General features: G+C 44.4%; 3 protein-coding genes and 1 long non-coding RNA gene across 6 annotated transcripts; 1 reads left to right on the top strand and 3 right to left on the bottom strand.

Moving 5' to 3' along the window:
- Positions 1-12,067: 12,067 nt before the first annotated feature.
- LOC123344724 lies at positions 12,068-40,348 on the bottom strand. The gene is made up of 20 exons (XM_044981190.1): positions 40,289-40,348; positions 39,443-39,553; positions 37,939-38,068; positions 37,405-37,498; positions 36,003-36,153; positions 35,712-35,874; positions 35,071-35,196; positions 34,400-34,462; positions 32,656-32,778; positions 31,296-31,451; positions 27,571-27,624; positions 25,072-25,289; positions 23,774-23,850; positions 20,601-20,711; positions 19,635-19,721; positions 18,036-18,143; positions 17,701-17,822; positions 16,429-16,551; positions 14,167-14,206; positions 12,068-13,233 (listed from the first exon to the last, which is right to left on the bottom strand). Exons 2-20 carry the CDS (start codon positions 39,546-39,548, stop codon positions 13,156-13,158), a joined length of 2,130 nt encoding a protein of 709 aa, XP_044837125.1. The 5' UTR covers positions 39,549-39,553; positions 40,289-40,348; the 3' UTR covers positions 12,068-13,155.
- Positions 40,349-126,604: 86,256 nt separating this feature from the next.
- LOC123344407 lies at positions 126,605-133,916 on the bottom strand. Its single transcript, XR_006572548.1, has 4 exons — positions 133,781-133,916; positions 128,654-129,170; positions 128,112-128,307; positions 126,605-127,393 (listed from the first exon to the last, which is right to left on the bottom strand). It is a non-coding gene; the product is annotated as an uncharacterized LOC123344407 (long non-coding RNA).
- A 26,041-nt stretch (positions 133,917-159,957) lies between these two features.
- Positions 159,958-488,904, bottom strand: LMF1 (lipase maturation factor 1). 3 transcript variants are annotated; one of them, XM_044980874.1, is made up of 11 exons: positions 488,721-488,904; positions 470,362-470,671; positions 448,983-448,993; positions 391,439-391,587; positions 347,137-347,202; positions 252,193-252,360; positions 200,229-200,412; positions 196,065-196,218; positions 191,094-191,277; positions 179,635-179,747; positions 159,958-160,187 (listed from the first exon to the last, which is right to left on the bottom strand). In XM_044980874.1, exons 1-11 carry the CDS (start codon positions 488,884-488,886, stop codon positions 160,013-160,015), a joined length of 1,680 nt encoding a protein of 559 aa, XP_044836809.1. In that variant the 5' UTR covers positions 488,887-488,904; the 3' UTR covers positions 159,958-160,012. The 3 variants fall into 3 exon arrangements, with proteins under 3 accessions (XP_044836809.1, XP_044836810.1, XP_044836811.1); XM_044980876.1 differs by lacking the exons at positions 448,983-448,993; positions 488,721-488,904 and having other exon boundaries at positions 159,960-160,187; positions 470,362-470,481; XM_044980875.1 differs by lacking the exons at positions 391,439-391,587; positions 448,983-448,993; positions 470,362-470,671; positions 488,721-488,904 and adding an exon at positions 373,682-373,990.
- A 16,058-nt stretch (positions 488,905-504,962) lies between these two features.
- Positions 504,963-511,885, top strand: SOX8 (SRY-box transcription factor 8). The gene is made up of 3 exons (XM_044981241.1): positions 504,963-505,560; positions 508,313-508,551; positions 509,630-511,885. The coding sequence occupies exons 1-3, from the start codon at positions 505,127-505,129 to the stop codon at positions 510,361-510,363; spliced, it is 1,407 nt and encodes a 468-aa protein (XP_044837176.1). The 5' UTR covers positions 504,963-505,126; the 3' UTR covers positions 510,364-511,885.
- The last annotated feature ends 25,786 nt before the right edge of the window (positions 511,886-537,671 follow it).

The following is a 537,671-nucleotide window of genomic DNA, read 5'->3' as shown; positions in this document are numbered from 1 at the left end:
TGCAAAAGTTCAGCCCAAATGGTCCAGATATTTCCAAGATGGAGGCGAGTGAAAAACACATTGTTTTGCCCCTGTTTAAAAAAAAAAATCCTTTGAAAAGCTCTAGTGCACCCGTGGGGTGGCACAAGGACTACTTAGTTGTAACTTAACAGAGCTTCGCAGCTAAACACAGAAGATTCGGTCCGGGGCTGAGCAGGACTTTCCCGGCCTTTGCAGTGCTGGGTGGCTGCGGGCCAAGCCAAGGTTGGGCACCGAACCGGAGAGCAGGGCCCGTGTCACTGATGTGCACTGTGCTGCCCTCTGCTGACGCCCGGCGTGTTCAGGAGAAAGCTGCCTCATTTGCACGCAGAGCCAGCCGGCGGGGGCGACGGGGCGGAATGCGATTGAAACAAGGAGCCTGGGGTGGGCTGCAGGGGGAGACTGGGCGTTTGTGGGGGGTGGAGTTTGGACGTGGCTGGGCAAGGAGACTGGCAGGTGGGAGATTGGGAATTAGGAGGCCAAGATTTTTTTAAGGTCAGAGGAGGGCCACTAGATCAGTCAGGCTGAACTCAAAGGTAACTGGGACTCGCTTGGCAAAGAGCCTGGGACAAAGAACCGGGTTGTGAGCGGGCGGGGGCTGAGCGGGGGGCGGAGAGCCAGGTTGGCTGAGGAGCTGAGACGGGGAGAGCTTGGCTATTGCTTATGCAGTGGAGGCTCCAGACTTACATTTTCTTTGAGAACCAGTTGCTAGGGCCCTGGATTGGGTGTCAGGACACCTGGGTTCCATGCTGGGTGACCTTGGGCAAGGCCCTTCTGGCTCAGTGTTTCTGTTTCCCCTTTGTCCGGCCTGGCTCTTGCTACCTGTTTGCCCAGCATGTTTCACAAGAGAGTCCCCATCTTGGCTGGTCATTACAGTGTTGCCAGCAGCGCGCGGGTGTTGGGCTCGTTCTCGCGGGACAGTTGCCGGATGTCACACGTTCCCATGCTCGTGTCCCGGCCCTCTTCTCCAACCGCCCTCTCTTCAGCCTGGCCACTAGGTGGCGCTAGCAAGCGGTTGCGTCTTTGTGCAGCATTCCCATGAAGACGCCACATGGACGCAGCTGGGTCCCAGTTTTACTAGCCCTGCACAAAGGTGCATAGGTGGCCAAACGACAACGCTGCTTCGTTACGGTCGGGGGGTGTCTGCAATGGAAGGTGGGGGGACTCACTAGGACGCTCCCAAACTATTTAAAGTGCTACCACCCACTTCCTATACATTACATTAGCCCTCTCTTGCCATGGCGGCTGAGGTGCCAGATCAGGCACAGCACGGCATTCACAACATTTGGCACTAAGGGGCCCCATCTTCCCCCCGCTTTTGCCGGGCATGTGGGGAGATGCTGAGAAGTGATGCCAAGGACAATGCGCCGTGGAGACTGCACTAGTTCAGGTGACTCCCCCGCAGGTCCGTGCCGCGCCATATAGGCGGGAGCATGGGGGGGCTACAGGCCTTCTGCTGGTGCCTGTGCCAGGGCACAGCAGAGCCAGTGCACCAGGCTGACACCTTTCACGAGCAACAGAGCTGCACAAACCCATGAAAAAGCAGCACTAAAATTAGTAAGGGCTCAGTGCAGCGGTAAAGGAAGGCAGGATGACAAACCATGTGCTGCTGCGTCAACAGAGAGCGCATGTAAGAGAGGGAAGCTGCACACACACACATGCTGGTAATGTGAGTCAGCATGCACAGGGACAGGACACAGCGCACGAGCGGGGCGGGCTAGGGGGGGCTCTCATTAATGGCTCTGGGCCGTTTTCCAGCAGCCCGTGCTTTCTCGTCAAGGGCGAACCATTTCCAGCTCCAAATCAATATGGGCGCCAGGGTAGTTGCTGTTGGCAGGTACTAGACGTCCGTTATTGACAAAGTCCTTTCCGGGCTCCAGCTGCTGCACGGCAAAGCAAAAGAACTTTAGGTGTGTTCCTGGGGAGTTGCTGCTCATTTAACCAGTGCAGGCTCAGCTGATGGGAACCGAAGTCTGCCTACAAACTGTAGTACGAGCTATGTGTTTTTATAGGCAGCAAAACTGTGGCTCAGCTCCCAGAAAAAAACAGGCTACGCGCCTTAGCCTGGGTCAGTTTGGCGTTGATGGTCAATGCACACAATGAAAGGGCGAGCCGAGAGGGGCTAGAAAACCTGCCGTTGTAAGAAGTGAAGCCAGCAAGCCAGCCAGCAGGTGTTACGCTATTTGAATTATATTGGCCTGGCAAGTCAGGCCTGTGCTGCTGCTGTGAGGACTGGGGCTTCTCAGACGCGGGCTGGCTGGAAAGGATTGGGGGGGGGTTCTTGCTCCGTCATGGGGCTCAGGCTGTGTTATCACCCTGCCTCTCACTACACACACAATGCCCGCTGTGGGGGCTCACTGTGCTCGTTTCTCTGGCCTAACAGTGACACTGCCTGCAGAAATCGCTGCATTAGGCCCCGAGGAAGGTTCTCAGTCTGGTGCTCAGCATCCCAAACTTAATTTCCAAGAACATTTTCGCTGGAGAGCCTGACTTTTTTTTAATTGATGTTCAAAATTTCCACAAAAAGTTTAAGAGCAATGATGATATTCAGAAAGAACTGGCCTGTGCCTCAGGGCCGCCCGGGGAGGGGGCAAGTGGGGCAATTTGCCCCAGGCCCCGGGCCCCGCAGGGGCCCCCACAAGAGTTTTTTTGGGGCCCCTGGAGTGGGGTCCTTCACGCACTCCGGAGGCCCCAGAAAACTCTCGCTGGGCCCGGGCCCCTGGAGCTTCTTCCGCTCTGGGATCTTCGGCGGCAATTTGGTGGCAGAGGGTCCTTCCGAGGGACACACCCCCCCCCCCCCCCGCCGCCACTGAATTGCCGCGGAAGACCCAGCACTTCGGCGGCGGGTCCCGCTTCGGCAGCGGGGGCCCCCCACCGCGGGTCTTCGGGGCACTTCAGCGGCGGGTCCCGGAGCAGAAGGACCCTCCCCCCACCGCCGAATTACCGCCGAAGCGTGGCCCCCCCGCCGCCGAAGACCCCAAGCCCCCTGAATCCTGTGGGCGGCCCTGCTGTGCCTCACTTGGGCCATTCTTTTCATGCCAACAGCAGGGAAGGCGCCACATGCACGATCTTTGCTGGGGTCCAAAAGGGACAATATTGGGCCAATCTGTGCTGTTCATTGGCTGCTCCTTTCCGGCCATGGCATCTGCCTCTTCGGGCACCTTGTCCCCTGGGACTTGAAAAGGACTCGTGAGCTGCCTAATTCGCCAGCGAGCAGGGACGGCGAATTCCACTGCAGTCCAGGGGCACTAGCCAATCCCCCACCCACGCTCTGCCAGACAAATCAGTTTATCAATCTCACAGCACTAGGGCAAACGCTCCTTGGCTAATCTTGACCGGGAGGGCATGAGACTGCTGTGAGCAGCTTAACCCTTTCCTAGACAGCACAAATATCATGCCTAAGCGCTTGCCAGTTGGTTTCAGCTTTTTAACGTCTGTCCTTTTTATAAGGCCATCAGGGCTTGCCCACACTGGTTACAGGCCCATCTTCTAGGCACCCCTCCTCTGCTCGGCCCAAGTCCTTTCTTGCTCGCGTTTTGATGAGGCACTTTCGTTCTGAGCGCCAGTCTGGAGCTCCAGTGCTTCTGACAGGGGGGCAATGTTGGGGGGAGAGGGCAAAGGGGACCCAAGCTCGCCTGGCCAGCTCTGAGGGAAGACCCAGAAACCTGCATCCTCTCTCCTGGCCATGCCCAACGCGGCAGCCCTGCAGCCAGGGACCCACTGCCCACTCAGGAGGTTACAGGCTGGCGCTCGAGGCTGGGGAAATGTTGGGGCCTCCCCTTCCCAGCCTGCAGCACTGGCAGGGGCGCCCCCATATGCAGGGCATGCAGGTGCCCCAGCCTGTTAGCTTCTGTGTGAGAGGCCGGCTCATGCTGTTGTCTCAGGCGTGGCCGGGATGGGAGGTGGCGGCTGCCGGGTCTCCGCTCAGAGCCGGCCAAGGGAGGGGGAACTAGACTCCCCACTTCATTGCACCCTCATCCCCCCACGAGCCGTACCATAGGCCCTTTGCCTTTGCACAGGCCTGGCGGGAGGAGAGGGACCCCCCCGCTTCGCTGCTTTTGCTGCCAACGAGTGAGTCAACCCAGACCAGTGGCCGCAGGGCACCAACGGAGGTGCCCCCGAACCTCTTTCTTTGCGGCACCAGTACCGGGCTGCTGCTACCCATGGCCTCGCAGCTGAGCACCTGCCAGGTAAAAACAATAGCAACAGCCCTAGTGGAGGCCAAAGTCTCTGGCGCATTCTTTGTAGCCAGCTGGGAGCCTGCGGTGCTTTTCTCTTTTCAGGGTAAAAGCTCTCGGGGAGCAGGGGTGAGTTTCTTTCTTTAGTTAGTTGGTTGATTTGTTTATTTGGGACAGGGGGAATTGGAGGGGGTCTCACTAGACCTACATAATTAAGCAATGCTTTCTCTTAAAGAGAGTTGATTCATTTTTATTGTGCCATCAACACTGGGTTTTTCTTTCAGACTCTAAATCCAGGATGTCGGGTTCCTATTTAGCAGCCTCTTGGGGTTCCTCCCTCTCTATGGTGCGCTGCGTTTTCTAACCACCACCACATGTCGCTTAAAGAGGTCAGTGAGATGGGATTCAGAAATACCAGCTTACTGAGCCGTTGACATCAATCATAAGCAGCTCGTGCCGCCTCTCCAAACAGTTATGGGACAGGATTGGGGGTTTAAGAACAAAATGACGCTGAACGTGGGTTATTGGATTTTCTTGGCTTTTCAGACATCTGACTAGTGACAGCTAAATAGGGCTACGCGCCTCTACAGCAGAGCCCAGGAAGCCCCTGTAGAGAAGAGCTTTGTTATGGATGACGTCATTCGCTTTGGACTTGCCTGGGGGGGCTGGCTTTGTTTAACCTCGCACTTCGAAGCAACTGGGAATCAAGGGTGCTGCAGCACCAGTGGCAGCCATTGCACTGACCATCTCCTCCGACAGGTTTCCCAGCACGTTCAGTGTGTGATGGGGGCTGACAGTGTGGGAAGTTCAGCTCTTCTGTGTAGACTTTCCAGAGAAGCAGCAGGGGCCACTGGACAGGGACTCAGGAGCCATGAGCCCGGCTCTGACCCAGGCCTGTTTGTTAGCTGACTTCGGGCAAGTCACTTCACATCTTTGCTCCTCTGTTTCTCCCAGCCATAAAATGAAGACAATGCTGCCGCCCGCCTCTGCAAAACGCGTTGAGGTCGGTGGCTGAAAACAGCCATGCGGCAGCTGAGCATTAATAAACCACAGCATCCGTCGTGCTGTACCTTGAATCAAGACTGGTATGTAGTGTAACTTCAGCTTCCCATCAGACCTAAATAGCCCTCCCTTGGGGGACTTTGGAGGAGCATCATGCACAATGGCCACGCATCTGTTGGCCTGTCGCTAGCACACGGATCTGTCCACCTGCTCACTTTGAACTATCAGTTTTAGAGAGGAATGTCCCCAGCTGCGGGGCGTCACCCCAGCAAATGCGTCTGGGCCAGGCCTGGCAGATTGCAGTCCCAGCTTTATAGATTAGGGAATTATGAACTCCTGAAGTTTTGTAATATTAATGATTGTAGGCCATCTGTTAATCTGGCAGCCAGCAACGAGCTGCTGCTTAGCTGCTTAGTCCAATTTATTAAAAAAAAATGGTTGTGGCAGGCAGCTGGGAGAAAGAGCCTGATGTGTGCCTCTAGTTCATTGAGAGAGTGTTTAACTAACAACACCGTAACTGTATAAGGATTACGGAGTTGCCCCCAGAGCCTCCCTGCGATTACAGCCCTGGTGGACGACGTGCCGTACAGAATGAGGCAGGCCCGTCCCTGAAACGCTCACAGCCTAAACAGAAAAGGCAGAGAGAAATGAGCTATCATCATTTTACACTGGGGGAACTGAGGACCAGATTGAGTGACTTGCCCACGGTTGTTGGGCCCAGGTATTCCCTGGCACAGCTGGGAAATGAACCCAGATCACTTGAGTCCCAGCCCAATGCCTTCATTCACTGTCCAATTTTAAAGCTTCGATGTTGACATTCCCATGGGTTCCAGGTTCAGATTCCCTTCTCCATCCCATCTTCTGAACCCAGCCTTGATAACCAGCCATGTAAGGAACTAGCCTCACACTGCACCTGTGGAGGACAGCAGCTCCTGCAGACTGTCACAACTGCACCTGTCCAATGCTTGAATCTGTTCGTTCATTAGCCCAGTGAATGGCAGCATGCAATATGAGTATGATGTTCCTTCTTCTGGAGAGTTGGGCGCGCTTAACCACGCGTTTGGAGGTGAATACATGTACACTTCAATCTAGAGATTGCCAATGTGTTTAGCAACTTATTACTTAGATGCCATCTCAACACCAGCTACCTGCCTGGAAATTTGATGTCCCGTGCTGCAGTAACACATTGGAGCTACTTAGAACTTTTCAGCCGATCGGCAGTTCTTCCACTGAAGCCATGATGGGGGCTGCAACCACAGGCTCTTGCCTGAAAACTACAGAGCCCGCCAAGAGCTCGCTCCATCTGGAAAATAGTAAGTGACCTCCACAATGCAGGACCTGTGAAAAGTGTTGCATCCAGTGGAAACCAAATTCGCTACCGCTGCACTTACATGCCTGTTCGATAGCCACCAAAACACGCCCAACCAAAGCCAGAACAAGCTCATTACACTGCAGCCCTTGGAAGCACTGAAATATGGAGCTTCTATAAGACGACATCTATGATGCTCCAACCCACTTACTGCTCTAGCTGCTGATCTGCTCACCTTCCTTAATGCCTCATGCAGCATGATGGAGTCATTTTTGCTGGGGCTTTGATCTAATGTCAGATCTGACTCTTCTCTCAGTGAAGACCCCGGTGTTTTTGCCATTAACATGAGTGGCTGCAGGATCAGGGCTGTAAACTCTAAGGGTCAAATTTCCAAAGACCTCCAGTGTTTGGAGCCTAGAGACACAGGCAGGGACACAGGTGCATGCTGTAGAACACCTCTCACATTGTCATTCGCCGACTTGTGTCTTAATTTGCAATCTCACCACTATGTTTGGGGGACACGGTGGGGCAGGGAATATCTTTTACTGAGAACTGAGTTGGTTGCATGCGGGCTGCTGGCCTCAGCGTTCTCTGTCTTTGTAAATCCTCTCCTACACTCACTGAGCCAGAGAACCGTGAGGCCAGTAAGGTGAAGTGGCCTGTTCACAACACAGCATGCCATGTGAGGACAACGGCATCCAGGGCCGGCTCTAACTTTTTTGCCGCCCCCGCTAGCAAAAAAAAAAAAAAGGCGCCGCCCTGCTGTAACAACCCCCCCCCGAGCGCCACCCTGACGAAACAAAAACACCCCCCGAGCGCCACCCTGCCAAAACAAAAAAAAACACCTGAGCACCGCCCCACCCCACCCGTCAAACCAAAAAAAAAAAAAAAACCCAAGCGCCACCCCTCTGAAACACCTCCCCCCCCACGCAGCCCCGCCGAAACAAAAAAAAAACCCGAGCGCCGCCTCGCCGAAACAAAACAACAAAACTGAGCACAGCCCCGCTGAAACAAACCCCACAGCGCCGCCCCTTACAAGGTGCCGCCCCAAGCACGTGCTTGGTCGGCTGGTGCCTGGAGCCGGCCCTGATGGCATCGCAGCAGAAATGAGCCCACCCAGCTCCCCACAAAAAACCCACAGAGCAAGCACAGCCTCATTAGGCGGAGGTCACCCAAAACATTGATGGTGCCCTCAGAACAGGCGGCTAATTATGGATCTCTTTTGAATGGTATTTTAGCTAATCTAGCTTTCTGGTGCATGCTCAGAAGGGATAATCTCATTTAGCAGGTTAATTAGTGTCCTCTGTAGAAATAGTTTATCAGTGACTGTCCTATCCTGCTCAGCAGAGATAGTTTAAAGATATAGTATTGAAGGTCTGGACTGCAGGAAAAGCCAAAGACCTTCAGTGTTGACTGTATATGGCACCACCTCTTGCTCTTATTTCGATTGGGTAGTTGACTGCCCATTGAAAGTCTTAGAGTATGAACATACGCAGAGATTTCCAAAGTTGGCAAGGGTGAGGGGGTAGATACCTAATCTATATTCAAGTGACTAGGAATTTGGTGGCCAGAAGCAGGCTGCTTTGCAAATCTCAGCCTTAATCTCAAAACTGAACATCTCAAACCTTGCAGTAATGAATAGCTGTACAGCAGCAGGGCTGAAAGGTCCTGTTGGGGCTTAGGCCCCCATTGTATCAGGTGCTGTACACACACACACAAACCCTGCCCCAAAAGCTCTTGCTCTAATTAGAAACACAAAGCAAAGAGTGAAAGTAACGAACAGTAAGTGAGGCTGGGGAAGTGAGTGGATTATACAAGTGGATAATTTAGGAGCCGTATAATATCAGAGGGCATCATGCAAGATTAGCAGCAAGGACTGGTGAAATCATTTTCCTAATGGGTCTAAAATGAACTGGAAATAAGCAGTCACAAATGTTATGTGAAAAATGTGGTATAAAATATATGGCATATGTCAAATCTCCTTCAAAAGGCTGACAGAGCACCTGCCGTGCTGCCACCGGTGTAGAAGTCCAACTCCTGGTAACCAACATCTCCTCCAGCCAAGGTCATACAGTGCCAGGATTAGATATTATTTTATTAGCAACCTTAACTGGAGCCTCACAATGACTCTACCTTAAAGACAACTGCCGAATCTTGTGAAGTAGCTTCCTTTTTAATCTCTCTTTGCAAACTGGCTTGATGCTGCTAAAAAGTCAGGAGCAACATCAAGTGACATAGGGAAGCTGCTGAGCAGGAGTGAGCAGTCCATTGCTGCGGAAGTCAACAAGAGTTGAGACTAGTCAGTCAATCAGGCCCAGGTTGTAACTGACCTGAGGGATGGAGGCAGCAGCTCTTCTCTTGCACAGACCAGATTGTTTTTGGAGAAGGAAAAGTTACACAGGGTGTTAGTATCTTATGTTCTAACTATGGACAAGATCCAATTTCAACCCTGGGATAGCTGCAGCTGTGCAAACCCTTAAGGTAGGCAGACAAAGCCGTAATTTCAACTGCCCCATTCCAAGCAGTGGTAAACACTCATGTTGGAAATGGGGCTTGGCGTAGGTGTGCTTGTAGTTTGCAGGTGGTTACGCCAAGGCTTAGAATTGGGGCTAATTCCAAGTGAAGACAAAGCTTTAGCCTCCTAGCACCCATTTGCCAAGCTGCCAAAGGGATAGAAGAGAGGTCATACAGTCCAGAGACCAAGGCATACTGGCCTGTATTTAGGGCAGATGATTTCACAGCATCGCATACATAGGTGATCTTAGGAGACAACCCTGCTTCACTTTTGATCTTAAGGTTTTATTTACAGTTGAATATCCCCCCAAAGAGTGACGGGGTACATGCTAAAGACTGTTAATGGTCACTGAACCTGTTTGAAAATGGAGTAGTGAATAATCCCTAACAGGGAGTAGGAACAGATGTTCAGATTGTAGAGTTTACTATTCATTCTTCTGTCAGGCACTGCACAGGTCAAATTTAAGCTCTGATTGCAAAACCTCAGGAACATTACTTAAGAATCGACAGGCAGGCCAGCTGTCAGGAGAAGAGTACAGACACAAGGTGGGTGGAGCAATATATTTTACTGGACCAACTTCTGTTAGTGAGAGACAAGCTTTCGAACTCACACAGAGCTCGGCAACAGGTTTGAAAACTTACTCAGGCGGTCCCAGCTAAATACAAGGTGAAAGATTGTTTAGCATAAGTAGTTAACACATTTCAAGGGACCAGTCAAGGTGAAGTGGCTTGTTAACACTGCATAATTCCTAAATATTTACATCTAAGGAAGTTTACCCCCCACCATACTGGATGCTGAGAAAGAATTTATTATTACACATTTCTAAAGCCCCCATACCCTTAGCACCAGAGTGCTCAGTAATAATATTTCCTACTTAGCCATGCTTTTCATCAGAGGATCAGCTCAATTTTACTCAAATTCAATGAGTTTATCCTTACTGGCCAGGTAGAGTATGGAAGTACTATCCTGTTACTGATGAAGAAACAGAGGCAACAGGTGGTTTGTGTGACTTGCCCACAGTAACACCGGAGTCGTGAGGTAAAGGCAGGAACGGAACCCTGGTTTCCGACACTCAGTTTTGTGCTACAGTCACAAGACCATCCTTCGGCCTTGTCACAGATGAGCCATTTGTTAGTCATTCATTCAGAAGGCCACGGCAATGGAATTATGAAACATGGTTCTTGAATTGCCAGGGTTACATGACCCCTCCGCCATCTCTAGATGCAAATAAGTGGTGCCACTTCCTTGAATCTCTATATTAGAACTGAGCTAATTTTCAGATGACATTTGACTTCGCATGCAGACACATTTGCATTTTTTGGGCAGTACTGGCTGTATAATGGTGTCTGTTAAAGGAACACCCCAGTTTAGATAACTAGGAAATTTGGATCAGAGAAATACTAGCAAAAACCCTCAACCATTTTTGATCATAAAGAACTTTTTACATCCGAAATGAAACTCTGCTTATCTTAATTACATATGCATTAAACCCAATTGGTCTTCAGCCTGACATCCCACACTGACTACCGGACTCAAGCCTTTGAGATTATGTTGATGCTAGTCTCACGGGAAGGCTGGGAAGAGGTTTTCAACTTCTGTTGATTATCCAAATTTGGATAAACAGCTATAAAGAAACATTGGTCTTCAGAGAAAGCCAGTTCTTTATACACATCAGATTATACCATTATCTATAACATGATCCTCTCTGTAGAATTTGGCTAATCATCACAATTCATTAAAATGCAAGAGGAGATAAATAATTAATAGGCATGTCATTTACGCATTCAAATTCAAGGATTTCCCTAGTTCTCTTTTTGATGATTTATTCAGCCCCAATGCATCTCAGGAAACGCACACATCCTTGAGCCATCCTGTCAATGCAACTGCACCCACAGCCCAGGCATTATTTTGTTTGAGATGCAGAGCTAGATCGCTTGGTTTCAGGGGTTTCAAGAGTGCTAATGCACCAACCAGAGGCTACAGGGGTTGGTGGGATTACAGTGCCCTTAGAGAGACAGTGAGGAAGGCAACCAGAAGAGTAGAGTACTAACTGGTGTGATGGGTAAATCGCCCTGGGTTACCAGGAGCAAAGGCCCTCTCTCTGCTCAAGGACTCTCTCAGTGGTGACTGGCCCAGTGGTCTTACATTTCAGGGGGATTCAGTTTGAGGAAGTTTGGGTAGTGGGGTTTGACAGAGTTCATTTAAATGAGGGAAGTACTTCTGAGCCTCATTTAGAAAAAAAAAATCGACAGTTTTGCATTTCTGATGTCAGGATATGATTCTCACTGCAGTCACTTTGCTAAAGGGTGAACAGGGAGTTAAATAGTCAAATGCGAAGGCTAAACTTTTCTCCGTTCTTTCCCAACATATGACAGCCATCCCAAATTCCTCTAGAAAGGAACCAATATATCACAGGCTGAAATAAGCGTATTTTTAATAGATTACATTTATCTGATGAGTTGGGAAAGTGTTAGAGAAAGGACTTGGGGAGGTGTGATGACCTGCCCCCGCAGACACTGGATTTAGTTTACAGCTGAGGTGATGGGTTTCGTAAGTTGTAAGAACATAGACTTTATGAGACCCCAAGTCGGCAGTCTCTGCTGCAGGTCAGAACCCATGTGCATTTGGGGGAGGGGAAACTTGAATAGCCTCTGCTTCTAATAAGTGAATAGGCATCAAATTGCAAATTAAGTATACTGGTAACAATCTAATCCTTCCAAGTTAACATCAGTTTCATTGCACACACACAAACCAATGAAAAATATTTCCATCAATAATTGAAATCGACAGATAGGCAAAGCAAGAAATGCTGCTTGAGAGCTCAGAGTTGGATTCAAGAATACTTAGTTTGTATATTTTGACATGTGACGCTGAGAACGTTGTGTTTTAACTGTTTATAAAGCTAACTTGTTGAAATTCAGCATCTGCTGTCTGACTCACCCCGCATAATTTCCTACAACTGTGAAAATTTAAAGAAATACAAATGTTAAAAAAAAATGATACCCAGTGAAAGAATAAAAAATAAAATTCTGCCCAGCTTACTACTAAGCACCTACCATAATTTTATTTGAACTAAACAGGTGCACAGCAGAGGAGAGTACTACAATAGTTACCGTTTATTTAACGCTTTATACAAGGGGTTTAGATACACATTTTCACTTTCTTTTTTAAAAAAGACAAAACTTCAATAAAAGTGTTTTTGTAAAGAAAATAATTTAGCTGAACTTGGCATGAATAAGCAGTAAAAGCCATAAGCCTTAAATGTGCAAAATAAAATACATGGACATGTCAACATTTCTTCCCCTTCACTCCCAACATGGAAAGATGTCAAAGGGATTGTTGTCAGACTGTACTTTCTACTGAATTACATTTCTCTAGTTCTACATCCAGTTTTAAAGTCAACTGTTAAACTACAATTATGATAGCAATTCAAGTAATCCAGACGTGTTAGCACCCGTCAAATAGCCATCAACTGCAATACATCAAAAACCAGCTGAGTCTGACACACCTGAAAGTTAAAATTTCTCTTTACAAACTAGCTATTAATTTACAGCATTAGAATCATTTTAGTTTCTGTATGAGCACTTGGGATTGGAGAAATCCAGGAAAATGGAGAGTGGAGGTACTAATCAAAACAAGTGGGTCATATACATAATTAGATGCCACATACAGGAGGGAGTCCAAAGGGCACACACTATTATCACAAATTTTTACAGGACCATGAATGAACAGTTTCCCTTATCCAGGAGCTGTTTGCTCCCTCAGCAAGTCCTCTGCTGCTAACATCATAGATCAGCATGCATGTATCATGGTAGAGAACATGTCTGTTGCTCTCTCGGCACTTCCATAGAATAAGCAGCCCTGTAAGTATGTTAAGTTATATTCTATGAAAGCCAGATTGTAGAGAACTGCTAGAGCACGCGCCTGCAAGAAGGAAGAAAGTATTAAGCACATTTCGGCTTAAACACCTCCTTCATTCAACACACAAGTCTAGGGTTGGATGGGATTTTTAAACATGTGTTTGTAAATCAGCTCGTAGGCTGAATATTTTTACTGAGGGGAAATAACAAAAGGCAACCAATTGGAAGGTGTTATACAGCAGGTTAGAAAATTCTTGAGACCCTCTAAGAGCATTACAATTTTTCCAAAACAGCTATGAACTTGGCAACTTCGTGATCAGTCGTGGTACCAAGAGGCAGCTTCCGTAATCCCTGCACAGAGAAAAGAGGTGGTTAGAAGTAAGTTTGTTTGGTTTTTTAAATGCTATAAAAGAGGCGCCCACTTGCTAAAGCCATCTCCCATGGAGGGGACAGCCAGCCTTATGTCTCCCAAAATACCTCCCTTCCAGAATCCCTGACTACCTGCTGGATTAACTGCTCCCTTTGTGCCCTCCTCTCACTCACACCTGTGTGCCACCTTCTACCTGGTCCCATACACATGAATCCCTCTTCTCTCCTCACACAGTCCACCTTGCCAGTCTACTCTTTCCTCAAGATTACTTCTTCTGAAAGACCTACAACACTGGAACTCCCTGGAGAGATGTGTTCAACTAGGTGGCACCAGGACCATCTTTCTCTACAAAAAACAAATCTTTTAGAAATCCAAAAAAAAGGCCCATCATTAACAAGACGGGTACTAAACTTCATAATTCAGTTTGCTTTCTGTTCCTCTCCAGTCTGCTTTGGGGGGGATTGTCTGTTTAGACTGTTAGTTTACATAGTGCCATCTGTCTACAGCATGAAGCGCGTTGAGCTTAAAACCCAGCCTTCATCTGAGAGCACTAACAACACTATTCGTTCAGCAGAGGAGAAAACAGTCCATCTACCCTGGTGTGTAATGCTATTCTGACCAAGCACTAGGAAATGCGACACAGTGCAACCCCGCAGCCCAAAGAAAAATCACCACCATGGCAATTCCCTCAGCATTAGAACCAACAGCCTTAAATCCAATCTATGGAAAGAAAGATGGACAAGAAACCTTCTAAGGTTTCCAAGATTTATTAAGACCCACAAACTCCTTTGTTGCTAGCTTCAACCTAACTATTTTATTTCTTCCATTTGCTTAGAGAATTTAACACGTGACGACAAATTTAACATTTGAGAACCACTGCTGGGGTCAGCAACCTGATGTACAAAGACACTTACTGTGTTCAGGAAGTTGCAAAGATGCTTCGCCCATGGACACCTGAAAACAGATTTAGATTCTTAATCCACTTTCCACATATGGACAGCTTTCTTCCCCATTTCAGCTATTTCATAATGAATGGAAAGTTACCCTGAGAGTGTGACATTCCCAATATTTTGTTACACTTGCTAGTCAAATGCTCAAACTTCAATGGTGACCTCTCCCACATTTTGGGACATGAAGTCACCTTGACATTGGAGTACAACTTTGAACTTGAGCACATGTTGAGATATAGTACATAAAAGCTAAATAAACTGCTCTACAAGCTGATGGAATTCAATAAATATAGCAAGCTTGACAAACAGAGTGTATCCAGACCTCCCTCATGCACACATCTACATCATCAAGCTCATGAAAGCCAGGGATTAGTCACCCCCATCCCTTTTGCCATGTACAGTGGAAACAAAGCAAACGAGAAGCTCTTTAAGAAGCTGATAACTTAAGTGTCCCTGATTTCCTCTCAGAACAAGATTACAGGAAGTGCAATTGGAACATTATGCTGCAGCCGTCTGCTACATGTTTTGCCTGTGAATTAAAAATTAAAAATCTGGAGCAGGCAACCTTTGTGCCTTCAGATACACAAACATTTAGCTACGTTGTTTTAGGATTATTCAATTCTTAATGCCTGGTCCGCCAAAGCAAAAAAAGAGCCCACATTCTAAAACCTTGAATGCTTTACTGCCAAATCTAGAAATAAAGCATTGCAATCATACCAGACAAGGCTTATGCTTACCTGTGAAACCACTTTCTCTCTGTAACACATCTGAAGCATTTATAGCAATAACTTTTAGAATAAAGTATTGTTACGGCTATTTCAGAAACCCTTCCCTCCACACCTGGTCACAGAGCAGATGATTGTCTCCAAATTTTATACACAACTTGAGGCTCCACCTAGTTTGCCTAAAATGGGACAGATCAAGCATTGGTGCTCCCACTAGAAGCACCTCTGTACTAAGGATGCAAGATTCCACACCCAATCCAAGTGGATGACTATTTGAATGAAGTGAGTCTTGCATGTTGTGCTCTCTAGTTTCTGTGGACCACACTTTCTAAGAAAGGTGCTGGGCCTTACTTCAGCATTTCATTGAAACATGCAAAAACCCCTGATTGAGCTCCATATCGTTGGAATTGTTGCGACTATTAGTGACCATCACTTTTCATTAAAATGACCAGATGGCCTTCCAGGGTCCATAGCTGCATAGAAACTGCCCCAGGCCAGGGACCCCATGTCTTCTGAACTTCTGGGCCAACTGGCTCCTCAGGCTGCCTGACCCGCATAGCCTGGGAAGCCAGCACAGGGAGCCAGCTGGCCCAGGCACCTGGGTCCCTGGCCCAGGGGCAATTGCCATGGGGAAAACTGTACTGGAGCCACAAAACCTGGAAGCTGCTGACTGAAATCCACATGATTTTTCTCTGTTTCACAGCTGAATAGCAGCTGTGCCTATTTCCTTTCAAAAACACATTTGCATTTCTCATACAAAAAAAATTAAAAGAAAAAACCAAACACCCCCTCCCCTACCCCACCCTCCCAAAACCACAGAATTTCCAAGTTTTGGCCATTTTAAAAATGTTTCCATCTACTGCCCATGAAGTTGGAAAGTGCCTCGGACTTCAGACCAAAGACATTACCACTACACTGAAGACTTTATACAAGTGTAATACAAAACAGAGCGCTATGCTATTTGGGGGATAGGTTTCCAGCTATGTTTTAAGAAAGTTTGCGTGTTCTGTTAACCAAACATTTGTGCAGTATTAAGCCTTCTTAGGAACCCAGTAACATGATTAATAAGCTTTTCCTAAATGTATTTAGCTAATCAAAAATGGCTTCCACAGAGGATAAGCAGTGTCTACCAGTGGAAGGAACACCCACCTGTTTTCCCCAAGGCAAATAGAAAACTAGTGAATATTATCCTGGTCATTGGTCATGTCCCCCAAAACAGACTACAGACTTCTTTGACAGTAGATGCCAGTGGGAATGCAAAAAAGCCAGAGGGCCCCCCCCATCAGGTAACAGGGCTTGTCACTGAAATATTGACATCAGAATAATTTTAAACCCACTACATTTTTTAATCTCATTACTAGCTGTAACAGCAAGGATAAAATTGTGCAAAAAAAATCCATAGCAAGACTGCGTGAATGTTAATGGAATTACGAGCAACTCATCAGTGTAATCTGCATTGCTATAATCAGCCTGGTATTTGACTCCAAATACTCATACTTACATATACAGGTTCTCGCTAATTAAATGGATGATGAAGACGCCAATGGACTGCAACTTTCTATTTCTGCAAGTCAGGTACAGGCAGAGCAGTTCACCCACATATTGAGGACCAAGTTTTTTCCACCTGAACAATAAAGAAAATTGGAGTAGCAGGTGATGGCACTTGTATCTAGTTCTAAAAACGTTTGCGGCAGCATATATAATTTGGTTAGTTTGTTTTGTAGACCATTTCCTCTCTTCCCACAGAGTCTTAGATCAAAGACATCTCACCATGGAAAGAGGAGTCTATTGAGTAATGCAGCTCAACTGCAGAGCCAGTATAACTTACATGGTGTCCTTGCCTGACTCTCATACAGCCACTGGTTGGAATACGTTTTTCCCAGTCTTAAAACTACTTCCCCATGATTTCAAGTATCAGAGGGGTAGCCGTGTTAGTCTGGTTCTGTAGAAGCAGCAAAGAATCCTGTGGCACCTTATAGACTAACAGACGTTTTGCAGCATGAGCTTTCTTCACCCACGAAAGCTCATGCTGCAAAACGTCTGTTAGTCTATAAGGTGCCACAGGATTCTTTGCTGCTTCCCCATGATTGAGAACCGCTTTGAAAGTGAAACCTTCACCCCACATGCACTAGAAGAACACGTATCCAGTATGATAAGTCCCTTGGCAATGCTTTAGTAGAGCCCTGTGCAAATACAGAATGTATAGCTGTGGATGCGGATCTCCGTGGAGTTACAGGGCCTCTAACAACTATGAGCGAGACCAGCAGGGCCATGACCAGCGACCAGGAACAGCAGTAGCAAAAGTAGCAGCATGTCAGGCCGCCGCTTGAGGAAGGGACTCCTGTCTGGGAGCGTGCGAGCTGCTTGCACACACTAGCGTGACCAGTGACAGCTGCCGGCGAGTCTTGTGCCCACCCCAGTGGGCGGGGCAGGGGGCGGTACAGCCATGCTGGAGGAGCTGGGCACTGGCCCAACATGCTGCTACTTTCACCGCTGCAGTTCCTGCCCTGGTTGCTGGCCATGGCCTTGCTGGTCTCGCTCGTTGTTGCTAGAGCCCTGCGACACTGCGGATATAAATTCTGTATCTGCGCAGGGCTCTACTCTTTAGGGTAGCTTTTAAAAAAACAAGTTTGGCCATGTCTTACTGACAATTAGCTGGTTGTCTAAACACACAAGTTACATCTCTGGGGGATGGGGGGGGGGAACCCCACAGCCTTGGCATTTAACTTTTTCCACAGATAAACAATCAGACCTCAACAAAATGTTTACTCACAGATGCAACATTGTTGCCTTCTGAAAATTCAGATCTCTCAGAAGCAAGTTAATAGTGCCATGGAGAATGTGTTCTTCACAGGAAAGGCCATTTAATAATAACCTCAGAGCCCAGAAGTTATTCTAGTAGGTAAAGAGAGGAATAAGCTAGTGAAGGAATTCTATGCTACAGTACCTCATTTTAGTGGAAATCCCTGAAAAACAAACTGGCAAAGTTAAAATATAAAGAAAAAATATAAAACTTGACAAAACGTGCATAAAATTCGATATGCTGTTAATTGCATTTTAAGCATCGTTTGTTTTAATTGACTAGAGTTGAAGATTCCTAGGACTTACCCCGAAAGCCAGTGTTATTTCCAGAAAGGAACTCAAGTAGGGAAGGTCGTTTAGAAGCATCTGCTGCACCGCTTGCACTGTGAGGAGAAGACAAGCCTCAAGCTGTAACTGAAGGAATCAGAAAAGATGTTAAGAAATATTTAAGGCCTGATTCTCCATGGCCTTGTACCCTGCGTGGTCATCAATAGCCGCTCACATCAGGTGTACATTGCTGCCATTCTGATCTAGTAGTGTTTACACGGACTTTGCACAGGTGTCATCAATGACAACATACAGTGCAAGGCAGGAGAACCAGGCCCTCGGTTCACATTGGGCACTATCAATACAAGGTGAGCTTGCTAAGAGCCTCTGGACAGACTGACTGCAGAATAGATGGTTACAAAAGTCAAAGAAACAGAAGCGATCTAGTGACAGGCAATAAGACTTGCATGCGGGAAGGGAGATCAGAATGCTTTGCACTTCGGTGGTATCTTTTACCAAAGGTTCTCAAACTGCCTTACAAACCCTAAAGCTCACAGCATCACTGTTACGTAGGACAAGTGTTGTTACATGGACCAAGAAAATCCTGACATTTGAGTTACACAATTAGAAAAGTTAAATGTAATTTCCTTTGAGGAAATAAAAGGAGCAGCGTTAATCAGTTTGCTTAGGTAAATGAACATATCCTAATTACTGATAACTTCCATCATGTTCACACTAAACAAATCAGGTACCATATACAACTCTCTGCTTTCTGTTTATTTAAATTATGGAGAGCCAGGTTTTCCAATTATAGTAGATTTTACTTTTTACCAATCCATAAGTTGCCATCAAAAAGTTGCCTTATCCAGCAGCAGCCAGTTGAGTGAAAGGCAGGTTTGTGGGGCTACTGCCAGGGACGGAAGCACTGGGACATACCTTCCCTGCCTGAGGCCCTGCAAGCCTGCAGCTGGGGCCTTTCTTCCAAAGGAAAGTTCTCAATAAGTGGCATGCCTGTTGCCAATATCTGAATCCCATTAGCATTAAAGTCAGTGGGATTGGATTGGTTCCCAGCCAAATGTTGCTATTAACCAGAAGTTAAAAATCAGGGTTACCATTAAGCTGCAGCCACTGTATCTAACTTCAGATCAGTTAGTTTGAAGACAGCCCATCCTGTTTAAATTCATGGTCAAAATGCAGAAAGATTCAGAGATTTTTTTTGACAAAAATTCCTAATGGATCTGAAATAGAAGATGTTGACTTCTGCTGAGGCAAACATTTGCTGATTCTCAGTGTAAAGGGGAGTCTCCACTTTGATTCAAGCCACACTTGCCTCTCTGGTCAACTGATCCGAATATAGAAATTGAAGTCTGTTTATCCCCCTTTTGTAGATGGGGGATATTGGGCGGAGAGAGGCGATAGTTGTCAAAGGTCACAGAGCAGCAGGAATAGATCTGGGAGTCTCAGCTCTAACCACTAGACTGTGCTAGGAATTCCTATGCCACTTCCTAAAGATTCTCATCCTCTCTCAAAAGCATTTAATACATTTGAATTGAAAGACAGCGATTTTCAAACCTAATAGTGCAATCAAAATCCACTATTCAAAACAATCACCTCCCTCATTAACCATTACATACTTACAGGACCAGAAAAAACATTTGATGGCAGAGAAACATTGACTTTTGTCTTCAGTTCATTTAGAAGAACGCAAGATACAGACACCACCATCTGCAACAGGAAGTTATGACAGTCACAAGCAGAGCAAGATAGAGCCCAAGTATTCAACAAATGTCAAACAGTGTCCAAAACTAAATTCTTTGGCATAGGGTGTTTTAATGTTTTCAGTCCCATTTCTGCTTGCTAGGAGGTTGGTTATTAGATCTATGAGGAATGCTGTAATTGTATGGTCCATCCTCAGCAGTCCCCCATAAATGTGCTTGTATTACTGTAACTGTGCTTTAGGTTTACTGTGTTTAGAAAATAGTCTGTTACACAAATATTGACCTTTTGTGTTATCCCTAAAGCACCTCCTTTAAGACTAAATCCCTCCCTCCTGGTTTTATAATTATCCAATGTACTTCACAGCTAAAAGATCTGGAATCAGCACCAAGAACAGTTAAATGCCATAGTGAATTAAGTATTATAGCGGTGTTGGTCAGGATATTAGAGACAATGTGGGTGAGGTTGTATCTTTTATTGGATCAACTTCTGTTGAGGAGAAAGAGAGAAGCTTTGAGCTTACACAGAGCTCTTCTTCAGATCTGTGTAAACTCAAAAGCATCTCTCTCTCGCCAACATAAGCTAGTCCAATAAAAGATTTTACCTCGACCATCTTGTCTCTCTAATGGGGAACTAACTCACTCATATGCAGTTACCAGATGGGACACAAATAGTGTATCGGACTAAGTCCAAAACACGTCGGCATTTCCACATGAAAAGGTTAAGACTTGGCATGCAAGGTGTTCTTTTGGCATGTGCCAAATTAAATTGATGGTGTAATACAACGTGCATCCATTCCCAAGACTCCAAAATGAGTTAATCCCCAAACTGAAGAAAATAATTAAACATAAGGCAAAAGCTTCTCCATCACAAAGTGGAATCAATTACCTCTTGGAAATCATTTGGTGGCTCTTTCAATGAGACAGCATTTAGATGCCCATTTTTCTCCAGAGTAGCGCTACTACCCAAAACCATGATGAGGGAGCTCCAGCATTTTGGCTGAAACAGAGTAAAAACTTTCAATTAACAAAACCACAGACTTTCGTGAAGTTTGCTGAATCAGTCTTTAGATCTAAAAAAAGACTGAACAAGGTAAATATTATATTTTCAAGTAAATACCAAAATACATAATATTTGGGATAAAAAAGGTTTCTGGCATGGTACACACCACAAAAATACAAAAAAAAAAAATCAACACTTTCTGCTTTATGTACCACAAACCAGAGTGAGAGACAGAACGGAGAGGCTTCTTCCTTCGTGACTCTGTAGTGCTGACAGTGAAATGGTAATATCTGGCCTGTCAGCAAGACGTCACTAAGGCAGGAGGAGCACAGATATTTGCAACAGGGTGTCCAAGATACTAGTTTCAGAGTCACTGTGCTGACCACACTCTGGAGTTATACATTGGAGTATACGGGGCTTTGTTTCAAGTGAGGCACATCTATCACACTACAACAAAAGGCTTCAGGGGTAGACCTTCAGCTGGTGCAATTGTCAAGGCTTCATTGATCTCAATGTCATGGATCATACCATGGATTTCTACCTGCTGATGATCTGCCCATCAGAGACTGCTTAGTTTAAAAACATTCAACCATGGTAAGTTTTATTTGCTTTGTTCTAGGTCAGGACACTGTGGTAAAGGTGGTCAACTTGACTTAGATTGCTTTTCCCTTTTACACAGCGTCAGAGGTGCCTGCAATTCTTCACCACTCCATCCAGCCCACGGCTCAGGTTCATAGCTCCTGGAGTTCCAGTCCTTTTCTCTTCAAATTTCTCTTAACAGACAGTCTTTCCATTGCATCCTCAGTCTTCCATGTTTTCTCAAGGTCCTCTTCCACCCGTGTGTTCTTTGGTGGTCATTCTCCCATTCTTATTACATGTCCAGCCCACCTCAAATGTGCACTTTCCAGTCCAGAGTCCCAAGTTCATCTTCCCCCTAATTTCTTCCATGCACATGGTCCACCCTCCACTGTCCGACAATCTTCTCAGTATATTATTTTCTATGGCCTGTATCTTTTCTTCTATCTCCATGAGACCCACTGTTTCCAAACCATACATCAGTGAGGGAAAACACACAGCACAGACTTCTCCTTTCAAATTTGTTACTTAACTGCCTGTCCCACAGTACTCCTAACGCCCACACACTGGGTGGTTCTTTTCAGTTTGAGATCTTTCTTGATGGCACTGAGCATACTTCCCAAGTACACAAGCCTTCTCTTTTGATTCTGCTTCTCTCCTGAAATGTCAGCCAACAGCTCTTCTTCCACCTTCCTTCGTTTTCTGTGTTTACCTTCAAACCATGATCTTCAAACACAGATGCCCACTCTAATACCATATTTGCCAAAAGGGCTGGACTGTCAGCATATATTCATTTTCTCTGTCTCCCCACAGGCTTGGTTCTCCTACTAATTAACTCTAAAAACTAGGATGAAGAGAAGTGGATTCACAGCACAGTGCTTTCTCTCAAGCCTATCATCACCTCAAAACTCTCCAAAATTCCAATATTGTTACCACTCAACCCTCAATACAGCTCCTCTATCTCCTCCACATCTTGAAATCCCCCTCCCATTCATCTCCATACTCCAGCTCCCACTGTACGAAGTCGTATGCTTTATCAAGATCAATAACTGCTACAATGCCTTCCATTTATCATTCTTTCAAGCATCTATCTCATTGCAAATATTGCATTTACAGTACTCCTTCCCTTTCTAAAGCCATATTGCTCCTCTCCTATATTTCCCTCCACCTTGCACTTCAACCTTGTCCCCAAAACCCTCTCAAGGCCTTGAAAGGGTTGACTTAACATTGTCACGCCCTGCTCGGTGTTTGAATCATTTGCACCATCCTCACCCTTCCAGAGAGGCACAATCAATCCTGTTCTCCAGTCATCTGGTAGCCAGCTTACTCCTGTACCTCCAATTGCCTTGATCATATCCACAGTTCTCACCTTCACCAGCTGCTTTATCATTCTTCATGTTATTCAGTGTTTCTTCTACCTCCTCTACAGAGATGGATACCTTTCAAGAGACTTTCCTATAGTTGTCAGCAGTGCTTGAATTTGCAGTTTTCTTCTCATTTAATGGCCTTCAGAAATATTTTTTCCCATACCTCTACTACTTCTTTAGGGTTAGTCACTACATAGCTCCCATTCGTCACACACAGATTTTTTCCATATTTTGTTTCTCTTTCCTCAAGCCAAAATTTCCTGCTACTATCTTTCTGTGCAATTCCTCTTTAGCTTCCATTCTTACCTTAGCAACTGACTTTTTAAGCTTGTTTGTATGCATTTTAAAGGGTCATTATCACGATTCCTCAAAACTCTGAGTATATTTTTTAATTTGTTTGTACAGACTTCCACCACCATCTTATTCTCTGAAAGCACCCCCATCGCTTACCACTAATCATGTTACCTCCACTGTCTTAGTGAAACATTCTTTAAACTTCCTCCATTCTTCCTTCAATGACTTCATCGCCATTGGCAAAGGATGAAAACAAGCCTCCCTTTACTTTTTGGCAGAATTCTTCCTTACCACCCTGCTTTCCCCTTTACATAATCACCAATACAATTTCATCTTCTTTCATGTCAACTCACTGAAAACTGGACTGCATAAGGGGACATTTGACAAAAACGAACTGATGAGGCTCTTGTTCAATCAACCAATGCTTTGCACCATCTTGCTTTTTACAGCTTCACGGCGATCTCTGCTTTGTCACTGGACCCTGCTGTACCTCCAACAGACTGATCTCAGGGCTAAGAGCCGGGAACCCCCAAGTCTGACATTGATTAGTATGTGGTCTTGGGTAAACTGCAGCTTCTCTGCCTCATTTTCCCCAACTGTGGAAAGGAGCTAATGCCTGCCGAGGCATGGAAAGGATTATCTTTTTGCAAATGTTTTGAAAATATAAGTACAGTATTAAAGTGTGGGGGAAAATCTGGCATAAAGTCAGAAAAAAAAGAGGCTGCTCAATAGTGTATTCTTGTATTAGACAAACAGCAGCTATATAGAACAGAACTGTATAGAAACTAACAACAGAAGCATAAGATTAATACAAACACTCACATTTCTGTATAATGACAGATTGCAGTAAAGGAGTTTGAGTGCATGCTTAATTAGAACGGAGTTCTTCACAGGAGAACCTAAGGGAGGAAAAAAGTAGACAACCCCTTAAAGCTGATAAAAATGAAGGAAATGAAATGCATATTAAAAAAACAGGAGGCAGATTTAATTAAGTACAGTAATGTTTTTACACATTTAATGTTAAGATTTTTGTCATGGTTATTTTTAGTGACAGACAGGTCACAGGCAACAAACAAAAATTCAGAGGAGCCTGTCTGTGACATTACTAAAAATAACCAGGGGACAGGGCTGGGGGGGGGGGGGGTAGGGTGGAGTGAGGAGAGAGGGGGGGGCAACTGACAGCATGAAGCTGAAGAAGTGACAGAGGTCTGGTAAAGTCACAGAATCGGTGACTGCCGTGACCTCGTATGTGTAAGGATACAATTTAAACACCACTAAAGCAAAGAGGGGATAGAAATGAGATGTGTCCATGCTACTTTACAATATTTCATGCCACAATTCTAGGTTCCAGTTATCAGTTGTAATATGCTCCCCTAAAGTCCTTAAGGATATGTACAAGCAATTGAAGAGACTAAACCATATCACATGGAATAAATCCTCTCACCAGGTACAGAACGTTTACAGGACATAACTATTGTGCTTAAATATCCCATGCGCCTACAAATATCACCAACTAATAGCTACTCAGTAGACTTGTGTGAAATAAGCTTGTGATATCAGACTCGTTCCTGTGGGGCAAATCTGTGTGTACCAAGGTCTATTATCACAATAGTCTCAGCAGAAACCCTCTAATAAACCACAATGTACACAAAGGCAATGTATACATTGACCACATTCTTCTGATATATCAGCCTTGACCTTGAGCAAATGCCTTAGTGAAATGGGTCTCAGTGTCTCCACGGTCCGGTCACTCATTTGCTCAAGGCTGACATCATGACAGTGTGGGTAATGTATACGTTTATGAAAGGGTTTAAATACTCAGCACTTTTTAACAAAGCAGCCCTTTAGAAAAAGCAAAAAGGAGCTGAATGGCTGACAAAGGTTAGCATCTGTGTAAGTTAGAGCATGGTAAAACAACAAAGTAATTTCTGCTTGAGTCTAAAACTTAAATAGCATTGTTCCTCACCAACACTTACGTACCATGCTTTAACCCAGATAATTTATGGCTGAGTTGGAAGTCCCATAAATCTCATGTTAGATTTAATCCAAACTGACAACCACAGTCAAGTGGGGGTACCAAACGGATAGAAGCAAGAAGCACTTCAATGAATAATACTTGCCAATTGAAATCCACTCTCCAGGGTCATGAAAATTATTTCCACAGGGAACACTCCCAGTTCTGAACATCTTTAGGTAGATCTCAAACTGGAAAGGGGTTATCCGGCAGGCGGTACAGCATGCAAGGTTATTGAAGGGAAGCAACAATGAATGTACAGCACTAACGAAGTCTCCACTTTTGCACAAGTAGAATGGGATTTTATCTCTAAGCTTTCTTAACCTGGATACAAGAAAGGATTGCAGATTTGATTTTTGTGGATGCCATTAACAACATGGAAGCATTACCGGGATTTCCTTTGAGACCTCTTTCCACTTGGCTTCCAAAGAACTCAGTTTGTCTCCAGACTTCGTCACGCAGGCATCTTTATTTGGCATACAGCAACGCTACACTGAGTTGATTAGACTTGAATGAAGGGGGTAGGGTACATCACAGATCCAAGGTTACAGAGAAACCATCTTCCTTTATGTACATTTACAGATTTCATTACATTTACTATACCCTGCGTTACACATTTTGGGATTGGCTTGGTTACTTTGTAGGAACCAAATCTCTTTACAGCATGCTAGGCACCATCCATGTCCGACCTACTCTTTACAATCCCAACTTATCTTGTTTGTTATTTTACTCTTTGTAAATGGTTCCCTGGTTGTTCCTGTGACACTCTGCACCCCATATTCACCATAGGGATATCATTATGATAGGATAACAACATGATGCATCTTCTACAAAACGTGTCATGTGATGTGTCAATGGAAAAGTTATGGTTTGCTGAATGATTATCTTCTTGTATGCATGTATCATTTTTGTATCTGGAGTCACTAATAATGACTATGCATCTGTATTTCAAACATATTTGCTCCTGGGTAACACCCACAAAGTAGCTTACATCCAGCACATTGTGAATGAACTATTTAAGGTAATGGCCCATCAACAAAAAAGGCCACAGGAAAAGCTTAGCTTCACCTAATAAGCTTCCCTGTGGACACTTCAGCCAAAATATGGGTAATGCATGCTTCAGTGAGTCATGGCATCCAAGGGCATATAACTAAATCATGTGATATTGGACTCCATTTTGGTGCCTATACTTTTCCACAAACTGTGCTGGGGGCTTGTTTGGGGCAATAAAATTCCCTCCACATGAAAGAAGCTTTAAAAGGAGGGAAGTGACATCATCACTTGGCCTCACTCCCTCCACAACATAACACCTGAGGAACAAAGACTGAACTGGGGAAGGAGGTCTGAGGTGGGAAAGAAGAAAGCCTGCCTGTGCATGGAAGCTTGGTGGACTGTCTGTACTATTTAACATGATACTCTGCTTGATTCAAATCCTGTCCAGTCTGTAAAACTTAGATCACCTAAGAAATAAAACAAAATGCAATCTGCTTTGATCTGTATGTTCACTACTTATAAATCACTTAAAATCTATCTTTATGTAGTTAATAAATTTGTTTTATATTTTACACCTAAAACAGTGCTTTTTGCTAGAAGTGTTTGGGGAATCTGCTCAGGAACAAAAACTGGTGCATTCTCCTCTCCACACCGAGGGAGGGGAAGACTGGGTAATAAACTTATACTGCCAGGCTTTTGACCAGGACAAGATGGTACAGTCCAGGGGTGCAAAGCTAGAGAGCTGTGGGGAGTTGGCTGCAACCTCTCTATTGTTAAAAGAACAGGAGTAATTGTGGCACCTTAGAGATGCTCAAATAAATTTGTTAGTAAGCTTTCGTGGGCTACAGCCACTTCATCGGACGCATACAATGGAACATATAGTGAGGAGAAATATATATATATATATATACACACACACACACACATATATACACACACACACACACACACACACAGATACAGAGAACATGAAAAGATGAGAGGTGCCCAACCAACTCTAAGAGGCTAATTAATTAAGATAGTTCATGAGTGGCTGAGGAGAATCATTCATGTAACTGCACTGGGTGTGTCTCTGCCTGTGTAAAGGTTTGCGAGAGTGCAGGACCAAGAGCCGTCTACAGCTTGCCACAGTCTTCACAGTGTGAGAGGAAGCCCAGATTGGTATGCAAGAGGGCTCAGCAGTACCCCAGTTCCAGGGTGAACCCCAGGGAAGTCCGTCACAGTTCCTTCCCCTTATCTTAGCTAGTTCAAACATTCTGTTTTAGCTCACTGACCCTTTTACCTATCTTAGTTAGCACAAACATTCTGTTTTCAGCCTGCTGATCTATTTATCTTCCTAATTTGGTCTTCCAAGAAACATGCCTCCCCCATGCTTAATTACTCATGTCAACCTAGGCCTACAAATATTGTTTAAAAAATTATATATATCTATCTATCAAATCTGGATCATACTATGTTTACCAGCTAATATTTGTTAGTGATGCAATGTTGCGTTCAGCAACTAAAAAAGTCTGCCAACCAGAATCATTTCTTTTCAAGGTGATTTTACTGAAGATTAGACACACATAGGGAAATCTTTAAAGCAAAGATAAAAACTAAAAAAGCCACTTACCCTAGAATGTCATTGCATTTCACAGCTTTCAAGTAGCGAACTATTTCCTTATAGCTAAGGGAGGGAGGGAAAAGAGGAGGCATTAAATGTTGAGCAGATGAATGAGGAATACTGATGACAATTAATGAGACAAAGCAATAGCTCCCACGTAGAAGACATTTATGTACAGAGAAAACAAAGGCCTGTATAAAACTGCTGGTATCTCATTGTTTTCTGATAAACCCCAAAACTACTGAAGTCCCTGGATAGATTTAAAAAAAAAAAAAAAAAGGCAGCACCCACCAATACAGAATTATTCAATATTTAAATCTAGGAAAATGTCACTACTGTGGTACCGGCTGTGAAAACACCAGCTGTGTAATCAATAGGAATTTGCCTTCTCTCTATACCAGGGGTGGCCAAACTGCGGCTCTTTCATAATTAAAGTGCAGCTCCCAGAGGGCCCTCCCACCCCATTCTCTGCCTACCAGACTCAGGGGCTGGTAGGGGAGCTTGGGGCTTCTGCTCTGTGGCAAAGTGTTGGGGCTAGGGGCTTCTGCCACAGATGACTGGTGCCTGCTGAAGGGGGGGGGGGCAATTTAAAGGTTCAGCCCCCCCCAGTAGCTTGAGTCATACCCCCCAAGCACAGACATCCCTTTCCCTCAGTGGCCCCTCGCGTCAGCTCCCTGTTAGCTCTGTGTGGAGATGCAGCAGCAAAAGCAGCGGCTCTCCCTGCAGCTCCAGCTGTTTGCCACTGCCTCTACCCCAGGTGCAGCTCTCAGCTTGCTGGCTCCAGCAGCTGCTATGCAGGGACAGGGCCCGGCAGCACCATGTGACCAAGTTAGGCCAGCAAATGCTGGCAAAACTTTGGGAGGGCACGTAACCCCATGTGTTCCTCCTCACATCGCCTCTGGCTTCAGTGCAGCAGGGAGGAGGGTGTCAGGGCTTCAGCCCAGCAGGGAGGGTGGTCTCGGGGCTGAAGTCCCAAGCCCTGGTAGGTGCACCCCAGCTCTCGACCTTCTGAAGATTGTCATAAGCGGCTTCGAGAGTCAGTAAGTTTGGCCACCCCTGCACTATACCAAGAAGTGTTGGAGAGACTGAAAGCATTAGAAATTGTATACATCCCCGATCTAACACCCCCTACATGAACCTTCAAGCCTGGTCCTGTACTTAAGCTCAATTGCCAAGCTAGCCAAGCTACACGGGGCTAACGTGATTTGGAAACTGCAAAGGCTACTCCATATGCAGCACCCACTGAAAAACAGGAATTAAGAGGATACGTGTGCATGCACGTTGTTATAATGGAGAGAGAGACAATTACTAGTTTTAATAGCACCTATGCCAGGGGTGGCCAACCTGAGCTTGAGAAGGAGCCAGAATTTACCAAAAAGAGCCACAGTAATACATCAGCAGCCCTCCTCCCACATTGGTTCCCCCTCCCCCCCACTCCCAGCACCTCCCACCCACTGGCAGCCCCGCTAATCAGCTGTTTTGTGGCATGCAGGAGGCTCGGGGCGGGGGAGCGAGGGCACTGCAGGCTCAGGGGAGCGGGCGGGAAGGGGTGGAGTGGGGGCAGGGCCTGTGGCAGAGCCAGGGGTTGAGCAGTGAGCACCCCCAGGCACACTGGAAAGTTGGCACCTGTAACTCCACCCTGGAGTCGGTGCCTATACAAGGAGCCGCATATTAACTTCTGAAGAGCCACATGTGGCTCCGGAGCCACAGGTTGGCCACTCCTGACCTATGCTAGGCTTCCCCAATGGACTTCCCAGTGGAACAAATTCCAAAGGAAGAAACCACTAGCAGAGAAGCCAGACAATGAGGGTTGAAATCCAGGTTCTGGTAGCAAGTGCTGTGGCGGCATATCAAATGAGAGGGTTGACTCACATGATTGGGGCCCCAAATCATTCAGATCTTTAATTGGACCATGAAGATTTGTTTAGACAGAACCATGAACTGTCCTTAACATTCAAACTGGATATGAATATAAAAAAAGAGGAACAGAGTTTTCTTACAGAAATGGATACAAAGTTTTGAATGAACCCAATTAACATTTAATTGGAAAAAGCTTCCATTCTATCCCCAATGGCAGCTGCTATTATAGGATCTAACCTTTACAAAAAGGTATCGTTAGTACAGAGAGCAATTTACCCAGCAAGAAAATTTATCTTTATACAGTGTTTGAAAAAGAGTCATTTGCACAGGTCCCAAACGTATTAACTGTATGTTCATAGACCTATCGAGGTTTTATTAATGTTGTAAGAAGTTTCAGAGACAAAACCAAAGAGATACTGTTAATATTACTACTTATGGCCTTACAGGAAGCAGATCAAGAATCTCTCTAATAATTCACTAGCCTTCTACAGTGCCTTTCATCCAGTGATCTCAAAATGTTCCATAAACATCAATTCAGTCTCACAACACCCTTGGGAGATAGATATTATCCCCATTTTACAGATGGGTAGAGGCAGAGGTCACAATCTGTGGAAGAAACAGGAACAGCTCCCAGAGTCCTAATTTCTAGTTCTTTGCTCTAGCCCAGTGGTCACCAACCCGTCGATCCTAGAGGATCTCCCGGTCCATCTCGATCTCGCGTTGGCCCCTTCTGGGAGCGGTGTGGGGCCGAGGTAGGTAGGGAGCCTGCCTTAGCAGCAGCCACGCTGTGCCGTGGACCAGGAGCCACTGGAGGTCAGTGCTGCGCGGCTGGAGGCCACACCCCAGCCCTCTCCTGCACCCCAAGCCCCAGTCCTGACCCACCTCCCAGAGCCAACCCCCTACCCCCTCCTGCACCCCAACCCCCTGCCCCAGCAGTGACCCCCCCGCAACCAAACTCCCTCCAAGCCCATACCCCAACACAGAGCCTCCTCCTGCACCCCAACCCCCTGCCCAGAGCCCCCTCCCCACACTGCGAACCCCACGGTCCCAGCCCAGAGCCCATATCCTCTCCCAAACCCCTACCCCAGCCCAGTGAAAGTGAGTGAGGGTGGGGGAGAGCGAGCCACAGAGACCGGGGGCGGGGGGGGGAAGGAGCGGGATAGATCCTGGGTTGCCCTTAAATTCAAAAAGTGATCTTGGGCATAAAAAAGTTGGAGACCACTGTTCTAGCCAGTAGAACACACTGTGCAAGAGAGTCTCATAATCACTGTACCCCAATTAGAATGTCACATTCCTACCAAGAGATTTTATTTTAAATGCCAGCATCTGGCTGAGAACCACAGTTGCCAACTTTCATGCAGTAAATAAGCACCCTGACTTTCACAATAAGCCAAAAATCAAGCGAATTCCATTTCAAAACAAGGCCAAAACAAGCCAATCCCTAAGAACTCCAACACTATGTGACTGGATCCCCCCGGCATGCCGTGCACCCCTGACTCTCTCACCCCCTTGTCCCTGCTTGCCGGGAGCCGATCCAAAAACAAAACCAAAAAAAGCTACAACATGCAAGCAGCAAGCCAAAAACTAGCCAATTAAGCCAAAAACTAGCCCAATTTCTGCATTTTTTTTCCCACAGGTTTGGCATGTCTGCTGAGAACTACTGGGTATTAAGGAGACAAAAAAGGAGCGGAGAAGAGAAGCAGCAAGCTTCTTTGTGAGTTGTACATTTTGAGACCAATAAGGGTGTCACACACACACACACACACACACACACACACAGTGCAGCAGCAATTTTAGGTGTTTGAAAGACATCATGCTCTATAAAGCTGATATGATGCAGAATGCAAGTCCTTAAAAGATGGACAAGAACTTACTGTCCCTGGTTTTCCATTTTTTCTACTCGAGCCTGTATGACAGGAAGTACTTCCCACAGAAATACTTTCTTTCCTTTCTGTGTTCTTTGACCAGTGATGTTCTGGCCTTTTAAGACAGTTGTCAGTAATCCATGATCCCATGGCACCACATTTAAGCTGAAAGTTAAAGAATATTTTTCTAAAAACTATTGCAAGGTACTATAAGAATTCACAAAACAGAGAAAAGACTCCCATATCACTGCAATACCAGAACTATTTTTTTTTTTAAATGTTAAGGTTTGGTGCAACGTGGACTGCTATAAAATATTTCTCAAGGTTCGACTCATTTCAGAAAATTAACTTGATGGACCCCACGTTAGTCATGGTAGCAGAATGAAGCTACTAGCACCAACATAAAGTAGTGATGCTACTGGCACTAAGCTAGTTACTTTAGTCCTTGGTGCAATACATCACCAGTATTCGAGACAATTATCTGTGGGAAGAAAATTGTGTTGGAATAGATATTTGTGTGGGTTGCTACAGAGATTGTATTGATCGTGCCAGACTAATCCTTCTCGCTATGTCATCATAATGCTCACAGTATATTTGACTCAGTAAATCTTGAGTTTGCTAAGCTAAAAACATCTTAGAACCTAGACCACATAACCACTGCATCTAAAAATGGTTGTTTGCCACCCAAGTGCTGACAGTCCTAAATTAAATGTCCACAAACCACACACGCGTGACACCATGTAGCTTTTTCCAAGGAATTTCAGTCATTTTGTTTGGAAGTACCAGAATATTAGCCAGACAATGTTTTGACAATGTGTGTGTTATGAAGATATGAGATATCATAATGAATGCTTACATAATTATTACAAACAACTTGTGACCATTTTCTGCAGTGATTTCTAAAGGCAAATAAAAGTAAGCCTGATGTAACCTTACTGTTTTAAGCTTTCATTTCCCAGATTCCTCTACCCTCATATATAACAACCCGATATGACATGAATTTGGATACAACGCGGTAAAGCAGCGCTCCAAGGGGGTGGGGTGGGGGGGCTGCGCACTCCGGCTGATCAAAGCAAGTTCGATATAACGTGATTTCACCTATAACGCAGTAAGATTTTTTGGCTTCTGAGGACAGCATTATATTGGGGTAGAGGTTTATTTAGTAGGAAACTGTAACTAGTTTCTATTAAACCACATGCCAGGCTTAGCCTCTGGACAGATTTCAAGAGTTCAGGTTGCTGGCCACAGTCTGTTGTAGCAACACATTAGAAATCCCAATGGATTTAACATGTAAATACTCCCTTTCACACTTGAGTACATTGAAGTCCACCAAGTAATAACATTTAGTCAATAGAAGCAAAGAACATACCTATTTGAGAAGGCATAGCAGTGACAGGGAAGTGAGATAGTCTGGAAAAAACTAATGAATTTCTCATATAAAACTTTTGGAAATTCACACAGCACGAGCATCCTCTGAAGTTGTGTTGTAATCCTGCATTTACAAAAATAAACTAGTTTTAAAAGTCAGCGATGTGAGTAAAATCTTTTGAAGCCAGCTGAATTGTTCACTAGGTCAGTTTCCTTTTCTGATTAGAAACAAGTCTATAGCGTTTTATAAAAAATTTCAAATGGACACTTTTTATACAAAATCCATGTTTTAATTCAAACAACTGTACAAGATTTACTGTGACACTACATCCCCTATTCATCGTGGGGGTATGATGATGACATAATTATGATGCAATTTGTACAAGATGAGTCATGTGAGGGGTCATTGGAAAAGTTCTGATATGCCTGTGTGAATGCTGGTGGAAGTGTAGGACCAGGAGTGGTCTATCACTTCTCACAGCAGCGTAGTGCTGAGAGGGAGCCCAGACTGGTGAGTCAGAGGGCTCAGTGGTACCCCAGTTCCAGGAGGCACACGTGGAATGGGGCAAACAGCCACCACACTTACACTGGTTGTAAGTTTTCTGTTTTTAAAATTCATGTAAAAATATTTATTGTGTTGGGTTTTTTTTAAATCAAAGATCCTCACGCACTGTTTGTGACAAACCCTACAGCATCATGCCAGTGTGTACCAAACTAGATAGATCATTTGTAGTCAAAATTCAAAAGCAAAACAGAACAGTAGTGGTAAAAAAATCAATTCGATTTAAAATTTAAAATTTGAGATTCTTTAATTTAAAGTAAAATATTTTAAATGGACATTGTCCTTTTAAATAAGTAACTTCAAATGCCATTACAAACCACTTTTTAATAGGTATGTAGCAGCGACTAGGAAGTCCATTCTGACATGAACCATTGATATTGCAAGAGTGATGGTGAAAACACACTTGATTTCACTGTTTCTTACTCAAGTGGGAGCTCCTAAACAAATCAAGAACAATGGGGGGGGGGGGGAAATCCTATTTCATGTTCCTTCAAGATCATGTTTTTATTCTCTTGAAGCCCTAGTCACAACCAGGACCCCCGGCGCTACATGCTGTACAAAACACAGAACAAGATGATGGTCCCTGTCACATACAGTATACAATGCGAATGATAAGGCATTACCTTTGTAAAGAATTATTTCCCTAACGTAAAAAGCAGTCATTTAAACTGAGGACAGATGTAGGCTGCACCTGGCCATTGGTTTAAATTAGAGAAACAGTGGGAGGGAAAGAATTTAAGTCTTTCCAAAAATCAGTTCTTATCTTTGTGGCTGGTGGATTTACTGTTAAAAGTAAACTGAAAAGCTAAAGTAAGAATTGAGATAAGCAAAGAAATTTGTGTTACATGTCCCCATTTCTCAGGCTTCGGAAGAAATTTAGTAGAGTGGTAAGTTTTAACTAACCTTTTCTACTGATATATCCTGGTTTATATTATATAATTGTGTAACATGATGGATACAGTTAGTATTACTTAGTGTTAGAGCTATACAATTCACTTTTAAGGAATTCTAGATCAGGAAATTTAGATTTCAAGCACTGACGCCATTTTAAACCCTTCAGTAACTGAAGATGGCCTTTGAGGATCTGACATGTTAATGTGCTTTGTAACACAACTGTAGAAACTTTGCAGCCAACCACCATCCCATTGACATCTGAATCACACCATACTAACCGAAGTCTTACCTTTCCATTAGACAAGGTACAGCCGTCCTCAAAGATTCAGAGACACCAAGATTTTGCAAGTTCCTAACACAAATGCATTAGTTTAGTGCTTACATATTCTTCCTAGGACTGGTTTTAAAGCAATCAAATTGACAAGAGAAACAAGTGAAAAATAGTTTCCATAAACAGATTGCATTCTGCCCCATTGAACTTTGGAATATTTTCTAATAAAGTATTTGCAGAGTTATAATAAACTCAATGCATTGAGAACCTTCTACAATTAATATCATCTGTATTACAATAGCACCTAAAGCCCTGATTGAAGTGAGGGCATCTACTGTGCTAGACACTGTACAAACATATAGCAAGAGATAGCTCTTCAAGGCAGGGGTTTACAAGCTCAACACACAAAACAGAGATGGAAAATTATCACTCATTTTAAAGATGGGGAACTGAAACAGAGAGATAGAGTGACTGGCCCAAGCTCATAAAAGAAGTCCAGATAGAAGAAGTTGCAATCCAATTAACTATCAGACCATCCTCCTGCTTTGTTTGGGATTTCCAACTTCTCTCCCATTTTGATTTAAAATTATTTTAAGCTCTGCCATTATTCAGTAATAAATCATCTGGGGCGAACAGCCACAACGGTAGCAAAGGGGCTCGGGGATTAGATGGTGAACTGGAATACTTACTGAGCAGGGTCCTTATGAAGTGCTATTTCTTTGGCTGCTCCCAGGAGCATGACAGCAGCAGCTTTAGGATTCTCTTTTTCTGCCTGATTTAAAAATGTTGTCACCAGTGCAAAAACGCCAGAATATCTAGGAGAATTAAAAGTCCTTACAGTGAAGTATATCTGCACTGAACTGGTTTGTCAGCATGAAAAGCGTTTGCACAAAATACTATAGTTAGCATTTAAATTGACTAGTCACGACACTTTCAGATTCTTTCAAGGGAAAGACAGGCCGTTTAAAGTAAACGGCAACATTTAAAAGGAACGTATTGGGATTGAAATTGGACCCTCCACCCCATTAAAAAAAGAATCTAGTCAGGAAGCAGAATTTAATTTTAAACTTCCATGAATTATAAACAGTGAGGAAAAACTGTTCAATATTTGGTCACACAAGGACAGAAGCTAAAGCTTAGGGGTTCGTTTGAACTGGATCCTGGTCTGGCCTAACTGGGGAAGGGGAAAAAAAGTGACTTTTCTATGCTCAGTTTAGTTATTAACCTTAGGTTGCGATGAGTCTAACTGTGCTTTACCTACTGGAAAGCAAATCTCTGTGAATTAAACAATATTCCTTGGAAATTCACTGAACCTTCTCATCAGAGTTACCTGTATATAAGCTCCACATGGCGCTGTCTGCAGATATTACATTGTCCAGGTCTCCGTTTTGGGTGACAGAAACATTCATGTGAATTGGGAGACACTCTCTCACCAACCAGATATTTGTTATATTCCACTGAAAGTTCATGAACAAATTTTATCAGAAGGTTTCCTGGGGGATTGAGGAGGAAAGAGTGTTGAAATATGCTTTCTTCTAAAAGTGTTATGCTCATAAGAAGTCTTATATATTATATAATAAACCTCGCTGATTTTGAGACAGTGCAAAAGCATAATGCTTACCACCATGTCGAAGGTCTGCATCTATATCTGTGAGCTCCAAGTTGAACATCACGAGAACACCAGCCAAGGCCAAACCACGCTGGTCTTTCCAGAATGTGCTTTTGTTATGTGCATTGCAGTGACAGTGAGAAGGGGCTGTCCAGTTTTGGCACTGTTTTATGAGGGGAAGGGGGGAAAAGGAAGAGGAAAAATTGCATTCAAGTTAACCAAAAGAAAAATTAGTTACGATCCCTTGCTCAGCGAGGTCAACATTGCATCCATATTGCTAGGTATCTTTTATACTGAGCTACTGCATATTTCATATGCAAACGTTAGCTGATTTTATAAACTGTACAGTAACATATCTGTGCCTGGTAAAGCATAATCTACACTATAAACATCCTGGATAAATCTACTATGTCAAAATTACAAAATAATTCTTCTCACACAACACCAGACCTAGACTAAAGAATATAAAACAGTCACGGTCTGACTGGGTTGTGAGCATGGAGATTTTAGTTCTATTTACTCTTTAGTACGTTTCTTTCAGTTCCCAGTGTGCTCAAAATCCAAATTTAAGATATTGAAGAGTGCATATTTCCAGTTGTTGGTTGATACTATTACAGGACAGGAATTACATGGAAAGCAGACTGATTCAGAAAGAGCGGGAACTGGATCTTCGAAAGATTAAGCCTTTATACTTGTGTAACTAACTCACAGGGATGTTGTGAGGCTTAATTATTTAGTATCCATATAGCGCAGTCATTCCTGGAGGAAAGGCATATAGTTTAAACCTGCAAAGTTTAGTGAATATGGCCGGGGGGGGGGGGGGAGAAACTCTGACAATATTTTAAGCCACTTTTGAGCTAATGAACCATTTTCTATAGAACACTTGGCTCCATGTTCAAAACGTCCCTAAAATCTGGGTAAAGAGCTGGAATATTTTGATGAATTGCACATTTTTTAAATTTTAGCCTTTTTTTTTTTAAACCTGTCTGCAATCAAAAGCAGAGAAATCTGAAGATTTCTGATATCAAGCTAATCCGGGGGGGGGAAAAAACAACAGAGAATCAGAGATTACTTCCACAGAAAGCACAACGCAAGCCACCACCATTGTGTCCAAAGCAAACAAGAGCTACACCAACTGAGGATCTGGCCCCATAAGTTTACAGAAATTTCTTCTAGTAAGTTGTTTTAGTGGCAATTTGAAGAGACAATTATTTGATGTTCAGGAAACTATGTTAAAATACTCAATGTTATATTATTTATTGTTTTAATTAGATCCTGCATAAGAGGACAGGATACTGGGCTTGATGGACCTTTGGTCTGACCCAGTATGGCCGTTCTTATGGTTCCTATTATATAGATCACTTTGGACAACTCAAGTCTGTGTTTCATAACTACACCTCAAGTCCTTCCTTACCTCAGAAGCTAGCTTATCACAAATGTAGCAGTAGCACTGATCACAGATATTGGCATTGTTCTCAAGGGGTGAACGTGTTTCACTCTCTGCTCGCCTGTAAGTTGATAAAGCAGAACATTATTTATAGTATACACTAAATAACTGTTCTGTTCCTCTTCTACTTCATGACAGTTTTTCTGATTATTAAAACCCTGCCACAATTATTTAACACAATCAGCAAATAAACTTACACTGGTAAAACTTAATATATAGCATTAAGGCACACACACACACACACAAAACACCACAGTATTTTAGAATAGCATGTGGCCCAGCAGGAAAGTTGAGACCTTGATTTGTGCCCTGACTGCAGTTATATGATTTACGTTTTCTAGACATAAAAAAAGGTGTCACTGATATGGGGCTTTTTCAGGCTCCTCTACTGAAATTTAGTACAAATTAAATAAATGCCCACAAAATATCAATAATAAAAGATCTGGTATTATTCCCTATAAAAGATTAAACCCATAGTAGCCACTGTGCTACTGAACATACTCAAATGGGTGTGTCATACAGTCATATCTTGCATGAGGCATCACTTTCCCTTGTTTACAGAAAGTAACTACTAGTTCACATTCCTCATCCACAATTTCTTCGGCTTTCTGGTCTTCCAGAATAGGTTTTTCTGTAAAAAGGGAAATACATTGTGGTTTATTTCGGAGCAAAATGATTTCAGATTTAGTTAAAACCAAAACTTGCTATTGGCTTTTATTCATTAAGCATGTTGGGGCAAAGACAGTCTTTGTTCAGTGTTTGAACAGAGACAAGCACAATCGGGTCCTGGTCTATGACTGGCACTACCTAGGCACTACCACAACAGAAATTAAAGAGGTTATTCACATTGATACAGGACAGGCATTGGAAATCCTACTGGTACTTTGATACACAAACCAGCCGCATTTAAAGAAACTTGTTAACAACTTAAAACTACGTCGTGCTTTAAAAAAAAAAGTTAACATTTCTGGAGATCTTAAGTTGAATTTTTTAAAAAAGATGTGAAATACTAGGAGAACCTTGTGCTTTCTCTGTTTTTGAAAAAATTCTCATTTTCTAGCAGCATAAGCACTAATATCACACAGCTTGTCCTTGTATTAGTGACCCTCCTGATTCTCCTCCCCAGTTTGTTCACCTATTCCGTTATAACGGTTTCTGCTGCTAAAGCCTGATGAAGATTTCCTGCATTTCAACTACTTCTCTGTATTCTAAATGGAACAAAATGAAGGATCATTAAATGGCAAGAGATGACTAAAATTTGTTTTATATTTGTCTAGCTTAGCTCACTTTCCACAGGGAGAGGGACCAGATGATCTAACATGCCATTTCCATTTCTAGTTTCATGCAGATAGGATTCACTAAGTTGAATGATAAAGGAGAGGCAAGTTATCGCTATTTAGTAGGCGACTTCAAAACAAAAAACAAAAAAAAAACAACAAAAACCCAGCATATACCAACAAACAAAAAAAACCCCCAAAACTACTTAAGGATGTGTTCTCTCTCTCCCCCGAGAGAAAAGTCTACACTTTTTCTGATGAACGTTTAGATTCTGGGGAAACGGTTAACAAAACTACTTAAAAATACCTTTCCTTAAGTATACTTTGCCCTTTAAGGGAATTAAATGTAATAGACACCAATTTAAGAGAGACACGGTCCACTTATAAAATTCATCTTTTTTTAATGTGTATTTTGTAACTTGCTACAGCAAATATTGCCATAACAGAGAAACGAAATTCTTATTTTTCCAGTTTATTTACTAAGTGCATTTACAAACATTTTGTTTGTACCCTGTTTTATTGCTGCCCCTAGTTAGTCAAGTTTCTTTTTTGTTTTTGTGGTGTTTATACACTGCAACAAGACAGAGGAAACACCCTCACACTTTGATTATTTTAGAACTACAAACACTGGCAGGGCAACTCAAGAGCAGTAGTAATACTTAAAACAAATCTGAACTAAAAAAAGTCTCTTTGCAGAGACTTACGTAAGGCAAAAGCACAACACTTACGCAATGGTTCAACTAACAGGACTGAGTTCCCAAGAGGACTCTCAGCTTCATCATCACTTATCAGGATCACACTTTCCTCCTGCGCACCTCCTTGTTCTGGGCCCATGATACCTAATCTCAAAAAGAAAAAACAATTTGGGACTAGAGGAGAGAAATGAACTTTGCACTTTGCTACAATACACTGCTCTTAGTCTAGAGCTTTTCATCAAAAGACTTCAAAGGGCTTTACAAAGCAGGTGAGTGTCATTATCCCCATTTTGCAAATGGGGAAACTACACCTCACAGAGGGGATGTGATGTGCTCAAAGTGGCCCAGCAGGCCAGTGGCACAGCTAGGAATAAAACTCAGGTTTCCAGCGCCTCGGTGCAATGCTCGATCGCCTAGGCCACGCTGCTCAGCCTAGTAGCCTTTAAATCCCACAGATGCTTTGGCTGGCAGCTCAGGAAACCTTATACAAACACCACCTACAACACCGAAAGCCCCACATTAAGGTAACGAGGAAGTTTACAAAAAAATATTTGGACTTCTGACTCGTGATTTAAACTGCGCCTGCAGAACTAGCCCAGGAAAACTAGAAACGGGCTGAAGAGACCAGTCCCTTCTCCCCCCCCCCACCCTCCAGACCGCCCCCCACTGTCCCCGACCCCCAGACGCCCCCCAACCACTGTCCCCGCCCCCCACTGTCCCCCACCCTCGTTGTCCCCCAGACCCCTCCCTGTCTCCCCTCACACCCTCCCCCAACCCCCACGCGCCCCCGCCGGCCCCTCACACAGCGCCCACCCCGCCACTGCCCTTCTGCCGCCAACAGCGGCCGCCGTCGCCTTTCAATTCTCGCGGCTGACGCACCGGGCAGGACTTCCGGAGCCGCGACCCCGCGCGGAGGGCCCGGGACGTGGCAGCGGCACCGGCGCTTCCGCCAGGACTTAACGGAGCCGCTACGTGGTCACGTGACAGGCGCCGCGGCGGCCATGTTGGGTGCGGGCGCTGCTTGCGGAAGGTGCCATCTGGATCAGACAGGGGGGAGGGGGCACCTGGAGGCGCCGGGCTGTAGGGGGCACCGACAGCAGTTGCGCCTGGGCCCTACCCCAGAGACCTCACCCCCTCCAGTCCCCACACCCCTGCCCCAGCCCAGACCCCCCCTCCTGCCTTCCAAACCCCTCGTCCCCCCACACCCCACACCCCTCACCCCCAGCCCTGCCCCAGAGTCTGCACCCCAGCCAGAGCCCCGATACCCCACCCCACACCCCTGAACACCCCCCTGCACCCCAAACGCCTTGTCCCCAGTCTGGAGCCCCCTCCTGCCCTCCAAACCCCTCATCCCCCCACATCCCAAACCCCTCACCCCCAGCCCTGCCCCAGAGTCTGCACCCCCAGCCAGAGCCCCGATACTCCACCCCACACCCCTGAACACCCCCCTGCACCCCAAACGCCTTGTCCCCAGTCTGGAGCCCCCTCCTGCCTTCCAAACCCCTCGTCCCCCCACACCCCACACCCCTCACCCCCAGCCCTGCCCCAGAGTCTGCACCCCCAGCCAGAGCCGCAATACCCCACCCCACACCCCTGAACACCCCCCTGCACCCCAAACGCCTTGTCCCCAGTCTGGAGCCCCCTCCTGCCCTCCAAACCCCTCGTCCCCCCACACCCCACACCCCCAGCCCTGCCCCAGAGTCTGAACCCCCAGCCAGAGCCCCGATACTCCACACCCCTGAACACCCCCCTGCACCCCAAACGCCTTGTCCCCAGTCTGGAGCCCCCTCCTGCCTTCCAAACCCCTCGTCCCCCCACACCCCCCCTCATCCCCAGCCCCACCCCAGCATCTGCACCCACAGCTGGAGCCCCCTCCCACACCCTGAACCCCTCATTTCTAGCCCCACCCCAGAGCCCCCACCTCAGCCCCCTGAGCCAGCCCATTGAAAGTGAGGGAGTGAGGGAGGCTGACGAGAGGGAGCGACGGGGGCGGGGGGAGCTTGGAGAAGGGGAGGGGTAAGGGGGTTTGGTTTTGTGGGAGTAGAAAGTAGCAACCCCAGGAGAGCTTATGTCCAAATAAATCTGTTAGTCTCTAAGGTGCCACAAGGACTCGTCGTTGTTTTTGCAAATACATCCCGGTCTTTCTCCTCCTCTCTGTCACTTCCAACTGTTAAGTCCCCAGCTTTATAGCAGAAATTCTGGTTGTTAGTCCCTAAATGGATGACCTTGCACTTTGCACTATTAAATATCATCCCATTTCTATCACTCCAGTTTACAAGGTCATCCAGGTCTTCTTGTATGATATTCCAGTCCTCCATATTGGCAATAACTCCCAACTTTGTGTCATCTGCAAATGTTATTAACACACTCCCTCCCACTTTTTGTGCGAAGCTCAGTAATAAAAATGTTAAATAAGACTGGTCCCAAGACTGATCCCTGAGGAACTCCACCAGTAGTAACCGCCCTCTTGCCCAACAGTTCGCCTTTCACTGTGACCCATTGTAGTCTCCCCTTCAACTAGTTCCTTATCCACCTTTCAGGTCTCATATTAATCCCCGTCTTCTCCAATTTAACTAATCATTTCTCACGTGGAACTGTATCAAATGTCTTACTGACATCCAGGTATTAGATCTACTGCATTTCCTTTGTCTAAAAAAGTCAGTTATCTTCTCAAAGATTTTGTTACCACCCCTTGAATCCAACTAGTGTAGAAAAATCTTTAATTACAGACGCTCCCCAACTTACGCAAGTATTCCATTCCAGAACGCCTTGCGTAACTCTAATATTGTGTAAGTCAGAAACGTATACCTGAACATTATGCAAAAAAAACCAAAAACCCTTCTATTTCTAGCTTACGGAACTTTTTCCATAAATGCGGATTTGCGTTCGGGTTTGCGTAACCCCGGGGGGTGGGGGGAGGGGACACGACCCGTCTGTACTTTCTATCATCTAAGTTACTCACTTTTTGCAGGTTCAAACCATTTAACTTTAGGAAACATCCTAACAGCCCTTTCTTATCTTAATCACGCTGTTTATAAACACAAATCAAAGAAGGTTTTTAAAAGGCTTTTTAAGCTCCCCCTAGTACTGTGTGCATGCGCACAGCAGAGATTGAGTGAAGATGAGAAACAAAAAAAACAAAGTGGAAGAAGCCCCCCCAGAAAACCCCAAACCCTGCAACCCACTACTTATAACACATTAAGAGCAATTTAAAAAAAACAACCCCAAATCCGCCTATTGTAAGTGGCAAGTTGCTTGCAGTGTAAGTGCAGGGAGGAGAAAAGGCCAAGCATAGGGTGACTATATACTCTTAATCCATGTGCTTGGAGAATATAAATCCAGGCACGTCTGGGGGCATTGCTGAGTCACCAGGCAAGGTTGAGCAATGCCCTTGGTGTGGCCTTCTGCAGATGAGTCCTTGCATTGTAGCTCCCTTGCTGGACAATGGCGCTTGATGGTTGTTTGACACCCGGCCCTGTGTTGGTTATCGTCTTTGCAGAGCTAGTATCTGGGCGCTTCCCAAACCCACAGCATATTTTAGTGACAACCATACAACACAATTCTCATAACTTCATATGCATTAATGATATACATATTTAGATAGAACAGTGGGTTTCAGCAGATCATAACCTTTTCCATAATATTTCATATAAAGCATGCCATGAGGTGTCACAATTATATACAAATGATGAATATGGCAGTCCCCAGGGGTGTAGAGTGTCACAAAGATTTTCTTTGCTTTAGATTGTAATTAAAATTTTGACCCCTTCTGGAACCACCAGCCTCCTGCTTGCCTTCCACAGGGAGTTGCAACCTTGCTGTTGAGAAACACTAGTCTGCTATGACCTCCTCCATCACAGGGCCTATAACATTTTACCCAGTGATTCGTTCAGGGAATTGTTCTTCCCTACTATAGTTGTGTGTGTGTAAAGCAGCAGAATTTAGCCAGTAAGTGGAATATTTTATATTGCCATACTCCTTTTTAGTGTCACAGAAACAAATGTGGTTACAGAGTATTTCATTATGCTTAATAACCATTGCGGCAAAATGAGCTAATCACAACACACTCTTCTCCATTAGAAATCGATCAGGCAATAGGGAAAAAGTCAACTAGCATAATCAAAACAATATCCATCACACTTCAAAACCACCTTGCTAACACTAGATGGTACTCTAGCTCTTTGCTGAGCTTTAAAATTGACGGTTTCTTTCTCTAGGAGCTTGGCCATGTTGTGCAGCGAAACAGTTTTCAGTGTATGAAAAAGCCATAGAGACAGTGCCACAACTTCCGATTATTAACCTGGCACCTAGGAAGCTATTGAAACTCAACTGCCACATATTCTCAATTCCTTCTAAGGGAATATAAATATTGAAGGATTTTGCATAAAACAGGACATTCTTAATAAACAGTCTTCTAATTTCCAGGATTAGGAATGCAATGTATTATTTGGGCTTAAAAACAAGCAGGATGTGTACCATCTGGTTGGGGAGGATTTGAGAACTAATTCCCGAGAAATGAATGATTACCAGCAATTAGTTAATAACCCAAGGAAAATCCAGAGACTATTTTGATTTGACCAGAAACAGCATAACAATGAAGAACAGTTCTGGTATTGTTACTATTGGAAGCTGTGGGGGGGAAAACAACTAATAAAAAACAACCCATGCATCCGATGAAGTGGGTATTCACCCACGAAAGCTCATGCTCCAAAACGTCTGTTAGTCTATAAGGTGCCACAGGACTCTTTGCTGCTTTAACTAATAATATGACTGGTATTTTATTCAAATGACTGCAAATATAGTGTAGTATGTTCTCTAAAGCTTATTACCTCATACAGTACGGTATTAGAAAAAAGTTTTCATGAGAATGATCACTATTCTATTAATAATAGGATTGGATACATTTAATGTCTTTATATCTTTAGTACATTGTTTCAATCTTGGGTGCTTAAAATTAGGCATATTCTGACACATAACTAAGTAGCCTGATTTCAGAGGTGTGGAGCACTTTTTGGATAGATATTTCATCCACCAGTGAAATGCTGCCAGTTCTGTAACATGGCAGCACTTTAACAACATACTGTAACACTACATAGCAATTTAGGGCAGTAAATGAAGGACTGACACTGCAGAGAGAATTAATATGAGCAGAACTAGAGTTTGGCCAGGACACCAAGGCTAAGACTGCAACTCTTGGGAAAAGTGCCATGGAATCGTGTAATGGCCAGAAATAGTCAGGACTTCAATGTTCCATCTCATCTGAAACACATCTACGTTGGAGTTTTCTCACCCATAAAATGGAGGGCGGATGTTCTGTTTATACTTTTAGTTTTGTAGGGGTAAAAGAAGTTGATTGAATTTTACGCAGACTGCATTCAGGCTATCCCATTGCTCCATGCCAGGCTTTGTATTTGTAAATGTAGATGAATTTATCTGCAAGTGTGCGTGCATATTTTACATATACAGGATTAGAATTCAAAATGACCTTGACAAGTTGGAGAATTGGTCTGAAATAACTAGCTAGGTGGTAGCACTGAAAAGCATCTGGGAGTTATAGTAGATCAAAATTGAATGAGAGTCAACAATGTGATGCAATTGCAAAAAAAAGGCTAATATTCTGAGGTGAATTAACAGGAATGTTGTACATGTGGCACGGGAGGTAATTGTCCCACTCTACTTGACACTGGTGAGGCCTCGGCTGGAGCACTGTGTCCAATTAGAAGAAGCAATGGGTGTAAACTGCAGCAAGGGAGATTTAGGTTAGATGTTAGGAAAACCTTCTTACTGTTGGGGCAGTTAAGTGCTGGAAGGGAGGTTGTGGAATTCTCATCACTGGAGGCTTTAAGAACAGGTTTGGCAAACACCTGTCATGGATGGTCTCTGGGTTTATATGGTCCTGCTTCAGCGCAGGGGGCTGGACTAGATGACCTCTAATGGTCCCTTCCAGCCCAACATTTCTGTGATTCTATATGAGCCCTAATACATCCCCTACCCCAGCAGCTCTCAACCTTTCCAGAACTACTATACCCCGTTCAGGAGTCTGATTTGTCTTGTGCACTCACTTAAAAATTAGTTGCTAACAAAATCAGACACTCAAATAAAAAAGCATCACAGCACACTGTTATTGAAAAATTGCTTACATTCTCATTTTTACCATATCATTATAAAAATTAATCAATTGGAATATAAATATTGTACATACATTTCAGTGTATAGTCTATAGAGCAGTATAAACAAGTCCTCGTCTGTATGAAATTTTAGTTTGTACTGACTTCGTTAGTGCTTTTTATGTAGCCTGTTGTAAAACTAGGCAAATATCTAGATGAGTTGATGTACTCCCTGGAAGGCCTCTGTGTATCCCTAGGGATATGAGTACCCCTGGTTGAGAACCACAGCCCTACCCCATTCCGCCTCAATTCCCAGTTCCATGTGACATCACCATTCCATCAATTCTGTCCCCCAGCACTCCTCCATCAGTTTTCTTCCTTTGTGCTCCCAGACACCACAAACAGTAATTCTGTTCCCTCCAAACACTCCCTCCCATCACTTCCTTCCTCCCCTGACACCTCACCCATATCTGTTCTCAGTCCCCCAAGACATCTGTCCATGACTTCTCTCCCTCTCTAGACATATCTTCTGCTCACTCCCATAATCTCCTCTTGTTCACCCTCCTCCTCAGTACTTCACATACAGACTGAGCTCTTCTTAACTAGAGAACCTGCTCTCCTTCCCCAACCCATCACTCAGCACTCCTGGTGCTGGACTCCTCCCCAAGACTCTTCTGAGTGTCTGATTGGAGGAGGAGAGGATCTGAGATCAGAGAGGCATTAAATTGGGTGATATAAGGAGGCGGTAGAGTCAACCACCAGAGCCAACCACCGTGACAGCCAGGAGTTGGGGGCAGGCCAGGAATCTGGAGAGAACAGGAAACTCAGAATAGGTGGCTGAAGCCCCAGTAGCTCCATCTGGGAATTAGAGCTGCAGAGAAGGGAAGCTTCCTGTCTGCGTCCAGCAGCCTCAGTGAAGAACTCCCTTTATGTTCATCACGACCAGTCCTGTCTCCTCTCTCCCACAGAGCAATGGCAGTTGCTATTCTCCATGCTTCATATGATGTAATTAGTGTTTGCAAAGTGCCTTGAAGACTTTTCATGCAAGGTTCTGTACAAGTGCAAAATATTATTATTATCCATAGTACTGTATCTATGGCTAAGGTGGGTGTTATTCATAATGGACCACAGTTCTAAATTTTACAGTGCAACATTCAGTTTCATACATGTGAATAGCCAGCATCAACCGAACCATAGCTTGGACTGTGCTGGAAATGTCTGGGGATGTACCTGGCAATACAAGTGATGAATTGCTGCTCACTTTTTAGCTAGTTAGAGCTTTACTAGGAAAAGTTCAGGGGACTACATCACCATCGCTGCTTCAGAACTTAAGTCCACTGTGCTGGGCACGTGCCACTGACTCCTGCCATGCACTGGATATTGGGACTTGCTGGGGCGAGACAAAATGCATAGACTCACTGCTTAGACACCTGGTGTACTGTGTGTCATAGCTTCCCATTGAAAAGAGCTGGAAGTCATGGGAATAAAGAAGAGGGAAGCCCCAAAATAAAGAAATGGGAAATAGCCAAGTTTGTGCTGCTTGGTGTGGAAGGTGGGATAGCTAAAGAAAAATGTACACGCTTGCATGTCATGTCATGCATTAATAATGTAGTTTCAGCATACGTGAGCATGAGACAATTCTCGAAGAGAGTCTGACATTCTCTTCATTTATTTTATTCAGATGGGGCCAAGCCACACAACCGAGCAGTAGTGTCTCAAGCAGGAACACTTAAGCAACCCCATCCAGGAGTTACACTGAGACACAAGGTGTCTGCAATAGACCATCGTGGGGCAGCCTGACATGGCATACGCTGGACATGCTGGAGCCTTTAGATACATGGGAACGAAGTACACAGGAGTCAGAGGAACTGGTTTCAATCCACCGACTTATGAAGTAAAACTGGAATGCCTCTCTGACCGCAATAGCAGCGAACAGACCATTAAAATGTCCATTCGAAAAAATATTCATGTCCCATTTATATTTACTGCTGCTCCATTCCGTTGAAAGTCGAAGGCCCATTTGTACCTGATGAAAAGCTCAAGGTAGATCAATTGACTGGAAAGGGCTCTGAGGACTGAAACCTACAATTCCACATGGGCAAGTGTTAATCCAACAGTCCGCTGAACCCAGACGAGGAGCCGTAGATCTTTCCAGGAACACAGACTTGTGGGCTGGCTGAGACAGAACTACTGCTTGTTGGCCCAGCCTAGGATGGCCGTGCTGCTGACTGGTTTTTATTGCTTTTCAGTTTTCAAATCGATTCTCATGCTGGAGTTTTGGAAAAAAAGGGTGGCCTTGTTTTGTATCCATTTCCAGCTTCTCTGTATGTTTGATTGCATCTGTCAAAGGCAAACTTTCCATGGTAACATAGTTGAGATTGTCTCCCTTTTAACCCTTCAAAGTCCCTTAGAATGTATTGTAATGACCTGGCCGGCTGGATGGAATCAGTGGACGGAATCAGAATCTAGTGGATGGAATCAGAATTGCTCAGTTGTGTGGCATAGACCCCATACTGCTGATCACTAATGGAGAAGTGGTAAGGGGTTGTGCATCTGGAGCAGGAGTCTCTGTTGCCATGCAGTGAAAAGTGGCCATGAAGGCCCTAAGGGGCCACCTATTTGTTACAATATGATTGCGTAGGTCAAGTAAGTTTACACTGTTTGGGCTATTCAGAGGTAGCCAGTTCTAGAGACTGTGGCTAAAATAAGAACTGACTCAGTCTCTCATCCATGTTTATAATTTGTATTACAGTACTATGCACAGGCCCCAGTCAGGATCAGGACCTTACTGTGTTGGGATAAAAGACAGTTCCTGCCCCAAGGAGCTTATGATCCAAATGGGGCAAGACATGAGGGATGGGTGTAGAACACAGGAGATGGAATTATGAGGAAGACAATGGTGATAGTGCTAGGGACACAAGTTGCCTGCAGTAGCGAGCGGTACTAGATGGTGGCGTCACACCTCAACTGGAACCAAAACAAACCTTTATTTTTATGCTTGAAAGAATATGGGTAAGTTCTTGCCTTCCTCCAAGATCAACTAAAGCAGAAATAAGACACCAGGAGAAAGACCCTTCCCAGGGTATTTCAGGCCCCGTAAGAATGATTCAGTCCAACATGGGGCTTTTCAGGGGGCAAATAAAGTGACAGACAGAGGGAATCACAGGAGAGAACCTAGAGCTAACTCCCCCCACACACTCCCAGTTGGGTTGTGAGCCAGCTTGTGTCCAGTGCAGGAGACAGAGGAGGTGGAAGATACTCTCCACCTCAGCAACGTGGCAGCCAAGAGCTCTCGATTTAAGAGACAGATGAATCTGAACTATGGTGGAATGCCTTCAAAAATCTGCTAGCATGCTCCTTCCCACCAGAACCAAAATAAAGCCCCTTAACATTTCAGGCTCCTCTCAAGTCCCTGCAATATTATCGGTGCTCTTTGATGCTCTATCTGCCCCTCGTAGTGCCTGGTTCTCCATGTAACACATTTCCTCCGCTTTCAAAAACAAGAAGTGTTTGGTTCATTCAAGCCCTGATGTTTCTATAGCATCGGGGTGATCGAGTCTCCTCTATTTTATATTTTTTGGCATTTTAATAGGGTTTTCTTTTAGACTTTTAATGAATTTTTATTCCCCTTTGTGTATCAGACACTTCAGAATGTCCGACAATTTTATACACCCCCTGTGGAATAATATGAACGGTTAGGACAACCTTTGTATGGCACAGTTCTCTCTGCCAACAGTTTCTTTTGCCTTCAGCCAGAAGGACGTGTTTTAACCCTTTCCTCCCTACCATCTCCCCTCCCCGGCCCTCAATTCCCTCTGGTGTAAAAGCAGGAACAAAACCAGCCTTGCTCTTCAGCATTTCAAACTCTTGTGGTCCTTTGTCAAGAAAGAAAAACAAACGTGGAATTCGGGTCCTCTGGATCATTTCAGTGGCAAGAAACTGAAAGGTGCTTCCTTCCTCCCGAAAGGCCTTCTCTTGCTCTCCAATGGACCAAACTTCCCAAAAAACACACAGGGCAAAGCTTCCCAAAAAACACTCAAACCTCACACCCACTCACCTGTCACCCTTGCCACTTTTGCTAAGCCACCCATGAGAAGTAGTTTAAAAAAAAAAAAAACCTGTGCAAAATGTTCACAACAAAACCCGAGACTGGAAGACACTAACCTAGTGCTGACTTGAAAGTCAGACCAGACTCATGGGAGAAATTGCTAAGTTTCACGGACCTGGTGAGCAAGCCTGGGGGCTCCCCATACGCTTCAGGCCAGGCCGGGGCCCTGTAATGTGTTGGCCTGAGTTGTTATGGTGGTGGGAAAGTAATACCGTCTGCCCAGTGCTCCCCAGTGAGCCAGCGGTTGGTGAGTGGGCGGAGCCATGATTCTGCCCCACCCTCCTCCAACACAGTCTGCTGGCCTGGAGTGAGGGGGAAAGCAAACCACACACTGAAAAGATTCTCTCTCTGCCCCACCGGAGCAGGAGGAAAGCAGGGGATGAATTTTGTCACACATCCTACTAAGCGCTGTGGTACACTACTGTACCCACCACCCTTTCCCCAGGCTGAGCCTAAAGCCTTAGGGTTAGGTCACGATTCTCCACTGCCGTGCATGGTATCTAGTCAGTCGCACAAGTGCACAGTGATACTTACTCACAATAGTGGTGAGTTACATACTGTACAGATAATACAAAAAAAGACAATCCCTGCTCCAAAGGGAAAAGATACGATGGACTGGTTTAGAACACAGAGGATGTGGTGCATGCATGCGCGTGTGTGCATGTAGACATTGCATTGGTATAAATCAGAAAATTAGGTGTCTGAGCCCATCCCTTGGTGAATAGATATTTTCAGACGACGTAGACACTTGGCAAAAGAATGTCTGACATTTTTAAAATGAAAAGCTGGGGAGTGGGGCAGTTGGTTATATTTTTCGAGCGCAATTCTGTGACAATGAATCCTTTTCAGTGTTTTTGTTTTGCATAGGATGGTGGTAGAATGCTTGGGTTCTTTCACCTTCACAGAGGGCAACTAGATTGGTTTTAGACATTTCTCATGCTTAATTATGCAGGTCCTGTGAAGCTATATAATTTAAAAACATAAGTCATTAAAATGTTACATATTAAAAATTGCCTTATTTTTTGATGTTGCAGAGTGGTTATGCTCATATGTTGAGAATTATGAGGTTATTATCCTTGTGGCAGCTAATCCAAATTGCCTGTTATCCATAGGCAGAAACTTAAAGGAATACTTAAGCCCAGTCCATGGATTACAAACTTGGTGGCATAACTTTGAATCCAGTAGTATTAGTATTTTGCATTTGATAGTTGCCAATAATCTGAGTCAAATATTTCACATCTGGCATTACTATATATTGTCTGGTTTAAGCAATAACTTTTCTTCCCCTTTTGCACTGAGAGAACTTTGATTACTAAAGCCCTTCCTAGGACAGATTTAGCCGGTTCTTTAACATTTGTGATGGGATTGCATTTTGATTCAGTTGAATAATTGGCAGTGATTTGAGTATTAAATTGATTCATGATGTTGATCCAGGCCCTTAAATAATTTAACGTTATGGTATTTAATAATTGAATTTGGGGCTTATTTTGTCCCATTAGAAAATATTGCAAACAGACTAGTGATCTGCTTTGGTTAAAAAATAAATTATTGGGAATGGATGGCTCTGGGGATTAGTAATGAGAGATTGTCAGCCTTTCTTTTCTGTCACCCACACAAATCCAGTCCAGGTTGATTGAAAGTCATTTCTTGTGTTTGTACAGCACCAAGCACACTGGGGTCCCAAATCCTGACGGAGTCTTTTGGGGCACTACTGTAATATCAGTACTAAATAAACTATTAATAATAATTACTGTACAGTGGCCTGTGTGAAATGAGTTTGATGGATCTCAGATAAGTTTTTAGTAGGTAAGCACCTACATCAGCAAAAACACCATACCAAATGGCACAACTGTTGGCATATCAGTGCTGAATGGGCCACAGAGACCGACCTACTATCTCTGAATTGTGGTGCCTGTAGATGAGGAAGTGAGGCACACTGTCAGGGTATGGTATGCCGAGGAACCTGTCCTGTGAAGAAAGCCTGCAGGGTTGTCATTCTGGTTGACAACAGATTCATTCCTATTCCAGAGCTGAACTCTGTGCAGGAATGGGACCATAGGAGGTGGGGAATGGTGGTGTTTATGTAAATTCATATAATATAGCATTGTGATGAAAGTCAACAGCTGTCTCTGTTACACATAAGTTATTTTTCTCAGCCTAACAGCTCTGTTCAGGCTCGGAAGATAATGCTGTATTGTTGTTAATTTTGTGATGTTCTTTTGGGAGAGCTGTAGCAAGCAGCAGGGAATTTGCTCTCTGCCTTAATCTCTTGAACTAGAGTCAGTTCTTGGAGTAGAGTTGCTTCCTGGGAACTGTCCATTAGTGTCTGGGCTGAGCTTTTTGAAAGAAGGGGTTGCCTGCATGCCGTTTGTGACCACCTCTCTTCAAGGACTGATGTATACAGTGTAAAACAGGGGTAGGCAACCTATGGCACGTGTGCCGAAGGCGGCACACAAGCTGATTTTCAGTGGCACTCACGCTGCCCAGGTCCTGGCCACTGGTCCGAGGGGCTCTGCATTTTAATTTAATTTTAAATGAAGCTTCTTAAACATTTTAAAAACCTTATTTACTTTACATACAACAATAGTTTAGTTATATATTATACACTTATAGAAATACACCTTCTAAAAACATTAAAATGTATTATCAGCATGCGAAACCTTAAATCAGAGTGAATAAATGAAGATTCTGCACATCTCTTCTGAAAGGTTGCCGACCCCTGGTGTAAAAGAAAGAGGTTACATTAAGAATATACCCAATCTTCATGTCACTGATTTAATTTCCAATGGGGAAACACCTTGCAAAGGCCTTGACAGTTGGCAATGCCAGGCAGAAGGACAACAATTCCATAGCTATATATTATATCAAAACTCTGGATCCAAACACACTTAATATTTAGAGGTGTTTGAAATGGAGAACCAAACTCTGGAGGCTTTTGCCTGCCTCTAAGATGCTATTTACTAACAAACTGAACCTATTCACATTTCCTGACAGACAGACATAGGGCTCTCAGCCATCAACCTATAAACCTGTGCAAGACCTAGGTGAAATCTACAGATATGCTTTCCAGCAGAGGAGCCCTAGCTAAGACCACTGTTGGAATTGGAAAAATCAGTTCAAAAAAATATCACCCATCCTCAACCATCACACCATACAGTCTCCCCACCCCCCGCAGGACTGATCCAGAGCCCAGTTAAACCAATGGGTGTCTGTCCATTGACTGTAAAGTCCACTGACTTTGAATCAGGCCCCCAAACCTGTACCCCTTTCTGGAATTGAATCACAGGGCTTGTGCTTGGGTTTGATTAATTAACTTCCCCCTCAATGCTCATTTCCATGCACCTCAGCGCTTCCTATTTGTAGCTGGAACTGATGTGCCATCATGACAGGGAAATGCTGTTTCCACCCTGACCAGAAGTAGAGTGCACCAGCGCTATCTCAGCTTGACACATTTCAAGTCCAATCTTGAGTACTTGGGAGGTTCAAACGCAGCAGATCAGCACTGGAGAATTAACCCAATTTGGGGGGGTACATATCTGAACTTAACTGAATCTCCAAAATCTTTGCACCTATCACCAGCCATTGTTTTTTTTCCAATTGCTTGACCAGTACCTGCCATTTGTATAAGCTAAAGGAAATGACCAACTAGACAATGTAGTTTAGAGCGTAGGTAAACATAGTGGGTGAAATCCTGAACACATTGCATCAATGGCAAAACTCCAGTTGACTTTAATGGAGCCAGGATTTCACCCAATAAAAGAAATCATGCAACTCCACTGGATGGATTTGACTCTGGGAGCTGTGAAGAGAAATCCATTATAGAAGTGGGACCCTCGGTGATCCAGGGAGTCAGGGTGCCAAATTAAAATCTGTCCGTTTCACACTCAGCCTTTTCCCCCTCCTTGGCAGGGCCATGATATAACAGGTTTTGTGTAGCTGCTAGACATCTTCCTAATAGTATCCCCTGTGAATTCTAAATTTCAGTCACAGCCTCTAAATTTTCATTAAGAGCAGTCACCCAGAGAGAATGATGGATTAGATTTTATTGTTGGAAAATCTCCAGGTAAAATTAAAGTGCTTCTTTCCTTTCTGAAACCTTTACCTTTCCCCCTGTGGTGCCCTATAAATAGGGTATCAAATAATGTTTGTCCTTTTGAATTCTACAATCTTCCATGTTCCATGCTCACTCCTGGCCACTTTTCTGCCTCTTCAAAGATATAGCTCTTCTATTAAAGCCAATGACCAGTCTAGACACAGTCACGCTGGGTAATATGCTTAGACTTGGGTATGTTATAAAGCCTGGTTGTTTTGTTTCAGTACAATTTAGGAGATTTTACATAAACTCATGTAAATCTTTTAAATACGGTCCTGTCCTCACCATGAGAACCAAAGCATTTATCACTTTACTGGAAGTCTTTCTTTTATTTCCTTCCTCCTTTTGTTTCCCCCTTTCTCTCTCTTTTCCTGAGCCTTGCACTCTCTTTTCTCCCTAAATACATTTAATCTGTTCAGATTGTAGACAGATGAGACAACACTCTAGTACAGCCCATGATCACATGACCGGCACCGAGACAGTTTCTGTTTAAAACCAGCCACTGTTTCAAATTGCCAAATTTTGATAAGTTGTTATCCGCTGTTGCTGCCCCTGGCCAGTAGATTTTTATAACAGATGTTATTTCTTATTACATCGAAGGAAGAAAGAAAAAAAAGATTACACCCTGTTAGGATGGGGGCGGGGGGACCTTAAATACAGTTTGAGATGCTTTTAGTCTGTCATTTCGAATACAGAAAGAAAGAAATGTGCAAGCGTTTGGTAGGAAGCGTTCAAAAGCTGGTAATGGTGGCATGATTCATATTGGTGTCAGCTTGTTTAAATTAAATTCCACAGGGATTTATCCTGCAAAGACTCCAAACAAATTTCAGACAGCAACCTCCCCCCCTTCCACTTCTCACTTCATAGCATCTTAAATTAATGTAGTGCGGAAAGAGCAGGATTGCATCAAGACAAAGGCTGCTCAGCTGGGTTTGCTGGGACTGGAATTTTCTTAGCTTTCAATCCCTACCACCCCCCAATGAAAGGGAAGATCCTTGCATCTATTTGTCTGGCTGCTTTGTGGCTGAAAGTGAACACAGGTTCCGTGCACCAAATGAGTGCAGAACAGGGAATCGAGATCCACACCGCAGAGGCGAGGGAGAATGGCTAATTCAGCAGAAATGTCTATCTCATTATTGTTATTTGCATTCCAGTAGTGCTCCCAATTGGGCTCAGGGCCCCAGTTCACGAGGTGCAGTATGGTAACATAGTAAGACTCTCTATCTCAAAGACATTATAGTCTAAGCTAATACGGCTAAATTCTGAGATCTTGGGTCAGGAGGGGAAATGTCCTCTCAAGCCACCCATGAATCTCACGCCTCCTTCATGGAAGGGTAGAGTCAGCGGGATCCAGCTCCTGGTCCTGGCAGGTCGCCCATTTGCAGGCCTCAGGGTTTATGCCTTGGGAAGCGCAAGAGGGCTATGTGGGCAGGACATGCTCTGTCCTCCCAACAACCTTGTGGAAAATGCTCAAGAAAGCAAATCAGGGAGTGCATTAGCCAGTGGTGTAGTAAGGCCAGAACACCGTACCGGTACTTACACAGAAACAAAATGGTGTCCTCCATGTGGTCACATGAAGGACACGGTTTTGTAGAGCAAAATGGCGTCCTCTATCCAACATGGCCTTGCACGCACTGTATGTGCGAGGGCCAGTGGAGTGCAGTCATTCTGATACTTCAGCAAATCAGGACTGCTCCACTGGTATTAGCTTTCTGCCCCTCACCCTCCATTCTGGAAAACTCCCCTGGACAGGGTGAGGGTCTATCTATCTAGGCCAGGGGTAGGCAACCTATGGCACGTGTGCTGAAGGCGGCACGCAAGCTGATTTTCAGTGGCACTCACACTGCCCGGGTCCTGGCCACCGGTCCGGGGGCCTCTGCTTTTTAATTTAATTTTAAATGAAGCTTCTTAAACATTTTAAAAACCTTATTTACTTTACATACAACAATAGTTTAGTTCTATATTATAGACTTATAAAAAGAGACCTTCTAAAATGTTAAAATGTATTACTGGCATGCGAAATCTTAAATTATAATGAATAAATGAAGACTCGGCACAGCACTTCTGAAAGGTTGCCGACCCCTGATCTTGGCCATATATGGCCCTGGGGCACCCTGTGCTTCTAAAATCATGAGGAGGCAGGCCGGGAGGTGAGGCAGGAGACTGGCAGGGTGAGGAGGCGGCTTGCCTGCGGAGGGTCCACTGGTCCCGTGGCTTCGGAGGACCCAGGGCCGCCCAGAGAGGGGGGGCAAGAGGGGCAATTTGCCCCAGGCCCCGGGTCCCACCGGGGCCCCCATGAGAGTTTTTTGGGGCCCCTGGAGCGGGGTCCTTCACTCGCTCTGGGGGGCCTGGAAAACTCTTGCGGGGCCTGGGCCCCCGGAGCTTCTTCCGCTCCCGGTCTTCGACGGCGGGGGGTCCTTCCGCTCCAGGGCGGAAGGACCCCCCGCCAGCGAATTACCTCTGAAGTGGGACCCGCCGCCGAAATGCAGCCAGGTCTTCGGCGGTAATTCAGCGGCGGGGGGCCCTTCCGTTCCGGGACCTGCCGCCGAAGTGCCCCGAAGACCCGCGGCGGGTGCCCCCCGCCGCTGAATTACCGCCAAAGACCCGGCTGCACTTCGGCGGCGGGTCCCACTTCGGCGGCAGGGGGCCCCTGCTGCGGGTCTTCGAGGCACTTCGGCGGTGGGTCCCGGAATGGAAGGGGCCCCCCACTGCCGAATTACTGCTGAAGCGAGGGACCCCGCCACCGAAGACCCCAGGCCCCCGGAATCCTCTGGGCGGCCCTGGGAGGACCTCCCGCAGGCACGTCCAGTGGACCCTCCGCAGGCAAGCTGCCGAAGGCGGCCTGCCTGCTGTGCTTGGGGAGGCAAAATGCCTAGAGCCGCCCCTGGCCCCCCAGGTATCTCTGAACCTGTTTTCCTCCTACAAAAATTCCTCAGAACTCTTTTTGCACAAGTAGAAAAATTACAGTTCAAATGGGAAACAAAACAAATAAAAATATGACCCCTTCCCTCTTTGCCATGTTTTAACATCGTCCCGAAGTAAGCGACTGTCTTGAAAAAAGAAAAAAAGTCACAGTGCTTGTTGGCTACTTTTATGGGTTTCTCTGCCCCATGTTTTGAGGTTGGCAATGCCAAGAAAACCTAACAGCTTTATGAAGAAGAGGCATTGGAGAGTCAGAGGTAAGTCTGGGAGAGAAATAAAGAAATGGAATGAAAAACCTTGTAAATTTGGTACCAGCGAGGATGGAGATGAGCCAAAGCTGACAGAAATCTGCCGTGAAACAAATCCCATTGCAGACTTCCATGTTCAGAAGTCACAACGCCCACAACTGGGAGAGAGTCCAGTGTTATTTTTGGGCAAGCTTTCTGTCAATTCCAAGCAAAGTTTCAGTAAAAAGAAAGAGAAGGGGAGAGAGACGGAGGTTTCTTTTTAACTAGAGATGTTGGAAAGACATTTAAAATGATGGGTAAAGCATTAGCAAGCCTACTGCAGGGAGCAATCATGTCCTGCTCAGCGAAGACCACCACAGATATGATCTACAGGGGCCCGTCCATCTCTAACTTCTATGATGCTATGAAATGTCTCAGAGGTATCTGAAAACTGGAGCCCCACCTGGCAACGTTTCACACTTTGAGGCTGGTCCTGCATTCCTTGTACAATCCAAAGCCCCATTGACTTCAGTGACTGGGTGTGCAAAGAGTACAAGGCCAAATGCTTTTTAAACCATCATTTAACGAATAAGAAAAGGGAGTGGGGTATGTTGAGAAGATTCTAAAGATCCATTCCACATGACCTGGTGGAGAGAAGAGGGGGAGTGCAGGCTATAGGCTGGCTTTGGGCCTTTACCCCCTTGTGAATTTGGGAAGCAGGTAAATGCTCCATTTTTGGCAGATGCTGTAGGAACTGAAGAATTAAATGTTAAATTACTTAAATGTTAAATATCTGCTGGTCTCTCGGTCTAACCAGGCTATTAGCAAAATAAAGAAAGTTGTCTTAATGCTCCTGAATAATGACCCATTAAGGGGTTATGAGTGAGTCAACAAACAACCAATGCACTGTGCATAGTGAACTATGGCACTGCATGCTCTTAAGATGGAAGCATGGATTACGGGCCAAATCTTAGTCCCTATATGAAGCCGCAGCAAATGGGCAGCCTGCAGGAATGTTTCACAAGGGCCAGTGGGCCTGAATTCTCCCGCCACTGCTCTGCTGATGTCATCATCATGGCTTTAGAACCCCGTCCCCCCCACATCCCCAGGGAGGGAGGATAGACATGGCTGTTGGATCAATGCCTCAGGAAGCAAATCACCTTCCAAGTTCTCCCCTGCCACTTCAGTGCCCGAGCATCCAGTGCACTAAGGCAGATGAAGCAGGGTTTGAGAACACCCTGCATGAGTTCTTCGCAACCTGTCTTCCGCCCAATGAAAAGTAGATTTGCACTAGAATCATCTGTGTTCATGGCCAGAGGATTTTGCCTTACGGATGCCTATGTGCAAATGGCCCCTTCTGTTCATATAAATATAGCTCACACATGGATGATAACTCCAAAGGTGTCATTAGTTACAGTGCAAGGTATGATTGTGTGAATTCTGAAGACAATGAGGCAAAGTACTACTACGTATACTCCTGTGCTGCTTCATCCGCTGGAAGTATTAACTCAGTTACTGAAGGATGGAGCAGCTGCCATCCTATGGGATATCTTCTTGTAAGGTGGGTAGGTGCATGCATCAGTGCAGCAAGATTGACAGTCTACTGCACTGTAGCCTTGTGCAGTGACTTCATTATTAAGAATGCTAAACAAAATCTGTTGCCTCATGGCAGGAAATCATTTGGGTTTGATGGAACATTTGGTGGGTCTTTTCTAGTGTATTCCCCTCCTCCCCCCAGCTGCAATGCAAGGTTGATTTCCTTATTAGGAAAGCATCTTGTATTTATAGAAAGGTTTCAGGGTTGGTCTTCCATGCCTCCATCTATGGCAATTCTGAAGTCACCCATGGCAAGCTTACTCCATCACCTGAACTATCAGAGTTATAGAATTATACACAACCCTGGTGCAACTTCATTGACATTTGGCCCATAAGGATGTTTCCCAACATTCAGCTAAAGTTTTCCCTGGCTGACCCCACTGACAAGACATTGGAGTCAACAGATCTTCCTACCCTATAGCACAACAGTGACAGTTTCTCTTCTACTTGAAACAACTATCACTTTCTTCCCACTCCAGTTTAATAGCATCATTACAAACAATACTAAAAAAAAATTAAATCACCAAAAGAAAAAAATGTTCAGACAACCCCAGCGGGTCTGATATCTGCCCCTTCCAGAAGCAAGAAATGCAGTGTTAATGCTGAAACCCCATAAAATACAAACACCAACATCTATGCAGGTATCTCTAGGTAGGGTCTTTTAGCATTGTATGGTCCTACATATCTCAGGCCAAATCCAAATCTCCATTTCACCTGTGCAAAACCAAAGAAACTCCACTAAAGCAAATGGAATTATTCTAAATTTATACCTGTGGAATTCAGATTAGAATTGGGCTCCATGTACTGTACACATTCAATGGAGTAAATCAAGGAGATATATCGGAGATAATTCAACGTTTTCTTTGCAGCTTGAAAGATGTCATTCAGATCTCTAATTTTATTCTGATGTAGCCTTGCTTGATAGAGGGTGAAATTCTAGCTCTGTGGAACTTAGGAGGAATTTTTATTTTAGGGTCTGATCCAACTCCAGTTGAAGTCTTTGGGAGACTTTCAATTGACTTATGTGGGCATTGGATTGGGCCCTTAGAGAAAGAGAGTGGAAGCCAAGCCTCCTAGGTTCTTTTCCACCAACATTGTCAAGCCGGTCATCTTTCCGAGCCTCTTTGTGAAACTGGGATAATAATATTAAACTACCACCAAGGGATGTTATGTGGCTTAATTAAGGTTTGTAACTCATTAAGATTCTGAGGCTTAATTAAGCACTTTGAGATCCTCAGATGAAAGCCACTCTATGAATGCAAAGCATGACAGTTTCCAGTTTGATAAAAATGCTATCAGCTCACTACAGTAAGAAAATTATTCTTCACTAAAAATCAGCACATTGAACTTGTTCCTAGTGCACTAGCAGTGGTAGGTCCTTAGTGTGAAGATGTGTATTAAAAAAAACCTCACCACCACATTACGGTATGTTCATAAGACCAATTAGAAAAAAATCACCTTTTTTTTTACTATGGAATTTTGAAAAGAAAACCATTTCCAAGGAAACTGTTCTCAAAATGTGTGGGTAGGTTTTTTTATTATTATTTCATTGCTTTGCTTTTCTAAACAAAGTTCTGATTTTTACTAACAACAACGACAATGTTTAGAAAAAAACCCAAGATCTGGATTAACTCTAAAGCTATTTCACTTTCACTCCATTTCTTTTGTCCCTCCACAGGGAAATCCTCAGGGCACAGCTTCCAAACGTTAATGAGCAACAGCCCTCTCTCTGTACCTTTTAGGGCCCTGATTCACAGTGATCATCCATAAATATTACTTTAAAAACCTTTTCTGAGACGCTCCCGGGGGCCCTGATCACAGCCGACGTCAGGAAATGTCAGACATTTCTCCTTCTCCTCCTCAAGAAGCTGGTAGCGTGGCTGGAAAAGAACAGATGCGTTAAAGCTAAGAGATTTACAGCACCCCACACACACGGGAACCATAAAACGACAATTTGTTCAATTTCAAAAGCAGACCTCTTGCCCATCACAGGACCTTTCCCCACTGTTGATAAAGCCGGGCTTAAAAAGCCCAAGATCCTTTTTGATAAAATGGATACAAAGTTCATTTTTCAAACTGTGCAATACATGAAAGAGGGAAATGTAGGTCTCAGAAAGTAGAGAAGGGTTGGTGGGGGATCAGTGTTAGCATCCGCTATAGACCCGTCTCTTCAGAGGCAGAGCATATGGAAAAACATGAGCCTGAATCTCCTCTCACTTGCCCCAGTAGTAAAATTATTTAGCTCATAAGCTCTTTGGCACAGGGGCTGTCTCTTACTATCTGCACGTACCTACTATAATAGGGCCCCAATCTTGGTTAAGGTATGTAGTTGTTACCATAACAGCAATAAATAAATAAATAGCTGGTGTAATTCTAATGCCTTTCCTGGAATTACTACTGATTTACACCAGCATAATTCAGAACAGAAGGAAGTACTGTGTTTCTTCAAACTGCTTTGCCAACGTCTTCACTGAGGTCTGTCCTAGTCCTCATGCAGATATAGAAAATATCTTTCTTCTACGTTTTTATCTGAGCATAGGACAAAATGCCGGGCCCACGCTTCAATGGGCATTTGCTCAAGTTCTTCATGCCTGATTGTTTCCTTCTCTAGTTAACCACAGAACAGATACAGCATAGGAAGTAGCAGCACAAGTTTCTCCTCACTGCCCTGTCACTTTTTCTCAAGCCTGAATTGGACAGACCAGCTCTATCATATCTGTGAGAGGATGAGTTCAGATGGTAGGAAGGGTGGTACTACACTAGCACTACACTACACTAGCACTCAGAAGACCAGGGGTCAGCCTCAAATTTCCCACGTCACCTTGGGCAAGTCACTTAATCTTCCTTATGCATTTGTTCTCCATCTGTGAAATGAGGATAGCGCTTCCCTATATCACAGGATGTGGTGAGGACAAGTCTCAATGAGTGCATGATGGTCAGATGCTCTAATGGTGAAGGCTATATGAATACATAGACTGGACTTCATGGCTCTTTGCTGAGGCTCCCAACTAGGGTTCCAATTAGTTTCAGCTGTGGTGGTGGATTTGATGATTGGAGGGACACCCAACAACTTTTTCCACACAGACCACTGAACAGCCATCAGATGGTAACACCTTTTGGCTGCTACCAACCTGGATTGGATGTGAACAAGTGACATGTACATGACTATTTTGCTACCACTCTTCCGAGCCATCCGTTGCTCCAGAAAATAGCTTCTTCAATCAGTAAATGCTGGCAATAGTCCAGAGAAACAGAATATGGCAGGATGTAAGTCTCCCTCTAAAATAAAGAGACAGGACTTGCTAAGCCAACTAACCACACTCTCTCTAGTGCTATACAAACCTTTAGGTACTAAATAAACCAACATCAGCAGGTGCAACATATGACAAATATTATGGCAGCAGCATAAAGGTAAGTCAGGACTGCCTGTCCATTGGGACTGTTGGGGAATCATGTAAATTAGAGCCATAAATGTGAGACACTGATAGTGCTGGCAAGACCAGAACATAACATGGCCTAATGGTTTGCAAGCTTCCTTCCCTTGCTGCCTTCATACTATTTTCTAAACACACCTCATGTCTGACCTTCAACTCACGCGCCAGTTCACCATACAGCTTTGCCAATACACCTCAAAGACCTACACCACCACCCTTCTTTGCCCCCCAAAATGGGTCACTACAGCTTAGTCCTGGCCATGATCCTCAACATACTCCATCCGTGCACCTCATTTGTGACTTATGACAATCCAACTAGGTTGGTTCTGGGCATCTTCTGAGCAGAGATGGCCAGTCACAGTGCACCATGCCACACTGTATCGTAGATTAGTCATATGCACTAGATGTGCCACTAGGCGATGTGGTTGCCAAGCCCATTTTCACTGGTGACCTTAGATTTCAACCTGGCTGTATTGTGGTGAGATGATTAATTCTATATAGCAAATACTCAGAGTCAGCTGACAGGCCATCTCCAAGAAAACACCAGCTGTCTGCAGCACAGGGCTCCTGTTCAACGAAAGCTGTGAGTTGGGACTTTCTACTCTCACAAAACCAAGAGGTTGTTAATTCTGCTGGGAGTTTCCGTTAAGGAAGAGAGGGTTAAATGTGAGACCAAGCTCTAGAGTCTCACCATTTCATAAGTAAAGGGAAAACAGGCTGATGTTAGCAACACTCCTTGGGGTTCAGATTTTGCTACAAACCTGGAATTCAGACCTGGTTCATCAGAACTCTCACGGATGTCTGTGAACATACTGGGGAACCAGAACCAAAGTTCAAATGAACCTTGAGCCAAATTTCATGCAATCTGGATCAGTTTGTGGTTTTGGGTGGAAATCAAGTAAACCCCAGTGGTGTTAGCTGAATTTCAGGGTATACTTCAACTTGAAACTCCAATCAAATCCCTCACAGCAAGGGAATGTTGAAGAAAATGTTTGCTCAAACTCCTGCAAATCTAAATCCCTGTGTTTCAGGCTGCTCTTGTACAAATTTCCCTACCCTGTTGCCTCTGAGAGATCAGACGTAAGGTAGCAGGGGTTGAACACGTTTCTTTCAGGGGACTGACATCACACTGACAGCAGAGGGGAAACGTATCAGCATTTTGGCGTAGTGCTTTTAGTCAGTCGGTTTCCTCACTTCCAGTTAGTCTGTTGTTAGTGTTTAATTTTGGTATCATTTTCAAGGTGGCCCCAAACCAAAACCCTGCATCTAACTCTTTCCCCTATCCCCACCCCCAAACTTCCTACCACAAACTTTGTGAGATTCAAAATCTTGATCTAGATCCAAATTCTGCGGCTCGAGCTCACCTCTGGCATCACTGTGATTGAACCCGAACGAGAAGTGAAGCAACATTACCCAGATAACGGCTGAATACGAGCAGAGTTCTGCATTTACTGCTTAAGTCATTCAAAGTGATTGTAATGCAGCCAGATTTACTTCTTATATATAGTGCTACACTTATTAAACCTCCAGAGGAGCTCTTTAAGCTGTCATTTAGGATTTAATTGCTTGATATAACTGCCTGCTTTAAAAAGCCCCTGTGAAGTAGCCTTCCCTTCACACAAATCATCCTCTGCTGTCCAGGAGCCTCTAGGAACTCAAAGGGTTAAAGTGCTCCCAAAAAACACCTCGGATCTGTCTAGTCCGGATCTCCCCTCCTCTTCCCTATTTTGAAAATAATAGAAAGAAAAGGCTTAGAGACCAGAGATTTATGGGCTAGCCCATCACAGAGCCTCAGTTCACACTTAGATGATAGGGGAACAGCCTCGGTGTAACAAAGGAGCAGTAAAGCATGCCCACCAGTAAATTCTACCTATTGGGAAGAGCTAAATCCTCCTTGGATTATTAAAAGCTCTGCGAGCCCTTGGAGAGAAAGGCTGCACCTTTTTTATTGCTGCATTATTAATAAAAAGCTGGTGAAATACTTACTGTTGCTCTGTAAATCTTCCACAGGCAGGAGCCAGTTGCACAGACGTTGGGGCTGGAAGGAAACTCAGAGGCCGTCAGGTTTGACCCTCATCCCCATATTCTCTCTCCCCCGCCATGAAGAATCTTCTCTAAAGCACCAACATAGTGGGATCTCAGCTTCACATGATCAGAACTCTGGTATGTGTAGGCATGTTTCTTGGAATAGGAGAGTGGTGATCTTAGGGTCGTCTATTTTGGTGACATCCAAAGATGAACACAACTAGACACGGAGAGTGATCTTCCTCAAGTGTTGAGAATTCCTTCAAGAAGCCCCTTTCCAATGAATCCCTCGCCATAGCAGCCATGCAGGGAAGAACTCTCTGCAACCTGAGCTCTAGAGAAGGTTTCTTGCGCAGAGCCATTCCAAAGTGCCCATTGAGCTGGGCTTGAGGTCTTGGAAAAGTCCTCATTTATGTCGATCCAATGGCCTAAATTTAAGCTGGGTGGGAAATCGTTTTCCCATTCTGAAAATTTTTTCTAGATTTAAAAGAATTTTCCCATCTCAAATTGTGATGGGAAGTTGAAAGCTCAAAAATTTGCCCTGAACCAAAAAATCCAGAAAAAATAACAGTTTGGGTCAATTGAAATGTTTAGTTTCAATGTTGAGGTTTAAAAAACTATAATTTAAAATTCTATATGAAAAGCCTTTTCAAAACAAAAACTTTTTGTTTTGAAAATGTTGAAACAGGAAACATTATCAGTTTCTAAAACCTTTTTGTTTTCAACAACTTTTTGAAATCAGAAATTTGTCGAAACTGACCCTTTCCCGCAAATATTTTTTATTTCAATGGATCAGCATGTTCCAATGAAAAAAGTTTAGTTGAATAATTCCCAGCCTGCTCTACATGGAACCATTGCAGAGGAGGTGTGGAGTGCCAGTAGTTGCTGGAACAGGGGCTGTGAAGAGCCCTATGGTCCACCTGCAGTTTGGGAGGTGAAGTACATTCTCAATCCCCCACTTAGTTCCTCACACAAAATCTAATTACTCGGGGCTTGTGTGAGGTAGGGTGAGTTTGAATCTTGTTACTTTATCAGTTGGAGGCAACTGCAACACCATGGTATCTGTCTTCCAAGAGCCCGTCTTTGCTCTTCCATAAGACCTTTCAAAACAGGATCTCAGATCTCTACAGACATTAATTAAGGCTCACAATAAGAGCTGGGGAAAAAAATTGTGGTGACTCATCCTTGTCCTCCTTCTCCCATGTTTTGTGAATCTAGTCATCCTTGGCTTTTGTCAAAATGCCCAAAATCAATATGAAGCACATTTTGACTTTTTGATTCGTCAAACAATTTCATTGCCAGTTCGACCCAAAATAAAACTTTTTATTTTGGTTTTCAGAATTTCCAGAGAACAACAAAAATCAATGATTTGCACAGCTTTACTTTCAACACCACTGTGAAGTGAGTTATGATTATTTACACCTATTTTACTGAGAGGTAGACTGAGGCTCAGAGAGCTTGATAAGTTTATGGAGGGAATAGTATGATAAGGCTGCCTACAATGGCACCTAGCTAATCTGTGACTGCTAGTAGCAAATATCCCCAATCACTGGTAATGGGAAGCTAGATGGGGAGGGCTCTGAGTTACTACTGAGAATTCTTTCCTGGTGTCTGGCTGGTTGGTCTTGATGAAATTTTCAGGTTCCACTCACCACCATATTTGGAATAAAGGAATTTTCCCCCGGATCAGACTGGAAGAGACCTTTTTTTTTTTTTTTTTTTGGCCTTCCTCTGCAGCACTGGGGCACAGCTCACTTGCAGGTTTAAACTAGTGTCAATGGTGGAATCTCTGTAACTTTCTACCACGATTTGAGGACGTCAGTAACTCAGCCAGAGGTTAGGGGTCTATTACAGGAGTGGGGGGTGAGGTTCTGTGGCCGGCGATGGGCAGGATGTTAGACTAGATCAGTGGTTCTCAAACTGTGGGTCTGGACTCATTTTAATGGGGTCGCCAGGGCTGGCTTAGGCTTGCTGGGGCCAAAGCTGAAGCCAGAGCCCCACCCCCTGGGGTCGAAGCTGGAGGGCTCAAGACCTGGGTGGCAGGGCTCAGGTTACAGGCCCCTTGCGTGGGGCTGAAACCATTGGGCTTTGACTTTGGCGCCCCCATCCTGGGCCGTGGGGCTTGGGTGGGCTCAGGCTTCGGTCCCCCCATCCTGGGGTCGTGTCGTAATTTTTGTTGTCAGAAGGGGGTCGCGGTGCAATGAAGTTTGAGAATCCTTGGACTAGATGATCCTGATAGTCCCCTCTGGCCTTAAAGTCTATGAGTCTATGAGGTTAAGTAACTTTCACAAGGTCTCTCCATGACCCAGTGGTAGAATGAGGACCGGAGTCCGAGACTTCCCAACTCCCAGTCCTTTGTTCTAACAACTTTGTGTGCGTGCGCGTGCACACACACACACACACACACTGTGTGTGACAATCAATCTTTCCCATGAGTGGCATTTCAGTGTGCTGAAGTTACCAGCTGAAGCACAGTTGCAATTAGAAATAGGTGCAAACCAAACTCTTATCCAATCTCTCACACCTCCTCCTCCTCCAAAAGCAGAACTGGACTACAGCTGATTTTGCAAAAAACAAAACTCAGCCTGTTCCTAGTTGCAATGCAATGCTCTTATCCTTGTTCATATCTTGGGGCCCTATCCCGAAAGAGCAATCTAAGCCCAAGGGGGCCTTGTCTACCTGACCACATGCCAAACACAGGAGGCAGGAGGAAATATGTCAATCACGTATTCTTCTTCAAACTCTCTATTTTCAAAGCACAGGGCTGAGTCTCGCCAAAATCAGCAGCATCCATGTGAAAGCTGTGCCCCTCCAAGTGTTCAGAATGCACAGAATGCTGAATGTCTTATAAATCAAAACAACAAAAAAGTTTCCTTCCTAATTTTAGTTCCTGCCATAAAGTTTTGCTTTTATGTAACAGCATGAAAACTGCACAACCAGAACAGGGGGTTTTAATAAAAGTCAAAGCTGACGTAATATCCAAGCCAAGGTGTTTTTATAAGCCAGAAGAAAAGAGAGAGAGAGAGAGAACCCAGAAGGAACATAATTTTCTTGAGCTCCTTCCAGAGAGAAATTTCACTGTAACCATACTGGGGACTCTCCTTCCTCCTGATGTACAGCCTTTTCCCCTCCCCATTTCCTTGTTCCTCCGTATCCTGTGTATTAACACCAGTAAATCCCAACCATTCATTTCCTTTGCATCTCCAAGAGGATTTGTTTTAAAGTTTTACACTCTTAGGAAAATAGGAATTGCCAGACCAAATGAGACCCAGTGTCCATCTAGCCCACAGTTCTGTTACCAACAGTGGCCGCTACCAGCTGCTTTAGAAGAACGTGTAAATACCCCGCAGTAAGCAGTTATGGGATAACCTGGCCCTGGGAAAATTTCTTCCTAGCTCCCAATAGCTAGAAGTTCTAGGAATACATTTTTATAGGGCCAAGTTTTCTGCCAGACCCAGTCTGGCCTCTCTTTCTGCGTACCTACTTTTTGGACAGCATAGCCTATGGCGTGATTATAAACAGAGGCCGGGTCTGAAAATATGCTCTATTAGATAAGTGACATCAGATGGGGTTGCTTTTATTTCTTTAACCCCTGGAATTCTGCCACTTCCCCAGCTGCCAACCAAACCGATATTAAGCATGGGGTGGAGCGATATGCCCAGTCTTTAGCGAAACAATTTCAGTCTCCAAGGTCTTTCCCGTACTTTTCACCAGCAATAAATTCACTTCTTTTTTTTAAACAACAATGTCAACTAAACAACGCTTGAAAATGTGCCATCTACCCACTTCCCCGGCACAGAGCAACAGATCCCAGCCTGGGCACTGCAGTCTAATCCTGTCCCCTGCAACATCCCAGAGGAAGCTACGCAAACACATGGGCGGGCTGCGAGAACTCTTTTCCCATGCCACAGAACATAGAAGGTACATGGGTAAAATAATGCCTTTTTAAGGGCCAGCAACAAAGCCTCTCTGCCTGATGAAAAATGACTTCCAAATGCCTCCTGCTCTGGGGATTTTATAAGGGAAGATGGATCTCCTATCTGTTTTCCCTTCGTCTTCATTTTTCAACTCTTGACCTGTACTGGGAACGTCTCCCTCCTGAGTATGAGCCTTAGGCACAGGAAACGCTTCCTGCAGCTCATTTGTCTTCAGTAGCCTGCACAGCTGAGGAAAGGCATGTGGTCAAATAGATTTTGCTCTCCTCCCCGTCCCCCGCCCTGGTCTGCCTCTATCCTGGCTCCCCAGGAGCCCGCTAAGATGATTTTGTGATCTCATGAGCGAAATGCCTTTTCTAGATGGGATGTGGGTACCAACGTTGCAGTCTGAAATCACCTTTCAAGTTGGAAAGAGGGGAATTAAAGTGACCTGAGCTTCACGCCCAGGACAGACCCAATGCCCCAGGAAGAATGGCTGCCATTTATTTATTTATTTTAATTGAAAAAGCTATGTCCAAATTTCATAGGCTCAAACGGTTGCATCTCCGGCAGGGTGTAAGTTGGTACAGCTGCATCAACTTCAGCAGAGCCTTCCCCAGTCACGCCAGCGGAAGAGCTGGCCTGCAGAAGTGAGAGATGGAAAAGGTATCTTAGGCCTTTTCCACCCACACCCCTTAGCCACTGGGTAGGGTGGATTTTGCAGTGATTATCCTGGTTAGTCCTAGGTCTAGCCTATGTTTGAACATCCCTTCTCTAGGGACAGAACAAAACACGAGCCACCAGATTCTGATTCACATTTCAAACACCCCAAAAGGTCCAGGACCTGGGCTTTGGGCCAACTGCACAGTGTGGTTCTGGAACTGACTTAGGAATTTGCCCCTGCCAGCAAAATCCTGACCAACAAGATTTTGCAAGACCAAAACCAGCCCTGTTTTTCCTGGTCTCCATTCCATACAGAAATGAACTCAAGCTACAGAATTTGTCTCTAGATTGTATCTGCATCTAGTCCTGTGTGAGAGACAAGGTGGCTGAAGTAATATCTTCTATTGGACCAACTTCTGTTGATGAGAGAGAGAGAAAGAGACAAGCTTTTGAGCTTCCAAAGAACCCTTCAGGTCTGGGAAACTCACTCAAAGGGCTTGTCTTCACATACAGCACAACAGTGGTGCAGCTTCACTGGTGCAGGAAAAGAGAGAAGCTCTCCCACCGACATAGCACTGTCTACACAGGGGCGGAGTTAGGTCAGTGTAACTACGTCACTCAGGGTTGTGCATTTTTCACACCCCTGAGTGACAGTTATACCTATATAGGTCTGTACTGTCTGGCTGGAGTGTCACTGATAAATATAAGATTTGAATAGATTGTTTAGCATACATAGTTCATACATATTTCAAGGGACCTTTCAAGGTGAAGTGGCCCGTTAACTGTCCTCCAGTCATAAGGAGGAAAAACAAATGGGGGTGGGGGAGAGGGAGGGGAGGGGTTGTTACTGGGATACAGATTGTTGTAATAAACCATAAATCCAGTGTCTCCGTTCAGTCCAGGATTTTTCGTGTCTAGCAAAATTGTGAATTTAATCTCCCAGGTTCGTCTTTGGAAAGTGCTGCGCAAGTTTTCTTTGAGGATGAGGATGGATAGGTTAGATATAGAGTGATTGTTCTGTGAAAAGTGTTCAGCCATCGGTGATAGGAAAATGATAAAAGACAAAAACACCCCGTGTGAGTTCACTGAGAGCGTAGTGATTGTCTGGTTTCACATAGTTGCTATTGCGGCATTTAGTGCACTGGATGAGTACCCCACATGTTGTGATAGCCATGTGTAGGACCCCTGGATCTTGAAATGTGTGTTGTGGAGCATGTTGATCATTGTAGCAGTGGAGATATGTCTGCAGGTTTTGCATCTGTTGTTCTTGCAGGGTCTGGTACTGAGTTCATAGAATCATAGAATATCAGGGTTGGAAGGGACCTCAGGAGGTCATCTAGTCCAACCCCCTGCTCAAAGCAGGACCAATCCCCAACTAATCATCCCAGCCAGGGCTGTGTCAAGCCGGGCCTTAAAAACCTCTAAGGAAGAAGATTCCACCACCTCCCTAGGTAACCCATTCCAGTGCTTCACCACCCTCCTAGTGAAAAAGTTTTTCCTAATATCCCTCCTAAATCTCCCCCACTGCAACTTGAGACCATTGCTCCTTGTTCTGTCATCTGGTACCACTGAGAACAGTCTAGATCCATCCTCTTTGGAACCCCCTTTCAGGTAGTTGAAATCCCCCCTCACTCTTCTCTTCTGCAGACTAAACAATCCCAGTTCCCTCAGCCTCTCCTCATAAGTCATGTGCTCTGGCCCTCCCTAATCATTTTTGTTGCCCTCCGTTGGACTCTTTCCAATTTTTCCACATCCTTCTTGTAGGGTGGGGCCCAAAACTGGACACAGTACTCCAGATGAGGCCTCACCAATGTTGAATAGAGGGGAATGATCACGTCCCTTGATCTGCTGACAATGCCCCTACTTATACAGCCCAAAATGCCGTTAGCCTTCTTGACAACTAGGGCACACTGTTGATTCATATCCAGCTTCTTGAACACTGTAACCCCCAGGTCCTTTTCTGCAGAACGGCTGCCTAGCCATTCGGGGCCTAGTCTGTAGCAGTGCATCGGATTCTTCTGTCCTAAGTGCAGGACTCTGCACTTGTCCTTGTTGAACCTCATCATATTTCTTTTGGCCCAATCCTCTAATTTGTCTAGGTCCCTCTGTAGCCTATCCCTGCCCTCCAGCGTATCTACCACTCTTCCGCAAACTTGCTGAGGGTGCAGTCCATGCCATACTCCAGAATATTAATGAAGATATTGAACAAAACCGCCCCAGGACCAACCCTTGGGGCTCTCCGCTTGATACTGGCTGCCAACTAGACATGGAGCCATTGATCACTACCTGTTGAGCCCAACGATCTAGCCAGCTTTCTATCCACCTTATAGTCCATTCATCCAGCCCATATCCCTTTAACATGCTGGCAAGAATACTGTGGGAGACCGTATCAAAAGCTTTGCTAAAGTCAAGGATTGTGTTGAGTTGGTGTGTCTTAGTTTGTGGGGAGCTTGCTTCTGATGATAAGCTTGGAGAGGTTGGGGGTTGTTTGAAGGCCAGAAGAGGGGGGTCAGGAAAGATTTATTTCAGGATGGGGTCCCCATCGAGGATGGGTTGTAGTTTGACGATACCCCCATATCAAACCACTGTGGGGTGGTAGGTGACAACTAGGGTTGTGTGGTTGGAGGGGGTTTTATTTTTGTATTGAAGCAGGTTCTCTTGGGGTATTTGGGGAGCCTGTTCCATGATGAGATATACTTCTATGGTGGAGCATCCTTGTTTGGTGAAGGCAGTTTTGAGTGCGTTAAGGTATATGTCTTGGACTTTCTCCTCGGAGCATGTTCTGTGGTATCTGAGTGCCTGTCTGCAGAAAACAGATTTCTTGGCGTGTTTGTGTTACAGCTGCATCTCCATTTTGATCACCCTAATGTCTTACACTGTTCACCTCAGGTCCATTAGGAAGAAAGGGACCATGTGCAAAACTCAGATCTAGAATTGGATCCATACTTGCAAGCTTTGGATGAGCTGGGATCCAGAGTTCTCCAATTCCAGACAGAGAGCAATGGCAGTCTAGCAAAGGAGTGATAGGAGAGGTGTGAAATGGCAACTAGTCCCATTCCACAAAGCCCTGGCCTTCAGGGATCTCGGTTTGGAAAACAGGCTTATTTTGTTATTGTTTTTAAAGTGTTTTCAACATTACCAAGGATTCGAGCCCATCTGGGAATTCTCCTTTGAGTTTGAAAGAGAGCAACCCGCTCAGGCACACACAGATATTTCACATCATAAACAGGAAACAATTGATCTTCAGCATAAAGTGATTTATCAGCAGCTGGCAACCTGCAGTGCTGAGACCCTGCCGCACTTGTTCATCTGTTATGTAGCAAAGCTAATGGAATAACCAGGGAGAATCGCAGATGTGAACAGCTCTGCCACTGACAGCAAGATACATGATATCTTGGGTGGCGGCAGAGGGCTTAAGTACCCTTGGTATTTTTGGTGCATGTACAGCTCAGCCTAAATGACTTTCATCCCGATGCCGTGGAATGGTGCCACACAAAGATGTGGAGATGGAGAAAACAGGGGCAGGAGTTCACATCATCTCCCAGAATTACATTAGCGAGAGCTTCTGGAAATTAGAGAGAGGCCAGGACCAAATCCCCAGAAGCTGGATACCCTGAACTTTGGCCAGGGTTTGGAACATGGATCAGCCCTGGGCCCATCTCAGGTGGAAGCTGAGATGAAAACTCACAAGTACCCTTTTCTGCTTGTTTACAGTCCTGGAGAGTGTGATGGGGTCAGTCAAAGAGACCCTCTTGGGACTGTCACCTGATGTGCTGAGATTACCTCTGAGCCCATTTTCCCTGCCAGCTTGGGACTTCAGAACCCTGTCTTTTTGAGACAGACACACTAACCTGCTGCAACACAGACCCCAGGTCTGAACCACGCACCTAAAGCTACAGACTTAACTGAAAACAACACAGCAAGTACTCCTGTCTCCAGCACCCAGACACCCAGCTCCCAATGGGATCCAAACCCCAAATAAATCTGTTTTACCCTGTATAAAGCTTATACAAGGTAAACTCATAAATTGTCTGCCCTCTATAACACTGACAGAGAGATATGCACAGCTGCTTGCTCCCCCAGAAGCAGCAAAGAATCCTGTGGCACCTTATAGACTAACAGACGTTTTGCAGCATGAGCTTTCGTGGGTGAATAGGGTATTCACCCACGAAAGCTCATGCTGCAAAACGTCTGCTAGTCTATAAGGTGCCACAGGATTCTTTGCTGCTTTTACAGAACCAGACTAACACGGCTACCCCTCTGATACTTGCTCCCCCAGGTATATTAGTCACTTACTCTGGGTTAATTAATAAACAAAAGTGATTGTATTAAGTATAAAAAGTAGGGTTTACATGGTTCCAAGTAATAACAGACAGAACAAAGTAAGTTACCAAGCAAAATAAAACAAAACATGCAGGTCTAAGCCTAATACATTAAGAGACCGATTACAAATAAAATCTCTCCCTCAGAGATGTTCCAATAAGCTTCTTTCATAGACTGGACTTCTTCTTAGTCTGGGCCAAATCCTTTCCCCTGGTACAGACCTTGTTAGTTCTAGCAGGCATCTTAGGTGAAAAGCAGGGGATTCCACGTAACTGGGACCCCTTTGTTCTGTTCCACCCCCTTTTATAGCTTTGGCACAAGGTGGGAATCCTTTGTCTCTCTCTGAGTTCCCACCCTTCCTTCTAAATGGAAAAGTGCCAGGTTTAAGATGGATTCCAGTAGCATGTGACATGGTCACATGTCTTGTGAGACCCCCCTAGTCTCCATTATTCCAAGGCTGGCCGACACATACCCAGGAAGTTTTACAAGTAAACAGAGCCATTCACAACCAATTGTCCTAGTTAATGGGAGCCATCAAGAGTCCAAGCCACCATTAATGGCCCATACTTTGCATAATTACAATAGGACTTCAGAGTAATACTTCATATTTCTAGTTTCAGATACAAGAATGATGCATACATACAAATAGGATGAACACACTCAGTAGAACATAAGCTTTGTAATGATACCTTACAAGAAACCTTTTACATAAAGCATATTCCAGTTACATCATATTCACCCTTGTAAATATATTTTTATAAAGCATATGGAGTGCAACATCACCGAGAGGTTGAAACAAATAGTCCTCAAAGTTATGCCCACAGAACAAGCATTAGCAAAGGCACGAAAGGGGAAAACCTGGATCCAAATCTCTCTGAACTTTGGGGAGGGGAAGGGTTGGAATCTGAGCCTGATCCAGATTTAAATTTCATGGCTAAATTTCGTCTTGATCCAGAGCTACATTTCACAGCTTGCCCCAAGTTCTGTAATAGGCTGAACAAATGCTTTAAGAGGCATGAAATCTCAATGTAAAATTACAATTTGGGCCCATCTCTTTAAAAAAGAATTCAAAGGAAGTACTTTTGAGGGGAAGATTTGTTCCTCTGCTCTGGGACTTGAGGCACTCAGAACTGTGTCACTGGCCATTAAAGGGATTTGCCAGCATCCTTACTTGTCTGTCCTCTCTTTCAGCAACAAGTTTTCCTTTCGTTTACAGAAGCCCATGCTCCATGGGAAAAATACCACTGTCATTCTTTATGAATGCAATGAGAGCACTGAATCAAAGAGACTGCATATAAAGCACGATCCGAGATGAGAAAGACGTCCAAACTCCATGGAGTTAGATAAAACAAAACAGAAATCAAATGCTGAAATATGTATTTCTTGTGGGTATGACTAGAACTGTCTATGTTTGCCTTGGAGACAAGGAGAAGGCAGCCAAGCAGTTTCATCTCAGCAGGTAATGCTTTTCAGCACAGACACATCTAGCAACTTAAAGACCTCCTGCCAGACTCTTTCTGTGGTCACACATCCCTGCTGTCTTGGAGCTGCTCCGCGGTGGCGTGCTGAAAGGTCAATCCAATTCTGGCTCCACACATAGCCCCTATAGACAGGTAGATATTTACACATTCCAGCTCTAGCACAAGTGTAGGACAGGATGTGCACATTACTAACCAAAGCAACCACATATTCTTACTGTCCTAGGCATTGCCCTGCCTTCCCCTGGCTTCCCCAAGGTTTGTTACCATCGCTCACCATGTGGTGTCTTCACATATACTGAAAGTTCTTTGAGGCAAGGACATTGGGCCACCCTCAGCTAGTTGTGTTCATGGCATACACACTGAGAAGTTAGAGTAGTTTATGTTTTTATCTTTCTGGAAAGTTGCAATGTACCACAACTTTATTTCTTAGAATCTGGAACCCTATCAGAAAAGAACCAAAAAACAGAGAGAGACAAAGCAGGCTGCTCCCTCAGGCAGAGAGGCACAACTCACCCCCACCTTGCTCTAGACTGGCTCTTTGCAGACTGAGTGCTGAAGACCCACAAGCTTCCCTACAGAGCTTCCTAGCCTGCAAGCAGGACCAGGAAACCCATTATTCTTAACATGATAGCTTGTAATTTGAACACAGTTTTCAATATACCACATTAGGCCATGGAATTATGCTGGTGAAACAGACCAGGATTTGGCCCATTGTCTTTTATTGGTCTATAAAGCACTATGCCCCTTTATGTTGCTGTACAATTAATAACGATAATAGCTACAGAGCCCTGGCTGGGTCTCCCGTAGAGCTGTGTGGGAAACAAGAAAGCCAATTAATATCCCATGTTCGTGGGTTCACAAAGGAAAAATCCTGGAATACAAAAGAGGTTTTGTTTTCACTTGTGTTAAAAGTTGATGCAGACATATTCAATATTTACACCAAAGGAGGAGTTTCCTTTACCTGATAATAAAACTTCAGTTTATTCAAAATGGAAGAATTTTACACCTCTAATTGAGTGGCTGCCATTGGTGAATCTTGACAAATCCGGCCATGGATTCTGTTCTAAAAATTTTACCCACAACTACTTAGGTCCACAACTACTTGGGAAACTCTAATATTCATGGTGTCTCCGCCCACTTTGGGGATACACACGAGCAGACTGTGATTCTCAGAACAAACTGCATGGGATTTTTACACTAGCAGATGCTTTTGGGACTGAGTCCAGATGGGTGCAAACAGCGTGGAATTGGAGATGAACTCCAATGATGCTTTGGTATATTCAAAAAGGCAGATTGAGTGCAAGGATCAGAGCACCCGGTATATTATGAGGAGTGGAACTGGAGGAAAGTGGCCAGGTTGCAGGAGGGATGAGATCTTTAAAAGGAGGAGAAGGAAGAAGGCTTGCAGAGGAGTAAACATTTTACACAAGTGTCCCTGGGAACTGGTATGTGCATGTTTAATGTTATAGTTGTAGTGATGGTTTGTTATTTCAGACTGCCTGTGCCCTTCAGGCTAAGAAGGCGCGTGGGATTCTGGGAGAGGTATGGAGGAGAGTGTGCGGTGGGGGAGGTGATAGCGAGAGAGCGGGCATACTTTGCTAAACATAAGCATGTTTATGCAGGTTATTAATGCTGTGTAAGCTGGGAATCTATATATAGCAGAAAGGCTTGTAGTTTCAGTCTGAGGAAAGTACTTAGCAGGTGTGTATGAAAAGACATGTTTTGCAGGTTCACCCCATGCTTGTGATTGCAGACAGAGTAAGATGCACCACTGCTGAAAGCAAGACACCTGAGTATTCAGGGGCTGTGGATCCGCCCTACATGCAGCAGTCAATGGAAAGACGCCCAGGCACTCTGGATCAGACCCTTCATTGTCTGAGTTCTGCTGGCGTGGGCTGGCTGCTGCCCTGTGACCTTGACGGATCACGCTCCCGTCTCTTGTGCCTAGATTCTGCAGTGATAAGGGATGGGGGCATGGATGAGGAATGGCCAATGAACAGAATTTTAACGCATTAGCTCACTGAACATATACGTGCATTCATTAAATTATAATTAACCACCACTTCCATTGTCCTAACTTCCATTATTATCCCTCTTTCTTTAATCGGCTCATCCACATACAGAAACCTAGTGCCTGATGCGGCTGGAAGATGGGACTCCTAACTGTAGGAGTCACAGAAAAAGGAGATGGTGCTATTAGATCCCAGCTGACCCATCCCTCCCTGGCGACTGCAGGACTGTCCCCAGCAGTCTATACTCTAGTACTTTGGTCAGGCCACTTCTACAAGCTTCGCTAATGTTTATCTCCATTAAGCAGCCAGGTGGTCCGAGAAACAAACTCTTCCCCCCTCCTCCTCCTCCTCCTCTTGCCTCCACCACCCCCGCCACTTACATCGTGTTGTGAGGCTGAAAATATGGCTTTAATAACGTGCCCGTAAATCACTCTGTCTCTAGGAGCAGATGCAGCCAGTGGTGCTGGGAATAGGCCCAAACCTCCCAGGTGCAGTAAAATCTACAAAATCAACCACAGTTTGGCAAGCCACCACGTTAGCTCCAGCACCCCACCCTAACCCACGTCTATCTGGCAAGGACGGGACTGTCAGGGCTTTTCAGGCGAACAAGGATGAAGGATACGTGGTAAAAAAATTAAAGCAATTCTAACTGGGTGATGGTTAGACCTTAGAGGCACCAGGCCTCAAAACAGGGAAGGCGCACAGGCTTCTGCACTGGGTGAATTTCACCTGTTAATAATAAGAATCATATTTTGCACTGATTGCATTGCTGCAGGGAATCTGTCTAGCAATGGTACTACAGGGCTCCCGTTACCACGGTATCCGAGCACCTCACAATCTTTAAAGGGTTTACCCTCAAAACACTCCTGCAAGTGTTGGACAGGGCTATCATGCCCATCGGGGAGATGGGACACTGAGGCCCTGAAGGATGCGGTGACTTGCCCACTGGGAGCATGTAGCAGAGCAATGACTTGAAGCCAGGTCTCCCATGTCTCAGGCTAATGCCCTAACCACTGGACCATCTCTCATCACCATCACGGGCCTCAATAATATTATAGAAAGAGCGATGGTGGCCATAATGGAGATGCCACTGCTGGTCAATACAGCAAGGGGGACACTTGATATTCCCTACCACACTGAGAAAATTGCCAAGTATTTCCTCAGAATTTTTTTTCCCCAAAATGGAAGCAGGCTAGTCCTATCAAGACTGCCCCGTCAAACAAATTTCCAATAGCCATTTCTGGATGCTTTTGGCCAGATCTGTAGCTCCATAGGATCTGTCCCACAATAATGTCATTATTTCAAGACTATCCTGGCTCCGTTGCTATAATTTTGTAACTTCACTAGATAACTTGAAACCCAGTAGCCAGCAATTCCTAGAGTCTGAACAAACAGTTCACCCCTGGTCTGACTCTGCTCTCTCTTGGCACAGCACCCATCATGGTAGCGTTTAATAGTGAGGCGCGTGTTTCCTTGCACCAATTCTTTTACATAACAAGCCAAATACTCAGCGGGCGTAAATCGCCATGTTCTTCCTGCTGCTATTGTTCTGGACCATTTAAGATTTTGACCCTGTGTAGAGTTCAGCACAACAGCCTCACTCTACTGATGTGACGTGGTTCTGATGGAACACACCTAACAGAGGAGTTGGAGGAATATGACATTTTTGGCTATCATAAAGAGCCATCCCCACCATTGGCAAAGTCATGAATACATGTATCCCCATCCTTTCCCTTTACCCACATTGGCTTTCAACTTGATTTTGATTTTCCAGCAGGCCGGGAGTAATTTTTCACTTAAAGGGTATATGACTGTGCTACAGTTTTGGAATAAGAAGCCTGTTTACTGGATTCGCAGAGATTTAAAGGAAAGGCAACATACCAGATATAACCCCCGTCCTGTTCCCAGCCTTTTTCTTTGTCCCTTCAAAAAGAAATGGCTGGGAACACAGCTGGCCATCTTAGGAATCTTCGCAGCGGGGCTCTGTCTGATACAAAGGCAGCGAGAGGGGTTTTCACCTGATGCTAGGAAATCATGCCATCCAAAGAAACCCACATTGTTACCTTCACATTTGGAAGCAATTACCTGCATGTTATGTAAAACTTTTATTAAACAACTGGAGAAATTCAGTAATGTGTTAATCATCGGTTGAATGACATCTGCCTAATACCAGAGATTTTTGAACTGCAGCAGGCGGGTTCAACAGTTCAAAATGATTACCAAAACATATTGCTCCTTTTTTCATTTTCCTACGTGTTAATTTTTTAGATTTATTATTTTAGGCTCCTGCGTCTAGTATTTTCACTACACGTCAACATCTGTTATATCTCTGCATTTCGCAGCTCTTTATTCTTTGCCCTGTTAAGCTTTACGCACTCGGTGGAGAGAGGCAGACAGCTCCAACCCGGGGCTTATGCAGTTTTCCAAAGCAGCCCAAAAGATGATTTTTCAGGGAAAAATTGGCATGATGGGGCACCATCAAATGATTGGTAAATGGATGCAACAGTAAGGGGAAAGAGGAGAAGCCGGTGAGGAGAGAAAATGGTTGTCTAGAGGAGACTCTGAACGTCTGTGACGATGCAAGTATAGTGTTGTCTGAGACACGTTTGTGGAAGGGGATGTTTCAGGAAAAGATTTTCGTTTCCCCCCAGTAATGTAAACCAGGGAGACACTATATTGTAATGGATGCAGTAGAATTCTCCAAGGGCCACAGCCCAGATGTTAGTGCTTTTGAGATGCAGTTTAAGGGCAGGAAGGTATATTATATCCACACTGCTGCAGCCAAGGGTCTCTGGTAATGTGTTTGGTATCGAGCACTGATTTGTGAAGCTCTTCTAGGACTTGGCTGGACATTCTGCTCCAGGCTGATTCTTTGCACACAAGCTCTCAGTGGGTAGGGGAGGGCTGGGTGGGCAAAAAAGTTATTTAAAAATAATGTCAGTTTGGCCACTTAGACTGTGTGCGATTTCAGTGTGGAGGAGAGGTCAGCCTCCAGGGCTCATCTCATCCACCAAGATTGCCGGCAAAGGGGAGGAGGGTTAGAAATCGGTGGTGGTGCTTATGATATGAACAGTGAATCCGGAGGAACTTGATTGAGACACACCACCAGACATTCCACGTAGGCCACCCAACAGCTGTCAGACGGTAATGACCTTTGGTTATGGGACCGCTCCCACTTCTATCAGTCAGGACTGTCTCTGATCATATTGTCTTTACCCTTGTCCTCCCTTCTACCATCCCTCCATGCATTTAGCATGGCATTCTGGCCTTAACTCTGTTAGCTCTTCAAGGCAAGGACTCAATCTCTCACACATCTAAGTAACAAATACATCAAAGTAATTGAAATCAATGGCCAAACTCCCTTTCACTCCAGTGTATCAGGTCATTTTTTTTTCAACAACCATTAGTTTATAACATGGATTTGGTGCCTCTGGCTAATATTTATTTGGGGTGGGAGCTGTGGGGACAGACAGGGAAGAACAACATGGAGCTATTGAGTTTAGAATATCAGCTGCTACACATGGGCAGGGACGTTTTGCTAACCAGCTTGCCCAAAGGAATTTTAGTTGCTGGTTTATTATACAAGTGTTCAGCTGCTTTAATGGTGCAACAGTGGAAGGCTTGGTGTTTACGCTACGTATGAAATAGTCTCTGGACATGCGGTAATACTGGCACCTAGGTACGATGGTGATGGGCACCCTACGCTAAATGGAGACTGCCTTGGCAGGGGCGACTGCAAAGAGACTTGCCCATCTAGATCTAAACCAAAGTGGCATTCTCTGAGCTCCTCTGCCAATAAGAAGAGTACACGGTTTTCCATACCGGATCAGAACATGGATCGGATCAAGTGGCCAATACTTGATGCTTCAGAAGAAAACAAAACCCTTCTACAATGCATGGATGAGTTATGCAATGCTTTCAATAGCCTGAAAAAAAATCACTCCCACCTGACTGCTGGCAGAAATCTGACCCCTTGAAGCCTCAGTATTTAGAGCCTGTTTCTTTTATTGGGGATAGGTACAAATGTATTAATACTGCAAATGAGTGAAGAAGTCCTAGAGCCTGCAACAAGCCCCCGTGGCACATAGGAGATCTCATCCGCTCTGAAACTGACACTCTATAACGTTCCTAATATTGGGGAGCGAAGTATCTCAGTATCACCGATGAAAGAGCCTCGGGTATGTTCTTATGTTCTATGGGTAGTGCAATGTACAAACACTTCTGCTTCCTACGTTTTCCCTTGAGAAGGTGTTTATCAGGGTTCCCCCCCCATTCTTTTTTGTTATATCACTCCTTTTTAATACAATTCTATGAAAAGTACGTTGACAACATCCCTGTAAGTCAGCCCCCGATATTCATATTAGTCTAGACTTTGCAGTTTAATTGCCCCTTTGGTTCTGTAATTCAGTTACTAATAAAAACCTCATAAATAAAGTGTGATAGGATCAACAATGACACAACCCCTGAGGTCCTCACTCCATCCTTAATCCAGGGAAATTCCCAGTCATTTCTGCAAGTTCTGAGTAAGAACCGAGACAGGTTTTGCCTCTGGATTTTCAGGACAGATCAGTAGCTGCCTCATCTTCCTCTCTCATCATTTCAGATATTAGCTGTAGTTTCGATATCCTTTGCTAGTGGAGGAATGAATACATGTGGCGCATGCCACTGACTGCAGTGGAATTTCTCCGTATTTACCCTGGCGTGAGTGAAATCGGAATCAGTCCTTTAAATCAACGCTTTCTCTGATTTAGCTGCTTCCCTAAACTCACATCCCTTTGTAATCAGCACCCTTCCTGCTTTCCTTTATACATTCAAAGAAAGAAAAAGATCCAAAAATTAAACACAGGACAGAATGCCGAGCCCGCGTTCTATTTCACAGCTTCTTCGTATTTAACTTCCACGCTCTTGGCTAATGATCAGAAATCTGAAGGGAAAAACAAACAGTTCTACCCACAGCAGCCATTACTTAATCTCCACACAGTGACGCCCCTCCCTGGAATCTTGTAGCCATAACAACAACAGGCCAGCAAGTTACAGAGGGGCTTCTAACAAACACCCATCAGAAAGGGCTTGTTGTCTTTGCCTCTTTTCCTCTCTTTTTTTGTGGGTTAAAGAACAAAAATGACAGCGCTTCCCCTCTGAGGAAATAATCTCTCCCCCCTCCCGGCCCTGACTGGTTTTGATGGTAAATCCAAGAAGATGCTTTTAGAACGGGGGGTCCCTCTCTGGCTGCTATAGCGGCACTAGTAGCACGTTCCCAGTTATTCTGTGATGGAAAAATCCAACAGAATGGAGCCGACATAACACCTTGAGTGCCACAAGTGGTACAGGATGGGTGGGAAAGCCACGGCGACTACAGGCCACGTCTGATCTAAGCATGCATCTCACTTTGCATGAGACTCCATTGAAAATGCCGCTCTCCTCCCCCTCTGGAAAAATCAGCCCTTTCTAAAAACAGCTCGTAACTAACCTCTACAATGCACTGCCTAGAGCTGGAGCAGGGGTCCCCAACGCGGTGCCCACGGGCACCATGGCGCCCACCGGGGCATCTATGTGTGCCCACGTACTGCCCGGCGGACGAGCATCCGCCGAAATGCTGCCGAGAAGCAGCGTCATCCAGAGGCGTCGCCGCTGAAATGCTGCTGATTTTCGGTGGCGACACCTCTGGATGATGCTGCTTCTCGGCAGCATTTCAGCGGCGACACCTAATGACGTTGCCGCTTCTCGGCGGGATTACGGTAGATGCTCGTCCGCCGTCCACAGTCCTCGGTGGCTTGTCATCCGGCACCCGCCGGACGAAAAAGGTTGGTGACCACTGAGCTAGAGTATTTCTAGAGTGCCTCTCACCACAGTGTCGGGCTCCTTTCAGATCTCGCAGGGTCAGAGGCTTTTATCCCTCACTATGCCCTGAAACGGAGGGAGAAGGGACATTCAGTTTCTACAGCCTATTCCATCCATCACCTCTCTGATCTGCCTGCTAGGAAGGCTGCTCAGTTGTGCTGGCGAGATGCTACTACTTTGCATTTCTCTAACGCAGTCCATCAGAGGACCTCAAAGCTCCTTACAGACCCTCAAAGGGCTAGAGCCTCAGAACACGCCTGCATATCATTCCCCCCCCTTCTGCAGATGGGGAAACCGAGGTCCAGAGAGGCAATATCTCTGGTCCAGAATCACACAAGTAGCCGGGCAGAGCTGGGAACAAAGCCCAGGTCTCCTTGAACGCCTACTCTCAACATCAACAGCTGAGCATCAGGACTGAACAGAGACCACAAACTCCTTTCCCAAAGGCCAACGAATGCTACAACCTTCAGTCACTCATACAGACGTAGGCCGAATTCAAACCCACAATGCACAGGTTGGAAGGGTTTGTAGCCCATTCCTTCCTCCTGAGAGATCCAGGCTTCCATTCTCTCTTTGAGTGAAATTTACCCCTTATTCCAAAGGCTAGTACCAAGCCTTTGCCACTATTTAAGTTGCTCTTATGCCCATTAGGGGAGTTGAGTTCCAGTGGGCTGAAGTTGATTCAAGTAGGTGCATAGGCTTTGTGCTGTGAATTTTACCCTATGTATTTAAGGGCACATGTAAAGAGCACAGGACGGCATGTACAGGCAGGGTGCATGTTGTAGGATATGGTTCAATAATGGTAGGAGGAAAGGTGCAACAACTTCACTGGAAGGATCAGCTGACGGCGCCATTTAGGACAAAGTACACCATAATATACACCTAGAACATCTTTGTGAAGGTAATTTCCATGCGCTGTAATGTATCATGTTCCATAGGCAACTCACATTATATACAAGCCAAACACTCTCCACTTCCAGACGTCGAACCACGTTTCTAATTTATGGAGGTGGGGGGTTATTTCATAACCAACAAAATGACAGCATCAATCTACCTTTTTTCAGAAGGAGATGCTGTAAGACGCGCCCCATCTCTACTGAGTAACCTGCTTAACGTAACACAAACTTTCCTTCTGCTTCTCTTTGTAGTGTATGCTATTTCTGTCACCTCGCCTTACACATCCCCTTTCTGCATCCACCTCAGGACAAAAACAAGCTTTAAAAGGCCATCTCCAAAACCGCAGAATGGCTGGTATGGAGTACAAATAAAGCTTGTGGCTTCAAACAGGGAACTTCCTGCCTCTTTTAAAAGGCTTTAACTAATTAACAACAGCTTGAAACCAAAGTCTGTGCCACTTGCTGCACTCTGAATCTTGGCAAGAGAGGTCACTTCTGGAAGGCTATTGTAAATTTCGCTTGGAGACAATTTGTAGTTTTGATCTTTGATAGGGTTGGACCTTTAAGGGTGCCAGGGAGAAATGTGTTGCTACGATACTGGAAACTTCCATTATTTTTTAAAAACACCCTATTGCTTTGCCACTGGATATAGAGAGTGTAAAAGGAATCATATGAACATAGAAATTGCCAAACTATATTAAACCGGTGGTTCAGTATCCCACCTCCAACATTAGTCAGTACCGGTTGCTTCAGGAGAACTGATTAGGCAGTTCAGGCATAATCTGCCCAGGGAAAGTTTCCTCCTGATCCCGCAATAGTTAGAGGCTTACTTGAGACTTGAAGCATGAGGGGTTATTCTTGCACCCTCCCCCAAATTAAAATTCTGATGAAAGCAAAGAACACTTTTGTTAACATTTTTCAGGGTTTTGTTAAAAAATCAAAACTCTGAAAACTAATTTTTTTCAGTTTCCGGCAACTGAAAACATTCCAGTTCTTCAGTGAACATCTGGAAAATGGATGAAAACGGATTTTTTTTTTTTGGCCAGTTTTGTCAAAAAGCCACTTTCCGTCATTTTTTGGTGCCCAACTCTACTTATGCTATTCCTTCCAAAATGCGTGGGTTTTAAAACACAAATAATTATAATTAAATTAATTATTATTTATTATTTGTATTGTTGTGGCACTTAGGTGCTGTAGCCATGCACCAGGACCCTATTGCACTAGACTCTGTACAAACAGAGAACAAAAATTTGGTCCGTGCTCCAAAAACCTTAAATTCTAAGTACAAGACCAGAGATAAAGGATGGAGACAGACAGATAGATGAGAGAGCACAAGGAACCAATGAGACAATATTGGTCATCATGACAGCAGTAGTCACTAGCTGTCTGACTGTTGTCAAGTGTTTTGTGGACATCCCAGCATAGAGTTTTAAGGAAGGATTTGCATGTTTATGGAGAGTTCTTCCCGGGCAAGAAGGGCAGATTGGGAGAAAGCACACAGAAGAGTCTTTGAAAATTTACCAAATGGGTGATATATGGCTAGCAAGAATATGCAGAGTTAAGTGTCTAATCTCTTTTTGATAACAGCGCTTGAAGATGTTCCTCTTCACTCTGGGAGGATTTTAAAATGCTAAACTCTGGCAGTGATTCTATTAACACAGAAATGTGTGACCTTGGATGACCGTGATCGGCAAAAAATAGGTGTTGCTGATATTTATTTATTTTCTGTTATGGTTCTTCATTCGTCATCAGGTAAACATGGCTTTGATAGCACCAACTTCCTAAAATCCAGCTAAGGAGACTACTAAAATGAGCAGCCAATCCCAGTAACACCTTACATCACGTGCATGTTATTTTTCACTGGACATAAATTGTTAGCTGTTTTTTCTTTGTTTTGAATCCCGGGGGGAGGGAGAGAAAGGCCATTTAATAATATGAACATTGGTCCACGCTGACTAATGCAACTGGGTGATGGAACTGAATTTAAACCCAGAAGTTTTTTATTTCGCTGGGGAAATTTTCCAAGTCCCTGCCAAGTTGTGTTACTAAAATGGGTTGAAGGAACTCCACTAACTGAGACCTCAGGGAGCAAAGCATAATTTTCATCCTCTATCATAAATTCTTGCTTAGTGAAAAGTCTTCAAAGAGCACACTTCTCCAATGGAGCCCCCCACACACACAAAAGCATGCATATTTGAACCACACCGATAGCTGTGATGGCTAGCACTACACCGAATATGGCCAGATTTTATTAAACATCTGTGTCTAGCTTTCTTTTAGAAACTTTTCTCCCCATTAGGTCTACACGGGTTAGAAAGCAGATGATTGCTCAATAGAACAAGAAATACTGTTTTAGGGCATATGAGATCCCATGGTAAGAATGTTTTAACTCCTATGACAGAACATTTTAATAGCAATTGAGTCAGAAAACTTATATTGCTTTTCAGTACATTATATTTCTGATTAACTTTGGTCCAAGTTGGTTATTATGCAAAACATTATTTTTGTTGTTAAGAGTTTCAGAAGAATTTATCACAAATATGCCGCGATCTTATGGGAGAGCTGTAAATTCTGCACCATACAACTAAAAAAGGCATTATTGTTATGACCTATTATTTGTATGACCATAGTACCTCAGAGCCCTAGACATGGACCCTATTACGCTAGGGGCTGTACAGGCGCAGAACAAAACAACAGCCCTGCCTCCAAGTGCTGCCCCGAATTTGTACGCTGAGGGAGCATTGCCTAACATTAGAGCATCAGATGGCCTGGCCACTGACCCACCAGGTAGCCTTGTCAAGTGACTGGGCGGGGCCTTGTAAAGTCGAAATAACTCCATCTTTCTCAGTAGCACTGTGAGGCTTAATTCATTAAATGTTTTTCGAGAGGCCTGAGATGAAATACCTTGAACATGTCAAACAATATTCTGATTCTTATATGCAATAGCAAGTAATGATTTCTGGTTCACTGTTTAGGGGATTCAGAGCTTATTTATTGTTATAACTATGAATGTAATAATAGTTTGCATTACATAGCACCTTCTAGCCAAGGATTTGGAAGCCCCTTTTCACATATTGGGGGTGAAATTCACCCCAAAGCACCACTTAAGTCCCACTGAAGCTCTCAGACTTGGGCCTTGTGCTGGTCTTCTGAGAATTGCACCCATTAATGAATTAATCCTCACAACCCACCACCGAAGTATCTATCTTAGGCACTTAGCTGAGCACTCGGGATCTTTAACGCCGTTATCCTCACAACACCCTTGTGAGGGAAGAAAGTGCTACTATCCCTATTGTACAGGTGAGGAACTGAGGCAGAGAGAGACTAAAACCCAATTCCTCAAAAGGTCTATAAGCTTCTCACTCCCATTCATTTCCAGGTCATGCTGGAAGCCTGTGGTGGAACAGGCATTTGAATCTGGATTTCCCAGAGCCCAGGCTAATGCCTTAAGCCCGGTTGGTAGGTCAGTATCACTATGGATGGGAAAACCAAGGCACAGAAAGGGGAACCATTTTATTGTGGCGGAACTGGGAGGGGAACCCAGGATTCCTCCCGCCCCATCCTGTCACCAATCCAGAGACACTCACGGCTCACGGGAAGTCAGTAGGAAGTGGGAGCAGAAATAAGCAGCGCTCAGGGACGAGGTTTTGTTCCTCAGGCTCATCAATACACAGTTTAACTCAGGCCACAGAAGGGCCCGAGACAAGGCTGGGATCAGAGCAAGAGTAGAAACAGCACGAGGAATCCCAGTGCTTGCAGCCTCCAAACCCACCCTCGTCCTCTGCACGTTCCGTTCAGCTCCCCCCACCCCGGCCCAGTTTTCCTCCCCTGCGATCTCCCCCAGAAACGAGGTGAGTTCAGACACGGCCCACGACCAACCGTAAAGAAAAACAGCTTTGAAAAAACAAAACACCGAAGGCTTTCCTGTCTGCGTCTGGAAAACACACCTTCGCAAATACACCCAGGCTGTGTTACACACGAGCCCATTAACCACTGCTGTCGCTGTAGACGGCCCGTTCCCTGCCAGACACCTATAAATATCCGTCTCTGCTCGCGGGGACACGAGGGGCCCACAATTTGCAATGGAGATGGGCCTGAACCAAAGCCCCCAGACCTGGGGGAAGTTTGAATCCTGATTCCAGTTCTTCGGTTCGGGCCCAGCCTGTTTGTCTGGATATTGGGTCCCAACCATGCGAGTAAATAACCCACTTAGTGCCCCCCACCAGACACACTCGCTTCTCGAGCCTACCTGCGGTTCCTCCTCCTTCCCTTGTCTCTCAGAGGTCGTCTCTCCCCCAACCTGGGAAGGGGGGGTTCTCCACAGGAATCCTTTCCTGTTCCCCAGCTCACTCCCTGAAAATGAGGCTCGCACTTTGCCCCCTCGGCTTTTAGTTCGGATCAAAGGCTCAGGGAGCTGCTGCCAGTAATTTATTACCCCACCAAAGGTTTTTAATCAACACATGTTCACTGCAAAGGTTAACACCAGGGTCTAGTCGGAGTCCAGGCCGGAGCGAAATCCCCATCGCAGGGGAAGGCAGACGCATCAGAAATCCAGCCTGGGATTTATCCGTGAGGGTGGAAAGTGTTCATTTAATAATCTCTTCATTAATATCCAACAAGTACAGCAGGCCCAGGGGCAACCAATGCACCTGGGACATGGAGGAGAAAACTTAACCTGTAGCCCTTGCATCCACTGGTTACACGTCGGCTAGGAGCGGTTGGCTTCTCACATTGGAAAGACCCATTTGAAGTCCACCCCAGGTATCTGTGGGATGCCAGTCAGCACCACATACAAAGTTATCTGAGCCATGCAACACAGACAGGGATTGTCCTCAGCCATTCGTCTCCCACCTGTGCCCTCCCTTGACCCTCTGCATGTTCTAAATATAATTTAGCACCTCACCGAACTGTCCTGTGCCAGGTTAGTTTGCCGTATGTTTTTCCAAGCTCCTTTGCAATAAGGATGACAAAGAGAAGCAGAACTCCTTTTAAAATAGTGCCTTAGTGGCACATTTTCCCATGAACAAAGAGCTACCCTATACTCTCTGTTTGAATGGCTTTTTGTGTGTGTGTGGAAGATTAAGGGAAATAACAAAATAAGAGCGGGGGGCGGGGACTCACCATTAGCAGAGAGAACGTTGTGGGTTCCCCTCTGTAACATGCTGCATGAAGCTCTGCTTCACAAAATGGTAACTGTCAGATTACCCTTGTTTTCCCAGGCAGGTTGAGGGCCAATGGTGGGGAAGCATAGACTTAAGAAAATGGAGGGAGAATTCTGGAAGGAGCAGTTTTCCCACAGCACTAGTACGAAAGCATGGTGCTAGGTGGCGGGGGATGCTGTGCTGCTAGAGATCCTCAGCTTTCAGATGAGACGATAATCCAAGGTCTGTAGTCAGTAAAGAACCCAGGGCACTTTTCACAAGACATGGGACGCCAATCCTAGTGTCCTGGACAAATGCCAGCACAGCTGAATCATGTTCATTCGCCCTACATCCAGCCTGTAATTGCAATTGGGTGAGTTAGTCAACATTTTCTGACCAAAGCTGCACTGTTAGTTGGTAAGAGTGCGTATCTTGTTCCACCTCAAGGGCAGCTGTCATCCTATTTCTTTTGGATGAAAGATACTACAGATGTTTATGAAAGAGTTAATGTTTCCAGCCACTCCTTGCCCTCCAATATGCTGTCTCCAGCAGTGGCCAGAGTATCAAAGGAATGTGGAAAACACTCATACCGAATCTAATTGTGAATTAAGTCTAGAATAGAGGCATATTTCTTCCTGACCCAGCCAGGGAATCAATTTATGCCCTGAAGCATGAGGATTGGAGAAAGAATCATAGAAACGTAAGGTTGAAAAGCACCTTGAGAAGTCATCATGTCCAGACCCCTGTGCTGAGGCAGGACCAAGTAAACCTAGACCATCCCTGACCAGTGTTTGTCTAACCTGTTCTTAAAAACCTCTGGTGTGAAGGATTCCACAACTTTCCTTGGAAGCCTATTCCAGAGCTTAACGACACTTATAAGTAGAAAGGTTTCCTAATATCTAACCTAAATCTCACTTGCTGCAGATTAAGCCCATTACTTCTTGTCCTTCCTTCAGTGGACATTGAGAACAATTGAGCACCGTTCTCTTTAAAACAGCCATTAACATATTTGAAGATAGTTATCAGGTCCTCTTTTCTCAAGACTAAACATACCCACTTTTTTAACGTTTCTTTATAGCTCAGGTTTTCTAAACATATTATCATTTTCTGTTGCTCTCCTCTGGACTCTTTCCAATTTGCCCACATCTTTCCTAAAGCGCGGCACCCAGAACTGGACACAGTACTTTAGCTGAGGCCTCACCAGTGAGAAGTAAAGCGGGACAATTACCTCCCGTGTCTTATGCATGACACTCCTGCGAACACATCCCAGGATGATATTCGCCTTTTTCGCAACTGCTTCACATTGTTGACTCGTCTTCAATTTGTGATCCACTCTAAACCCCTGAGCCTTTGCAATGGTGCTACTGCATCATCAATTATTCCCCCTGTTGTAGCTGTGTGTTTTGTGATGGTAACCGTACTTTTCTCATTGGTAGATGTGCCTCTCATTCAGACAGCAGAAAGGTCTAGAGAGCTCAATAAGGAAATGCCTTCAAAACAGAACCATGCACCCCCACCCTAAACATTGAGGAAGAGCTTAATTCGGGGCATGTCATTAACATTTTGTTTGCAACCCACCCAACCCAGCTCCTGCCCATCTCTCTGGAGGGCTCAGGACTGCAGCAGTTGGCAAGGCAGTGCGGGCTGCAGATTAGGTGCATTGGCAGAGCTGAGGGGGAGAGGCGGGCAGGTGGAACAGCTGGATGAGGGCTGCATGCCAGGATAGAGATGCAATAGGCTTACACCAGTGTCATTTAAGCAATACAACCTGAAACTCCCTTATCTTCCAGGTAAGCTAGCAGGCTGTGCCAAACAGCCACTTCCTCAGTGGGTTAATAATAGACTAACAAGACTTCTCCAAATGAATAAACAAGAGGTATAACTAAACTGCTCTCTGCTGAATGGAGGGCATCAAGGCGAGGCAAGAGAATTTTGCAGGATGAAGAAAGATTCCCTGAATTCTGTACAGCAGAGGTATAAACTTCCTGTCAGCCCCACATGTATCAGCTTCCCTGGTACTCTGGGCATTGGTAACAGAACATGCAGATCCCAATTGTGGAGAAAACCCAGATCTTCCAGCAGAGACAGTGTGTTCTCCACAAGATCCTGGCATGGTGCACAAGCTTGTAAAAGTCACATTCATTTCCCCAGCCTGGTGCATGCACATTGGGGTGGGGAGGAAGCACAGGGAATAATCTCTCTCTGGGATGAGTCAGTGGAGAACAGAGAAGCATTCACAATGAATCATTCATCTATTAACTTTGCCTTTTTCTGCTCGTGAGCAGATCACAGGTTTATTTGTCATTTAGAAGTAATGGAATTTATTTTTCAGCCCACTTTGTGGATTGAATGGAAAAAGCGCTCTGTGGGTAATCAATGTTCCGGCCCCTTGCAACTGGTCAGAGAAGTCACATGGTGTTTCCATCGTCCGGTTGGATAAGTGGGTCAGCCCTTCTAGTGCCATTAGTTATGGGTCTGGAGTTAAAAATCTGGTTTAGGCAAAGACTCAAAACTGCCCAACTCTGAAATTCACCTGCTGCAAATATGCAGGCTGGTAACGCACCATCATGCACGGAAGTGACGGGGCAAATGTCGGTGTCTTGTGCAGGGGCGGCTCTATGTTTTTTGCTGCCCCAAGCATGGCAGTCAGGCAGCCTTTGGCGGTGTTTCTGCAGGAGGTCCGCCGGTCCCGCAGATTTGGTGGCCGTTCTGCGGGAGGTCTGCCGGTCCTGTGCCTTCAGCGAACTCGCCACCGAATTGCCGCCAAAGCCGCAGGACCAGCAGACCCCCCGCAGAAACGCCGCCGAAGGCTGCCAGACTGCCGCCCTCAAAGCGACCGGCAGGCCGCCCCCCACCCCCGCTCCCGTGGCTTGCCGCCCCAGGCACGCACTTGCTGCGCTGGTGTCTGGAGCCATCCCTGGTCTTGTGTCTCACCTCCATGACAGTGAGAAGGGTGTGGGCACCCAGCCTGATTCCCTCACAAACTCCAAGCTAATCTCCAAGGAGAGTTTCTGTCAATATTTGGACAGCACTAAAACCAGACAAGGGGCTCAATTCTCTGCTGATGCACATGGGTGACACTCCACCGCTCTCAATGGACCAGCACCCATGCATACCAGCAAGGAATGTGGCCTCTGTTGGCAGAGTTTGACCTATGCTGTGCCTAGCAGCGGGAGTGGATGCTTGACGTGTCTGATAGCAGAAGAGGAAAAAATACAATTAAAAAAAAAAAACCGAGGAAAAATGCCAGACAGCAGGTGATACTGCTGCCAGGCCAGGCATTTGGGCTATGGGGTCTGAAGTGCACATGTCCCTGCATATTACGATCCCGATTTCATGCAGCTAAATGGAGCTGACAGCCGGCAGGAAATATCAGGTGATGGCTTCATGCGTGCAGCGAGGAGATAAGATGGGCTGTGCTAGAAAACATAAATCGGAGAAAGCTGTGAAATTCCAGGCTGGGCTCAACTGTTGGCATGGGGTGCTGAGGTCTGGAGAGAGGCACGCCCGATCCTAGACACTAGAGGGCGCTGTTGCCTGCAGATTGCTACAGGTTTTAATGCATAAGAGGGTTTTGTGGGAGTTTTTTAAATTATATTTTTTCCCCTGTTTGGCTCATTGGTTGCTACATTTACTTCTCAGATTCTGATGTGAAACCACCAAGAGCCCCAAAGCTCAAGGTGAGGGCTCACCAGCTGGGTAGCTACCTAGCCATCAGGCTTTGATCCCGACAATCAGTTTCATTTCACTGTAATACACCATGTCAGACTCAACTTAGAAACAAAATAGTTAACCCTTTCAAGGGTCTCACGTGTCTGGCCATTTCATCCTCTCAGTTGCCTTAAGCTGGGGTTATGCTCTGAATCCTACAGGAAATGACATTGGGAGGGGTCAGAGCTACAGTTCCTTGATAACGATGGGCATTCGCAAATCAAAAGATAATTCTACCTACCAGGGTGTCCAGCTCATCCTGATGTCTGGGTCCTATCTGCCTCTTAGAACATCTCCAGCAATTCTAATTTTGCTGGATCCTTCTTCACTTAAAGTCTTTAAATAAAAACGAGAAGTCTCTTCATATATATGTTCTAGCTCCACCACAAGCTATGGGCTCGATGCTGGATTTGCTGAGTAAGGTTGTCTGGCAGGCAGTCAGACTAGATGATCATAATTATTCCTTCCGGCCTTAAATCTGGTCTCCACTGATCTTTTTCAGTTTAGAATGGAATCCCACTAACCCTCCCTTAACTCTGTGGGTTTAACAGCCCCCGACAAGTGTTTGGAGCATTAAGAAGTCAGAAGATCCAACTCAGAGATGCACGGGGAGCCGGTATGTGGAGTAAGAAGGGGCCTATTTTTACATGGTCACTTTTAACATGGGGGAAATCCATCCGAGGCAGCACAACACAGTACGTGCATTTTGCAGCCTCAGCAGTTCTGATACCAATCCGGGCAGGTAGTTGGGATGGGGGTCCCCTTACTCCCCACTCTATTTCTTGATGGCATCCCTCAGAGAAACAAGGTTGCATTCTGATCTTAGTTACACCACTGTTAACCTGGAATTCCTCCAGATTTACACTAGCTTCCCTGAGATCTGAATCTAGCTCACAGGAAACAGCATTAGAAACAGGGGAGTTGGCTTTGCTTAGGCACAGGGAGGATGGATTGTGAAAAACCAGTGGGGAACGATGCCACAAATTACACCAAAATCACTTCACCTGCCACTGAAATGCAACCCCCTCTGGGGTGCAACATGGCAGCTGATTAATACCGCACAGTGACATTACACAAGGGTTTGGGACTGGAAGCGACGGACACTGATTTATGCAGCTGAAAGGGCAGGGGAACTTACAGAGGCAGAATGTAAATACCCATATCGGAATTTGGCCAGGACCCTAGGGCACACACTCCAGCCTCTTGCTAACACTGCCACGAGACTTACAACCATGAGGTGGTCAGGATTTTGGTTTTACATCAGACCTATTTGTCGAGGAAAAGATTAAAGACCTTTCAAATACTTGCGCTTGTGAAATCCCAGTAGCTACAGCTCTGTTGACTAGAGTCAAATCAATTCCAGACTGAGACCCTGACATTAATGGATGCCATTTTTTAAAGAAAAGACTTTCCTTTGCATAGCTGGAATAATGGTTTCCCTGACAGAGTTGTGGGTCCTCAGTACAACAATGTAAGCCCGGAATGGAGAGAGGCTGCATGTGAGCCCTCAGACATATTTCCGAGTAACCTTGATCATGCAGTTCAGATCTATCTTCTATTAACATGGGCAACCAGTGGTAGGTTGGGTCTTTTCCCCAAAAATGTATCCTTTTTTTTTTTTTTTTAACATTAATATTTGTCAGGTGGACTCCACCATCTAACCCAGCCACTGTCAGGAGATCCTCTCTCTCAAGATCTAAGGCCAAGAACAAACTTTCTTGCAAGCTGGAATTAAGGCATCATTGGAATGGTGGAATGGAATGGTGGAATGGCTTAGCAGAAAAAAAATACAAATGCACTTGGCAAGGCATTTTCCTAAGAGGGCAGCATTTTTAAAGGGAAAGGGAAGGAAGCGTGGGCAGAAAAGAAACAGAAAATTCCCCTTAGTAAGGGGCTTTACCCCTCTGCTCTAGCCCTAGGTGTAAAGTCTGACCTGAAAGGTGTTTTTCTCCCTAGTAGCCAATTTCAGACCTGAGCCAAAGCCCACTGAAGTCAGCTTGAAGGGGAAGCCGAGTGAGGTTAACCCCCTCATTCTCACAGCCCCCTCCACCCTAGGGCAATCATCCAACTCTGTCTTCGCCAATGAACAGATACTCTCTTTAGGACAGTGTTTCTCAAACTGGGGTCGCCACTTGTGTAGGGAAAGCCCCTGGCGGGCCGGGCCGGTGTGTTTACCTGCCCCATCCGCAGGTCCGGCCGATCGCGGCTCCCACTGGCCGCGGTTCGCTGCTGCAGGACAATGGGAGCTGCTGGAAGCGGCGGCCAATATGTCCCTCAACCCATGCTGCTTCCAGGTTCCTGGAGCAGCGAACCGCGGCCAGTGGGAGCTGCAATCGGCCGGACCTGCGGACGGGGCAGGTAAACAAACCGGCCCGGCCCACCAGGGGCTTTCTCTACACAAGCAGCGACCCCAGTTTGAGAAACACTGCTTTAGGAGACTTATTCGCACTCTTCTGGTCAAGACATGATGTTAGCATTGTAATAACCTCAGGCAAACACTGGACAGAATTTCTATTGTGTTGATCAGTTCCTTTTCAAAAAATTTTTGCATGATTATTTGTGGAACTGAGAGATGGAAAAGTCCCATTAGATCAGCCCATCTCCCAGCCAAGGCAGAGTTGATTCCTAATGTCTCTTTCCTAGTGCTTCGTTCAGTCTATTTTTGTAAAAGCCCCTAGCGACCAGGCTTAGTGAATCATAGGAATGAGAGATGGAAAAGACCTATTGATCATGCCGTCTGTCTCCTGGACAGTGCAGAGCTGCTCCCTGCAGCCGGTTTCTAGTGTTTTGGCTTCGCCCCGTCTCTTCTCTTTGGAGCCTCTTTCACTAGCTGATGGATCTGACTCTCAGGTTGCTCCATGTCATACTGGAAAGCAGAACTGGCTAGCACTGGCCTTGAGTCACTGATACCTAGCTGGAGAGACCGAGAGTCCACACTGCTCCTCAACCCACTTTGTCCAAGGGAAGAAAACCCAGCGTTTCAGAGGAGAGAGAAATGGATGGAGCACATCACTGAAAAATAAAGAGAAACGCTTTGCAAAGAAATAGCAAGTGGTGCCGAATCCCAGTTCACATACGGCACGTGGGTGCAGAGAGGAGCTCTGGATTGGAATCCGCTCCCCAAAACGACCTCTTTGGGGATGTTAGGCTCCCGCTGGGATATGCGTCTCTCCCCCCCTGTGTACTGACACGCTGCTGGCTGTGACAGGTGTCTCATTAGCTGTGTGATGGATTTGTGATTTAAAAATAAAATAAAATAAAATGAGGGTTTCTTAATAGTTCACTCAGCTCTGTGACTGTCCTCACCCCACTCAGTTGGTGGGTGCGGACCGGCTCTATGGAGTTAAGAGCTTATCGTAAGTTCCTCCGTCTCTGAGGAAAGCGACTGGTGGTCCTTGGATGAGGACGAATGAGTGAGCCCAACACACTGCCTCCTGCTGCGTGGGCCCCCCCGCGTTAAGATCTGTCTGCGTCCCCACAGAGCCCCGTGTTGTTCCTTTACCCTGCAGCTGCGCCACTGGCCTCGGTGAAGCAGGAGCTGCTGAAGCTGGAGCCGAGCTTGGAGGAGAGTCATCCCAGAGTGCGTGAGCCCGCTGAGTTGAAGTGAGGCCTAGATACTCCAGCTGGGGCTCAGCTTGCCTGGCTCTGTGCCCACGTGATCCTGTTCAGCAGGCGCTCTGGAAGCTGCTCTGTTGACTCTCAGCATCTGAGCAAGCGGGGCCAGGAAGTGGGGTGGGGCCTTGAGAGCGTCTGCTGGGTGTGTGGATGCTACAGAATTCAGATCATTGTCATGGCAGAAGGCTGGCCAATGGCTCTTTCGCATGTACCATTAAACACAGTCACACACAAATGACACATACACACACACACCCCACCCGTGCCCCCAGACACACATCCTCTTGCTCAGACACACCCGGGCACACACATGCACCAGCTGACACAAAACTCATGCCCACACACAGACGTGCACCCGCTCTCACCAGTGTGCGCACACCAAAACACCAGCATGTGCACGCACAAATTCGTACTCCCCCATGTGCACGGATCCACACCCCCAATCCAAACCCAGCCAGGTTTCTCTCTCTCCTGGCCCATCAAGTTCACCCTTCGCTGGGACCCGTTCCGAAGAGCATAGCTGGAATCAGCTCCCAGGCCGTTTGCTATCAGCCTGGTGCATAAGGCCCCAGTTGCCGGGAGTCTGTGTTTCTACAACCCCAAGCCCCCGCAAGCTGAGCAGCTGACGCACAAATTAACCACAAGATCCATCCCAGCCAGCCTGTCCCCCAGCTCCCCCTCCCTTTCCCCTATCTTTTTCGGTGCTTGGTTTTCAGTTCAGTCCTGGCCTTATCTGCCTCCAGTAATCAAAGATAATTGGTTGCTCCCCAGTGGACTGATCTAATAGCAGTCCAAAGAAAGTTATTTTGAACAGTTGTCCATGAGTTCATCTCCTGGAAAGCCTCAGCCCCAGCTGCTGCTATGCTTTTTATTAAAAAAAAAAAAAAAGCCCCCAAATTATTAAACTTCTACTGCAGATTAACCGGGCTAAGCACGTTCCCCACAAGTGTCAGGTGCCCGGTCAGCCTTATAAACCTCCCTTTGTGTGCAGCCTCCTCGTCCCTTTCTCTCAGAACTGGCACCCCACTCAGGGAGCGTTGGCACTCCCCTGTTGCCAGCCAGAAGAAGGGATCCTGGCACGGCCCGAGCGTTTCTGCTCTCTGCTACCGCGGGCCCTGGCTCGCAAGCAGCGGCAGGAGGTTTATCATGCAAATGGCCCCCGAGGCCTCTGGCCAAGTCCATTTGTTAATGGTCAAACTATGGCAAGCCGCTCGCTCGGGGAAGGAGGGAGGGGGAACTGAACTGGGATGTTGGCTAGCTTTGATTTTTTTTTAAACCACCCTTCACTTTAGCAAGTGTGTTTGGGGGTGCAAAGGAGTGAGCGTGCATGGGAGCACGTGTGCAATAAGAGGGGGTGAGAGAGAGGGACTGGGTCGGCCTGTGGGAATGCGCGTGTATGTCAGAGCGCACGGGGAGAGGCACACACGCGCAGGAGGGGGAGGTGCATGAGAGCTGGGCGGAGGAACCTGCGAGTGCGTGTGGTCTGACACCATGGCTCTGGCAGCCTGCTAATGTCATCTGTCCTACGGCAGCAAACAGCCACCTGGCCTCCGGCTAGCACAGCCTCAAGCTCCCATTAAACCAGTGGCCATTGCACCTGCTTTTCGGAGGGCTGAATTCAGCTCTGGGCCATCTCTCTAAGACTGAGCCCCCTGTCCTGATGCAGCCAGAGCTAGGGAATCAGTGGGCACCCCCTACCTGTGCACAAGCCGACAGCCCTTGAGAGAAGCGAGGGGGAGATTTTCCCAGGACTCCCAAAGCATCACTTAAGCACAAACGAGCACTGATGATTTCCTTGTGGGTGGGTTTGTTTGGGCAGGATTACAGCGTTCCCACCATCAGGGGAAGGAAAACACCACGCACCACACAAAGGGGCCTAATGAAAGGTATCCCTTCGCCCAAAGCACTGATACTTGTTTAGATCCCCCTGACCCTTCCATTCCCACAGCTACAGGAGATGCCCAAGGTACATCCATGGGGAAGCTTGGATGTCACATGTCCTTGGTCTATGGTAAACCACAGAATCTCCCCCCCACCCGCCTTGCCACGTGGCTTGCTGCTCCGTGGCTGCCTGCCACCGCAGACGGCGAATCAGACTTAGCCCTTCAGTTCATGCTGGATTCCTTGTTTTTAAAGCAGCCTGGCTTCTAAGCTAATCCCCAGGAGAAGCGGGCTCTGCAATGTCACATCACGTTCATGGCAAGCGGGCTGCAGATGAAGAGTGGCATTTGTGTCTGCAAACACCAGAGATTAGACTCTAAGGTCAAGACGGAAAAGCCCCGTAGGCTCATCCAGCCCATCCCTCTGCCCCTGCAGGATTTTCCCGTATAGTCCTTCACTCCAGTCCTCTTTTCAAATGCCTCCAAGCAACGGAGCTTCCATCACGTCCCATTGCCTCCTCTAGTAGATCTCACTCGCAGGAAGCTTACCTTGGGTATTTAGCACAGGAGCATAGCTAGGCAGGGTCCCGGGTACGCGGGTGCACAGTGGGCCCAGGTTCTGCATCGAGTGCCTCTCGACTTTATGACCGACACTACGGTGTCTTACTTGATTCTGTAAAAGCAGCAAAGAGTCTTGTGGCACCTTATAGACTAACAGACGTTTTGGAGCATGAGCTTTCGTGGGTGAATACCCACTTGGTCGGATGCAAGTGGGTATTCACCCATGAAAGCTCATGCTCCAAAACGTCTGTTAGTCTATAAGGTGCCACAGGACTTTTTGCTGCTTTTACAGATCCAGACTAACACGGCTACCCCTCTGATACTTACTTGATTCTGGCCACGTGCAATAGCTCTCCTACTTCCTAGGTGTGTGTGATGTATGCAGAAGGTGATGAATGTGCATATGTGAGTGCACATATGTAAAAACAACGGATATCACGGGGACTCGGAAAAAATAGAGTAGGCACTGGAACATATGGAACAGTACTTGCTGAGCTGGAATAATTAGAGAGAGGATACGGACAATAAAGAATATTTTCACACATAACTCTCCTTGTCTAATCAATTCCATAACAACAGAATTGTTCTCTCTCTCTGACTCACTCTAGCTTCCTGTTAATGTAACAAAGGCATTTTTAAAAGTAGCCCAAGGATTTCACAGCAATACACCAGAATGGCTGGCAGTTAGAAAAATGGTACATATGAACAATAAGCTAAAAAGGCAGAACTCAATCAAGAGATACTACTAATACTCTGAGCTGAACAAATACAGAGTGGATTAGTCATTGAATTTTGCAACTATTTGGTGGGTAAATTGTTCAGCCAATATTTTTTTTTGTGTGCCATACCTGAGCAGCTGAATGTTGGATGAATCACCCAACAATTCATTCAGTGAATACATTGATTCACAGTATTTGAATCCTTTATTCAAGGAATAGTTTTCACCTTAACGTTTGGAAACAAACAAGAACTAATCCAAATCATTGCTTGTTTCTAGAAACAGCCCTTGAAATGTTTGGTTAACATTCCCCTCCAACTCTTATTTTTATTTCTGCATCAGCATCTAAACATCTGGGTTCTAGCTGAGTCTAGAGGTGGAAGTGACAAAATATGGTGGGAGAGGATGTTGTCAGCTATATCCAGCCGGACCAGAGCAGGGAACAGAAACCTAGTCACATTTTTACAAAGGCTAATTTTTTAGCCTTAACTATTTGGCAGTGTTCCTGTAAAGTGATGACATCCTCACATGGACTTTGCGAAGGCAAACTCCCACTGGCATCACTGGCTGTTTTGTTGGAGTAAGGGCTGAACGAAAACTAAAGCTGGTCAAAAAACAGAGGAAAAAATATTGTGAAAATGTTTTCCTGTAATTGCTCTCTCCCCTCCCTGCTTTTTTCCTTCCAAAAGTTGGATTTGAAAAACCTCCAACCAGTTGGTCAAAAAACAGAGGGGGAGGGGAGTAATATCCAGAACAATCTCCTTGGAAAATATTGGTTGCCTTTTTTTTCCCCTACCGAAACTTCAATTTCTTATCAAAACTTTGAAATTTGAAAAATTTCAGCCAGTTCCAGAGAAAACAGAATATAGGTTTCAGGGCTTGACCTGATCTGGAAGTGCCCTGGGCCACCCTAGGGTGGGAGAATGTTCTTCTCCATGGTGAAGAAAAGGTTCTGCAGGTGGTATGGGAACCAGCAAGAGGTTAACCGGCTTCCTCATTGCTCCCTCAACTTCAGGTTCTCAATCACCGCTTACCTCACCTGTCGTGCATGTAGCTACTGTACATTGAAGGGAGAGGTTACGATTCCTTTTTCTGTGTATGCACCTTTAAACATATCAAGTTTCCCTTCCTGTCTGCGAGGGGGCAGTGCTGTGGATCAGTTCAAGACAGCTGGCCAGAGGGAGTAATGCTTTTTGTAAAATAATAGGACACTGTGTTCTCCTCCCAACAGCCAACAAAGACTAGTCTTGAGCCCGCTATGGAGGCAGCATGGCCTTGTGGGTAGAGACTCAGGAGTCCTGGGTTCGATTCCTAGCTCTGCCCCTGGATTACTGGGGAACCATTGGAAAGTCACTTCACTTTCCGGTGCCTCGGTTTCCCCAACCGTAAAACAATGTTTTTTATTGAGGTCTATGGATGAGAAGCATGGTAATAGCAACATTAACCTGCTGAGCATTATTCATAATCATCTCCAAGGCTGGAGATTGGCCACGCTAACTTTTCTTGCAGGTGGGGAGAGGAGAAAAGGGAAGGGAAATCACAGATGTGTCATGCCACGATGTCGGAAGTCGTGGAGTTCTGTTGGCAGGACCTGGGGCAGGTCAGACCCTAAGCACAGCCCACCCTAATTAACTTTTCAGAGGGAACCAAGTCACAGCCCAAAGCTTTCCCGCTCCTTCTACCACTGTGATCTGGCTCCTTTGTGTCGCACTGGCTCCACAAACGACCCACAATGCAGTCCGTCTCTCAGCTGGAAACTCCCCAGCACCACAGTCAGCTTCTATGCCACTCACCTACAGCTCCCAGCATGGGAGACGGATTAGGAAGAGGGGGAATGGTAGGCATACCCTGTGATCCAGCGATCCCCAGAGGTTGGATGCCCCTGGGGGGCCATAGCCAACTGCAGGTAGAGAACTGTCCAAGAATCAGACAGCCACAACCAACTCCCTTGTGACTACTGCTAAACTGTGCCAGAAGATGGCGAGTGCCACTGAGAATCTAGTAGTAGATTATTTATACTGTAAGCTCCACGAGGCAGGGACTGTCTATTGCTCTGTGTTTGTACAGCTCCGAGCACAACAAGGATGCCCTGTGTGTTGGTCCCTAGCCACTACTGTAATAAACATGATTAAATAATAACAATCTGCCTCTGAACAGACAAATCCCGGTGGAGAAAACATGACGCCTGTTGTCTCTTTCCCTACTGAAAACCATCACAATTGGTGCGGTCTGCCGCTCAGAAAGCGGCCTGAAGATTTGCTAGAAAAGGAAGCATGTGTGTGTGTGTGTGTGTGTGTGTTTCACCGCTACAACAATAGAGGCTTGTTAAGGAAAACAGTGACAGTCAATGTCCGAGGACCCAAATGTGGAACTCCCAAGTGCTGGTTTGATCCCATTTCCCTCATTTGCTGCTTATCCGGTTTAAGGTGCCATCAAGCCCTTTGGAAATGTGAGTCTTCTACCCACAGGAATGATACAATGCAGACAGCCCAAATGACATCAGCGCCGCCCAGCTGCTCCTCCCCCTGCCTCCCGGGATTAGAGGTTATTCCGGACTCATGTTAGCTCAATTTTGAATCTGTTCTGGATGGGAGTTGCCAGTTCTGAGCAGCCCTGCCAAGCCCTCTGCGATTTGATTGTTTTAGGAGGTGGAGTCCGTCTGCTAAGGATTGGCCTGGAAGTTTTACTGGCATTCGTTCAAATGTGTTCCTGTGATCTTGACCAAAGGAAGCCATACGCCATTTCTCATTTCACAGATCCCCTCAGTTAATCTCCAGCTGTCTGGGGGCAGCTCTCCATTTCCCTGCTAGGAACGATTTCAGGAGCTGGGACCTGCAGCCTCCTTCGAAACACACACATACCTGCAAAACAGCTCCCAAAGCCCTCAACTTCCCCCAAACTGATGTCCCTTATGCTATTCACCTCCATCCCACCGAGCCCTGGGGCGATCCCTGTGTTCCTTACTGCACGGAATAGAGAGAACCTGAAGTTGTAGCAAATCTTCCACGTTCCCGTGTCCCATCCCACTTCTGCTAATATTTCCTCTCTCTCTTTAGGTCCGAGTCTTTGCCCCATGGCAGGGATGGGCCTGAACCAAAATCCCCGACCCAGTCACACATGACTTCTGATCTGTATCCAAACTTTGCTCTTTCGTGGGGAGAAACCCATTGTGAGGAATCTGTGGTTACCCCAGATTTTAAAATCGTCACAACACTGCATGCCATGGCTGCACGGAATCCCCCAGGCACAGGGGGAATGGAGCTAAGAGCCTTTTGCTCCGAAAGCGCAGACCCTGGCCATTTCACCTAAAGGAGCGGCTGGCAGTATAGAGTCTAAGACACTCACACCTGAACAGTTTGGAGGACAATGCTGCCCAAGCACACCATCCAGCTCCTGACACAATAATCTCCATGATTTCAGTGCACAACAGCACCAGGTGCAGAACCCAACAGAAAGAACATACAGGGAGCAGGCAAGCTGAGAGCAGAACTCAATTAGGCGGCAGGTGTGCCAAGACCGGGGCCTATCCTGATCTCTGTGGTCTCATTGTTTCCTTGCACTCCCCTGTCTGTTTTACACTTCGATTGGAAGCTCTCTGGGGCATGGGCTGTGTGTTTGCACAGCACCTAGCACAATGGGGTGCTGGTCAGAGACTGGGGTTCCTCAGCACATCTGCAATACTTCTACTAACAGCATTGGGGGCTCCCCGTGCTACACTCCGTCCACTAGCTCATGCCTCCTCTCGCTGCCTCTCTAGTGCCTCATTCACAGATGCTATAACCCACTTTGCTGGTCTGGTTGCTAAGCATTCTCTGTGAAGGGTGGCTAAGGCTAGGGACCTGTGTCACTGGGAGGGCAGTCAGCCTTTGGGAGAGCCTGGCAAAGCAGTAGCCAGCCCAGCCACAGGGAAGCGAGTCAGCACTTCAAGTATTGCAGGACAACTCACGGGGTTTTATCTCGGTGGCTGTGCAGATAGAGAAATAAATCGGTGTCATAGGAGAACACAGCATCAAAATTCACAGACAACATCTAGGCGTTTAAAAATACCTGTGGAGGTCTCAGCTTCCCAATGGCCGCAGTTGTCTCGGACCTGACGGCATGGAGGCTGCAAACTTCTATGAAAAAGAGAAACTGATGCCACTCTTATCGCCTTCCCCCACACCATGACTTCTCAGGCCACGCCCTCTTCTTCCCAGCTGGTAAACCTCTTCTGGCCACACCCTCTTCTTCCAGAGCCACTCCAGCAGCCTGCAACCTACTGCAGCTGCTACCCATGATTATCACTCAGGTTACGCAGGCAATTATTAGGCGGGGGAAGGGGGGGGGCAGGGCTGTCGGAGCAGCTGACTTGGGTGCTTCTGAAGAGGCGCAGGGAAAGGAAGGCCCTGGGTGCTCCAGGAGACAGCCAGCTAGCCAAGGATTAGGGTTGCTGGCGTCTGAGGTCAGGCTGCAAGAGGGGAGATGTTTACTCACCTGAGCTTTCCCCTTGGGGAGAGAGTTCTCCTCAGTTAGCGTGGGAAGCTGAACTATTTCTGAGAACCTGTTCCATTTGTCACTGATAAAATGCAACACCGTGAAGGAAACGCCTCTCACAGGAAAGTGCCAAGTGACTTTGTCGTTTAATGCACATGTGTAACAAAACCTGGGGCTGCATATGTGCAGATCCACTAGTCATCCAGCTCTGGGACCTGCAGCACGGAGCCCCCAAGGGAGCTAAATGAGTTACTTAGCCCTTTCACTGGGCGTGAGCTGCAGGGTGTAATCTTTGGGGCAGGCCAGCCGTGACACATGATCACACACATTTAGGCAGTGACTAGGTGCCTAGGCCAGCATTTCTTGGACAGTAGAAAAATCACTTTGCAGTTGTAACAGATCTTTCTCTCCCTTCTCAGCAAGCTGCATTTAAGAGGCAGTCAAGGGAACATATTTTATTGTATACATAATTAAAAAAAAAACCCTCTAGATTCTAGATTCCCAGACAGTAAACTCAGCAGCCTCTTTCGACTGATGTAATCTCAGAGAAACTTCCCCAGGGCCCATCCGTGGTAATCAGAGGCTGGACTGAGAATTCAGCTTCAGTCCATTGATATGTTCAGAGATGTGGGACATTTTTAATCTGAATCTTAAAGACTCATAGTACAACAGCTTTAAGATATTCCAGGGCATATTTAATGGCACCATTAATACACTTCTCGGGTGTCTAAATTCCCAGAGTCCCCACAGGGAGCATTAATAGCTCAGTAAAACATACCCTGCCTTGGCTTTTGGGAATGCTGTGTTTGTTATCCTCCGTGCTCAGCTGCAATGAAACTTAGTCATGAATAAAACCTAAAGGGGGCTAAATATTAGATTTCTTTGGGATACTTTCATAAGCAGGTACCTACACTGAATACTGAAGACTGTAGAGTTAAGGGGGAAAAATGAGCCAAATACAGACCTGATGTAAAACAAAAGAAACTCCAAATGAGTCGATGGAGTTTTGCTCCAATTTGATCCAAGTTGCTTAAAAGTACAGCTGGTCGAATGATTCACTGCATAGCGCTATTTTAATAAATTTGGTCCTGTTTTCTGTTTGCAACTTGTCTCTGGACAGGCTGTTTTTTCCATGAATGTCTGGTTATTTGAGGAATCTCAATATGAACATATTGGAGCATGTGCATTGTTGGTCAACTGTCATAAGGTGTATAATAAACCAGCCACTAGGGGGAGTAGGCAGATAGTTAAACAAGGAAATGCGTGGATGTTCTAGGGTTGTGCTGTGCTGGTCTTGGCAACGGCGGGAAAGTTTGGGCCTGTGTTGCTACTGCCAAGATATGTGTGTGTTGCCTGAATAGAAAGAAGTTGGGTACATTTGGTTTATACAACATATGAGGTGATGAAGTGGAGTCGAACTCACGTGAGAAAGAAAGAAAGAAAGAAAGAAAGAAAGAAAGAAAGAAAGAAAGAAAGAAAGAAAGAAAGAAAGAAAGAAAGAAAGAAAGAAAGAAAGTCATCTGTAAATAAGGCCTACACACCCTGATAAACACAAGAGAAATGGCAACAACATTTGGGACTATTTCAGCATTTAATCTGCAACACCAAATTTGGGAAGAATACTGTGAAATATTATCTTATTTTTTCACTGCTAATGATATTCAGAGGAAGCTAAGAAGAAGGCTAACAGTTTAATGAGAAACCTGTTAACCCCTGAAAAGCCTGCAGAGAAACATTTGATGAGCTAATAAATCTATTAAAAAAATTTCAACCCAGCACCCCGTGAAAGAACAGAATGATTTAAGTTTAACTCTCGGTCGAGGAAATCCAGGGAGACAGTAGAGAATTTGTGGCAGGACTGAGGAAGCTATCTCAAAGTTGTAATTATGGTGTAACTCTGACACAAATGCTAAGAGACAGATTATTTTGTGGCATTAATGATGACAAAATGCAAAGGAGATTACTGTCTGAACCACAGTTAACATTCGAAACAGCTCTGAAATTGGCCCAGGCTATGGAATCTGCAAATGAAAATGTACAGGATTTAGAAACACAAGCCACAGGAGCCTGGGGAGACAGAAATAGCATATAGGAAACCCAAGGTACTATGCACAAAACTGCAGAGTAACCTGGGGAAAATATCCAGTCAGCTAGCCAAGAGTGTTGTTATTGTAAATGCAATGAACCCCCATGACTGCAGATTTAAAAATGATAAAATGTCACATCTGCAGAGTGACTGGGCACATTTGAAGAGTGCATCGAAACAAACCAAGGAAGCAGACACACAAAACCATGATAAAAAGCAGCCTCACAGTCCCTGTGCCTTTCACGTACTGGAGGAGGAAAGCAGTAAAAAAGAAGAGGAGGAAATAGCTTATGCTATCTATAGCATACCAGAAACAAATATTCCTAAAGTAGGTTCCATTCGTATTGGACTGATTGTAAATGAAAAAAATGTACGATTTGAGCAGCACATAGAATGTAGCGTGACTATTATGAGTCAAGAAGCATATGAGACTTTGTGGAAAGACAGTGAACCACCTCCACTGCAGCGATGTCAGGTAGAATTAAAAACATATACCGGAGAAGCAGTAAAGATACTGGGAGCTACCAATGGGACCGTTTGCTAAGACATCTATGATTGCTAATGGCTGCAGGCGCTGGTCCTAAGTTGCTTGGTAGAGGGTGGGTGGCTGACCTTTCCCTAGATTGGAAAGGAAAAATACATCACTTGGAATCAGAAGATTATCTAGTTCAGGAAATTGTTTTAAATACATATGAGGAAGTATTTAAAGATGAACTGGATACTTTGAAAGACGTCACTGCTAACATCTACATAAACCCAAAAAACATGCCTTGTTATTTCAAACCCAGATCTGTACCCTTTGCCATAAAGCAAAATGTTGACACTGAGTTAAAAAGACTACAGGCAATTGGTATTATTGAACCTGTAAAGTTTTCTGAATAGGCTGCACCAACAGTATCGGTGTTGAAGCTAGATGGCTCCGCACACGTGTGATATCTATATGTTGACTGTCAGCAGGGTCTCACAATTAGAACAGAACCCAGTTCCAAAAACAGAGACTCTGTTTGCAGTTTTAGCAGGAGGGCAATTGTTCAGAAGGTTAGACATCAGCTGTGCTTATCAACAGTTGGTCCTGGAAGAAGATTTCAAGCAGTATGTCACTGTAAATACTCACCAAGGACAGTTTAAATATAACCAGTTACCTTTTGGTGTGTCCTCAGTTCCTGCTGTTTTCCAAAGAACCACCGAGGGATGGTTCAGGGAATTCCACAGGTGGCAGTATATTGGGATGATATACTAATCACAGGCACCATAGAAACAGAACAGTTACAAAATGGAGCAGAAGTACTAAACAGGCTAAAGGAAGGAGGTCTGTGCCTAAAATGGAATGAGTGTTCCTTCCTTGCATGTGACGTGATATACTTGGGATATAAAGTGGATGCCCAGGCACTATACCAAGTGACATACAAAGTCAAAGCAATTCAGGATGCCTCAGCACTCAGGAATATTTCAGAGCTGAAGGCATACTTAAGCTTGCTGAATTACTACAGAAAGTTTTTGCCAAACTTATCAACACTTCTAATGTATCTGTATATGTTCCTTAAAAAAAGGGCTAGATGGTATTGGAAATCAGCTCAAGAACAAGCATTTCGGGATTCTAACTACTGCTGCAATCCTCAGAAGTCCTGGTTCATTATCAAGCTGACAAAGAACTCATCTTGATTTGTGATGCATCTCCTTATGGAATTGGAGCTGTTTTTACTCAACAGATGGATCAGAGCAACCAACTGGGTTTGTATCATGGACTCTGTCTTCTGCTGATCATAATTGTTCACAATTAGATCAAGAAGGATTAGCTGTTAGCTCTGGAGTGCAGAAGTCTCTCTCTCTCTCTATATATATATAGAGAGAGAAACTTCTGCACCCCTGATACAGATATTTTGTGTGTGTGTGTAAGTTTACAATTTGCACTGATCACAACCCCCAATCTCATTGTTTAATGAGACAAAGGCTGTGCCCTAAATGGGATCACCTAAAATCCAGAGATGGGCAGTGACATTAAGAACCTACAAATATACTATTGTATACAAAGTTGCTAAGAAGTTAGGAAATGCAGATGTTTTCAGCCATTCGCCTTTACTGGAGACACATGAAAAAACACAGAAGTGAAGAGCGTGTGTTACTAATGCACTATCTTGGTACACCTTCAGTGACAGCATTACAGGTAAAATCACGGACTGGTAAAGATCCACTACTCGCAAAAGTTAGAGTTTGTGCTAAGGGGATGGCCCCACACCAAAGCTGATCAGGAGTTCATCCCTTATTATAAGCGATGCAGTGATTTAATGTCATGAGGGGTGTGTATTATGGGGAGCCCGGGTCATCATTTCAAAGCAAGGATATGAAGTAACAATGGATGAACTCCACCAGAAACACCCTATTACTAAAATGAAAAGGTTAGCCTGAACCTACCAGTGGTGGCCAAAAATGGATACTGATATTGAGAGTAAGGTACAATCCTGTCAGGTATGTCAAGAGTGTTGCAAAGCTCTTATTATGACTCGACTTCATCCTTGGGAGTGACCTTATAAGCCTTGGAGGAGACTACATAGTGATAATGTTGGACCATTCCTGATGAAAAATGTCTGTAGTACTAACGGATGCACATTTCAAATGGGTAGACATCTATCTCATGAATACGTCCACTAGCGAAGCCACCAGAGAAAAATTAAGAACCAGTTTTAGTATCTATGGTTTATCTGAAATGCTTGTATCAGATAATGGAAGTTCTCTTACATGCACAGAATTCCACAGATTTATCAAGCAAAATAGTATTCAACATGTTACAATGGCACCTTACCATCCATCCTCAAAAGGGTTAGCTGAACAGACAATTCAGTCAGTCAAAGAGAGTGTTAAAAGAATACCTGTAGGTACCATAGATATGAAAGTGTCTCATTATCTGATTGTTGGATAACACTCAGTTGACCACAGGCCTGTCCCCAGAAGAGATGTTAATGAAAAGGAAATGAAGGTCAAGATTAGACCTTACGCATCCATACATAATGGAAAAAATACAGCAAAAAATGACGGACGGGAAAGTAGCCATGTGACAAACAAGCTGTTATACTAAAAACTCTGGTCCTGGTCCCAACTGGATGCCAGCTATCATCCAAGAGATTACAGGACCAGTCTCCTGCATAGTAATTCTGGGGAATGGCAGGGTTGTATGTTGACATGTGCGACAAAGGATTGTGATTAGCTCTGGAGATGTTAGTACAGCAGCACTGCAATAGCCACCTGAGAATGCCCAGTTAGGTTCAGACTTATAGAAACTGGTGCTGAAGGGGCAGCCACCGGACACAATATCAGCTGTCACAGACAGACCTCATGGACGGACAGTTCAAGTTACCACATTGCAGAACGACAGGTTTGAACCAAAAGTTGCCCCTGAAAATGCAACATAGATGGTGGAACTACCTATTGCAGAGGTTGAATGGAGGCGTTCTGTATGGAAGAAACACACATCTACCAATTTAAAAGATTGGTATGACTGAGTGCCTATTTATTTACTATGATTATTTGCAGTTTGAAATGCATTACTAATTATTCTTATTGGCTTTGTAAGCTGTGGAGTTAAAAAAGGGGGAAGTGTTACATACAATGTGTATAATATACCAGCCACTAGGGGGACTAGTTAAACAAGGAAATGTGTCGCTGGTCTAGGGTTGTGTTGTTGGCAACTGTTGAAAAGGGTGGGTCTGTGGAGCTACTGCCAAGATTTGTGCATGTTGCCTCCATAAAAAGAGGTTGGAGTACGTTTGGTTTACACTACAAGAGTAGTGAAAATTCACAGAATGAGTCTATATCTGGAACTGGTTTCCTCAAGCATTGCAACTGGTCACCCAAGTCACATGGCATTATCCCTGTTCCTTGATTGGATGGTCTGATCTTTGTGAGCTACATTTGCTTCTGCATGGAATAAATGGGCGGTTCTGCTCCCTTGACAGACAGATACTATGGAGGAATTTTGATCCTGCAGTGATGGGGCCATAAGTACATAGGTACCTATGGTGAAAAAAAAAATGGTTGGATCATCTGATAGCTCGATCAATATATTGATCAATCGTTCCACAGATCAGTGAATCAATTGATCGCTTCAGGACCACTAGCGCCCTCCCTTGTATCCGAGGAACACACGGCATGGAAGTTAATTCAGCCTCAGGCAGATCTCCTCATATGTGGAAGTCCCTCTCCGTCTGGCTGGTCGTTTCTGAAGCAGCTTGGCTGCGTTCACACTGACTAGTCAAGCCCTGTTTAGGCCACATTAGCTGGAGCCATATTGAAGTCGACTTTCAAATGGATTCAGAAATATCCTTCTGCATTCTCAGCCACAAAATTTCTTATGGGTTAAAAACAAACCAACCTCCAAATACTTGATGTATACAGTCACAACCTGGGATCAATTTTTTTTATCCCTATTAGTGGGGAAAGTGTCTGTCTGAGTTTAGGAGGAGGCGGAGGAAGGGAATGGAAAACAATTAGATCCCATCTGAGTGGCTATTGTGTGCCCTTCCGGTTCAAAATTGGCTCATTTCTCTCTATGAAATTTCCATGATGTGGACTGGAGCCTGTGGGCATTTTGGAAACACAAAACAAAACCAGATTCAGGGCTGTTGGAGTTTCATGTGTCCAGAGCCCTGTTATAGAGATGTGGAATTCCTGTGTCTCTCAGTTGGATCTGAATGACAGATTTACGTCATGGAGCATTTTCATTTGCTCATATCTGTAATACACAGACTCGAGCATTCTTGATCCTTTTCATTTCAAGCACCTTTTTGATAAAAAAAAGAAGCTTTTTCATCAAAATGGAAATTTTCACAGGAAATGGCTGACTTCAAACTATTATCATCAAACTAAAAACATGAAAACTGATTTTTATTTTTTTTATGGCTACTGAAACATTTTCAGTTTTCAGCAAAAACTTGAAAAACATTCAGGTGTAAATGAAAACTTGCAACCAAGGCTTCGGTGTGTTGCCACAGAAGTGACTGTGACGTCACAAATGCAGCACTCTGACCTCACTGGGGGAGCAGCAGACAGGTGGCCGGGGGACAAGTGCCTTGGTTTTAAACAACAAATCTCCCCCGGTCGTCGGCAAAAACCACAAAGAGCATTTTAAGAAGCACATGAAAGGGAAAAGAGAGACAAACCTTTAAGCAAGCCCTAGTGGCTGGCATTTCCCTTCTTTAATGTTCTTGAACATAGCTGTCAGATGGTTTAACGCCTTGTCCATTTCTATGTATTCCCTCTGCTCCCGCATGAGTCCACAGGACCGTACTGCCCTCTTTGAAGTCACAGGGGTTTTTCAGGGGCCACAAGTATCAGAGAGTTAAGTTGAGACAGGTGGGACTGGAGGTGAAACACAACACCCTCTCTCCATCAGAGCCCAGTGAATTAAAGCTTTTAGAGCAATTTCAAATTTTAATTAGGGGGGTTTATTGCTGTCAGTGGAGCAGAGCAGCTGATGAGCAGCGGGAGACAGGCAGGGCAGCTTGAGTGTGCTCCATTTCTCGTCAGCTGCATTCTATCCCCATCAGCAAGGAGATTACACTATTGGGAGAGGACTGCGACCAGTTTCATAAACCTCGTGTGATCATTTCTAAGGATAATTGCCTTCAAAAGGGACCCCATATTCATGGCAAAAAAAAGGCAAAGTATTTATTAATACCCATAATAATAAACTGTAATTCATACTCAGCATATTTTATCCAATATTAGTGACCTTTAAAGACTTTAAAGGGATCGACATTTCTATGGATGCCAGGAACAGCCAAGGTTACAGTACACAGTGTTGCCAACCCCAAAGGTTCAACTATCATGGATCAGGTCCCCCATCAAAGCTCACGAGATTGGCTTAAAAACTGAGAGATTTAAAAAAAAAACCCACACTGGGGATTCGCTAGGTTTGCCTTCTGTTTTCTGAGCCGTTAGGATGCACTCCCATCACACTCGCAAGTTTTTCTTCACAACCATGAAGGCCAGAAACTTACTATTTTTTTTTCAGTGGCAGCAGAGATTCTCACGTAAGTACCTGCCTCCAGGAGCTGGGGCTTTAAGAAAAGTATCACCTGACCTGCTATAAAGTTGCGAGAGTTAGAAGCAGGGGCCCTGGAACAAGGGGCCATGGCCCTCCCACTTTTTACCGGCCATAAGGGCGAGTGACTGGGCGGAGGCGGAGAGGAATGAGCAGGGCGCAGGGTCTTGGGAGGGGAAGCGGTGGTGCGGGAGCCGGGCCTCGGGGGCGGAGGCAGTGTGAGGGCAGGGGCTCGGGGAGAAGGGGTGTGGCGAAGATGGGGCTTGGGGGGCAGGAGCAGGGTGGGGACGAGGCCACAGTTTGGGCACCAGTGGCTCCCCACTTTTAGGGAGCTTGGTTAGAAGTACTGGCACAGCATAGCTACTCTCATTCAGGAGCTTTGGGAGGCATATAAACCTTTCCGCTTCAGGGCATAATCTCTCACCAGCGATGAGACGTTTCCCTGGAGACGGGTTGTCCCACAAGTGCAGGGCTTCTTGCATCTTTTGCTGAAGTATCTGGTACTGCAGGAGACAGAATCCTGGACGAGGTGGTCCCTGGTCTGATTTGGTAATTCCTACAGCCCTTTTTATGTAAAATGCTTTACGGACACTAATATACAATTAATACTTCTTTAACAAACCCCTGCTTTACAGGCGGCTGAACGGAGGCCCCGAGGGGCTGACTTGTCCACGGGCACCCAGCAAGTCATCAGCAGAGCTGGGAGCAGAATCCAAAACTCGTGATTCTCCGTCGCCTGTGCTCTAACCAATGGACAACGCTGCCTCCCAATTAAAGAACTCAGTGGCTGGTCATTACTGTATCAAGCAGAAACTGGAGATGGTTTTGCCCAGTTTGCTGTCAGATCCAGTTCGTAGCTATGGCCGCTGCCCGAGAATGGCGCAAAATCCATGGGAGCCAATGGAAAGAGCCCATTGACATCCGTGGGCTTTGGAGCAGCTCCGTGCGTATCTTGGGTTAGGTTTTAGCTGAAGTTGCGTATCTTAGATCGATTCCCCCCCTCCCGTGTAGACCAGGCCAAAGGTATTAGGCACTTAAGTCCCATTGGAGGATCTTTACTAAGTGTCTATTTTTTTATAGGAACTCAGCGCTATTCAATGGCGGTCCTCCTGCAGGGCATGAAATCTCCTGATGGGCAGGTGGGATTTTAAAGGTCTGAGATTGTAGAACTAGCTGAATCACCTGTGGTCCTCCATCACCAAGAGGAGAGCATGAAAGAACGAGACCAATTTGGTCTCTGTAATGTAGCCAGCTCTAAAAGCAGATGGAAAGGACTCCACTAGCACTGAAGACCCCATGTATTTCCTATGTCGCTTTTGGCACAACCATGATGGGTCTGGTTCAGGTCTTGGCTGGAGTGAAATGTGGGGGTCTATGTGCAAAGAGCAAAACAAGAGATAGGTGAAGGGTCTTCTATTGCCTGACCAGCAGTGGCCAGACATAACAGCTAGGAAACAGGCTGCATCAGACTGCAGTTAAGTTTTAGATGAGACACAAAACCTCCATCACTTTGATATGTTCTCAGCTTTCCCTCTAACAGACAGTGTAAATACATTTCAATCACCATGGCAGCAGATGGCAAATTGACATGGAAAAATGCTGAAAAATGAAAATGCAACAAAATGCTACACAATTGCCTGTCCCTCTTGATTCAGTTTTTGGTCAAATAAATTGTTATTGAATAAGGCAACCTGCGTCAAAAATGTGCTTTAATGAAGTGCAGCAGGGGCCCTGGCATTATTTCCCAAGCTCAGCTAAGGATTTTAATCCATGGGTTCACTAAGCCACTGCACGACATATGCATTAAAGAGGACATTTTTTTCTTCCTGGTATTTCGCGGTCGTTAGATTTTAAAAGATGCAGCCAACTTAGTGCAACCCAAAAGTTTGGTTTCAGGAGGGGAAAAAATAAAAATAAAAAGTACTTTACTATACCTGCCACAAATGTAAATGTGTTTACAAAAATTTAAAAGGAAACTGGCACAGGGTTGGCAACCCAAACACAACACTGGGCAAGTGGTGGAGAAGCAGGAAGTGAAATGGAATAGAAATAGAAAGTGAAACTGACACATCTAGTTTCACTCTGCAAAGTGACTGAAGCACAGAAAGAAAGAAAAAAGTTTCATTGCTGAAAAGTAAATTTAGCTTTCGGAATTCTTAGTTTTTCCAGTCTATTGCAGTGTAATACAGCCAAGACTTTTACAGTACATTTATAGTAAGTGTCCCTTTAAATGTATTAGCAGTATTCTATTCCCACTTTACCAATTCAGAATTGTGCTGGCTGGAATTGCTAAACAGCCAGAATCATAGATGATAATGCTTGGCTCTTACCCATAGATCTCAAAGCACATAAGAAAGGTTAACATGCTCATTTTAAATAGAGAAACAGAGGCAGAGAGGTGAAGGGGAGGATTTTCAGAAGCATCCAGAATTGGCCTAACACTGCTCTCATTGAAGCCAATGGCAGTTAAACCAATTCTGATCTTTTTGAAAATCCCTTTCCCCAGGTTACACAGCAAGTCAATGTAGAGCAGGGGTCTCAAACTCAAATGACCCCGAGGGCCGCATGAGGACTAGTGCATTGGCCCGAGGGCCGCATCACTGACACGCCCCCTTGCTGCCCCTGGCCCCACCCCCAATCCACCCCTTCCATGAGGCCCCGCCCCTGCCCTGTCTCTTCTCCACCTCCTCCCCTAAGCGCGCGCAGTTTTAATAAATATATACACTCAGTAATGCACCTCACTCAAAGGACAAAACACGCACTTAGATTTACTGCCTAAGGCTCTGGGAGGGAGTTTGGGTGGGGGAGGGGGTCTGGATGCAGGCTCTGTGCTCGATGCAGGCTCCAGGCTGCGGCAGGGGGTGGGGGTGCAGGCTTTGGGACGGAGTTTGGGGATAGGAGGGAGTGCAGGGGTGAGGGCTGTGGGGCTGAGGGTGAGGGGTACATGATGCAGGAGGGGGCTCAGGGCTAGGGAAGAGGGTTGGGCTGTGGGGTGAGGGCTGTGGATGAGGGGTTCATGATGTGGGGGCGCTCAGGGCTGGGGCAGAGGATTAGGGTGCGGGGGGATGAGGGGTTCATGATGTGGGGGCGCTCAGGGCTGGGGCAGAGGATTAGGGTGTGGGGGGATGAGGGCTCTGGCTGGGGCTGAGGATTAGGGTGCAGGGGGATGAGGGGTTCATGATGTGGGGGTGCTCAGGGCTGGGGCTGAGGATTAGGGTGCGGGGGGAATGAGGGCTCTGGCTGGGGCTGAGGGTTTGGGGTTGGAGAGGCTCAGGGTAAGGGCAGCTTGCCTTGCCAGTACTGGCGGAGGGCAGGCACTAGGACCCTGCGGCAGCAGACAGCAAATCTGCTGGGAGCCCTCCGGGCAGCAGGCAGGGGAGAGGCGCGCTGCGTTCTGTCAGGCAGGGACGCAACACAACGCGGCGCGGGAGGTGGGGGAACACGCGGAGGGGGGGTGGCAGGCGGGGGCTGGGACCTGCTCCAGGCAGGGTCGCGGCGGCGGGGGGAGACCTGCGGTGGCCGGGGCCGATCCAGGGAGGACCGGGGGCGGGGGGGGGGGCGGGAAGAGACCCAGCTCCAACTATTGCTGGAGCAGGGCGCCCAGCCCTGAATATTGCTGGGGCCCGGGCCCCACACAAGTATATAACCTGCCGCCCATGCCCCCCGGCCCGGCCCAGCCCCGGCGGGTCTCGCTTCCCTTCCCCCCCCGCCCGGCCCCGGCGGGTCCCGCTTCCCTCCCCCACCCCCCGGCCCGGCGGGTCTCGCTTCCCTTCCCCCCCCCCCCAGCCCGGCCCCGGCGGGTCCCGCTTCCCTTCCCCCGGCCCGGCCCCGGCGGGTCCCGCTTCCCTCCCCCACCCCCCGGCCCGGGCCCGGCGGGTCCCGCTTTCCCCCCCCCTTACCCGAGCGCGTCTCCGGCGAGGCCTGAGCTCCGTCCCGCTCAGAGCCGCGTGGTGAGGGGGCGGGGCTGTGAGCTCCACGCCGAGCGGAGGCAGCTGCCCCGCCCCCTCCCCACGCCGCTCTGAGCGGGGCGGGGCTCAGGCCCCGTTGGAGCTCCCAGCCCCGCCCCCTCACCACGCGTCTCTGAGCGGGGCGGGGCTCAGGGGCCCCGCCAGAGACGCTGAGGCTCCAGGAGAGGGGCGGAGGCGGGAGCCTCCGCTCTTCTCTTGGGGGCCCCTGCGGAGCTCCCCTGGGGAGCTCCGCGGGCCGCAGGGAAGAGCTCCGCGGGCCGCATGTTTGAGACCCCTGATGTAGAGCCTGGGACAGAGCCCCGGTTTCCTAACTACCACTCTATTGCCGGGTACTCTGGGGTGTGTTAACACATCAGGGCTAAGCAAGGACAGCAAAGCAGTATTTGCAACCCAGAGCAACAAAGAGCTACTGAAATGACAGCTTGAAGTCAGCTAAACATTTAGCACATGATGCCACCGAAATGGCAGGCAGCGGCGATGTGGGGAAATACACAGCTTTGGCTTCACATAAGCACTGCACTATATTATGAGCCTAAATGAAGTTTCCTTGGATCTGAGGGGGAATGTGGTAAATGTCTCTCAAAACCCCTCACTTCCCCAACCTGATGCACGCAACTGAAACTACAGCCCGTTACTAATCATCATAGCCTGCTTTTCATTCCTTGATTCGATCTTCTGTGCATTGGAACATATGGAGAAAGTCCCAGTGCAACTATGTCTTGACTGCACCAGAGGATTCGGTTTCCAGTTTAATTCCACTCCCTAATAAATGAATATGAACAGCATTTATCCAGAAACAGTAGGTAAGCAGCCCTGTCTTGGGTGAGCTTCCTTCTTTCTTTAGTTAAGTATGAGTTGCACAGGTTCACGTCTGTAGCACTGGGGAAAAGCTACCATGGCATCTCCTTCCTTGTCTCGGAGAGACTTGCTGTGGGGATATTAAGGGCTTTTATTTCCAGGAGCTGTCAAAACCCTCACCTTTCACAAGCACTAAAGTGGCCAGGAATATATAAATAAATAAATATATATATATATATATATATATATATATATATATATATATATAAAATAATGATTTTTAACTCATAAATCTGAGCTCATAAATCAAGGATTGAAGGAGCAGTCGTTGTAATGTCCTGTGAGTTAACATTCTAGATTTTCTTTCACCTGAGGAAGGAAAAAAAAACCCAACTCACTCAACCCTGTGCCCTTAAACTCCATGGATTGTCATAAATCATGTTAACGTTACAATCTTGTGCTTAAATAGAGCAAAAGTATGAGCTGGCAGAGATAGCAAGGCTGGGTAATTTTAAAAGTACAGTACCAGAAAGATTGGTTTAAAAAAAACAAAAAAAACCCAACAAGCCCAATTCCTCCCCCCTTTTAATAGTTTAGTTCAAGCTGAACTTCGGGAAATATAGCTTCTGAGGCTGAGACCATTCCAAGTCCCTGCTTCCACAGACCTCACGTGATGTGGTTTAATTTTGAGGTTTGATGCATGTTCAGTCCACACACAAAAAGGAAAGACATGGCAGTTTCAAGCCACGGAGTCTAGCCTAGCGATCTCCGAATGATACACAGCGCAGGCATAGCAACCCTCGGAGCAGCACCTGTTTAGGCCGTTTTAAGTCCTGACCTGGCAATGTGTTGCACGCAAGTGGAATGCTGCACCCACAAGGAGGAGCTGCGTTGAGTTCAGTAGAGCTCTGCATGGGTGCGTAGCAGACTGTCTGCCCACGCCTGGGCCCTTCAGGATTTTAGATGTAAGATTAAGGAAAACAGCCAACAAAAGAAAGAGCAAATATCAGAGAGGGATCGATCACAGTGTGTGCTACTCACTTTGACACAATCCTCTGAACTGATTCCCAGCACTGTCCTCAGATGTGATAAACAGGGCGACATTTAAAAGGTGCAGTACACAGCAAACAAACTCATAACCTGTCCCATACATTGCAGAGGCACATACACCACAGCAAATTTTCAGGGGCTGCTGGGAACAGGTGGAGTCTTTCATTTCTCATCACTGGATCGAATCTGGCCCAAGCCGGTGGTGACTGACAGCCTAGTCCAGTTGTCCCATGGTCTAAGCAAAGTTCCTGGTGAACTGATGTTCACGTTACATTTGACACCTTTGTTGGTTGTCTCCAGGAAAAGACCGGGGACTGGATGGATTGAGGAGACTTGGATATTCCTCTTAGTAACTCACAGAAAACCTTCAATCAGGAGAGATTTGAGGCGCATGCATGGGGAAACGTGCCTGTGTTATACCTGTCCTGGGCAGAGAAAGAGACCTTCAGTCTTCATAGCTGTCAACAGGACCCCTTTTACCAGCACTTAGTTCATTGCGACTCTGTAAATTAATGAGCCATCCATGGTAATTTGGCTATAGACACTGCTCCACTTTCTTGCAATAGGCCTTTTTCTCTAGCACTCTATCATCTCTTAACACGGTGAAGATTTTTAAAGAAAGGTTAAATAGTAAAACACAAGGAACTGTTACTGGCCTCTGCAGGGTGCTGTAGCCAGTGCATGAAGCCGGAGGGGGGAATAAGCCACCAGATGGGAGAAAGGAGAGGATGGGGAGATGCTGAAACTGGACAGATGAGCTTTTTCAATGGAATAATATCAGACCCGATAAGAGAAGCCAGGAAATAGTGTTCAATAATTGGAGATTAGATGGAGATCAGGATACGGTTCATTATCCTTGCAGCTGCCTTTTCATCACCCATTTCCTACTCTTTTTCCTTTGATAACCATCCTATAATCAGTCCTCAGGCCCTCTTTCTACTGATCGTCTACTCCGGCCAACAAAAATAATTCCCTCTGTGGCCCGTCTCCAGTAGCTTAACTTTACCATGCAGTTTCTCATCATTTGATTTCGGCCACCTAAGCCAGATACACAGGGAAATATTTCTGAATGCTCAGCAGATTACAGCTGTGTGTGTAGCTATGTAACTGTAATGATTTTGTCCTCAAAGTAGTACGCCATGACATTTCAAGGTATCTTTTTTCCCTGTAGGAGGCAGCTGTCATTTTATCATCAGTGCAGGTGCAGACCACCATGGAAGACAGGGACAGACTGTGCTCTCTTAGAGACTTTGTATTTGTTCTTTCTTGGTTTTCATTACATCACCATCATGCATAAAACTGAAGGAGAAGTTATCTGAGTTAACATCAAAGGAAAGGTTCATACAAAGTACCTATGAGGTGATATTACCATGTTTCGCATGGTACAATTTACTGTCTTCTAGGCAACAATTAATGCAAATACATCCATGCATCAGCTGCAGAGCAGAGTGACAGCACTACATAGCAAATGTCAGAGCTACTCAATAAGCATCAACCTACATTTTCATTGCAAAATAGAATCCCGATTACCCAAGTTGATTTGGAAACACAAAATATGAATTAGTTGGGAGTCAACTGAACGGAAGCATGTGCCATCAGCTCTTCACAAAAGTAGGTTTGGAGAGGGGGCAGGTTCCACGGACTTGCTTGCAAAGTTCTACAACAGTTCCTCACATTAGAGATACTTTCAGAGAGCACCGAGGCATGTGACTAAAGAAGGAGGCAGGAAACAAAAAACAGCGTCAAGCCAAGGTGCAAAGTTTGGCCAACTCTCCCAGACTTCAAAGACATCTAGATCTGGGTTTTTGTTTGGCCTCATTAGCAAGAAAAAGGCTAGTAGCAAAATCCAGATCTGACTCTAAACTGCCCTCAATACTGAAGGTATTTGGATCCAGGGCTGAGGTTCAGGGCGGTCTGTAGTCCAAGCAAATGGTTCAGAACTCTCTCCATGCCCTCAACGTGCATTCAGGCCGAATCTCTGCGTTCGGTCTAGACTGTGAACAAAATGCTCCCATTTCTATCAAGCATTATATAGAATCCTATAAATAGCCTTCTGTGAGGCTGCGGCTGAATGGGATCAGATGCTCTGTGTGTGTGTTTTGTGTGAGGGCCGAAGGAGCCCCAGAGAGCTGGGTGGGTGGGTAAGTTCCCCCCTCCCTCCCCTTCACTGGATTTTGGCAAATCTCCATCTGACAAACAACAAGATGCATTGCCAGGAAGCCAGGAGTTCTCCACACTAAGCACACTTCAGGAGGAGAGATAGCTCAGTGGTTTGCACATGAGCCTGCTAAACCCAGGGTTGTGAGCTCAATCTTTGAAGGAGCCACTTAGGGATCTGGGGCAAAATCAGTACTTGGCCTTGCTAGTGAAGGCAGGGGACTGGACTGGACTCAATGACCTTTCAAGGTCCCTTCCAGGTCTATGAGGTAGGTATATCTCCATATATTATTAGCTGCAGCAGGCCCAGGGTTCATTAGAACAGCAGCAGTCATGGGACAGTAAGAGTTAAAGGAATCCCAACACACAAAGCTTTGCTGCTGTATTATTGATGCTCTTTCTTTGTCCACTAGGCTCTATTGCATTAATTAATCCGGGGCATTGGCCAAACCTCCGTGTTGTCCCCTCCATTCCTGCAGCACTAAAACGCTGTGTATCCAGCAGGAAAGGAGGGGTTTTTTTTTTACAGGAACTCAATAGCATTCAATACCACGTATCCTGGCAGAGAATTGTCCTCCAGGATGGACAGAATTGCAAAAAGCCAGGATTGTGGGATGAAGTTAAACTCAGATTTCTTGGTCCTCCAGTTCCTAGAGAGGATCAGGATGAATTTAAGGAGGTCTTAATAAAGTGAGCGGCATTAGGTAAATAGTTGTTCTCTAGTTCTCTGCTGATGCATATGGTGTCTGTTCTCTCTTTGCTCCTACCAGGACCAGATAGACAGACAGAAACTGAGAAATTTGATTGCCATTACTTTGGAAGATCACCTCCCACCTGGGGTCCTTGGTTAATGATGCTGGCTCATGCAGTAATAGAGGCCGGGACTGTGTAAAACATGGTGGCTTTGGTTCTTACAGGTCCATGCTGAGCTTTCTCTCTCTCCACTTCCGTGGATCTGAAGCTGTGTTGAGGGGACACATCTCTCAGGGATGCCTCCTGTTAGCTGGGCATGATGCTGCAAGCTGTCCTGCCCCAACCCTGGATATTAGGAAAAACTATTTCACTAGGAGGGCGGTGAAGCTCTGAAATGGGTTACCGAGGGAGGTGGTGGAATCTGAGAGGTTTTTAAGGCCCAGCTTGACAAAGCCCTGGCTGGGATGATTTAGTTGGGGATTGGTCCTGCTTTGAGCAGGGGGTTGGACTAGATACCTCCTGAGGTCCCTTCTAACCCTGATAGTCTATGATTCTGTGCACTCCATATAGGTTGTTGACCTCACAAGGTGGGTCTCCCATGGCTCAGCCCTCCAGCCAAGTCACACAGTCTAAAACAGATGAATTCCTTCCAGCGTATTCAAGTCCAAAACAAACACAAAAAATCTTCCAATCCCTGGTTTAAGCTGAACTCACTTCTCCTTCCTTAGGGGACCTTCCCTCTTCAGCCCTTCCTGGATGCCTTTAAATCCAGCCCTTTGCTCAGATTTCTAAGCAAGCCTTGTCCCCTTCTTGGGGCTTAGGTCACTTTCCCTGTGGCTGATGGGGGAATCCAGGCCCGCCCTCTACTCCAGAGTCCAAGTCAGGGACCCTGTAAACAGAAGCCACCTGCTGCCTCCAGTTCGCGGCTGATATTCCCTGGGCCTTTTCCCACATAGCCCCTTTCTCTTCACCCTGATCTCTGGGCTGAAATTCTCAGATCCTCTTGCTCCTCGCTGAATGCCAGCCCCAACAGAGCCCATCTTCTGGTTCTCCCTCGAGCTCCTGTGGCCAGAGTGGAGCACCCACTCTTACTCCTCTGGTCCCAACCAGGAACTGACCTGCTCAGCCCCTGTAGTTCCTTTTATCTGAGCCTGCTGGGCTGTGATTGGCTGCTTTTGTGCAGCCTTTCTAGGCAGGCCTGGAGGACCCACCTTCCCTGATCCTTTCCTGGGGCAGGGCTTGGTCGGACCATGAGGCCTCCAGCATGGGGCCTCAAAGGACCTGGTACCCCCCGTCACAGAAGTCTTGTATCAGGCTCAACAAAACTCTAAAATTTAAAGTGAAATTTAATTTCATCAAATTTTGCCTGGTTTTGGGTCAACTCTAGAAGAGAACCCCAACTTGGATACTGGATCCGACCCCTTCCCTCTCCCCACACCAACTCTGAGCCTCATATCTCAGTCTTGGCTCCATAAAAGACCAAAGTGGAATACTGAGTTCATCACCTCAAAGTTAGGGGAAATTTGGATCCGGAGCGGAGGTTGATTATTTGGCTCCACCTCCAGCTGGAGCCACCTACCTGAAATCCTAAATTGACCAAGCTTTGATCAAAACTTGGCCCCTGTGCACTAGATAGTTGACTGAACCTTGGCAAAACTGATCATGAACCAGGCTTGAATTTCATGTTTGTAACAAAATCGGAGCCCAGGTAAGCTTTCACCCAATATGGTTTCACTAGGAAATTTTTACACAGCACTAATGGTGACCCCATCACAGCCTCCTAGCCTTTGGCCAAAGCAGGCAAAGTGAGTGAAAGAATCTATCAACGGCTCAAACGAAGTCAAACAGCCTCATTCCTAAATATCCTGACAGAGCCAAACTTGTCTCACAGAACTTGCTCTCTGGCCAGTGAGCACTTAATGAGATAGTCTTTATAGTACACGGAGGCCCAGATATGCTGTTAAATAACGGCCACCTTTCACCGAATTGACAGCACATGAGTACAGCGATGTGGGAGAAGTGATTCTTGTTTGTCATTTCAATTAAAGCTGAGATGATCAGAACTGAGGCTGAAGTTGTAGAGAGAATTTTTCAAATCGCCGTTTTGTTTGCTTATGTTGTGGTTTGTCCACTATCTTGGTATCCCTTCTTGTCGGGCCAGTTGGCGCCCTTTTCAGTTAAGACGGGAAAGATGGTGCCATGTGACCTAGGTAATCTGACCAGTAACAAGAGGGCGTAAAAGATCTGTGCAGCCAGTGCCAGGGGCTGTCCATCCTGGTGGCAGTCCAGCATTTAGGGTGTCCTAGCTGAGACTACGTGTCAACGAAAGAAGAGAAGATCCGTCTCTGGTTCCTGACGTTGTTGGGGATCCTGCTGTGCCCTTGATGCCGCATGTGTGTTCCCTGTCCGTGATAGCCTCTGATCCGGTGACGTACTGATTTATCTGGATTAGTTGCAAACCTACCTTATATTTGTTTGGGGTCCCTGGTTTAAGGCCAATTTGTTGAATTAACAACCGAGTACTTCGTGTTGCCCTTTTATGCGAACCATTATTTTGCTGGGAGTTCTGTGTAATAAATGTGACTTTGTTTGATTTGTGTTATTCCCGTGAATATCACCCCGGGTGACAGATACAGGAGGGAGCACGAGTCCGTGGCTAAATTCAGTAGCTCCCTGTTGACTATCCTTTCCGGGTTAACAAAGTCTCATCCATTAGTAACTATTGGGTACCTAAATGATCATAGGTTCTGGAGCAATATACTATCCAGCTCACGGCGTGGGGCAGCGGTAGAGACGGAGCAGGCATGGACGCACATAGCCCTTATCCATAGCGTGGCTGTCGTCTCGACTTGCCAGCAACCAGCGCGCTCCGAGAGAGGCGATTGGAATTCCGATCACAAGTGTGTGTGGAACTTTTGTTTTTCTAATCCGGCCGGGTTCAAAGCGGCGGGGCTCGCGCCGGGCACAGCTGCGGCTGTCTGAACTCTAACAGGTGACGGGCGCAGCTGTCATTTCAACTTAGCTGTTCCCAGAGAAGAGGCTTCTGTGATTTCATTGCTGTGGTTGTTATTAACCCTTGAGAGTGTTTGGCACAACGGCCTCTGCGTTCCGGCATCTTCACCCTGGAATGGGGCAGCAGGCACTTCTCCCCCACACAGGCAGAAAGCCCCAGATTCCTCTGAATCTTCGTGGAAAGAAAATGCCCTGGTTTCTTTGGAGTCTTTTTCTTTCTTTCTCTCTTTTCTCCACGTGACGATTAAGCGAGCAAGAAAGCGCATTCCAGTGGTTTAAAGTGCATCCCATGGAATGCATTCACCGAGCATGATGGTCTTAAGCACCCAAGAGCAATTTGACCTCCAGGGAAAGGTGGGACTCATTAAAGGTTGCTGGCCTCTTCTGAAATGCTTTTACAGAGGAGGGAGGAATGCACCTGTTCCTTGGCCTGGGTATTGTAGCACGGTGAGCAGCGTGTGATCTCTGCCAATAATCCACCCTCCATCACAGCCTTTTCCACTAGGGCTTTCTGGGGGGCTTCTCCTACAATGACATGTGGCTCCTCCACACAGCTACTGTGTTGCATGATACCCGCTAGGCAGGTTGCATGATACATGTCTCCTACAGGAGGCCTGGCACTGTCCATCTCCCTTTGTGGTTACCAAAAGAAGTGTTTCCAAATCTGTGCTTGAGTGTCCACATTGCACTGTAAACCTGGGTTTATAATTGCTGGACCCAGCTCTCAGAGCTGGGCTAACACATTCTGACTCTGGTCAGCAGCTAGATCTGCATCCACACAGCAAAAAGACAGGGCTGGATCTGGCTCTGACTCACACCCCTAGCACAGTGCTTGCTGACCCGAGCCAGACTGATTTGCATGTGGACAGAAGGGGGACTTGGGCTGAAACCAGAGTCAGACCCTAGTGTGCAGCAAGTGACTCCTCCCAACACACATATCCACCCCAATGGCCTTCACTGGAAGACACTAAAACACCTCCTGCAGGTTTCCATTATCTGGTCTAGTTCTTGTGATTCTCCGGTGACAAGGAGGAGCAGGGGCCAATCTGCAGGTGCTAAACTCAGACTATTTCTGTGGCTGCTCATCGCTAAGAGTCAGGACAAGCTCCTAAGCCGGGAATGATCCCAGATGGATCATTTGGAGGGTTGGAAACCTTTGGGATTAAATAGACAGTATTTTATTCCTAACAATAATAAAGTTTGGGGAACATGTAGAAGCTTGAGCCGTCATCTGTGCCATGATGCTCCTTAAAAGCCCAATGTGTTCGCCACTAGGAACGGGAGTAGTCACGAAATGCAAATCCAAACAATCATCCCAACAGTCTATAAAGCCAAGGGGATGTTTATTTCCACTCCCAAATGTTTGTCAGCAACAACAGCAAAGACCATCTGTCACCAACAGAGTAAAAAATCTGTCCACACTCCGGCTGCGAAGTGTGCTAGAAACACTTGCTCCTACCCAGCGCGCACCAACCAAAATATGCACCGTTAGCGACAAGTATTCATTGGGGCAGCTTGTTCCATGACAGTTGCACTGGCAGAGAGCATTGGAGGCTTAAACCATGACCTCGTTTGACCTGGGTTAACGATAGCAACACATGACCTATCATAAGCTCATATCTATTGCAAAAAAAAAAAAAGGGACGGGGGAGATCATCCCTAGTGAAACTCCATTTAATCAATGGAGTTATACACCGGGGAGGAATTTTGCTCAAGGCACTTAGACCACTAGGAAAATTTATGCTCTTGCTTTACTGCTTCAATGTCATCAGTTTTATGCAGAAGAAAAATATTGGATCTCTCCCTTCAAGTTATTAAAGAAACAAAACGTGGACTAAAATAACTGTATGCTGGACTCAGTCAGAATCTGGCCCTTAATACTGCAGTTAAACAAATCGCCCTCTTCCCTCACTGAAACCAGGAAACTAGATCTTTAAAACAAGCAGTAGATTTTTACTTCTGGGATGCTACAGGTTTGAAATATAGCCCGTGGGCCACATACAAATTACAGACTTGTAACCACACTGGATTTGCACAGGTGTAACTGCGAGCAAAATATAGCACCATTCTCAGGAGTGGTTTCCGCACTGACCCAGCACGGCCCACTGACACCATCACCCAGGGTCTGCCTAGCTGCGGTCAGACCGAAAGAGAGAGAGGTACCATCCACTAGCCGATTGCACCCCAGAGCACACAGACTGGATGACGCCGAGTTCAATTCCTCCCCAGATGACCTGAGCAATGACCATTATCCCAACAAGCCTCACACCCCATCCACACGGCTGGCTTATACCTCTCTGCCTATTTAATTGAAAATTAAAATTAATTTGCATTTCCCCCCATGCTCAGTTAGCTGCACAAATTGTTCATCCGGGTCCTACTTGACTCCTATGAGTTGAGATAACAAAGTTTCTCCTGTTTTAGGCTCATTGTCCCCAAGAAGATGAAACTGGATGATTGAATGGGTCCTTTCCATCCCTAATGTCTCTGAGTCTGTGGTATAGGTGTGTGTCAACATGATGATACACTCCAATGAGTTCTACAATAAAGACTGTAGCTTGAACTCTCAAATGGCACAAACTAATGGGTAACACATATCCAAGTGCGTTCGAAATTATATATGTTTTATGTGCTATATTGGACATGTACGACAATGCAGGATTGTGCCCTACTGGATTTTTACTAGTGATTAGTCCAGCCTAAGTCCCAAGGGGTGAGACTTCCAGCACTTCCCTTGGGAGATCCTGAAAGATTTAATGGTCCAGAAGCTTCTTTTATACCAAGAAACCTAAATGATAAACAGATTCAGCCTAAATTAGTCCTTTCTTAATTTCATCTCATTGCTTCAAGTATACCTTCTGATCTACCACCCTCAATAATTCCTCGCTGGCCGTGGTTACTATCCTAGAACATAGCACCCTGTCTGACAGTATAGAGAGAGCAGAAAAGTCACATCTTTCCCCAAGTCCGAGGATGTTTTGATCAGGTGTTTAGGTTATGGCTCATTACAGAGACAGGGACTAGATGCAAGAACCAGGCGGAACCCCCTTCTGAAAAAGAAGGAAATCCTGTTGTCTTGAAAGAGAAAACCTTGAAATGGCTTGTTAAGCCTTTGGTGTCTGGCTTTCATTTTGGAGGTGTCATGCTTGTTTTCAGTCATCATGGCATACAGCTCCCAAGGGCTCATATCAGCTCAGCCTCGCAATGCTCGTCCTCCAAAAGCCCCGCTGTATGCAGCTGCAGCTATGACACAAAAGGACTGAGAAGCATTGAAAAGCACACAGCCAAGTCGCTGATCACTCATTAATGGCATTTCATATTTTTTCCCTGACCGCTGTTGTTGTTCTTGTGGTGTGTGTGGGTTTTGTTTGCCCTCCCGCCTGAAAAGAATAGAGGATAGAAATGAAGCAAACTTGATAAAGGCCATTAAGTGTTATCCTTTAAAAAAAAAAACAGGGCTCTTTTTCTTTTATAGGTGGCTTGGACAGCTGGCTCTTTAAATATTAATCAGGGTCTCATTGATATGCAAATATGTTAATGCCAAATAATGCTCTTGCAGCTGCACAGAATCAAACCAGTCCAGGCAGAGTGTCAGCCTCCTCTCCAAAATGAATGAAAATATTTGAGGACACAGGTGCAGGGAATGGACCATGAGCAAGATCCTTCTTAATAAGGTAATTTGTCTACCAGGCGCTATGTGGAGGAGCTGGAGCAATCTTTCACCCACTTGACAATATCTGACCGCTAAACAAGGTGTTAATCTTATAATTGTTTTGTTTACTGTTCCCTGCCACAACGTTCCTGGCTTCTTGCCCTGACACTTGGCCAGTTAAAATCAAGTTTACTGACAAGTCAGAGTCTTGCCAGCTAATCAGCAGTAAATTATCAATTGTTCTATTTCCAAAATAACAAGTAAACAGGAAAGACAGCGTGGCCCAAAGAAATAAAATCAGGTCAGAAATCCATTGTTTGCCCAATAATATTCTTTGTTTTCTTTAGTCCAGGAAACCTACATTCCACCCCCCCAACCCCAGTCCTTCCCTCGCTTCCCTTGTGAAGATCCAGCTCCCAGCTGGACCAGAACCACTAGTTCAATGAGCTTTTGGAAGGAAGGTCTTAGTTTTCCTGCCCAGTTCTTACCCAACTATCTTTGCCTCCTGCTTGCTGGACACGTAAGTGGTCAGTCCTCTGGAAATGACATCAACTGCACCCAGTGGTCCAAATTCATCCTCTGGCTTTCTCTCTTGGAAGGGCATCCTGCCATGGCAAAACAAACCATCTTCTGCTCTCATAGCACTGTGGGACGGGGCCTTGTGTTTGATTCTCATCCTTCAGGTCCCCTCAAGACACTCTTCTTTGAAATGAACAAGAGGTCAACAGGCTACGCAACATAAGCCTCTCTCATGATCTTTACTGCTGTCCCGTTGTAGCGTAGACACATCCTACAGCGACAGAAGGGGTATTTTTTTATGTAGCTGTCATAAATCCACCCCCCATGGGAGGCGGTAGCTAGGTGGCCGGACAAATTCTTCCATCGACCTAGCAGTGTCTACACTGAGGCCTAGGTTGGTTTAATTCTGTCTCTCAGGGGCAGGAATTTTCTACACCCCTGAGTGGTGTAGCTAGGTCGACTTAAGTTTTAAGTGTAAATCAGGACTTAGGATTTGTCTATGTTGCAGTCACGGGATGTGATTGAAGCTTGCGTAGACTCACCCAAGCTAGTTAATCTACCTATCTTGGGTCCTGGAGCAGTGAAGCTGCAGCAGTGGGGGCGAGCTGCCCAAGTAATTACCCAGCATTCCAGGCGGCTTGTGTAGCCCACACTGAAGCCCATGCTGCTACAGCTTCATTCACTGCTTAGTTATCCGAGTTAGCTGGATTTAAGCAACCTCTGGTATGTGTCTACACAAGCTGCACCCTCCCACCCATGCTGCAGTGTAGACATATCCATAGGCTAGGTTCAGCTTGACTTAACTGGGACTTCACCGGGATGGAACAGTGTCAGGTTCTTAGACTGTAAACTCTGCAGGGCAGGGACCTTTCTGTAACTGTTTAGTTGGTCTGAGAAGCACTACACGCACCTAGGCTGCTATATAAACAACAAACATTGGATCTTAACTGAAAGAGGGTCAAGTGGGTCAGAAAATGCGCAGGAAACACCTCAAGTGAAGAGTAGACGATGCAAAGGTGTGTCCTGGTGGATCGCTGGGTGGCATCCATCCTGCTGAATCGGTTCTGACTCAAACACCTCGCCACAGTGTGCGGAGCTGTTGTGATGCTGGATGTGCGATCGCTCAGGTGAGATGTAAAACCGAGGACCCACCAAGCCTTCAGTCACTCAGGATTCCCTGGCAACCTGGGGAGACAGATCTGAATTTCAGATGATCCAAAATGGGGTGTCAGTATTGCTAATGCAATACACACCATCGGTATTTATAACTCTGTTGAAGCCAATGGAGTCACTAGGGTAAAGCCATAATTTACTCACTGTAGTGTAATTTGCTACCACTTTAAGGCTATTTTGCACTGCCAGAGCAGTGTAGAGGATCCTGGAGTAAATGAAAAGGCACATCTGAGGGGTGAATCAGGCCGGGAGTATCAAGAAAACAGCGCTCACTCGTATTCTACCTCTAACCATTGCATCAGGACGGTTGCATGTCTTGTGCAATGCGATTCATTGTATTCCTGATGGAAAATGTTACCTTTTTTCTCTGACTCCCTTGGTGCAAAGGAAAGGGAAGAATCTTCGGCTCATGTTCCTACCTGTCTGGGGAAGAATTTACACAGGTGAGCTGCTCGCTCTCATCCTGATGGGGAAGATGTTTCTATGGGAGCGTTTTCACTCACCGTTTCTAACAACGTCACATCTGAAACATGATATTCAGAACATTTCCTATCCCTTAAGGGGTGCATGTCACCCCATTAACAACACAAACAGGAAACAAGTTCAGATACAAGAACAGCAGGCGTAAAAGCAGCAGCAGTTGCTATCTGCAGGATATTTTTTATATTTGCCTCCTGCAGTCGTCCCCTTTATTTTCCCTGCCAAGGCTCTTTGCTTGGGATCTCAGCGATGAATGATCTCGTCCGGGAACCCTGGTACCAGGCAAATGCAGCTGTGAGCCCTTTTTAATTACAGAGCCAGTGCTGCAGATGGCACCTCCGTCGACAAGGATCACAGCTGCATATATAAGAGCTCGTCCATTTGCCGCCAGCGCACTAGTATGTGAAAAAAAAAGAGAGAGAGAAAAAATTAATTAATTAGAGAGAAAGAATGAGAAAGAGAATATGTGCAGGAAAGAGTCCAGCATGCAAGTTCAAGCCACGCATGCTGCATATTCTGTAGGGTAGCTCGCCTGCTAGGACATCATGTTGTATGTTTGCATATGGTGAAACTTCTCCAGTTAGTACTAGACAAATTGCACCAGGAGTACTTTGAAACAGTCAGCTACAAAAGCAGGTTGTCTAATGCAGGTTTAATTGGGAAGCTTTATAGCCCAAAGCATTTCACAAAACATGAATCTGATCCTGCGTGGTGCTGAGTAGCCGTGTTTTCCAAGGAAATCAATGAGAATTCAGGGTATTTAGCACCTCCCAAGAGGCAGTCAATATCTAGCATAACCAGGCCCTATAGAACCTCAGATCTGAGTGACCCCACACTTTGAGAAGGTCAGAATCTGATCCCAGACTTTTCCACTCGGAACCACGTCCTCTTGTAAGCAAACTTAATCAAACTGCAAGAAAAAGTCTGAGGCCAAGGCTTCCCCGGGAGCTGATGACTGCTCTGGACTTTAAAAAAAAACAAAACGATTTGGCACATTATATACGGATTTAGGACAGGGATTTTCAAGGAGAGGTCAGACATTCCAATCCCACTGGCCTTTAAAGAGAGTTGGAAGACAAGCTGCCATCTCTGCCTTTGAAAATCTCCCCCTTGCAGCCAAACTTTAGGCTCCTCTGTTGGAAATTCCCAGCCTCGGGTCTGGCTCATTTAGCAAATACTGGACTTGGGCACCACCAGAGTGGTTCCCCCTTCCTGATTTTGCCCCTAGAGCTTTTCCCGTCTGGAGAGCTCCAGGCAAACCCACTGGCATCGCCGCGTGACAACGAGGTGGCGAGGCTCATTCAAGTCCCCGGTGTGCAATTTAGTTCTAAGCCACCACGGAGTTTTGGCATCAGACCGGAGGACTGCAGGCCAGGCCTACTGCCCCTGGTCTACATTGTGCTAAGGAGCCAATAGCCAGGGGCATCCAGCGTGGGAGCCGAGCTAAATGCCAAGCAATCCTCAGGAAGTGGATGTTTTACTGCATTGCAAAGAAATGCCAGAAAACACCCGTTGGTTGTTTTTGGCAAAATACAGATTAAAAATAAATCAATCCTTGGAATCACATGAACATTATGTAACCACATGACTAGCAGCAGCTGGGCCAAGGCCAGATTCTGATCTCATTTACATTCAGTACATCTGGAGAAACTCCAACAGAATCACCCTGAAACTGGAATCTAGTCCCTTGTCTCTGTCTCTTTTACTCACTTTAATACCGTTCTGAGCATCCAGGGAATGAAGCCTATAAGTTGTTATTAATCCATTTCTTGCACCTGACTCTGGGCCATATTCAGCTAAGCTAATTCATGTTGAATTGTGCCCTGGCTGGTGAAGTCAGTTGGAGTATTTCTGGGGTAAGATGCTCCCCAACACAAGCAAAGGGATCGGAATCTGAACTTGCGCCTTCAAGCCACATTTTTATAAGGGCCTTCAAACAATAGCTTTTGGCTAAGATTTGCAAAGCCATCAAAGGGATTTGGACACCGAATTCCCATTAAAATCAAATCAAATAAATCTCAGCACTTATAGGTCTACTTTATTCTCACAGATGAAATGGAAAAGGAAATGAAAAAGAACATATATTTAGGTTTGGAAAGTTGCTTTTTGAAAAACAAAATATATTGTTCTTCTAATAGTATCTTCTTATTAGCCTAAAGCACTTTACAAACTCCTGGACCAATTCTGCACCACTGAAGTCAGTGGAAATTCTGATCTATTTTGACAATTCTACGGGAGCAGAATTGGGCCCAGTGAGTCGGATTCTGGAGACCTTCCTCACCCCAAACTCCCATTGATTTCAGAACGGTTACTGACTGCAGGATTGGCCTACCATATCTGAGTTACATCTTCCACTGCTGAAATGCAGCCAGCTCTGGAGTAGAATGCAGTAACCATTTAACAGCACACAGCAACACTATGGAACAATTTTGGACAGGAAATGAACAAGACTCTCCTATACAACTGTAACTGCAAGAGGAATTTAGGCTATACAATAATGATTCTCTTACAGTGACACAGCACCTCTTACCCCAAACTGCTTTATATGGATATAATCACGAGGTTGGGATTTGGAGCTAACTGTAATGAAAAGTACCACTGCATCTTTAATGATCCCGTGGGTCTGGATCTAGGTTTCATGCCTGATCCAAAGGATACACAGGAGCATAGATTCAGAGCTGACTTACAGGGAAGAATACCTCCCCCCACTCCACACACACACACTGCCGCACTGACACCATTTCCTGCAGCACCTAGCCTGTCTTGTGAAGTGTCCCAGCCACGTACTGATCCCGACTGAGGTTCCTGAGCTTGTTGAGGTGATGGACAGTGGCGGCACGCCTGGTGAGAACTGCTGAAGTCTGTCTAACCCATTGACTTCTGTTGGGGTAGTCACTGTGCAATCCATTTCCCTAGCAGCAGCTAACGAAACCAGTGCCTGTCCTGTGGGGTAAATCCTGCTCTCCTTAGGCAAGCAAATTCCCATTGAACTCAATGCGTTTTTTGTTTGGGAGCGGACTGGGTTTCTGGGAAATGGAGCTGTATGGTGTTTGGCCCTGTAAGAATGAAACAATCCTCTTCCCCTCCCTCTCAGAGAAGATACTGCTGGGACAGAAAGCCACCTTCGTGCCAATCAACTGGATCCATAGAAACCCTGGGCCAGAACCTGGGTTGGTGTCAGATGGCATAACTCTATTGAAGTCAACGGAGCATTGCCAGTTGACACCAGCTGAGAATCTGGCTCATTATCTCCTGTCAAGCTTTTCAGTGCATGTCTCATGCAGGGAATACCACAAAGTGTTAAATACCGTTGCACAGTTTGATGGAGACACACAAGCGGGTGCTATCACTTAGTGCATCTCCCTGCCATTCTTTTCCTCCTCAGATTCCCTCATTCACAACTTCGCTCTTCTACCTCTCTTCCCCATTTGCATCCTCCTCCTTGTTCCTTCCTCTGCTCTCAGGCCTATAATCTTCCTACATTACAGCAATTTATACGCTCACCGGTTGCTACTAGAATGATCCGTGTGTCTATTACAATCCCGGTAACCATCGGTAGATATAAAATCTCCATTCAAGGTCCATCCAGTTTGACTGGCAGGCTCTAGAGCCACAACATAGGATTAAAACTAGTGGCCCCTGGCTGTTGCTCGAGAGAGCTATGCAAGACATTCTCATATACACCAGGTGCTGGTTCCTTAAGTCATTTAGAAGGCTGGAGTTTGCATTTGGAGCAATGTCAGTGGCAACACAAAAGGAAGCAGGTCTGTTGAAATGATACATTTCACTTTGCTGCTTGGGGACCAGCTCACAGTCTCTATAAAGTGCAGACAGCTGAGGCAAAGGTATCTTTTTACCCTAGAGCTCATTCATGAACAAAAGCCTAGGACAGTGTGGGCGTCTGGGCCAGACGGAGCGTAAACAGGGGATTAGCTGTGCACACGCCCCTAGTGAGGGTGGGCTTTTTTTTCTTCACGCTTGAAACATTATTCTTCACAGCAACGACAGGCCTGGTCACCTATAAGCAGCGATGGGCTGTCTCCTTTCTCCGGCACTGGAGGACGGAAAGGGCCCGGTATGGAATGTTACGAGCCAGATCCACAGCTAGTGCGGTAGCTCCATTGAGCTGAATGGCTCTATGCTGATCGAGGGTATTTCTACATTATGGCTGGTGGTGTGAATCCCAGCCCCAGTAGATACACCTGCGCTGGGTCTCTTCACCCTAGCATCCTAAAAAGAGTGCTGTTGCCATGGCAGTGAGAACGGTGGGAGGGGCTGCCCACCCCAACTCCAATCCCGGTCAAGACCATAAGTATGTATTCCAGGCTGCACCACTATGGCTATGCCCTGCGATATTTAGCACGCTTAGCTCAATCACAGCTAGCACAGGTATGTCTTGTCAAATTTAAATTAATACCTTCCAGCTCCAGTATAGACACACAGAATCATAGAATATCAGGGCTGAAAGGGTCCTCAGGAGGTATCTAGTCCAACCTGCTGCTCAAAGCAGGACCAATCCCCAGACAGATTTTTGCCCCAGTTTCCTAAATGGCCCCCTCAAGAATTGAACTCACAACCGTGGGTTTAGCAGGCCAGTGCTCAAACCACTGAGCTATCCACCCCCCAGCATGATGGCGCCACGCTTCCCCCTACACACAGAGGTGTGAGTAAAGTTCACTTTGCAGCCCTTACAGCAGCACCTGAACACTGTCAAAGCATTCAGCTGCGGCCACCCTTGTACCAGCTGAGAACCTGGCCCTCTTATTTCGGGGGCAGCGTGGGCAAGGGCCGTCTCACACTATGTGCCTAACCCCGCTGGGCCCCCATCTTGGTCCAGGCCTCTAGGTGTTCCTCAAAGACACATAATAAACCACAGTCTGGATAGCTGGTGCAAAGTTGGCGTCACTCCATCGAAGCGAATGGATTTATACTGATGTAAGTGGCAGAAATGAGGCCTGCAGGCTGTTGGTTGGCTAGACCAGTCTGATGGGAGTCGAAATCCTACCCTCAAGTCTAGCAAGGAGCAAATATCTTGTAGACGAAGTGGAGAGAAACTCTCTGGATGTGTTTCCCAAAGCCAGCTCAATAGAAGGCACTTGACTGAAGCAAAAACATGATCCAGTGGTATATGACCTGCAAAAAGGAAAAAAAATTAATATAAAATGAATTCTCAGCCCTACCCACCCACACGTGCGTATATAGGCCCAAAACACCGAGGGCACAGAGCAATAAACAGCTCATTCCCCGTCCTGGCTGCACAGGCGGAAAGGCACTTCCACTGCAGGAGTGATGGACATTCTGTGAGCCATTGTGTACATGCCGTGTGCTTTCTATACGCACGCCATAAAAGTAATGCTTTGTGAAGGATATATAAACATTCACTTCAGCCAGCACAGAGCAAGCAGGGCAGCTGGGAGAGACTCAGCTGGAAGCAGCACAGACTTCGGTGCCTAGCTAGGAGAATTAGCACGGCACCAAAGCTTCATAAATAGGGCACGTTGGAAGTGATTTCCCCAGGCTGTTTACCGTTTTCCAGCCAGCAAATTATGATGGGTGGCTTAGAGAAAAAAGAAGCAATCCTCCCTCCTACAAAGGCGTCTGCTCGAAACACAGAATGAACCCCAAGCCCAACCCCAAACCTTCTGCCTGGCTGAGAAACGTTCAGGTCACTTTTTAAGCATTTTTTTTTCTAGAAAGAGGCCCCAAACCAAATCCCCAACTTCAACACCCCTAGACTGCGGGGCGTTTGAATTCCAAACCCATTTCTGTCCAGTTCCCTAATCCTCTATTGGCATTACAAGCCACACCAATGCTGCCAAAGCATCCAAGGAGGGTGACACCTCTTGCCTGTATCAGAGATAGTGATGATATGCCCCCAAAATGGCTTCATGCTGCTTTTGGGCTTTCAAGTCCATGTCCGTTGTTCATGACAGTCTATTCCTGGTCCAATGGAGGATGCTTCACAGCAGGTAGGCAACCTATGGCATGTGTGCCAAAGGTGGCACGCGAGCTGATTTTCAGTGGCACTCACACTGCCCAGGTCCTGGTCACCGGTCCGGGGGGCTCTGCATTTTAATTTAATTTTAAATGAAGCTTCTTAAACATTTTAAAAACCTTATTTACTTTACATACAACAATAGTTTAGTTCTATATTATAGACTTATAGAAAGGGACCTTCTAAAAACATTAAAATGTATGACTGGCACGCAAAAACTTAAATCAGAGTGAATAAATGAAGACTCGGCACACCACTTCCGAAAGGCTGCTGATCCCTGCTCCACAGCATGATGCTATCTCTACCATCTCTTCTCTCTCTGCCAAGGTTAAGCACAGTTTCTCCTCAACTCAGATCTGGATACGAGTTTATGTAAGTCGGCTCGTTTTCATATTGACCTGTGCCAAACTCCTAAATTCAAACACCCCCATACTTTCTTCTGGTGCTCAACATCTACAACCAAATGTAGCAATTTGAATCCATTGAATATATTTTTCTCCATGCTGCTAGGTTCCAATGGGGTCTGGAGCAGAAGAGCCCCAAATACCATAAATATTGTTCTTAGTCTCACCTTATTTCCCATTTCCCTGGAAGTCTTACGATATAGTGAGACGGTCCATCCAAGTCGTTGCAGACCCAACAGGTCAGGATAGTTCAGAGAAGCATCTTCTCTGACCATCCATATCTTTTGAAATGTTCCCATCCCTACAAATTTCCCAAAGTGCTACTTACTATCATCACACAAGTTCAATCGCTGTAGCATGAAGCAGGCAAATGTAACATTGCCATCTCTTGCAATATTATCACCTGTTTTGTGCTATTTGGTTTTTCCTTATCCCCCCAAGTTTCTGAAATCCTGTGATTATATGAGAATCTCAGCTTATATTTAAAAAAAATGTAGCCTTCGTGGCAAATAAAAAGCAAATAAGAGCTTTAAATTTTGACCCTAATTTTGACCCTAATTATGGCCTAACACCTCAAAAACCACAAAGTAGTGTTGGTTAGGAAATGGACCTTCCATTCGGTGGGGAAAGTCAGACATTTTGAAATTTGTTTGCATTCTGAATTGAAACGTAAAGTTTAAATTTCAAAATTGACCAGGGAACAGAATAGTATTCCAAAAATATTTGATTCAGAAACATCAAATTGTTTTGTTTTGATAATGTCAAAACACTTTAAAATATTAACTAGATATATATTATATTATGTATATATAATATAATGTTAATATTTCAATGCAAGGTAAAAGTACTAAAGGAATCAAAATGATACGGTGTCATGGGGCAAGTACACCCCGTTCTCCTTTGGGGTGGGGCAAGGCGTTGCATCCCCACGGTTAAGTCCGCCTGACTATCCTTCACCTCAGGGCAGAAGGGCCTAGGGCTCAGAGTCAATATGACCACCCTTGCCTTCAAGGTGGCATGTCCCATTGCCTTCAGGGTGGTATGGCCTAGTGGCCAGAGTCAATACAGTTGCCCTCCTCAACAGGGCTGTATGGGGTAGTGACCAGTGGGGGGAGTGGGCCGCTCCCTAGGGGTGGGTGGCAGCCGGGTTAGGGAGACCCGGGTCCTCCCTGCTCCACTAGTCCCAGCCCAGGGCCCTCAGCGATGATGTGTCCAAAACACACTGATGACTCTCAGGACAATGGCTAGTCCCCTCCCGGGGCTGCTTCCTACCATATCTCCCGTTGCTGCAGACTGGGCATCGTCGAAGTCTCCGGGTACCAGCTTCCAGCAGCAGCGTCCTCCCTTGGGCATCCGCAGTTGCCTGGGTGTCTGCCTGGGTCTCAGAGCCTCTGGCTTCCATGGTCTGGGTCTTCAGCTGCTTCTGGGCTGGAGCTTGCAACATGTGTCCTTCCTCCTCGGTGGTCAGCCTTGACTCACCTGAGCTGCTCCCTTTTATACTGCAGCTCGAGCTGGAGCATGTGGGGCAGAGGTGAGGGGGCGTGGCTTCCCCTGCCAAGAGCATGGGCTTAACCCCTTCATCTCCAGTGTGGGGCAAGTACGCCCCATCACACATGGTCAAAACAAAATGTTTTGACAGTATCAAAATGAGAAAGTTGAAAGGGTTTAGACAGACTTTTTCCTGACAAAAAATTAATTAAAATTGACACATTGCAGTGAAACATTTCAATAAAACTACATTTTCCTTTGGAAAATTGTTCCACTGTACATTCAACTAACTTTACCAGAAAGTAATTTTTAAAAAACCTAACATTTTTTTCTCATGATTTATAAGCCAATGCCATGATTTTGGGAGTCCTAACTCATTATTTTTGCATAACTGGAGTGAAATCCTGACTCCACTGAAGTCAGTTGGGCCAGGATTTCACCCGTGGCATAGGTAATACTGTAACTGGTACATACTGATATTAATCTTCACTTTGTCTCATTTTTTTGTTTTTAGTGGTGCAAATTGTTTAAAAACCAGCTGTTGTTTTCCACTCCACTCTTCAGCATTGGGGAAAAGTGATTCCTGGATGTAGCATTTGAAAATCACTTTGGAGTGATGTGCAGTGTATAAACGGAAGCTATTTTTCCACAAGTCTATCATAGGCCTCTTTCTGTCATGATGTGCTTTAGCAGATGGGTGCGTGAGAAAGCACAGATAACCTGATTTGACCCACAAGTTAAGGCTAACTCAGTGTCTTGGTTACCTCGTACCACTGTTTTCTACCACAGCTTCTGCATAGCTGGAGAATCCAGCAGCTTTTGTGCCATTGCAACATCGACACTTCCAGGAGGATGTAATCGGATATAGCACAGGGCAGACTGTAGCAGGTACATAATTGCAGCACGTCCATGGTTAATATTAACATCAAAACAGTCATAGTGTGTTCTTTAGCTATATTGTGCACATATGTTCCAGAGACAGGGATAGAAGTCTATTTACGATTCTCATCAGATGTAACCCTTTCTACACCATCACAACCAACCCTTTTTAACCCACCCCAATCTCTGTGGGCCAGATTTTGGCAAGTAGCTGATTCGGAGCCCCTACCCTTGCATCCCCTACACAGGAGCTTGCTCACCCTGGACTAGGTTCCTTCCAAGAATCTTGATGGGCAACAGATACTTGAAAGGGAGTAGGGAGGAGAGAGGTGGGGCCAATGCCCAATCCCTTGGGCACAGCTGGTATGTCCTTCGAGGGTGGCACGGCTGGCCAGATATAGTGTGCTACCTGGGCAGCTGTAGGGAGAATTCTCGCTAGAATCCCACTCCAGGGACTCTGGCAGTGCAGCCCCATCGGCACGACAGACAAGTCTAGGGCAGAATCTAGCCTCATCTTAATTATCCATTGTCATTCATTTCACCTGAGCCACTTAAAGTCCCATATATCTGGGGCTTCCCATTCCACTGCCTTCCTACTTGAAAGGATCATGGACTTCCAGGTTGGATTTCAAGAATTCATTGTATTCCTCCTTCCTTCAATTCTCTACAATACAAACTTCTCTCCGAGAGAGGCCAGGCACAGCTGACCATCTCCCAACAGGTGTCTAGGGTGGGTGGGCTGAGCGATGCCTTCCCAATAAACCATCCGCTGCTACGTTTCGTCTCCAGCGCTGGCCAGCATGGAGAGAACCAAAATGAGGTAAGTCTTTGCACTAGACTAACACTTAATAAATGTTAGCACGTATTAACAAAATATGACATTCCACAGCGGTATTGCTGAGACAGTCTAATTCTTGCCTGAATATCACTATTAATGACTGCGGCCGGCAGAGCAGATGTATTTTCAAGGAAAACGGAAGGCCATATGGTAAGTATTTTAATGAATTCTAATGCATACATCCCTGAATACTTTTTCAGATGATCAGATTTTGACTTGGATAATCAAAATGTGTATGTCTATGAACAGTAGATAGCTTTCATTTAGAACATATCTATGCTATCCATTTGGGTGGGGGTGTCTACAGCTACGCACATTTTACTGAGTTTATTCCAAATCACTACAGACCCAAAGCCAAACCTGCTCTGAGGAAGAGCTCCGTGTAAGCTCGAAAGCTTGCGTCTCTCTCACCGCAGAGGCTGGTCCAGAGAAAGAGATGACCTCATCCACTTTGTCTCTCTAATACGCTGGGACCAACCAGCTACAGCGACGTTACACACCAAGCCACACTGGCAATTCTATTTGCCTGATGCGGGAGTACTAATTATTTATTGGTACGGAAGCCGTGCCCGGAGGCCCCACCCATGCTCTGAGCCCCGCTGTGTCGAGACGTAGTAAGAGACCGTCCTTGCCTCAGAGAACATAGAGATGTAATAGATGGCATTACAGGAGAGTTACAGCTGTACTGTCAGTTCTTCTTAAAAAGAAATTACAACCCACCGCTTTCTTTATATACTATCGATATACGCATCTCCGTGGGTCTGTGTGTTAAACAGTTTTTTCAAACACTTTTTTTTTTTTGGCAATTTTTCTTTCTATTTTTCAACCAGCTCAAAATTTTGAAGGAGACTGAAACAGTCGGGGGCACTCGCACCACACCAGGGGAGGAGGAGGAGCTGTGCTCAGCACTCCCCCTGCCCACTTTAAACCCTTGTCCTGCTCCCATAATGCCCACATCTGGTCCATACAAAATGCAGTTGGCTAAGGCCATCTTTGCTCATTGCCTTGGCCACGTCACCCCGTTTGATCCCCTCCATAAGCTTCTTGGCTTCCCCTTCAAAGGCCGCTAGCTACCCTGCTGCACCTCCCGTCTGCTCTTGCCGCCTCTTCCTTTGCCTCATAGGTGACGCCAGACTCACCCGCCTGTTTGTCAGCCTCTCTTGCAATCATCCACGCTGCCTCTTGCTCGCAGCCCGCTCTCCTGGACGGATGTCAAAGGCCACCTCCCTACTCTTCCAAGCACTCCTCTGAGTGACATCTACAGGGAAGCAGCCAGTTAATGGTGGCTTGAGGGACGGATGGGGCTAGGCAGCACTTACTTGGTCTAATTGTTTTGCAAATGTATACAATAAATAGTATAGTATTATTAACCATTTGAGTGCCACTCGGGTCTAGAACCCTTGACCAGAGCCCACTGTGCTGGGTGCTGTGTAGCCATGTAGTGAGAATCAGTCTCTGTGCCGAAGAGCTCACATTCTAAGGTGACAAGACAGACAACTGGGGGGTGGGCAAAAGACGTGCTTTTATCCACATGGTACAGATGGGAAACTGAGGCACAGAACGACTGCTCAGGGATTCCGTGGCAGAGCAGGGAACTGAACTCAGCTCTCCTGCACTCCCATAGCCCAGTGCTTTAACCACATTTGATTGTATCCCTCTCTGCCTTCCCCTTCATAAGTCACTTTTCTTACACGGTACTCACTTCAAGGCAGGGATGACGTCCTTCCTGGGTGCACGAACAGCATCTAGCTCAATGGGGCCCTGATCTTGGCAGGGGGTCAGTGGGTCCTACTGGGACACAAATCTTGTGGGCTGTAGCACTTGGATCTAATTTGGGTTGTTGGGTTTAGTGTGCGGGTGCTGTTGGTGGCCTGTGATATCTAGGTGATCGGGTGGTCCGCTTTGGCCTTAAATTCTATTATTCTAATTAGTTACACCGGGGGTGGCCAACCTGAGGCTGAGACGGAGCCAGAATTTACCAATGTACATTGCCGAAGAGCCACAGTAATACGTCAGCAGCCCCGTCCCATCATCAGCTCCCCCCACCCTGCTCCCAGCACCTCCCACCCACTGGCAGCCCTGCTGATCAGCTGTTTCATGGCGTGCAGGAGGCTCGGAGAGGGGAAGTTGGGGGGAGGGAGGAGGGAAGGGCACGGCAGGCTCAGAGGAGGGGGCAGAAAGGGGTGCGGTGGGGGCAGGGCCTGTGGCAGAGCCAGAGGTTGAGCACTGAGCACCCACGGCACACTGGAAAGTTGGCACCTGTAGCTCCACCCCCAGAGTTGGTGCCTATACAAGGAGCCGCATATTAACTTCTGAAGAGCCACACGCTGCTGCGGAGCCACAGGTTGGCCACCCCTGAGTTACACTGACATTTTATGGGTCTGATTCTGCCCTCCTTACTCAAGGAGTAAAGTTCTCCTCATCCACGTAAAGGTGGAAGCACTGGGTGGAATAACAATGGAAAAATTAAGCCCTGCTAAAATGCTTAGTTGCAGTCTATTCCTACCAGCAGGATGTTAACATTTCCTTCTTAGTTCTCTATCAAGCTGGTAAATATCAAGTCCAGGTCACTTGGTGCTTTATAATGAGCCATTTTTTAAAAGTAAATGCAATAAGAACTGTTCCATCATGCCCTCTTGGATTGTATCAGCATGTTTGGGTTATGCTTTTGCCCTTTAGCTAATGCCTAATTGATTCTTTAATCTCGACAACTTTTTTATTGACTGATACAAGAGCTATTTAGCCAGTCCGCTGCAGGAAAGCAGCCTCCAGCCCCCTTAGAGACCCAGGACATGGTGCTAGAATGACCTCATCTGAAGTGAGCACTTTATTTGATAATCTATCACTTATTTATTATTCTAACTAACTGCTTGCAGGTGGTGTGATTTTTAGTATAATTGCTCCAGCAACATTTACACCCAGAACTGTGCAATCTTATCCACAGCAGCTTCTGGGGAGGAAACAGGCTTGTGAACTATACTCAGAGGAGGACGTGGGGGCGGGGGAGGCGGGAAAAATCAACCTTGAAATAATGCAAAGGGCATGACAAAATTCTAGCTACTGCAGTAAATTAGATTCAGAGGCCGGCATTGTGTCCGTAACTCATGTTTTATGGGGAAGAAATGGGGCGGGGGGGTGGGTACGAAAGAATGGGGAAGCATAAGGCTATGAATTGCAGACAGGTTGGGGGATTTTGATTTTAAGCTAAGGAATGATGCTGCACTGGTAGGGATACGGACTAAAAGTTTTATCATAATCTATCTAAGTACATATATGACTCCACTACCATAACAACGGGTAATGATAATTAATTAGACCAGCCACTTGGCATTCCTGCGAGATAAGGCAGTGTTACTGCCACTTTGCAGAAGGGGAAACTCTATCACAAAGGGATATTTTAAAGGGTGAAATCTTGGCTTCTTTGAAGTCAATGGCAAAATGCCCTCTGAGGCACCTGGCACTGGCCACTGTCGGTAGACAGGATTCTGGGCTGGATGGACCTTTGGTCTGACCCAGTATGGCCGTTCTTATGTTCTTACCCAGGATTTTACCCTAAGTGACTTGCCCAAGGTCACGCACAGACCTCAGAGGTGAAATCCTGGCTCCATTGAGGCGGATGGCAAAATTCCCATTGATTTCAATGGAGACAGGATTTCTCCAACTGAGACCACTTGTTTGATCCTTTCCGGTAGAAAACCAAATTCATTCCACATGGTTCTGGATCTCACAGAGGGGAGGTTTAGTGACCAAGGTTTGCAAACTTGCTGGGAACCCAGGCAGTTTCTAGTGATCCCAAGGCACATTCTGAGTGAATCTGGGACAACGTACAGCTTGGGGTAGAATTTGCATGATGGCCATATGCAAAGTTTCAACCCTAGACCTAGAAGTTCCTGTTGAATGTTGCTCTGAGTTTTAGTTGTCTCAGTTCACACAGCTCTTCCCGCATGTCTCAGTTCACACAGCTCTCCCCGCGTGTCTCAGTTCACACAGCTCTCCCTGCATGTATACGTTTGCCCATTGTGATTTAGCAAGAAAATCTGAACAATTTTCTTTTGAAGTGGATATTTTTGGTAGTGACCAGAAGTCACCACAATGCGAAAGCAGTGAGGTGGCCTCTGAGAAATGCTGGACAGGTGCCCACATCTCCACACCCACTAACTGATCCCTTGCTGACAGCCTCAGCAGAGATGGAATGGCCTATGAGGGGTGACTATCAGTCTCACAGACAGCAGGAATGATCCTCACACCACAATGGTTCGGCACGGAGACCCATTGGCTGAGCAGCATGGGGAAGACTTGCATTGCTACTGTCTGCATCATGCCTGTTCTGGGGACATCTCCAGGGCACTTTTGAACAGTGGCATTTATATGAGACGCCGAGAATTTTAGAGGATTACAAGCAGGAGAACTAAAATTGCATCCTTAATGGAAAAGGAAACTGGCATCTGTATTTTCAGCCCTGTCTTTTCCTTGTTCCGTTTTACTCAGCCAGAAAAAGACAATGGCAATCAGGTTGGCCAGTCCCATTCACCAATTTTGTGCACGGAATAGGAAAGGTTGTGTAGATTTCACTTTGCACTAGGCAGATTGGTTCTGGGTTACAGACTGTTCAGACAATAAACTGCGGAAGTGCTGCCATGGCTTCATTTCTGACGCTCGCTAAGAAATAAGGGGCGGGAGGGAGTCATCTTTTCATTCAAAATAAAAATTGACCCACAACGGGAAAAGTATATTTGTATGGGAAAATTCTAGGGCAAATGAAAGCTTTCAAAGATGCCTTTTGACTGACGTTAACCCGAAGAACTCCAGCGAGGAATAATCAGATTAAAGGAAAAATAATACACCATCCTGAAATGTATCCCATGTCAGACAAAACTTATAGCAGCTGGGCAACTTAGCCTAAAGGTTTCTGCCCCATATCCAGCATTCACTCTGAATCGTTTAGCCAAATTCATCCACTGGGAAGGATGTGTGTCACAGCAAGTCCAGCTTCGGAAAGCAGCTTAGAGTTGAGGAGCGATGTGAAAAGGTGGATATATATATTGCTGGCACTTGTGGAACAGAGCAAGATTATTTTAAAACAACTCAATGCATCTTATGAATAATCCAAATGAGAAATAATATTCTTTGGAAAGACTAGCATATAGTACTTTTCAGGTGGGGCCATAAAGGCATTTTCCCAATGTTAACGCATGCATCTTCACAGGCTGCTTTTTGTTACACCTACGTTCAGGTAACAAAGCTGAATTCTTTGCTGTATACTATAGATGAGCAGATCTCAACTTTGTCCATCCCATGGCCCTGTATTATAGCAGAAAAAGCTTCAGGACCCTCCTTCCATCTAGGGAGGATGGGGTACTATTGCTCCGTCTGTCTTGTCTATTTAAGCCTCCGTCCTGCAAAGTCATACTGTTGTCAAGTCTCCACCCCCTTTGCCCCTCTTCATAGGGAGGCCCAGTGCTGCAGTTGCTCTGCCTCAGTTTCTCTGCTCAGGTTGCTATGAAAATTCACCCCCCCACCCCCGCACACACACATTTTGAGGTCACAGATTCCAAAGTCACAGTCCCCAAAACAAACACAAAATAAAGGAGACTTTATCCCAGCTGGGCTCAGCTCTCAGTCCCTGCCTCCTTCCCCCTCAGCTGGGGCACTCCCAGCCATGCCTGGCTTAACCACCATCAGCAGAACCCTGATAAACCCAAATAAGTTTGAATGTCAGGTCAGCCTTCCCTCCAGGGAGGCTCTGACCAGCTGTAACGTCACTCAGCCCCTGGCTCCAGACAGGCTTCTCGCCCCACACGAGGGCCATTGGTCTGCTCTCCTTCCCCAGCCAGCCACAAGCAAGCAAGCGTTCCCCTTTCCAGTTCCTTCCTACAGGCTGGACACCCACTGCAGGTGTAGCAGGTGGGGCTGATGGTGCGCCGCACCATTCATTAACCCTTTCCAGCCTGGGCGGGGTTTGCGTATGCTTCATTTTACACCCTGTGAATACACCTTGACTTTGGCAGAAATCACAATGTTAAGTGTTTTTTAGTAAAGCCCCAGCAGCTGGAATCCTATGATCACAGGAGAATCTCAGCTTTCATTAAAACAAGCAAGCAAACTAAAAGAACCCCACCCAATAACTTACCATCCCTCATGGCTGCAGAGAAAAGTATGATAATGTGACCTGCTTGAACCCTAAAAACCAAAAAAGCAAATAAAAAGAACCAAAACTATTATTATTCTTTTAAATCACATGTTTTTTAAAGACAAATCTCATGTTTTTCAGGGGACCTGACTCATGATGTGTTTCAACACTTGGGGTTGATGATACAAGACCTTAGATAGTAAGTCCCCTCGGGCAGGGACTGTCTCTCACTGTACGTCCAGCGCCTGGCGCAATGGGATCCCAAGCTTGGTGTGCACTTTTAGGTGCTACTGTAATACAAATACATAAATTGTGACCAACAGAAAAAAATCAGAGGGCATTAACTCATTTATCCAGCTGTAGTTCAAAACATTTGCATGTAACATTAACCTGCCATTCCTAATCCGAGAAGAAAGTTCAAAGCTGTCCTAACAAATAACGTTTTCCATGTTTGGAAACAGTATGTTCAAATATAATTTCATTTGTTAAAGATTTTCTAGCTGAGTCTTGAATTCCTGTGGGAAAGTAAACATGTTGCGTATTATTCACACGCAGCACACATTTTCATTCTACCCCCCAGGGACAGCTTTCCTAGAAGAGACTTCAACAGGTAAATGATGTATAAAAACTTGAAGGCCCTTGTGCTTTATTTTTAATAAGGTCAAAGCCAAGAAGTTACATGCAATTTAAGAATTTAGCAGCTCTGGAGGCAACTAAATGGCACAATCCAACCTCAGCCCCCCGACATGTTCACTCTGACTTGGATAGCCCACATTCCAACTCACTCAGAGTTCAAATGTCCTTCCTCGCCTAAGTTATGCAGGTACAGAGGCACTTAGCTTTCCTCGGTGTAGAATGGGTGAGCTGAAATTCATCTAGCCCATACATAGGCCGTTTGTATTCCGTATCAATGACAGCAGGATTGTACGTTTCTATAGCGCCTTTCATGCAGAAGGATCACACGTGCATTATAAATCACATCATGCCCCATCGGAATGCAGCCACCTCTGGAGAGGGAGGTGGATGCGTCTTCACAGTGCACAGCAACCCATGTCGTAGTTTAAGGCAGCAAAGGGAAAATGATGAAGAACGTTGTATCCTACTGAAAAAGCCAGGGACGTGTTACGGAGGCTAGTTTGACCTGATCCCTAGCATTAACCTATTAGCACACGACAGCATCAAATAAAGCTCAGAGCCCCACTGTGCTAGGAATCATGGCTGGTCTTTGAGCACAAGTGTGTTTCTGCATCCTAGTTCAGGGCTCTGGCTTGGGGGTGGGGGCGAGGTGGGGGAGGCTGGTCAGGTGACCAAGCATGATGTGATGACAACCCAGATGTGGTAGTTTCTTCATGAGGGAGCCAGTGCAGATCAGGGGAGGGGACTCTTTGCACCACACGGGTAAAAGGCCTGGTGGGAGAGACCTGCCAGGAGCAGAAGCAGAAGCTTTGATTGAGTTTAACTGTCCTGTTTGATTACACAAGCCACACCGCACGAAGGAGGCGTACTCAAACCTACCCATCAACGTGCATTCTTCAAGGTGCTGAGAAGGGGAAACTGAGGCAGGAGACTCACGATCGGACAGGGGAAGCTGGCCCCATTACAGTGCTGTACAAACGAGTAACAAGAGTGCCAGAGAGCTCATAATCTAGGCATTAGCCAGGACTGTGCTGGGAGTCAGTGTAGGGAGAACAAGTAACAGTGAAATGAAGAGAGTTGAGCTGATTTTGAGTTCACACCTCTATTCCTGCCGAAGTGCCTGGGTATCCGTCAGGAGTGCTATGAGCTTGATCTCTTCTCTGAGCTTCTAGCTGTGAGATGAGTCCTCTCCGCTCATCGGCTTGCTTCTCACCAGCTGCTAGCTCAGCACTACCGCTGCCTGCAGCACCCCGACTTCCCCCGGGACATCGCCCGTCTACACAGTGAGCAAGCCCAGCTTAGCTTGTGAGACCTGACGAGCTCACAGCCATCAACAGGGATGCAGTGGAGCTGCCTAGGAGGGACTGTACTTTTGAAGCACTGTGACTTCCGCATGCTGATAAAGGACACTCCTGGATTGGCTTTGTTGTCACCTGTTGACCATCCCTTAGGGTACAATGGACTGATAAACACCAGCTCTGAACCACTGGAGGCTAAGTTTGGACAGAACTGACCTCTTTGTAGGCCTCAGTGATGGTCACCTGCCCCGCACATCCTGGCCGTCCTCTTTTCAGCCAGATCAGTGACACTGGCATCAGGGCCAGACTAACCCATCACGGGGCACTAAGCAAACATACATGCATGTGGCTTAGTTAACCCTCTCCTATCCGGGCCAGTCAGTGATCGGCTCCTGCAGCACAGACACTGCCTTAATAACCCCCTTGTGTCTGCTCCTCCCTGGGCTCCCCACTGCCCCTCTCCCGGCTGGCTGTCCCATGCAGGTCCCCATCCAGTGCCGGGCTGGCAGCAGAAAAGCTCCAGCTGGTTGTGTGGTTTGGCCGGTGCTCATGGCAGCTGCCCCCTCCCTCCCGAACTGGGCCCTAAGCATGTGCCTCAGTTGCCTATACCTTAATCTGGCCCCTGGTCCTCCTCTTCTTTCTGTGCCCCATTCCCCCCTGGGCCACAGGCCAGCTGAGGAATCACAGCTGCTCTCACGGGAAGGTGAGGCAGGCATGAAGGCAGCTAGTGGCAAGAGATGAAGTGGGAGAAAGCAGGGCTGAACACCTGCAGTAAGGAGCCTGCCAGTCCTCTTCAGCAGGGGCATCTGCCAGCCGAGAAGAAAGGGACCATCTCATGCAGGGGAGGGGAAGGGGGAAATGGAAATGGCGCCAAGACTGCACCACATGATGTCTCCTTGTTCTGATTTCAGCGTCTTAAGAAACAAATCCTGGCTAAAGGGGGATTTACAACAGACGCAGCACTGTGATCTCTGCATGGACGGCACAAGTATCTTCCCTGAGAGAGAGCTGACAAAGAGGTCAGAGATTGTGAGCAATCATTAGCGGCCCTGGAATACACGCCTAAGAACTGATCCTCTGCAGAACTTTACCATGATTTGATTTGCAGTTTGCGGCAGGAAGAACATAGACAGAGACACTCCTGCACTGGCTCAGACCGGGGGAGTCCGACTAGCTCACTATCTCCTCTCTGACTTTGGCCGCTACCAGCGGCGTAAGAGAAAGATGAACAAAACCAACCCCTGCTGTTGGCTGTGATGGAATAACCTGCCCCCAAAGGAAAGCTCACTCCTGACTCCCAATACACAGAGGTTGGCTTAAGACAGTGGCCCTCAACCTTTTCAGACCACGGTACCCCTTTCTGGAGTCTGATTTCTCTTGCATCGCCCCAAGTTTCTTCTCACTTAAGAACAACTTGCTTACAAAATCAGATGCAAAAATACAGAAGTGTCCCAGCACACTACTACTGAAAATTGCTGGCATTCTCCTTTTTACCATATAATTATAAAATAAATCAGCTGGAATATAAAGATGATACTTACATTTCAGTGCATAGTATGTAGAGCAGTATAAACATGTCATTGTCTGCATGAAATTTTAGTTTGTACTGACTTTGGCAGTGCTTTTTCTGGAGCCTGTTGTAAAACTAGGCAAATCTCTAGATGAGTTGATGTACCCCCTGGAAGACCTCTGAGAACCCCAGAGTACAGGTACGCTTGGTTGAGGACCACTGGCTTAAGATACTAAGCGGGGGGTATAGGCACAAGCACACGTGTAGAGAAGAGAGGTGGACACACAGCATTTTGCCAGAAGTTTCACAGCAAAGAGGAAAATTAGATTGTCCACTGGCTGGGGAAGGGAGAGCTGCCACCCGCTATGTTCACATGCTAAAGCGTTCTTATGATACTTGCAGGGAAGGAGAATGTTGTTACACCTGGACCAGACAACGCCGGGGGCTGGTGTCCCTTAAGGAGAAGGTTACACATCAACATCAGGAGGTATCTGATCCATCATCTTGCAAGAATACGTAGGAGCTCTGTACAACCCCCAAGGCTTTCATCTTTGTATAAAAAATGTTCCCTACTGTCTAAAATGACTATGGGAAATCTGAGAAAGCAATCTAGCGTGGGAAATCACATTGGATATTTGAATCACGTGCCACAACCCTCCACAGGACATTCAAGCATCATCCCAAGCTAACACAGATAACATCTATCTTCACGGACAAACACCCAGAGTGCCGACACGCTTGCCGAGAGTCTAGAAGAGTCACTGGGCTGGAAGCACGTGGAAAGCTTCCAAGCAGGAGGGTTTAAGGTTTTCTGCAGGCGGCCATCTCGGAGTGAGTATTGAATATGCCGGAGCACTCAGGTTTCAGCAGCAAAGAATGCAGTGTGCCCGGAGAGCACCAGTGTTCCAAAGGGGAACATGTGCAGAATGCATTTGGAGGGGCCGCGTGACACAATTACCCTTCATTACTTGTAAAAACAGACAGCGGCCGACAATCCAGCTCATTACAGATTAGGCTGCTGGGATGGCCTGGCCGTCAGCAAATCGGGTGAGGGCTAGCACTCGCATTGCCATATGCACACGTTTCCAAGAGCAGTTCTCAAAAGAGTAGAAATCTGCTTTCAAAAATTCCTGGTGGGGATGCAGATTGGCATGCCAGTCAGAGCCTGGGAGATGCACGTGCACACCCTATCTGAGGCACTGGCTCTGTACACATCACCAAATCTCTGTCACTCACTCTCACACTTGCTTTATTGCACGCACTCTCTCATACCCATGCACTTGTGCAATATTACTTTAATACACACAATTTATTCATAGAGATTAAGGCCAGACATGACCATTATGATCATCTAGTCTGAGCTCCGACATGACACAAGCCAGAGAATCCCACCCAGTGACCCTTGCATCCAGACCCTATCGGTTGGGCTAGAGCATATCTTGTGGAAAGACAATCTTGATTTTAAGACTCCAAATGATGACAAATCCACCATGTCTTGCTAATCTGTTCCAATGGTGAATGGCCCTCACTGCTGGCAATTTGCCTCTCTTCTCCTGTTTGGAAATCCCTGCTGAGCTATATGAGATGGTGAAATCCTTTCCTCAAGGACCTGATGGAAGCCTCACTACCCAAGTTGTTTAAATCTAGAGCGAACCAAACCCTCAGGAGACCCACACATTTGTATCCCAGTGATGGGTCAATGTGGCCTACAAAGTCTTCCTCTTCCATCACTAACTTCTAGAAGAAATCTTTGATAGACCCATTTGGGCCTCAAGAAAAATAGGAGGATCAATTAGATCCCTAGACGAATCAGTAAGATGAAAAAGATAACAGAGTTATCACGGGAGACTCTTTTAACCAATGTTTTTTTTGACTGACAGAGCCCCTATCTGAAAGCTGCCGTATTGTATGTCCAACACCTAATCCTGATTGCTTGGCACTACGTGGGTGTCCTCTTCCTAGTCTCCAAAACCTCGGAAGAAGAAGAAATTTGGCAGAGAGCACTCAGTTTTCTTTCAAATCCATTTATGTCACACTCAACTGGGTGTGCCACAACTTTATATTTACAGTGTATCTGATGCTAAAAAAAGAGCCTCTCAAGAACACGTTTAGCCACAGATAACACAACATGGTTCAGATTTCCTGCAAACCTTCAAATAATTATTTATTTTCTTCTTATTATTATTTGGTCCAGGGGAAGCATTTCTAATCTAATCTAACTCCTCCTTCAGCATTGCCTTTGAATCTATATCATCTTCCAGCCATTACACCCAAGTGCAACAGAAATGTTGTGTGTGTTTTTTAAAGGCTTAACAAGTACAATGCACAGCAAACAGGAATGCAAATGACGGTCTGTGTTCCATTATCCCTGACCCAGAGGTTGGAAACCAAAAGAAATCAATTAAAAGGAGGGGGTGGGGCTAGTAACCAACCCAAGAGGCAGCTTGTGACCAGTCTAGGAGCACAATGCCTGTGGAACATGTCAGTCACTCAGAACAAAGGGGCTCCATCATATGAGAAATTTTATAAGAATTACATTCCAGGATATATCATCTGCCAGTAGGCAAGGCTCCCATCACGCGCGCTGACCCAGAACCCTCTAACACATCTGCCGCTGTAACTCTTGCTTAGATGTCTTACCGTCAATCAAAGAGACAGATAGGGGTCTGCTGAAGAATGCTTTCCTGAGGACATCTTGTTTGCATTAGACCTGCAAAGATGATGGGAGGTATAAAGTGGAGTGGCCAGGGGGGGATAGTCCACTTTTAAACGCACAGCGAGGCCTGGAAACAAATGCTCTGCAGACATGCTTATCGTGAAGTGAGAGTGACAGCTTGGAGGTGAGACTGAATTCACTCACTGAGCTAGGAAGCTAACACTCGCCGGGGTCTGCACTAGACACAGGTAATGGACTGATGAGAGAGAGACAGATAGGAGTGGACCTCACACTAGCAAAGAAACTCCCTGGGGTTCTCCAATGTAAGCCAAGCTTAACGTGAATGTAGTTGTCACAATCTTCTGGAAGGTGCAAGAACCCTTGATTTGGTATTCATCAGCCTGTCAGCTAAAGAAGAGGATTTGCATGGTGTGTGGGGTTTATGATTTACCTCCTCCTACAAAGAAAAACAAACAGCCCCGAAGCTGCCCAAATGCCCTGCTGAAGGGCATGTGACAGCTGGTTGAGATAGATGCCCTGCTTGCAATATACGTTTGACCTTAGCAACATAAAACTTGCCTTGTGCAAGTAAAAACATGACACTCCAAATAACATCTGGCAATGCGATAAGTACAGGCAGCTCCTGTCCCTGCATAGATGGCAGGAGCTCTGTGTGAAGTTACATTTCCGAAAAAAAAGCCTGAGGATTGTATTGCTTTGCAAAGCAGCAGCTGTGGTATCTCCCAGGCAAATCGAGAAATGAACAATGGCCCACGTAAGGGGGAGAACGCGTTTGTCATTTAACCTTAGCTTTTTGTTTTCTCTTCTTGGGAGGGAGACATTGGGCCAGAACATCTGCTGGAGCAAACTGGCATAGCACTGTTGGCCGCAATGGAGTGATGCCAGTTTCCACCAGCCGAGGATCTAGCCCTTCTTAGTTTTCTCAGTGATTCAGCCAACTAAAAAGTAAGATGATGAGAGTGACATGCAGCACTCAGTGCTCACCCATGTGCCTTTCCATGGGAATAGGAACAAAATGTTCTTCTCTTGTCCCTACAGTAAGCAGAAGAACATTGGTTTAGAAACATGGCAACTCTTTATGAGACCACAATGAAGCCATAAACTTTGTTTACAGGCTGGATGTCCCTATACATTGCTTGGAGCCCGGCAGTTTTTGGTTGGAATATGACCATGCACCGTACTGGACTTCCCAGCTGCCAGCCAAACCATTTAATTTCTTGCAGAAGACAGAAATAGCCCCAAAGGGATAAAACATACTGCCCTGCAAAGCAAGGCCCTGCCTGCCCTGCTTCGCAGCTGCAACCATTGGACGGGTTGTGGTGGACATGCCCCGCCCCCAACATTTTACTGACTTGTTGATGTCTTCCTCAGAATGGCTGGAGAACTAACGGACCGTAACTCCTGACTCACCTTCATTTTTTTTTCTATTTGATTGAGTCACTGCTCTGCAAGGACATTAAGATCCCCCTGGCATTTTAACAAATGAGTGTGTGCCAATGGCCTTAGCCCAACCTAAGCCCCTCTCTCTGCTGTTGCACAATGTGCTCAGCACTATTTGCCCCAGAAGTGGCTGCATTTCAGTGGGCTGTACGTAGATCCTTTGAAAAGTGCTTTCGGATCCTTCCGACATTCTAGTAATAAACAATCTGTATATTCCACTCAGCCCCTTTGTAACAACCCTCCGCTGACCAACAGTGTGTGGATGTAAACAGGCGCCTTTGTCCCTTCTGATCTGTTCTTGCTGCTTAGTCCTGAGCTGAAATCAGAGTCCTAATGTCTAGAGTAAAGAGTTGGTTGGCATTGAGCTTAGCTTTACCTTTTAATTTAGGGTCTGATCCTGCTTCCACTGGAGCCAAGTACAAAACCCTGTCAGACTTCAGCAGCAGCAAGATTGGGCCCCACGTAATTCACAGCTTATCTAACTTTCCACTAGCAGACAAGCTTGCATCTCCAAACCTCCGGCGCTACAGGCGCGAGTTCTGGTTGCAGTGAGGTCATCTTCTGTTCGGAGGCCTCTCAGAGAGAGCCACTGTATCCTTAACTCAGAATTACCTTGTGTCTGGGGTTTGAAGTCAGATGGTGAATGTCTTTTTAACGCAACATGGTTTTTATGTTATTAACTGCAAGGCATCTCTTGTGATAGGAGACAGGATTTGACCTTTTATTCATTCAATTCCCCAGCTGGCTTGGACAAAGCCTATTCTTGAACATTTCAACTTGACCATTCACTAATCTGGCCCCCTAAGTCACATGATCCTGTTTATACGCCTGGAGTGGCTGAGCATAACCAATGACATAACAAATGGTGAACAATCTTCTTCTCACACATGTACCCTTTGCCTGGGAGGGCAACAAACACCCGTTTGAGCCTTCAGATATTCATGTCAACAGGAAACCTCTCACCTGAATGTCAGAAACAGCTACTAATGAGGGGGCACCAGCATAGTTCAGTTGATAGGGGGTGAGGGGGCGGTTCATAATTCCAGCAATTGTCTCTGAATACTCCATCAACCAGCACCACTCATTCTCCAAGAGTATTTCATCTGGAGGTGGAAGCCAATTTAGATTGATATCGATCAGTGAAATACATGTATTTAACCTGATGCCCAAGTGTTCAGAGATTAAGCAATGGTGCAATTTAGAAATAAAAAAAAATCCCACATATGCAGCTGTGACGGAGCGATTCTGGCGGGACCCAACTGAGAGTGCCAAATCAGGACCAATTGCTCAAACAGGGCAGTCACAGCCCTAGGCTGGGGTTTTTCCACCTCTAAGGCAAACCAAACCAGCCAGACAAAAAGGACTTTGGTCTCACCCCACTGGCTAACCACAAGTCACACAAGCAATTTCCTTAGACACTCCAGTCTCCCAGCATCACCACCCATGCACTCGTCCTGGGGATGAATGGTTATGAAAACCAACACCCCAATAAAAGAAAAAGGTTCTCTCGATCCCAAAGGACCAAGCCCCAGACCCAGGTCAATATACACATCAGATCTTACCCATAAATCACGGTGTTGCCAATCCTTTAGAATCTAAAATCTAAAGGTTTATTTACAAAGGGAAAAAGGTAGAGATGAGAGGTAGAATTGGTTAAATGGAATCAATTACATACAGTAATGGCAAAGTTCTTAGTTCAGGCTTGCAGCAGTGATGGAGTAAACTGCAGGTTCAAATTAAGTCTCTGGAATACACCCCCCGCTGGGATGGGTCATTCAGTCCCTTGTGTAGAGCTTCAGGTTGTAGCAAAGTCCCTCCAGAGGTCAGAAGCAGGATTGAAGACCAGATGGAGATGATGCATCAGCCTTATATAGACTTTTCCAGGTGTAAGAATCTCTTTGTCCTCACTGTGGAAAATTACAGCAAAATGGAGTCTGGAGTCACATGGACAAGTCTCTGCATACTTTGCTGAGTCACAAGGCGTGTCTGCCTTCTCTCCATGGGTCAATTGTGTAGCTGATGGTCCTTAATGGGCCATCAAGCCAGCTAGGCAGGGCTAACACCAGCTTGTCTGGGATATTTCCCAGAAGCAGAGCATAATACAAAATACAGACAGTACAGAGCCAATACTTATAACTTCAACTACAAAATGATACACAGACATACAGACAGCATAATCATAACCAGCAACCCAGAACCTGGTCTTAGACACCTTATATGACCCCCTTTACTTAAGATTTGGTGCCACTACAGGACCTTGGTTGCAACCCATGTTCTATATGGTCCCAATTTATATCAATAACGTCACAGCAGCCACTTGGACACACACACTGGACGTGCAAGCAACCCCACCCCACACCCCCAACAAACCCACCCTCACATTTAAACTGTACCCCCATGTCGCCTCACGCAGACATCCAAACCCTTGCACACATAAGCCGGCCCTCTGACTTCCAACCCTTCCACTACTTCCAGGGGAGGGATAGCTCAGTGGTTTGAGCATTGGCCTACTAAACCCAGGGTTGTAAGCTCAATCCTTGAGGGGGCCACTTAGGGAACTGGGGTAAAAATCTGTTTGGGGCTTGGTCCTGCTTTGAGCAGGGAGTTGGACCAGATGACCTCCTGAGGTCCCTTCCAACCCTGGTATTCTATGATTCCTTAAGACATTCAACATTTGTTTCTCTCCCTCCGACTGGGGATAGTCCCAGATCACCTCCCACCTGTAACTTGTCATGTCTGCACATAGCCATGGGAGGGTCTGTATTACTTCCTTTGACAACCCCCAAACAAAGGGACTTGCAGAGGGCTCTTTTTTCCTTCCAAGTGCCCTCTCGAATTTATAGGCAATGGGGAAGGAAGAGCAGTATTTTTATAGCCCTTGCACTGCTGTTTGGAGAATGATCACTATTTGTCTGGAATGCTTCCGTTTCCCAGCTAGACTCTGCAGTGGTTTGAGCTCTTGTCTGTCTGTCTGTCTCCCCCACCTCCTCACTACTGAGCCAGTGGGAACTGAGCATGGGACAAAACACAACACTCCACAGCTGCGAGGCTGCTTCCTCCAGGACCCTGAGTTCACTTGAGAGGATAATTGGTTTTGCAGAAGAGGTGAAGCGTCTTTCCCAGAAAGGGGACGCCAGGCAGCTGAAACGGGAGGGAGGGCTCGGGGAGCCCACGAAAAGGGAGAAGAAGCTGAGTAATGTTGCGGATGGGGCAGAGGAGCTCATGGAAGCCGTCATGATTTTACATCACCGAGACACGACGCCAAACATTCCTTTAGGCACAAACGGACTGAGCGAAACCCAGAGTTCCCCTTATTTATTATCTGTCGGCTTGGAAGTTGGAGCTGAGGCACCTCCCCGGGGCGCGTGCGGCCCACCTGAGGAAATGCACAGCTGTTCTATTTCGTTCTGGGACACGTTGCATGCTTGCTTTTTTTAACCCTTCGTTACCAAACAGAGTGAAGCCTCCGTGATTATTGAAGGGCTGTTTCCTTAATTCCTGTCTAGAAATCTGCTCTTTACAGAGTTCATTTGGTCTCAGTTGTCAATGTTTTGAGATCTATCTCAGTGAGTCTCTGGGAAAGACCTGCGCCATCCATGTAGACGGCAGCCTTCTGCCTTTGTGTGTGTGTGTGTGTGTGTGTGCACACCCAACCACACACATTCTGCAGGACAAATGGCCAGAGATTCACAGAAGTGCTTTTCCTTGCTCATTTTCTTATCCTGGTTTGGACACTGACATTTTTATTTCTCAACAACAGCCGGGAATGCTGTGCCAGCAGGAGGTGCTGCACTGGTAGGAACTGAATGGCACTTTGACCCTCCCCGTATCACTGCCACCCTTAACACTGACCTCACCTCGAGAGACTCTTATTCTCTGGGGTCTGGTCAGCCACGGCCTCTCTGCCAACATGGATTCCAATCTGTTCTAGTGTTTGTCATCTGGACGTTGCTGGCCCACTGGCCTGAGATCAACTAATTTCCCACAGGCCCCACACAGCCATCGGTGTGGGTTGAGTTTGAACCCGTGACCTAGAGGTAGGAAGATCTATAGCTCGTGTCCAGTCCACTGAGTTATCTGCTCCTGGCGTCTTAAAGGTGCATTCGGTTGTGTTTGTTCCTCCAGCTTTTTCAGGCTGTCCATTTTTTGCTCTTTTCTGCGCTCAGAGCTCATCTTGCAAGAGGCCCTGGCAGACCTGGGCTTGTCGCAGGCAGGGCTGGCTCCTGGTGCACTTCAGACACTTGAGAAGAATTCTAAAGTGCAGACGTCAGGCCCCCTCCTGCCCGGTGCTGAGTGCTCCTAAGCTAGTGGGAGTTCAAGGCGCTCCGCACCTCTAACTCATTCACACCCACTGAGTGGCCTGGCCGACCGCTCTGCCTCCTGGATCTCAGCAATGGGGGAGGGGTGGCTCCCTCAGAAAAAGAACCAGTTATAAAATCCCACGTTAAACGAACAGGAAAGGAGTACAGCGAGCCCGGCCTGCAGGGCCAGGACACGTTAAAACAAAACCGGTTTAAACTTGGTGAAGCTGGCGTCGGACTTGTTGACTCCAACAGCCTTTTAAAAACCCCACCGTATTCTGCTAACCCAGGAGAGCAACGCTCCATAGCAGCCCCTGTAACAAGGCTCATCTGATCAAAACGTGGCTTTTGACATCATCTCTGCCAGCACAGGAAGTAAGGAAACTGCTTGCAGGCTGGGCCTATATTGCAAAAAGCAAAAGCACAATGTTATGCTTGTTCTGACACTCTAGGCCTACCTGTGAGCTATGACTGTGAGCCCACGAGGACTGGCCACTGTGCAGTACTTGTTAGCAATTTATGGTTCCTCAGCAAACTGCTGGGATTTTGAATACCCAATACAAAACTATTTGCTAATTTGGGTAATTTGTTTAATTAGGTTGGGTTTTTTTAAACTGGTATTCTGTTCATCATAGTTAGATAACCAGCAATTCATGAGTATAAAGGCCAATTTCAAATAGTTTTCTTTTTCTGAAGACGCTCATCCCCAACATGACCCTGTTCTATTTTCTACTTCCTCTTCTGTGATTCGTCCACAACAGCCAACCAGCCACATGGTAGTATAAACTGGCTTGAGCTGGAGCCATGTTGAAGGATTGTGATAGATGAAGGTCTAAATCAAAGAGGAGACGGTGCGAAACATTTTTCGAGGGGGACTGATGAGGATTAATCTAATCTAATCCATTTTACGGTTTTCTTTAGTCCTCATCGTTTTCATACCTAAGTATTTCCCAGTCCCAGTCTTTTCTCTGATTCAGGAAATGAATCTAGATAACTGACGACAATACTGAGTGTTAGCAAACCTAGTCACTTGGAAATGTCTCTTGTGACGGATTAACAACTCTCAGTTAAGACAGACAGACATAATCAGACCTGGTCATTAAATCTACGGGATTTCTACAGTGTGGTAGGAGCAGGTAGCATAAGGCTAGGTAGATATGGAATAAAGCAGTGTCCAGTGGTCAATCGACATGCTGCTGTAAGGTGTTTAGAACCCAACACTTTAGTTCTGGTTCTTGCTCCGAGGGTGCAGACCCAATGCTCTGAGCCTGGGATCTCTCGGCCGCGACCATTCTGCGGAGTTGGGAATGGCACTAGGGGATGAACTCAACCTGACTTAGCCAGAATGACATGCTGCAGGCGATAGAGGGGAAAGGGCTGAAGGGCAGACGAGGGAGCCGAGGGTCTCCAACGTGACTTTTAAAGTTACCGAGTACTAGACTCAGCAGTGCCCACAGTGATGGCTACCAACATCAAAGACCAAACTGTAATTTGCCTGTTTGTTTATCATACTGTGGACCTTCCAAGGCATCTCTGCGGAACATCACTTTACGGCGACATCCCCAGTCACTGAACCCCCGGGCAGAACAACGATGCAGCCACAACACAGCAACTCTGACGGAATCAAGGGCAGCTACATCACCACACGCAACTCACGTCTCCGCGCACGGGCCCTGCACACTAGCATGTTGGATCCGTGTTGTGACCTATGAACCATGTGATGTGTTCAGAGCTGAGAATGGTGCTTGGCCCCAGGGAAAATTGGTCCGGCCTGGTAATTGCTAGCAGGCATTAAAGTAATGAGGAGCAGAGGGGGAGGGGAAAGTAGCACCCCTTCCTTGGTAGCTGGTGCAGGAAGAACTGCTCCTCCAACTCCCGTTTCAGCTAACGTACCCACTGACTGCTCGCTATTGTCTGGAGAGATCCCATAGAGTTCTGCATGTCTCATTAGCAAAGAAACTCTTTCTGACTGGTATTCCCTGACAGAGGAGAAGCTAGTCCATTGCCCTCCTCCCCACCTGTCCTGGCCAAGCTACCTGAAGTTGTCATAGTGTTAAATACTTGAGTGGGGGAGGGACACGAATGTCAATGTCACACTTAAGAGAGTAGGAAATCCACGGGCCCTTTCAAAGAACCCGAGATGCCCAGGCCAGAAGGCACCATTAGGATCATCTAGGCTGACTGCTTGCATAACACAGGCTGGAGAACTTCACCTAGTGTTTCGTGCATTAACCCCATAACTTCTGATTGAACTAAAATGGACCATTTTTTTCAGATCAGTTTCAGAGCAGCCATGATATAGGAGAACAGAGCAGAAGCATCAGGCTTTGACACAAAGGGTATAATGGACAAGAGGTAGGGACTGCAGACCCCTATGATGGAAGGGCAAAAATAACCCCTCTGTGCCTTCAAAGAGTCTCGAGAATAGTTAAGACGGGAGTTTAAAGAGTGTCCCATGACAGAATTATCTTTAGTGGGAAAATCCAATACAAGATTATCTTCTGTGTTATTATCTCAGCCTGTTGGTTTTATACCTCCAATGGGGTTAATAAACTTATCCTTCAGAGAACTAGACTTTTGCTCAGAGGAAGAAAACCTGTGCAAAAGTAGCAAGTGCTGAAGGAAATATTACAGTTCCCCTTGTATTCAGCATTGCAGCAAAATGTCTGGAGTCTTCCCACTAGGAAGTCAAGAGTCAGCATAAGCCCCTTTTCAAGGAAAACACTTAAGCCTTCTCAGGATTTAAAAGCTTCCATCTTTCTAAACCTGTGCCCAGGCCAAACCAGAATGCAGTGTGTTGGGGGCAGGCTGGCTGTTAGCTAAGACAGCTCACTCCAGGCAGGGAAGTTGGATTATTTAGAACAACAGTGCTCCACAGGAAAACCTCTGGAAATATTGCACATATGTTCACTGTAATTGGTATATGAGAGAACACCAAAACCGTCCACTGATACTGGAATTACACCTCACTCGGTATCACTTCCTGCCTCTGTACTGAAATCTTTCTAATACATGTGTTACCTAGTCCTAAAGTTAAATTCTGTCCTCAGTTACAGAGGTAGCGATCAGGATTTAAATCAGTATAACAGTGTAGAATTTGGGCTGACACTTTGCAAAGTAGAGAGATGTGAAAAAGCAGGTGGAATTTTGTTTTCGGATAAATATTTCAGAAATTTTAAAATTGTGTCATTTTGGGTGTGTATGTGTGAGTGTGTTTCACCTGCCTCGCTTTTAGATCAGCCCACATTCCAGTCATCAGAATTACATGGCCCATTATACAGAAATTCTCAAATGTCTGTTGCCAATCTGAAACTGCCATTATCCCTCCAAATCTCTATTTGTTCAAAATCGGGTTTAGCTTTTGAGCGGGCAGTTTGGTTGGATTACTTCCAATGGATCAGCTAGATAAAACAGGTCAGATAATCAGACAGGTAGATGTGTAGATAGGAAGAGAGATAGAATGAAGGCTGGGCAAACAGAAAGATAGGCACAGACAGACATAGGAGACAGACACCCTGGCTTGATGACTTTAGCATAAAATGAGTATTAAAGAGACACATTTAAAAAAAACTTTGGAAGGGAGAATTATAAACTCTAAGGACACTGGTTGTTCTTGGTCAATGTTTATTACTCTCCTCTTGTTAATTCTGCTTTGGGTACGGCCAGTCCCTTGCTTCGTAAAACTTCTTCAGCCCCTGGAGATTGACAGGTGGAAAGTACGGCCCGATTCTCTTTCGAATCCACCATTTCCCTTCGCTGGCATGTTTGCCTCCAGGTTGGCTAAATTTGTACTTGAAGTGCTCTCCTCTGATCCACCTTTGAATAAAATAAAGCACACAGGGCGGTTAGAAGGAGGTTCGAGGCAAATATGTGCCAACGCTGCCACAGTGACGTTTGCGATACGGACACTTGTCTTCTAGGCACTGGCCCAAGCCCCACCAATATCCATCAGGAAGCAATGGCTTTGGATCCAACCTAGGCAGTGAGGACCTATAGGAGAAAGGCCTCAGATCCCATTCATAATCCCCCAGAGCAAGGGTTCTCAAAAGCCTTCACACTGTGGACCACAGCTAAATACAGAGATTGTCCTGAGGACACTTCCTGTCCAACTCACATTGCTGGGCTTCTATCTCCCCTTCTATTTGCCATTGCCCTGTCTCCTCTTCCTTTCCCGTTCACGGTCACACCAAGCTCCTTCACTCCTATGCACCATCACAGACGATCCACGCAGCAACTGCAGAAGTTGCTTACATGGTAAAGCAACATTAGGAAAGTAGCGATATATTTTTAGCTCCTTTCAGTGCAAGTTAGGAGGAGGAGCCACCACCTTCTAACCAGCCAGTGCTCAATGGACCTGAGTTGCAGAACATCTGCCACAGAGTAGGCCTACACTGGAGCTGGAGCTGCAATTTCCAGCGCAGGTGGATACACTAATGCTAGCTCTGACCGAGCGAGTGTGATAAAAAGAGATGTGAGGCGGTGGCAGTGTGAGCAGCAGGACAGGTTAACCCCGTCTAAAACCCTAGGTACATAGTTGGGCAGCTTGCCTGTTCCACCACCATGGCTACTCTTCTTTCTTGCGACCTAGCTCGACCTGGGTGGACACGTACCCGTGGAGTCATGCTATAAAACACTGATTCTTTTTCCTCCTCAAGAAAACAGTTTGCGATGAAAACAAGGAACTTTTGGTTGATCCCCCAAGTTATTCTCATCAATGAAAACATTTCATGACAACAGCCCCCAAGCATCGCTTCACCCTAACCCCACCAGCTCCTGTTCCTTTTGCTCCACAGCTTATTAGAGAGGCTAAGAGCGCATCTGTTTTCTGACCGCCCTGGCAGTCGATGGAAAAGTAGATTTTTTAAAAGTGCAGAAAGAAGTATTCATCAGTCAAGCAAAACACATTTGGAGGCTGCACAGGGCATTTTGTTCTAGAGTTTTGGTTTATACAAACCCCTTTCTCCCACCCGTTGATATAGGGCATGCTGACAAGAGAGAGAACAACCCCGCAGCCCTTCGGAGTTGAAGTCCCTATTTGCAGAGTGCACGACAGTATTTGCTGGATAAGTTCATAAAATAACCGGCAGTAAAAAACGTCAAAGGCACGTCAGTGCTCATTTAAAACTGCTCTGCTTCACTACTAAAATACAAACCTGGCTACTGAGCAGGGCAGCTGCCTGTTTCTATCACCGGGGCTTGGGCTGCTATAAAGTCAGTTCCTACTGCTAAAGCAATCAAGAAGGCTGCGCTATATCTGCCATTCAGCTTTCATTATGGTGTGTTCACTCTAGTCCAAGGCTCTCAAACATGAAGCTCAGTTTTCAGCAAAAGACCGAGAAGGAACCGAGCTTAATTTAAAAGAAAGGGTGTGCTGTGATCAAGCCTGGAACATCTCAGCTCAAGCCCTGATTGGCGCCCAGGTGACAGGCAATGGGTAATAAATAAATGCTCCTATTAAAGTATAACAGCAACATGGAGCTATCGCTAATACCTCTCTCTGCATCTGGCCACCATGGTTTGCCAATATCGGTCTCTCTTGTTTATTTTTCTAACTTAAAAAAAAAAAGAACAAAACACAATCAAAGAGCTTGATTCTCTGCTCCATTTGAGAGCAAGCAAGCACATATGTTTGTGTGCACGTGTGGGGTAGCACAAGGAGCTGGTTGTGACTCCCTGATTCAGGGAGGGCCAAGCCCATTGCATGTTAGAGCTGCCCCTGGGTTGCTCTAACTTAAGCCACTGACACAAGGTCCTTATGCCAGGGGAAGATCAGGTGGAACGGAGCTCCAGCATGCCACCTTCCTTCACCGCCCCTCCTATGTCATGTCACCTCCTTCCGCTTACACTGGGAGGCGGGGGGCTGGAACAGGACACAGCAGAGCTGCACTTGCCATGATCCATTGGCAGAGAGCTCCCTAGCACAGGGTGAATACTTCATTGCCCATCTCGTGCCAGTTTGAGGCGGCTTTGCACTGCTCACAGGGTGCAAAGTGACTTAGCGGCCAAGAAAATCTGGCCCCTAATTTGCCACATTGCACCTAATGAGTCCATGCAACCCTGCATGCCTATCATCACTGGACCTTGCCTTCCCTTCCTCACTCCCTTCATGGATTTTTTACACTCACTTGCCACCTCTTCATTTAGGGTATGTCTACACGGTCATCAGGAGGCGTGATTGCAGCCCGTGGGGATGTACCCAAGCTAGCTCAAGTAACGGCAGCATGGATGGTGGCCGCTCAGGTTTCTACCCAGGATCCTGGGTGAACTTCATTGCTATTGTTACTCGAGCTAGCTAGATCAACGCTAGCTCAGGTACCTGGACACGTGCTGCAGTTAGAGCTCCCGATTGCAGAGCAGACGTTAGATTGAGCTCTTTAAGCTGGGGAGGTGTCTCCCTGTGTGTTCAGGGCCTAGATACACCCCAGAATATGCCTCCTCTCACTGCAGAAAGAGCCCCCCGCATCTCTGCACACCAAAGGGTAGGATGCAGCCCTTAAAGGCTCCCGTCACTTAAGTGTTTACAAGGCCTTACGCATCGAAGAGATTCCTTTTATACAATGCAAAATAGACCTCGTAGGATTGCAGAGCAACAGCCTTTGCTTAAGTTGGATGCTTGGAAAGTTGGACACTAGGGTCTTATCTAAAGTGGAATCCTCCGAAGCGGCCCACACCACCCCCTCCTCTTCCTCAAATCCCCCACGTCGGCCCTTTAGGATGTCACCCATCCAGTGTCACGATGGGGACTTGAGCTGTCAGGCTCAGCGGTCGGAGCAGGGGCGGGTCAGAACCAAAGGTCAGGAGTCCAAGAGAGAGCTGAGAAGCAGCAGGTCCATCACGACAACGGGCAGGGGAGTCCACCTTGTGGCACAGACACTTCCTGGAACTCCTGGGCTTAAATAGGGTGCTTGGACCAATCAGGGGCCCAAGGGAAGCTGTCAGTTTGGCTATCCGAGGCGGTACTTCCTGTGGTGTTTATCTCCACCGGCTGTATATGATAATGCACACAGTCCCAGCACGGTTGCTGGCTAGCAGCTCAGAGGTGGAGGCCATTCCACACCCCGCAGACCTGGCGAACCTCATGTCCAGTCACTCTGAACCAGGCTGCGCTATAATTGATGGTGTGCCTTGCAGGGGTCCGAGTGGGTTTTAGCTGTGCATTGGCCCGGCTGGGGACCCCAGCTCTGCACACTTCAGTGGGAGGCTCCTGGGTAATTGCTTTTAATAGGTAAAATATTCACCACTCCTCACGCTCAGTGCCGCAGATTGGGCCGCGTTTGCTGTCGCACAGAAACCTGGGTTGTATCATTGTAAATGCTAACCCACAGCTGCTGTTTTAATTATATTCAAGAGAATTTGGGGTTTTGGTTTTTTTTTTTAAGGCTGGTAAAAGTCAACTGGGGGCTGAAGTGTTACTCCCAGAGTGTTTACTTCGCAGGAGCAGAAAATTTCCTGTTAATAATTAGAACATTACTAACCATCTAAGTTTACATGGGCCCAGGCTGCCTGCAGGCTCCTGTCTGAGATACTTATAGATGTGAAAGTTGTGCTGCTTGATTGCTTTTTTGATTCTGAAACGTATCCAATCTTCCAGAAAAGACTTAATTGTTTGGTACTGGCCATCCAGGGCAGGGTGCTGTGTTTCCAGCTGCCATGAATCCAGCTGGCCCCTTCACTGACCACTCTTGTGCCATATCTCTCAGGGAAGCTGCAGCAAATACTAGCAGATCAGATCTGCAAAACGGGGCTGGAAAAAAAATCCGCCTAGAAGAGTTTATCCCACAAGCCCTGGGATGGACTCCATGGAGCAAGGGGCTTGTGTCACCATCGCATTGCATGAGACAGTGTGGTCTAGTGGATAGCACACTGGAGAGGCGTGAGTTGAGTCCTGGCTCTGTCAGTGACCTGCTGGATGAGTGTGGGCAAGTTACCTCCCCTCTCTGAACCTCTTTTCCTCACCCACCCTCTGTCTTGGCACTTCAGATGGTAACTTTTTGGGAGAGGGGCTATTTCACACACTGTGTCTGCACCGAATCTAGCACACTGAGGTCTTGATCTCAAATGGGGTCTCTAGGCACTACTGTAATATAAATAAAAAATACTAGATAGTATGCCACAAACACCAATCTTTGCAAAATCCCCGGGTGACAGGAAATCATGATAATCCCTTTTACACATGGGAAATTGAGTCACAGAGAGATTGAGTGACTTGGTCAAGGTCACACAGGAAGCCTGTGGCAGAGAGGGCTCCCAGGTCCCACCGTTCATTTCTCTAACTACAAAGCCATCCTTCCCTTAGACATGCTGGCTGTTGGACGAGCCCTTTGGAATGAAAACTTCCCCGTCCCTTCCAAATGGGCTGGCCTGCCCAGTTTAAATAATATCTATCATCTGATGTGGCATGATCTTTCCCATATGTCGCCTGTCTATTAAAATGTTTGCTATCAAAGGGATCGGCCTGTAAAACTAGAACCGTGTGAGCATTCAGGCAACCGCACACAATTAAAGCTGCATTTTTGTGGCAGAAAGCTTGCGTCTGAATACATTTCAAGCTCTTAAATGGAGAGTCTAAATAACTCTGCAAAACCCCTCCAAAACCAACAAAAAAACCCAGCCAAGCCCACTCTCTTCCACCAAAGCTCTACCTGAATCTGGGCTCAGGCAACACAAGTGGGATTTTCCAAAGAGGCTAAGTGATTTAGGAGCACAATTCTCACTAACTCTCAACAGGAGGTGGACTCCTAAGTCACGGAGGGGCTTTTGAAAATTCCACCCCAGATGCCTTCTGGCTGAGCTCTCTCAAAGGCACCTAAGGATTTGAGTGCCTAACTCCCTTAGGCAGCTTTGGGAATCCCAGCGTGTCCTTTTTTCTCTCTTTGGGATGGGCTCGATCTGCACCGCTCCTCCTCAATCCCTCCTTTCTATCTCCCCTCTCCTTCCAAGTGACCAGGTTATGGCAATTCTCCCTCTGGCAGAGGTGGGCTGGTTCTTCTGAAGCCAGTCAGTACCACCCTGAGTGCCCCAAGAAAGATAACAAGTGCCCCTCCCCTCCCAGATGATGAACACATGGTTTCTGCACAGCTCCTCTCCTCGGACTCGTGCTCAGTTATGAGCCACAGATCGCCACCTGCCTTCATGGGGGATGAATTTAAAAATGAAGGAGTGGACCATGATCAGATCTGGTTCTGTCCAGTCAAGAGGATATGTTGCCATCTAGCATAGAGATACCATAGCGGGACGGGATATGGCCGAGAGTGCCTTCAAAACACTCCAGGGTTAGAGATAGACAATGGGCAATAGTTTGGTCTCATGGATAATCATTTGTCAATGGTCACTAAAATGGGCGGAAGAAAACCACACAGATCCCTCCGATATGGTATCTTGGAGGATAAATTCCAAGCTGTTGGTTAGCAAATGGAAACCCGGCCATTGTTTTATTTTCCCTAGGGGAGTTCCATGATGGGTGAAGATGTAGTTTTATCATGGAGCCATTGCAGTGAATGCAGCGTTTAGGTTGTTAGGCATGAAGCATGATAAACCTCATTCCAACCTACCAATTTAATAAAAACCCCAAAAACCAAACAAAAAGAAACATTTCTGATTGAAATTTCTGCTTACTATTAGGGCAGAGGAGATTTTTTTTCCCCATCCAGGGATGTTGAGAACAATTGGACAAGCCAAAAAAATGGTGATTTGTCACTTTTCATAAAGTCTTTATTTTTTGTGGGAGTGGCTAAGGTATCTCTTTAAAACTTCACATTTGTTTTATACATGTTTCCATAATGAGCCCAGGTGCACCAAACAATTCTTTGCTGAGGAGGGCTGGAAGATGCTGCTTTATGGATCACAGAAATTAAGCCAGGTGTCTCAGCCAAGCTTCCCTCCTTTCTCGAAACAGACACGTTGGTTTTCAGAGTTTACAAACTGTGCAGGCTGTGACTTTGGAGTCTGTAATCTCCTTAAACCAAAGCTATTCACTTTATAGAGCCTGGCTGTGTCTGCAAAGCTACTAAATTCCTTGACCCAAACTGTGTGCATTACAGAGTTGACCTTGTCTCTTGAGTCTACAAGGTCAGCAAGCTGGAAGCATTATTCTGGTCATTAAGGACCCGCTATGGCCCTTACACAGCTAAAAATTCAGAGGCTGCAGTAGCCTGCCTATGCCTGAGGATCCACAAATGTCAGAGGAAATACCTGCTAATGTAGGGTATAATAATATCTGAGTTCTTCCTTTGTGCAGTTTACAAGCTCTTCTGCTAAAGCAGCGGTATACCGTAGGACCTCCAGAGTCATTATCATAGAAGATCAGGGTTGGAAGGGACCTCAGGAGGTCATCTAGTCCAACCCCCTGCTTAGAGCAGGACCAATCCCCAGACAGATTTTTGTCCCAGATCCCTAAATGGCCCCCTTGAGGGCTGAACTCACAACCCTGGGTTGAGCAGGCCAATTCTCAAACCACTAAGCTCTCTCTCCCGCCCCCAAATTCAGTGCCATGGAATTTAAATGCTGTGGAGACGACACAGCAGGGATTGTAACACCTGTGAATCTCTCTCTTCCAGGCTCACAGATCTAAAAGCTGTTGGACTTCATACTTACTGTGAATCCTGTGTTTCAGGGCTCACAGCGGTAAAGTTCCACTCCAGTAAGGCGCTGGATTTATAATCTAGCTGGTTGCCTCATTCCAGGGTTTACAGAATTTGCCAGCTCCTCTGGTAGGATGAATAATCATTATTGCGAGTTACTCATGCTGCAGGGTTCAGAGAGTGAACACGTTCTTCCAGTAACGTGGCAAAAGAATCAATACCCCCGAGTCCATCATCTTAGGGCTCACAGAGTTTACAAGCCTCAAATGCAGACCTGCAGTGCTTGTAACTCAAGCAAATTTCACACATGCACGGTGCCTGCAGATACTGAAACCGTCAAGGACCATCGCTCTTTTTACCGGAGTTCTCACGCATCAGACTCACACAAGCCAATGGGCTTTTAAGGTTCCATTCGAAAAACAGCTAATGTTCCTGGAACTTAGGAGCTCTGGAGACACACCCAGGAGAGACTGCAAATTCTGAGACCGATAGTTTCGGTTCACACAAATGACTGGTTTTGCTGGCAAAACCAGAACGTACCTAGGACCCTAGGAACTTAATATTCTGCTGGCAAAACCAGTAGAGCTCGTGGACTCCATGGAACCAACAATCTGGGTTCAAGGAACTTGCTAGCTTCAAGGATGCCGCTGATGGCAGCTCTGAGTTCAGCTAGACAAATAACCAGCTGCCATGGATATCAGCCAGGTACTTTGAGAGCTTTGCCGTTCATTTCAGAGCTGTCAGCTGGGACTCCCTTTGTTAGCCACCTGACCCCCTTTAAAGCTCCTCCCGGCTGCCTGTCAATCAACTGGGAGAATGTGTCTTCATGTCCCAGACCTAGAGATGGCACCAGCTGTCTCCTCGGTGTTGTCCTGGCAGCGGGGAGAAGTCAGGCAGAAGAAGCTTGACACAGGACTCTCTGTGGTTGGGTGGAGGAATAGCCCCTTCAGTCTATACACAGGCTTCTACACCTGCCAGATCCTTGGCCTTTTTGGCATGCTGTGCTTTCTAATTAATAAATTTTCAGGTCACTCTTACTGCTTTTAAAAGGAACATAAAAATATGAGCGCACAAGCGCAATATGCCACCCTTGTCTATTAATCCACTTCGCCCTCAGAGAATATCTAGCCTAGTGAATATGCCACATTTGAAACACAAGGGAAAACGATGCGTTTCTTAGTAACGATAGAAACATAAAAGATGACGACAGCTGGGGCACTGATCCACCAATAGGCTTATCAGCTAGAAGGGACCAACCCAATCAGCTAATCTAACCTCTTGTACATCGCACACAGAACCTCACCCACCCACTCCTGTAATAGACCCCTAACCTCTGGCTGAGTTACTGACGTCCTCAAATCTTGATTTAAAGACTTCAAGTTACAGAGAATCCACCATTTACTCTAATTGAAACCTGCAAGTGACCTGTGCCCCATGCTACAGAGGAAGGTGAAAAAAAACAGAGTCTTTACCAATCTGACCTGGGGGGAAATTCCTTCCTGACCTCAAATATGGTGACGAGTTGGACCCTGAGCACGTCAGCAAGACCCCCCAGCCAGACAGCCAGGAAAGAATTCTGTAGTAACTCAAAGTCCTCTCCATCTGTCCCATCTCCAGCCACAGGCAATATTTGCTACTTGCAGATGCCACATGCCTTTGTAGGCAGTCATATCATACCATCCCCTCCATAAACTTATCAAGCTCAGTTGTGAAGCTGTTAGATATTCTGCCCCCACAGCTCCCCTGGGAAGGCTGTACCAGAACTTTACGCCTCTGATGGTTAGAAACACCCAAAGCCCTCTTCTAATCACAAGAAATTGACTGCAAGGATGAGCCTTGCTCACTGCTCCAGAGCAAGGAGAAAATCCCCACTAAGGTCACGAGGAAACTAAATACAGTACTTTCTCATACTTTAAAAAGAGACTAACAACATGGGCGAATATACACACTGAGGAAAAGCTGATCAACTCTCAGCTCTGAAGCATGAGAGGTGCAGGGGTCAAGAAGGAAATTCTCTCTTACAAATATCGCTTTCCATGATTTACCAAGTGAAGAATGGTTCTGGGTTATTTTTGCCTCTCTCTGAAGCATCAGGTGTTAGCTACTGCCAAAAGGTGGGAAACCAGAGTGCATGGACTAACAACTGGATCCAGTTTTGCAAAGGTAATGTCCTTTAAGAGATCCCCCCAAAGAACCGCAATTTATCAAACCACCAGGACAAAATAATGAAATGAACGGCAAGCAACAGATGAGAGCCAGCTAAGGTGAGTCAGACGTGGTCTTTGGGAGATGCAGAACTCTCTATGTTATTTTATTCCAGTGACAACAACAGTTCATAAAATGCAGAACATGGACTAACAGACTACCACTGTCAGATTCACTCTGTAAAAGCATCCAGAATTAAAAATCCAAACGGCCGAATGGTAGAAGATCAATCAGTATCTCAGTAATGACGACTGAAATGAGAGGCTCAACATAGCCACCCAAACAGGAACCCACTGGAAATCAAACTAATAGCTGCAACAGTACAATGACCCATGCATAATGCACGCTCCTGCCTTTCTGTGCAAGCACACACACTCTATCATCCCTGCCCGCCCTCAGTCCATGAAATCATGTGGCCTTGGAGGGAGGAGGGAAAGGCTAAAAATAATAAGCATTATTTCTTAAATCAATATTCTACAACTCATCCTGCCAGATGCCCAGTAGCAGCTGTGCCGTAGCACTTTTAAGATTCTATCATATATCAGCCTATTATGACATCTTCCAACTGTATGTGTTAAAAATTAGCAGCAATATTCAAGTTGTTACCGATCAAGGCCTAAATCTCCCAGACAGCTGTAATTAGTTCCAGAGGGTGCAGCTGTCTCCCTGTAACAGCTGAGAGTTTTTGGAGGGAAAAAAACAGGAACGGTGTTTTCTGATGGAATTAATGGCCTGACAGGGCACACGGGGGTGGAGAAAAGAAACCAAAACACGAATCTTCTTTTCATTTTGTTTTTTTATCTCAAAGTTTCCTACTCAGTTGTAAATCAGGGAGTATGCCATGCTGGAAAGTATAAATTTATCAAATCAGCAGAGCCTCCATCATAGGTTTTCTTGCTTATTCTAGGCCTGTTAGCAAGAGAGATCATAAATTAATCTTGGATCGAAAGCCATTTAGAAAATAATGGCAGTTTTATAGGTTATTTTCCTTCTTCCACTGCCTCCTTTTTATCTAAGGTACTTCTGTGGCTGCTATTACCATAGTGTCTGAGCGCTTCAGAGTCTTTAATGTATTTAACCTCACAAAGCTGCTGGGAGGCAGGACAGAGCCATTATCCCCATTGTACAGATAGGGAAACGGAGGCTCCGAGAGACCAAGGGACCTGCCCACGGTCACGCAGGAAGGGAGCAAGGAATGGAACCCAGTTCTCTCAAGTCCCAGGCTAGTACACTAACCAATAGACCATACCTCCTCTCCGAGAAGAACATAGATGGGATGCAGCCATTAAGCTAGTGTTTTCGAAGGTAAGGGGTGCGCTCTTGGGGCCGGGGAGGCAGATGAAGAACTAGCTGGAGGGTTGCAGAATGGGCTTTGTGCTGCCCAGCTAGTATGTCAAGACTGAAGGAGGACGTGATTGGTTTTACTTTCCCAAAATGGGTCTCGGCTCTCAAAATTTTGGGAACATTAAGCATAGCTACTGGCTGCATATGGGCAGTCTCCTGCACCATGCACAGCTCTGCCAAAGTCAGGGATTCACAGATTATAAAGCCACCAAGGGACCCACTTAGGATCGTGTATCCTGACCTCCTGCACAGGCCACAGAATTCCGGCCAGTGATTCTACCACCTTCATCTACTTGCGGTTAAACTAGAGCATTTCTAGTGTCAGCGGGACGCTGGATGGGTGCAGGCGTCTGTCCACGTGGATCCAGTGCAGGACCTAGGCGATAGTTTGTCTGAGGCTCTGAAAGAAGTGACATTACTCAACCTAGAATGTTTGTGACTCTCAGGAGGTTAGGTGTTGAATGCATGTGGGGTGACCCGATGCCCTGATATTATTGGGACTGTCCCGATATTAGGGGCTTTGTCTGATATAGGCAACTATTACCCCTCCCCGCAAATAAAAGTGTCCTGATTTTTCACACTTGCTATCTGGTCACCCCAAATGCATGCTGACAACTAACTCAGAGAAGCCAATGGTGACAAGGGGTCTGCTCTCCTTTCTCATGTTCTTGCTTAATTCAAAAGGGATGCACAAGAGTTACTATAAGAGCAGGTTACAAAGGCAGAAAAATGACAGCCTGAGCATAAATAAGACATGCAGCTATGGGGGCAGAACATAGATACAAAGGGAAGCAAACCTCCGCCCCACTATGAGATGATTACCAGCAATGGCCAAAAAGGAATAGTACAATATTGCACTAGCTGGATGCATCTTTGAGAGTTTTCCTAGTAAATTCTGGGTATTTACTGGAGATGGTTGGAAACCAGAATTTTTCATCCTGCTGGAAATTCGGACATTTCAAATTGTGTTTTTGTTCCTGGAAAGCTGACACAAAAATTCCAAACAAACCTTCGATTTGGAAATATCGAAACATTTCATTTGGATAATGTCAAAATGTTTCATTTTGATAATGTTGAAACATTACATGATAGAAATTAAACCTAATATATAGATTTAACTGGGTCTTTATATTAATATTTTAACATAACTGAAAAGTCAAAACAAAATGAATTGAAATAAGGAAGTTGAAATGAAACATTTAACCTTATCAATATGAAACAAGAAAGTCAAAATGATTTGTTTTGATTTTTTGGTTGAAAATTTAGTTGAAATTGATATGTTCTCACAACACACTTTGCTTTTGACCAAATTGCATTTTTTCGATGAAAAACTATGTTGAATTTTTTTGACAAGTTCTACTAGAGATGGGGGAAGCTGTGGCTTGAGTTTATTCGGACTGACTTCCTCCATACGTTCAGCGTTAACGTTGTGTATTTCACATGCACCCAGAGATTTTATAATGGCCAAGTTTTTCCAAATCACAGTATCAATCAAGTAAATGTAAAATGGAAGAATTATCATGAGAGACACGGCAAAACTCAGAGTGAACTTGTACATGTGCAAGGTCTTTCCCTAGTCCAGAGTATGCCAGATGTTCCTTCAGTCTGACGGGGAGAGCCCCATGAAATACCTGCACAGTTCCTCCTCTTTACTTGAGAAGAACTCCATTATATACTTGTACTCTTCGCCCCCACTCCTATCACAGGGAACGGGTGTTAGATTTGCAGTGCCCCCCCAATCCATGGGGTGACGGGATGATTCCGTAACACACCTATAACCTCTCTCTTATTTCTATTGGAGAGAAGCTGATGGCATCTTTGTCACCTTCCCAACAATCCCAGTGAAGAGCTCCTCAAAAACCTCAACAATTAGAGCTACATTGTGCAACTAAGCAAGAAACACAATAGATTTCTCTGAGCAATTAAATCATGGGCCTGCCTCCTCCCACCTTTTCCCAAAAGGTACAAACGCCGGTCATCTGAAATTATTGGCTTTGATTAATTTCATTTGGTAACAGTCATGCCTCCTGGACTCGGCAGTCTCACCACCTTTTTCAGCCACTTGCTTCACAGGTTTCCAGTAGCCACTTCATTTTCACATATGCTACAAATGTACTCCATTTGCCAGTGTGAACGAGTCCGTGAAATAGGATCCATATAATGTTTTTGGTTATTTCCCCTCTATATGTCTTTGCCTCAACTAACGGCCAGAAACAAAGAGCTATTGACTCTAAGGCCTGATCTTCACTTGGAGAAAAAAACAGGGTGTTCTTATCTTGCATTAGCTAATACTTGGTAACTAACACGAGGTAAATTCCTATTGAAGACAAAGCAGTTTATGGTTTTCATACAAGTTATCAGGTCAAGAAATATCTCAAGATCTCCCATAGTCTTTACCTCAACCTGCTAACTCATGTGAAAACTACAAACTACTCCATCCTCCCTAAGGGTACATCTACACTGCATGCTTCTCTCAGCAGCACATAGAGGACACGTGTGTAGCCCCTCTAGCATGGGTATAATCAGCCATCTAGATGGTGAGGCATGGCCTAGGCAAGTAAAGACATGCCTGTGCCTGGGTCTGTATCGGAGAACATACCCTACATGGCTCTCTACTTGTTCAAGCTGTGTTTCTCCCTCTATGCTGCTATTTCTAGCCATGTCGTGTCCCACGGCTTCTTGACTGCTGGAACATTTCTCTGCGGCAGGAAAGACTTTGGCAGCATGGAAAGACTCTCTCAGGGAGGGAAGCAGCGGCTAAAAAGGGTTTGCCAGATCCCCGGTGCTGGAGCTCTTCCCCACTGCAGTGAAAGGCTCTGGCAGTGGAGAAAGGCTCCGGCAGCTCCAGTGCCGTTCATTGACATGTGACACAGCTTGCTTTTCACTGCAGCGGGTAGCTACACACAGCCTACATGCTGCAAACACTGGCATGCAGTGTAGATACTGCCTAAGAGCTTACCTCATATCAGATACAATGTCAGCTAACACACAAGATATGTCTTAAATGGAGCTATCCCGATGTATGCCCACTGAGGATCTGGTCCATATACATTAAGTCCTGAGGCTACTAAGGACACAGAAAATAAAACAGATGAAACACGAACAATACATAATACTAACCTCTAATGCTCTTCTAGTCAAATAATATCAGATTAAAAGATATTGCCTATAGGAATAAAATTGGATGTCAGGGTCTAGTTTTTTAAATTGTGTGTTGAGGCTTCATCAACCAAAGTTTACAATGACTGGATAAAACTCAAATGAAAACCCACAGGTTTCCAAGCAAGTGGGTCTAAGAAATAAAAAAAGAGGGGCTTGTCATTTGAAAAGTTTCACATGAGAGTCACTGAATATTTACATTCAGAAATGGAAACAATTGTTGGATCTTTCTGTAAGCAAAATCCATTTTTGGTTGTAGTTCTGTTTCCATGACGGTATGTTAAAACACGAATTCATTTCTTAGCTGAAATCCTACCATTTAGAGTTAAGACGGCAAATGTTTTATGAACTATCCACTGAACAATAATATTTTGTACATCTACATTCCAATAACATCACTTTGCTTGAAGTAAAGTTTCACACTCAATTAGGCTGCACATTCAACAATGCACTCATTTTTAATCAGTCACCTGTTTCTCATTTTACATTTATCACACTTGAAAAAATACTATAATTTTCAGAGTTGTAAAGAAACCTACAAACTTTGGTCTCAGAAATTTCATTTTGAAGGCATTAACTCATTTTGAAAGTCCCTTGGCTATTCGAGGTGTAGAGTTTCCATTAGCAGAATAAACTCTATGGAGTATGAAACTTAATGTTCTTATGGAAAACAGTCCCTTTCCCTAATTATTTAGTCTAGCAGGGAATGAAAATAATTAAATCTCAAAATTCCCTTTAGAATGGGGGGAAAATAGTAGGAAAATTAGATTTTTTCCACCCAGCTACTGAAGTGGAACAGAACCTTGGTGGGCAGGATAATTAGCTGTAAGGTGGGGAGAGAAGGTGTGTTAAAGATTTGTAGCAGTCAGATGTAGGCAGGAGCGTATGGGTTAGTAGATGCCCTCAGTCTATGCATTGACTGTGGAAATCATTGGAGCCTATGAGGCCAAAAAAATTATCTTTCGTTTTTAACTATTGCTGTCAATGTTCAAATTAAGCTTTTGTGGGGGAAAAAAATGTTTGTAAAACCAATAAATTAACTAGGGGTTTTTCAAAAGTGGCTAGTAATTTACAGTGCCTGAGTGTTTTGTGCCCAGTTTGAGACACTTTAAAGCGGCCTGACTGACAGCGGGTGGGTGCTCAGCATTTCCTGAAAAATCAGACCTTGTCAAGAAGTCTCAAGAACCCCAAAATGGCAACAAGCAATGTCACTAGCAACTTCTTAAACATCTTGTCCAATATGAAATGGAGTATTATTAGTATTTTACTTACAAGTTCTGCTTGGATTTATGGAGTATTATTAGTATTTTACTTACAAGTTCTGCTTGGATTTAAAGGGGCACAAGCCAGTTTAAAAACATATATTTAAAAGAAAATCATGACTTGTGTTACACCACTAATAATACATAAGATGATTACAACTGAGAGAATTAAAGGAATATGTGTTTAATTATTTCAATTCTTTCCCCCTTCAGTTCACCCGGTTGAAAACAGATTAGTCAGTTTCTGGTAAATTTCACTCTCAGGTTCTCCTGTTCCAGCAGGTTTGGGTCTCCATCCAAACTGCACAGGTAATCCCACAGATCCATGGGCAGCCCCACTGAGTTCAACGAGACTATGGGTGCAAGAGTCCAGCCACGTTGGTTCAGGTGCAGGATCAGGGATTTAGGAAGCGAGAGATATGGGGCAATGTTTAAATCCAGACAAAAACTTGGCTAACTTTGAAATTAAAGAAGGAAAGAAATGCAAAAGTTTTAGACTACACTGGTATAAAACTGGTGTCACTCAGTGATGAATCAAGACTGTGTTCTACAAGATATAGAGGACCATCTATTCAACAGATGGCATCAAAGCAGTTATAAAATCACATTCAGGACCCATTGGTGAAACAAAACCATCTGCATCATAATATCCAACCTAGGATGCATCCTTACACTTAATATGTACTGACCATCACAGAAGAGTTTACAGAAGTAAGAGAGATGCTAACGCCGATAATGGTTTCGTTTTTTTAAATACATAAATCTTCTATTTTCTCACCTTCTGCAGAACACCGTAACTGATCACAGCCTGGAAAAACTTAATATTAACCAAACCACATCTCAGTTATTCTCTTGTTTCTAAACTCACCTTGCACTCGGTTACGTGTTTGTTTGTTTTTTAACATGATGAGGCTGAAAAGTGCATGACAGATGCAAACAGGCAGCTCGTGTTTTATGAACATGCTACAAGGCAAGAAACAACGTATTTCTCCTTGATTTTTAAGTTGTTACTGCTTGTTGTTAGAGGAGTTTTTGGTGTATAATAGGAACAATGTTTATTGCACTGGGGGTATCCTGGCAATAAACAGCTTTTGGGATTATCAAACACTTTGGCTGTTTAATCAACTGCAAGAGCTGTTTATTGCCCACAGCTGTCAGACAGTAACAACTTTCGCTTGCTGCCAACAGGGGCGCCTGATTCAAGCCAGTGTCTAAGGGCTCCAGATTCTGTTAGCAACTCCCCGAGGCAGCCAGCCTTCAGGACTTTTTAAAAAAGGAACCATGCTGGAGAACTCAAAGGGTATGTTTACACTGCAAAGAAAGCCCTGGGGCATGGGTTGCGGCTGGCACAGGTCAGCTGACCTGGGCTCGTGGGGCTGTACCATTGCATTGTAGATGTTCTGGCACCTGGGCTTTGAAGCCACATGGGGGAGGGCGTGTCCCAAATGTTGACACTGTGATGTTATAACCCTGCAAGCTTGAGTCAGCTGACCCCTCTCAGTCAGCTCTGAGCCTTGGTGCCGTGGGTTTTTTATCCCAGTGTAGACCATACGGCTAAAGCTCAACATTCAGACTCTCCGCAAATGGAGTCTGCTGAGATCAGGGTTGGAAATCCACCTGCAGAAACCAGGCCTGGTGAGCTGGGCTGCCGCCCAGTCCTCTGGTGGCTGTTATCCCAGCTCATTCTTGCCAATTGTGCATTAACATGAATTCAGGCCCATCCCCCGGCGACTTCTCCCCGTGGCCTCTGCAGAGGTATCCCTGGGAGACCAGCTAGTCTCTGTGCCCCTGCGCAGCCCAGATACAGGACTCAATGGTGGGGGTGTGGGGGTGTCTTTGATGGGTAGGGCAATTTCCGGCAATCCCCTTGAAAAACCCTTGTTGAATGAAGGGTAAGTATCTTTGGAGTCCAAAGGTTATGGATGACGACAAGACAACACTGAACCACGTGGCAGACAGGAACGGTGTTTTGGGACAATACATGCAAAGTGGAATTGCTGGGAAATATCTAGAGAGAGGTGAATGCAAATGCCCTCCGCCAGGTATGCAAACCGTCAACCTTTCGAAGCTACACCCTGAGGAGAGACCCGCTGCCTGCTGATTGCCTGTTCCGGAAGGCTGGAGATCAAAGGCCCAAGCTATATATTGAACCAGGCTGATCTGCTCAGCTTATTCTGAACTGAGGCTGTTACCAACTTTGAACCACAGAAAACCCCCTTGGTAGGGTTTGAAGGACGGACTCCTGCCAGAGCCCCCACTGGAGCTGAGGGCGGGTGGGGTGATCTCTGGTAAGCTTATTAGCATGTGTTTAGGTTCTTTTATTGTCTTTAATAGGTTTTCTCTGTAATGCTTTCCCCTTAATAATAGATGTGTGTTAAAAAGAGCAATGTGGTAACTTGGAACCGCTGGCAATGCACTGTTCACAGCCTTCAAAGAGAAAGCAATGTGCTGGGCCAGTCAGGCAGTCTGGCTTGCTGGCAATAGCATAGTGTAGGGCAGGGAACTGTGTAGCCTGGAAAAACTCCAGTCACGAGGGAGTGGGACACGCAGAGAGGTGACGGCTGAGGATCTAGGAGCCTAGAATGGGTGCCTTTGCTGCACCACAGAGAGGAAATACTGAACTGTGAGAGGGCCCTCTGCACCAGGGTGAGTTTCACCCCTCCTGCATTATCAGACAGTTGGCAACATGCCCTGTGCTATTAATTAGCATAAGAAGCTGCTCAAATAGATACCGAGCCCAGTGCCGCAGTCCGGTTTTGCTCAAGGAACATCTAGTAGATCAGAGTGAAAGTTCACAAAAAGCCAAGGAGTGACGGGGTAACCAAATTACACCAGAGAACTGGCTTCACATTCTACTCCCCGTTCCTTTTAATACCGCCCAGGGAGACTAGCTGGGCAGGCGACATAAGTGATCTGTTCCTCATTTGTAAAGCTAATGCAGGCAGGGCTAATCAGAGCCGAGAAACCCTCACTAAACATTATTAAAGTTGTATCATTCAGCGGCAAGGGACACCCTGATATATCCCAGTGTGCCTTTTGCCGGAAGCTCCCCAAGAACCCCCTTGGATTACATCCAACATGTAATTATTTTGGTGTAACAGATCTATTGATTGTGTAACTGAACAAACTGTGATATTACCCAATAATACGCCTCGCACAATAAACTGGAATTTATGGGAACTCTGTTAGGCTTCAGAGTCTCCTGGCTATGGGTAATACTCCTTGCACTACGTATCGTAAGAGCCTGGTTCTCAACAGTAGGGCACTGTCTCTCGGTTTGCTTTGCATTGCTAGTGGGAAGGAAAGGTCAGAGGCTCCAAAGAGAATAAATGTGTATTTCCAAGCCATGACCCGTCTTCCATGGAAAGTCCTGGATTTTAATGGCTGGAGGGTGATGTGGCCACACTAAAGTTGAATCCATGTTCTGGGTTTTGCTAGGTGAGTAGATAATTTGGTAAAATCAAATCTGAATTTGGTCAGTCTGCCTGAAAATCTTCTATAGCACCTGTCCATGCAGTATCTAAGCATCATCTGGCTGAATCAGATCAGCAGAGCAAGGTGTCTGAAGGATTTTAGGAAAACAGAAGACCCCCTGATATGAGGAAGCTCTGGTTTATGTTGGTGGGAATTGCACTTAAGTAAAATCGCTTGACAGCCCTAATTTTATATATATATATATACACACACACACACGCACCCCTCTACCCCGATATAACGCTGTCCTCGGGAGCCAAAAAATCTTACCATGTTATAGGTTAAACCGCATTATATCGAACTTGCTTTGATCTGCTCTAGCACGCAGCCCTGCCCCCTGGAGCGCTGCTTTACCGCGTTATATCCAAATTCGTGTTATATCTGGTGGCGTTATATCGGGGTAGAGGTGTATTATATATAACCATACATATATATATCTATAGGTAATAGAAGAACAGAGTTTGGTATTCTGATGGACAGTCTTAGGAAGCGCTAAGTCCCTTCTCAGATAATGTGGGGTTCTCTGTGTTAGCACGAGAAAAGCACGAGATCTCCTTCACAAGAACGTTTAGTTCACGTAGGTGTTGTGAATCTGTTTAATGCACTTTGACAGCATCAGAGTATGAGCGAAGGGCCACATACTATTATTAAAGCTGACAGAAAATATTCAGCCAATTATTTTTTTTTTTAAGAAGATTTTTTTTTTAAATGTGCCTTTTGTAGCGATTTTTCAGGTTTTGGCTGCTGGTTTTCGGTTTTTCAATGAAGCCCCAAAATTCCAACAAAACCAAATATTTCTGCAGGAAAATAAATCATCGATCGTTCTATTATTTCAACGGCCACCGGACATGGGATTCTTGCTCTGACCACGCAAAGCGATGCTGGTGGGATGGTGTAAAGCTCACAGGCTGCAGCAACAGCCAAGATTCCTGTGCAAGGGAAGCGCTGCTTGTCCCTTGATGCAAGTACCTGGGAACTGTCTCTACCTAAGGATGGCTGACCTACTATGAGTCAGCCCAAGGAGCAGTAGGAAGGAGGTGAAGGTGTTTAAATTTGCATTTAAAGGTCTTAAAAGGAGTGTAAATTTTTCAGCAGCCACTGCTCTACTGAAGGGGTAACCAGTGTCCCATGAAATAAAATGCACACTAAAAAGATACAATGTTTACACCTCCAAGCTATAAAGAAGCATATTGTAGATGGAGTCTGGATACACCTGTCACCTTTATAGAAACAGCTTACCTTGGTGGTGCCTGGCCCTCGAATGGATTGAACGCTATCAGTGACAACGCCGCCTCTTCACTGGCCAGCAGCTTTCCAGCCAAGTGGATTATCCATTCATTCTGTTCGTAGGTCTGGTGGAAGAGGAGTATGTGGGGAGGAGAGAAAAACAAAACAAAAGAGTTAGCCTACTGGACAGAGAATAGATATTAAGGAATCTCATGTGCTCTCTACCAGCGGCTGGACTTGCTGTGGCAAGCTGGAAACCTTCGGCGTTTGTACTCAGCAGATCTGCCCGGTTTGTCAAAGCTAAGCCAGTAAGCCTTGTACTAAACTCACCTCACCCAGAAGTGATTCCTTGCTTGTTGCTATATGGGCCCAGCATGGTGCTGCTGCTTTGTGAAGATCTGTAGCACCTTATTAGCTGCCACAAGTAACAGCATGAATCATTGTGGTCTCCTATTGTGCTCAAGGGACTTAAAAGCAAAAAAGGCAGCCTAAGAATTATGTAGTTAAATGCATAATAGCCTATACATAGTCTTGGAGACTAGAATCTGTGTGACAGAAGGGAATATTGGCTGGTACACTGGGGCTTACCCCCATCCTCTTTCTGAAACCATGGATTCTTAAATGCCACAGGGGCTGCCTTGCTAGACAGCGGGCTTATTTGAACTTTTTGTCGGAAGGGTGCATCTCTGATAGCGCAGCACTCCCCCTTAACATTTTGTATGTCTCTGTGTCGTGTATAGCTATGAAGCCAACACCTGACACTGTTGCACAACCGTGTTGCATTACAGAACACAAGCTATATGAGGATTGTATAATATAAATAAGAAGACAGCATCCACTGCCCTCAGAGACTTCAGAAGAAGGTTCATTCTGAAGAGTGGTTTTATCTCTCTCCCTTTTCTCCCATCTTTAACACGGTGGTTTCGAATTTGTGGCCTTTGCACAAGAAGTGAGTTTTGAAGGAGAGGATGTGTGCTTGGCACATCATACAGAATCTCTAGTGCCAGCTGTAATTTCAAACATGTGTGTGGGGTAAACATTGGACAGCTTCACACAGCATGTTTAAACAAATTCAGCGCATCTAGATGGGGCTACGCAATCTCTCCAAGGGAAATTTATATTGAATACTTCCTCTATGTCGGCAGTAAGCAGAAAACACCTTAAGAAAATTTTGCATATAGAAAAGAGAGAACATCCTGTCTCACAGGGGCAAGAAGGTCCCCACGCACATGAACTAGATTCAGAGTTAAGTGACACTGAAATGGTGGCGTCATACCTAAAAGGGTTACGGTTGCCTTTTCATAGCACAAAAGCATGCAGCAGTGTCAGGAAAATGCAAAGATATCAGACTTACAAAATCCTAGTTTTTGATGGTGACAAAAGCACCTGCCTTCTCATTGAACGTACTGGCTCTACAGCCACACCAAAGCTAACAACAGACAACAGATCCGTAAGTAGGTATAGATTTCAGAGTCCAAGCAGTAACATGCCTGCCTCCTCTTTGCCCATCCCTGCTTTTATTATGAGAGACGATCAGATAATACTTAGCACTCAACCATCCCTTAGCTGAAGATCTCAAATTGCTTTATAAAAGGGTGGTTCAGCCTGTCTCCGACAGCATCCCGAGCCAGATACTTCAGAAGAAAGTGGAAAAATCCTTGAAACAGCAATTATGGAATAACCTACCCATGGGGAAGTTTCTTCCTAATCCCCATCAGTTAGTGATTGGATTATGCCTGGAATCATGAAGGTTTCCATCTATTACACATCACATCCTGTCTTATATAGCTGGAGATGTTACTATTTATATAAATATCAAATTCTTTTTCAGCTCCTAAAATCACGGCTTCAATCATATCTGGTAGCAGTGAGTTCCACTGGCTAATGGTGTGCCATGTGAAAAAAAATCCTTTTATCATTTTTAAATGTGTTGCTTTTTTTATTTAATTGGCTGTTGCCTTTCTCTGGTATTAGGAGAGAGGGAAAACAGGAGCACCTGCCTGAAGTACCTTCTCTGAAACGCTCATTTTGCACACCTCTTCCATGTCACCTCTTATTCTCTTTCATTTATACCCATTTGCTGACCAATGTACAATTTACATCCTTATTTAAATGATCACTGAATTTGGCTCACTGATTTCAAGGGGGTTGCACCCACTCACTGCGAGTGGCAGAATCTGACCCTCTCTATTTATCTCCTTCTCTGAAATAATGAAGCTTGTGTATTTCATATGGATATCCAGCACATCTCTATAAAGAGCATTTCACCTATCCGTGGTTTTATCAGCTTTATTGTTCCATAAAAAGACTTTTATACACGTGTATCCAAATGGATGTTTCAAGCAAGCAGTAGGGGACACTGTGGGAAAGCTAAACCCAGCAGCTGTACCTGCAAGACTGTGATTAACACAGAGCATCAATAAAAGGCAAATCTTTTGTAATGGCAAAGTTTGTTATTTCCGTTGCTATGGAAAACACAGAGAGAACTGAGTGGCTGGAACACACCGAATATGGATGGCAGGCCGTTCAAACAGCGGCAGATCCTTTTGGGGTTTTGTCCCATGCTCATCTCAGCTGAGGGTAAAACCACAGCATTTTACACCAACAAGTTTTCAAAAAAAGGTCACCCCCCCCCAACCATCTCTCTGATTTTATCTTGCACACATTTCATTTCACCCGATCGGCCGGCTCAAACACTATGGTCAACCCCAAGTGTTCAAAAACCATGAGCAAACCATGAGAATTTAATAAATAATATCGTCAGGTAGTTTTTAAAACCTGAAATGCACAAACGCAGGTCTCTCTGTCGGCTGCTTGAGTATAAACTCTCCTTACCTGCTTGTAACACCTGCCATGGGGCGGGGGGGGAGGCGCTGCCATTCTATCCCCTCCCCCCATGTCCATCCTTCTCCCTTATCATTAACCTTTCTCCTTGTCTCCAGCCCCACACACCTACTCTCTTCCCCTACTCACATTCCCCCTCCACATGCTTCCAGTCTCCTGTCCCCAGCCCCACCTCCTACATTCCCCATAGACTAACACCTGACATTCCCACTGCCCCCACATTCCCTGGCACCCCCTGGTCATGTGCCCTTCTTCTGTCAGACTCCTGTACCCCCCGACAGCCCACTGCACCCACTCAGCCTCCCTCCTGTACCCCCCGACAGCTCACTGCACCCACTCAGCCTCCCTCCTGTACCCCCCGACAGCCCACTGCACCCACTCAGCCTCCCTCCTGTACCCCCCGACAGCCCACTGCACCCACTCAGCCGCCTTCCTGTACCCCCCCGATAGCCCACTGCACCCACTCAGCCTCCCTCCTGTACCCCCCGACAGCCCACTGCACCCACTCAGCCTCCCTCCTGTACCCCCCGACAGCCCACTGCACCCACTCAGCCTCCCTCCTGTACCCCGACAGCCCACTGCACCCACTCAGCCTCCCTCCTGTACCCCCCGACAGCCCACTGCACCCACTCAGCCTCCTTCCTGTACCCCCCGACAGCCCACTGCACCCACTCAGCCTCCCTCCTGTACCCCCCGACAGCCCACTGCACCCACTCAGCCTCCCTCCTGTACCCCCCGACAGCCCACTGCACCCACTCAGCCTCCCTCCTGTACCCCCCGACAGCCCACTGCACCCACTCAGCCTCCTTCCTGTACCCCCCGACAGCCCACTGCACCCACTCAGCCTCCCTCCTGTACCCCCCATAGCCCACTGCACCCACTCAGCCTCCTTCCTGTACCCCCCGACAGCCCACTGCACCCACTCAGCCTCCCTCCTGTACCCCCCGACAGCCCACTGCACCCACTCAGCCTCCCTCCTGTACCCCCCGACAGCCCACTGCACCCACTCAGCCTCCCTCCTGTACCCCCCGACAGCTCACTGCACCCACTCAGCCTCCCTCCTGTACCCCCCGACAGCCCACTGCACCCACTCAGCCTCCTTCCTGTACCCCCCGACAGCCCACTGCACCCACTCAGCCTCCCTCCTGTACACCCCGACAGCCCACTGCACCCACTCAGCCTCCCTCCTGTACCCCCCATAGCCCACTGCACCCACTCAGCCTCCCTCCTGTACCCCCCGACAGCCCACTGCACCCACTCAGCCTCCCTCCTGTACCCTCCGACAGCCCACTGCACCCACTCAGCCGCCCTCCTGTACCCCGATAGCCCACTGCACCCACTCAGCCTCCTTCCTGTACCCCCCGACAGCCCACTGCACCCACTCAGCCTCCCTCCTGTACCCCCCGACAGCCCACTGCACCCACTCAGCCTCCCTCCTGTACCCCCCGACAGCCCACTGCACCCACTCAGCCGCCTTCCTGTACCCCCCGACAGCCCACTGCACCCACTCAGCCTCCCTCCTGTACCCCCCGACAGCCCACTGCACCCACTCAGCCTCCCTCCTGTACCTGACAGCCCACTGCACCCACTCAGCCTCCCTCCTGTACCCCCGACAGCCCACTGCACCCACTCAGCCTCCCTCCTGTACCCCCCGACAGCCCACTGCACCCACTCAGCCTCCCTCCTGTACCCCCCGATAGACCACTGCACCCACTCAGCCTCCCTCCTGTACCCCCCGACAGCCCACTGCACCCACTCAGCCTCCCTCCTGTACCCCCCGACAGCCCACTGCACCCACTCAGCCTCCCTCCTGTACCCCCCGACAGCCCTCTGCACCCACTCAGCCTCCCTCCTGTACCCCCCGACAGCCCACTGCACCCACTCAGCCTCCCTCCTGTACCCCCCCATAGCCCACTGCACCCACTGAGACTCCCTCCTGTCCCCCCCAGATAGCCCACTGCACCCACTCAGCCTCCCTCCTGTACCCCCCGACAGCCCACTGCACCCACTCAGCCTCCCTCCTGTACCCCCCGACAGCCCACTGCACCCACTCAGCCTCCCTCCTGTACCCCCCGATAGCCCACTGCTCACACTCAGCCTCCCTCCTGTACCCCCCGACAGCCCACTGCACCCACTCAGCCTCCCTCCTGTACCCCCCGACAGCTCACTGCCCCCACTCAGCCTCCCTCCTGTACCCCCCGACAGCCCACTGCACCCACTCAGCCTCCCTCCTGTACCCCCCAGATAGCCCACTGCACCCACTCAGCCTCCCTCCTGTACCCCCCGACAGCCCACTGCACCCACTCAGCCTCCCTCCTGTACCCCCCAGATAGCCCACTGCACCCACTCAGCCTCCCTCCTGTCCGCCCCCATAGCCCACTGCACCCACTCAGCCTCCCTCCTGTACCCCCCGACAGCCCACTGCACCCACTCAGCCTCCCTCCTGTACCCCCCGACAGCCCACTGCACCCACTCAGCCTCCCTCCTGTACCCCCCGACAGCCCACTGCACCCACTCAGCCTCCCTCCTGTACCCCCCGATAGCCCACTGCACCCACTGAGCCTCCCTCCTGTACCCCGATAGCCCACTGCACCCACTGAGCCTCCCTCCTGTACCCCCCGATAGCCCACTGCACGCACTCAGACTCCCTATTACCTCATCATGTACCTCCAGTCCTGCGCCACCATGTCTCATTGCAAGCCCCTCATTAGTCCCCTGCTTCTCCTCAGGCTGTCTTCTGCTCTCCCGCTTTTCTCTGTCTCCTCCTGAAGTATCAATTTGTTCTTTCCATTTAGCAGTGACCTCTCTAAATAATATACATGGAATTATACTGGGCCAGATCTTGGCTTCAATGGAACTAGGTCAATTTATACCTGCTGAGGTTCTGACCAGTCAGGACAATTCTAAGCAATGGAAGCACGAACACCGGCTACTTAGACCAAAAAGACACATCATCCTGTCCAGTTCCCAAACAAAGCTCTCATTATTAGTGAGCAGCTATTCATTTACTAATATGACAGCACTAATCAGCCTTCACCATATTTGCCTTTGGCCGAGACAAAAGAGGGGGAAATGTGTTCTCCCACCACCACGCGTGACCAGCTCTGTGAAGGCACATTGCTTGGTCTTACCCTTCCCTCTTCGGGAAGGCTAGAGTTACAGCTGGTGGTTGGCTTGAGTACTCCTTGCCCTCTCTGAATGCAGGAACTGGGATTGTACTTGGATCCTTCTGGAGGAGTAAACCTACCTCTTCCCCTCCTCCCTAGCATCTCCATGGAAATTCCAGCCAGAACCGGACTCAGATTCTTTTTAAGTCACATGGTGGCCTAGAAATTATTGTACTGTTACAATATTCTTTCCTCAAGAACACGATGCTGCAAGCACTTATACACATGAGTAGCTTTACTCCTGAGAGTAGCTCCAATGAAGTCACTGGCACTTCTCAAATGAGTAAAACTACTTCTATGTACATAAATGCTTGTGGGATTCAGGCCCAAAATATTCTTGAGACTTTTGTTGAGTCTCACATAACTCATATTATACATACTCATGGCCATGTTATCAGCTGGAAGATGGTACAAAGGGAATCCCATTCTAAGCAGCTGCTAAGAAATAAATTAAAAAGAAAAGCACACTCATGTCTACATGTCACTGCCCCTGGCGTATTGTAGGAGATTTTCTCTTCTGCAGACAGGGAGAAGCGACACAGACATGTTACTGGATTGGTTACGTCCCTCCCAATGCTAAATGAAGGACGTTAATTCAGAGCTACAGCACCCACGGGATGCACATTCAAAACAAGGAAGGGATTTAGAAACCAAATGAAAAGGGATATTGTATTTAGATAATAAAATTAAGACCATAAAAGCGATTCCTTGGAAAGTAATGTCACAGCATATTACATGCAATTAAAGCGGGACCAGGACAGTAATTAAGTGGTAGTCAACTAATAAATTGCACTTCAGAGTTAGACGCTCCAGAACAAACTCCCTGAGCTTCTAACGTTTCGGATACGCCAGCTATTCAAACATGTGACAAGTGACGGCTCATGTCAGCCATGACAGGCTTTGGGCCTACTTCTGTCAACATGCCTGTGTTTCCCTAGTGCAAATCCTGTAGTTCTGCTCCACAGTGGAAAGTTTCTCAGGAAGCCCCAAGTGAAAGAAGGCGTCATATGTCAAACGTGATGAGGTGCAAAGAGGAACCTGTCACAAGCAGCACAAAGGGATGGTAAATTTCTTCCCCCAAGCCCTACTAGCTTTTCTGCAGCTTGTCAGGAGTTGGATATGTCAGCTCCTTAACTGACCACCTTCAATAAATTGCAAAGCTCTCAGACCTGCTGCTCCAAAAGTCATTGGGCAGCCTGGGGAAACTGGAAAAAAAAATAAAAGAAATAAACTGTAATCCAGAGACAGGAGGAGCCTGGCTTTATGAGCCCCCTTAACTATTTTTGGGCAAAATCAGTCTGAATTCCCAAACTTTTTTCCTGGAATTTAATTCCCCTGGTTTCTCATCCCTCCCGCTCCCCAAGCCATCTACCCGGGTGATTCAATTAAAAAACAACAGCAACAAAAACCAACCTTTTCCTGGCTAAAGGGGTTTGTTTTAAGGACAGAAAAACACCCATCCTTCCAACAGGTAGGCTGGGACAAGTGGATGTTCTGTACATGGTATATATAATGCCAATTATTTTTAAACATAGTTGCGTAAGGTTAAGCTCTTAAATCTAATTAGGTACCTAAATATGGGTATGTCTACAGCAGGGATCGGCAACCGTTGGCACACCTTGCCAGGTTTGTTGACCTGCCACATCTGCAGGTTCGGCCAATCGTGGCTCCCACAGGCCGCGGTTCGCCACTCCAGGCCAATGGGGGCGCCGGGAGGCGGCGGCCAGCACATCCCTTGGCCTGTGCCACTTCCTGCAGCCCCCATTGGCTTGGAGCGGCAAACCGTGGCCAGCGGGAGCCGCGATCGGCCGAACCTGCCCACACGGCAGGTAAACAAACCGGCCTGGCCCACCAGGGCTTGGGGGAAGAAACCTGGCGAGCCGCGTGCCAAAGGTTGCCGATCCCTGGTCTACAGTATGAGGACTATGCTAGCATAGCTATGTTGGCAAAGCCTAAAGAGTAGATGCAGCCTATGGCGACAGACTGTTTTTTGTTGGTGGTGTAGGAACACCACTGCCATCATATGCCAGCAATGCCCCTCTCCCATGTACATTGGCCAAACCGGACAGTCTCTACGCAAAAGAATAAATGGACACAAATCAGACGTCAAGAATTATAACATTCAAAAACCAGTCGGAGAACACTTCAACCTCCCTGGTCACTCAATTACAGACCTAAAAGTTACAATTCTTCAACAAAAAAACTTCAAAAACAGACTCCAAAGAGGAACTGCAGAACTGGAATTGATTTGCAAACTGGACACCATTAAATTAGGCCCGAGTAAGGAATGGGACTGGATGGGTCGTTACACAAAGTAAAAACTATTTCCCCATGCTAATTTTCCCCCTACTGTTACTCACACCTTCTTGTCAACTGTTTGAAATGGGCCATCCTGATTATCACTACAAACTTTTTTTTTCCTCCTGTTGATAATGAAACCTGTTGATATATATATATATATATATATCTCTTCCTACAGTACAGTTACCAGCATCCTCCACTGGGCACTTTAATGCAGCCAGAGATGGTGACAGCAGAGACTCCAGGGTTCTGCTCCCAGCTACGTGATACTGGGGAAATCGAGGGATGTGTGACAGCTGCCATTTTAGCTGATAGCACAGGCTCAATCAGGGGCCTTCAGAGCTGAAAGCAGAAGTCTCCACAGTTTGAGCTAACGAGCCAGGCTTGGTAGCTGGGAGTTGTAATAAACTTACACTTTCTGTGGATCAGGCATAGAAGCGGGGGGTGGGGCGGGACACACGAACACGCACTGACCAGTAGGCATTTACCTACTGGTTCATGTTCCTACTGCCAATGGGGGAAATCATCAAGTTTAATTAGTGGAAGTGCAATTAATTGACATGTGTGACTATAGAGCTTTGAATGCACAAATACAAGTGTAGCCCCATGTGTGGCAGCATAAGAGCCACACCGTGGGGACCTTTTATTGAATTAAAAGGAAAAGATGTAAATGGGCTGCCTGCTTTAATTCTTTCTCCTGCTCCTCCCCAAGCTGTTCATATATATCAGTGTCACTCAACATGCCAGGGCTACGTCTGCTGAAAGATCTAGCTTGTGTGTAACAGTGTCATTCAACACCATCACTGCCAACACCTGCGAACAATGCACTAGTATCTATACCCCGTCCTCGCTTGTTTTCAAACCTGAGAACACTTTGTATTTTAAAACCATAGGGATAGTCCTGTCTTGGAAAGAAACGGCCATTCTCTCATCTCAGCGCTGTTTCTCTCTCCTACACGCAAAACCTTCCACAATACAATGAGATTTCAAACAACTGCTTCCATTCAACCCACTGCATCTTTATTTAATGCTATGCACTGGCTTGAGTTTTAACCTTTGCTGTCTTCTTGCTGAGCGATAAGCAAACCTAATGCAGATTAAATGAAATTCCAGCGCACAAAAACTTGAGGGGTAAATATAAAACTGTAGCCAGAGAGAGATGCTTATGTCATTGCTGAAGAATCTAAAAGGTGCCTAAATGAAAATACCACAAAGACAGAAAATGGTAGAGGGTGGTAGGGAGGAGGCAGAGGAGAGTCAAGAAAATGAAGGAAAATGTCTATAATAAAATATTCTGGGGTGGGTTCATGTTATGTAATTGTTCACAAGCCTTGATCTTGTAACTTCTGTTGCAAATTTTAATGGGAATGTAAATAAGACTGAAGAAAAGAATAATAAGGCTCGAGAAACAATTCTGCAAGTTTCCGCACTAAAAAAAACCCCACCCATCTGTTTGCAAGTGACATGCGGGGGAAAAGATAGTTGGACAAATTCTGAAGTCTAGAAGCTAGAGCAGGTAACTCGGAATGGTAAAACTTGGCTCTAGACCTGACTTCCACTGACTCATTGTGTGAGCTTGGGCAAATCATGTAACCGTTCTGTGCCTCGGTTCCCCCATTTTTATAGCAAGAGTAATGATACTCGCCAACCTTTGTAATGCACTGGGAAATCTTTGTGTGAAAATCACTATCTATATCAATTCAAAGTGTTTTTACAATTATTATTTCTGAGAAATAATATTTTTTTTACCTAAAACTGAGCCATATTCACCACTGAGCTTAAACCCCTCTTCAACCGCATTCATTTTTTCCATTTAATTTTAAAAAGTGATCCTTTATTGACACGTACATACATTCCTTGAGGGATGGACGCACAATATTTTGGTTGGAGGTACCTCTCCTCCTGGTCACAAAAACAACTATTGAGTGACTTTAGCAGTATGTGTTGCTAATTTATTCTAATTTGTGAGAAACAAGCTGGGAAGCTATTTTTAAATAGAAATTCAAACTAGGGCTTCACATATTTTTCCTCCCCTGTGAATGTGCAATAAATCCACAGTAGATACTGTATATTCTTTGTAATCGCTGAAGTGCTCACCTATTCAGGTAATTTAAAACCCTATCATGTTTTTCCTAAGAGCAGAGCCAATTTGTTCTGACAAAGCTCCAAACTGAGCAATCACATTCTACCTACCTAAACTTCCCCTGCTGTTCCAACTGCATAAAGCATCCTTCTTCACTGTCCTAAAGTGCTGTGAAGTGTTCCTGTGAGCTCTAGTGTTCCACCCCAGAGGTGGGTGCATTTCAGTGATGGGAGAAGTGATCTCTGTAAGCATACTATCTGTAAAATATTTGGGGGTTCTTTCGGATGAAAAGGCAAAATATGATGTAATGTTACTATCACAAATAACAAAAATAGAGAGAGAGTATTTTCAAAATGAAATCTAATGGGAATAAAAGATAATTTACCTAGTAAACATTGGGTTTTTTGCTCCTAGTATGATTATCACCACTGTATGGGTGGGAAAAATGGGGTGCACAGAGGTTAAGCGACTTCTCCAAGTCCACACTCTGAGTCAGTGGCAGAGATGTGGTTAGAATCTACTATCCCGGACTCCAAGCCAACTGTGTTACCGAATGGCCCACGTTACCTCTACTGACAAGCAAATTATTTATCAGAAGTGGATATTCTCCCTCTGTTTGCGCACCATTAGAAAATAGAAACAGGTACCTATATCCAGTCTTGCTATTTAAATGTATTCTTTTGTTTAGCACAGTGGACAGAGAGACATAAGAGATGGATCCCATCCTTGGCTCTGCCACTAACTCCTTCTGCGAGCTTGGCAGAGTCACTCAACCACTATGTGCCTCAGTTTCCCCATCTATACAATGGAGATAACTACTTTATATGCACAGGGGTATTGCTACTTTGAGATCCTCAGCTGAAAGAGTCTCTTTATAAGAGCAAGGTGTTATCCTGTTTCTGTAGTTTAACCACCACCACCAACTACAACAGCTGCAACAAACAGGAGAACAAACATTTGTTGATGTAGTGGTCTACTCAAGGGGCACAGCAGTTTCACGTTGCTTGTACCCTGGCCTTCCGTTGTCCTTTCTGGGCCAGAGAACACACAAAGCTCAGTGCATATAAGGTACATACCTGGAATGCAGCGAACCACATGAGCCAGTCCAGACGATAGTGGTATGGCGTTATAAGGCACGGCCTCCTCTTCAAATCCCCAGGCTTACATTTAAATTCATACTCCTCCCAAACCGCCATGGGATCATTGGGGTCCAGGCTGGAGGTACCTTGGAAGACGATCTCAGTTCGTTCCCTAGTAATGCTGTGGGAAATAATCATTGCGTTGTTATTTTCTCAGGCTGCGCCAAATCCTAAATAGTAACGGTCAGCAAGGAACTGCCCCATTAACCTAAAATTGCTTTTAACCTGTCTTTGGCTTTTCGGCTAAGGTGAAGTGTGGTAGCAGCTTAACATTTTGATTCTGACAAGCTGCTGAGCACCAATCTATGGAAGGCACTTCCATGGACCGCCCCTTACCACGGCACCTAAGCACCTCACCATCTTTAAGGTGTTTATCCCAGGGGTTCTCAAACGCAGGGTCGGGACCCCTCATGAGGTTATTACGTGGGGGGTCACGAGCTGTCAGCCTCCACCCCAAACCCCGCTTCACCTCCAGCTTTTATAATGGTGTTAAATATAAAAAAAGTGTTTTTAGTTTATAAGGGGAGTGGGGGTTGTACTCAGAGACTTGCTGTGTGAAAGGGGTCACCAGGACAAAAGTTTGAGAACCACTGGAGGATATGCCCAGGCCCAACGCAAGAGGCCCACGTCAGTCCTGGCAAGGGGACGGGACCCCAATTGGACCACAGAAAGTCCCAGGCAGCCCAGAGGTGGGAACCCTACTGGGGCTGCTGGGAACTGGGCCATCTAAAGAGGCCCTGCCCCCTCAGAGGGACTGAGGGGCGGCAGGAGGAGGTGCTGGTAGGCCCAGTGGGACCAAACGTGGCGGAGGTGGTGACTGGGACGGAAGGGACCCCATGAGAGGCTGGGACCCAGACCGTCACCGAGCCAGTTACTGAGAGAGAGACCCAGACGGAGGGGGCCCAGCAGGAGGCCGGGACCCAGACGGTGGTGGAGACAGTAGCTGTGGGAACCCAGACTGGAGGGACAAGGAGAGGTCCCGGGGACACCTCGCCGGGGGAAGAAACCCAGGCGGCGGCTGGCCTGTGGGCGATCAGGTGATATAGGGCAGTGCTACTATCCCCATTCTGTGGATGGAGAATCGAGGCACACAGAGACTCAGAGACTTGCCCATGGTCACACAAGCCAGAGGAGGGAATTCATTCCAGGTCTCTCAATCTAGACTGGTGTCCTAACCATGAGCTCAGCCTCTCCCCCTACTTGGTTTCCAGCACATCCCGCTATCTCAGCCATTCTGACAGTCTAATGGCAGCACAGCCCCTGGCGTGCAAGGCTTAGCTGTGTGACTGCACGACTCATGTGGGACAGTGGAGATTCGGTCAATCACAAAAGTGATCCATACTAATTCAGATTTTCATAACGACCCACGTGCAAAAATGCATGCGTGTAATCTGCACGTGTGGCTGCCCTGATGGCACCCCCCGACTCTGGTATTTGCACATGCAATTTCACGTGACTCCATCTGCAGGATCAGGAGAGAGGCTTCCAGCTGGGACAAGCTCAGCACAGCCCTTCCTTTGGGTTCACTTAGCAGGGCTGCTGGTCACGGAGCATTAGAGTTCCAGTCTGAGCCTCGGCCGTGGCAATGGGCAGGATACACGTACAGCGCGTCCAGGTTAATTGGTTATGTCTGCTCTAGAATGTGGCAGCCAGCTGGCATATACAACCCACCCCATATGGAGCACCCCCTAGCAGATTACTCCTGGGGCACCATTAACAACTGTCTGAAAGTGCCCAAGCGTTTCGCCATCCCAGCTGGAGGAGAAGTCTCACGGAGCCATTGCTCAGCAGCCGAGCAGGGGAGGGCGGCGTGTGAGCCATCACAACTGAAGCCAAGAGAAACAGAAAAGGAAAACAAGCTGGCTGTACCTAATTAGACATATAAAAACCACCCCAGCCTTACGGCAGGTCACACACAGACCTAAGTCTTATGTTTTGCCAGCCTCCAAACAGCAAGGCAATCGGACAATGCAGAGTGCAAGCAGCACGCCACAAAAGGAGACCTATAGCGAGGAGCCCATGTCGAAATCCATTCCGCAAGGGCTTTTTCCCCCAAAGATCTGTCAGTGACGCTGCTCTACAATGGAGCGCTTTGTTTGCCATGGTGTCTGCAGAACAGCATCATTCTAGCTATCAAACTGGTCCAAAACTCCTCCCCTAACTCCGTCCTCTCTTAGTCTTTCCGTCACCAACCCAAGAAACTGAAAGCTCAGACCAGCCATTCCCTCCCCCTTTGCTTATTTCCAGTGATAGATGCTTGCAACTAATGGACTGCCATTCATCTCAACTTATAATTGTTACCTGCATTTAATAGATCTCTGGACTCTTCAGCCAAGTCCCATACTATACCTTCGGCTGAGTTATGAGCCGTGGCTAGCTGCCCAATGGTTAGAAACACACTGTAAATCAGGGACACCAAATTACTAATAAAAGTAGGCTCCTACTGTGTGATTCAAAATATGTCAAGTTTCACATAATCGTATATTCATTATGAGCTGCAATCCTCTTTTTATTGGTTTACATAGGCTGGAATTACAAACATATTACAGCAGCATTTCATCACATGCTCTTTCGGTTCTGGTAACCGTTGAAACAAAAATCTTAGACTGAAGAGGAAAAAGAAAAACAACAACCCAAATACAACAAGCTCCCGTCACTCCAAGACTCCACCATTCTAAGAGGTGCAGGGATTAATACAACTTGGTTCTCACCACTCCTACCCTGCCCCTTCCAACCCTCCTCCAAAACAGGGCTTTCACGTGTCACGCAAAACACAGCTCTGTTTTAAAGCGCGGAGGTTTGTTTTTTATCGTGTTTGTTCAAAGCTTCCCTTTCTGCGGAGGTTGAATAGAAATTTCTGCTTGTTTGAAAGGTGGGTAAAAGATCACTTCAAAGCCCAGTGTGACTATGGGCTTGCTGCGTGGTTCTACTGCTTACGGCGTGACGTGGCTTTTACAAAGGTTACGTTTTTGTAACAAGGACCTAACACACCTGGGTAGTTACACTGGGTACCTGCTGAGCCAGAATCTTCAGCAGCCGGTCAGATCCCTCTTTTTATAATGCCCCTTTGATAACAGGTGGCTATTTTCTGGGGTATGATCCACAACCCACTCAAATCAATAGGAGCCGTTTCCACTCAGTCCTCTAGAGCAGTGGTTCTCAACCCTTTTGGGCTCAGGACCTATTTGTAAATGTTTATGACCTGTCACAACTCACTACGCACTCTGGGGCGGGAGGCCCTGGGGTGGTTTCAGTCGGATCCTGCCTGGCACTCACCCCACAGTGGGGCTAGCTGGGCTTGGCTCTCCGCCCCAGGCACTGCAACCTACCGCCTCCCTGACTGGACCAAATCTGTGTGAGTGGAGCTATGACCTGGCTCATGGGGTTGCAGTGACACTCACTCAAATTTGGCCTACCCAGACTCCCATTATCATGATGGCAGGGCCCAATCTGAGTGGTGCTGGGACCCCAGAGGTCGCAGTGCCTGGAGCAGGGAGATGAGCCCAGCCCGCCCCATGGGACAGGAGCTGCCATGTGACCCTTTGAAACATTCTGGTCACCCAGTTTTGGGTCCCGACCCACGGGTGGAGAAACCTGCTCTAGAGAACATCTCATGGTCAGCACAATGTGGGCCTGCGGCTGGCAGAAGCAGAGGTCTAACTACGAAAGACTGGCCAGTTTCATCCGGGTTACCTCAGACCCTCCACCTGGGTTAAAAGACTTGGGCCCAGTCCTTCCATCAGCTGCCTGGCTACAGCTCATGTTGACTTCAGAAAGAATTGCGCACACAGCTGGTAGGATGATCGAACTCCCGGCCCTCCAGTTCTACTTCCTCCCCACAACATCCTCAGGAGATACAGATTAAATTCTGAACAGCTCAATAACTGATCAAGAGGAACTAGCAGGCACGCAGATCCCACAGTGGGTGTGCTGCAGGCACCTACACAGACTCTCTCCCGTGACAGGCCGACCTGGCTGCAAGCACAAAACCTGGGGAACTAACATGTTGTTTGTAAACCATCACTCTGCTTCTATTTTATACCCCTTTCCTCTCCCTTTCTCTGTCTTGTCTATTCAGATTACAAAGCAGGGAATGTCTCTTACTCGAGCCTAGCACAATGAGGCCTCATTATCAATCGGCCCCTGCACACTGTTGTAATACCAAAGCAACAACAGATTGTACATGCTATGTTGAGGGTCTTCTCCTTCCCCACCCCTCTGGTGTTGCCGCAAAACCAGCCAGTTTTCAACCGGTAGATAGAGAAACAAGTTCTACGAGGTTGAAAGCAGTGATAAGTATTAGCCTATGTGGACACTTGCAGAGATAGCTAGTATGACCTCAATAAGGTAGCCCAACCGCCTAACGCAGAACCCTGTATGCTATCACGCAGAAGGCTCTTTTTCAGGGGCATCCTTATGACTTTCCTCCTGCGAGAGCAGAAAGGCAAGGCAGGATCATGGAGGAGATTTTCCCAACTAGAGGGAGGGAGGGAGGGAGGGAGGAAGGAAGGAAGGAAGGAAGGAAAACACACACACACAGACACACACACACACGATAGAGAGAAAAAAATCACTCTAAATATGACTCATATGACTCTCTTCCTTCTATGCATATTATCATAATGTTTTTATATCTAATATATTGTGCCCCTTAAGAACGGTTATAAATTTAAAGCAAAACTATAGTCAAATAAATCATAATACAGTAGGAGAGGATTTTGTGATCTCTTTCAAGCACACCCTTTCCCCCCCATCCAATGAACAGCTACTCTGAACGTATCAGCTACCAGAGGGATTAAAAAAAACACATATAAGACACAAAGACTGGCTAATTGACTATATTTCATGATGTTGACAGGAGACTAGAACAGAACAGGTGTCCTGTGGGTCTATTCAAATGATTCGTACCTTCCAAAAGCGCCGTACGTGTTTACTATCCTGAGCGGGTTGAATGAGGTGTTCATGACTTGTCTGGAATTAAGCAGGTTGAGAACGACAGGTATACTGAGATAGGTGATCAGGAGTCCAAATGTGACGTTCACCACTTTGCGGACATAGCAGCCTGGTTGGAACACAAACAGAACCAGAAAGGAAGTGACTTCACCGTCTGAGGTTGCTCAGGATCAGTTCAGACCCTGCTTCTAAGAAGATAGTTTTTTTTTCCCCTACAGTCCTTTCAAGGTCACCTGACAGGCAATTTCAGAGGGTTGCTAACAGTTGGTGTCAGCTCCCTTTCAAGCTAAAGTGGATGAATTCTTACACGTAATCAAACAAATCCTCGCCAGTAGGCCATGAAATCTCTCTCCAAAGATCTGCCTTTCTCTAAATAGTCTGAGAAGGGGCTGAAAAGAAAAATGTCTAAAATGTTCGAGTAACAACAGTTTTAGTGTAGGAAAAAACCACAGCTGGCATTTAGACATTGTTCAAAATTGCCCTCCTTGTTTTTAAGACTCTCCATGGACTCTCTCCAGCTGATTTTAAACCCTCTCTATTCCCCATCATGGTTCCTAACACCAGCCTTTTCTTCGTCCTTCCTCAACGCTGGTGGAAGAGACACCACTCCTCCACAGCTCTTACCACTGGAATTTGCTTTTCTGAATCTCCCTGCCACTGACACAACTCCTCTCTTTGACTCTCATCTCTTCCCTGGCTAGTGCCTCTGTACACTTCTCTTTCCTTTGGCTATCACTTATTACGCCGCTACCTCGATATAACGCCACCCGGTATAACACACATTTGGATATAACGCGATAAAGCAGCGGTCCGGGGGGGGGGGCTGCACACGCCGGTGGATCAAAGCAACTTCAATATAACACAGTTTCACCTATAATGCGGTAAGATGTTTTGGCTCCCGAGGACAGCGTTATAGCGGGGTAGAGGTGTATTTCAATTTCAGAATTGCATTATTTTAGGTTGCAAAGTGCTTTGGGATATGGCTTGCATGAAGGACACTGCAAACGAGACTGGTGTACTGGATATAATGTGGTATTTCAGTCTACAGAGAATCAGACAAATAAGCTAAGGCAGCCTCAAAAGGGTTTTTTGTGCTTATGATTGTTTTTAATTTAATGTGGACAGTCAAAGGAGAAGACTCAAAGCAAATGCACGTAGCTTTCCTCCTATCTCTGCAGGAGCGGGATGGTTATTTAAACCTCTTATATAGTCTGAATAATTGTTTAGTCTGGGAATATTTTTGGAGAATCGCTTGATTCGGGTGGGTTATCTAACCCAGCCCCCTGCATCGCAGCAGGCTGCCTCTGTGATCAGGCAAAGCAATACATAAGTTGCTCAGGGCATTTGTGTTGTCCTTCAGATGGCCTGAGGCTTCTAGCCTGTAAGGAAAAAAAAATCAGATACGAACACCAATGACTGCCAAGTTTTATTGTGAATGTCGGTGCTCCCCAGGTCACCATTTGTCTGGATGCTGTGTAAATATAGGCTTGATTCTGCTTATCCCTGCTTCTCAGACTCCTCTGCCACTAACTGGGTGAATGCATGATGTGGCCCTTTGACAGTCAGCACATTGTGGCCACAGGTCATCTCTTCTTGCATGGCTATAAAGCACCACGGACACCTACAGCACTGTGTACATCATAACCATGCCCTCCGAGTTGCACCGATCTGACCTTCAACCACAGTTACAGTATAATCCATGTGGAGAATGGCAACAGAAAGGAGTGAAACTGGCTGACGAGGTGCAGGGTCTGCTTTGCAGCCCAATTAATGGGAATCTTGCCATTGACTTCAGTGAGACTTGGATCAGGCCCTTAAGGTATGTCCAGACTACCCACTGGATCGGCGGGTAGCGATCAATCTATCGGGGATCAATATATCGTGTCTTGTCTAGATGTGATATATTGATCCCCGAACGTGGAACTCCACCAGGGCGAGAGGCGGAAGCGGAGTCGACGGGGGAGCCGTGGACGTCGATCCCGTGCCATGAGGACGGGAGGTAAGTTGAAATAAGATACATTGACTTCAGCTACGCTATTCCTGTAGCTGAAGTTACGCATCTTACATCAACCCCTCCAGCCCTAGTGTAGATCAGGCCTTAGATACCAAGGCGCAGATCCTTAACGGTACTTAGGCACTTAAGTCTCATTGAAATCAACGGGAGTTGGTGCCATGAATATCTGGTCTCATGTGACAGGCTCCTTATAAAAACCTTCACGTGAACAAAAGGGGCATAAAATGCCACACACTCCATTCTTCTGACCCTTGGCATTAACGTTCCTCTAGGACTTTTGCTACATGGCCCTCCTGTCCAAGGCACCGACTCAGCAATCCATTCTTACTTAGCACGTGCATAAGCGCTTTCTGGAACAGGGATGGATTTAAGCTGGGACTGAACCCAAGTTTGTAGCAAGTATGGGAGGCTTCTAAGTAACTCTTAACTTGTGGTCTGCGGGGACCCGTCAGAGAATGTCATGGAGTAAATTTAGGAAGTTGAGTCATAGGAGGATCTCTTGCATTCTCAAAATGATTCACAGATTGGTAAATTGAAGAACCATTTTTCTGTCTCATCTCCAACAAGACAGGCATAGGTTTGCTCAGAGTGACTGAAAAACACAACTCAACAGGAGATCTCTAGCATCACTCCAATCACTGGATTTACCAGCCTGCCGGAAAGCGACTTAGAATTTAAATGCTGCAACTAAAAGAGATTTCTTCTAGTAAAATATTTAAAATAAATACATAGTGTAATGAAATGTAATGAGCATTACGGAAACTAAACACTTCTGTTTAATAAACGGCATAATCTGAGGTGGATCGGGCCTGCTTGGAAAGAACTACGGGCAGGCATTTTATTTTGTAAACATGTTTTTGTCTTTCCAAGGGATGTTTGGTATATTTAAAAACTAGCATCTGTAACTGATGTTGATATTATGTTCAATTTGTTGCTTACATATTGTTTATACAAATCCTAGAAACAGTTCTACATCTGTTACCCAGCCTCATGTAAGTAAATCCCCCTTCTCTCTGCACTATCAGTTCTCTTTGGGGATATGATTTTCTTTTTTTAAATCTTAGCAGTGTACATTAGCCACATGGTTCACTGTTCCTTTTTTATTCAGGTTAACAAAACTTCTATTTACTTTTTCATGCTATACTTGTAGGCCAAACTATATGCCCAAGGCAATCTGACAGCCAAGTTCTTGATGCTCGAACAAGCCCAGCGTTCTTGACGAAGTCTGATAGCCCCACTCCTTAAAATTTGTGAGAGAGGATCTTATGCCCTCCCCCCTCCTTTTTTTTTTTTTGTTTGGCACCACATTAAATTACTGATTTAATTCCAGAATCAAAAAACGTTCTGCTTATGTTAGAACCATGACGACTCCCGAATAGTCTAAAGACAACTGGACAGAGCTATTATGTCCATTGTGTCAGTGGCAAATACTGCAAAACTGCAAGTGTGATAAATGTGAAAAACGTTTTCCACGTTTAAACATAAAAAAAATACCACTGAAATTCTGGTCCCATGGACATCAATGGGAGTGTTGTTATTGACTTCATCGGAGGCAAGTTTTCTACCTATATATTGCTTACTTTGTTACATCTGATGCTTTTCCTCGTGCTGAATAGTACCTTAAAATACTCCCACTGAAGTCAATGGAACAAGGTGCCACCCACCAGGAGCAAAGATATCAGAATTTTAGCTTTAGGGGCTTATTTTTCTATAAGCAGATACAACCCACCCTAACACCATGTAAGTATCCCCCCATGTAGCTGGAGGATAGAAGTGTATAAGTCAGCTCCTACCTCTGTGCTAATGGTTCTTTAGTGTAAGTAGCAGAGGCTGAGGTTTTAAGATCCAGAGGTCCTTCAATGTGAGTGATCCCACTAGGGAATTGTCACACAAAGATACTTCCCCTTCCCCTGCATACATAATAATAAGACCTAGCTCATGTAAAGTGCTTTCCAAAGGGAGGTATCATTATCCCTATTTTACAGGAGGAGAAACAGGCACAGAATGGTGAAGGGACTTGCCCAGCGGGCCAGTGGCCGAGCTTGGAATAAAAGAGATAAGAGCACTAGGTAGATAAGGTTTTAGTCCTCACGGGAATGACCTACCGTATCTCAAAGGAAGCCTCTGTCCTGCTGCCTCTTTGGCTTGTATCTTCAACACCTGGTCCTTCACACATCCCTCTTTGGAACTGAATAGGAATCCCAAGCAGGCGTCATCAAAACAGGCAATGCTGGGCACTATGGTTAGCCAGTTGAGGAAGCTCAGGTTCCCACTGATAATTAAGAGCACCTAAGTAGGAAAGAATGAAAGCACTGGGTAGTTGTGAGTTTAGGCAGGGGAATGCACTGAACAAGTGTCATCTGGCCAGGTTTCCAAGCGATTGTGTCCCAGCCTTAGTACAACAGCATTTGTCTATAGGTGGAAAGGAAACGTCTATGTCCACAATGGTTTGTTCTCCTGAAACAAGGTCAGATGCAGTGATAATTACAGCTGCAGTGACTGTAACAAAGTATCTGGGAGTCTGAACATGCCCTGCCAACCTGCAGAGAAACCTCTGCGGTCACTGTGGTCATCCTCTGGGGAAGGCCTCAAATCTCAAACATCATTTCACTTGTCGTCGCCGGTGGATCTTGAAGACAGGGCCAGACAGCCCTGTGCCAAAGGGGCTTTCACCTGCTCAAGCTCATGGAAATGTTGAGTAGATCCATTTTTTTTTAAAAATTACTTTAAAAATATGTATAAACATTTGTGCCCGGTTGCTTCTGCACTGCAAAGGGGGTTCCCCTTGCATTATTTCCTGGCTCTGGAGGGACCGTGCACTGAGCTGATTTTAACTGGAGACCCAAGTGCACATTGACACTGCGTGATCGTTGCAATCCTACAGCTACTCTAAACCACTACAAACACAATAAAAAAGTGTGTGTGTGTGTGTGTGTTGGGGAACGTTATGAAAAAATGGCTGAGCTTCCTCCACCTACAGTCATGGAGGAGGAGGAACTGAGTGGCTGTGGATGGCACTTCTCTCATGTAACCTCAGACACGCAATGTCTGGTGACAATTCCCCTGCAACAGCCCTGGCTTTCCACACAGCTCTAGAGGCAACCACCTCAAAGAACTGCAATCACTGGGAAGTAACCACTTTTTCTTCTTGGGATGACCACTCACAGGAGAAACGCCCCTAAAGGGTATACTGTAATACCACACAGAGCGTATACCAGAGCAAAGTGCTTGAAACAACAGCGAGCACAGTCCTTTCTCAGAAGCTATTTACATGCACCCAATAGCAGTGACAAGAAAACCCTGGTTACCTTGTTATCACAACCCTGCACACGTTTCTCTGCTGAACTTCCTCTTGTCTGAAATTACCAAAGACATGGCCAAAAAAACCCACCACACTATAGGCCCGAAAATGCTCCCACGGACACTCAAAGTGAGTTCTGCCATTACTTTCAGTGGGAAAAGGATCTCCTGTGCGTGGTGACTTGATTTCCCTACTCACCTCTGAGACTATGCTGTTTGGTTCCATGTTTGATTATCTATGTGGTTACTTCCTCATTATGCCCACATGTTGGTGAAACCAAGGTTTCAGAAACCCTAGAGGAAAACTTTGGCGCTTCTAATTAAAAAGCAGCCCTTAAATATCTGTGTGTTTTTGAAGAGGTATTTTTTATTTTAGCTTTTATTACCCATTTATGAGGATGTTTTGCATGTGTAACGCAGAACAGAAAAAGTGGGAACATTTGAAAGCTCTTGGAAGAGCATGAATATTTGTATATATTAGGCCAGGTTTTTGAGATATAGGATATTTTTTCTTCTCATTACAATGATTTGAAAATCCAAAGAACCTTCTTGCACCCAGTTCCCCAACCAATCTTAATGAGCATAAAGAAGTCATTTCTTGGGCACAGTCCATTTTGCCGTGGTCATGAATCACATGCCTTCAGAGCATATGGCTCTATTATTTTACAGCCTTAAAGTTACATGATGTCACTTTTTTGCCATTTTCATGGGTCAGCCACAGAAAAGATGGAGCTACATCTCTGCTCAGGCTGAATTACAAACCCAAATTCGGAGCCTTTCATTAGAACTCCACATACCACTTGAACACACAGGACAATTTCTCCATCATTATTATTGCTTCCCACTCTCAAAACTCCCCTGATGTCACTGGGGTTGCATAGCTGTCAAGGAAGGCAGAATTTTGCTCTGTTAGCTTAACAAAGAGAAGGTTAGGCATGACTTGGTTATACTCTGTAAGTATCTACATGGGGAACAAATATTTAATAACGGGATCTTCAGTCCAGCAGGGAAAGGTATAACATGAACAAATGGCTGCAAGTTGAAGCTAGACAAATTCAGATTGGAACTAAGATATATATTTTTAACTGGAACTGGCAGACTCTTCATTACTGACAATTTTTAAATCAAGATTTTAGTCAAACGATCTGCTCTAGGAATTATTTTGGGGAAGTTCTCTGGCCAGTGTTATACAGGGGGTCAGACTAGATCGTTACAATTTGGAATCTATGAATCACCAGGTGAACAAGTACCAAACAGTGGCATCTGTGTGGTACTGCACCTATTTTGTGTGCTTAGTGGTAACTCTTGATAAGGGTTGATGGGCAGCATGAAATAAGATGAAATAACTTGAAATGAAATAAGATGAAATAATTTCCCCTGTTTTACCACACAAAAAAAACCACCATCACAAAAACACATGTAGCCCTCAGGTCAAATCCTGAGATCCTTAGGACCTTGTCTACACAGAAACTTGCATGGGTTCCATGAAACTGGTGCAAACCCATGTGTACACTCTTATTTTAGAGGCTTATTGAGGTTTGTCTTCAACCTGTTCCTAATTAACTTAAGCTAAACCAAAGCAGGCCTGGATTAAACCAAAATAAGAGTGTCCATACAGACTTTTTCTTGATTTAATTAAATCTGTTTAGAATTACACCATATTCTAAACTGGTGCAACAGCATGTGCAAATGAGCCCTTAATTCCCTTTGCAGTGAACAGGAGTTGGCCAGAGTGAGACCGGAGTATAGACTGAGGAACCCGCTTCGCACATGGAGCTCACTTTTGTTCAATGAGGCAGTGCCCAGGGTAGCCATCCGTGCGTGCCCCCCTTCATCACTAACAGCCAGACTTCCCAGAAAACCATCTATGGCAGTGGCCCCCAAACTGGGGGGCTGAGGAATGGTCGGGGTGGGGGGGCATGCGGTGGAGCCTGGGCAAGCCCTCATGGCGCAGGCGGGGGCAGTGCCACCCAGCCTCTCTCCTTCCCCAACCCAGCTCTGGCTCCAGCCACAACTCTACTCCGCCGCTAGCCGCAGCTCCGCCCCCTGCTCCGCCCCCAGCCGCAGCTCCGCCCCCAGCCTCAGCTCCGCCCTGCCTCCTGCTCTGTCCTCATTCCCTCTCCTCCTCCAGGCCAACTCTGCCTCTAGCCCCAGCTCCTCCGCCATCCCCAGTCCTGACCCCAGCTCTGCGGTCAGCCCAAGCTCCTCTGCTGAACCAACTGTGCAGTAATGGAGTGTGTGCATGTGTGCAGACAGATTCCATTACTGGGAAAGTAGGGAGCACCACTGCTCTATGGGGCTGCGGATCCATGCCTGAGGAGGAGGGACTGGGTGCCCTATTAGGAAATGTGGTATATCATCAGAAGCACTAAAAACCTCCCTCTTGCACTCACAGCTTTGTATCCAGAGCTTTGGGGGCTGTGAGGCTGTCGAATGGTGTTTGAGAAGCACTGTTAGGTCCTCAGATGGAAGTACTGGAGCAGGGCATTATTTCCGCTACTGTTCTCTCGCTGCATTTGTTAAAGCCTTTGTTTTCCTGAGATAATAAGGCAGCTGGAGCCCGATGCCACAACAGCAGGTTTCTATGGCGCGTAGGATTATATAGGGAGCTGGCATGTCAAGCCACCTCAGAAGACTTACGGCATTCATTTTGGTACCATAACAACATAGCATGCTTACACAACCCGACAGTAACGAACGCCTGTGCTGTGCAACTGACGGCATGAGTTGGTGAACAGTGGCAGAGGCTGAACGGGAGCACTATTCTGTTGAAGACAAGAGGACGCTAGAAATGATCACAGCAGCAGTCACCCATCAGACACAAAGGACACACCCTGGATCTGCACAACATCCTATAAATCACACCCGTTGGAGAACTCCCCTCTCTGGTATATGCTCCAGGTTTATTCCAATCTCTAACTGATAGGGACCAGGATGAGAGCAAATATGGGACGGATAATCCTACATCGGTTACTGCAGTGTTCTTGTACCAGATGATGATCTAGATGGACCTTGGCTCTGATCCACTCTGGCAATTCCTATGTATTTGCCTCAAGAGGTATCCAAACTGGTGCTCTCGCTAGAGTCAATAATCACACCCTCCCCATAAAAGTGAAAGAGTTAAGAGGGCTTGTGTGTGGCATTCCACTGAAGTCAATGATGCCACGCTGGAGACTTGGCCGGTTAACCTTTAAAGGATATTGCAACGCAATCCAGACTCTAACACTGTGGGAAGATGCCATTATATGCACTGCTTCACTCTCCTGCACAAAACAACGTGGTTTTTAGCCTACAGCAGTGAAAATATTTAATTGTTCCATGTTCCTGGACAAGACTCAATCACTGCCCATCCAGCCTTGCGGACACCAACTCGCACCAGACACAGAGTTGACATTACAGTTTTGCTCAAATACCAGCATAACAACATGATAAACGGCGCCAATCACAACACAGTTGCCATTGAGACACACCTGGGTTTTCGTGGTACCGGCTGCCTGGCTGAACTGCCCAGCCAGTCCTTCAAAACTGAAAATCTTATAAATGGTTGAGCATGTTGGCATAAAACAATTTCTAGGACTCCACAAAAAGTGCAGATGATGCCTGTTTAGAACTGTTTGAGTTTTGAGACTGATCTGGATTCTTGCCCCGTTAGTCATGCTCCTTAGGATTTAGCCCTAGTTATGCTAATTAACTACCTGTTCCTTGGTTACTACACACACACACACACACACACACACACACACACACAAAAAACACCCACACACCACAGCCCCACCATCTTACCCATAAAAAATAAAGGTTATAAAGTTGACTTAATGGATTATGAATTGAAAAATAATGCCCCCGATGTAATAAAGTCACTGATTTTCCAGACTTGAAATCAGCTAATGAGAATTTCCCCCACCGCCCCAGCTAGGTTGGAAGTTATAACTTTGATTGGTAGTGTTATTTTTAAGCACATTTCTCTATTCATGCAGCCATGCTTTATCCTCCTGTGAATTGTTTACCCGCCGTTTTAGAGCACAATTTGCACGGGGGTCAAAGCTTGCTTTCTAGAGACTACAAGGAGGCCGGTGGCACCTTAAAGACTAACAAATTTATTTGGGCATAAGCTTTCGTAGGTAAAAAACCACTTACCCATGAAAGCTTATGTCCAAATAAATCTGTTAGTCTTTAAGGTGCCACCAGACCCCTTGTTGTTTTTGTGGATACAGACTAACACGGCTCCCTCCTGATACTTTCTAGAGACTGGAAGTCCAAGCAGGGGCGGCTCTAGGAATTTTGCCGCCCCAAGCACGGCGGCACGCCGCGGGGGGCGCTCTGGCGCTCTGGTGGTGGCCGGTCCCGCGGCTCCAGTGGACCTCCTGCAGACGTGCCTGCGGAGGGTCCGCTGGTCCTGCGGCTCCGGTGGAGCATCCGCAGGCACGCCTGCGGGAGGTCCACCGGAGCCGCCTGCCGCCCTCCCGGCGACAGGCAGAGCGCCCCCCCGCGGCATGCTGCCCCAAGCGTGCGCTTGGCGCGCTGGGGTCTGGAGCCGGCCCTGAGTCCAAGGTTGCATCACATCATCACCCCGTCTCTAGACATTGGAATATCTAGTGATTTTGTATGTATTGCCTTTAAAGATTCCGTCACACTGCCTTGCCAACATGCCTCAACCCTCATGGAGATGGATTACTCTGGGGGTGAGAGGTTCTGTTTTCAAGGCCCATTCAATCCTTAGCCCCCTCTTGAGAGTGTCAGCAAGGGGTCCAGTTAGTGCCAATTGTGCAGGTGTGGTCAGTGATGAGGAGTGCAACCATATTAGATGGATACTTGAGCATCAACAAGTTTGACAGAACAAGGAGTAATGGTCTCAAGTTGCAGAGGGGGAGGTTTAGGCTGGATATTAGGAAAAACTTTTTCACTAGTAGGGTGGTGAAGAACTGGAATGGGTTACCTAGGGAGGTAGTGGAATCTCCTTCCTTAGAGGTTTTTAAGGTCAGGCTTGACAAAGCCCTGGCTGGGATGATTTAGTTGGGTTTGGTCCTGCTTTGAGCAGTGGGTTGGACTAGATGACCTCCTGAGGTCCCTTCCAACCCTGAGATTCTATGATTCTATGATCATCAGATGAGAAAAGTGACGTGACGTAGAGGTCATTGTTATTATTAAACTGTATTACACAAGCACCTGTGGTTCCAACTGAAATGAGGGCCCATTGTACTAGACCTTATGCAGACACAATCAATATCCTGAGGGGCTTACAAAGAAAACACACAAGACAAAGGATGGGAGAAATGGAGAATTATTTCCATTTTACAGATGGGAAATTTAGGCACAAGACAACTAAGGGTTCGCCCAGGTCACACCGAGAGTTTGTATCAGGGACAGAAAGCAGATCTTCTGAATACCAATCCAGCATCTTCACCACAAGACTATCTCAGTTAGAATTATCTGAATATCCTATTACTAGTCCCCTGATTTTCCCTTTGCAGTATCCTTAAGTATGCTCATACAGTTTGGCTTCTTCCTTTCCTAGACAAGTTCTCCTGTTTTGCATACTCAGTCTCCCTACTTTCTAGAGTCACTGGTGGTCTCCAAAATGTTGTTCTACCATTGAAACATTAATAAAACATATATTATTGGTCTGAGGCCTTTCAGCTGATGTTCTATTAAAATAATTTAACATTACTCATTAAAACAAAATCAAAATCATATCATTTATTTGTCTGACACGGGCATAGCTTTGTTAAGTCCATATTTGCAAGTTGCAATGTTTGAAAATGCTGAGAGGACATTCAAGGAGCAGTGCGACCGAATCCTAAAGGGGTGAGCCATATCAAATTACAGCACATTGCAGAAGTCTTAATTGCTTTTTCGTAAACAAAATTACTCTCTTAGCCTATGTTGGATAATTACTCAGAATTATTTAAAAAACACCACCACTTGGTTCTGAATGACATACACACGTAAGTTCCTGGGATGTAACATGTAGTACTCAGAGCAGCAAATATGTAGACAGTTCCCACTTTGATCCACGAATAGTTTAGCTTTAAGTTCAATGCATATTAATCAGCCCGTATTCATTAATGTATTTCTCACCTAGCTACTTTGTTAGGAAATCATGTTCTTGGTTTTTATTTGATTTTCCTTGCACTATTGCGGTAATATTAAGAAAATAATTCTCCGGTTTGCCAGTTTGACACAGGATCACTTTACAGCTTTATAAGTAGCAACTGGGTGGTCTGTTACATGCATTTTTTTTTCAGTAGTGATTCACCTCTCTTTACTGCTTGGAAGTCAGAAGCAAAAATATCTTATTTCCACCAGCCCTCAAAAATCAGGGGATTCAAAAATAATATAGGTTTGGCATTTTTTGGTCTGTGGGTGGAATTATGAACCTGACAAATTTTTAACTCAAGTTACTCAAATTGAATCTTGCGGATCACAATTGGGTATTTGATTAATATAAAGGCATCAATGAACAAATTCAATAAATGGTTAATATTATACCCTTCCCGGGGGGCACAAATACCATTTAATCCTGAGGCTGGCCAAAAAAAACAACTTCTACTTGGAAGTCAATTAAGTGATTAGTGAAACTGTCATTTCTTCAACCTCTACGATTGTTGGCTGTCCTAACGACTCGCTTCTTGGCCACTTCTGGAAAGAGGTTATGTTATGTGACAGATATGTCTGGCCACCGCTAAGACTGAAACTCTGTCAGCTGAGTAGCAACTGTCTTCTGCAGTTTTGATCCTTTAGGCCCAGGATACCTTGGGGTTAGTGGATCCTCATGATTCAGACCAGTATTTGCTTTGGCTGCCAGAGCACATTTATCTAATCCTCCCTTTCTCCACACAACTTTCTAATTCTTCATGTTTTACTTTCTCCTCCCAAAGAAAGAAAAAGCACTGGAGGGAAGCTTCCATCTGTCCTCCAGAGAGCACCAGCATATCAACCAACCTAATTCATCTCACAGCTGGAGGAGCAAATATCTCCAACAACATAATGGGATAGAGCATTGCACTGGACTGCAGGGGATCTGGCTTCTAGTCTTGGCTCTGCCACTAGGCTGCTGGTTGACCTTGAGCAAGGTACTTTCCCTATCCAAGCCTGAGTTCCCTCATCTGTAAAATGGGTATAATGAAACTGTCCTCCTATGAAAAGCTGGTTGGGGTCTGTGCATGAAAAGCACTATACAGATGTTATTCTACCTATGTGCAGATGGAACAATTGTCCCTTTGCCATCAGATGTGTAAAGAATGACAGTTCAATATGCATCCGGCATAACAACCAATACTCCTTTTACACTGTTTTAAAGGCTTATACATACTATGCACTACAATCAAGAACAGTACGTTGCGTCCTCTCCTTACCTACTTCTGTACTGTGCCATCGTTAGCCTGGTGCTGACTTGTATTTACTGTGTCCACCTCTCTTTTGCTGGACAATATTGAAATGCACAATTATAACAAACAGATGGTACCAACCCCCGTGGTGATTTTTTTTTATTAAAGCACAGTATTAATCATGGTAATTGGGTAGGAACTTTAAGGTTATAAAACTACAGCATGTCTAATGAGCAAGCTCCTTATAGGAGGAACTGAGGTTTTTAATCTAATAATGTCAGTTTTATGGATTATGACTGGAGTTTTATGAAGTGTGATATGAAATACTGTGGATTCATGGCTCTCGCTGGATTAATTTGGAAAAGTAGTTTTCCTGGTTCTAGGCCCAAAAACAATTATTCCTTATATTTCTGTCCCCTGCACTGTTACCAAACCCTTCTGTCAGAAAACGGGCACCTACCCCTGTAAGTCTTTTACAGGTTACACTTCTTTGTTCGGCTGTTTATTCATTTATTTTTAAAGCAGAGATTGCTGTAAACATACAGTAGGTACTAGAAGCTCATATTCTTTGTAACAGACTGTATATTTGTCCAGCAGGAACAGCAACAATAGCTTGTAAACAGTTAAACACAGTCTAGGGATGTCTGTGAATTTGCAGGCTACATCAGATCACGTGGATGTGGTCACTAGTTAGTACTGGAGTAGTACCGGAGAATATATATATTCTCACACACACACACACACACACACACACACACACACACACACACACACACACACACAGTAGCCAGGTCACTAGGGGCAGGTATCAATTTTTAAGAGACAGGGCACAAATTATATTTATCATTGGGAAAAAAAATCCAAACAAATATCTCTTCCGCCTAACATAAATGACAAACTCCTGCTCATTTGCTCCAGCAAAAGGCCTTCAAACAAAGAGACTGTCTCATCTATGCATTGGCAGAACAATATACTCTAGCTCTTATATGGCACTTTTCATCCGTAGTCCTCTCTATGTCACAGATCAACGCGCTCAAGCTGTTGAACTAACCAGGAGAGGACAGTTCCTCCCCTTGGAAGATCCTGGCTGTAGCTATTCAGGGCTTGGGGATGGTTCCTCAGCTGACTTCAAACGTCACAGTGGGGAAGGAAGCAGATTTCTTAGACAGGGCCCCAGCCTTACATGGATCAATGCCAAGCCACTGCACACAGGAGCCAGGAGGTAACCAGTGGAATCCTTTGAGAACTGGCACACTGCACTGCACTGCAGCTATCCCAGGCGAACGTCTGCATCCTGTTTCAGCTGAAACTTCTGAACGGTATCTCTTAGTCAGTCCGACTTTTTGGCTTTTCACTGCATCGATAACTCACTGCCAGGTTCCCGTGTATTACACACGGGATGAGAAAAGGCAGTTGTTGGCCACCAGGTTGCACTTGGTGATCGGGGAACAAGCAGGAGTTCAAAGATGTCACTAAACAGGACATCTCTTGGAGAAGAGGCAGGTGAATTCTCCTCGTACTGGGTGAAGGGAAAAGAAAGAGAGAGCACCCTTCAATCTCACCGAGCTCAAGATGCTTTCCCATCCTACCACCATCAGCGCTAGCTTGTCCACATGGAGCTTTGGCCACCTCACTCTCTTTCTAGTCCAAGTCTCTGCTGGTTGCGGGGAAATCAGACACAACGCACCAGCTGGGTTTAATGAAGATGGTGTGTGAAACCCTGATTCCATCAACGGTAAAGCTTCCATTGGCTTCGTTAGTGGCAGGATGTCAAGCGGAGAGCTGTGTCTCACCTGTGTCTTTATGGCATTGCAACCAGGATTGTCCCCCTATCTCCCTCTGCCCTCCAATTCACACTGAGTGTCGGGGGCGGGGGTGAGAGGAGAGGGGCTCGCAGGTGGGGAACAAGAAAGGGAACTTTGTAGGGCCCCAACGGGAGAGCTGTTGGGATGGATGAGCAGCTGCACAGACACGGCAACTAGTCTTTCTCCAGCACTAGCAAATTAACCACCAGTGTAACCAGTGCAGTCCCCATGCCAAACCCAGAGCGCAAGCGACCCAGGGAAATCAGGGAGCAAAGTTGTTTCACTAACAACCACTGTTCTGCTTCTCTTCTATGCCTGCCTCTACGCATGGAGCACCCTTCTTGGGCTGGCCTGCAAAGCCCCTACTCTTTCCTCTTTTAAAGCCCTCCTGGAGACCCACTCCGCCTGTGACACCCACGAGGAACTGTCTGAATCAAGTGTTCTACATGTTCAGTCTATTTTATCTCGGGGGGAAAAAACCTCCAGTGATCCATCCTGGGTTGTCCTAGCCATTGTTCCATCACTGTCCTGTCTTACTGAGGTTATTCCTCTCTTCTTCTCATCCCCAGAGCCTTGTCACCTTCTCATTGCATCATGTCTGAGATTTGTTTGTCAGCTCCTCGGGGCAGGGATCATACATTTTCCCTGCACTGAGAATTGCCCAGCAGGCTTTTGTTTGTAGTTAAAACCACAACAGCAATAAGCATAGAGGCCTTTGCCCATGAAAAATTGGGACGGGAGAGTTCGAGGCAGACTTCGGGCTTCCCCATTCTTTCGTTTTTCCTTTGGTAAAATAGTTAACTTTCCTCCTTTGAAATCTCCGGCCCCTCCTCCAAAGAATCCCCTCCCACAGTGACAATCTGAAATTCATAACATCGTGAGTCAGCCCTTCCTGCAAAAAGATAGGAAGGACAAGCCTTGAAAGCCAAATTTGATTTTAATGTGCCTCCAGTTACTTGCGTACCATGAAAACACAGCCTCCCACAAAGAAAAACAGGCTACGATTCCCCCATCTGGTTTCAGTTTGAAAAATACTTATATATGTAGTTTTTCCCCAAAAGTTATTGTAGGCACAGTCAAGAAATTCCCATTAAATGACAACAGTAAGAACATTTAATTTTCCCCTATTATTCATTTAATCTCTTGTTCACTTTTTGACTCTATCTTCATGAGGATTTAATCTGTTTTGCAAAACTATTTAGCGCACAGTAACACATAGGAAAGCAATTACCTCTCTCCGCTCGTTCTGTTTTATGCTGCAGATAAGCCTGTTCTGTGAATCCCAAATAAACTCAGAAAGCGATCAGAACTGCCAGAAGAAAGCAGGGCTAAATAGGTCACCCAGATAAGGTTTGAAAGAGGGAAGCTGGCTCGACTCCAGCTTACATTCTTGCATGCAATGAGTTTGGTGATCTCAGCTTAATCTCCATCACAAAAGCAGCTCACATCATTTTTACACAATCTGCTTTTGCTGTCACAGCTCAGGAAAGCCCCCACTCAGCCAGAGAAAGGCTGAGTCCAGAGACTCCCCTCTGAGTTAGGGTTTACACCATGCTGCAGATTCATGGGTGTACGCAGAAGTGGTGGAAAATGTCTCTCATACATTCACAGGGCAAGAGAAATCCATCTCAACGGCCTTCTCACCCTAGGAGTGCAAAGAAGCAAGACCCCAAGAAACAATTTTAAAATTCTGTTCTCCAATGTACGACTGGAATAGCATTTGTTTACTTGCTCTCTCGGAAGAACTTAGCCAACTCCTCTTTCCCCCTCCTCCAGTTATGAAAGGATTTGAAGTAGGGCCCCTGGGTTCTCTTCCCAGCTCTCAGGGGATGTCTACACTGCAATTAGACACCTGCAGCTGGCCTGTGCCAGCGGACTTGGGCTCGCAGGACTCAGGCTAAGGGGCTGTAGATGTTTGGGCTCACCTGTCTCAGATTTCCAAAACGGACACAATAGCACCCACCTAGCTCACATGGGGTATCGTGATATGGTGATACCACAAATAATCGGTAACAATACAAGTGCTGCAGTATAAGCTGCATAGACGACTACTTTATCTAGTGGCCTGTAGAGCCAACTAGCAAAAAGTAGTTTCCAAGAGTAAATGCAGCAGAACATTTTTCTAACAAACAGAAGTTATCTAAATGTTACCTCCTCACTCATCCTTTCATGTAGGATGAGTTCAATGCTAAAGGAGTTCAAGCTGGTCTCTCTGCCTTTATTCATAACAGGCAGCAAGAATTTACAAGGCGTACTTTTATTTCAGGAAATTTTATACATTTAACTCAATTACCAAAGCATTGTATGTGAATTTGGGATCGGTTGCTCGCTTTGGGTCTGAAATACAAGCCGCCTCCCATCACTGCCCTTCGCCTTGCAGAAGGGAGACATGTCTTCAAATTACCGACTTCGACACGTTTATTCTGCTTTGTTATGCAACTACCTCTTGGTGTTGCCTGATCCATTGACTCTTTTGCTAAAAGCTAGTGTTCCAAGTGAATACATTTCAGGCAAAATAGCTGCAGATGGACTGTTTTTGTAAGTGTTGGAACAATACAAAATAAACGAATGATTTTACAGAAAGATGGAATATATCGCTCCTCTGCTCTGGATTATCACCAGTGTTCTAGCCTTGATGGTAAAGTTACTTCCTACCGAGGAAGCCGTCACAAAGACATTTAATGGCAAACCCTTTGCAGAGATTTGGTGTAACTTCAGAGATCTTGTTATTTATTTATTTAGCCAATGACCACAGGCTGCTTCTTTGGACCGGCAAGTCCCAATGGGCATTTCAGCAGCATCTTAAACTGTGATCTCATCAGCTCTCTGAAAGTACGGCTCTGTTTCTGACTCCTTCACTCACATGGAACAGCTACGCATTCCTGGGATTGGGCCTGTTCGGTTTTTGGATGGGAGGTTCCTCCGGGGATATACCCGGAGGGCTGCAGAAAGTGAGAATGGCGATTTAGTCAGGGATATTCTTCCCTCGGAGAACCATTCTGATCTCATGCTATGGGTGCACGTCAGGAACAACTCCAGCTCTTAGAAGAGTAGCCCTTCGGTGGTTGTTTTAGCTGAGAGATTTTAACTCAGAAGGCTGCAGCTGTTAGCAGATGAGTCAATGGATCGGCAAGAGGCATTCTGCATAAGCAAGCTGCAAAGGAGAATAAATGTGTCAAAGCCAGCAACTTGAAGACATCTCCTTAAGTCGGCCAGGAGTAGAGCAGAAGGAGGTGGCAGCATTTCAGACCCAAAGCAAGTTACTCTTGACTTGTGCCAGCATGAGATCAGAATCTGGCCCTGAGTCAGTACTGAAAAAATGCTTTAGTATGTAATTAGGGGGCCCTGTGTGGTCTTTGACATGAGATGTAAAATCGAGGCCCTGATTACTCACGGTCATAAAAGATATCATGGAACTTTTTGCAACATTAGATCGGGTGGGAGTTAGCCGCATCCACCTGGCCAAACTTCAATTCAGGTAATTGCATTTGGTGCATCTAAATTCTCCATGCAGTTTCAAACGGTTATGATACCCTTCACATCCTCTCCCCCAAAACACTGTATAGCATTGAGGCACGCTGTTGGACAGCTGCTACATTCCACCCTATAGATCCGTGAATTTCAATGGAGGATGAAATGAGTTTTGTATATCTAGTTTGCAAAGTGCTTTGGGATCCATCTAAATAAAAAGTGCAATATAAAAATCAGATTATTATTGTTATAAAACGCTCCAGGCTTTCTTCATCGAGCACAATGCAAAGTTTAAGACCTCATATTAAGAGATACCCAGAGGCTGGGTTCAGGAGGAGGAGCGAGTGTTTATTGATTAAATGAGCTAATCGGAATGAAGTCAAAGAGCATATTTCATTTTTTCCACATCTAATAACAATCCAAGCTTTTCACTAACCAGCTCAGTCCCGATCATTAAAACAAAGCTTTTAAAGCCAATGGATTTAAAAAGGTAATGTTTAGTTTTGAAAAAGTAAAGATCTGGAGAATCAACTTTTTGAGTTAAAATCCAGGACAAGTGCTCTGTTTCACTGGCATCTCCAGATAGTTTAGGCAGGGAAGGGACCCATCTCGCAGTCTGGGTACATCTCTCACAACCTAGGTGGAATTCCCTAGAATAGAGCTGGTCAGAAAATTTTAGGGGAAACATTGTTTTGTCGGAATTTTCTGATCTGTTGAAATCGAAATGTTTTGCGGGACAGTGTCAATTTTGACAAAATTCTGCTGGAACAGGCAGCAGGTTTCAAAGCTTGTGTGATCTCCTGGCAGCTCATCTGTCTGGTCCTCAGCAGCCTGCCTGGAGCGCTGATGGGGAGCTGAGAGCTTGGAAGTCTGCTCCTAGGCTCCAGTTCCCCAGAAGTCCAGGCTCCCGGGCTTTCCAGGGTCCCTGGCAGCTTACCATGACAAGAACTGGTGCAAAGTAATTTCCAAGAGTAAATGCTGAAGAACAATTTTCCAACCAAGAGACCTTAACGTAAAGTTATCTCCTCACTCATGTTTTGAGGTAGGATGAGTTCAATGCCCCTTACCTGGGGCGCCCAGTAGAGCTGGGCAAAGAACTGTAATTTTGTTTTGTTTAGAAATTCAACATTTCGGGTTTTCCATCTAAACTGGAACGAAACAAACTCAAAACCCTCCACCCAGCTCCACCCAGACGTCTTTCCTTCTGTCATAGCAGCTGCAATTGGATCACGCCACGGATTGCTTCTGCAACAGGCCCTCCCACAAGTAAAGTCCTCCAGTTAAGGCTCAATGCTACATTTTCACTCACGCTCTCCTGAAAGAGCTGGAAACATATGTAGGTTCGAGCAGACTTAAAACCCGCCTGCAAGCCAAGAGGGTTCAGAAGACAAAACAGAACTGTAGCTTCTGTCGTCTGGGAGGATGGCCCAGGTCCAAGCAGAAGCAAGTGAGAAACAAAGTGAATTGACATTTCCATCTCGTTTCTATTAGCTGGAATTACACAATTGGGTGTAATTGAAAGTCTCGGCTCGCAGTGGGCATTAAACCAAAAGCTCAATTTCCTCCCTCTGCCAGATAAGAAAGAGAAATCCATTTAGGTTGGAGATGGGGACAGGGCAAATGGACTCATGCTCATGCTACTGCCGCGCTAGCTCTGATAAAAAGCACAATTAAATTTCCCTTGCCACTGGCTTCTTAATCTTAATGCCACCAGCTCTTGTTTTACTGCCTTTCCCTGCAATGCATTACGTTGGAGTTAGGAACTATGGAGATGTAAGTGAAACCACCCTGTAAAAACAAATGAGTATCCAAAGGTTTTACTGAGCTGTGTGTCCTTCCCTCACCATCCTCGCTTTGCCTCCATCTCTGACTTCGAAACATTTTGTCAAGGAGTGGAAGGAAGAAAAGAAAACTGAAAAAGGATGGAGTCCCAACTTCTAATTCTTTAGACCATATTCATGGGACTATTGGGTTGGTTTTTTATTTCAACCAAACTGATTTCTCCATCCCTGGTATTGAATTTGTCAATTTTTGAACAAGGCATCGTTGCCTCATTATTTTTGTGTCCTCCCTGACCTGTCTCTCTCCACCTGTTGTCTCCCTTCTTATATTTAGATTGGAAGCTCTTGAGAGCAAGTGCCATCTTTTTGTTCTGCGTTTGTACAGCTCCTGGCACAACAGGGTTGGTCCATGATGGGGGAATCTTATTTGCAACTAGAATTCAAATAATAAATAATTATTAACACCATAAAAATGTGCCCATTTTTTTATTGTATTTATTTTTGTTAAAGACTAATTCACAAGACAAGGCCAGACAGGACAGCATGTGTCATGTCCCTGCATACGCAGTGTAAATCTCATTTCCCTTTGGGTGTTTTCGTGATTAGGAAACAAAACAAAACACTACCACAAGGACACAGCTTGTATCATGTCCCTGCATTCACTGCAGAGCACACCACCAGTCACTGACGTTCTTAGGGCTATTTATTTTTTTTTAAATGAACCAAGTATTACAACAACAAACAGAAGAGAAGCTGCTTCTTACTGTGGCTTATTTAAATGTTCACCCACTCCCTTGCTGATGGTGCTAATAAGGCATGTGAAGAGGACTAACCCCATCTGTGATACCAACCTCATTTCTAGCCACAAGCAGACTTACCTCCTTCTCGCCCTAAATAATGAGTAACTGTGCTATCCCCTAGCCCCTTCAGCTAGATTGCAGGCCACATTCTGCTCTCAGTTACACTGGTGTAAATCTGGAGCGACGCCACTGGAGTCTTGAGAGCTACTCCAGATTTGCAGTGGTGTAAATGAGACCAGGGTCTGGCTCCAACACAACAGCGATATTTATAGCTGGTGACACTGCATATGTTGATAAACTGTATAGTCAATTGCTTGACCACACTTTAGTTCATTATGAAATATATTTAAGAGACCAAATAGCCAATGTCCGTTCGGTTTGTTGCTCTAAGCCAACAATAACACGGTACAGGAAAAAGGTTCTATATTATACCATTCTCTGGGAAGGCGTCTGGTGCAGCTTGTTAGATTCATCTTACACAGAAGGTGTGTTCCCAAAGTTACACATTTCAGCTGGTATTATTTATATGATAATTTTACAAGTTACACATCTCTTTACATGTCAATAAATGCCAACCCATAAGTTTGTCTCAATTCTCTAACTTCTTCTTCTGTTCCTTCCTCACCTTTGTTCTGGATACTAGTATTCTAGGTACTGGTCCATGAAGGTAATTCTCTAGATTGTACCAAGACAAAGAACAAACAAAATTTGATTTTGACAAGTTTCCTATCTGCTTATGCCAAATGCTCACTTCTGCAAGGTGTTATGGGATGTTTAGCATAAGTGAACAGGATTAGGGTATAGGCCGATTTAAGCAATATCACTTATAATATTTGTGCTTCATATTATTGGTGCTTAATGCATACTGTATACGTATATATGTTATGCACATATATGAGTCAAAACATACAAGAACATTTTCCTTTTATGGACAAATTCTTTTATATCCAATGTTGTCCCTGCCTCTTCCCTCACCCCAAACACAAAACCTTAATGAAACCTGAAAGGGAAGATGTTGCATTAAGGTATAAATTCCAGCTCTAGTTTGGAAAAATTCAAATGATCACTTTCAACCAAAAAATAAAATAAAGCAGATCTAGGATAGTCATTCATAACTGGAACCACAGTGGTCTGTGATTCCACGAGACAACAGGAGATGCTTCCAGCTAAGCCTCTCACAAACCTATTTGCACAGAGAGGTGCCCTTTAACCTAACCACTAGGGACAAGGTCAGTTGACTTGCCCGGAATATGAAGACACACTACTTGAGCCCATAGGAAGCCATCTGAGTGCTGCTCAAATTTTAACCAAAAATATTTCCTCATGGATACTCACAGTAGCTGCTACGTCTTTGTACAGGTCTAGTATAACAGGGTACTAGTCTATGACAGAGGCTCCTGGAGACCTCTGCAGTACAAATTAATAATAATAACAACAATGGCATGAGGACTGTCCATCACTTGTACACACCCACAAACGTGTGATAGAGAGGAGGGAAAAGCAGACAAGATCAGTGACCCAGATCAGAACAAAGGCCATTTTCTAATCCAGAAGGATACCAGGTTTCACATATATATCAAGTCTTAGATGCTGTTTTCAGGAAAAGCCAGTCTGGGATGTAGGGTTTAAAAGGGGCAGTGCCATGTAGGTTAGACCCAAAAAACCAAGGAAGTAGGAAGGGGGATTGAATAAACGTATGGTTCTTGTTTGTTTGAAGATTCCCGTGTTATGTTGGAATCCCAAATGCATTGTGCTGGTAAGTGCCAATGTCAGTCCATAGTCCAAACTCAGTGAAGTACAAATATCAGTGGGGGAAAGGAAATTTTGACTTTCCAGTTTATAATCAAAATCTTTGATTCTGCAACTTCTGGCACATAGTCAGACGGCCAGCCATGCTGCCACTGCTCACGATTTTATTGCAAGTCTCACAATATCTGGTGTTTTTCTTGAAATCCCAGCTCATGGAGTCCTGCGATTGTGAGAAACTCAGCTTTCATTTAAAAAGAAAAATATATTTTCTAGCCCTCATGATTGTGGAGAAAAAAAATGAAAAATATGACCTGAGTGTAAACTAAAAGCTCTGAAATCCAAAAGGCAAATAAAAGGAATCCAAAATGTATTTTATTATTTACTATTTCTTAATGTCATGATTGGGGGGCGGGCAAGTCATGATTTTTGAACACTTGGGGTTTGCAGAACTGCTGTTGCACCAGCATGGAGTGTTGCTGGAGCCAATGGAGAAGGATAGGGCTCATGTTAGTATCAGTGACATGGGCACAAAAGCATCTGCAAAGCAGGATTTTTCAAAAAACCCATTTTACAGCTTTGTTTTCAAACAAAGAAAGAGGCTATCTTCAGGCTTAAAAATCATGCAGCTAAACTTTAATTTTTAATTGTTTAACATATCTTTGCACTGCCAGCTCTTAATTAGATCTTTTAACTAATCAAGTGCTTACAAGACACCTACTCTACAGGCTCCTGGTTTGAAAACTGAAAAAGAAAGAGATTGATTAGTTACCACCACATACCTTTGTTGAATTGTTTAACAGCTTGTAAAAGTATAATTAGGCAGGCCAAAAAAGAATTTGAAGAGCAGCTAGCAAAAGACTCAAAAACTAATAGCAAAAAATGTTTAAGTACATCAGAAGAGGAAGCCTGCCAAACAATCAGTGGGGCCACTGGATGATTGAAGTGCTAAGGGAACACTCAAGGAAGACAAGGCCATCACAGACAAGCTGAATTAATTCTTTGCATTGGTTTTCAATGCAGAGGATGTGAGGGAGATTCCCACACATGAGCCATTCTCTTTAGGTGGCAAATCTGAGGGACTGTCCCAGATTGAGGTGTCTGTAGAGGTGGTTTTGGAACAAAATAATTAATTAAAAAGTAGTAAGTCACCGGGACCATGGATGAGTTCTGCATGAACTCAAATATGAAACTGTAGAACTACTAACTGTGGTATGTAACCTATCACTTAAATCAGCATCTGTACCAGATGACTGGAGGACAGCTAATGTGATGTCAATTTTTAAAAAAGGCTCCAGATGCTATCCTGGCAATTAAAGGCCGGTACACCTAACTTCAGTACCAGGTAAACTGGTTGAAACCATGATAAAGAAGAGAATTATCAGACACATAGATGAACGCAATTTGTTGGGAAGAATCAATATGGCTTTTGTAAAGGGAAATCAGACCTTATGAATCTATTAGAATTATTTGATGGGGTCAACCAATATGTGGACACGGGTGATCCAGTGGATATAGTGTACTTGGACTTTCAGAAAGTCTTTGACAAGGTCTTTCACCGACGGCTCTTATGCAAAGTAAGCAGTCATGGGATAAGAGGGAAGGTTCTCTCATGAATTGGTAACTGGTTAAAAGATAGGAAACAAAAGGGTAGGCATAAATGGTCAGTTTTCACAGTGGAGAAAGGTAAATAGTGGTGTCCCCCAGGGATCTGTACTGGGACCAGTGCTGTTCAACATATTCATAAATGATCTGGAGAAAGGAGTAAGCAGTGAGGTGTCAAAATTTGCAGACGATACAAAATTATTCAAGATAGTTAAATGCAAAGCAGATTGCAAAGAGTTATTAAGGGATGTCACAAAACTGGGTGCCTGGGCAACAAAATGGCAGATGAAATTCAATATTGATAAATGCAAAGAAATGCATATTGGAAAACATAATCCCAACTATACGTACAAAATAATGGGGTCTAAATTAGCTGTTACCAATTGAGAAAGAGACCTTGGAGTCATTGTAAATAGTTCTCTGAAAACATCCACTCAATGTGCAGCGACAGTCAAAAAAACTAACAATGTTGGGAATCATTAGGAAAGGGATAGATAAGAAGACAGTAAATGTCATAATGCCATTATAGAAGTCCATACTCCGCCCACAGCTGGAATACCGCATGCAGTTCTGGTTGCCCCATCTCAAAAAAGATACATTAGAAATGGAAAAGGTACAAAGAAAGGCAAGAAAAATGATTAACGGTATGGAACAGCTTCCACATGAAGAGAGATTAAAGAGACGGGGAGTGTTCAGCTTGGAAAACAGACGACTAAGGGGACATATGATAGAGTTCTATAAAATAATGAATGGCGTGGAGAAAGTGAATAAGGAAGCGTTACTTACTCCACATGACACAAGAACCAGGGGTTACCCAATTAAATTAATAGCCAGCAGGTTTAAAACAAACAAAAGGAAGTCCTTCATCACACAACACACAGTCAACTTGTGGAACTCCTTGCCAGGAGATGTTGTGAAGGCCAAAACTATAACTGGGTTAAAAAAAAGAATTATTCATGGAGGACAGGTCCATCAATGGCTATTAGCCAAGATGATCAAAGATGCAACCCCAAGTTCTGGGTGTCCCTAAGCCTCTGGCTGTCAGATGCTGGGACTGGATAATGGGATGGATCACTTGACAATTGCCCTGTTCTGTTCATTCCCTCTGGGGCACCTGGCACTGGCCACTGTCAGAAGACAGGATACTGGGCTGGATGGACCATTGGTCTGACCCAGTATGGCAGTTCTTCTTCCATTCAAACTAGTACCTAATTTGAACCAGATATGTAGAAAATAGCATTGCATCTTAGAAAATAAATAAATAAAGGCGAATGTAATCATCTCTTTTGCAAGCCCTTATTTAGGGTGGGAAGCACAAGCAAGTACATGTCTAGTCAAACTGTCCATGAGTATTCTGTTACCGATTTTTATTTCTTCTCTCTGCTATGGTCTGCTGCATATTCAGATATTAAGACATCATAAGAAAAATTCCAGAGCTGCAATTAATCACTGACTGTCAGAGTTTTCCATAAGGTGCAAATTTAGAGTTATAAAACTGTCAAAACATAAAAAGTTACATGGGCTGCTTGCACCGCTGACTAGATGAGATTCTGGAGGCACGGAGACAAATGCTTGTGGTCGAGTTGGCCTGTGGAACCTTTGGAGCAGCAGGGGCATAGATTGCAAACAAAATACACAGTGCAGAGGCTGTGGGAAGGAAAAGGGGATATAAACTCTTGTGTGCAGGAAAAAGCAGCTTTGAACAGCGATCGGCTATAGCTTGGTCTACGGTATTAATGCAAGCTGCATGCTGAGAGTGGGTTATCACAACAAAATGCCTTGGGGGAGATTTTTATTTGTAAGTCAGGGCTCAGTGTGGAGGAAAGGGCATCCGGAACCGGATCCGAAGCTCAGTGAAGTCAATGGGAAGATAGCTTTGATGGGCTATGAAGCAGGCTCTTGGCACATATTAAATAGGTAAGGAATTTGAAAAGATAATTTCAGATGGCGTCAGGCCGTGGTAAGCAGTGGGTAGCGGGATGCCACATGTACCTTAACAAGCCCATGTTCCATATATTCCCATTCTGAGTGAGCAGAGTCTATTTCCATATTGCTAAGACAGTTCAAGTAATTTACCAGGAGGTGGTAGTCGATTCTTTTTTTTAAATTTACCTCGCTAGAAAATACAGTCAAAGGATCTTTACTGCAATAGCGAAGTCATGGCTCTTCGGCCAAACTCAGCACTTGGGGATTGAGATTTCATCATCGGCCATGTTACTGACACTGGTCTTGCCCCAAAAGTACAAGCATGTCTAGCAAAGCAATGCCCACGGACCAAAGGTTAAGACTAATAAAAGCATAATGGGAGTTTTCCACTGAGTTCAGAAGGCCAGGATGTCATCCCAAATCTCCAGGCTAAACCTGGAGCAGAGATTACCTGACTTCCACAAATCTTGTTTGGTTTTACCCGTGCGCTGGTCAAACTGAAAACGTCACTTCATTTACTGTGTCCATTTGATTTCAAGCTTTAACTTTTTGTCTCCTTACATTGGCTTACGGAAAAATTGCCCTCTGGAAAAGGATTTCTCTGTCCAGTAGAAGTGGAGCTGTGTGAATAATTGATTTTTCGGTTTGCTGGCAGTTCTGAAAAATTGGAAAAAAACCAACATTTTGGATCAATCCAAAAACATTTATTAAAAAATATTTTCGGTGGTTTGAAAAGTCAAAAAAGCTTCATGTTATTTCCACTTTTTTAAACATTTCAATTAAAAAAAAATAAATAAAATTGAAGTAAATTTTGAAACAAAAAGAATTTTGAACAGAAAAATCAAAATGTTTAATTTAGAAACTGACAAAATGAAATTTTCAATTTTTTTCAGAATTTCCTAGACCGATTTTTTCGTGATTTTTTTTCAAAATCAACACAAATTCACAAAATATTTCAGCCAGCCTGAATCTGCATTTTTTAGCCAAACATTTTGTCCAGCTCTGAATAGAAACAACTTGCTTGAGTTCTGTCCCACTGAGTGACCATCTAACGTATGCTGGAAGGACAGCTGAGCGAGTACGTTTATTAAGGTGGCATGTAAGGCCAACTAAGAATGGGGTACCATTGTGGTAGGAAGTGCAGAAACATGACAGGAAACAGCCCCTGCCTCGAAAGCTTACAATCTAAGTAGACAAGGCAGACACAAGACAGGGGAAAGGGACAGGACAGACATGCAGAGTGAACAACTGAGAGCTGCCAATGTCCTGCCGGTTCTGCTATTTGGGGCGGAAGTGTTTTGTTACTGAAATCCTTTTGGTGGCGTTATGGTAGGAGGGCATTAGCTAGATCAGGGGTGGGCAAACTTTTTGGCACGAGGGCCACATCTGGGTATGGAAATTGTATGGTGAGCCATGAAGGCTCACAAAATTGGGGATTGGGGTGTGGGAGAGGGTGAGAGCTCTGGGGTGGGGCCAGAAATGAGGAGTTCAGGGTGTGAGAGGGGCTCTGCACTGGGGCAGGGAGGTTGGGGTGGGGCTGGGGATGAGGGGTTGGGGTGCAGGAGGATGCTCCAGGCTGGGACCAATGGGCTGAGAGGGCAGGAGGGGGATCAGGGTTAGGACAGGGGGTTGGGGTACAAGAGGGAGTCAGGGGTGCAGGCTCTGGGTGGCGCTTACCTCAAGCAGCGGCATGTCGCCACTCCAGCTCCTACACAGAGGCACGGCCAGGAGGCTCTGCATGCTGCTCCGTCCGCAGGCGCCGCCTCTGCAGCTCCTGGCCAATGGGAGCTGCAGAGCCGGCGCTTGGGGCAGGGGCAACATACGGAGCCCCCCGGCTGCCCCTATGCATAGGAGCTGGAGTGGGGACATGCCGCTGCTTCCAGGAGCCACAGCATGCATGGAGTGGGGCAAGCCCAGGACCCCACTCCCTGGCGGGAGCTCGAGGGCCGGATTAAAACGTCTGAAGGGCTGGATGTGGCCCCCGGGCTGTAGTTTGCCCACCCCTGACCTAGATGGAAAGACAAAGAAAGAGAGTGGGCTGAAAACCCTGAGAGAAGGTTGAAACAAAAGAGCAAATCAGCACAGGGGCAGGGAGGAGAATGGTCACAGCAAAATCTGCAGACAGCAGTCTGATCATGTCAGACCCATCAGACCCTGCCTGAACTGTTTGCTGCTGCTGCTCCTGCTGGCTTCAGTCCTTCACTGGCTGCTCCTTGCTGTCTCTTTCCCAAAGGCCACATGGGTTGGGAAGGAGGGACACCCCATGGAAATACGTGCACTCAATGAACGTAGCTTCTTTTGGGGAATAACCATGAGAAGATCTCGATTTCCTCTAATTTATTTGTTGCTCATAAATATCTTTAAACATTTTTTGCTCTTTGGCTTCATCATGAATATTTGAAATTTGAGCTGCAGTGCACAGCTGCACTTGGTCAGAGGTCACACGGAATTGTTTCTGTTCCCCGATTAGATAAATGCTTAAATATTTTGGGCAAAAACCCCTCACGCTTGCAAATTTTAGATTTACTTTCCACAAGTAGTCATACACGCAACTCTGAAATTCACTTTTTCCAAACCATTTTGCTAGTACAACTTGCTGAATCTAATAGTTGCAGAAAATGAAAGTCAACAGGTGAAAATGCATCAGCAACAAATTCACTATATTAGGGGGAATTTTTGGCAACACTTGCCCAATTCCCGCTATAAATCTGAAACAAGGTGTGATGGTATCTACACGAGAGTTGGGGGGGGAATATGCTGCTTGGGATAAAGCTAGGCATAGACGGCTCATGCCTCCCGATACGGGGGCGGGGACACACTATAGAAGGGAGGACATATCACTGCCCCAGCGACCTCCCCAAACTGTGCCCAGCCCTGGGCCGCTGCATATTCCCAATTCACTAGAGTTTGGGGAGGGGCTCTGTCCTTCTCCTGCTGCGCCTCTGACCCGGCATGTTCGGCCGCTCCCCCTGACAAGGAGGGAGCTGCTTCTCACACAGCTGAAGCCAGCCACTTGCCCCCATGCAGCGTGGCAGCTGCTTGAGAGCCCGCCTGGGAAGGCAGAGGCCTGCACCACCCCCTCTGCTCCCCGCCCAGGCCCGGCTGCCAGGGAAAGGGGCAAGCATGCTGGGGAGTGGGAGGGCAGCGAGAGAAAGAAAGAATCTCTTCTCCTCCCCCCCCCGCAGTTCAAGCAGAAATTTGGGGGGCCGGGCACTTGACCCCACATGCTCCCCTATGTGTCACCGATGCTAGAAAGGATATTTGGATACTTTTAATCAGAAAGGGGCCTGAGTCTGCCTGATTTGCAAAATTGGCATCTGGATTATGAAGCCCTTCCAAAGTGATTCAGATACAAGGTTTTGGTTTGACCAATTGTAGAAACAGCAGTTGGCTGCAAAAGCTGGATCTGGACTCCTTGAATTGACTAGTATTTGGATCCTTGGTTTTGTTTCAAACCCATCTTTTCTTTTAAGTTAACAATACCAGGCACAACCACATCCACAGACATGGGGAAAATATAGGGAAAAGTAAATGTCTCAGCTGATCAGCTTGACACATTGGTGGAAACTACTGGCAGCTTCTCTGATTTATATCTTTCTGCAGCTACTTTCTTTGCCTCATTAAAGCACATAATTTTAAGAACGCTAAGCAACATCTGCAGTAAAATATTTAACTTGGGTTGCCTACTCAGTGTCACTGGAAGCCAAGGCTGGGTGGGTTTCAAAATCTGGGATGACCTGGATTTTTCCACCAGACTGATCCCTTGCAGCACGTTCTGAAGCTAATACATATACCAGTTCAGATTTGGTATTATTAGTCAGTGGGCTTTTCCAAGCTTTGCTGAAATAGAAATCAGTTGTGGTGTGAAAATGTATCAAGGAAAAAAAATATTTGATGCCTTATTTGAGTTGGTTCCAATTTGATTTTAATAAAGAAAATCTGAAAAAAGCCACAGGGGCAAAAAAAAAAAAATTGAATGCAAATTTTTAACAGAAATTATATATTTTAAAAACTCCAAGAAAGGTGAAGCCTATTTACTGTCCAGATTGCACAGACATAGATGCCTATAAGGGTGTCTTTGGAAAGTAAATAAGTCTAGCTAGTCACTATAACCTGATGCTGAACCTTCACATAAGGCTACATTGCTAAGGGTGAAATCCTGCTGTTGAGAGCACAGAGAAGGGTCGGGCTCCATGGGGTGGGAGGAGATGCAGGATTAGTGTGCTCCACATAGGGGCTGTGCAGGACATGCGTGCTGCAGAGTTCAGCTCCAGAGGTGCTCCCTGTGCCCAGGCTCTCCAGACGGTCTGAGTGCTAAGGGCAGATCAGGGGAGAGGGTATGATTAGATGGATCCACAGGCAATAAGGCCAAGTCGACAGATCACTAAACCAGGATTCAGGAGACTAGTTTCTGTCCTTCTGCTCTGCTATTGGCCTGCTGGGTGACCTTGGGCATTTCACTTCTGCCTCTCTGTGCCTCAGTTTCCCCATCTGTAAAATGGGGGTAATGATCGTGACCTCCTGTGTAAAGTGCATTGAGATGTATGGATGAGAAGTGCTATGTAAGAACAAAGTAGTAGTCTTATATATGAGTCATTCTCCTTTGACCTTACCCGGGGCGACACTGCAGACTTAATGGAGGAGGATGCAGAGCAGTTGTGCTGCAGGATCAGACCTTAGAACTTCAGCGAGTTGCTTACAAGATGGGTGGACACTGGAAAAAAAAGCAGCCTCCAAATCTGTGACTTATATTGGATAGCTCCTTACTCTGTAAGTAACCACATGGATTTCAGCAGTGTAAGGTTACACTTCGCGTGAGGAAAGGGAGCAGAAGCTCACCCATTTCCCTTAGCATGGCTCCTGAGCTGGTTCAGCAAAAAGCACTCTTGCACAAGTAGTTCCTTCTACTATATTAGAAAATGAGTTGAATATTATGACAAATATACGATGTAGCCAGCCAACTTGCTGACACACTGCACTGCATGGTTAAAATACGATTTGAAATGTCCAACTGGTGGACATTAAGCCTTTGTTACCTTTTCTGAGGCCAAGAGAGGAAGGAGGGAAAAAAAACACTCGTTTTACTCACGTCCCAGATGGTAATTTAGCAATCCACATGCTGTCAGTGGCTGGGACTTAAGTAAACAGCAAATGAAATGTACGTTGGACAAAACCAGAGATGCTTAAGAAAACATGGAAAGTGTTAAATAACACGGTTTTATGCTGCCGTCTGCAGCAGTTTCTTTTCATAGCCCTTGCTTGTAGTTTAGGTTATAATGGGAATGAGGTATAAATTATTAAATGATCAAAAATGGAACACTTGCAACTATTTCTCCCCAGAATGGTTCTTATAAACAGGGCCAAGTTATTTCCAAGGACTGCCAGTGGGATGGGGAGGGATTTGCAGGACTTAAGTGGTAACAGGAGATTCACAGGCTGGACCATGCCATATAGTGCTTCTTATACCCACATATATAGGTAAATTTGGTGTGTGTGTGTATATATACACATGTAGATGTGTGTGCACACACGTGAACAATAAACCTAAAATACAGTTCCACTAGAAGCTGATCTGATCACTTTCTTTTATCTGATTACCAGTGGTGATTAAAGATTTTTTTAAAAAAAAACTCAGCTCTCTAAGCTTAACATGGCAAGATTGAAATCAGTTTTGTCTAAAGGACAGACAGACACATGCAGCAACTCTAACTGCAGTTTAACTAACTGATGGTTGTTCCAAAACATATATCAGCTGGGATTTCCAATGGGATACCCACAAAGGGCCTTTTGAATGTCCCAGTCACAGAGAGACTAGTACGGTGGATATTCCCGGTAGTTTCACTTCTTTTCCCAGTGTAGATTTGCTTGTGTCAGATGGGACAACATGAAATGTACATCTCGTGGGATGCCGGAAATGTAAAATGCCACTCCCTTTCATGGGCAGAGCTGTCATGGGATTCCAGTTCGTGCCACTGTGCTGATCACTGTAGAAGACTAATAAAAAAATATTAAATTGTTCCACGCAGAGCTGCGTCGCTGCTGGTATGAGTAGCACAGACTGAAATTAGCCTTTGGATTAACGAAATCACATTGGCAGCTGCAAGGTTATGGAGAAAGGATGCACTGTTGGAAAGACTGGAGCTGGGCTTGTGGTTTTTCGGCGCAAAACAGTTTACAGAAAAGGAGGAATATACTCACCCATAGGTGGGTAAATCCCTCAGCACGGAGATAAGGATGTCACCCATCCTACAAAAAGCAATTATATTAATGCTAGCTATGGGGCTGATTTTAAATTTACCCATTATGAACCTGCATATCAAAGGTGCCAACAGGCAGCTGGAGCAAAAACCCAACACTGCCTGGGCCTAGATTTCATGTTTTCTCACCTGACAAAATTGAATCGAGAGAGCTTAGAGGCACTGGGTGACAGCCAGCATGGAACTCAAAGGGAATGAGACAAGAGGGGTGTTTGAATAGCAGCTAGCACAAGAGCAACCCAATCTTGGTTGGGACAATTGGGTGTTGCCACAATTGAAATATTAAATCTAGATGGAGGCCCTTGAGGTTGCTTATACACAAGCTATAAGGTCTATGTGCAATGGGTTATTTAAACCTTTACTCTAGAAGGCCTGGGCTTTGGTGGGTTTTTACAGAACCTTGACATTACAGACTTGGGACATACTTGTTTTGGGTGGCTTAATATGATTTTGGAGCAAACGTAGTTTGACAGCACAAAGGAGCCTTAAGGATTCTGAAAACCAAAATGTTTATAAGCGAAGGCCAGATGCAGAGGGGTGGGTCCAAAACGGCTTCCAAGCAATCAGCCCCCTTCACAACAAAATTATATGATAGAGCACAGGAAGTGCCACAAGACATTAATCTCCAACGTGCAATTTGCCTGTTGAAATCCCTGCTTGTGACAGATGCATGAGCTGCTCAGACATGACTGAGGGAAGTTTAATGAAGCGGCAAATTACAGTCCTGCCCAGGATTTTCCACCCAAGATGCCACATAGGTATTTCCCAGCCATTGCCCATAGGCATTTGTGGTCGGAGTAGTTCCTTTCTGGCGTCTTGTGGTGGCACCACTGTTGCGATGGTGCTGGTGGTCATGAGTTCCTAACTCCAGAACAGTGACTATCCAGAGTTCAGTCACACCATGACATTGTGACTGGGGATACAGACAAGAGATTATATTTAAATAGAACAATGGGCATTTAGCTCTGTGCAGAACAGGCTCTGGAGGGGGCTCTGTGCTGCTTACTCTGAAAAAAATTCTTGTTTCCACATCTATTACGGGAAGAAACAGCAGCATGTCCTGGAGCCATCCAGTCACTGGGCTAGAACTTGTCTGTCTACTGGCCTGTCACTAGACTGTGAGCTCCTTGGAGCAGAGACCAGCCTTCTTGTGGGTTTGCAAAGCTGCTAGCACATGGTGGGTGGCTACGGCAAATAAACAACGATGTTAACCATCGGAGCTGCTCTAGGTTTTTCATTAAAAAATATCGTTCTCCGAAAATCGGCCCTTTTCTGAAATGGAAATTTTTGTAGATGAAAAAACCCTAAAAAATAAGGTTTGTTTTTTTTATAGATCCCTTCTGCCCCTGAAAAAGGGAGAGAAAGGGGGAGACAAGCAGACCGAAAAGGAGAGGGCAATTCTAGGGCACAATTGACCCTTCATCGCCAGCGCACATGAAGGATCAAGGAGGGACGCAACCCTGTCAGTCCCACAGAAGGCACCAGCGCAGGACTGAGCCTTACCATTTTTAGTGCTTTATGCAAGTCTTGCCAAGGAGACATTTGTAGAGTTGCATATGTGAGTGAACCATTCACCTCCCAGCACATTTCCGTCACTTGCCGCTCACTTAGACAAAGAGGACACCAACAGGAGTCTTATCAGCGTACTGAACATGCGTGGAGTATTTCATTTGGCACTCACTGGAGCTTTAATAATCTTTTCCTTTATGATTAATATTACACAAGTCATACTCCTTACGGAATTTCCTAACCATGTCTGTTTATATTTTTCTCTGCATCACTGTGATATTTTAGGATTGTGTTCTCTCTCTCTCTCTCTCTCTCGCTTTTTAAAAAAAACAAACTTTCATGTGTTTCCCCGCATTTTATAAACGAAGTTTCTTGTTTAGTAGTCATGACAACATCTTCTGACTATACTGGTTATACCACAGGCTGGGGTTTTGGTTTCTTTCTCCTTCCAGGCTTGGATTAGAAAAATTTCTCTGAATAAATAAAATCATAAAAATTAAGGGCCAAATTCTATGCTGATTCCCCCTTTTCCCCTCCCCAACAATCCCACGGTCTTCAGCCAGGTTTTGCAGCCTGTTGGGGAGCACAGAATATGGCCCTTATTCTGCACTCATCCACTTGCTTAACTTAAAGCACCGTGAGTAGACTTCCAAGGGATTATTTATAGTGGATAATGGGAAGCACATACATAAGCCTTTCCAGGATTGGGGCCTAAATCTTTACGAGGTAAAGCCTGCATCGGATTTTGTTTCTAGTAGAGCAGTGGTTTTCAACCTGGAGTCTGCAGACTATGTCTAACATTTCCAAAGGAGTCCGCAACTCCATTTGAAATTTTTAAGGGCACACAAAATGAAAAAAGGTTGAAGACCACTGCAGAGGGGTACCCGGTCATTACATATTAGACAATGACTAAATGATTCTAATGCTATAGTGATAATACTCAGATGTAACATCACTTAGTGGGTTGTCTGGAAAAAAAAAGACTATCTATGAAAAGCTGTATTTAAATATTTAAAATAGGAAATGGGTTTGATTGCATTACTCTACCGTGTTTTGACAGGACTGTTGACGGTGACACTCTCCTGTCAGTTCCTAAACAATGCATGCACACTACACACTTCATGGTAAAGTGAGGAATGGAGAGGAACACAGTGCCGTGTTTTCCAAGAAGGAAACACAGGGATGTTATAAGTAGAGATGGGATGAGCAAGCAATAGTCCGCACAGGATCAGGTGTCGACTGGGTTTAAGGTCAAATAAAGGCTAGGGGTTCAGGCTGGATGCAGATGGTGCCTTTGCAAACTGTCCAGGAGATTTATGCTGGGTCCGAACAGAACAAGACAATACTCTCCCTTCCAGATTTGGATCTGATGCAGAACCAAAACCAAGCTCTCAGTCCCCCTTCCTTCCAAATTGTGAAGAATTTCACATTCAAGGTCCCAGTCCATCATTATAAGTGAACAAGCCCACTATGAATTGAACAGTGACAGTAACTACCCGTCAGCGAGCCTATCGTAAGCCTAGGATGTTATAATGAAGCTTTACTGCATAGCTTGGTTCAGTCTTTCAAATGAAAAGCCCTTTTAAACAGGAACCGCCAGGGCTTTGCAGCTGATAGATCGTTGCAGTTCCTGCATGGCCACCTGATGATTTTCGGCATCTCTTGCTCTCTCTTTGGGCTCCTTTTCAAGTCCGAAACCTTTCTTGTTTGAGGTTAAAAGTAGCAAGGGCCTCTCTTCACTGACCTGATGAATTATGAACAGAGTCTGCTCAGCAGCTGTCTCTCTCCGTCCTGTCTGAGAACGAGGTCCAGCAGCAGGGTAAGCAGAGTGCAGAACTCTTGATTTTAGTTAGCGCTAAGAAGCTGGTTCCATGCTGCCTATTGATCAGGCTGACCCAAAGCTCATTCTGACGCAAAGGGGGAAATGAAGAAAAGTGACTATGCTACTGTAACCCATGGAGTTTATTTTTTGTTGTTGTTGAAGTATCCAACATTATATTTTAATGTATGTCGCCTCCCTGCAGGCTAAAGGAATCTATGCTTAAAAAAAATCAGGACATGTATTTTAAAGACCTCTCTCATGAGCACAGTAAATAACATTGGGTTATATAGCTGTGTTTACCAACAGCAAGAGAGTTCTAAAATTATTCCATGGTGCATTTTATTTACAGCACATAAAATACTAATTATATACAAGGCCAACCACATGGAAAGCAACAGTGAATTAAGAGGAGGTACTGGGTACGGTGTGAGGGATAGGGAGTTAACAAAGGAAGATGAACCTTTAATACGACCGACCCTTTGGGAGCCCAGGAGATGTTGAGTCCAGATGTTTTGAGGTCGATGTAACATGACTCCAAGAAGGAAGAGGATGTGATTCTTAAAATTCCCTGTTGTGTTTTAATTTACTGCAGTTTTGCAGAGGACGCATGTGGCGATCACAGGTGGTGTTTTAGACTGACCATAAACATGGAGTTGGGGCACTGAACAAGAGTCATTTCTTTGACTGCAGAGTTGGATGATTCCTGGGAAGTTGGTGCGTCCAACCCCACTCAAGCTCCAGATCTTGTTAGCTGGGGTCTACAACAAAATCCTCCATTAAAGATGGCATAGGCACTGCAGGGTACCAATAAACCTTCTTGCTTACTGCAACTGGTATTGGGAACTGCCTACTGTGACTTCCGATATAGGTTATCAGGCTGATCTGTTTTTAGGGCTGAGGAGGAAAACAGCATGGAAGGCAACATCTAAAGCTGTAGTTTCTATTTCTAGTTCCATGCTTTCACCTAAACAGCCACAGGAAAGTGAGCATTGCCCTTCATTTGGGCTGTTAGGCCTGGCCATTCCTTACTTGGGAAAAATCCCACTGGCCACTGGCAGCATCACATCTTCCCTCTGAATCAGGGAAACTAAGCTGATTTTGACTCATGAAGACTGATGACCTCCCCTGGTCCTGATCCTTTTACATTAGTTTTGCTTCCTTCCTGAGGATCTGGTCCCCAGTAACGATCGACGTTTGATATGGGGAATTGGCAGACTTGCTCCTGCTGTTACATATTGCTGTAGACACAGGGATCTGGGCTGGCCCTCAAAGGTTGGTCATGGAATGAACAACATAACTGGTGCAATAAAAACAATCAACATCCTTCGTCATGTGTGCCACGATACTATATATCAAACCAATAAAACAATCTGATTTGGTTTTTAAAAAACCAAATCAATTTTGTTTGATCTTGCTTTGTATTCCCTATCGTCCCCCTACCTTCTAGTTCTCTCTACAAGACACTATTGGCAGCATGAACTACCTGGCACTTTTGTAATGATGACTGTCATTTGACTGGATATGAGAAATAATTCTTTCCCCTTTTCTCTCAACGCAGATGCCCTGATCTTTTTCGCGTGACAGTCCTCGGGACATTGGTTCCACCCAGTCGCTATCACACCACTTTCCCTTACATCTTATTTGGTTCATGAGAGATTCAGGAAGAAAGACCTGAACTTCTTTATTTTAACCTCTTCCAAAAAAAGACTGCTCGACAGAAAGACAGCACATCTGAAGTGGATTAAAGGAAATATCTTTTAACACAAAATATAGTTAATCTGTGGAACTCTAGACATAGGATCGTACAGTTAAAAGTCAGGTAAGTTAAAACAAAAGACACAAAATAGCATCTGCAGATCCACGAGTTAGGATAAATATGACAAAGATCATCATTCTTCATGTGCCTTAGAAAAAAATTAGTCCAAGCTGGAGACAAGGAGAAATGTTTCCTAATAATGTATACAATAGGGTGAGGTATGGGTTGTTGTGTGGGGGTTGTTTTTTTTTTTTTAAACTAGACTTCTGGCTGCCTGTGTTACAGTCCTTGAGTTCCCAGCCCTACATAGCGTTTAACCCAATCAGATGGGCACAACTGTGTTTTCTGGTGCTAGCCAGCGTTCGAGACAAATACGGGACTAGATGGGACCATTGGTCTGGTCCAGTATGCTGGCTCGTTATCTTCTACGTAAGAACAACCAAGCAGGAATGCTGATGCCATAACGCAGTGGAGGTGTGTTTGCTCTGGAAGGACAACACATTACCTTTTAGCTTCCTTAGTTTAATTTGCTGATGTTTATGGTTCAACTCAATCCTGGATGGAGAAGAGCACAGCAGACCGCAGCACCCGCCTGAATCTCAGAGCAGAATCAGGGTTTTAATGCATATTTTTTTTTAGAAAGGGTTCTGTTCCATCAGTGATGAAAGGCCCAACTAATCACATGGAATTATTAACTGAACTTTAACCTCTTCTCTAGTTAACGGAAGGGATGGCCCATCTCTTCCAAATAGGGGAGCTCAGCATCTCAGGTTGTTGCAGTTTGGCACCAGGTAGGATGTGCCGTTTGGCACAATACAGAAAGTCAATGCCATCAAATCCAGGAATAATGGCCGGGGAACATTCCACGAACAAGAGAGAGCGAGAAACATTTGTTTACATGGAGAAAGATTTCTCTAAAATATCCGACCTCCTGTCTTCAACTTGCACAGCAAAAGGAACATTTTAGGCCTCTATCCCTGCCAGAGTGAACCCAGTCTCCCAAACTGGACTCTAGGCTGGACTTGCCATGACCTGGCATTAAACATTTCCAAGCTGCTTTTAAGGATTTACTGTTTATATTCTGAGAATTCCTGCTCAACTTTCCTTAGTGCCTTGTTGCACAACCTTCCGTTCATGCTCTACGCCATAAGAGTAGAATTCTTTGCACACAGATGATTCATCCAGCACTAGTACGCATTTAACAGCTGCGTGTTTCATAGGAAGGGTTGGGTTTTTAGAGGATTCAGATCTTTGCTTCATTATCATCTAAATAAATCAACTCTAGAGGCACAGCCAGGCTTGTGGACTTGTCCTTTTAATCTCTCCTCCTGCCAGTGGCACTCAAGAGAAGTACTGATGGCGATGGGTAGGGAATGTTCCTTTAGGCTGCTCACCTTCTGGGTCTATGAACAACTGGTCCTGATCTCAGGGTTTGTCTACACCTGAAAGTTGTTTCTGATTAAGGTATGATGCAAATTTAAAGAAAGGCTCTTTCTGAATAATTCCGTGTGTGAACACACTTATTCTGGAATCAGGAATAACTCTATGTTTAGACAAGGCTTCAGTTTCCACTTGGGAGTGACTAGACTAAAGCAAGTGAGCCCCTCAGGGCTAAGCGAAAGAGGTGCAGCCTAGTGACACGAGCATAGGCCTGTGAACGAGGTACTCCTACATAAGTATTATGCATTCCTATTATTATTAAGCCCCATTAACAAGAAGGAGGTCTGACTGAATCACATTTTTGTCCTGGATATAGCATGTGGCTCCTACATAAACTGATCTGTGCATGTATTCCAGTGCAAAAATCACTCACTTCAGCTAACAGGGGAAACAAACCATAGCTGCTCTAAGGTCTGTTGATCAATCGCCAAATTCTCTGAATCACCACCTCCAGCATGCTGAAGCCGTTTTAAATAGGAAGATGAAAGTAATGAATGATACAGGTTTCCTGCAATTTCTAACTGTTGCATCACCAACGAGATAATGTATCTAGTGGTGCCAGGGGAATCAGCTAATACAGCTGTGTAAACTCAGTGTGGGCTGAAGCACCTAAAGCAGTGTGCTCATCTCAGTACTTCCAAATCACAATAACATATCTTGGGAAGCAGCCTTGTTGTTGAGAAACATTAAACCAAACAACTTGGACCTGGGAGAATAATGGAATTATTTTCATTGAAGTAAGACACTATAAAATTATCCTTTATCACTGCTCTTTGAGCAGCCTGGACAGCAAGACTTAGAGCCTGTTTACACACAGAAGTTACACCAGCTTAACTTAAATCAGTTCAGTTAAACTAGTGCGACTTCTGTGGCCGGACTCTCTGTCAGTTTAAAACTGATTATATTAGTTTCGCTTGTACCTGCAAATTTACAGATGCTTTTACAGATGCAAGCTAAACTGATATAAGCTAGGCTTAACCAACGAATGCGTGGCTACTCACAAAGCAGCACCAGTTTAACTAAAATCAGTAAATAATATTAACTGTGTGTAATACACACACACACACACACATAAATAAAACAAAATTGCTTCCAGCAGCTCCCATTGGCCCGGAGCAGTGATCCGCAGCCAGTGGGAGCTGCGATCGGCCGGACCTGCGGACGGGGCAGGTAAACAAACCGGCCTGGCCCACCAGGGGCTTTCCCTACACAAGCAGCAACCCCTGTTTAAGAAACCCTGGTTTAGGAAAATGGTTAACGGCAGCAACCGTGGAACTACCTCCCAGCTAAGCTAGGAAAGTTTTCGGGAGTCACTGAATAAACAGCGAAATCCTCTTTGTTTTTTTAAAAACAAAACAAATCAAACCCCAAACTTGCCCTCTGCTATTTTCCATTTGAACAGACACATTTTGTTTTCACACATCTAAACCAGACACTAATAAAGAATTCACTTAAAAAAACCCAACATGTATTATAAACATAAAAAACCACGTTTATAATATCCCATCTGTTACCAGTTTGGTGGTTGGTGTGTGTGTGTGTGTGTATGTGTGTGTGTGTGTATCCACCCGCGTGTTTTAACTTTAACACATACACATGATTATTTAAAAGGACACCACACCAAGGAAATTTGGGCCCCCAAATTTAGACTTTGTTTAAAAAAAAAAAAAGAATATAGCTACTATTAGTGACATATTGTTAAAAAAAATAGTGTAAATATCAGAAAAGAGCATAATGAAATTCAGTGGTTAGAAGCTGAAACTAGACAAATTTAGATTTAAAATAAGATGCAACATTGTAACAGTGAGGGTAATTAACCACTGGAACAACTTACCAAGAGACGTGTTGGTGAATTCTCCCTCATTTTAAGTCTTGAAATCAAGATTGGATAGAATTTTAAAAGCTATGGTATAGCTCACACAGAAGTTACGGACTTTATGCAAAAATTATTCCGTAAGATTCTTTGGCCTGTGTTATGCAGGATGTCAAACTAGGTGGCTATAAATGGTTCCTTCTAGTCTTAAAATGTATCAGTTACTGTAAATGAATAATTACCAGGGTAAATATCTCATTTACACTAGTGTAAATTTGGAATCACTCCACTGACTTCAGATTAGCTTATTTAGATTAAAACCAGAGAGAGTAGAATCTGGCTCTGATTGGACAGGGTTTTCTTTAATATTTCCCTGAAGTGTTTTGAACCCAAACAACAACAGCACTCTGCTAGCACATCATTCCTGGAAAGCGAAGCTGAACAGAAACTTGTTCAGCGCTGCTAACTCTCACATTTTTATTTCAAATCTTGTGGTGTTTTGCATTTCTCTTCAAGCCCCAGCTCCTGGAATTTTGTGATTACATGCAAATCCCAGCTTTCATTTAAAACACAAAGTTTCTAGCCCTTGTCATTACAGAGAAATAGCTTGAAAATCAGATGTTAAAAAAGAAGCCAATCCCGCTCTCCTCCCCAAACCCTCCTCAAAACAAACAACCACCACCCCAAACTTAGAAACCGAAACACTACACTGCTCATACCATTCCCCCCGGGGGAAAAACAAACCACACATGACCATGGTTAGTCATGTTGTTTAATGCATGAGTGGACAGTGCTCAGATACTACGATGATGAAGGTGGTATCAGAATCCACACGGCATGGAACAGAATAGAAAATGTGACCTGGGTGAACCTTAAAGAACTGAAAACCAGAAAACAAATACAAAGAACTCATTATTTACTTATTTATTTAAATCTCATGATTTTGGGGGCCTGACTTGTCACTTTTGAACACATGTGGCTGGCAATATGTGCTAATGCAAACCAGGCAGTCTGTTTTCATTGGCTAAACTCGGTGAAATGCAAAGAAGTCAACAGCCACGGCAAATGATAAAAATTAACTTAGACCTTAATGCTGCAGTCATATTTTCATGGGCAGATTCCTGCACACATGCAGCACACATGGGGATTCTTCCCCTACTCCCACCCTCAATGAGTTCACCCACATGGATCCTATTTCAGGATCAGGGCCTAAGATTTTAATTTTTTCTCCCACGTTTAACAATATAAAGTGTTAGCAGCAGCATAGATAAGGACAAATGAGTTTTGGATGATCAACTTGAGACACGTTAAAGGGGCTTGATTTTCAGATAGCGCTGAGCACTCAACTCTTTTGAAAACGAGCCCCATTAGGGTGTTTCCAGTTGAACAACCAAAAACAGAAGCATCCAAAACCACCAGCCACTTTTGAAACCTTGGCCGTGAATTTTGACAACGTCCCGAATAACCAGATTTTATTTTAAATCAGAAATTCCAAAACCTGGGGTTGTGGTTTTTCTCCTGTGTTTTTCTCCAAGTGCGAGCAGCATGATTGATGGGCTATCCCACCAGCTCGAAAGCTGCATTTCAGAATACTGCCAGGCAGCCCCGCCTTTTGGAATCACTGACGGTCCCCCTTCCAATTAATCAAGTTCACATACTGATTAACTGCATGATTCATGTCTCTTGTTAGGCGCATTCTGAAACAAATAAGGCTGTATTTCAAGGCAACTGGCTTACTGGTTAAAATAAATACCTTCCAAAATACTATTTTCAAGTAGCTGAACCTTTTCCACCTTTACAACTAATTCAAACTTCCTTCAAATTATTTTTCTAAGTAATATAACAATTTGTTTTTCATTAGAGCTTGTCAAAGCCGGGCTTCGGTTTATTTTGAGAGAAACCAGCACTCTCTAGAAACTGTTTAGTACAATTTGAATGACGCCCAAAGGGGTTATTGCAGCCACAATCAAAATAGAGTTTATAGCACTGGGTAGGGGTGACACTTTATTTAATGATTTAAAAAAAAAAAGAACTCTGAATCAGAAGCTAATTAAGCGCACTCCTATGGCTAACAGTAAGTGTTCTAAGTCACTCTGACTACTGCAAAATGAAAGAACTTAACTTGTTGCTAACTAATACCAGACACCCGTATAGGAATAGTGCTATTTACCCAATTCAGGGTGGTATGAGCTCGTATTCTTGTGTCTGGTATGGAAGCCTGTCCATGTAATAGTTATCAGGCTATATGTGAAATCAGCTATAGAAATGTTGAAATCGTTTGGATTCTGTTAGCTTAAATGGGATTGCTTTTGATTAGGTTGGTATTTAATGTAAAATGGCTTAAATGTAACAGAAATTCCACACTCACTCCTTTGACTTCCAGTTTCTTTTGGTTTTTTTTGGTTGATCAAGGTGACATGGGCACTGGTGAGCCCTGGAAATTCAAGGACGTTGTGGACTGGGTCACGATGCGGGGTTAGAGTAAATTGAAATGGGCGTCCTCCTCGAGTTCTGGCAGCCGTGTTCCAGCGCTGGGTAAGCTAGTATTACTAGGGACTCAGCAACAGCCACAGGGATCTTGCCATTGTGAGCACTGTTATTAATCTTAGTAGAGCAATCCCAGCCTTCATTCCGCGCCCCCTACACACAACATCCCTCAGCTAGGGCCCAAATTCTGCGCCACACTGAGAGCCCTTAGTTGTGATGATGAATTGGGCTGCATGGCAGTTTTCCACAGAAATGTTTTTCCCCACACCTCCTGACGTGGAAACTCATGAAAAACTCATGATGAAAGCCCCTCCCCCCACCTCCATTATTATTATTATTTTACAAAAATGATTCTCTCCCCACCATCCACCCATTTTCCTCAAAATTTTTCACAGGCCAATGATCATTCGCAGCCAGCTCGACTGCTGAGCATTTATTCAAACGGCTCCAATAGGCTAAATGGAACTACTCCCATGAGTAAGTGTTCCCCAGTGTCAGTAAAAGGCTCCATTACCAGTCCTTTGATCCTGGATGTAAATCTGGAGTAACCCTATACTCCAGGGTAAGTGAGATCAGAATCTAACCTGGATCCAAAATTACTGTCTGAACTTTCTTTTACGGCCTCACTCAGAACAGTCTGACACTGGTGTAACCCCAGTTACTCCTGATTTACACCAGCATGAGCTCAACATATCAAATTTATGACAAGTAAAAACAAATATTGGATCCAGGTACTTTCTATAGGAGAGGAGCTGTTGGAGGCTGTTTAATTATTCTTTTCCTTTTCTCTTGGCTGCTGCTGTGACCTCTGCGAGCTCCTAAGTTAGCAACACAATATGTTGCAGCTGTGACACTGCAGCACGACTTAATTTGTGTGTATGTGGCTAGACAGCCAGTTTGTCCCTGTATTCTCCTACGCCAATGAAGAAAGAACCGACGAGCTTCATGAGGGGCAGGCTCGCTGACAGCAATTCCGGCCCCCAGGGCCAGGGCCATCCCTGGGGCGGTGCAGGATCCAGGACGGAAGTGACGAATCCGTCACTTCCGGGACTGACCACGTTGGCCAATCGCGCCAGCCCGCAGGGCCCAGAGCAGTCACCAGTCCGCATGCACCTATGAGCCTGCGGTCCACCTGGGCGATTTGAAAGGGCCCAGGGCTCCCAGCCACTGCTACCATGGCAGCGATGGCAGCCCCCGAGGCCTTTTAAATTGCCCGGGCCCCCAGGCAATTGCCCCTTTTGCCCCTCACTGTCAGCAGGCCTGGGGAGGGGTTTGCTGAGATGGGCACCGGTCCATTTTCAGCATTTGGACAAAAGATGGTCAAAATATGTACGTTATTTTCTGCAAACAATTTTGAAGAAAATGAAAGTGATTTTTTTTTAAATCAACATTTCTTTAGTTTGGGCCAAATAAAAAGTGATTAAAAAAAATTTTTTTTTGCAAAATTCTGAAAAAAAAAACCTGTCAAAACCAAAAAGCCATTTTCTGTTGAAAATCATCTACAAAAACCTGACTAGCTCTAACGTAGACGCTCCAAGAGCGTATAACACCTAGGTTGGTTGGATAACTCGTATGTCGTGCTCAGCTGCTATACTGAGACGTGCAGTGCATCCACATGTGTCGGCCTCATTTCCGAGGCTGAGGCTTCCTCCTTGCCCACAAACACTTCCCTGAATTTTACTAGCCCCCAGTGGGTACGTTCTTTGGTAAAGTCACACACTAATCTCCAGAGTCTATTTTGATTCTTTAGCGTTCCCCCACCTCCTTCCTGAAAGTCCCACAATGAGTCATAAGACTCACTTTTTCCTTTATAGCTGCTTGCACAAAGGGTTGGGGATGGGGACAATTCCGTGAGGACTGTCTGAGGAATGGTTTTTCTAGATACTCTGAATTAGAACCAATATTGGCTTCTGAGGATTTAACAGTTGACTGTCACAAGGCTTGGAAGCCTGCTTTGTTTGCACTGTAGCCTCTCCTTTATATACATGGCCCCTCCCCTCTCAAGGAACATCCAGTTCCCACTGTGACCAATGGCCAAACTTCCACAGGAAGCAGGATTGACGCACAGTGCCTACAAGGAATTGTCCGTGACTCAATGAATTTATCACTTTATGTTGTTTAAGGCGCTTTAATTTTGTCTCTTTAAACTGTGGGCGCAAGTCTGACCTCAAACCAGCATAACCTAGAGTAACTCTTTGATGTCTGTGTATCTAGACAGAGTGAGATCGGAGCAAGGGCTCAGAGGTTGGGATTCTCAAAAGACCTCAGGGAGGTTGCTGTCCAAATCCCATTCCCTACATCCCTTAGGCTGCTTTGAAAATCCCGGCCTGTCTCTCAAGTGCTGCGTTTCTGAGAACTGTGCCATGGAAGTTAATAATCTGCCCTGATTTTCCAACATGTCCACTTTCCCTTTATTATTATTATTTGTGTTCTCTTGGGAGACTTCCCACTGGCAACCCTGATCCGCGCCACCCTGCTGTAACCATCCCCACCCCTCCCACTCTGGCAGCTGAAACCTGCTGGCACTGCTCTCTAATCCGACGCTACCTGCCAGTGCACAGGGCAAGGTGGCTTTTCCTTTACTTCTTGGCTTTCCTCTTGCTTCCCCTCATGAACCCACTTGCCAAACGGTGTAATTTTACAGCCTGGCTTGAGGAGCCAAGAAATACGTTTGCTGGTGTAGGCTGTGCTTTGGACATTGTCAGAAACATGCAACCTCAGGGTTTTAGGAGCCAGCTGCAAAGAACAGCGAGACACCCACAAAGTAGCTAGTATGTGTTTTTTTCCCCTCTCAGATTTCACCCATGGATGCCTGTTCTAGACCTCCACGCGCTGCTGTGGGTGGTTGGGAGCGAACACACACGGAGGAGAGAGAAACTCAAGGGAAAGAGAATGGAGAGGAACAACACAATACTTCCAAAGAGCGACAGGAGGCAGCGTGGCCTCCTAGATAGAGGAACTGAACAGAATCAGTAGAAATGGATCCTGGCTCTGCCACTGCTCTGTTGTGCAACCATGGTCAAGTCACTTCCCCACTCTGTGTTTCTCCTCCCCATCCACCATCCTTGTCTGTCCTGTTTGTTTAGATTGTAAAGCCTTCAGAGCAAGGACTCTCTCATGATGTGCTTGTATGCAGCTAAATACAAATGGGCCCTGATCTCAACTGTGGCTCCAGAAGCTGATGAAATACTGCTGCTAGGATGAACAACAACAACAAACATGACTTTGGGTCTGACTTCCCCTGAACTTGGGTGTATTTTGGTTCCAGATCTATGCTCTGAGGCTCAGGCCCCATCTCTGTTTAAGAACCAGCAGATTGCTCTCATCAAACACACTGGGCGAGAACCACTTATTAAAACCATTATCAAAACATGTTGGCCAAACACCTTTAATTGGAGGCTGCAGATTTAACCCACAACAGTGTGAACATCCGTCTGTCTGATTCACCTATCGCTGTGGTTTCTAGGTACCAAACGTGGGTTTGCCAAAAGTTCAAAAAGTTTGGGGTTACAGGAGTTCTCCAAGTTGTATCTATTTTGAATACATCAGACAAGTATGAGGTTTGAAAAGGGCATGCCCATTTGGGCATGTTCACCAGAAGCAGGACTAGTATTATTATTTTTAGGACAGTAACCATGTAAAAATCCCAACCGGGATGCCCCATATAACTAGGAGCTGTAAAAACAAAATGAGAGACACGGTCCTGGCTCCAAAGAGTGTTTTTTTCATAAAGTCAGAGATTCCAAGGCCAGAAGGGACCACTGTGACGATCTTGTCTTAACACGGGTTATAAAATGGGGTAGGCAACCTATGGCACGTGTGCCAAAGGCGGCATGCAAGATGATTTTCAGTGGCACTCACACTGCCCGGGTCCTGGCCACCGGTCCGGGGGGCTCTGCATTTTAATTTAATTTTAAATGAAGCGTCTTAAACATTTAAAAAACCTTATTTACTTTACATACAACAATAGTTTAGTTCTATATTATAGACTTATAGAAAGAGACCTTCTAAAAACATTACAATGTGTTACTGGCACACGGCATACTTCAATTAGAGTGAATAAATGAAGACTCGGCACACCACTTCTGCTATAGAGCATCTCCAAAAGAATTCCCAGATCAGATCTTTTAGAAAAACATCCAATCGTGATTATCACCAAGAGAGAATCCACCATCACCCTTGGTAAGTTGTTACAATAGTTAATTACTCTCCCTGTTAAAAATGGACGCCTCATTTCCAGTCTGAATTTGTCTAGCTTCAACTTCCAGCCACTGGATGATATACCTTTCTCTGCTAGATCGAAGAGCCCATTATTAAATATTTGTTCCCCATGTAGGTATTTACAGATTGTAATCTAGTCACCCCTGAACCTTCTCTTTGTTAAATTTTCCAACCAGTTGTGCACCCACCTTATAGTTCGTTTGTCTGGGCCAGTGGCTCTCAACCTTTCCAGACCACTGTATCCCTTTCAGCAGTCCAATTTGTCTTGTGTACCCCAAGTTTTACCTCACTTAAAAAATCAGAAATAAAAATACAAGTGTCACAGCACACTACTACTGAAAAATTGCTTATTTTCTCATTTTTACCATATAATTATAAAATCAATCATTTGAAATATAAATATTGCACTTACATTTCAGTGTCTAGTATATAGAGCAGTATAAACATGTATACATAGTCTGTCTGAAATTTTAGTTTGTGCTGACTTCGCTAGTGCTTTTTATGTAGCCTGTTGTAAAACTAGACAAACATCTAGATGAGCTGATGTACCCCCTGGAAGACCTCTGCGTACCCTCAGGCATACACGTACTACTGATTAAGAACCACGGGTCTAGGCTATATTTCCCTAGTTTGTTTATGAGATGGTCACGTGAGACAGCATCAAAAGCCTTACTAAAGTCAAGGTATATCACATCCACTGCTTTCCTCCCACTGAGAAGGCTTGTTATCCTATCAAAATAGGTTATTAGGTTGGTGTGATGTGATTTGTTCTTGACAAAACCATGTTGGCAGCTACTTATCACCTTACTAACTTCTAGATGCTTACAAATTGATTGACTGGTTATTTGCTCCATTATCTTTCTGGGTACTGAAGTTAAGCTGAACGGTCTATAATATATAGGTGGCGCTGCTTGAACCTCTCTCTATGAGGCATGTTTTCTCATTGTTTAATCATTCTCTTGGCTCTTCTCTGAACACTCCCCACTGTATCAACATCCTTCTTGAACTGTGTACACTAGAACCGGGCACAGTATTACAGCAGCAGTTGCACCAGTGCCAAACACAGAGATAAAATAACGGGTCTACTCCCACTTGAGAGTCTCCTGGTTATGCAGCCGAAGATTGCATTAGCTATTACGGAAACAGACTCACACTGGGAGCTCATGTAGGGCTGATTACTCATCACCCCTCCCCCCAAATCTTTTTCAGAGTCCCCGTTTCCTAGTATACAGTCCCCTCTTTGTTCCTAGATGTACACATTTACATTCACATTGTTTGCTTGTGCCCAGTTTACCGAGCGATCCCGCTTTGTATCAGCGACTTGTCTTCTTCGTTATTTAACACTCCCCCCGTTTTTGTGTCATCTGCAAACTTTTTGCAGTCTAAACAGAGAAGATAAAGGCTGGGAGAGGAAACAGAGGCACAGTGAGGAAAAGCTACTAGCCGAAGTTCACACACTAGGTCAGTAGCAGAGATGGGAACAGAACTGAGGTCTCCTGATGGCCAGTCTAGTGCCCTATCCACTGGACTTTCTCTTGTCCCATGTGAAGTAGCCCAGTGAATATGGGACAGACTCCGAACAGCAGTCTCAGAATGTTCATGCGGATCCAGAAAGAGCAAAAATAAGTGTTTGCAAAAAGCTTTGCATCTTTAGCAGGCCCCTGAAGAGTTTGAGAGACTCAATGCTCGTTTGTGAGCACAGATTAAACTAACTCAGGCTTCTTCTGAGTACTCCGTGGCTCAATCTGGACATTTTGCACCAGGCTATTTTTACAGGGCAACAGTACAGGACTGAGCAGAGACGGGGCTGAATTATTGGCCTCCGCTTTATTTTTATTCTTGGCAGAGATGATCTGCAGCAGTGTGGCTCGGCACGTCAAGTCTGGCACCTGCTTACAATAAATCCGTAATGATGTTGAAAAGTTAACCGTCGATGTAGTTTTATTTCTGTTGTAGATTTGGATTTCTCTATACCGTAAATGCGAGAAACAAGGTTTTTCAAACAAACGGTGGGTATTTACCTTGGAATCCATTGGCTAACCTTTTGAGATTTCATCCCGAACACAAAGCAGCCCACACGGTGGAGCAGACACCCGGCATTATCACCTGATAATATCTGCATGCCAGCTGAGATGGTCAAAATAAGGCACCCTGCATATGTCCTGGGTTAGTACACTACTCTTGGGTCTTAAAAAGCTAAAAGTTCTGATGTCAAATCCTGACAGAAGCTGAAACGAAAAGCAGACCTCCTAGCCTGATCTTAAGCTCCCTTTCTGCCCAGCAGAGAATGGGGGTGCAGTTTGATAGTCTGCTTAAGCCAGCTCCCAGGACTGGAGCACTCTGGATAAGACTGGAGGCTCATTGGCAGGAATAATGCGGGCCCAGCACTGCAACAGTGGAGGATGCTGCAGCTGCGGCATGAAGAGCACCGACGCAGGCATGTGGGGACCAGGACTGCAGCGGCAGGGGGCGCTGCAGGTCAGAGCTGAGCTGCACCGGCAGGGCCGTGCTGGGGAAAGAAGTGAGCAGCTTGCACGGTATCTGCCCATCGTATGCCCGGGTCACATTCACACCGATTTCCCACCTGAATCTCCGATATATAAAATATTAGTTACGTTAGAACTTGGCTGTGTTATTAGATCTGTGGAAATGAACACAAGACGTGTGGGTCATGGGAACACGGCCAGAGATGAGGGCCCTTGGGACGCAGCTCTGGATCCCACTGCAGAGCGAATGCTTGTCGCTGCAGCGCTATCAAGCAATGATGGTCACCAACGCTGCATACAAAATCATACGGCTCTGTAGGAACACTCCATCCATGCCGCTTAGCTGTAGTTACTGAGCTATGGGAAGTCTGATACAGGCTCTCCCAGCGTCAGAATCACACGGCCCCCCAACAATCTCTTTGAGAGTTAAAGTGTATTGTCCTGGAGTTTTAGGGTTTAAATTGCAATCAATCAAGGGATCAGAATGGCCCTTTTCAATCTCTTTCCCAGCATCAGGGAATCATCGGCACTTATAGACACGGACGCACACGAGACATAGCCAGCTGTAGCGGGACATGCATGCCAAGCTGTGGAAGAGAGTCTTCCAGCAGAGGCACCTGGCCCCTTGGCAGACACTGTGCGCAGCTGTGTTAATGGCTCGAGAGCTGCTTCTGAGCCTGCCATAAGGATAAATTGCTGATGGGGGTTGGCCTCGCTGCTCTTAAATCTTGGGTGACATTTTCTCGTGACTCACCTTTGGTCCTGGGCAAATGGGCTCTGGGCACTATTATCTGACTGCAAATATCTGTGTGTGCAGATGCTTGCAAGAACTACACCCACAACTGTAAACCTCAAAGCCTTTTTCTTGGCAATTTTGTGTTTAATAATGACGAGTAATGATTTTTCTAATGGGAACCAGCCAGCATTCATCTCTCACTCGTCACTTGCTTTTTAAACCGAGGTCTGTTTACACTAAGAAGTTTCTGACAAATAAGGTTGTCTGACTTATTGGGGAGTGTGGTGTTCTGAGGTGCAATTCACGCCAGTGAGAGGTTGTGTCATTGCTTATCCTCTAACCCTGGTGCCTTAAAACATTCAGCTGCTGTAGCTCCCTGTCTGGATGCTCCCAGCCAGCATCCAAACATACACTAGGCGTTTGCGTTTTGAGCAGCTCTAACTCCAGCAGCTTGCTTGTTACACCTCAGCCACACACTGGTCTCCACCCTCTTTGGTTACTCCCAGCCAAGTGACCCCAACACCCACCCAAAGTCCCAAGTTTTCCCCAAACCATCTGCCCTGAAACGTCCCGGAACAATCGGAGGAGTAATAATGTCCATTGCTCCTTTAAAGAGAGGAAAGCTTGTTGTTTTAACTGGAGATAATCATCACATCAAGGCAAACACAGTACGGGGTTGATTTAGAATAAAAATAAAAGAAGTTTGTTTAATCAAAAAGAGAGGTTTTAAGGGAGCTCAGGTATAAGGGATAAAGAGAGAAATGATTACAAGCAACTAAAATTGAAAAACACTTTCTAGTGACCAAGACTTTACAAAACTATGTCTTGGTTTAAGGTAAGATTCTTACCACACATCCTTGCATGAAGATGGCTGACTCCTCCCTTCGTCAAAATCCCCCACAAAGCCAAAGGGCTTGGTTCCTTTGCCGTCTTAGGTGAGAGATCACTTGGGGTTCTTTGCCTGTCTCTTTCATGGTTCACTGAACTTTTGAAACGTATCTTTCTCAAAAACCGGTGTCCCTGCTGTCGGAAAAGAGGCCGTGGAGTCTGATGGAGAAGGTTCCACGCTGGTTTCTTCTCCTCTGGGGCTTTCTACAATGCAAACTGATCTGTCCCCGTAGCCGCTGATATGCCAATGAATGGCCATCTGTCTGTGATTGCCATTCCACCTGGATAGAGGTGCTGGCCTTTCCTCTGTCTGGAAAAAGCCTGTTTACCCAGTCTCTAGACTTGTCTGGTACAAACACATTTTAGTCCCATATTTCCTTCACATTTGCAGTCCTTTGGGCGTTTACCATATATACACCACACAGGAACAGTAATGATCCGTGTGTTATTGGCTTTCTAATGATAACTCACACGACACCTACTAGGTACAGTTTATGTCATAAGTGAATTGGGGGTACACTGAACTGGTCAGGCCAGCTGAAACTCACTACCTGATACCAGTGAGCCCCTCGCCTTCTGGCACTGGGACACTCTCAGGCTCATAGGGATTATATCACTAACTAGGATTCCAGCCAGAGAGTGAAATAAGAGGCAGCTTTAGTTAAAGGGACATTTGTCAGGGTGGATGGGCCCAAAATTTACTCCCTTTACTCCAGTAAACACACCCAATGCAGTAAAAATACACACTCAACAGAAAAAAAAAGGCAACAACACCACCACCTGCAGTTACGAGGCTGAAGCATTCTTCAAATCTTAGCTCTCTGGTTGGTTGGCTCAGACCAATGGGTTTCATGAAGATGGTAGGTGCGTAGTACAGGTCTTCACTCTTCCTACCTAGTTCAAGTTCTCTGAGCCTACAGGGCAGGCTGGTGTCTAGCACATACAATTCCCATCAATTTCAACTTCCCTGCCTTGCTCACCCGAACAATGCCACGACGAGGAAGAGTTGGTGCGGTATCTATGCATGCAGTGCATTTCCAAAAAACAATCAGGGACAGGACCTAAGTTTGCTGTCTGGTCCCCCAGCCCAGCCTCTGGGTTTTAAGCCTGATACAGCCCCTGGTTTCAGAAGGGAAGAAACTTCTCAATTATGGTGGGGTGGATATTTTGAAAGAAAAAAACATTTTTTAGTGGGAGGGGTGAGAGGAGGGTAAAATCTGGGGCCAGCCAACACTGTCAGTTTCTCTTTAAATGCAGTGTATATATCACAACAGAGGAGGAAAGTGAGCATTTTACATATCTATATTTACAAGAGTCACTGCGTATGTTTCATTCACGTTCAGACAGATCTGCTCAATAGCTTCCCCACAGTAGGTCGCCCACGGGTATCCTATGTATTGCAAATGATAAATGCACGATACAGCATAACCAGACTGTAATTCTGTCATCGAGTCATACCCCGTGAGCGTAGTCCTCAGTTCTCCTTACCCTCTCCCTATGGCAATGGCAATGATGGAAGCCTCTTCCCTAAACCTTTTCATTACAGCGTGAAATAGTCAGAAGAATAATTCACACCGTTTCGGGAGGGGGACTCCCGACAAAGCAATATTCTCCAGGCCAGTTGGAAGCTGGAAAAATACACTTACTCAGCCTAGCCACCATGACTCCAATAACAATTATAAAATGTCCAATAAAACTTGCATGTAATGTCAATTCAAATCTTGAAAAACAGAATTAAGTGGTATATCAACATTAAACTTTATGGCTTCCTTTGCAGAGCAGAAGTATTGTCAATAAAAGCCAGTCTGAATGAAGGAAAGGGGCAGTAAATATTAAATAAACAGTTTTTTGTTGAAATGCCATAAAGGCTCCAGGGCTGCTTATTACACTGAGACCCTTTTTCCCTTGCAGACGCCCCTTGTGATAGAAATAGGTCAGTAATTGCAAACTATCAATAAAGTGCCAACTGAACGGCAGGTAGATGGCCGCACTTACATTATGTCATGACCAGCCTTTATTGTACGTACCTTTCTTTTTCAGATCCCAGTGGCTCCCCCGTTTAAATTGTGGAGCATACAAATGGTTGCATTGCCCATTAGGGGGTCACCTGAGAAGTTGCTAGCCCGTTTTCTGGCTCTGTCAGGAAGGCTGAATTTAGAATGGTTGTCTCCAGGTTTGGTTCTGGCTGTAGAGTGGGCAGCTTTCATTTTCTTTGCTACGATGCTCAGTTTTACATGTAAGAGGACGCCAAATATACAGTAAGTCAGACCCCGCAAAGGGATACTGCAGAGATATTTGTGCATCTTTTTTGGTTCATGGGAGATGGCTGGGAGGAGGGATTTGAATGACAAAATGATTTTTTCCTCAATGCAGTGCAAAACATTGAAATCTTGGCAGCAAAACTTCAAAACCAGACAAAATTTACTTGGTTTAGGGTTTTGTTATAAATGCAAAACTCAGTTCAGGTTCGAATGTGGGCCCGTAATTGAATGAACTTGTGGTTTTGCAGCAAATCCAAGCACACGGCTCACCACTCTGCATATGGTTCCAGTCCAAAGCTGGGGGCAGGCCAGCTGTTACAACTGAATAAATGCATGCATCACACACCCCTGCAACATGCAGCTGCTACTCCAGCTCCTATCAACCGCCCAGGGGTTGAATTTGAACAAGCCACTCTAGCACTAATGACTGAATATCAATACTTAGGAGAACTGACACGAGAGATTTCTAGCACAATCCATTACTTAAGAAGAGCTGGTTTTCTATCAATACTCTGTATTAAGAGCTACTTAGTAAACTTTTAGTGTTTAACCACAATAGGAAAATGGACCGTACTTATTTGAAAATTTTGTCTTTTCAAGCAATAAGGTCCATAGATCTATTACATTTTTTCCTTGGACTGTAATTTAGGAAGGGCTGAGTAGAATGGCACCTATGCACCAAAGCACATGGTACTGATTTCTCAGCAAGCATTATACTGCTCAGGTACTGAAGTAACAGGCACCCTAGAAATGCCATCGCTATGCAGATTGATTCTGAAATTATTATTTCTAGCACTCTGAAGAACACACTGCAGCAGCCACAGAATATCGTATTTAACCACATAAATCTGGGTGATGCTACCGTTACACACGAAGGTTCAAAACAAGAGAAGGAATTCCCAAGAGTTTCCTAGAGTTGCTATATATTTGCACAATACATGTGACAGGATATCACTCAAATAATAATCAACACCTGGATAAAAGGCATGAGAGACAGCTAACAATCTTTTCATCCTCCTAGAGTTATCAGCATCGTCATCTTTATAGCAACCATGCTTTAACAGGAATATTGACTAGTTCTGTATGGGGGTACTGCTGGGTATACAGTGCAGAGTGAAATGTACCTGGGCACTAAATTCTTATAGTCAAAGACTCCAATGTGGACAGGACTTATTTTTTAAAGTGGAATCTTGGATTGTTCCAGTATAGAGCCAATCAAATTGTAAACAAATCAATTTCTAACCCACAATACAACGTCCCAGTCTTGGCTCCCATTTGCAGGTGATTGTAGCCTAGAAGAGAGACTTCATAAAGCACCAAATGGCATCAGAAATGTAATAACCCTAGCACCACAAGGTGCGTGAAGAGAGCAAACAGGCCACACGTGCTGTGGTACCTAGATGTGACGGAATGTGATTGGGAAGGCAGGATCTCTCATCATTCCCTTGCTTTCATGTCAGTCTTTTAAAATCCAATCAGCATTTTTGTGGTTTACCCAGACAGTTTATGAGTCGTTCTCCAGTTTATATATCACATGTATTTGCAAAAGCACCATCAGCTACAATATATGAGCTTCCCAATGCTGAAGAGACATTGAACAGAGAGTATTAAACAAAAGCTGAAAGTTACACCTGAGAATCAGAATGGCTGGTGTTCAATTAAAAAGCATTTGAGGGAAAAGATTCCGATGTGAATTAGTAAAGGAACAGTCTATGATTTTCAGTTTTTTGAATTTTTCATGGATTGTCTTATTACATTAAACATTTTTATTTTCAAATAAAGTGCTCAAACTTGATATTACAGAAAAATGAAACAAATATTTTGAATGACGACAAACAGGCTAAATTTTTCCATTAACATTTGTCAATATTCTTCAAAGAATAGAAAATTTTGATTAAAAAGTTAAATGTTTTCATAAAAAAATCTATTTTTGATAAATAGCAAAATTTCATTCAACTCTACCACCAATCGGAGTCATGGCCTAGTCAGTATCTCATTTTAATCCTTTTACCAATCTTGTCCTCTCTGCCCATAAGATTGCTAATTGGTACAATTGGTGTGATGTAGATAAATCTGTAGGGCAGGGATCGGCAATCTTTGGCACGCGGCCCGTCAGGGAAATCCGCTGGCGGGCCAGGATGGTTTGTTTACCTGCTGCGTCTGCAGGTTCGGCCAATCGCAGCTCCCTCGGCCCGCGCTGCTTCCCGCAGCCCCCACTGGCCTGGATCGGCGAACTGCAGCCAGTGGGAGCTGTAAGTGGCCGAACCTGCAGACACTGCAGGTAAACAAACCGTCCTGGCCCACCAGCGGATTTCCCTGACGGGCCGCGTGCCAAAGGTTGCCGATCGCTGCTGTAGTGAATGCACTGACATCAGACGCTGCCAGCAGCTCACCAAAGAGTTGTCAGCCAATGATTCTGAATAACCATCAACCTGGGCTGGATTCAAACTAGTAACCTAACATGAATCATCCAATTCCCCTGACATTTTTGTTCGTATAGTTCCCTAGATCTTGTACAGTCATGCAGCAACACATATAAAAATAGGGGGAGGCTTCCAAAGTCTTTCAAATGGCCCCAGCAACCACTCACTCAGCCATGACGCTAACAAGGCAAAAGCAGGAAAGCCTCACCTGGAAGAGAATCTGTAAAATGCCGTGAATGATGCACATGCGACGTCCCATGAAGATAAAAAACGGCACGACCAGCTCGATGAAGTGATTGCACAACGTCTCAAACTGATGGAACCACCACGGTGACCGGTGCATGTAATAGGCTAGTGGGTTGGGTACTGGCTGGGTCTGGAAGAGTAAAGAAGAGGTGTCATGTGGCAATGAGTCCCCTCCACATCTACTACCATTACTAAGGGCTGGTTAAACATACTTTGGTGAAACTTTATATTGGAAAACGACCTCTCCCCCACCCCACCCCACCCCACCCCGCAAAATGAAAAATGTTGAAGACCATTTCCCTTTCAGTCCAAATTTTGCATTTTCTTGTTGTAAAACCAAAACCTGGGGAGGGAAAAAAAAATCAAAACAAGTGGTAAGTATCATAAAAGAGGTGACACAGCCAGAGGAACAAAGGGAAAGGTCACGCAACCCAGGAAGTCACAGAACCAGGAAGAGAAAGGAACTCAGGTCTTCTGATTCAAAGGGGCGGGCTCTATTTCAACAGTGTTTACAATCTAACTAAATGCTTCCAAATGCGGGGTGTCAGTTTAAGATGCTAGTGTTTGCACCAAATTATTCATATATCAACCTGATTTTTTTCTTCGACACCGGGGAGTTTTCTATCCAGTGCAATAAACCTGCTTATCCTACCACCCAGGCTAAAAGGAACATATGTCTGTTAATAATCACCTCCCATAACAATGCTACACTTTAAAAAAAAAAAAAAAAGAGAAAGAAAGAAAAGGAGTTAACAATTCACCTTAACATATCTAACAAAAGCTCAAATTTATTAGCATTGTTTTAAAATCCTGACAGCAAACACAATAGCTGAAAATCACTGTTTTAATTGAAGGAGACACAACACATCTTTAAATTATTTGTAGCAAAATCAAAAATACAAACAATCCAGGGAAAATGTTGTACTGTACATGGTAATGGAGTCTGCGCCCACTGCCAAATCCCACCACCATTGCAATTCCCTATTAGCAAAGCTGGAATTAATAAAGCTGTTGCTTTATCTGGGTTTGAGCCTGTTGTAACCCCCCCAGGACAAGAGACCGCATCCTTCCTTCCTTTGACACCGGGACAGGATGGAGCAATCGGAGGGGTCGAGGAACACTGCCAAGTCCAGTACAACAAGGGGTCAGAGGTCATGGTGTTCATACATCCTGGTTCAGCAAGACGATCGGTTTGCTATGCCATTGGGGGCCCTACGACCCCCTCCCCCCACTTGGGAGCGGTTTTAAATTACTCTGGATGTTTGATTCTTCACAAGCAATCCCCAGTACTTCAGAGAGATTCATCAAGGGTTTTTTCCACCTTGCCTCCAAAACTGCTAGGCAATACATTTCCCTTTAGAAAGGACAGACCTGAGAGAGAGACAGAGACAGAGGAGACATTAAATCAAAACCAAACTGGATAAAGTGTTAATTTTACAGGGTGTAATTTTACCCAGCCAAACCGGGGAATGGACAAGTGGGTCGAAGGCCTGCAAATAACCACCTCAAATTAAAAGCGACAAAGGTAGGGAAAGGTGGTACACACCCTCATCCCTAGGGTGACCAGACAGCAAGTGTGAAAAATCGGGATGGCGCTGCGGGGTAATAGGAGCCTATATAAGAAAAAGACCCCAAAATCGGGACTGTCCCTATAAAATCGGGACATCTGGTCACCCTACTCATCCCTCTCCCTCCCTGACAAATGGGTCTTGCCATTTTATCTTGCGGTTGGTGTGCTGTGAAGATGTGCACAGACCTCTTCACTCGCTGTACTGCAAGGACCAGAAGTGTAAATACCTAGATCCTTGAGAAAGGCAGCCAGCACGGGGCGCATCAAACTCAGGCATTGAGAAACTTGTTCTCAAGGGATTGCCAGACCCCAGAGGTTCTGTGCATCCTCTTCTGTGCAGAGAAGTAGCCTAGTCTCTGAAGCTCCCCCTTCTGTAGGGGAAGGAAAAGCACATGGGAGAAGAGTCCCATGCAAAACCACGCCCATCCGAGAGCTCGTCTACAGTACGGCGCGTTTGCTGGTCTAGTTTTGCCAGCACAGCCACGTTAGCTCTCTGAACGACATTAGCTACGCCAACGAAAGCACTCTGCTCTTGGTACAGTTGTGCCTACTCTGAGTTTTTCACACTCCCAGCTGATACAGCTAAGCTTGCAAAACTTTGTAATGTAGACCCAGCCTGAGTCACAGTTTACAGCAGTGGTTCTCAACCAGGGTACCCTTGGGGGCACCAAGAGATCTTCCAGGGGGTACATCAACTCATCTAGATATTTGCTGAGTTTTACAACAGGCTGCATAAAAAGCACTAGCGAAGACAGTACAAACTAAAGTTTCATATAGACAACGACTTGTTTATACTGCTCTATAGACTATCCACTGAAATGCAAGTACAATATTTATAGTCCTGCTGATTTATTTTATAATGATATGGTAATAATGAGAAAGTCAGCAATTGTTCAGTAACAGTGTGCTGGGACACTTCTGTATTTTTACGTATGATTTTGTAAGCAAGTCGTTTTTAACTTGGGGGTACGCAAGAAAAATCAGACTCCTGAAAGGGGTACAGTAGTCCAGAAAGGTTGAGAGCCACCGGCTTAAAGAGACATTTATACATCTGTTCGAGGACAGCCCAGACTCCATGGATGGATTTCCTGATATTTAGCCCAACTCCTGATCACACTAAGTGCTGAGCGGCCATTTTCGTTATCAATAATCCTCATCCCAAAGTAGAAACAAGAGAAAAAGAGAACAGATGCATCTTAGCAATTTGTCATGGGGTCAGTAACACAGCTCATGTTAGCACAGTACTTTTTCCTTCCTGTTTTCAATATCTACACACAGATGTTGGTAGATGAGAGGCTGTGCAAGAGGCGAGATGAGTCAAATAAGTCCCCGACCCAAGGGACCTACATTCTAATGCACCAGCAGCAGCACCACAAAGAATACATGGCTCCTTGGAGGATTTGTTGATGGAGAGAAAGAAGTGTTTTTGATGGGAAACGGTTTTAGGCATATGGAGCCTATCAAGACATTATCAATAATGTAACCTTCCTCTCCAACACTGTAGCCACCTCTCGAAACCATAAATCTTGTGTAACTAAAACATGGTAAGTAATAGGAAAGTAAGTGTGTGTGTGTGTGTGTGTGTGTGTGTGTGTGTGTGTGAGAGAGAGAGAGAGAGAGAGAGAGAGATTAGTTAAAAGCTAGGTGAGGAGAAGAGAGGGGCAAAAGAAGAGAAAAGCCCAGAGGAGCGCATTGTGTGTGTGTGTTCCTTCGGAATGCATTCCATATGGTCCTGGAAAAGGGTGTAGTGCTATGCAGCTTTCCCAGTGAGAAACGAGTGTTTACTCAGGAAAGGGTGTTGAGGCAAAAGTCGCGTTCCAGAGCAAGTCAGAGTCAGAACAACCCGACACACAGGCACCGGCATCGCCGGGAAATTTCTCTCTGTTTTCCTTGTGTGTTCAAGTCAACAGCTGCCAACTGGAGCTTGGGGTGGCTTCCCCCTCCGCCTCCTTCACCTCCAGCCAACCATTCCACCTGTGGAATACCCACTGGTATAGTCGAGGTTGGGGGAAGGTACATGGAGCATATGCTGGCATTTAAGAGGAAAACCTGCAAAACTGCGTAATTCTGGCATGCTGAGTGCTTTCCTAGCACAATTGTTTCCTATGAAAACATCTCTGCTGTGTCATGAAGAGGCGTCAGTGTCAAAACCATGGGAAGAGGGAAACATTCCATCATCTTTTTAAAGGGGGTTTAGTCCGGGGCTGTTATTAAACCTTCAGCTCCACTTCTTTGCTGATTCATAACCTCATGCATCCTAGAAAGCTTCCAAGAAGAAGTTCTACTGAGAGAATTGAGCAAGAGATAGTGATTGTGATCCACGTCAGAGTCTGAAGCAGCCCTGTATGAACTGAATTAACCAGCTGCAAAACAAACTCATAACTGAAATGGAGAGGAAACCTTGGCTAAGCAGTCTTAGGATAAGCTGCAATGTTGGATGATCCCACAAAATGGTTTTACTTTTTAAATATAAAACTGTTTGCAACAGCATGGTTGCATGTGTCAACCCACCACACACAATAATAAATGTACAGGCCTGCCTTGCACTTCCACCAGTAAGAAAAAACATCACACATGTGTTTTGAAATAAGATTGGGGAGAATTAATTCCATAATTCATGGGACAGATTTGTGACGTGTGATTCTCAAGCGATATTTGATGGGGGCTGCTCGCTGTGATAAATAAATTCTAAGTTCTAGCTAATGCACGTTTTCTGGCTTGTATCTACCAGGGTTGGTAACAGATTCTAAAAATATGCACAATAAACTGTTTTTTCTCCCTAAGGGGTCTAGAGTTTAATTATGTTCTTAGTGAGAGCCATTAAAGTGCTAAGCACCTAAAAACTCCTAATTTACTAAACTCTATGCCACTAAAACCCAACACAAGGCTATTGATACACCAGAGTAAATGCTCTTCTCTGGGACTGTAAACACACATGGACTTCCCACCCCACCCCTTTCCTCATTGGTACAGTATTACATAAACTCTGATCACGTATTTAATCCCACTGTTCGATATTCCTTCTCAGACTAGGGAAATCTCAAAGCTCTTCCGCATATCCTACAGTATTGTGTGTATGAAAACAAGTCCCACACTGTCCTCCAATAGTCCACTGCTAAAACTGGGCTATGTATATGGAGTGAGTCTCCCACGTTAGCGACTGTGGTGCATTTATGTGCAAAGTCAAAGAGCATAAGGGAGAGGACAGCCTCAAGGATTAGTAATGAGGTGGAAACTAGAAACATGTCAAGGGAATTTTTCCATATTCATCAGGGAATTCTCGCCATCTACCCCAAATAAATCTGCAAAATTTCTGCAGAATCTGTATCTCTGTGTTGCTTTCTTGGCTGGTCACCTTACATTTTAATAGTAGATGCTGCTATAAAACCCACTGAGGGTCATTCAAAAACATTCATGAGCTTGTTATAAACTGACGGCAATAAGAGGGCTAGAAAACCCAGTGTTTTACCCTAATTTTTAAAAGACAATAACAGAGATCTCGCTTTCCAAATAAGCAAAAGAATGTTTCACTACATGCATTGCTTAAACCTGTTGTCTAAACAACATTGTTTCCATGGATCACACTGCAGGTATGTCTCAGGTGCATCAGATATGCATATTTGCTGGGATGTTTCTGCTATGATGATCATCACTGAGAAGGTTAACGAGGATGACGTTTAAATGACTCTAATTTGGGTTTAAAGTGAATAGCTCAAGAGCAGACAAAGTAAAATCTGTAAAGTGACTAAGTCCCATTTTCAAAAAAGTGACTTGGATGCAGGAGCTAAGTTTAATAAGCCTTAGGGTCCCATGTGTCCATGTCATTTTTAAAAATGGGCCAGACACTTTTGAAGATTCCACACATCTCTTGGGGTCAAAGCCTGCTGAAGTCAATGGAAAATGCCCCCACTGAGTTCAGTGGGCTTTTGATCAGGTCTACAGTACTTTTGTTTCAGACTTTGCGCACTCACAACTACAGCAGTTATATCGCAGGTTTCCTTCCAAAAGTCAACCCACAGCTGCTACTGCTGCTCCTTATCAGCTCCAGAGCCATAACACTTTATATAAATCCATCAGTTCCTGTATGAAAGAAGAAACCAGCAAAGGCCAAGATCACTCATGTCATCAGGCAGAATTCAAATGACCTTAACACAGAATAAGAACTAGAAGCGGCAGAGTAGGGAAGTTGTGGGAGAAAGGTTCTGTTTTATCTTCTCAGCGCTAACAGATGTGAAGATTCCTTCTACAATGTCTTGGCCAGGACTTCGAAAATATAAAAAGCAATGTATATGCTAAGCATTTATTATGAATTTTAGATATAACAACTTGTTTTTCTGTTGAAATAACACAGACACACACATCTTTCAGATCTGGGTGAATTAATACCCGCAGAAAATTTGACTGATTGAAAGGAAATCAGAGAAGAGCAACAAACGTGAATAAAGATCTGGAGGGACCTATTGATGAGTAAAGATGAAAGGAAATAGGATTAGCTTGGCCAATTGTTGGACTAATGGATACAACAATAACTGTGTACACACACCTGATCGGTCTAAACATCACAAAGATAGAGTAATTGTTTAAAGGGACATGAAGAGGAGCAATGGTATGAAACCAGGGAATGGTGAAACTCACGCTGAGAATCAGAGGAAAATGTCCTTAGGAGAAAGATCTAACTAGACCACGGAATATCCTAGGGAAAGCAGAAATGAGCACCAGACAAAGCCCAGGATCTAAGCTTCCCTGAACTTTGGACCTGAACTTTGTGACTTGAATTTATCTCCGAACGGAAGCGCTAGAGTTTTCCATCACATTGGACAAAACAATGGAGACTCTACTACAGGGCATGATCCTGATTTGAGCGTGGGACTGGATTAGGTGATCCAATAGGTCTTCTCTGTCGATCACCCAATTCCATAGCAGCACAGAGCTTTCCCCTTGTGCAATAGCAACTTAGAGCTCCAAGTCTCCACATATGAGGAGCCGAGGGTTCTCACATCTGCACAGAAGGGACAAGGGGTTGGAAGGGAGAAGTCATGGAGGGGTTGGTGGGAGTGTTAGAAGGCTGGTATCCTTACTGGGGTAGAGTTCAGGTCATGGTATGCTCTTTGTGATGTAGAGTAGGTGTGCTCATGAGGAGGTGTATGTCTGCATGGAGGAGCAGAGATTAGGTAGCTTACCTTTTCATTCGCTGGTTTTTGAGGTTTTGTGTCAGGTATGTTACATGTGCAGCAACCTTAGCTGATGCACAACTTGGTGGTTGTATGTGAAGATAAACATGTGGACTGGGATTTTCTGAAGAAATTCACTGGGAATTGGAGTGCCTGTCTTTTAGGGTCTTTTGAAAATTCCAGCCATCATTCTCTTAGATAGATAGATAGATAGATAGATAGATAGATAGATAGATAGATAGATAGATAGATAGATAGATAGATCAGCAAACTTAAATAAATAAATAGCTCCTCTGAAAGCTTCCAATTATTAACATCAGCCCAATAAAAATAAAATCATAACCAAAATAAAATAAAAATGTTGCGTCAGGATGGTTCAGAGGGGGGCGATTCTTTAATAATGAAACATCAAAATAATTAAGTCCCGGTAGATCTATTAATAAAAATAATAATAAAAGTTAGCTCCAAGTTCTGGCTGGGCAGGGCTTCCCTTGTCCAGTCAATAGTAATATTCAGCTAACAGAAAAACATACTGGAATCTGCCTGCTTTAACACAGCAACACAAGCCAAGGAGATGTGTGTTTGACTCAGTGCCAGCAAAACCATAAAATGTTGGCAATTTACTACAGACGTAGTGCCGCGCCACTGTCCCAAAGGACCTAAATAAACTTCAGATGTAGAGTATATATTTTTACTTTATATATATAAAAAAATCTGCTTGTTCATTTTTAACCCCTTTCCCCAGCCTTCCGCATGTGGAGGCTTTTCAAAGCAGAAACAGGTCCCTCCGCCATGCCTAGTGAAGCCTTGGAAACAAAAAGTTAGAAGCATGAAAAATCAGAGAAATGCTTCATGTCTGGGCATTGGGTTTCTTGTGGAATGATGGCTACAGACGCTGGAGGGGAAAGGGCCTTGGGAGAAATTCTCCCATGAAATTTTATGCATCTGTGTTATAAAATATCCCTGGGGATTTGCGTTCAAGTTCACAGAGCTGCACTTGCAAAGTCACTAACATAGGTGAAACCTTCCTGTATGTGACATTTACTTACCCAGCCAAACTCTGCTCATGACGAGTCAGCCCTGATTTACACGGTGGTAAATGTCCATTGGTTTATATTTTACCAGGGGTACATTTAAGTGGTAGATTTTGGATTCCAGCAAATTGGATGGGGGAAGAAAGAAGATCTATAACTGAACTGTTTGCTTTTCCAGACAGCACCCTCGCTCATGGTCAAAACTTTCCTGCCAACTAATAAAGACCACATTTCCATGGTCCACAGCATACCTGTTTATTGATATTATTCCTACATGGCAAGCCTTGGGCTGCTTGCCGTACATAGAATTAATTGTAGATGTATTACAGATTCACCTATTCATCGTGTACATTCTTGGAGGAGCACAGAGCTAAAATTACACCAGAAACTGCTGAGCCATTTGGGCTATTTATTTGTTCAGAATTGCTTTACAAAAATCAGCCGAGCTTGCAACAGACATCTTGACTCTGATGGCCTAAGGACTTAGGGAACTTACAGGATCTTATTGCAGCTTAATTTTTTTCTGTTTGCAGGGGAAATGCCTGTTATTAATAGCATCAGCAAAATGCCACATTTGGTCAGAGAGAATGGTTCAGACTCTGATTTCAGTTACACCAGTGGAAATTTGACCAATGGACTTACACCAGGGTGACTGAAAGCAGAATTGGGAACCATGGCTCTCTCTGGATACAGGGGGAAGCATTAATCAAATAAGGGGAAGCTTTTTACATTGAATGCACTGCCATTGCACATCAGAGTAACAAGGTGTGTGCCCGACCCAGGATATGGGGACTCAAGATGATGAATGATGTTTAGGACTTGATCCTCCACTAGAGTGGGAATAAGAACCTTCCTGGCCCAGGTGTAATGAATCCAGGGCCTCCTGATCTGGGTGATGCTGAGAGAAGTAGTGCCACCTTCCATGGTACTGCCCTTTCGCCATCCCCCCTTTTCATGGAAGCTCCCTTAAAGAAGCTTCACAGATGACTGACACTCGGGAATCCTGGTGGTAAAGCCAGATGGAGGTGGAGCTCAGAAGTAGCCAAGCATCACGGCATTACCCCTGGGACATCTGTGCAGACATCCATGGGAGAATGAATGCGCCTAAAGGTAACATTAACTCACGCAGTGCTCTCTCTCTGGCAGCAAATGCCCAGCCATGGACGAGTCAGCCAATATTAGCACACAGCCCTGATAGAACCTGGCTTCTAGCTGGGGAAGGTCTGGGGCAGGAAGGCAGCCTTTGCTACCACGCTTCTGGGGAATGCCTTCCCTCTGGATTTCCATAATCTATGGACACTGTCCCACAACTCCAGGGTTCCCAAATACCCATCCCTTGTTGACAGCTGAGTGGTACTCAGACGAAATACTCAGTCCCGATCCACCCTTTGGCAGCTAATAGCATTCCGCAGCCCGCTTTCGCTTGCCCTTTCCTGTCGTTTCTATTGCCTCCATGAATTGGCGAATGGAGGGCCCTGTATGAACTAAGTCTCTTTCCCTTTCTCCTGCATTTCCCCATCCTTCTCCTGCATTTCCCCTTCCAGGGGTTTTCATGCGACACCACCAAATAGGCTGTGCTGATGACAACTCACAGCCTGGTTCCTCTCTCAGACCTGGCCTCAAATCCAGATACATCTGTTGTGCCACCAGACAGAACTGATCATTCATCATCAAGTTAATACATGTTGGTGCTTCCCTAGAAATCCTCTTGCACTGGGATTTTCTATCTGTGTTGCCCCTTCTCTCTCTGCAGCAGTGACAACATCATACTGGATGGACTGTGATGTCCTAACAACAAAGCTCACATTCCTCAGCAAAATACAAGGTGGAATTATACACCAATATTTTAAATTGCCAATTATGAGCATATTGCAAATATGGTCCTTTAACTGGTTGCTGCTATGATTCCCTATTAAAGAAGACAAGCTTTTCCACACAGCATAAGCCCTTGCAAAAGCACTGAAAACGTTTAAAACCAACCAGCCATGATATATTTATTATATTTTTATATATATAATTTCATGAAAAAGAACGTACTGAGTGGAAACGCCATTTAAAATGTGATCCCAGATGGTGGCAAAGCTCTAAAATTGCAAGGCAACATGTAAAGAAAGATTAACGACCTAAAGCAGGCACAAATTTATGAGGTGAAAGCCCCCGTAATCCTAGAGAAAAATGATACCAAACGTTAGACTAGACAGCGAGAAAATACCTCTGCTCCGTTCATATGGCCTTTGCTATTTTACATTTCGCTTTAATATATGTTACACTTGGGCTCGCTTATTCTTTTCTGCTACAAGACGGGGGGATCACTTTGGTACAAGAGCAAGCAGATGGATTTGCTGGCTCCCAGCCGGCGCCCCCTTATCTAGCAACGAACGGTTGATATAAGCAGCTATTTTATTTCAGCATCTTTCAAAGGGGCCATCCCCCTCAATGCTTCCCATAGGTAAATAATAATAGATGATGGACGGACATCAAGGCATCACCGTAAAGTCTCAGGGTCGGAGCAAGTGAAACAGATTGCGTAACCTGTGCAACACTAAAGGATCACAAGCTAGTTTCAATTGTCCATTCAGGGCACAAAGAAGTGACGCCCTGTAAGTTAGCCAGCATTCCATCCAGCGGCAGTGCGGTCTGAGCACACAATTACTAGAGCCAGCAATTCAGAAGTCATCATTCCAGTTCTTACATGCTGTGCACTTGGGCAAATCTCTTAAACGCTCTGCTTTCATTTACACCAGCTTGAGGATCTGTCAAATGGGATCGATATTACAGAAGCTACCTCATAGGGGGCGAGGGGAGGATTAACACGTTTGTAATAATGCTTTGCAGGTAAAAAGCAATACTTAATTAATAACTGTTACCATTCAGCAAAGCACTTGAAGCCAAGGGTACTTAATTGCTAGTTTAAATACTTTGCTAAAATGGGGGCAAATCATTTATAAAATTAAAAAGAAAAAAAATCATCCAGTCAGAAGCTGGTTCCATTTTTTAAAGTACAAACAACTTTCTCTACATCTGACTGTTCCTCAGTTTGGCTGCCGCACTCAGCATCAGGACGTAGCAAATCCGTAGAGAGCCTCTGACACAGCACCTAGTTGGTGTTTGCCGTGTGCCATGGAAGACATTTACGATGATCCTTTGGCATAACAGAAACAAAGTCAACCCGACCAAACGCTGCCACAGCATTGCTGTCTCCTGCTTTGAAAATAAAAGTTTCTGCCTCCTCTCAAAAGCTACGTAGCAGCAAAACGATGTTTCCCTGTAACAATATTCTGCTCCCAAAGGATGAAGGGGTTTCACTAGTGGAGAGTCGCTGCAGCTAGAGGTGCCATTTAAAATTTTTTTTAAAACACCAAAAAAGACAAAAAAAAAGGTATCCGACTTCTATAGACAAGTAAAGCTCACCCCTGCAAGGAACGAGATGGGCAGGGGGAGAAGAGGGTGGAAAAAATGTTTGCCAGATGTCAAAAAATGACAAAACAACCTTGCATTCAATTAGCAGAAAACACATAGCCCAGGACAGAACAGCCAGTACACAGGGCCAGTGATTTCAAAGCAAACCATGTTGCAAGTCTCTGTGTACAACTTTGATATGGCCAGAGGCCAGAGTGTAGTAAAAGGTAATACAGTGCTAAGAAACATCCTCGTCAGCTGCCCGCTGCCCGAGAGGGGAATGGGACTCATGTGGGGGAAACTTGGCAGCTGCCTGCCTCACTTTGTTCTCAGTTTGTTAAACGGAGTTCCTGATTTATTTTTAACCTTTATACCCTCATCATAAGGTTTCCAGTTCTCTCTTTTTCCCAGTAGTGGAAAGGTTGTAAAGTTCCTTACACTATGAAGACTCCAAATGTAAACACAGTTGGAAGGGGAAGTTAAGGACCACATACTGTGAGGTGCTGAGTTCAACTGACTCCCTTTGTCTTCAACAAGAGCAAAGGGGCCCAGAACCAATGCTGGATCAGACGCTAACTCTGAAAGACACACATGCAAAGAGGCAGAGGACACAATGCTGACTGTACTGTAGCATCTAATAAAATCGGCCAAGCACTGTGCCGCATTTGGGTAAGGTTATGCAAGAAATGATTTTAACAGATGCACATCAACAGAGGCCTGTGAGATAAGAACTGGACCCAAATGGGCCCCGACTAATCCATTAAGATTGCAGTTAATTTGTTATTGTGTTTAAACTTTGCAAATTTGTTAGCTGAGTCTCTCAGTGGAAGTCACATCTCATCCGTACAGATTCCACGTGATCAAAGCTAGTCTGGAGACGCACCTTTGTATCTGATATTTGGCTGTAGAGTGAGAGAGGCCCAAACTAAACCCCCAGATCTGCATACACTCAGACTTTGGGAAAGATTGGAACTGGGCTTGGTTCAGACCCATCTTCTTCTGTATCAGGAAGAAGAGATGATGTTCAGTGAGAGGTCAGCTCTTATCAATAGCTCCCTGATGGCTTCTAAATTGTTTAAATTCAATGGAAGATGTGCCTCTCTTGAAGAATCCCCATAGAATTATACAGACACTGCAGACATGGAAATGTAAAAGACCTTTCCTTTTAGAACCACTGACTTCACTTGGAACTGCTGGCATTCAGAACAGTCCTTTATTTAGGCGCCTCAGTAGGGACTTAGGAACCTAACTTTAGGCCTCTGGGCCAAGATTTTCAAAAGTGACTAGCAATTGTGGATGCTCAACCTGAGGCATCTCGAAGGGACCCAATTTTCAGAGGGTAGGTGCTCAGCACTTTCTGAAATTCAGGTCTGACGCTGGGCACCCAAAATCACCTGTTTTTTTGTTTTTTTTTAAAGTCAGTTATTTACAAACACAAAATTACTTGTCCCTAATTTTCAGATTACTGCAACACTTGTTTCAGGGCCCTATTCCATAAGGATGCCTTTTTTAGGGCTATGAGCTTGTCCACATGGCGAGTTAGTGCACTGCAAGCCAAGGTGCAAATCTAGAGCACACTAGTTTGCTGCGCACGAACTTGCCATGTGGACCCTGCTACCTTGCACTAAAAGTTCTGTAGTGCACTTTGACGTATTGCTTTTCGACATGAGAGTGCGTCAAAGCGCCCTATGGAGCTTTCAGTTGATTCACACCTTGGTGCAGACAAGCCCTTAGTCTGCCACTTTGGGGACGGGGTGGTAGGAATTATTTTGACCTGCCAGATCTGCCTGTTAACAGCAATGGAATCTGGCATTTAATCTACCATTCACCACACGAAAAATTTATGGCCATCACCTCCTCTCAAAAAAGACCCATATTGCTTCACTTAAAAAAAAAAAGTCCGGTGTTAAAACTGGAACCATATCTCCTTTGGAATGATTTTTTTGCATGACCATAAATACGATGCCCAGTGCGAGGCCAAGGAACACTATGCTGCAATCAGAGGGGAGTTTATCTAAGGAAAGCTCATGGCTCGTGCCTGTGTTTAGATTAGGTTGTTTTGGGACCTGGATATTTTTTTTTTTTTGGTTAAACACACACAAGAGTTAAAACTGGCGACGAACAGTGGGCTCTTTCATAAAATGTGTTCATAAAGGGTAAATTGTGTCATTAGGAACTCGCTACCTTGTTGAACATTTGAATTCTCCAAACTGGAACACCACTTAGCTTTAAGCCAAATCAAACTAAAAGAGGTGGGGGCAGCCTAAGAGTTGTAGGCTGTCTGGTTTAACTTTCCAAATAAATGAACGACACGTTAAAACTGAACATCGACCTCAACCAGGCTGTTTAAACAAACCTCCTGGGTTTGAGCAGTCAACACTGCAAACTGCATTTCCGAAGAACAAAAGAAGATGCTGGTAACCTGTAGAAAGCATTTTGGTGCTGGTTAGTTCCGAAAACCGCATGTGCAGATCTTGGAGAACACTAAGGAAAACCAATGTGAGTAAATTGTAACATTCATAATAAAAATCACAAACTCCCAAGCGGCTTCAGATAAAAAGCAGACTGAATTTCACCTCAGGGACCCTGGTTCAAAATCCAGCCCTGTGACTGGCAACTGCACTGATTAGATGTTTTTACAAGGCTTGGAAGGCTGAAATGAGTTGACGAGCATCAGCTCCCGTCATCCAGGATGTTTGTACGAAGAACTGCCATGTGTTCCCGGAAAACCGTTACGTCTCTAACTTAGAACAGACCCCTCCAGATAGGAATGGCATCTCAAATAATGCTGCACCCCGTTTCAGGGGCGCAAAGATGGATGGGTTATAGATAAAGCTCTGGATGGGGACTAAGGAAATCTGGGTTCTCTTCTGTGGCTCACAGACATCTTGTGAGATTGTGGGCAAGTCACTGAGGGCTGGTAGACACGTAATAGCTATGCTAGCAAAACTTTGTCAGTTAGGAGTGTGAAAAAAAATCACCCCCCCCCCAGCTGACATAGCTGTGCCAGCAAAAGCCCCAGCGTAGACTCAGTTATACTAGCAGGAGTCCTGTCGTCGGCATAGTTCACTTCATTCAGGGAACTGCAGTGCACTGTACCGACAAAAGAACTCTTATACCTGTACAGCTATACTGGCAAACTCTTTCTAGTGTAGACAGTAATGCTTTGCATTGGCCTAACACTACTCCCCTGTCCTCTACCTCTCTGGACTACCTTGTTCTTTAAATGCCAAAGCAATAAGCCAAATTTGTAAGTTCTTATTCATTTTTTACTCAGGCCATACTTGGGTAAAACTCCCAGACAGAGGAAAGAGCTAAAAGCCAGGTCTTTGAGATTTGAGAAAGGAAGGATCTGGGCGAATGACTGGAAGTAGGAAGTACAAGAAATCTTTATTATTTATCAACTAGTACTAAAAAGGGGGCTAAGACCCTCTCAGAACAAACAGAAGGCACATCCCCGGCTCTGAGCACTTTTACAATCTACAGCCCTGATTCTGCAATCGGTTACACATATGTGGAAGCGAGGGGAGGTCCTTCTGTGCAGATATAATTGCAGGATCAAGCCTTATTTCAGAGGTGTAATGAGCGAGAATGAAAAGCAACAGAAAGGCAGGGACATGTTTTGCAGCTATTAAAAAAAATCACATGGTTACTTAGCTTTGGTTCCATGTTTAAAATAGTGGATTATTATTATCAACATTATCCTGACAAAATTTTTTAGAAGGTGTGTTTTCATGATAGCTCCAGCTTGATTTTACTGATTTAGGAGATTTTGAATAATTCAGATGCATCTAAATCTTTGGCTACCCATCCAAACCTAAGCAAACCCAAGGTTTACATGGCACTATTTAAAACCCTCACTTCTTATCCCGATAAATAAAGGGCTTTCAGAACGGCACTCGAGTTTTCTGCTCATGGCAGAGATGGGCCTGGTCTATGAATGTTGGGTCTTTATCCAAGTTTGCTGAAAGTATGGAGGATTTAGCTTTTGGAATTTCAATTCAGTCTATTATGGTTATGGGCACCAGCTGCATAATTTGGATGGAGTTTCTGGAAGCTCGAGGGGCTGGCTCTGGGTTTTCTGTCCAGATCTGAATCTAATTTGTCACCACCAAAAATTCTATAACCAAAATTCAAGAAACTGATCATGCAAATGTTTACTCAAGTGAGTAATCCCCATAGTTCCATTGAAGTCAATGACCGTCATGTGTATGGACGGCTCTCTGGAGTAAGGGGCAGGCTTTGGTTCTTCAAAATACTTAAACTTCACAGAGCGGGAATGAGCTTAAGCAGATGCTTAAGTGCTTTGCTGAATCGCAGTCAGAAAGGCTATAGCAGTGCATCTCTTTGCAAAAGACATCAATATGCTAGCAGTGACGCTCTTTGGATGAAGGCTTTGTGAGATCGAAGAAGATTTTTAAATGCACTTAAAATGGTTTTATGAACTATTTTAATACCCTCTTGCATTTCCTCTACAACAAAGTATCAGCAAGCACAGTGAACTAAATAAGAGCTGAAACAAGCTGTCTAAAACACATGCAAATGTGCACCAGGACCACCGGAGGCAGCACTGTGTTGCAGCCAGCAGATGAGTAAGGATGGCGTTTGCAGCATTAAGGTGATTGTTACAGAACTAGGAGGGACAGAAAGTGGCTCGGATAACACTTCCCTACTCTGTGCATTGGCCTTGGACTTTTCAATCAAACACACTGAAAAATAATCAAGACTTTTTTTTTATCCTCCTCTCTCAGGAAAGAAAAAGGTCTGAGCAATACATCAATTGTTATTAGTTATTATTTGTATTTCCATAGCGCCTAGCAGCCCTAGTCAAAGACCAGACCCCCACTGTGCTAGGTGTGGTATGAACACAGAACAAGGCTTGATCCTCATCGATTCTCGGGCTCCCCCCGCCTCCCCCAATCCCTCACCTGGAGGTGACGGGGCTCCAGTGTCAGCCCTGGGGTGGCAGCAGCAGTGCAGACATGAGGGTGGTAACGGGCTGCTAAGTCTGCGGTGCAAAGCGATATTGACGAATGTCACTTTTCACATTGCCACCCTTACTTCTGCGCTGCTGCTGGCGCTGCACTGCCTTCAGGGCTGGGCGCCCAGCCGGCAGCCGCTGCTCTCCGCTCTGCTGTCAGAACTGGGTGGTGGTGTATGTACTTGGGGGATGGGAGGGGACGACATACACACAGAGAAGGGGGCCCCGATCAAATAAGTTTGAGAACCACTAACCTCTATATAATTCAAGTGGTATAACTTGTGTGTGTTCAGAAGACCCAAGACAACTTTGCTGTGTAAAGGGGCCTTAACGTGGACAACAATTACATATTAAAATCGGCTCATTCTGACATTCACTGTCAGGTTACATTCCCACAGTGGTGCACAGACACCTCAGTGTAAGAGAAAGTGAGGTGCTCAGGCGAACGTTCTCTCTATTTGTATCTTTCACTCATTTTGGCCTGTGTGGAGCAGGGCATGAATAAAAATAACCCTCTGCCTCCTAGAAAAAAAACCTGCCAAAGCATAACAACCTGGAACAGAGAAAACTTCACCTTTACAATTTTAAATCCTTCTTTACATTAGCCATAAAACAAGAAAAACAGGTAACGGGTCCACATCTGCCCCCATAAGGCCGACCTAGGAGGCATTTCTGCAATAGTGTCGTTTAAAATTTCTTCCTGCCAGCAAAGGATGCAGATAGAAAAAGGTCAGGACAGACAAAATTCATTCACTTGAAATTTTGAGAGCTGATACACAAACTCTTCCAGGGCATTTGGTTTCTCTCCCCACTTCTAGTGAATTGCACCTTTTAGAACTACTTAAACTTTCTCATACTGAGGCCATTCAAAACAAAATCTAAATAAAAGAAATGAGAGGGTTAAAACCCTTGAGTTTCTGCAAAGATATACCCATTTACAAACTGTACGTGTGGTGGAACTGATAGATGAGTTAAATCTTGTCGTTAATGCCAAGAAATGGGTCTGGACATCTTTGTTAATAGCAAAACAAATACGTTGAGAAGGGAGGTCTATACACTCCAGCTACTGGAAAATGGAAAATTGGGTTTTCAGCTAAACAAAAACTTTCAATGAAAGTGTTGACTTATCATCAAAAATCCCAAACCCATTTTTCTGAAGAAAAGTTGATTTTTTTTCTGAGTAACCTGCCTTGGGTCCCTATTTTCCAACCTGCTCTGCTATCATCCCCCTCGTGCATTCGGAATGGTTAAAGGCCTTGTCAAGCGAAGCTTTAACAGAGAAAATAACTTTGGGCAATAAGATGGTGGGAGCATCGCTGAAGTTCAGCGTCTTGCAGACCCGTGGTACATGCGGCTGTGATAGATGCGTCCGATGAAGTGGGCTGTAGCCCACGAAAGCTTATGCTCAAATAAATCTGTTAGTCTCTCAGGTGCCACAAGTCCTCCTGTTCTTTTTGTGGATACAGACTAACACGGCTGCCACTCTGAAACCTGTGACAGAACAGGAGACCATTAAAAAAAACCCCATAATTTCAAAGGTAAGAGGCCTGATTTTCAGATCTCACAAATCCCAACTGGAAGTCAATGGGAACTGTGGGGGATCAACATCTTTGGAAATCAAACAGTACCCTGTTCTGGGCCTTCCCTGGGCTATATGAGTAAAACCCTTACAGCTAAGGCCATAGTTCAGCAATCCAGCCGTATTCAGCTAAACTCTTAAGCACATTATAAACTCCCACTACTTAATTTTAAGCACATGAAGTTAATGGGACTTAAGCCCATGCTTAAAGTTAAGCAAGTGCTCGAGTGCTTTGCTAAACAGGGAGGGACTTCAGTACATGTTACAGTGTTTTGCTGAGAAGTTGAACGCAGCGAGCACCAACCTATTTCTGTTATTTTGCCCTGATGTTGGTATCAAGGATTGTTGCCTCATGTAACTGCCTGGCTCGTTGTACTGTATATATGGCTTGTTTTCGTGCTTGTCTTTAAAAAAAACAAAAAACAAATACATCTGGTAGACAACTAAATTCCATGCAATAAATGTTTCACTCCATTATCCCCATGGACACAATAATGCCCTCACACTTGTCTGAAATTGGAGAGCTTACAACTCCTCATTATAAATAAGAATGTAGTCGTATGCCAGGCTTTTCTTTTTCTAATAAAGCCTTTTACCCTCCATTGCTGTGGCCGAATAACGTCCTGAGGCATGAGCTCAGAGCCCGACTAATTGAAGAATTCCTGCGCTGCCAAGGACGACAGGGCTGTTTTCAGGATAAGGAACATGCACAACACAAACAGATAAGGAACTAACTCAGTCTGGGGATCATTACAACTTTGGCAAAAAGGCTTTTCAAGCCACTCCCCCTCCCATTTAGTTCTTTGCCTTTTAATTACAATCTCTCTCCATTTCTGTGAACATCTCTCATCGAAGCCGCATTTGAGTGCTTTTCTCTCAGTTCTGCTGCTGAAGACAGTAGCCAAACTGCCCGGTGGTTCCTGTGTTGCATGGCTCATGCCATGTTTACACTGAGCTGGTTTAAGGGCTGAATTTCTAGCATATTCCCCCACCACTGGCACCAGACCCTAACCCCCAGAGAGAGGCACACGCCTACCCAAAACAGTGCACTCATTGAGGCCAACGGGCAGGGGTGATACAGTAAGGAGGGGGTGGGATTGTTTGTCTTATGAAGTTAGGTTCTTGCAGAGTATTTAATATTCCCCGTCATGCAGGCCTGTTTCTCCTTGAGTCTGCCTGTCAGTTAAGCCTTGGGATGTTTATTTTAATGGCCACTTGTGGTCGAGGCTGGTGCCAGTTGTACGGCATTGGTTACGCAGAGTTAACACTGGGGACCCGGCCCCTGGGTCCCAGAGCACATAAGGCAGCCAGGGCCGTCCTGTTCTAATGTAAAACAACTGAACTGTTCTAGAAATCCCTGCTCACGGCTTAACCCCTTCAGGGTTCCTCCCTCCACATAGAACAGTGCCCTCTTACAGACCTCGCTACACATGCAACTTCCCTTCATTGAGAGGGTCGGCGTAACAGAGCGGTGAGGAGGGAAACTGAGATTCCAATTTAGGTTCAAAATGCACTTTCCCCCTCCCCTCCTCTATTTTGCCGACAATCTATAACATGAAACTTTCTGATTGCATGTGTAGCACTGAAAGCTGCAATTCCAGAGGTTGGCAAATCCCTGCTTGGAAACGCAGAGGCAAATGGCAAGGTCAACTCACTCAAACAGCAGCATTAGCTGGCATGTTCATTTTTAGGGGGCTTTTGCTTATGGCTATTTCAGAAGATGGGTGCCCCAATGTTAATATTTCCTTTTGGGTCATGAGGCGTGGGGTGCAGAAGGAGAAAGAAATTCTGCCCACACGGGAAGAAGAATATGAGTTACACAAACCCAGGATGAACCCAATGAAATAGGTGGGAGTTTGCACATTCAGCACCTTACATGATCAGACCCAGCTCCTACTCCACACCCACTCTATTTCTGAACGGATTCCAGTGAAATCTGGTGTGATATGTTCTACATAAGAACGGCCATACTGGGTCAGACCAAAGGTCCAGCTAGCCCAGTGTCCTGTCTTCAGACAGTGGCCAGTGCCAGGTGCCCCAGAAGCAATGAACAGAACAGGGAATCATCAAGTGATCCATCCCCTGTCGCCCATTCCCAGCTTCTGGCAAACAGAGGCTAGAGACACCATCCGTGCCCATCCTGGCTAATAGCCATTAATGGACCTATCATCCATGAATTTATCTAGTTCTTTTTTGAACCCTGTTATAGTCTTGGCCTTCACAACATCCTCTGGCAAGGAGTTCCACAGGTTGACTGTGTGTTGTGTGAAGAAATACTTCCTTTTGCTTGTTTTAAACCTGCTGCCTATTAATTTCATCTGGTGACCCCTAGTTCTTGTATTATGAGGAGTAAAAAACACTTCCTTTGTGGCTGAGTGCATGTGCCCTAAAGGAAATAACCATCTAGGCCTTCTTAAGCATTGTGCATAAAATGCTACACAAACTTTTTTTTTAATGAAGTACTTCCACTCATTCTGTACTCCTAGTGCATTTCCTATGCCAAATTTTAAAGGAGAACAACAACGTCCAGCACATTCTCTATTGTGCGTATAACATACAGGCCAAAAGGATGCTAAAATGTTAAACTATGGCCTGGAGCAAAATTGTGTGTCATTTTTGGCTGCTTGGGCTGTCTCCAAGACGCTAATCAGCCACAGATTAAGCCCTTTTGCCCGGCCACTTCCCAAACGAGCCAATAATCTTGCTGTTACTGCAAAGAGGCCTCCTGGCTTAACTGGTTATACAGATGGTTCCACAGCATCAGACAGCCACAGTGGAGATGAAGGCCCTCGGCATCTTGCAGGATCGGGGCCTATGTTCTCATGACCCTGCCAAACCCTAAGAGATAGGACTGTTGCAGCTGAGCAACCATGCAGTGTCAATCCAGCTGGCTGTCAGTCCTTAGCTCTGGACCTTTCGCTGCTGAAATCAATTGGAATTTTGTCACTGATCAACCCCTACAAAAGGAATTCGGGAAGCGCAGAAAGGAATACATACAGGATTGGGGAGATTCTTGGGTGAACTGATAACTGGGAACCTTTATCCCCTTTTTGTCACGAGCTTTCATTTGGGTAAAGTGATTAAAATAGGCTATTATTGAATTTACAGGTCATCTCAGTCATATAAATGCTGCCTTTTAACCAGGATAAGGCAAATATTTTAGGTCCTTATCCAAGAAACCATTTAAGCAGGCGACTAAATCCCACTGACTTAAATGGGATGACTCGTGCTTAAAATTAAGCATGTGTTTAAGTTCTTTGCTGGATTAGGACCTAAATGTCTAGAGGTCAGCAACTTTTTCTCAAAAGTGTTTTAACTGTCCAGTACAAATTCCCATAATACTGTGCAATCCACTCACCATTATAGTGAAGTATAATGAAAGCTCCGAATACTTCTATGCATTACCGGGTTCAAATCCCAACTGCATTTGCTGGCAATCTATTTATGGGACAGATTCTGAACCCATTTACAGGCGTTTAAATCTGGAATGGCCCCTCTCAACATGACTTCAATGGGTTTGCAGCACCGTAACTGAGATCAGAACCTGGCTCACAGTGTTAAATTGGTCAGTAAGTAAATTAGCAACCATTGTATAAGAGACTTCAGCTGTACACATCTAATAATGACATGAAATAAATCATCTATTTGAAAATAATTATTATTCTGTATTCTCTCTTTCAAAATAATGGAAATAGAAAATTAGAAAAAAATATAAATGCCAGCAAAATTTACTGGGGAAAGAAAATCTCAACTTTTATATCTTATCAGTAATAATAATAACTACTTAATATACCAAGAAGGACAAACTAAATCAACCAGATTAGCTATTAGGGAATCCATCCTTTTCACACATTATAGAAATGGCTCCACCACCTGGCCCCCAAACAATTCCCTCCCTGTGTTTTTCTCATCTGCATCAATTTTTCCATAACTAATACACTACACACTTTATCAGGCCATATTGAGATATTAAAGAGGTTCAGTTTTCTTCCAACACATTGTCAGTACCAACTCACATCTGGCTACCACAAGTGAGTGAGTAATCCTCCACCCTGCGTCTATTCCGCCGTTTTACACATATCTCTCTATAAGTGATGATCCTAACAGAAAGACCAAGAGGTGAGAATGTAATTCAACCCCTTACAACTGAAAATCTCCAACATATATTGCACTTACCTCTGTAATCCACACATTCAGTGAAACCCTTCACTCTCAAAGCAATATAACAGCCAAAAAAAAAATAGACAACTCATTCTCTTGTACTAGACTAGATGATTTCCACAATGCACGAAATAGGATTCTTCTACCTCTCTAGTTTAAATTGGTCTAGCTACCAGATGCCCGATTTCCTGTAACAAACAAGCCATTCCTAATTTTGTTACTTGTAGCTAATTTCTTTGTTGTTTTTGGAAACAGATACAAAATTATATATAAATATGAACAAAAAATAAAATATGAAGTAAAAAGGACGAGCAGCTACACTGTCTCACCTCGCTACCCCTCCTCACCTACTTCTCACTTGCACATGCTTTCATTTAGATAAGAGATAAATTCATATGATGTGGCTTTCTTCTATTTTGTTATTCGTCTTACAAACGAGATGCTCATATGAAGCAGTTTCTGCCATGCCAACACACCAAGCTATCAGAACCAAGACCTAAGAACTTTCTGAATGAGAGAAAAGATTTATACTTATCTCTGGTTCATGCAATAATCTCAAATCCTTCCATTGTTCCAGAGATCATCAACATATTCCAGATTCAGCTTTTTTTTTCTTTTTTTTTTTATTAGTTGTATTCTCACATCTGCATCTGCCACGGAGCTCATGGGCCAGATACTCAGCTGGTCTAAACGAGTATAGCTCTCGAATTCAATGGAGTTTGCAGTATATCAACTGAGAACCCGGCTTTCTTCTCCTAACCCAGCCTCTGCAGTTGTTAATCCAACCTCAGTTTTATCCAGGTCTTTTTTCTTTTTCTTCCACCAATTACTTGAAAATTGATTTGAATCAGTACACACACGCTCTCTCTTCCTTCCACCCCACCTCTTTCAGATCCAGCTTAGCTTGGGTAATGGGTGCCATGGCCGCCTCGAATTCCATTTTATCTTTCTACACTTTTACCATGCTCCTTACTCTGGTGTGATATGGTTTCAGTTTTTATCTTGCTATATCAACTGTTCAAACGCTACTGACTTGTTAGCCACATGGAGCTAAACCCTAAAGACAGTATACAGCCAAAATTCCCATTAACGTCAGTGGGCATTTTGACCAAATCAGAGCTAAAGGATTGGGCTCAATGAGATGAAGTGTATCTCATGATTAGAGAAAGATCTAGGAGTCAGAACTTCTGGTTTCTATTTCTTGCTCCATTGACTTGCTATGTGACCTGGGACAAATCGATCAACCCTTCCATATCTCAGTTTCCCAGTCTGTAAAATGGGAGCAGTATTTACCTGTTTCACAGCAATGGTGGGAGATTTAGGCCTGATTCAGCAAAGCACTTAAGACATGCGTAAATGATTTGCTGAATTGGGGCACTGTTGAGTAGACGTTTGTAAGTGCTTTGAGAGCCCCGGATGAAAGACACTCTACAAATAGAAAGTGCTTTAGAATATACAACTGCAACAGTTATTCTGATGCACACTGGTGCAGGGACAGTAACCAACTCAAAGCAACAATCTCATGCCACGAGGAAGGGAAACTAGCATGCAGCATACTGTTGCTTCCTGCAGCATTTTTGTTTTTTCAATGCATTGCTCTAATTAAAAAAAAAAAATTGAAAGCCAGAACAATTTCCAAACAGGTGAGCAGGCTCTCTCTTCTAGTGCTGCAAAACAGACTCTCACCGAGGCATATCAGAGAGCAGGACACAATGCAAAGCTGTATGGATGACACGGCGATGCAAGTTCCGATGCTCCCTAATAAAAGACTGAGCATCAGAGTGCAAAGCTGCATTGTGCCCATTCAGGACTAATTTAAAGTCCCATTCCTTAACGCAAAAGCTGGAAATGTGCCCAAATGAGAGGGGGAAAATAATAACCAGACCAATTGTATATTTCTCCTAGAAATTCCATGTCATAATGTACCTAGCAAGTTACATTTTCAGAGTCCAATTTCAATAAATCAACATAGTGTGTAGAGTAACAGCAGCGTAAGTCTCTCCCTCTTTCCAGAATACACCCAGGTAAAATCACTGTGAAGCAATGAACAAAACCCCCATTCTTTCTGGTGTTTGGCAGTGGGACAAATTACTTTCTACGCCTCTCTGTGTTGAAGGACTAGTTATTAAATACAGTCTAAGCTACCTTTCCAGCCGTCCTTATATCAAAGGCAAATAAAGCTAGCAGGACTGTCCATAAAACATTCAGTAAGCAGAAGAGCAATCTTAAAACAAACCCTCCCCAACACATATCTTTATCTCTCTGATCAGCTACTTCTGATTTGTAATGGATATGAAACACACTTGGCTTTCAATTATACCGGACCCTCACTAGAATGCAGGATTTGGGATCCATGTGCGGAGACTGCGTTAAAATTAATTGTAATTAAAGTAATTAAATTTGGGATCCATGGCCGCGACCGCCTTATATACGAATTCACGCTATATACATGCACGTTCTAGCGAGGGTCCGGTGTATTATCCAAAAACCTACTGTCACTATGCAGTAAATAGAGGCAACTATGAGACACACAAACTTTTGTAAAGAGTGATCAAAGATCTAAACAACCTTCCTACAATTCATGGAGTTTTCAGAAAATCTCAACCCAGTAATGAGAATTTTCTGTCACTCTCACTCACACACACACAATGGTCATCCATCTGCCAGTAGGTGCAGGTATTTTAATTCACAGCACAGACTTCTCTCACTTTGGGATCTAACTGATGAAAAAAATGCTACACAACAGTTAGGTATATTTCTTTATTGTTGTTATTATTGTGAGAGATCCCTGAAAGAAAAGAGAAAATAGGGAGACGCAAGGGCTAAATTTAGTAGCCTTTAGTCCATATTTCCTTGCTTTTGCTCCATGGGGCTAATTACTAATGTACAGCTGGGTGAAAAAAAAAAAGAAAGAAAAGTTTTAGTGAAAACAATTCAAAAATTGGAGTGACCTTTTTTGGTTGAAATTTTGAATTTTCACTTGAGAAGCTGGCCAAAACCCAGCAAATGTTTTCTATGAAATATTATTGCAAGCATCTTTTTGTCAAATTTTTAAAAATGTGAAACATTTCTCTCTCTACACTCTATTTTCATCCAGGTCTTTATATGAAACTTACTACCAGAAAACATGAGTGCTACCCATTATAAAAAGCCAACAGTATTATCAATGTAAGGCAACAGGATTTTCTGCCTTCCATATTAAAATAAAGAAAAATTATAAGAAGCTTTTGGTCCTAATAACATGGTGAACCAGTAGACAGCTGGCGTGCTGAAACCACTGCCTATCAAGCAACCAGAACTGTCTCATTGTTTCCTTGTGCACTCATCTCTCTGTATCCACCTGCTGTAGCTTGTCTTAGATTGTAAGCTCTTTGGGGCAGAGACTGTCTTGCTTCTGTTTTTGTGTAGATCCCAGCACAATGGGGTCCTGGTGCCTGACTGGGGCTCTTAGGTGCTACCACAATACATAGATACAAACAATAATAAGAAGAATTCATTCGCTGTCTGCAATTTCTCCTGAAGGTTGTGCTCTGATCTCCTGAGAGGTTGAGGACTGAAGTCTTTGGGAGATGAGAGCATCGGGGAAGTTGCAGAGCCAGTGCCATGAAGGAGGACGGTTGGTAAAATGAAATCGTGATTGTAAGCCCAGCATTTGTAGTCTCACACTCTGGGAGTGGGTAGGGATCTGGAGCGTTTTCCCTCACACCTGCCACAAGGTCAGATTTTTACTGGTTTGTATTTTGCTCTCTAAGGTCCCTACAAATCAATGAGGGTGAGAGTTTCAAAAGCACTTCAGGGAGTTAGGCACACAACTCCCACTGACTTTTAACAGGATCTGGGGAAGTGAGAGGGTAGGCACCCAACTTCTCTTTTTCACTTTTGAAAATCTCTCCCTAGATGCCTAAACTCCCTTTGGCACATCTGAAAATCTCACCTGAAACACGTAACAATGGAAGCGATCCTAGAGCCAACCACCCCACATCCCACTGAAACACATCCGAGCTTTCAGAGTCACACAGTCCCATAAAGAGCACATTCAAATGAAATACTGTTCAATACTGTTCCTGTTCAATTCTGTCCAGCTATATGCTCGGTTTTTTGGAGGGTAATAAAAGCCATTCTGCCAGGTAGAGATATTTTTGAATTTCCATTCAATTCTGTAGCACGTCTGCACCCTAATGGGCTGCCCCAAAGTAACGCCGCCAACTTTTTGTTGTTATTAAATTACCTCTGTAGCCTGCCACATAATACACATTAGAGACTTCGTTCCTTACATAAAACATTTTAAAGGCAAGCTTTTCACCCACCAAAGTGCTTTAAAAGCACGCATCAGCGCTAAGAGAAAACATTTGCACGAACGTGTCAGAGACTGAAAGCATTTTCAAACGATGAGCTAATTAAAATAAAATTACAAATAAGTAAATAAGGTGGGAAAACCATCTTTCTAACCTACATTGGTCACCCTTCACCAACAGTATTTGCCAAGAGCTACCACACAAGGGTTCTCCGAGATACCACAGTTTCCTCCTATATTTAGAAGAGCAAATAAATGTAGTGGCTAGCTATGAGTAGCTCATTGTGGATTTATTTTAAATTGGTGCCGACTGTCGATAACAAACTATTAATTCAAAATCGTTAAACTTGCAAGGATTAAGATGAAGCAGTTGACTCTTGGGCCCTAATCCAGTCAGGTATTTAAGCCCGTGCCTAACTTTGTATATGGGAATAGTCTCACTGACTTTAAAGACAGGCACGCGTTTAAGTATCTTGCAGAATCAGGGCCATCAACCCTCAGTGAGTCAGATCCTCAACTGCATCCAGCTTCCACTGAGGGGGAGGCCAAAGGGGACCCACTTATAACTCCCCCAAATTGGGTCTGGTTCTAACAAAATCTAGGCTGCTCCTAGTTCTGCCCATTAGAACCCACCCAGAGATCGCCACGGGCAACAAACGAACTGCATCCTCTCTTTGCCCCAGTTCTATCCCTCCACCCCCGGTACATGTTGCAGGTGAGGATGCCGGAGGTGGAACCAGTGATGTTGGCTGTACATTTGCTGGAAAGCCTGCCATGCTGGGGAAAACCTCAGCTGGGACCTGGGTCTCGCTTTACTCCCTTTGCAGTTCATGGGCAGCACAAGGGGAGTGGAGCTGAGGGCCAGAATCCAGCCCAAAAGTTTTGACCAATGTTCTCAAGACAGCAAGTAACAAGAGACCAAAAGATAAGCTTAGTCAACACTACCAACTTATGAGTGACATAGTTATACCAATCTACCCTCTCAGTGTAGACAGTGTTATGTTGATGGCAGGACTTCTCCTGTCAACGTAGCTACTGCCTCTTGGAATGGTGGAGTACCTACCCCGATGGGAGAAGCTCTCTCGTTGGCATAGGTAGTGTCTACACTAAGCGCTACAGTGGTGCTGCTACAGTGCTTTAAGTGTGGACAAGCCCCTAGACACAGTCAGATTTTGAGATTCGAAAGAAGGAAAGAAAGACCGACCCTTCCTGAAATGTTTCTGAGTGGCAGCCGTGTTAGTCTGTATCAGCAAAAAGAATGAGGAGTATTTGTGGCACCTTAGAGACTAACAAATTTATTTGAGCATAAGCTTTCGTGGGCTAAAACCCACTTCATCAGATGCTTGCAGTGGAAAATACAGTAGGAAGATATATATACACAGAGAACATGAAAAAATTGGCATTGTCATACCGGGGCAGCTCTAGGGTTTTTGCCACCCCAAGCACGGCAGGCAGGCTGCCTTTGGCGGTTTGCCTGTGGAGGGTCCGCTGCTCCTGCGGCTTCGGCTGACCTCCCGCGAAGCCGTGGGAGCAGCGGACCCTCCGCAGGCAAACCGCTGAAGGCAGCCTACTTGCTGCCCTCGCGGCGCCGGCAGAGCGCCCCCCGCGGCTTGCCACCCCAAGCACACGCTTGGCGTGCTGGGGCCTGGAGCCGCCCCTGTGCCATACCAACTATAACGAGAGTAATCAAACCAGACAGTCTCTATGCAAAAGAATAAATGGACACAAATCAGACGTCAAGAATTATAACATTCAAAAACCAGTTGGAGAACCCTTCAACCTCCCTGGTCACTCGATTACAGACCTCAAAGTCGCAATAGTCCAACAGAAAAACTTCAAAAACAGACTCCAATGAGAAACTGCAGAATTGGAATTAATTTGCAAACTGGACACCATTAAATTAGGCTTGAATAAAGACTGGGAATGGATGGGTCATTACACAAAGTAATAACTATTTCCCCATGCTAATTTTTCCCCTACTGTTACTCACACCTTCTTGTCAACTGTTGGAAATGGGCCATCCTGATTATCATTACAAACATTTTTTTCCTCCTGATGATAACAGCCCACCTTAATTGATTACTCTCGTTATAGTTCGTATGGCAACACCCATTTTTTCATGTTCTCTGTGTATATATATCTTCCTACTGTATTTTCCACTGCATGCATCCGATGAAGAGGGTTTTAGCCAACGAAAGCTTATGCTCAAATAAATTTGTCAGTCTCTAAGGTGCCACAAGTGCTCCTCGTTCCTTCCTGAAATGTGACCTTGGTTCCCACTGGATTCAACGAGAGTTGAGAGCTCGCAACACCTCAAGATCAGGGCAATATTAAGGAAAGTTGTGATTTTAAAAATTCTGGAAAGAAATCTCTTTAATACCAAATTTTAAATGAGGATCCTGGTTTAGTCTAATAATGATGTCTTGCAATCTGTCATCATCTTTTTGCAGATGTGTCTGGGATATAAACACTATTGGGTTTATATCATCACCATTTAAGATGCATTTGTTGGTCTCCCAACAATGCATCCATGATGAACAATCTTTTTCCATTTCCTCCTTCTTGTTGCCAACATATGTATCATAATTATACGAATACATTTTCTCAATATAAATGTTATTGTGGTTAACCTTATAAAACTCATTTATTTGGAGCCAATCCCACACAAGCGAAGAAATAAACCAGAATTTTACAGTTAAAAAAGCCCCAATATTTTCAGCCAAGAGCAAAGCATCTCAAGATTTTATATGCAGCACACATGAAAATGATTTCTAATGTTCTCAGCTTAGATAGAATGAAAAGATATTGTATAAGTAGGCACACATTCTTCTGATCTTCGGATGACAGACAGAAAATTAAAACTACTGAATCTTGTTCTGTACACATAAAACAGATTCCTATAACAGATCTACTTTTGGCTGGTTAAACTAATATACCTAGAGACCAATCAGTGTGGTTTCTAAGCATTCATCCTCCTCCTATCCATAATGAAACAAATTTATTCAGGGTCTGATTTCCAAAACAACCAAACCCCACGGCACCTGGACAAAAATGTGTTGACGCTTATTGTAATTACAGCATGCAGTTCCTGCAACTTCATGTGCAAATTTGATATCTGTGCATGCAAGTTGTCATTTAAATACCTAAACAAGCAACTGCACACACAACATCCAGCTAGCCTGCAAAAGCGTGTACACAACATAGGCATGCAATTATACACACATTTCTGTGTGTGACCTTAGGGTTATACCCTTTAGAAAGTCAGGTCTGCAACCAATATGCCATAACACATAACCTTGTAAGAGATAGTAGCAACATGCTTTGCATGGTGTTATATAAAGCACAACGTCAAAGGCTGAGTGATATTAACCATCCTAGACGTGTGATAATGCCACTGATATTATGCCTTGACTTTAAAAAGGATTTCACTCTTTAAAGAGTATTCCTAAGTGGGGTGTTTGAACTTTATGGATAGTCCCCAAGAGATTAAGCTGGGGGACAGGAAGAAAGTCTGCCCAAGGAGCACCATTTTATATGACTGAGTTCCATAGAGAGCAGAAAGGAAAATATCGTCCCGTTAAGCAGAAGACCAAGAGCTTTGAACCCAAATAAATCTCCTCATTCCGCCGACTAAAACAGTGCCCCCAGTGGCTCAATGGGAGACTCACCATTGAAATGTCAGCTATAACCATCATCCTGGGTGTTTTACATTCGAAATTCAGCCCCAGCTAACCTGGAAGACTTTATGATGTCTGGAGAACTAGTGACCTGATGAAACTGACAAAGCCCAGAGAGTGAAAGTGCAATAACTGAGAAGGGAACAGACGTTTAGTGGGATTGTTCGGAACTCAGGTTTTCATTGCTTTTTGTTAACACCTCTGAGGCTTCAATGAGCCATCAATATTTTGGAGAGATGCAGCACTTGTTCAAGATTCAACAACTCATTCCTTCAGCCAAGGAGGGAGAGTGAACAACATACATCCGCTGAGACCCCCACCGAGTCTGCAAGAAAAGCAGGGACGGGTAGAGTCGACTTGCCAGATACTTTAAAAAGTTTTAAATAAAAGCAAAACTGATGGGGAAGGGGGAACAAATATCCACCACTTTTCAGGCGTCCTATCTACCTTTTAAAGAAGCAGATGAGACCAGAAGGGAGAATTTTTAATGTACATGGGCTGGGTTGTTCCATTATTAGGAAGACTGCAGCGTTATGCCACTATGTGGCAGTTTTCAACGCAGGGAATGGGTGCCTTTCCCAGGTATGTGTTTAAGTGGGCAGCTGCCTTGCTGAATAGGTCAATGTTTTCCATTCACTCTAATCTTGTACCTAATGTTAGCCACACGGAATGTTATTGTAAGGAACTGGATCCCTCCACCTCCTCCCACCTTGGAATTGCTTTAACGAGCATGGTTCCTGGTGGATATGGAAAAACTAACACAGGCTGCTGCTGCTGCAGGAAAAATGGACACACACAAACTGGTCTCCTGTTAGGAGGCATTTTGCAGTGACTTTGTACCCAGTCACCGATAAAAACGTACAGCCTACGAAGTAATATGTGCTACTAAACCATATGTCCATGTCAGTATTGTTTAAAAGACAGGTAGTACAAATGTATCAGTATATTCTGTGGTTCTCTTTGCTGCATGGCATTAGTTGGGTTATTACTACTGGAAGGAGGCCAGTCTTGAGATTAAAGCACAGGGCTGGAAGTCAGAAGACCAGGAGTCTGCTTCACTACAGACTCACTTCATGCCCTTGATTAAGTCACTTAAAGGAACACCATAGACTCGATAACAGCACATCTGTCTGAAATGCGTTTAGCTACTATCACAAGTAACCCCATAGTTACTGTAACTGAAAAGACCAAGATTGTTTTTTTTTCTGGGGCAGGGTGGAGGGGGGATTGCTCTGTTTCTATGCCTGTTTACTTTGTTGCACAGCACTCTACGTATAAGCAATTTCACTTCTCTCCTTGCGTCGTCAGCATCAGTCATTGCCCCCGTGAAGATCTTACGCACAGCAACAGAATAGAAATTTAAAAAGGTAATATGGCTGTAACTTCACACACAAAAAGCGGCCGGGGATTTGAGCAGGTGAAGTATCAAACTCAGTTTTGAACCTGATTAGATTTCAAGTCCAAGTGTCCATTTTAATCCATGTCCAAGTGTAAGATGTGGATAATGCTTGTGAAGCTAAAGTCTGCAAAACCTGATGATGGAAGGAGCTGTAGAAATGCAAAGCAGCATTACAAATAATGATAAAAGCTGCTTGATACCGGTAAAAGGGAACTCACTTTTGGGGACCGTACCCCCTGGTAGAAGGGGAAATAATGAAATCTCCTTCACCATCCTGATGAATTTATATAGACAGTAACTTGGGGAACACAAATCCAATAGTAGTAAGCTACTCAGTGTGGGCTGACTCATGCTTTTAAATAAACGGTTTGTTATAATTCACCATCTGAAGGAAGTAAAAAGTATTCACCAAAGGAAGTGCTACAGTAAGTGGCAGCTTGTGATGCAGTGACCAGTCCTTGATCTAAAACGTATGGAAGCCTCGTGTGGCTTCTGTCCCAGCGGGAAGTGGGGCTGACTTTTCCTTGGTTTTGCCAAGCATCAGCAGGAGGGTGGCTCACTTAAAGAAGACGGCATCATCACCGTTCAGATCCACCAAGTGGACATCAATAATCTGTTCTGGTTGCTTTAGTGGCAGCTGAACAAGACCTACAGCACTGGCTCAGGAAGATTTAGAAACACCATATGGTACGGCATGCATCTTCCAGGCAAAGATACATTGAATAACAAGGCTCGCTACAGGTTATTCCTGGCACTCCTGGTACAGATGGGAGAGTGACTGATGCCCGGTGATACAGGATGGGACAGGAAGCAGAGATGTGACCTAGTGATCTAGCTGAAAGATGAATGGGAGGCTCCAGAGGCCAGATATTGAAGAACAGGAGATTTCCAAATAGTGTTTCCAAGATGCTGGACTAGTGGCAACGGCAGGCAAAGAAGGTGGGACTTTAACAAGTAGGTCAGGGGTAGAGTCAGGATGACAGAGCCTGAGGGAGTCACTTACTCTGAAAAGGCAGGTCTGTGATATATGGTGGACTGAAGTAATCTAGGAGGACCAGAGGGGCACTCTGGTCAGAGCAGGCATGGTCAAATCGTGATGGGAGGTCTGAAAGGCGCGCTGGTTCCGGAAGCTAGCTGAAGTGGAGCTGGAGATAGTTCAGCACTCCATGTTTGGCTGGAAGGGGTCAACAAGAATCCTCATCTGAGAAGGTCTGGCGGTGGACGGCAGGGGGAGTACATCCAGTTCTCGGAAAGGGAACGGAGACTAAAAAGCAAAGGTTTTCCTAAGGCAGCTGGGCTCAGATCAGACAAAAACCCAGGCCGAGACGGCAGATCTCCCCGCTCATGGATACTACCCAGTTCTTGAAGGGCTAACGAAGCAATTACTTTTTCCAAAACCAAGGAAGGTAGAGAACACCGACATGCAAGTCTGCTGGACATTGACATGAAAGGCAATGGCTGGAGGAGAGAGCAGTGAGACTCGCTGACTCCCTTCTGCCATTACCAGCATGGGACGGAGGGAGGCTGAGAATAGATCGTGTTGCAGCAGATCACTGGTGTGTGTGTTCAGAGTCAGAGCTCAGTGGTTTGAGTATTGGCCTGCTAAACCAGTGTTGTAAGTTCAATCCTTTAAGGGGCCACTTAGGGATCTGGGGCAAAAATCAGTACTTGGTCCTGCTAGTGAAGGCAGGGGGCTGGACTCTGTGACCTTTCAAAGTCCCTTCCAGTTCTAGGAGATTGGTATCTCTCCTATTATTATCATCTCTGCTCCCGCTGCAATAGACTCCGAGTAAGATTTGCTTTTCAGACCGCAGCTCTTTGGCACTGTGCGCACTTTAGTTCATAGTGAAAACTAGACGGTCCAAACTCAAAGGCCCCCTCAGACTGGCTCTCATGCTAAACCACCACAACTCTTTGCATTTATATGTGGCCTTCCATCTCAGTATCTTGCAGGCAATGCCATTTTGCTGTTCACGCCAACTATGTGTTATTTGTCATGCACGTTGCAAGTAGTCACCGAAGCCATAGGACATTACATCTGCTCCTGGATTGGATGACAGATATTTAGGAAAAGGAGGAGAAACCACCAAAAACAAACACCCACATTGCTGCATGATACAAGCAAAGACTTGCACAAATGTTCACAAGATTTTCCATAACATTCTTGTGAAGAAAAAAATATCCTACATTTAAGGACAATGAATTAAGCATGTTCTGAATACTACCAAATGAAATTTACATGTTGTATTAGTTTTTGCACTATTTCCTCAGCTATATTTATGAGGAGGAAGAGAAATGTAAGGTACGATAAGGTATATTGTAGACGGATTGGAATTGTGTCTTCTGCATGGGGATGACTCCCATCTGCCCCCCTCCCATACATACCCCAACACCTTATTTTCTTTTATCCAGGGTTAAGACCTCCTTCCATTAAGCAATATTGGAAAAGCAAGGTGCTCGTGGCCCCCGACACCTGTTTAAAACCCCCTGATTAAGAAACGTTAGGTTACAACACAGCAGAAAATAAATTTTCTTTAGCTCTTGAAAATCATTCCCAGAAGTTGTGGGGGTTTGTCTAATTAGTATTTAACAACAGGGGAAGGGTGCTGAGTCATATGGAATATGACATACAAATCACATATGAACATGGGGGTAATGCTTCTATTTTAGTTTTTTTCTCCTGCAGAAAAACTGTGGTCACACTATTTTGCAGTTTTTGCAATAATGAGATAATTTGAAAATCTGCCCTACAAAATATAGCAAAGGTCTATAAAATTTATAAATAATTATACTCAAATGCAGGAAGAGAAAGAAAAACAGGGATCGAGTCAGAAAGATGGGGGGGGAGAGGTCTAAGGGATGTTACTTACACACACACACACCTCTCTCTACCTGCACGCGCGCACACACACACACACACCTCTCTACCATATGAAGAATTCAAGCTGAGCAAGCTGAATTCCTACAGAGGGCAGCATTGCTTGCTTCAGATCCCTAGAGTAAGACCCACCAATCCAATACACCAAACCACTTTTACAGAAATTTGATCTGAAAACTTTGCTTTGCATTCTTCAGCCTTGAAATGATCAAGAAATAATTCTCAATATTTTAGCAATTCAGAAACAATACTTCAAGAGGCAAAGCTCTGACACCTTCACACCACAATCCGGAACAAATAAACCTCAGAGACAGGGCCAAACAAAATCCCAGATTTGAAAACAGCCAGACTTAGAAAATGGAGATCTAGAATGCAACTGGCTCATGTTAAGCCAGTTGGACATCCCTAAGCCTAATTGTGCCAATCCACAAAAGGGTGGAAATACAACGCAGATGATCAATTATAGGACGTGTTTTAATTCATGACATTTCTTCCATGTTCGGAAAACTGACTTGAAATCACTGATACCAAGGCAATGATGGTGGCATTAGATACACAGACTGAAAGATTGTTACGGTTTCAGTCAGTTTGTGGGGGCAGGGGGAGAATCAGCTTCAATTTCTAACATTTTGAACATCAGGATAGACAAAGAATTGGTACCTAATACCCTAACCGCCTCTGGAACTTGTTTTGGGGTCGTACCGTACAGTGTATACTGCCACTGGAAGTCAGCATGCTGTGTAGGGTAAAATGATGTATTGCTTTGTCACGGTCCCTTCTTTTTTATTTGACTATTACTGGGCACCGTATATTATGTTGTGATGAGCATTTAAATGGGTTTGCTACAATCTTTGTGATAATAATTCCTGTAAATTCTAGGCTCAGTACCATTTGAGTGGTATTCACTTTGCCATCTAGAATCACCATATTTAAGGTCTCACAAAACAAAACAAAACCCAGGCCATCTCGCTGCTACGCCTTGCACGGAGAATTCGTTAGATTTCCTGGGAACCTGGCAATAAAATGGAGTTCTATAAACTGTACCTTTCCGGTGTAAAACGCGCACACACGTTCCCAGAAGGATAATAGTGGCAGTAATACACTGCCCTGCAAACGGCTAGTCGGCAGGAAAGGAGTTAACATTAGAAATGTTTGAGCTTTATCGTGTGCACAGCTAGAATTAGCTTACACTACAAAATGAAACACCATGAAACCTGTACTGCATTAAAGTTAGTGGAACTACATAATAATTTATGAACTGGACTATGGTTTACACCACAGACAAACAATCACTAAGCAGGAGGTCTTAGGAAACAGGGTTAAAGGTGGTTGCATATTACCTGAACTTCCCTTCAATAACTCAACACATGACTATTAGCCTGGTTTATCTGGCTGTATTAAGAAGAGCCGATGAAAACTTTTAATCTAATTCCAAATGACTCCAGGCACTTGGTAGATATTAGTTTGTTTGTTGCGAGTATTGAAATAGGAAAAAAATTAATAAATTGGGAGCTCCATTTCACTGCGTCTCATTAGTGCTTTAAGAAACGTGTAATTGTAACGGGAGACTTACTAGTGGCACTATGGTTTTTACCCAAACTGGAACACAGTATTTCTGCCTATGCCTTTACGCAACATTTAGCGCAAACACTCAATCAGGCACTGGACAAACTTTGTTGCACCAGTGTATTTGCACTGTGGGTTAAACCAAGTCAATTGGGGATTTGGCATTAGAAACCTTTCTACTTTGGAATTGGTATGCAGCACTCCTTTTATTATCAATTGATTGTGCTTATAACTGGAATCCTGAACCGGTTTGTTCCTTAACCTTTCATGCTGCTGTTTGTTAGAATCAGCATCTCCTACAGCTACACCTAACAACAAAGAGCCCTAATTGATCCAGTGCCTCAGAGAGGTGCTTTATACCTCGAACACCTATTGATTTAACAGGAGATGCTCTTCACCTTGAGGTATCGGGCCCCAGATGAATTGTGTTTGGCAGGGTGAGGCAAGTACCTAATAGTGTGTGAATTTAGTACATTTCATGCTGAAATAGCAAAGATTCAGATGAAGGTAAATAATAAACTTATGGTCTTGCAAACAAAGTTTCCCAGCATAATCTTTTAAAGCATTTTATGCGATAGCAGCTGTAAGTATTTCAAAGTACACCTCTACCCCGATATAACATGAATTCGGCTATAACGCGGTAAAGCAGTGGTCCGGAGGGGCGGGGCTGTGCACTTCGGCGGATCAAAGCAAGTTCAATATAACACGGTTTCACCTATAATGCAGAAAGATTTGTTTGGCTCCCGAGGACAGCGTTATATCGCGGTAGAGGTGTACTCGCATAAACAGGCTTTCCTTCTACCTTCCCCCTTTTAAGCTGGACAATACTACAGTTAAATTATAGCAGGCTTTGAATACATGACTACTGCTTTAGTCATTAGTGTTGTTTGTATTACTGTACTGACTACAACCAAGATCAGGGCCCTGTTGTGCTAAGCACCGTCCACACACACACGCCGCAAGAGACAGCCCCTGCCGTTTACACTCTCAACAGCATTAATTCACTCGCTCCATGGTCATTTACCTCAGTCGCAGCACTGTACTTTTCTCTTTTAGGGGTCTGATCCAAAAAAGCATTGAAGTCAATTGAAACAATGGATCTCAATGGGCTCTCCAGACTTTTGTTTATAAACATACTGTCTCTTTAATCGCTGTACAAAGGATACACCTGGCAGCAATTGAGGGTAGGGGGGCTTGTGACATGACCTCACAGCTGTAAATATACCTTGCTCTTTTGGTTCTCTATGGTATTTCTAAGGCCAGGTCTCCATTAGAAAAGGCTTGCTGGTATAGCTATACTGACAGACATCCTAATGTAGACAGCTTACAATGGCAAAAGGTGTTTTTGTTGGTACACCCTATAGCAATTCCCAGCCAAACATTTCTATGCTGATGTAACTACGTCTATACTAGGGCTTTGTCTACACTGGACTTTCATCAGTAAAACTTCTGTTGTTTGGGGTGTGAAAAAAAACACACACGTGCGAACGACAAAAGTTTTACCAATGAAAAGCGCTGGTGTGAACAGTGCTTTGTCGGCGCGAGAGCTCTCCTGATGACAAAGCTACCGCCGCTCATTGGGAGGTGGAAGGTTTTTGCCAGAGGGAGAGCTCTCTCCTGCCGACAAACAGTGGCTGCACTGCGTGCCTTTTAGTGGCACAGCTGTGTCGCTAAAAGGTGCATAGTGCAGACATAGCCTAGGACTTTGGCCAGTACTGAAATGTAAGTACCTCATCCTTATCCCCAACGATATTATACCTGGCAAAGTTTCTAGCGCAGACCTGGTGCAAGGCTCCTTCCTCACTTTTGTATCTAAGCACCATAATTATGAAAAATGCACAAAAGAAAACTTTAAAATGTTTTCACTAAATTTTGAACCATAAGAGTAATTTTCTTTTTAAAAAGTTTATGACCACTTGGGTTAGTTGCTTTTGGAAAAATCAAATGAGATTGGGGTGGCATAGGTATACGTATACTGGGAGGGGAGAGACCTATTCTCCCACCAAAGGATACAAGGAACTTTCAGCGAAGCCAATGGGAATTACTTTCAGCGAAGCCAATGGGAATGCTACCCTGCGGGATGACGTGAGAAACTGATTCTACTGCATCATACACTATGCCCAATATACAACCTTTTACTGTGGAAAAAATGATTCTTTTTGGAGTAGCTAGATGGTTACGACGTGATACCTAGTACTTCTTTGAAGATGAAAACAAACAAATTAGTCACATTTGGCAATTTTCAGAAATGTTATCATCTTTCCACCATATGTCACTCTTTTAACCAAAGTTGGATAAAAAGTTTCATTTCTTTAGAAGCTGCAGCAATGCTTGTGTGTCCTTCTAGTACTATAGTAATTTAATTTACCATGCTTTGAAACAGCACTAACCATATCAATCAACAGCATTCAGCTGTCTCCATACTCTGGGACATTATATCATATGACTTCCAAACAAATCAGTGATGAAATTAACCAAATACATCTCCATGCTGTGTAGCTCCAGCTACTTGAACAATACACACACACACACACACACACACACACACACGAAAATAAACCACACTAACTTGGAACTGAGGGAAAGAAGCCAATTATTTATTTAATAATGCTACAAGCAAAGAACAGTTAAAGGCTTTTACTGTCCTAAGTCTTGTACAGTGAAAAGGGGAAGGGGGAATGAAAGTGAAACAATTGTTTAAAAAGAACAAATTTAGGAACTTTAAGTGTTTTCCAACAGAAATAAACAGTTTGGGTCCAAAGTGGAGTGAAAATATCGAGCAATCACCAAAATCTGTCACATAAAATGTAACAAATGAAAGGTCTGCAGAGATAGCAACTGCACAGTCTCATGATTGCTTGGTCTACACTTCAGAGTCTCCGAGGTTAGTTTACCTTTCCAATCAAATTTATCATCCCTGCCAGGACGTGCCTCCCAAATAAGAAAACCCAGTTTTGCTGCTTCCTGCTGATACTCACTAAGAGAATGTAATAATAAACTCAAGCTTACGTTTGGGGGAACCAGTTACAGTCCTGGGTTCTTACCTTAAACCCAGCCTTTCTATTTGTAATGCCCTCTGCAAGGAACACATATGTAATGAATGGGGGAAGTGGGAGTCAAGAAGGCCATGAAAGGAAGACACAGTGGTGACCAACGAAAGTCATCTAGGTCAGTAGTTACCATACAGAGGTATCGGCAATATCATGGTATCACCCCCTGTACTAAGAACAGCAACCACACACCCCTGGCCATGCAAATTACAGTGCAGGGACAGACACCTGCACCTGCCTAGAGCCCAAGTGACTTCAGCCAGTATGTTGTAAGTTGCAGGATCAGGGCCTAAATGAGGCAGCTCAAATACCAGGGTAAGTTTTAAGTGGTGGCCACTGAACATGTTCTAGAAGGCACCACGCCCTCCTTTTGAACAGAGAATGCTGCCAGCCACCAAATGTTCACTAAAACTAGTGCGCATGGGTGACCATCCAAAGGTGGAGTACCCCATCTCAAATAGTCTTCCTGAAATCTGGACGACTCATCCAAACCTCTCGGGCCTGGAACTCTTGTGAGATTTCCTGGGATATCCTGGCATCAGCAGAGCCAGAACATGCTACTTCTTTTGCAGGCTACCTCACCCGTGCTGATGACAAGGAAGCCCGGAGCTACAGGAAATGTGGAAACAGGTGAACACTCCCTTTTGCCCCACCCACCACACACAGACCGAGAAAACTACACTGGGAAATTTTGGGATAGCAACCTAAGTTCCCTGTAAGCTGCACAGCTGTGCAGCAGGCTCTCAAGGGCTGCGCAGGTGGGGAGAGGCACCCTCCCTCAGCCCAGGCCGGCCGGAGCTGCTGTGGCCAGGGAGAAGTGCCTCTCACCCGGCTCCAAGCTGCAGCGAGAGAGGGCTGGGGGGAGTCCTCTCTCCCCACGGCACCCCCGGGGTAGCCTGCACCCCAAACCCTTCATCCCCGGCCCCCCCACATCCCACCCCCCACATCCCAACCCTATACCTCATCCCCAGCCCCACCCCTAGCCAGATCCCTCACTCCCCTGCACCCCAACCCTCTGCCCCAACCCTGAGCCCCCTCCAAACTCCTCAGCCCCACCCCCACCACACATCACCTCCATATTGATGCACATAACAAAATTCATTCCGCATGTGGATGTAAAAAATTAGAGGGGACATTGACAGCATCTAAACTGAACCAGTTAACACATGCCTAGTAATAATGTATTTGTTTGGGTAAAAAGTCTGGGTGGAAAAGAACAAGACCAAACGTCTGCACTTCAGAGGGACTCACAACAAAATGACTTACCTGCTCCTTGGTCTTTTGCAACCTTCATTAGCCCCCCCGGCCCCCCACCAGCATCCACCCACCCACATACGGGCAGACACTTTTTAGTCATTTTGAACTCTCCAATGATCTGGCCTGGGGGAATCACAGGCAGGAAGCAACTGAGAGAACTGGCTGAGGCGCCACATATTTTTTAAGACAGGGACCCATAAAAACTTTAAAATATGAACCTTGATGCTTAAAACAGACATTAGTCGACAGGGTCTATGTATTTCTAATTTTATAACTGGCCTTGCCCATATAAACAAGGGAACTCTCTTCATTTGTTTGTCCTTACTCTGGGCAGGTTTGTGCTAACTTAACACGTTTCCCCCCCACTCCCAGTCCCACAGACAAAATGTTTTTCGTTTGTGCACTAAAACTCCCTCAGTGGGAAGGAAAATCCTGCTTCAAATTAGGTTGTAAAATGTGAAAGCAGGGACTGGCGAATCACACCCTATAAAGCAGGATAAGTGAACTGCAAACTGCTTTCAAACGGCACTCTGCTGGGATACGGAGCAATGTTTGCGCAAACAACTGATAGCCAACTTGTCTAGGAGAATCGGGCATGAATTCCCCCACAGGAATGACATTAACAACGCCCAACATCCACGTCAAGCCCCCCGCTGCAAACAAGGAAACAAACAAAAAGGGGAATTAAATTAAAAGAAATAAAAACAAAAGCAACCCCCCTCCCCTAAACAAAGAGACTCCATAAAGTGCTGCGGGACATAGCCATTGCTACTGATTTCACGAGGAAGTTGCTCAGATACTACACAGATGGGCCGCATGATAAATCCCTAAGAAAGATGAATGTAACAGGCCATTTGGGCGCACCTCAATCTGTTGCATGTTGAAAACCCTGGTTTAAGTGGACAGAGCCGGTCACCAAATCTTGACACTCAGTTTTCATCTATTGGCCATTCACGATTCCAGGTGATCAAATTATTTTAGATTTTGTTTTTATGGCTAACAGCAACACTTGGCACTTTTCCTTCAAATGTACCAGGGTCTCGTCATTACACCCATCCATATAGTCTAACCACCAAAGTGCGTGATACTCACCATCCCCATTTACAGATGGGGGAACGAAGGTTCAGAGATTAAGTGATTTACCCAAACTAACACTGGCAGCCTGTGGCGGAGAATGAAACTGAACTCACATTCTCCCGACCCCCAGTCGGGTGCCTAGTCATACCACTACCCTTTGATGTAAAACGAGCAAGCAATAGCATCACGCTGTGCTGAGACCGCAGTCCATCATGCTAACCAAACCTGTCTCATGCTTGTCTGTGTCTCTCCACCTGTTGCCTCCTATCTCATACATAGATCGTAAGCGCTTTGCGGGCAGAGACTTTTTGTTCAGTGTTTGTACAGCACCTAGCGCACTGGGATCAGGGTCGATCACTGGAGTACCCCAAGATGCTATGGTAATATAAATAAACCATACTAATAATATCCCCATTTTATAGATGGAAAACAAAAGAACAAGGAGGTTAAGACCTACACTTGTGTGCTTCTACCTGTGTAGAGGTGCTGCTGACCACCCACGAATCCCGTTGCATTCAGTGGACACACTCCCTCCCTCCTAACCCTAGGAACAGGGAAAGATGGTTTATTGAGGAAAATGATGAAAGGGGGCCGGTGCGATCTTCTGTGTGGTTTTCAGCTACAGCCAAAAAGAAACCCACAACTTGGTGCCTGAGGTGGGGAAGGGAAGCAAGAAAGAAAGGAGGAAAGGAAAGTTTATGATTTCACACCTGGAATATGTTTAGGAAATGTAGTTAAAACAACCCTTGATCCCCGTTACTAAACTGATACGGTAGTTTGAAACTCCCGCCCCTCTTTTGCTAGGTGCTTTCCTCTCACATCAGTTTCAGGTTGAAGTAGCAAAGAAGTCAGATCAGTAGCATCACGGAATCATAGGCTCGTTAGCAGACCCCATCCATTCCTGGGCTGTCCTTGCCACAGGAACAGACCCTGCCACAGGCTTCCAATAGCCACTCCCAGTCAGTTCGGTAGCTGTGTGTGAGAGCGAGAGACAGACAGACTAAAAATTAAGAACTGCAAATAAAATTAAGGGGAAAAAATTGAAGCATGGGGCTGTAAATTATGAAGTAAGTGGAAAATAAAGGGGGTTATTATAATAAGGGGATAACAGAGAAGGAAGGAATTTGGCAGCCTGGGGCAAATGGAGAAAAAAAAAGCTTTAAAGGGGTATAATAAAAGTGGCAGGAAAGCAGGGCAGACGGGATTCTGATGAGAATGAGAGGAGAAAGCTGAAGCACAAAGACAATGACACGAGAGTTATAGCAACAGGGAGTTAACAGATCTCTGGGGTGCCAGGCACGGACCCGGCAGCATCGCAAGAAGACAGGGGAACGGGTGGCTGGTGGCAGGAGGAGAATGGATCCTGTTTTCATGCCGATGACTCTAAAAACAGAATTTAAAACTGCAGCCCGAGAATGACAGACAATCACCCTCCTTTTAAACTGGTGTAACTCCACTGTTTTTAGTGGGGTTACTGCTAGCTAACACTGGCATAACTCAGAGAAGAAGCAACTGTGAGAAATACAAGGGACTGGGAAAATGATCAGAAAGATCCCTTTTTTTGAATCCCTATCTAAATTGCCCTTATTTTTCCATGCAATTAAATTTTTGCACTTAGCAATCACGTACACTGCTGTAAGTAAGGTATTTAAGAATAAGGAGTTATGTTCCTTCCAGTATCAATCATGATCAGAGTTACCAAAGAGAGATTATCAAGAAAACGTGGCCCTAGGTTAATCAGGCACATCTCTGACTGAATTTAATGGAGTTTGCGTTCACCTACACCAGGGCTGAGTTTCACACCACATGTTCAGTGCCGGGGCGGAAATAGCAAAAGGGTAACAAAATTACACATGGCTGCAGACCATAGTGTGGCAGGCTGATCTGTGGATAAAGCTCAGGCCTAGGAGATGCACCCATCTCTGCCACAGACTTGCTATCAGACCATGGTCAAGTCAATTAAATTCACTGTGTCTCAGTTTTTCCATCTCTAAATGGGGATAACAATAATACATCCTTGATTCATAGAGGTGATGTGAAACTTATTTAATGCCCGGAAAACCTCAACATCCCCTTATGCAAAACACCAAGAGTTAGTTTTAGTATTATAGTATGATTGTTAAAACTTGCTTCTGATCAAAGAAACCCCCATTTTCCTCAATGGTTAGAAATATAAACAGAAACAGGAAGCGGAAATTGACCAACTCATGTCAGATTCCAGGGTACAAAATCCTCTGCTGAATAAATTCTTTTCAACCATTCTCTCCTTAAAACCACAAACTATCTCTAAGCAGGTAAGGAAATTACTGCTAAATTAAAGCTACTGTAGCTCCACAACTGTTTAGACACGATTGTCAAAATAAAATAAAGGACTTAATTACTAGTACCACCAAAATGAAAGGCATATTTGAATAAACATGCCTCTGCTTCAGTCAAAAGCTATTAACATTCTACTTGATAAGAACAATCCCAGTTGGCTGCAGATGTTTTTAATAATGCAAATATTTTTTCTATTTATAATAATTAAAACCACTTCTTTTTTTTTTTTTTGAGAAATCCAGTATGTATTTATTAAAGAACTTTCCCTTCCATACTAGCCCACGGCTATATTCTACGCTTGGGTGATTTTGGCTATAATTACAGACACCATCCTGAACAATTTAATAGGTGCTGTGGCTTGCAGGTATAGCAGGGATAGGGTTTTTATTATTATTAATTATTATAATTAATTATTATTATTATTATTTTTAAACAAGGCTGCCTTTGCGATCAAAGCTCTCCCTTGCCAGGGAAGTGGCTTGATCCTTCTGCCCGTGTCAACAGAGTTACAAATTTAACACATAACAAAAGGATAATTATTTCAGTTGATCCACTTTGGGTCGATCCGACACAACACCCCTTGACCACCCTGTAAGGAATTTATTATAATGAGACACAGTTATGACTAGAGATAGGCCTGAACCATGAAGTTCACAACAGCATGGAATACAAAGGGTTGAGATCAGTTTGTTTCAGTTACCTCTTGCTACGGAAAGCTGTCTCCTGTGCAATGTGAAGTGTCGTGCGATCGCAGACAGATACCGAGGAAGTGCATGGCCTCTTCATGCTACACTGTACCAGAGCAAATTCTCTTCAGAACTGTCCCTTCACAGTCTTGTGGTAAGCATGGCCGTGTTAAAGACAACAAGTGGAGAGCAGGCAATGGAAGAGTCCATTCTTCTCTCGTTCTCTAGCTTTTACAGTATTTTTAACCATGTAGTTGGCATAAGGAGACAGAAAGTGCTGCTGATGCCTCACATGATGTAATGGAAACACACAAACCAGGCTTCTTTACTGCGATTTGTTAACAGGAACATATTATGGGCCACACAGCAATGCCCTGGTTGGTGCAGGATGGGGGAGCAGAACATCACTGCTTGCTGTATCTTCTGCTACAGGCATGCTGCAGGCCAGGACTGAAATCCTCCTAGTAGGCTGAAGGGAATGTGTTTGGCAGCGCCATTTGCTCACAGAACAGCGAGACCAGGATGCACCGTAGCTAATGACAGTATCGGACATTCACCAGCTCACTGCTGCGGCAATGTGCTGGCTATCAAACGTGTAGTCATTGCTACCTACACAAGCCATACGGAAGAAGGAGGACAACAGTATCCTACAGGCATTAGCCAGCTGTGGGGTTGGATACAGCTCCTTGCTGGCAGATTGTATCCCTCTGGGTCCAGGGCGCGTGGACCTGCAGATGCCAGCTCTCTGACAGCTCTCTCCAGAATTCTAGAGAGAGATTCTGCCCTTGTGTTGCACAGGGTGGGCGGGGGGAGAGTCCGCTAAGGTTTCTTTCCATATTCCCTGCAAACCAGGATGGAACTCTGCCTTAAAGAGACAAAACCAGCCTTGTTTTACTTACCTGTGTTACTAAGGAAGCAGCAGATTATTAAACAGAAACAAGTTTTAAAACTTCACATTTTTTGTCATTGTATTACTGTTTATAGTGCAACAGCACCTAGGATCACCAATCAAAGATCAGGACCTCAGTGTGCGCTAGGCGTTGCATACACATAACAAAGGTCTCTGCCCCAGAGAGCTCACAACCTACATGACTGCTTTCCCCTCTTTCATCAGCTGAGACAGGGAAATTCACATTGGTCTGCTGACAGGGTAAATCCATTTCACGTCCTGGTTCTCTCACACTAGCACAACGGCTGATTTGCAAACCGTGCACGGATGACATTTTAAAAGAAACCACCTCTTCATTTATTGTTTTTTTATTTTCATGAAAACATTTCTAATAAGATGACAATTTATTTTTTAAATGTTCAGCTAATTTTTGGACCTGTCGGCCTCTCCTTGAAGTACAGTTTTATTTCTTAAAATGCTTCACTTAAGTGTCGGATCCCAATATCTTTCCATTGACTTCAGTGTTAGCTCCACATGGGGAGCGGCTCCGTAACTGGTCCTGATCCTGCAATCGGATCCATATGGAAACTCAAACCTTACAAGTCCAACTGAAACATTCACTTGATTGAAACAATCAAATACAAAAGCGGCCGATATTTAACATTCCTACTGCAGATCAAGATCATTTTGTGATTCTTGAAAATTTAATTCTAGACTGCTGTGAATGCTGCATCAGCCCTTAAAACCATTCCTATCTGTGGACAGGACTTACCTTAAAAGTAATTTTCTGGTGTCTCAGTTTGGTAAAATAAATAAATCAGAGACAATGAGACCACACACTGCAGAAGCCATGTCACATAATGTGTCCCTAAACCCTTTAAATGACATGGGATGGGGAATATATATATTTTAGTTTTGTTCTCTGCGATTTGGAATTCTGTTTGTTAACCTGAAACACATGTCAAAAACCAAAACCAGCTCTTATGTAAAATAAAAGTAGTGTATTCTTTCTAAAGTGTTTCCTCCATGTGAACTGCCCAAGGCTAAAACTGAGCTCTTAAGAATAGCTTTACATTATAACATCTTAAAAGCAAAATAAATAAATAAAAAGTATGATGCGCTTTATCATTTCATCCTCTTACTTTTAGCAAGACACGATGATAGACAGTCTAAGGGAGGGAACTGTACACGTTACGCGTTAGATATTCTCCGTAGCTGCAAGATGAGAGTTAAATGTATCATCTTAAACCTGGGAACAAGAACTATGAAACTGTTTAACATCAGATAAAACAGAAGGGGTAAATTAAGTAAATTTGCACCCATTAATCGATTTAACTGTTATTCAACCATATTACACTGATTTTCGTATTAAAAATCTGAATGCCAGAAGCCATGATTTCCTCATACTAAATGCTAATGAAAAATGAATGGAATTTATGGGTACTTTTGAATTTAATTAAAGCGGAGTCTTTATAGCTCTTAACTTTATTCTTGATATGAAAGCCGGCACGACACTGGTATTTAGGGTCTGATCCAAAGCCCAGCGAACTCAATGGGAGTCTCTCCGCTGACTTCAATAGACTTCAGATTAGGCTGGTTTTCACTAGCGTCTCTGGAGCCCGAGATTAAAATCCCAAACTTGTGACATCAAAACCTAATCAGGAAAACGACGGGCCTTTGTTCACATCCCCAAACCACTCCGGTTTGTAAGAGTTCTCTGGGACAGGCAGCCCATTTAGAGTGAGCTGAGGACTGGAACAGCAAGTGGGTGCTGTGGGTCAAGATTGAAGCAAATCAGCAAAGACGCATGGGGTGTAGTTTGTACAGTAATGGCCCCACAGCATGCCCGAGTCTAATCCATGGCATTAGCCTCTGACTTTAACGAATGCTGAGATTCTTTACATCTAAGACCATTTGGGAAATACGGGGCATTGATTAGTTAAAATCTGGCAAATAAAAATGGATTAACCAAACCACCAGTCCCAGGTTATTCCCTAAAGGTCAACTTGAGTCCTGCAGGGTGAGGGGAAATATATTGAAGTATTTTTTGATCAATTTGAACGTAATTCTTTAAAAAACAATCAACTCTGTTGTCTTGCTGTATCATCCCACCCTCAGATAAACATGTATCTTTACTCATGTCCCAGTTATTCATTTTTAGCCCAACTAGTTGAAACGTCAGCGTCAAAACCGGACTGAGACCAGGCATCAAAATTAAACCGCCCATCTGTCATCCCCATGCTAATATTGTTTATAGCCTTGGCCTTGGAATTTAACATCTGCAGTAATGAAGAAAACTACTGGGAAAGAGTTCAAGAATTCCCTAATCAGTGTATTAATGACTCCTGTTCTACAGAAGCAAATTAAAAAGGGCCACTCTACTAACCAAAAACCACATATTAAACAATGTCAGTATTAATGATAAACAGAATCAAGTGGGGTTTTCCCCCCTCCCACTTTTCACATCTGTCTGCATTCATCTATAAAAGACGCTACCAGAAGTTGCTATAATTTGGAATTACTTTACACAGAAAACTTCTGTTGAATTCTTCTCAGCAAGATCATAATCTGCACTAATGGCTGCTAAAAGATAGATTGCATAAGCCTAGCATCAATCTTTGGAGATTACCTTTGTGACTCGGGGAGAGAAACAAGGACCCATAACTATTTGGTAATGAACCACAGGCAGAATTCCACGATTTCTGATGCACATAGTTCTACCTCGTTGTTATTAGACTTGTTACAATCTAACACAACCTTGCCCGTAACATACCAGAAATGAATATGGACAACGACTGATGGGATGGAGAGATGAAAATTGCAGGCATCTTGCTGCATTATACTTCTCTTATAGTATTAGGAAACTGTCGGAACTGCCTGCAATATGAAAGTAAGGCTCCAAGGTGGTTTCATGGACAAGGAAAATTTAACCATCATAAACCCTCTGTGTCCAGATCAGAATTATAGAACAACTGAAGTACACAGAGACCCCCACATAATCTACCCTAGGTGGTGCAGTGCATTCTGGGACATGTGCTTTTGGGAGTGGAACATGCTGGACGGGAAGGAGTCTAGATACCACAGAAATGTATGCATTAAAATACATTTACAGATTTGGGACAGTGTCTCTCTTTTTGTTCTGTATTTGTACAGCACCTAGCACAACAGGACTGGGGCTCCTGGTCCAGGATTGGGGCTCCTAGGAGCTGCCACAGTCATACGTAACAGCAAGAGACAGATTACTCAACACAATACTTAGCATGCACAAAATCTAGTGCTAGAATACGTCCCATCCTTAGATCTCCAGGTGCTTTGCATTCTCCTCATTTCACAGGCAGGGAAATGAGGCACAGAAAGTGGAAGTACCTTGCCCATTGTCAAGACTTTCTCTGGTTTCTTTTAATTCAGGATCAGAGCATTTACTCCATTGTCTGGAAGCCTCCAGTCAGGATAGGCATACAGAGTAACGCTAAAAAGCGATTTATCTCATACTGAATCTTAAGACCTGATCCTTTGCTTGTGTAAATTCACCTGACCAATTCTACCCAGAAAACATCCTGAGCATGATCAGAAGCCATGAACCATCTCTGGCGCCAGGAAGGACCTAACCACATATGAAATTGCAAAACCTCCAGAGTAACCCTAACCCGTTCACTCCCCAATTTACATCTCTGCCAACAGCCCAGGGTTTTGCATGTTGTCAATTCTCCTTGGCAACCTGTCTTGAGCATTAAACCAGGTGCAAGCCCTAGATCTTTAATACTGCCATGAGAGCTGGCGGGATGGACTGAAATCTATGGGACAGCTTCGGGCAAAAAGAAGGGGAAGAGAAGACAAGCAAGGGTCACTTTGGATAATTCTCAAAAGGCCAACCCTACCTTGTAGTGTTGCTGGGGAGAGTTATCAAGAATGCAACATATGGATCAACAGGAGGTTAAAAAAGGAGACACTTCCCAGTGTAGAAATGAATATCCACAAAGAGACAGCTTAGTTTCATTTTTAAATCGTGAAGATCTCCCTTTATAATGGGGTATTGGGGAGTGGAGCAGGCAGCTGGAGATTTTACTAATGCTGAAAAGGGAATCATAGAATCATAGAATCTCAGGGTTGGAAGGGACCTCAGGAGGTCATCTAGTCCAACCCCCTGCTCAAAGCAGGACCAATCCCCAACTAAATCATCCCAGCCAGGGCTTTGTCAAGCCTGACCTTAAAAACCTCTAAGGAAGAAGATTCCACCACCTCCCTAGGTAATCCATTCCAGTGCTTCACCACCCTCCTAGTGAAAAAGTTTTTCTTAATGTCCAACCTAAACCTCCCCCTCTGCAACTTGAGACCATTACTCCTTGTTCTGTCATCGTCTACCACTGAGAACAGTCTAGATCCATCCTCTTTGGAACCCCCTTTCAGGTAGTTGAAAGCAGCTATCAAATCCCCCCTCATTCTTCTCTTCTGCAGACTAAACAATCCCATGGATTACTCTCTCTCAAAACTGCACACAACTTTCTCCCTTTAACTACACAAGCAACATTACTGCTCCTAGTTTGCACAGGGGCGGAAATAAACGTAACAAAACAAAATAAAAACAAAACATGTAAATTATTACAGCAATCAAATGGTATCTGTCCAGTGGACGCAGAGCAATCTCCAAAACACACATTTCAGCATTTTTTTAAATAAATAACCATCGTGCTACCAATTACGTGTACAAATCAATCATGTAATTCTACACGCCACATAACAGCAAAACAGTATTTCACAAGCCAAACCCTTTTAAACTGCTGTTTACATTTGATTTTATCAGCACCAGCTAAAGTATGGAAAACAGCATATACGGGCACTGTGTCACATGGTCTCAGTCGAGCTGGCTTTGCCGTATATCCTCATTGCAGCTCTTGCCTTGTAAGCGTGGCGAGCCCCAAAACAGAAAAAGAAAAGCCGCTACTCTCCGAAGAGAAATGGCAAAAAGCCGGTTTCATGAACGCCAGTGCAAAATACTCGCTGATTCCTCTAGTGGTTTATTATTAGTGATGAAATCCCCTGAGGCCTACATTAAGTCATTTTTCTGCTACCGGATTCAGTCCAGCAGGATACAGTAGAGATTTTGAAGATCAGGTTACTTGGTAAGATGAATAACAGGAAGGTGAACTAGAACAGTGCTCGCTTCTTGACTACAGTGACTGAAAGCCATTTCCAGTTACACAATTCCTTCATTTGCAAAGACATTCTTTCACCTAACTTGAAACTATTGTGGAAAATACTTAAGAGCATGAACGAATACAGTCGCTGACCGTACAGCATACAGGCCAAAGCAGAGAAGACCATGACAACACCTTGGGAGGAAGAGTAATTGAGTACAACTATGCTACATAGCCCACTCGACTAGCATTCGATATTGCTGGGAAAGTACAGTCGTTGTGACATCCAAGTACATCAATACCCTCACTACCAAGCTCTCTATTATACCAGCTACATTTATTGATTCATACCACTTCCTCCTATCCAGTGCTTTATACAATTATTGGTTATTTGTATTACAATAGTGCTCACCCGAGACTGGTTCCCCATTGTGCTGCCCTAAACTGCTTCCAGTTTAATAGAGAAGGGTGAAAATGGAGACAGAGGCATGGACGGGTGAAGTGATTTGCCCAGGATCATCCAGCAGCAGCCTGTCTCCCAGTCCAGTGCCCTATCTACTGGGCCACACTGTCTCTCTCTCTCTCTCTCTGTCACAAGCAACATTTAAAAGGTACCAAGTCAACTCCGAGGGAGAGACCGTCCCAGACCCAAAGCAGTGCACCGTACAGTTCTGATTCAACTTTCCTTCCTCCATCGCAGCTGCACCAGAAAAGCCAAGGAGAAGAGACGACTCTTGCAGCATGTCCCCCCGGCTCAGCAAGGAAGTGAATTCCAGACTCCTTGCCGAAAAGGTCCTGCCACCAGTATTCTCCCTTTCCAGCCAAGGGAGAGCTAGTTCCCTGGGTAACTACAACCCTGGCTATCCCAGGGCAAGAGGTGATCCCTCAAATAGCAGACACCCGATAAAGTTGGGACTCTTTAGGTCAAAACCAGCACCTTAAAACAAGGATGCTCTTCTCTGGATACTGATACCACTGAAAAACTATTGTCAATACTCTTTCCTAACACATGCCTCAACTCCTTGCCTCCATAGCCAGGAAGAGTCCTACAGGATGTTACATGGCATCTCATTAACAAATCTTAACGTCCCCTCTTATGAGCAGAATGTTCACAATCCCAGAATGGTAGCAGATACCTCGATCCACTGAACTTTTCTTTGTGGGCGGAGGAAAGGTAAAGGTAACCAGAGAAGCAATTAAAGTTGCATTTCAAGGCCGGGAGTTTTACTAGCCCAGAATCTTTCACTGAGAAGGATAACTATCTTGTTTGCTTTTGGAAAAAGGGTCGTGCTGTGCCGAAGAAACCATCAACGTGGGTTGCTTGAGCGTTACAAAGCTTTCATTTGAGGTCTGGCTTTTATTTAAACTGCAAAGCTCAGGGGATTCTCCAGGACCACAGAAAATTATTTTGAGAAAGCACACTGAAGTCACGCTGCTGAAAAAGCAAGCAGCCGTATTTCAAGCCAGAATACGGACTTTCAAACAGAGCACAGACAACGGTTTAACTATAATCCAGGGAAGCTTTGTCAGTGCTGGCCAATGATTTAAGCTGGACTTGGCTAGGTGTTTTCTCCAGTTTAATTGATAGCTTTGCTACGCTGATCTTGCTCTCTCTTTTAACCAAACTCTTTCTAAGCATTATTCACTTATAAGGACAACACCGTTTCATACACTGTGTTTTGGCATGAGACCAAGCAGCACCAGTTCCTGGCAGGCAGCCTGGTCAGGTTAGGCAGGAAGGGATGGTACAAAAGGACTCCAATTAGGGTCTGCTGGCCTCTGTGTTGATTTCTTGCTGAGCAAGCTCAAATATAACTTCAACTGCTGATTAATGTTCTCAAGCTTTGTGGTTGTTCCTGCTCCTCAATGAGGACTACTGACATGCCCAGATATATAGTTCGATCTTTACTGAATTATCCGAGTGAAAACGGCACAGCAGCCATTTTGTAAAACTGTGGGATCACACTTTTCCTCAACGCTTGCGCAGTTCATCAATATCTAAACGGATTTTGCTGCAACTATTTGGTTTTAAAGGGCACATTTGGACAGAATCGACGTCTGGAACGTTTCAGCCCACGTGATGATTGAAAAGATTTGAGAGTCACAATGGAAATGGTTACACCCCAAACTTTATCAGTCGTTATGAGGTACTGAGTAGAGAAGGATTCACAAAATTGGATCACGAAAAGTTATGCAATGAGATCTGTCTGATGAAGCTCAAATCTGACAGTCTGTTCTCCATATATTTCTGGATCCTATCTATCTATGGCCCCGGTGCTACAAACACTTATGCATACATGTGATAGCATATGCATTGCCACATGATCTGGGTATCTAGACAAAGAGAATCCTGAAAGTTCATTGCCTGTAAGGAGCAACGTGCTAGGGTATATTTTAAACTTCCCTTTTCTGGTTTTAAATGAATTTTAGGCGAGCTCTGCTGTATCTTGGAAGTCAAACTAAAGAAAGGTAACAGAAGAGAAGCAATCAGCGAATCTGATCAAATTCTGGCTCTTTTCCTGACTTGCTCTTGAATAGGGTAGTCTCCACATGAGTTTATGAATTCCCTCCCCATAGGCCCCCTATATCTGAACACAGCTTTGACTGCTAATCAGGTCACCCTACACTAAATGAATTTAAAGCACGAATAATAATAATAAAAAATAATAATAAAACTGTCACTATAGAAAGCAAAAAAAAAACATAACTACAAAATGGTTTGCTGCTCTTTTGCACAAACTCCTATAAAATTAACTTTCACAACCTTTACTGGCACTTCAACCTTGGTCGAAATGATTCTCAGATTAGTGTGCCCATATATCTAAGGGCAGCCACTGACCCTCAACCAATTACCTGAAGAAACAGCACACCTCCAGACATCACAATTAAAATTGGGTTAACTCACAGGATAGAAATGTTTCCCCTATGATTTCTGATGTATGATTTGGAACGTGGGAGAAAAGATTTGCTCTTTTAATCCATTCACTAAAATCAACCATGCACAAACTTTAACAGCAAGGGAGAGTGTTGTGTGTTGTTTCTTTAAAGATGCAAAAAAACAAATAAAAAAACCCAGCGTGCACGTTGCTGGCTTTAATTTCCTTGAGTAAACACTGAGCTGCAGCCATATTGGTGAGGGCTGGGAAAGCGTAAGCATACCTGAAATTTACCCTCATTACGGCTGTATGAAATATGCCTCCAATGTCAGCTCTCGCTGGGTTGACTGTTCTATTTCAACATGAATTACTACAGTTACTCAATCAAAAGTGTCAGGACACGAACGACTGTGGAGTTTAATTAGCCTAGTCTGCTTGCAACAACATTGCACTGAACAGTAAAATAAGATTATACTCATGCTGAGCAGATTTAGCTGAAAAAGGCCCCAAAAGTATTAAAAGGGTGGTGGAGTTTACAACTGGAACGCATTATTATCAGGTTCCCAGATTGTAGGGTTGTGTTGACTGAGGGGGACCTGCTATTCATTGGATTTCGTTCTCTTTAAATTAACCAAGATTTAAAAAACTGGGAGTCTCTGAGGAGCAAAGTCCATTTCTGACAGCCTGTACCCATCAGTAAGAATGGACCCAGTCCTGAGAGGTGCTGAGCAGAAGACAATGGGAGCTGCAAGTGATCAGAAGTTCTCAGGATTCGGCCCAATGTTTTTCTACAGTCCTGAACTAACTACTGATGAGAGTTTTGCACTGGCTGTTCTTCACCCACATCTGAGGCGTTAATTTTAGCTCATTTTCAAAACCCAAGAAGAAGGTGAACCCAGCTACAAGGGGATACACAAAACCCTATTTTAAAATATCTGAACCACTTTTAGTGGGGGACATCAATAACTGGGTGTCAATTTGTGTGTTGTCTACAGAAGAGAGACATTCTGGTCTCTGGTACAGTATCATTCAATTTCTCATTCCCCATCTTTGGCTTGAGTGAGCAATGACAGCTTGTTGGAACAGCTGGTAGGGTAACTCACTGACAGAAACGTCCCACTTTGAACTAGGTGTTCGATTCAGATGGACCTCATTCTTTATCTGCCAGTGAATCAATTTTTCAGATGGATATGGGTGACCGCCAACTAGAGTTCCACACACACACACGTTTTCTAAATGCTAAGGCACGCATAGTGGATGTGAAAAAAAAAATCAAGTCCAAGGCTGAAATTTGGCCTCCTCCCCATTAATTTGAAATGTGCGTGTGACTGAAATATGAATATGTCTTGCAATTATTATTAGAAATACTTATAAAGGCTTCAGTCACTATCATATTCTTGATGACAGAATTCTCTATAGCTTCTAAAAGACTTAGACTAATCTTGCATACTTTCCCTTAAATTCCGTGAAGCACTTTAAACTCATGTACCAGCATTCTTCTTAATACCAAAACCAGTGGTCCCCCCCCACAGGGAAGAGATTGCATAACGATGGTCATACATGGTGAATTATTAAGTAGCAGTAATACAGAGATGAACTAACACAGCACGTCTCCTGCTCCTTCACAAGTTGATGATAAAATGGGTATCTAGAATCCCCTTAAGATGAGAACGTAACGAAGAAAATTATCATCCTGTAACCTACTTATAAGGCCAATACCTCCACCACTGTTTGCAGTGAAATACCCTCAGCAGAAATGCATCACCGTTATGCTTCATAACATGTCTGAAGAGTTAGAAGCTCCTTCTAAGCAGCCGCTTAACATATGTGTGACTGCGCAGCACCATTCAGGGAGGGGGACTTAATTCCCCAAATATCACCCTGTCACCTCCCACCTTTTCTCTGTCTAGTCCTTCTAGACAATTAGCTCTTTGGAGACAAGAATGCCTCTCACTGTGTGTTCATGCAGCATTTAGCACCATGGGTCCCTGAGGCCCCGGCTCTCATTCCCAAATACATATTGCACAGATTAATGTTTTTCCAGCGTTCCACAGGGCTCAGAGAGCAGCATTACAGGGGCGTGGGTGGAAGATCAACCACTGGATTTTTATTTGCCCATACTTGGTTACAGCAATGCGGCAATAAGGTGAAAATTCTGTCCTCAGCTATGTGCAGGCATCTCCCACCTTCACTTCAACAGAAGTTGTGCCTGGATGCCAGCAGGCAGAATCCCGCCCCCAGACACAAAACTAGGCTAATACAAAACTACTGTGTCAGCACAACAGCGGGAGGACTGAGGCGCCATGGAAACGTGAGCCCTCCGTTTCCAGTTCTTCACCCGTAAGCTCCATCCGGCCATGTATTTTTATATTAGCGGCTCCGTCTTTCCTTGAACGGACTCACAACGTTAAGCCAGACAACCGAAACATGAAAACAAAAGCAACTGTTGACTTTACAAGCACGGACTGAAATGAAACATCACCGAAGAGAGGTACTGGGAATTCCTTCCACCCAAAGAAGTTGAGGGAATGGGGAGAGGACAGTCTGAAAACTGGAGATGGCATAAAAGGGTCTGTATGTTGCCCTCAGGTATTTCATGTGCAGATCCCGCTCGGACTGCCTCAGGCTGTGATGGATAAAAGGAACCTTCTTCACAGCAGAGAAAGCTACGCAGAACATTCACCATAGCTAATTCATTTAGGACCCTCAATTACAAGAAGGATCTTGTGACACTGGCTTATTTGTAGCTTCTTTTTTTTTTTTTTTTAAGCAAAAAGCAGATAACAAGCGTGACACCTTTAATGACTTTACAACGGCTTTTCCTAAAGTGCGGCAAACCTGGGAGGTTCCAAAAGGATGTGTGCTTGGAAAAAGCTTGCTTTCGCCCGTGAGACCCCTCGTAACTACCATCCAGCTCAAATCAGATCGAAACACCACACTGCTATCTAAGAAGGCCCTCTACGAAATCACTACGAAGGAGCTGCGTTACATATGAAAGATAAGCTACTAGTATCTGATCTTAAACCTGAACTTTTCACTGTCATACACTGGATAACCAGCATGACTGGCTGGGAGGAGAAGGAGAAACAACGCTGTATTTCGGTAGATCTGCAAGGGGAAAACTCAGTGGTTTATGTGCCACAATACGGACAGATTTACACACTAACAACTGTGCTAAGATAATATCGGTCGGCACGAACTTCCAAAAAGCACCGAAATACAGAATTTACTCTGAACGTGTCAATAGGGAGTCAGGGACCTTTAAATGTGAACAGAGCACAACAAACCCAAATCTGAAACATGCTTATAAAAATTTAGGGAGCACAAAAAAGCAACACACGGACAAAAAAAACCCTTATCCCAGGGGGAATTCAAATAACCCAGGGCATTAGTTCTCGCCATTGACTGCATAATTTTACTTTAAAAGAACGAAGGGCATTTTTGAGTGAGAAGAGTGCAAATAAGCATCGAAAGCCACCCATTTTACCCAGCAGCATTAACACCACGGAACAATCCTGCCAACACTAATCACAAGAACTAGATGAACCATATTCTCTAAGAAGAAGAGTCTATATTGCCCAATAGTTGCCAATCGAATTGAGATTGCTCGCTAATGTGTTCACAATGGCATTGGTAATATGATCTATAGCTAAGCAATAAATATGGACCCTTTTGGAAACTGATGATGCTCTGATATAACTTAGATAATTAATGGAGAGTGAAAAGCATGCCTGTCAGCAAGAACTGTCTTTGATACATACCAGGGGCCAAATATTTGCAAAAAGGTTGGAGGGAAAACCTGGAAGCCACAATTCTGGCTCCCCCTGCAAAATCTGCAATGAGACGGCCCTGTAGCTGCTGCAGGGCTCATTGGGGACAGGAGATGGTCTGCTTGTGTGTATGCATTTGTCCCAACCTTGCAGGGATTGCTGTGGAGAGATAACTTCTGCTAGGAGAAGAAATATATTAATGTACCGGGAGGTGAAAGTGGATATGCTACCTGACATAAGAACTACCATAAATGCTGCTTTTGCAGCATGTGCATAAACCAGTTTGATGGGGCAGTCTCATCTGATAGCCCAAACTTGTCTCCATCAATGTAAAGATCTAAAGAAAATCAACTGGTGAACTCTATGGAAGTTAAGAAGTGACCGATTTCCATGTCTGTCACTGTATGTCAAATCAAAGCACTAATGAAATGATCAATGTTGAGCATCGTCTTTGTAAAAGTATTATTTGGGTTTTGGTTGTGATTTCAGAGAATGTATTAATTATTGTTACTGTTAGTGAAAATATAGGATTCCCCCCCCCACACACACACACGCACACGGATTCATTGTTTAGCTAGCAATAATATACTGGGCTTAGGCGTAAAAGAAGGCTTGTCAGCACCACCTCCATTTTAATGTTTTCTAAGGAGGGTTCTGAAACTCATCTGTAAACATCCACTCTCCTGGCATGCAATTTCTGTTAATTTTGGTCATCAGATTTGAAGGTCTCCATTCAGCTGTTCTCAAATCATAAAATTTTCATTACTTTAACACACACCATCCTCTTCAAATCCCACCTCTCAATATGATCCATCCTAATTAGCTTTTCCTCCAGTAAAACAAGAAAAGACCTGGTCCTGTTCCATTGAAATGTATGGCAAAACTCCCAATGTTGTCAGTGGGAGAGCAGGGTTAATCCTCAAATCCGTGTCTCACACTTCCCCCAAATATTCACTTCACTCATTCTCCCTGAAACTAGGCATTTGCAGCCTACTTCCCAGATAGCACTGTTACAGATAGGCAGTATTACAAGTTCTTTTTAACTGAATGCTAAAAGCAATCAGATCTTGGAAGAAATGCTGTGCTGTTAGCTGTGGTGAAGTTCTTTATGGAAACTCTTGAATACCCAAGTAATATTTGTTGCCTGCACAAGCCTCTCTGACTAAAATAATTCCTTAGGTGCAAAGCTGTTGCAGGGAGCATAAACCCACACAAAGAAAAAAATTATATGGTGTCAAAAACTTTGCAACCTCATTATCAGCTATTACATGTTAATTTCTGCCAATGAGCTCGGCACTGGACAAGACATAAAAGTAAAGATGGTTCCTGAAACTAAAAAGGTTATAGCCTAGAAGACAGAGAAGGCAGGGCACACTGGAAAACCCAAAGAAGGGAGTAACTATCTACCTTGTTCTATTTACATGCTATCCTAATAAGCATTATTTTCTTTATTCTCAAAATATCAATTATATTTTATAAAATTTACCTAACTAGCTGTCAATTGTTGGATGCTTTTGTGTGTATACACACACACACACACTTTTTATATCTATATAAAAATCACACAGAAAACTTGGGTCTTGAACTTTCAAAACTTTACATATTCAAGTAGTTATTACACCATTAGTCCCACTGCCTTTAATGAGACTACTTGCATGAGTAAGGGTTGCAGGATCACAGCCCTAAATTGCATTGTATATTAGGTGCTAATCTAACAACCAGATGGCTAAGTACTGTATGGTAGCTCTCAATTATTTTTATTCAATAAAGATAAGCCCTGGTTCCTTATTGAAAAAGTAGATACCTCTGCAGCCCTAAACCAAACATCTTTAAAGATTAGTGACTCATGACATGTTGGTCACTGGTGGCTTTTTGACCAAAGACCGCTTTAAATGAAAAATTAAAAAGGAGAGATCTTTTCTGCCATACAACAAAATGTAAAGCACATTCTTGACTGAACTTCAAAAGTTTTAACCAGCCACTGAGCTTCGGAAGCTTGGGTACAGAAGTAACCGACACTTGGCAAGTTGTGAGCTGTTCTGTGCTTGGAACTGAAAATCTACTCCATACCTCCAGGAGAATGCTGGGGTTGTAAGAGTTATTTCATTCTTTAGACCCAGAAGATAAACTATTAAATTTCCTCCAAATCTCTAGCAATACAATTAAATTCAAACGTTGGGGGGGTTGGGGGGGAGAAAGGCTGATGCATAATTGTTTTGTAAAACTTGTGTTTGATTTACTTGAGACAGGACATTTTATCTTGTATCAAAAACAGCTGGTGGTGTGCACATATACAGAGCCCTGTAACATGGATACAATTTACTCCCTTAAATCTGTAAATGAAACAAGACAAAGATCTCAACATCTTTTATAATACATTTTTTCCAACAGGTAATAATGAATCCTGGAGGGATTTTTTTTCCCAAAGGGACAACAATGAACACTAAAATAAGTGCCACTCCCACCCACAAGACATAATAAATAAGTTGAAAACATATTGAGGCATTAAATGTTGTTGGTATTTCGAACAAGAATCCAAGCAGTACGCAAGTCACTTAGCATGAGATGTTTCAGAGTAGTGGCCGTGTTAGTCTGTATCTGCAAAAAGGCACCTTAGAGACTAATAAATTTATTGTAGCATAAGCTTTCATGGGCTACAGCTCACTTCATCAGATGCATGTAGTGGAAATACAGAAGGAAGATATGTATATACACACAGGGAACATGAAACAATGGGTGTTACCATACACATTATAAGGAGAGTGATCAGTTAAGGTGAGCCATTTTCATTACCACTACAAACAGTTATTTTTCTCTCCTGCTGACAACAGCTCACCTTAACTGATCACTCAGCTAAACTCACTAATCCCATGCCTCAGGATAGAATGAGGGCACCTTAAGAGCATTAGGCTGATCCCAAAAAGCGTTGCAAGATTTTAAACGAGTCTTCAGAAAGTTCTAGCGGGCCTCATAAATTGGTAACTTCAAATTGGCAATGGTTCAGTTGCATTGGCTGCTAGATGGTTGATTGTTCCATGTTCGAGACGATACATATACACAAAGCCATGTACACTGCAAGCCAAGCTTCCCAAGACAATCCATTTCCCACAGAGAATTAGAGCATGCTTGGGTTGAACAGAACATTGACATCTCACATTGTCCCACACATGCACATCCCTACCACCACTTTTGGTTCCAAAATTTAACCTACCCCCCGTTTTTACATAATGATACTTTAGTAAAGCAGCACAGGCATCTATACACTGTCATATATCCTTTCAGCACTCTTTTTATAGTGCAATTTTCCAGCCACAGCCCAGCGTGGGTTAAACTGGCTGGAGTCTCTAGTGCCAGAACAGTTTTCATTATACGAAACTGCATACAACATACCGTGTGGTTGGACGAGATGATACAGCTTGTTGTATGGTAAAAAGCCATGCCGGGACCTCATCAGATAGCCCAGTGGATAGGCCATCAGACTTGAGACTTGGGTTCTATTCTCGGCTCTGCCATTGATGTTGGCTGACTCATTCTGTGCCTCAGTTTCCCCCATGTGTAAAATGGAGATGTGACAGGGCACTATTAGTTAGCACCCTGGTCACCGTGGTGGCTGCAGCACTGGGAGGAGAGCAGGCTTCACTGAAGCCAATTAACCAGTTTCTGGGGGGGGGGGGGGTTACTGACACACGTGTGGCAACTGCTGGGCCAATGGGGCAATTGGCTCAGTGAGTGAGAGGACATTAGTGGGAGGAACAGGAAGCAGGGAGCTCAGAGGGTGAGCCTGGGCTGGAGAGAGAAGGCTACATGGAAGTCCCCTCCAGCTGTAGCCTGCAATACGCTCTGTTATACCCTGTAAGTGAAGACTAAATACACACACAGTGTAAGGGTAACAACCTGGTGTGTGTTTGTGGTTATGAGATCAGAAAACAGGCCAGGCAGTGTGGCACAGTGGGTAGCGACAGAGGCGCCCTGTGACAGGAGATAATGTTGTTTACCCACCTCCGTAAAAAGGCTTGGAGAGCTACAAAGTGCTCGGTATTACTGCTACGACGAAACACAGGCTAAGCAGGGCTGGACTACTTGAGATACCTTCAAGAAATACTGAGGTGCTGCAGAAAGTGGCGCTGGTGATTAAATGCGTATGCTCCTTTGCGCGGCACAGGGCACCACAGTGCTGTCCTGCACAAGAAATGTAAAAGTAAAGCCCTGATAACGGGTTAAGTCCACACACAAACTTCTGTAGGGGTAAGGGTGTTTGTTGATCCATGTGTCCTGGCCAAATTCAACGCTGGTAATTATTTTCAGGCTCCCTGCATTGGACAGAGTATTCATACCATTGCTTATCCTAACCTACTGCCTAGGGCTACTGTGCACAGATAAATACTTCTGTTTCTCACTGTCAATGGCAGCATTTCAGTGGAAAGGGAAGTGATCCGTGGTAATGATGTAACTGGTCCAGCAAATGGGTCTGTATGGGCAGACCTCGGAGCCTAGGCAGAAGATTCATGAGGGTGCAGAAGTCTACCCATGCACAGTGAGTTGCTGGATCAGGGCCTGTGATTTTCAAAGAAGCCAAGTTGATTCACATGCCCAACTCCCACTGGAAGTAAACGGGAATTGGGCATGCCAATCTCCTAGGTAGCTTTGAAAATGCCAACCCAAGTCTACGCAGTGCGCTCTTTGGAATTGGACGCACTGTTAATATAAACTGCAGGAAAAACAGGTCTCTCGCTTCTGTAGTGTGTGAACACTGGGCTGGGGAAGGACACTGCACCAGAACTTCCAACCACCGTTCCACAGCAGAACCACCTCTTCGCATGCCGCCGTTTATTCTTTTGGCCTTTAGTCCTATAACTGCAGCTTCAGTGTCTGGTGGCAGAATGGAGATTATATAATTTTACAGCAGCTTTCCCTCAAAATACAACAAGCAAGCAAGACATTGGGCCATTTGTCCCAGTGGGACTCTAAATCCAGTTCTAGTGCACGCAGGTCCAGTAGCCATAAAAACATCAGATTCTGCAGCCTACTTAAACCAAACATGAAAACACCTCTTAAGGGTCCACAGGGGTTCACTTTTGCCAGTGTGAAAACCCCTGGAAAAGAGGCCAGGGTATGCTACCGTGTATATGTCTGCAACAGCGAGAGCACATGAATCCAGGCTAAGGAGCACATCTCGGGGGGACTCTAAAAGAGGAGGGAATAAGAAATTCAATGAAATGGAATCAGGAAGATAAATATATTTTGTTTATATAGTGCTCTGCATCCCAGAGGATCGCAATGCACTTCGCAGACCCTGCACAGGGCTCCTCCATCCCTGAAACACAGCCCAGCTTGCGTTACTCCGCAGCTCTTTCAGAGCGCATGGTGACAGTTTAGCATAGGAAGTGAGGAACAGGGTACCAGCTGAAATGGCAGGAGGAGTGTAGAGAAGGCAGAATTTTATTATCCACATGGGGATCTGGCCAAGACACTGCGGTGAGCGCACAGAAAGATGAAGCAACTTCCACAGTCCACCTTTAGGAAGAACATTCGGCAGTGGCCTCGAAACCTATCGGAAGCGGAAGAGACTCGGTCGAATAATACATCAGGTGACGGAGCCTCCACCACATAACAATGACAGCCCAAGCCTGGCACCCAGCTCAGACTGCGGAGCTCAGTGCTGAATGACTCCAAAGGTGGAAGAATCCTCTCTCTCACCAGCCGCAGGAAAGGAGAGCTGTCAGGCCGCAGAGCCAGCCTAAGGGTGGGATTAACCTCTGTGACCCTAGCGGCCCCTCTCAGCAGGAGACGGCCACCGAATCCTCCAGCCCCATTCCCTATCTGCCCACACCACAAAGAGCTGCTACACACAGCTGCTGCAAGAGTCCCTGCAGAGAGGGGCTACAGGACTCCCTGGGAAGTTCCTGTTCCCATATAGAGAGGAGACTGCAGTTGCATTGTGTCAGAGGCCCTCTGTGGCTGCATGGGTGGGGAGAAGAATTTGGGCCTCCATGAATATAAACAAGATAACAAAATATCTATCTGGAATCATTCATCTGGCTGCTGAGCAGCTCACGTGCCAGGTCACCAACTGATGAATGAGGAAGGGACGTAAGTGGGAGGATATTTGGATCGTTAAAATACACGGGCTACTTCTCTGGCACGTGGCTCTGATTTCTTTTTAAAACAGTTACTGTTCTGAAGTAGGACACATCTAAGCAAGCACGTGTGTCATGCTAAAGAGACGTTACTATTAGATACAAACCAATTAGCCGTAGAAATGAAACTTAGAAAAAATGACACCATGTGACAGCCACACGTAACCCAGATGTTACACAGCTACACAAGCGCATTGTTGTTAGTGAACACTTTCTAGTTCTCTATGTTTCTTAGGCAGAAGCAACTTATAAAAACAAATGCATTAAAGCTAGGCCATTCCTCCTAAAATGAGGATTTCTATTTTAAAATATTGCCTTTCAGGCAAAAAACAAAAACAAAGCTATCAGACTCTTCCAACACCAGGACTGCTAGAATGAGAACAGTGAAGCTGCTACAAACGAGTGACCCTCCAAAGACAAAGGGATGCCGGGTGTTTTCATGCACTCTAGTATGATGTGCTCAGACATTAATATTTTAATTATCGAACGTAGGTCAGGAAATGCCTTAGAACAGGAAGAACTCCTGCCAGGAAGTGGCGTATACCACAGCTGAGCTAATGGAAGGGCACAAATCAAGCAGCCCCTCCCTCATTTTCCCCATTGACTGATTCTGTGGAGCAGGCAGGCAAAAATGACATGATTCCTTTTCTTTAGAAAGGTTAAAAGATATTAGTCAGTTTCAGATTCCTGCCTCCTCCTGAAAATCAGACCACGTGTAAGAGCCAATGAGCACTCTTGAGCTCCTAACACGGCCGCTACTCTGAAAAAGTCAGATGTAGCACTCAGATTTCGATAGCGGGGGATCATAGGAAGCAGAATTTTAACACTGCAGCAAGCCCCCGTTTTGGGATGCCTGGTGGCTCTTTGTTCACTATCGAGGTGTATGTTTTAAATGGAAAGACGACTTTTTTTTAAAGGTGGGAAACCTGAGGGATTTGTCAACCCTCCACATTGTCCCTTTAAAAACAGACAAGTTCTCGACTGCCTTGTAAGAAGCAAAGTTTGCCAGATTTTCTGTGGTTATCTACCCATATCCCAATGGACAGAGGCCACTCAAAATCAGAGCATCTTCAAGTAATGTGATTATGGAGTCCTGGTAGGGAGTTACAGATGTCACAGCCATTCCAGTCTAACACCAGTTTCATGGGGAGAGGTCACCATCCTTTACGCTTCTGCCCCAAAATATTTGTGGGCTTCACTTTCTCACAGTTAAATGCACTGGCTCGGGCTTTGGAGCACATGAGAACTGTAAAGTGGTTGCTTTTATGTCTTCTAAAGATCTAATAGCTCGGCAAATTAGATAGACAGATCAAATAGATACATTAGATAAGCAGATACAGTGATTGCATCTCCATATACCCAAAGATGGCATGAAAGATGAAAACCTGGGGGCTGGACTGTTGGATCCATCACAAGACAGGCAGTGGATGTGTTTGAAGCTCCTTCCTTGCCACCAAGGACAACAACTGGGAGGTGACAACAAGATTCTTTAAGGAAATTGTCCAAACAAGGTAACTCGAGCTCAGACAGCGACTTGGAGAATTAAACACTTTTTAAACAGGGCTAGATGTGACATATCTTGCACCTTAAGGAGCAGATTCTGCAAGGTGATTGGCCATCTGGCGTCAGGAGGATTGACGCTGGACAGGACCGACAGCGAGGGCAAATTGGTCTCTCTCGTTATACGCAGACTAATGTCTGCTAGTGCTGTGTGAGAAGTGCTGAGCCATATGTTCAGTAATACTCTGCTCCAGAACAGCACACGGCAAAGCCAGAGTTTCTCCATGTCTGTGCATTAGGTCCACAGGTAGAAATAGCTAGTTTGCTGATCAGGTTATTTCTTGTATTTACTTTCAGCAAGGTCTTGGTAAGGTATTCCTTGAAAGTCAAGGTACGGTCCAGTGTAATATCTAGATACCCAGGCTTTGGGTTGTGGTCCAGCCCGTGTCCACTCAGGAAAATATTTAGCTGTTTGCTGGCCCTTGTGTGGTTTAGATAGAAATAGCTGGAAACTGGAAACTGTGTTTTTGGCATCTTTTGCGACTGTGGGCCATCTCTTTCATTTCAGCATTCAGGACTTCTTCTAGGTGACTGAAATCCTGATCCCATACTACCAGATAGATGTCTTCTGTGAAGACAAAATGCCTGGCAGAGGTATAGAGATGGTCAATTGTGAAACGGCTGAAAAGTGTCAGTGCTAGAACTGATCCCTGAAGTAACCTGTTGTTGTAAGACCCCCAGGAGCTGGTGCTTTGTCCAAGTGAAATTTGGATCTGGTGGCATCTCAGTAACAGTTCCACAACCGTGACAACCCACTTCATCGGGACCGATGACAGACTGGAGAGGAAGCCCGTATGCCAGATTGTGTCATATGCAGCAGTGAAATCTAGGAATACTGCACACGTCTCCTGTTCTGGAAGCCATTCTCAATTCAGGGGTTGAGTGCAAGCACTCAGTCACAGGTCCTGTGGTTTGGTATGAAGTTTACTTGGTCTGCGCTCAGGATATCACCAGCACTGGAGGCAGCTCTTTGAAAGATAAGCTTTTCAAGTAATTTGTACCCACAGCTTAGCAAAGAGACGGGGTGATAATTATTTACAAGTCAGTGGTCTCTCCTAGGCTTTGGCCAGGCTATTACTTTTGCTCTGTACCAGACCTAAGGTATTTTATTATCCTGGATCACTCCAAATAGATGGCTAGTTTTCCCCCCACGTTCTTCAGGAATTCAGGGGAGATGTTATCAAGCCCACCGGCTTTACTTGTTTTCAGTATTATCATCAACTTTTCTATTTCATCAGTGGTGAATGACTGGAAGCGTGCTAATCAGGTTTTGCTCAAGCCACATTCTGCAATTGGCTGAGCACCATCTGAGAGGCACTCAGAGAGGCCTGACTTAACAGGAATTGAGAGCAGTTAGCACATGGCATGACTAGGTCCTAGAATTCTGCCCATATTGCTACCATGGACCAAAGAGGCTATGACATTTAGAAAATCTTCATTGCACTTTTGTCCTCAAGCCCAGAGCACATTCTGTTGGGGGGGGGGGGGTTTTAAGAGACGGAGTTGATCAACATGGCAACATATGACCTTTGGGGTAAACTTTTTGAAGTTTCCTAAGTTCACTCCCTTTCAACCTAGCTCATTCAATTGGAATCAGCATTCAAGAGACCCCATATTGCAACCCGTATTCAGGTGAAATGCTCATTAAAACCAACAGGCGTCTTTTCTTTCAAGTTTTAATCATCACTTTTTGTTTGTCATTTTTCAATACCTGGTTAGGTTATGTGTGATGTTATGATGTTTTTCTCGCAACTGGTGCAGCATCCCAATTGTCTTAGTGGGGGGAAGGAGTGCATTTTTTTTAAGTATTAATATTAAAGGTGATACTGTTAGAAATAAACAAAACCAAAATCTAAAATCCAGACTCCTTTGAATTACCATAAAAGATTCTTATTGCCCATCAAACCCTCTTTAATGTTAAAAGTATAGGGGGAAATCTATATTACATCCCCACTGTCTGCCACATCACCTATTAACTTATAAATTCATACACTGTAACAGACAGTCCTTTGTTCTTCCATACAGGAGGGAGTGTAACCTAGCCTAACCTAAAGGGAACTATTTCTTCAGTGCACAGTGTAAATTGAACTAAAAGTGCCAGAGGAATAATAAGAAATTCCAGAGTATTCTCCTAAACCCCCCCAGCCATACCGGCTCTGTTAGAGGCGACATATAAGATTTCTGAAGAAGGGAAACATTAGAAATGGAAGAGAAGTCAGTAACATCTTAACTAGTAAATTAAACCCATTCCACACTCGACGTCAGGAGAGGCAAACCCGCTAAAAGCTCATATTATTGCAATGCCCCAGGAAAGTACTCACGAAGGGACCTGGTCTGAAAACCTGGCATAAGCTTTTCTAAGATTCGCTTGAGGTAAATCATATGAAACTACAACTCAGCCCTGAGAGACGCCGAAAGCTGAGGAAATATTATTTAGCAAGAAGTGCAATAAGCCAACCCTATAAAGCTTAATAAGGTTCACAGTGACTTCAGCTATCTCCAGCTTTTACCTCTGATTCTCCTCTCACTTACACCGGTTTGACACTGGTGCAACTCGACTGCTCTCACTGAAGTTACTTCTAATTTACACTAGTGTGAGAGAAGAACCAGGTCCATAGACTTAACCTAAACTGCAACTATAAAGACACTAAACAACAGTAAAAGGACACTGGGTAAAATTTTCAACCTCGCTGTAGTAAATGCATCCCTTTGCGAGGTGGCATTGGGTTGAAGGAAGAATTCTTAGGACTAACTCTCTGCATTGAACAGGGTGTGAAATTTTTCACAGCCCTAAGCAAAGCAGCTAGGTCATCCTAAGTTTTAGGTGTAGACCAGGCCTTAGGCCTTTGAAAATTTTACCCCCAGCTCATGATTTTTCCTTTCTGCAAATAACTACACTTTGTGCTGCTGGAGAACTGATTCCAAAAGCAAATTTGAGTTCAGAGGGAACACTGGATATAGTATATTTTATTTCTGAAGGCATATTCATGGCCTTTATAGCCTCTTTCTCTCCTACAGTTGCTTTTCCTTTATCTACATCTCACATCTAGTTTCAACATCTCACAAACAAAAAAAACATAGGAGCTGCCACGCTAAAACACACTTGGCATTTGCAAAAAATTTGCATTTACTTACCTAATACAACACACGTAACTTTCAGTAATGTGCAGCATCTCACTCGTGGGGAACTCCCTCCTCGCTCCCTCCCAGCATATTTAATAAATCTTTGTAGCAATTAGGAAGAAAATGAGGTTTTCTACATTAGTTATACTGCAGGGCATAACAGAAGCAATAAAACAATATAAAGTAAGTCTCCAATATTTAAGAAAACTAAAATACCATGTTTGCTAACCCCTGTCGACCTTTACATTCCCCTAAGGTAATCAGCTAATGATTGTCTTCTGTTAGCACAGTCCTGTCATGTGGTGTTTACTACTGCGTATTTGGCACAGATAATTGCAAAAGGGAGTTATAAAAAGTATTGTTAGACTCTGCTGGTGGTTAGCAACATGTACAGCATGATTAGCATTATAAAGAAAAATATATATATTATAACAAGCAAACGCCCTGAGATGAAGGGCCACATTAAGGGAGGAAATTACCTTTGAAAGCAATATTTACCATGGTAACCAGCTTGAATTATTTCTTCCAGTTCTCCCAAAGTAAATTCTTAATTATGCCACTCACAAACCAATGGCAAAATTCAGATCAGTATTGAAAGAATTAAAAGATTACCGTGTTACAACTTTGTGTGTGCAGATTTCTGAGCAACAAAGATGCTCAACCCATTAGAGGGGGTCCGCATGTCTCAAGAGCTGCTCAGAAGCCTCACAGAATCTTGCCCCCAAGGTAGCACCAAAAAGGAACACAATTTCCATATCTGCAATAATTTAATGGTTTATTTAAAACCCTTTCCTCTTGAACTGAGACATGGGGAAAAAGGCTACCTTAAGGGGTGAGATCTTCACTTCAGGAAGGCGTTTCCAGAGACTTCTTGAGCCTTACTTTAAGAACAGATGGAAAAATCTTGAAAATAAGCAATAGTAAATTACGTGTTGGCATGGGACATGCCGGAGGGACTACCACACCAAAGGAATTAGGTAGTTCGGCTCAGAAGAAGCAGTTGTATGAGCCGCAGTTGCCAACTTTCACGCAGTAAATAAGCATCCCGGCGTTCACAATAAGGCAGAAATCAAGCTAATCCCATTTCAAAACAAGGCCAAAACAAGCCAGTCCCTAAGAACTCCAACACTGTATGTGACTAAATCCCCGCGGCGTGCAGTCTGGGACGGTGGTGGGCCCGCTCTGCCCCCCGACTCTCTCCCCACCTTGCCCCTGCTTGTCGGGAGCCGATCAAAAAAAAAAAAGAGGAAACAAAGCTACAACAGGCCACAAGCCAAACAACCAACAAGCCAAAAACTAGCCAACAAGCAACTCACGAGCCAATTAAGCCAAAATCAAGCCCAATGTCTGTGGGGGTTTTTTTTTGCAGGTTTGGCATGTCTGGTATGAGCCAAAAAAGTAACAGGGGCCGACGTCAAGATAAAGGGGTGGGAAGAATCTAGAAGGCACCCTAATGTGAATTTCCATCTCAGTAAGTAGCAAAAAATGTTCTGTTACATGTCTTACATGGAACAAAACTGCACTTCAATTTGGAACGTCCAGGTTTAACTGGCTCTGACAATTAACTGCCCTTTGATAACAACACGCTACATTATTCTTTCACCCTTTTTTTTTTTTTTTGGCAAGGAAAAGAAGCTATTGCCGTTTTCTTTGGCTCCTGTTTGCCCCTATCAATCTCTCTTGCACTGAGATAGTTCAGGTTCAGTGTTCAAAAGAAGGAAAAGACTGCAAAATGTCCATCAGTTTTATTTACCAACAGAACCACTGAATGAGGGAGGAAGAATGATAAAAAGGACTTTGGACTGGTAACTAATAGGCAGAGATCTTAGTGCCTGCCCATAATAGCTGGATTGCCCCTACAATCTCCATGCACTGGAATGTTTCTTTATGGAGACTTTAACCCTCTCAAAAAGGGCAGCTGCAACACTAGAAAAATCACTGATGAACTACACACACGACATTCCCAGCCTACACTTGTTCACATTTGGCTACAAAATCCAGGCTCAAGTTCCCACTCCTTCTGGCCTAAAGCAGTGCAGGACAATGTTCTATAGTGTCTGCCGCATTAGATATCGCGATAAAACGGCACTTAACTTCTAAAATTCAAATATTTCACCTACTGATTTGCTCCTTGGGAACTAGGGAAACACATGCCAACAGATTTCCATCATGGGTTGCTTGCAATCTATTCCTTGCAACCACTGCACCAAGGACTCACTGACTGTAATTCACCGTTCAGGCACAGCGTGGTGGGTCACCTCAGTTACATGATACTATTTCTACTCCTAAATCACACGCCGGGAGCTTTTGTAAAACCACTGGTACCACCAATAAAAAGCATGCACGTGTGAATGTTTGTGGAAAGTGCGAAAAAAAAAAAGGGGCATTAAGAGCATCATCACAGCCAATGCACAGCTAACAGTCCAACAGTGCTTGTGAATGCTTTCTTTCTCCTCCCCCTTTTCCAACACATTCCCCCAGCTCCCGCGGGTAACAGCTGAACTCGTCTTATATTCTACTTGATATGGGCTAGCTATTGCTAGAGTGAGACAATGAACAAAAATTTAACAAAAATGATCACAAACAATACTGAGCAAAATGAATAATGCTAAAAGGGAAGGCTGGTTCAAAAAAAAAAATAGTGGCAGTAGAAGCTAAAGAGAAAGGACAAACGTTTCAAGTACCAAGCCTGGAAAAAGGCAACAGAAGAACCCCAGATGTAAGCAGGTATCCTTCTCCAGGAAGGAGAGATCAATACATACTATTACATAAAAAGAAAAGCCCCCTACTCCCTATTTATCCATCAAAGTGTTTTTTTGTTTTGTTTTTTAAACAATGCTCCTCTCTGATTCAAATTGAAACCTGGTATGCAGGGCAAGCACAGCTTGGTTAACCTCAACTATTTTATACAGTAACTCCTCGCTTAACGTTGTAGTGATGTTCCTGAAAAATGCAACTTTATGCAAAACGATGTTAAGCGAATCCAATTCCCTCAAAAGAATTAATGTAAATGGGTGAGGTTAGGTTCCAGGGAAATGTTTTTCGCCAGACAAGCCATTATATACATATAGAGTATAAATTTTAAACAATTTTAAACAAACAGTTTAATATTGTACACAGCAATGAATGATTGTGAAGATTGGTTGAGGTGGTGGACTAAGAGGGTGGGATATTTCCCAGGGAATGCCTTGCTGCTAAATGAAGAACTAGTACTCGGCTGAGCCCTCAAGGGTTAATACGCTGTTGTTAATGTAGCCTCACCCTCTACAAGGCAGGAGGGAGGAAACACAATAGTTGCAGGGCACTAGCTGCAAACACTTCCCTGCAAAAACTGAGCATGATGATGAGCCCACGCTATCCAGGGGGAGTGTACCACTCCTGCCTCCTGACAGCACATGCATGGCTGCATAGGAGCTGACTTTCCAAAGCGCTGGAGGGGTGCGTGCATGAGAGAGAGAGAGAGAGAGACATGCATTGCCCCTTTAAGTACGCTGACCACTTCAAGTACATTGCCCTTTTAAGCAGATCAACCAGTTCAGATGGGAAGCAACGGCTTTCAGCAAGCTCCCTCCTTTCTGTCCCTAAGCCCTTTCCCCGTCCTCTGCTTTGTGGAGAGGGGGTACAGAGGGGGGGTGCAGGATCAGGGGAACTTCCTGATATCAGCACCCCTCTTCCCTCCTGCCCCCAACAAGCAGGAAGCTCCCGGGAGCAGCTCCAAGGCAGAGGGCAGGTTAAGAGCAGCATTGAAGTGAGGGGAGGGACAGCTGAACTGCTGCCATGCAGCTGCTGAGCCATGTAGCTTACAGGGAATTTAGGGGAGGTGATGGGGGAGCAGCAGCTCTAATCCCCACACTGAGGGGCTGCTCTTCCAAAGAATCCTGCAAGCAGTGGACAAAGCAGGCAGCTGCCAAAGACGTTAGGAGGGAGCATTGCGCAACTTTAAACGAGCATGTTCTCGAATTGATCAGCAACGAAACGTTAACCGGGCCAACGTTAAGTGAGGAGTTACTGTATGGATACAAAGATGGCCATTTCTACACCTTGGGCCAACCACAGCCTGCTTCCAGCCCATCAGACGTTCTTATCCAGCCCTCGAGCTCCCGCCGGGGAGCGGGGTCAGGGGCTTGTCCCGCTCTGCCCGCCTGGCGCTCCCGCTGGGGAGCAGGATCAGGGGCTTGCCCCGCTCCGCCTGCCTGGCGCTCCCCAGCTCTCGACTCACAATTCCCTCCAGAGCACCATTTTCCAGCACGCAAAGCCATGCTGCGCAGGTGCGACTTCACCGCGCTGTTTCCGGGATCAGAAACCCACCCCCCCACGTGGCAGCACACCCAATCCCCCCTCAGCCTCCTGTCCCAACTAGGGTGTCTCTGCCCGTGGTAGTGCCTCTTATGGCTGTCTTGGTGTCACTGCCGGCAGAGCCCCTAGAAGTCCCCAGTACCACCCCTACAGAGCCCCCCACCTTGGTAACATCCCTTACAGGGCCTCCCCCCCATGCTACACCCCATAGAGTCCCCCTCCCCCATCGGACATTCAGGGCCCGCCATACAATTTCCATACCCAGATGCAGCCCTCAGGCCAAAAAGTTTGCCAACCCCTGCCCTAGATTATCTAATCCATATATTGATCGCAGAAATTGTAAATCTTGTGTTACATTCAAATGGATCCAACATGACAGATTGGAATTCAGTAGTGTCTCTGTCTAATGCAACGAATCCAGTCCAGTTTTGCCAAACATCTTAATTAATGCTAAAGGCAGTAATAAAAAACCCTGGTAGCCTGGCTGAGAGGCAAAAGGAATAACATGATCCTTGGAAAACTACCAATAAAAGGTTACAAGGATATGATCAAGAGAAATGCCATTTGAGCACACAGATTCCCATAAAATTTACATATAACCGAGTCCATTTTTATCAATACATATTTTGCCCACACAATTCAATCAGGAGATGTGCTAGATTATGTTAAAAACAACTTGTGCAGTTAAGAGTCCTTTAAAACAATGAATGTGAAAAGACCGCATGGCTAATAAATGCTTTAGCTCTTTGCCTTTCAAGGCATTTCAAGACAGATCCTGGCAATGGGATAACTCCCACTGACTTTATTGGGCTCTTACCTCTGGGTACCTTAATTAGAGATCAGGGCACGTTTAATGTAGGAAATGGGCCTGAACCAGAACTCTGGATCAGAACACTTCTAAACATTGGGAAGAAAAACCATGGAGGTGGATCCAATTCCATACAGGAACTTTGTGTCTCGGGCCTATAAATTACAAGTATAAAATTAACTTTTAAGAGGGAAAAAAAAGCTGTATTAATTCTAGCGGCTGTAACTTTAACGTTAAGGTGAGTAATTTTTTCATTACAGCATGGAGCTAAGTGGAAAATGATGATGTAATTCCACACACATGAAGACAGAGGCAGCATTTTCAAATCTTCATATTGTTCTTGTCTTAATGTGAATGAGATGAGGCAAAAATAAAAATTTTTTCCTATCTGTGAAGTTTTGGGGGTTGAAAGGACTAAATCGCCTTGAGTTGCCCGCCCAGATATTTTTTATAATCATATGTCTATATTGAAAAATAAGCAAATTCTACTATATGGTATATAATTACAAAGGCTTCTAATTACATATCACGGTTTTTAGGCTGTCTAGCAAATGCAATGCTTTTCAAAATGACAATTCTCGAGGTGAACTGTAAATGAGCTTTTGCTTGCTACTTATTTGAAACTCTAACCTATAAATTAAATTAATAGGAGACAAAGGCTTCTCTTGTGCATTTGCAAGCCTACAGGATTTTACAAATAATAGTACTGGAACGTGATTTATATTCCCTGATTAAAGGTCAGTTTTGTGCACACGACTTTGGAGCAAAACAACACAGCACAGATTTCTATTAACTCATTCATGCAAAATCTTTATGCCACATTCTTTGTTCTTTATAGGCATCAGGAAGTTATGAGAGTTTGTTACAAGTAACATGCTACTTGTAAGGCCAAAACCTACACTGACAAAATAAGTGGAATAATTCCAGTTAATACTGTGGGGAAAAAAATACATGAACTCTATTTTATATTACAGAAAATATTTCCATCTTATTGAGGGGGAAATGCATCTGTACATTACAATTCAAATCTAATAATTAAAGTGTGAACTTTTAAATGATCTAATTATTTAGATCTTTGTAGATACAGAATACTAGTTACAAAGAAAAACCAAAAAAACCCTGGAATGTAATCACATGATCCAATGCAAAAGGTTAAATCTTGAATTTATAATAGCAAAAAAGGAGGAGTTTGTTGCTGTTGTGAAACGCTATTGAGAGAGATTTTTTTTCAGCATGGAACAACTAGCATATTTTGGAGTGAATTAAGCCAAATGTAAAACTGCTAAAGGAGAGATTGAAAGTCTGTGTGCATACACATATAACATTACTGAAAACTGCAGACATCTGTTATGGTTATTCCTGTACGAATATCTTAGTGCAAAGAATAAAAAGGTTAAAAAAAATCAAATACTATTAGCGGAATCTAGTTGGTTAAATAAAATTGTTTTGTGTACATTATTTTCTAGGTAACTATTTTGACATTTAATTTTCTAAGTACGAACAGGCTTACCATATCTCTGTTGCATGAAAATTCACTAAACAAATGAATTCATTAATATTCAAAGACAAAGATATAACTGTCACATGTTTTCCATACGCTCTGGCCAAAACGTCATCTGATATTCAAAGCAGGAGAATATACTGGTCTACAAATAATTTCCTTAACTGCTTACATTATAGCTGCAATAAGAAGTCAAGTGTATAATTCCTTTTCCATAACAAAACAGATGTCATAGACGTCTAATATTTTAACCACAATTACATTTCACGTGTTCACTAGAGCTATATATACACTGTTTTGCAGCTGATTGCATTAAGTTGCAGGTATTTCGGTGTCAATTTCAGTGGTAGTTTTACACATCTTTCTGGACATAAGCAAGGAAAACATTAAGTAGCTGAAGATCACTGTAATATTTGGCAGACTCGCAGTTTTGCATCCCAGGGGTCTTCCAAGCAAAGGGATTGGAATGGTTATCAATTCCAAAAAATATATTCTCTTTAGATCACAGCTGATGTTAGGGTGACCAGATGTCCCATTTTTATAGGGACAGTCCCATTTTGGGGGACTTTTTCTTATATAGGCGCCTATTACCCCCCACCCCATCCTATTTTTTCACAGTTGCTATCTGGTCACCCTAGCTGATGTACACTTTCAGGCTATCTTGGCGCAGACTAATTCGATACAGCAAAACGATGAGATTCTATAGCTCTCTCTTCTTCTTGTAAGCAGTACAGGAATGGAAGAGTTTCTCCAGCATAACTAGGAAGTCGAAGGGCAAAAAGCTTTATTTGGTTGGCCCAGGAATTTGGCAGAGCAGAGACACACAAACGAGTGGTTCCATACTCTGACAGTTATGCCACAAAGGGACAGTTCCTTTGGATGGGAAGGGAAAGATCATTCCCTTATTTCCCTATACTCTGAGATAAATGCTGGGGGGTGGAAGGGAGAGGAAAGGGGGAATGGATAGAAATTAAATCCTGTGCAAGGTGATAAATAATTGGTACAGTTACCCTTGTAAGCCTGTAGGTATTTCTGCACTGTGGAGTACTTAATAGGCTTTTCCTGGGAAATAGACTGTCTTGTCAGAATTTGAAAGGTATTTTAGATGATACCCTATAGCTTCAGTAAAAGGTGATGGAAAGTAGACTGTAAAAAGATCATTTCACAAAGGTTTAAGAAATGCTTATGGTAAAGGGCATTGACAATTCTGCATGATCAAAAAATCACCCTATACCAGAAGTGTGCATATACAGAGAGAGAGAGAGAGAGAGAGAGTCTCTCTCTCACACACACACACACACACACACAGACACACACACTTTCCTTAGAGAATATGAGCACAATTTGCTAGACATTATATTGCATGCAGAACCCGCGTATTAGAAGCATTGGAATACTTATACTCAGAATTTCAGTGTAACATAGAATTAAAATCACTATGGATCTGCTCATGTTCTCCCTGAAGTCAATAGAACTCTTAAATTAAATTTAATGGGTCAGATCATGATACTCTTAATCCAAAAGTGGCCACAATGACTTCAGGGGGATTATTTGTAGCGTAATAAGGTACTATTCAGCATCAGCATGGGTACTACGGTCTGCACCAACGAAAGCAGGATCATGCTCTGTGAAAGGGGCCTTTTCTACCTGCTGAGTCATCCATGTGTAAAATCCAAGTCCCCCCTTTACATCTCTGCAGCATCAAGACGCAGAGCACGAGCAACATAAGCTCTTAAAGCTGTCGTCTCTCTTTACTATAAAATGGGAATAACTTCCAATGCGGCAAATTCATTCTGTACCAAAATAAATGAGGCAAAACTGGAATATTGCACTGAGGGACGCTGGTGCAATAATGCATGAGGTTTTTATGACTTTTCCTATGCTGCTGCAAACAGAAATGCATGTTGGGGCTCAAGGGGAAATGTCAGTTGAAGTGTTTTTAGATTTAAAAATGGGGAAATGTTCGCTCCCACGGGAACGTGTTCCTGTCTGATACAGCTTTTCAACCAGGGTCACGCTGAGGACTGCACCTTGCTCACCTCTCCACAAAAAAATCCCTACCCTAAGCCTAACATCCCTTGGCCAAACTACTGTGGAAAGAGCTCAGCTGTGGCGGTGATGGGCAGCTTCACAGAGTTCTACGGCCCTGATCTTCCAAAGACTTCAATGCTTCAAACAGGGCTACTCACAATGTAGAATGTAAAACACATATTGAAATCTCTGCAGGATCAGGACCCAGGACAGACAGTAAAAATCTTCTCATTATCCACCCTTTCCACCCATCCACTTCAATCATTTTGGCCTCCTCTATTAGACATCTACCTTCTAATGAAACGACCTGAGAAGGGAATGCAAACTGTTGCAATGTATTAAAAAAAACCAGGGAGTTAATCTAGCTCCCAGTTTGGTAACCTAGCATTCTGAGGCCCCTTTGAAGTGCCTGATAAATTATCTTGACATAAAGCAAACCCGAAAAGTCAATATTGCCTTGTTTATAACAGGTATATCAAACATAGCAAAGTTGTTACAGCAGAGCAAAGATTTGCTCACTACTGTTTTATTTATTTGCCAGCCAGTTAAAGCGGATTCCACTCCACTGCAAAGGTATAAATGTGTCTCAGATCCTAGCAAGCACCCCCTCCCAGCCACCCACTAAGACTGCTGGGAGGGGAAGCCAATTCTCTAGGCTCTGGAACACGGGGGTCTGCTAAACTTCTGAGCCTCAGCCGGCTGTAACATTGGCCTCTCTGGCGCATATCCTGGGCACTGACTTTCCACCTGCTACATCTCGGAAATGGGGCTCCTCGGCCGACCTGTCACAGGTCCCCAGGACCAGCACTGACCCACAAAATATCCAGTTACTTAAACCCACCCCATCCCAAAAGATATGGAACTTCTGGTTTACTCTCTCAGGAGCACGCAGCAGCTGTCAAAGTCAACACACACACACACACACACTTTACACAGTTTAACACCTTTAAGCTCTTTTATACTTAATCATGTAAAGTACAGAAGAGTAACACATGTACCTTTCCATCTCTCCCTCCCCCTGTGAGTCTTTGGTGAATGCTCTGAGTCCAGGAAGGCAGGCTGCCCCCCGTCTCCTGAGGCTGTGACATGCCGGCTAGTGTCTCTACCGCATGGAGCCCCTTACCCATCTTCTGTCACCTTGCTCTTTCCTGCCCCTCATGTCCTCTTCCAATCGGGCCCCTATTTCTGGATATTTCTTGTTTGAAACCCCTCCTGTCACATGGTCTCTCTTGTTCCACTTCTAAGAAGTTTCCATTGATCCTACGTTTACTTCCTTCCTTCCTTCAAGGGATGAGTTAAACTGGATTTCCATGGCTTGAGCTGCTGTACAGCATAAACTCTGTGAGATCTAAGTACCTCTTTTAACCTAGATGTTACTGTGATCCTAAACCTGTGTCCATTTGTACGTAAAACGAGCGTGGCCCTCGGGCCCTGGGCACGTTGCTAATGAAGCACTCACTGTCTGGGCTTCCTCTGCAGTACATTTTTGGTTTGCCAAGTCCCCCAAACAGTGCTAGATGGGGGCCTTCTACAGAGACAGAGGCCCTGTCTGGAAGCACTCACAATCTATGCCCCAATATTCTCAGCTGCCATGTGTGGATAAACCTCCGAGTCTGCACGGAGCAGCTTGCAGAGTCAGGGCCTGAGTTTCAGACATGACATTACAAAGGAGGGTGCCACAGTCAGGTGAGGGTTGGGGTTAGTACAAATGTGCGCCCCATTTGGTGGGTTACATAATCTACTCGAGTGTATGAACTAGACAGACACTTAACAATTTGTGTTTATATATATGAAATAGCAGCTATAGAATCTGATTGATTCATTTACTATTATTTGTATTGCAGTAGCATCCAGAGGTCAGGGTCTCATTTTATTAGGTACTCTACAAATATATAACAAAGAGACAGTCCATGCGCCAATGAATTTACAATCTTAGGGCTTGTCTAAGCAGATGTCAGGCCATTTAAGTTCATGTGTGGTTTTAAACCAATTTAGTTACATCAGTGTAGCTACTCCGTTTAAATCAAGCTGATTTTGATGTAAATTTATTAGGAATCGGTTTAAGTTAACTGAAGGAAGCCATACAAACTGAAATAAGAGAGTTTACCCAGGGATTTGCACTGTTTTAACTATAGTATTTTAATTAAATTGGTGTCAGGGTGTGAGTGTAACAATTAATATAAATTCTAATATTGTGGGCACTGCAGAAAAGATGAGTGATTAGAAAGAAGAGTTAGGTGGCTTGGCCAATAGGATAACCACACGTCAACTTCAGTATAATAGTTCAATCGCTATAATAAATGGTTTCTGCATCTACATGCTATTTTCAACACCAGTTTTCTTCCTTGCTTTGTATAGTTCAGCGGTTCTCAAACTGGGGGTTGGGACCCCAAAGTGGGTTGGGATCCCAAAGTGGGTCGCGACCCCAACTGTAATGGGGTCACCAGGGCTGGCGTCAGACTTGCTGAGGCTCAGGGCCGAAGCCAAAGCCCAGGCCCCACTGTCCGGGGCTGAAGCCAAAGGCTTTGGCCCTCCCGCCCAGGGCTCAGGTGGGCTCAGGCTTTGGTCCCCCCCCACCCCCCTCCTGGAGTCATGTAGTAATTTTTGTTGTCAGAAGGGGATCGAGAACCCCTGGCATAGTTCCAGCTACCTATTCTATTATTCTTGTGAAGGTCTCTTAAGAAGAAGGGCACGCCCCAAAGAGTCTGAATATTAATATTTCACACCATGCTTTTTCTAATTATATGTTTGTTCATTTTTAACAAGGACTTTGCCTGTGAGACAGCAGGTGCGGTAGTTGTTAATATTTATTATATTTATTACTAGGGACTGGTATTTCCCAAGCCAAAGTCTAGCTTTGTGCTTTCATTACAAAGTGTTATCAACTGAGAATATGGTCAGGCAGCCTGTGCTTGTGTTTTATAAATTACTACAATCGGCCGACGAGAAGCCACTTGAAATAATTTTTATAATATACAATTGTTTAGTTACGTGTGCCTCCGAAAGGGATGAGACATAAAGACCATGTTTATGTCCTTTCACAGATTTATGCAGTGCTATCATCTGCACAAAAGAAGAGAAGAATGTGAAGAAAACCATCACATTGTTGGTCTGAATTTATTTCACTCTCTAGTCAATGCAGAGAATTTATCCAAAACTAGATTTTATATCCATATGATGGAAGGCTACTTCATTCCACAAGGGAAAAAACTGCTTAGCAAATAGAATCGATAGAAGTTCAGATGACTAACTTTTTCATTAACATGGCTGTCAGGACACCTGCCGGAGAAGACTGGCCAGCCCTTAAATTCTTCTTCATCAATTTCTCTCTCGCCCCTTTTCTGTCTTATTGACGGCACTGGAATTTGTCATCTTTACTCCCTTCCCTGCATGTTCCTCAATACACACCATTAACATGCTCATAAAACTACAATTTATATAATTTTCTGAAAGCGCCCCCTTCTATCTGCAAAAATGACAAACCTCATGGGCCCTTGAACATTTCATGAGCTGTATCTTATTTCCACAGTCTCCAATAGGGACAAGGATGAGATGGGCTCTCTCTTTTTGCGCCTGTTTAACAAGCTGGCCAACAGGATAAAATCCACTTAAAGGGTCAGCGTGGAGAGCTGATTAAGTGGCTGTGAAGTGGGTTGTAAGGATTAACCTGATTAGTAGCGAAAAAGACTGAAGGGGGGGTGGGGGGAAGAAGAGAAGGAGAAAAAAATATACAAGGCAAGTGATGAGGGTCCTGGGTGGTCTGTAAGCCAGTCCGAGACAGAGGGAGAGTGTAAGGAAAAGATGAAATCCAATCGTTGTACAGGAAGCTTTCACAAGGCTTAAAACAAATCCTTAAGAAAACAGAAAAGAATCCAGGAAGAGGAGTTGTATTACTGCTGAAAACGGTATTGGCATATTACCAATGCATTTATACTGCATGACTGACAGTTACACTTCTGATCCCCGCAGCAGAGGGAGAATAATTCCTTCCTACGCTGCAAACCTCAAAAGACTTGCAAAGGAAATTCCCCGTGGGACCGTCACACCAAAGTTTTGCTAGTTTCCCCATTTTAGTTTAGTTTTGCTGGAAAGAAACTGAATCAACTGAAAACAGGGGTTTCTAATGAAAAGTGTTAGGCACCCCTAACTACAGGTGCCTTCACCAAGGCCAATATACAAATCTCAGACAAAAGGTAGATTAAAACAACTGAGGTTTAAGTTAGTATATCAGTTCAGTAGAGGAATAAGGGCATACTTAGGTAGCTCTCTCAAAGCTGAACTGAAAAGCTTAGGAAAAAAATAATTCAGCGTTAAAAACTGAGGGTAAATTAGAAGGCATTTGAAGAATATTTGCTACATCTTGAAATCCAAGAATCCCTTCTCCCCCTCTCCACTTCTTTCTGTTAGATTCCTTTCTTTTCCTTTTCAAGGCCCTGAATCAGAAAAGAACTGAAGCATATGCTTAGCTTTTAGCATATGCTTAAGCCCTATTTACTTCAATAGAACTTCAATGCTTTCCTAAACCCAGGCCAAAGATATGCATCATAAAGATCTCAGCCTATTTGTACTGGCATGAATTTTTATTCCTAAAAATCCCCTTCTACTTTATAACTTAGATTTATAAACCTTTTCTTCAAACTGGAAAAAACCTGGCAGACAAATCTTGTACTTCCATTTTATTTTCAGTGAGTAAATACACTAGGAATAAATATGTACCAAGGAATAATGGGATGAAAGAAACAAAGGGAAATTTAGCATCATTCTCCGCAGATAATCAAGTACACTGTGTGGCATAGAGAGATTAAGTAATCCAGCAAAGGTCACGTCAGTACACAGTTTTGCTCCTCTGAGTAACCCTATTGAAATTGCTGAAGCCCTGAGGAAAACATCCGTAGCAAGGGTAATGCTGAAGTCCTACTGAAATCAACAGAACTTGAGCAGACACTGAGTAAGAACAGCCTTAAGTGCTTTCCTAAACTGAGGCCTGGATGCAGGATCCGGAAGGAAACAACAGCTAGTTGACCACCCGAAAGATGAAATAATAGCAGTTTAAAAAGAGAGATGATTTGGGCCTGGCATGTGTAATTCCTTAATTTTATATTACGTTTTGAGGCAGTTTGTCTTGTGAGGGACTCTGCTGTGTGTTGGGATGATGCATTTGAAATCTCATTTCATTTTTTATAATTCCATTTAGATTGTTACCGATTACCAGCCCTGCTTAATGGCATACACAGTCCCATCCAAGCTGTTTTTCTTTCACTCTGCATACTGTCCCTTTAAGAATGCATTTCCAGATTTGCTTTATATAACCATCGCCTTCCACAACCACCCTCAGACAATACAAAAATTTGCCCACCACTATAAAATTCACCTCCAATTTTAGCAAAAATTGTCACACTATTGTTTCCCTGGAAAATCTGCACACACAACTTATGTTTCAATTGCAACGAGACATGAGTGATGGTGATGATTTCAAAGAATTACAAATACCTTTTGGTTTGGCATCACTTGAGTTAGATAGCAAAAAATTGCGACCAAAAAGCCTCACAACAGTAGCCTTGGTTTGGATCTGGATCCTGTGTTATCATCGGACCATCACATTTTCCTGGTTCTCCAATTTTAACATTAACTAAGAGTTTGTCTATTTCTATATTTTGCTTCTGAAGCAGCCCTGACCTTTATAACATCCAGTTACTGCAATATGATTCCCTGTGGCACAATCAGAACTGAAAGCAAGAGACACATGTTTTGATTTGTTCTCCTTCATGTGACCACGTCACAAATACAGTACTTCAAACATACTCTACGCTGGGTTTTCGACACCTCTTCATTTATGGTGCCCACTTCTTCAGCCACAAGTCTAAGCATCTAGTGGCCTTGAGAAATACAAAGATCACATATATATTATTCTCAGCCAACCAATTTTAATGTCATTGTCTTGCGAAGTGCTGGGGATATGAGAGTAATTGGTTACTAATGGGTTGTCAATACTTTATCAAGGGGATCTAACTATTTTTTTTTCCATTTCCTTTTGATAAAACCTGTGCCAGGAGAGGTGCGTGTGATCACAGACTCTGTATGCGAAGGGCTGGGAAATCTATCCATTAAGAAAAACATTTTTTCCTAACCATAACCAAGGAAGATAGCAACAAACAGATATTGAGCTACACTTTTCCAGCAAGGTTTTAGGGGTTCTTGTTTGTGTTCAGTACTATGTCTAGCTCAAGTTGAAGGTCTGGCTCTCTAGCTGGAATAAGTTATTCTCAGAAAGCTTTGCTCACATTACTTTGGCACCTACATAAAGTCATTTTCTTCCCAAGACATGATCCTTCAAAGTGAAGTAAGAGCTTGAGAATGCTGTTTATTAGCTTCAATAATTTACTAACTTGATCATCAACCCTATCTGGACTGAATTTTGTCTTCAGCGTAGAGACGGAGTCTGTAGAGTGCCATGGTTGTAAATATCCAGAGCTGTATAAATGTTTTATAATATATTTGAAAACTCTTCAAGACTGCTTAGAATCACAGAAATGTCGGGCTGGAAGGAACCCTGAGAGGTCAACAAGTCCAGCAAACCTAGACCATCCCTGACAGGTGTTTGTCCAACCTGTTCTTAAAAAACCTCTGATGGGGATTCCACAACTTCCCTTGAAAGCCTATTCCAGAGCTGAACTACCATTATCGTTAGAAAGATTTTCCAAATATCTAACCTAAATCTCCACTGCTTCAGATTAAGCCCATTCCTTCTTGTCCTACCTCCAGTGACCATGGAAAACAATTGCTCACCATTGTCTTCATAAGAGCCAGGGCCGCCCGGGGGGGGGGGGGGGGGGGCGGGGTGGGGGGGCAAGTGGGGCAATTTGCCCCAGGCCCAGGGCCCCATAGAGGCCCCCACGAGAATATAGTATTCTATAGTATTGCAACTTTTTTTTAATGGAAGGGGCCCCCAAAATTGCTTTGCTCCAGGCCCCCTGAATCCTCTGGGCGGCCCTGATAACAGCCCTTAACATATTTGAAGACTTATCAGCCCCCACTCCCCAACCCCATTCCCAACTCTCCATCTTCTTTTTCTCAAGACTGAATATACCCAGTTTTTTTAACCTTTCTTCATAGGTCAGGGTTGTCTAAACCTTTTATCATTTTTGTTGCTCTCCTCTAGACTCTCTCCAATTTGTCCGCCTCTTTCCTAAAGCGTGGTGCACAGAAATGGACACAGTGCTCCAGCTGAGACCTCACCCGTGCCAAGTCAAGCAGGACAATCACTTCCCACTCTTACAAACAACACGCTTGTTGATACACTCTAGAATATGAGTCTTTTTCGCAACTGTACCACACTGCTGATGCATTCAGTTAGTGATCCCCTATAATCCCCAGATCTTTTTCAGCAGTACTACCACTTGGCCAGTTATGCCCCATTTTGTAGGTGTGCATTTGATTTTTCCTTCCTAAGTGATGTACTTTGGCACTCTTCTTTACTGAATGTCATCTTATTGGTTTCAGATGAATTCTCCAATTTGTCAAGGTCATTTTGAATTCTAGTCCTGTCCTCCAAAGAGCTTGCAACCTCTCCAAACTTGGTGTCATCTGAAAATGTAGAAACACACTTTCCACTCCATTATCCAAGACCTTAATGAAAATATTGAATAGTACCAGACTCAAGACTGGCCCCTGTGGGACCCCATTTGATACAGCTTGCCAGTTGATAGCAGACCATTGCTAACTACTCTTTGAGTAAGGTCTTTCAACCAGTTGTGCACCCACCTTATAGTAATTTCAACGAGGCCACATTTCCCTAGTTTGCTTATGAGAATGGCATGTGGGACTGTGCCAAAAGCCTGACTAAATCAAGAAATATAACGTCTACTGCTTCTCCTCTATTCACTACGCCACTAATACTGTCAAAGAAAGAAATCAGGTTGGTTTGGCTTGATGTATTCTTGACACATCCATGCTGGCTATTCCTTTTAACCCTATTATCCTCTAGGTGCTTGCAAACTGATGGTTTAATTATTTGTTCCGGTATATTTCCAGGTGTTGAAGTTAGGATGACTGGTCCATAATCCCCTGGGTCCTCCTTGTTCCGCTTTTAAATATAGGTAGTATATTTGCCCTTCTCCAATCCTCTGGCACCTCACCCATCTGCCATGAGTTCTTGAAGATAATTGCTAACGATTACGAGATTGTTTCAGCTAGTTCCTTAAGTACATTCTGATGAATTTCATCAGGCGCTGCCAACTTGAATATATCTAACTTATCTACATATTCTTTAACATGATTTTTCCCTATTTTGGCCTGCATTCCTTCCCCCCTTGTTGTTAATATTAACTGTGTTGAGTATCTGGTTATCATTAACCTCGTTAGTGAAGACTGAATCAAAATAGGCCTTAAATACCTGAATCTTCTTCATATCATCAGTCCCCCTAATAACCACACTTTCTCTTGCTCTTGCTCCTAATGTATTTAAAGAACCTCTTCTTATTGCCTTTTATATCCCTGGGTAAGTCACTTTGTGCCTTAGCCTTTCTGATTTTGTCCCTATATGCTTGTGCTGTTCTTTTGTACTCCTCCTTAGCATTTCATCCATGTTTCCACTTTTTTAGGATTCCTTTTTGATTGTCAGGTCATTAAAGAGCTCCTGATGTGCCATATTGGCCTCTTACTATTCTTCCTATCTTTCCTTTGTATCGGGATAGTTTGCAGTTGTGTCCTTAATATTGTCTCCTTAAGAAACTGCCAGCTCTCCCGAAGTCCTTTATCCCTTAAATTTTCTTCCCAGGGTCCTTACCTACCACTTCTCCTGCGTTTGTGGAAGTCTGCCTTTTTGAAATCCATGGGCCTTATTCTGTTGCTCTCAGGCCTTCCTTTCCTTAGAATCATGAAATCCATCATTTCGTGATCACTTTCACCTAAGCTGCCTTCCACCTTCAGATTCGCAACCAATTCCTCCCCGTTGGTTATAATCAAGTCTAAAATAGCTTATCTCCTCCACTTTCTGAAACAAAAAGTGGACTCCAATACATTTCAAGAACTTATGGGAGATTTTGTGTTTTGTTGTATAACTTTTCCAAAAGATGTCTGGGTAGTGAAGATCCCCCATTATTACCAGGTCCTGTGTTTTGGATATTTCTGTTATTTTTCCTAGAAATGCCTCACCCACCTCTTCTTCCTGATTTGGTGTTCTATAGTAGAACCCTCCCATGACATCACTTCTATTTTTTCCCCTTTTATCTTTACCCAGCGACTTTCAACTGGTCTGCTCCCCACCTCCTTCTGAACGTTGGAACAGGTATATATATTCTTGAGGTGTAAAGTGACACTTCCTCCCTTATTTTCCTGCCTAAACAAGCTATACACCCCTCTACATCAACATTCCAGTCATGAGATTTATCTCGCTAAAGCTCTGAGACACCAATTAAGTCATAATTTAGTTCACGTACGAAAACTTCCAGTTCTCCCTGTTTATTCCCAGTATGTCTTGTGTTTGTATGTGGATATCTTAGATGCTGAGCAGATTCCCCCACTGATTTTCCTCCTGCGGCTCCTATGACCCTACTGTAATTATCCATGTTCTCTCCCAACCTCTAGCTCTCTGTTAAAGTCTCCCTTTTAATGCTTACCTGTGGGCTTTTGTCACCCACCCCCATGGGTGGCGGGTATCATTGGCTTGGGGAGGCTGTGCCTCCGCAAACAGCCAGGGTAGCCCCGCCCACGCTCTGTGGCTCCAGATCACGCTGCCCACCCTCCTGGCGCTCTGGGGTTGGGGGCCCGGGGCCGCGCAGCCCCCCCTCCCGGAGCTTGGGGGCGCTAGCCTGGGAAAGGGGCTGGCAGCCGCTGTGGAAGGACTCTGGGCTTTGGCGGGGGGGGGGTGCAGAAGGGGCATGACCTCGGGCGGAAGGGGCGGGACTGGGGGCTAGCCCCCTCCCCCCCCCAGCCAGCAGCTCATGCACTACCCATGCCCACCCACTTTGAACCTAGTTTAAAACCCTCTTCACTAGCCTGGCTAGTTCTTGGTCAGGTGGACCCCATCCCTTCCCAACAGGCCTCCTTCCCGGCAAAGCCTTCCACAGTTGAGGAAACTGAAGCCATCCCATCGACCCTTTGAACAGCAACATGCCCAGAAATTTATTTTAAATTCTCCTTTTACTTATTTTCACTCTGCTCCAGCTCCTCTTAATTCCCATTAATCTGTAACTAAAAAAGATGCTTTGTATTGGAGGGCTGGTTTATCAAAGCTTCAGAAACATCAGAGTCCCCATCAGGATAGAGTGGCTTAGAATATAACCTATCCCAAGACACTAGTGATGACACAGACAGATAATTTACTGTCCCACCAAAATTAATTGCTAGGGAATGAGTTTTTAATTACTTACTCGTGCATAAAAAGTTTGACAAAGGTAGACAAAAAGTCTAATGATGACTTCTCTAGGAGAAAAAAGAAATCAAGAGGCAGTTAAAGAAACAAACTGGAACTAACCAGCAAGCTTCCTTCTCATCTTTATCAGCATGGCTATCAGTCAGCAAGCACATAATTAGGAACAAAAGATACTGTGCTCTGGACGGGGCTTTTGTATGAAGTGGAGATCTGCCGTATGCAAAAGGTTACAGTGCTGATTGATGGGATCTGTTTAAGAAAAATGGTTATAGAATAATTAGCAACAATTTGTAGAAACTGGAAGAAGCGACCTCTTATGTTCTGTGCAGTATCTAGCGTAAGGAACGACAAAGCTTTTCCCAGGAGCGCTGTCAAACTTAGAAGGCCTAGAGCGTGACTCAATTATTTCTCTTCCAATACCTGCTTGGCAAAGTTAATGTGACTCTCTAGACTTCTTAAAACTAAAAGCTTCTTGTGTTTCCTATTTAAAAAATAATTAAGGCATGCTGGGCACTTATGAGTGGTCAGGCAATAGCAAAATGCCGTGCTAGAAATATAGTCTTCTGGAAAGGGAAAAGGATCTCAGGCTTCTTTGGCCACAGACTTTGTGTCTCCTTGGGCAAGTCTCGTAACAGCTCTGTGCCTCAGTTTCCCCATCTGTAAACTTGCCTAGTTCACAAGGGATCACGAGGCTTAATTCAGCAAATGGATGTAAAGCACTTCAAGATTCTTGGATTGACGGTACCAGAGAAGGGCAAGGTATTATATTCTTAGATTATTATTTTGTGTGTGTTTATGGTGAAACCTTTATGTAAGGAAAGAGATGTAGTATCCACACTCCCGTAATTCTGCAAAGGAACCTCAATCCTGACCTGCAGTATCCCTTGTTATTCCCATCCTATTACACAGCAGGACACCTCAACTTGCACCTTCTGCTATTACAGTCCTAGATATTTTGTCCTTAAATCTTGATGCGCCGTTTTAAACAAAAGATTTCTTCACACAGATGACTTGTGTCCTGTATATTTCTTCTGTGCTATGAGTGACATTCACCCTTGTCTAGCGGGTCAGCACACAGACTTAAATCCCACTGTAAGATCCTCAAATAGGGCACAAATGGTACTTAATGTGCTGCACAGATTTTGGGCTTATCCTCTGTAAATTTCACCCTCATTGCTTACACACATGGTATTTTAGGGCTGTGGAAAGTTATAGATCATGTTTCTTTCTTGTTCTGACAGAGACAGCGATTTCTCCTTCATTTCCCAGTCTCTTTCCAACTGAGGAATTGCTGCCTCTGTGGTATTTGAGAGAGACAAGGTGGGTTAACCGGTCATGAAAACACAGCGTAGATGGAGCAATGCATCAGAAATGATCCGCTCATTTCAGTAAGTCAAACGTCAAGTATCCTTTCTGTGACTTGGCAGACTTGAAAGGACAGTTACGAGTCAGTCGGGGGAGGATGGTCACACTTAATAAAGACAATAATTTTTAAAGAAGGCAATTTTGCAAGGCATCTCTCCATGTCAATTGTAATGACAGTGTAATCAAAAAACAACAATGCACTGACAATCACCACAAAACACATCCCTGGAACACAGACCAAAGGGAACCATCTTCCACTGGCCTGCAAGAGACAGGATAAGTGTAATCAAATAGGACTTTCCCCCTTCTAAGATTACCTCATTATCTGATTCCACTGAGACTAATGCTGGAAACCAAAAACACGGGCTCTGTTTGGACTAGATTTGAGTTTACATATGCAAATCCCCCCATGCCACTCAAATCTTTCCCGTGGCAGGACATATGGCTACAAGGTGTTCCACAAAACGAGCGCGCCGTTCGGACATCTGCATCTTTGAACGGAGATTTCAAATATGGGTGTTGTGCATGGATTTACCCTGACAGTGCACGGACAGGCACTGTGCTTATGCCGGCTGAGCTGCATACACACAATCCGCAGACAATGGGCCAGATCCTCTGCTTTGCTGATATAAATTTGGCAAAACAGGGGATGGGAAGGGACTGATTACGGCTCCCTGATTCTCTGCCTGACCCTCTATCCCAGTGCATGTTAGAGCAGGCTAGAAGGCTGCTCTGACCTGTGCCAGCTGGCAACAGGGTGCGCTCCAGGAATAGACCCAAGCTGAGCACACACCAGCAATCCTCCTGCCCCTCCTCCTTCCCCCCACCACCCTTCCCCAGAGGCTGCAGGGAGCGTGACACAGGAGCCAGTTATGTTGGCTCCATACTCCTTAGGGACTCCCCCATGCCAGCTGGAAAGATATGGCCAGTCACTGCTCCGAAGCAGTACAACAGGACCAAAGCAGGGTGGAGAATCTGCCCCACAGCCTAGCTCCTTGGGTGTGCTTCTGCGGCAGCTGGATTGATGGGGAGTGATGTCACGGACTCCAGTGGGAGCAGAATCTCTTTTGTCTATCCTTGTGTACACAGTAGATAAGTAGTTAATAAAAAATAAAAACAAACAGTAATAACCTAGATGGAGATGGCTTCTGAGTTTAAGTGCACAGTCAATATGTTTAACTGAATGCAATTCAAAAGCAACCAATTTAAAAAGTAGCAAAAGGATTTCTTAAAAAAAAAAATAGCAACCCTCAATGCAAAATTAATCTAACCACAGCAGTCAGTGCTAGAACTGCTACAAGCATGAATCATAATAAAGCAGAAGCAGACTTTCAAAGCTAGGTCTGCTAATGCAATTATGTGCATACGTTTTCACAGGTTAACTTGTGTGTGCTAATACCTGATGTGTAGGTTCCCCTGACGGCAGCCTGTACACCCTGACTTTGTGCATGCCCGATTGTGCAGATGTCCGGGCCTGGCTTTGGTTCTCTAGACTTTTCAAAGCTCTGTATAACCTTTAACGAATTAACCACCATAATTCCCCTTTGTCACATCCAATCACAGCTCCACCTTCGGAACACAAATTACCCATCCTTCGACAAATGGAGAACCCAAGGCAAAGCGTGGTTAAACAACGTGCTCCAGGTGACGCAGTAACTCACTGGAGGAGCTGGGATTAGAATGTAGGATCCCTGGCACCTATATTACAGCAGCAAGGGAAATCAAGTGCAAGTATCCTTTTACATCATCTTCTACACCTATTTGAATAAATCTACTCCTACCGTACCTCCTCATGAGATGATGCAGCAACAAGTGAAGTCTGCAAAATACCATGTCTGTATAAACAATGCATTCTGACATTTCCCTCTCCAAATTACACAAACGTAAGGGTCATAAGCCTTCCAAACAAAGAGCCTTAGCTTGAGGAACAGATCTCCATGAAGTCTTGGGTTAAGGCCCAAGGGGGGCAAAGAAGGGCAAAAAACATGCTCTTTGTTTAATTACCGAAGCCATAACAACATGTTATTTTATACATGATTTCCGACAAAAGTGGAAATGTTATTTTCCACAAGCGTAGCTGCTGGTTCTACTACAAATAAATAGTAGAGTGTATGCTCAATATGCAAGAGATGGGGGCCATGTGTTTTCATTAATTCTCCTGGCAAGTGAGCACATGTAGATGTTGGATTGGAGTATAGGATTGGAATATGAGAGCCGGGGTGGCCAACATACATCACTGCAGACTACATTTGGCCCGCGTCCATTTGAAAGTTGGTCCATTACCCAGTTTTATCATTCTAATTACAAGCAGCCTCCCGAATAATTTCCTCCCTTCCAGGGACATCTTCAGCTACAGCCTGTTTCTCCTCCTCTTTTCCTCCCCCTGCTTAGATGGATTCTGCGTTACTGTTCTGTAAGCAGCTTTCTCCCTCTCTTACTCTCACTTCACTGCAGAGTTGGGTTCTTGGTAACTATGGTGCTGTAAAGGGAGCAGCTGGCAGGTATGCATGAAATAATTTGGGCAAGGGAGTGGGCGGGACATGGTTTTTCTACTGATCTCACCTGCTGGGAGATATCAGTGGTGGAAGCTAGGGATAAAGGTGGATGCGGAAGAGCTTGGCTATGGGACCACCCCAAAGAAGAAGAGTCTTGCGTCTGGTGGCAATTTGTTCGTCTGTCCTTTCAAATGGGCATATCCCCAACATTACATATAGTAGGTGAAGGCTTTACATGGCTACGACCCCTCTAAAAAGCTGCCCATGATCAGCTAATCAAACAGAAATTTTGCCTGTACTGGAACTGACTACCCCACCCCCATCCCCAATAATCTGAGGAGTGCCGTGTCTTAAGGCTTCAATGACCCCAAACCATCCTGGCTGTGTTTTTAGGTCTCATCCAAAATACGGAATAAGTAGGAAACAATGAAATAGAGCATGTTCCTTTCCACTTAGCGCTGCCTGCCTGAGGAGAGTTTTGTCAAATAATCTCTACCACGTACGTAACCAAGAGAGCCTGTGTGTGTCAAGTTTAATCTACAGCTGTATTTAGGAGTTTTATCTACTATTGCCAAGGTTGGACCTCTTTCTTTTCTTTTCATTGCAGTTGCTGCTGTGGATTTAAATAATTGATACTGATAATGTTATCTTCTTTGTGCTCCTGTCTGATGACTTCTGCAGGTTTGGGATCCTGCATTATGGATATGAGGGGAGTGATTTTAATTAACTTTCTGGGCTACAAAGCTGATTCTGCTGTTGATTTAAAAAATCATAGTACTCTGCAGGATGATTGCTGTAGGTTAGGGTCACCTGAGAGAGCTGGTGATGGAATCACAATTATCTCTGTCATGGGTTGGCTTTCCTTTGACTGTTCCCAGGTGTAGAAAAGCATACAGGACAGAGGGGCATTCTTGCTATTAATCATAAGAACATAAGAATGGCCATACTGGGTCAGACCAAAGATCCATCCAGCCCAGTATCCTGTCTTCCGACAGTGCCAGGTGCCCCAGAGGGAGTGAACCTAACAGGTAATGATCTAGTGATCTCTCTCCTGCCATCCATCTCCATCCTCTGACAAACAGATGCCAGGGACACCATTCCCTACCTATCCTGGCTATTAGCCATTAATGGATTTAACCTCCATGAATTTATCTAGTTCTCTCTTAAACCCTGTTATAGTCCCTGCCTTCACAACCTCCTCAGGCAAGGAGTTCCACAGGTTGACTGTGCACTGTGTGAAGAAGAATTTCCTTCTATTTGTTTTAAACCTGCTGCCCATTAAATCCAAAATGAAGTAGGCAGCTAGGGACATTTTACCATGGCTGCCTTTGTGTTAGGATTAAAAACTCTAGTATTCAAGGATCTTTGTGTCTGAAATCTGTACTCTAGATGTCCTGACGCAATATACATTCAGAGAGCATGCACTTCTGAATTCATTTTTCACGCAACGCACTGTCAGCCTCTGGAACTCCTTGCCAGAGGGTGTTGTGAAGGTCAATACTATAACGGGGTTCAAAAAGGAGCTAGAAGATAAGTCCATCATTCATGGAAGATAAGTCCATCAATGGCTATTAGCCAGGATGGGCAGGAATGGTGTCCCTAGCCCCTGTTTGCCAGAAACTGGGAATGGGCGACAGAGGATGGATCACTTGATGATAACCTGTCTGTTCATACCCTTTGGGGCATCTGCCATTGGCCACTTTCAGAGGAGAGGATACTGGGCTTGATGGACCTTTGGTGTGACCCAGTATGGCCATTCTCATGTTCTTATTAATGCCTGCAGCTGAATAGCAGTAGCTGTATAATGTAGTCATGAGCTACACATGCGCAAAAGTGCCTTTCAAAGCAACTCCTCAACTTTAAAATAAATAAATACCAAAAAGAAGTAAGCAGCAAAAAGGCAAATTCTACATTTTGGACTAATACCCATAAACCCCCCAAAAGAAATTAATCCACTTTTAACTAGCTTACAAGAGCAAAAAGTCAAAGGCTTGAGATGCTGGTAAACTTCTAATTTTTTTATTTTATTTTTCATATTGTGGAAGTTAAGGCCCTGATCCCTCAGTAGGATAGGAGTGGGTGGATGGACCCCTGTTACTGTGTGGAGTCCCTTTGTCTTAAATGGTGGGGGAGGGAGGGAGGTACTGAAAGAACTTTCCAACTTATTATTTATCTCCCTATTGAGCTCACCCCTCCAGAAAAAAAAAAGAAGAAAAAAAGAGGCATGCATACATCTTGCAACACATTCTGAAGGTCAGAAAACTCAGGTTCTACCAGACCTTCAGTGGAAGAGGAGATGATTTCCAGAGATGATGGTCCACTGAAAATGTCTCCCCAGATATAGGGACTGTCAGACTCCGTATCCTACCTTAGCTCAATTGCTGGATTAAAGTGAAAAGATGCAGGTCTCTAAAATCCTCGGGATGACCTGGGGCAAAGCCATCATCAGAAACTGCACCAGGAAATCAATCAGGAGCCATTGCAAAGTTGAGCAACCAGGCGCAATGTGCTCCACTGCTAAGCAGGTAGAAAAATGTATTATAAACAATAGATCTAATACATATTTAACAATAAACCATCAGGTTTATTAGATACAAAAAGAAAAGAATGCTGCCCCAGCAGTTTCCTTGATTATGCAGCCAAGGGACCAAGGTTATTTGACCAGTTTACCGTCACAGGTATCTCCTTTTGTAATCCCAGGCCCACATCAAATGCAAAGGCCAAATCATGACCACAAGAATGCAGGATGGTGTTGCTACATCTCTCTGCAATCTAAGGGGTGATAATGCCCGGAGCCAGAATACAAACAGCTATTTATTACCAACGTGAAAACAAATAACTGAAATGGATTTCAAAAGGCAAGAGAAAAGTACACAGAGTGAGAACTTAATGATTCACGCTCAACGTCTTTGATCGCACTTTGTTTCTACGCGACATTTCTGCTCAAATACGTCTGTATTTTGGAAGAGTAAACAGAAAGCACCTACCCTCTGAAACTCACACCGTTGAAGGTATCTAAACCTGAACACCCAAACACTGAGACATCAACAATCACTAGTCATTTTTCTTAGCCCTGGATAAACGTGATAAGAGCGACATCTTGGAATGCTAAAAGACGAGCAAACGAGCAGGCCTTCTATCTACCTGATGTGGACTACCAAGTTTCAAATCCCATTCATCTAGCACTGCTTTGGTGCATCGGTGTCAACTATATGATAGGTTTGCAGCTGGCTCTCCCCAAATCCTAGGCTCATTGATTGGTCCTTCCAGGTATAATAAACCTTTGCTCACTCATTATAAAGGCTTGTCAAAACTTTCACTATGTCACATGAAGATAAAATTGTGTTTATATCTTTAAAGCAAGTTCTGACAAAAACAAACAAACAAAAACTTGTAAAAGACAGAAACTGAAAGAGAGGACTTGATTGGATATTATAGACTCATAGACTTTAAGGTCAGAAGGGACCATTATGATCATCTAGTCTGACCTCCTGCACAAAGCAGGCCACAGAATCTTACCCATCCACTTCTATAACAAACCACTAACCTATGTCTGAGTTATTGAAGTCTTCAAATTGTGGTTTGAAGACCTCAAGCTGCAGAGAATCCTCCAGCAAGTGACCCCTGCCCCATACTGCAGAGGAAGGTGAAAAACCTCCAGGGCCTCTGCCAATCTGCCCCGGAGGAAAATTCCTTCCCGACCCCAAATATGGCAATCAGTTAAACCCTGAGCATGTGGGCAAGACTCACCAGCCAGCACCCAGGAAAGAATTCTCTGTAGTAACTCAGATCCCACCCCATCACAGACCACTGGGCATACTTACCTGCTGATAATCAAAGATCAATTGCCAAAATTAATTGCCAAAATTGGCTATCCCATCATACCATCCCTCCCATAAACTTATCAAGCTTAGTCTTAAAGGCAGATATGTCTTTTGCCCCCACTGCTCCCCTTGGAAGGCTGTCCCAGAACTTCACTCCTCTAATGGTTAGAAACCTTCGTCTAATTTCAAGTCTAAACTTCCTAGTGTCCAGTTTATACCCATTTGTTCTTGTGTTCACATTGGTACTAAGCTTAAATAATTCCTCTCCCTCCCTAATATTAATCCCTCTGATATATTTATAAAGGGCCAACGTCTCTTCTTGCACCATTTTCACACAGGGAGTAAGTTGGCTGAGTCCCGTGATGTTAGTCCTGACTCATACTAGTGAGAGAGGGCTAGGAGGAAGCGGTCTCATGGGTTTACTGGATGGAAAAAAGTTGTATGGCTCATTGATATTGATGAAGTTATCAGGAGCACCTCAGATTACAATGGTTGGGTTGGGTTGGGGTGGGAGTGGGGGAACAACTGCAACCCAGCTGGAGAAAGAGAGAAAAGATGTCGGGAAAAAGGGAGGATTACTAACGAGGTAAAGCAGACAGGCAACTAGCGGTGTTCAGAATGCTCACCTCATAATGATAATCCATACAGGTCAACTCTCTCCAGCAGCGATCACCTCGGATTTTAATCAACCCCTGTTAGAAAAAAAACAAAAACAAACGTTTCTTTTCTTTTACTTTACACTTCAAGAGAATACCTCAATATGTCATGCTACAGTCAAGCCACAGGGAGAGAACCACACATGAACAGTGCGAAACAACACAGATTTCAATGAATAACTTCTTTTAAAAGCCACCCTTCTTCTGCGCCCAAGCTTTCATTTATTATACTTTAGAGAATATGGTAAATGCCAGAGTACTCAGAAAAATAGTTTCTAGGCAACAGACACTTTCCATTTTCTGTTTAATTAAAATAATTTGACGTATAAGTCTCACTGGAATGTGACACATCATTTAAAATGTGACAGATAAGGTGGCAGAAGATATCACGGTGATATGTGCCTGGACGGATAGATAAAAGCATGCCGAAACACGTATTATTTGAGATCAAACTAAGGGACTCTCCCTGCATTTGATCCTCCTGTGGAGCCGAGGATGCGCAGCACCTTAGAGGTCCATGAAGGGACTGGAGGTGATAAGGTAATACCCACACACAAAGGGTAAGCCAGCCAATGCAGGTGTCTCACGCTCACAGCACCTATATCTCGGAAAAGGTGGGGGTACATTGCCAAGTGTATCTGATGTCTGATAACATTCTCTTATCAACAGCTACAAAGGGAAATGTGTGCACTTGCCTCCGAGGTCGACAATTTTTATAGTGGGGGTGCTGAGAACCATTGACTCAACCTGTAAACCCTGTATGTGAACCCCACTTCACGCCATGGGGTTCAGCCACACCCCCACATGCTTAATTCCAGCACCCAGGCTGAGGAGGATGGAATACAAGACTGGAAAAGCCAGGCTGCAAAATGCGATTATTTATTATAAAAATATATGGAGCGATACCTATCTCATAGAACTGGAAGGGATCCCGAAAGGTCATTGAGTCCAGCCCCCTGCCTTCACTAGCAGGACCAAGTACTGGTTTTGCCCCAGATCCCTCAGTGGCCCCCTCAAGGATTGAACTCACAACCCTGGGTGTAGCAGGCCAATGCTCAAACCACTGACTGAGCTATCCCTCCCCCGATCTATTATCTATCTGGTGCCTTGCTTAGACAGACAGTAAGCCCTTTAAGGCAGGGTCCCCCGTTTAATTGTGTGCCAAGCACAATGGGCCTCAGATCCCCGACTGGAGCCCCAACATTACTGCAATACGAATACCAACAAGAGTAATGGCGGCAACTATTAAGAATACAGGATCCGAGGCCAAGAGACCCAGTGCTGAGCCCAGGGAGCAGCCTGGGCATCTCTGTGGGTATGTCTAAAAACCCACGGCTGGCCCTGCAAGATGGGAGGGTCCCAGAACTCAGGCTGCAGCCCAAGAATGAATGTCTACACCGCCCGGAAACAGCCTCTTAGCCCAAGCCCCATGAACCCAAGTCAGCTGGCATGAGCCCCAGAGAAACCCTGGGATAAGCTGCGAGGGCGTCCCACGCACGAGCTGCTGAATGGCTCCAAAGACGGGCTGCCACAGCCCTCTGCCCCCAACACGCCCAGCTGCAGCGGGTGGGAAGGACAGGAGGAAGAGCAGAGCATCCATGGAGCAGTTAGGGCCTCTCTCTGTAAGGAGCTGAAGAGCTACCTCCAAAGCCGAACGCCCTCTGACTTTGGAGTTCAAGACCCAGAGGCAACTCTCTCTCCCTCTCCCCCTGCCTCTTACCATAAGATCCGTATTAAAGCAGACCGAGCAGACAATTCATGCTGCCTAAGGAACCAAACCGAGGACCCAGGCTGGATATGCTGATGCAATCAAAGTAATTAGGGAAACAAAAGAAGAGAAGAGGAAGGAAGCTGACAGGCTTAAATGCAGATGGATACACTAATGACAGGTCTGCTCTACCTTAGGTTAGAGGTTGGCAGTGAAATAAGCAGGTATCAGAGGTTGCTGTGCACTGATATTTCACGGCCACAACTGAGTGACATTTCCAAATCAGCGGGTCCATTCCATGGCTGGCAGTAATATTAGGATTAAATTTCTTTGCCTCAGAGATGAAGACTAAAAAGGAATCAGTCGTCCACAGCAGAAAGACACCTGGCCAGAGATGAGTCTGTTAGCAGGAAACCATGCAATCAAGCCATGCCAGCCTGAAGGTATGCAGATTAGGAGAGGCTGCTTTGATGTATGGTTAAAGGTCTCTGATTAGGATCACACAATATCCCAAATTGAGGAAAGCTTCACTAGTCAAAAGGTTGAGACAAGCTCTACGGTCTGTATACAATTAGGGGAGATTTGCCTACCTTCCTAGGTTACCTAAATTATACAATTCCCTCTTTCTTTAGTAGAAAAACACATTCATTTCCTCCATCAACCTGTGCTCAGGGAAGGCAGAGCTGAGGGCATGCTGAAGTTTTTGCCTTTCCAATACAAAACATCGAGGCCAAAGTTTTCCACAAATGTCCAGCGATTTTTGGTGCCCAATTTCATACACCCCGAAGGGATCTGAATTCCCCGGGGGTGGGTGCTCAGCACTTTCTAAAAGTCAGGCTCCTTGAAGGCCTCTCGAGTTGAGCACCCAAAAACCTGAGGCACCCAAAATCACTAGCGCCTTTCAGAAACCTTTGCCTAAGTATCTTCATCCAATACGAACTAAAAGTGCATGACGGCCTATCCGAATTGTTTGCAATTCCTGGATGGCCATTTAGAAAGACACAGTTTGAGAGTATGACCTATAGGAGTACATTCATGCTACAGGTAGGGATTCTAAAACTGGGAGTCATGACCCTTCAGGGGGTCGCAAGTGCGTTACTTGGGGGACACGAGCCTGCTATGCACAGGGGCTGTCAGCCCCGAGCCCCCGTTAAATTAAAATTAACCCCCCCATTTGTAATTTATAAGGGGGGGGGTCTCATTCAGAGGCTTGCTGTGTGAAAGGGGTTGCCAACACAAAAAGTTTGAGAACCACAGGACCGTTCAATCTTAATTTAAGGGATAGCAAAACAGGCAGAGCCTTCCTGGATCCTTCCCCTCACCAACCTCATAAATGCTTATAAATGTACTGAGTGTCAACTTTGGAATAGCCCCGCTGTCATGGCTAGGACAGCATTTAAAAAAATATTAGCTGTTTTACAGTCATGGAGATTGTTTGTCCAGTAACTCCCCTGAAAATATCAAAGATCTGCACAAATAAAATCACTTTTAAAGAAGCTGGCGCGGTATTCTTCAGGTCAGGAAAAAGCCATTAGGTCATCAGCTACAAAAAACACACAATAAAGAGAAAATGAAGAGAACATTAGTTAAAAACATTCATCTATCAGAAAAATAATGATACATTCAGATTTTTGACCTATTTCACTACCACTCTTCTCCCTGCTTATTCTTCAACAGACCAGGCCATCATAATGATCTTTCTATTTCGGTGCCCGGTTATGGGTCTGAAATGTAAGTCTTAATGGAGCAGAGTTACTTTCAAACTCTTCTCTTTAAAGTTTAAAATTTAATTTGAGGCTCATCCGCCCATACAGGCCATTCTCTTCACTAAGAGTGGAGTAAAACACTAAACACACATGCAAAATTTGTCTTCATGTATGTTTCTAGACAGGGAAACGTTCCGCTGGAAAAACTAGAATCATTCTGCTAGTTTGTCATTTTCCTTCACCCATGGCAAGAGATGCGCTCTCCAGTCATTTCTATCCATGCACGAAGGGTGTAAGGTCCCATCACATCAGAACAGCTAAGTGTTCACACTCACTCGGCACAGGTTAAGTGACAACACAAGGTGCCAGGTGCTGGAGAATCATGCGCGCTGTGATGAGATCAGAAGGGAAGGAGAAAACCACTACAGTAGGGTTTTTTCATGTTTTAAGAAAAAGATTGGGAATCTGGAAGGAAATTAAGTCCTATGTATTTTAAATATTTCAAGGAATTAAGGCTCCAGTTATAATGGCCAGCTTCTCAACCAGCATAAATCGGTGGCTGAAGCTGATGAAGTGACACAGGCTTACTCCAGATGACAATGTGGCCCATTGCATTAGTATTTTTTACTGGTTTTCATTTTCACTGGTAGCCAAAGATACTGCATTTACAAAGCTTAGCAGGTGCAGGACGAATATTACATTCCAACAGACTGCAAAGCGCAGGGAGTTAAAGACTCCCTTTCATGAGCTGCCTGAAGTTCAGAATAATAATAATAATAAATATTAACAAATGCGGCTTTTCGTTTTATTCTCCGCTAGGGAGAAAGGGAGAGGTGTTCGTGCCCTCAGCCTGAGATGGGAATCCCAGAAACATCCTAGCCACAGCCATTACAGCTCAAGATCATCACACACACTCACACAAACCAGACAAAAGAGGAAGATAAACCATGAAAACCACAAAGTTACATCACCGAGACAGGGTGGGAAAGAACAGCTGGTGCTGGTTTGGTGAAGGTCATTGCTAGGTTTGTTGCTTTGTGATTTTACGCCCAAGTAGGTTATAAATTAGGACAGTTTGTGACTTTCCTCTCCATTATTTTTCTAGAAGACACTGTGCAAAAAAAAAAAAACCCAACACATTCTCTGTCAACGAACAGGGCTTCATCTCCTTAAATATCGTATGCAGCTCTGCTCTGGAATCTTGACTAAAATTACAGGATATGTTGATACGATCTCACAGGATGTCCCACAGGCTGACAGCCCTGTCAGTGGAGGAGAGAGGACGTTAAAAGGACTCTGCCCAAGAATGCTATAATATTAAAAAAAAAAAGTCTATCTTGATGACCTTCTCTCCTACCTTGTCCAGGCTGTTATCAAGCTCTACTATCCAGCAAAGACAATGTACATTACAAGAACACAAGCACGTTAAAATCTCTCCTGCAATAAATCATTGAACAAAATATAGTTGAATAAAACATTAATATAAAGCACGAAGACAGAGAGGAAAAAAAGAGATCATTTAAAGCAGCCAACATTCAATCTCTTTTTCAGATATATAAAAATCCCAATGATCTTTATTAGGGAAAGTTACTTGTTTTCAGTACATGGATAGTTTTTAAGGGACCAATTCCATATCCACATCAGTTAATCCTATTGACTTTTCTATTGACTGTAATGGGAGTCAAAAAATCATCTCTATGTAAAGCATCCTAATCATTCCCCAAATTAATTTCTCCATTCAAGAAATATCACCAAATAGGGAATGAGTGGTATACAGACACCTGCCCCAAAGAGCTTACAGTCTACGGCTCTCTACATACACTTTCGGCAGTGTGCAGAGCAGTGGTTCTCAACCTGGGGTACACAGAGGTCTGCCAGGGGGATACATCAACTCCTCTAGATATTTGCCTAGTTTTACAACAAGCTACAGAAAAAGCTCTAGCAAAGTCAGGGCAAACTAAAATTTCATACAGACGAGGACTTGTTTATACTGCCCTATAGACCATACACTGAAATGTAAGTGCAATATTTATATTCCAATTGATTTATTTTATAATGATATGGTAAAAATGGGAAAGTCAGCAACTCTTCAGTGATAGTGGGCTGGGACACGTCTATATTTTCATGTCGGATTTTGGAAGCAAGTAATTTTAAAGTGAAGTGAAACTTGGGGGTACGCAAGACAAATCAGATTCCTGGACGGGGTACAGTGGTCTGGAAAGGTTGAGAGCCACAGGTGTAGAGTAACTACACTGCATGCCCAGCTAGCACAGGTATAAATAGCAGCATAGACAATAAGGCACTGGTTAGGTGAGTAAAGACCCACCAGAACCTACATGGCTCTCCATGCATCTAAGCCGTGCATCGCCTGCCTACACTGCTATTGTTAGCAGCAGCATGTCCTGCTGCCGGAGCTTTTCCCCGCGCCAGGGAAAGGCTCCAGCAGTGGGGAGGTGGCAAAAGAAACCTTCAGAGCCTTTCCTCAATGCAGTGAGGGAAGGCAGGGAAAGGACCTGGCAGCTCTCCACTGTGAACCCTACATGCTGCCGCAAGTGTAGACCAGGCCCGACAAAGGCCGGGTGGGAGAAAAGTCACAGAGAGGGCAAGAGATGTGCCCAAGCTCATACAGCGGGTCAGGGGCAGAACTGGGAAGAGAACCCAGGTCTCCTGATCCTGTCCAATGCATCACGCTGCCTCAGTCAGTCACATTGTGTGTGGAATCTAACTGCTTTATCTAACTTGAGGTTATGGGCTGGAATGTTTTTCTAGCTTGAACTTTTCTGCTTTTTTGTTTGTCACACTGTGAACTCACGGGAACCCTGGGGATAAATGGATCATATAAGAGAATGAAATAAATACTTTTTGGGTACATAACTTCCAAGCGTCCCTCGCTTTTGCTAAAATCCGACCCATGTTCTCTCCAGGCCGTCTGAAGAATAGAAACAGGTCAAAGTTGCAAGCCTCTGATCCCATGGAGGGATCTTTGAATCTGGGATTTAGGTTTGGTGCATCCTAGAGAGTCGCAGTATTCTGACCTGGAGCAGAGAAGCATTTGGATCTGAAGTTCTGACTCAGGCCACCTACACCTGGAAGGTCTGTAAACCTTTCTAACAAAAGAACCAGGGCACATTCACAAAAATGAAAAGATGGCAAAATTCAAAGCCAATAAAAGGAAATACTTTTACATATAAATATGTAATTAGACTGTGGAGCTCATTGCCACAGTAGGTCATTGATGCCAAAGTATTTGAAGGATTCCAAAATAGATTGAATGTTCTTGTTGTCCATATAAGTATCCAGTACATGCTTCAGAACTTAAGGTGATCTCTAACCATTAGAGGTCAGAACAACTTCACATGGGGGGGAGATTATCCCAAATCTGCACTTGTGGGGTTCTGGCACCTTTCACTGAAACATCTGGCACTGGCCACTGTTGGAGAGAGGACACTGGAATAGATGGACCTCTGGTCTGATCCACTGTGGCAATTCCTCTGTTCCTATGACCCATGCAACAAATTTAGGCTGAGTTGCAAGTCTGTAACCAAAGCAGGGACCAGGTGAATTTTGTGCAGCTTCTCTAATGGAAGTTTTGCATGGCTCATGTAATAATGTCTTTGTATAGAGGCAGTAGAAGCTGTCTGGCCTTCTACAAAAACAAAGGAAAGCCCATAAAAAGAAAAGAGGTCTTAATGCTAATCGCTTGCCTCCACGTGTAGGAGGCCACCCAACAGAAATGTGAAATGCTGTTAGTGCATTTGCATGCACCGCTTTGAATCCATTCCAGGTGACTATCCGCAGAACATGACTGTCCTGTTTCTCATGTTGCTACCTTGGGTCAGTATCTGTATGCAAAAAAGCAAAACAAAGGAACTCTTTACTATGGGTGTGGGGTGGTTTTATGCCTTCAAATTCAAATAGCTCAGCTAGATGAACTAAATGTGCAAATCAGACTGCCCATGAACCAGCTAATGTTAGTTGACACGCCCACGTGACACCAACTCAAGTTAATCTTAACTTTCTTTTTAGGTAGGAAGGGGGTTGGGACAGGGACCACCCTATCCTGCACCCAGTCCAGTCCAGCTTGACCCTAAGAATCAAAGGAATCATAGAATCTCAGGGTTGGAAGGGACCTCCGGAGGTCATCTAGTCCCATCTAGTCCCTGCTCAAAGCAGGACCAATCCCCAACTAAATCATCCGATTTAGGCATAACCCATCCCCTGATACTCCAGTGTCAATCTCTGGGCCATGCAGGTCTCCATGCAACAGAAATCTGGGTCTTCGGGTGTCATATCTTTGGGTGCAAGGAACCTGTTTCTTTCTCACAGTGGAAATTGCCATGGCATTACATACATTCTCATTAATAATAGTTACTCTTTACTGCTACAGTGAGCTTGGCTGGTGTTTCATAATAGTTATTCCATTTAATTAACCGGCATAGTGAGGCACCAACATTCTCTACACAGGTTAATATCTCACCTGTACTGGAGCGCAAGAGCTGTTTCATTAAACAATTGCACTAATGGAGCTCACCTGCCAATGTTCAATCTGTGCTGTGTGAAACAACAGGCAGGGCACACTTGGCCCTGCCACACTGTAATGGTGCATGGGAATGCCACTATACGACCTGTCGTCAACGTTGCACCAAATGTCACAGACAGTGCTGAATGGAAACATGGCACCGTATTACTACCCATGAACTTTCATAACCTTCCCTTCAAACTACAAGCATGGAAATGCAGCGACGTGCAGTGACCGATTGTATGAGGCTCTTATCTTCTTTTTCCTCTCCGATTCTCTACTTGTCATTTATCGGCTAATAATATTCAACCAAGACCATTCAGATTCACACCATGTTTTATTTGCACCATGACAAGAGGTCTACAATTTGCACTGTGTTTAAAAATCATAGGGCAGATTTTGACTCCCACGACAACCTCTGCATGCAGCTGTGGTTCCAGGCAGAGGCTATAAAATCTCCTTACCTGCTGGAGGACAACTCCCCCAGGGCAGGCACTGGATGGGACAGCTATAGGCTGCCCGATGCAGGCTCGCTTGCAAGATCTGGTGAAGTGAGTCCCCATGCTCGTGAGCTGCACATGCAGCTATGGGAATTCTCAGCTGCCGCATGCTGCAAAGCAGCCAGAAAGCTGCAACAACCCAGAGTCGGATAGGTGAAAAAGATTATCTTTGTTCCCCCTCCTCCTGGGCTGCGCCTTTTTTTGTGCCAGGCGACCAGGCGGCGCAGTACAAAATCTTAGCCCAGGTGTGTAGCCTTTTACTTTGATTTGGTTTCCTGGCCTAGAACATTCCTCTGCAGTCACATGCGCCTACTACTCAACCCTGGCCGCAGCAAAAACATCTGAACTTACAGAACCAAGAGGGCAGGCAGAAATGGCCAGATAGGAAAGCTTGGCAAAGCATGTCCTTAATTAGTAGCACTTGACTAATGGGAAAGCAACCTCGAGTGGAAGCTGTGAATCTCAAACACTGGCGGCTGAAATGTCGGCTTATGGGTGGGTTTATACCCTTTACATTAGCACCCAAATGAATCTCTGCAACACTGACTAGTGATTTAAATGGGAGGGAGGGGACATCAGAAAAAAAACTAGTTTAAGAAGAGGATGAGAGTCTAATTGACCATTTTAACTGGGGGGAGGGAGGAAATGTCAATCTCTACATCTGCTGGAGTTTCGTGGTTGTTGGATTTCTTTCAAATCTGCTACCAATTCCCAATCCATTTTCAAGCCTTCTCTGTTTATACTGAACTGGCCTATATGCCACAGCTGCAGTGCATTATGCCGCCATAATGCAGATCAAAGCATGGGAACAAATTCCCGTCCCCAGATCCCAAACATGCAACGGCTGGGGGTGCCACTGACATAACCTGATCATGCTCTTCTTGGAAGTGGGGAGAAGACGCAAACAACCGGAACAAAAAGGAATCCACGGGAGAGGATCATTAGCCTCCTCTCCCCCCTCCCCAGAATGGAAATTACTCTTCTCTCACCTAGCCGGGGCCAAAGACATCTCCTAGTGAGGGACGTATATGTGGAGTGAAAACCAGGCAGCACTCAAAGGAGACAAACACTGGCTACAATAGAAAGTTAAAATAAAAAGAGAAAAAACGATCTAGAACACCATTTTGGAGGGAAACAACATTAAAATATGTCAACACTTTTGCTGGCACATTTTTAATAGCACCTATGAAAATGTGGCTCAAAAGCATGAAAAGTTACGAACTACAGAGTGAAGGCTGAAATTCAGAATTAAAGTCAGAATGTAGCTTGCGTTTTTAACCATGACATAGTTTCTTTATTCATGTACATGTCAATTAGATCAACGATATTAATGTTTTAAAGGCTTTCTCTGGCTAGAGTTTTTCCTGGTAGCTTTGTTTGTTTTAATTAAACAAAGAGAGAAAAAGAAAATCACCCATCTTAGGCCCAGATTCAGCAAAACACACAAGTGCTTAACGTCTAGCACTCGTGGCTGCAGAAAAAAAAAATATGTGAAGCAAGTGAATCCTAAAGGCGCAGAAACCAGAAGGCAAATTACAAAAAAAAATACCCTAAAATAATAATAAAAAACCCCCTCATGGTTTTTAAACCAATCTCATGGTTTTTGAACACCTGTGTTTGGCAATATTCTGCCCCCGCTTCCCCCCTCACAGCTTTTTTTTCCAAACGTTGCTTAAATAGTTCAAGGTGACATACACTTTTAGAAACAGGACAGATCGATTGATTGGTTATCCCAGAGCTAGTAAATATTCTCCAACAGTGCAATATCCTCACCACTCTGACATTTAACAAGCAGAGAAGCACTTCCAAGTGTATCTACTGTTTACATCTGATACATGAACAGACTAACACGTTACAGTTCCTTATCAGCTTTTGTTTATTGAAGAACAGGTTCCAGTTGCTAAGGGATAAAATGACAAGCAAATGTTTACCGGACACATTTCACTTTGCAGACTGCAGCACGGGTAACAATATTAAACCATCCCAGTTTTTATGACCCTTTTGAAATATTGTTGATGTTCTGAATACAATAATACAACACCAGCATGCAGAATCATCAAGATGTAGGACTGGAAGGGACCTCGATAGGCAGAACAAAGTATTATTTTGACCATCTCTAACACCTACTTGTGTAACCTGTTCTTAAAAATTTCCAGGGCTGAAGGTTCCACATGCTCCCTAGGTATTTTGAAAGGCTCTGTCACCCAATCTTCAACACTCTGTCCAACACAGTCTCCATGGATTTTTTATTGAAATTTGAGAGTTTAGGATGTGTGCGCGCTGGGGATGGGAATATTGCTATTTATTATATGTTATTAAATCACCAAATCCATATAAGGATAAGGAAGAAAACCCAAATTTTCAAGCCACTTTGAAATAGCACCTGACCAATAATAATAAAATAATGTCATGTTATTTCTATGGCGGTCGTACCTAGGCCTCATTTGTGGAACAAGACCCCATTGTTCCATATAGCAATACAAACAGATACAAAACAGAACAAAAAGATGGTCTCTGCCCAAAGATGGGTCCTTCATCGAATCAATACAGCCATATTTTACCAAACTCTTTCCACCTTAGTTCAAACCATTATTGTTCTGAGGATCCCAAGAGCGGTGTCCTGTGCTCTCACTGAGAAATGTAAACATGATTCAAACTTAGAAGTCTATAAGAAAATGTCCACCGGCGCCCCAATGAATAAGCACACAACGTACAGTTCTGAAACACCTTTTTGGGGACCAAAACAATCCGAATAACCACAGAAAGAAATGCAGCACAGAAAGCTTAGTGTAGCATTTTGTTTTTAATTTCCATGGCATTCCAAAATATATTTCAAGTTCTTTAAGATTTTTTTTTAAATTGACAAATTTAGTAAACATCTCCCCAAGTGAAAACAGACCACCAATGGAGATGGTTAAAACGCTGAATTTCCAAATCTAGAGAAAAAGGGGGGGGTAGATTTTAGGAAGAAATAATTTCCCCCGCTATTTTTTCAACCAGCTTTAATCATTATACAAAACTAAGTGGAAAAGGGACCAATTTGGCCTTTGGAGCCAACATTCCTTCTCCAATGACAATACTGAAAGCTCCCTCTCTCTCTCTCTCACACACACACACACCCACCCCATCAAGTCCTCGCAAAGTGAACAAGGCAAATAAAGCAATTGGCTCTATTTGCAAGGGGGGAGGGACTTTCAAAGCTTTGACTATCAGAAGGGAAAGGTATTCAGCAATACAAATTAAATACAAGCTAAAGGGAAGGAAACAGGTGGCTAAGTGAACTAGCAATTGGCCTTTCACCTCCATGGCCTTGCTTTGAATCCAGCTCCAGCCAGAATTATTAAATTCATACTGATCAGATGGTGGCTACAAAGAAACAGGGGTTGATCATTTCAGCTGAGTTCATGGCAGCCAGAATGTAAAATAAGCCCTTTGGAATAATAAGAAAGCCTGCCCTGGAAAAGGCAAGCTTTCTGTCATATTAATTTACAGCTGACTTCGTCTGTAGGCCATTCCGCGCACTCAGAAATCTCATGACGCTGCCGTCTGCATGAGGACTATAAAATGTTAACCCTGGATTGAATTAGTATTGAGAATGAAATATGTTCTCAATACCTTCTCCCCTACTAAGTTTGGTCCCTTTAGGGCACACTGAGGAGCACAAGGGAGGATGGAATAGTAGCACCTGCTTACACTTTGAAAGCTGCAACCTTCGGGGCTCTCAGCCCTTTAAAATTAAGCAGCATTAAATTCACCAGCATTTTTCACAAGGGAAGAAAAATGTCATCCAGGATTGCCTTTTTACAGCATTTGGTAAAATGCATGTTTTTAATAACTAGATTCACTATCCTCCCCATACACTGTTCTGCAAGCCTAGTTTTTAAAAGTACCGTTATGTATGATCATGTAAAAATGGCATTCTCCAACTCAACACTTCAGCTTTTGAGGTGCATTCTGGGACACAGCTACAAAGTTTAGTGACAAAAAATAAGTTCTCGCTAGTTTTTGCTGCAGAGCCAACACAGCGGTGGGAAGGGAGCTAGATTCCTTTCGGGCTCATGCATCATCAACAAAATTTCTAGCTAAATTCCTGGTGCAGGGCCAAGTTTTGCACTTGCTTACATCCATGCAACTCTAGTGAAGACAACGAAATGAGTAAGACAAGGCAAACATAGTTCAGGCCAACAGCTTAGGAAAAAACGGGTCCACTGAACAGGTGAGTTTTAGGTGCAATACAAAGGAAAAGAGAGAGGGCACTTAGTATATTAGCATAGAGATAGTATAACAGATACAACCTGATTTTGATCTCACGTACCCCAACGTTAAATAGGGGTAACTTGGCTGAAACTAATTTGACAGATCTGAATCAAGGTCTGTGCATCTCAGATCTGGACTCCAATGCACCTCCAACTTTTGGGGCGGCTTGCATCTTGGGGTTTTGGTTCAGGCCTATAACTACTTTTAAGGACAGAAAAGCATGGTAACATCACTTGAGCAGTAAACATTATTTTAGCCACTTGTATTATACTGGAAATTTAAGTAATGTGGAGGAAAACCCACCAAAGTTTAACTCATCTGCTCACTTGCCTGCCACAGTACACACATTGTGGTTAGTGTGTGAGTCACTGACCAGTCGTTAAGCATCACTAATTTGTCTCCCCACAACTAACAGTTGGGTAACAGCAACTAACTCAACTGAAGACTTGCTATTTATAAATAATAAACCACCTCAAATGCAAACAGATTGTCAAATTTGTTTGCAAAAGTTTGCCAAGGGAAAAAACTGCAGCTATCTCCAAATGAATCAATTCCAGTTTTGCTTGATTAAATAACCTCTCTTCCCCCTCACTGTAAGAGGATCCAACAAAGGAGATTTCAGTGGAAACGAAGCCATAAATAGGACATTTACCAACAGCTTTCAATGTCTACATTTCATGAGTTTGATTAAATCATGGCACAAATTCCAAATCGAAGGCTACAGTGTACAGTGCCACACGAAACGTTAACGCTGGTGTGAGTGGTGGAACTTCAAGCGAAGTCACTTTATCTTAAAGATGAGGCCTCTGTTTGGCATTAACGTAGCTCCAAAACTCGCACTGCATGGCGGTAACGCATTGGTGACCCTGTTTTGGTCTTTCAAGCCGTAGCACTCCCCACCTCTCTGTGCTCAATATCCCCAATGAAAACACTGCTATCCAGTCATGCTGTTACTCTGTTTCTTCATCTTCTGATAAGCAGGATCACTTCTTCACCCTAGAGGGCCCAACTCTGCCCTGATTTAAGCAGGTGAAACTGCCATTGAGAAGCCATGTGTGTCAGGTTAGAATCTAGTCCTATATATTTTATTGGATTTTCTTCTCCACTGCCTCTTAAAACAAACAAGGAAGTATTTCTTCACACAATGCACAGTCAACCTGTGGAACTCTTCGCCAGAGTATGTTGTAAAGGCCAAGACTATAACAGGGTTCAAAAAAGAACTAGATAAGTTCCTAGAGGATAGGTCCATCAATGGCTATTAGCCAGGATTGGCAGGGATGGTGTCCCTGGCCTCTGTTTGCCAGAAGCTGGGAATGGGCGACAGGGTATAATTACAGTTGATGATTCCCTGTTCTGTTCATTCCCTCTGGGGCACCTGGCACTGGCCACTGTGGGAAGACAGGATACTGGACGAGATGGACCTTTGGTCTGACCCAGTATGGCCGTTCTTATGTTCTCTTCAATCCATTTTGCCTGAGCCATATTGTGATATTGAATTGGGATTCTCTCTCATGCCCTCTTATGGCAACTCATCTTCTAGTTCTCTGTTCCTCTTATACAACCTACTCTTCCCCTTTTGGGGAGGGAGGGAGAGAGAGATTTAACAGATTCCCCTTCAAGTAATGCATTGCCCATCTCACCTCTGCTCCATGCACTGTCGATCAAATGTCCTCCTTTACTGAAGGAGGGGTGGTGGTTTACCAATACAATCATTAAACATTTTTTCCAGTTCTGGGATCATGTGAACAATGTTTTTTTTTAAATCTTCTTAAGATAGGAATTGAACCCGCAACCCAGCAATCCACCCCCCAAAACAAACAAAAACAATCTCTCTCTCTCTCTTCCCCCCCCCCCCCCCGGGCTGCTGTCCCCCAGCACACACTGATCAAGACACTCAAACAGCCCCAGTACTCCAGGGCTGCTGCTTAGTAAACCTCTCCTTACAATAAACTCTGTGGCTGGGTGGGGCAGAAGCTAGATGTTGCTGGTACTGCATTCATGGGCAAATTAGTTCGCAGGCAGCAGCAGCGTAACAGCTAGCACTGGCATAGTGTGGCTATCATTACATCTAAATAATAATAATTTCCATTCTTCTAGTGACTATACCCGGTGTTTTGTTAATGAAAGGAAACAGTAATACCCCCATTTTACAGATGTGAAAGCACAGAGACAAGATCGGGGTGATGCAGTTTTTGACCCCAGCTCTGCCTCCCAGTCATGAACTATCCTTGCTTGCTGGAATTTACACATCTATCCTCACACAAGTGAAAATACAATCCAGTTTGGTTTTGCATGCAGAATGGCATTGTGTGGGGAGGCTGAAGGCTGGACATGCTGTGTTTTCTCCTGGCTATGCAACAACATACGCAATGGGTCAAGTATGAAAGATTAGTTGTCTGGACACCATAACTCTTAGCAAATCTATTTTATCCACGGCCTCAAAGTAGTTAACTGAAACTTTCCAGTGATAACTTCTTCTGTTACAACTAACATTAATATATGGCCTTAAGGTTTATTGTGTTAGAATCGGGTATCAGGACAAAACGCATCCCAGCATGATACAACACAATGCAGAGAACAGTAAATGGTTGGTCTGATGAACATGGAGCAGCTCTGTAATAATTTATTAATATGATGTGCTGCCTCAGTTATTGGGATGTTTACTGCATGTCTACATTGGGTTAAATCAACACTGCTGCTGGGAAACCAGCCGGAAGGTGAAACAGTAACTCAAGATAAGACCCCTCTCAGAAAACACAGGAGGGTCATTACAAGAAAATGGGAGACTCTGGGGAGACTGACTTGACCTTTGAGTTTATCTAACTGGTTTTTGACTAGCAGGACCAAAAGGTTTGTAATAGCATCATCCACCTGGCTCTTATACTGTGCTTTTCATCAGTAGATAAAACACTTTACACCCAGAAACCGTGGCAGCTGGGATGATGTCAGAACTACATAAATCAATACCAACTTTTTTTCCCTCCAAACTTCTTCTACCAGAGCAACAGCATCTGTATCAAAGCTATGGCTCATCTTGTTTGCTTTTAAACATTTTCCACTGGCAGAATCCTAAATGCTACATTTCAGCATCTACCAATCATCTTGCAGTGTTGTAGCTGTGTTGGACCCAGGATATGAGAGTGACCGGGTGGGCGAGGTAATCTCTTTTATTGGACCAACTCCCGCTGGTGACAAAGACAAGCTTTCGAGCTACACAGAACATTCCTTCTGAAGCTCAAAAGCTTGTCTCTTTCGCCAAGAGAAGTTGGTCCATATCACCTTGTCTCTCTACGAGGTTCCTGCTATTCACAGCCCCTTCTGAGGTTTCCTTGAGGTGACACGCTCCAGTATAATGAAACTATTATCAGAGAAGTACCAGGGAAGATACCAACTGTTCCAGGTGCAGACTGCAACCTCGACTTAGGGTAAATCATTTCTGTGGGAAATGGAACTTCACCATAAGACCCCAACGCAACACACACATAGTTGTATTCAGAAATAAAGAGCTTTCACTGGCTAAAATATACAACCACACAACTACGACAACTAATTATTTGCATTGCAGCAGCACTTACAGACCCACAGCTGTGATCAGGGCCCTATTGTGCTAAGCATGTTGCAAACATTTATTTTCCCCTACCACACTGACACTGTTCTAACAGTCACAGCACAAACTAAGCAAACACCTTTGCATTTGTACCTCTTCCTATCTCCATAAAGGAGCGCGTCCAAAAACAATTATTAGTGCAAGAGCTGCTAAAGAGTCATTGATTTATACAAATCCTTTACATTTCTATGCTTTGTGTAAGGTGGAAAATGTCTCAAAAGAAGATAAATTGATTGTTTATTTACTTGATGCCAGGCAAAATGATTCATCATCCATTAGATGATTAATCATCTGTTACTGTTAGAGCCATCTGAGTGATTGCAATGGGAATGTGTACGCAGCCACTTGTTTTGTATGCGTTTGACTCATATAAAAGTACTACTCTGATTTAACTAAAAAAAAGAGGTTGAACTTTGACACGTGAAATCCTTCTCTTATCTTGCACAGATTACTCCATCCGACTGTACCCCTTCCAGACTGATACATTTTGGTGATTCAAAATGAAAAAGCCTAAATAATTAAAATGTCATTCAAATTCTAGGCTGATATGAGTCACGCTAAAAAAAAAAAAAAACTAAAAAATTCTTTCAGGAGTGAGGGATAATTATATTCCTCCCCATCTATTGATTTTTCTCTACAATGCAGATGTCAGATTTTCCACGGATTTTTTTTTTCCAGGGTGAGTGTCAAAGAGGAACAAAGCCGTCTTTGAGACTTTTTCAGCCCAAAATTAATTCTGAAAAAATGGTACAGACAGGCCAATGGCATGGCAAGCTGAAAGAAAACTTGGTGACTCAAAGCTATGTCTGTGAAATTCTATTGATATCTGCTTTGGAAAGGGTGGGGGGGGGGCATGGCAGGATGATTATAAATTTAGAGTCAATCCAAAGACTTTTTTTTAAAATGTGTCTAAACAATATGAGGAGTGAAGGGGGAGGGAGAAGGAAAAGAGAGAAAACTTCAAAGACGGGCAACGGTTCCAGATTTAAAATTGTTCCAGGGATGTTAACACGCTCAACACACGCAATCAAGTCTCACGCGTCTGAAATTCAACCATTCACCAACCCGTGGATTAGCTGCTAACCTATACTATTCCCCCCACAATGTTACACCCGAGATAAAAATTGTTTCTACATCTTATAAAAGCCTATACAAATACATTTTAAAGGGAAACTAGCATCATGCCCAAAATTTATGCTTGTGGAGCGAGGATGGCTTTACAAATCTAACTCGAACAGGAATGCTGGAGCGGTTTGGGTCTTCCCTCCCCCCTTCCCCCAATGCAATGAAAACCACTTTACAATTTGGACTTAATCATTCCTGCATCTTAGGGCTTGTCTACACTACAATTTATGTCAGTATAACTTATGTCGCTCAGGGGTATGAATAAGCCACCCCCTGAGCGACATTAGTTATACCAAACTAAGTGCCAGTGGGGACATCACTATCGCCGACATCTCGCGGAGGTGGATTTATTATGCCAACGGGAGAGCACTCTCTTGTTGGCATAGAACATCTTCGTCAGACGCGCTACAATAGTGTAGATGAGCCCTTAGTGTGTTTGCAGCCCAAACACAGCTGCTTCCTGCTAGGCCCACAGCACTAGAAAATGAAACTGCCTAAAAACAAAAGAGAAAGAGGCCAGTTTATTTTCATTGGACAAACCAAATGAAGTCCAAACTCATTAAGGAACAGCATGAATGGTGACAAGTAAATTAGATTTCAATATTCTTGCCGTTTAATAAGCTATTAGCAGCATAGACAGACACATTTTTAGAGTTAAATATGATTATTTATTCAGAGATCGATGATAATGCACATTGCCTTGGCAACTAAGAACTACACTCCAAATAAAACAGGTCTTCAGAATAAAAGACGCAAGACCCCTTGCTCCTGCTGTTGAAATGCCTTAGTGGTGTGTAAAAACCTGACTTAAGAGGTGCTAGAAACTTCATGTCCCTCAATGAGAACATCTTAGGTCTGGTCCAAAACCCACTGAAGTCAAGGGGAATCTTTCCATTGACTTCACCGGACTTTGGATCGTGCCCTGTGTGAGCAGCATCCAGACTTAGGAAGAAGTAGGAAGAGTGCATCAATGGACCTCCACTATCACTGTAATGGACGGAAAGAAGAGGTGGTATCTCAGGCATCCAAAGACTAGATGGTTACAGAGGGATGGATATCCAAACCACTAGTAAATTAAGCTACAACTTAGCTTCATGGGTGTACCTATTATGACGGTCACTGGGAAACCTTGTTGCACATTTTCCAAATCACGGCCTACGTTCTCCCAAGTGGAATCAGCAAGTGAAGAAAACGATGGCCGCAGAGTGAATATGGCAAAACGATTTCAATGCCCTCCGCAAACATCCACAAAAAACTGAAAAGCTCTAGTTAATCTCGCTTTACCGAGCCCGTATGTCCAGGCAGTAAATTCACCCATGCCGTCTGCTCGCCAATGCAGTGATGTAAACAATGTAAACAATAAATGATGCTACAATGCCATGAGTGCAGCAGCCCTATACGGTCCCAGTCTAAAACAACAGAATACGTGTGTCTCTGGGAAAGAGACTATAGATGTCTTAAGGCAGCAGTTTGCCATTTTATGTGCAGAGTGTAAATCACACTGTGAAATGCAGAAAATGACAACACACCCCATGCATGAAACATACAAGCATAGGAAAGCACAGAAGATACTGGACAGAGGCAGTGTGGTCAAGTGGATGGGGACTGGAGTCTATTCCTGGCTGAGCCACTGACATAGGAAAGTCACAGCATCTTTCTGTGTCTCTATTTCCCCTCGACCCTTGATCTATCTTGTTCATTTAGAACATAAGCCCTTTGAGACAGGGACTGTCTGTTATCTATATCTTTGCAGAGTGCCCAGCACAAGAGATCCTCAATCTCAGCGGGGGCCCCCAGGCACGACCGTAACACAGTGTTGCCAACTCTTGCAATTTTATCATGTCTCTCATGCTATTTGGCGTTCTTTTAGCCTCAGCTCCTGGAGTCATGTGAACAAGTGAAAAAATCAGCTGCCATTTAAAGTAAAAAGTTACTAGCCTCTAAAGTTGCACAGAAAAACTTGAAAATGTGAAACCTAAAGGCTCAGAAACTCAAGGACTAATGAAAAGACCTGAAAATTATTTTTTCCTTAACGTTTCATTATTTTTAAACTAATTGCATGAGCTTTAAGGGCCTGACAATTATTGAAAGCTTGGGGTTAACTCACAATGCTGATAATACAAATAATAAGATTTACTACACACATGAACAGCTGTGCAAAAGGTCCTTTAATTACTTTTTAAAGTTCTATTATTTACGTCTGGCTAATAACTAACGAAGCATGGTGTACAGCACAAAATTCTTTACCCTTTGGCTATGGCAGTATTTGTGCAGGTCAGTTCATGTTTATGTTCATATACAGTCCTTATGCTCTGGGTTGGATAATTTATAGGCTATACTGCCAGGTGCAATTTCACACCAGGTTCCCAAGCCCTTCCATTGGTTCTCTGTTCCAGGGATTCATTTACATTTTTAAGGTAAACCAGGAAACATTTCTGGGTTTTATTGCTGATTCAATATTGTGTGTAGCTGTTTGATGCTTATTTTATACAGCACTCACCAGGCGAAGGCTGCTTTAGAAAGAAATAACGATGTTATGATATAACAGAGTGCTGTAGAAGTCTATGGATCTCTTGTACTAAATTCCATTTAATAGTTTCTTAAGTTTACATAATCTTACTGGTTTCAAGGCTGCATTATGGCTACTGGAAGTCCTTGTTTTTGTAACATTGATGAGCTCAATTCTGGAAGGTGCTGAGCACTCTGCCACTGATCCAGCAAAGCTCATAAGCACATCAATAGTCCCAATGGCTTCACTTGCAGGATCGAGGCCAGAAGGCTCAGCAGCTGGCAGGATCGAGCCCTAGGTGGATAACCGAAGCCATCCTGAGAGATTAAAATACTAACAAATTAAAACAAAATATTTTAAACACCTAGATTTACTTTTTACCATTTAGGCTGTTTATCTTTTGCGGTTCATTCCAATTTAGATACTACATCAGTTTCACTTCTGATTCTAGCCAGTTCGTTTTCTGGTTCGAAGGTACAGCACAATGAGCACTGTTGGTGTTGCAAATGCTGCAGCGGGTTGTTTTGAAAAATGCTTTGACTGAGGTTTATAAAACAAGAAATCTGGAAAACATTGAAGAGATATTAAATTATGTAAAGCTTTTTACTCTAGCTCTAACAGTGCCTTGCTTTATAAGCAGCAGATACAGCTTTTCTATTTTAAAAACCCATTGTTACATTAACAGCTGATAATACATAACTAGTATTTTGCTTTCATGTAGCTATCTATCAGGAAAACAGACTGTGAATATAATTTTGTAGCCATATGGACTTGTTTAAAATAATGGTCATTTGCTGGTCCCACCAATTAAATAACTTCTCTTTGTAACAGGAACTGAACCATCAAGAAATTAAAATGACACTGGCTCATGGCAAATCCTGGACCTTATTTCAGTCTCAGACCAGTGCCAAGAAAGTTGGAATTCTCCATTTTCCAACCATTCACCTCTAACCTTAGCAGGTTGTAGTGCATAGTTTTAGCACCTCTCTCAAAGACTACTACAGCTAGAGACTTATGTTTCATTCTGCCATTTACATGCTAGCATTCCAGACACTTTCACCTAACTATTCTCCAAAGAGTAGCTGTAAAACTGTCAAAATTGTAGGGTGTCAGAACTGTATGAGAGCAAGACAGTAATCAGAGTGAGATGATCTTGAAGTCTCGCCTCTCACACGCTTCCAGGTCTAGTGACAGTGTACAATCATCTCAAGACTCAGACTTTTCCAAGGATAGGTTCTAGACCAGTGATTACAATGGAGGTGGGGTGGGAGAGAATGGGAAGAGAAGAAGTGATCAATGTCTGTGCACGGTTGCAGCAAGATAAACTGGTCAGACACCATAATGATGAGCAAATAAATGCCTAGATAGTTACGTAAGTAGATAATCCCCACTATATGAAATTTGCTCTTTATTTTGCTTTAGTTTCAACGTGAGCATGCAGATTGAAAACAAAGACACCGTGAAACACTAAAGAAAAAGCATCACAACTGTCTATGTACAATTCAGATGGGCTGAAAAGCGCATTTGTGAAAGATAAGTCACTCATGTTGCTTTTTGTTTTGTTTTATTTCTTGTTCTTTTTTCCCTGCTACCAGAAAGATCCTTTGAAAAACTACCATGACTGGATCAGCATTTGATTGACTTTGAAGACTAGCTGTAAGGAGTGGGTGAAGGGATTTCGAAAAGTACTTGGCATTAACGGCTCCATGCCTTTTTAAGCTACTGACGGAACAACAAGTCTTCCTGCCAAGGGCTATTACCAGACAAATGGAGAGAGATCAGAGGCACAAAGGAGGTTGCTAAGGAGTCAAGTGTGGGATCCCTATAGAGAGGAGGAGGGCTGCAGCTGGAAGGTCAAAGGTCAGAACATTGTAGACATCATTTTCCAAAAATTCCCATGAAGCCCCAGTGCCAGAGTCAGATGTCTGTCCCTTCTGAGTTCTTCTATGAATAATGATAAAGCCATAAAAGAAAGCCCCTTTTCTTCCCTTCTACCCACGCTAATGTAATAAAACAAATTAGAATAATTACTCTCAATTTCAGAGCTATAATGCCCAGGATCAGGGCATGCTTGTCAGTGAACTGACAACTACATCCGTCTGATTTTTTTAAAATTATTATTTATTTAAAAGGATCTGTTACATTCCAGCGTTTATTTCATTATGTCTAATACGATTTTACTACAGGCATCCAGATTCCATTCACTTCAAAGTCTTCATTATTTTTCCCAGATAGCTCATCTCCCTTATTAGCTAATCACAACCCCACCCTTCCCAGTAACCTTTCAAGTGCCACCCACGTTCTGACACTTTCCACAGAACCCAAGAAAAAGATCTGAAGGGTTTAGCATGATCCTGTTTTTAAACTCATTCAGTATCATTTAGTTAAAGCAGGTTTAATCTATCCGAAAAGATAATGATGAAAATGCACAATGGAGGAGGGTAAATCTGGGAAAGATGAAGGATATGTCTCATTCTAGGAGAGAGGGCAGTCCTAGAAGAAATGGTGAAAACTCAGTGGAAGAATGTATTACTAATTATTCCAGGTCTTTTTGCAAACTCTGTTTTACAGCTCACCACATTAAATGGGCTCTGTTTTCTGAGACAATCACAATACAAAACCCAAAACATGTCTTTCTTGTATACCTCAAATACCAAAGGACTTTCATTATTTTGTAAGCCTTCATCTGCCAAAACTTTCTAAGGCACTCCACTGTTCTATAATCCAATGTAGCGGACCTCCCTTTGAAGAGTTTTGCTTACACGGCTCCGAGGAACAGAGCTAGTGGCCTTGGATTTTCAGCCTGTACGAACGCACTGCATGCAAAATTCAGAAAGGAAAAAAAAAAGAGCTTTGTTTATCATCAAGACTGTGTGCTTGAATAATATGGATTATGCTTGGCCAGGGCCTCCCCCATTCGAGTGCACTTTTCTGTATAATAGGCCAATCAGGGTTCTAAAATGAAACGCTGATCTGTAGAGTCAGGTTTTCAAAGCCAAGCGCATGTAAATGAGCACATTCATGTGTGCATGCACACGCAGGTCAGGTTATTCTGGTGGGCACAGGCATTTCTTTTGGTCTTTTGATCTCAATTTCATCTATTAATAAGATAAGGGATGAAGGCCGGGGGGAAGCTTTCAAGAGGGATCTGAAGGGGAATGAGGCTCAAGGTTGCACAAGGCGTTCAAGGAAGAGCAGGGAAGGCAGGAAGAAAAGGTACAAGTTATTTGTACGGAAGGAGAAAGAGGTCTCATCTGTTTAAGCCTCTCTGGGGAAAGGTTTCCCACCAATGCTAACACCAGCATAGCTCAACCGGCGGTATCAAACGAGGACAGCGCGAGCGCAGAACGGAGTTTTTATCACTGTGTCACGCAGACACTCAATGCATCTACACTGCTATGCCTGCGTAAATCCATAGCGTAAAGGCAACCTACCCTAACTGAAGGGAAAGGAAAACAACCTACAACATTGACGGAAGCATTCTTCCAACCGCAGAGCCGCGTCTAGACTGGAGGACAGGTCAGCACCGCTTTGTTGGTCAAGGATGTGGGGGGGTTTCACACCACTGACCGACGTATTTATGTTGACCTAACTTTTAAGTGGAACCAAGCTCTGCTCTGAGCTGGACAACATAGGGCTTAAAGATATTAGTGCTCGCACCATTTCTTCCACCAACGGGGCTGCACCCATGTTCCAAATCTTTCCAGAGGAAAGGCTAGTGAAGACACAGCCAAAGGGAGCATCAAGCCAAAGGCAGAACAAATTGTCAATTGCAGACTGCACAATAGAATGCAGCTAGAGGCAAGGCATGGCTGGTGCAGAGCTCACAGGAACCCGATCCCTGGCCTTGCATCCCCACAGCCAGCAGGTGCTAGTAGCCCTGAAGATGCAGAGCTGCCAGCCCCTGAGAGACACATAATAATATCACCTAACAGTGATCCTCCCTGAGGGTGAAGAATTGTGATGGCAGGCTCCAGCCTGCTAAGCCAGGAGAAGACATTATGAAAATGTATTATTCTTATGTGTACAACAGCGGTACCTAGAGGCTCCAGCCAAGCTTGGGGCCCCATTGTGCTATGGACCTACACACTCAGTAGGAGACAATCCCTGCCTCAAGGAGTTTGCAACCTAAATGGACATGACAGACAAAGGAAATAGCATCCCCATTTTACAGAGGGAAACACAGAACCAGAGAAATTTAGTGACTCGCTCAGCATCCCAGGCTAGCACCTTTACCACGACACCATCCATCTGCTCAAAAACGCAGGGCCTGGGGAACGAAGGGTCAGGCAGAGTAAGAGATTCTTAGGCCTCAATAGCAAAAAGCACCCCCAAATGGTTAGGGGAATAATTTTTGTCCTTGGCTATAATACGAAGTGGGGTTAGCGTAGTAGGTCATTGCAGAGACGATGGGAGGAATAATCGTGCTTCCCGGAGCACGTTCACAGAGTCACCTATCAGCGGCGCTTGATATGCAGATGAGACGGTGCCTTCATTTTAACAAGGAGCTGCAGATCACAGCCCACGGCTTGAAAATTAAAGAGAGGCACTTGGGTTGTATTAAATGACATCCATGCACGCTAGGAGGATTCTTTCATTTACTCCAATGTCTCGTTTATACAGTGAAAGAATGAAGTGACTCTATGCAAAGAGTTGTCAAATGCACAAAGTAAAGAAGTGGAAAAGACATACTATCTTTTCCTGATCTCTTCCCCAGTTAGTCATCTTACATGGTCCTTGTAACAACAGCAGGTAGAATATATCTTTTAGAGAGGCGCGTGATTGGTTTTTTTAAAGTTGATGGTGTCCCCCACAAGCATTCATGCATCACGTGAAAAAGAGATCAAGAAAACAGCTCACTACAAAGCCACAGTAAACAGAGAGGGAAAAGGAAGAAGTGGGATAGACCAAATAGGTTACCCCCTCAATCCCTCAGCCAAGGTGGGACTGTTCCATATATTACATGTCCCAATGCTTTGCCCAGCCTAGTTTTAAAGGTTTCATATTAAAGTATGTGGCACCACACTCCTTGGGAGATCAATCTGATTGGTTGCCCACCTTGCCGTCACTTATCTGCCTCTAATTTGTGTGTCACTCGTCTCCATCTTTGTTCCAATTACATCTCTTACGCCCTCTGTTCGTCCTTTCTTCCACCCACCCTTCCCAAAATCCCTTGCCACACTTGCAAAAAGTTTCGGAATGATCCTAAAAGCTCCCACAAACCTGTAATCGTTGTACTGGTCCAACCACTGCCTATGCCTGTGATCTGTGTCTTGCCACCTATTTTTCAGAGATGCAGCTTCCAGTGGTGCTGCAAATATAGCCCAGGCTTTCAGTGGCACTGAACTATCCGGGGCAACGGTAATACAAAGGTTAGAGCTCTCCACTTGGTTTTCACACTCAGGTCAGTGATTGAGGGCCAGGTTCTACAAGGCACTAGGCATCAACTGATTCATACACAGGTACTGCAGGACAGGTCTTGAAACGTGCACACCTGCGTGAGTGAGTGATAGATTGCCAGCCTTAAACCTGAATCTCTTTGCTTTGGGCTCTTTAATTTAAAGTGGTAACGTGCTTTAAATCTCATTTTCCTGCTTTTTCACTGTGCTCCTTAATCTCTTCCTCCAGAAACTAATCAAAGTACCTCAGACTCACTTGTATTCTCTGTTCCAGTCATTTTCCCTGGTAACTTATTGCATATGTCTCTGATACTTCAGAAGACACAGTTCTGACTTAATTCCCTATTTACTAGTTTCCTGATGTATAGCTTACATCTCCTGGCTCTTAAGCCCTTCTGCCAGCGTGACAAATTGTATTTCCAGTAATGACAATACTTAGCACTTTTATAGCACTCTGCATCTTCAATAAGCTTTGCAAACATTATGTAATTAAATCCACCTAGCCCTCTCCATGTCCTGTAAGCACTGTCGCAGAGTCATTTCTTTAAATATACCCTGGCTAATGTGGTGTTGCAAGCTGATCCCAATATGAAATAAAATGGCCAAGTTAGATAAACCTTTGAAGAATGGCAATGCATCCATTAACGGCACAGATGCTGTTATGATTTATTAGCAGGAACAGGTTTACGATGTATCACACAGTATCTAAAGTATTGTAGGTGCTATAAAAACAATCAAAACCCCCAAAGCTTATGGTGTGTTCTCTAAAGGACACGGCAGAAGCTGGCGGGAAAGCAGTGAAGCAGGTCTCCATTCGGTGCCACTGTTATTTTCTCTGTATGTTACACAGAGGAAGAAGTCACATTTACAGAAGTCTCTTGTCCGAGGAGACACGAAGAATGGAGGCATATCAGACCACGCTGGGGAGCAAACACAAGAGCAATGAAGTAAGTACATCCCAGTAATAGAGATGTATAAAACAAATCTCAGGACATCTTGAAGGCATAAAGCACCAAATCATTGTTAAAGGATACCAGAGTGCCTGCTCAGCCTGGCTTTTACCCTCATCGTCACATTTGGACCGTGCTTCCCCCACAACACACACACTTGATACTTTGCAGGTTAATGTGGTTGTGTTTCCTGCATCCTTTCATGTGCCCATGGCACAGTTTTGAGATAACCCACCTCCACAGCAACTTCTCCTGGCGGAAGATGACGGGAGCAGCGAGCAACATTCACACGTCTGCTGCCTGCCAAGGCTGATAACCAACCAGAAGGATTGCACAATCCAGAAGCAGGGGCATAAAGCAGACAGCATGTCGGTTCTCCGTTTCCCTTTGGGACGCACTCTAAAAATGGTCTCCTCCTCTGGAATTGGCCAGGTCTCAGAACACATTGAACCAGTGCTACTGGCTCGGGTCCCAGAAATGTAGCAGTCAAGAGATTTGGACCAAAATCCTCAACCCCGTGCATTAGCCCATTCTAGTTCACAACTAGTGAGCTACCACGCCGGCCCGAGAGAGTTGCTAACGGAATTTTGCCCTGTCACCCTTAAACAGGAACCCAGCAGGCTTGCACAAACAAAGGAGGCAGGAATCCATAGGCATTTAACCTTCTCCTTGATCACAGTTTCTGACAGATATTCACACTGACACCCTTCTTGCTCCACAGAGCCCTGTGTTCAGACAGGAGGGGAGTTTAAAATACAGCATTTAAAAGAATCCTATTGCATTTCACATGGTGAACCAGTCGTGCCAGGCTGTGCACACGTTCCCCCACCCATCAAAATAAGGGCGGGGAGGGTCAGCCGGCGGGGGCGGGGGGCGGGGCGGGGAATGTCTTTAGTTGGACATGACAGAAATCAATATAGATTACAGCAGAACATTTAGCAGCACAATCACTGCTGTGCAATTCCAAAGGGACCATCTGTTTGCCAATATCCAACAGTGACGTGGACATATGTAAGCAGCCAACTCTTGCATTCGTCTTGGATCACAGAAACCCACTTTGAGCTGGCAGACCTCAGAGGGCTGAGGGCTGTTAGCCTATTTTCCAGGCAATCTAAAGGCATTTAGGAACAAAAGGGGTTAGCACTTAAGTCCCTGGTTTAGGGGCTTAGGTCCCACTGCCATGCACGAGACTGCTGCTGAATCCTGTAGGTGCCTAAACTCATTCAGCACCTACGTTTTTGCAGTAAACATTCCCTAGGCACCTATGTTTCCACCTAGAGGATATGCCTCCCTCTAGGCATCCAGGTGCCTATCTCCTGCTTAAGCCCCAGAGCAATTTACAAACCAGGGAAGATGAGCGTTCAGCTGCCAAAGTCCCGTGCGGGACCCAATCCGGCAGGTGTGCTCAGAGGGCACTTACAGGCGAGTTCACACAAAACAGCCAGTGGGGGGAAGAGGAGGGCTTCCCCCGTAACTTCTGTCCTGGTTCTCACCTGGGCTGTGGGAGATCTGCGGTTCAAATTCCCCATCCACCAGAGGCGAAGACGGGATTTGAACAGGAAGCTCTAACCATTGGGCTATGGGATATTCTGATGTGGGGCTCCCTCGGTCTCTCCTACAGAAGCTGCTGCTCTGTCTAAATAATTGAAGAGAGTCATTGCAGCATGGAGACTGGATCCTGGGTTTCCCACCTCCCAGGTGCATGGTCCAACCAGCAGGCTAGAGAGTCAATCTCATGCTCGGGCGCTCGCTCTCTCTGGCCCAAATGACTAATAGACGCAGAGAGAGAGAGAGAACATGCACCAGCATGAAAGCGGCTTCTTGCTACCAGCACTGGCACCTAAGGCCAGGACAGGATTTGCAGCTGAGGCTCCCAAGCAGAGATAGTTGCCTTCCTGCAACCCAGACTCAGGCACCTATCACCAAGACAGTGGCAGGGCTTAGCACATACCCTGTCACTGGGATCTCCCACTGGCTCCCTGCACAGCATGCTGGCTTTTGTGAATCTCTCTCCCTGTTCGTTGGATAGGAGCTCAGGTGCCTAGCTCAGGCTTTGTGAATCGCAGAGGTTTTCTAGGGACCTAACTCCTTTTGTGCAGTCAGGCCTTTGAGCCTGCCTCACATTTTTACAGGATGAACACAAGCTATAAATGAGTAATGAAATTTCCATGCGGCTTTTAGCACCAATCCTCAGAATGCCAGTTGCACAGTTACAACTTAACAGTGATGCAATAAAACTGTACCAGCTTATGCTTCCAGGCATGACTCCTGTGGTACTACACCCCCGCTAATTTCCTCTGCAGCAGGGATCGAGCTCACACAATGTAGATAAAGTCATAAAAAACATTACACACATACTCAGAATAGCTCCACAACCTGGGGAAAGAAGGAGAGAGATGCACTAGAACTAAGTTAATTCTCCACGGACAGAGTAACATCCCAGTTATGTGAAGGTCCCTAACAGACGCAGGACACTCATGCAGCAAAAGGCACTCTGACATTACAGTAGCTGGTACTGCATAAACTCTTAAAGAATTATATGCATTTGATTCTCTAGGTACCTGAATGATTAATGCTCATCTGGTAGCAGTCATCCTACACTAGGCCTGGTCCACATAGGAATACCCAATCCCTGCCCCAAAAGGGCTCAGAGTCTAATAACGGCACTTTTATTGCAGGCTGGTGCAGAAATAAGTAACAACAGAAGCTGGACTGTGGAGACATTTTGTAAGGTACTAATTACTGTCTCTGGTGCCCAACCCAAGCCCTAGGGGACGCCCAAAATTAAAACGTGTCATTAGAAGGCGGATGTTTTCAAGCCTAACGTTTAGTTTGCTCATTGTTCCAGTTGCACGTTTTCTGATTTATACATTTTCCACACAAGAACTTGATCCTCATTGCTTGCCTATTATCACTTACCTAGTCAATCACTTACCTAAATCTTCCTGCAATCTCCAGCCCTTCCATCTACCAACCACTAGCATCCCTACAATGCCTTGAAAAAGAGAAGATGGGTGTCCAGGAGGTTAACAAATCTGGACCAAGGAGGAAGAGTTGTCCAGAGTCTAGGGGGCTGTACAGAGAGCTCTCTCACTTATACCAAAGGAGCTCCAATACATGCAACTCTGACTGATTACAAATGCAGCAGCAAGGTCTGGGTAGGAGAGGCAATTTTTCAGCTTTGAAGGCTATTTCTGCACCCATTACGCATTCAGATTGTTCAAACAATCCTGGAACCTGTTTTATCAAGATGACATGTTGGAGACAAGATGCACCCACACAATTATTCTGTCAAAAGAGGTCCACAGAAATGTCTAGATGTTCCACCTGACTGGCCAATGGTAAAGCTGCGTTCTGCCTCTTGCTTGAAGAACAGTATTGGATGCATAACAAGCAGAAGTGACCCACCCAATTAATCACTGAGGAAATCATCAAAGTTCTGTCTATGGTCAAAAGAATCAGCCTTCGTGAGCCAAGATTTAGCTTGATCCAAACCAATCTCCCTCATCCTTGCAGCTGTGGCACCACATTGGAAACCAAACGGGAAAGCATTATGGGTAATGCAATGCAGGAAAACCACATAGCGGAGAAATCAAAGGTGCCTCCTACATTTCAAAACTGTTTTGATTTATCCACCAAGGCCATTGTAAAGAGCTGAACAGGGCGAACCCTGCTTAAGGTCTTCCCCAAGTATCATTTTAAATAGTTATATTCATTTGCTGTAACCATGCATGTGCCCCTTTTGAATTCACTTTTTATGGATACCGAGTTTTATCATCATGACCGAACTCAGGAAAACATTTTCCAAGTTGTGTGCACAAGTATTTGTGAAAACCAAATTTTATATCTGCAAATTTACATGTGCTAAGTCATTGGATTTCATATAGGGATAAATACAGGAGATTGGACTAGACAACTCCTTGTACTCCTAAAATCTTGGAATCTAGGAATATGCACGCTGAAAGTTCTTATACATTCCTCTAATGGAGGAGCAGAAATAATACCATGTGACTTATCTATTCAATCACAACAGATCAACAGGGCTTGAACAACAAATTAAGAAGTGAGAGATAACTGTTTGCATTACGACAATTCACCATGCCCAACTCCACTCCCAAAAAACATCAGATGGTTTCACAAAACAAACAAATTTGAGAACATCGCTATCTGCTTTTAGCTCCTCTATGAACAGAGAAAGCGGCTAAAGTTTGCCGAATAAATTGTTAGCGGTAAATTATTTTCTCAGCTCTCATAAAAAGAAGCTGGCAAGGTATATTGTTGCTATCTCAAAAAAACAAAACAAAAACTGCAGATCTAAGAGATACAGATGAGCATTTGGCCTTATTTAGAGCTCAGTATCATCATGGACTTGTTTAAGCTAGAAACAGCTCTCCCACCAGCAGCGTGATGAGAGAATGAACTCCAAACAGAACGGGGTTTAAAGTTATGTCATATTTAGAGTAGCTAGGGCAATCAGGGAGGAGATAAAGCTAACTGCGCTCCTAACTGATCACATATACAGAGCCTAAGAGCTCTCTGGGGAGTGGAAGAGCTAGAAACCCATGTCAATGGAATGCACTGGGGAGAAGCATACACAAGGTAGGAACAATAATGATTTGCGATGGGGGTGAATCCTTCAGCACACAGGGCCCAATATGTTTATCAAGCCTTAAAAATCGCCCCTGATCTTCCTGAGTATCACTGTGCAGACAGCACCACCAGGCAGCGGCATAGCAATAGATTGCAGTGCAGAAAGTAAAGGCTTCTCCCCTTGGCACGTCACTAGCACCTTTGGTTAACTTTTGAAGGGCTGAACAAAACAGAGGCAAACACCTCTACAGGCCAGCAGTTTAGTTTTAGTGAAAACAAGTGTAACAGTTTGCATCTTCCTCAGCTTTAGCAGCCAAAGCAAGAGAGAGCTTTAGTTAAAACGATGCAAATTTCAAGTCACGGCGCACTTCTTAAGCAAATCAATTGCATAAATGTCTGTTTTTATTACTTGTTTCCTAATAATCTCCTCGCTCACACAAAGGGACTGAAATTCTGTTGCCACTGCATGTTCCTAAGAAGCATCCATCTTTACGCCCCACGATAATGGGATATTAGGAACATAAAACATATAGAGTGAATCAAGTAATTATGCTTTTAAAAAGCCAGCAATATTTGAGATCAGGCTAGCGCTTGCTGCCAATCAAATTCCAATAAGCAAAGTGAGAAAGTGCTAATGCCTTTTGGAATCACGTAGGAGGCAGGTTCTTTGAAAGTTGTGGCTTTTTTTAATTTTACTTTAAGTTTCTTGCATGTTCTATCTTTTTTGGGGGGTGGGGGGAAGGATGGGAAACCAACACCACGCCTCCCCTCCCAACCAGGGCATGCCATACAAAGTAAGGTCTGCTTCACAAACGCCCTTCTAAGGACCTTCGCAAAGAGTTCATGCATAACTTTATTAGCAGCAAGGCCGGCTCCAGGCACCAGTGCAGGAAGCAGATGCTTGGGGCAGCCAATGGAAAGGGGCGGCACGTCCGGGTCTTCGGCGGCAAGTCCCACAGTCCCTCTCGGAGGGAAGGACTGGCCGCCGAATTGCCGCCAAAGAATGAAGCAGCACGGTAGAGCAGCCGCCGAAGTGCCGCCGATCGCGGCTTTATCTCCCCACCCCCCCCTTTGCCGCTTGGGGCAGCAAAAAAGCTGGAGCCGGCCCTGATTAGCAGTCACCGGAGGCAAGGATTTAAAATAAAGTGGTAGGATGACTGCACCATCGGGATCCACCCTCTGGAGCCAGACACCAATTCAATAGCATGAGAATGTGGACGGCCCAGTATTTGGCAAGAACTCCTGCCCCTTATAGCACGTGGCAATGTAAGTGAGTCAGGATTCATGCTAGACATCATCAATCTTTCTGCATCATCTCCCAGCGGAGGGTTCTCCTAATCACTAATGTTTCTTTTTCATTCTCTCTTCTGGCTCCCCACTCATCTCAGTCCCTGATGTGATGATCAGTCCAAGAAAGCCTGGACACTACTTGCTACAGAGCCCAGCCTCAATGCAGATTCATCCTCCAGGAGTAAAGAGTCACTTCCGCCCCCGAGGTGACCGCTTGCTTGCTTTGCAGTGTTACCCTAGACAAAGGGCCGGTATTGCCAGCGTTTTAGATGGCATAACACTGCATACTTCACAGGGATGTTGGGAGGATTTCTTAGGGAACGGGCCTGATCTCCCTCTCACTTATACTGGTGTAAATCTGGAGAAATGCCATCGAAATCTCTGGAGTTAAACACCAGTTTGAGACCAATGTAAGCGAGAGGAGAATCAGGTCCAACGTTAACGAAGCCCCTGAAAGTACTAAATGTGCTGTTATTCACAGGAAGGCACAAAAAGAGAGAGAACGGCCTGCTTTGCAAGGCAAAATATTCCTGTGCTATCTTTCTGAGCCCAGCAAGCTCGCTAACACGAAGCACTCAGAAGTCTTCCTCCGACCTGCTAGGCTTACGTGTGGCTGAGCCATACAGTTAGAAAGATTAAATAGATCAGACTGCTCCAGGGTTCTCAACCTGGAGGTTACCAGCAGGCTTGCGACCACCCTGTCCCTCTCTTACTGCTAAATGGGAGACCACCAAGATGGGAGCAAAACGCCGGAGTAGAAATGGAGGTTGCAGCATGGAAAAAGCTGAAAACCACTGGCCTAGTCCTTCAACGCTTATCATCCTCTTTTTAACCAAATCACCAAAGATGTGGAAGATGGAATGGAAGAAGACCCTCTACCGGCTGTGTTCAATATCTTTTGACAATTTAATAGAGAACGAAAGAATACTTCACTTTTAAATGTCCAGCCTTCCAGTTCTCCAAAAAAAGCTTCTGAGGCGCAAACTGAGAATCGAATTTTGGAAGCCGAACAACAAGATGCAGCCATAACTGCTTCATATCCCCAAGTTCCGAATTCACTTTTCAACCACACAACGCTCTAAAATCTGTATCCGCTGTTTAAAAAACAAAACAAACACAAACCGTAAAATACCCACCTTTCTTCAGTTGGAGAAGCAGGGGAGGTAGCATGATCCACTGGACTCCTACAGACCCATCGGGCTGAGACTTCGGAGACCTGGGTTCCGCTCCCAGCTCAGATGCTCACCTGACTTTGGGCTACTCACACTCTCTCTTTTTTGTGCCAATGTTTTCCCTTCCTACCGTTAGCGGGTCATCTCTCTTGTAAGATCTTCAAGGCAGGGACTGTCTCTTATTATGTGTTTGTACAGCACCTATCACAACTGGGCCCTGATCTCAGTTGGGTCCTCTAGGTGCAAGTGTAATACAAACAATAAATGCGTGCTCAGCTAAACCAGGGTGTATTACGGTGAGGTATAGGTTCATTCGGATGTTTACAGGGGCTTCACATTTGTGGCCTATCAACCATTGAAGTGGGACAGCAGTTGAGTGGTCCCCTCTTCCATACGCTATTTTTTCTGAGGTTTTGAATCTTTCAACAAATTGAGCTTTCAGGAGTTTAAAAAAAACAAATTTTCTATTAGGACACTTCAGTTTTAAGAAATCAAAAATATGATGTAGCGCGAACAAACCTCACTGGGCTTTACAACACACATTGCTGAGTTTCGGTTTAAAGCAGAAAATTGTCTCCTTTGTTTTTCTTTACCATTAGTCAATCATGCTGCAGCCCTGGCAGCTCTTCTTCAGGAAGTCATTAGAGGGGGCGAGTGGTTACGGGAAGCGCTCGAGCGTGTGGTTAACACATTCTGGCGAGATCAACAACAATGAACATGCAAATTCAGGGTGAGCAAACAACAGAACTTTCGCCCTACCCCTCCGTTCTTTCAGTTCGGAATTCCGTGGTACCCAGTGACCACAGAACAAGATGCCTATCTGCTCTTTGAAGGGACTGATACAGAAAGGTTGCCATGGATTTAAGGGCATCAACATTTGCTTTGGCGCAAAGTTTTTAAGTGTTTACATGTGTGCGAGCACTTGAAGTGCAGCGGATGAATTATGCGTGGTTACTGGAGCCCTGTTCTGAAACAGAGTATGGAAAAAGTAGGCAAACAGAATACACTGGAGGAAAAAACCTTGGAAACGCAATTCACACCCTCGCTTCTTGAACAATACAGGAATCGGTCCCACACTCCCTATTTCAGAAAAAGAAAAACTACTGAGTGGAAAACATACTACTAACAAAGAGCATCAGGAGGATCTGCAACAAGCAAATGTTCCTGACATTATGAAAGCAGATTGTCCTTTGCGGGAGGAGGGGAATGGTGCTAGGGCTAGCAAGAGCACACCAACAAAACCCCAAAAGAAGTAAACCATATTACAAGTCAGAAGAAGACTCCCTATTAAAGCTGACCATCTGGTTTCAGCCTCAGAGAGATGTTATATCGAAACATTTGTACTGAGCTCACCACTGGAGTGTTTGAGGCTAGAATTTCCAGACCCATATTTAGGTGCCTACCTGGAAGTGGTGTGATTTTCAGAGGCACAGAGCACTTCTACATAAGCATCCAACTACATACGGTGCATAACAGTGATCAAGCCTGGAGAGCACGAATGTGGGGTCACCTAGGCCAAAACAAGATTGGACAGAGTCTCCTGGCCAGCCACCAGTGTTTTTTAGTGCAGCTCTCTGGATTATCAGGAAGCAAGGAGGAGCCCAGGCAGACACCAAAGCTGCAGACTATCCTAACAACCAAAGCTGTCTCCTTGACAGAGAGTGATGCTATGAAAGTGGCACGTGCTTCTCTGTCCTCAGAGGTACTGCATCTGATTCTGATTCAACCAACCAGACGTGCTGCATCAGATTGCTGAACGGAGCCAGGCTTTCAGAGACGGTGGCATCTGATGTGGAGCTCACCTGTGTATAACTGGTATTCGACCAGCGATCCTTTGCAAAGTCCCCTAGTATGGAAATTGAATGGGGTGGGGGTAGTGGATTTCTCGGGGGGGGGGGAGGGGCTTCCACAGGTGAAGGGTCTGGCAGCTGAGGAGCCCTTCAGCTCTACTCCCCAAGCACAAACTTCCACAGAAAACACTGCCGGATGGGGAAGAATTTCCACTGGGAGGGGGGGGGTTGGACCCCAGATAATGCAGATCTCAGCAAGGATCCGCTGGAGACCAGGGGTATCTGTGCAGCACCCCAGCGTCCCCCACAATCCCCTCTTTGGCCCCCTGAAACGCTCCCTGTTGGCACAGCTCCAGTGGAGGGAGGAGGCTGCCCGTTACCCCCGAGCCTCCCTTAAAAGCAGGTTCTGCAGTCTAGAGGGATTCAGTCTAAGATAAGTCCTCACAAGGATACAATGGGGGTTGCAGGCCCCTCAGTTCTCCCCCTCATACACATGGCACAGGTCCCCACTTCCTGGAGGACTCACTGCAGGTGTGGCCCAAGGGAAATTAGCACCTTCAGCACTATCTCCCCATTCTGCATAGGAAGGTGTGGTCGCTCATCCACACACCCTAGCCCTTATTAATCCTCCTGTAAATATCAGGAATATTCAGGGTCTGATCCTGACCATCCAGCTCTCCATGGTTTTCCCTCATTACTCTTCATAACATGAAGCCACAGTCACAAACCCACAGCACAAAGCCACAGACAAGGAAATGCTCTTGGCTGAAATCCAGCACACTTGCTACGTAGAATAGACTTGATCACGTACGGTCATTTTTTAAAATTGGACTTTGTGTGAGTTACCTAAAGTCAATCACAAGATGAGAAACCCAAAGACTGCCCAAGGGAATGCCACTTGCTTGGAAGATGAGGTTTTACAGGACGTTTTATCTTGGTCAGCTAGAGGAATAAGTGAATAACCAAAGAGGAAATTCTAACGTGAATTTTTTGTTACATATAATATCCTCCAATCCCACCCATGGGAAACCTTCATTCAGTCCACGTTTGTGCATATGTTTCAGCTCCTGCCTGGATTAGAGCAGAAATCAAAGACTGCACTGGAACAGGTGCACATATGGTCTGGGAGGAAACTTTGGTTTCACGCGTTAAACTTGCTTTCCAGGGCCTGTCAGCCTCATTATCCCAGCCTAGAAGGAAACGTACATATGTTTGGGCACTGAGACATTAAAGGTATCATCAATCACGGATTTCCACTTGCTTGGATTAGATCCTTCTTTTAATGACCTTTCCATCTTTTGCTCTAAGATGCCTGCTACTTATATATCAACAAGCAAGACGTAAGAAGTCACTCCAGGGGCAACATCTATTTTGCTCAGGGCTCTCTTTAAAACTAACTGGAGAGTTATTACTCTCTAGATAACAGTGAGAAACAGAACTGAGATAACTCAGCGATATCAAAGAGCATGTAACTTTTTCACGATGCATTATATCAAATGTGTCACATAAGGCAAAATACATTATACAATTAATAAGAAAGGAGCAGAGCATTCACAGAACTAGACTTCTATTTTAAATGAAAAATGGGAAACAAACTTGCTGATAAGATCCAATTTGCTTGTAATTCCCATGCTATGGACTCTGTCAAGCTTTTTAAAGGCCAGGTAACACAAATTTGAGAAGTTGGAAGCTTTAAGGCCTGAGAAAAGGAGTTACACTAAGGACCCAGGAAAGAGATTTGCGATTCTGTACCAATAAAAAAGGCCAGATCCTCAAGATATCATAAGGAAAGAGTGTCTTTCCTTTGGACTGTAATGTGTTGGGGTTTGGCACAGTATTTATATTCATGCACTGCAGGGTGCCAAGCAAACTGTTGGCACTAAGCAAATAATAATGCCCCCCATCCTTTTTTTCAAAGGTTTTTGTTCTAAAAGTTCTAAGAACTATTCCAAGATCTTGTGCTTGGCCTCTGAAGGGTTAAAATAAGCCTCGCTGAGTGCCTTCAGGAAGAGAGTCTCTTGCTCAGACAGAAGCATTTAAGTTATTTTCTTGACATAAAGATAAAGCGGTTTGGTAGAACTCAATTTTTTTTAAATAATTCCAGTGCATAATATCGAAGTTTATTTTTAAGCTTTTTTTTTTTTTTTTTAGATTTATGTTGATTTAAATTTTCACAGTAGATGGAAATTATGGAGTAGCCAGGCTACTTAATGACAGATGTTGAGATTCAAAAATTGAAATTTTTATAACTATTAAAACTAGGGCTGTCGATTAATCACAGTTAACTCGCGAGATTAACTCAAAAATATTAATTGCAATTCAAAAAATTAATCATGATTAATCGCTGTTTTAATTGCACTGTTACAAAATAGAATAGCAATTGAAATTTATTCAATATTTTAGATGTTTTTCTACATTTTAAAATATATTGATTTCAATTACAACATAGAATACAAAGTTTACAGTGCTCACTTTATATTATTTTGATTACAAATATTTGCACTGGAAAAATGAAAAACAAAAGAAATAGTATTTTTCAATTCACCTCATACAGGTACTGTAGTGCAATCTCTTTATTGTGAAAGTTGAACTTACAAATGTAGATTTTTCTTTGTTACATAACCAATCAAAAACAAAACAATGTAAAATGTTAGAGCCTACAAGTCCACTCAGTCCTACTTCTTGTTCAGCCAATCGCTGAGAAACAAATTTGTTTACATTTACAGGAGATAATGCTGCCCACTTCTTATTTACAGTGTCACCTGAAAGTGAGAAGAGATGTTCGCATGGCACTTTTGTAGCTGGCATTGCAAAGTATTTATGTACCAGATATGCTAAACATTCGTATGCCCCTTCAGGCTTCGGCCACCATTCCAGAGGACATGCTTCCATGCTGATGAAGCTCGTTAAAAAATAATGCGTTAATTAAATTTGTGACTGAACTTCCTGGGGGAGAATTGTATGTCTCCTGCTCTGTGTTTTACCCGCATTCTGCCATATATTTCATGTTCTAGCAGTCTTGGATGATGACCCAGCATGTTGTTCGTTTTAAGAACACTTTCACAGCAGATTTGACAAAACGCAAAGAAGGTACCAATGTGAAATTTCTAAAGATAGCTACAGCACTCAACCCAAGATTTAAGAATCTGAAATCCCTTCCAAAATCTGTTCAGGACGAGGTGTGGAGCATGCTTTCAGAAGTCTTAAAAGAGCAACACTCCGATACGGAAACTACAGAACCTGAACCACCAAAAAGGACAAACAACCTTCTGCTGGTGGCATCAGACTCAGGTGATGAAAATGAACATGCGTCGGTCTGCACTGCTTTGGATTGTTATTGAGCAGAACCCGTCATCAGCATGGACGCAAGTCCTCTGAAATGGTGGTTGAAGCATGAAGGGACATATGAATCTTTAGCACATCTTGCGACACCAGCTACAACAGTGTTCTAGCCTCCCATACTCCATAGTGACACAGCTGCATGGGATATATTGAATTAGGTATGTTAGAGCCCCAAAACCACCTTAACCCAACCACTAGAGAATATCTTCTGCACAGGGGAACCCTCCGATGTCATGGAGCCACTGAAACTGCTCCTAAACCATTCCTAGACTTTGCAAAGGGTCTGGCTAGAGAAAGGGAGCATGGGCAGGGGATCCTTATATTCCAGGAGTCTGGCTGCTGAATTGCCCCCCGGGGACTCTACTGGGTAGGACTTAACAGGCTGGCTCTACAGACTTCCACCTTGTCAAATCCAGGAGTGGGTCTGGCCTCTTACAGCCCATGCTCAATCCCTCCCCATGCTGCAATGGAAATACTATTTTTCCTTAGAAATATTTTGATTTTCCAATTGCATCCCTCCAACATAAGGAATACATTATTGGCCGCTACAGACTCATGGCTGGAGGGGCCTACATAACATCCTAGTCACACTGAAGTTCTCTGCAGCAAGAAATCTCTCACCATGCAGCCACAGAGTCATGAAACATACAGAGTGCATTTGACCAGTTAAAGGACTAGCAGATTAGGCAACAAAGCCCAATCCTGCTAGATGCTAAATGCTCTCAGCTCCCATCAACTCACCTTGCAGGAGACACTCAGCATCTCAAGAGAGTGGAACCTTTGATGTCATGGGACAGTTATGCTGCGCCAAAGAATTTCATTAAAGGTCAGTCAGCACCATGTTATTGCACTTACTAAATTTTAATAACTTAGACCGTGGCTGCCTGCACCAGACTAATGGGTAAACCATGCTGGTCAGCTACTAAAGTAGTTATCATTCTATGTTTATAAAGGAGAGTACAGGAAATTTAATTTGTAATAAACCTTGGATGGATATTTATAGCAGGTTGGGAGCCTTCATCCCTATTTCCCAAATGCTTGCTACCCATACCTGAATCTATTCGAAAAATCACACTCCAGAGCTGGAGACTGTATTTCATCACTGAACCTACGCAAATCCCCCCGTCCCCAGGACACCTGCTACACCTGAGAGTCTCATCTTCTCAAAGCCATCTAAGAGGTTCCAAGAGAACTCCCAGTCAAATTATTGGAGAGTTGCAGCAGAGACTTTCAAAATAAATGGGGGCTGGGCTCTCCCTTTGGCTCCTTTGTGGAGCGGGGACGGATTATGTGCCTTGTGAGACGTTCTAGTCCAGGGGTGGCCAAAATTACTGTCCCTCCGAGCTGCATACAACAGTCTTCAGAAGTTCAAGAGCCGGGGCACACCTGTCGGGGCATGGGGCTTCTTCCCTGTGGGAGGCACCCGTTGGGGCTCGGGGCTCCAGTGCTGCCAGGCCTCGGGGCTCCAGCCCCGCTCCTGCTGAAGCCTGGAGTTCCTGCAGGTGCCCCTCATGGGGCTGAATCCCTGAGACCCCCCCCATTCTGCTGGGAAGAAGCCACTAGTCCCACCATCCCGCTGCAGGGCAGAAGCACTTTAACTGTAAAGTGAGCCGTGGTTTGGCCACTCTTGCTCTCGTCAGTTTTTGAAAAACTTAACCTTAGCCAACTTCCAATCAAATAGTGCTAAAGCAGCGCAGTGACCAGCATGGCGTTTTCTATATCCGCAGCTATTTTTAACAGCAGAGGGTTTCAAACTCGCTTTTTTTCAAACTGAGCTTTATTAATTGTGGACAGCGTTTGTCCAGCCCGGGTCTTGGTTCCACAACCCCTTGCTCTGGCTAAACTCCCAGTGACTGTGCAGCTTTGGCTAGGAGAAGCAGGCAAGACTGGTCCCCGTATCCGTGTTCTAAGCTACCCTTTTAAACAGGTTCTCTTTAATAATCGTTTCAATTGGAAATTAAAAGGTGTTCAGATTTTTCTTTATATGGGCCCCATTCTCCTCGCTGGCCAAAAGAAAGGCTGTCAAGATGCAAGATTTTTCAAGGGGAAGGGTGCTAAATGGAAGACTGGAGGGTACTAGCTGCCTTCAGACAAAGCCAGTGATACAAAGGAGTCTCTGAGAAGAGAACTGGGGGAAAGGCAAGGTTGCAGTTAAATAAATGATGGTAGAATTGCAAAAAAGTGAGAGGCTTGGGTGGCTAGAAATCTTGTGAGAACAAGCTCTCAATGATCTCTCTCTCTCTCTCTCTCTCAATGACTCTGACCTGAATAAAATTTGCATGCAGTAATTTCTTCATACTCTGCTAGCACAATAACGAGCACTGGGTACATGCAAGTTAGGGGGAAAATAGTCAGGGACAGAATAGTTAATGGATTTTTTTTTTTTAATTCCAAACAGGCTCCTTTTGAGTTTGGTTTGAGCAGCGGGTAAAGGTACTACATGGCTACTGTTTTATCTGAACAGGTTTGCCCAGTCTAACCTGGCACAGGAAAATGGTTGCATATCACAGAATTTAAAGGGCGGTAATTGTTTTTACACTTGCTTCCTATATGGGGTTGGCTAGCGAATGCCAGCAAAAAAATTTAAAAAAAAAAATTCATGTCCAGATCTTGGAAAGAAAACACCAAACTTGATTCAAAATTCCCAATTGGCAAGCACATGTATACATGTGTGTGTTTCTTTGGTTTGCTCTCTGGTTACCCCCACTCTCTCAAATGTCTAGCGTCTCATTATACAGACAAATGATTCCAAGTTTTCTTCACATCTTTAACTGATTTGACAGCCATTCGTGTGTTCCTGGCAGTCATGGATGCTGGCGACAGAAAATAACCACTCTGGATCACTTTAGTTTTATGAGAAAAAGAAATTTCTCAAGGTCCATGTGTGGGTTGATGGAAATTTAACAAATAACTTCAGTCTCTGCTCCCAAATTCAAATCTATTTGCACCAACTGACTGACCTGTGAACCACCTCCCTCTTGATTCATTTCAAAGGTTTCTTTACACAGGAATTTTCTCAGCAGGAAGTCACAGAACACACTTCGAGCAGAGAAAAGTTTTGTTACAAGCTTTTGAAAAGAGAGGCGAGAACGCAAAAAAACCAGGCAGTCTGCTATTAAACCTGATTAAAACAAAAATACCATCCACTTAAACTTCCAACCCCATGTCCCATTATGCTACCGCCTTCCCTCCCCAACTTGGAAAAAAAAATCATGATTTGTACAGGTCAGAACTGGACGACGTTTTGGAGTGAAACAAATGTAAATAGCTACACTGCAGTTTCATTTTTGCTTCTTGTTACGAGGTCCTAAATCACAAGGGGATGTGGGAAAGTTCTAGTGAGCAAATCATTGATATTTGCAACAAAGGTCACCACCTCTGACAGTCAAGAGCCATCAGGGTCAGTCCAAGTAAATCTGAGGCCCCCATGCAGAGCCGTGTGACTGGGTCCCTTAGTTCCAAGGGTTACGAATCAGGGTCCAACTGCCACCTTTCCCACAACCTGCCCCAGTTTCGCATGCTATGGGAGCTTGGAGGAGGAGGAGAGCAGAAGGGTGAGTTTCCTGGAGGAGGACAGAGCGGGTCTCTCAAACAGAAAGTAGGGGAGGGAAATCTGTGACGCTACACAGATGAGCCACAGTAAAGGAGGGGGAGATTTCATGAGTCCCCAGGAGGCTTAAGTTATTGCCGCCACAGAGCTCTGAGTACAGCATAAGGTAGCTCAGACATCACACTACACAGCACAAAAGCTGGACAGTAAACAGGAGAACAGCATTTCAGCCTGGACCTGGCCCAGATGGGGCCTCTCTGCCGTGGCGGGGGGCCGCTGCAGTGACCCTCCAGCAGCTCTGGAGTACTTAGCTCCAGGATGCTGACATTCCAGCAGAGCGTATGCACAATTAGTTACAAATTCATTGCTGGTTTACGGTAGGTAATTTATAGATGCTACTTCCCCCTTTTCCCTTTCACAAGCTGGGAGACAGTGCACTAGCTTCCGCTTGGATTTCAGACTTCATTGTTAATGTCACTTTTTCACAGTCAGTAGGAAAACCACCAGGGACCTCCTGTTTCAGTTAATCCCCATCCTCTCCCTTATATATCCGCGATCTTGCTGATAGTCATTCCAGTCATTTTTCTAATAGTGTTTCTCCCATCGGTCACCAGCAGGAAGACTCCATGGAACCAGACTGCGAGACTGCCATCATGTTTTCATTTATCTACCTAGGTAAGCCCAAACCAGAATATCTTCTTCGTCAGAAATGTACTGAATCTTTGTTCAGCCCGGCACAGAGATCTTTACATTCGCTTCGTCTTTCCCATCTGATCTTGGGCACTGCCAAATAAGACTTCAAAGCTTTTCAGTCTACAAAAGCCAGCTTTCTTAAGAGCCCAAATTTCCATTCTTTAAAGTATCGTTGAGATTACACATGCATCAAACAGCCTTCACTTTGAGATAAGGTGGTCTTTAAAGCCGTGTTGAGGTTGTTCTTGGTGCCAATGTCTATGCTTATCCCTCTTTTAATTTATTTATACATTACTATATAATAAAGAGATTGATTTCTCAAAATGGAGATTATGCCTAATAATGAATAATGGCATGGTTTGTATAGCATATTTCAGCCAGAAGGTTCTCAAGGCACTCGAGAGGCATTCCAACAATGAGTCAATCCTATAAACCTTTCCTCGGTTGAGCAGTCCATTCTCAACATGAAGTTGCATTAAAGTCAATAGGATTACTTGCATGAGTAAAGGCATCTCATGTGAATAAGGGTTCCCAGAATCAGGCTGACTTGCTTTGAGCTGAGAAGTCTCATTTAGATGCAACAGACATACCGTGTGTATTTCCCAACACAAAAACACATCTGCAAAACTCTACTATTACTACTACGGTTATACTTCTTTCAAAGCATTAGGCCTAAAGCAAACCTAGCTGGTGTCAGGTTTGTAAGTCTGCAGGTGAAGACCTTAACAACTCCATATTGTCTACATTTTGATATCGGTTCCAGGCTCCCTTGAACTTTAGTGTGAGAGAGAGGTTTTCAGAAGCTGAACACAAATGGGGACCCACAAACTCCTACATGGCCTCAGGCTAGTTCTTGGGCTAAGATCCAAGAACCGTGGGGTATCCAAAATTCTGTTTCGGCTCCAAATGTTGTGTCCGGGCCTCATCTTTAATTTTAATAAAAGAAACATAAGTTGCTGATGGGTTCTTTTGCTTTCAAGACTCTTGGCCATCTTCATTCGCAGCTGACAGCAGTGCAGCAATTGCTACATTTGACAGCGTAAGGCCTCAAGAGTGATATTTCAATAAGGTATGCAAAGAACCTGGTACAGCTCCTGCTTGGGGATTTCACACTGGGGTTCTCACCCAACGTGCTGAAAATCATGTTTCAGAACCTTCAAAATCACTTTACAAAATATTTTTAAGGGACAAGTTTTCAAAGCTAATGATTTCCCTCCTTCCCTCCTTCCCATTAAAATTGTAATAGCAGTGCTAAAATGTTCATATACATTCCTAGTCCTATATCTGTTGATCTCGTTAAAGGCAGACACCAATAACAAGCTGAAAGATTCAATGAAACAGAACACCAAATATTTCCTCCTGCATTCTCCTTGGTTATAACCAGAGACCATCCTAAACTACAGAACATAAAAAAATATTATACCAGTTATAGGAAGCAAGTGGGTTTTCTGCCAGGATTAAACATTTAGAATTAGCTTCTCTAGTAAAATGTAAAGAGATCATCTTCTTTTGCTAATATGATCTCAGAAGTCTGCAGAAGTATAAGTGCTTATAGTTCCACTTACCGCTCCAAGCATGATTCTGAAAATGAGCCATCGAAATCCCCAGATGACAATTTGGGAAGGCGGAGTGTAGTTAGGTAACCGGGAGAGAGTCCAGAGCGGGCACAGGAATATTCCTAAGAACCCCATTTCCAGAAGCTGAGATTCCCATCCTAAAGTGGAAATAAGAGAAATGGTTTGCTATTAATTACTCTTCAAGGAATTTTAAGCATATGAGAAGCAGAATATAAAAACCCTATGAAGTTATTGATTTAACTTGATCCTTAGTTACTCAGTTCTCTCTGAACACACTCCATATGTAGATGGCATTGAGGTTACATACAATTAAAACTGTTTAAAGGGGCAGCGCGATCTTAAAAACAATCAAATCACACTTCCGACTGAAAGTGGTACCAACTAACATTGTGTATGCCACCTACGACTCTAACTGAAAGGGATTAGAAAGAAAAAACTAGAGAATGGAGATTTTTGTTTGTTCCTATTACAGCCCCATGCACATTTTGTGGGTATTTAGCTTTGCTGTTTTTCCTCTGTCGCTACATCTGTGAAATTTCACCTTTTATGTGGGTTTTTACAAGTGAGAGAGAAATATTTAAAAAAAAACCATAGGAAAATATGATTACAAAACCATAGGAACTGGCAGTAAAACCCAAGAACAGCAGTAATCCCGGCCAAAACTTATCTCTTTAGATTTCAAATTGGCTTTGTCCCTTTAAAATATTAATTCCCGGCGAAATGCTGTAGCCGCTAATTTTTAAGGGGAGGGAAAACGGCATGCTGAGGCTATTGTAGCAGCTGACTGCTGAAAACGAAAAGTCATATTCCCAGAGTACTTCAGTCTAGAGCAATCTCAGCTTCACAACAGAGAACCCTTTACAGTTTAGCAAATTTATGAAAAATGTATGTCTGAAACTGAATGTTTCAAAGTCTAGTTCCCAGGGCCTCTATGGAGATCAAAATTTGCTTTTCATTTTATTTATTTGTAATAGTTTATGTTGCTACATTCTTCTACAGACAATTTCTGATTCAAGAATCCGAAGGTTTCTCAGCATTGTCCTGACAACTGCTCATCTCAAGTGTTTGCAACATCTAGCTGATTAAGTTAGAACAAATGATTGCACCTTTCCCCGCTAATGCGTATACAGAGAAAGCACCCTGTTATTGAGATATACCGTACCCAGCAAAGGCTCAGCACTTTTATTCAGACCGCCCTCTACTAGATGGAGCAGAGATCACCTTTAGCTCTTCTGATAGGGCCCTAAAGACTTCATCTGAAAATTGGGGATGAGTAGAAGGTTGCGCATGAGCAAATTCCTTAATTAGGTGTCCACTTCAGGACTTTGGTTTTGCAAACACTATTTTAAAACTCATCTGAACAGCTGGCCTGAAATCTGCTTCTTGCTCACGCTCTGCTATTGCTTAAAAGCCACAAAATTTGCTAAACGCACGTAGAAGACTTTTCTTTCTGAATGCTAGGCCCCTGACATCATGAGCCACATTCTCCTCAGCAGGCATACGTGGCAGAGGTCCCATTGACTTTCATGGAGCTACGCCAGTGAACACCCACAGAGTACCCAGCCCTATATCTTGAAGAGAGTATGATCAAAAATTCCATTTAGGCTTAGGCATTATCAACTTCAGCATAAAACTATCAAGGGTTCTGAACCATAAGGAAAATCCTTCCTTAACCACAGCTCAATGAATAAAGCCTAAAGGGTCCAATTCTTCCCTCATGCCTGTTTTCTATTCTACTGGCCTCGGTGGAATTATTCCGGATTTCTACTAGCATAGCGGAACTCAAAATCCATCCTTGTAACCACACCGTGAAGCTGTTACCCAAGGTATTTTATATATTGGAGACATTCAGTTACAGCCTCCTTTATGCAAATCTGGATTTTGCATTCTGTTTTTTGCAATGTATCGAGTATAAATATTGAAATGATTATTCAGAATGAGCAAGAATAACACAGTCGTTATGTTTCGACAGATGAAGTCAAACTCTACTGGATCTTTTGTCATTAAGTGAAGGACACTATGAAGCAACGGTATATCATTGCAAGAACCAAAGTAAAGTCTGCTCCAGTAGTTTTACCCTGAACCACAAATATATTTTTGTTTGCAAGTTTTTCCATGGAATATAGTTCTACCCCTGAAGCTGCACAGAAGTATGCTAAATGACTGAGTCCAAGCAACTTTTTCTTGTACTTGTGTACCTAATAACTGTGAATATAAAACTGTTTTAGGTAAACACAACTATGGTATTACAGAAATAAAGGTCTAAATCCATTTAATGCCTACCTCAAACACGTGCCTTCTTGTGCACGATAAAACAATGGCCATCTCTTGAGATCACAAAGATTTAGGGATCTATACAGCAACGGACTTCTGTGGATGCTAGCTGCACAACTGATCTGAGCTATGTAGTAATGTCAGTGTGGAGCTGTGTATGGGGCAAAGACTGAGGAGCCCTGGGTATTATTCCGAGATCTGCTACTGACTTGCTGTCTGACTTTGAGGAAATCACTTCATCCCTGTGGGTATGTCTTGATAGGCAAAACAGGTGTGTTTTTCAATCATGTTAACTCAATCAAGTTAGCTTATCACAATTGAAAAGCTCGCTCTCCCCCTCCAGGCGACCATATGGCCATCTAACGTGGCTTCAAACATGTTAACCAGGGCCACCCGAGGTGGGGCAGGGGGCCAATGGGGCAGTTTTTACCCCAGGCGCCCCCTCCTTCAAAAAGGCCTCCAAAGTGACTGGCACTGCGACCAGGCACCCGGGATCAGAGCCCCACTCAGTAAATTTGGCCCGGCATTGCCTCTGTCCTGAGAGAAGGGTGGCTGAGCCAAACCTGAGTGGGGCTGTGACCCTGCGTGTCATGTCGCCATTCCCAGCATCACAGGCCAGGAGCCCAGTGCGGGTTCACCCTCCAACTCCCCTCCCGTTTCCATCCGCCACCCCTCAGTGACAGTTTTTTGGAAGTTGGAGAGGGGGGCTCACTTTCAGATTTTGCCTTGGGCCCCCAAAAATCTCTGCGGTCCGGACGTTAGCCTGCATCTTAATGAGCATTCAGAGGGATTTTAAATCCTGTCTAGACAAAGCCTATGTGCCTTGATTTCCCCATCTTTAAAATGAAAGAACAATACTTACTCATCTATGAAACATCAATGGGTGAACAAGCATGGAGGCTGCTTTTTGCTGAAGACCCTCCAATATATCGGTAACCAACCTCAGAATTATTATTATTGCACATTTATAGAGCAGTAGCACTCATCAGAACGGAGAGCCCACAGTTGTAGGTGATGTACAGACATGTGAGCTATTATAACTGTGGATATTCTTGTTCATTTTGAATAGTAGATGGGCTTGCAAGTTTTAAATCTACGCATGCGGATGGTCAGGGCTTGGGGATTTTAAAGAGTTTGTTTTAAAAAGTGTTGTAATTCCACCTCTGACATAACAGAATATGGACAAGCTACCCGGGTAAGTCAACGTGAGCAGTAGCTTTGAAAGATTAATGAGGAAAACACATTTAGAGTTAACATTTGCCTGCACGGCTGCACCACAAATGACACATTGGAACCCTTGGGAAGGACCAGGCATAACCTGACTAGCTGCCCAGGAACATGCAAAGGGAGAGGTACGTGACACTGTTGGCAATGCCAGCGACCCCAGGAGGGTTTATTACGGGGCACAGTGAGAACAATGCAATGGAAATGCAACATCGTGCAGACTGCAACAGGAATGCCAGGAAAGGTGGTGATTAATCCTGTGGCACAACAAGGGATGCGCCTGACAAACTTCTGGAAGATGGTATGTCTCTCAAAGATGTACCTCCAGGCAGTGCCACTTGGGAAGAGGTACAGATATCCACACCTGTATCCACACATAGACGACTACAGGCTTCACTGGAGTTTCACAACACTGATAAATATGTCAAGAAAGGAGATCTAGCACCAAGATCTGCTCCGAGTTACATTGGTGTGAAGCTGTAATAACTCCCTTAAAGACAGTGATGTACTGGATTTATACCATTATGAGCAGAAATTGGTACATAATCTTTAGCAAGGCTTTTTTCCTTCACCTTTGCTTAGATAGAAATAAGGCATCTGTTGTTGAAAATAAGCTCATTATTTCTAATGAGGCACCTGATAGCAGCTCAGGTCTAGGTGATTAAAATTCAGGATTTGGCAAAAGGGCAAAAACTTACGCTGAATTCACTCCAAAATAATCATAAAAATAATCACAGAAGCCACTTTTTGTTCCTAACACATAGTGGTTTTTTTAAATGATTGAGCGATGAATGACTATTAAAAAAATCCCCTTCTGTTTCCATATATCCTGCGGTTTCTAGGATAGATGCTGAACTGCCAAAATAAGCGCTTCTGTGGAGAGAAGTGAAGTATATTGTTATAAAAGCAGCTGCACAAAAAAGCAATGGCTAATGCAGAATGTGAAAGGTTAATTGTTACTAAACCCAGCAACAAATAGCAGTTATGGGTCTAACTGGCACCAAAATGGTAGTATATCTCGTTAGCTTCAGCCTGCACAAGAATCCCACTGTTATCAGCGTTTTCATATGTTAATCACCACGCTCCGTAGCAGACATACACTATACATGTTGGATCGGCGGGTAAGAGGCCATAAGACTTTACATTTCTAAATCTTTCTGTTTACACTTTCCTCCTTGCAGTAATATAACATTTTACCAGACAGCGTGGAAAGGAATATTACTTAGTGTACTGGTCACTAAAATGCTAGCGGAAGATGCGCTGAATCAACAAATAATTCAATGTTACGGTACTTCTTGTGTATTATATATTTGGTGATACATACAAAGGCACAAAGGAAGTAGAAGCCATCTTGGTGTGTGGCTAGCCCCAGAAGTGTGTCAATACACCCTGCACCTGTGTTTCTTGTTGCAAAGCTACAACTTTGAATCCTGGCACCACCATCTGGGTACCATTCCAACAGTATAATCTGGTCTGAAACATGCCAGAAAGGGGGATGGATCAGTAATGCAACCGGAGGCAGACACATCTTCTTGATGAACAAGAGCAGAGTAAACAACGCTCCCCCCCGCCCAGCTGTTGTTAGAAAACTCTTAAATTACCCAGTGCTGACAACGGGTGCAGTTGAGCCAGCGATGAACACAGTTTAAGAACAAGGGCAGCCAAGGACAAACAGCGGTCAGCACCATTTCAGAAGCTTTCGTTAAAACCTGCTCCGTTTGCAGTGAAATTGCGTTCAGCTCCAGTTGACCTGCACCCACTGAGAGCGATGGATAATTTTGCTAGTGCAGACAGAGCTTTAATGTCATACGGTACTTGCTGAGATCTGATATTAAGGTCAGAAGCACTGGAGCAGGAGGGAGTGATTACTATAATCAAGATACCCCCACACACTGGTTTATTAACAACCTCCTTCCTGATACCCTGAGTATCTACAGCTTAGTAACCTGGGCACAGAGACCATCACACACAACCCCATAGATCTTCAAGTCCTCAATTCATGACCATCACCTTTCCAAGTTCCAGACCTCTCCTAATGTCCATCCAATCCCCCTCACCAACCTTAAACCGCTTACTGCTGGTAAGTGGGTATTGTAAAATGTGTGCAATCAGGTTATGTCTCTGGTTCTCACTGTGTTGTCCTCCGTACCTTAACATTACCAGCATTCTCCCCTCTGGTTTGCATCTTACCATCTCACTCATCTCTGGTGGAAGCTTTCTACTTCTTCCCCATGTCACTTCCACGTTAGCATGAAGCAAGGCTCACCACTTGGTCCCCTTCTCACCTCCAATTAGCTCCAGTCTTGCACCTCTGACCTTTAAGGATGGCACCCAAGTTTGCTCCCTCTTCTACCCTCTCTCCATATTGGATTTGTTCTTTCTTGGCCACTACATGACTCCATACCACCAAAATGCCCCAAAGGCTGAAGTCCTCCTGATTAAAATAGAAATTTCGTCCCATGTCTTTGACTTCAGTGTCTCTTGCCCCAACTTTGCTGTGAAAACCAGAAATCACCTTTGGACTCTGAATATTAATTTTTCCTTTACATTTTATTTTGTACTTCATGTGCTCATGGCCACCTCCTGAATGCTGCTGGAAATTGCCCTGATCTTGCCTCCGCTGAAGTACTAGCTCATAGTCTAATCCCTTCCTGCTTCATTTCCCTCTTCTATGATCTTCCTCTATTCTTACTTGCACTGCCCCCATTTACCTTCTCTCTCCAAGCCATAAGTCACTTATCCTGTTTAAATTTCATCTTAAAATTAGAGATTGTTCTGACCCTAAAAACTCAGACCTGAACAACCCTTATGCTTAGGGAAATAACAGATCCATATGTGACCTATGTGGCTTGGGTTCATCCCTATTTAGAACCTACCCTTCCTCTTTAGAGTATAATTGGCTCCCGTAACACTTTTATGTATGTATAGCGTGGCATCGAAAATGGTGCAGTCGGGTAGGATTAGCAAGACCTACGCACGTCATTCTTCACTTTTAGAAATCAGCAGCTAAGCCATGCAGACACTGAAAACAATGAACATGCACTTTTAAAGCTCACAACTGAAGCTATAAATACAGTAGAGTGTAAAAGGGGGAAGTTCTGTTTTCTCTCAAACTCACTTACCATAAACTGATAGCACAAAATAAGATTATGCGATCCATCGACAGAACCCTCAAAATGGCTTCCATTTCTGCAAACGGCTGACTTTATGAGCGGTTATTCACGTCTGCATCTTAAAAGCCTCCACCAGACACACTCAGATCCCTTGCCATCTTACAAAGGGTATGAGGCCGTTACCAAATGACCATGTTGCCTAGTGCGCGATGGTGCTGTATTCAGAGATTACCCAGCCTCTTCAGTGTTGCTTCCCTGACCTACATGGTCCAAATGTGATGCCTACAAGAAATCAGCCAATTAATACAGTCGAAGTAGGGGACCTGTTAAGGATAGTTGATCTTTAAAATGATTTTTAAATTATATCCTTCTCCCCCCATCCTTATTTGTTTCTTGTCGATTTGTGAGCAATTTGAGGCAAGAGCAGTGGTAACATTTTGAGTTGGGATGCACAAAGGAGTCTAAGGCTATGTCTACACTTAATTCTTCCATCAACGTAGCGCTGTCTACGCCAAGGATTAGGTCAGTCTAACTATATATCTCATGGGTGTGGATTTTTCACAGCCTGAGGCTTGGTCTACACTGGGGGAGGATCGATCTAAGATACACAATTTCAGCTACGAGAACAGTGTAGCTGAAGTTGACGTATCTTAGTTCGGCTTACCTCTCGTCCTCAAGGTGCGATGTCGATTGCTGCAGCTCCCCTGTCGACTTTGCTTCCGCCTCTCACCGAGCTGGAGTTCAGAAGTCAATGGGAGAGCGATCGGGGATCGATTTATCACGTCTACACTACACGCGATAAATCAATCCCCGATAGATCGATCACTACCCGCCGATCTGGCGAGTGGTGTAGACGTAGCCTGAGAGACAAAGCTAAACTAATGCAACTTTTCAGCGTAAACAAGTCCTAGGCACCCAACTCTCATTAGATTACAATGGAGGTTAGGTATTGAACTTTTACTGCCCCTTTGCAAATCCAAGCCTGAACATTTGCTTGGACAGCGCTAGCACACCAAAGGCACTAGTTTAATATAAATAATCACGGTCATCAATAACCTTGCCGTTTCTGGAAAAAAATTTCTCTCGTTGCCTTTGTTAAATTTACAAGTTAAATGGCATACACAATAAATACTTTTATAAAAATAATATTTACATGGCAAACTAAAGAATAAGAAACTAGAAACAAGACACTGATCTAAATACCAGCAGCAAATGGGGATGAAGAAAATGAAGTTGTCAGCCATTAGTAATGCTAATTTATCATGTAAATTTATACTCTGCAATTGTGGCATTTTAGGAAAGAAATCCAGGCCTCGTGTCAGTTCAGTTTTAACAAGTGACAACAAATGCCACTAATCCCACAATATTTAGAAACATTCGGGGTCTCTTGCACATGAAACCCAAGTCCCCAAATTGTGTGCCGACCTATCCTCGTTGTCGTGTGTTCCAAGTTAGGGCTAAAACTTCAGTCTCACTTCAGTACAGCGATCCCTCAGGCCCCCACTGCATACTGATACTTCTGGGAACGAAAGGGTCACATTGTTGACCCACCTGCTCCTGTTTGCTTCAGTTGGATCTAGTCAAATTTCAGCAGCTGCATCGCTAGCACAATGAACGCCATTGTTATCTCCTCAGCACGGCAGGGGATGGATCCAAATTTAAAAAAATAAAATCAAGTGAGCTGCCAATGGCATGGATTTCAGTGGCTGCACTTGCCTCACACGCGTTGAAAATGTCTGTTAAATACTCCTAACTCGATGCAGCAAAATAAGTCATTTTGCATTTGCTGAACAATCTAGTTGGGGAAAAAGAGCATTAAGAGGTTTCTACCCCCCCTTCCCACTTTTGCTTTCTCTGCTTTCTGCAGAGATTTTTCTTTTCCAAAATTACGTACAACTGTTTGTCCATAAGCATAAACTTTCTGCTAGGAAACCTAGCTTGCTTTAACAGATCTCCAGCACTAAAAACATTTGTTGCTTGAAATGAGAGCCACTTTAATGCCTGTACATGTGCAATTTTTCATGAAAGACCATGCAGTTTGGCAGGAACATCTGACATACCGTAGAAAACATTACGAGTACTCACTGTATAAAATGTCATTTTGGGATGAATGGTCTCCAAAACGCTCTGAAGCAATGTCATTAAGGCTCCCTATAGAGGGTATTATTTCTAATGGAATATAGATTATATGGTGTTATGTCATTAAGGCTTCCAATTTTCGGCTTTATATTGTTATTTACCAATAAATGCCTGATGAGAAAAACAGCAGAGTTATCAACAATGATGAGCCTAAAACATATTAGTGGATACAGAACAAGGCAATTCTGAACATTTGCCATGCAACCCTTGGAATTCGTACATTCTGCTTCTCTTTGTCTGTTTTATGAGGTCCAACATAGGTCCAACGGCATGGAATAGCCAGTGGGGGCAGGTGGGAAGAACAGGGTTGGGAGAAGACACTGAAGTTGCACAAACAACAGCTGAGAAAATTACAGCCTGCTCCAAAGCCCACTAATGACTACAGAAAGATTTCTACTACTTAAGCCCTTATTTACCTCCGATATGATTTTTTTTTAAATGTGGGATTTTTTTATATATAATGACAAAGATCTAATTATATTATATATAATCAAGTTATTTTTAAAGTGACTAATCCCTAACATGACCCTGGAAACTATATAAAGTAATTCAGTTGTCTAGGGCAGGAATTGTCTCTTCATTTGTGTTTGTACAGACCCTGGCAAAATGGGTCCCTCACCTCCCACATCCTTGCTGGGTCTTTTGGATGCTACCATAAAAACTAGAACTGGTCAAACACATGGTTTTTCTCCACACAATTTTGAACACAAAGATTTTGTTTAAAAAATTTTATTCTCCCCACCCCCCACAAAAATTGAACAACAAAACAAAAAATTTCAATTCTAATTACAATTTTAATTTCTGTTTCTGAAAATGGAAATGAAAAATCCAAGTCAAAATGAAAGAAAATTTCCCATATTCAAAGAAACTCCTCCTTTTTTTTTCCTAGAAAAATTTGTCAGTAAAAAAAATTTCAACCATCCAAAGTCAGAAGAGTTTATTTGCATTTTCTCACTTTCTCTCCTAATTTCATGAGACAAGGTATACTGGTATACTACTGTCTGGTTTTGTACACATGTATACCCACATTCATATATACATTACAATGTGTGTGTATAGTGAATACACACACACACACAACACATGCACACACACAAAACATACGCACACACATACTTCGTAGATTTCTCTTTGTCAAACTGCACATCCAAGAGTTGTGAAACAATGCCGCTATCTTCCTATGAATATTAGGCTATGCATATAGTACAGACATTGGTCAATGGAAGTTACATCAGCATAAAGCCACTGCAGTTTGTGTATCACTGGTGCATACTTGGCTCCTTGCGTCAGCACTATGCATTTTCACCAGGAGTGCTTGTGTCGGTGCACTATGGGAAGATGTCCCAGAGTGCAGTTCACCATCGTCTGGTGCACTGTCTTTTGGGAAATTTTGGAAATGCATGGGACCAAGGGGTCAAGTTCCCATCATGCAACTTTCTCCATCCCAAAAGACCATACATATTCCATAATTTTTGTGCCTTTTCTTTAAATTCCCACAAAACCATGTGGCACTTCTCACTGTTCACCATCCAACAGAAGCATGGTACCCACACAGCTCTACATTATTGTCACAAATATTGCAAACACAGAAACAAAGACCCTCCGGTATTTGCAGAGCCAGAGGAAGAACTGCAACAATGGGGGACATTATGATTTTGTGGGACATAGCAAAAAAACAACTCAAGGTTGTTAGTGGCATTCACAGAGCAGCTGCAGAAGGTGGAGCACCAATTCTGAGCATGAAAAACGAGCACTGACTGGTTGGAATGGATCATAATGCAGGTCTGGGACAATGAGCAGTGGCTGCAGAACTTGCAGTTGCAAAAAGCCACCGCCACACCCCTGGATTTGTGCACTGAGATCACCCCACTCCTCCAGATCAGGGACACCAAAACGACAGCTGCACGGACAGTTGAGAGGTGAATGGTGATCGCTCGGTGGAAGCTTGCAATGCTGGATGGCTACCAGTCAGTGGGAAATTGTTTTGGAGTTGGAAAATCTAGAGAGGAGCATTATCATGCAAGCGTGCAGGGCCATTGTCTCCTGCTATGCAGGATGGTGACTCTTGGTAACATGCAGGACATAGTGGGTGGATTTGCAGCAATGGGGGTCCTGAACTGCAGCGGGGCAATAGCTGGCACACATATCCCTATTTTGAAACCAGCCCACCTTGCCACAGAGTACACCAACCGAAAGGGCTACTTTTCTATGGTGAGGCAAGCACTGGTGGATCACTGGGAGAGCTTCACCAACATCAGTGTTGGCTGGTCAGGGAAGATGCACGGTGTTCACCTCTTTAAGAACACAGGACCATTCAGAAAGCTGCAAATAGATATTATCTCCCCACTGGCAGATTACCATTGACGATGTCGAAATGCCAACAGTGATTGTAGGGCTCCAGCCTAGCCTTTGGCTCCGGAAGCCGTACACCACCACCTCGACAGTACCAAGGAAAGATTCAACCACCAGCTCAGCGGTGCAGAATAACCAATCAATTTGTGTTTGGTAGACTGAACATCAACCTAACTTCATAGTGTAAACCAGCCCCTATGCATCACAATCACTGGCTGTCAGAGTAAAGATATTCAACATGGACTTACTCAGAATGGAATTAAATTAACCAATTCTGAGCCTCTCCTCTATCTCCCTGAAAATTTATTATGACATACTTCACATTATATATTTTTGACACCTGTCAAAAATAAAATGTATTGTGCTAATGATTACGATGTATTATGAATAAGGGCCCCAGGCTGCAAACACTTATTGCTTACTACCATGAAATCATAGAATCACAGGACTGGAAGGGACCTTGAGAGGTCATCTAGTCCAGCCCCTTTACTCATGGCAGGACTAAGTATTAACTAGACCAATTAATGGATTCAACCCTGGCAGTAAGCAAAAAGCCCGACAGGAAGTGATTGCATTATTGGCAGGCGGCGTGTCCCAGTGGACTGTCAGGAGATTTGTGTTGTATTTCCACCAGCAAGACATTTCACCTCTCTGGCTTCCACTTCTCCTCTCACCTTTTGTCTGCCTTGGCTATTGAGATTGTAAGCATGTGCAAATATGTTAAAAGTTATAAGATGAAGAAAACTTTAAATACTTAAATAATAAAGGAACACAGTTGGGTCAATCTGACCCTAACTTTAGATTATATAAAGATAGTCTTTAAAAAAAAAAAGAAAGAAAAACCCTAAAACCAATAGAAATGTTTCCATTAAAATTAAAAAAAGGACAACCTGAAATTGCTTAAGAAGTGCCCACTACCTAATTTTAATATTTGCATAAATCCATCATCACTTAGGTCATTCGGAGCAAAAACATTGTCCTATGATAGTGAAGGCTACAGCTATAGTAGAAAAAGGTGGGGTTTTTAAACATGTGTTAGCTATTAACACAAACCGATAACGTCCTTGTGTTGATACCTTGTGTTTACCTCAAACAGCTAACAGTTGCTGAAACTAAAAATGGCCTTGGGCCTACACTACGGGTGAAATCCTGGCACTGCTGAAGTCAATGGTAAAACTACCATTGACTTCTATAGGGTCAGGACTTTTATGTGTGTTATTTAACATGTGTGTTAGCTACCATCTGCTTTAAAAACCACAACCTTGTGAAGACAAGATCAACGTGGATATTATTCTCAATGGTGGGAAAGATTTCCCAGTGCAACAACAGAGAACAAAAAGTAAAACAGGGATGCAGAGATGTGGGTCATGAACATTGAGAAGTGCAGGATCACTCAGCTATCATGCAATTTCAGTAATACAAGAGAGCAAAATTTAGATCAAAATGGCAAAAGCCGATACCACATGAGGTATAAATACCTGAGAAGTATTTGGTGAATTGCTTTACGTCCGTGTCCAGCAGAACTTTACTTATAGAATATTTACAGGTTCTAACCCTCAGACACAGTGCACTCTCCCAAGTTACAGCTGCAAGACACAGCATTCCTTCTGCATCTCACCACCCAAAGCTGCCGGAGTACAACCCTTTCTTCTCCTTCTCCTCCAAAATATCAACAGAGCCATAAAAGGGATAAAGACTCACTCAGCACATTGTTAAACCTTCCAATCACCGCCAAAAAAATACACACAACGCACAGAAAAAGGCAAAGAAAAATCAACACTTTCAAGTTATTGTGTCAGTTTAAAGGGCTTCCAGGGATCCTTATTGAAAGTATTCCTGGCAATTCCTAGTGGAAATTCCTGATCTCCATGCAATTAGATGAGTTATAAACATGAGAAAGCCTGATAAAAATGCCACAGATTCAACCCCAAACTCCCCTTCTCCAATAGCCACAGCAATGTGCTATTATGAATTTGAAGTTTGATTTACAAGAGGTTACTTCACACTCATGGTCATGGAGCATGAGTTTCTGATTTAAAAAAATAAGTCCAGTGCAGCAATATTTCACATTTCATTCAAATGCATTTTTCCAAACCATTGCTTGCAACACTGAGCTCTGAGAAAAATCGACTCACTTTTTAATCAAAGACATTCTTGTATATTTTTTCTTTGAAGTTTATTGGAGCCCCTTGCACATGTAAGTTGCATATTATATCTAGAAACAACAGATGGCCACATGCAGTTTACTATGGATCCATTTCAGAGACGGTTAACCTTGCATCTCTATGCATCCACTGTACTGCGTTTCTGCCACACAATAGAGACAAGGTATTCTTTCAACTCTGACTGACTTTTGTTCATGTTCAAAAGTGCTAAGTCTCAGCAATAATTCTTCCTCTTCCCCTGATGAAAGGGAGAAGTCTCAACTTTAAGACTTAAAAACATTAAAGAGCAGCAAGAATACCTTACTATAAAACCACAAAAGAAAATTGCTTTTATTTTCTAACACGTAAGCATCACAAACATAGAAAGGTGCTGGTGCACATAAACTCAGAGGCAAACCTTCTTTAATCTGATAGCAAGAGAAATAAGGAAGACAAAGTAATATCAGCTACAACCTACAAAAAGGGCAATATTGGGAGGGGGGGTGTAGAGATGGGTGTGGGGGGGTGGTTAATGCTTTGCAATTCCATAGTGCCTTTCATCAAAAAGCCATTTACTAATATTAATAAGGTAAGTCTCTCCCCAGAGGGAGATAAATTCTTATTCTCATTTTACAGGTATGAAAAAACTGACCCACAGAATGGTTAAGAACAGACTTGCCTAAGATCAGACATTAATTCAGGGGAAGAATCAATAACACAACCCAGGAGTTCTAACTCCCATTCCTCTGCTCTAAGCAATCAGAACATGGGTTGACAGACCTAACATTTGATCTATTCTTTTCTCATTTATATTCATTACTACAAAGCCAACGTAATTCTAGGGGCCCAATCCCGCAATGCTTATGCACACACTTATTGTAATCACATTAATAGTCCCATGGAAGTCCTCGGGACTGGTTCTGGCAGTTCCATTTGGCATGGTAAGTATTTGCAGAGGCTGCTCAAAAAAAATAAATATATACAGGGGAGGGAGGAGAGAATGGATTCTGGCTTTAACTCTATTTAACACAAGTGTCCACTCCCAGTTTAACTTTGTGTTGCACCAATTTTCTTATTTAACACGTTCCTGATTTCTCGTTTGCACTAAGAGATAACAACCTGGCGATATTTAACATTTCTGTAGCCGAGAGAATAGTTCTTGATGTTGTTGAAAGATTTTAGAATGTTATCAATAACTTTTGTTCTTAAAGTATAAACCACATGGAAAAAAATTTTTGCATAAAAACTTTTAAAAGCTTCCAAGTGCTCTCCAGGGTAGTCATTAGAAACTACTTAGGTAACAAGAGGGCGATATCACAGAGTTAATGCAGCATTAAATTAGCCCTCTTAGGTAGAACTTTAAGTGACAGAGGAATTAGTTGGGAAGATTTTTTATTTTATTTTTTAAATAGTGAAGTTAATGGATTTCCTGTTTTTAGCTCTGTGGGCGGCTGTCATTGTGAGGGATCAGTATATACTGTATTTAATTACTAAGGCTTAAAGAAACTAAAATAATTTCATCTATGTTAGTACGACCTCACTGGTATTCGGTGCCTGTCTAGTGCGGCCACCACAGTAACTAGAATATTAAAAGGTTACTACCTTCCAGTGGAGTACGTTCCATTTGCATGGATGCTTTCTTGTGATCCATAGCAGCTCCTAATACTGCTTCCTAATTAGAGGAAAATGATAGACTAGCGGATAGGGCACTAGTCTGGGCCTCAGGAGATCTCGATTCAATCCCCAATTCAGCCACAGACTTTGCTTAAGCGAGTCATTTAATCTAACGTGTGCCTCAGTTCCCCATCTAAAATAGGGATAATGCTTCCGTTACACAGCCCAAAAGTTCTCCCACACAGCTGTGCAGCAGAGAAAGACGTGGGTTCTGCTCCAAAGCGTTTGTCTAGGTTAAGACAAGACAACAATTTGGTGTAACAACCTGATGCTAGGACTGAGGGGGGAAATGAGGGTAACAATCATTTGCTAGCTACAACACTAGCTGCATGCACAACTTGCTGGTGTTTTATAGATACAAACAAACCATAGTTACTCATGAAGACAGCACATTTAAACCCTAACGCCTGATCCAGTTCTCGGTCCAGATCCAGGGGCTACTCCCAGCTTCAGAGCTCTGGATTGGCTGTATAAACAAGCTGTCCCTGCAAACGACTCTCCTTCCACTCAAGGAGGCAGTGTCATTGTGGTCATATCTGACAGTCCCTAGCAGAGATGGGTGCTGTTGACTGTAGAACACCCTAATGGAGGACGAGCCGGAATCTTGCCACTTTCACGATACAAGACCCAGGTGTTTGCACAGGACTTTCCTCCATAACACAGGTAAAGTATAACATCTTGAAAGCAGCCAGCTGAGAAGGAGGTCACAGGGGATGGGAAATAAAGTGAGAAGTTTTGAGCCATTTTTCCACCAAATGGAATAAACGAAGCTGTAGATACATTTATACCTTTACCATGTATAGATTAGACAAATGCTGGCAGGCTTGGCAGACAAAGGATAGTTTTGAATGAGAAGAGCATGGGGCACCTTGTAGAGTTCCATAGATAAAGCACCACCCGCAAAAGAAAGCATGAATATGGGAGAAGTCTAGAGAGGGAATAGTGAGTCGGAGGCATGGGAACAGAGAAGTGGACTGGGAGAGAATGGAAGGTGAGGGAGAGAAGATTGAACTTGAGGGACAAAGAGAGAAGAGTATACCAATGAATCAGATAATACTATGTCCGCTATTAGGGCTAGCAGTTGTGGTAGGGGACAGGAGCCTCTGTTTTCCTGCAACTCCACCACTTCCTTTTTAAGAAAAAAAGATAGTTACAGTAAGGTTTAAAAACAAAAAGACATTGGAAGGGTTATAAACCCTCCTGCTTCAGGGCATAAACCTATCTCTAACTGATGGGGGTCAGGAGGAAACATCCCTATGGACTCAATACCCTGTCTAGGGCAGGACTCCCTGCACCTTCCTCCTGAAGCAGCTGGAACTGGCCACTGTCACACAAGGCTAGATGGACCATTGGTCTGGTCCAGTTTGGCAGTTGCTATGTTCGTCTATGTTGAGGTTCATATATATTACATGTCTATACAGTACACATGTACACACGGGCAGAGAAAATCAACAGCTGGATTCCCCATTGCACAGGAAAACAAAACAGAGGCAATGAATTCGTCATTACGAAAAATCCTAAGGCACTCAGGCTCTTGGAAAGTACATCCCTTCCAGGGTGTAATTAGTTGCCCCAATTATCCTTTCCACACTGATCTCTTTGAACTGATCATTATATAACCAAGAGCCAGATAAAGTTTTCTGGTAAATTTTGTATCTGGAACTGCACATTGATTACACGAAAAGAACACGTTAATGGCATAACGAAGAAAGGCACGCAAAGTGCATGTAATGATTTGTGTTAGGTTTCCAAGAAACATTAAGTAAAAGCAGACCTTAGCCAAAAGACAAGGATGGTGGATACCAATGGACATGCCACGTACTAATGCAGGACAAAAAGGACCTGCTGAGGGGTCGATTACGGAGTGTTATTTCCATTATTGCTGCGTCAAGGAGAAAAAGTGAAACTTGCCATCATATGAAACAAGAGTTTCAGCCACTGGACTCTGAGCTGAATCACACAAGGAATTCACAGCCACTGCGGGGGATGATACAGCATGTGCACCAGCAAGCATCAGAATGATACTTCGAACTTCTAGAGTGCCTGCTCTCCAAGGGTCTCCCAGCAATTTAATGACTGTTGCCTCCCAGTGCCCGTCTGTGGTACCCACTAATAGAGGGTTAAGCACAGCCTCGGGAAACTGGAGAGATTTGTTCATGTGACTGGTCACAGTGGCTCTGCTCAACCCAGAACTCTGGACTCCCAGCCCCCCACTGTGCCCAGTACTCGGCACTGCCTCTTGAACATTTATCTGGGGCTCCTCAGCTCAGAAAGGAGCCCAGTGTATCTCTTGCACTAAACGTGCCCTGGAGGTAGCAAACCGCCACCACCATTTTAAAACAAAGTGCTTCCTTTTCTCCTCATTTCAATGTATTTGTCCCACTAAGGGCCCAATCCTGCTCTCACTAACTTCCCTGGAAACAGGATTGGGCCGCAAGCCATCTTCACTCTGACAGGTCAGTCCAACGCCTACCAGCATCCAGCTCCATGACTCAAACAACCTTCCCTGTCCCTCCAGACTGCGAACCAGTGCACGCTCCCGAAGACGCTGGCAGCAATCACGGACGCAGATCTCCTGCACTCTGCCTTGGCTTCAGCTGGCGGTCACCTGCTGTCAGGATGCCAGTGCCACTACAGAGGAGAAAGGCAGGGAGCAGAAGGCACAGGGCTAGCAGAAAGTGCTGCTTGGGGGCAACAGAGATACTTCATCAAGGTGAATGCCAACTAATAAGTATTACTCACCTAGGGGCAAGAAGATACAATATGGAGAAGCAAAGGATGGTCTTGTCGCTAACACACAGGACTGGGAATAAGGAAACCTGGGTTCTGCCCTGGCCATGCCTAGGCTTCCTGGGGCTGTTACTTCACTGCTCCGCTCTGTGGGGCATCTCACCACTTTGCAGAAGAAAAAAAACTCATTCATGTCTGTAAAGCCCTTTGAGAAGGTCAGATGGAAGATGATGTAATGGAGGTAAAGAGGCCTACGGCTTGTGGAGAGAGAGTTTTGTGTTTTAAGTATTGAAATAGCAAATGTAACACTTAGCTCCTGTGTATTAAGTTCTCTCTTACTGTGTGCATTGTCCCAACCCCCAAACAAGGAGGCCCTAACATAAAATTTGAATGCCAACTATTTTCCACTCTCCTGAGCAACCTGTTGTACAGACTTTAACTGTCCTTTATGGACATGACCCCTGCAGAGCAGTGCCATGCGCCCGCAGAGCTGAACTGCTAAAACCAGGTGTCTGTTGGGTGTTAAATGTATCTTCAAACTGCTTTGGCAGCTTAAGAAACCATTAGCAGCTGTTAACATGGCTAACTTGGCAACATGGCCCAACAGCTCAAACAGCCTGTTTTCTTCACCACTTCAAAAACTCTCGTTTCCAGTTTGCAGGTTTTAAACCAGGAACAAATTAAAACCAACACCACGAAGGCACCTGCAAGACACACTTTGCTAGCAGACCTAAAGCAAGACTGAAAAATAAGCAGCATGGGATACACAAAGTTCTTCCTAGTGTGTGTGAGATTCCCAACAGCCCAATTAAAACATCACATTTTAGTTTTGTGGAAGCACACACTTCACAATGCACATTTGCAAAAGAAGAGCATTTAGCTCCTGAGCCAGCTCCCTGAAGTCAATGGAGAGACACATTGATCTGAAAGGGAGCTGGATCCGATCCTTAATGTATAGTTTTGCCTGACATACAAAAAACTTTTCTAAATGTTTTTGGGCTGCCCTCCAGAGTGCTCTGGACAGGGATTATGTAAAAACGGCACCTTCTCACTGGTGTGTGTGTTCGTGTGTGTTCAGAGTCAGAACTGCTGACTTTATAGCCAAAAGTCAGGGTTTTTTTTTATTGTTTTCTGCACTAGTTAGTGCCACGGAGGGCAATGGGTTTGAATCACTGAGGGCCCAACACGGCCTACAGAATGATGATTATTACTGAGGACACATTAGAACACAACTAGGCATTCCGATCTCAGGTCGAGTTTGCAAGGCTTGGCAGTTCGGAAAAACAACATATTTTTATTCGTTAGCAGAGCACCCATTTGATACAGGGCCATTATGAGACAAGACGCTTGGAGACCAATGCTTTTGCAAGTCACTTTAGAGAGCAGAATCACACAGCGTAAGAGCTATTAGAATCCATGTAAAAAAAGGCTAATGGCCTGATCTAACACAGAACTGAATAATAGCTGCTCTTCTGTGGCTGAGATGAAAAGAGGAAATACTGGTTACCGTGATGTACCCATTGTTATGAACTGGGGCTGGATCTGCACAGCTTATGGATTCCAATTGACATTGTGAAGTTGTATTATGAAAAAATGCTGTATTAGGAGTGCTTCTATGTATGCAGATCCACCGCTGCTCAGAGGGTCCATAGCAGATTCACACCAGACAGGGACAACAGAAAATACTTACGGTTAATCATGGGTACTTAAGCCTCACAGAGGTTATACAATAAAGCAGCTCAAGGTTTGACAATCCAGTTTAGCATAAACATCCCGCTCTCTGAAGGGGTAATATCGTGCATATGCTTCCCAAACACCCCCTCCTCGCCAGATGTCACTCTGCGGCCCCTGACTCTGCTTCACCCTCTTCAGAGCCCATCAAGAACTCACGGTTCAAAGGTGATTCAAACGTAAGAACGGCCAGACTGGGTCAGACCAAAGGACCATCTAGCCCAGTATCCTGTCTTCCAACAGTGGCCAGTGCCAGGTGCCCCAGAGGGAATGAACAGAACAGGTGATCATCAAGTGATCCATCCCCTGTCTCCCATTCCCAGCTTCTGGCAAACAGAGACTAGGGACACCACCCCCGTCCATCTTAGCCAATAGCCATTGATGGACCGATCCTCCATGAATTTATCTAGTTCTTTTTTTAACCCTGTTATAGTCTTGGCCTTCACAACATCCTCTGGCAAGGAGTTCCACAGGCTGACTGTGCGTTGTGTGAAAAAAATACTTCCTTTTGTTTGTTTTAAATCTCATGCCTATTAATTTCATTTGGTGGCCCCTAGTTCTCGTGTTAAGAGAAGAAGTAAATAACACTTCCTTATTTACTTTCTCCACACCAGTCATGATTTTATTGACCTCTATCATATCCCCCTAGTCATCTCTTTTCAAAGCTGAAAAGTCCCAGTTTTATTTCTCTCTCCTCATATGTCAGTCGTTCCAGACCTCTTATCATTTTTGTTGCCCTTTTCTGAACCTTTTCCAAGTCCAATCTATCTTTTTTGAGATGGGGCGACCACATCTGCACACAGGATTCAAGAAGTCTTCTTGCTCCCTGCAGCGTCTAAAGACCTAGCTGCAGCCTCCCGGGCTTTCCTCCTTGATTGCAACTTCCTGCTCTTTTTACCCTGGGGATCACCTGATTTAACCCTGTACTAAGGGCTGGCGTAGCCCCAGGCTCTCCAGCCCATGGGCAAGCCATCCTGTTAGGGGAGAAGATAGGAAAACTGGAAAGTTATCCAGAGTAACACAAGACCAGACCAGGTGACCATCAGGGTTTAAATAAAGAAACACATAGAAACATGGGTCACCAAATGAAATTAATAGGCAGCAGGTTTAAAACAAATAAAAGGAAGTTCTTCTTCACGCAGCGCACAGTCAACTTGTGGAACTCCTTGCCTAAGGAGGTTGTGAAGGCTAGGAATATAACAATGTTTAAAAGGGGACTGGATAAATTCATGGTGGCTAAGTCCATAAATGGCTATTAGCCAGGATGGGTAAGAATGGTGTCCCTAGCCTCTGTTCGTCAGAGGATGGAGATGGATGGCAGGAGAGAGATCACTTGATCATTGCCTGTTAGGTTCACTCCCTCTGGGGAGTGAACCTCTGGCATTGGCCACTGTCGGTAGACAGATACTGGGCTAGATGGACCTTTGGTCTGACCCGGTACAGCCATTCTTATGTTCTTATGGAGTCAGACAGGAATAGCAAGAGAGGAGCAGGAGAGCACAAGGGCACAAAAGCTGGTTGAGGGGCTCCATGTGGGGCAGCGTGTTACAAGGGCACCCTGCCTGCCTTCCTAGACCCAGACAGTTCCTCATAAGGGAACAATGAGCTAGAAATCAAGGAACATTGCAGTGTCAGATGTTTATCGTTTCGTATGATCTATAATCTCCCGTGCTTTACATGAGTAAGTATTCAAGAGCATAAACGTGTTAGACTCTGAGCAAAGTGTTGCTCTGTATGTTAACTGCTTCACAGCCACTGCATGCTCTCAAGAGAGAATCAGCCTGTACATCAGAAGCTTCACACTACGGGGGTGGAGTTCTAGGAGAGGGGTGTGTGTAACTCACTGGGGTATGTTGGGGGGAGGAGGGGAATCAGCGCGGATCCCAGGGCCTAGGACAGGTGAACGGAAGAGCCTCATTTCCAAGACAGTGAATAAGATGGAGCCAGTGCCTAGGAAATGTGCCAAAAAGAACAAGAGAGGATCCAGCACTGCAGTCCATTGAGGGTCAGAAACTGAGCATACCCCAGTGATCCAGAACACAAAGGCACGGAGTCCCCTCACTGCACTCAAACCAGGAGGGGGCCCTCACTAGGATATAAGACACTCAGAGGAGCACGCGTTGCGACTCAGAGAGAAGTGTCACCATTACAAGTTACAAAACGGCATTTCGGCAAAGAATATTTGAAGGCACCACGGTGAAACCAGATCACTTTTGAGATCTCTGGTCTCAATGTCTGCAATTCCTGACTCAAACCATTATAAATACTTAAAAAAACAACTGAGCTATTATCAAAGAGATGTAACAAACAGTAAAACAAATAATTAGTTTAAAAAAAAGGTTTTGCACAGATTTGTTAGCCCTTAAGACTGGACTATATAGATATAGCATCACATTTTAGTGTGGTTGACTACAAAAACCACCTAGATATTACAGCCAGTTCAACATGCAATTGCTCACCAACTACAGAGCTTAGGCTGATGGAAGCATAGGCTAACATGCTCCACCCTAGAGGGGCTGGCTGGCTAATATTCACTCCCCAAACCACTAAATGGGCTAGGTGCTGACTATCTGTGTACCCACTACCGTGCCCACATTCAAACACGAGCTCAGGCTTGGCCCGCAGGGGCCACAAGGACAAGGAACTCTCTCTCAAGGGCTGCGGCTATGGAATTCTCCGCTGCAGGGAACTCGGGATGAGCCAGAACCTTCAGGGCACAAAGCAAGCAGACCCTTTTCTAACTGGGGTGTGTGAAAATGACTGTGCATGTTCTAGGGAAAACCCACACAGTGTAGACTTGATACCTCTCAAGAGAGCAGATTCAGTCTGTGATCTGAAATTTTGTTCTTCCTTGAGGAAACTGATGAGTTTCTAAATTTAGGCGACAGCGCCAAGATCCTGTGGGTAAGGGCACCTTAGAAACGGATCTACTGGGTTTTGTCAATTTCAAATGTTTCCTCCCCCTTCAGGTTTGGGTCTTTAATCAGCTAATGCAAAAGTCAGTGTAACTCCTGTGGACTGGTTTCCAACTGTGCATCTTAATATCGTCTTACATGAGACAAGATTAATTAAGGATTTAAAATACCAGAAATGTGAGTTAAAAAACCTGAGCTGAGGAGGGGGGGGAGGGGAGGGAGTTCCAAAATATACACAGGAAATTGTCAAGATTCACAGCTCAGCATAAACTGTCTTATTCTTTAGCCTGGAGAAGTACAATATGAAAATGAACCCTGCAAAAATTAAGGGAAAGAATCTTTACAGTCATCATTGTGACAACATGGTCAGCCCAAAAATACATGTATGTGTATCCAAATAAAAGTCACATCAGCGCGTCTGACCAGTTAGTATAATTATACTATGCTTAAAGCAGCGTAAAAGCATTGTCGTATTGTAATAGCTCTCTGTCCTAAGAGCATAGGTAGAAGACTAAAGGCTACGATATCCTACCCAGATGAGGGAGCAGAACTACTTTCAGGTGGAGAAAAAGTAGATCAGTAATTTTAAAAAAATTTAAACAGTTTAAAAAAACACAGATGTTTAGTTTATAGGTTTTGCTCCCTCCCCACCACAACCGCACCCCACCCCACCCCCCGACATCTTGATATTACAGAAGTGATGATCATTTCCTCCTCAGCCTGCTTTCTTAAAATGAGCTAATCTTGTGAAACCAGGCCTTGCTGTTCATACCTGATGGTGGCCAGGCCAGCAACCAGCGACGCCATTGATAATTTTTGTGGACTACGTTTAAGGGAGTCACTCATCTGAGAGACCTAGGGAAAGTGTAGAGATAGAGGCACAGGACATAGCATCTGACATCAAGCTTTCCCTCACAGTTCTGTCCATTCACCTGAGTCCTGACTAAGACACTCATCTACGCAGCTGTCTACAAAACACTCAGGAGACAAAACACATCAGTCCTAGAAATATAAATCTGGTCTTAGAACCCTGTTATTCTAGTTTGGGGGTAACTGTGTGGAACTGTGCATTAGAGAAACAAGGTGGGTGAGATAGGGTCTCTTCTTGGACCAAGTTCTGTCGGTGAGAGAGATAAGCTTTCGAAGTTGGTCCAATGAAATATATTAATTACCTCACCCCCTTATCTCTCGAATATCCTGGGACAGACATGGCGACAACATTGCATGGAACTGTGCAGTCATTGCGTAACCTGGACAGATGTTTACACGGAGGATAATTCTGGAAAAAGTTAGATTAGCAGCAGGGGGATGAAGGGGCTCGTCAGGCCATAGCAGTTGCGAAATGTTTGCCATGGGAAAATAGCACCGTATGTGCACATGAGCTAACCACCCTTGTGACAGTTATTGCAATCTCATGCAACATCTTTGGGGACCGTATTGTATTAAATCTATGAATGGTTTACGCACGATTGTGTTGTTCTCTGTGAGGGAAGGTTAGCACAGCTCCTACAGGAACTAAAATCAGCGAGGACGTGATTCATCTTAATCACTGAGACTAAACAAGTCCCAAGCGGGTGCACCTGCTGGCATGGTTTGCATATACAGGTATGGGACTAGGAGCCAAAGAAAGGATTTTTGGTAGAAAAGCATGAGCTTGAATGGAGCTCAGGGCCGTCTTTCTGATCCAGTAAACAGACAGGCTCTTCTGTCCAAAGGGGCCAGAACCCTTGCGGAAGGGTTCGAAAGACTTTGGCCTGCTAGGGCCTCCTAAGACTGAGGGGTGACTTCTGGTAAGTCCAGGCTGTGTTTATTGGGTTTTGTGTGTTTTCCCTAGAACGATCTTACCTTAACAATACATGGGCTTGCTTAGAAGGAGCAGTGGAGTAACTGGTAACTGCTGGCAATACGCTGTCCACAGGCCTCAAAGAGAAAGCAAAGCACAGGCACTGGCCTTTAGGCAGGCTGGTTTGCTGGGGATATCACAGCCTTAAAACCCCAGGTCAGGAGGGAGTGGACAAGGGTCCCTGCTCAGAGACAGCTGGAGACCTGACTGGAAACTCCCAGAGTGGACCGTGGGGAGGGAATACAGGTGCAGTTACCTGAAACTGGGACAACCATTGGCACAGTCCATGGTTTCCTCTGCTATTGATTAGGGGACCTAACCAGGGCTGACAGGAGGTTCAGAGGGGAACAATTATACTGGGTCCCCGAACTCCGGGAGGTCCACAAAACATCTGTAACCTCTGTGCAAATCAAGTGCAATGAGAGGGATGGGACCTCAGCAAACGCAATGTACTGGGGCTCCAAATTTCTCTCCACGGGCCTGGCCCCGGATCCATGATCAGGGCCTCACTGTTCTGAACGCTCTGCAGACCGGGAGTAACAGTTCATCCCTGCCCCAAAGAGGTTACAATCTAAACAGACACAGGCTGGGAGAAAGGAAGTATTATTATCCCAATTTAACAGGTGGGGAACTGACGCCCAGAGAGATTAAGTGTTTACACAGCCCTGATCCTACTGACTGAGCTCAACAAATAATCAAATAGCAACAATAGCTGAGCCAACAACCCATCAGGAGATGGAATATAATGAAGCCTGTTTCCTTCAGTGATGTTTAAACTCTAGTAACCTATGTTAGCCCACGTTTTGGGTGTTCAGCTTCCCGAGCCCCCCGCCTTTCCCCTCCTCCCACACACCTACCTTTCACACACAGAATATAGAAATACCAAAACAAAAGTCTTTTGGGTGCTCTGTTTAAACAAGACGGCATGCTAAAGCAATTACAGCATCTGACTAATTAGTCACGTATTGTCCTGTAGCATGCGAGTGCTTGCTGAGTCTAAGAAGGGGTTCGCTTTGTCCAAAACTAAGTCTGTTTTTCGGAAATTTAAGTTTGATGAGGAAATGGATTTTTCTGTGCTCTGTAGGATAACACAATTCTCTGACCCAATTAGCAGGCTAAATTCTTGGTCCAGCTACATCAGTGTAAATTTGGAGTAACTCAAATTAAGTTAATGAAGCTACAAGAGTGTAAATCCAGCGTAACTGAGAATAATTCAGCCCACTCTGGTTCTCAACATGAAAAGTTTTAAGATTAGCCAAAATGACTAATAGGACCTCAACGCCCACAGCTTTAACCTCAAAGAACAAAGGAAGAGAAAGGGAACATGAGGAAGGAAGACCAAATACAGATTTCAGGAAATCAAAAAGCAGCTTTCAAAACCCATCTGATTTTAACAGATCTGATGGATCCGTAGGAGGGAGCAGCAGCTTTTTGGCAATTATAGGAAAAGTGCGAGAAAGTCAACTGCATCCGGAAGTTGTTCTCTCCTTATACAGCACAAAGATACGAACAAACATCAACAAGCAGAAATACTGATGTGAAGAAACCTGGACTTCGTGCCAGTTATTGCAATCAGTCCTGTGATTTCTCTGCTGATACAAAGGAACATTAACTGAATGTAAACACCCATTTACTCCAGGGCTGAAACAATTAAACCTATTTTAAATAAACAATAAAGCAACTAGGAAGCTAACAAAACAAAAAACAAAAACAATCCTCCCCCCAAACCCTCCTCATAACTGTTTTCTATAGCAATAAAGCCTTCGCCTCCAAACCTGTAACTGACCATTTTGATTGTCAGTCAACCTGCATGAAACAGCAAACCTTCAACATGACAGAGCGATTCCAACTAGACAGGTCCTACATAGATCAGCTCTATGGAACAGACCACTTACACAAGAGAGCCGTGGAGTACCCTTAACCATGGAAGAAGTTTGTGTTGTTCTTAATGTAGCATCTGTTTAAGTTGTAGTGTCTCTTGTAAATAAATGTCCACAGTTTGGATTTAAAACTTCAAGAGAATCCACCAGGTACCTACGTAAAGTTGTTCCAATGGTTAATTACCCTCACAGTTAAAAATTTTCAGGCTATTTCTAGTCCGATTTGTCTAGCTTCAGCTTCCAACCACTGGATCTCATTATGCCTTTTTCTGCTAGATTAAAGAGCTGTCTACCATCTGATATCTCTCTCCTATGTAGATACTTGTGGTTCATGATCAAGTTACTGTTAGCGTTCTCTTGGATAAACTAAATAGACTGAGGTTCTTAAGTCCCTTATTATAAGGCAAGTTTTCCAGACTTTGACTTATTGTTGTAGCTCTTTTCTGAACCTTTTCCAATTTTTCAACATCCTTTTTGAAGTGTGGACACCAGAACTGATTACAAAATTCCAGTAAGGGTCTCATTAATGCCATACACAGATGTATAACAATCTTGGACAATTACTGCCAAAATAATTTGAGTTAAATACAGAGTTAGAATATACTGAAATTTGATGAAAGTTGAGCAAACTGGCTTGTATTGTACCATTTATGTTTTAAAATAGCCAAAAGTCACGGCATTCATTAAGCATTACTCTTTATTATTAATCTTCCATCCACTAGGTTTCTTTGCAGTACCTCTGATTCTTATCAACTTTAAAATCCTAGAATGCTGACAGAATATACATTAGACTCCCACTGATTTGCACTAGCAGCTGAGAGAACCACGCACTGCCGAACCCTAATTTTAAGAATAAGCAAGTTTCAGAATCTCAACAAAAAAACGCAATGCAACACAATGCGTACTTTATTTTGACAGCTGTGGTTTAGTTTTAACTATTTATGGAAACACAAATAAAAGCACTGAAGCCTATTTTGTAAAAATAACGTCGTCTTAAGTAAAACAAATCCGGGCTGCGGCATTCTGCTCTCAAAGCTTTGCTGAGAAATGAGTAGAGTTCATGACTTGTCAAGCGTACCAGCAGTTACTAATTTGTAACTTCTTTGGGGGCAAGGACCATCTTTTTGTTATATGGGCACAGTGCCTGGCACAAAGGGGTCCCAACCTCCGATGGGGAGCCTCAAGTTGCTACCCAAAACAAACAATAATAAGTGAGGTTCTGCTACAGACTGTTTGAAAGTTAAATTCACACTGATCAATAACTGGGGCAATAAAAACGTGTACGCTGCAAATATACGTGACTTAATAAAACAACAAAGCAGACCTCGGCCAGATTCAGCCAGAGCAAGTATATAAACTTCTAAGCCCTTCATGACATCTTAGGAGTTCCTGTGGGTTTAAACCGGCATAACAGAGATTAGAATTTGGGCCTATATAATGTTATTCAAATGACTTTTCCAAAACTGCATGCCCCCTCGTTATGAAGCATTTAGTGGGATTTTGCCCCCTAAAATCTCACTGAGCATTGGATAGAATTAGGAAGTGACCTGTGTGACCTGGACACCCACTCCAATGACCCCTTAGTCCATACAACTTTTGTCATGGTACTTGTTAGTGCTTAGTTGCCATGGCAACCAGACTTCCTACTCACAGATGGCTTCTATTGCTTAAATCCATACAGGTGTCACTGGCCCGGCCTGAGAAAAGTATCCATAGTAATGACCTTGGTTAGCTTTATTGGTTTAAAATAAATATGAACATGCTTCCCTTCAGCGGAAATTAGACCTAGCAACACAGACTATTTAGCATTAATATATTCCAAATATTTAACCTACATACAGCTGAAGGGCACAATAAATTACTTTTCAGGCCTTTTATTTCCTGTGCCTGAAAATGGGTTATACCTTGATGCCCCTCCAAATTACTTGCCATAAGCCCAGTACACCTAATGACATTGGCAACGAAGGATGGAGAGACTTGTTTTAGCCACTTCCACCCCAGCATCACAGGTTTCAAAGTTCAACTCCCACTCAAATATTTGGTAGATTCTTGCCCTGCAAAGGGGAAACCCAAAACAGGGTCAAGGAGTGATAGTTGCCAATAAAAGGACACAGTGAACTATGAAACATGGGCAGCATGAGAAATACAAAGGCTGTAGGAACATGGGTGCAGAGAAAATTTCTAATGAAGTGAAAAAACAAACAAATGGCACAAATAAACCCTGAAGTCCCAAACTCCAAATAGCTAAAATTGATTCCATACCTGTTGTTTGTACTGGAAAAAAAAAACAGTCTGCAAAATGTTTCAGAGAGTTCAAGACTTTTACATATAGGTAAAAACCTCCTGTTTGTGTTATTTTATATAGCTATGATATAGGTGGGATTTTCAGTAGCTCTCACTGTCTGTCTAACCCTGCTTGCACTGAAGCCAGTGTCAATGGGAGTTTTATAATTTACTTCAATGGGAGCAGAGTTTGGTCAATCAGAAGAGGTGTGTGTGTGTGTGTGCGTGTGCGTGTGCGTGTGCGTGTGCGTGCACTCAGTATCCATATATGCCAACCCCGTTTTTCACACTGTCCTTTTATCCGTCATGTCTATATGTGTGGTGTCCTAGATCTTTAGGGAAATGTTTTCTAAGCTGAATCCCCTCACGTGCGAACTGAGTTTAAATATAAAGAAAAATGGTTTGTAAACTTGTCAGTCTTGCAAACCTAAATAATCATTTTGCAAAGAAAACTTCCGATCCCCTGCACGTTCACTCATAAATATCAAAACCAGGGTAATAAACACCTGTTGGTCTGGTCCTGAAATCTCTATTCAGCTAAAAGTCCCACTGCGCAACAACAGAGGTCCTTGCTTTTGCCCATGCTTAGGCAGGACTTCATGATGCTATATACGCCTAATAGGGGTATGGAGCATGGCCATTTCTCTGCATAACTTAAAGGGAGGTTCTGCCTGTCTTACAGACAGGGAAACTGAGGCACAACTGATTAAGCAACTTGCCCAAGATCACACAGGAAGTCTTTGGCAGAGCAGGGACTAGACCCTTTGTCTCATGACTCCCAGTCTTGTGGGGATTTTCAAACATCTTTCCTGTCAGGAACTGTCCCCATGTATTTAATGCTACCACCTGCAGCTAGAGACTAAGTCAGGCATTTCCGCTCGCACAGAAAACATTCAACAACTTTTTCAATCACTGAAACCATGGGAAAAGCAGAAAAGGTCACACCATACATGGGTGTGTGTAGGTTGTTGGGTTTTTTTTTTTTCCATGAAGATGTCCTGTATCTTTGATCTGGTATTTGTGTGTCATGTGGTTCTGAAGCGGCCTTGTTGACTCAAATTCTCAGTTTTATTAAATAGAGTCATATCGTGAGTGTATGTTATTAACCGTGATTATAAACAAGATAAACCAAGGCTAGAATATTCTTCTATTTGCGCAACCCTTATTGTTTAGGTTGCCAGATGAGATGTGAAACCAAGTTCTTAGCTACTTGTGGGTTAGTGCTTGAGTCACTTTTCACAAGAGTAAGGTATTCGAGCCACCACTGTAAATTCCAGTGTAGATAAAGTACATTCTACATGCCTAAACTCCCCTTACACGTGACAGAATCAATGTTTTCTTTTTCTTACTATATTGCAGAGTTGTTGAGTGAAGTTCAATAGCTAATTCCATAACATGCTAATAAAAAGGTAAAAATAAATGTCTCCCAAGAGTATTTCCCCGGCAGGACAAACAGACCTACTTAATCGGACTGAAGTGTTTTCTCCCACTATCATCAACAGGTAAATGAACTGCTGTAATTGGCTTTCCAACACTAGTGATCATTAATCTTGGAAAATAATGCTGGAACCTTACTTCCATATGGCAAACAACTGTTCTTTAAAAACCATTAAAAGAATATATTCTCCTCTGCCTTGAACAAAGTGAGTGTGACACGCTACCAAAGCAAAATTCTCCACTCACTTGCACTGGTGATCGTATTTTACATCCACTTTGCAGGAGGCTGTGGGATGATCCCAGGTACGCGGCAGTGAGGAATCAGGTCTGATCTAGGTAAATTCCGTACCTTGGGGACTTTTTGCTCTTTGGGGATTCCCTAAGGGTTTTGTATCATCTTCAGCCAACAGAAAGGAGGTCAGCAGTCATAACTTTGACCACACGGGTTGCTAATTTGGGACAAGCTACCAAACAAAGATACAAACTTTCAGCCTGTGGTTACCCCTGTGTGCTCAGAGTCCACAAACCTTTTTAAGGCTACAGTAGGTAAACTGTGTTGCATGCTTGCTAATTAAGCCTTCCTGAAGTATTTCCAGTGCAACATTAGGCACACTTTTTGTTTCCTCTTTTCATATTATTGTATTACTTTTAAAGTTTTTTTTTAATTCACCTTTTTAAACCATTTTAGCTGTCCTTTCCACTAACAACTAGATGAGAAACGCAGATTGCCACTGATACAGACATGGAAGACACTGAGTGAAATCTACACAAGTGCTTAAGTGACTTAGGAGCCAGCGGGCTTGTCTCCACAGTGGCACTCGGGACAGTTAAGACAAATTAAGCCCCTATCTGGATGCGCTCATCCAGACGTAAAGTCACTGTATCTTGAACTATGTCCACTTTACTTCTGAATGAGAGCTTCCAGAAAGGGGTTTAAATGTGCTTCAGCATCACACCTTCAATTAATTTGCCTTAGCCTTCCTGAGTGTCCCCATGTAGACAGCAACAGAGTCTCAGTGAACATCAATGAACTCAGACTCCTTATTAGTAAGTGACTTTTGAAAATTTTACCCAAAGCATCAAACCTAAACCACTTCTCTGTAAGTGATGCAGCAGGTAAATGCTGAGAGCAAGGAAGGGGCCACAGCAGAGGAGAAGAAAACCTTGTCTAACCAAACACCTTTGAGGATTTTCATGGTCTCCTGGTGCTAAGTGAGTTTCTTGAGCAAGTGCTGCAGTTTGAATCATCTTTTCCCTTATTTGTTTGTTCAGTTTCCTGACATTTTAGGGACATGAGACAATGGTGTCCTGGCAGTCGGCACTAGAGTTGTGATCAGTTAACTCTGTTGTAAACGTGCCACCTGATTAAGGAATTATGTTGAAGTTTAGGTGGCATCCACCAGCCGTGTGGTAACATTCTGTCTAGTCTTGTCTTGACCTACCCAGTGTTCCAGGAAGAAGCCATTTTGTCTCACCTTCCTTATAAAACTTTGAGTACATTCCCTAAACAAGACCTACAGTCCCATGTGTACGTATTAAGTCTTGACAGAGAATAAAATATACTTGTGCATGAGCTACTGCTCTTTCGCCTCCCCCCAAAAAAACCTTTTGCCATCTCAAGCGGCATTGCAGATCATACCGGGTAACTGCTATTACAACTCTATGTCAGTCCCTCACATCCAGGTCCTGGGCCCTACTCCTCTGGGGCAGGTGAAAATGTACAGGAGAGTCCTGAACGGTCGCTCTCAGCCTGTCAAATTATTCTCACGACAATTAAGTATCATGGGAACTAGTGAGACATTCAGAAGGAAAATTAAAGCAAATCTATGTTCCCAAGTTTCAAAACTCTCTCCAAAATCATGCTAGCTGAAATCTGTATTTACCTAAGGCTAAGTAACCACATAATTGCACTTTTCAAATGATTATGTAAGATTAATCTAAATGTATGCCTTATGTTATGCAGTACACAGCAGGTCTTACACCCCCGTCTGCTTCAGGCCTGCCACGCGCCTCAGTCTACCTTCCGTCTCGCATCAAATAAACCTTGCATCTGGTGTTTTCACAACACCGCTCCCCAACTGCGTGTGGATTGTTACTATAAAATACTCAAAACCTTCCAGTCTTCTTCCCCAAGCTCCATTAGTCCTATTTATAATTGCTCAAAACTCTTCCGGTCTTACCAAGATTTCTCCTTCCTCCAGGCTCAGAGGCTTTTGCAGCCCTCCATGCTGGGGCTTGTCACCCATTAGGGTCCCGCTCTTGCAGGTCCGTCAGTGGAGGTTCCTCTCTCAACACGCTCCTGCTCATCTCTACCCCAGGCCTTGGGAGCTCTTGAGAGCTGTCACCTCATAGACTCATAGACTTTAAGGTCAGAAGGGACCATTATGATCATCTAGTCTGACCTCCTGCACAATGCAGGCCACAGAATCTCACCCACCCACTCCTGTAACAAACCCCTAACCTATGGCTGAGTTACTGAAGTCCTCAAATTGTGGTTTGAAGACCTCAAGCTGCAGAGAATCCTCCAGCAAGTGACCCGTGCCCCATGCTGCAGAGGAAGGCGAAATACCTCCCCTCTTCTGCAAAGTCCCTCTCCTTGACCTCACGCTGCTCGGGTTGAAATCTCTGAGGTGCAAAAACCTGGGAGATAGGGGATGATCCTGAGCCCAAACTGGACAGCTGTCAGTGTGCACTCTTACAGATTTCCAAAGGGATGATCCTGGAAAATCCTGGACAGGTAGCAACTCTATAGGTGGCTCCGATATTCCCCAGCAGGCTCCGACTCTAGTCATTGCTCTCATCTCGTGACCCCCCACAGACTCATTCCCTTCACCTGGGGAAGTGGGCTGTGCCTGGCGTAGGTGCAGCTGTCTCTCCCTCCCCTTAAAGGGCCAGCTCACCCTAGGACTAGGGAAAAGAATAAAGGGCAGATAAATCAGAGAAAAATCAAACCACAAATCAGATTAAAAACAAAAGGCTGCCCCAAGTAGTCTGATCATTAAAAAAATTAAATTATACGTAGCATGGTAGGACGAGATGAATCATTTTTTAAGAAAGGAAATGCGGCATCCACTGTTCATTTTGCACTGAAAATAATTCGTTTGCACTCATCTATTAGGTTTTACAATCGCAAGTAGGCAAAGACACATGGGGCAAGAGGGATTAACACAACACGGTATGTCCACCACCCATAAACACTGACACACAAAAATAATTCCACATCTCTCTCTCTCTCACTCACACACACACACACACACACACACACACACGTACGTAAGTACGTGCTAACAGCTGGATGTACAGCTGCAGAATTTCATGCCAAAAATTCAAACTAAGAGCAACACGCATCTCTGGCAATATTGCCCCAGCTACTGGCTGTTCAAACCACTGAGCACGTCTCTGTACCTCGTCCTCCCACCCATCACAAAGGCTTTCCCCCTCACTCCCATAAATACTGTACAATCGCCACTGCTGATCATTCCATGTCTGCAGAACAATCCTTTCCCACCAGTCCGTGCTGGTTTCCAGAGCACACTTTGAAACTGCTCCAGGAGCCAGTACTCTGCTCAAGTGTGTTCCTCTTCCTCCTTGTCCTGGTCCCACCGCCACCGAAGCTCCTCCACCAGCAGGAGAGCCAGCTGCCACATCATCTGCTCAGTGGTGTGGCTAGGGAAATCCAAAGCCAACTTCATCAGGCTTTGAATGCTGAAATACAGCCCAAGCAGCCTCTGCGTATTCAAGGTTGCCAGCACAGCAGCATGGAGCATCGTTGGCCCCATGCTGGCCAACAGCAATTCAAAAATGGTGCTAGCCTGCCCAGAAAAGAAGAATAGGGCGGAGGCATGTGACTTATGTGATTTAAAAAAAAAAGAAGTGATCTTGCCTGGCTTCAGTTACATCTCACAATGCACAGCAAGAAAAATCCCAGAATGCACACTGCTCAACCACAATGCAAAGGAGCATGGGATACCCTCCAGGAACATCATGCCCTCAGTTCAGAGCAAACCATGACTGTGTGCGCATAATCATGCACATTGACAGAGGCACGCTGGGCCGTGTGCATGCTATTAGTGCGGCTTGCATAATGCATGTTACCTGACGCGCAGCAAAAAGCTGCAGATTAAACCCCATGTGTAATCAAGCCTATTACAACAGGAAGAAACGGTGCGTGGTCTCAGAGATTTTATTTTGGTCGTTTCTATTTCTCTCCCTCAAACTAAAAAGTAAGTAATTCGGGCTGAAAATATGTCTGCTCTATAGCTATTTCTGTAATACGTAATAGAGCATATATTTCTTGGAAGTGTTTGGCAAGGAAAGGCATTGTGGAAATGCAAAATAGTAGCTGTTATCTGTGTAGCTCTTACCAATAATGGAACATTATTATTCTGGCAAAGTAGCAAAAAATATATCTATCCTGTGATGTATGTGTTATTGCTGAAATAATAAAGGAACGGAAATACCTCTAAAATTGTCACTTAGAGAAAGTATCCTTTTTGTTAATAAAAATAATTGTCCAGACTTTGATTTGAACTTTCAGTAATTAACAGAAATGTTGTCAGTAAAGTTCAGGGCTGAAACATGTGTAACTGAAAACATCTGTGAAGGTAGGCTGAACATGAGCAAAGCTTACTCTAGTGATTTATCATACATCTGAGATTTCAGTACACTTACACCAATAATCCCTGAAGAAAAAGATGTTTTATTTAAAAATCTGAAATGCAGTCATGGAACCAAAAGCAATTCTGAAGCATCTGTATTTGCCAAAATAACTGCTCCATAAAACAGCTAATATTTTAAACCGTATTCCATATATAGTAAATTTGATCTAAGAAATTACTCCTCTTTCCACTAAGAAAAACCTTCTGCTACTTAGTTTGTCTGAAAACCCACTTAAAAGAGAGATCGAGATCTTCTTAATGCAACATGTTTTAACGCTTCACTGACTGAGTATATAATAACTGAATTGGTAGAGAGATTAAAGATAAAATATTGAAGTAGGAAAAGATCCAGAGTTGTGGAAATAAAAGAAAACACTAAGAAGTAAATCAGCTCTTTCAAAAAAAAAAAACCATCTAAATCTGTTAAAGATGAAACAGATTCTATATCTAGAAAAAGTAACTATTTCTTAAGTGAGAAATAAAATAGCTTGCAAGAGCTACCATGTCACAGCTTAATTTATGGGCAATCTGTAACCAAAATGAATTGCTCATATTTTCCCCATAATGCAAGTTGAAAACAGCCACAAACGGGATGTAACATATACTTATATCTAATAATGGATTCTCCAACAGTTATACTTTCTGTACGTGGAACTTGCGCATAGCCGCATTGAATTCAGTGGAGATCTACCCACACAGCTCTCAATGAAGGATTGGGGCCTTCTTTGACAGTCCATTTGACCCAAGATGACACATGGTGCTGCAGAAGAAGGAAATTCAAAACATCCTTAAATACCTCGCCCCTTGCCTCCCTCATCTCATTTCATTCCATTTCCTTCACTGGGAAATGAGGCTTTCCCCCAGAAGTTATTTCATGACATTACCAAGTTCATGGATGCAAGGAGAGGATCTTAAATTTCAACTCATTTCAGCTGGAAGAGATGACATAAAAGGAAGTTAATTAAGGGTGTGTGTGTGTGAGCGCATGCACACACACACACACACACAAACTCACAGCGTGCGCGCGCACATGCTATATTTTTGCATCTAGAGTAGATCTAGTCCACTAAGGGAAATGCGACTTGGACAATATTTTAGATGGGAAACAATGCAGTGATGCAAATCAGAAAGGAAAAGTATCAGTGAAAACCCAACAGATTTTATGTTACAATGGAGCATGCCATATACTTCCCTTCCCCCGCCCATCCAATGGGCAATACTTTTGCAAGAACTGATACGTACCGTGACAAGGGGGACACGTGCCAACTGGGAGGAGTGGTAGATACACTGGAAGGTAGGGATGGGAGACAGAGGGACCTAGACAAATTAGAGGATTGGACCAAAAGAAATCTGATGAGGTTCAACAAGGACAAGTGCAGAGTCCTGCACTTAGGACGGAAGAATCTCATGCACTGCTACAGACTAGGGACCGAATGGCTAGGCAGCCGTTCTGCAGAAAAGGACCTAGGAGTTACAGTGGATGAGAAGCTGGATATGAGTCGACGGTGTGCCCTTGTTGCCGAGAAGGCTAACAGCATTTTGGGCTGTATAAGTAGGGGCATTGCCAGTAAATAGAGGGACATGATCATTCCCCTCTATTCAACATTGGTGAGGCATCATCTGGAGTATTGTGTCCAGTTTTGGGCCCCACACTACAAGAAGGATGTAGAAAAATTGGAGAGAGTCCAGCGGAGAGCAACAAAAATGATTAGGGGGCTGAGGCACATGACTTATGAGGAGAGGCTGAGGGAACTGGGATTGTTTAAGAACATAACATAAGAACATAAGAAAGGCCGTACCGGGTCAGACCAAAGGTCCATCTAGCCCAGTATCTGTCTACCGACAGTGGCCAATGCCAGGTGCCCCTGAGGGAGTGAACCTAACAGGCAATGATCAAGTGATCTCTCTCCTGCCATCCATCTCCATCCTCTGACGAACAGAGGCTAGGGACACCATTCTTACCCATCCTGGCTAATAGCCATTTATGGACTTAGCCACCATGAATTTATCCAGTCCCCTTTTAAACATTGTTATAGTCCTAGCCTTCACAACCTCCTCAGGTAAGGAGTTCCACAAGTTGACTGTGCGCTGCGTGAAGAAGAACTTCCTTTTATTTGTTTTAAACCTGCTGCCTATTAATTTCATTTGGTGACCCCTAGTTCTTGTATTATGGGAATAAGTAAATAACTTTTCCTTATCCACTTTCTCAACATCACTCATGATTTTATATACCTCTATCATGTCCCCCCTTAGTCTTCTCTTTTCCAAACTGAAGAGTCCTAGCCTCTTTAATCTTTCCTCATATGGGACCCTCTCTAAACCCCTAATCATTTTAGTTGCTCTTTTCTGAACCTTTTCTAGTGCTAGAATATCTTTTTTGAGGTGAGGAGACCACATCTGTACACAGTATTCGAGATGTGGGCGTACCATGGATTTATATAAGGGCAATAATATATTCTCAGTCTTATTCTCTATCCCCTTTTTAATGATTCCTAACATTCTGTTTGCTTTTTTGACCGCCTCTGCACACTGCGTGGACATCTTCAGAGAACTATCCACGATAACTCCAAGATCTTTAGTCTGCAGAAGAGAAGACTGAGGGGGGATTTGATAGCTGCTTTCAACTATCTGAAAGGAGGTTCCAAAGAGGATGGATCTAGACTGTTTTCAGTGGTACCTGATGACAGAACAAGGAGTAATGGTCTCAAGTTGCAGGGAGGAGGTTTAGGTTGGATATTAGGAAACACTATTTCACTAGGAGGGTGGTGAAGCACTGGAATGGGTTCCCTAGAGAGGTGGTGGAATCTCCTTCCTTAGAGGTTTTTAAGGTCAGGCTTGACCAAGCCCTGGCTGGGATGATTTAGTTGGGGGTTGGTCCTAATTTGAGCAGGGGGTGGGACTAGATGACCTCCTGAGGTCCCTTCCAACCCTGAGATTCTATGATTCACTCATGTTTCAAAGTGCAAGGTGGGGACGGAACATGGCGAGCCTAAAAGCATAACTCTAGATTTTCCTCTGTTTTTGAGAGCTACTAGGACATAGCTTTAAACCATTTGGGGAGCGGGGGGAGGGACGACCAGCATCATTCCACCACTGTTCCACCAACCACTACAGACAGAGGATATGGGAATTCCATAGACCACAAAAGATGCCCAACACAATGCCTTTTCAAAAGAATACCCAGGCTCCTTTTCCAGCCATTCAGCCCTTTTAGCAACTACCTAACCACTCTGGATGTGCTTACAAGTACACAAAGCTTCTTTCTGTAGCGTGCTCTGCAAAGGATGACCAGTCAAAGGATCACACACATTGAACAGCACCAGCATCTACAATTGCACAGTTGTCCTGGGTGAAATCACGGTGGCTTAATGCCCTACTGGAAGGTGCCCAGATACTATGGTGATGAGCGAGGGATAAAAACCTACATAGAACAGAACATTTTAAAGAGGGTGGTTACAGGAATTCCAGGAGCAGGGTGAGAAGTCTGGTCAATTTACTTGCCTGGCAATAAAGTAAATGTTCTAGTTTACAGCTCTTTTATACATGGGGCTGCTTAGGAATTCTAGTAAGCCATGAACTATTTTAGCAACCTCATGTATGCACCCTGCTTTGCAAACGGAAAGGTCTACAAACTTTTATATCTTATCCGAGCATGAAGAGAAGCTTGATTGCAACCCATAACTTAAAAGTGAAATAAAACACTCATGAAGTATCTATATACAGGGTCGTTTTCAAAACGGAGGAAAAATCATTGACCCCTGGAGTGATGTGTGTCAGGGTTTTTCTAGTCTTAATTTTATTTTGTTTTTAAATTGATCAAGAAAAAGTTCAAAACGTTGCTCATAATCATAGGTTGGAGCTAAAGAGTATTCAGTAAAAAAGTACACCATTTTCTTTTGGACATAAATCAAAGAGGTAAGATTGTGAAATTTAAGTACTTCGTATTTAATAATAAACAGATGGGGAAATAATATAATAAATTACAACTGTCCAAGCTGTGTGCCAGGAAGCTCTAGCCAAATTCCCCTATTTAACAACCTAAGTACCATTTTCATTATGGATATTTTCAAGGATTCAACATCCCTGGAGGAATGAAAAACAAATATCAAGCTAGTTTGCTCCCAAAAAACAGTTCTGAACGGTCTTCTAGACCAGAGTTTCTCAAACTAGGGGGTAGCCCCCTGGGGGAGGGGGCACAGAATGTATTCTGGGAAGGGGGCATGAGAATCTTTAGGGGGAAATTTAAAAAATGAACAACAAAATCTTACTGCCCACACTGTACCCATATCAATGCGTAACTAGCAAAGCTGATTCCTCCATATATCAGGTCCTCAGATGGCACTGTGCATTTTGATGGATTTCTGTTAAGCCTGCATAGCATTATACAAAGTCGTTGCCACCTGTACACAAATCCGTTTGCTCCGACGCAGTATGCACATTTAATTCTAAGCATGGACCACAATCGCAATTTTGCTTTTGTTCTTATTACAATGTGTTCTTGGCTCATTCGTGCAACAGAAAAAAACAACAACTCGAGTTGTTGGCACTGAAAATTAAAAAGGTTGTAGAGCGGTTTTTAAACTAAGGGCTGGAGGAAAGACGACAGGTGCGGGGGAGCACGTGGTTCGGTCAGAGACATCTCTTAGGAGAGGATCTATTAATGGAGATTCTCTATGTCCTAGTAAGGAGGAGAAGATGGAAGATGATAAAATAGTGGTAGGATCTGATGAGAAACAGTCTAATGAAAAAGAGGCCAATTCAATTACATTGTATAATGGCAGATAGCTAAAAAAGTGACAAGTTTTTAAAGTGCTTATATACCAATGCTAGAAGTCTAAATAATAAGTTGGGTGAACTAGAGTGCCTCGTATTAAATGAGGATATTGATATAATAGGCATCACAGAAACTTGGTGGAATGAGGATAATTAATGCGGCACAGTAATACCAGGGTACAAAATATACCGGAAGGACAGAACAGGTTGTGCTGGTGGGGGAGTGGCACTATATGTGAAAGAAAGTGTTGAATCAAATGAAATAAAAATCTTAAAATGAACAACACTGTACCATAGGTTTTAGTTGGGGGCAGTAGGGGATTGCTAGTGGTGTTCTGTTACTTTCTTTGTTGGGCCTGTCTTGTAGCAGGTGACTTTTGGGTACCCTTCTGGCTCTGTCAATCTGTTTCTCCACTTTAGCAGGTGGGTACTGTAGTTTTAAGAACGCTTGATAGAGATCCTGTAGGTGTTTGTCTCTGTCTGAGGGATCAGAGCAAATGTGTATCTTAGAGCTTGACTGTAGACAATGGATCGTGTGATGTGGTCTGGATGAAAGTTGGAGGCATGTAGGTAAGTATAGCGGTCAGTAGGCTTCTGGTATAGGGTGGTGTTTATGTGACAATCGCTTATTAGCACAGTAGTGTCTAGGAAGTGGACCTCTTGTGTGGACTGGTCCAGGCTGAGGTTGATGGTGGGGTGGAAATTGTTGAAATCTTGGTCAACTGTCTGAAATGGGCCACTCTCATTACCACTTCAAAAGTTATTTTTCCTCCCTGGGTATCCTGCTGTCAGTTGAATTGTCTCGTTAGACTAACCTCACACTTGGTAAGGCAATTCACATCTTTTCATGTATTTATACCTGCTCCTGTATTTTCCACTCCATGCATCTGATGAAGTGGGTTCAAGCCCACAAAAGCTTATGCCCAAATAAATTTGTTCGTCTCTAAGGTGCCACAAGGACTCCTCATTGTTTTTGATAATTTGTTGGGGAAAAGTCAACATGGTTTTTGTAAAGGGAAATCATGCCTCACCAATCTACTAGAATTCTTTGAGGGGGTCAACAAGCATGTGGACCAGGGGGATCCAGTGGATATAGTGTACTTAGATTTTCAGAATGCCCTTGACAAGGTCCCTCACCAAAGGCTCTTAAGCAAAGTAAGCAGTCATGGGATATGAGTGAAGGTCCTCTCATGGATTGGTAGCTGGTTAAAAGATAGGAACCAAAGGGTAGGAATAAATGGTCAGTTTTTGGAATGGAGAGAGGTAAATATTGGTGTCTCCAGGAGTCTGTACTGGGACCAGTCCTATTTAACATATTCATAAATGATCTGGAAAAAGGGGTAAACAGTGAGGTGACAATTTGCAGAGGATACAAAACAACTCAAGATAGCTAAGTCCAAAACTGGGTGACTGGGCAACTAAATTGCAGATGAAATTCAATGTTGATAAATGCAAAGTAATGCACATTGGAAAACATAATCCCACCTATACATATAAAATGATGGGGTCTAAATTAGCTGTTACCACTGAAGAAAGAGATCTTGGAGTCATTGTGGAGATTTCTCTGAAAACATCCACTCAATGTGCAGCGGCAGTCCAAAAAGGTGAACAGCATGTTGGGAATCATTAAGAAAGGACAGAAAATATCTTATTGCCTCTATATAAATCCATAGTACATCCACATCTTGAATACTGCATTCAAATGTGGTCACCCCATCTCAAAAAAGATATATTAGACCTGGAAAGGAGTCAGAAAAGGGCAACAAAAATTATTAAGGGTATGGAACAGCTTCCGTATGAGAGATTAATAAAATAGGGACATTTCAGCTCGGAAAAGAGACGACTAAGGGGGGATATGATAGAGGTCTACAAAATCATGACTGGTGTGCAGAAAGTAAATAAGGAAGTGTTTACCTCTTCTCATAACACAAGAACAAGGGGTCACCAAATGAAATTAAAAGGCAGCAGGTTTAAAACAAACAAAAGGAAATTTTTTTTCAAACAACGCACAGTCAACCTGTGGAACTCCTTGCCAGAGGATGTTGTGAAGGCCACGACTATAACAGGATTCAAAAGACAACTAGATAATTTCATGGAGGATAGGTCCATCAATAGCTATTAGTCAGGATGGGCAGGGATGGTGTCCCCAGCCTTTGTTTGCCAAAAGCTGGAAATGGGCAACAGGGGATGGATCGCTTGATGACTACCTGTTCTGTTCATTCCCTCTGGGGCACCTGGCAGTGGCCACTGTCGGAAAACAGGACATTGGGCTAGCTGGACCTTTGGTCTGACCCAGTATGGCCGTTCTTATGTTATGTTCTTAAGAGAAAAACAAAGAAACTGAAACAGATTCAAGTGAAGCTCCGTCGAATATATCGGTATATGTGTGGCAAGGAGGGTAGGGAGGGACGTAAACCTCTACAGACACAAAGTAGGGGCACGATCAAAGATGTCTGAGAACTACTGTTCTAGACATGCTCTGCGGAGAGCGAGGAGCAATGTGTTTTGTTATTTTGTGATACGCAATAATTTTTGATTATGTGATGAGAGCAACGGGACTGAGTGAGGAAGCCGATGCTTTACCACTGCCTTGCTGTGCAACCTAGCACAACTTTTCTTAGTTTCCCCATCTGCCAAATGTGCTTCTTTCCCATGAGTGGTATGAGGATTAGTCAACGTTTGCAGAGCTTTGAGATTTGCAAAGCGGCCTCAGGGAGTGGCGCCCAACTCCGACTGGAATCCCAGCATAAATACGCAACCACTGCTACACAAACACCAATTACAATGATCAGAACATACTGCTGTTTCCTCACCACTGTTAAGTGCGTCTGTTTTAAAGAAGAGAATACAGGGGTCCGAGCTGAGAGGCGAGCCCTCTAAACAAGAGTGTAACTTACACATCGATCAGCTGGCAAGTGCAGACTGCTAATTTAAAGGCTGGCAGGAGGAGCAATGGAAGGGAAGGGTGTCAGCTTTGTCTTACGCCTTCTTACACCTTCCTGGTGGCTGCTTTTCCTACTGCCATGTGTCCTTGTAATCCCTTCAACACGTGCATTATTACCCCATTTGGGGGAGAGAGTTAAATGACCTCACATACAGGCTTCTCATAAGCGTTCCTCAGGGCCAGACGAGGCTCTCAAATACAGCAAGCTAAATCTTTGCCTGCCGTGGAGATATTCCAGATTGAAGCTGGTGGAGAGCAGAATTTGGCCCTCATGTTTACCAAACGGTACACTAAAAACACTACAGCGTTATTGCTTCTCAGCCCGTGTGACAATGGGTGACAATATACGGCTGTACTGCATTATAATAAAACCCTCCCACCTCTGACAGTGTTTCTTCTGCAGCTGTGAAGCAAAACAGAGACATCACACTGGGGAACTGATCTCTGCCATGTGCTTAAGCTTTATATTCTAACATAACAGGATTACGTCGCAATCAGACGGCCATCATAGCCCAAGAACTGTTTTCCCATCAGTTTCTGGCCCTTTATCTTTCACCTTTATTGTTGCTTCCATCCCCAGAAAAATAAAAAGCCTTCCTACTCTTTTAACCCCTTATCCCCAGCGCTTCCCTTCCTCTCACCCTGTCGCACGTTATATATTTCCTTTAACTTTGAACCACAATTGGCTCTGCTCCTACAACTTCCTGTTAAGGAGGAGGATTTCCTTTCATCCATCCTACATAAAGCACAACATCTATCCCCTTTTCGATACCCTGTCCATCCCCTCTCTAATTCATGTATAAACTCTGCTGTTCTGTGCTAGCTCCCGAAATGCACATCCCACCTCCACACGCACACCCCTCTGGGATACTTTAGGAAGAAGTGTCAGCAGCCAATATAAGTGAAAGAAATATGGCTCAGTGATTAGGGCACTAGCCTAGGAACATGGAAACCTGGGTTCAAATCCTTGCTTTGCCACTACCTGTGTGACCTTGGGCAAACCACTTACTCTTGGTGTCTGATCCCCATTTTACAGATAAGGAACTGATAGCACTTCCCTCTTTCCTGTGTGTAACATACAAACACAACATCTGTGAAGCACTCAGATAGTCCTTACAGGGCGCCCGTGTCCATACTAAGATTGCTAGAGGCCCTCGGACTGTCTATTTCATAAATCAGGGGGTTCATTAATATTGACTGGGGAATTTCACCGCAAAGACAAATCAGTGGGGAAAACCATACGCGTCAGAACCATCTTCCAGAGTAGCAAGTTGTTCTTCTGTCCTGCTGCAACAGAGGGCAATGCAAGAAAAACTGCCCATCAACCTCTGGGAAAACCGGTCACTGAATGCCGTTTCACTGAACATTAGCATGGCACGCTTCCTTTTCACTCTGGAATAGTCCTAGCCTACAGCCTCACTGTAATCACAGACATCGTCAAACACCCTATCCACAGCCCTGTATAGGAAGATATACCGGTAACAGTTTCTGCAGGTACATAAGCAAGTGAATGATTTAATGGCCTCCCACTGTACAAAGGCAAATGTATTTGCTTAAAGACTTATGAACAGTGATTCTCACCTTGACACCGGCATGCCTTACAGAGATTATGTTACCACCATATGTTTTACTGATATTCATAAATATACCTGGTGTTCTATCATGTCTTTATTCTATTGAATTGGTTTTTATTGTGGTGTCCAAAACCCCGAGAGCATTGGGGTGCTCTATAAAACAACAGATGCATCTACTAAATTAAAATAATCCCCTTTCCAGGCTGCAGTAGGGATCACGTCCCCTAAGCAAAGACCTGGCCAAGGATTTAAGGTCCAGATTTGTAAAAGTATTTAGGCACCCAACTCCCACTGAAATCAGGAGTTAGGTGTCTAAATACCTTTAAAAATTCTCACCCTAAATATCTTACACTGCTGCCTGATTTTCGCGTCAGACTCTCTGGCCATTATACCTTTGTAAATAAAAGGTTCGATCTTACAGTTGTTCTCACAGCCGTTGAGTTGCTCAATCAGGCAGCAGGCACTACAGACGCATAGAGTATTGACATGCTGGAGGAAAGCAATGCAAGAGACTATTCCAAACCCCTTCCCCAAAGAATGCTTACAGATTTACTTCAATTCCTCATTTAAAATAAACCCACATCTCTGCTACCAGCCTATTAAAACAAGCTAAGTGCTGTTTTAAAGGTGGTCTAATTCCTTAATGTGTCTCACCAGCACGGAAAGAGCTGAAACCCCATTGCTACAATGCTGTTATTTTAGGCATGCTGCCTTGTCTACATAGGAATAAATTGTTCTTATTAAGTGAGGGTCTTCAAGCGCTTTGTGAGGCAGGTATTTTACCCATTTGACACAAGGGAAAACGGAGCACAGGAGGTTAGATGAGTTTAAGACCTAGAGATCACATACCAGGCAAGTTAGGCAGTAGGGTTTGTTCCTTGCTGTGGGAAATTGTGACAGAGCAAGATTCCCATTAGTCCCCACGCTCACCTGGCTCCTAACAACTACACAGCCTCCTCTCCTCCCCAGAATAGCATCACCATGTGTGACATTACCATCTTTTTGCTCTGTCTGTACAGCGCTGGCCATGGCTGGAAATGGGACACTGGGGGGGAGTGGCAGGGCTCTGAGGTGGCACTGAGCGTTCTCTCTCTCAGATGCTTGTCCAGCTGGTTATTGCTCACATCCTCTGGGCACGGTCCCCCACTGAGAGAAGACATACACCATCTTCGTTCTCTTTGAAAGATAAAAAAAGTGGCATTGCGTGGTTTTCTGTTCGTTTCCTTTCACAATCTCACGTGTTACCCTGCGCCGTCACACTTGTCTGCAGACCTGCACTGACTGGATGGTAGCTACCGGCATTTCCCATGACATTTTCAGTTTTCATTTGGTGGTTATGACAGGGACGGATGATCTTGGCACCAAAAAAGAACTTAAAATAAAGCACCAACTGTTCTGAATCAAGGCATGGGAGCCAAGGTACAAAAGAAAAGATTTCAGCACTGGAAATTGCATAATGGTATTTACTTTGAAATTCTGACATCTCTTTTGACTAACATGAAATATGTACCTTGGCTTCTACCTATTTCCTATATATTACTGGGAAGAGCCTGGTTTCATGCTGTGGTTTCAGCCAGTTTAAAAAAGGAAAAGAACCCTATGAGACAATTATTTCACCAGACTAACACACACATTTCTAAAAAATGAAGAGAACATGGCGGCTTCTGCTAGGAATTTTTTGGAAGCAATATTTGAGAACGCAGCAAGCTCTTTAACACAAAATCGTCATCATTCATAAAGTAGTAATTAGTGCTGGGATTTTAAAAAGGGGTCTTAGAGAACTAGGCCCCTTTGTAAAATCCTTGCTTAGAATGAGGCTTAAACTTGTGGGGTTCGGGAGAAAGCAGGCACGCTTACATCAATCACTGTATAAGGACACCATCAACAAAAAATAAAATAAGTAGTACAGTTTCCGCATGCAGAATGCCTAAGGAAAATTGAACAGATTTTTAGAGAAACATCCACACTTTAATAACAACATCCCTTTACTTCTCAACAGCTTAGTTTAAAAATCTTTTGGTTTCAGTGGTCTAACTCCCCTTTCGCACCATACTTTTTACACTAGCTTGCAGGCTATTGTTTGCACAACGAGGGAAGAAGGCTAAAGAGAACAGTTCAGTCGCTTTGTACCTAGAGTGTGTCGCCAAGAACAGGACCTTCAAATTTTGCTGTGTTATTCATGATTTGCTGTGTTATTCATGATTTGCAGTGCTTAGCCAGATGACCATACTGCTGAAGCTAACACCAGCTGAAATGGCCAGGAATACTCAATGCAGAATCTTCCGTTTGAAATGCAATCTCTATGTGATATTAATGTATAGTGCTTCCGCCACATTTGTATTTGCATGTGTAGTATTCTGCATTCAGTTTGCTGCCGTTTTATTAACTTCTTTCCACTCGCTGCCTTAACTTGGTACAACTGTAGTGCATTTTTTGTGCATTCAACACTTCTAGCGTGAAAGCATCAGAACTGTGCAATAGCAGCTTTGATCCTTAGCATCTCAAAACCTTCATATTAAATTCAAGCCAAGGAAAGCGTAAAGAAATTATTTGAGTTTCAGGAAGTGTTGGCACCTAACTCCCTTTGGTCTCTCTGAAAATTCAAGCCTAAGACCTTAATGCCATTACTCGCTATTCTAGAATAGTATCAGGGGATGGTCAATCACAAACAAATTCTAACCACCACGAAAGCTGGTCTTTTGAATGTTTATATTTAGAATACCAGCATGAGTGATGCTTAGGCTCCATCACCCTCTAGAAATTACTGCACTAAAGCTTTTCTGTGGGGTTCTATCAGGTCAAAAGAAGGGTATGTGAATGGTTAACCAGACATGGTTAAATCAGAGGCCCAGTGGAACTGACAGTGAAATTAATGGAAGAATAAAAATACCAGCAGTTCCTTGGATGTCTTTCAGATTTTTTAGTCTTCGGGGGTTATTCTGCGTGTCAAGGTTAATTTAACTTTAAAAATAAAAAAGTCACTCTGCCATGACAAAGCTGAACTTTCCATCCAAGTGTGGCCGGAAGACAACCCCGCCCATCTCTCATCTTCCATCAAAAGCCTGGCGATATCACAATGAATTTAAACAGCCCTGTGCTGAGAAGTGTCAGTCGACTGAAGCTGGCACTGTCACTGATCTACTCCATTGTTTTCCCTGGATCCTCTCCAATTCAGCTTTCTCACTCAACTTAGAAAAACATCTATCATCTTCCACCCTTCAGGTGCACGACAGCCTGATGTTTGCTTTTTGGATTGTCACTCTTATGCCTTTAGTAGAATAGATTCTTTTGTTAGAGGGTATAACTGGGTACATGGAATGTGCCTGGTTTTTACTTTTGCAAGCTAGGATATGCCTATTCTTTGGCATGCAGGGGGTCCCAGCGGCACAGAGCAGGCTGGTTTACATCTGTATGGTCGAGACTCTTTGGAGCATTCACCTGTGTATTGCATGTCCAAACAGATGGAAGAGGCTCCCCCAAAATACAATGCAACCCATGAGTTGGGGGACCAGCTGTGGAGGCAGATCCACAAAGCTTCAAAACACTTCTTAGAATTCACACTTTGAATATTCCCCCTGCATCAAAGAATCATATTTCCAAGTTTAAAAAAAATCCCATAGCACATGCATACCAATCATCCCTATTTAAGAGGAACAACTGTGGGCGATTATGGGGATGTGGCTGTTTGACATGTACGCATGGCCACTTTGGTAAACAGCACCCATTTACTCTGGGAAACCAGAGATGATATTTATTGCTTCCCTACAGCTTTAATTCAGTTCCCCTTTGATAATCAGTTGAGCTATTTCCTGGGAATTCTGAAAAGTAGAGATCTGTGACTTTCCAGAGTCACTAAATATAGGCAGCTAACAAGGGGAGAGCGGTTTGAACGGACATGGATTGATATGTCCGCAGGCATACAGCCTAGGGTCAGAACTGCGCTGTTCACATGGTGTACCTTTAAGACATGCCTACATGCTGCAGAAAATTGTGCTGATAATTCAGCAGGTGGCACACTTCCCTTTGAGTCAGTAACGAACCAGCCAAGTACGGCATTAAGGAGGCACTGCGCTGTTGGAGGTGACACTTTCTGAAAGACACACCAAACAGAGGTCCTGACCGCTTGACATCATAAAAACTTCCCACATCACTTCTTGAAAGAGCAGGGGATTTAATCACATTGTCCTAGCCACACTCCATTTAGGTAATTACAGACTACCTCCCTAATTCCCTCACAAGTGACTATGCTGTTCATCATTCCCTGTCCTACAACAACCGTGTGCCCTCCAGGTGACAAACTCACCCAAGAGGTGGCTGAATTTCACTGGTAAGCAAGAGTGATCCCTGCCTACAGTTTGTAAAAAGCTTGGGGATCCTTTGGCATAGAAGGTTCTCTACACAGATACATTGAAATGGGTCCAACTGGGATGTTTGGATATAAATCGGAACTTCCTCAAATGGAGAATTCCTCAGATCGAGAGCTTTGGTCCAGACATATCTTTATATTCAAGTATCAGTTTTATTACATTATTAACATTTTTAAACTGAAAAGGGACTGTGGTGGCATCACATCTCAATCCTTTGCTCCTTTAACAGGACCCCAGAATTGAGCAGCTGCACTAAACCACAGAATGATCAGAAGATTAAAAATATGGACCCCCACTAAGCTCACAATCCTGAGTAACGCATTTCACATTGCCAAAGAAGAAGTGCAAGTGCCAACTTTACAGTGCACACAAGAGAACCCACTGCCAGCACCAAACTGTTAATGTGTGTGTGTTAATGTGTGTGTGTGAAGTCTCTTATGCTTATTTCAACTTAGGTTAACTGAGTTCTGTCTGCACAGTCAAACTCTGGCTAAAAGGGATACTCAGATTCAGAAAAGAATCCATACCAATTAGAAAGATACCAATGGCCTCTAGCCCCATTAAAAGGATACAGATCTAAGCAGAAGAGGATACCATTGCAATGAATAAATCCTCCTTTTAAAGAGAAAGGAAGGTATCAAACTCCTCAGAAAGGGAAGAAAACAATTTCAGGAGATGTACTGTACTGTACACAGAATGTACCGTAGTCATGTACTGTACACAGAAATACAAGTTTGACACTTTGAACAGGGTAAACATGTTACTTGCGCATCTACTCACAAAACAAACACCATAACTACAATGGCCAACTATCATACTTGATGCAGCAGAATAGGGCTTTCTAGCTGGAACTGTTTGAGAATATTCAAGTGGCACATGTCTGTGATTCCAATAATGATCTAACAATGGCCTCTTCGTAACCTTTGCCAACAGCAGGAAAAGGGTTTGCTACACACACAGCCCTGGTGCATTCTTGTGATCCATCACTGAATGAACTGGTGATCAATATAGTCCATTGCACTCCACTGCTCCTTCACCAGATATGCATGCCAAGCTAAATTCCAGAAGTTTCAAGGCCTTTTGGGAAGTCTCGTTTTTGGTGCTGCAACTGCAGAACTTGCAAAGGGGAAGGGTTGTTTGGTTGGTTTTGGCATGTAGTTTTCAACCATACAAAGCAGTGACCATAGCGACGATATCACCAAGACATATTTTGCATTTCTATGAAACCTTTATATCACAAGGTCTCAAAATGGTGGATTAACTCAATCTCAGAGCTCCCCTGAAGCAGGTGAGATATACAGGCAGATCTGTTCAAGCACAATTGGAATCCAACCACCTCTGGAGTAGGAGGTAGTCATTTAACAGAGCACAACAGGCTCCTTCATTCTAAACACTGACAATAATTTGTATGAAATTTGGGAAAATCATTTAACTTCTCTGCCTCACTTCAATCACTCTAACACGGGAATAAAAATACTTCACCGGGGAGTTGCAAGGCTCAATCAAGTTGATAATTGTACAGCATTTTGAAGATTACCATGCTACCATATATCCTTTATTATCACCATAGTTAATGACTCTAATCTAGAATCCTTTCTTGCACTATTATAAGACTGACTTTTCCTAGTGCTTTTCCTAGGAAGGAGAGGTCTTATGATACCCAAACTTCCTTAGACCATAAGCTCCTTGGGACAGGAAATATGTTTTTCTATGGGGATAGGCAATCCTCAGCACATTGTGGGTGCTACCATAATACAAATACTACCTAATTTCCAGTTAACAATCTGCTCAGCTCAAAGAGATTTCCAGGGAGAAGTAAGGAACTGGGTCTGAGGACTGAAGGATCATTCATACACTCAAAATGAAACCTAGGTAAGGAACAGCTACCCAAACAGTGGAAGAAGCAGAGCTCCACATCCAGTAACTACAGGGTTGTGATGTAAGCTATAGAAGTCTGTGTATGAAAATCATTTCGTTATTCTATTAAAGCCCGGACATAGTAAGGCACAAAGTCTGAGAGCAATACATAGCTTAGTTAAAAAATGTTGCTAGATCAGCTGACCAGCTACACATATTTACATTCCTATACCGAGAGACAATAAAATAGCATCTTCTGGCCAAACACAGGTTACATAGATTGACATCCAGTTGACTTGGCAAACTGCTGAAGAAAATTACTTGCAAGAAAAAGATCCATTCCAAAAAGTTATGCACTCATTCCAGCATCACCATTTGCATCAGCCCTTCCTAAGATGTATTTTATCCCTTATATTCATTTACATAATTGCTGCAATCAAAGACACTACTTTACAGTAATAACTTTAATGGCAGATTTTTCCAGAGTATTCTTTTTAAAAGATACCCAGCAAGTTTGGTGCACCCATTTGTTAGCAAGAACAAAGAAGCCTAAGCTACATCTCATAGGAAATTACTGGTGTCAAAAGGGACAGTGGCTTTTTTTGTTTTTGTTAGTTTAACTCTATGGAGGACCACACTGACAATGCTGAATACGGCATTCCAGGCCATAAATCTTAGATTGTCACTTAAATGGGTAAATGACAGATTGTCAACCACCTAGTTTTCAAAATGATTGCTGGTGTTTTCTACATGCTGGCTTTCAGTGGAGGAGCTGGAGTCTTTCCAGTTTAATACAGGTACATGGCCTTATAAACCAGAGTACTCGTGCATCTTCAAGTTTGCTTCTCCATTTACAGGAATGAAAGTTAAAAAGGTGCCGGAGAACATCCGACATACATGGCAATGATCCAGAGGGCACTGGAATATTCTCATTAGCGACTGAAGAGTTACTTCATCAGCGTATGGAGTTGCAAAGGGACCCAAAAAATTTTTTAAAAGATTCAGAATACGTCACCGTGACAAGTTTACGATTAAACATTTATATTGTAGTAGTACTTAGAAACCTCAGGCAACCTAGGGGCTGCACACAAACATAAGAAAGGACAGTCCTCCCTCAAAGAGCAGAGAGTCTAAAAGACGGAAACATAACAGGTGGATGAGACAAGCAGGCTGGGGTGGAATGGGGGAGATGGGGTAACGGAATACATACAAAAGTGACCGTTCATTACCCTCAATGTGGAACAGACAGCGCAGGGCGATCAGCACCTTCCAGGCTCAGGGCCTAACAGAGCAACTTTCTTACACGCTAAAGCAAGGCCAAAGTTCTCTCCTGCTTTCGTTCGCTACCTGACACTGTAATCATTGATAGTGGGAACTTCTATAGCATCTTTCATCGATGGGGCATTTAAGCACTTGACAATTTTGCAGATGAGGAACAGAGACTAAGTGCCTTGCGACAGGTCAAACAGCAAGTCAGTGGCAGGCCTGTCCCCTTTTCTGAGGAGAGGGTCCTATGCAGAACCAAATGCAGCTCAGAACCCACGGCTTGAACATTACTGCCCTCAGCCATCTGGCCTCCAAATGACCAACTTGCATAAAAGCTCATCTCTGCCTGGGATCAGTGGAGAATTCTGGGAGCTAGTTCAACACATTTGAGGCTCTCAGATAAGTCAGACCTGGATAAAGGGAAGTTGCCCCTTATTGAGAGCATAATTAAATTAAAACAAAATGCTTTCGTGAACATGGGGGGAAGGAGGTAGGCTGGGGGGTGAATCAGACAAGCTATAAATTAAACCAGAGGATATGAATACCATGCAAGCTGCAGTGTGAGGGTTAACGTGGGTCTGGAAACAGTTTAGAGAAAACCTGGTGTGGCTAGGGGCCAGCTTGAATTTAGTTGCTTTGGGCTAATCGTTTCCTTCAGGCAGGCTACTCTAGTGCACTAATAGGTTTTAATAAAAACTTCCAATTGGGCCAGTAAACCCCTCATTAAGCTGTTTTTAAAGCATGAATTTAAGAGCGGCGAGGGTAAGAGGTCATGAGGAGTATTTAATTCACAACGGCTGGCAAGAGGTGCTGTTGTGATTGAAAACACCAGAGTTCAAGTGTCCAGGGCCACATAAACATCCGACTCTGTCACTAGACCTGGTGAAGTGACAGTTTGAAAAATAGATTTAATAAGGCAGAGGGAAAAGTTTCCCACTCTTACACGAGAAATAGGAACACCAGATCACAACGTTAGCCAGGAAAAGGAATTATCAGCATCCAACCACCCCCCCAAAAAACGGAATTCCATCACCATATGGGTGTCCAAAGGGGTATTCCCAGAGGGGTTTATTAAAATTCTTACGGCATGAAACTAGACTCTGCATATCTGTAAACAGAAAGCAAATTCCACAAATTAAAAAAAATTATCTTGTCCTGCTCATTCTACTACTTTTCTCTCCTCTTCACCATAATGCCCATTACCACAGCATGCCTCAGAGAAGCTCTGTGTCACTGTAAGCTACTGATGTAATAAGTGCTACTGTACACTAACTATAATTCTTATGTGCTCTTGTGGATGAACGCCTTGGTGCATCGCCTCCCTCGGCCACTCTTGGTTTGAACACAGCATCCAAAATATATTCTTTTAATCAGAGTCTGAGCCCAAACCAGAACAATCGCCTAGCTTTGGGCAAGCTGGGATCCAGATGCAAATATCCCAGCTCAGGCCCACCTCCAGTTTTAATGAAAATGTCTTACATCTGTACTGCATTTCAGTTTAGGCTTTGGAATCATGCTGATCTGGCTTCTCCTTAACCCCTGCAGCTTAATCACATTTTTCTTCCATACCCACAACAATACTAACTGATACTGGAGGACAAGTAAGAAAACTCTGCTCTTTTATGCAGATAGGTCTCCTCGGCACAGAATGCTCCTTCCCCTTCTACAGAAACACTCCCAAAGGACATGTGCCTCAATCCAGTACAGTAAAATCCAAAACTCTAACCATGCACTTTAACATTTCATTGTATGTCAATGCAAATCTAAAATTCAAGATCCCTAAAGACCTTTTAAAAAGAAAATCCTCCTCTCAGAACAATTTGCATTGAAGTTAAGCGCAAGGGAAGATTTTACAAGTAATGGAGAATTATGGCTCTCGACTTCTTATTCCTCCTCCTTTAATCAAACACTTCACCTGAAACTATGAAATAAGGAGTCTGCTGAGATACAACATAACCTTTGGAGCAGGCATAGGTATAGAGTTATTAATTTGCAATTCTGTGTTTACAAGTAAGGTAAGAAGAAATATAAATTGAAGAGTAAATACAATGAAGTTCTAGTTGTCTTCTTTCCCCACCAGCATTTACTGATGTTCTCTGCAAGCAAGGAAATTCTTACTCTTATAATACACATTCAACTTTACCTATATAGGTCACTTGCAGGGACTGTGGAAAGTAGACTCTGAACTCTCCCCAAGGAAGCATTTATTTTGGCTTTAAATATGAACCCTTTCTGCATCAAGAATCAAATTAGATAAATTGTTTCCCCACTCCCTCGATTTAAGGGTCATGTTGATAACTGCACACAATTCTCTGGAAGACAAATAGATGCTTTTTTGCCTTTGACAGCTCCAAGTGCTCCTTGTAGAAAAGCAAAAATGCTACTCCAAAAGGTGTCTTATTACATGATGATAGGCTAGCCCCCCAAACAATGGCATCTTCCTGCAACACATCTGGATCTGTACTCTATAAGGAGAGCCACAGACACCCATTACAAATCCATAGGATTCTTCCAACCTTTCTGCAACTGTGCTGATCGTTTCCCACTCCACTGACATCTCGTTCTACCAGCATTTCCTCAGCAATAAGTGACATTATGCCATGTGCTAGGCTATCAAATTACTGTTTGAATTTCTGGGGTACTAATTAATACGCTAGAATGGCCAGACAAACGAAAGAAAGCCTACACAGAGCCTATGTTTCTGTGCAGCATCTCTTTCTATAGCTCACTATAAAGCAGAGATAAGGTGAAAACACCATGAAAAAAAATCACTGCGTTAACCCACTGAAATCAGGCTCCAAATGAAAAAAACATGTATGGGATTATTTTAGGAGACTCATAATGGGATATGAAGCCACTAGAATCAAAGAAATGTAGGGCTGGAAGGGACCTTGATAGGTCATCTTGTCTAGTCCCCTGCACTGAGGCAGGACTAAGTATTATCTACACCATCCCTGACAGGTGTTTGTCTAACCTGTTCCTAAAAACCGTCAATAATGGAGATTCCACAACCTCCCTAAGTAATTTGTTCCAGTGCTTAACTACCCTAACAGTGAGAGCAAGTTTTTCCTAATGTCTAACCTAGATCTCCCTTGATGTAATTTATGCTTCTTACTTCTAGTTCTGTCTTCAATGGGTAAGGAGAACAATTTACCACCCTCCTCATTAGGGCAACCTTTTACGTACTTGAAGAACGTTATGTCTCCACTCAGTCTTCTCTTCTCCAGACTAAACAAACCCGATTTTTTTCAATCTTTCCTTACAGGTCATGCTTTCTAGATTTTTCAGCCTTTTTCCTGCTCTCCTCTGGACTTACTCCAATTCGTCCAAAAACCCTACCCCCTGAACAGGGACTCCTTCAGAGAAACTAGTTTTATTCAGAATGGATCCATAATGACAGAAAATTATAGCTACTCCAGGGCTGGTCAGTGGTCTATGAAATTAACTTGGTGGTTTCTGGCTCATCCCAAACTACCAGGAGAGGTGCCCTTATAAAAACACCACTCCTGCCACCACCATTTAGACCTGTAACTGGCTGGTGAGAATCTTCTCTTGACCTACTAGGGGGTGTCGAAACCCTGCATAAGACTGGTGAATCTGTTCCGCTGACTGTGGCAGGTGCAGGTCGCCCTAGGATATTAAAGAGGCGGAAGTGGCCCTCTGAGGTGCTAGAACTGAAGATGTCATGAAGGGGAACCGAAAGGACAGCCAAGCTCCAGGAGGAAGCTCAAACTGGGATTTCACTTGCAGAGCTGCCACAAAAGCCCAGCCCTCAAGGAATTGAGCATCTGGACTCTAAGTGAGCGTGTGCACTCCACTGAGAACAGGATCGTGACTCCATCAGTTCACAAGAGCCTTCTTAATAGTCTCAGCTGAGAATCAACAGAGAAAGTGGTTCCATCAGGTTACAGTTCAGGCACATTAGCCAGACGGTGCTGGAGAAGCGCGCACTGCCAGTGCCGTACCTGCCTGGTGAATGAACAAAGGACTTCAGGTTCCAGGAGTATCCATCTGGCCCCTTTCACCACCACCAACTCGCTAAAACATGACATTCTAAAACTGAAGTTATCATTTCCGAATAAGAATAAAAAAAAAAAGGCAGAAGGATTACTACGACGTCACTAATTTCAAAACAGGTCTAATTTCCCAGGCTGCAGCAGCTATAGGATTTGCATTGTAACATACTCCTTTCACCTTTTAAAGATAAATAGCAAAATGCAAGCCTGTGCTCTGTGAAAGCTGCAGCATGTCTGTTTCACAGTTCCTTGCCTGAAGTGAGGAGTGTTTTTAATAACTCTTACCTGACAACAGTAAAGAGAGCAAAGAGCAAAACCTGTGGCAATACCAGTTGATCCCATTTGGCCTAACAGCTTGTTGTTATTTCCAACTATTGCCAGACTCTGGAGTTCTTTTAAATTCATGGGGACAGCCTGCAGTTTTCAAGGAGGCTACCAAAATCCATCCTAAGATGTCTCAAAAAAAGCACACTTCCTGCAGGGGAACAGCAACCGTCAGCATTTCCAAAGATCACTCCGGAAATTTTTCAGATAATTCTTTGAAGTAGATGCTACCGAAGTGTGGAACAGCTTTCAAAGCTCAGCAATATTTAATGTATTTCTACAGCAAAAGAAATGGATCACAATGTTGTTGTTTCAGCTATATTATAACAAAAATATTGTGGTTTTCCTGTACTCTCACAAAAGTAGCTTAAGATTTCCATCTCATTCATCTTATTCAGAAATAGCATTTTATCCAAAAATGAAAAGAGAGATCCCACTGCGTACAAAGGACTTGATTAATCAGAGCAGGGTGTTTGTCCATTCAGGAGATAATGCAGACACAGTCAACGTTTTTGGAAGAGCTGAGTTTCCTCTATGACCAATAAGGAAACTGGAAAAAATGTTTAAGATGGACAATACAAGCTAAAACTATGCTGGGTATCCTCAATAACTTTATGGAAGTAATCAGGTGTTTAAAAAATCCTAGGTTTTGCCACACAAATCCAAACCAGACCTGGAGAACTCTCCAGCAAGTAGATAATAGATGTGGGAAATAATATTTCTTCCCAGTTCTCCAGCTCTTCATAACACAAAGCATCATGCCTGAGGATCCCTGCATATACCCTGTAGGCAATTTCTACTTCTAGCTAGTTCCATTCTGCATTCCCTCTTCAAGGGTATGTCTACACTACCTGCCGGATCAGCGGGCAGTGATCGATCCAGCGGGGGTCGATTTATCCCGTCTAGTCTAGACGCGATAAATCAACCCCCCGAGCACTCTCCCGTTGAACCCTGTACTCCACCTCCGCGAGAGGCGCAGGCAGAGTCGACGGGGGAGCGGCAGCAGTCGACTCACCGCAGTGAGTAGGTCTAACTACGTCGACTTCAGCTACGTTATTCACATAGCTGAAGTTACGTAACTTAGATCGATTCCACACACACACTCTCAGTGTAGACCAGGCCAATCAATTCAAATAATTAACAAGTAAAGGAGGACTCAATCCATTCAAAGGTAAAAAAAGTTCTCTTCCTGTCAGTTTTGAGGAGTAGTCAATAATACATGTACAAAAAGAATGGCCTTTACACTAAATTATATAGATTTAATAAATTCTAGCTGTATGGTTTCTGTATTAAAGAGGATTTTACTGGTCAGTGCCAGCTCTGGAATAGGACTCTTCTAGTTATCTACAGAACCGGTACAGTACAGTGACAGGGCAAGTTTGCCTGCTCAAAGTGACTCACCCCAACTTGTACAGGTGAATGTACTTCAGTCAGGATACTTAGCACTTATACAGAAAGATGTCTGTTCTAAGCGCTGTATGGACATTCATTCCCCTGACCCCTGTGCGGTATTATCTGCATTTCACACCAATGGGAAAACTGAGACAGAGGTGAAATTGCTTCCCTGAATTCATACAAGCCACTGGCAGAGCTGGGTCTCCAGATTCCCAACCCCACATTCATTATTCCAGTCCATGCTCTTACTCAGTCTCAGACCTGGTTTAATCTTTGGCATTGTCACGGTCAAAAATGAGCTCATGTGACATGTCCAGGAGAAATTGCAGTTAGCCCAACCTACATGCTGTCTTTACTTAATACAGGATCTCTCACTAAGTCAATTTCAACATAGACATTACAGCAGTTTCCCTTTGCTTAAGGTATGTATAGAATATACGGAAGGTTTCTTTAAGGTTGATAGAGGACTGAACAGTGCAGAGATTATTATAACTATAATATTCCTTTGTGTGAGCGAGAGAGAGAAAGAGAGAGAGAAAATAATTTAAAAGCTACCTACCCACAAAATGCACCAATAAATAATTACTGCGGATATTTTTTCTGATTTACATTCACTTACCAAAGGAATACCTGCAAAATAAAATGGGAAAAAAATATTAAAATCTGGGCTAATCATTCTTATTGACCTTTGTCTCAAATTACTTTTATCTCACATGGACTCTGATTTCAAAATGTCTATGGCAACATGTCTGTACTAATGTAAACATTAAATACATAATGTAACAAATGCACTAATGGTGAATTTCTACTCACAGTGGCTAGAGATGTGCAAGGTGTATAAACAAATATTGAATGCAAGCCCAGCTATTTTATTATTTATTTAGATCTAGAATAACTAAGATGCCTGTCCAAGGCTCTACGCACCCTAAAATAATCATAAAAATATATACAATTAAATTAAACCTCAGCAGCTCTGAACTTGGGTCTATTAAAATTTGGCTAGCCAACCACCTACCCTCCATCATCTAGGAAACACACCCTCAGCCTTCTCTTGAGACCCTCTCAAGCAGGTGTCCTTTGCAGCATGCCTGGAAAGTCCCCAAATTCGGTCTATTTCAGAGCGGGCAGAGGGAGGACAAGTTCTAGAGACTCAGAGCCCTCACAGAGGGCACACTGCCAGCTGCCCTCTGTTTTATAACCAGGGAAATGAAGCTTGAGCATCCATACCGACTGTGACACTACAGTGCAGGAACTAGTGGAATGACTATAGGATGGAAGCCAGGGACGTCTGAATTCTAGTCCCGACGCCCATGCCAATTCCCTCTACGACCTTCAGTGAGGTCACTCCATGTCTCAGTTTCACCGTATGTAAAATAGCAATAAAAATGTATTAGTAAACACGACAGATAAGTAAGACACACATTTAAAGCGCTGTCCAGATAAATATTTTTATTCACTGAAAATATGTGGTGTCTTGCTAAAGAGTGGGGAACATCTACGCCCTGTCAAATCTAATTTATCAAGGTTGTCAGTTCTCCAGAATGAACCAAGATGATATTTATTATTATTCTGTCTGAGTTTAACAGAGGAACAAGCCACGGGCAGGAATGAATGGTGATACTGTACTGCTCCCCAGGTCTTCAAAGATGCTCCAGGATGAAAGAAGATATTTGTATTACTGTCGTGCCTATCAGATCCCATTGCGCAAGGTGTCCAAACCCATCGTTGGAGACAGTCCCTGCCCAAAGGTTTACACACCAAGAGATGAGAGAGACAGAGGCACGAACAGATCAAAGGACTTGACCAAGGTCACAGCCAAGCCAGGAATACAACCAAGGTCTCCTGACTCCTTGTCCAGTGTCCTAGTCGCTAGACCAGACCGTCTCTACAATACATAAGACTAAATGCATTATCCTGCAAATCCAAGTGGAGTAAACAGGAGTTGAAGGTGCTCATTCTTCACAATCAGCTACCAATACACATTTTTACTGCAACTTTCAAAGCTGCCTAGGGGATTTGTATGCTCTCCTCTCACTAGTTACAACTCAAGTCCCAGCCATCTGACAACACCACAAAATAAGGGTCCGATACCACTGAACACCCAAAACGCCTGTTGATGTCAAGTGGGAGTTTTAGGTGCTGAAGGAGTGAAGTCTGTTTTTTAAGAGGATAAGGCCATATAAGTCTAGTGCAATGGCTTTCAACCTCAAGAAACAGACTCTGCCTCCTACAGTTGAACCTTATGAATGCACACAAAAAACTACTGGTCTTCCTGCCTTTCAGGAAACATGCTACAGGGAGGTCTTATATAGTATTTCCAAAGGGAGGCAGCATGGGCCAATGGATAGGGCACTGAACTCTGCCATATACCTCCCATGTGACAGCACACAAGTCACTTTCACAACATTTACCTTACTTGGTAAGTTTACCTGAAAAAGGAATTATATATTACTGACATTATTATTATTATTACTACTACTACTACTACTACTACAACAAAATGTGCTAGGGCATATTTACTAGCAAATTACAAAGCATGGTAAAACAGAAAATCAAAATATAATTGATAAAATAAACCTACAAGGATGCATTAGCTTTTTTATAGAAGGGCCTCTCCTCACTTTGTGCCTAACTTGCAAAATTCAGTCATCCACAGTGAGCGGCATCCTAGCCATAAGTGCAGATTAGTGAGGTTGTACTGTGTGGTTATTCATTGATGTTGTTTCCAAAACATCCTAAGCACTTTTCAGACAAAGATGCAGCCAAGCTCCCTTGACAGTATTAAAAACTTTACTAAGCAACCACTGTTAGAGCCTAAAGGATATTGCTATAGTGCTGAAAAGCCCATGTTCACTTTCACAGGTGGATTATTTACTCACATTGATTTTTTTTTTTTAAACAAAGGACAGGAGTTCATCCAATAAGTCAGTTGCTTCTGGATGCATGATTTGAATGGTGCTAATTACAGCCAATTGGAAACCGGAGTTTCCATTCTGCAGGAAATTGCAACATTTTGAAATTTGTCCTCAACTCAAATCAGAACAAAAGCCACCATTAAGTAAGTTTCCTGTGGAATGAAAATTCCCACTAATTTCAATTTGGAACCATTAAAACATTTTGTTTCGATAACGTAAAAAAAACATTTTCTTTTGATTCATTATTGACTTTTATGTGGTAATACATTAAAATTAATATTTGGCGGTCTTAAAGTTGACATTACCAAAGCAAAAATAGCTGAAACAATTCAATCACTCATTTCAACTTTTTCCCCCCCATCAAAAATTTCCTCAAAAATCAACATATTCCCATGAAATACTTTTATTTCAATTAAACGATTTTCTGATAGAAAAAATGCTTTGAGGGCACTAGCGTGAGTGGCGCTGACACGAGTCTATCTCCTGGCACTGAGAAACATGTGTTCAGCTGCAGTGTATACATACCCAACTGGACAAGAAATGTGGATAAATGTTTGCAAGATCATAGTCTATACTTAGTCCTGCTTTCAGGCTCAGGACCCAAAACATGCTTTCTTCTGCGCTTTCCAATCCCATATACGTACAATTAACACTGGTGTGTAATGTACCACATGCCACTTTGTTTAAAGACAAAAAATTAGAAAAGTTTAAAAAAAAAAATACTTTGTGTGCTACTGGAGTGCATCCTACTGTGATGTGCAAATGTTTTCTCTCTCTCTCTCACACACACTTCCAACAGTTATAAAAATCAATCAATCCAAGTATTTTATTGCATATTTAAACAACAATTTCACACGGGGCTACTGTTGCATAGAAACCATTATTTTCAAAAGCGCAGTAAGTTTTAACATTCTTAATAAAAATGGCTCTTTATAAAAGATATCTGTCATTAAGGGCACCTCCACTTCACTGCTCTCCACCACAGTTGTGGTGCAGTTAAATATAAACTTGTACGAATTATTCTTTTTTCCTTGGCAGACGTAAAGAACCCCCTGAGGCCCATTCCAAAAAACACACAATCAGGAATTAATAAAAAATTGTATTCTTTTCAACCACATTAAGTTTTCTGACGTGTGTCTGTTGCTGATTACATCAATCTAGGCTCCATAACTTGTCATGTGATGACAAGCAAACACTTGTGAATTTATTTCTCTGAAGAAGCTCGTGATACAAATGCCAAGGAAACCAAACCGAACGGCTCACTATGAGTCCATAAACACAGCAGGGTCTCTTATGGAGATTTTCAAGACACAAATGACAGGAAGGTGCCTAACGCCCATTGACTTTGAATAGGAGTTAGGGGCTTAGCTGCCATTTATGCTTGTGAAAAATACAACTCTTTACCAACACACAGTAAAGTAGGACTATTTTTTTAAATAATGCTTTCTCTAGTGCATAGTCTCCCTTAGAATTTGGCAGAAACGTTTAATAAAAACAGATTACAGACAGAGAGAGTTAAGTAAAAGTGTGGGTTTGGTTTTGCAAATTGCAACAGTGAATCATTTTGGGTCTGCAGATTGTCAGAACTGGGAATTTCACAAACTCAACATACTATTTTCAGCTCATGGTGTATGGATTATATAAATCACATTATATTTCTGTTCCCTAACTGGATGAATTATGTCATTAGCCAGAACAATATGAATTACGTATTTAAATGCAAAATGGTAAATTGTGACTTTTACAATTAAATATACAATCAAAATTCACTTTTAAGCAAATATTTGAGCTAAAATTGTGCTGATTAAGTTTCAGTGCTGCAATATTCATGGAACGCAAAAATTAAAGGGTAGTGAACATGTTTTTAATTAAATTTGCTTCAGATGAAAACATTCATAAAAAAATTCCACTATTTATACATATGTTGTTGCTAGAAGTCGGTGAACTTGGAAATGTAACATTTTCCATACAAAATAAATTATTTGGATAGCTAATTGGAAATTGCTCAGTCTTTCAATTATTATTTTTTTGGTTTAAATATATAAACCTGACTAACCTACAGCAATATTAAGACCTATCCAGTGATGATGACCTTCAGTAATGGAAGCACTGGTTAACATTCATAGAAGGAAGTGTAGTTTCAGGAATGGATTTGATGTTCCCAAAGCATATTATTGGAAGTGAATGATTATGCAGCAAACGCCGCCTGTCTCCACTCTGTAAAGGTACTCTGCTTCTACATGGTGTCACTTGGTAATTACCATTCACTGCTTTTAGCATCAGACCCCTGACCGTCTAATTCGAAGGCGAGGCAATCTCGATGCAAAGATTTGCAAACTCAGCCAAAATGTGTAATCTCATAAAAAAAAATAATCCTGTCACATTAACTTGATGTATTTTCCATAAACCCATGTTGATTTTCATTACATTACCCTCCTCTAGTTCTTTATTGATCCAGTCCTGTATCAGCTGCTCCATTATCTTGCCTGGCATCGATGTTAGGCTGACAGGCCCATCATTACCCTAGTCATCTTGTTTACCTTTTTTTTTTTTTAAATTGGCACAATATTAGTTTTCTTCCAGCCTTCTGGAACCTCCCCAGTTCTCCAGTACTTACTGAAAGTAACCATTAACGGTCCAGCGAGCTCCCCAGCCAGCTCTTTTAAAACTCTTGGACGCAAGTTACCTGGACCTGCTGATTTAAAAATGTCTAAGTTTAGTAGCTTCTGTTTAACATCCTCCAGAGAAACTAGTGGAATGGAAAAAGTGCTATCACACATCTAATGGGGTTTTCAGAGCAGTGTGCCTCCAGGGTGAGAAGCAGGATCATCTCTGAAATACTGTCATCCAAAACAAGGTATATTAAATGTTCTCCACCTTCTCCTGGGCACAAAGCCACGCAGAAGACTTCTGAAACACCAATATGAAGAATCCGGTGAATCTATGTATTGATGGCCATGTGGCCATCTAGCAGCTCTCAATATAAGGAGACATGACTTCTCTGCTCCTAAGGACTCGACTTTGATGCTTAACAGAAGGAAGAATATTTCCTGAATTTAATTTTGGGAATGGATGCAGTTGGGTCTGAATTAAAAACAGCCATACAGGGTTTCAGCGGAGAAATCTCCCAACCTCAAAAAAGTGCCTGATTGGAGAGGGCAGCTATTGGGAAGTCTATTTTAACGGATCAGACGTACAACAAATCCTCCTGCAGAGGTTCAATTTGTCCCCATAATCCTGCTTCAGAGGTGAAAGTGAAATCAGCTACAGAGATTGCTCCAGAGACATTTCCAGAGGCTAGTCCTTGTCTCCCTTCCCCCATGTGGGCCCTGTCTGGGGGTCTCAAAGGAGGAGCTGGCCTGGGGCTCACAGGCAAAGTCGAGCATTGGCAGTGTTCGTGATGTGTCCAGTGCCCTCTGTCCGTAGCCCAAGCCGCGGAGGCAGCTTGGCTTCTCAGTTAGGAGCGTAGCTGCTGATGCAGGCTCTGGGGACTCATGCGCTTGCTACCCTCCTGCTGCTGGCTCCCCTCATGGAAATGGAGGAAGGGGAGCTGCTTGCCCCTGGAGCTGGTTTCTCCATCCTGTCCGTCTGCTTTCCTGCCCAGGGGGTGGGGCTGAGGAAACCCCACACAAACTGGGCTGGAGAAGAGGAGAGGCACTAAACTCTGCCCATGGAGACTGCCAAGCGCCCCGGCGAAACGCCCCATCAGACCTCTCTTTTTGCCTCTGGCCTAGCACACCCTGACCACGGCAGGGGCAGCAGCTGCTGCAAATGCCTCCAACGGGGAAGCAGAGCTGAGGGCACAGTCTCCCCAAAAGGCAAATGCAGCCATCTGGGAATTAGACAGATCTACGACTGAGCAGACACCGTCCTCAGAGTTTTTAAATAAAGGCTCGAGTTTCCTTCCAAAAAGCACGGCAGCAGGTCTGCCTGCCACCGGGAAGACAGCTAAAACTGCAGGCTACATCAGGGGACAGAGCGTTCCCCACTAGCAGTAACAGACAGACAGACGGTTCTGGCCGCAAGCAGGCTGAAGTACCCATTGCAATGGATCAGTGGACTGTAGCATGATGAATACTGTATAGCACAATCTCACTTAATCTCCCTGCATTGTATCAATCAGTTTGTCTCTTCTCAAACTTAGACTGTCAGCTCTTTGAGGCAGGGACTCTGTTTTCACTGTGTGTCCATGTACAGCGCCAAGCGCAATGGGGCCCCAGTCCCGTAGTGGGGCCTTTAGGCATTATTACAACCAAACAAAAAAAAGTAATGATTAAAGTAACCTCAAGTTACACACTTGGAAGCCACAACAGCCGACGATCCATCAAAGCGATACAACGGAGCCACTCCAGTTCTTCATTAATTTAGGATGCATCATCAAGTCAAAAGCGTGGGGCAAGTAACATCTTTGAGAGCTGGTTTCAGCTGTTGCCAAGCCTTAGTATTCCACAGCGGTCGTGGGGGGAGGAAATAAGCTAGAATGGTAATAAGTGAAACCACTTGTCTTGGTTTCTGGATTCATTTTATTGTGGTCACAGATCTCTAAAAGCTGGGATGCTGAGCTCTGTAATCACAACATCCACATTTAAACGGAGAGCTATATTTTAGAGAGTTTGTTTCTCTCTTTCTCATGGTGGTGGAAAAGGTACTGACAAGGGAGAGTTAAAAGGGATTGGAAAGAAGAGGGACTCCACAAAGCCTTCTGGCAAACTGAGAAATGCCACCTAATGGAGCAATGCTGGCTATTTAAACAATTATATGGAATTGCTAAATGACAGGGCGTTCACACAAAGCTCTCTACACGGTGTCAGTTCCCATAGTCACTGAAAGGGGCAATGTACCATTTTATTGTCTCCTTGCAAAGCAGGGTACAGGGCTTGGTTAAAAGTCAACCAAAAATTGAATTACCTAACTGAAAGCTGGTGGAAGCCAAGGCTTCTGTCTATGCTCATTTCCAAAGCTAAAAGTTGTTATGGGACCTGGCTTAGGCAGCCGCAGAAGTAGCCAAATTCAAATGAAGTCAGCTTTGGTTAGACTGCTCCAGTGCCAACACCAGTCACTGAAATGGCAGCTTGTGGAATCCGGCTTGAAGCTGCTCCTTAGATTGGACTATGAATCAAAAGCACAAAACGTGACACCGGCGCAGGAAGCAAAGAGGGAGAATGAAAGGAAGTATTGCAAACTTTTCCCCACTCTAGGTTGGATCTGACTCCTGCTGAAATAAACAGGAGCCTTGCCACTGAATTCAATGGGAGCCGGATCCCGCTGCCCTACTTTTATGGAAATCACCGTGCTTATTGAGAGAGATAACAACTCAAAGTGCAAAATTGTGCACAGCAAGTGAAAAGAGATATTTGATGGAAAAAAACAAAAAGGTTGCTGGTTTAAATAAGCTGAAGCCCTGGAACAAAAGGTCAGTTCTATTAGAGTATTTTTGGGTGTATCTGTGCACATGCACACACACATGGTCAAGGAAGACAGAGATGACAGAAACACTGGAGTTCAGCTTTCATATAGAAAATAGTAGTCGGAAAGTTTCATACACCACCTGTTGATACCCTGGTTGGCAGACGTATTCTGCCTGTCTGGCTGTCAGTTCCTTGTTTTATTCCTAAATAAAGTCTTCCTGGAACCTCCAGGATTTATGTAAAGTCATATAGAATTTCACAGAACAACCTTCCTATGGTTTTGTTTTTAATAATCCGATAGACGGAATATAATTCCCTGTTAAATATGAGCCTATAGAAAGGCTATCATTTTCTACCACATTCTGTAGGTTTTACGGTAGTTTCTACACAAACCTTTTGGATTCTTCCACATTGAAGTTCTATAAGACTCCAATTCCTTATTCTGAAAGAACTATACGTTTCAATATACCTTCTGCTATTGATTACGGGGGCTTGTCCCGGGGGCCTGAATCTACTCATTCTCAAAGAGAGAACTTCCGTTTATTCAAATATTTCTGGAGCGCTCATCAAACAACATGCCTTCACCCTGCAAATATTTACTCTTACAAGCAGTGCCTGGCTAGCTAATGAGCTTACTCTCAGTAATAAGAGTTTCCAGAATTAGGCCCTTAAAGAAATTAGCGAATACAAAGATTCTGTAGAGGGCTTGGACACTTCCCTAACCCCTGATTGCTTTTAATCTGTACCAATCAGAGCATTAACCTTCGTTCCAACCACAAGCCATCAGGCAGCTCCAAAAAGTTAGATTAATTAAGAAAGATGCACATATCCTGGGTGGCACTGTCTGCATGAAGGTATTTGGCAAGTTACAACTTTTTAAAAGCATTCATTAAAAACATTATTCATTCTTTTCTTAAGTCCTTCAGCTGTGGAATCAATACCCAAACCAACATACTGGATACAGCTGAAAATTAGATGTGGCATATAATATGAAATTTAAAATACTCCTCTGGTAGTACCACAGGGCTCTGCCAGAGACACTAGAGACTGCACAACCTTCCCATTAACCATGCAATCTTCTGATAAGTTTCTTTGACTGTAAACATACTGAGAGAGAGTGTGTGTATTTCCATGTGTGGATAGAATTTAGAATATTGTAGATGCCACAAAAATCTATATAATAAAAGCCACTCCTTCCCTGATGTGTGACCCTCACCACCACCTCCACTGCCTTTTGTTGATGATCTATTCATTCTTTTCATCAGATGAAATTTAAAATAAAAAGGGTGCAAAAAAATCGTGTTTTTCACTAACACTGTCTTTGAGATCATTGCATCAAGTTACATAAAGTTATTTTCCTGAGCTTTTTACGAAGCTAAGCAACTGATACGCATCACCAACCTCCTATGTGTTTTCTTAATATTACAGAGACCACTTGCATTGGTCCAATAAAAGATATTACCCCACCCACCTTGTCTCTAAGATTCTGGGACACCACCACCACTTAATATTAGACAGCCAATAGATTTGACATTTAGGTAAGAAGTGCTAAAGATTAAGACAACATGATAAAATGGCTATAAGCTCAAATTTTCAAGCAGGTGACTGGAGACGTTTACATGTAAACATATACAGTACTCATTGCTGTCAGGAGCATCACGGTGTCATACTGGGAGGACCAACTGCGCCAATGCAGCTGCAATGCTCAGTACCTGATGCAGTCATACCGTACTGGAACATCTGGAGCAGTTTTCTGTATGGACACAAAGTATTTTTACAGGCATTCCAGGTATCTAAACAGTCCCTGGAAATGCCAGTTTCCTAGCATAGATATTGACATGGTACCCTATAGAAAGATAAGTGCTATACAATATAAGATACCCAGAGCACTTACTAACTGATGAGTCAATAATTTTTTTAAACAGATTTTTGCTTACTTTTACACCAACTCAACCTTTAAAACAAGAGAACAGCCAGACTGGGTCAGACCAAAGGTCCATCTAGCCCAGTATCCTCTCTTCCGACAGTGGCCAGTGCCAGGTGCCCCAGAGAGAATGAACAGAACAGGTAGTCATCAAGTGATCCAGCCCTTGTCTCCCATTCCTAGTTTCTGGCAAACAGAGGCTAGGGACACCATTCCTGTCCATCCTGGCTAATAGCCATTGATGGACTATCCATGAATTTATCTAGCTCTTTTTTTAACCCTGTTATAGCCTTGGCCTTCACAACATCCTCTGGCAAAGAGTTCCACAGGTTGACTGCGCATTGTGGGAAGAAATACTTCCCTTTGTTTGTTTTAAACCTGCCATCTATTAATTTCATTTGGTGACCCGTAGGTAATTTTAATTTAAGCAAAGCCTAAACTATCTGTTTTACCAACAATACTATAAATCAAAGGAAGAGAAAAATTTTATTTAAGACATTTTTAGATTAAAAAACGCAGGCTCACACAATCATTGATGTTTCTATCCAGTATTAACCCTTCAGCCCTCTGAAACGGACACTAATCGCTCTAAAACCGATGGCCTAAGCAGAATTATTATAATTTCCTGGAGTATCATACAGTAACATGAGAAGCACTGGCACAAATGTTTTTTTTAAACATTTGTATTTAAATAGACAAATTGAATTTGTTATGGATCTGATAATAGGTCTATTGACTAGCATCTTGTGCATGGCACTAGCCAAAAACTAGACCCAATGCAAATTTAAATCTAACAGAAGGCCAAGAAAAAGCAACAAGGTACCTTGATAACTGTACAAAAAAAGTGGGAGGAGGGGAAGTGAAATTCTCTTTGATCGCTGCAGCCAACAGTTTTCACCATACAGCCTGACATTTGATAACTCTTCTCCAACCAACAAAAGCTCTTTCAGTCCTAAACTAATCTGGTCCAACTTCATAGACTAGCTCACACTATGGACGAATTGGCTCCATTAGTAAATGCCACGTCACTTCTACCTGTTTTATCAAACCATTTCACCATCATAGAATACGCAGGGATTTTCGAAGGATCTGAAGGTGCCTAAATCCCATTGACTTTTAATAGGAGTTGGGTTCCTAACCCTCTAGGAATCTTTGAAAATCACAACCTAAATTATTTACGAACGGCTAATTGCCTAGTTTTCTTATTCTATTAAATGTTACTTATTGCCTCGAAACAAAACAATGGGTGAGGGGGGGAATCATTCTCTTTACTTGGAAATTCCCAGCACTTAAATATCTAAAATTCAAAGGCATCTGTGGGATTCTCTTTTATTCGTACGGCACTAGCACCTATCAGGATTGGAATCCCATTGTGCTGTGCAAACCTATAAATAAGCAACACTCCCGTTTTAAAGGACGGTTGAGTACACCAAAATGACAGGAGTGGGGAGGGGAAAACTTGACGTTTCGAGGGAAATATTAAATGATTCATGACTGACATCAGCCATCGTTAAATTTTTATCTTTCAAATGCAAACATGTTTTTCATTAGCATCATTAGCTCCCAATTGTATTGCAAAGCAATAGCATCACATGGTAATAATCTTTGTTTCATTAGTATGTCATATCAACTGCTCACAACATTCTTTGAAACTGATATGCTCGTTCTTTTCTGTATGAGTAGGAAGTGCCAAAACCAGCTTCCTCTACAGGAAGGATGACCCCCTGAGATCCTTTAACTTTCGGTTTAAGTTTCTAGAGATAATCCTCTCTTTTTTTTAGGAGAGAGGAGAAAGGGGGATGTCAAGCAGCAATCCTTAATAACAAAGAAATTCCTGAGGTATATTGCCAAAGCAAAGAGCAGATAAAAGAATAAGATTCAACTTGTTGTTGGGATACTTTTGAGAGCTAGAAAAACAGACAGAGCCAAGCTTACTTAAACAAATGTAAGGCCCCTAACACGATTCAAATAATTTCAAATACAGTTGTCAAAATAACATGTTGCTTTAAATTAAATTCAGCAAAATCTCTGAGCAAGAACACTTTGTAAAAGCACATACAAAAGTTACACATCATATTAATCATCTGCATTTCTGGAGTATTTTTTATGAGGGCCTAAAAAGTGCTTTACTAAAATGAAGATGCGCAGTGCTCCTGTGAGACAGGGAAGCATTCTTACCGCCACTTGGCAGAAGGGTAAACTGAGACACAGATGGATGAAATGGCTTGTCCAAGGTCAAAGCAAGTCAGTGGACAAACACACACCTCCCACTTCTGCAGTGAAAGTGTCTTCCTGCATGTAAAAGGTGGTCAGTGCATAAGAGTCGAGGTGTGAGGATTCTATTCCCATTTCTACCACTGACTTCCTGCATGGCTCACGAACTCTCAGGACTTGTCTACATGGGGGACACTTAGGAAAGGGTTAAGCAACAGTGAACGAAGGCCACTTCACTTCTGAATGAGCAGCCACACAGGGGATTAATGCACTTTGACTTCACGTCTTTAATTAAATTTACCAACTTTCTGAGCGGCACCATGAAGATTTGCCCTCAGAGGACCTGAAAAAATTGGTATTGCCATACCAACTATAACGAGAGTAATCAGTTAAGGTGGGCTATTATCAGCAGGAGAAAAAAAACTTTTGTAGTGATAATCAGGAAGGCCCATTTCCAACAGTTGACAAGAAGGTGTGAGTAACAGTGGGGGGGGGGGGGAAATTAGCATGGGGAAATAGGTTTTACTTTGTGTAATGACCCATCTGCTCCCAGTCTTTATTCAAGCCTAATTTAATGGTGTCAAGTTTGCAAATTAATTCCAATTCTGCAATTTCTCATTGGAGTCTGTTTTTGAAGTTTTTTTGTTGGAGTATTGCAACTTGGAGGTCTGTAATCGAGTGATCAGGAAGGCTGAAGTGTTCTCCGACTGGTTTTTCTATGTTATAATTCTTGACGTTTGATTTGTGTCCATTTATTCTTTTGCGTAGAGACTGTCTGGTATGGCCAATCTACATGGCATTGTACTGGTGGTGTTACAAGAACTCAAGGGAGTATGTTCTACAAGCCAATAAGTAAAATGTTTCAGCACTGAGTTGCTACAACGTTCTTTTCAGTGCCTTCCTCCCCTGTGGAAATATTGATGGAGCTACTGCTAACAAATACTTGGGATAACATAAGACCAGGCAGCACACCTTTTCCCACAAGAGTGTGTGAAACTGAGCTGCACTGTACTACTGTACAAACCCCTGAGGTTGTTAGTTGAGTAAACACAATTTGATTCATACTCACGTGCCCTTTGGAGCCACTATGCCAGATGGTTTCCAAGCAGATGCAGATGCTCTAATATTTAGCCGGGGTTTAGGTGAAGAGGACATGACTCCTTTAGTCCTAGCCCCAGATACCCAATATTTTGTCATCATTAGCTGATTGGGCATAATATTAACGGCTTTTGATTTAGTATTAGGGCTTTGTTACAAGGACAGTAATAATGCAGGTCATAAAAGCATGTCTCAGGGGCATGTAATTTAACTGCAGTTAAAATTGCCATTCTTTGAAGGGCCTTCAAAACAGAAAAAGACGACAGGCTTTTTTGTCATGAGCGTTTTGTGGGTTTTAAGTCTCATTAAAAAACACTTGGCCTATGCAGGACTTTAATCAGTCTTGTATCTTCTGGCAGATGGACTGGCAAACAGTTCTAGGCTGTACCCTATTAAGGGCTGGGAGGCTGACAAAATGATCAGGGCTCAGTTTTCACTCGGGGGTGGGGGGGGCTCATCAGAATTCTATACATGAATAGCCCTTTGTGTTCTCCCATTTGTTTTCCCTTTCTCTTTATCACCTTGATCCTTCAGTGAACATCCAGGATCCTCCCACCTGACGCAGGATGAAAATGAATGTCCTGTGAGCCTCTCCACGTGGCTCAGAAATCAGCCAAAGAGCAAAGTGGATTTAAACAACACCTGTTCCAACTCCAGACTCTATATATACACGGACTCTGCATCAGATCTGTCACTCTACAGGTCTAGAGTGTGCAAGAATCATAGAGTTTAAAGCCAGAAGGCACCACTGTGATCACTTAGTCCAACCTCCTGCACGGCACAGTCCATAGGTCTTCCCTAAATTAATTCCTTCTTTAAGCCGAATAGCTATGGTCCAGCTAGAGCATATCTTCTACAAAAATGGCCAGTGTCGATTTTAAAATGTCCAGTAATGGAGAATCTACTACAATTCTTGGTAAGTTGTTCCTGTGGTTAAATACTCTCACTGTTAGAAATTTGCCCCTTATTTCTAGTCTGAATTTGTCTAGCTTCAACTTCGAGCCATTGGATCTTGTTATACCTTTGTCTGCTAGACTGAGAAGCCGTCTAATCACATTTCGATGACTATGACCAAGTCAGACCCCAACATTCTCTTTGACAGGCAGATTGATCTCCTTGAGTCTTTCACTACACGGCATGTTTTCCAAACCTTTAACCATTCTCTGACCCCCCCCTCCAATTTTTCAACATCCTTCTTGAAGTATGGACACCAGAACTGCACATAAATATTCCAGCGCCGCTGGTAAATACCAGTGCCCAAATACAGTTGTAATACAACCTCTCCACCCCTACTGGATATTCCCATGTTTATACTGCAAAGATCACATTAGCTCTTGTGGACACAGCATAGAACTGAGAATTAATAATGTTCAGCTGACTACCCACTGTGACACACACACAAGTCTTTTTCGGAGTCCTGCACCCAGCTTAGCAAGTAATCCAGATGGCTCTGTCTTAGTGACCAGTCCTCCTCCTTATTTACCAATATAATAAATATAGGCAGCAGCATTCTACATATGATGGCATGTAGAGAGCTGGGACCTGTGGAGGCCACAAAGAAAGGAAAGAAGATTTGAGGGGTTTCCATGTACACACACACACTTTTTCAGATTCTTTTGCTGGTTTAACAGCTTTTTATTTTTTTCCAAACAAGAACTAACCTTGCAGCATAGCGCTGAAACCAGGGATACGCTGTACCATTAAAGACAATGGGAGATACTACTAACATTCAACATGGGACTCTCCAACCAACTCATGAGTCAACTACTTCATCCTGCATTTCACCCACAGTTCTTTAGATTCTGATCAGCCTCATTCCATTTCAATGGATGAATTCAAAGCATGCCAGAGGGAAACACAAACAGAGACCAAAAATAGTGCTTTTAAGAGCACAGGCTCTTTGAGCGTTGGATATGAGAGTGACTCATGCCACCACCATGAACACTCCCAACACACCTAATGATACTAGTGAAGTATTCCAGCGTAACAGTAGAATGTACACATCACCTGGGTGCAAAGTTACCAAAGTGACTATAATTATAAAGGTACCATATCAGGATCCATTTTTAAATATAGCCAGGACTCATTCTTGGTCCTACATTTGACGACCACTAAAATTAACACATTGGTTTTTCTGAACACTAGATTTGAGAACTAGACACCCAAAGTGTGTTGTATCAGAGAGGTCCACAAGTATCGTAGCAGCACCTACAGCATGCTGACAAAGTTAAATATTTAGTTCCAGGTCAATGTGTGATTTAAAAACCCATAAACTTCATTAAAGTAATCCTTATCCTGGGAATCCAATCACAGGCAGCTTACTCAACAGTGAGCAGAGGCGTCAAACCTAAGCAGCAGTGTCAGTACTAGAATAGTGAGACTAGAACAGTGGCAGAGTTCCAGGAAGTAATAGAAGCCACAAATTAGATCAAGTCTTAAACCCGACATCTACAAGATCACTTATTGTATTCATATACGTTTTACACGTTGCATGTGAACCTGGACAGATATTAATTTCAAGCGGATGCAGTGCCGGTAACATGCCAGATTCAGAGCCCTGGAACTCTGCTCCCACTAGGCATCCACAGGACAGCACAGCACAGCTACTGACAGTACAAGCTTCTCCCACACACCATGGGCCTGAACTCTATCCTGGAGAGACCACCTCTAGGGCCCAGAGGGAAGTCAAGTCTCAAAAACATAGTCATTCCTCGGCCTCTCTGCCTAGACTGCCAACAGGTCCGCCCGTTGTCTGACCACATAGGCCATGCTCTAGGAACCGTATTGAGACTCATCAGTTCATTTCACACAAGCCACCCACTATTTCCAGAGGCCATCACCGGCATTGGACAGCTGTGTACCCCACGAGGATGGACTCCATTTCCTATTACCAACTTCCTGAACCATCAGTCTGGCCCTCTCCTCCTCATTTGGTATCAGCCGTTTCTACCAAATTCTTATAGTTTTTATACAGTAGGCAAAGGCCTTTAACTCTTTCTCCAAGGTGTTGTCATAGCAAAGTTCAGGGTTCCCCTGGAACAGAACGCTATTCTCCAGCCACTGTATTTCAAAGAAGTGGAAGTCTAATATACCAAGTGCATGCAGCTGATGCCTTCCTGCTTTTCAAAGAGACAGTTACTCTACCGAAGCTTCCTCTCTCTGCAGAGCTCAAGCCAGCTGGGCGGCAGTTGAAAGAGTCACTCAGTCAACAGCGTCGGATATCTGAAGACTTCAGCCCAAAACAAATAGACACATTTAAAATTAAAATTAAAAAAAAAAAAAAGACATAAAAAGAATAAATTGTCCCTTGCTGGCGTAAAGCACCAGCAAATTGTATCTCTCTTTAAAATCCCGTATCTCCCTTGAAATGGCTTCCCAATCAGCAACCTCATAGGAGCTGATAGACCAGATCAGACTAATGGCCTGTCTTAGCCCAGTATCCTGTCTCTGAGAACAGTCAGTACCAGGTGCTTTAGAAACACCATAATGGGCAATTATGGAATAATCTGTTTCTTCGTACCCTGAAAAGCCTCTTTGAGGAACTGTCACAGAATTCCAATTGGGGGCCTGGTGACATAAATCTTGGGAGAAGAATCATGGAAGGGTCCTACTTAGAATCTCTGGATTCTCCCCCAAAGCATCTCATCAAGCCCCCAAACATCCCCACAACCTGCCAATCCCCAAGGGTGAGACGCAAATTATCCATGCAGTGACTTGCTGTGAGGTTCCTTCCTCTATTTCAAATAACCGTCTATAACAGGGGTCTCAAACATGCGGCCCGCGGAGCTCCCCAGGGCCGCCCAGAGGGGGGGGCAAAGGGGGCAATTTGCCCCGGGCCCCGGGCTCCGCAGGGGCCCCCAAGAGAAAAGCGGAGGCTCCCGCCTCCGCCCCTCTCCTGGAGCCTTTCCCTCCCCCCCTCGCCCCCCCCTCTTACCCGAGCGCGTCTCCGTCCGAGCGCCTGAGCCCCGCCCTGATCCGAGCCGCGTGGGGAGGGGGCGGGGCTGGGAGCTCTGGGCTGAGCGCTGCACTCGGCGTGGAGCTCACAGCCCCGCCCCCTCACCACGCGGCTCTGAGCGGGATGAAGCTCAGGCCTCGCCGGAGACGCGCTCGGGTAAGGGGGGGGGACGCGGGAGCCGCCGGGGCCGGGCCGGGGGGGGGGGTAGGTAAGCGAGCCCCGCCGGGCCGGGCCGGGGGGGGGGGTAGGGAAGGGAAGCGAGACCGGCCGGGCCGGGGGTGGGGAAGGGAAGCGGGACCCGCCGGGGCCGGGCCGGGGGGGGGGGAGGGAAGCGAGACCCGCCAGGCCGGGGGTGGGGAAGGGAAGCGAGACCCGCCGGGGCCGGGCCGGGCGGTGGGGGAGGGAAGCGAGACCCGCCGGGGCCGGGCCGGGCCGGGGGGTGGGGGAGGGAAGCGAGACCCGCCGGGGCCGGGCCGGGCCGGGGGGTGGGGGAGGGAAGCGAGACCCGCCGGGGCGGGCCGGGGGGTGGGGGAGGGAAGCGGGACCGGCCGGGGCCGGGCCGGGGGGTGGGGGAGGGAAGCGGGACCGGCCGGGGCCGGGGTGGGAAGCGGGACCGGCCGGGGTGGGGAAAAGAGGGACCCGCCGCCGCCGAAGCGCAGCCCGGTCTTCGGCGGTGGGGGGCCCCTTCTGTTCCGGGACCCGCCGCCTAAGTGCCCCGCCGCCAAGCCACCAAACAGCTGTTGGTGGCGCTTAGCACTTTCCAGGAGGGAGGGGGGAGGAGCGGGGAGCCGCGCGCTTAGGGGAGGAGGTGGAGAAGAGACAGGGCAGGGGCGGGGCCTCATGGAAGGGGTGGATTGGGGGTGGGGCCAGGGGCAGCAAGGGGGCGTGTCAGTGATGCGGCCCTCGGGCTAATGCACTAGTCCTCATGCGGCTCTCGGGGTCATTTGAGTTTGAGACCCCTGGTCTATAACCTCTGTTTCATGGTTGTTTATTTCTGAATTATTTAGTTTTAAAAAAATAGTGAAGAACCCATATTTCTGTGACACACACGTAACGCTGGCACAGAAACAAGGGTCATTGTATGTATATAACCAAACATGACCTGCCTGGAACTGCCTTGCACTCTGCCCCATACATGTCAGGAGGCCACCCCAGACATATGAAAAGATGCCAGTGACTCTCACACCTAGTCACCCTGAAATAATCCCTGAATTTAGCTATTTGTCTATGAAACAGGGAATCCGACCCCACTAAGGGCCAGAGGCCTTGGGCCAGGCAGCCCAGTTCCACTAGCCCCACGCCACCCCAACTGTGCAGGGTTGGCATCAGAGCAAGGAAGCTCGACAGTAGAATGAGAGCATAAGGCCGCAAAGGCCCATGGAAGACTCCAGGCAGGAAGGTCTGGGTGTGGCTGTTCTGGAGAGAGCAGGGAGCAATCTGAAGGAGCCCAGGAGAGGCTGAGAGGAGAGACAACAAGGAGCCTGGGAAGGGGAAAGCAGAGCCCAGAGGGTGGGCAGAAAAGACTTGAATCAGAGGAGAGAAGAGGCCCCTCGGGAATGAGAGACTGGGGCACAGCCTCTGTGTTTAGAGTTGGTTTTGGAGTTGTGTCCTCCTGAAGGAGTGGGCTTTGTTAATGGCTTAGCTGAAGGGTCAAGCCCAAACTAAGGCAGGGCCTCTGCAGGGCCCACCCAAGTCACAAAGGGCCACAAGAAGCAGCGGTGACTCCGCAACCGTCTACAGAAAGCGAACGTGTATCTATTTGTAAAAAGAGCCAATACAATTGGCTACCTGCAGTTTTAAGGCCTGGTTCTGCTCCCACTGAGGTCAAAGGCAAAATCCATTTAATTTCAGAAGGCACCGGTCTATAGAGCGCATCCCAAGAATTCTTCACGTCTTGGGGGGGGCGAGAGGGGAAATCAATTCATTCCCCCCTCCCCAGTCCTCTTTGGCATTGTAAGCACCCAGGCACCCGGCATCTACTTCCCCGTGGAATGGAACGTCACAGTGTATGCACAATGATAATATGGTCTTGACCACGCAGTGACCCATTGCAGAGGATCTAATGAAAAATGTAACCATGGTTGAATGAACTGCAGCACTGGGTCGCTTTGATTTCCCCCACCCCTCTACAACCTGAGCCCAATTTCCTGTTTAATACATTTCATGCCACAACTAAGCCGAGATGAAATTGAGGCAACACCTATTTTCCTCCCCGCCCCCATTAAACTCAGAACATGTTACCGTATGCCATAAATTACCTGTGTAGGACAGGATAACTTACAAGCTCCAAATGAACTAGCAAAACAAAGCAAGGTACAATCCTATCTCAAAAATCAGGAGGCAATTCCTTCAAACCACAGCATCCACAGAATGAAAACGTTGGGCTTGGCTCACATTCCCATGAGATGATTCATTGTCTTCCGAGTTACAAAGGGACCTAATGCTTGGCCATGAACTCCCGAGCCATACACCCACTCAGGAAGAGACATTTGGATAAGGTCTGCTGGGCAGCAGTTGTGGTTCCATCCATCACTGGGGAAAAAAGTCCCCGCCCCCCACCCACGCACATCACCACCCTCCCTTGCCTTTAAAGACTTGGAAAAACCCAACTGTAGCCCCTCAGCAGCAGTCAAACTGGCAGAGATTGCAGCAGGATTTATTTTTGGCAAAAAGTTAGCAGCTCAGAGAGACTGCTACACCTCTCACGCCTGCCAGGAACAGGTCACACCTCTCCTCTGAACATGCTTATTACGGGTGGAAGCGGCTCGGAGCAAGGGACGTGAGGAGCAAGCACGACTGGGTAGCTGCATGAGATAGAACAAGCCAAACAGGTTCATTCTCATAAATCAATACAACAAAGTTAAGAGGCTGCCGCTCACACGGCGCCTTAGCTCAGTGCTCCTGTACGCCTCACAGACGTTAATGAATTATGCCTCGTGACGCTCCTCATGAGGCCGGAGTAACATTAGTGAGGGACCTGCACCTGAAAACCCAGCCAATCTGCAGGAAATTTGGATTTGGATCTCAAGCTTCTCGCTAGACCCTTCCTCTCCTAACAGGGCAAATCAAAACCAAGCACCCCAGGACTTTGAGGAAGGTCAGCCTCAGCTTCCAACCTCCAAACTCTGCCGCTGTAACTATGATGCACTTTTTACAGATGGGCAAAAAGAGTCACAAGGGAGTTAAATAAACCATCTGGCTTTAGCGGCTACAATTACATAAATTTCCATGGCTGCCAAGAATGGGGGCCAGGCGGCATTTCAAGGCCTGTAAAAGCTAACAGCCAGCAGGGACATACAGGTGCCTAGAGATGAGCAGAGAGCCTTTCAGATTAGCTCAGGAGTGGAAGCAATGGAAGGATACCCCTTGAAACTCCTTGTCATGCCACTGTGGCCTTATTCTGGACCTTTCATAACTGCAGAGCTGAATGAAGTACACTTAACTCATTAGGGGGATCCCCTAATTACTCCAATTTCCTTGCTGCGCATAGGGCGGTGGAGGGGTTCTCAAGTGGGCTAAAGCTGAGTGGGATGATGTTTAACATCTGCCATTCTTTTCACTTTCTTTAAATAGAAGAGTTGTGAAATCACAGACAGGTCTGGACAAATTGGCTCAGCTCAGGTAAGGACCTAGGCATACACAGTTTGGGAGCAAGCTAGAGGAAGGAAGAAAAAGGCATGTACACAACATACTGCTCAACATTAGGGTAGATGGGTCGTATCCTGTGGCTATCCCGTGGTCACTACAGGTTACAGTTTTTAGCTTTATCAGGGTGACTATCATTCCTTAGGGTGACTGGCAAGATTTGCTGTACTTTCTCAACTTTTACTAACACTGTAATTTTATCCAGCACTCCTTAAATGAGTACATCCCATAAAGTTACGCTGCAGATTCAGGTCATGATGCAGGGCAGAGAAGTCACTGAATTTGGTAGTTACACCCTCAGAGAACCGTTAAAGAGCACAGGCAATGGACAACCATCCTTTCCTCCTACCCCTTATATTTAAAATGTTGAGCATTTTAAATTTTATTTTAACCAGGCACAAAGATAACGTGCTATAATCTAGTCACGAGACGGAGCTGGCACTGATCCAGCTTTAAATGAAAGAATAATCTTGCTCAAAACAAAGCTAATGAGTGACCTAGCTAGAGTGAGGAAAGAATATACCCCTCTGCAGGGATACCATGTACTACAGTTATGCTATCAGCCTGATTGTTCTTATTCACAATGATGTAAATCAGGAGGTACTCTATTAAAATTAATGGTGTTACACCAGTGTAAGATTCAGGCATGAACAGAATTAGGCCCATAACAAGTTAGCCAACCTGTTGTTTTTTTTTTCCTGAAGGGTACCTTCTTTCTTCAATGTGACTATGTAATGACTTACCATATCTCCATCTTTCAGGAGCACAAAAGCTTACCCGTACAATGCATGGTGAGAAATTACAAAGAGAAAATCAGAGGAGAAAGTTTGTCAACCTACCAGATCTGTCCAACGTTAACCAACGAGAGGTAGAGAATCCACAGAATGGCCATAAGGATCATGTTTGCACATCCAGTGACCAACACGTAAGCCGAAACTCCCAAGCCAAGGCCAGCAAGGCAATCCAGGTTGCTGTCCATATCAGACCAGTCCAGGAACCAGATGAGTGTTGGGGCATAGGTCAAGGAATCCAGGTTAATCTTCCCTTTGAAATACCGTTTGACGTTCTGCAAGTACAGTTTGCATGGCAGCAGTCCCTTCTCCCCTATCAGCTGCTTGTTTTGATGGTAAGCCACCAAAAAAGCAACAACTAGGAGAAAAAAAACAAAAATGAAAATGTCATTAGAAACCATCACAGAAGGACATCTTTCAAGCCCAGCATGGTGGAGGTTTTTCTGTGCATCGGGAAGGAATGCATTAACATCTCCTTCTCCCCAGTAGTATACAACACAGCCATTTCTATTAAATTTGATAAATAAGGCATGGCAATCCCATAAACATTGTACCCCTTAGCCCAGGGAATTTATGCAGTCTGTTTTGGGGAAAATATGAGTTTTTCCAAGATGGATATTTCACTGGTTGCTGGCAATCTCAGTAGCAATAGCATCATGCATCATTTCAATATGACCACTTCATATCAAACCTCTCTTGCGCATCAATTCCAGTGAATGCTTTTCTATGGGGAAAGAGCGTCCCAAATGGGGCTTTAAAGTACATTGTGAAAAGAACACCATAGAGGCCATATCTCCTTACAGTATCTTGGATAGCGAAGAGGATTCAGGGAATCCTGAAGCCGTGATAGTCTTTGCTGTCCTGTAGGAAATGCACGCATAGGAATGGCATTTCATGGCCCTCTGAGGGCATTTACTTCTGTGTCAGGATAATGTATTTTCAACAAAAAGGAAAGGACCACACTGCGGTCAAGGCAGAGGACTTAGCAAAAGTCACCAGGTCCCTTAGCAGACAACTCCTAGGTTCTCGGCCCAGCTCCACCACACATTCACTGTGTGACTTTCCTCGTCTGAGTTCGGTATCAGCCTGCCTAACAATCCAGTTGCAAAGCTAATGTATTCATTTTGTGAGGCACTTGGAGGTCTTGGATGGATTGGAAACGACTCCATGTAACCAGTGGTTAAAGGAGAACGTAATGGGCGGGGGGAAGCTCTCATTGCAATGGCCCAGGCGAATGAGGAGCTGTTGGGAAACCCCCTTACCCAAGCCAGGTAGAGGAGGGACAACACCCCTATGATTTTAGCAGGATAGGGATAGCTGCACCATCTTCCCCTCCTCCTCCTCCTCCCCCCCCCCCCCCAAGATATTTTCATTATCTGAAGGCAACATTCAAAATACTGTACAATGTAAATATTCAACAGCTCCATCCACAGCAGCACGGATAGTGCCGATTTTAATGTGTAATAACAGTTTTCTAATGCTTTGGATAATAATTAACCCACAGCACACAGAGAAGAGGTTCTATTTGCAGTGTTAGAGCCTAGCTTTGGAAAACAATCTATGATCATTTGTATATAGCATCTGTGTAAAACTCCCAAGTATTAGAATTTTTCTTTCACAAAACATGTTTAAAAATACCCTGATATGTTAATGTGATGGCTCATGAAATAACATTCAGTATCTAGGATGCTTCAAGTTAATTTGGCCATTTGACAGTTAATGCTCACAAAAATGCAACTATTTCAGTGGTAAGAGTGTAGTTATGCTATGGGTTGGACTCCTGTATCCTCTCACATACTGACATGTTCAAAATGTAAAGACTTAATATTTTCTTGTCCTCCAAATTGCTACTTTTACATGTCACTACAGCTCTCCCACTTATAATATCTACATCCTTAAACTGGACAATCTAAGAACAGCCAGATGCTTTTTTTAACAGTATATAAGCAATTTAATTACAGATCATAGACCTAGAATTTGATGTACTGCAGAGAAAGTCGGTTAGTTTCTAGGAATTATCTCATATTTTAGGAATCTCCGCCAGTTACCAGCTTGCAGTTTGTAACTGCAGTCATCTCCTCTGTCAGAGACATGATGAGGGCCAATATTTCCTGATTAGGCTCCATACATTTCACTCCGTTTCAAGCATTATCCGATTACTGGCCACGTCACTTACAGCAACAAGTCTTACAGAACTGAAAATGCTACACCACTGATTATTTTCCCGCTCCTAACTAATGCTCAAATCGATCCTAAATTGAGGGATACTGTGGTGCGGACAACAATTCTGATGTCCACAGACAGCAACATATCTAAACATAGTGCATGCATAAATCCTGATGCAGGTATATGGAAATGTGCTCACTGTGCTATTTTTTCCTGTGGCTATGGGATCCCTCTGCAAATTCTGTATGCGAAGCCAAGCTTTGCTGCAACTTGGAAGCACTGCAGCCTGGAGGTTTGATTCATTATAAAAATCAGGGCCCAATTGCTACATCGAGAATGACATTCAAACTTCCCCATAGTTCAGGGTGTTGGAATAGTGGGGCTTGGGGTCCGATGCTTGCAAACGTGAAGGAATTTGTTATTTCAAAGCAAAACAGAACCAGGAGGCAGCGCAGAGAGTGGATAGGGCAGTGGTTCCCAAACTTTAACAACCTGTGAACCCCTTTCGCTAAAGTGTCATGTCTTGTGAACCCTCTCCTAAAAATGCATATTTCCAGGGATTTTCTCCTTTACCTGAGTATAAATTATAAAAGCCGTGATCTTGGAAATATACATTGTTTTTATGACATGCTTATTACACACTATTTATTATTAATTATTATTTATCATTACAGTATTTTTATTACATTATGAAAACGGCAACACTCTTCCAAGATCTCACTTTCGTAGCTTGTATCACTTTGAACAAGCCTGTTACAAGACAAGGCTCCTATGTTTCATCAAGCAGTATCAGATGTGAAACAGCAGGAAGGGATTTAAGAAGCCAACTCAGAGTTCCTCCTACACAAGCATTCAGGTCTTCAGCAGTCCAGGCAAACAACGCACGTTACAACAAGGCTTAAACTTGTTCTTCATAATAATTTTAAAAACAATCCTAGCTGCCTATTTAATTTTAAAAACAGCAAAAAAATATCCACCTCCCTTTCCATTTCTTCTAAGGAGGCTTGAAGTTTAAATCTCCTCAGTGTGACAGAGATGCTGGCTTTGATCTGCTTAGCTCTTGGAAGTCCAGGGGCTCTGGGCCCTGTGCTCCCTATTGACAGCTCTGTCCGCCATTGGGGAATTTTTTCCCCAAGAACCACTGGGATAAGGCAACAGGCTGAGACTCTGGTGGTCTGGACTCTAGTCCCAGCTCTGTAACTCACTCTCTCTGTGAGCCAGTTATGCGCCCCACCGCCTCAAGTGATACTTGCTACCTTTGTGAACCTCCATGAGCTGGGTGGGTGAAGAGCACCAGGGGTTATCACTGCAATCTTACCCCTTAGCTTCCAAGCCGCTTCTCAAAGATCTCATCCCTAGGAAGGGGCATACCAGGAGGAAGGTTGGGGTCAGTGTGTGACCCATCTCAGACCTCGTACGGCTCCCATGGCAGGAATAATCCAGTTGTGGGATGCTGCAGCCAGTCATATGTAGAGTCAAAGGCCCCAGTCCTGGAAGGTTCTTAGAGCCTCCTGAGAGACGCTGAATAACTCGCGGGATCAGCTTCTTGACATGCACCACTGTCAGCACTCAAACCACTCCGGGTCTGAATCTGGCCCTCAGTTTATATTTTAAACCTGAACTAACTCCCCTACTCATTTTGAGAAGGAAAGAAACATGCTTCAGATTAATAATGATCAAAATACTGCACCATCTCCCCTCGAACACACACACAAGGAGCTTCAGTGGCGTTTGGTTAATAATCCCTTTAAAACCATTACTCTGGCATTACACTCAAATGTATCTTCTTGCTATCTCCTGAATGAGCACTTAGGGCCTACCGGAAGTTAACAGAAGGATTCCCATTGACTTCAATGGGTTTTGAATTAGGAAAGCAGCAGATTTTTTCTTTAAAAAAAAACCACACACTGAACTATTTTACACAAAAATCAATAAAACCAAGCAGGGCATTTCATTAGATTAGAGATAGAAAAGGACACACTGCCCATAAAGCTTAAGAGTTGTCTTCTGATGACAATAAGCTAAGTGACTTAAAATGTAAAAAAATATATATTTTAAAGTATTCCTTATGCTGGTTGGTTTTTTCTACTAAACCAAAGCTCTTCTCAGAACTGTAAAACTAAAAGATTCAGTACACGAAACCAGCAGAATTATAATGCTCCCCAACATCAGACGACTTAATATCTCTGCTTTGGTTAAAAAAAATTCTGCCTTTAAAAAACCCTACATGGCTTGATTTACCTTGATTAGCATTGCAATTTGCTGCACACAGTTTTCAAAAAGTGCTAATCAAATTTACCTCTAAATGCGGCACAAATTGTTGCCCCAACCCATAACTGCTAATCAGTTTAGAAAAAAATCTAAATTAGACCTCTGCACCGTAAGCAAGATAAACAAGGAAAGGGTAAATTAGGAAAAATATACACTACGGCAATTGAAGAAAAGTATACACTATATATGCTGAATATTGTACAGGGTATTTAAGTTTAAAAGCAGCAAATATCTATTATAAGTTGGCATGAACTGCACATCTAAGAATTGTACAGTTTGGGCCAAAAAAAAAAAAAAGGGCTTCTCACAAAATAAAGATTTTTTCTTTTTTCTTTTTTACAAGCATTTATAATTCTGGAACTTTTAATGTAACAATTTCGTAACCAATTCACATTCGCAAATTTTCTAATTTGGTTAAAAACTCATCTTACCCAGGTAAATCCTTATGTTTCCTCCCAAATGGCACTCCATTATACCCCCGAACTATGAAGACCTATGTCACCACTATTACAGCCTATTATTCACATGCGTACGGTACTGTGCATGCACACATTTATGTAGAGATGTCTATGGAAAGACAGTTTGCTGCTTACAATCCACCAGACTTTATTCTTCCCACAAGACACAACTATGCTCACCTTCCTGTTAAAATATCTGGGTTCTTCCAACACTCAATTCCTACACTAAGCAGTAGTATAATTAGAATTACCACTAGAAGGCAATCAATATATACAGGTACATATCACTACACTGCCACTATATAATCCTCTGGCTGTCTGAGGATTATGTATATATATGTATAAGACACCGAAGTTCACTAGAACATTGATCTTCAGTCAGCTGGAAGTGTGAGTGTTAGACCTTCCACCTTCAACTGCAACACGTCCCCCCCATCCCATCCACAGGACCGACTGCACTACTGTGCAGTGCTCTCCAGCTCTATCAGCCATGACAGCAAAAGGCTGGAACCTAGAGGCAAACAAAGGCACAAAAGTTTGGTCAGGCCAGTAACCGAACTGCCCGTGCGTAGCAAGGATACTGTGCCCCTCTCTGGTGCCTTCTATCTGAGCATCTCAAAGCACTTTGCAAACATTCAGGAGTAAAGCTTCACAATGCTCATGTAAAGCAGCAGCATCTCCATTCTCCAGAGGCAGAAACTTGCCCAAAGTCTCACAGTGCTAGAACAGGAGACAGACTCCCCCATCCCCTACCTGCCAGTCCGGTGCCCTATGCACAAGATTTCTGTCCCCCACACCTGGGGCAGTGCAGCTGTCACAGAGGCAACTGCAGGGTGACCATGCACCCTAACCAGGAAACGCCCATCCTCCACCGAGCATGCTTTAACAAAGCCCATTAGCCAGGCTTTCTGCGGGCGAAGAGCATCTTGCCCTCTCCCAGGAGCCCACACGGACAAGTCCTTATGTGCCGAGGAGAACAGGGTGTCAAACTTGACAACTGCATTTGCAAACTTCACGCAATGCAGTAGCTGACAGCTCATCTCAATTCCAAGCATTTATTTTGACTTCAAGAGCAGTTTAAACAAGAGAGAAGAATGGAATTAATATGCCCTTGGCAGTTTCACATCCATAACACATGGATAAACTTTTGCCCCAGTGTGTAACGTGATACAGAATTCTAATGATAGAACTGATGATGGGCAGCTTAATGTCCAGGTTGGAACATGTTGGCACTTAGCCTTCCAGTGACTTTAACGGAAATCAGGCCCCAGGACACTACTCTATTTGGAGTTTGCTCCAGTTTACTTGTAGATTTGGATGTATTATTCATTCTGACAATCAAATCCTTAGTTTTGTAATCTGCAGGTTGTTATGCCACCAAATAGCACGGCGAATCTGTGCAAAAATATAAGGGAAAATTCTCCATATACGTTGTATATTGCTCCCTGTGTTGAACAGATTATTAAATCTAGCATTTCATTCCAAGCTCTTGTACAAATCCATTAACAGAAGTGTTTATTATAAGTGTGTACATTTAAACACGCATGCTTTTAAAAAAACCTTTTACATTCTCAAAAAAAGTTTGTCGCTCAAATATAGAAAATATCACTAAAAGCCTTACTCAGGTTACTGTCAATTAGAAAGTTGACTGCTTTCATTATAAACAATAATACCCATGTAGCACTTTCACAGTCAAAGTGCTATAAGAATATCAACAAGACTTCAGAACAGCCCTGTGAAGGAGTTGTGTACAATCCCCATTTTAATCATTTTTAATCACTGGCGGCAGGGGACGTGTGAGGTTTGTGCGGTGAGGAGAGCATCGAAGAGAGAGGCTAAGTGACTTGTCCAAGACTGCTCAGCAAGTCAGTGGCAGAGCTGGGATTTTAACCCAGAACACCTCATGAACCCCAACTCTGTTCATTTCTCTGATTCCAGGGGGATGGGTGGGGAGTGTTGGTTTTCTTTTTGCCATACCCAAATGAAAAACTCCATTGCAGACATTATTACTTATATTACTGGAGCTCCTAGACTGCTCATTGTGCTAGGTGCTGTACAAACAAATACACCCACGCTCTGAAGAGCTTACAATCTGCATAGACAAGACAAAGGGGAGAGGAGAACCAGAGGCTCAGGACTTGTCTACACAGGGCAGTAATGTGGACTACGGGGGTGTAACTTCTACAGCACACTCTAGCACGCTGTAGAAATCACACTCCCGTAGTCCACATTACTGTCCCGTGTAGACAAGCCCTCAGAAAGGACGTGCTGAAGGCCACACAGTAGGGCGGTGACAGAGCCAGGAACAGACCCCCAATATCACTACACCCAGGCCAGTGTTCAAAGCCCCTGGACCATGTTGCTTCATACTTTCTGGTATCAACTTACAGACTAAAGACACACACACAAACCTCAAAGAACTGAGCGATTTTCTGAGAATTTACAAGACACTTAACCTTCTTTCTCACATTCAAACAAGTTTTCCCGCAGTTCTCCTTCCCCCACCCAGCTGACAGTAACCAGAATTTAACTTTCAGGCTGCGGGCATCTCGGAACCTATGTTATCATCTGTGGCTTCTCAGCACCCTCAAGATTGCTTTAAATCAACTCCCAAAAAACCCATGTCATCTCCGAAAGACTCCAACTCCGGTCACTTAGTCTGCCAGGAAGAGTCAGTTTCCCTCCAACTGTTCAGGCCACTTTCTCCCAGACTCTTTTATCATCTCCTGCTGCTCCCTGTACTTGAGTGTCTTAAACTGTGTCCATTTACCTGCCCAGTGTGACATTTCCTCTTCGAAGCACGTGCCTCGTTACAGCTTGACAATTAATCCTCCCACACAAGCAGTAGTCAGAGCCCTTGACAGCTCAGGTGGGATCAGCCTCCCGTACCTGACGCAAGCTGATCTTTATGGAAGTAAGCCATGTAAATTGTCATCAACTGTTAATCAATCCTCACTACTTATTCTCACCTCAGAAGGTGCATTCCTGTACTTTTCCATTAACAAGAAAACTCCAAGACAGAATAGGTTCCCTGTTTGATCCCACATGCTACCAATAAACAACTGGGACACTCAGTACAGAGAACCACTAAGCTGGAATTATTTGGTTTTATGCATTTTGCCCTGTCACCTCGGTTCCATTTCCCAATCCAGCCACAGTCTGTCATGGTAAAAGAAAGAGAGAATCCCATTCTTCATGCTCTGTAAAGATTTAAAGATGTGAAATCCAAAACTTTCCGGTCACATTTCCCCCCACCCTCCACTCCCATCCCTCCCATTAAAAAAAAAAAGTCTTAACTTCTACTTAAAGCCCAAACCACAAGAAGAAATGAACCAAGAGCATAGATTTTTGCACGAAAAGCAAACTACATTTTACATACACAAAAAATATGCTACATATATCAACTTCACCTTTGACCTGACAAAGCATTCTAAAAAAGATACTGTTTTGACTGAATGCTGGCAACTTAGTTTAGGCCTGAAATCTAGGTTTTATTACAGGGAAAAAAAAGAAAAAAGTGGTTGCAGTTTTTATATATTATTAAAAAAAACAAATGAAACATCTTATTTTTAATTGACACACTCCACTGCAGGATTGGAAACCCAAACACCACAGCACTGTGCTAGCAGTGAGGAGAGCCAGAAAGTGAAACTAACCAACACAGTTTCATCAAAGTTGAGATACATAAGATAAACACCACAAAAAGTACATCTGGTTCTTAAAATTCCTCATTTTATTAGATGTGCCATTAATAGCACAGCTAATGACTATTTTTTAAAAAAAATGATTCACTACTTTGTTCAAAATAACATGAAGGCAAATAAGAAAATATGTCACTGTTCAGAGCCCACAAGTCTCTGAACAAAGTACAGTTATTTTATTTTAAAGCAAATCAAATAACAGATTAACATCCAGTTTAAGGCCATCTCTGAAATACCTTTCTAGTCCAAACCAAATCTAGCTGAACTGCTGACCTCAGAGAGACAAATTCTCTCTCACTCCAATCTTGTTATCATTCCCCTGGAGCTACCAATGCCTGTTATTAATGAAACTATTTTACTGAAGTGAAAGTGCAGTGTTTAGTGCCAAATATGCTCTGTCTTTCTTACAGAGCATCTCTTTCCACAATTTAACTAGCGGCATCCGACTCACTGAAGGGATACAGTGCTAATGTATGGTCTTTGTTTTATAGAGTTGTTAACTAAAGTCCAAGTGTGTCAATTAAAATCTTACACTGGGAAAAAAATGCAAAGGATATACTGTAATCCAGACGAGATGGTCTGAAAACTACTGCGAGGCATTTAAAGTAATAGGATCATGGGGAGGAGAGGGGGGAATTTTCAGGCAGACAAGTCCTTTCGTAACTAACACTCACTCCCTTGAGAAGGTGTTAGATTTGAGATTTAAGGTTTAGGAAGAACAAAGTTATACGCCTTCAAGCATTTTTGAGTAGGTCCCTACTTATTGGGAAAAAATTAGTATTGTTTAATCTTTACAGAGAAGGAGAATTAGATTTATATGATCCCTTTCATCTCAAAGTATTTTACAGCATATGGGTCACATTTCAGAAGGGGGTTTCTAAATAGCACCTTGAAATCCCCAAATGCCCAAAATGCATATGCACCTATCGGGGCATCCACACATCAGAAATAATTGGGGGGAAAGAGAGAGGAAGAGAGCCACTGTGGTACACTTGGTCTCCGGACCCATACTCTTCGCTCAAAACCAGCAATCAAAAAACAAACATTCAATCCCCGGATGTTGATCCATTTCTTTAATTAGTAATAGCCGCTGCAACTGCACTGCCAACAAAATCTCCTCAAGAGGGTTTCTTTAGTTTTAAAAATGAGAATCAATTTAATAGTTTGCAAGGATACAGGAACACACAAGAACATAAAGATCAGAATGGAAAACCTACTCTAATCCGTTATTGAACCTACTCCACATTGCCTTTGCCTCCTGCTATTATATCTTATATTTAACTTTGTACCTGTCCTGCATCTCAATAAATCATCTGGGGATCTGGTTTGCATGAAAGATACTATACGAGCTTTTATTTAAGTATCATGTAAATGAGCACAAGTCTGAGATAACTCTTCTGCTTGTTTTAATTACCGGTACTATTATAGCATCCAGATGCTATAGGACTGTAAAAAAGACAATTAACAGAGACACAGTGTGGTCTCTACTAGACTGAGCATGGGGCTAAAGCCACAAACTCTAGAGTCGTAATCTTGAGTCTGCCACAGATTTGCTTTTTCAATTTGCTTGGACAAAGCACTTAAATTCCCCTCTCAGATCCCCCAAATCAGATTCCTTTCTGCCCCACACAATTCATTCTGAATGGGCAGTGGAAAAGGTAAAACTTGGAGCGGAGAAACAGGCCCTCAATATCTAACCTACGGAGGGATGTTGCAAGAATTACCCAGCTAATTAAAAGCACTAAATACTGTCTACTTTGCGAATATAGAGTGGTAGCTACCCTCATGAATTCATTGGCTGCACTGAACCAGCCCTATGTGCCTAAATCTTCCAATATCCTTAGCATTCAATTAGGAAAATCCTACTGGTATGGGCTCAGTACAGGGACGAAACCACAGGGTGGTTTCTCTACAACTTTCCCATCCCCCCCCCCCCCCCAGTAATGGAGGCAGCAGGAGTTTTGGCCACCAAATCCCACGGATTTAGGATTACCAGGTTGGTCAACTGACATTATTTGACCGCTTATTATTTGACTGTGGTCACATATTCCAGTAACCATGCCCTGACATAGGCGATGGCCTATCTTGTTCATTGCGCTGTGGCAGCCTTCTTTCATCTTTTAGAACTTTGTTTAATTGCTTGTCACATTCTTCTGAGCTAAAATAATCACTCAATTACATAACTGGGGTTGTTTTGGTTTTTTGGTTTTTAATTAGGCGTAAGTTTCTATCTAAAGCTAAACCTATTAGAGACCATAAAGTCTTACTTTGAGGCGGGGTCACTGTCCTGATCAATTAGTGCTTCACATATTTGACCATTTTTGACATTATTTCAAAATATTTGATCAGTCAATTGACTATTTATTTTTGGATCAGTCAAATGCCCAACCTTACAGAATCACAGATTAGGGTTGGAAGAGACCTCAGGAGGTCATCTAGTTCAACCCCCTGCTCAAAGCAGGCCCAACCCCGACTAAATCATCCCAGCCAGGGCTTTGTCAAGCCGGGCCTTAAAAACCTCTAAGGATGGAGATTCCACCACCTCCCTAGGGAACCCATTCCAGGGCTTCACCGCCCTCCTAGTGAAATAGTGTTTCCTAATATCCAACCTAGACCTCCCCCACTGCAACTGGAGACCATTGCTCCTTGTTCTGTCATCTGCCACCACTGAGAGCAGCCGAGCTCCATCCTCTTTGGAACCCCCCCCCCCCCCACACACACACCCCTTTTCAGGTACTTGAAGGCTGCTATCAAATCCCCCCTCACTCTTCTCTTCTGCAGACTAAATAACCCCAGTTCCCTCAGCCTCTCCTCGTAAGTCATGTGCCCCAGCCCCCCTAATCATTTTCGTTGCCCTCCACAGAACTCTCTCCAAATTGTCCACATCCCTTCTGTAGTGGGGGGACCAAAACTGGACACAATACTCCAGGTGTGGCCTCACCAGTGCCATATAGAAGAGAATAATCACTTCCCTCGATCTGCAGGCAATGCTCCTACTAATGCAGCCCAATATGCCGTTGGCCTTCTCGGCAACAAGGGCACACTGCTGACTCATATCCAGCTGCTCCTCTATTGTAACCCCTACGTCCTTTTCTGCAGAACTGCAGCTTAGCCAGTCGGTCCCCAGCCTGTAGCAGTGCATGGGATTCTTCCGTCCTAAGTGCAGGACTCTGCACTTGTCCTTTTTGAACTTCATCGGACCTTACACAGATCTCATTTGATCTATGGAAGGCAACAGGCCATCCATGCTGCCGGGACTCAGTGCCTCCTTCTCCAGCAATCTGGTCTTTTTCTCCTTCCTTTCACCAACCTGCCTCCATAACAGCACGGCTCCAAAGCAGTCTCATTGCCAGGGACTTCCCAGCTTGTGACCATGCCTGGAAACTCCCTTTAAAAGAATGGGAAGGTTATCAACAGCACCCTTGTGCTGTGTGACATTTTACAGAGACTCCCTGTCTGTTAGGTGGGAAAGGGAGCAGATTATTGCACATTCCCTGCCTTCACTCCACAAGCACAGATCCTAGACCCTGAGGCAAGGGAAGAGACTAAAACCCCCTTTCCACATAAAAAAGCGGAGATCCCTTCCAAGGAGAAACCCTGTTCACGATCCTTCCCCTCACTTCACTGCCATTGAAAACTGTGTTTGTTCCACAGTTCTCTTTCATAACAGGGGAAGATCCTTCTCACACACACACACCTGCCCAACCCCCAGGCCTCCCCTCTAGCTTGCTACAGCCGCGCTGGAATGCAGGAGCTGATAACTGTCAGAGAATGACCAATTTTCCGCCACATTTTAATACAAGCCCCCACGAGATGCATTCTTCAAGCCCGGCGTAAATGAAAACGGCATGGTTAACCGTTATCAGAGGGGTGAAATGGAAGAAGGGGAAAAACATCCCACCACTGAGGAATGTCAGTCTGTCATAATGGCATCAGCCATTTCCTCAATAAGCCTGAAACAACCGTCGCAGTTTACTAAGTGTAGGCATAAGGGGGGGAAGAGAAAAATCTGTCAAAGTAAGTTGTTCCATCTTCAGAAACAAGGTCTAAATATCTGCTTGACCCAGAGGCTTAAAATTGTTTCCCGCTGTTGTTAACCCAGAATCCCAGCTGAGATCAAAAGGCAGGCCGGTCTCACTTGAAAGTGTCCCACCCTTACAAAGATACTTTGCTCTCTCTTCCCTCGCCAGAAAAGCTAGCGGCGTTCTAACGTGGCCTAGGGATTTTGTGGCTCACAATCTCTTTATTTTGAAGTCACACTGATTAATTTCAGCCCCGCATTGCAAAATTCAATAAGCAGCAGTGCATCCTCACAGCACACAGTGCAGAGGTATTAGTCACAAACACGCTTCCAATGACACTTGGACTCGAAATTTAGCCCATGCCAAACTTAGCCCAAAAATTCAGGATTTGGTACCATTAAGTTTTTACAAAACTTAAGATGGGGGGGGAGCGGGGGTGAAACTTTCCACTGTGACCCTCTTTAATTCTAGTCAAACAGGAGATTCCTTTTAACCAGATGAACTTCAACTTCAGCATGGCAGTAGCGTGTAAGAACCAAAATGAGAGAGACCAAGAATTAAACCAGGCGCCAGACTACGCCAAAAGCAAGAAGTAAACAATTTTTTAAAAACCTCTATTACAAAAACCTGGTATTGTTAGTAGTGTAAGGTGTGGGGGTATTTGGGTTCTAGAAGCCTGGTTTTTACACTGAGAGCGTCCGCTTAAAAGTACAACACTAAAACCTGAGAATGAAACTTCCCTTCTCCGTCTGCATCCCCTCTCACCCTTTGTCTGTCTTGTCTATTAAGGTTCTGATCCTGCATTATGTTGAGAACGGCTGGTGTAGCACATATGCAGCTCGCTGTGCCCGTGCAAACTGAATGGGGCTTTGAGCAAGGAAAGCAGCCTGCCCATAAACTGCACAATGCATAATCTGGGCCTTCGACTGGCGCGAGGGCTGATTTCACGAGGTCTGTCCACTGCCTAGCATAATGAAGCCCATGTTTCGGTTGAAGTCTCCAGGCCAACCTTAATATAAACAATAAAACAAAATTTACTGCAGAACATGGTGTATTTAAAGCTCCATATTAACGTCTAGAAAGCAACAGCCTTCATAATCAGAGAAGAACACTAATCAGCTTTGCATATGAAACAGCAAATTGAGCTGTGAGAAACTCAGAGGTCTGTATTTCCGCAGGGTAGAGATCAACATTTCTCTCATTTTAACTGGTGGAGATTCAGACCCCTGACTTTCAGTGCCAATTCAAGAGAACCCAGAAATAAAGCATGTGTCAAAAAAAAATTACACCAAACTGCAACTTCTGCATGGTTTTGAGCAAAAAAAAAAAACCACAAAAGAATCACGCTAAGCAGGCTGCTGGTCTGCAGATCTTACTGATCTTGTGGACAGATCAGGGACAAATTTGGAATTTGTAACGAAGTGCGTTATGCATGTGGGTTTCACTGCGAATATTCTGCACAGCACTTACGGTCACTGAATATTGCTGTCAATGCTATTTGCTGAGGCCAGAACAGAGAGAGTCCATGCTGTGCTCTAACTGGTTACTCCACGGGTCCCCAACGCGGTGCCTGCCGGGGCGTCTAAGTGCACCCGCGTAGTGGCCGACGGACGAGCATCCGCCGAAATGCCGCCGACAAGCAGCGTCATCCAGAGGCGTTGCCGCCGATTTTCAGCGGCATTTTGGAGGCAACGCCTCTGGATGACGCTGCTTGTCGGCGGCATTTCAGTGGCGATGCCTATTGACATTGCCGCTTGTCGGCGGCATTTCGGCGGATGCTTGTCCGCCGCCACGGTCCTCGGTGGCTCATCGTCTGGCGCCCGCCAGATGAAAAAGGTTGGGGACTGCTGGGTTACTCCATTCACCATTTTCATTGTTAAGTGAAAGAAATGGTAACTTGTAGCACTGCTGCTCCTAGTGACACTGGTGTCCTTGAGGACCGCTGACTCTTATTAAGGTGTGGAAGCAAATTCTACACGTCTCGGTGATAAGAAGAATTTCCCTAGTTCACAACATCTTTGGGGCGGGAGAAAGATTCCCAGATGCATCCAACCACAACAGATGTGTATAGGCCTCATGATGCACACTGGCTCTCCTTGGAATTTTGCTGATGCTGCAAGTCTATCGTCAAGAGGACTTTGCACAGTGTTGGCTCTCGAGGACCTCCAATCACCTGGTCAAATCTGAATGCCAGACAGGTCCCTGAGCCGAAGAGTCACAACTTCCATCTCCGGATGAGAAAGTGCTCAAAGCTGCTCTTTTCCTGTGTTTCTACCTCCAACCTAGCTGGGAATGGTGAGACTCATTATGTTTATTGCATAGCAGGGGATACAGTCCTTGGGGTAAGCGGGATGCTCTCATTATTTTATAATCCTTGGTGAGCAACAAAATATGCTGCTTTTGAAGGAGTTCTGCAGGGGCCGGGGAGGAAGAAGCAGGATGCAGCAGAAGTTAGGATAGAAGGTTGTTATTAAAAGAATTTAATAAGAGAGGAGCAAAGGAATGGAACCTGAAATCAACCAGACTGTGTGGAATGCTACCCCACAAGAACAATCATACAAAACATTTACTTGCTAACCTTATGTAAAACATCTCAAACATATTTTGAGAGAGAGAGAGATTTCCCCTAAACAACAAAAAGCTTTGCTAAAATCCAGATAAAGATTTCCATATGCCACCCACACAACCAAATAAAAATGGAAGTCAGCCTTACACCGAGACACTGAGATTTTGCCATAAAAATCAATCTTTTGATACAAGAACCAGAGCCTCCCTTATAAAGGCAACAGTGACAACTGCGTAGTTAAGGTTGCAATACGCTTCTACTCGAAGGCCCCAATCCCGCAACACTTACACATGTGCTTCACTTTACTAACATAACATGAGTAAACAAGTTAAAGATAACAGGACTGCTCCCCCCAAGTAAAGCTATGCATGTGCCTGTTTGCAGAACTGGAGTCTTGTTTTCATTTCTCCTTCCCTCGTCTACATTTTTTACCAGAATAACACTGCTCTTTGTGATTAACCCATGTCCATAAGAACTTGTACAAGTTTTAGCAGGCGGAAAGATGTCATTTTGCAACGCAAAACCCCACTTCCACCAAAAGCAAATCTGAGGTGGGCTGACATTTGTCCAAAGGACAGAATTTTCACCAAAAAAAAAAAAGAAAGAAAAAAACACCCATTTACTGGTAACTGCAACCATCAATGCAAGTCAAGAAAAAATAATGACATTCATAAAGGTAAATGTTCACACCACCCTGACTCACAAAAGAGAGATCTCCACCTCTCATTAATTTATCTGGAGTATTTCTAAAAGGGGAAAAGCCACAGATGTGTCTCAGAATCCTGGAACAGGATAAACAGCATGTACAGCAAAGAATACTGCAATCTCTGGCAAAAATATACCAAGTCTGAGCAGGGTGAAATACATGCCCTGTTGGGGTATTTATTGGATATACGTGGTAACATTTATCTGAGGGCGGGCTGGGATTCGAAGCCTTGGAACACAGCAGAACTGCAGTAGTTTCCCTGACACTGAGGACTGGTCTACACTACTGACCTATATTGGAATATAGCAGAACCTCAGAGTTACGAACACCTCGGAAAGGGAGATTGTTTATAACTCTGAAATGTTCGTAACTCTGAACAAAACGTTATGGTTCTTTCAAAGGTTTACAACTGAACATTGACTTAATACAGCTTTGAAACTTTACTATGCAGAAGAAAAATGCTGCTTTCCCTTTATTTATTTTTGTTGTAGTTTACGTTTAACACAGTACCGTATTTGGGGTTTTTGGGGGTCTCTGCTGCTGCCTGATTGCGTACTTCCAGCTCCAAACGAGGTGTGTGGTTGACGGGTCAGTTCGTAACTCTGTGGTCCTACTGTAACTATGCCGCTCAGAGGTGTGAAAAAATGGTGTGTGCCGCTGCAACGTTGTAAGCGTAGACCTGCCCTGAGGATGGGAGACCACAGAGCAAGCATAGGAAGGACTCTATCCCCCACTGATGGGGACAGAGTGGGGGATAGAGTCTGATCTACATTTAAAAAAGGTCAACCTACGTAGCCCAGTGGTGTGAAAAACTCATACTCCTGAGAGATGTAGTTAAGCCAACCTACATCCCAGTGTAGACACCGCTCCAGAATTCTTCCATTGACCTACCTACCGTCTCTTCAGTGGGTGGATTTACTACAGTGACAGGAAAAGCCCTTAAGTCGCTGTAGCAAGTATCTACACTAGAGCTGTGTAGCTGCAGTGCTGCACCTGGGTCGCTGTAGCGCTTGTAGTGTAGACATCCCTAACTGAGCTGGGCTTTGTGCCAGCTCCACCTAGACCAATGAAGACAAAGCCTGGAGGTAGAACGGGCCAGGCCACAGGGTATACAATGCTGACACTGCATAGGCATAGACGACAGGAGCCTGGCAGGGCTTAGAGCCCGACAAAAAATTAGCTCTGGCATAAATAAATAGAGGAAATACTAAGTTTGGAACAGGAGCTTGTTTATCTCACTTTATTAAAAGTGGATAAATTTCATCATTGTACAAAACTACTTATTAAAGTCATATTCAAAAGCTATTCTTTTTAACGCTAGCGCACCCCCACCCCCAAATAAAAAGATGTGTCATTCCCCTGCACTGATCCAGCAACTTGCAAACACCGATGTAGATGGACTGAGATTACAGCCCATTCCCAACTCCAGGGCTGGAGTAGCAGCCAAGAAGAAATTGCAATGTGGAGTCCTCTCCCCACAAATACCCAAAAAATTTTTTATTATATTATTCGTATTCACATAGCACCTAGGAGAAAGGTGGCCACTCTCACACTTCTGGAACACCAGACATCTCGCTACCTCCAGGAACTACCTAGGTCTGTCACTACTGGTCTGACCCCGCCCCATGTTGCATGGAGGGGTCACATCGTACAGGGGACACCATGGTGAAGAGCACCCTACTCTTGCTGGTCTGGTGTGTGCCAGGTCACACCAGCCAGAAGAGAGCAACATACTCTTCAAAATGACATGTCAAGTTTTGTCTCAGGACTGGGGACAAACCACCCAAAAAGAAGGTGGTCCAGTTTAAAACTTCACATAGTTAACTTGTGGAACTCCTTGCCAAGGGACGTTGTGAAGGCAAAAAGCATAACGGGGGTCAAAAAAGAGTCAGACAAGTTCCTGGAGAAGAACTCCACCAATGACCATTAGTCGGGATGGTCGGAGATACAACCCCATGCTCTGGGTGTCCCTAAGCGTCTGACGGCCAGAAGCTGGGACTGCACGACAGAGGCTGGCCCACTCCATCAATTGCCCTGTTCTGTTCATTCCCTCTGAAGCGTCTGACCTTGGCACTGGGGCAGACGGACCATTGGTCGGACCCAGTTCAGCTGATCTTACGTTCTTACGCGGCCTCCCTGCCTGGTAACCCCAGCCAGGGCCCCGCTGTGCTGGGCGCTGTACAGACACAGACGCCAGCCCTGCTCCCCTCACAAACCCCGCGTGCCTGGGCACCGGGTTCGGATCCCGCAACTTTCCCAGGGGTCGGCGGGTGGAAATCCCCGGCAGGGCCCTGCAGGGTGGGGTGGGGGGAGCCAAGGGGAAGGGGCAGTGCTGGCGGGGGGGGGGTTTGCTGGCCTGCAGCTGGGCCAGGGCAGGGGCTACCCGCAGAGCAGCGGGGGGGCCCCCAGCAGCAGGGCAGGCGAGACACGCGTGGCCAGGGCTCGCCGGGGGGGGGGTCACCCCACATTGCCCTGCTGGGGGGGGCAGCCTGGCCTGGGGGGGGCGCAGAGACTCACAGTAGAGCAGCGCTATGCAGCGCAGGAGCACGATCCTGCTCAGCCAGAAGGTGCCCGGGCGCAGCGGGGGCCGGGCGGGGGGCTCCTGCTCCCCCTCCTCTTGGGGGGGCCGGGGGGCCGCCTCCACCCCCCGCCTCTTCCTCAGCGCCTGCCCGGGCGCAGCCATGCCTGGAGCATGCGCCGGCTGCTGCGGCCGCCGCCGGGTTCCGCCTCCCCGCCCCGGCTCATTGGCTGCCCCGCCGCGGCGCACGGAGCCCGGCCTGCCCGGGGAGCGGGGCCGGCCCGGCCCGCCAGCGCCCCGCGCCCGGCCGGGGGATGCAGCCCAGCGCGCAGGGGCGGCGCTTTGCAAGTCCCCGGGGCCGGGCCGTGCCCGGGCAGCAGCAGCAGCCGCCCCTGGCCTGGCTCTGCCTGCCAGGGTGCCCCGGCCTGGCTGGAAGCTGCAGGGGAGGGAGCTTCGCAGGGGCCGCTCGCTGCGCTGAGGTTTCTTCCTAATGCTAAAAAGCAACAAAGAGTCTTGCGGCACCTTCTAGCCCAGGGGTGCTCAGACTTTGGGACTGGGGACCCCTTTCACACAGCCAGCCTCTGAGTGCGACCCCCCTCCCCCCAGCCATTAAAACACTTTTTTATATACTTAACGCCATTATAAATGCTGGAGGCAAAGCGGGATTAGGGGTGGAGACGGACAGCTTACGCCCCCCCTGAGGGGGTCCCAACCCCCAGTTTGAGAACCCCTGTTTTAGACTAACAGCTGTATTAGAGCATAAGCTTTCCTGGGTGAATACCCACCTTCTTGTCGCTAGACTGATTCTTTCCTGCATATTTATACCTGTCTCTGGAAATTTCCACCGCATGCGTCTGACAAAGTAAGGTGCCACAGGCCTCGTTGTTGCTTTTTACAGATCCAAAAAGTACCCCTCTGACACTTTGTAATGATAGTAACGCCAGGTGAACAGTAAAGGCTCTAACGGGGCCATCAGCGTTTGAACAGAAATCCTCGTTGAAATCAGCGAGGAGGGTTGTTTGGGGTTTTGGTGGGTTTTGGGGGGGGGGGGGTTAACTAATAAAGATCCACTGTTAGCCCAGCTAGGCCAAAGTTAGCTAAAAATCCCCCCTCCTGGAAATCCAGGACTTTACTGCTGTGAGTAGTCAGCACTATTCATGGTAGAAAAGTTCAGCATATGACTAGATGTCTGCAGCATAGGGCTTCATCTGTGAAGAATCCAGATCTGCCCACCTAGAATTCCATAGGACCCTCTGTGGTGTGGAGAAGTGAGGCAGGATTCTCCTAGTCTGGTCTTCTTATCATCTGAAAAAAAACAGCTTGATAATGACCTGTAGTTCACCTGGGACTGTCTCTCATAGCCCTTGCTAACCCCCCTGCAACTACCTAACTTTCTAGTTTGAACCAGTTGCTTCCTATTGTTGGATTATGAACCCTGATCAGAATCTCCCCCCCCCCCCCCACCCCTCTTCTATGTCTCTACAAGCAACTGTATTTCAGAGCCTGAATGATGGTCCTAATCCTTCAAAGGCAGGCAGGCTTAATTTTACTTATGTGAGGAATTCCCCTGATGTCAAAGACGCCTCCTGAATAAAGTTACACACTGCAAATACTTATGCTCAATGCTTATTCTTACCACTGTGAGTAGCCGCTTTTAAATCAATGGAATGACTCGTAGCAGTAAAGTCAAGAATATGCATAAGTGGTTGCATCAGGGCCTTTCTCTGTTAGGGAAGGGGTTAAAAAGTCCATGTGATGCATCCTTTTAAGGAGATACAGGCAGGGGGTGGGAATGTCTTCCACATATAAGGAAACCAATCTGATTAAGGTGTTTACTTAAATAATTCTGCTCTTAGCATCATTATAATCTGTCACTATTTTCCATTATCACTTTTTGTTTGCTGAGGTTCATAAAATTCTCTCCTCTTTATTCAAGTTCTCAGACTTGGAGCAGATTTGCTTGTATTGGTTATCTGTTTCATAAGGGCAAAACAAAAACAACTTTGTAATCAGCCGATCTACATACTGAAGCTTTATATATAAAAGACTATTTTTAAAGGAAATATGAAAGAATTACTTCTTATAATTCATGAAAGCAGAGACAATACAGGGCCTGATCCTGCAGTCTTTACCCAAGCAAAATTTCCATTGAAGTCAATGAGTCAGGATGGCAGGATTGGGCCCTATATTTTTGGAAGAAATGTCATACTGGATTGATTTATTTATTGTACTACCTAATTATAAAATGTGTGGAATTGACTCTGTTAATAGCAAAGGATCCACAAGGAACAGTTGGAGAAAATTTATGCATATTAAAAACATTTGTTAGTTTACTCTTTAATTTACCCTAAATTTAATATTTATTTGCCCTTCTCCAGGCTCGCAACTCCAGTTAAACACAGAAGATAACACCTGTAACAGCATTAAACGAACACCTCTGCTCTTTTAGGAAAAGCTCTGACCGTGACAAATGTATGCACCTGATTTACACACCATGCCAACTGAAATCATAAAGTCCTGGAACTGTTTGCTAAGTACGACGTGCACTGTATGTTCCTCTTTGTAGGATTGGGACCTAAATCTGTACTCATGTATATAGCCAACAGAAATATTTCAGGCCACCACATCAATTCTAATAATTTAAAAAAAATATACACATGCAAGTAAAGCCACCTACAGATGTATTTAATAAAACCATTGCAGCTCTTCTAGCCTTTGGGATTAAAATATGTATCTACATTTAATAAGCTTCCAGTAGAAGCTCTTTGAAATCCAGAGAGTTTAAGTACAATATATAAAATAAAAATGTAAAAAAAGTTAACTCTTAAAAACTGTGTCCCTGATCATGCAAACTATCACAAACGTGCTTAACTTTAACTCTCGTGAGGAGTCTTAGTGAAACCAGTGGGACTGCTCATGTGCTTAAAATTAAACATGTGGGTAATTGTTTGCAGGATACGGGAGTTTGTAACACACACCAAAAGTATAATTTTCAAAGTCAAGGCTGACCACTGCATCCTTTACTCACCTCATAGTGGGTTTGACTTGATCACCCTGAGGATAATCTTGAATTCACTGAAACCTCTGTACCTTGCATTTTACAAAATTAACATGATTTCAATTTAGTATTTTGTGTAATAGTAAAACACTTGACTCCAGTTCAAGCCTATGTTTCTTAGTATCTAAGAAAATTCTTTCAATAAAACAATCTGAGCCTAAGCACTCATAATTTGTATGTTTAGAATCCCATTCTGTATCCTATTTAAGTAAATATTGTGGTGTTAAATTAGCTGAGGACCTCGGAGAAAGTATCTGTTATCAGGTGTAACGTTATTCTGTGCTTTTCAGCCTGCAGACCAGTTCCTTATAAATGCCTCTTTTGTTTTTGCCGTTTCCCATCACTGTTGCTTTCATTGTTCTTATTAGAAAAAAAAGTACATAATGGTGCATTGTATAGGCAAGGAAAAATAACCTATTTGTTAAAGGCTTCTGGTATATTATGGTTGCTCTCTCTCCCTTTGGATTAGCTGCAAGGTTTTGCTAGATAAATTTAAGTAGATGTAAGCTAATGATTTCCTTTGTGAAGTCTTTATGAAACTTTTACAGCAAATTCCACATTAAATATAAATGTCTGTAAAACAAAGTCGCTAATTGAGGAAATTACTGAGGAAAAGCAGGGGATCTAGTTGCAGAACTCCACAAGAAAGGAGCAGCTTGGGACTGGGAAGGTATGTGTATAGCAGAGTGTTGAATCCATCAATTTTCTTTGCATAAGATCACTCCAAAAATCCGTTAGGTAAGTGGATCTGGACAGAAAGCAGAGGTGATCAAAAAACCAAAACCAACCTCAGAGGGTCTCTTGTGTCAATATCACCTTTCAACAGTATGAGCTGCAAAGTTTCAAGTACATTCAGCAGCATAAAAGTGTCATTACTCTAACGGCATGATCCAACTCCCATTAGGGTCAATAGAAAGGCTCCCAGCACCTAATAGATTAAATTAAATTTAAGAATGGATAGATTGAAATGTCACATTCAATTCTCCCTTCATTGTCTGAGTTTACGATGGTATACGGGCACACTACGGTTTTGTGACAATGTACATTTGGATCATCCTCTATGCTTGATGATCTTCTGCACAATTATTTATTTATTGCCTTGTGGAATCATCTTTTAGAGGTTGCATTTTGTTGTTTGCCTCTTAATTCTTTTCAAATTAAGGTTTTTGTACAAAGAAGAAGAAGAAAACAGACGTGTGGCTGGTAGCGTTGTCCTGAAGTCTCAAAGGGAAAGTGATTAATAAATGTAAGACATGTAGGCAGGCGCTGAGATCATTTATGTTGGTCCTTATTCAAGGAAATACAAGTTTCCCCCCGCCCCCTCCAGCCCTCACCCCATTTTGCTGTGTCCTAAACAGCTGCAGAAGGCAACAGAGAAACAAGCATTTATTGTCACAGCGCCAAGCAGCTGTCCCTAGCAGCACCTCAATCCTGCTGTCCCTGGCACCCTAGATTACCCTGTGTTCATTCAGGTCTAATCTGTCACCCTTCCTCTTACCTGAGATTGAATTAAAAGAAAAAAAGAGAGTGTGAATTTGAGCAGAAATAACCTCTTAGTAAAAGAAGTTTAAACATCTGGGGAAAAGATTTAAATATACAGTCAATGATATATGTTTAAATCACTGCCAAATACTCAAGTGACAGTGTGTTTGGGTAAACAGGAGATGGGGATCCCTCAGCAAACATGGGCACTGCTGGTTTGCCAGAGTTTTTATGGCAGGGGTGGGCAAACTTTTTGGCCTGAGGGCCACATCGGGGTTCCAAAACTGTATGGAGGGCCGGGTAGGGAAGGATGTGTCTCCCCAAACAGCCTGGCCCCTGCCCCCTATCCGCCCCTCCCACTTCCTGCTCCCTGACTGCCCCCATCAGAACCCTCCACCCATCCAACCCCCCCGTTCTTTGTTCCCTGACCACTTCCACCCAGACCCCCTGCCCCTAACCGCTCCCCAGGACCCCACCCCCATCCAGCCCCCCCTGCTCCCTGAGTGCCCCGACCCCTATCCACACCCCCGCCCCCTGACAGGTCCCCGGGACTCCCACACCTATCGAACACCCCCCATTCCCCATATCCTGACCCCTATCCACACCCCCACCCCCTGAAAGCCCCCCCAAGACCGCCACGCCTATCCAACCCCCCGTTCCCTGTCCCCGACCACCACCCCCAGAATCTCTACCCCATCCAACCACCCCCTGCTCCCTGTCCCCTGACTGCCCCCTGGGACCCTCTGCCCCTTATCCAACCCCCCCGCTCCCCGCCCCCTTACCATGCCAGTCAGAGTACCAGGGCTGGCAGCTGCGACGCCTGGCTAGAAGCAGCCATGCTGCCATGCTGCCCAGCAGGAGCTCGCCCTGCCACCCAGAGCACTGGCGTCACAGTGAGCTGAGGCTGCGGGGAGGGGGGGACAGCAGGGGAGGGGCCGGGGCTAGCCTCCCTGGCCGGGAGCTCAAGGGTCGGGTAGGATGGTCCTGCGGGCCGGATGTGGCTCGCGGGCTGTAGAGTGCCCACCTCTGTTTTATGGCAACGATCCCTCTTCCATTAAGGGTTTGATCCTGCTTCATTATAGCCAATAGAGTTTTGTCACTGACTTCAGTGGGAGCAGGATTCGATCCTAAAAGGATCATCGGCCAGGACTCTTTTTGTACAGCCCCTAACACAATGGGGTTCTGGTCCATGACTAGGGCTGCAGTAATACAAATAATATTATTGTCAGGTTAAACATTGTTTAGCAAAGACATGCTCTAGTTCAAACACAAGTTATTAGGCTTGATGCAGGAATTACTGGATGAAATCCTCCGGCCTGGGTTAAGTAGAAGGTCAGACAAGATGGTCAGAATGGTCCCATCTGGCCTTAAACTCTACGTACGTATATTCTCAAACACATATTTTCCTTACCTATGTTGCTAATAATATCTGAGATTATTAAAAAGGAATATATATTAAATCTCATTCATTTCCTTTTTATTATTTCTACTCTTTGCTTGTGTTTTTATTTCCTCCCACCCTTAACAAAGAAAATGGTCAGTTTCACTTTTATGATCAATTTCGCCTCTTTAGTCTAAGCTCAGGCACTCCCACAGGGCTGCCAAGGTTGGGCTGCAAACAGTGCCACGGAATGTTCATTTGTTTTTTCAAAAACTTGTTCTATTGAGCTTATTTATTTTTTTTAATCACACAAACATTTCTGTTGGTACAAACTTTAATTTTACAGAACCAGCATTTTGGGCCAAATTTAACATGCAAGTGTCTCCTTAGGGCCCAAGCCAACCTTCCTGCTCACCCAGTTGAAATCATACATTTATAAAAACAAACATCCTTTCCTATGTTACTAATAACTCCTGAAGTGACTCAAGCTGAAGGGGATTTGAAGGATCTCAATGGCTGTCTGTTAAGCAATGGAGAGATTAGTAGATGGGAGTCAGTTCAGATACAGATACCTGCCTAGCACAGGTGCGGAGTGTTACATGTTTCCCTGCAAGGTCAGAAAGCATTGGCTAGACAAGGAGTGCAGGGGACAAGTTTGCCCTGCAGCTGCCAAGTTATTCCTACCTAGAAGCAAGAGGAAGGCCTAAGGGGGAGCATGTGGCTAAGCACCTCATTAATACAGTGATGGTTGTAATTAAGCCATCCATGCCCTGCTCTGGTTTTGCCCAGCTCTCTTTAGCATAAGAGAGCAGCTGTGAGGTGTTTCGGATTTACTTCTACTCACGGGGAAGGACTACTCCTAGGGTCTGATGCAAACCTGGTTATCCTCAGGGGGGCCCCGATCCTCAAAGGTATTTAAGTGCCATCCCCCACTGATTTCAGTAGGAGAGAGACACCTAAATACTTTCGAGGCTCCACTCCTAGGAATCTCATCATTGACTTCAGTGGGTTTTGAATCAGGCCTGTGCAGCTTAAACATACTTGTCCTCGCACCGGTGGGAGCGCACAATTACCTTTCACTCCCGTTCTGCAGGCGATCCAAGGAATTTTGGGATCAAGGCTGGAAGCAATAGAAATGCCGAGAATTACAATGAAATCGTGTGTGCATTCATTCAAATCACGGGCCAGCGTCTGCCACCCTTAGACACAGTGAGCAGTACCTTACATCTTGAACAGCCACATTGATTTCAGTGAGATTACTGGTGGAGTAACGTACTACTCGTGAATCAGGGTGGCAGAATCCAGCCCTAAAACGGTGACTTTCAAGCTATTAAGCTGTGTAAGCAGCACTCATGTTGATGACATGAAAACCCAGTTTGACAAATTTACCTGATTAGACGGTTTGCATGTCCTTGTTATGAGACCATGTGTTCTCTTACAAGCATACAGTGGCACAGCTGTTAGGGCTCATGGAGCTGCGTTATGTCGCTCTCCCACTGACCTAATAAAAGCAGCCATCGCTATGTTGACAGGAAAGCGTCTCCCGCCGACATAGGGCTGTGCACACGAGCGCTGACGCCGGCAAAACGTACGTCGCTCGGGGGGCTGGTTATTTTCACAACGCTGAGCAACACAAGCTTTGCTTACATAAGTGCCAGTGAAGACGTGGCCTAAGACTCTGCTCTCATATTGAACTCTTCACCAGGGCAGGGGTCTGTCTTCACAGAGCTCTGTGTAGGATCCAGGGCCAAAACACTTGCGTTTTTTGTTTTATTTTAAAGGAAGTCTAAACTGTCAGTCTTTTGCAGCTCGTTTAATTGCAGTGAATAGAAGCAGAATCTTGTCCCTGTTCTTTTTGTCGCTGTAGTTAGTAACAACTGACTTTCCCAAAAGGATTGTGCTTTGCTTGCTTCACAACAATCCCTGAGTAGCTACCGTGCAGTTGGCACCAGGGTGATGTTGTAATCCTGCAGGTATCAAGACTTCTCTCCTTTTAGGACAACCCATGAATCACTCTGCTCTGGCAAATGTGTTTTTTCTGTCAATCTCCTAGTATGAGACCCTCTATGTGATTTTTTTGAAATGACTGTTAAAATTGTCTCCCAATGGCAAGTACAAGCCACCTTAGGTTAATTTATACACATTTTAACCCACCCTGCAGCTTGGCACAGTATGTGTGTTGGAGGAAAACAGGCACTACAGGAGACATACTCCTGGAGAGCTAGGATTAAAACCCTGTTCCTTCACTTCCAAAATCACCTCTCCCACTTCCCCCTACCTAGCACCAGTAGAAGGTCTCTGGCCTCTCAGTAGACCAACCACTAGAGCAGGGGTCGGCACTCTTTCAGAAGTGGCATGCCGAGTCTTCATTTATTCACTCCAATTTAAGGTTTCACGTGCCAGTCAGACATTTTAACGTTTTTAGAAGGTCTCTTTCTATAAGTCTATAATATAGAACTAAACTATTGTTAAGTATCAGAGGGGTAGCTGTGTTAGTCTGGAGCTGTAAAAAGCAACAAAGAATCCTGTGGCACCTTATAGACTAACAGATGTATTGGAACATAAGCTTTCGAAAGCTTATGCTCCAATACATCTGTTAGGTTATAAGGTGCCACAGGACTCTTTGTTGTTTTAAACTATTGTTGTATGTAAAGTAAATTAGGTTATTAAAATGTTTAAGAAGCTTCATTTAAAATTAAATTAAAATGCAGAGCCGGGTGGCCGGACAGGTGGCCAGGACCTGGGCAGTGTGAGTGCCACTGAAAATCAGCTCACGTGCCGCCTTTGGCATGCGTGCCATAAGTTGCCTACCCCTGTACTAGAGCGAAATACACACTCCTGCACATACATACATGCACAAAGCAAAAACATTAGAATGGGTTAGAGACTGGAGTTTGGAGCAGCTTCCGCTGCATGGTAGATCTGAGTGAGCACAAATGAATGGTAGAAACATATGGAGCCAAACATGGAGACTCGCCATTAAGGGTCAGATTCGACACCACTGATGTCAATAAGAGCTTTGCCATTGATTTCAAGGGGTGCAGGCAAGGCCGGCTCCAGGTTTTCTGCTGCCCCAAGTGGCGGGGGGGGGGGGGGGGAAAGCCGATTGGCGGCACTTCGGTGGCAGCTCAAAGAGGAAGAGAGGGACTGAGGGACCTGCCATCGAATTCCCGCTGAAGACCCAGACATGCCGCCCCAATAGCAGACGGAGTGCCGCTCCTTTGTATTGGCCACCCCAAGCACCTGCTTCCTTGGCTGGTGCCTGGAGCCGGCCCTGGGTGCAGGATCAGCCCTTTTAAAGTAAGGATGTGATAAGCAGAGTTCTGGGTCATAAAAGCCTGACACACCAGCATTGCTGTGCTTACCCTCCTTAGGAAGCAGTGGGCTAGTTTATCGTTCTCCCTCACTCAAAATGCTCTGTTGATGTCCCCACACACAGACTCACTCCTCTGCTGAAGGCAGAGCTGTGACTTCAGGGCAAGAACCAAAGAAGAGACACATGCCCAGACACACACCTCAACTACTCTTAAAAAGTTACTCAGCCACCCAACTCCTTGCCAAGAAGCATAGCTCCATCTGACAAATGCACAACTTGCTAACTATGCAGCTGACGCAAAATTCAGTCTGAAAACATTGGGGTGCTCCAGCTATGCAGAGTCGGTTAGCAGAGCAGCTGCAAGGAAATATTACAAGAGGAATTTCCTCTTGCCTCCTCTATAAAACACCTGGTTAGCTTAGAGGTCCATGTACTTCCCATATACGCGCAAGAATTCGTAAATGAAATTTTAGATTGGAAATCTCTTGTATAAAAGCAGGGATGAGAGTCTAGAATGGGTGAACTTCTTTTGCATGGAAATGTTTGGGGAGGGGGGTGATTTTATGGTGGGATTTTGTTTCTTTCTTTTATTCCAGTGAAAAGTTAAATCTTTCATGTGCTTAGCTCTAATTGAAGGAATAATTAGGTGAAATCCTGTGGCCTGGGTTATGCAGCAGGTTAGACTAGATGATCACGGTGGTCCTTTCTGGCCTTAACATCTATGAATGGATTGTCCATCTTTTCTTCCTTTGCATTTTGCTTGCATGACAGCTACGGGTATTGAACTTTGGAGATATTTTGTTGCTCTGACCAGCTTACTTGAGTATAATATGGCAGGCCTTTGAGCCCCAAGAGGAAATGCAAACCCCATTGCTTAGCTTCCTAATCCATGCTTGCCTATGGGAACGTGCCCTGAAGCAGGTCAGCAATAACAGAAACTTTGCTAAAATGGGCCAAATTGTATTGATCCCGAGTGGCAACTTCCCCTGTTCATCTCCATGGAAGCTTCTTCCAGATCTGTGTGGTGGTGCGGCTGGTGAGGAAAGGGTTGGGTTAGTAGCACCAGCCTCCCTCCAAACCTGCAGGGATTTCCCCATGGAAGATGACTCTGATCTTGCAGGATCTGAGTTGGTGGTAGGAATGGGGTGGAAAACACAAGCAGATGTGCTGCTGTAGGGGATAAGGGTCCTTAGGAAACCACACCAACACCGGGGTCCTCTACAGCTGCCCTGAGTTCCTGGATGAGGAGGATCATACGTACCCTGTCTGCTCAATTGAGGGGGTTAAGATGGAGAGTCCTCCATTTTCCCTAAGGGCATGATGTGAAGGATTCTGTGAGCCTTAGCTCACCCCCACGCTTCCATGAGTCTTCACCTCTTGTTCTGGGGATCGGTCTCTGCTCCCCTACTCGTCTCGCTCAGCCTCGGATCTTTTGCGACGTGGTTGGAAGAGGATGGTGACCTCATCCTTTTGTTAAGTACTGCTGAGTCAGGTGACTAACCATATAGATGCTTTTGCTAAGCATGGGTGTGGAAGGATGGCGGTGACTATTGTAATCATAGGAGGAGATTTTCCCCCACGGAATCTGTAGCCTTTCCCAGGTAAGGCCGCACCTCGTATTGCTAGCCCTATCAAATCTTTGCTGCAGCAAGGAGTCATTCGTAAACGTACCTCACTAGCTAATTCTCCAATTTGGCCAGTACAGATGTTGCCAATCCCTTGGGTTGCCCTGATGACAAAGGAGATGATTCTGGATTTTAATCATTAATTATGCTAATTAATGCCCCGGTATCAATAATGAATCGAAAATGGCAGCCCGCTCCCCATTGCTGACACTGTGACCGCAGACAATCACAAGTATAAAGTCTTAGCTGTGCTACACTTTCCTAGCGCAAACCAAGCAAAAAAGGAGGCTGGGAGATTGTGAGGCAGCAGCTGGTCCTTGAGAGGCTCTGTATTGTACAAGGTGCTCTGCAGACCTCAGTTAAACCACCTGTACAATGGATGTAATGTTATTTATCTAACTCACGGGGATGCTGTGAGGCTGAATTAATTAATGTTAATAAAGTGCCTTGAGGGCCTTAAATAAACAGGCATTATAGAAATGTGTGTTATTGATAGTAAATGGCCAAAAGAGAGAGTTTGCTTTTTCAGCTGAGTACAAGATAGCACTGCAAAAGGACAGATCCAAAGCCTGTGGAAATCAAAGAGAATATTTCCACTCACTTCAGTGGCCTTTGGATCAGGCCCTAAAAGAGGATTTCTGTGAATTCCCAGCCTGCTGTTCTAACGTCTGTAGCATGGATTGTTTCTGTAAGGGATTTTGTTCTTCTAAAAGCAGGGCTAAACCTCTTCGAGCTGACTTTTAGTTTTATTTTTTTAAACATTTGACAGTTCATATTTTTTTTTACAGCCCACAGGGTAATTTTGTGCAAGCTAAGAACTGCAGCCTGCTTGGGAAATGACACAAATAGGCAAATGGGTCAATTTTAGAAAGAAATAAAACTAAAAGTCAAATGGATCAGCGTATACCAACATTTGGAGTGATAATCATGGTTAGATTTGGATTTTGATCAATGTCTATGCAGTTCCCTACACAGTGTGTGTGTGTGTGTGTGTGTGTTTGTACAGACACATACATGGTTCCAATTAATTTTACTGCAGTTTATATTTTTAATTTCAAAATGTCTGTACATCACAGTTAATAAACAAGAGCACTAGCAAAACATGTCACTGTTTGGGGTTTTTTAACCTTGTCATATTGGAAACATTCACACATTTTGTAATTTCCCTTGTAAATCTCAGTGGCTCTGTATCCTACTTTCTGGAAGAAAGCAGCAGCTATAAATGTAATTTTTCATTTGATCTCTTTGTGATTTATAATTATAAGGTTGGATGTGCCCAACCATAATTAGAATCAAATGCTTCAACTTTATTCTGCGAAAAAGGGACTTTCTTGGAAAGACAGGGGAAAACGGCCAAAGAAACAGACTTCTCCCCAAGTCCCCCCAAAACCCCAAACGCATTTTAAACAAACAAAATGAGAAACCATGTGGACAAAACCAGAGGTTGGTTTGTTTGTTTGTAACTGGCACTCTTGATGGAACAGTTGATCTAACACGATAAAATAGCAAGTAAGAACAACGAATCCTGCCTTGCCTTCCCTCCACCCCCTTAAAATAAAACTACCGCAATTTGCACAATTTGTCCTTCTGATGGCTACAAAGAATTCTTGTGAAATGACTGAACGAATCCAACAGTCCAGCCCGCCGACCACCAAGTGAAACTGATCTGATGAGAAACCAGCCCAGGGGAAGCGACAGGTTCCTGGCTCCCTCACCTTTCTAGGCGTCCCTCTCGCTCGTCCACCCCAGGGAATTAATTCGAGCCCTTTCCTTGTCAGTGCTGCCCCACTGGGAACAGACACCAACGGGCGCGTGTGTGGTTGTCGGATGGGGAAGGGGAGGGAGCGAGGAAGTTGTTGTCCCATAGTTTCCAGCGTGATTAGACGATGTCAGTGTCAAACTATTTGCCGTGTCTCTGACAATATACCAGGATTAGGCGAAAGTCTATCAATGTTCTTGCCTGCAGTGGAATAGTTCGTGTCCATACGAGAATAAATAGGAACCCGTGACAATCTGGTACCAGCCCTCAAGGCATTTCAGAACCAGACGCAGGGATTGCAGAGCAGAACTGGGGACACGGACGTGCTATGTATATAGAAATGTGGCTACCTGTGAAGCGTGAATTTAGCCCCACAAGATATAGCACGAGAAACAGAAGTAGGCGTAGCAGCCTTCCTGGGATAACTCGAAGTTAAGTTTAAACACGCCCCAGAAACGTCTAACGCATGACCTATGGGTCATGGCTTGGACTAGATTTTGCAGGGGTTTGTGTATGTTATCCAGCTCATTTATAATGTCCGCATAGCGTGTGTATGCATGTTATATGTTTGTGGATGTACATACACACACACAAACACAGAGATCTCACATGTACACATTATACATTGTGTATACACGCAGAGAGAAACATGGTCAAAAATCCTTAACCATAACAACACAATGTAATTTTACACTTTCCCTGTTACTTAAAAAGGGACCAGATAGGAATATTTTACCAGATACAATCTCAGGGTGCTATTCTTTAATGGTACTAGCAGTTTAATACCCTGTACATAATTTTTACTTTAATATTATCTGAACACTTATAATTTAGCAGAGTTTCTTTCTTTCTTTCTTCTCTGCTCTCAAGTTTAGTTTTTCACACAAAACTCAATAAAGAGGATAACGATTTAAGGAACATTTACAATTTATGTGCGGATCAAAGACCAACAATGGAAGGAGAACAGAGAGAACCTCAATGTTTCAAAAAATAATTTCAAATTCAGGAAACGTTTGAAATAAACAGATTCCTTTAAAGTGAAACGACTGTTTTCAAATCCACTGATTATTTTGCTTTTTACTTGAAAAAAGCAAGCAAGCAACCACAACAGAATAGGAAGAGAAATCCAAGCAGATCTAACCCTTTGGGGAAAACTCTCCCTTATAGCTAACCAAGAATGGCAGTTGGATTCTATATTAGCAGAATGAGTTTGTCCTGAAGAGAAATATTATTATTATTATTATTTCGAGCTGGAATGAAGCAAGCTGGGGCGAGCAGCAGGGCCTTTGACTGGACTGTTCATATTCCTGGAGGTGGCACAAATACAGCGTCCGTTCTTCTGCAAGTTCCCAAAGGACCCGGGCAAAGTTTTGGAAAACACACCAGAGTGTGAATTCTCTGAAACCCCCAACGTCTGGAAATCAAGATCTGCCGTTTATTGTAAGGAATCGTGCATGAGGACAGTGTTTCAACAGCTAATCGCCCCACGCCCCGCTCCCGCTATCACTGTAGGTTCACGAACAGGAAAATATCTTATGTTCAAAGGTTTGTGCACGGTCATGTTTCCTTTCTGTTGATCTGTTGGAGATGAGTGAATCTCACTTTCCCAGGGCAGGTATAATACTGAGGGCTACAGGCGCACTACAACCAGGAAGGAGGAGAGATTAAAGAAGGCAATCGGACAGAGAAGCGCCAAAAGATACAGATTTAGCAACAAAACGATGTTTGTTTCTAGAGAGCAGCCCTCCAAACGGAGCACTTATTCGAGGACATTAATTAGCAGCTCCAGGGGTTTGTCTATACACAGAGCCAGGGGTTGCAATTAGCGGTGGCTTTTTGTTTCTAAATTCGGCGTTGGGACTTGTGTTAATATTTACTGTCGTGTTTAAATAAACGACCCGCCTAGTTTTTCTGTTGCACAGACGCGAAATGCACTGGTTCCGGAACCAGCCGCTTGAAGCGTCACCGTAGGCATCGGTGCTTTAAAAATAACGATTAGAAAGAAGGCGATTTGTGTGGTACATAGGAATGAGCCCAGCTTTTCCTGCAGCGCTGGCATGCACTTTACATTCAAACTTTGAAAAAAAAAAAGTAATTAGCCACCCTCCCCAACACACACACACACACCCCTCTCTCTTTGTAAACAGGAGTCGCCCCCTGTGTAAACACACATCAGACCGTCGCACCTTTCAACCTTTAAAAGATCAATTCATTCGCGTTTGGCTTGATTTCTCCCCTGCAATCAGCAGCTGGACGGGTCGATACATTTTCACCTGGGAAGCTTTTGCAACCGGGCGATCTTTTTTTTGAAGAAAAAGGGCCTGAAGCTGCCCAGGTCCGGTTTCTAGAGAAAAACTGACCCTGTCCATTTTGCACCCAGAGACACGCCAGAACCACTCTCTCTGCGGATCCGTTTCGCACTCCGTGCTAATCAAGTTCTGACTCTTCGCTGAGTTTCTCCTGGAGTCCTGTGAGTGTAATTAACTGAATTTAAGCCGCAATCCAGGTATAATTTAACCCTTCATCCTCCTGCCAACTCGGCTAGGATGCCAGCGTTGCAAATGGCCCCTCTGACACACATTTAAACTTCCAAACGTCCCTCGACACATTTTCCCTGCCGTCTACACGCTGCAATCTCTCCCTCAGCGCAGCTTTCTTATGCAAACGTCGTTTCTGCGGATGTGATCATTGATAACCCAAGGGTAATATTCTTCAAAACCTGCATTTTCATTACTCCTGCATTACCTGCATTACTCCTACAGCGTTTCTTATGGCTACTTTATCTTCCAATTCCAGCACAGCAGAATAGATACTTCACCTCTTCCTACATATCTTATATCCAGCTCTTTTGGGGGGTCGGGGGGTGGGGTGGGCAGATGTGATGAGTTTGATTTAGGAAGGGTCTACAATTCTCAGTAAAACATACTCTCACTCTGAAATCGACAGGTAACCCGCCCCCGTGTAACACACACACACACACACACACACACACACACACACACACACACATGCCCGTGTCAAGGGCACCAGCAGGAGCGCCACTGAAAAGACCCCCAGGAATAGAATTAAAGTCAATTCCAGCCCCCGCGGTGCAGAGGGGGACCCTGCTTTCTGGAGGCGCCGGGTGCTAAGCCAGCCTGCAGCATTTCGAGCCTTTTTGCAACTGAAACTACCGCTCAGGCGATGCAAAGAACTAAAATGAATCAAACCAGCCCCTTCCTTCACCCCCCCCCCCCCCCGCAAATCAATACATTCTTCAAAACCTCCGCAGGTGACTGTACTCCTCCTGCAGCGGGAAAACAAAAAGGAGCCACACAACAGCCAACCCGCCCCTCGCTTTACAAGGCGGGGGGGGGGGGGCTCATTGCCTTCCTAAGAGCCAGCAGGACACGCGCGGGAGCCCACAGCCACGAGCTCTCACGTGGGGCGCGAGGCAAACCATAATAAAGGGGGGGAAAGGGGGACGCTGTCTCTTTAAGAGCGGAGGGGGCGGGGGCAGGGATGCAAATGAGAACGGCGCCGTCCCACCAATCGGGCCGGGGGCGGTGGGCGGCGCCGCTCGTCCTCTGCTTAAAGAAACTTGTGGCCAGGGGCCGGGGGTTCGCATTGGAGCGGAGCGCGCCCGGCCGGCGGCGGTGGAGCCAGAGGGAGGCACAGGCAGAGGCGCGCAGCTGCGGCACATCTGGGGCGCATCTGGCCGGCGCTGCTGCATCCCGGCGCCGGGACGGGGACCCTGCTCCCGCGGTCCCGTGCCCCGGGTGCCCCCAGCGCATCCCCCCCCCCCATGCTCACCATGACCGAGGAGCACGACAAAGCCCTGGAGCCGCCCTGCAGCCCGGCGGGCACCGCCAGCTCCATGTCCCACGTGGACTCGGACTCCGACTCGCCCCTGTCCCCCGCCGGCTCGGAGGGGCTGGGCTGCGCCCCGCCGGCCCCCGCCCCGCGCCCGCCCGCCGGCCCCAAGGGGGAGCCGGCCGAGGTGGACGAGCGCTTCCCCGCCTGCATCCGGGACGCCGTGTCGCAGGTGCTGAAGGGCTACGACTGGAGTCTGGTGCCCATGCCCGTGCGGGGCAATGGATCGCTGAAGGCCAAGCCCCACGTCAAGCGGCCCATGAACGCCTTCATGGTGTGGGCGCAGGCCGCCCGCAGGAAGCTGGCCGACCAGTACCCGCATCTGCACAACGCCGAGCTCAGCAAGACCCTGGGCAAGCTCTGGCGGTGAGTGGGGGGCCGGGCTGGGGGCTGCACGCCGGGGGGGAGCCTGCCTCACACACCCGGCCCGGGCACGGCTTGCACGCGCGCACACACACACACACGTGCATATGCACCGTGCACATCGGCACCACACGCTGCAGACAACATGCATCGTGCACACGCGTGCCACACACAGCATACGCACATATGGCACGGCTTGTGCATGCACCAGGCACCTACACATCACGAACAACCCACATACACATGCATCCAGCAAGGAGGCATGCACCACATGTGTGCCATGTATGCACCACACACAGAAGGCATCACCCTGCGTGCACGCTACATGCATGATGCACCCACACCGTGTCCACACACACACACACAGACTGTGCTCACACACATGCACCATGCACACACCCTCCTCAACACTTCTTGTCTGGAGTAGTTTTTCACAGCACCATACTGAGTGGGGGGTGGGGGTTGAGACCAGACACAAGAATCTAGTGAGTGAAAGTTAGACCATTTTACTGTAGAATTATAGACTCTTAAGCTGCAGAGGTCTCAGGGGTTCATCTCTACTTCAGGGCACAGTTGTCCCCCTACAGTTGCTGATGGCCAAGGCCAAACTAGTTTGAAAAGTCTCAAAAGACGGGGCTTCTACCGCTTCCTTTCTTTGGAGATGCTTGGACAGAGTAATCATGGAAGAAAGCCAGAGAATGGGACATGAGACGCAGAATGGAGAGTTCCTACCTAAGGACCTGTGATATGTTAATAAAGGAGCTCACTGCTTCCCGGAGTGCTCAGGGGGTCTGGGTTACAATGTTTGCACTTTAGAGGAAGGGGTTTTAGACCTGTTTTGTGCAGCAGGGGAGAATTGTCTGTATTGGTACAAAAGACAGGATAGAGGGACTGTCCCAAGAACTCAAGGGGCCAAAGTTCCCTGCAGCTACCTTGTTCCTGAACAACCGGACCTAGAGCTTTCTTCAGTAATAGTGGGGGGCGGAATATCCTAGCGACAAGCACCAGGAGTTCTGCTAGTTGTAGGGCTTTAGATGAGTCCAGAAGGTTAGATGCTGGTGGAATTTTTCAGGCTGGACCTAGCTGCGGGACACAGATCTCTCAAGCTGGGGACCCTTGAAAAAGCGGGTACTGAATTGTCTTTTATTGTAAATTTCTTCCCCTGAACAAAACATTCTTGTGAGACTTCGGACAATTAAAAATGAACTGATTGCGATTGGGCTCCACACGTAGCAAAGGACAAATGATGAATCTCTCATTCAGGTTCTGGGCCCTCTTACGAAATACTAAGAAAAGGCCTAACTCTAAGACGCCAGTCATATTTTTGCTTCAGTGAAGCATTGGCCCAGTCCCGCTCCTATTTAAATAAGCGAGAGTTTTGCCATTTTGCTCCTATCAAAGTCAGTGAGAGTTTTGCCACAGCCTCCTATGGGAGCAGGATTGGACCTTCCGAGCTTTGGATGAGACTAGTGGCATGAACAGACAAACCAAATTCATTCTGATTCGGCAGGAATGGCCAAAGCTGGGGTAGATTGTTCCCCATGAAAGGACGTGTCTGTGATGGTTGCGTTGTAGTTCGCTCTCAAACTTCCAGACTCTTGAGTCTCTCTTCAGCAGAGCTGATTGCTAATGAATGAACTGGGTGCTCCGTGTGGCTGCCTTATGGTAGAATTCACTGCAGTCCAGAGCAATGAAAGGACTGTTAAAAGAAACTGGGTGCAGGATTCTTCTTGGCGCCCCGCATCATAATTAAATACTTCTGAGATTTCGGTCTGTCTTGCTCCTTTTCCTCCTCCAACTTTTTACGGTGGGTGGATTCTCTGATTGTAGTTCTACAACAAGGAAATGTTTGGGGTTTTTTTAGCTGTAACTTCACAGTGGCTTTTTTGTAATATTTGTCTTGCTCGTTTGTATATTTAACCAACTTTACAATGAACTGTGTAATGCAATTATACCTTTTATATCGTTTTTAATAGACAGCTACTGTTTTCATACTTTTTTGTTCTTTCTACACATTTATTTATATACTCAACATTTATTTTATGTTTAACTTTATTTGTCTAGTACTAATAGTTTACCGTAAAACATCTAGTTGAGAAATTTTTTGATGCTTTTCAAATGCTGCCTTTGGCAAGTCAGACTATAGAAGCTTTTTCTTTGTGTCCATCATAAATTTTTTTTCTTAATTAGTTATTTACGATTACACACAAAGAGAAACGTCCTGCATTTGTTCTGATGAGCAGTATTCCGACATTAAACAACTACGGTTTGAGTATCGGCAGGAAGTTTTCAAATAGGAGCTCCAGAGGAAATAAAAACTTTAAATGAAATAGGCTCATTTATATTGATTGGTTCTTCGCAAGCGACAAGCACTCAAACAGAACTGGAGATGATCAGAAATGATTAAGTCATATTAGTGCAGCATGATTTACATGTGAAATATAGCAATAATATTTAGGAGCAGGATATGGAATTAAATTTAAAATAAAAAACAGTGTTTTGCCCTGTTATCAATATCCAGAGAGGAGGCTGTAACAGCTCTTTAGCTGATATTTGCAATACATGCAACAAGTAAAACAAATTATACTTGTTACAAGTGAAAACTTTATTTTGTGATTTTAATTTATTGGTTTGCTGAATCAATGCCTGTAAGCTAGAGAGAGAAATGTTGGAAAACATGATTATAGGCATTTGTAGTTTGCTTTTTAAGCAACATATAATTTACTCTTTTTTCCCCTCTTAAAATATAAAACAGTTTGTTAAGTGAAAATGAGAAACGTCCCTTTGTGGAAGAAGCTGAGAGGCTCAGGGTTCAGCACAAGAAGGATCATCCGGATTATAAATACCAGCCCCGGAGGAGGAAAAGTGTAAAAGCTGGCCAGAGTGATTCTGATTCGGGAGCCGAGCTCAGCCATCATGCAGGGAGCCAGATCTACAAAGCAGACACAGGGCTAGGAGCTGTGGGAGATTCTCACCATCACAGTGATCACACCGGTAAGGAGTCTGGATTCTTACTGTGTCTTCTTGAAATTTGAAAAGATTTATTATCCCAGTAGAACAGTCAGGTTCTGGAATAAACAAAAGGGAAAATTCCTGCCTTCACGCCTAGCTCTGATAATGCTTCCACACACACTTTAACTACTGCAAATAGCCCTTGGAAGCCTGCATGTGTTTGCAGGATTGGGACCTTACAATGGGATACTCTAAGCAGTTCCCTTGAACACAGTGGAAGGTCCCAGATACCTTGGTGATGTGTGTGATACAAGAACATCCATTGACTGGGCTGAATCCTAGTTATTAGAAAATAAACAAATCTATATTTTCAAACTGTCACTAATGTATCAGCAGGGTCAGGGCCCGGGAGAGTTAACAGATATAATCAGAGTTAGTTATTAATTGGTAATTTTTTGAAGATGCCTCAAGAATAAGCCCTAGAGATCAAGACTAATTCAATTCCAACCCTTCTGGATTCTGAAGTGGAGCTTTGAATTGGCAAACTTTTAGTGCTGACAGATTCCAAAAGTATTGCTAATGTCCTGTAATTTCAGACGTGTTTGTTCTCTCTATTATGAATCCTGTCTGTGAGATTTTCCTCCCCCGCTCCCTTCTCTTTAAGTTTGCACTAGTATGGGTTTTTATATACAGAATAAGAGTTTCATTTACTGCCTTGTAAAGAAAGTCTGAACCATTTCCATTGACGTGAAACTCAGTTGCATTTTCTGGTCAAGGAATTAGTTTTAGATGTCTTTGTCTCTCCAAAGATTTCGTGGAGTACTTCTGCAGTAACCTCACAAAAATATTAAACTTGGGCTCAATGGCTACTGAGTCCAGTGCAAACGTAATCTGCAGCTGGTGTTAATCAACATAGTACCAATGAAGCCAGTTTATACCAGCTGAGGATCTGGCTCAGTAGCTATGGTGACATTCGCCCCTCTTTAACGTGTTTTCTTGATACAATGTTTTATTTAAAGATCCAGTGTTTGATTTCTGAATAGCTAAAAGATTATAAACTGCCTGTCCTCCCCCCCATCAAATCCTTTAATTTTAAGAATGTGTTTTTTTGTCTTTTTAGGGCAAACTCATGGACCACCCACCCCTCCTACCACCCCTAAAACGGATCTTCATCATGGGAGCAAGCAAGAGCTGAAACACGAGGGGCGCCGCCTAGTGGAGAGCGGCCGTCAGAACATAGACTTCAGCAATGTGGACATCTCTGAACTGAGCAGCGAGGTCATTAATATGGAGACCTTTGACGTGCGTGAGCTTGACCAGTATTTGCCACTGAATGGCCACTCCGCCATGCCCGCTGACCACGGGCAGAACTCCTCAGCAGGGTCTTACGGCCCTACCTATTCCCATTCAGCCAACGGCACCAGTGGAGCAGCCCAAGTTTGGACTCACAAAAGCCCATCCTCGGTGTCCCCTACTTTAAATGAAACCAGCCAGCAGAGACCACACATCAAAACGGAGCAACTCAGCCCAAGTCATTACAGCGACCAATCCCATGGGTCTCCAACTCACTCCGACTACGGTTCCTATAGCGCACAGGCTTGTGCCACCACGGCTTCGGCCACCACAGCGGCTGCCTCTTTCTCCAGCTCGCAGTGTGACTATACAGACCTCCAGAGTTCTAATTACTACAACCCTTACTCCGGGTATCCCTCCAGCATTTACCAGTATCCATATTTCCATTCCTCGCGGCGCCCCTACGCCACACCCATCCTGAATGGCTTGTCCATCCCTCCCGCTCACAGCCCCACTGCTAACTGGGACCAGCCGGTCTACACAACCCTGACGAGGCCTTAGAGGACGGAAGGAGTCTGAGAGGTCTTCCTAAAACTATATGCACTAATGAAGGAATGAAGGAAAAACAAAGTGGAGTGCTGTGGCAATTTCCTAAGTGCCTGCTAAGCCACTGGGAACACTCTTCATTGTGACTGGATGTCCGCTTGCTTCGAAATCTCCCAACTTTTAAAAGACAGAGTTCTATTTTTCTTTAATGAAAACAAACCCTATCGGACGGAAAATTCCTTTTGAATAAATGAAGGACAAAACTATTTGACTCCTCTGTGAGGACTGAAGCGAACTTATTAGTTTTGAACATCTGAGTGCAAAAATGGAAAAATGTACAAGACTTTAAGGGTCTATTGCAATGTGAGATACGGACCAACCTTGGAGGCAAGAACTCACTAGGACCAATTAATATATAAAAAAAATGTCAGCTATTCCATATAACGATCTTGTGGGAACATATCCGAGTCGGCTAGGACCAACCAATTAAATGTCTGAGGTGTGTTTTTTAGTCGAGTTCTTCTAAGCAAGGTTTGGCGTAGTTAACATTCATTTTTGGTTTTTGGAAGCTTAAAAGTGTTTGGGTTTTTTGTTTTTTTTGGAAATCTGTTTAATATGTATTTATGTTCTGTATTTTGTCTTTTTAATTAATGAAGTAATTTTTGTGTACAAAGTAGAATTTAAAAAAATTTAAAGATGGGGCCAGAGGGAAGCATAAAAAAAATAGTGGAGACGATCCAATAAAATGGTGTTATGAGTATATATTTTTTAACCACTGCAGAACTGTGTTTGAGAGAGGGGCTGAAATAATCGGTATGTCACACACAACCAGTCATGAATGTGAAATTGACACACAAATTTAAAACAATAAAAGGAAGGGTGTGGGGGGTGGGAAAGCAAAGTTATGGGCTTGGTGCAAAAGTTACTAATGAAATTCAACGGCTAAATGATTGGAAAAAGGAGCAGGACCGTGGGGATTTTCCTTGCCAGCTGCTTTCAAGATATTATATTGGATTTGAAGGCATCACTGAATTTTTGTACACTTTCAGAACCAAGGCTAGTTTATAGAAAGGTGTAATTTAATGAGAAATTAGTCCACATTAATTTTGGCTTCTAGGGACCAGATGTCATCCATCAAGCTGTGAAACTAAAACCTTCTCCACTAAATTTTTTTAGGTACTTAGTTTTAGACTAATATTCATTGATATATTTCTACTTCTTCCATTGTATGCTGAGCATATAATAACCATCTATTTTATGGTAACTTGTGCCTTTTAAAAACTTTGTAAATCTTAAACACATTTCAGAGGTTATCTTCTTTTTACCTTTTCTATGTTTCCTACTCTTTTTCTAAAAGTATTTTTTGCATATTTCCTTTTAGGGATGTGGGGGGGAGGGAAGTTACAGAAAACTCATTTTTATGCAATCTATTTTTCTGTATAAAGTTTGAAAGACTTCAGCTGTTACTTATCTGTTCTGTTCACTAGCTTCTGACTAAGCAATGCTAACTTTTGTACAGATCAATTTGATAAAATTAAAAATTTTTGCTTTTTATCAACCATGTGTTGTGTTTTTTTCATTATATTAAAAAAAGAAACTCAGAAAACAACACTAGAGAAAACTGATTTAATTGCAATTAAAGTGAAATAACATTGACCAGGGAATTCCCCCCTCTCCTCCTACCACTTTACCAGCATTTAGAGAAGATGGGGCTGAGTCTGGAAATCTTTACTCAGTTGAGTAACCCTTTCTCATACAGAAGCATCCAAAGGGTTTCAGTGGAAATACTCACACGAGTAAAGATTTGCAAGATTGAATGCCATGGTTTTAAACCAAGGTCATTTTGTTCTATACAGTATATAGGAATTTTAAAGAGTAACAGATTCTGTTGTCTGCCTGGTGAGCTCTTGTAAATACCTCTTAATTATGATAGCAACAAAATTATATGTTCCATGTAGTGGTTTTTTTAAATACAGTCATTAAAACAGTTACATTTTGTGACTTTTTTTATAAAAAAACAAAACAAACACATTTCAATTTGGTACTACTAGTTTAGGCAAACTGGAGCTTAACTGGGAAGAAGGGTTTTTGAAACTGTGGAATTCACAAAAGTTTCTGTCTGGGAATCACAGAAAGGGGCTATAGACTTGGTGTCAAGGCAACCCTGGAAAATCTTTTAAACCAGGAAAATAAATGTGATGACAATTAATGAACGTAGAGAATATTAATAAAGTCTGTGAACAACAGAGACCCAAAGTGAATTTGCTGGTTGCAGTATCTGCCAAGAGCTATCTTGCCAAAGCATCTGTAACAGGACACCATTTTCTCTGTGCTCATTTACAAAACTGCTGGCAAAATTACTTTATTACACTGCAAGCCAAAGTTCTTCTGCAGCTTTAAGAAGAGACATCCCCCCCCTGCCCCCTCCTGTTTACAACACGAGCTTCAAGCAGTATACTAGCTATTGTTAGCACTGAGCAAGGCCAATTATTCAACTCTACAGCAAAGAGATACTATTGCCTGCTCTGAGGGAGAGAACAGTACTTTCCTCCTATAGTTACCTTTAAAAAAGAAAAAAAAATCACATAATAGGGTGGTGACGTTTGTGCCATTCATATTACAAACTGCAGGCCCCAAACATCTCCTCTTGTAGTCAATGGCAAAAGCCACCAGGATCAGGCCCTCCACTTTAAATAGAGAACTTTAAAACGTGTCTATGTATGGCCAGATCCTTATAGCTATGAATCAACATAGCGCCACTAGAGTTAATAGATTTGCTCCAGGGGAAGATCTGTCCCACAACATACAATTGACTCTGCCGGGAGCTTGGAAAGCCAAGAATTCATCCTCTCCTCCCCACCCCAAAACATGCAGTCATGATATGACTCCACCATTTGTAAGTGGCCAAGAACAGAGGAATGGGCGCACTAGGAACATTTGGTCACAAGGACCCAATCCCGCAAAGTGCTGAGCATCCTAAAGTCTCACTGACTTTAAGGACATCTAAAGGGCCTCTGCTCTGTGCAGGATTGGGCCCAACATATAGGCCCAAGGAAACTCGACTGGTATCTTTGTGGTGTAGGTGAAAGTGACTTTGGTAATCTGAACAAACACACACCTGCCCTACACAACTTAACTCCGATGTGTCTTCTATTGTGCTTCTCATCAGTAGATCTCACAGCACTTCACAAAGGAGGCCAGTATCATAATGCCATGTTACAGATGGGGGACACTGGCACAGAGAGGATAAGTGACTTGCCCAAGGTCATCCAGCTGGACAGTGGCAGCGCTGGGAATTGAACCTAGGTCTCCTGAGTTCCAGTCCAGTGCTCTATCCCACAGGCAACACTGCCTTATGTAGGACTAGATGCTCTGTTTAACTTTCTCTGCCTCCACTTGCTCCCTTCCTATGGGTATATTTTACTATCTGAAAGCACAGCGGTGACTTTCTGGCATTGAAATACATCTCTGGAAACTCTCTACAGTTTGAGTCAAATCCCTTTGACTGCGACAGAAATCATGTTTCTTGCCCAATCGTGGGATATGAGCTTCTGCCTCAAGTCAAGAGGGGCAGGGGTATGCCTTGTAGGGCACCGAGGCACATAGTAAAAGACAATGGACAGTATGTTATAGCACAAAGTCTGTTTCGCACCATGGCTGGTGAAACAGCGATCGAGGACTTGTCAGAAATTACTTTCTGTGCTGCTACAGATTGCACTGTGCTCCAAAGGCAACGTTGATTCTCATGTAAACTACAAGAAAGAACACCTGTGAAACACTAAAACAGGGAATGCACCCATTAATTCGACACGGTATTTAGGGCCAGGTTCTGAGGCCCTTACTCCAGTTCATCCCAAGAGCAGTCCTACTGAAATCAGTGCGGCTGACTGTGGAGTACAGTTCTACTTCAAATGAGCCAGGGTATGAGAATCTGGCCCCTTACAAGGTAAAAAAACACAGGGCCAAATTCATCTTGTTTGTTTCAGTGTCAGAGATGAGTTTGGCACATGGCTTTTAGCTAAACAGACCTGTTTACAGAAATGCATGTTTTTAATGTAGTCCCAAAAGTTTTGTTTTGGTTAAAGTTTGTTGCATTAAAACAAGCCACACAGATTCCTCCTTGAGAAGGTAACTCACCTTTAGCTCAAGCCTATGTTTGAGCTGAACATATTACCCATGTCTCTCAACTAATGGGTGATGTTGGCTCAGATCAATGGGAGTTTTGCCTGTATAACGGCTGCAGGAGTAGGTCATCAGGTGTGAAATTATAGCACGCCCCAAAAGAGAATGACATCACAGCAAATATTGATTGGCTGATGCTTTGACAACATTCTGGGAAGAACCATCTTCTAGAGAAAGACATAGATGGGGGGTTTCCAGACATCTTGGCTCCCCCGCCCTTTTAGTCTATTTCTAACCAGCAGAGCCAGGAAAATGCCACAGTTTTTCCACAAATATTCATTTAAATAAATTTGTGTTGGGATGTGTTCTGGGTCTCTTTGGTATTCGGTTTCCAAAAACATTTCACAGATTGAGTTTAGCCTCACTAATATTTGCAGGAGGCAAATTTCAAATTTATACTCATGAATAGTCACACCCAAAGTGCTTACTATGAGTTATGGTGGCTGAGCTCCTCCAAGGGATTTAGGCACTTAAGTGCCATTGAAATTAATGGGCGTTAGGCACCTAAATACCTTTGAGTATCTGAGCCACTTATCTATTCAAGGAGTGAAACAATACCGTGTGACTTACATAACTAGTCATAATTTACCAATGCAGCTCTAATTTTGAATATCTAATACTGAATATTTATATCAAACTCTTCCTGGTCAGCCCAGAGAGTCAAAAATATTCACACCACATAAAATTCAAAGAAGTTGCAAGCTGGTTGTTCGTCAAGCTGCTAGACAGTCTAAATTCATGGGATTACTTGCTTATTCCTAGTGAATTATACAAACTAGTATATTCAATCAAATGGCTACTTTTCAGAGACCCGTACCTAGATTCACACTCAGAGATATAATAGGCACCTTTTATTTTCCTCGGAAAGCTCTACTGATTTGTGGTTTATATATATTTTATTCAGATCTTCCTTTTATCTCATCTTACATGCAAATGCAACGAGCAGAAGTTACTTGGACTGAGGCAGTAGTTCAACTCAGCTCTGTGAAGACCATTGTCTACCTGGAGCCAAATTCTGACGTGGGTTACACAGTTGTAATTCAGCCACTCCACTGAAGTCAGTGAGCTCAGATGTAACAGAGATCAGATTTTGACCTCAGGTTATCATCAATAAAGAGTTCTTGAGTTAATCACAGGAAAAAACAAGATACAAGTTCCTCATTTCTTTGTACTGACAATAATGAATGTTTGCTATTTTATCTGAGCTGGACAGAATGTACCATTAAGTAAGAAAGAGGAAATAAGTTTTATAGACCATACCCACATTTCTCTAGATCATAAAAAAAAGTCCCTTCCAGTCCTCTATATTATCATTTTTCTGGGAATGATATCAGCTTTCATTGCACGTTTTTTACTGTTTGGTATTAAGTTTATGGCTAAGAAATGGAAAATCTCCAGTCAAAGATTTCTATGACAGCATTCAATTTTAATAATAATAATAATGATAATGATAATAAAAATATGTCTATGTGAGATGTGGGGTTTTTTCATAGAAGTCACAGGTCAACTAACCTGCAAGCCCTGAAGAAGAGTGAAGGCCACATTTCAAGCTTTTCCTCAGCCTGCTCTGGGATTGTCACTCTGGCGTGACACGAGGGCCCAAGACAAAAGGGGAAGGGAGTGCCCTGGCATGAGAGCATTTCTTGGACGTTGGAATCTGATGTAGAAAATTTCCCTAAAAATTAGGGGAGTGGATGAGCTCCTGCAAGTCACACAGAATTTTATGGTTCCTTCCCTTTTGATTTGAGATTGCACCACGTGGTGGGTACCTGGTAATGGGCAATGGACACTTGTTAAAAAGACACTTTTTGAATCCAGGGGAGATCCCCCCCGGCCATTTTGAGGCATGAAACTGGGAAGAGATCCCTGCCCCTCTCTAAAGATGGACACATCTGCACACCTACCCTACGCCCACACCCCCTTCCTGTATAGGAGGGCTCCCTACAGTATATTGTGTACTGCCTTGTCCAGGCTTGTAGTAAATGTCCCCAGGGATGGTTCTTCCACCCTTTACCCTTACGCGCACGTATGAGCTACTGCACAGTCTAAATGCTGCAGAGATCATGGTCAGGCTGACTAGGAAGCACTCTGCAGAGCGACAACCTTCCTAAAGAAGGCTTCGCTCATTCCCTTTTTAACCCTTTGAACGCTGGCCTGTTCCAAACATATATCGGGAGGATGTCGGCATACGTCTGTCCGGATTACCGAAGGGCTGCCGAGCTCGGATTTGGGCGAACAAAGTCCGCATCGATGCGGTCGTTAAAAATAAGACATGTCCTACATTGCCCTCAAATTGCATAGTTCCTTGGTCTCCCTTGAGGAACACTCAAAGTCGTCGGTTTTCATGTAGGTTTTGCAAAAGACTGAAAGGAGAAATGGCTCTTTCTGTTGCAGTCGCCACAGGAGGAGAGCCCTCTGTCTGCATGTTCCCCACAAATTGCAGAAAAAACCTGAAATAAGTGAGGGCTGCAGTGTGCATATTATTCAAGCCACTGCCAGGCCAACACAGGCCACTGGCATGCCAGCCAGCTCCCTGGCAGTCCAGGACTAGGTAGGGCAGAGGTAATTCACAGCCAGAAAAGCACAACCTCAGCCAGAAGATCATGTGCCATAGGGTCACACCAGCAAACCGGCTGAACCATTTTGGCATCCAATTTTCCATTGGTTATTCAAACCTCCGGAGCGTTAGGACATTTGCTGTGATGTTAAAGGCAACAGACTGGCACATTCACTAAGGTTCCCACCCTCCCCACCAAGAGTTTCTTAGCCTTGATTGGTCAGATTCTCTTCTCACAGCAGATTGACACCAGTGTAAACCTAGTGGCACGGAGTTTCTGGGCCACATGGTGCCATGGAAGCCAGCCTGGGCTGATCGCCTCTGTATACAGGTGACTACATTAACCCTCCCGCCCCCATGCCTGGCATAGAAGCATGGCTGGAGAAAAGAGGATGCAGCCAGGATCTCTCTGTTCATCAGCAACCTCCAGCTGCTATGGCAGCACCTTGGGGCCATTGGCAGCTAGTACTGTTCAGAGTACTCCATAGGCTGCCCTGATTTATGACGGCACAGCTAAATCAGAATCAGTGGAGTGCAAAGGGTGCTTTAAAATTGCCTTCGCACACAACCATCCTAGCTGTACTGCGTGCCGTAGGTCTGGGGTCATTGACTTGAATGGAGTAACTCCAGATTTACCAGTGCAAGAAAGGAGAATCAGGCCCTTTAAGTTTCGTGAAGGGATTTGACTAGGGCAGGAGAGGAGATTCAGGCAGCTAAGCAAGAGAAAGCAGGAGAACACAGTTGGAAGGAGCGATATCGTTACATCAGGAGAGAACATTCAGATCCGCCAGCAGAAGGTTTTCAGGCTGCTGCTACACTGGCTCAGGAAAACCGTGCTGGAGCACGATCCTTTTGAAAAGTACTGAGATGAACCCAAAATTGTCAACTCCAAATGTTCAAAAGTCACGAAGTCAGCCCCCATCCCAAATCAAGAGATTGGCTGAAATAATGAAATATAAAAAATAATAAATGTAGGGTTCTTGTTGACTTTTGATTCTCTGTTTGTGGGGAGGGAGGTGCACAGTTTCAAACTTATTTCTGCAACCCCCAGAGCTGAAAACATTCCAAATTTAAAAAAAAAGAAAAAGAGCTGAGATTCTCATATGATCACTTGACTCCAGGAGCTGGGGATTTAAGAAAAATACCTGATAGTGTGAGTCTTGCTCTAATACTGCAATAACTGGCAACAGCCCTTCCCTGGACAACATGGATTTAGCTCTGCAGCAACATTTGCAGATTGTGCAGAGAGAAGGTGCAAAATGGAGACTGATGCTTCTCAAAGGAAGAAGAAAACAGAATGGGACAGTTTCCTCCCTCTGTTACACTGTTGTCCTATTACCAAAGGTTGTCCCAACTTGTTGCTCTAGGCAGGACGACTGACTTTTTCTTTTAAGATTTAATAATGCCAGAGTTTAAAATACCGACTTTCTATCATTAGATTAATCAATGCAGTGAATTGAGCTTTTCAAATTTTAGATACACTGCAGTCATATTTACACTGAAGTCATATTTCAATAATGACTGTGGCCTTGGGCCTATCAGAGACTGAAATTCAGACCTAGGAGCTAATTCTGCTTCTGACACTAACTGACTGGATGACCCTAGGCAAGTCACTTTGCCTCCTCGTGCCTCCTTTTCCACAAAGGGAGATAACGTTACCCACCTTCCTAGTGTTGTAATGCTTTGAATGACAATAGTGCTGAGCTGACATCAGTGGCATAGACCGGCTGTGCTGAAGGAAGAGCAAGCTCCAGGTCTCAGAGAGCGAAAGACAGCGTGCACTGTGACTCACCTGACCAGGTAACAGTCTGCACCTGAACCGAAGCACAAACTGCCTGATGCTTTACAGCTGCCTCTGCAGCCAGCAGAGAGAGACTCTCCTCCATTTAAAGGAGCAGTACACAGACTGACATCACCCATTCAGTTCCCCAGCCCTATGGGTGGACCAAAGGCCCTAGCCCTCAGAACTCCTGCTGCAGCCCAGCAACGCTGCTCCGTAGTGCCCGTCAGCGGGCAGCCCTGCTGTTGAAGCTGTCCCATTTTGACTGACCCCACATCCATCTACCTGCTTTCTCTATTATTCCCTTTTCTCCCTCCTGAAATACACTGCACCACCATTTAACAGTGAAGACGATGAGTCTTTGGAACACACTTCCCTGAATGCCTTTCTGGGAGCGACGGTTTAGTCACACAAAAGTTACTGGGCTCAATACAGGAGTAACTGGATGAAATACCATGGCCTGTTATATACAGGAGCTCTGACTAGATCTAATGATCCCTGCTGGCCTTAAAAATCTATTCATCTTATACCCTGGACATTGAGCACTGGCAAAGTGGGTTTTAATGCAAAGCAAATGGGAAAGCCCTTTGTGGCACGGGCTGGCATATGATATCATCAGAGTGGACCTGCACAATCTGACGGCACCTTCCTCTGAAGCAGCTGGTCCTGGACACGTTCAGTGATAGGATATTGGACTTCCTGGTCCGTGCCACGCAGTGTGGCATGTCCTATGTTCTTCAGTCCGAGGCGGTTTTGGAAGCAAGCGTGACCATGAAACTCAATCCCTGAAAAATGCGTTGGCGATGCAAAGTGCAGGGGAAGGATCAGGCACAATTTTGTATATGCAAAGGCATGATGCAATAAAGTCAAGACCAAAACGCTAGCCAGACGTGGAGGAATTAGACCTTCCTATTGCAGCAAACTAAAAAGCTGTAACCCCCAAACAAAAAGGACTTGGCAACTTGAACGGATTCTGAGGCAAGCTCAGCACTGCTCCAACCAGGGCTTGCTGGTGGAGGTGTTGCACCTTCCTCTCCACCCCTCACAGCTGGTGGGGGTGTTTACACCTGTGCAAAGGGAGTGCGGAATGCTGCCATTCTTTTGGGGGGTATTTGAAAGCTGGGCACCGGGTGCATGCGCCCCACTGATACAAAACCAGAAGAAAGGTTTGTCCAGATCCCTGCAGATCAAAGTAACTGGGCCTGGTTCTCCTGCTGCTTACCCTGATGTAAATCAAGACAAAGTCCATGGAAATCAGTGGTGCTACAGCCAGTGAAATTAACCAGTATATGTGAGAGGAGACTCTGGCCCATTAAGTCTCACACAGCTCGGGAGCTAGCCAGAGAAACATCATTAACCTATGGTCCAATAACAGCATCAAACTGGGCAGATAGATGCCTTCTGCAACTAAGATTTTGTTCTTGGCATCTTGTTCCTGGAACTGTGTTGACTAAACTGAGGCCCGTGGCCTGTACCTTAATCTTCAAGGAACTAAAAACCCTGGGAATCGTGGTTATCCTTGGTGCTGGTATAGAAGACTTCTCTTTCAGAGCAAACAGCACCTTCATCGGTGCTCTTCACAGAGCACAGAGAAGTTCATCAAGCTCAACATTAAACACCACTTTGCACTCACATGCTATGCTGACGTCAGCCTAGATTCTCACAATGTGTTATTCAGCCCAGTGGAGCTCATCACCATAGTCCCTAAGTCGCATTAGTGAACTAAGCCTCACTACACTCCTGAGACGTTGGAAAAATATTGTTCCTATTTTACCGATGGGGAAACTGAGGCACATAAATCCTGATTCTCCACTGCCTGGCATCATTATTTACACCTGGGCAAAGTGAGTGTGAACCGGGGTAAAAGGAACCCAAGCAGTATGTTGGTATGTTAAGTCCATTCTGCACAGGGGTACATGATCACATGAAGTTGGGCAGAACCCGGCCTGCAGAAGCAATGTTCTTTCCCCTGTGATTCAGCAGCAGAGCAGAAAACAGGACCCAAGAGGCCATACCACAGTCCCTACTGAAAACTGGTGCCTATGACAAATCGCTTCTCTCTTTTGCAGTCCTGCTGGCAGAACAGTCCCTGCCTTACCTGCCAGACCAACACGGATTTCCAACTAGTTCCTCCCAGCCACCAAGCAACAGTGTGGGTTCAGTCCCAGCAATTGTTTTTCTTTACCCCAGCTTCCAACAGATGTGAAACAAAAGTGACCCAAACCTTTGGTTTTCCAGGCATGATTGTTCTGACTCTTTGCTCCACTCAGGCCTAGTGAAATGATTGGCCCAGGTGCAGTATGCTGGGCCAAAGGGTTTCTAGCATTCAGTCAATGGGCTTCCCGGTGCATTTGCAAGGAAGGTTAAGTGCTGATTTCATCACAGGGGCTGTGGCTTCTGCAGAAGCTGGGTTTGTGGTTTAGGTGGAAACAAAGTGTATTGTCCTTTAGAACCTTGCTAAATGAGAAGTAAAACGAGAAACAATATCTTCCAATAAAACTATATAGCCCAGGCTTAATACTTGCTCTCAAACTGAAATCAGAAAATCAATTATTCTCTTTCTCATATATACATAATCTCTTAGATCGGTAGATCCAGGGCTCCTGGTGATAGGTTTATAGCAAAATGAGATACACAGGCAGATCCTCAGCTGCTGTGAACAGCTGCATTGAAGTCAATGGCATTATGACAATTGACAGCAAAGGATCTGCCCCTCAGTATCTATAACCAAAACCTGTGCAGGTGCATTTAAAAATCCCACTAAGCCTCTTCCGGCATCTTTAGTCACCTAAACACCATTGAAAATCTTGCCCCTGCTGCTAAAAGTTAGGTTCCCCAGTTCATATTTAGTCACCTAAAGAGAAGATTCTCTTTACAGCTCAGATCCAGCACTTCTGTCAACCCCTCTTGACTTCACTGGGTTGTGACCACGGTGCCTCAATATGGATTTAGGGCTTGTCTACATCAGCGTTGCACTGCTTTAAGTGAAGGGGCGATTTTGTCCTCATTTAGTTAAACCTGTGCAAAAGGCTGTGTGGACACTCAGATTCCGGTTTAAACCAGGCTCACTGCATTTTAGCATCAGTTGCTTATGAACAAGAAATAGGCCACTCGTAATCCAAAGTGAGCATCCACACAGAAGTTTGCAGTGGCTTAGCTGAACCAATGCAAATGTATGTATTGACCGTGCCTTAGAAACCTGCTGGCATGCAGGTTGTACAGTTCTAGCCTACAGTAATACATACACACACTATCATTTCCTACATTTACTCCCAAATATATGTTTGTGGTGTGTGTGTGTGTGCGTGCATGCGATACTGTGATTGACAGGCAGATATGTGACGTTAATACATAATACACCCAACTTACACACACACACACACACACACACACACACACACACACAGCCTACTCCCTCCTTTTTAAATTTTTTAAAAATTTGCCATATGGTAGTTGAATTCTCCATCCTGGAAAGGGTTAAGTCTTTTGAAAGGTCTTGTTTGAGGTAGAGTGAATTTTAACCACCACACACATAACGAATGCAAAACAGGCTGAGTTACTGGTGAGAAGCCAAGAGCACAAGAGAGGAGCTGCTGAATTTTAATGATTCATTATTGCATGGAAGGCCTTTGTCTTCCTTTATCCGGTGCACAATAAAAGAATTAATTGGACAGAAAATGGCAGGGCAAAGAACTGACAAGTCATTAAGAGGTTCTGAATGGCTGATTAGATGCACATTGGGGGTGGAATTTCAACTGCACTGTTTCAGCGAGGCCTGCAGAATAATAATGGAATGGCACAGTTTATATTTTGTATGCAGTACCAGAAAGGCCTTTATGTTAGCATTGTGATGCTATTTATTATGCTGTCTATTTAGCCTTTGTTGGCATTGTGTTTGCAGTAAGAATGCACAAACAAAGTTGGATTTTTTTTAAACGTTGCAAAGGCAAAATAATTGGGAATCAGAATCTTGCTTAACAAATAGTTTTATTAATTTTTTTGTCTAGAAACGGCAGTAAATATTTAGACTCGGGAGAAAAGCAACTTCTTTAAGAAAGAAAAAAGAACTAATAAACTTCTTTCTCTCCCCCTCCTCCCAAGCAGTACCCATTCGAAGGCAGCCTTATGCAGCCAGTTGGATCTCTGTAAGCTGTGGGGAGCTGACCACTTACACACCCTGCAGAGGAGAGGATGCAGTTTAAGAAAATCCAGCCAACTGGAATTATCGGTAGCTAGGAAGTTCATTGAACATCACAAAGATAGCTCCTTCAAGTCAGTTTCTGCCAAGATTTTGTTGTTGTTGCTGTCAAGGAATTGCCTATGAATTATAATAAAAACCACACACACAGAGGGGAGAAAAATATAAAAATTTCCAAAAATGCCAGGTGTATTAGATGTAGATAAAGAATGACTTCAAAGGACAACAAATTTGATTATGAGATTTGACGTGAGTTTCATGGCAACATTGGGCTGTTGACTGTGTGAATGTTGCGGGGTGGGGGTGAGGGAAGAGCAATGTTAATTAAGATGTATCATTCAGGTCTACTGGTAAGTCATTGGCGCATGTTGAAAATGGAACGCTGTCACCTTTATAATAACCCAAAGATCTGCACAAGATAGAGATAATATTTTCAGATCTCACTTCAAAAGCTCACTGAGGATAACAATTGCTGACAGCTTTCTTCCTATCCTTACAATACAGGATAAACTTGGTTTTGATTGCCAATGTACACATTTAAGACCTTTAGAACATAAGAACAGCCACACTGGGTCAGACCAAATGTCCATCTAGCCCAGTATCCTGTCTACCAACAGTGGCCAATCTTTCTTATATTGTTTTTGTTGGATTTTGTTAGCCTTGAGGTGGTTTTCCTTGGGCAACATTAACCACGCTGAACTTCCCAAATATGTAATAACACAAGAGTGCTTTGCACTTAAATGGTGCTTGCCATCTGAGGATCTCACAGTACTGATTTAAGCTTCAGACCTTCCTGGCGAGGTAGGTAAATATTTTGTTATTCCCATGTAATAGATGAAGAACACGAGGCACTGATCCGATTGTCATTGAAATCTCTAGTAAAAACTTCCGCTGACTTCAGCTGGATCTGGCTTTCAGTGCCGTGTCCAAGGTCACAGAGAAGTCTGAAGTAGAGCTGGGAATACAACCCAGATCTCCTGACTTTTAGTCCAGAGTCATAACTGTAGATCATGCTTCCTACACCTCATATGGAAGCATCTGCTAGAAACTAAGTCCAAAAAGTACTTTTATGGGGACTTAAGTGCCAGGCCTTCTTGTCAAGCTGGTTGACTCACTAAGTGAAACTCATACATTTCTTCCAGAAAGTGTATCTTTCATGAATAATTATAGGAAACAATAAATAATGATATGGATATTTAAGAGCCCCTTCTTCTGCCCTAATTTTTTGGTCCTTAAGGTCTTCCTGATCAGCTACATCTGGATCTGTAACAACAGTCCCTTCCTTCTGGCCTTCAAGTATTATCCTGGCTTGGGGTGACCAGATGTCCCAACTTTATAGGGACTGTCCTGATTTTTGGGTCTTTTTCTTACATAGGCTCCTATTGCTCCCCACCCCCTGTCCTGATTTTTCACATTTGCTGTCTGGTCACCCTATCCTGGCTTCAGAGTTCCATGGCGGTGTCCAGGGCCGCCGGGGGGGGGGGGGGGGGGGGAATTGGGGCAATTTGCCCCAGGTCCCCAAGAGAGTTTTTCGGGGCCCCTGGAGCGGGGTCCTTCACTCGCGGGGTCCGGGCCCCTGGAGCTTCTTCCACTCCGGGTTGTCGTTGGCAATTCGGCGGCGGGGGGTCCTTCCGCTCCGGGGCAGAAGGATCCCCCGCCGCCGAATTACCGCCAAAGACCCGGCACTTTGGCAGCGGGTCCCGCTTCAGCGGTAATTCGGCGGCGGGTGGCCCCTGCAGCGGGTCTTTGGGGCACTTTGGCGGCGGGTCCCGGACCGGAAGGACCCCCCGCTGCCGAATTACCGCCGAAGCGGGGGCCTCCCACCGCCGAAGACCCCAGACCCCCTGAATCCTCTGGGCGGCCCTGGCAGTGTCACTGCAGAGGAAGCTATGCCAGGCCTGGCCAACACACCGTCAGTGACAAGGCTGGAGGGAGAGAGAGATCCAGAGAGCGAAGCAAGAAGCAATGCCCCAGAGAGCAACAGGAATCTGAGACCATTCCGCTGCATCCCTTCACTGATTTCAGAGGGGTTCTGCTGATTTATACCAGCGGAGGATCTGGCCCATGGTTAAACTTATCTCTTCCTTTTACCAATAACCTAGCTGTGGGTTACTGATATTTATTCTGGATTTTTGTGGGGGAGGGGGATTTGGATGTCAGTTAGATGGATGAGCTGCAATCTGAAACTTTTTAGCTAAAAGTGAAAAGAAAAATAGGACTCTTTAAAAAAATGCCAGTCTTAATAGAATAAAGCCCCTCGCATTTTCTGTAATAATAGTTTAAGAAGTAGTTAGTAGCACTCTTTCTTCTGGAAACTACCAGCATGTCAAAAAACAAAAAGCGTGGGGAAAGGTAGCTGGTTCCATTGGAAATTGCAACGATCCGCTTGAGACTTCAGCTTCTTAACAATCTGAAAGAAGAGAAAATTCAGCCATTTGTGCTCCACAGGTCATGCTGAAGCTGATAAGGAGACATATGGAAAAGCCGTTATTAACCTAAAATTCCTTGCAACAGAATTCCATTTCAAAAGCCAACAGCACACACTTCTGGGTTGGGCGGGCGGGGGGAGGGGACGTGGGGGTGAGCAGCTCTCACAAGCGAGCAGCAGAACCCCATTTGAGGCTGTACATAAATTACAGAACATTTCTTTGTGATTTTTGAGACCCATCCATCCCTCGCAACACTGAAACAAACATGCACAATTAAGGACCTGTTCCCCCCGCCATGTGTTACGTAATTTACAGAGCCCATTTTGGTTGTTCTTGCATTTCTAAGTCAGTGCTCATGATGGCAGCTAGAATGACAGACCTGGGAAACCAAAATTCTCTGTCCAGGGAACAGGTACATCTCCAAGCACCAGTAGTGGTTGCTTCCTCACACTTTCTTGGTCATAGAGTTTAAGGCTGGAAGGGACCACCAGATCATGTGGTCTGACCTCCTGTACATCACAGGCCACCAACACCAGCACATGAAACCCAACAACCAGTGTGTCATAGCCCTGATCTGGCCACCTTTAGGAACGGAGAGGGGAATTTGGTTTCTATACACCATTGGCCACTGTGTTGTAATCTGCCAAGAAGAGAGACTAGTATGTCTTTAATTACTGTGACATGACAACTTGTCTATTAGGGATTGAACTGAGACCAACATGTCCATTTCTTACTGAGCAGGCTGTTCTTGGTAAAGGGGTTTCTATCACAACTAGACTGGGGTGGATTTAATACAGCAACCCACAGGTGAAAGGTTTTGTAGCCCATTATCAGTCCCGAAGCCACCCAGAGACTCCTGGGAATAACCCCTCTTAACACCTATCTTTCTCCTATGCCAGGAGGCACAGAGGGGTTGGGACTCAGTTGAGAATCTGGCACTACAAATGAGGAAAAGTAGTTTTGTAGACTGGAGTGAAGCTGAGCCCAAGTCATGAATTTCAGATTAGGGGAAATTTGGATTCCAAACATCAGGAAGAACTGAAATCTTGGGGGAAGGTGGGTTAGTCCATTAGAGAGGTGAAATGAGGTGAGAAATTCAGATCCAGAATCTAAACTTCCCTAAAGTTTGTGTGTGTCCAGCTCTAGGTGAGTTATGGGCTACCAAGGGGTTAAAAATGTATCCTAAAAAAAGAAACATAAACCCACAAAAAATCCCCTTAGGGAAGCATGTTTATTTTTTTAATTAAAAGAACATTCTAGTAGTGGATGTTTGTACACTATTCCTGGGCCATGCAGAGAAGACTCAGGGCAGGCCTCTCTCTGAACCCCCAGAAAATGCTTTTGTATCTGGCTTTGCCTCAGAGGAATTGCATTGATCAAAATGATCTTCCTCTTCTGAGCGAAAAGGTGAGTTTGTTAAAAGGAATTAATATAGTTCAGTCTCATAGCAGAAGTGACTTTCACTAGTCAGAGATGGTTTGATTTGTCCTTTGCCTTTAATTCCATTTGCAGTGGTCAAAATTATAAGAAACTTTTGGAAAATATTTTGTTGAAATTGCGTATTTTTCAAATGTTTCAACCACTTGATTAGCAGGTCAGAAACAATTGCACATTTTTTTGCAAATATTTTTGCTGAAATTTTGAATATCCAATTTTTTTTAAACCTTCTGTAATTCCATATTATACGTCTGCTGCAATCAATGTTCTCTTCATTGAGCCTTTCCATTGATTTCGATGGGTTTTGGATCAGGCCCCATGTTACTGGCAGAATTCTCAAATATGACCATTGATAATTAGTTTCCACTTTCCATTTAACTATTAAACCGAAGCTTTAAATTTTGAGGTCTCAGATAATTCAGGGTGAAATCCCGCCTCTAGTGAAGTTAATGATAAAACTCCCATTGACGGCAGTCGGGCCAGGATGTCACCTTCAAATTCCTGACATTCCAGTGAGTTCATAATTTTTTTAATAGCTACATTTAATTATATCTTGAGATAGGCCCAATCCATGAAGTTTGGATCCAAATGTCCCCAGATCTCCCGCATGTTGAGAAACGAACCAGGACCAAGAAAAACCCAAGTTAGAACTTTATGAACCTCTGTCTACCAAATAGCACTTGTGTTACCCTCATGGGAGCTGTACTTCTGCTTCTAAACAATATATACTATCAGTGTTAAATGTAGGATGAATTAGAAATGATTCAAGGCAGCTGCCACCTTCCAGTCTTTCAGGCTAGTTTATGAAGTTTCTCCAATTCAAAGGACTTGCCTGAATTAAAACCTTTGAAAATCCTTCTGGAGAGTAGAACATAAAGCTCTGATTGGTCAGATTATTCACATGGCAGTTTTTCCAGCTGGGAACAAGTCCTGTGCAACGCCTTAAAGAAAAGCAATAGCAGTGCTGGGCAGTGAATGAGAACAGTGTTAAGGAAGAAGATTTTCTTTCCTTCAGCACTTGAAGTATGGGGGACCTCAATGGAGCCCTCAGGGGTCCGCTGAGTCAAAAAAAATGTTTTTTTTGCATCCCACCTACCAGGGTCTTCAGTGACTAGGTCATCCCACCCCCATCTTCTTGTATTAGGCAAAATTCTGGTACATGTAATTCAAATACTCTGGGCTTCTCTTAAGGTGCAGCTTTAAACCAACAGCAAGGCCTCATCTTCACTAGGAAAAAAGGTGTTTTCTTGCCATGTGTTAGCTAAGAGGAGGTCAAATCCTAGTGAAGACAAGGCAGTTTATTGTTTTAACATGTTAGTAGGTTGAGGTAAACCCCAGCCTCTCCCTCAGAGTGTTTCCCTCAACCTGCTCATGTGACAGCTGCCCTCTTGGCCAACCAACCAGGGATCGACCCAAGGACCACCTGAGCTAAAAGTGTGAGCTGCTGCAACCTGAGCTGAAGAACCATAGCCCCTCGCTTCACCACCCCCATCTTCCCCCATCGACACAAAGGGGAACCTGTAACCCACATGCTGACCAGGGGGTTACACTAAGTGTGAAATCATCATCTGCCTTAGTGTGAGGATTTCACCTCGTATTAGCTAACACATGGTACAAACAAACCCTATTTCCTAGCGCAGATATACCCCAAAAGGCTGTGCCGACCCTCTGATTTTGAGTCAAATCCAGTTTAGAGTGGCCTATTTGTGGTTTGCCTTAAACCTGTGTCTAAATGAGTTTAACTGAGGCTGAAATGAGAGTGTCCACACAGGGGTCTGTGCCAGTTTCACTGAACAAGCTGGGCTTGTCTACACTTGAACTGCTCCAGAGGCACAGCTGTAGCTCTGACACTGTAGCGCTTCAGCGTAGACACTCCTATAACAGACAGGAGGGTTGACGTACCTGGGTCAACCTAACCATTTAGTGTAGACCAGGCCTCTGTGGGGAGACAAGGCCTATGACATTCTAAACCCTTTGCAGAAATCCCCTCTCCTCTGCTAGTGCATAACATCAGGTATTGTGACCCACAGCAGATGGGGACCAGGCCACAGTATTAACCTTTAGTGTTAGTAACTGTAACTAGGGGATAGATTGTGACTCATACAATGCACCAGGCCAGAGTCCTGGGTCTCCCTGTAGCTCCACCCCCAGGGCCTTGCCCTCACACTTCGGCTCCATACCCCAACGAATGGTGGTGGAATGACCTCTCCCACCCCAGAGAGGCAGAGGCATGGGTTCCCCTGCTCTCTCCAGGACCAGCAGCAGAAGGGGTCCCCCCCCTTCCCTTGGGAGCAGCAGGTCCCCAGGACTTATCTCAGCAGATGGTGCATATCTGCTTGGCTGGGTCTGCTGTATACTTTCCCTATGCCACACACAGAGACCTCTTCTGGGTTAGTATTGGCAGGATGCACAGAGCTGAGGGTCTTGGAGTTAACGGCCCATTGAGATTCTCCCATCTCACAGCTGTTATTCTAGGCTGTCTGCAGACTCAGGCAGACACCACTGTGTTGGTCAGATTGAGATCACATTTTCAAGATTTTGTCACACTGTGAGGGCTAGAAACATGCTTCTCCTCTCAAATGAAAGCTGGGATTCTTATGTAGTCACACGACTCCAGGAGTCGGGGCCCTCGGCATGGACCTACAGTACCTATAACTTAATCCCACTTTGACAATTCGCTCACACAGGGGAGCAAGATTGGGAGTCAGACCCGACTCTCCTCTCCCTCATCTTGTGTCCCAGTCAGGCTATCTGCATCTTGGGTCCAGGCCGGGATGAGTAAGCAGGGCTAATCCTCTGCATATTCCCTCCTGGGGCAGGAGGGCGGGCAGGGGTAAGGTATGGGATCCATTACTATCCTCAGGACCAAAAAAGGAGTCAGGAGAGAACTTGTGATTCAGTGGAGTGTCTCTGAGGCACAGCGCCTCCTGGGGCCAATGCTGGGCTAGTGCAGCTTACATATCACCCCAACCCCCGGCCTCAGCCCTGAGCCCCCTCCAGCACCCACACTCCCTCTCAGAGCTTGCACCCGCACCCCCTCCCGCACCCCAATCCCCGGCCCCGTGAAAGTGAGGGAGAGCGAGCGGTGGAGGGAGGGGGTGAAAAAGAGAGAGTGGGGCAGGGCCGGGGCAGAGCCTGTGTGTGGGTTTGTGTGATTAGACAATTGGCAACCCCATCCGTCCTCCCTGTGGCAAAACTATTGGAATGCTGTGCTGGTGCATTCCAGGTCCACTACTCTTCTAAACACTCAAGTTATAACTCAGACTAATTCTGCAGTGAAGACAAGCCCATAGCATATGATTTCCCATTATGCCGGGGGGAACCAGTTCTGTTAAATCTCAAATAAAGGCCATTCTGATTGAAAGTATCAGTTTGTTCTCTGGCTGAGTACATAACAACCTCCCCGAGCTCTGTATTTCAATCCTATGTATTAACAAGCCTTCCTATCCCTAATCTACACAGAAGTTTCAGAGTTAATTGAGGGTCTGGCATAAGATTTTTACCAACATGGCACCTGTCCCTCATATTAGAAGTTTAATTTAGTGCAGCTTCTATAGGGGTAAAGCTACATTGCCGTGGTTAATATATGCATACTTCTGGGCTCCCTCATTAACATTTCAGTTGGCTCTTTTACATAATAACACAGAACAGAGGATCATTTGCATTAAATTAAAAAAAAAATCAAATAACCAAATCCTACTGTTATGCAGAGAGAGAGCCCATGATGTTATTTAGATCTTGGAAAGTATTGAGGAGGTTACACAGCAGGCAACCGTGCTTTCTGTACAAAATGGGACTTGACCACTTCAATTTATTCATGAAATATTAGCTCGCTTAGTGGAAGAGTTTTTTAAGCAGCTGTGTTGGAACTGATGGGAAATCCTCTTCCAGCTGCACAGAGATCAGCACTACTTGGACCCAGACAAACCTGAATTCAGACAACGTGGTCCTTTGCAGCACCTGATGTTGCTGGCTGGCTCATGGAGGATCGAGTCAGTTGGTGTGGCTCACAGAGCTGAAGTTTGCCATTTTTTTCTGGCAGGGCTTCTATCTAATCATAAGGTTTTATCTGGCTGTCCATCAGTGTAGTATCTGAGCACTAAAAGCATGGAGTATCTGGCACTTCTCCCTTTGAGCTGCTGTTGTTCATGGTCTCCATGGCTAAACATTCCCGTCTGAGCAGAACTTGCTGAGTCCACATAAAAAGCCAAGTTCACACCTGATGTAATAATGTAATGACTCTGGGTTTTGCACAAGTGCAACTGACAGCAGAATTGAGCTCACTGACTTCAGCTGCATGGATGTCGCTGGGCCAAAGTGAGCATTGACATAAACTGTGGTGTAAGCGACAGGTTGGTTATTTGCAGACCAGAAAACATGTGACAGTAACACAACAGCGTGGCTTGCATTAATCTGGCATTTAGTCAGCGGGAAAAATAAGAGCAGTTTATATAAGGAAGGTTGTAAGAAGACATCTTAGACCAAATCTTGTCCTCATTTATAGCAGTGTAGATCTGGAGTAGCTCTACTGACAGTGAAATTACTCTAGATTTACACCAGAGTAAATGAGAGCAGAATTTTGACCTAAGGAATCCTGGCATCATGTCTCTTTGCTCTGATCATGGGCTCTGTGGATAGCAGCTATCTTCATTACAGCCGATCCAAAACCCTGGATCAAAACAGCCCCCAAATTTAAGAGGAATCGTTCATAGATGAATGAGCTTCTAAATTAATAAAACTGACGGAAAATATTTTTTTTGCTAGAATACAGTGAATAGAGTTTAGGGGTGAGCAAATGTGAATCATTCTAAAGTCAAGCTGTGCTGATGGCCTCAAGGTCTGGCAAACCCAAACCTAATCTTCCCCGTCTGCATATCCTCTGGGGACATGTTTCTCGGACTCAGGAAACTTTGGGCCAGGGAGACAACAGAACATCTCACTCCAACCCAGGCTGTGCTGAAACAAAACCATAATGCAAACTTGTGACAAGCTGCACCCCGCCCCCATGCCCATGACTGGAAGTCCTCTGCGTACCCCCAGGGGTACACAGACTCCTGGTTGAGAACTGCTGGACTAGCTGGTTAAGATTCAGGTCTTGCTGTGGTGGATTTCAAGCCCATTGGCAAGTGATATCCTAGGATACAGAACATACACACAACCCCATAATGAGAAGAAATAGCCATGCACATCAATGTCCACATTTTTTTAATCTCAGCTCACTTATAGATTACATTGCACCTCTTAGAACGGTGCTCGTTTACATGCACAATGTGGCTATTAAGAGTTAAATCATGTCTCTTAAAAGGACAAAGGGGACCCCCCCCAACCCTACAGCCATTGTCTTATTGTTAAAGTCTAACACTTGGCAAGGCCTCCAGTGTGTTATATGGACTTTGCATTAATGCAAATGTTTAGCGCAAGTCTGCTGCTGTAGACACAGGCATGTCTCCCTGCACCGAGTGTCTCACTGTGGGCTGGTGACTCAGGGAACATGCGACTGATTTGCAAGGGAAATCATGTGTAAATAATCCTCATTACCAAGGATGGCTGCCCCATTCCAGATCAAGTTCACTTGTTATTCTGATCAGCCGATAACCCTCATTTCCATAATTTTCTCTCTTCTACATTACAGCTCTGCTGTTATATTTAGAGCAGGTTTAAAAAAAGTTATTAGCCTGTGTATTTTTCTTGGGCAACAAAGCAGGGCTCCTTCTTTAAAGCTAAATGAGTGTATTAGTGTCTGCTGACTGCCAGTAGTCAAAAGATGCCAATTTTCTGTGCTCGTGGAGGGTTTTTCCCCCTCTCCCTTGGTCTGCTGCCTCAGATCTTGGTTCTCAGCTTTGTTTGCCAAACGCTCCGTTAGCTGCCATGTGAAAGCTTCCCAGGCCCGTGACCAGGATTATAGAAAGGGGAGGGGTTCTTTATTCGACCTCCCTCATAGTGATTCCTAGTCAGCCGACATCTCATCAAACAGAGGAACTTTTCACTGAGGGCTTGTACGCCCTACCACTTATGTCGCTCAGGGGTGTGAATAAGCCACCCCCCTGAGCAACGTAAGTTACACCAGCCTAAGTGAGAGCTAAACCTAAGGAGAGCTCTCGCCCATCAGCATAGAGTGTCTTCACCAGACCTGCACTGGTACAGCTGTAGCACCTCTAAGGTAGGCTAGCCCTGAGTGTCTCACCTTTTTCTAGTGGGAAATTCACAGCCATAGTCCAACAGTAGCAAGAGGTTTGGGGACATTGCCCACCACAGCCATTTAATAACCTCGAGTCAGAGATTCCAAGGCTGAAAGGGACAATTGTGATCCTCCAGTCTGACCTTGTGGAACAGGTCAGAGAACTGCCTCAAAAGAATTCCTAGAGCAGAACTTTTAGAAAAACATCCCATCTTGATTTAAGAATTGTCGCGGATGGAGAATCCACCATGACTCTTGGTAAATAGTTTCAGTGGTTAATTACCCTCACCTAAGGATTCACACCTTGTTTCTAGGCTGAATTCTAGCATCAAATTCCAGCCATCGGTTTGTGTTAAACTATTGTTGTCTCTCTCGACACGACTGCAGGATTGGTGCATTTTTACTTCTGCCCGCTGCCCCTAACTTCCGTTACGTGGTTGCATCTCAGTTCTAAGCCGCCCACTCCTGGTTCCAACCTGGCTTTTACTACTCCTGTGGCTTATACCCATATCAGCACCAGACTGGGTGATCTCATGAGATCTCAGTTCAGACAACATTAAGTCACATCTTAAGAGTGAGCAGGGTTGGACCACATCAGGACCTGAACAGGGCACAAGAAAAACCACAGGTTGGCATGACTGATTCGGAGAGGGCTTGTCCACACTTAAAACCCTTTAGCAGCACAGCTACAGCACTGTAGTGCTTCAGTGTAGACACGACCAACACCGATGGGAGGGATTCTCCCACTGGCGTAGGTAATTCGTCTCCCCAAGAGGCGGGAGCTCGGTCAATGGAAGAATTCTTCTGTCGACCTAGCACTGTTTAAACAGGGCCATAGGTCGGCTTAATTACATTGCTCTCAGGTGTGGATTTTTCACACCCTGGCCCACCATCGTTAAACCAACCTCATTTTCCAGTGGAGAGCAGGCCTCAGTTGGGCTCTTATATCTATGGTCTGGTCTACATGACAGCCTATATCGGTATAACTGTGTCACTCAGAGGTGTGAAAATCCACACTCCTGAGTAACAGAGTTATACCAACCTAACCCTCTGCGTAGACAATGCTAGGTCAATGGGAGGGCTTCTCCTGCTGACATAGCTACTGCCACTTGGGGAGGTGGCTTAACTACGCAGATGGGAAAGGTCTCTCCCGGCGGCCTAGGAGCATCTTCATTTAAGCGCAGCTGTGCCGATGCAGCATTTTAAGTGTAGGCCTGCCCTAAGTTAGCACTGAGTCGATGCACCATGATGACTGTGGCACTGTGGTGTACGAGAGGCACCCTCCTGCCCCTTGGATAGTCACCTACCCTAGTGCAAAGTGAGCATGAAACTTCCACTTTATACCCACTTTACACAGGTGTAAGTGACTGTACGAGGTGGAAGGACCTGAAAATGCAGACAAAGCCCTGGCTGTTTATAGACACATTAAAAATTCCGTTTCTGTTTTTTGCCAATATAGGGGTTTTGTCTTGGTTTGCTGGCTAAATTCTACATCCTACTCTGTCCAGTGAAAACTCTGGAAACTTTATTATGTTTTCTTCATTTTCTTTGCTGGGGGCAGATTCTCCTCTCACTCAGACCAGTTTTGCACTTCATTGCCTCCAGTGGCACGTAAATGGATTTAACCCAGTGCAAGTGAGAGGGGACGCAGGCCTCTGACCTGTATAGCCATTGCTACGTGTTGCTGAAGACTCACCGCTTCCACCCCAAAGGTGGCCACATCTCTATCAGGCTTGATGATATTGATTTACATAATAGGGCAGAATAATTCTGTCCACTGCAGGTGAAGGTCTCTGGCTTGTGTAATGCAGGAGGTCAGCCTAGATGATCAGAAGGGACTTCTGACCTTCAAATCTTTGAATCGGCAGTAGGTGTCGTGAACCTGGAGGCTGTGTGCATTTTTCTCCTGAGCAAGGAGTTCAGGGCAGCAACCACGGTTTGCAAAATACATCAAGCATTGAGACCGTTCACCGAAAAGACAGCTTATAAATGACCGATTATATTCCTGTTACTCATGTCTCTCTAGCTCCTCCTGAAGGATGCAAAACTACGTAGCTGCATGGGAGAGCCGGATTTATTTATCTTCACTGAAAGACAGTACAATAATCCTGGACTGCGAGTGAAAGTAGAAAGCCAAGGGCACACAGAGCCCAGCCTCCTGGGTTTTTTTCTCCTTTTTCCCTACAGTGTGCTGTAGAAACCCCAGTGGCACACATTTAATAGTGTTATCTCAGCGCCTAGCAGGCCACAATCTGCATGACAAAAGCTACCTCCCAATTCAGCATGAGCTGGCACAACTGAGAGCCTTAGCTCAAAGGAGGCACTGGCTGGAAGAGAATGCAAGGGGGACAATGGAAGGAACAGAGGCAAGTCAAGATTTAGCCTCTGCTTACATGGAGGGATGTCCACCCCCTTTTGCTTTGAGAGGCAACAAGACCCAGAAAGCTGGCACTGGAGGGCGAGAGCTCAGCTCCACTCTGCAGGAAATGACGCTTCTATTTAATCTTGTTATCATGTGAGATTTGCAACCAAGGAACCAAGCGGGTGCCATTTTATCCTCATGTGAAATACTAACGGTGCGCTAGTAATAATAATCCCCGCCTGTCCCAGCAGTTGTAAAGAGCTCCTGGCTGCAGCCTCCAGTCGCTCTGGTTCTCATTTGGCTAGCAGCATATTTCGCTTTTTTCCTATCATGGAGAAAATAGTTTAGTGTCTCACTAGACCTGGTGCCGCAGGACCATTGAGCTGTGAATTTCCTGGGTTTTATTGTTTGCTGTCAGACCCTTAAGGAGTTGCCAATTCCCATCTGCTCAGAGCTGGAAGTCGACCTATTAACTTATTTTTAATATACAGTCATTTTTCTTGGAGGCATTTTCTTCTTGTCACGGGGCTTGATCCAAAGTCTTTTGAAATCCATGGGAGACTTTCCAGGTTTTGGCTCAGGCCCATAATTCAGGCATTATTGTCTGGAGGGCGTTGCTAATGCATTAGCCAGAGATGATTTTTTGTTATAATAATAAAATTAATAATAATAAAGACTAAAATTTAGCAACTCTTGTCAGTAACTGGGACGTGGGCAGTCATGCCTAGCAGTTAATGCAGGCATCAGCGCCAAGGCTAAGAACCGACTTGGAGTGAGGCGAGCAGGAACAGAGGTGGATATGAACAATTGCAGAAGCTATCACAGCTGCAGGCAAATACTTTGAGTAGCCATTGAACTTCTGCAGCTGCTGTTGACTTAAGAGCCAGCCCACTGACTCTTCCAACCAATCAGGCAGTGTAGCCAATTAGGCAGCCTACTACGGGCCAGCTGAGCTCGTTAGATCCTCCAGAGACTGGCTCTGCTGCAGGCCCTGATTCCTGACACTCATGAAATCTATTCCACTAAGGGTCTAACCCCACAAATACTTAAGCATTATCTACTATCCTGGGTAGTCCCAATGGTGTTAAAGCACTTTGCTTGGTAGTAAGTTTATGCAGGATCAGACCCTAAAAATGACATCCTCCAGCCTTTCATGTTCTGACTAAATTCTTGAACCAAGTTTACACATAGAGAGCACTTCACTTTAAAGGGATCCCAAAAAAATCAGTGACTGCTTTTGAGACATTTGGCCTTAGCCTTCAATAACTTCTGAAAGGGAGCGAATGACATTTGTCTCCTCTGTCTGTCAGGGTGAGACAGCCAAACAGCTCTGCACCGCTCTAGGGAATCCGGAAGCTTGACACCTAGTCCCTGTCTCCATCTCTGTGGATGGAAACCGGAGCTATTTAATACTTGTTTGTTCAGGTGGCTTGAAATAGTTCATTCCTCCTGCCCAGGTTCCAAAACAGCTGGGGAAGGTTCTTTTCTCAAGCTAGAGCAGCCCCAAGAACTAACATAACCTAGAGTGCAGGCATACCAAAGTAGGTAAATATTATCCAAGCCCTTTTCATAGGCTTTGACTGTAAGATCCAAAGTCAACACTTGGAGACAATGTATTACCTATCTCCCCGCCTACAATGGAACGAATGGTTAAGTTATTTTAGAGCATCACAAGAAAGACAAACCTACAGCATATTTAGCCTTTCTCCCTATATTCTCTCATTGCCCTAAATTGTAAGGAGATGTTTTTTATGGCTAGCTAAACATTTCCTTAACTGAAATGGACTTAAATGGTAAATTATTCAGGAGCATAAAAAAAAATTCTGTTGAACATCAAAGGATCCCAGCTATATTGATTCTCCTGTCAAACAAAGCTATTATCCTGCAGCATCTTAACAGGGGACACTAAACCCAACTCTTCTTGGGACATCTCCAGGCCCAGAAGAACCTGAATGCAACAGAACCACCAGAGACGCTGGCTTTGGAGCTCAGTGCAGCACAGCACCTGGGATGTTAAACTGAGATCCGAGTCCAGCTAGGAATCCAAACTTTGGCCAGTGATATAGTGTGTATGGTTTAGTACTGGGGCACTGGTTTCAACTAATTGTAGAAGTATCTTCAGAGGGAGAAAATACAGGGTACTAACTGTTACTATTATTCTTTATCTATATTCCAGGAGATAGGCACTTTTCAAGCACAG

This window comes from Mauremys mutica, chromosome 11, assembly GCF_020497125.1.
Source record: "Mauremys mutica isolate MM-2020 ecotype Southern chromosome 11, ASM2049712v1, whole genome shotgun sequence".
In the NCBI taxonomy this organism is placed as follows: domain Eukaryota; kingdom Metazoa; phylum Chordata; order Testudines; family Geoemydidae; genus Mauremys; species Mauremys mutica.
This window is presented reverse-complemented; position numbering and strand designations above follow the sequence as displayed.

Bases quoted from the DNA above. Each gene is read 5' to 3' on its own strand.
- LMF1 (XM_044980874.1), bottom strand. From the start codon at position 488,886: ATGGCTGCGCCCGGGCAGGCGCTGAGGAAGAGGCGGGGGGTGGAGGCG. The intron at 196,219-200,228 runs GTAGGTCATTCC...TGTTCCAACCAG, and splicing joins GAGGCTTCCTTTGAGATACG to GCTGCTATGTCCGCAAAGTG. The intron at 179,748-191,093 runs GTATGTACCTTA...CTCTTCCACCAG, and splicing joins TGTGGTTCGCTGCATTCCAG to ACCTACGAACAGAATGAATG.
- LOC123344724 (XM_044981190.1), bottom strand. From the start codon at position 39,548: ATGGGCCCAGAACAAGGAGGTGCGCAGGAGGAAAGTGTGATCCTGATA. The intron at 23,851-25,071 runs GCAAGTATTATT...TTCCTCCCTTAG, and splicing joins TGGAGAGTGGATTTCAATTG to GTTCTCCTGTGAAGAACTCC. The intron at 19,722-20,600 runs GTAATTGATTCC...TTCCTGTTGCAG, and splicing joins CACCAAATGATTTCCAAGAG to ATGGTGGTGTCTGTATCTTG.
- SOX8 (XM_044981241.1), top strand. From the start codon at position 505,127: ATGCTCACCATGACCGAGGAGCACGACAAAGCCCTGGAGCCGCCCTGC. The intron at 505,561-508,312 runs GTGAGTGGGGGG...AATATAAAACAG, and splicing joins ACCCTGGGCAAGCTCTGGCG to TTTGTTAAGTGAAAATGAGA. The intron at 508,552-509,629 runs GTAAGGAGTCTG...TTGTCTTTTTAG, and splicing joins CCATCACAGTGATCACACCG to GGCAAACTCATGGACCACCC.